Here is a 462088-nt window from a genome sequence, read left to right as displayed (position 1 = left end):
AAAAATAACTAAAATTAAAAAAAAATACAATTACATATTAAACCAGTTGTCTTATGTAAGTATAACAGTAATATACTACGCTTACTGGTGTACGCATACACAAATGGAAAAATGTACAGCTTGTGTGAAACCTAAAATATTTGTAAAAATTATTCATCCATTCCATATCTTGACACCGGTTTGCGTATTCGAATTGAACGCGATCTAGGGGCATCGCCATCGGGTGACTCATGAGTCCCTGGCGAAAGCACCTGTGGGTATAGTGACCGCGGGCCTACCGGCTGTGTCTCCGTCACGGGTTCAATATCGGGTTCAGGTAGATTTTGGTCGTTGTTGGACACGATTTGACCGCTACTGATTGATGCAGCATCCCCACTCGATCGACGTTCATAATCATATAATAAATTTGAATCAATACTATTAAATATGCGTAACTGATCGACATGTTTTTTTAAATATTTATTATTATACTTGACATAGTACGTCAATGGACCCACACGGTCAGTGACAACACCCCTTTCCCATGTAAATGTATTACGCCGAAACAACTTAAAATACACGTGATCCCCGACGCTGAATTGTCTATAGGTATTATTATTTTTATACTCAATCTGTTTTCTTTGTTTATTTTTCACTAACTCGCTCGTGCTGGGTTGTAACAAACTAAAAGGTGTACGCACCTCTCTGCCTAGCAACAGGCTTGTTGGAGTTTTCCCAGTTATACTATGTGGTGTAGAGCGGTATATTAATAAAAAATTGTCCAACGCCAATTCCGAATCTATTTTGTCATGAACCGCTTTTTTTAATGCTTTTTTAATTATTTTTACCGCATTTTCTCCCGCCCCGTTACTACTAGGTTTATAAGGAGTCGTTGTTATTGGATGTACACCTAGACTGTTCAAAAAAATTGTAAACTCATGACTAGAAAATGGTGGTCCATTATCGGACACCAATTCATGTGGAAGACCAAATCGTGCAAATACTTTGCGCAATTTGTCTATGGTCGAAGTAGCTGAAGTGTTGTGAACTCTAAATGACTCAATCCATTTAGAGTGTGCATCTATGATAACAAAATAATACTTAGAATCGCCGGGTAACGAGAAAAAATCAACGTGTATTCGGTACCAGGGTTCCTGTGGCCACATCCACGGGTGCAGCGGCGCGGCCGGCGGCGCGGGCCGCTCGCGGGCGCACGTCCCGCACGCGCCACACACACGTTCTATGTCGCCATTGATACCTGGCCAGTATACATAGTTTCGAGCCAAATTTTTACATTTCACCACACCCTGATGCGTCTGGTGTATTAAATTTAAAATAGCCTCTCTCAATGCGCCGGGAATAACAACCCGATGACCATATAAAATACAGCCTTGCTCGATACTGAGATATTCCTTTATTTCAAAATATGGCTTTAAATCTTTACATTTACAGTATATCCAATTAGATTTAATACTTTTATGTAACTCTTGCAATACTTTATCGGATGCTGTATATTTTGCAATATCCTTGTAACTAATGGGAGACGTATTTTGTATAAAATTAATGTATGAATCGATCCGCGTACTCTCTTCTGTCACAACGGTCGGAATCCTCGATAGGCAATCGGCTACACAATTATGTTTTGAACTGATACACTTAACTTTATAGTTGTACGCGCCTAGTATTACGGCCCAGCGCTGAAGACGGCTCGCGGCCATCAATGGGACTCCCTTATTTTCATTGAAAATAGACGCGAGCGGTTTACAGTCTGTGACTAAAGTGAATTCTCGACCATATATGTACTCATGAAACTTAGTAACTGCAAAAATAACAGCCAACCCCTCCCTACATATCTGTGCATAGTTCTTTTCTGGCGCGGTGAGCGTGCGTGAAGCGTGCGCGACGGGCCGCTCGCACGCCGCGCCACCGCCGCGCCGCACCGGCGACTGCGCCGGCTGCGACAGCACCGCCGCCACCGCGAACGGAGATGCGTCACACGTGACCGAAATCGGCCGCGAAGGGTTAAAGTGCGCCAGCAATGACGAGTTTTTTAATGCATTCTTCACGCGCTCGAATGCAACATTACAAGAATTACTCCATTCGAATCTTTTACCTTTTTTTAATAATTGATATAAAGGGGAAAGTATATCACTCAGATTTCTCACGAATTTCCCATAATAATTTATCAATCCGAGAAACGCTTTTAACTCTTTTATATTGGTGGGGGTTGCTGTGTTGTTGATCGCATCAACTTTTGACGTTTCCGTGTGTAACCCGTCCGCATCGATTATGTGTCCTAAATACGATATGGACTTCTGAAAAAAACTACATTTCTCTGGAGCTACTCTTAATCCACACTCTGATAATATTTTAAAAACTTTCAATAACCGCATCCATAAATCCTGTCTATTTATACCACAGACAGTTAGGTCATCAATATAACAAGTTACGTAGGGCATCCTAAACAATTTTTCTATCAATCTTTGAAATTTATTTGGAGCGCACTTAATACCGAACGGTAGTCTATTAAAACAAAATATTCCCTGTTGTGTCACTATCGTGCACAACCTTTTTGAGGATTCATCTAACAAGATTTGTAGATACGCATTAGAAAGGTCAATTTTTGCGAATATTTCTCCCCCCTGTAATGTAGAAAATATATCCTCGATCCTGGGGATAGGATATTTATCGTCCATGAGAACCGGGTTCAAGGTAGTTTTAAAATCTCCGCATAATCGCACTTGTCCATTTTTTTTTAGTACGGGAACGACGGGCGTACCCCATTCGCTCCATTCTACTGGTGATATAATGCCTTCATGCTGAAGCCGCTGTAGCTCAGCATCAACAGCCGGGCGTAGCGCGTGCGGCACGGGCCGCGCTCGGTGCCACACCGCCTGCGCCCCTTCTACTAGTTCTAGCCTTATCTTGCACTTATTAAACGTACCTACACCCGATTTAAACACGTCCGGATACATTTTTTTAAAATTATATACAGCACTCTTTGTGTCTATGGGTACAGTAAATTGTGTATTATGCATAGTACTTACTGACAATATTTTAGGAAAAATAATACCAAAAGATCGCATCCAATCTCGACCGAATAAAGATGGACTGAATTCATTATCTATAACGACTAAGTTTAAATTTGATATTATATTATTTTTTATACGAACTGTACATTGAATCTTACCTTTCGGTTTCACGTTTTGCCCACTGTACATTCTTAAATTTGTCGTATATGTTTGTAACTTACAATCACTGAATAACGTCTTATACGTGCCATAAGAAATTATACTGACTGCAGAACCAGTATCGCCCTCCATTTTTAATGGCACATCATTTATGTGAACAGAAACGTTCCACTTCTCGTCTGAGTCGTAATCACTTAACTGATACACTGTCACGGGGGCCCCGTCCTCGGAGTCAGAACAATCTGACGAGGTGGCTGTCACTACCGCTCCACTAACCCCGTGAATAGATTTTTGTTTACGTTGGTTACACATTTTTGCTATATGCCCTTTTTTTCCGCACACATAACACTCACTATATAAAAACGAACACTTGTCTGACGCATGATTTCCATCGCAACGATGACACCTGTGCTGGGTGCGCTGCGGTACTCGATTACTACCGCGCGCTTGTCGCCGTGCTCCCCTTTGCCAGTCACGGCCGCTACCGGCGCCGGTACTGCGGCCGCTGACTGCATACACAGGTTCCTGGTCGGTGACACCGCTGCCGCCGCGACCACGCCCAGCTTCCGTAGCCGGTCCCGAGTCTCGTTCCATCGTCTCCAACGATAGTGCCAATTCAGAGGCACGAGTAAATGTGAGGTCCTCGTCCTTCTCTGTTAACAGGCGTTGCCGTGTACGATCGCTGAGAAGTCCATAAACGAATTGATCACGCAGATTCTCTTTTAATTTGTCGGTAGAAGAAAATTTACACGCCTTACTTAATTTCTTCAATTTTACAAGATAATCGCTTATTGACTGTCCCTCTGTTTGTTTGCATGATCTAAATATAATTCGTTCAGCGATAATTGATCTCTTTGGAGATAAATGTTCGTCAACGAGCGATTCGATTTTTTCAATTGACACGTTTTCAGGTTTTTCCGGATAACATAAGTCGATTATAAGGTCCAAGGCTTCGGTGCCAACCACGGCCATCAAGTATTTAGATTGGTCTGCAATTTTCACATCATTAATTACGAACCACGCCCTAAGTCGACTCATGTAGGTGGGCCACCGATCCACATGTATTTGGAATTCTTTCAAGTAGCCAATATCCTTCGATTTTTTTTCACTCATTATGTCACAACTAATAATATCAATGAACAATTTATATAATAATTTGGGTTCCCTCGTCGCCAAATGGTATATATTATATTATAGTGCACAACTGTTAACTAGGATGTTATAATGACAAGACACTTTACGAGACTGATTCTTTATTATATTGACGGTGAACATAAAATATTAATAACAATGTACCCACATATATGCCACTTTCCGCTTCATCTAACATTACACACGCCGCTTTCTATTACATTCCATTTATTAAAATTGTTCAATTGTTAGAAGGTAAATTAGAAAGTTCGGCAAATCGCTTAGACGTGTTATATTTGTAAATATAGTTAATCAAAAATGAAAGCATAATTAAAATCAACGTTTATTCATAATACTATTTACAATTAAAAAATAAAACTAAACAAATTATTATTCAATAAATTTACATTAATTATGAAACAAAAAAATATTCAATAAAAATACGTTACTTAATCAACTATTAGTAATATCACTGTGTTAAATGTAAATTCTGAAGAGATCCATATAAATTATAAAATAATCAATTAGTAAAAAATACGTAAAAACCTTTACTGAAGATACATTATAGGCAAAAGAGTTCGATATATAATATCTATCTATTAAAACAGATATAACATTCATAAAATTATTGAAATTCAATAGAAAAAAGGCATAGCAGAATATTAACAAGCTATCTAAACAATTATGAAACATCAGCCTTTTATTCCTATTATGAGGTACGCAGTTCCATTTATCTTTAATTTTATTGCAATATCGAAAGAGCTATCTAAATAGATTGTTCTAGGAATTACTTTGTATATTCGTTAAACTATAGTGAAGTAATGTGTGACCGGTGCGGCGCTGTTCTCCATAGTCTTCTGTATACTCAACTGCTGAACTATTGCTTCGGGAGTCTCCACCTGCTGCAATTAAAAACGTGTATTAATTAAAAATCTAAATCCATATCAAAAGTATAAATGTGAAAGTTGTGTTTGTTTGGTTGTTACTTTTTCACGACTAACCGGGTGAACGTATTTAAATGAAATTTACTATGAAGATTAACTGGTATTTATACTGGTAATTCTAAACTCTACAGCTCTATCTTTTATCCTACTAAATAATATGGTAACGGGTGAAATACGGAATTGAATGTGTGCAGATAAATTTGCTATTCATATAATTATGTTGTTTTTCAAGTTCCACTATTTTCATCTATACATATAAATAAAATTGAAGTGTCTGTTTGTTATATTGAAATAACCGTCTTTTACTACATGCATATAAATACAAATATGGTACATACACCAAAATAACATTTTTTACAATTTTTGTCTGTCTGTCGGTCTGTTTGTTCCGGCTAATCTCTGAAATGGCTGAACCGATTTTGACGGGATTTCTTTTGGTAGGTAGCTAATGTAATAAGGAGTAACTTACGCTACTTTAATTTAAGAAAAAAAATATTTATTAGAAAAATAAAGTTAAATTCCACGCGGACGAAGTCGCAGGAACAGAAGCTAGTAATGATTAAAATCCAAATTTGTATAATATCACTTGGTATCCTAATTTCTATGCCAGCTTTGGTGTTCATGAGTATGGCTTTGGAATTAGAGACGACCTTCTTACCTCAACCTCTTCGTCCTCGAAACCGTTTATCTCTACGGGAATAGTCTGGCCATCTTGTGTCACGACCTAGAAGCAAAAATATATTGTTATACTTACATATACTACTATACTATATTTATAAAGGGGTAAAGTATGTAAAGTTTGTGGATCTACTGAACTGATTAAGAAAATTCTTCTTCGTGTAGTGTAACCTAGATTAAAATTAGATTATTACTTTATTATAATAAAAGTAAAATATATAAAAAAATCGTTATTAAGATGGCCTCTAATACACGTTTTACAAAGCAATCTTTTTTGGCGGCTAAATAGATGAAACAGGTACGCAAGCAGAGCATATAAAAGTCTACCACGTGTATTTTTAAAAACTACTCCACGATGCTCTTACAGTGTTTATACAAAGTAATTCATATGATTTGAAAAATTGCCTATTAAAAAATATAATTTATAATTCGCCAACGTATATACGACGACAACCTTTCGTAAATACATGACAAGTGACGTGGGAAATTAGGCAACATCGCGATTTCTTCATTCTTAGTTAGTGTCAGTGTTAGTGTATTGTGGTAATATGCCTTATATAGATTATACAAACACATGCCTGTAATGATTTGCCGTCTACGGAGGTGATGGCGAGTTGAGTGCCGTCCTGCATCGTGAAGTGCAGCGGGTTTCCTTGCTCGTCCGTTACCTGCAAATATTAGAACTGATTATAAATAAAAAAATATAATATAGTTATAGATTCATATACATCGTAGCATCTAGAATCTCATTATAATTAATATTATAAACGTGGATATTTGTTAGTTGGAATGGATGTTTATTACTCTTTCATGCAAAAACTATGAATGTGTTTTAATGAAACTACAATAATTAAGCTTATACATCAGAATAACTTGTTAATTTCAAAAATTTTAATAAATTAGTTCCCTTTCTACTCGATTCCCGTCACATTCCATTAATGTGTGCTGAACATTTTCGATTATTTTACTCAACACAAATGGAGTGAATTTTCTTTTTCTTTATTATATTGTTAGCTGTAACTTCCACTTGAGGCGCCACTGTCGTGCAACGCGGCTATATAAGACTGCGAAACCCGGCGTGTAGCCAATTTTAGTCGACAAACATGCTCTCGAACGTATCTCGAACGCTCTTTCTTTTAATTAAATTTAGAGATCATTACTAACAATATACTTACAGCTATATGTTCATCCTTCACGATCCCTTCCTGTTTGTGCACGAACTGATCTAGGGCAGGTTCGTTCACGAGTTCGGCCTGTTGTTCCAGATCCGAGTGCTGTACCAGCAGCGACGTGCCCGAGTACAGATCGCATGTCGTTAACATTTTGCCGTTGTTCAAACTCGCCGCCTGTAATCATGCAAATATACTTAATTGTTGTAATAAATATTTAATAGTGTAATTAAATATTTTAGATCATATGCATATATACGCATATAAAACGTCGCTGGTTACTAATATACGATAAAAAGAATAAAAAGGATACCAAGATCGCGAGAATTTCTCATTATGACTGGGAATAAAAGGCCTTTTTTGGATTTTTTAATATGATCACTTATAAGATTTTATAATATCATGTCCAGTTTACGAATAATATAGCGAGAGTGTGACAACATTTTCGTTTCCATTGTGTGACAGTAATTGAGTCCCCATGCGGGGTGGTTTATACCCAAAAGATCGGAAGTTTAAATCTGTCCAAGACAAAAATAACTTTCTTTTAACTTTAACTATCTGATTATGTGAGAAGCAAAGCGGTGCACTCAACCGCTAATCACCGAAAACATATACAATTGTTACAAAATTTAAAAAATAATTTAGTGAGATAATTTTGTTTCCATCTTGTATTGTATGAGGGTATACAAATGTATGTATGAAGTGACGTCACCTGTTCGGGCTCCAGTATGTGGTAGGCGGGAGAGTGCGGCGCGTCCACGTCGTACGTGACGTAGATGACGCGCTCCTGCAGCTCGGGCTCCGCCCCCGGGGGCGGCTCCACGCCGGGCGCCGCCACCGCCGGGGGCCTGTTGCCGTTCACCAGCAGACTCATTTGTTTATGCACTTGCTGTCATATACGAATAACAATAATTTATTGCATTTATTTGTGGTCAATCGTTGGGCTACTGAAAGTACCTAGCATAAAATACGGTTAATTTTTTTTGATAGATAGATAAAAAGCTTTATTTTTCAAATTTTACATATTATTATTCTACTATCCTGCAAAACTCCTGTCGGGGTTTGTCTGCAGGCACGTAGTTCTCTCTTATCTACTTACAATAGGTACATGCTTATATGTTATTTTAGATAGTATTTTAACGTACACATAAACTAAACTAACTAACTAATTAACCGTTTAGAACAAAAAAAAACATATTTAACAGCTCGGTTAATTTTTTTAATAGTCAGCTTCTCATCTATAGATTTGACACAGGGAACGCGTACCTTCTTGTGCTTGTTGAGGTTGGAGCAGTCGGCGAAGGCCCGCGGGCAGTGCGGGCAGCGGTAGGGCCGCTCGCCCGTGTGTCGCCGCAGGTGCTTGGCCAGCGCCCACCGCTCCGAGAACGAGCGCCCGCACTCGCCGCACTCGTGTCGCCGCGCCGCACTCGCTCCACTACTGGCGCCAGTACTCGCACCGGACACCGCGCCGGCCGCCGCCTCGCGCCGCTGCACGGGCGACGCCGACTGCGGCGGGAACCTGTTATTTCATTTACACATACACATGCTAATATAATATAAAACACATAAATCCATTACGTAATGCATTTATCATTATTAAATTAAGTAACTGTTATTCTATAAATTTCAACATTACTTTGTGGACACCTATAGTCACGGTGTAAAAGCTGAAGCAACAAGTTATGAGGTTATCGTCGGTGGGTGCGAGGACCGGAGATTGCCGTGGGTATTTCACATGTGAGATTACTGTCGCTACCTGCGTGGAGTGGAGACTGGCGTAGTTGTAAGGAGAGAAGGTTATCCTGGTAGCTGCGAGGGGCGGAGTCCACCGTGGGTATGAAAAGCAGAGGCTGCTGGTGGGTACGAGAAGAAGAGGTTACCGCCAGTGTGTACGGCTGCTGTCGGTGTGAGTAGATGAGGGAATTGCCGGTAGCTGTGAGGTGCGGAAACTGGTATGGTGAATAAAAGAGGTTACCGGTGGTCGGTTCGAGGAGCAGAAAATGCCGTAAGTGTGAGGAGAAGAAGTTACCGTCAATTGGTGCGAGGAGCTGTAGTCGCAGTGACTGTGATGTAGGGTTCATTCCCGGGAATTCTCGGGTCGAGAATTCCCGGGAAATCGTTGGGTTTTGTTCCCGGGAAATCAAGCTCGAGAAAAGTCGAGAACTCGAGAAATCAATTACCTATATAGAAATTAAATTGCCGTTTGTTGTATTGCGTGGCGGCGCAATAATACAAGATATTAAGGTTTTCTTTCATGTATTTTTTTTTGTTTTACAGAAACTATTTTTGTTTACAAGTTTAAGGTAGATTTTTTCTAAATAACCAGCCAAAAATGGTGCTGTCATTATAAATATAAGTCTGAATAATATTAGGTCCTAACATATGAAAGTGGTATTTTGTAAGGGAGTAACCTGAAGTATTTTTTTTCAAAATATAACATGTTTATTTAATCAAACTTCATTCCATTCTTAATTTTAAACTTTCGTGTTTAATATACATTATTTAAATTATTAACCGGGTCTTAAGAAGCTATCAACCGAAATAAAATACCATATAATGACGCGGAATCACTGAGACAGGACGTAGCAAATATCTTAAGGAAGACAAAGCTGCCAAAAAGTAACGATACAGCCGAAGAACGATATGCACTGAAATGTATTCATGAAAATGAGAATATCCTGGTACTCAAGGTCGACAAGGTAATGCTACCGTAGTAATGAACACTTCTGATTATGATAGTAAGATACGTGTTCTATTATGAGATACTAGTGTATACAAACGTGTATCCTACAATCCAACGGCCAGAGTGACACGTCGAACACGAGCACTTATTCAAGAACACCGTAACATTTTCACTGAAGAGGAATATAATAGTCTTTATAGGGCCAAACATATTCAACCACCAAAATTATATGGCTCACCCAAAATACACAAAAAGAACGCCCCTGTTCGACCAATAGTTAGTCAGATCCATTCACCAATTTATGATCTGGCTAAACATGTTGCGAAGATCCTGCAGCCACTAGTGGGTAAGTCGTCCTCTTTTGTGAAAAATTCTCAGCATTTCACGGACATACTAAAAAGCACAAAACTGAAACCTACAGAGATAATGGTGAGTTTTGACGTTGAATCATTATTCACCAATGTTCCAGTGAATGAGTGCATGGAGGTGGTCAAGGATAGGCTATTGGAGAAAGACCTGCCATCACAGTATAGTATATTTCTGAAACATTGCTTAGATGCAGGCTATTTTCTGTACCAAGGTGAATACTACCTTCAAATAGATGGCGTTGCAATGGGGAGCCCAGTGGCACCATTAGTAGCTAATATTTGGATGGAGCACATTGAGACAAAGATTCTTGCTCTCAGACCATTAGAAATTAGCCTGTGGAAAAGATATGTAGATGATGTTTTTTGCATATTTAATGGTACACAACAACAAGCAGACGAATACCTAAAATACCTAAATTCCATATTCTAAAACCAAATTTATAATGGAATTGGAGAAAGATAGGTCCTTGACCTTCCTGGACATCCTAGTTATGATGAGATCTGATGGCTCGGTTACACACACAGTATACCGGAAACCAACACACACAGATAGATACCTACATGCCTCCTCACATCATTACCCACGACATTTACAATCAGAGTGTCACTACTCTCACAAACAGAGCGCAAGATCTCTGTGCCCCTGAATTTGTGGAACAAGAACTATCCCACGTTCAAGAAGTACTCAAGAGAAACGGTTACATAATGAGTAGAAGGCAAAATAAGCGCGTAACAAAAGCTAAAAAACCAGAAGTGAACAGACAGCCAGCGTACATGACTTACTTAAGAGGAATAACGGACAAAATTGGAACAGCACTAAATAAATACTCCATTAAGACTGTATATTATCCGCCCCCAAAAGTAACGAACAATTTACGTATAGGATAAGGATAAGACCTACCGAAGCTCCAGGTGTCTACAAAATTGACTATAGTTGTGGTAGCTCTTGTATTGGCCAAACAAAACGATCAATAGCCGAGAGAGTCAAAGAGCACATCGCAGCGGTTAAAAATTGACAACCACACAAATCAGCGATTGCCGATAGTCTACTGAACGCTGGAACAAATCACTGGATTGAACTATATGCGCCTAAGGTCCTCTCTACTGATCGCCACTATTACCCACGAATGGTCCGGGAGGCGATTGAAATTAAAAAACATCCCAATTTCAACAGAGAGGATGGCTTAAAATTATCATCTGCGTGGAATCCAGTCATAAATAAATTCAAGCAAAGTTCGGTAGCATCAATAGTCAATAAGTGTACGGATACCGTGAGTGCTGTGTGTTGCGAACTTTCGTTAAACAATCTAGTGACGGTAGATGAAGAAAAAACTGCTGTCACCTATCTACATTGACATCGCTGTTACTCCAGTCAGCTCGTGACCACGGCTAGTGCAATCTAGTCGAAACGTCGAGAGAGGTAAATACCTTTATTTGCCATAAAATTATTCGTGTTAAGACCCGGTTATTAATTTAAATAATGTATGTACCATTGCTATTTATGCACTTTTGCCATCTCATAGGTACTTCATTGATCCCTTTACTGAAAAAAACATTTGAACGGGAACATTTGGAAATATCAATAAATTCTTTGGACTTTGGACTGCCCCATCGGATTTGAATTTTTTCCCAATCAGTTATCCAAATTTCGAAAAAAATGGTAATCTGTTGGAGCAAGATCCGGGGAGCAATTGTAAAGTCTTAGACATTACAATTGAATCTCTTCTAATTTGGTAAATGTCAGTTGTGCAGTGTGTGGTCTAGCGTTGTCCTGAAGCAGCAGTAGCCTACGGCGATTGACCAGCCTCGGTTGTTTAGCAGCTAGCTTTACCATTATGGTTTCTCAATTGCTGACAACACACATCTGCCGTAATCATCTGGCCAGATTTAAGAAAGCTGAAGTGAACAACACCGGAACTAGTCCACTAAACGCTCGCAAGTAACTTTTTTTTGGGTCAATTTGCGCTTGGGGCAGGATTTGGTTGGTTTGCCCCTAGCAAACCAACCAGCCATTGCGATGAGCGTTTCCAATTATCATACAAGATCCACATCACCACAGGTAATGATTCGATTTAAAATCAGCAGTCTGTGCGCGTTTGTCGATCGAATCGCGAATTGTCTACTCAATTCATGAGGGACCCATCTTTTAAGCTTTTTCGCCCTCCCAATTTGCTACAAGTGGATTAATACAGTTTTGTCACTAACACCGCAACCTGAAACTAACTCTGACGTGGTTTGCGATGGATCTGCTATCATAATTACCAACCTTGGACTCCAGCCGTCCACGGGGATTGTTTTGCAGGTCGAAATTTCCAGAACGAAAACGTTGCAACCAAAATTGCATTGTGTTTTCTTTTGCGACACCACCACCATACACATCATTAATCCTTCGAGCCGTTTCTGCAGCACTAGTGCCATGGCGAAACTCGTACTTGTACTTGTCAATGATGCGATATTTTAAGTTTTCCATTTTGTAAGCTGAGTGACCCACAGAAAAAACCAAGCACATGTATTACGGTTTTCGAAAAACAAATGCATGGGTGAATAGCCGTATAAATTTGAAATTGAAATTTCTAACCAAAGAGGAGATATTTAAGATCAAAGTGGCCAGTACGACAAAATGCTAATTTCATATGTAAGAACCTAATATATTTCAATATTTAAAAATGGCTTATTCATAATATGTATAATGTTTTTAAATATACCTACTTAATAAAAATTTTATTATTAATTTTATAGTTAAATTTTATATTTAATATTTAACAAAAAATGCAGTGGTTTTTGTCTCAAATGAAACCACTGAGATTTTTGACGTTATTGGAACAAAAAATAAACCAAACGTACGTAAATGTAAATTTCTCGACAACCCGAGAAGACCCGAGAAATTAACCTCGAGAATTCTCGAGACCCGAGAAATTGAAAAGCTCGAGAAATCATGAACCCTACTGTGATGTTACCGGCGGCGGGTGTAAGGGGAGGTGGTTACCGGCGGCGGGTGTGAGGGGAGGTGGTTACCGGCGGCGGGTGTAAGGGGAGGTGGTTACCGGCGGCGGGTGTGAGGGGAGGTGGTTACCGGCGGCGGGTGTAAGGGGAGGTGGTTACCGGCGGCGGGTGTAAGGGGAGGTGGTTACCGCTGGTGGTTGCGGCCGAGCGTGACGTGTCGGCGCGCGTGGAGGCGGTGCTGCGAGGAGGTGGTGAACCGCCGCGGACACAGCGAGCACGCGTACGGTTTCTCCCCCGTGTGGATGCGCGCGTGCTCCGACAGGTTGCCCTTCTGACTGAAACTCTTGCCGCAGACGCTGCACGTGAACGGTTTTTGCCCTGTTTGCGAAAAATTTATAATAAGTCATAAGTTGTGTAAAATAAATAAAAAGATACACATAATCAAAGCGATATATAGAAGAAGTGGTATTCATGGCCACGTATGCATATACCGCTACTATGCTTAGTGTATCATTTACCTGTATGCCATCTCATATGCAGTGTGAGACTAGTTTTGTGTGCAAAGCGTTGCTTGCATATTTCGCAAGCAAACTTCTTGATGCCAGAATGTAGAAGTTGATGGTTGACTAAATTCGCTTTCGTCTTAAACGACGCTGGGCACACCTGTAAATAGTAAGTATAAAGTTTAACATTTTATAATTATAGTCTTAATATTGATAACATTATCTGCTCTATTATTATTCGGCAAAAATCATCCATATTGTTGAACATAGTGTAATATAAATTAAAACGATTATTTAAAAGAGCAACACGCAAATTGTTGCTTGTTTTCCTTGTAATGAGACAGTAAATAACTTTCCGAATGAGTGGTACATTAAAAGAAGGATAACTGTGACTATACGAAAGTGCTTAAATTAAATTTATTTGAATAAAGGATTTTCTATTCTATACTATAAACAAAAAACTAGTGTTTGTATGATTACTTTCTATTGATATGTATTTCCAGTTGGTTCAATTCCTACATCAAGTATGATTTGTTGCTTGTATTAATAAATGGTCCTGAACACTGCGGTTTCAGAGGAGATTCCTCCCGCGTACACTTAGATTGTGGAATGAACTTCCTACCGAGGTTTTCCCACGAGACTACAGCATGGGGTTTTTCAAGAAGGGTATATTAAGGTTTCTTAAGGGTCGGCAACGCGCACGTGATACCCCTGGTATTTCAGGCGTTCATAGGCTACGGTAACCGTTTACCATCAGATGGGCCGTATGCTTGATTGCCACCATCATAGTATAAGAAAAAAAAATATATAATTACACAGTATATAGTACATACTTTGCAGGTGAAGGGCCGCAGCTGCGAGTGCACAAGCTGGTGTCGTTGCAGCAGCTGCTTGTGCTTGAAGCACTTGCCGCACTTGTTGCACACGTACCGCTGGCCCGCGTGCTCAGCCTCCTTGTGGTACACCACCGACGACGGGTGGTTCAGAACCTATTTTTAGAAATCATTAATATAGTCCTTACTAATATTACAAATGCGAAAGTAATTCTCGCCTGTCTGCCTGTGCGCGACTTTCATGCCAAAACTAGTGGAACGATTCAAATAAAACTTGGTACACAGCTAGTCTAGAGGCTGAGAAAGGACATAAGTTACTTCTTCTTTCCTTGTAAAGAGAGACGCTTACGAGCTAATATAAAACTAAAATCTAATAAGTATATTTTCTTAAAAACACAATTTGTAGAGACAATATATATAAGAAAATTTCCAAAATTGATATTTAATGAGAAATAGTGTGCGTAAGTGTGCGTGTTTGACTGTGTGGTTGTGTAAGTGTGATCGTGTGGAGTTGTGTGTATGTACCTTCCCGCAGAGGTCGCAGGCATATCCACGCGCGGCGCGAGTCTTGCGGTGCGAGACTGCGTGGAGTGCGAGCGAGCGCGGGTACGCGAACCGAGCTCCGCACTCGCCGCACTCGTGAGGACGGTCGCCTTGATGCGTTGCCTGCCGATACAATGCACACTTCACACTATACCTATACCACCTCTACATAGTATAAAATGAAGTAATTCCTGTATGAATTGAATGTATATACCTACACAAACAGCACTACTCACGTTATCATGTAACGCTCGAGATAACATTAAAGGCACACCACACTCGTCGTGAGAGTAACAATTTATGTCTATATATACCTTTACCTGGGCATTATTGCGCTTCTGAAAGGATCTTGGATGGCCAATTTAGTAGTCTCGGCTACTACTACATACAAAACGGCCTAGATGAGAGGCTAAATGCGGATAAAGTACGATTTACATTACATTACCTTTATATGTAAAGATTTGCTCTGTTTAGAAGCGAATGTCTTATCGCAGTGGTTACACTTGATCCTAGGTTTCACGTCTGGCAAAATAGTGTCAGGTTCCTCTTGCCCGAGAGGAATCTCCTCGAGGACGATGGCATCTATAAAACAAAACAGCATACAATAAATACACACGCACAATACAGGCACAATACACAAAACTATGCCGGGGTCCCTAGGCAACACAAATCTCAGGGTTGCCCGCTCTTTTAATTCTATACTTACATTTAAAAGAGCTGAAGATCTTCAAACGGCTACCTATTGTTAATATTTTTGTTTAAATAGCAAGGATGGGTCTGAGTATAAATTAAAAGTTTATTTATCCTAAAACACGTAACATTCATATTCTCAGTCGCAAAAAAATAGATACGTCGAAAAAAGCAATAACACAGGTATTACTTTGCTTTTTTTCGTCGAAGGTATATAATTTCATTGAGAATTCAATTTTTCTAATTAATTTTGAGTCGGCCATAGTAACATTTTCAATTACTTTTAACTTTGACAGTTACCTTATATATAAAAAAAAACTATATTTAAGTATGTGTATAAATTGTTTAGTACCCATATTACTAATTCTGATTTATTTGTACACATGTGTTATTTATTCATTAAAATTATTGTATAATGAGAAACTATAAACATATACAGACTTACTTTCATCAACTTCTTCATTTTTTCCCGTGGACTCTGGTTTTAATTCTATAGTTAGAGATGGATCTGTGGTATTATCTGGTAGAAGTGGATTCAGGTCAGGTAAACTATTGCTATTCATTACATTGTCTATCACTTTCTCAACTGACGCCAGGTCATTTGAATCTGTAGTTGGTTCTGGAGTCGTTGTTTCGATCTTGGTTTGATTTTGGAGACTCTATAAACATATTATATAGTTAGATATAGTATACGATATCAATAATTCTATAATTATGTCTTTGCCCAATAGTGAGATGTCGGCAATTAATAATTGATTATTACAAAAAGGCGCTAAAGCACACACGATTGAAGTATGCCGGACAACGAGAGCTGGCGAGGTGCACGGTCTTTCTCGTTCTCTTAGGATACATTTACATGACATTAATTCCTGCATGAAAACCATCAGCTATATTATATATGTGCATTTCATAAAAATAAACGAAACAACCCTAAAACAACATAAACGAAAATCCACACATTGACTTTATTGCTGTGGTAATTTAATTTCCCTTTTTAAGTTACATACAGAACATAATGCATAACGTATAATTAATTAACAGCGAGTACACATGAACGGATACTACTTTTTACGTGCTCATTCATTCATACTTTAAGAGCGACGCTCTTCTCGGTAGAGCTCTTGTCACTTTCTACGATCCATCATACTCTTTAAACCTTTTTACGATAGCACTCCAGGAATTCTGTCTTTTACGTGCTATTATTACAAATAAGAGATTGAAAAAGTACTTTACAATTTGTTTTGCTTTGTGAAAAAACATATATTTGCAAAACTGAGAATGGTCCTGGAAAAAAAATAAAAAAGTATGTTACTTGTTGGTTGGGCGGACGGGTGTGCTGTGCAACGTGCGCCATGTACCGACCAGCGCACGAGAACGACGCGCCGCACTGCGCGCACACAGACTCGCGCACCTGCATTGTGCTACCTGCAAAATTTTTATCTCTTTATTTTTATTGATTTTTACTCTTATATACTTAGAAATGCCAAAGAAATCCTTTGGTTTTGATTTCATTTAACCTACTTAAAAAAACAAATCTCCAAAAATTACGTAACAATGTGAATTTATGTAACAGAGCGGACTATGGTTGTTAGTAACATGGACTGATCACCCCATTACTAACAATGTACCACATCAGGTTGACGTCCATGTGGTACTCTATCTTGATAAATATCTGGTGAATTTGCCACGATGGGCCAACAGAGGTCAGATCCTCATGCTCATCTTATCATCTTCCACTAGTGCTCCGCCAGCGTATACCGTTAGCGCAGGCGGGTGCGCCGTTTTATTATCAACCATTAAAATATATATATAATATATGTGTGTGTAACACACACATATATATTTATGCTGAAACTATTTTTATTACTCCATAAAATTATGTAACAAAAATTTATTACATATTTTTGATTGCAATAAAACATAACATGGTTTTAACACCATAACACTATAGAAAATTCAACGTACCTTTAGGTCGACCGCGTCCTTTGCCCTTGACAACCACAACTAACTCTCCAGAGTTCTCCATGTGACCAATAACCTCTGGTTCCTTTGGTACTGGATATTTTTGCTCAATATTTATATCAGGTTTATTGTCATTCTCACTGTCTTCCTCATCAATCACCCCTTCTTCTATGAATATTCTTTCTAATTCTTTGCCCTGAAATTTAAAATAACACTTCATTATAATTTATTAATTGAAACCAATGACAAACTTGTTTTCTTTTATTTTATGGACTATAATACAGGGTTGGATTTAAAAAAAATAAGTCAGAACAAATAAGTTCAGCTGAAAAATTGATAATTAATACATTGGTTATTTATATGGAAACCGATATTTACGATTTAGCACAATTTAGTAGATGGCATTCATGATGGACCTACCACACCATATTCGAAAACATAATCTCTACGAGTTTGATAATTGTTTATTAAAAATTGTAAAAAAATCTAATATAGGCGATACGAAGGTCATGGAGTTTCTAATAGGACATAAAATGTGTTTTTTATATAAGTATTTTTTTATTAATATCAACATTTTAATAGAATAGAATGAACTGGTATTAGGAGTAATGATATGGTATTAAATTATTATACCTGGACAGCTTCTTTGAATCTCGTTGGAGTTTTTCTTTGTCTCTTCCCCGGTGTAGGTTCTTCTTTCAATACGATTGTTGCATCAAACTTTTGGAATGCCATAGGCTCTTCATCTCCAAAATCTTCAGTGTTTTTCTTCTTGGGCGGCCGTCCCCGTTTACGTTTCGGTTTCTCCAATCCAGCGATTTGTAACGCAATTGGATGTTCCACGTGATATATTCCATTGCTTGTGTTTACTACAAATTTATTTGATACTATATTCCATTTTATAGATTACAGAGTGGGTGGCAGCCATACTTTTCAATAAATATTAGGTCAAATAATGACTTTTAGTTTGATTTGGGTTCAAAAACCTACACAAAATAGACATATTTAACAGTACAGAGCTCTAAAATGTTAACTATTGCGGCACTTTGCTATAAAGCGCGGAATATAAACAAAATAAAGAATTATTAATTGCTTTCCTTGCTTCTGTTCAGCAAACAGGTTTAGGAGAAAAGTGCAGTTTGATATAGTTACATATTAATATAGCAAAGTTACAGATTTTTTTATATAACATAATGATGGCAATCAATCACATGATCCATCTGATGGTAATGGTTACAGTAGTCTATGGATGCTTGAAACACCAGGGGTGCGTATTATCAACCCGTAAGAACCCTTAATAATATTATAATAATAACATTATTATATAAAAATATATGTGTGAATTAAGGACACAGTGCCATCTAATCCCAAGCTATGGAGAGCTTGTGTTATGGGTACTAGACAATTATAGATATACTAATATTCATTCTTTGTAAATACATACAAATTATAAAAAGAAAACTCCCAGGCAGATACAATCATACTCATAACTACAAATGTTTGTACCATGGTAGGAATAAATCTGCAACCAACGGAAGTAAACCACTAAAGCTGTCAAACTACTTTCAATATGCCATATTATTACTTGTTATAATGCAGCAGATTGGTAGCTGGTATACAGCAAACATGTTCCATTTTTGTGTCTATGACAATGAAAGAATGTAGACTCATAATCTTTCTTATGGTTACAAACATTTTTTATTCATATACTTAGTTTTAATAAAAACACTATTGAATGGTGTTTTTTGGTATTCTACCACATACAGAAGCCCTGTTTTAACAGTAAGGCTTACTATACTCATACTCACTTTCATATACAATATTTTCAGTAATAAATCCAGTTTCTTTGATGGCATTACCACAAGACTTCTTATAATCTTTCTCTCTCTGGTATAGTTCTCGAAGTATTTTCTGGAAATAAATATGATTTCTTTTGGTAATATGACCAAACTTTAAAAATGTATGTTTTGTAGACAATGATACAGGTGTTTTTATTGTTATGGGCCTGCCAAGAAACCAGAACTCATCTGGAGTTTCCCTGGTTTTTTCAATTTTACAGCACTACATAAACAATGTCTGTAATGGCTAAAGAAAACCTTTTTATATTTACATCTATAGATTTACAGCTTAGGGGACCAAACTTTATATTACCTGTCCTTTTGTGATGAGATTCAAGAACTCTACAGTTGCTTCTAACTGTATTGTACATCCTGGGCAAATAGTTCTGGGTAACTGACCATCATCCGATACCTATAATAATACAACATTTAAATTATAATTTAAATAGGTAGGTATTGTTTATAGACAGCAATTGTGTGGTTATAAGTACTTTGTTTTTCTCATATTTTTACCTTCTACAACAAGGTCTTCATGTAAGATATTGCTTAGCGACAAGACCACCTTTTGTATAAGTGTTACTGTACCATATTTTTGTTCTGTTATATTTTTACTGTGTTACTGTATTTTTGTTTCTAATAATTAACATTTATCTTTATTTGATGCAATAAAATGTATAAATAAAGATTCTGTTTCAGACTATCCTTAGATTGCATTTCTGGTATCCTACTTATTTCTCCTGCCTTCCCTTTAACCTATTCACAGTAGGAGGTAGTGGATGTTTATCACAATGAAATCCAAGCTAAGTTCTGGACTTAATTTATCTTGTTAATGACTCTAACATTTTAAAATTAGAATCATTTTATGATTCCTAACTTAATTCTTCTATTCTAAAATTAGAGTCATTTAATGATTCCTAATTAAAATTAATTCCTAAATTAATTTACAAACAATAAATCTGATTATACCCATAAGGCTGATGGCAGATGGAGAGATAAAATAAAAAATAATACACAAAGTTCCTTAATTCATTGTAGTTTAGCATAGAACAGTCTATCTTGGCTCTCATAATTGATGTATGTAATATGGGAAGATTTGAAAGTCATATATTACTACCATACAAAATTTAATTGGCCTAATATACATTTTGTATGGCATACACATAGTATTAGTTTTTAAGTTAATAGAGACTTTTTACTATTGATGGCTATTATGAGCTTTTGAATTATATTTAAAAGATCTAAGGTAATCAGCAGATAATTGAAATTTGGAAGGAGGAGGACACACACTAAGTGAACTAAGAACGCAATAGGTATTTTTTGATATTTTCAACATTGAGTAGTACCTTTATCTGAATAAGCGAAAAGATACAAAATGATGATTACGAGATTTTATAAAATTTTAATATTGATATATTTACATATAGTTTTTTATTATGTTGACGAAAATTACCTTGTCTTAATGGACAGATGTAATGGCATTAATTCACCATACAATATATTGAAAATAATTTTGTTGTTTTACTAACATTAGAAAAGCTATCAGCTGATAATTATTATGGTTTCTCCTACTCTCAACATGTCAAATAGTGGCGCGAGTATTTATCAACAATAATTTATGGTTCACACACAATATTATTTAATATGAAGAACCGATATCGGTACAATGTACTAATAAATAATAAGTTTGACAATATAATATAATTTTATTTGATTAATAATATTTGTCAGTTTTAAACAATACATAATAAAGATATGAAAATGTTTTATAGAATAGGAATCCGAGAAGTCCGCCATGTTACATTTTACGTCGAATGTCGAGTCAAAACAGTCACAATAAAATAAAAACTTACCTTGACTGGCAAATAACTATTAATAATGTCCCCTAAGGTTTGATTATTTACATCACTAGAATATAATAAAGACCCATTATCATTTTCTTCTCCGCATAATCTACAAACCGTAGAATTATACAATACCACTTCCATCTTTGTCATAAATAAAACGCCACCTATTTCCTTCCATTTTTGGTTTTGTTTCCATCTAACGTTTCGTTACTGTTTAAAAAATATTGAAGAAAATTATTTGTACTATTATTGTATCTATAAAATTGTACTACTAAAAGTATTATCATACTATTAAAATTGTACTTTTACATACTTGTGTTTATAAATTATATTATTATTGGAATTCTCAATTTATTTTTTACAAATATATGAAATAATCATAACTTACGTTTATAGGTGCGAATTGTTAGGGAATTTAGAATTATTTTTAATGTCAGATAAAAATATTATACGGCAACAAAACAAATTAAAAACATGTTCTGTATAAATTCCTTATCGTATGTCTTATAGATATAAAATAGAAGCGCAGTGAATTATACCATTATTAGTAGATAACTTTTTTCATATATTGAAAGTATATCAATGATCAGTGGATAAAAGATGGACTAAATGAAACAGCAATAAATAAATTAGTCATACTATAGTGTTTAAATTATTTTTCTTATCACTGAAAGATGAGACTTTAATTTTTAAAATTTTAAATAAAATAAGAACTATATCATCTGATTTGCGTTTTGTTATATCATTCAATTTTATTTCCTAGCTGGCAACATTGATTACAACTTTCTTTCTTTGAACGGCCCTTTCCGGTTTAGTTCTTGGGCCTAGGAGCCGTAGTTTCGGTTTTTATTATTTTTAATCGCCTCTAATCCTACAAAATGAGAATCTATAAGGATATTATTACTGGTAATTGTGTTTATTGTGATATTAGAAATAGTTTCAAGGGAATATTTTATATATTATGTGTACCTTTGATATTAGTGATTTTGACACTTCATCTTCAGTGATGTCTCATAGTTTTTCGCAGAATTAAGTGCCACATCGCCTATCCAGATGGTCTACGAAGAATTGTTCCTCAATATGTATGTAACAAGTTTGTGTTTTAATTTCCAGGTGACGAAATGTTTTCGGACACATACAGAGTGAAACTTATCGACGAAGTTATATACGAAGTCACCGGTAAATTGGTAACGAGGCATCAGGATGATATTAAAATCGATGGGTTCAACCCTTCAGCGGAGGAAGCCGACGAGGGAACAGATAGTAATGTGCAAAGCGGCGTGGACATAGTGCTAAATCATAGGCTAGTGGAAACGTACGCCTTTGGAGACAAAAAATCCTACACGTTATACCTTAAGGATTACATGAAAAAGTAAGTGTCTGATGATTTCACATTTATATTAATTCAATTTTGTGTACTATTATGTTATTTTTATCCATGAGTGGTTATGTTGAGTCCTTTGAATTGAGTAGTTTGTTGGTTATATGCTTCTCAAGAAAAGTAGCAATCTGTACCATGTGTTCCATGTGTAGATCTTAATTGTGATCTCTACCATTGCTTTGCTTGTCGTTTCCACAAATTTAAAACATATTGAAAGCTGCAGACTTTATTTAAAGTTAGTATAATTAAAAAACTATAATAGATGCTAAATATATTAAATTATTGTATTCAGTTAGGTTCACAGTTTTTTTTTCTATTCCTGGCAATATAGGAATATCTATTAATGACCCACTTCAAAATATTTATAAATGAAAATATAATGTATCATAGGTTTTATTTACTCATTCATTTCATTCAAATGTGTTAGAATTAGTCCATGTGTTAATTTAGGATACATTTAAAAAAAATAGACATTGAAGTTGAATGTCATACAGCTACACAAACATATTTATGTTTTGTCTGATAAATATTATTATGAAACATAATCCTTTTTTTAATGATGGAATATACATAATATAATGACACCTACAACTTCTGACAACTCCATGTGAGTTGTTATGTATCTGCAGTTCCATCCAAAAATATGCCTAAGGTGATGGTTTAACCACTAGTGGTGTCTTTGGCATTTTGGCCTTGGCCTTCAGCCACTCCATAAGTTTTTTCACAGGTTTCAAGTGCCTTCTCAAAACACTAACCATAAGGTGATTTGTCAGTTTGCCAATCCAATTAATAGAAAAGAAATCTATAGATTAGTGCCATTTTTCTATTCATCTATAACTAAGCAAAGGGTTTTTTTAATGCATGATAATGGAATGGTATCAATTTGTCACATCATGATTTCCAGAGGTCCCACATGGGGGTCAACTTGTTCAAAGTGCATTGCAATCAATGGGGGGTTGTCAGTCCACATTACTAACAACCCCTTCCCCCAGTAATCAAGGGTTGAATCTGTTTATGATAGTAAATATTATGATAAACAATTATTATTCCTTATCTCATGTAAGATAATGGTCTTTATCAAGGTGTAGAGTGTGGATTAATGTCAAGGTCTTGGCTCTTAGCTAATAAAGATTGTCTATTTAGTGTGTCCATTATCAATACTTTGCATTAACTGCTAATTTTTAATAAATATCAATAAGTCAGCAATCTAGTATTCTAAAAGTTCACTTCTTAAGTAAAGATTAATATATGCTCATAAGTTTTACTTAAAAAGTGAACTTTCAAAAAAACTAGATTGTAAATCAAGCTATAGTATATTTTTAAAACTTTCTCTGAAAAATGTTATTGGTATTTGGAAACTAAGAAAACAAGTGGATTAAATTATAAGATTTGTATTTTCTATCTAACTTTTATAGTTTAATAGGATTTTATAGAAATTTATTATTTACATTTAGAAATATTGAAAATTGTTTGATATGGCTTTTTGACTTTGGTCAAAAAGCCATATCAAACAATTGATTATTGAGTTTAATTATACTTGATAGCCTCTGTGGTTTAGCAATATAGCACACCACTTTATTTCTAATAGTAGCAGATTAGACTCCTCCCATGATGCAACATTTGTATTCATGTGGGTGATTATTTGAATTTGTCTAGATATTTTCGTTGTATATTATGTTTGTATTTAGAGAAAATTCTATTGAAGTATTTCTATAAGTTACCTAGTACCCATAATACTCAGTCATAGCTTGACTTGGGAATTATATGGTGCTATGTGAATTGTCCAGATTATTATTATTACTTGTTATTGTACACATATATCTTAAATGTGACACAAGCTTTTTACATCCATCTATTTTTAATATGCTACATTTGTATGACAAAATGGAATGTATCAGCATCATCTAATACCACGGGCTGGTGTCCATTGTCAGTCTGTGGAGCTATTGATGCAATATTATATGGCTATAGTGAAAAAACATTCATTTCTATAATGTTTGTTCATGAAATGTAGCTGACATGCTTATTTATATTATAGGCAGTCTCTGAAGTTCATATTTGGCACTAATTAATAAATAATAATTGATATAAAACATAATTAAATAAAATCTGCATTAAAAAAGAAACAAATAACAACAAATAGACAAAGTAATACAGATTAGCTCTATATATCACCTAAATTTGACATTTTCTGCAACCCAGCAGCGTTACACACCAGCAGCGTAGCACACCAGCTTTGTTCCAATGGTGCAAGATTTTATTCCTTGCATGATAGAAACATTTGTGTTCATGAGTATGATTGTTTATATTTCTAACATTTTTCCCTACCAACCATTCTTTGTGAAAGCACAAAGCTATTGATTAAAGCATTTTGTAGCTAATTTGTTATATCTGTTAACTTTCAGATTAGTAGCAAAATTGGAAGAAAAGGCCCCCGACCAAGTGGATGTATTCAAGACTAATACCAATAAAGTAATGAAGGACATCCTTGGCAGGTTTAAGGAGTTACAGTTCTTCACCGGTGAATCCATGGACTGTGATGGTATGGTTGCCATGATGGAGTACAGAGACATTGACGGTGCCTCTGTGCCCGTTATGATGTTCTTCAAACATGGCCTTGAGGAGGAGAAGTTCTAATTGTACTGCATAAGTGAAACTCAATATTCCATATATCTGAAGCCTCAACATTAACTTTTTTTATTTATTTACAACAAAATCATATCTGCATCAGCTGAAACCGGCTCTTTCCACCACAAGGCTGAATTATTGTAATATTAAACAATGTTACATAACTATTATAAATAAATTAATGAACGACTAACTGCCTTTTATATACCCTTTATCCTCCATTGAGAACTCTGAAGTTCAAAAGCCATTTTTTTATATTAATACTAGCGGATGTGCTAGACATCACCTACTGGGCCAAATAGTGTTTTCAAACCATCCAGGAACTCGAGCACAAAATTCATTATCACAATCACAATCTATTATCTATGTATACTGTATTCTTTTAAAGAAGGTGTTATTAATATATATTCAGGTTTTCTTAATTCCATTATCTATATAGTAAAGCTATTATATTGTTTACAACTAATACGGAAATATTCAAAATCTGTTAATATAAAAATCGAAAACGTCGCCATGAGAAACGTGAATACCCATAAGATTTGCAGTCAAGTGTGTTTGCTATACTTACACATTCTCGGTACAATATTGTTTTTAATTATACATGTACTTATATTTAGATATCATTGAAGGCGTTGACCCGGTTGACCTCGAGATGTCTTTCAATTGTACGTTGTACTACTAGTATGGTAAATGATAATACAAAGAATTCTTTGAATTACATATTAGTAAAAAGAATGCTTTTTCTATGGTAACCGATTTTTATTATTCTTTTTTAATGCCCGAGGCATCTTATATATATATAATGTACCCATGCAATAAACGATGAACATTGTGTAATTTATTCAACTTCAACCATCCTTCATAATATCACTTAACCATACTCAATCATTTATCACTAAACCATGATACATTACTAGTGAATTTGTCACGATGGTCTAACTAACCTACCTCGTCTTATCATCCACGCCAGCGTAAGCCATCAACGCAGGCGGGTGTACCATTTTATTATCATCCAATAAAAAAATAGTGTGAATCAAATATGGTACGACTGATAGTAACGACTACAGCAACCTATAGCATGATTTCATATAAATTAATTCCCAGTAATTATTCATATGGTCCTCATACTTATGTATCAATTTAATTGTAGATTCTAACAGATGGCGTAATAAAATTGTTCTTACAGTTAGTGTCTGTGTGTGTAGAACATTATTACCACATGTATTATTTCTTTCATTCACTAGATGGCGGTGTTCCGAAAATTTTCTTATGCAACACAGCACTAATATTAAAGACATTTTATTTATACATCCTTGAAGTTAATATACATATCAAACACGCAGAGCAATACAGACGTTCATACTCATTACAGTCCGAGAATCGAACGCGGCACTATTGCAGGAAGGTAATATACTAAACGGCTCGGCAGCCCCGATTATAATTTATTAATCTATGAACACTTAGCAGGAATTAAGACCAAAGAGAATAAAACACATATTAAATTTGAGGTATGTTATATTATCGAGTTTGTATGTAGGTAGGTAATAACTACAATAAAGTACAGAAATGACCGATGATCTATTACAATGGTGAGAGTACGCTAATCACATTTTCTTCATATGTATTTAATTAATATTTTTGTATACTTTTTAGGCATCAATAGGCACTAATAAATGCCTTAAATCGTTTACTTAGTCTTTAATTTCTCCGTATTTACATGAACATAATACCATCATAAGATCCAAGAAGTATAGCGTGTAGGTGAATTTATATGAAGGCAAGTAACTTGTGCACGGTTTCACACCGAACTCTTTCCAAATAGTATAGTAATTGTTAATTTGAATAAAAAAGAAACAAACAATCTACACATTAGTTGAATATTGTTGTAGCTTAAGTACTTATATTAGTCTTTTCAACAAGTATGTAGCATAAAATCATAGAGCACTACAAATATACAGAGTGTAAATTTGACTATAGTAGGATATTAATAATATTATGTGTATGTCAAACAAATTTAAGAAAAATATTACAAACAACATCTCTCTATGAATATAAATGATGATACTGATAGCATTATTATCATATTTCTATTAAACTGTTTCTAGAATGATCACTGGCCGAAAATTCAGTCAGTAATTTCATACAATGCTCTGTGGTAATATAGCCAATCTAGTGTAATCTAAATAAAAGGCTTTACTTTTCTTTGTGTTTCAAAAGTGAAATAAAAGCCACAGATAAATAAAAATTATAATTTTGTTTTGTAAAAAAAGTATTAAATTTCTATTAATATTAGGAATATAATATTTTTTACAGCAGTTTTACTTGGAACTAATTCGTTGTGAAACGTCCCTACACTTTGATATACTGTATGACCACAGAGGATAACGATGAACAATAATGATCACAGTTTAAATATGAGTGGTGTTGTTATAATATTAATTTTTTTTGTTTTACTTACGAATTTCCTGTCTGATTATTTTTTAAATTTACACTCTGTATGTCATGTAGGTAGTCATATGTGGTATAATTCAATACTACATTAGTTTTAAACATCTTTCAAGTTGCCTATGGAATAAAAATTGTAATTAAAATTTTTGATGTAAGCACTACCACATTCAACAAATAAAAATATAACATTAAAATTAAAAGTATTGTATGTAAATTCTCAAGAATTGATTTTCATGTTATTTGCTGTGGTTTGGGAGCCAGGGCTCCATATAATTAATTTCATATATTTCATTCAATTTCTCATAGATTATGTGTATGGTTAAAAAAATATATTATTATATATTTTCTATCAGGCGCATGGTTATGGGCGGTTGGTAAAAGCAAAATCGAGGCTTGTTTAAACTTAATGACTTGGATTGGAATGTAACGTCTCCATACAAGTTTATAGTTAGTACACAGGTTGAAATATGAACATTTAAAAAATGTGCGTTTCTCATGCACATTTTTAGTATAAATGAATGAGTATCATATTTATCATTATTTATATAGGTAGAGATATTGTCTTTTGAAAAGATACATAAAACAAAATGGCCGCCACACTTCTCTCATTCTCTGAATTTCTATATTATCGACACTCTCAACCTCTATTTTGCTGTCACCGGCCAGCCTCACTTGGTGCCTACTTTTTTTTTAATGATACCGGCAAAAGTGAACAATTTGATAATGCAACTGGGTCTCAAATCTGATAAACTAATAATGTCATTCGATAATTTATTCCTACAGACGTTTTATGCAGCATTTGTAATTTGAAGATTTAGGACTGAGTACTGCTAATTTATAAAAAAGTCAAACGAGTAATAAATTATTTATGCAAGTACTTATCACATTTTTTCGTCACTATTATCGAATTAAAATTAAATTTCATAAGTAAGAATGTGACAAACATTAATATGTACTTATAATATAATAACTTTATTGCATGATTTACATTTCTTTGTATTATTAACCTACGCGTGTATAATATAGTACGAGTTCTGCATTACATTTTTGAGTGTAGACATAGTATTACTCAAACATATATTGTGGTTAGTCAGATTTAATAACAATATTAAATAAGGTTGAAGTACCCCGTTCATATCTTCTGAGGCGAATAGAAATATCGTTTCTGCATCGTTATGGCAATAATAATGCACAATTTAATAGTCTATGATAAAGTAACGCTGTATGTAGGTACTTAGCATTGTAATTGCCAAAACAATGATCGGAGACTAATAAATAATTTGAATGTCTATATTTATATCGTCTTAATGAAGTACAATATTAAGTTGAGCATACAAAGTACGTGTTGATATTTGAAACAATGGGTGCTTGTACCTACACAATATGAAGTTAGAGTAAGTATTATAACAATAGTGACACAAGTAAGAAATCTTATTCGGATATCAGTCGATATAGCAAACAATACGATATCAGGAAACTAGAAATTATTTATGATAATTTTAGAAGAACAAGATCGTATTAAATTTTATAAATATCTCAATATAGTATAAATATATTTACACTTATTCAATCTAATATTTTCTCATATTGGTGTCTTATTTAACGCACACTTACTTTATTCATTTATAAATAAAATATTAGACATTAAAAAGTTTTCTTATGGAATGGTTTTTGTACAAAATCAAATACAAATTCCACCGAATCGGTGGAAAACAATACAAATCACAAGTGTATGATGTACAATCATATAGGAGCCCCGCAGTGGCGCGCGCGGAGCCCCACTACCTTACCACGACTAGTCTGTACAACGTACGTACTGTACCTCCCGCTAATGAAAGTCTCACTTTCAGGCGCCAACGACTCATTGAAAAATAGATCCATCACTACTTAAATTTATAATTTACAAATAAGGTACTCTTTTAATCGAATTACAATACGGGATAGTCCTCACTGGTCGTACGTACACCGGAGCCCGATAACTAATGTCACTAACCGCTCTAGAGCACTACATTCCCATCACACTGATTCCGTCCATAGAAAAACTTAATGGAATGAAGATTTATTGCTAGAATTACAAGATCACAAATGATTGAAAGAGTTCACAGGGCGTTCTCAACAGTTGAAGGTGTTGGAATGACTGCAGGAGCGTGGGTAGTCATCGATCGACCGCCCATACCCATTCTCCGGTATTATTGAGTATTCCGGTTCGCTGTACTCAGAGTGCTCCCTCTCATATTCCCTGTCATTTCTCGGGAAGCCGATTATAGTCTCCGAGTTACGGATATACCCGTTTTCTTGCTTCCTAGAATACCGCGTGTCGAGATTACGCTGGAAGTTTTCCGGATGGCATACAACACCATTCCGGTTATTCTTTTTATCTGGAAGGGAACGTAAGGAGCCGTTGTTGAGATGATGAGCCGGTGCCCCGTTGTTTAATGTGAGTGGTTGATGCCGCGCATCTCCGCCGATGTACGTGAATCCGTTGGCGGGCAGAGTGCCGCCGCCTCCCGAACGCTGCGGCCGCCGAGCTGAGCCTTGGCCGCCTGACATGAAAAACACGCTCGGAGAGGCGTAAAGCTCTAGCTACAGTTCCGTCACAGGAATAGGCCTGTGTGGCGCTACCGGGTATTGGGATGGGTGGATACCCCGGACTATACAGTCTTCCTCGGTAGATATAGGTTTGTGGTACTCGAGATTTTTGCGTCCCTTATTCCACTTGAAATCCTTTAGTTTCTCCTGCATATGTTTGCGGCATTTATAAATGAAGAAGCCTAGTGTAGCGAGCACAGCTACTATTGAGACTATACTAAAACCTATTATAGTATGCTTTCCTGAATCGGGAAGTACGCAACCTAGATCATCGGCTTTTAAATTTCTCAAGTACTTGTCTTTCAGATGTTCAGGAGAAGCGCATTGTATTTGAGTGAAATTGGATTTGTCATATAGTAGATCACGAAGCCACATTATTTGGCAGTCACAAAATATTGGATTGTCCGTTAAGTCTAATTGTCTTAATTCTTTACCGACGAATACGGATTCACTTATTGTTACAATAGCGTTATCTTTTAAGGAAACGTGCTTTAATTTCGGTAAGCCCAGTAAAGCACTGTCTTCTATAATTGCTAATTTCTTGTTATTAGCCAATACAACAGTCTCTAAATTAACATTATCCTCGAATGCTCCTTTTTCAACTCGCTCAAGTTGCGTGGTGCCTGTAATATCCAGCAATTTCAGATTTTTCATTCCCTTAAACGAGTGGCTTTCTAATGTTAAAAAGTCGTTTTGTCCGATATACAATTCTTCCAGTCTTGTTAATCCAGATAACTGATTTGTGGGTACTACACTCAATTTATTTCCAAACAGATTTAAACTTCTCAATCCCGGGAGACCTCTGAAAGCACTTCCACTTATATTCAGAAGTCCAGCTCCATTTAAATCTAAAACTGTCAGTTTATTCAGGCCGGCAAAAGCATCATCTGGTAAATAAGAGAAAGCGTTAAGTCCTACGTGTAACTCGGCCAAGCTACCTAATAAGCTGAATGAAGTGGTAGGCACTGAACTTAGTTGATTGTCATCTAAGTAAAGTATTCTTAATGCTGTTAATCCAGCGAATGCTTTAGGTTCGATCCTAGATATTCTATTTTGTCCTAAATTGAGTTCTTCAAGTCTCGGTAGAGTAGAGAATACACCATTTGGCAGTTCTTCTAAAAAGTTTCTCTTTAAATTTAGAACCGTTAATGAGTTTAATCCTTGAAAAGTGGTATTTGTGACGGAGGATATTTTATTGTGGTTTAGATGTAACTCTTGAAGTTTGCGCTGATATGCGAAGCTTTTAGTGGGTATGTTGACGAGGTGATTTTGTGACAGGTCGAGGTGTTGCAGCTCCGCATAGAACTGCATGGAACTATCGATTGTTTTGATCTTGTTGTTGCGGATTATAAGTCGCTGAATTGAGGGGTTGAGGGCGATGGGGAGGACATCGAGCCGACTCTCTTCGCAGACCACCACCAATGTGTCGTCGTTGCAGTTACATCCGTTCGGACAGTTTGCCAGAGCTGCAGCTCTGCCTTGCCACGCCAGAAGTTCGAGAGATATCAAAAGCATCTGGAAATGAGATAAAACAATCTTTTATTAAGTAGTACATACAAAGCAAAGGAGGTAAAAGGTATATGGTGTAACTCAATTTCATTGAAGTTATTTCATTTCGAATGTATAGAATCACAATCTTTAGGCAATCTTGTTTAACCGAACTCAAATGATTACATAATGTATAAACATGTCTTCGAAAATATACGTCTTAATAGGATGAAGGAATATAGTCGAGTTGATGGCCGCACCGTAAAAAAATAACGTAGAATCAATGTAAGGCGAGCGAGATTCATAGAAGGGAACGCAAAAGGGAAAATAAAATGATATTGAAATGGGAATTTTGCGCAGTTTTAATTTATTAAAATGCGCTCCGCGGAGGTGCCCGGGGCAGTTTCTTTGCTTCAAAGACTAGCTAGCACTTTTATTACGATTCTCCTTTTCAACAATTAGCAGCGAGATCCGAGCGGGAGCCGAGATTCGAGTCTAGAATTACAGTCCTGGTTTAATTCTGTTACAGCGAGATTTCTGATAGATGCATTGCCGACAATCTCGTCCTTTAGACAAAGCAACTTGCGCAGTTTGTCAGATAAGTGAGTTTATTAGCATTTTAAAGAGAAACGCGAGGAACAGGACTGTAAGCCAATTGGATATCCAAGATATCATCAAGTTTTAATGTCTCTACTTTCTAGTATTGTGTGCAACTGAAACGTTGCATTTTATATAATGTGTGTAAAATATTATAATTCAGTGCCTTTGCCGTTACACATCGAGGAAATGATTTCCATTTCCCCGATGTTTAACGGCAAAGGCGCAAATCAAAATTAAGTGTTTTGTAGCTTATTTGGCAACAAATTTGAGAATGACCGTTACTTTTATTTTACTTATTATATGAGTTTACAATTATTATCATACGTAAGAAGTTCACGTATATACTGTTGACTTAGATACTGGCTGCTACGACATGTGATGGTAGATTTTATTATTACTATTTTTGTATTTATATTATTTACACGGTTACATGGTGCTTCAGGTTATAATCTCGAATAAATTTATGTTTATGTAGGTTTATTGGAACACACATAATAATCAAAGAAGTACTATTCAAAAGTGCTTAAATTTATTTGAAGTAGTTTAGTGTTTATTTAAGTTTATTACAATAAAGATTATATCTATTCTATTTAGCTTTAAAGCGGTAAATTGCTTTGTAGGTATATTTAAATGTAGCTACAAACGGATCTAACAAAAGCCGGTACATTGCATAACGCTTTGCATTCCATTTGCAGATATCTGCTGTCCCGTTTATAGGGTTCCGTTCCCACAGGCGCAAATCAGAATCAAAATTCGATATGCGCTAGGTTATTCGTAAACAGAGCCGCGTTGTACTCGTCTGCACACGGTGAAATTTCCGCTAAAATCCAATAAACCGCTCGTTTCGACACATTGCAAGGGACTTTTGAGCGATTTTCCACATTTCATAAATGCAGATTCTTTGTTTGTCCTAGTTGTACATTACGGCGAGTGAAGTTGTGGAATAAGTTGTTGTAGGAAATATCATGAAATAAAAATTAATCTTGAATATCTATTTATTACAGCTATCGACAATTCTATAAAAAAAATCCTGCACATTGAATCACTTCACATCACTTGCTTAGTGTTACAAAGTATGATCAATTAGGCACTTATATTTAAAAAAATATTTTCGAGATGCAATTTTATCTAGACTAATTATTGAGAAAAAATAATATCTATTTGAGTACCTTCACGGAAGGTGAGATTAATGAATTTTTTATGGAAGTTAATACTTAAGTGTACTGAAATCGTTGTATGGATATTAAGATATCATACAAAAAAATAAAGACTTTGGTAAATACTGAACGTGACTCGTACCTACAGTAATCTATAATAAATCTTGAATACTAACTAGCGAGTTTACACTACAGTATAACAGTGACTTGCCTACTTCCACAAGGTAATTTTTTTCTAGTAAATACACAAAAAGGGCGTTACATACGATAGGTGGGCGTGCAAAAACGCCGTAAAGCGACGGCGCAAGATAGGTATGCAAATCGTATAATTGCGACCTGGCCGACACATGAAAAAAGCTTTATAGACAAGGCCTGATCAAAGGGTTCCGTGACCGTAATACTTCTAACAAATGTTTTACTAGAAACGTATATGAACATATATACAGATCGATGTCTCGAATTAATATATTTTATACTTTATACGTCCAGTAAGCAAAGCGGTATTAGTAGAATAGTTAAAAACTTTGTCTTGGCGTTTGTATATGATCAATGTACCTAGTATTATAAGACGTACTAAATTAAAAAATATTATTTATATAACACTACATTTGTAACATTTAAAATATTTATTTATTTATTTATATAACTTTAATGCACAAAATACCAAGGTAAAAGTACATATGGCGGACTTAACGCCTTAAGGCATTTTCTACCAGTCAACCATAGGCTGTGCAGAGAAAAACTGTAGGCGGTGCAAATATAATTAATAAAAACAATAGGTAAAAAAAAAAATTATACATATACTAAAAGTAAATACATGTAAACACATGCACATACATACACAAATACATATATGTAAAAAGTATGCAATTTTTCTGAACAGCTTTTTGGACTAAATATTAACACAGCATTCAAGAGAAATTTCGTAAATAAGATGTGCCGAAAAGATATTTATTACACATAATCTATAAAATATATCAATTTCTAAAAACATATTACAATTCAATATAAAAAATACATTAAGTATTTCAAATTATATCGAAAAGTATATCGAAATAACTAAAATGGAAAATAATATTTAAAGAAATAAAATGTTCAAGAAATACATTTAATTCTCAGGGTTCGCTGGTTTCCAACTCGTAATCGCTCTATCGACTCTTATAGAGGTTATTACCATAACATATACTTATAATTGGCACTAGACTATCACTGGTTTAATAATGCAAAACGTTGATTAAAATGCAAACTAAATCAGTCATCGTCCACCTGTTTGTGTTAGCCCATAGCTCGGCTGGACGGGACCCTAAAACAACCCTTTCGCGATGGCCAGCGGCGAAATCCGTTATTCAAATTAGCAAGCAAATTCTGGCGGTCCTGTTGATTAAAAATGCGAGCGACAGACGACAGGCGCAACCGATTTAATTATAATAATCCGAGTGATGTTTTCTAGTTTACTATTTTTTCCATGCACTAATGTTAGCCGTTAGTATTTAACGTTTTAACTTAAAGTTTTAATATTGAATATTTAAATTTTAATTTTTATAATTTTTGTTCAAAATAGCATCAGTCTTAATAACCATCTTAAGGGTCGGCAATGCGCACGTGACACCCTTGGTGTTTCAGGCGTCTATAAGCTACGGAGTTACCGTTTACCATCAGATGGGCCTTATGCTTGTTTGTCACATACGTGGTATAAAAAAAAACGATAAGTGAACCACTTAAGCTAGCACAATTTTCTGTACTATGCCGTTTAAAAAAGGAATGCAATTGCTTTACCTCTATTTTATTACAAAAATCTATTTTGGTAGTGAAAACAATTGTAAAAAATTAAATAATCAATCCGTTTGTTAAAGATACGATCATGTGAATATTAGAAATAGGTTCTAAATGGAAATTTAGCATCGCATATCTTATCATATTATTCGTAAACTCGTGTAGAGATATCAAAACCAATCGTCTATTAATTAATACGGGAACCTTAGGCAACCAAATACTACATTAATATACATATTATATTATACCGTAAATACCCTAGTATATGATGTATACACTGCTAGTTATTGAGTAGATAGTAATCTTGGACAAATTACCTAACATTTGATTTATTCGACGGCTTCGGTGGTCTAGTGGTTTAGTACACCGCTTTACTTCCGATAGTCGCAGATTCGATTCCTCGCACGGTGCTACTTTTGGTATTCATGAATTTGATTGTTTGTCAGCTTGGGTCATCAACTGGTAAATTTTATAATATATATGTTCTTTAAAAAAATGTATCTGTGTATACATATCAGTTGTCTAATATCCATAATATAAGCTGTGCATAGTTTGGAATTAGATGTCGGTGGAAATTATCCAGGGATAAATATTTTAAATTATTGAAATGAGCAATAAAAGCAAACAGCTTTAAGATATGAAGATATGAACTATATCGGAACGCCGCCGGAGAAAGAATGTGTGGAAGGATAGTACAGTGCCCCAATGACTGGAATAGTGTAGCTAGCCCATACTTGCTACTTGCCTCCCTACGCAGCTGGATAGTCAAAGTGAAGATGTTTCTAGAACATTTGGCAGTGAGTTTGAATTTTTAAACATTTCATCGATTTGGTTAAAACATATTACTAACAAAAATCAATTTGAAAATCTGTTTTATTTATTGATCTATATCAAACAACCGAATTGAAGCATTGTATTATTCACGACTTTTTCTGTTTCAGCCATAGTTTCCAACAATGCAACTGCCGAGATTGAAACTGAAATAAAACTCGTATTTTTCATCAAATTTGATTGAAACCGAAATTTCCTGAAAAACACCGTAACTAACTAACAAAACATAACTGCGCGAATGTTATGTATAATATAATAAACTTCATAGAATGTAATACATAGGAACTTGTTCCTATTACCAGTCTAATACTGATAAAGGACTTTCTCCTCGAGTAAACCATAACACGCATCGATTCATACCAGGGTTGTCAACTGTACTTATACAGGGACCGAGAAATTCGGTTACTGGTAGAGGTAAAGACAGCATATCCATTGTAAACAGCAAAACAGGAAATCAAACAACAAAATTTAGATAATCGGCACTCGAATATTCCCTAGATAAGACATCGTACAATCGAGTAATTCTCCAGTTCCAGCAGAAAATTAACGACTCACAAAACAACCACTAATCTTGATAGGAAAATCCTAACAACTATATGGACAAAAACAAACTACTGTCTCTTAAACAAACAATTGCACACAATAGGTGCTACAGATGGTCCTTTTTATCGGGGCTGCTTTGAAGCCGAAAAATGGCCGCTTATGTAATCCTGGAGCAGCAGTGGCCACACAATGCACACAAATCCTCAGAACGGTGAGGTCGCTCCATGAAGCTTGTTAAGTCACTAGGAGGCTTCTATGCTTCTGGGAGATTGGCTGGCTACTCTTGTGGTCTCAGCTCTACACGTATAATGGCCCAAATGAGAGGATAAATGCGGAAAATAGAATCCAACAGACATAACGAGATGACCTATGGATATTTATGAGTAACCTTCATACTGGTAAAATTTTTTATCTAGTGTATAAAATAGCAGCAAAATTTTGTTGCGTTCCGCACCCACATCATCAAATGATATAGAAGGTTGTAAGAAATTCATGAGTATGTACTAAGTAACAAATTAACGTTGGCAACCCTGATTCATAAACAAACTGTGTGTTTACCCATACGGACAATCACAGAGTTCACGCGCTATTAGAGACGCTGCGATTTACGTTTCGTCGTGGTGACTAAAACTAAAGACCTATACAAAGATATTGATAACCAATGCTGAAGGCTCATGTATCTCTGGACACAATAAAATAACGCTTTTCAGCTCGCTTCATTTGTCGTCCACAAACGTTCGGCAAATGAGTGCATCGCATTATGCATAACCGTTTCTGTGCGTATCCGAGCGTCCCCCGCCGGTGCCGTACGGTTCGTTTTAATCGCGGTCTGTTAATTGTTATTTGCTCGATTTGTTCACACAAATTACTAATACATATATATAACTGAAGAGTTTGTTTGAATGTACTAATTTTTAGAATTACCAGTTGGACTCGACAATACCTTTTTGTATTCGATATATCATATATTGACATTTAGAAAAATAATAGCGCTGAAAAGTGATGCGATACGATGCTATGCGTCAAGAAATGGCCGGCCGATATAACTGGCCTTTCTTTTAAATTAGGCCGCAGGGCATAACTAGTTCAAACTACATATATGATTTTACAAAATACTCAACATTTCTTAATAGAGCAACACGTAAATTTTATGCTCATTCTTCTTGTGATGTCTACATTCTCATTTTTGAATGAGTGGTAGAAGAAAAAAAAATATGACTATATAAAAGTGCTTATATGAAGATTATTTCTAATAAAATAGTTCCCCTAAAAAATACGACATGCTCAGAAAATATGTTGCGTATACTACTACTACGTTGTCGGTTAAGACGATGTATATTACAGATGATAATAGACTGACAAATGCACATAAAAATATTGATCTTATATACTAAATAGCAATAGGAAAACGTAAGGTGGGGTGACACAGTTTAGACACGGCAGTGTTTAGTAGACAATATTGAGTCTTACTAGCCATAAAATGAATTACATTTATTATATTGATGTATATAGGTAACTGTGTTCCATAGGCTGTAAATTATTTAAAAAAGTATTAACCAGTAGAACAATTGCACGTGTGCAAAGCCAGGTCAGATCGCTAGTTGTGTATAATTCTCATTGTACAGAGATACTGATTTAATTACGAGGACGTAGTTCGGATATTACACGGGTGGGTGTTGTTTGCGCGCGTAATTCATTTGCGCGGGGCGACACTAACGTTATCAATATTTCGATCGAGATTTATTGGTGTATGGGGGTAATTGGTAAAGCACACTGCATATATTTGGTCGCTGAATTATTTTATAGTAAAATATATGAACGGATTTAATTATTATTGTGTTATCTATTTTGAAAGGCCTGCGCTACTTTTTATCATCGCACCGCTCGCCATCGATAATAAATTCATCCCTCCACTTGGTTTCCAGACCCAAGTTGTTTCGAATATTGCTATTCTAATTCACACACTACTTTCAGCCTAATTCTCACAAAGCAACAGATGTACAGAAAGTTTCTGCTGCGTCACGATTTTACGATTTATATTATTAATAATAATAACCAAGGACAATTAAGACGGCGCCATTTAAGCTGAAGTTAAGCAGAGCTTGTGTTATAGGTACAACTGAAAAACAAAATACTTAAATAAATATTTGTTACTACATCCATAATATACATAGAAAATACCAACACACAGAAATTTATGTATGCCTATGTTCTTAAGTGTATATTATATTCTGATATATAGGCTATATCACTTAAAGATTTATCATAATCCGTTCAGTTGTTTTTGCGTGAAAGATTAAAAAACATACTCATAAACTTTCGAGTTTATAATATTAATAAGTATTACAATCGTTTAAAAATACATACCACAAATGTATTGGAGGTGATGAAGTCTGCTATTCGCCGCCCGAAGCCCAGTGGCGCCATCTGCAAAGAATAAAGTAAATTAACGAGTGCAGCCAATAATTTCAATCAGACAAATTGCAGTTGGTTTATTTGAGTTGCAAATGCAGTAGTAGACGCGTCCCGTGTATAATTTGTAACGTTAAAATAGAAGGTACCTATCATAGTAACATACTTAGCATGTGGCTGGTATACAAGCCGATAGCGGAATATACGGAGATTTAATAAAAGCGCGTTTTAAATCTTCAAGTAACAAATAAATAAAATTTTAATTAAAATCAAATAACAACTAAATAAAACAGAAGTGTCTGTTTGTAATTTCAAAAAGTTTTTCATTAAATGCACTTGTAAGTACATACCGTGTGTATCTTATATCAAGAAATTATTAAAAAAAATTGTCTGTCTGTTCGTTTGTTCTTGGTAATTTCGTTCAAATAGGAGGTAGTCATACGTAGCATGTGGCTAGTAAATAAACAGATAGCGCAATATACCGCGATAACAATTAAAATAAAATTTAAGTGTCTGTTTGTAATTTCAAATTAACAAGTATTACTAAATGCACATGAAAATATATATATATATACGGTACATATATAAAAAAAATATCTAATCTAATATAATAAGGCGTAACTTACATAACTATTTTTAAAGAATTATTATATATTTTGGTTGTTACGCGGCGCAATAGTGTTGTGTAGTGCACTAAAAGGGTTTAAATTTTTTCTTCAAATCGCTATAAGTTGTTGACTTGTATCCCCTGCCATATTTGCCTGGCTACATTTATAACTAATCTACGCAAATGTCGGTTCCCACTAGGCCTACTATTACGCAGTTAGAATTCAGTCTTGTTTATAACAATTTCATTAAACCGAGCCACAATTCAAAATAATCACTATGAATGACAAGGCAAAGAATCGAGGAGCATTGGTCGACTTTTAACCTGGTCATTTCCCATGGAAATATTTTATGCAGCTCTATTAAAAAAGTTTTGTATACCTAATAAATTAAATACCAACCAACCAATAGATTATATGACTGTATTTAAATTATTTTTATATACATAGACATTATTGAATAAATAAAGTATTACTTTAATATAGGACGGCTTAAATGGTCTACGGTTCGTTTCCCTGTACGGTGTATGACTGTTTGTATAGATCTGGGTTTTTTCTATGTGTATATTTAAATAAATGAATATATATATGTACTTCTATCAATTGTCTAGTACCCATAACTAGCTCTGCTGAGTTTGGGACTAGATGGCGCTGTGTCCTGGAATATTATTTAATACCCTGGCATCATTTAAAAAATGGCCGTTTCTGACAGATTTTTTAAGAGTGACGATGAGATGGTGCACTCTGAGGGATGACTTTATCAGGAATTGATCATGATGATTTCCAGTAAGACCGCTTAGTAGTCGACCTGACAGGGTAATGACGATCCCTATTAATAACTTTTTAACCTGGCTCTGTTGCTTGGCAATTTAATAAGAAGCATTTTAAACGGCCCTTTACATTTAAGTGGCGTTTCTAATGTTCATGACTGAGTAATAACGTAATGGTATATAAACCCATTATATTTAATTTGTACCCTATTATTATTTAAATTAAGGAGTTTAGTAACGTATTTTCGGTACGGCTTTATTTTGTCTATGGTTGAAAACCCATCTGTATCGGAAATAATTTACGTTACTATGAGGGTAGATCAAATAACTTCTAATACGTACATTATAGGCTAATATATACTTTTTGTAGCTAAAATATCTATGATTGTGATTTTATCAAATGATTTCTTATCGGGTTATCAAAATAACACTTTCATAAAATATGTATACGTTACGTAAACTATAGAATAATATATTTTTTATAGACATAAAATTGATATAAGCTCTTTTGAATAATCATATTTTCCTGATCCATAATTTGGATTTCAGACTCATCACTAGAAAAAAGAGCAAGAAACTTGCGTGTTGCTCTTTTAAATGAATGTTGTTCATAGTAAATACACATTAATGAGGATTACGCTTGCGCTATACTTACAATGATTTATAAGAATCTAACAAAATAATAGAATACTTATGTAAAATGGTTACAGAAAATAATTTAAACAGGAGATATGAAATTCTTCACCGAAATACATCCGACATTGTTCAACGTTGCGTTTTTGAGTTATCACTTTCTCGCGGCGTTAAACCGAGCCATACATTACTGCCACCGCGATACAGATTACCCTTCCAACATAAAGAATTGCGATGCCGTCATTAGTTAAACAGGCATTGAACAACAAAGCGTTCGGAAACTCCAAGGCTGAAGGGGTCTAATGGTATTTTCAGTTGGAAAATTCAGAACAAGTTGGTAAGTTGAAACTTTTGGTTTGTTTGCGGGACGCCCAGCGGTCATTACAAGAGTGAGCTGGCGGAATTTCCGCTTAAAAGTAATTTGCTATGTCACTAGTGGCTGGAATTTAGGAAACAAAACGTGTTTACAAATGCAAAACGAAGTGCTAATGACTGTGCTAGTTTAAAGTTAAAAAAAAAGCTTCGTTAAACGCTCTTATCATAATTTTTTTAGTTTTATTTATCCTTATAGGAAAGGCAAAGAGCCTTAGCCCTTACAGCCGTTATGCTCTTGTCATTTTATGACTTGCAAGGAGTGACGTTGCACGGAGCAGTCGCGTGGCAGATGAAATTTCTCATCGACAACTTCCGAACAAGTATTCATCTATCTAATTAATTGCTTTACAAGATGACGTTTCAAAAATGCTTAATTGCGCTAATTGTAACCAGATTATAATAAATAGAATCATCAGTTCGTCAGCATTTTGTCGCTAAATTATTAATAGGATATGCACTGTATTCTGCTTATGTACATAATATAAGTCAAAAACAAACGCACTTCATTAATCGAAGCTATGCACGCAGATTAATCTACCTATAAGTAATGATGAACGAGTAGAATCAACATATATTATACAGATAAAGTGTAACTATGTACCATTAAAATAATAAAATATAGTGTATACACGCATATATGTCTTTCTAATTCACAAATTTCAACATATAGTACGTACATATTTACTTTATTGTACAAGGCGTGTATATTTCCACATCGTATCATTAAATAATGTATCACAGAGTACACATTGAAAAAGGTCTCAGAGTCCGAACCGAGAAAATTTACCCTCGTACGTACCTGACTATCGAATATATACCGGCGAAATAAACTCACATTTTCTATCACAGACAAGTGTTTACAAGCTTTCAAAGGGGTACGTAACCTCTGAGGACGGCGTCTCCAACCTTAGCTTTTAGGTTTTACATTTTAGTCAACCGTACTGAATAGTAAACACTTAGATGCAGCTACAGATTCTAGTTTTGCGCACTGTCCATCGTCGATACTCGACCCAACTGAAAGTTGAAAGCGTACTTCGCTATTATTTTTAAGATTGTTTCAATTTTGTTACTAAGTAGTACTGTTGGAGCAAGTTTACTAACATTATTTATGTTACTTATTTGTTTTCTGCTTGTCTGTATCGATGATATATTGAACAACATTGAGGCAATTTTATGTTTATTGAAAAGTTTAAAACTTGTATATATTGGTGTACAATTCCTATTTATGTAGTTAACCACATGGCAGTACAAAGGTATCAAAGTAGACACTATAAGAAGAGATTTTCTTTCAGGAAGTAATGGTATAGTCATTTATTGCTGCCTAATTGAAAGGGGTGGTTATAATTATTAATGCTTACTAATATTATAATTGCGAAAGTAACTATGTCTACCTATTTTTTAGGCTGTTGATAAAATATAAATAAAGAAAAAGGGTTGTAAGGGGTTGAAAGGGGAGATGAAAGCTTGTGTGGAATTATCTTAATCTTTATAGCTAGAATGAAAAACTTTTTTATTTGGCTTTTATTGGGTTAGATTATTAAATGTTTTTTTAGTTTTTTATTCAAAGGTCACTATTTTAAGCGGTCGAAGTCGCAGGTACAGATAGTAAGGTTATATTTCTTCCGGTAACCCTTCGTTTTCTTTTTGGAAACAATATTTTTAACACCCTATTTCGTGTTTTGTTTATTTTTGAACCGAAAACAAACACCAAGTACACGTATGTAAATGTCGAAATATTTAAATTCACGTATACAGAAAAAGTCGTATCAAGGGGCCCGATAAAGACATCAAGTTGCTTTCACGTCACGTCCTGGTGTCAGCCAGGACGGCCCCCTACCACACTCACTAACACGGGATTGGAAATCGACCTAAACACACGGAAAAGTGTTTTAAAATACCCATTCTCCACGAAATGGATATGTTATAGTGTATTGGAAACGAAAAGGACGCGGAACGATCTTATTTACAGGACGTTATGCGAATCTAACTGTGGCGTCTTTAAGAGTCATGTCGGTTGGGTGTGATACATTGCAGGTACCATTGTAATAGCCAAGTTATAAATATGTAGATAGTTAGTTATGCCCTATAATTGATATATAATAATTAATATAATATTTAATAATTATATATGATATATATATATATATATATATATAATTAAATATATAACTTGACTGATACATATATTGCACTATTATTACTCAATCAAAACCTAAATAATTACGTCCAAATTTCAATGTCCAAACCAGAGGTCTGTTTCATTTCTGTTACATTTATAATATTAGTTTATTTTTTATTAGCTAATATATTAGGTTAATCAAGTATTCGCTTAGGTTCGATTTTTATTTATATTTTTATGTCTGTCACCTTCGTACTAGGTTCCTTAAGATGGTAGGCAGAGAGATACGCTTTTTGTAGCTGATCCCAATTATACATAACGGATCTAATTATAGGAACTAGCTCAGTCTAGGATTCCATCAGAACTCTAAACTACTTCAATATTGTAACGTTTCTCTTGATGGGTGAGATTAGAGAAATTACAGGATAAGAAGCATGACATCTTTCGGAATGGCTACGCTTATGATTCCCAACTAATATTACCTTAGGATGCGACAATTTCTATTCAAAGATGTTTGTAATAAGTTATTTAAAAAAAATATAAGGTGTAGTCAAATACATCGAGCACATAGATATCTTTTTAGCGGGTCTGACGTAAACACCACTATCTACTGCGAATAGGGCAAACCGCACTATTTATCTTATACCTCTGTGTCTTAACCTAGTGTCTAAGTGTCAGAGTAGAGTTACTCCATTCTGAGCCCCCGGTCCCTTGTAACTTACGGGATGGGCTGAAACATTCGAGTATCTAAAGCCTTCATTTTATCTACACGCTCGACGCCAGTACTAAGATTTTTCTACAAATATGTTTTTTTTTTGTAATTGGAATAGCAAACAAACAGAAGAATGGTAAGTGGCAATCCTCTTCTATATTTATATAATGTGAAACTGTAATAACGTAATACACTTTTTTTATAATCTAAGCTTATAAATTATAAAAAAAAGTGTATTAGTTATTGTTATAATTTCGTGTCATAAACATGGATATCGAATAATTTCCTCAGTCTTATGAACTGCAATATAGTACATACATTTTACAAAGACCTATTGTTATAGGTCTTTGTAAAACGTGCTTGTTTTTTAGCAAGAAAGATATCGTAATTAGAAAACAAAACAAAACCAAAAATAATTCAGGGTAAATCTAAATATAGCTATTTATTATTTGAATCTGAACAAAATATTTTTGGGGTATGCGTTAAATCTACTGCACGTTGTATACATAAAGATGAATTTATATGTTTTCTCAAAAGAACAACTTTTCTTTTCAGGTATTCTTATTAACCCATGAAACAGGAGACTGCGGTTCATATTCGACGCTATTTTCCTTGTTGTTTTGTTGTGAGAAAATGTTAATACGAATATTTTAGGCAATAGGGATTATGATTACCGTTCGGCTTTAGATATTTGTAGGTTATATCTCGTTTAAGCTGGGGCTTACCAGCACCCCGGCATATTACCGAAACTAGGCTCGGATCGTTGGGTTGTGAGCATCACAGACGAGATTTCCTTCCATGTTATAGCACCCGCGGTGGATAAAAATGCTAAAGTTGACTTTGTGAAAAATTACGATTATTTTATGCATTGAATATATATATCTAAATCTATATTAGACTAGTAACATTTCTAGTGTAATCATTATATATGTAAGCAGGAATATTCATTGTCTATTACAATCGTTTTAAATGCTTCAATGAGTGTTTGTGGAATAATTAAGTCAAAATGCGATTGGCACCAGTTGATAAAAAAAAAGATTTTTATTGTGTAGTTCATATTATTTGTTTAATAAATCTTTCTAAATTTAGCTATAATCTTTATTCTGTTTGTCATTACGTTTTGTTTTTTCTTTTTAGGTTAGAAATGTGCTATTGATTTTATGTTTTGAATTGCAACCTGTTGCTTTTCTCATAAATAATTTATGGCATAAAAGAAACTAAAATCTGTACTAAATAATATTTTGTTCGTGATACATGTCATCTCTACCAACCGTACTCAAACAATTAGCGAAATACCTATGGACACTAACTATATTTACTTTTAACATCAAATCGGTTACTATAACAAAGCATAACTGAAAATAAGCTATTATGTTTCGTTCAGAACAAAAGCGGGCCCGTAATCACAGAATCTCGTGACATATCAACATTGTTCTTATTTATCCGGCAGCCAGGGTTTACTGCGAGACACCGGGCAGAATCCCGCAAATTAACCCGCCCGACTGTAGCCTTGGATGTGATCCCTAATTTTCAGATACATCTCGAGGAATAAATAGGGGATTAAGGGCGGCGCCGAGCGTAAATAACTTCGCGTCACGGCACGCCACCGGGAGATAACGCCGGGTGAAATTGCTCTCTCCAGAGCTCCTTATATGGGTGAGGTGCGAGTGGCGGGAGATGGCGGGAGATGGCGGAAGATGGCGGGTATGGCGCGTATCGCCATCCTAAATGAGGGTTTATGAGTATGTTGCAGGTTTACTTTGAGATAAGTTGATTAATGTATCGATTGTTGATAGCTGATGCATGTAGTAAGCATGCCTTTAGATAGCTTGGTACGCTTTTATTTACGGTACAGAACAACGTAATAGTCGAAGTAATATTTACAAAAATCTACTCGTATCAGACTACATATGGATATATATATATACACATTAATATTGATATCCTTTATAAAACTATAGTACGTCACTTTGCTCTATTGTCAATAATTTCCGTAACCTACAGTATATAAGGACTTTTTTGGTATTAGTAGTTATTAGTTAGTTACATTATCGAAGTTTTTAAACGGATTCATAAAATTTTTAATAATATTATATCCTATGTTTATCAAGGACAATGTGAGCCTATTCAATACCAACAAACAAATCTTTCCTGAAATCTCAACTAAAATCTTTCCTCGTTATAACATTATATTTATAAACTAACAAAAAGATTACCCTCGGCAACATATGCCGATATGAAAGTACAATATTACAACCAACATATTTATCTACAATACAATACAACATTGGTAATACAATGAGAGTACTATTACCGCGGCCGTTTGTGTCTTATGCCTTCCTCCATACTGTTCCAGTCTCAAGTGTTACTCTGCATGAGTTACAACAGCTTTTTGTTTGGAACAAAAGGCTTTTAACGCGGTTGAATAGTACAAAGTTTGTGCGTGTACGCAGATAGACCATTGTTCTGCAAGTTTATATGGTGCTGAGGTGAGGCGATACGAGGGAGGTGTGTGATACGATTGCTAGACGATTTGTTATGCTGTATACATTTTAGCAGAACTTTGCTAAAGATATGATTTGTTTATTAGACACTCGACCGACTCGACTCGAGACTCGGTGGCCTAGCGGATTTGCACACCGCTTCACTTCCGATGGTCGCAGTTCGATTCCTCTCACGGTACAAACATTTGTATTCATGAGTATGATTGTAAAATACCCAGAAAATACCCAGACCGATACAAATATCGGTCTGGGTATTTTCTACGTATAATATGTATGTATTTACGAAAAATATATATATTTATGTATTTGTATCAGTTATTATAGTAGTTAGTATTAAATCAGGAAAATAAAATCGAAATATGATGAATATAAATACCAATTGGAATTATTACAATGTCTTTCTTACCCCACAATTAATATAGAAGAAAATTATTTATGACATGGAAAATGTAATAAAACTTTGAGCATCTAAGGCAGTGAGGTCGTGAAGATAAATCCTGGCGGGTGGCGGCCATGGAATTAGCCCGGCCAGTTCGGTTTACTGCGATCTGGTAGATAGCTTGGTCTGCTGCTCGGGGTTAAAGTATTTGTATCCACACCACTTTACGACATGTCGTATTTTACCCTCATACTATATAGTTGTAGGACGCTTCGCAGATACTTAATTAAGTTATCCTATCTTTGAGCTTGAAAGCAGCTTGAATTATCTCAAATCGTAAGTAACATTTTATATGTAAAACTTTTGTACGTTTCTTACACTTTCAGTTTTTAACGGCTTGATTATAATATAAATCTGACGGTCTCGGTAGTCTAGAGGTTTAGCGTACCGCCTTACTCTCAATGGTTACGGGTTCGATTCATCGCATAGTACAAACATTTGTATTCATTTCTGTTTGTATCGGTTTGTATGTATTTATTTACAAAAAAAAATATGCTTAGCTTGGGATTATGTGGCTCTGTAGCAATTGTCCAGGGTTTCAAACAAAAATATATATAGCGTAAACAAGGTAAAAGGATTATATATATTATAATAGAAAACAATTATATGAGTTAGGATAAAAGATATAAGAGAATTAATGGATAATTGTCTATTCTATAGTTTATGTATTCAAAAGATTCAGATATTAAGTATATTCTGTTTTAATAAGTCTAGTATATTAAGTCGTTTATTATAATTTCAGTATGAAAGTTTAATATCGTTTAAGTAATGTTACTTTGGTATTAAAATGTAATAACACTTTGTCAACAGGGATTAGACAGATATTACAATTACGTAGTAATTATACAGTTTGAGATTACGTTTAAATTTGTAATAAATTACAATACTAACCTATTACAAATGCAAACTTTGTTTCATTATTTCTGAGGCTAAATTTCTGAGCTAATGAGAGGAGTTGTGGTGCAGTGGTTGAATACCTCGAGTTATGGACCATAAAGGTTATGAGTTCGAATTTACCACTAAAAAAACAAATGTGTCGTAAATTGTATTTCTCTCCGGTCTAGTGACTCTCACCGGGTAGAAACGCCGATAACAAATCCACAAGACAGTGACTTCAGGCAGGCAAACTATATAGAACTTAAAGAAATTGATATTGAAAGACTACTTAGATGAAACTTGAGCTTAACAAGATTATGAGCTTGTCAACATTTATTATGACGTTGATAGTTGACAAAATCTCTGTAGCAATACCTTTGTTTACTTTCGTGTACTTCGAAATATGTTGATTCTCTATACTACTAAAGATACAGTAGATGTTGTTACCTTTGTGGATTTATTTTTACTAGCTGTTCCTGCGATTTTACCCGCATGTAATTTGTAGCCTACATGTATAAGTTATATTACTGTGAAGTTTCATCAAAATCCGTTGAGTAGTTTTTGCGTGAAAGAGTAAAAAACATCCATCCCGTCTATTCATCCATACTCAGAAACTTTCGCTTTTATACCATTAGAATCTTCTTTTATTATTAAGAGTCTTCTTAATATTTTGATTGTCAAAGTAACTTAACTGTATCCTAAAGTAGGTCCTCCTTATAATACTAAATATGGAATTCGCACGGCTATATCGCGAGACTGGGTCCGGGCTTCGTCTAGGCCTCGAATCGCTATAATTGTGATAAATTACCTTTTATCCCCACCCGAGAGTAGCGGCAGACTGCCTTAATGGCAATCCTTGAGAGTAGGGCTTCAAATAAAGAACCTTTTGTTCGGAAACTCAGGAATTTTACCGAGGTACACCATGTAGGTAGTCGTCTATATGGGCACGTCTATTTCACCTGTTTCAGCTTACTTGGTTTGTAAGCTATTTTTATGAAAGGGAATATGAAAATGTCACTATCCTCATCTGGAATGGTGACGCATAATGTTCTAGCACAGTATGCATTACCATTCCAGATCATATGATAACGCAATGTCAGCTGTACCTACGTTAATTTATATTGTTGTCTTAAGAGATTAAACGATCACTATGAATTTTAAGCTGTACGTTAGTAATTAGAACGGAAAAGAAATTAGCCTAGATTTAAGGAAAAGTCACGGGTAAAGACTAAAAATCTTGCTAATATTATAAACGCGAAAGTTTGTTAGTATGGATGTATGGGTCTTACTCTTTCATGTAAAAATTACTGAACTAAATCTGATAAAATTTAACAGTGATTTAGCTTATACATCAGAATAATACATAAGCTGTAAATTAAAAAGATATTATGTAAATTAATATGATGATAAATGTCAAGTGTGATACAGAAGAAGTCGCGCGGGTGAGCTAGTTATTTTATAAACCTTTTTATTTACATCAACTCTGTCACAACAAGGCTGTGGACAATGTATATATTGGGCACGGAAGAGTGCAGCTTGAAGTGCCGCCGGCAATATAGGTCAACAATGTAGTGGCACTGCGTTTGTACGCGTTTTGTGCTCGATTTCACAAACAAATTGCCTCTCCTCATGTACATACTACACAACGTTTTAATAAAATTCCATTGTGGCAATAAATGACTCTTCCCAAGAAATGATTTATTTATATAAATATTTCTGGCCATGACTCTGCGTTATTAGTTGAATGCGATAAATAGCTTATGTATATCTTCATTTAAACATGTCAAAGTTTCATGATTATTGTATAAGTCGACAAGGCGTGCCAATAAACTCGCATCCGTATGTATAATATTTATTATTACTTGCAAATACAAAAGTTATGTACTTTTAAATGTTGAGGTCTTAACGCCTACCACTCAACCACGGGTGGTGCAGAGAATAATTGTTGTCGGTGTATTAACATCGATATATTATATAACATTTATATTAATAAACAAATAATGTAATAGAAAATACATATACAAATATGTATTATTAAATAAATATTCATTTATACATATATATTATTTATAGAGTATTCACATACAACTATTTAACAGTTCTCTGAAAATGATACGAACAGAGTCATCGGCCGTGGTCGTACGTTTATTATTATACAAAGTAAGTTCAATTATTTATGTATACTAATCATTATCAGTGTTTTTATGTTCTCAGGAATGCCAATACATAGTTGGTAACTGGGAAGTTACAACGCATTTGGTGTTCCGTAGTATTATTATTTAGGCAGGTTTTCAGTTAGGATATTCAAATCATATATCCCATCTAGTGTTTTAGCTGGTTGTTTTTAAATTCCGAATAACTAATAATAGAAATGTTGTTTTAAAGACCCCACAAAGAGTTAATAGTCTCATGGCGTCGAAAAATAAGAGAGAAAACAAAAAAAATCTGTAAGATTGTGTGCAATACAAAACTCAGGGAATAAGTATAACACTTTAGCGTGGGGCCTATAAGAGCGACCTTTGGGAAATCAGAGGTGTGTCTGTACAAATTCTCCTAGACCAGAGCAATATAATATTTTGTGGCCTTTGTCAGTTACATTCGAGGCATTTTCTGTTTTAAAATGTTTATATGCATTCATTGTTATACCAGATGTAGTAAAAAGTCTGCAGTCGTCTGCATGGATAGCTCTATGGTATTAACAATAAAAAAAAAACTAAATGGGTACTAACTAACTCATTCAGTGGCCAAGCAGCTAGCTTTATAAGCTGTGTTTCAGTTGCATGATTTGTTTAGGCAGTGGAATTGCAGGTTAAGATGCATGACATCTTAGTCTTTTGGAACGGCTACGCAGGTGTGGTATCACAGACGTCACATGATAACGTGATATTCATAGTGTGTTGATCATGTATATAGGTAATAGTTACCACTACTACACTGTAATCGTGTAACATACTCATCAATTACATAACAAAGAATTTTATTTCCTTCATCTATAGACATTTTATTCTTATATTTTTACAATCTTATGCGAGGATTCCTGTATTCTTCTTAATGCTACGCGTCATAGCAAGCAAGGTGGAAGATGGAGACTTGGCAAAAGCCCACTTACTTCTTTATATCGGAAAGTCAGAAGCACTTTTAAAATAATAATTTGAACTATTATAGTATTTGGTAACATTCTTTCAAATTAATAATATGACTTGAAAGAAAGATAAAGCAGCATAATTATTAAAATAGATTTTTATATTATGTTTAGGTTATGCGATAGTCTGGCCATATCAAAATTTTCTTAGGTTGTCCACTCCAAGAGTGTAGCGGAATTGGTGTCAATAAGAATAGATGATGTCTATTAAGAAGCTCCTCAATATAAACAATCTATACTCCTCAAAATACACAGCGAACAAAATCATTATATCACAAAATATTGATTCAAATATATTAAATAAACGAACTGTACATTAGATACACCCACTAGTAACATCGCTGAGATATTCTAAAGCAAATTTTACATCAATCACAATTATATTCTTGGCTATTCATTTTAGTTTCTTAACTCATTTCGTAGCTGTCTTCTAGCGCAGACTAGACAATCTGATACCAATGATAAATGTTAAATAACTTTACATTAAGCTTTAGTAAACCATTTAGCTATTTTAAATGTACTCGTATATCACAATTTCGTACAGAAACTGCTCATAATAAATTTAACAGTCTATTTAACCAATTTGCAAGTTACACAAACAATATTAATTTGTTTAGTGATTGTAATTTAAGAAAATAAAATCTTGTGAACAGTTGTTGTAGCGGTAAGGAAAGAAAACCTGAATTTGTAATTTTTCAGCGCAGAAAATACAAGTTACAAGAAATTACAAGTCGCCCCGGCGCTCGGCTTTTTTAAATTATTGCGCGTTCATGGATACAATTTACGAAATGTATTGTGCCGAGTGCGTACCCCAATTCCGGGATTGCCGAGTGACGTGGATTCCTGAGAAATACACAAAATAACGTATCCTTACTTCGTCATGTACGTACGCCTCTTTTGTGTGCTTCTATGATGTTGTGGAGTGTTTTGGGGTCTTACGTTGTAACCGGAGCTGCTTGAGGTGTCGTGTATATACTTGACATATTTATTCAAGTAAGTTTTTGCAATATCAACACTATTTCCTGCTTGTGGCGCGATATAATAGAATAGATACTTTTTTCACATTCTATCGTAGAATAAATAGAAGCATCCGTCTCCAGTACCTAATAATGGCTTTATCTCAATTAAAAAGAAACAAATTCCACTAAATAGTTGAGACCACAACCAACGTGGCACCTACCGTGATAGGTAGTATGCCTAATATAGTATACTGTCTGTACCTTGGGTAGTAGATTATTTAGACGTTTATCTATCTAAACGAAGTATTTGCTTATTATTATTATTAAAACAGGTTAATAGTATCTCCGACCAATTGATAACGCTAAGCAATCTACTCGTAGTGACAAGCTACGCAGAGCTTTTATTAATTGGTATATATATACATGTTTTTAGTGAATACATACACAGAAAAAACCCAATCCAATACAAGCAATCATAGTCATGAATACAAATGTTTGTACCGTGCGAGGAATAGAATACGCGACTATCGGATCATCATAAGGTGGTGTGTGACACCGCTATACCACCGAGGCCATAAAAAAACTCGCATATATGTAGTTCCTTGTTCAGGGTTGGTCAGATTTGTATTCACATACTTTTAGCCTCCTCTCAGAGAATTAAGCCAAGTGGCTACAACGCTCTCAAATTATATTACGATACAGCTATTTAGTACTATCAAAGTACAAAGTATTTATCCCTTCAAATCTAGAATGAACATAATTAATTAGCTATCAGAGACAATATCATTAGTCCAGCAGGCATAAGGCAATAGATGGACCTCAGCGTTCTATTACCCCCAAGGGGGGTGCGGCATTGTTAATGTTATTAATGGCTTAATACCGCAAAGACAAGCCGGCTATTGTTCAGCATTCGCTGGTAGATTTCGAAGGATATTTTGCGGCATTCCGTAAGTTAGGTGCGGTTTTAAAATTAATATTGACGCTATTCGAGAGAGGTCTGAGCGGGCAAAACAAAGCCCATTATTTGTGTATCTGTAAATGAAAATGCTTGATTTATGGGATACTATATTTCAGTTATATTTAATAGAGCGAAAAACCGCTCTGAATAAATCGGTTTGGAGTGTCGATGATTGATTTTCTTCACACTTATTGAAGGTGATGTTAGGTTTTGTTAAATTACTGTTTGTAATTCTGTTGTGTTTATTGTATTATGAAAGTAATATTCTTAACAAGTAAACGCTTACGGTAAAAATAAATATATCTTTACATTTTTTGGTATTTTCTACGCTAAAAATGATAATATAAATTCCTATCTACTTAAATAACAAAAATAAAGATTAATCAACTTAAGTTTATATGATACCAGCCAGTACAATAACTTAGCTACATCCGAAGCTGGCTCTGAAACCTAAGTCTAACCTATTTAATTTAAGACCATGAACGAACAGATGGATTTAGATACATTACGAAAACATTTCATCAAAATATGATGTAGATTTTCTTTCGCAAAAGCTTCGTCTTTTCTCTCAACTGAATGCTATCCGATACTCATATAGAATAACTATGTATTTGTTAGTGCCAAGTTTATATAAGTTTTAGCGTGATAAAATCGAAAGGTAATTAGCGATTACATTTCCATTGTAGATTGAGTCTGAGTTTACAACATTCATTGTAATGTGAATAAAATTGTTGTTTTTATTTTCATATTTTGACCGTCTTACTAAAATAGATATTGCATTTTACATAAAACTGTATCTGCTGAAAACAAAATAAGTGTAAAATACAGTTTTAAAAGTATTTCTATGCCTAGACTGTTCCGAGTTTGAAAATAAATTAATTGACAAGAAAATAGAAGGCAGTTCTAGTATCGTCCTTCATATCTAGACCACATATTTGTATAGCTAATACCATGTAATTAATTCAATATGCAAGCATGTTATATGCGCTTGCACAGTATACATGAATATTAAATTGCCTAAGAGATAAAATGCTAATGCGGCATACATATTTATCCCGCGAACTGTACTGCGGGGCAGATAACGCCTTCTGGAGATAGTGAAATTGGATTATCTGATTTAATTTGAGATTTGCATTTGTATGCGTCGGTTAGTGTAATGGAATGTAATAATTTATATACATACAAGATGGCCGAGTTTTGTGTAGGATGTTCTACTTATCAAACGATACAGTAAATGACAAGTGATCTGTACCCAAAAATATGCTATATTTTATGAGTTGAGCTATTTTCATTCAAATTATATGAAGAATGAGATTCACTAAGATAAATAAAAAACTATACTTAATTGATTTATATTATTTTGTTTAATTCCCCTACCATTAACATGTGTCAGACTATAATTATTCAGTAGGGAAACCTGACCACCGCTACAGGTTGAGTTACAACGTTATCTATTGGTAATAAAAAACTGGGTATGACATGTTTTTTGTTTTTTTCTTGCCTTTATTAAACATCATTTTTATAAGAAACTGGAAATGAAAGATAATAAAAAGAAGTATTTGTACTATATCTTTGTACCTAACCATACGAGCTCAGTATAACGTTAAAACCCTTTAACAAATTGACATAGTGACAAATGACGAATAATGAGTTTCCTTCCACTAAGGCGAAGAAAATGCGGCGAAATTGAAAAGTCTATCAAACTTTGTATTGGTTCGACGGTAAGTGTCACACATTTCAGAGCTGACAGCACTTTGCGTAATCACGGACACTTTTTGTGTAACCACACTTTGAAGCATATGAGACTTTACTGTGTTCATATTTTTTTTAATGAAATTGACTTTACCAATTTTGTAATATACTAATCGTCCCTGCTCCGCACAGGTGTGCATGTGTTATATATATAAACCTACCTCTTAAATCACTATCTATTACTAAAAACTATAGCGTAGTTTAAAAGATCTAAGCAAACATATAATATAGCGGAAGCGACTTCATTTTATAATATGTATTAAGAAAATTAAAAAGTTTTTAAATTACAAAAAATAACCTCAAAATGTCACTTATTACGTAACATGAGTAAAAATAAATCCTTCACTAATTCACGAATTTCCTCCTATGCAATTATTTTTATAATACTAATATTTGAATAAAGCATTTTAACTTGAATATTTCAGGAAAGTGAACGCGTTAAAACTTGAAAGTTTCTTGCTTTTGATGAATTGCCATAACGTGAGTTTCGGAGTCGACCACTCCTGAACTCCTGAGTTACAGCTATAAGAAATTTGCATATTGTTGATATATTTAGTAAATCTACATACTGATCTACAAAGATATATGTAGATAAGATAAGATTTAGATTTATCGAGATGACACAGATCGAATATTCTTTGGGTTAGATATGTTCGTAGGAGCTGTATTTATAATGTAGATATAATAGTATAATAAATTAGAAACTAGTAACAGACATAAACACGTACAAACAAAATAAAGCGATTAACAATCTCCTAATTCTTAATCGCTTTATATTATTGTTTATTAGAAAATTAGTATGTCTGCTGATTTTCCCGCGCAAACGTAATGCGCCACAGATTCACAATATATTCGGCTTACTTTTTCTCTCACCAAGCGGTGGTCAGTCTACAGAGAAAAAGAATCAGGAATCGTAATATTCATCATGTTTTCATATATATTAGAAGATTTATTAATTTTCTTTTCCTGTTTTCCTAGCCAAAGAAATACTTATAGGAAGTAAGTTTCTACTTGTATAAATTGTAACTGTAAATGTTTTTCTAAATAAGTACTAACCAAACTAACGAGTAACGAGCTAAGTTGGTTCTTTTGAGAGAGTCTGCAATTGAAGCCTGGTGCCGACCACAACTAGTTGCATCCTACAACCAAGATAGGCGAACGTCTTTGTGCAGAACTCGAAACTAAGTAGGGTCAGGTTTTAACAGGTCCAAAGTTTTGAATTGTCCAATTTACAGTATTTATCTCACTGTTGGTATCAATATATTTGTTCGTCGTCTGCATGACATTTTCCTCGTTTTTGAAACATTTTCCATTTCAGCTCAGCTCAATATTTTTAGTAGATCAGAATCGTAGACTTACTTACTTACTTAGTATTGGTTACATATATAAAAATATTTTTATATTTATATATATTTTAACTTTCATAAACTTCTGTCACATTTTCTTGCTTCTTAGATTTTTTTAAAAATAGAAAATAATTTCCCTTTGTATTATATTCTATTAACTATTAGTACACATTAAAGACGCGTTAAATAATACGGGCATATATAATTATTAATAAAAACTTTCAACAATATTCTGTTTTTATTTTATTTTATAGATTGCCATTATAGCGCATGGAAAAATGTTTAAATTCTCTGCAGTTTTTACACACCAATTTGGCGGTACAGATAAAACGTGTCCCAATTTACACTGTGTTTATATAAAATTAGTTGTTTTTATTTGTATGCAATTATAAAAGAGTTCAGAACACAAAGGAGACGCAGGCAACTGAGCAATTATGTGTCCAATTAAACAAACTTGCAGTATTGTAATGTTTGCACGTTTGTCTTGACATGTTCATGAATATATAGGTATTAAAATATAAAAAAGGACCTCTTAAAATATATATTTTAATTAATGTAATTTATTATTAAGCGTGTGAATGTATATATGTACATAACTATTTATAGATTAATGATTTGTTTTCGGACTACTCTAATACTGTTGGCCGCAGCTGGTCTTTACAGTTTACGGACATCTCACACACTGCATTCTCATTTCAAGTCGCGCATATTCACAATCATACTTCTATAATGTATACATTTAATATGCAATTATATAAATAAAGAAAATAGAAAATATAATATAATAAATTGGAAATATTTTTCTAAACTTACTACATACCTAAGTTATGAAAGAGATGAGTGTCCTGGCACAGGTATTTTTGTGCTTAAAAGGTTTCAATAATTGTACAGTCTTTAGTAAAAATTGTGTTAATAAAATAAATAATTTTGAATTTGAATTTGAATCACAGAGTCATAGAATAATATTATGACAGTGTACATTAGTCATCGTAAAGTGTGTATATAAAACTATTCATTATATTATATTATACTAATATAATTTATACGCGTATTTTGCGTTTAATTAAATACCATGTCATATTGACTGTACCCATCAGATCACGCGTAAAATTTCCGAATGAGAGCTAAGCCTTTGAGTATTTAAAATTATCTGGCGTAATTAAAAGCGGGTACACCTACGCTATCTGGAGCTCTCATCATAAAGTCCGCAATCACATTCCCCCGACAGGTTAATTAGTAAAATTGCGGTCGGAATTCTCAACATCACCAGGTAATAGTCTAACGCATTCAATTACTGCGAATATCCGAGTTAGACTGCCGAGTGCATTCACTATCATTATGCGAGAGCCATAAAAACGTCTACGTAACTTATAGAACTAGTATATAACGTAACACAACAGTTTTATAGTTGTAAATTGAGTAAGCAGAAATTAAACGCAATTTACATTCGTTGAACTTTTATGACTGTTCGAAAGATTTACGCGTTTGAGTTTAATTCATTGTTGCTGAGCAGGTGCAGAATCTAAACGCATTTTGAATGAGATTTATTTAAAGTATTTTCACAATATTGTGATCTCATTAGATTAAACAATATGTGAATATTCTGTGTTACAACTTAGAAAAGTAGTTGTGAAGGATGGAGACCAAGACGACGAGCAAAGAAAACGACACCGGGATGGTCGTAGAATATTGTATTGACTTATGTCATATAAAAAAATATAATATTTATAAAAAATATATACAATAAAAAAGATTTATAAAATACTTTCCAACAGTAGTATTAATAAAAACTTAAAACAATTTACACAATTTCATCTAGTCCCAAACAAGCAGAGTTTTATATATGATATTAGTACAAAGCAACTATAAACTATTAACTAAAGTTTGTGAATATAGATGGATAGATGTTTATTACTCTTTCACGCAAAAACTACTGATCTGAATTTGAATGAAAATTTACAGTAATATAGCTTATACATCAGAATACCACATAGGCTATAAATTTCATGCAGGTAAATTCGCAGGCACAGTTAGTACATAATATACTTAGAATGCACCCAGACCATTGAGACCATAGCTTCGTATTAATATTTCTGCACTAATGAGCCTCAATAATTAACTATTCTTTGACGATCAATATCTGATACTTTATATCTAACCAGCTTATTATTTGTAATATGTATGCTTTACGAGTATGTATTATGTAGGGAGACCACAGTGGTCTAGCGGTTTAGCACACGGCTTTACGTCCTGTGGTCGCGGGTTCGATTACTCGCACGGTACAAATATTTGTATTCATGAGTATGATTGCTGGTATCGGTCTGGGTGTATATTAAAGTATTTGTACCAGTTGTCTAGTATCTATAACACAAGCTCTGCTTACCGTGGGACTAGATGGCGCTTGTTAATTGTCCTGGGTTATTTATTTATTTATTTATATGCGTCTAGACTACAGTAATCACTGCGTTTTGTTGCTATATCGTTGTTGTTTCTACAAATGTAAAACGAATAATTGTAAACCGATCCGATATGCAAAACATCTGCTCGTTTTAGTTTTTATTTCCTTGCGATTATTTTTCTTTACAGCCAATACGATGTACGTAATTATACTCCAATTATCGTATTCGAGTGCCGATGCTGGGTTAGGTTTCATTCTGTTCAATGAATTCTATTTTAAACCCGTCTTTATCGCACCTGAACGGGTGGTGTTTTTAAGCGAATTTACCGCCACTCTGTTAGCGATCTACGTGTCTGTTAATTCGTTTACTCATTGCGAGGGCGCTCTAATGGGAGGGCTTTTCTTGCAATTAGCCGCAATTAAGATACTTCGTAAGGAAATACCATCGGTATTCTTGGAGGCGGATCGATTGCGACGACTGAATCGATACTAAATTGTCGATACGTTGGATTCCGACATTGTTTAGGCAGCGGCGGTTTGTTGAGAAAACAGATTCGTTTCGTAATTAAAAGCTTTAGTACCCGATCTATTTTCACGCCTTATTTTGTCGCCGTCAACGTTTGCTAATTAGGGATTGGGTACGCTACGGTTTGTTAAAAAGACTCATTCGCATGATTTATAAAAGGATTGTAATTTATTTTGTTTTTATAATTATTCACATATTTTTTGGAAAATTCATATTTTGTAGTATCATATCACAGTCTCAAACCACAGATAACTTAATATTACATACTCAAACTAAACTAGTAGACACTAGACAACTGATAGATATACCTAAGTACTTTAATATTCTTAGTAATTTTATATAATATTATTTAATATTCTAATCTACAAAAGCAAATACATCAGTTCAAATATAATTAGGTATGTATGTATATCATTATAATTTCAAGAAATTGTATTATGTTAAGCATCATCGTCATATCAAACCTAGGATCCTCGGAAAGTAAGCGTGTGCTAAACTACTAGAATACACGAGGTTGTCAATATAAATAGTATATCGATATCAAGCCATTAACGTTGACAGCAGGGCGTAGTTCTCTATCTACTAGCGTACATTAGAAAGAATTTAGTCTACTATTATCAGTAATAGTAGGTAAAATTATAACTAACTAGCTGACCCCGCAAACGTTGGTTTGCCATATAAATTAAAATCGGTATTAAAACATAGGGGTTGACGATATAATTGTGAAAATTATGGGTTCTAAAAAAATGTCCAAAAAATAAAAAATAAATGTTAAGAGTGGTTAGTTGGTGGCTTATCACTTAGGGGTATGAAAAATAGATAGATTCTCAGATTTTCTGAATATGCATATAAAATTGAATAAAAATCGGTCGAGTCATTTCGGAGGAGTATGGTAACTAACATTGTGACACAAGAATTTTATATATAGGATTACACATAGGATTCCATACCAAGCCGCATGGCCATCCTATGGCCATGCGGCTTGGTATAGAATGTTAAGTCTTATTTCTTTTTATTTCTGTTGTCGTTCCTTGTTTTAGATATAAAAAAGAATAGCTAAATATATATATTCTTTACAATACAGTTGTATAGCGTTTGTAAACATTATTTTTCGTACAATCCACGTGTACCTTACAGTATGTACCTACCCCTAACACCTATCAGTACAAGGATAAAGTACGATTTTCCCTACAAAAAATCAACAACTTTGAAACATCCTGCGAGTGGTTTAAGTAAAAGCACCAAAATAAACGTCTCATATAAAATCTATGAATTTTAAACGTCTTCTGTGCACAAAGGTTCTTGGAAGGTTTTTGTATTTACAAGTATTAAACATGGCACGGTTGGTACAACTGAGTTGAAACGTAACTAATACGCTGTAATAATTCAAGGGAGAAAAACAAAGAGCGGGGAGAAATAGCTGTTTTCTGAACATAACAAGCGGTTTGTCAGCGTGGCATAATGGATTTAGCGGTTAAAACGTTAAGCGTTTAATTTACAATAATAAACTCAAACTCCAGGTTGCAATGAACGTTTACTTTATTCTCCAATACAGACGGTGGCCTGATTAATTGATGTAATAAACGTTATTGAAATGTCGCGAAAGCAGTGTTTCATAAACGTTTAAATGTGATTATTTTTTTATATTTTTTTTATATAAACAGTTAAACTGCGAAACAATTCTTCCACTTTATAAAGATCGTTGGCATCACAAATGTAACATACTATATTGTAGGATTTTGCCATAGGTGAAAATTAAGTGTACGAAATTCACCAGTTTAGAGAGAATCTAGTATTTAATAGTTATATTAAATAAGTTCAGCAGAATTCCTATCTTCAAGCTGGAATAACAGATTTTATGAGAAACTAACCGTTACTCGCAACTTTGCTCTCGTGCAATTTAATTTATATTTTTTTATTAATATAAATAAAACAAAATTAGGCTAAGATACTTCTTATAACATTAGCTATTTTATTTCAGAGATGAGCAAAAACAGACAGACAATTTCTTTTTATTATTTTTTATACTGCATGTACCTTTACATGCATTTATATGTTAATTTGAATTTACAAATAGACTCTTAAATTTTATTTAATAGATAAGAAATACGCTGTTAAACGAAACAGGAATGTTCGGTGAGTCAAATTAGAGAAGTTCGTTTTACAAGTAAGCTACGCAGAGAATCGAATCTAGACCTGAATTTACAAAGTAATATACCGCGCTACAGAAGTCATAATGATTGAAACAAAACATCCGAAATTCAATTGCCAAAACCTGTCGACTTACAGGTTATAAAAAAACTATGAGACCCGTTTACACTATCATAAAATCTGGAATGGAAAAATCAAGCGGTGTTCTATTCGGACAATCAGACTTATTTTAGAATGATGTCCGCACCATAGATATACATATAAATAGATAGTGTAATCAATCATTATTGGTACAAGATTATAATTATGTTGTCTATAATATAATTATATTGTCGAAAAGGCAGTATTGGAAATGGAGTACAATATAATTATATTGTATTCTATTGAAAACTACACTATAGAAAAGGAAGTAAGTGTCTCAAGGATATTCTAGTTTTCAGTCACCTAAAAATTAAATAACCCACATTTTATGTCATGCAAATTAGTAAGTTTGTGCCTTTGATAACCGATTTATCGAGACGCCAAAATAATGAATAAACTATTGATTGCATTGGTATTTACAACATTTGTGCGTATATAGTTAGTTGTTATAAAAGTCCAAAATTGCATGTTAGTAAGTTTGGTAACATTATCTACCAAATAGTTACCAAAATTGTTGGTAACTCAAAATATTTTGGCCTAAATTATCCTTTTCCACATAGGTTGCAACGCATGTTTCTTGCCTTGCAAGCATTCACTGAAGGCTTTATTACCATTACCATTCTCGTTATACAAAATATTAGTCAGGTCAGACTTGCTCTCCACACGTTTCCTCCTAGAAACTATTATAATAAATTCCTGATGAATTCGTCAAGATGGGCTAACTGACCTTACCTCATGTTACTCTAATCATCCTTCACTGAAACCCGGTCAGCGTAAACCGTTATCGCAGGCGGGTGCACCATTTCATTATCCTATATTTAAAAAAAAAATGTTGTGGTGCAGTAACCTCAACTACACCGCGCCTGTTCTATCTAAATCTATGCATCTATGGTGCTGCTTTCTCATAGAGCACCGTATACACCATTGTTTCATATTATTTACATTCTAATGCCCTTTAATTTAGGTTACGATCGTCGTAGTCTTCGTAAGACTTACGCAACGGGTCCGGGTGGCCGACCACCCAGTACTATCGATAACGCATGATATCGGCCGCGTGTCCGATTTTATCGACATCGATTTTAATTACAATAGGTGGCGCGACTTATCGATAAGGCTCGGTATGAGATACGACGACATGAGAGCTTAATGTATGAGATAACCGGCGTTAGCAGGTTTTGTCGGTACTTTGATAGCTAGTGATGGGACTTATCGTTTTATACCACAACATGTGATATAAAAAAGGGTTTTATATACACAGTAAAATTAATACTTTGGTGATGTTTATTTATTGTAAAATGTATGAAATTATAATAAAAAAAAAATATCTTTTCTTTTTGGAATTGGAAAAAGTACAAGAAAAACTTGTTCCCTCAGGGGATACATAATATACCAAAGGAACTATTAGTATCTAGAGATAAAATATAAAATAATATAAGATCATTCCTATATTCAGTGTCACTCTAATAAAGTATCAAATATGTAGGTGTCATACGCCTATAGATATACGCCATACGCCATTTGTTATGCTACAAATTTCATGTAAATGGGCTAACTAGTTTAGCACTTACAATAAAGATTATAATGCCAGACTGTTAACGGAGTAGTGCACAATGGTGTTTCGATCACGAAGACTTAGTCAATAAATGTAAATGGATTTTTATTGCGTAGACCTGATTCGAACGATGCTCTATAAATCAGAGTGGTAAACTACTAACTCAAAATATTATCGTTCAAAATACCACAAGATTCCATTATTTCTCATGATCTATCAAAATCCGTCATTAATTTGTCTTCATGGCGTACAATGGTATGAGGTAAAAAGCACGTGGAATAACAACCCCCAATCGATCAGGGGGCAGGCAGGCATAATAAATGACCGGAACGGGTTTCGGACTACGTTACGCATTATCTAAGATTTCTTAGAGGCAATCTGAGGAGAGTGATGTTTAGGTTCAAGTCATAAGAGATCAGCCTATTAAAGAAAATCACAACACTTAATTGTAAGAAAAATTATTTCAATACGGTTTTTTCAGACAGCGTTTTTAATCTGTGTATTTTGAATTTTAATTTAAAAATGAGATGTAATAAGATGAAATAGTAATAATTCATAGGAATTTTATATGGTAAAATTGGTTTAAAAATACTAGCGGCTATCTTGTAATGTCCGGCCGTTATAGATAGAAGATATTGTAATTATAACAATTTTAAATTTAGAAAGATAGTATTATTTGTGTCTCTTATTGTTTCGTTGTTTTGCTGTTGAATTAAGCCTTTTACCAAATATATTTCGTTTGTAATTCACTATATTTATTTAAATTGATTAAATCCCTACAAATACGACTGACTGTTTTTCCCGCTATCTCTTAACACTTGCACCGAGATATAACGAGCGTGATTTATGCAGGTGCAGGCCGCAATCACGCGCCATTGTGTTGTGGCCGCGACGGTACCACCAGCGGGCAGGACGGTGGATGCAGGAATGGGCAACATTTCTCAAACAGCGATCTGACAGGGTGCCAGCATCTAGGTTAATCTTAAACTATACAGAACGAGATATACTTCGGAAGTGTTTACTGTTCTGTTAGATAAATTTTCTCTATAATACCACTCCGATCGATCCCCTGTCCAATTAGAATAGGGGTCGAAATTACGATGGCCTGAGCCGAGGTTCGAACCACTAGCGGTGCCCTCAGACTAAAGTCGTATTCGTCACGCGGGAGTTGGCCTTCAGCTGGTATATAAGTCCTTCCTTTGGTTTGGAGTGTCATATCCACTCACCCCTATAGTCCGCTCGTGCAACAGCCAGCTGCGGCCAACAGCATTAGAGTAGGCCGAAAAAAATAATTTCTATAACAGGGTTTCTTAATCTTTTTTAATTGGGGAGGAGATTGTTAGTAATATGGACTAATAACCTCATTGTTAGCAATGTACCATGTCAGATTGTGATAAATTACCATTTGCCAAGATGGGCTAACTAACCTGACTTTACTGGTTAACCGTTAGAACAGGTAGGAGCATATAATTATCATTATCGTCCTTACATTTCAATATTATTCTTAAAAAAACCTTTCAGTTCACAAACCCTTAGAAAATCACTCTGCTTGCCTTATGGTTAAGTAGCAGAAAATGCCTTAAAGTGTTAAGTGCGTTTTTTTGTATTTGTGCATTAAAACTTTAGTAAAAAAAACAATATACTTTATTTTTTAAACCTAACAAAAAAAGGTATATTTCTCTTATGACCTAGCATAGTGTAGGCACGTAAATTAGGCAGGTATGAGACACGGGGTGGGTTCCACTTGTCGCCCAACAATCTGAGGTATTCCGCACTCTGCAGTTCGCACGTGGTCCTCGCTAACCGTCCAATCATCAGACATGTGTGTAATTCCAGTGATAGGTCAACGCATTCAAATAAGCCCTATTAAAATAGCTAATATCTAGTTAGTCCTACTAGGGAAATTTGTATCCATACTTTCAGAACAGGTTCCATTGCTAACTTAGAACCGGATTCTAGTTTATTCGTATAACTAGTAAAATCTGTGTGATTTTTTTATACAACCTATATTGTGTCAGTATTTTTATGGATGATATAGTATGTCGTACACGTCAATAAAGAAATGTGTCAAATGTAATTAAAATACCATCCTGATCATCTGAATGAATAGCAGTCCTCAACTACGCATTTTTCTAGAAACTTTTTGCCAGGCACAACCACATTGTGGAATCACCTTCCAGGAATGGTATTTCCGAACTGATACGATATTGAAAACTTCAAGAACAGAACTTCTTCTTTTTTAAAGTGTCGGCAATGCACCTGGAATTCTCCTAGTGTTGCGAGTAGCAGTAATCACTTACCACCAGGTGACCCAAAACTCGTTCGGGAACAATGCGAAAAAAAAAAATGTGAAAATTATTCCGAGATTGGAATCGAATAGTAATTTCTAGAATCGAGTCCGCAATTGGCACGACGCTACTTTTTCCGTTTTCAATTCGTCGAGCGATCAATTAGACAGCATTAAATGGATTTGGGTGCCATCGGCATCGTGATCGATTACGTGTAAGTACATTAAGTTGTAGTTGCGAGGTAGCGAGCGATCATTGTTGATCGATGGCCAGCCGGCGGAGTGCGGCGTGGTTTTTGCGAGAAATGTATCTAAAAGGACGCTGGCCAGACGTACATCCATTAAAGACTAATGTATGAGCCTTCGACTGTTTACGGTATTCTGATATCGTTTCGGCCTCGTTGGTCTAGCGGTTAAGCACACTGATTCGACTCGTTCGATTCTCTGCACGGTACAAACATTTGTAATCATGAATATGATTGGTGTTTTTGTTTGTGTGTTTTCTATTTATATTATCTATATCATATTATATATCATCATTGCCTTGCCTTTATCCATATGTATATTATCTATGCATTAAAAAAAAACACGTACCTACTTATATCAGTTATCTAGTTGTCTAGTACCTATCCATAACAGCTCTCCTTAGCTTGAGACTAGATGGCGTTGTGTGAATTGACCACGAAATATTATTACTTTGCCAACTTTAAACCGACTTAAAAGAAAGGGAAATACTCACATTTATTTTTTCCGTACTCACTATGCATATGATATTTATGTCAATATTATTTTTAAAAGTCGTTAGGATTACTTTACAAATGTACAACTGTACAACCCAAAATTGTTTGTTATCAGTGTTTTCTTCACCGGAGAGTCAATCACAAATATAAATTGATACACAAAGTAGTTTATTCGGTTTCGGCCAGATTTGAACTCGCAATCTTCCAGTATAACTCGAAGTATTTAACTACTGATCTCCAATAATCATATCATGTATATATTCATTTTGGTGTCTGAATACACTATAGACACGAAAAATGATTGTTCTGAAACTTTATAAAGATATAAAAAAATTTCAATGGCTGATTAAATTGATATGATTCATGAAGTTCTTTTAGAATATATTTGTTAATATAATAAATACCATTGAAGTATATAGAAGGTACTTTATAAAAAATAAATAGATATATGTCGGATATTTGTTATGAAATTTACTTAAAACAACAATGGTCAGAAAGCGTCCTTCGTTCTTTAAAGGACATATTGTAGAGATTAATACAGTTTGTTTCTTTGTTGATTACATCCATACGTAGCTCAATAATAAAAATTAGGTATGTCAATCGTTCTCAGCCCTGCGTTCCGTTTCCGCCGACATATGCGGGCACGTAAATAACTCAATGTAGACATTAATTATGTCGAGTGATCTTGAACGAGCCGGGCGTGCGTCGAACGGAACGTAATCGCGAACGTTCGAATTTGGGAACAGTGTTGTTTTGTTTGTGTCATATTTACCTATTTATGAATATATATATATTATCAGTATACTACATAACACTTTAGACAAAGTGTTCTGCTTAAATACTCTTTAAGTATCTGAAACTAATTTTAATATGATTTTTTTTTAATAATCTCTAAAACTATTTATTAATTTATGTGAACTTTGCTATTTGGCAGATTGTATTCACACAACATTTTTAAAAATATCTTGTTGAACAACATTTATTTAAATAAGCAACACTTAAGTTTCTTGTGATTGAGTCTGCGCGATCTGAATAAATGGTAGAATAAAAAAAATATGATTATTCAAAAATGATTATATTTAATTTATGTGAATAAAAATTATTTATGTTTCCGTAAATATTATTTATGAAGTCTGAATATTAAGTAACTACGGCATATACAATATGTTTAAATGTTTTAGAAGTGAATTAAAAAAAGAAACGCCTATATATCATCAAATAAAGAAATTGAGCAATTGGTCATTTGCTCAATTTCTTTATTTATACATATTTTCATAGTTTCAGCACATATAAATCCGAGTATGTTTGATATTCCTTTGATATCAATAAGCCGTGTATATGACAGCGTTTCTCAATTCACAATAATAACAATTATTTCGAATTGAGATAAACTGTCAAATACAGCCGTTTCGTAACAGAGTTACGTACATCCAGACAGATATATACTGGCCATTATGTTACCTTAACAAATATGTACCTTTTGGCACAACTATAGACAATATTGAAAAAAATCTGTATAGTTTATGCTATAAATAGACATATAAAGGGTCAGGTACGAGTCCATTAGTGTAGTAATGGACGTAAAGTATTTATGAAATCGATTTTTGGAAACCTCAAAACAGACGTAAAATTATTTGTTGTATATATATACTTATATATATAGAACTTATGAACCATCTAATTTTTTTTTATTTACACTAAAGTAACTTTAACATTATTTTTTCCCTTTAGTATTCCTTTTCATAGTCTCCACATTTTAAAATAAAGTTCATTTTTGTTCACTTGGTATTAGTAGTAGAATCTATCCACTAATTAAAAAATATTTTCCGTTTGTGCGGTTTAGTGTAGAATCATTTCTTAATTCGTTTTAGTACAACTCAGCTACAAGCGCAGTTGATCTGTTTTAGATTACATCAAATTTCCGCCTCACAGATGTAGAAGCAGGTGCTTGCAATAACAGAAACAAATAGTATAACTTACTTAAATTTAAACACAATATCAATTCAAATGAAGCTATCTGTCGAATTATTTATTTAAACACTATATTATTACTCGGAACCCATAAATGTGAATGGACTAAAGTTTCTCAGGAGCTTGTGAATTAACGAGCACGGCCGAAATGAAAAGCAAACAAAGACCTTATTAAGGGCTTCGGAAACAGCTTTTAAATTGATCAAACTTAAAAGTAAGTAGGATAATCCGGCCGGATTAGGAAAACAACAAACAAAGGGTGTTCATGGAGTGTCTTAAAATATTTACGTTCATAATAAAAACATAAAAGAGAGTTCGTGATAAAAATGAAAATACATAAATACTATTTGATATTAATGAAATGAAACACGTGCCTAATAAAAATTGCGCCATTTTCCGTACGTAAATTTATTTCATTAATATTTTTCATATTTATATGTCACCTGGGTCCTGTTTTGTATATTTATTTTAATTTATAGCTGACAGTATATTGTCCTTTATAAATATTTAATACTAAGATAAAGAAAATATATTTTTCTTATGATCAATGACGGCCTCGGTAACCTGTCTGAGTGCAGTAAAAAAATATATATACACATATTAGGATGAAGTGAAACAACGAATTTTAATTGCTAGACGTACATCTAATTAAAATTTATATAACAAACTTTTCGTTACATTTTAGTGACACCTATGTTAGTGAACCAGGTATTTCTACTACTAATGAAGGCCTAGAAGTTGCCCCTACTAATGTTACCCTTAACACTTATAAAGATAAATGACCGCTCCCACTCCTGCATTTTGTACTCGAAACCGGGTTAAAAGGGTTCCCACTCAGTTATAATTAATAGAGGTGCAGTCCATTTTGAGAATTAGCATGATTTTGTTTTTGTGATTGTTAACGGGGTCGGATGATGTAATGTGTTTATACAGTCGTATTTACTCACTGTGTACCTTTTTAATGTAAACATATTTTAATTTAATTTTTATGGAACATATTTTATATGTGAATGCGACTGTTGTGCGTTTGAGTTTTATAATATATGTTATATGTGGGGTTAATAACGGTTATCTAATTTATTCAATTAAATAATGTATAAATATTAAATAAGTTATTATATTTTAAGCGGAAAATACAGAATTATTTCATTGAATATCCCTGTTATAGTTAAATTGTATTATATATTCATATGTAAAAGTGAATTGGAATCGAAAGTCTCTTAGAAGAAATGTGCTTGGAAACCTTTTTTTTTATTACCGATGTCCACTAGGTATAAATTAAATAGTGCTGTGTATGGGATTTTTTTAAATATTCGTAGTTTTCTCGAGATGGACCATATGATGTCGATACCCTTTGTTCACGAAAATACTTAAAGATATGAAATGAAAAAAAATATTGCTTAAATGTGGTGTTACAGTGATGGTTTAACATATGTTAGTTCTATACATTACTCGCTTCTGACATGTAATAGACAACATGTTCGATTTAACAGTTGTATGTATTTTTATACATAAAAAAATACAAATTTCCAAATTTTAATCAACATCTCCGAAATATTTGTCAATATAGACAGTCAAGATTGATTGCAGGGAATGTTTTTAATAAGAATAAGAATGATTACTACATATTAAAATATATTGTATATCTTATTATAATCATTCGTACATAAACATTTTGAACAGGATAAACACGGACAAGCTTCTCAGTAATGTAAAAAGCTCAACTCGGAACACCAAAACACAACCCATTAAAACCCGCCCGGCAAAATCCAGTACGCCACTTCCTCCATTTTGCATAACCAATTTGTGCAAAAAATATCATTTTAAAAAGAAATACCTTATGAACGGGGCCATAAATTCCATTTCGCCGAGAAAATAATGTCGCTGCTACCCACTTTTACAGCGAAAGGGTTCCTGCGAGCTAGTAATAAAGTAATTTATCCACTTTCGATAACAGGCCAATAATCTTGGAGCGCACTCAGCGGAATATTAGGAATAAATAACGGGCGAGGAGTTTGACGAGTTCCGCGGATAACGCGGATTCCGCCGCGTGCCGGAGGAGATAAGGCGAGCGGCGGAGCGAGTGCATTGCTCGAGCAGTGAAAATTTGAATTCGGAACTGTATTGGCGGAACTTGGATTGGATTAGCTGTAAGCGTCGGCGGATTCCGCTAACAATGTTAGCTGGAGCTAGGTTGCACAAATTATGTGACGTCGTAATACCAGCATATCTAGCAAGTTGAGATGACTCAGGTGCAATTTACATGTAGAGCAAATTATACACGTTCGTATAGCGCGAAATTTAATTGGTGTTACGTTGATAGTTATATTATGTGGAATCTCCTCCCGTACGTCAGTTGGAATTGCGGGAGGAAATGCAAGTATTGCGACGGGAACTAATAAACTATATAATTTGTACATTGCTGTTTAGTTTGACAAATTTGGAACGAGTGACAGGACTTCATTTGTTTCATACTGTGTCATTAGGTAGTAATTTGTTATTAATGGTTATGATAAAATTGAAAATGCATAAAGTAATAATAGCAATTCCATATTCAAGCGTTCGTGAAATTTTCGTCAATGTTAATTTTGCAAATTGTAAAATTTGTAATAATAATAATATATTTGTTATCAGGCATTCTTGCCCATTTTGTTAGTATTCATAATAATTAACTTGACATATGTATGTCCGTGATCAATTTTGTAATTAAAAGCTTCCTGGAAAGTACTGTGCTGTACTGGGTTTTCTTCGGCATAACGTCAGATATGAGTCAGTGGAAGATATTAAGGTTGATAAAGAAAACAAATTTATGCTTCTCGATTTGTCACAAGTATCTAAATTACATTAACTACTTGTTTGTACGAGTTGGAATACTTGTCTACATTACCTTTTATTTGGAACTCTGGAAGAAATAAGTGGTTGTATGGAAATAAGTCTTACTTACGCCCCATTCTCAGTAGATACATGTACTGATAGGATAGGTATTATTTTGATGCACAAATAACTATAATAGTATATTTTGAGACTAAACAGTAAAGTGCTATAATAGTTCATTTTTCTATAATAGGCCATACAAATAATAATTTATCACAACATAAACTAATTTAAAAGCATATCTATGTTTTACTACCAAAACTATTCAATATGCCAGACTAATAATCTACTAAACATATAAATTTAAACACATATTAATACTTGGATATCAGAAATCACAAGGAGCTTTGTAGATGTATGTTCTAAGTTCTAAAACTCCAACAGTAAGACCAAGTTTAAATACGTTAAACCCTGCTCAAAGTTGATCAGTACACGCGCTGTATTTCATTGTTAAGCCCTGGTAGTGTTCACGTCCAGCAATTGGTAGTTAATTACACTCAAGTGTCATCTCAGTGCGGTGTCCTAGGCCTCCCGTGCCATCGGAAACTTAGGGAAGTAAATTTTCACGACTATAATCCAGATTGGGCAGTCAGAGGTATTGTCAATTGTCGACGTTGTTTCCATGGACTTGTTTGTATCCAACGTTGTATAAAACTTGATCAGTTTTTTGGATGAATTTGGTTTGTTATTGATAGCCATATTTACGGAGTCTCCTTTAGAAGAAGTTAGAAGCATATATTAACATACGATGTTTTTATTTATCTCCCAGATCCAAATTTTGACTTCTGGAAAGATAACGCATGAGTGTTTTTTTTAATGTATAATAATGGAATAGTACTTCCACCCGAGCTAACTGGTACCTGCCGAGCTAACCGGTAAATGATGGCGGGGCACCAGCGGAGGATGATAAGATGAGCCTCATGCTCATCAGTTAGCCCATCGTGGTATCACACTTATCATATGATCCCGTGATGTTCATAGTGCTGTTCATGTATTCATGTATTTGGAACCCGATTACCGCTTACTTAGGCTTGGGCTGTCAGTTTGTTTGCTATTCTAATTACATAAAAAATCTAAGTAGAAGTATCATTAGGCGTCACTGCTTCCAAAATTCAGTCAATTTCACAATATTTCTAATAGCATTTATTGTGTCGTGAATATCTGTAAAACAGCCCACCATTCCGCACGATACTGTAAATTAGCTTTGTGCGAACAAGCCGTTTATTTTACACAATAAATTAATTTCCAAAGTAATTATGAGGTAATTGTACCGCGGCCGATAGCTCCGGGATTTCGTTCGGTCGGCACATTTAATAGTGAGCCGGGGCCCCTTTATATCACGGGTAGGTGTGGTCTTGTTCTCAATTGACTGAATTTCATCGAAATATAAAATAATAGCCAGCGGCTTGGGAACTAAAAACTTAACAATCTCAACATAATCCTAGGATTAATTTAGTAAATTGTAAACCTTTACTTATTAGTAGTACTTTAGTGATCATTGCGAAGTATTGACTAAGAAGTAGACGCAGTATCTAGTTAACCATTTCAAGTAACTCAGGACCTAAAGCCTAAAAACTTAAAATATAAAATAACATGTCTTGTCGAAAGATTCATACATATCAACCCCATTTATTTTGTACTTGGAGTAAATTCCTGATAGTGATAAGCCCGCCCCGCGGAGGCCAAAGGGGTACGGTGAGAATCCTCTTTACTAACAACCCCTAGGATTACTTTAGTAAACACACTTTTACCAGAACTTAGTTCTTTACTAAGTACTTAGTACTTTAGTGGTTACTAAGAATTGATTGAGACGTATCTCAAACGGCTCGGAAAATAAAGCCTAAAATGTAGCGTGCAATAAATTAACTCCTCAACCATTATCTACTTTTAGGAGTTTTATACTTAGTATTCCGATAATGTATCTTATTAAGAAGTGAATACAGAAGTTTTCGGCTTCCAAATACTTTTCTATTTCGTGAAATTGCCGATATCAGGCGTAAGTTACGACTATCTCTATTTCGTTGCGATAACGAGAACAGGGACGAAATAGCTAATTAGATAAACAAATGTTTCCAATTATGGGATAATTTCTTATTAATATAAAAAGTACTTATAGATCAGTACAATTGGTGTCTGTTGGTTTGGTATACATATAGAATAGGTATCTGGGACATAGCTTAGGTTAAATACTAATTCACACTAAGACTTAGTGTTAAATTGTTTCTTAAGAATAAAATACTTGCATTATATATACAACTAAATACTTACATATATATATATATATATATATATATATATATAAATATCCCCTTGGGCACTTTGTGGCTCAGACGTGCCGTATAGGTAGTTTTTTGTTGATCCTTTTTCACTTGTTGATCCGGAGGCCTTTTGTTGATCTAATGCCAGATGACCATATATAAATGTTGATCCGTTTTGAGCCACAACTGTCACGACGAGTAATAATAATAATTAAGTGATTTATACACGATTTTATACAAATCCACCTTTTTGGCATACGAGCAGTTCTTGATCCAATTCAAACGGGCCAATCAGGTTGCAGCATTTGCCAAGGGCTTCCTCATTGGCACGTTTGGGCTACTACATTATGGCTACAGTAACTTAATAATGTCTAGCTAGTATTTCAAGAATAATAGTCTATCTAATCTAAATATTCATAGAAATCAGTCTGGAGTAACGTGACTCCAGATCAAACCTCAATACTTATTATTTTTTTGGACGGGAATCTTTTCTTTTGTAACAACGTTACTGAGCGAATAAAGAGAAGACGCAACGGCGGATCCAGGGGGAGCGTCATGGAGGTCATGGGAGTCATGGGGGCGTCATGACTCTCCCCCCCTTAGCCCAGGACTTAGGTAGACCACTAATTGAACTAAAAAATAATGAAACAGCAAATTTTTTGCACGATCGGAGTGTTGGTGCAGTAGTATTAATTATAATTAAACATTGTTACTTAAAACATATCAGTTAAAGTACTATAACACTAAAAGCAAAATAGGTATTTTCAAAATACTTTTTCAAAATAAATTACCCTTTGAGTTTTTGTCCAAACCTCAGATATTTTATTTATTTTAGGTATATCAATCATTACATAGTATAGTATAGTATAGTATAAAACAAAGTCGCTGTCGCATCTAACAAGTACATAAATAAAGAAAGAAGACTTTTTGGCTCTGAATATATTTCAAAAATCAATTACTTGTGTTAATCAATTTACATACTCGTTCTTATTTCATAGTATAGTGTTTTGATCCGAATATATACAGATACCGTAACGGTCTATTAATTATGAATTTATTATACCTAACCTAGATATTTTATTTTGACGAAACTCCGTGTAGTAGTAGTATCCGATAAAGGTATGCGAACCCTAAGTATTATTTCAAAATGACCAGTAATTTCGAAGAAATAAGCCTTTGAATTTTGAATTTTGATTTTAATAAGCCTTTGAATCAACTTACCAAACGGACGCTCAAGGTTCGATTCCCGCCACCGATTTTTTTTGTTATTTTTTTTTGTCTTTATTCTAATTTTAAATTAACTATTTTAATAATTAAATGAATTTAATCGAACAAAACGTTGTTAAGTATTCAATTAATTTTAATTTACATTACCTATTGTACTTTCTAAATTGTAAAGCAGCTAACAATTATAGTAAGATCTTATAAATAACTAACACAACAAGTAAAACATTTTAAATGTATTTTCTTTATTATTACAAATATTTTTTATGCATAATATAATAGTTAATATCACTTAAAATTAATTTAATACTTAACAACGATTTTATCGATTAAATTCATTTAAATATAACCCATAAATGTATAAATATTATATATAAATAAATACATAATGATCTGATAATCATATTATAAGTACAGTCTCAAATTGAAAGTAAGAAAAACAGAAAATATAGAGAGAACTATAGGGATATAACAGAAAGATGTGAAAATTGGAGAAGGACAGTAAAAAAGTTACAAATTTAAATAATGTTCCCGCAATTTCTGTTTAAATGAATTTATTACATTATTATATATATTAGGCATACGACTAGCCTTATGACTGTTACTTTTTTTTTTAATCTATACATCTATACATGTAAATAAAATTGGAGTGTCTGTTTGTAATATTGAAATAACCGTTTTTACTACTTGCATATGAATATAAATACGGTATACACCAAAATAACACATTTTACAAGTTTTGTCTGTCTGTCTGTCTGTTTGTTCCGGCTAATCTCTGAAATAGCTGGACCGATTTTGACGGGACTTTTTTTGGCAAGTAGCTGATGTAATAAGGAGTAACTTACGCTACTGTTATTTTAGAAAAATAAAATAAAATTTCACGCGGACGAAGTCGCTGGGGCCAGCTAGTCTATAGATATACCGAGATTTAATATTTAAGTTGCTATTATGTTGTTGACAAAATTTTACTGTAATGTTACTATTACGTTATCCTACACAATTTGTATTATTTTGGATGAATAAATAAATAAATAAATAATAATCTATACATCTATACATATAAATAAAATTGGAGTGTCTGTTTGTAATATTGAAATAACCGTTTTTTACTACATGCATATGAATATATATAAGGTACATATACCAAAATAACTATTTCTATAATTTTAGTCTGTCTGTCTGTCTGTCTGTTTGTTCCAGCTAATCTCTGAAATGGCTGGACCGATTTTGACGGGATTTTTTTTGGCAGGTAGCTGATGTAATAAGGAGTAACTTAGGCTACTTTTATTTTAGAAAAATAAAGTTAAAAACCACGTGGACGAAGTCACGGGTACAGCTAGTGTATAATATATTAGAGATACCTACGTGTTTTTGTATTGATGACTAGCTGTACACGGGATTTCGTCCGTGTGGAATTTCACTTTATTTTTCTAAAATATAAGAAGTTAAATTCCACGCGGACGAAGTCGCGTGTACAGCTAGTTATCGGTAGTCTAGCGATTTAGCTAGCACACCGCTTTGATTCCTGCTTGGTGGTCGAGGGTTCGATTCCTCGCACGCTGCAAACATTTGTATTCATGAGTATGATTGTTTGTAACGGTCTGGGTGTTTTCTATGTATAGATAATATATATGTATTTACCACAAAAAATCTTTGTATTTATATCAGTTGTCTAGTACCCATAACATAATCTTCAGCTAGCTTAACTTGGGTCTAGACGAAGCTGTGTGAATTGTCCTGAGATTACTATTATTATTAAATGGTACACAGGTAAACTACTAACTAGGCCATATTGGTCTTGAGATTACTATTATTACTATAATAAATCTTTTCAAATCAGCCGATGTTTATTTTTGCCATAATACGTGCTGTTACCATGTGATAATATTACGTACGTACTTATTAAACTATTAACTTATTATTAAATTATCAACTATTTATACTGTTTTAAATGTGATGCGTTCATTATTTATATTTCCTTTGAATTAAAGACAAATGTATATATATATATATACATTTATATAAACTTGCACACTTAGTTGATCCAGCCACGATCCGTAGATATTGCTGATTCCACTGTCTCTCTCTTTCTACCACTATAACGGTAGCGTGGCTGAACGGCAACATGTTGCCGTTCCGCGTTCTACCACTATCTTTGTATTCTAATATGCGATGTTGCCGTTCCGGCCGAGACCATGCGTTGTTGCCAAATGTATTCGTCGATAGTAGTAGATACTCGATATATATTTTTTCAACAATTTCCTGCAATAGTGAATCCGTATCGGCAAAATTTTTTAAATGCACAAAGATTTTTTGGCTCTGAATATATTTAAAAATCATTTACTTGTGTGTTGATGAATTTATATACTAGTACATGAAGTACCTAATACTTGTTTTGATTAGAATAGGTAGCGATATTATGAATTTATTATACGTAATCTAAAGATTTTGACGAAATAAAAGTAATTAGTTATCTGTTAACCTTGACTTCATGCTGGCACCAGTATTATCAGATGATGAACATACTCTTCGAAAACTTACAGCAGAAATATCGTGTTTGGACTCATTAGATAGGTCTCAATGAATAGAGTTTAAAAAACTTAAAATAAATGGTAAATTAGAAATAATGTATAAATACCCCTTACGTAAAATTCAACCACTTTAAACTTAATAATAATAATAATTAGGAAAAGAGAAAAGCTATACATGCACTGAAAGTAATTGATGCCTTCCACACAATATTTTCAGTATTAAACAACTCTGTTTGTTCAGTAAAAGTGTAAATACACTGGTAACCTTTAATCATATTTTATATGCAAACATTACATATACAAACCCTAAAGTTTTATTTCAGAATGGCCAGTAGTTTTGAAGAAATAAGTCTTTGAAATTGTACGTGTAACTTATATATATACTAGTTTTTTCACCATAACAAACAACACCAATATGGCCTAGTTAGTAGTTTACCTGTGTACCAATTAATAATAATAGTAATCTCAGGACAATTCACACAGCTACATCTAGACCCAAGTTAAGCTAGCTGAAGATTATGTTATGGGTACTAGACAACTGATATAAATACAAAGATTTTTTTCGTAAATACATATATATTATCTATACATAGAAAACACCCAGACCGTTACAAACAATCCTACTCATGAATACAAATGTTTGCAGCGTGCGAGGAAACGAACCCTCGACCACCAAGCAGGAATCAAAGCAGTGTGCTAGCTAAATCGCTAGACTACCGACAACTAGCTGTACACGCGACTTCGTCCGCGTGGAATTTAACTTCTTATATTTTAGAAAAATAAAGTTAAATTCCACACGGACGAAATCCCGTGTACAGCTAGTCATCAATAAAAAAACACGTAGGTATCTCTAATATATTATACACTAGCTGTTCCCGCGACTTCGTCCACGTGGTTTTTAACTTTATTTTTCTAAAATAAAAGTAGCCTAAGTTACTAGGTAGTACCCTTATTACATCAGCTACCTGCCAAAAAAAGTCCCGTCAAAATCGGCCCAGCCATTTCAGAGATTAGCCGGAACAAACAGACAGACGGACAAAAATTGTAAAATATGTTATTTTGGTGTATGTACCGTATTTATATTCATATGCAAGTAGTAAAAAACGGTTATTTCAATATTACAAACAACAGGCTTCAACATTCTCAAGTACCACAAAAAAGATGTTTTTATTAAAAACAAGGTGTTCCCGCGACTTCGTCCGCGTGGAATTTAACTTTATTTTTCTAAAATAAAAGTAGCCTAAGTTACTCCTTATAAATCAGCTACCTGCCAAAAAAAGTACCGTCAAAATCGGTCCAGCCATTTCAGAGATTAGCCGGAACAAACAGACCGACAGACAGACAGACAAAAATTATAAAAATTGTTATTTTGGTATATGTACCTTATATGTATTCATATGCATGTAGTAAAAAACGGTTTTTTCAATATTACAAACAGACACTCCAATTTTACTTATATGTATAGATGTATAGATTATTATTTATTTATTTATTTATTCATCCAAAATAATACAAATTGTGTAGGATAACGTAATAGTAACATTACAGTAAAATTTTGTCAACAACATAATAGCAACTTAAATATTAAATCTCGGTATATCTATAGACTAGCTGGCCAAAGCGACTTCGTCCGCGTGAAAATTTATTTTATTTTTCTAAAATAACAGTAGCGTAAGTTACTCCTTATTACATCAGCTACTTGCCAAAAAAAGTCCCGTCAAAATCGGTCCAGCTATTTCAGAGATTAGCCGGAACAAACAGACAGATAGACAGACAAAACTTGTAAAATATGTTATTTTGGTGTATGTACCGTATTTATATTCATATGCAAGTAGTAAAAAACGGTTATTTCAATATTACAAACAGACACTCCAATTTTATTTACATGTATAGATTAAAAAAAAAGTAACAGTCATAAGGCTAGTCGTATGCCTAATATATATAATAATGTAATAAATTCATGTAAACAGAAATTGTGGGAACATTATTTAAATTTGTAACTTTTTTACTGTCCTCCTCCTTTTTTCACATCTTTCTGTTATATCCCTATAGTTCTCTCTATATGTTTTTCTTACTTTCAATTTGAGACTGTACTTATAATTTGATTATCGGATCATTATGTGTTTATTTATACATTTATGGGTTATATATTTATGTATGTATATTGTTATTTTTTTATAGAAATGTATATTTTGTTTTGTATTTATATATCTTTTTTTGACATTTCTTATTTATATTAGTGCACCGCCAATAATCTTTCTCTGCACCACTCATGGTTGCCTGGTAAATAACGCGGCAAAATATTAAGTCCGCCACATGTACAAATTTTTTTGTGCATTAAAAAGAAAAGAAAGAAATAAAAAAATACAATACTGTTTAATGAAAATGCGTGTTGTCTAGTGCTTTGAGATGTATCAAAATAAGGTCAACAAAAAAGTCCGTGATGGTATATGTCTATCTCTCGAGGATAACCAACAATAACCATTTTTTATCTTTTACATTTTACGGGAATTTTTTTTATCGTATGTTTCACTTAAAATCATGTAAACTATGCTATTATGTCATAATCTAAAGAAATAATAATATTTTATAGTGAAATATCCACTATAAAATAGTAATGTAACTAGCAATGTAATTCGTTACGCGCGAATCAGGTGTTATAAGGTCAAAGGTCGGTGCACCCCGCGTATTTGATAAATAGTGCTTCTCTGGATGTCTTTAAGAGAAAATGGCAGTATGTACGTGTATATGTACAAGTCCTTAAGTGTTAAGTTTTTCAAATGTACAATAAAGAATAAATATTTTTAAGTACAGTACTTACGTACATTAATATAATACCTACTTTTTACTTGTATCTATTGTCATTAAAATTAAATTAAAAGTTCTTAACTTGACCACGACTATGTGACCCTCTCTTGGCGCCAAAACGAGTGAAAAAATGAACAGCATACGACGACGACGCATACCTATAGAGTGGAGCAACTGCTTATTCAGTTTTATTCAACTATTTAGTCCCTCCACCGTTACAATGAATGGAGGCGGATATTATAATGTATGTAGCATTGCGAATATAAAATATCTAGATTAGGTATAATAAATTCATAATTCATAGGCCGTTACGGTATCAGAGCCAAAGTCTTCTTTCTTTGTTTATGTACTGTTAGATGCGACATCGACTTTGTTTTATACTACACTATGTAATGATTGATATACCTAAAATAAATAAAATATCTGAGGTTTGGACAAAAATTCAAAACGTACTTTATTTTGAAAAAGTATTTTGAAAATACCTATTTTGCATTTAGTATTTGAAATACAAAACACAAAACTATTTTTGTTTTTAGAGTGACATTTCTATGAATTCACTGTCGATAGCGAGCGGTGCGATGGAAAAAGATAACCGTTTATAAAAATATAATAAATAGCCCTGGACAATTAATACAGACTGATACTGAACTGATATAAATAGATATTTTTATTTTGTAAATACATATATAATATACATATAAAACACCCAGACCGATGACAACAATCGATGACCGATGAGTACAAATGTTTGCAGTAGTTTGCACCGTGCGAGAAATCGAACCCGCGACTATCGGATGTAAAGCGGTGTGACCACCGAGGCAGTCGAAATATATAAATAATCTTATGAATTTAATTTATTCTAATTTGTTTGTGTGCGCGGGGTGCGGTGTACGGTGCTCCCCCCTGTCTCCACCGTTGCTGGAGCTTGCATGTATGGAGCATTGCGAATATAAAATATCTAGATTAGTAAATTCATAATTGATAGACCGTTACGGTATCTATATATATTCGGATTAAAATAAGTATCGCAGTAAGGACCAGTATATAAAGTGATCAACACAATTAATTGATTTTTGAAATATATATACAGAGCCAAAAAGTCTTTGTGTATTCAAAAAATATCTAATTTGTTTGTGTGCGCGGGGTGCGGTGTACGGTGCAGGGGGACCCTGTCTCCACCGTTGCTGGAGCTTGCATGTATGGAGCATTGCGAATATAAAATATCTACATTAGTAAATTAATAAATTCATAATTGATAGACCGTTACGGTATCTATATATATTCGGATGAAAGTAAGTATCGCAGTATGGACGAGTATATAAAGTGATCAACATAATTAATTGATTTTTGAAATATATTCAGAGCCAAAAAGTCTTTGTGTATACCAAAAATTTAGCCGTTCGGAGCCATTCAGTCACGAATTATTAGTAAAAAATGTGTCGAGTATATCGTACTATCGACGAATATATATGGCCGCATCGCAAAATAGAATGCGACGTTGCCATACCGCCTGAGATATACGCGATAGGTGTGAAGTTATTCAGTGCAAAAGGTGGAATCAGCAAGTGTTTCGCTTGTGGCGTGATCAACAAAGTGCCCAAAGAGGTGTTTATATATATAAAGACATTTAAGTCCATATACCAGACTAGGTGGTCTAGGGGTTTAGCTAACCATTTCAATTCCGATGATTACAGGTACAATTTCTCACACAGTGCAATCATTTTGTATTCATAAGTATGATTGTTTGTATCAGTCTGCGTATTTTTTATGTATATTATGTATGTATTTACAAGTTAAAGTATTTAAGTATATGTATCAGTTGTCTAATACTTATCATAGCTCTGCTTAGCTTGGGACTAGATGGCGCTAGATGGCGGTGAGTGGTCCTGGGTTATCATTATTATAATTATAACTACTTTTTTATTAGGCTCTAATCATTATTATTATTATTATTTAGGGTAATTCCTACCCAATTTCAATTACTGTAATATTATAGTACTTCTGCATTTACTTTCATAAAAACAAAATACATATTAATATAAAGACAAACATGCGAGAGATAATGGAAAACTTTTTATTTAATTATAAGGATAGCAAAACATTCTTTTGAAATTCGCTTCAAGGAATTTTCAAACATCAAAATGGACGAATTAAATAAACAATTATTCAAAATTGGCTCGGAATCAAACATTCTGGGAACTCTTGCGATTCCTATTAGCTTTTTAAACCTATTTCTGTTATTTGTTAGCATTTAGCATTTAAAGCAGACAAATTGAATTGCTATCCTTTTATTAATTTGTTTATATTAGAAAATAAAAACAGGATGAGAAAAAACCGTAATCATCTCCTTGCCAATTTTTAAAATAAAACGGGCTGCCATATTATAAATATATATATTTAAATATAATATTGTATTGTAATGTATTTATTGTAATATTGTATTGTAATATAATATTGTAATGTATCTTCAAATTTGTATCACTCTGACTGATATATAATATATAAGTGATCCACGCTAGTACCTAGTACTTGCATCAAAGAGAAAAAATATTAAATGAACAGCTCTATGTAGCCATACACCATAAACCATAAGACTTACAGTGTTGGTTGAAACAGTTGTATTTTTCTAATATTATATTTGTTAAAGTAGGTTTTAGAAACAAATTTTTAATATTACTACTTATAGAATGCATGCTAATGTTAGATAAATCTTGTTTATTTGATCGCATTATTCTGACAATATCATTACTATGTCATATATACTTATATATGTGACTTACGTTGCAGAAATGTGGATGTATGGATTCAGTGATTAATAAAGACAGTGTTGGTGGTAGCGGTTTAGCATACCGCCCTACTTTTCGATGGTCGCGGGTTCAATTCCTCGCACGGAACAAACATTGTATTCATAAGTATGATTGTTTGTATCAGTCTGGTTGTTTTCTGTGTACATTATGTATTTACAAAAAAAAAATTTAAAGTATGTATATCAGTTGTCTATTACCTACAACACAAGCTCTGGTTTTCTTTGGACTAGACCTGTGTGGATTGTACGGGGTTATATATTAGGTTATACGTTTCTTTAATTTTAAGTGTTGCCATATCTGATGTAGAAAAATATCAATGTTACACCATTAATATAATAGGTATGGGAGTTTTAATTAATGGAAAAATCCTCAATTCAAATTTTGTGACGGGGGTTAGTTATGGGAATTGTGGACGCGGTTATGGGCGATGTTTGCGAATTGCTGATGTTATCTTAATAGGATAGCGAGAAAGATTTAGTGCGACCCTGTAGGCAATCCCTGCGTTGCTCGGGTTCGTGTGCGTCACAGCATTTGGGCTTATACGCATTTAGTGTATAACATGTAATAATTGTTTTATGTATGATAATGGAAAGGTGCACCCGTTTGCGTCAACGGTATACGCTGGCGGGGCACCAGTGGAGGATGATAAGATGAGGTCAGTTTAGTTAGCCTATCTGGACCAATTCGCTAGAATTTATCATCATTGTTTCCAGGAGGAATCGTGGAGGTCTACCTGACATGCTATTAAAGGGCTATATATTGCTAGTAAAGGGCTCTTCAGTCCAAATTCAATTGCATTCCAGAGGATTGTCATGAGAGATGTCATGTCACTTATCCTGTAATTTCACGACCTGATCTGCACTCTACAATCGAAGGACAGCTTAGCAGGCAGCAGCTGAAATAGGTAAAACTGAGCTAATGATGCTAAAAGATATTACGCCTTTTTTATATATACTATAACTTAACGTGCCGTAAAAAGAAAATAAGATGAAATAAAGTTAGTGACAAAGTTACAATGTTAAAATTATGGAAGAACAGGCATGAAAATGTCATCTGCAGCTTCTCAACCAACAGAAGTAGTTCGTCTGCTGTGGAGTGTTCTGAACACTTGCCGCGAAGTTTCGCGATTCTGTTTAGATTTCTAATCCGATAAAGGCTACATATTCATACAGCTTTATATTAAACTGACAGAAAAAAATTGTTCCAAATACTTAGGTATATATTGATCCCATCAAAAACATTAATGTGAAATGATAGCCGAGTTTAATATTATGATATATACCTTGATTGTTGACTTCTACATTTTTTCCTTTATATTCACCTAATTACCTATCTGCATGCCAAATTTGAACTTCCTAGGTCATCTGGAAGTGACGCAATATTTTTTGATAATATTGTATACACTTCTTATTTTATATGTTGCTTCTAAAACCGTAAAAATCGAACAGGAAAATATATGCTGCTTTATAAGTACTGTGTATTTAAATTGATTGAATTGTTAGTCTATTTAAGGCGCGACCACCATTCTGTATCTATACATATTATTAAATAACCTCACCCGCATAGACTGTCTGTATATTCATAATTGCCTTAAAAACTACTAAATGGACATCCATGCAGCTTTCATACATCAACGTAGTTTTTTTTGATAATTCTAAGGATTTTTTTGTATGATTCGTTAAGGTTTTGTGAGATTTAACTGACTATGACTACGTTTAGAAATACTGACCCGCCCCGGGTTCGCACGCGTATTTCAACATCACAAACCCTTAACTAATTATACAAAAACTTATATATAGATAAGTTATCTCAAACATAATGAATTTTATAATATTAATTAAACATGAAACGGCCATAAACTATAGTAATAAATAATCGTATGCACACAAAAACAGAAGGTATGCTACGAAAACTGAGACAACAATAATTCAGGCAGAAACGACAAGCACTAGACCTCGAGTTTATGATGTGATCAGTTGATTTATGTCTGTAGTTTGTGTAATTCATAGCGCCCTACGAAGCACGCACATTTGTCCTGGGGCGATAAGGGCCCGGCTGCGTGGCCTTATTCCTTGGTCCGCACCCGTTTGGATACCTAACTGACCCAGTTTTGTTTGACGCCTTTATGTTTTTTTGTGCAGATCACTCCATAGGGAAAGCCAAAAGGGGTATGCACATACAGCTATATATTTTTTAATAGTAAATTGCTCTTTAGTTTTCACTGTTCTGAATTGTTTTGTCTTTCAATAATTATCATAATGGGACTTATTAGTTTACTACCTAGTTTAGTAGAAGGAGTTGGAATTCTGGCTCGGGCAGAGACTATAGTTTATGTTTAGAGAAAGACGGAAGAGAAGCGAAGCATAAGAAAAGATGAGAATGAGGTGTGCTTGTATACCTGTTAGCCTACCTATTTTTCATAAAATCTATGGTAAAGAAAGGTAATACCCATAAGTTTATATAAAAATTCAAACGTGTAAGCGTGTATAAAAACGTTTTAAAATATAATTATTTATATAAACATTATTAGAGTATTTTGTCTCCTGCCTTAAATTAATAAAACATCCTGAAAATCGTTATATCACTTTAATAACTAAAATAGGAATAATCCACAATGTTTTTAGGAATTAAGTTTTCAAATTCTGCTCTTTTGGACCATATTCCGGAACCATATATGACAATGATGACCTCTGTAGATAATATATTACTGCTAATAAGCAGTCAAGTGTTGTTATGGGTTGAAAGCTATTAAAAACACATTAGCAGATTACCTAAGGGTGTTATATAATTTTATCTACGTCCTATTATTCAACATTCTAGTAAAAATAATGAAATTTTAATGATGCGTCGAGTTAATGATTTATAATGAACGAGAGTTGGTTCCTTTAGTTTTTGAAGTGATACAGTGCAACCCTCATTAAAATATCTGTGAATTGTGGTCAGGATACAAATGCACACATATAGTATAGTATATATAGTACATATATTTTATTAATTAAAAATATGTAATGCAGACATTAAGATATATGTAAATAAAATTATACTCATTGAAATGTCCGCATAATTTGTAAATACATAAAATATAAATTTGAATTTAGATTAACCACTGATCAGATCTTAGATCAGACCTCCATGTCCTTAATCTAATAATTATTTTTTGACACCTACTTAACAATTCAGTTGTAAATTTATTAAATTTTGGTCGGAAATAAGAAAGCATGTTATTGTACAACGTGTAAAAATCGTTGTTAAAATAAACAAGATTTGTTAACTTTACTGGATATATTTAAAAATACAAATTGGTTATAACTCTATGTACAGAAATCACGAACCTATTGCCTTGTTTGCAATTTAACGACTATTCAATAATCAACTTCATTTAACTTGATACTTTTTAAATGTACCCACTTAAAATAAATAATGATTATCCTGGACAAGTCACATAGCTCTATCTAGCCAAAGCTTGTATTAGAGGTACTAGACAACAGACAGAAATATTTAAACACACATTTCTTGTAATGTACAGAAAACATCGATACTCATGAATACAAATGTTTGTATCATGCTAGAATGGAACCCGCCAAAATATAAATACTTCAATATTTATCTTTTGCTCTGTATTTTGTTCGTCTAGTCAGCTCTTACGATATTCTGGGGACAAAAGGGATTGATGACATTTATCATCGTCACATCAAAAATGAATAAACCAAGATCATAACGTGTATTGACTATTTGATTTATAAATTTAAACAGCATTGGTTCAAACGAGACCGCCGTAATGCACGCAATGTTATTTAATAGATTTACAGCGATAAGTCAGTCACATAACACGCATAAACCATTGAAATGCGTACATGCCCCCGTTTTAGGGCGTTCACCATGAACATTGGCATTCACCGAGCTCTATGGTTGCTCTTTGACATAATGCTGTCAAGTTATTGTTTATTCAGTTTTTGTCCAGAATATTGGGCGCGCAATTTCGCACCCTTTGGCAGAATAGAGCGAATTCCTTGACCTATATACGAGTAAAAGAAATAATGTTATTAGGCTTTTTGTTTTCTCAAGATTAAAAATGTTCTTATATACGTCATTTATTCGCGCGCTTTTTGTGTTAGAAACTGTTGGGCCAGTCTGTGGTATACAATATGGAAGACAAACTTTTTATATGTTAATCTGTAGTTATTAAATTAGTAGTCAACGTATTTATAGAATAGGAAAGTATAAACGATTTGTCCAAAAGTCGTTAATAATATTTATTACTTATACATACTTTTAAAAATGTAAAATAGGTTTGATTTACAACTGCCGGCGTGGGATAGTTAACACCATGACATATTAACTATTACGAAGATTAATAAAGATTTCAAAGATATTAATTAATCACGTTTAATGTCAAATTACGATTTAATAAATAGCTATTCCGTTTGCCACTTTTAACATAAGTAAATTAATGAGCAAACATTATTTACTTATCTACTTAATTTAAATAATTCAAAAGTTTCAACAAAAAGCAATCTAAGAATTATTTAAATTAATGTTTAAATAATAAGTAAAATCGTGTGAACAAAGTTTGTACAACCAAAACACGTGTACGGAACCCGTGCAGCGGGATTTATTGCCACTATCCGATTACACTGTAGCTTTATGGATGCACTTTGCATGTAAACAACAAAATAATAAGCTGTGCACCCTATTTTTGAGAGTAGAAGCTACATTTTTGAATGCACGAGATACTAAATGGGTTATGGGTATTAAAAATCTTACCACGATAATAAGAACGGTTTTCCGAATTTCCCACAGCTCTGTATGTTATGTTTAACGCGTTCTAACGTTATAAGTTAGCGTCGTTTTAACAGCTCAGCTGATTAATTTTGTACGCGTAGCGGTTTCGCTGTCGTAAAGATTGCGTTAACGTTTTAATTATAATTCTCATAAGGGATATGCGGTGTTTAACATATAAACAGAGATCAAAGAGATTGAACGTCTAGCATTCGGGTATTCTGGTTAATATAATATTCCTTTTAGTGTTTGGTCTTCAATTATTTTCAATTTTCTTTATTCTTTCACTGATAACAAACTTATCCCTTACACTTCAAAATTCGTGTCGTTACGCAAAATACTTGATTATTCAATTTAAATATAGCGCAATGACTAATATACATAATAAAAAATACGTGTTATCGTTCCTAGAATAAATATTAGTAGTAGTAATATATTTAAGTAACTTTTGGTTTAACTAAATATTTAGTAGTTCGTATTCACATAAAATCTTAAATATGTAAATCTGCTCAATATTTATTGAAAAGAACGACCAGAAAATTTCATGCTTATACTTCTTGAGATGAGTCTGCTTTCCGAATGAGAGGTAGAATAAAATAAATGTGACAATTGAAAAGTGCTTATATGAAGTTAATTGGAATAAAAAATATTTCCATTTCTACGTAGTGAATTATTATTCGAAATAAATCTTTATTCATGTAAGTCTATTACAGCCACTTAAGAGAAATTAAATCTACTGTATTCATACCGAAGTCAGATTTTAGAAGTTCAAGTTTGGAACTTGTAGCATATGACGTCTGGAGCAATAAATTATCTAAGTTCACAACACAAACAAACCGAACAGTAGTCTGTTACAATGGTAGACGTGGCGTTGGTCTTAATCTAATCGGGGCCGAAGCCACAAGCCGCAAACTGTCTCAGGATGCTACGGGCAATCCTGTTGTGACCACAATTATTGCTCCACCAAGGAAACTGCATGTGGACAGAGTATGTATGGGAGTGGCAGTAAGGTGGTTGTATCAAGGCGATTCTGACGTAGGTTTTACAACATCTTCATCTAATATTTCCTACATTATTGCTAAAAATACTCCATCCATGGTATAGGGTTATTTGTATGATTTAAAAACTCCAAGTGGAGGAGTATGCTAATATTTTGATTTTATTATTCATAATAAGAACATTAAGTCAATAAAAAACATTACATACAGTAGCCTGTATGTCACACACGCATAAAAGTATAATCTTTGATAATAGAACGTTAATAATTGTTCAAATTTAGAATTTACATTAATTATGGTTGAATTGGGACGATTGGGCGACCACTAGTGTGTATAATTATATTGAGGAAGAATATTCTTGATTAAACCTGTAACGTAAACCTAATAATATTTCCTGTTAATCCGTGCCAAACATTCACTCGATTCGTAGAGAGAGTTATCGATAATGCCCTGATCGGATCAAAGTCGATTACGGCGTGTATTTATCGTGTTTTAACAGAAACAAAGATGAGACTAACGGATAGTAGATTGATGTTGAAAGTAATTAGAACGTACGCAGACATGAGAGATATCGATTCGAGTCAGGGTTGCCAACCTTAAAACAGCCTCGTACGATGAATCAAAAATCTGATAAAATCCATAATCTTATCTCAATTTGGGTCCTTACTACATACATCACAATATTTTGACTGATTTTCATAAGCTAATGTCTTGTACAAACTTGCCCTGAACAACATTTATTTGTAAGAGCAACACGCATGTTTCTTACTCGATCTTCTTGTAATGAGTCTGCTTTCCGAATGAATGCATTCGGAAAGCAGACTGATTAAAAGAAGACAAAAATAATATGACTATTCAAAAGTTTACATTATGTTTATTTGGATGAAGATTATTTCTATTTCATTTCTATGAAGGTAAGACCAAAATACGATATATTTGTAGGAGGATCCACGTACGGTTGGCATCCCCGATTCGAGTGCTTGGCTCGGACGAGTCGAGGGCCCGCCTCGCATCGTCCACGATTGATTAATCGAACCGTTGGCGGCACAAGATCGGCAGTCGACTTAATTGAAAAGTCAACATCTCGATGTTCCGAGCGATCCATTACTCGATATGTGTGACTAATTTATTATATTTGTTCCCGATATGTTACAACGATACCTGTCTATTTATAACGTAAGACGCTTAGTAGGCATAATATCAAGACAATAATTACATACCAACGATGTTAATAAGAATATTGTATAAACTGATATGTTTAAAACATAAAACGAATCTGTTTTAATGGATTTTTGGGCTACAAATTCATAGAACTATTAGTTGTTCATTTTCTTAGTAAAAAATAAAAGATAAATATCAGTTAGAAATAAGTAATCTAAGTTGAAAATAAGGTATTTTTTATGAAATAAAATCGCAAAAAAACAGTTTAGCTTCATGATGGTAAGTGGTAACCGTCGCCTATATATATGTATATGAACAGCATTACAAATATCACGGTATCATGTGATATCTGGGATATTATTTAGGCATTGCCATTCCAGGAGGCTAAGATATCATGCTTCTTAAATTACAGAATTTCGTAACGTTATGACTGGAACACATCTTACAAAGCAAGTTGCTTGGCGGCTGAAATAGTTGCAGATTACTTTTTACAATCTATTATAATACTAACATTCTATTACATTTATTTAAGTTTATGTTTTATTTACACATTTATAATGAAAGTTACATATTTATAAAGAAAATATATATTTATATGACAGTAAATATTCAGCGTGCACGTAAAACTTAGAAACAAAATCCTATTTTAGAAGTCATTTCTGCTGAAGTTAACCTCAATTGCTCAAACGAGATTTAATTGTGAAAAATTGCTCACTTTACGACAGCAATTACTTTTATAACGTCATAATATCCACACACCGTATACTTGAGTTAAGTGATACAATACACAAGTGACCGTCGCCATTTTGTGGGAACAATTTAAAAAAAGAATTGCACAAAATGGCCGAAACATTCGTGTAGCTAACAACGCAATGTTTTAAATTAGGATAGATAATGTTGGAAATAATATATCATTTAGTTGTTTAGCACACCGTCTTACTTTTAGGTATTTCCGGTCGCAGGTTCAATCCCTCACACATCACAAACATTTTATTCTGGTCAGGGTGTTTTCGATGTATGTATTTAAAAAAAATATAAAAGTATTACTATCCGTTGTTTAGCATCCATAACACAATCTTTACTTAGCTTGGGATTATATGGTGCTGTGTGAATTGTTCAGGGTTATCATTAATACTATTTCTGAGTGTCTCTGAGGTTGTATTAAATATATTATTTTATGTTACGTTCGCACACAAGCAAGTTAGGCCATAAAGGGTTCTTTATGATGCACGAAACGGAACTGAGTTCCGTAGGCGATATGTGGTTGCACTCCGAGAACAATACGCGTGTGACCACACCAGAGCGCTGTGTGTCTAGTGCAGTGGTTCTCAAGCGGGGCCATGAAAGATAAAATAAAACAATTTAATTGTTGACAACCACTGCTGTAGCCGACGTACTGCGTTATAGATATATAATATACTAGCTGTCCCGGCAAACGTTGTTTTGCCTTAAAATAAAAAAAAAATAGGGGTGGACTACCCCTAACATTTAGGGGGATGAAAAATAGATGTTGGCCGATTCTCAGACCTACTCAATACGCTCACAAAATTTCATGAGAATCGGTCAAGCCGTTTCGGAGGAGTATAGGAACGAAAACTGTGACACGAGAATTTTATATATAAGATATATAATAATTTACTATTTTTTTATAGTAATTATATATAATATAATAAAATAATAATAATTTATATTTTAATTTTCCATCCTTTATACACACTCGACTAATAGCTTTCTAGTAGATATTACGTTTATAACTGCTAAGGTTATTTGTAGTTTCACTGCCATATCTCCGTCATTCAACTGAAAGACGAGTAACAAAGCAAGTTAAATAGGTGAGAAGTACTGTGTCTGTACCTGAATTACGACTTTTTACAAAGTCTATCTGGGTCAGTTTTGTATACAGTTTAACCAATATATATTTACTTGTATGTATTTTATTCATGTAGCAATTGGTCTTCGCACAATGAAAATTTTTAGGTCCCTGGTTATAAAAGGTTTGGGAACCACTGGTGTAGCGATTCGTTCGCCAAATAACTTCACAATTCCCGTACAAATGCTGTTTCCTGAGAGACGCAGACAGAGGACACCATTTTAATAACGTTTCAAAGTGATGCAGTTCAATTGAAATGTACCAACGAAATTATGCGACAATTTTGTTCGTAGCTATTTTATTAACGTTAATTTTCAAGTAGCGAAGTATTTCCTAATTATTATATATATAACGACTGTAATACTTACCTTTGCTTGTACTGCATGATGCAGTTAAGTAGTACAGTCAGTTTCATATATATAGTTCAATCTATCGTCCTAGAGAACATATAGAGTAATAATTATGTTTAAACAAACGGAATAGTTTTTTTGGATGCAACCATAATGACTCAGAAGCATTTCACGCATATAAAAAAATGTGATTGTACAAATATTGCCACCGACTTGCTGTCCACCTTCATGAAAGAGGACTACTGGCCGAAAGGTGTGGTGTATCGGCGCTACCGTGGCAGATTGCCGTCTTCAGTGCCGTGATCACACAGACAATATTATTGTATTAGTTTTTAAATATTATATAATATGTATGTTAGTCTATAAGGTATTTATAATATGGGCCTAGTTGCCTGAAATAAATGAATAAATAAAAAAATATACAATATAAAAAAATATTTGTGGAGTCCATATTAATAGACTATCGTAATGCGCGTATTAAAGGAAAAGATTAAATTAAGTTACTAGTGTGTAATTTTATTTATAAAAATAAGTAAAACAGTAATATTATGTATATATATAATGTATATAAATAAGTAAAATTATATAATTATAAATGATAAGCTAAAATTTTAATTTTACTGCTAACATTTTACGGATCTTAATGTTAGAATATATACATCATTATGAATCCGACTGTACTATAGTAAGTATAAGGGAAGCAACGCACATCAAGACGGCTATTAAAATCTCATTTATATAGAATAAACCGCGCGCGGCGCCGTATCAAATGTCTTATTACGTCGAGTTTTATTATTATTTCATCATATGTAGATATCTTAAATTCATTTGGAACAATGATCTCGCAATCGTAAAACACCTTATTATGTTCCTACATATAACATGAGTTACCTACAATATACACCGAGAAGTAATGAGGCCGTTAAAAGATAATTTAAATGCGTACGTGTAGATTAAATCAATTAACATTTAAGCAAATATTTTATGAGCAAATTAAAAAAAATCAGGCACCATAAACCATCACCGTGGGAACAGTTAAACGCCTGCAAACCCATAAATTTAGGTCTCGGCACTACGATAAAAAGGCTTATAAAACTTGCATTTATTATCGGCACCATCGGTTACGAGCGTCCAAATGTCGCAATATAAGGAACGCTGCGGTCATCCGCCGACAGAGGTCATTAGTTTGATATATTGCTGTGATAAAACACCTATTTGATGGCGTGTGCGTTTGTCTATGGTTACGTCAGTACACAGTGTCCCTTAATCGAAAGGCCACGTCTCCAACAAAATAGCGTTTTTATTAAACTGTGTATGCATTTGTTAGCATTAAATGATATACAGCAATTCGTTGTAGATTTAGCTTAGAAAGTTTCGGCCTTATAGACAGACTTCTTTACTTAGATCACACTTTTTTTTAAACTGTGTAGGTTTCTCAATCACTTCTTACAGATAACATCCTCATAAGGACAGTGTCAACTCTTAAAACATAGTGTTTATTTGCACAGTGGCTTTTTGAACAGACAGTAAAGTACTGTGCTTGTTACATTTTACTCTCAATATTTTCAATCGAAATTTGAATTTCGAATTCGTGTTCTATAAACAGCCAGTACCAAGAATTTTAAATAAAAACAAAGTAAATGCGGTTGTCAAGTGGATATTGATGTTATTATGAAACCAACTTTAAGCTTTCAGCATAAAGTTGAAATAGCAATAACATTGTGGACCTTTATATAAAATAATGTATGACCCTGTTTGACCACAGACCACAGTAAAATCAGTCTGTAATGAAAAAAAATCGTGTAGTTAATGTCGGTGAAAAAACCGCAACATGCGCATGGAATTTATACATACTTATGGAATAAAACCAGAACTCACTTACGCAAAATAAAATTATCTTTGAGTTCATCTTAAATTAACACGAATATGGGAAGATACTGTAATAAAATATTTGTTACATTCTTAATTTAGTGCAAGAGGGGTATCTCCAGGCATTTAAAATAAATTTTCAATTTCGCAGACACAATCAGAATATAGTATAAAAATTTAAGTAGTACTAAGTAAAACTTATGAAATATATATAAAAAAATAACTCTTGTATTAAGTTAGGGGAAACACGGTACAGCTGTAAAATTTCTACTCTACTTATGAATGCAACGATATATGTAGGTCGCAGTGCTACAGGTCCAAGCACCTGACAATAGCCTAAAACCTCAAAAAAAAAAGACGACCTAACATCTTCCTTCTAATGTAACTATAAGTTTATGATAATAGGCAAATATTATAACGTCTTAAAATCAAATATTAGTAAAATAAAGGCAAGAAATTTTAATACGGAACCCTTGTGATGGAAGTTGCCGTCACATTTGACAGTCAGACATTTAATAATATGTTTTTAAGTGGCAGGTGGTTCGAGCGAGGGTAAAAAATGTTTTAATTCGTAACTGAAATATCCCCCAGGTATTTTTTATGACATGCAATATTTTAATATTTATTTTAATTAATTGAGCTTGATACTAACTGTACTTCAATTTTCGTTTCCATGAGGTTGTCTTGAAATGAGTGCTTTCAGATATAAGGCCGCCTTATTGTAATAACATGGGTTCCTTAGTATATTATTTGTATTTTTCCTTTACTGTATGTTTCCAATAAAATGTATTCTATCTACGTTATGTTGTAATTAAGTAGTTGGAATGAAAAAACAAAATCAGTTAAATGGCCTAAAAATAATAAACTTTTTATATATAGGAAAGTTAGGATTTACCTTTCGGCAATTGAAGTGTGTTACTCACTAAAGAAATACTTGTACATTACTATCAACTATCCAGTAGGGAATAGGGTTAGATGATGGTTACAGTAAGGAAGGTAGAAGATCGCAGTTCCCCTGATACCATGTTTATACCTGGTAAATTCGCCACGATTATCTGACTTCGTTTTCATCCTATCATCCTCCACTATTGCTTTGCCAGCATTTACCCTTAGCGCAGGAGGGGCCACCGTTTCATTATCAGCAATTAAAAAACATAGGGACTTCTAAACTTTCTATACGTTGAAATTGATAATAAAGTTTGCTAATCTAAAAATTGCTAATCGCCTAATTTCAACCAGCATTTACTAGGGCCAAATTATTGATTGAAGAAATACTTTTAATCCATTAATGAGTTTTTTAATGAATGACAAATACTGTAGCTCAGTTCGGACTTTATTGTTTGAATTATTATAATGATTATTTTTATTAATATTGTATAAATTTTGGATTTAGATTTAGTTAATAATTTTAACAGTAATAAATTTTATTGATAATTCAATTATTGTTAAATTCGACAGAATATGTATTATTCAGCTTATACGAATTAATAAATAAAAATAAAAACAAAAGTAGTCCTTTTCAAATTAACATACAGGGTGCAGGATATAACAATTTACCAGCGCATTGGTATGAAATATTAATTATTCATGTCCGGACTATTATATTCAATGAATTTGTTCGTAGATCGTATCAAACACCAGTCGAGAAGTCCAAATTACAGGACATGTCGTCGAAAATTATAAAAAGAGGGTGAAGATATCATCGATACTAACTTGTGTACGATATCAGATACACATCTATGTGTTGTGTTGTAATGTGTAATTTATTAATTCCAATATGGGCAATTAGTTTTTTTTGTGGTACACACGGTACAATCAAAACTTATGCGGCACATAACTGGCTACATTTTTTAACAAAATCCAAAGAAGAAGGAAGAAAAATTAAATTAAAACCACACAACATTACACAAATAAAATTGTGTTGTTGTGTGTTGAGTAATTTATTATTTGCAATATAGACAGTAAGTATTTTTATTCGAGATATCCAATTAATTGGAAGCCATGCGATGCTTACGGCTAACACTTGAAAGAGATGCATAAATTGATTGTTTTTATCTTGTTTATTTTTATAATTATAATATTATTTCATTAATAAAAAATCGTATAATTATATGTTTTATAATTAATGAAATAATTTTATTTATTATATACATATATTAGACAATATTAAGTAAGTAAGTAAGTAAGAAAGTCATTTATTCGCATTACAGACAGATATGCGCATAACAATAAAGGTTAGTAAAATTTGGTATATAGTTAGATTACATCCTAGATTAACTTATTTGATACTTATTGGTGTAATTCAATTCGCGTATTCATAAAGTTTTCTCTAATCATATTTGAATCTACAATCTAAACGTTTTGTAAAAAAATATCCGCAATGAAAAGCAAAATACGGCATCGATTTAATAGGAAAGGTTGAAAAGTTGTTAACATATTTCCCCGCGTGTTAGTTGAAAAATTGTTGTTACATTTTACCCCGCGTTAGAGAAAGTTCTTCTCTTTCGTGAATAGGCGCCATCACTGGATTTCGAATTGTTATACCCTTTCTATAACGACCTGTATATAGAAACTATCGTAATAGTATTGGTACAGTCAGGTTTATAAACATACTAGTTACTGTTGACGTCCCCGTGAGCATGAGTAATCGAGATAAAGTTTAGCTTGAATCAATTCCAAATGACAAGGATATATCAAAACCAAACAACGCATTTATAATTACAGTTGGATGAAATTAAAGTTACAAAGAGAAATAAGTGTAACGATAGAAATAGGGTTAATAATAAAAAAAACACGTGAGTATAAGGTCCGAATATTAAAAATTAGTCGCTTAATAATATGAGTTTTGTATGGAATTATGTACCTTACATACAGTGAAAGAATTTCCAAGATTTTCCAAATCGGTGCATTGGTCCCAAGATTTATTTACCTCAAAACAAAATCCACTATCTTTGTCTTTGTAACATCAGTATGGATATACAATAGTTTGTGTACAAACTAGTCGTCTAATAATATGACTTTTGTATCGAATTATATATCTTACATACAGTGAAAGAATTTTTAAATCCGTGCAGTGGTTCCGGAGTTTACTTTCCTCAAAACAAAACCCTCTGCCTTTGTAACATCAGTATGGATAAATGATTTTGTGTTCAAGTCTTACATGTATGGAGGTGAATGTACATGGCATAGGTACATAAATAATATAAGTTACACAGATACACCCCTCGCGTGTCGAAATAGGCCGGGTATAACTCAACAATTTTATTTGGGATGTCAAAAAAAAAGAGCTTTCCGCCACAGTCACGCGATGCCAGTGCTTCGAATTAAACGAGACCTGTTTAATTTTGACTGTTTGTTGAATTGCTAGGGGAAATTGTGGTTATATTTAGTGATGGTTAAAAAAGTAGCTGTCCAAACCCGATATATTAATACTAATGTGTTACTTTTAGCTAAGGTAAATGTTTTATGTGGTTCTATAATAGTGCGAAAGTAAGGAGGAAATTAATGTTTCCTGTCCGTAAATAAACTTACAATTTATTATCATTGTTACCGAAGGCAATATTTTTGATAGTTTTTTAAATATATTTTTGTATTTAACATTATGACCTTCTGTTTGTTTTCTAATGCGATATTGCTTGGCTTTTCATTTTGGTCTTCTAGCTGCATATACATATTTTACCTCACCTAGGAACGTGTCTCATTTTAAAACAGTTTTAACACAGTCCTTCCGTCACAATCATAATATTTGTTTTAGTTAGTCAATCTGTACCTATCCAGAGTTTTAAAAAGCGTTTTTAACGAATTTCATTGTGCAAGTAGGTACATGGTATAGAACGGAATAGTGGACTGACGACGGTCATTCCGAGAGTGGAGTGCAGTGCATCAATTAAATGTTTTTGCAAACTGAATTAGAGGAGCCCAAAACGGCCATTTTGTTCGCCGGCGCACACTCGCTGTACGGAAGGGTGTATTCTGAACACTTGGCTGTATTCTAAATCTACCAAAATGGGATGTTAGACGTTATCTTTTAATTATATCGGACAATTGATTTTCATCTAAAATAGCTAATATGTTAATAATAATACTGGCATATTTCTTATATATATCCTAATATGTATATACGTATATTGCAATTAAGCAATGGGTTTGTTTGTTAAGTTTGGCTTTCATGTTTAAACCGCCGAGTTAAGTATGATTGTCTTGTATAACATAATGGAGCTTCTAATGAAACCCAGATTTATATATTTAAGTATTTTAATTTCGACAACGTTTTACAAATTAGGTAAGTACAAAAGAAGAGAACTCAATAATCGACGAACGTCTATATAAGAAAAAAAAAATAAAAATTATGCAGGTATACAAAAAACAAGTGCGTGACTATATAATGCATCTTCTTGGTGCTATTAAAATATATCAGGCGCTTTAGGCCTGAACATCTTCCCGCCCGTTGAAAGGAATTTCAACGTTGAAGTTCTTCAATAGTTGGCAACGGACAGATACGGACCAAGGGTCTGCGTACACATCCCTTTATGGTATTGATGTCAGCAACTCTGGAAATGCCATCTGGTCCAGGATACAAACGAGCTACTCGACCTAGACGCCAGTTTAAAGGAGGCACGTTGTCTTCCTGTAGGAGAACCATATCACCAATATTCAATTGAGCTGTGTTAGATCGCCATTTAGTCCTTTGCTGTAGTTCTGATATATATTCTCTTTGCCAGCGATTCCAGAAATGTTGACGAATTTTCTCAAGGCGGGCATAGCGTTTCAGTTGATTTTCGTTACAATTTAGTAATGATGGTGAAGGCAGCGCAGTCAAGGGTCTGCCAATTAGGAAGTGACCAGGAGACAATGGAAGTAGATCATTAGGGGAGGACGACAAAGGGCATAAAGGACGACTATTAAGTACAGCCTCCACTTGCGAAAATAATGTAGAAATTTCCTCGAATGTCAAATGACTATTCCCTATGACTCTTTTTAAATACCCCTTTGCGCTCTTTACGCCTGCCTCCCAAATACCCCCAAAGTGAGGAGCGTAAGTAGGAGTAAATATGAACTTAAAGCCTTCATGATTTGCAAAGTCAGATACGCTGTCAATGTTTGATTTTAGAAATTCTCCTAATTCTTTTGCTGCGGCTACAAAATTACGACCATTGTCGCAAAATATCTCTAATGGTTTACCGCGGCGCGCGACAAATCGTTTGAGAGTCATAATAAAAGACTCCTTTGACAAATCGTTTACCGCTTCTAAATGAATACATTTGTATCGCAAGCATACAAACAGACACAAGTATGCTTTAATCAATCTACTGCCACGTCCCTTTCTATTTAGTATATGAAAAGGACCAGCGAAGTCCAAGCCAACTGATAAAAATGGGAAGTCGGGAGTTATACGTTGGGAAGGTAAATTACCCATTTTAGGGCAAAGTGTTTTGCCACGAAGACGCCTACAGCGTACACAGTTGTTAACAACACGCCTAGCTAGGTGCCTTCCATTGACAGGCCACACAATTTCTCTCACTACGGCTAATAATAACTGTGGGCCTGCATGCATATGACTTATGTGTTCTCTTTCGAAAATGAGCTTGGTTAAATGGTGAGATGCATGTAAAAGTATAGGATGCTTCTGTTCATATGTACAATTAGACGCATGTATTCGTCCTCCAACCCTGATTAATTTGTGATCATCTAGAAAAGGAGACAACTGCAATATTTTCGACTTAGAACTTAACATCTTATTATTTGATAGTATATTTAATTCTATTGGATATATTTCTTGTTGAGCAATGCCACAGAGTATTATAAAAGCTTCATTTAATTCATTTATAGTTAATTTTCCTGAACGTTGATTTTTATTGTTTTTTAAATTATATATAAACCTCATTACGTATGCTAAAATTCTTTGTAGCTTGGTTAAATTAGAATAACGGTTGATTTGAATTATTGGATTCGGAAGCATTGCTATATTTGTCTTAATTTCGGATAGTGTTTCGTAGGGTTCAGTACAAGATTTTAATATTGGCCACTCAGCCTCATTCTGAAATAAAAATGAAGGTCCCGTCCACCATAAATTTGACATAATAATTTGATTACCATCCAAGCCCCTGGATATTAAATCTGCTGGGTTAGCTGTAGTAGGGACATATCGCCATGCTGAAGAATGAGTGAGTTCGACAATCTCACTAATGCGATTAGCTACGAATGATTTTAGTTTCGTGACGTCATTATTGATCCATGACAATACTACGCTAGAATCGCACCAATGAATTATGCGATCTGGTGTGTACCTTATGGACGTCTCAATATCCCTACATAATCTGGCAGCAAGAAGTGCAGCAGAAAGCTCCAAACGAGGTATTGTCATGGGTTTAACTGGAGCTACCTTGGATTTGGCACAAAGTAACCTTACGGTAATGTCATTGTTTGCGTCTATTGACCTCACATACACACATGCACCGTAAGCACTTTGAGAAGCGTCGCTGAATGAATGCAGCTCCACACATACAGGTGAGTCGCAAATAACCCACCGTGGAATCTGTAATTTTAGAAGGCAAGGCATATTTTTGATAAAGTTTATCCACTGTTCCCTAATATCATATGGGACTGGTTCATCCCAGTCTATCTTTTGTAACCATAGTTTTTGTAACATCATTTTAGGCTTGATTATACATGGACTTAAGATACCTAAGGGATCAAATAATTTAAATGAATTTGACATTATTACTCGTTTTGTAACTGTTTCGTATTCTAGGTGAAAATTTATCGGGAAATGCAAACAATCATTCGATGGGTCCCAACCAAGCCCGAGAGTGTTCGAAGACTCACTAATAGTTAAATTTTGTTGCGTATCTATATTTGAATTTTCAAACAGATTTTCCAAATTACTTCTATATTTTCTTAAATTAAAACAACCGGATAGTAATATCTCTGAAACTCTATTTTGTATATATCGTAATTCAACTGCATCATTAGATCCAGTGACAAGGTCATCAATGTAAAAATCTCTTTGAATAATACTACTAATTAATTCCTCTTCCTGCTCTTCCCCTAATTTTTTGATACATCTTGTGCTCAAATAGCTCGCACTTGCCGTACCGTAAGTGAGAGTATTTAATTGTAATGTTCTGATGGGCTGGGACTCATCTTCTCTCCACAGAATAAGTTGCAAGTTTCTATCCTCCGATTTCACTTGAACCTGGCGATACATTTTCTCAATGTCACCAGTTAAGAGGTATTTGTATTGTCTTGCTCTTACCAAAATGGAGAAGAGGGAGTCCTGTACATTAGGACCCACCATCAGAATGTCATTTAAAGAATACCCCGAGGAAGAGGGAGCGGACCCATCAAACACTACTCGAAGCTTGGTAGATTCACTACTGTTTTTAAATACAGCGTGATGACATAAAAAGTAAGCTGGATTTGGTTTTAGTATAGGACACTCCGAGAGATGACCTAATTTCGCATACTCTTTAATAAAGTTGGAATACTCCAGTTTTAGTTTAGGCTGCCTTTTAAACCTTCTTTCAAGACAAAGAAAACGTTTTCTTGCTAAATAAAAGGTATCTCCAAGGCAGTCTGTGGAATCTGTTAGAGGTAGTTTAATACAAAACCTGCCAGTATTTAGGCGAACTGTATTGTCTATGAAGTGCTGTTCACAAATTTTGTCGTTCTTACTCATCACTGTTTTCTTAGGAAGTTCTTCAATTTCCCAAAATATTTTGAGCATGCTATCAATATTAGATTCTACTTCAACATGCGATACTGAATGATGACAATTAGTATATTTATTGTATGAATTATGTATAGAATGCGTAGGGCCAGCTATCAACCAGCCAAGTTTAGACTTTATTAATATAGGTTTATTTGGACCTAGAGAACGTTTTTCGTTTCCCAAGATCTCCCAAAACAAATCAGATCCTATCAAAATATCAACTGTACCAGGTTGATTAAAAGTAGGATCTGCTAAATTGATGTCTTGAGGAATGTCAAATTTATGTACATCTATAGGGATCTTTGGAAGATCACTTGTTAATTTATTCATTACCAAACACGACAGTTTAGCAGTAAATTGACTATTTAGAGATGTTATTTGTGTAATACAGGTTTCCCTTACTTTATCATTGCAGACATTACCGATACCAATAACATTTAGCGCGTCTATAGGATTAGAATCTAATGAGAGTTGGTCCTTTAATGTTTTTGTAATAAATGAGGACTCACTACCACAGTCCAGTAAAGCACGTGCCTTTTGTGTCATACCAGTATTAGGATTGCATATTTCGATAACTGCTGTACCCAATAATATAGTGGTATTATTTTGTTTTGAAAAATTAACAATAGTTTCAGATTGGTCAGCACAATTAGAACCAACTGAAGTAGTATTGTTGTGAAGGAGACTATTATGTCTTTTTTTGCATTCGCGACAAGGTCCTAACCGGCAGTTATTTACAGGGTGCCCTTGGCGAAGACAATTAGCACACAATTTATATTTTGTAACCTCAACCCATCGGTCCTTTATGGATTTTGCCTTAAATGTGGGACAGTCGTATATTCGATGACCTTCATTACAAACAACACAGGAATACACATGTGCGTTTGATTTATTTACACTAGTAGTAGCGAATGACTTAGTATCCAAGGGTCGTCGTTGTTTGTAATTATGAGGCGAGAGTGTGGCACCTGTAGGCGTATTATTATGTGGGACATTATTAAATTTATTGCGATTCAATGACTCTAAGACATCAGCACGATCTATTAAGAATTTATAAAACTGATCCAGAGTTGGAATATTATCAAGTGAGTTGCGAAATTCTTCCCATTTTGTAAGTGTACGGCTATCCATTTTAGACGACAACATGAATATAATCAATGTATCCCATTTATCAGTTGGTTGACCTAAATTGGTTAAAGCACGAAGATTTTTTGTAACGTGATCAACCAAAAATCGTAAACCTTTCTCGGATTCGCGATTAAGCGTTTGTATGCTAAACAATGAACTGAGATGGAAGTTAACAAGCAATCTTTTATTATCATAGCGCTCACAAAGCAGCCTCCATGCTTCATCATAGTTAGCTGAAGATACTTCGAGATTTGAAATTATTCGTGCAGCATCTCCTTCCAAATAGGAAGCGAGATAGTGAAATTTGTTTATAGGTTTAATACGGTCGTTATTGTGAATTAAATTTTCAAATGTATCGCGAAAGTCTAACCAACGAAAGTAGGCGCCATCAAACTTAGAAATTTGTAAGTGAGGTAATTTGAAACTAATTTCATGGTGATCGAGAGAACAATGGGATTCATGAACCATAGACTCTCGTCTTTGGTCATTTTCTAATTTATTATATTTTTCTATTAAGGTTTTGGCTGCGGCTATATTAATAATAATGTCGCTCTCAATGTTTTCTCGCTCATCCAATTCTATACTCATATTATCAGAATTCAACACCTCTATCTCACTTTGCAAATCATCAAATCTCACGGACAAACCCTCGAACTTACTAAGTTTTAGTTTTAACTCAACTAATTCGATGTTTGATAACTGTAGTTTAGTGTTTAAATTATTTAGATAGTTTTTAAATTTAGTAATTTGGCCTTTTATTGAGCTACGCTTTATGTTTAAATCTCTTAGTTTTGCTGTACCGTACATCGGTTTATCAGTGGGATTCGACATTTTTCATAAACTGGCTTCACTATCAATCAATCAATTTCTTTGAAATAAAAAATAAAAATAATGATATTCTCACGCTTCTCATTGCAAACCCTTGGGAGACTTGGCATGCGCTGACAATGAAGCAGCAGTGGTGTGCTGCTGCACTTGTAGGATGAATATTTGCAGACAACCTGGAATTGTTCAGCAATTCGCATAAATACACTGTACTTAACTTAATTAAATACAATAGCTAGAATACAAACTTCAAAATACAGAAAAACTAATACGACTATAGTAACTATAATATGTACTGTAACTTACAAAAATAGAAGGAATGATTAAAATCTGTAAACACAAAAGTATAATCTAATAGATAACCTCCTTTTATGAAGTCGGTTAAGATATAAAAAACATAAGAAATGGCAAACTATTGCTAATTTATTAAATCAATATTTTCACCAAACAATAAACTTATCTTTAATTTATAAGACCAGTACTATTTTTCCAAAACAAAACCTATTTTATACAATTATACAACTAATTATGCATTAAGGTATAAGTATTCTATTTTGTAATGTGTTAAAAGAAATATATATGTATTATGCAATTTTTTGTTACCAAAATCAATATTTCAAACAAGGTATGAATATATGAATATAGGTATATATATATAGGTATGTAAAATATATTACGGTATTTATTTTATTATGAGTTTTCTATGATTATTATGTTACTAATATTAAAGAATTACCTATTGACTTAATTTTAGGTTAGATTCAATTTTGTTTTTCAGAATTATATGATCTTATTTATATGCATAAACAATTAAATCACAGGTATGACTTGCGAAAGCATGTACTAATAGAGGTATAGGATAGATTGGTATTTGTAATTTAGGTTAATTTAGTATGATTAAGCAAGGACAAAGGAAATACACTTATCTTTTTTGTAATACTGCGCTGCGGTGTGAAACTTTAGCTGCCTCACTGCCCTTTTTATGATATTGCTTGATGTATGTAGATTATTTGTCAATATTCATGTATTTTCCTCTTCAAATACCAAACTTTAATGTACTTGCATATTACGGCGTCATCCGATTCACTTGATTTCGATCAGATGATAATGTGTGATTTCTTCATATAATATTGTTTCTCTTCATGGGCCACCAATTTATGTCTTGTATAACATAATGGAGCTTCTAATGAAACCCAGATTTATATATTTAAGTATTTTAATTTCGACAACGTTTTACAAATTAGGTAAGTACAAAAGAAGAGAACTCAATAATCGACGAACGTCTATATAAGAAAAAAAAAATAAAAATTATGCAGGTATACAAAAAACAAGTGCGTGACTATATAATGCATCTTCTTGGTGCTATTAAAATATATCAGGCGCTTTAGGCCTGAACAATGATATTTCTTACATTGAGATAGATGAGACCCTGAAGACGGTTATAGGCTACTATCTCTAGTGTAAAACTTATAGTGGGAGGGGTGAGACAAACGGTAATTGTTGTATAAAAATTTTTATTACATCATCCGATTTGCTTTAAACGTCGCAGAACGTTTTGTTCATGATTAATAATTAAAGTACATAAAAATTATATTAATTTTATTTTCACATAACTTGTACTAATCGTTTATGAAGTCAGTGTCCTTCCATATAAGTACTAAACTAGTTCTTAGTAAAAAAATAATATAACTGCCTGCAAAGTTTGTAAAGACTAGTAAATTATAAAGAATAAATTAAGCGTAGGTACTGGCGATTAACCTTAATATTAATAAGTGCGCATCTGTCACATAGCGGACTTTGTTTAATCTGTGACAATATGTTTGTTGCCAAGAGCCCGAAGGCCGCGTCTAATCAGTTTGGTATAATTATATTAGGCATTTGATTCATCCCCGCCTCAGTTCTGAGGGTATTAGAGCTATATGTAACCACGATAGTCATTAGATGATTCAAAGCTACACAAACATCACAGAATGAGTCTTAGATATACTATTTTTATATTATATATGGTAGTATTATCGTCTCAACTAGTCACCTGTAACGCTGCCTGATTCATATTTACTAGATAAATAATTTTATCTCGTTATTACACTTGTAGTATATATGGGAAAGAGAAGGAAGCATTATGTCGTCTCTAGCGTACACAGCTGGCGTCATGAAGCATTAAGCTGTGTGTGGCGAGTGAGAACAGTGGTATGTGTTTAAGAACCGATAATTATGAAGACCAACAATATAATACTCAATGTATTCTATAAAAATGTTGTCATTTTTACATTAATTTTTGTATGACAAAGAAATATTATCATGTACGTTAGTAATTAAAAAAAGTAAATGGAAAAATATTTTCATTTATTTCAATTTAAAAGCATAATTTAAGTTATAGCTTAATCTTTATGAAATAAATTTAACTATGTTTTTAACTGTTCGTTTAATCATATACAATAGAATAATTCTTGGAAAAATCCATTAAAATGTACTCATTACAATTATTATTTTTTTTAATCCGTATATCCAAGAATTTAAATATTTAAGCAGTTTACTATTTGTTAAATTCGAACTGAGCAAATAACGTTTCGTTTTTCCATACCATAAAACCACATAACGCCATAACATCGCAATTATGCACACGATTATTCAACAGTTAAAAGCGTTGATAATAAGCAGAGTTAGTTATATGCATGCCATGACCCGCGTCCAGGGCTGTCATAATGCAACCGCAAATACATAAACTAGGTTAAAAATATATGATATTACCGTAACGAATATAGATAGATACAATATGCTTTATTTGCATTATATAAAGATAGAAGATACGTACAATTAATGAGTACACTAAACATATTATATATATATAATAAGGCAGCTTTATTGCTGAAAGCTTTTTTTTCAAGGTCACCTTAGGGTAACGGATACGATTGTCGGAGATGGTGGGTGACATGCAAATAGGAATAAGTAAAAATAATTATATAAATAGACGTAAAATATACATATTACGTATATAATAGTTACATATATAATATTATATATTAATAAATAAAAAAAGGAGTATTCAAACTATACCATTTTTATATCAGAACATAAATAATTCACAAAAAGTAGACTGACAAACAAATAAATTAACTTTTATATCTTTTTGATTTGGTGGAACGCGCTTTTAGAAGCGCGCTTGAAGAAAAGTAATTCTTTAGTGGTTAACTTAGCCCATTTATTGGCAATATTGAGCAAATCATCAACAAAAAGTAATGCAGACGAGATTCCGGAGTTAGTATAAAATTATCGAAATAATTTAAACAAATTAATATATTTCATCAAAATTACTTCGTAATCATGGGCAATCATAGAATATACTAAGTTAAAAGAAACTTCTGTTTGAAATTTCCGCATTTTGACCGTACAATAACTTTTATTCTTTTCTTCAGGGTTGCTCGCAACGAGTATACTAAACCGAGCACCATAATACAATTGAACAAATTGGACTAAAAAACAAAGTCGAAAAGGAAATACATACATTTGTATTGTAGTAGTAAAATGATCACGTAACCGCGCAATGTATACGAAGATGTTATAACGAATATTAATAACTAGCTATGTCCGCGGTTTCACACGCGTGATTTTTGTATTGTTCTGACGTATAAGCTATATTATAGTAAAGTTTTATTAAAATCCATACAGTAGTTATTGCGTGAAAGAGTAATAAACATCCATCTATCCTCCCATGCATCTACATTCACAAACTTCCGCGTCCATAATATTTGTGAGAATATAATTTTGAATTTCATTTGTTTTGGAAAGCTGTTCAGTATCACAAATGCTAGAGTAATTACAGTGACCTTCGACTGGCGTACGCTTATGTAGCAATAACATTTTCCACCAAAATATATGCACAGACATAGATATTTTACGACGTGTGTCTCGCTAGAAACGGGGGGTTATTATGACTCCTTTCGTAATGATACCTATATGTTTCAAAAAAGAAAACATTATTCACTTTGATAATATAGCGGATTACGACCGTCAAGGTTTACCTTCGACATTATTGTCAATATATTTTTTTACTATTATTGTTCAACAAATCTAACGATACTTCTAGTTTAAGTAATTGGAGGACGATATTAGGGAATAAATAATAAATACCAACTACATAACCTACTTTAGCTACAGAATATTGAATAGTCTTTTTCCATTTACTATTTTCTTTATTTGAAAGAAAGCGACAAAATATTATAATGATATTAAGAACTGAGCCATATGTATACGTGTAAAACAATATTTTCGTTATCTGTTCGAAGGAAATTTTGTTTCGTTAAATGAAAACAAAGAAGTCATTTGAATAATAAAAAATATAAGTGACGAAGTATTGAATATTTTGTTAAATATATTTTCAGGACTAAATATGCAAGGATTATTTGCTCCTAAAGATGGTCCAAAAGATACTAATTAGACGTTTATAAGTGGCTAAACTGTCTTACATGAATAAATAATTTTCGATTTGATTTAATGCTAATTTCGTCTTAATTTATTTGTTGACATAAGTCCGGTAATATCCGGTTAAATCCAGCCCTGCGTATCTAACAGCCGCGCCTGCAATTAGTACGTCACGTCAAACGTTCGCGTGCATTACGAGATTCGATATAATAAGAGCGAAGCACGATATTTGAAAATTGGACCCCGCCCTACGGTGACGAGGAATTTTAATAATGCTTATGAACGGCCATGCGGACGCTACTAAACAAACCTAGTTTTAACACGATCCCATAAATTTCCAGAATTCTGCGGATTTTTGGAGCTCAATCCATGTATAAAATATTTTAATTGTACACTATTTCATATTATAAATTGTTACGCAATAATTTAATTATAGAAAAAAATATAATGCCTATCTGTGCTATGGACGTAAATGAAAATGCTATTCAATTTGTTATGTTTGTTTTCCTCTCAGATATTATTTTTCATAATTTGTATTCCAATTAAATTTCAATATGTTCTTTCGTAATTTTTATTCAAATAAAATATTGTAACACATTCAGTATTTGGGAGAGTTATTATTCATAGTGGGAACGTGTTATTTAATTTACAATACGCGGCAACAGTATGTAGCGAAATAAATGGATAACAATGTCCGACGTTACACTTGTAATTACATTTGCTTTTGTGAAATTCAGCAAACAAACATTTTAATGGGTCAAGAGTTTGGTACAAAATACATTTCAACATGTAACTAAAGGAACGAACGCGCAACTGCACAGTTATTATAAAATACGGTTTGTACCCATACAGGCTAAGATAAATAGGCGTATTTATCTTTGCCACGCGATGTTATAAATGACGGCTTATGCACTGCTTCGAATAAGGAAATTAAGAAAACCCGAGCACGTACTATGAAAACTTTATAATAATTTCGGAAATATTTCCAGCAAACATTTTTCACATAAATCCTGGAAAATAAACATTCAAATGGTTGCTCAGAGGTGTAATTTCCACAAATGACCTATGTAAAGCGATCTGCGGGAGGTGCAATAACTTGATTTGCGAATAAATGGTTTGGAAGTTGATCGAAGTACGTACTTCGACCCACTTTGCGAACATTAGATTTGTTAAACTGTAGAGAACGAGTTCCATTGCCGCGTCAGCTACGCTAAAAAGTTTGTGGAGTAGCAACGAAGCTGCAATGGGAAGCGAAAAGATAGGTACATTCAGCGCAGTTCCGTTGTTTCCGAGTGACACGGAACAGGGGACTTTTTTTGTTTCGAACGCGACCTTTGACTGTGCGATTTTCGCGCGGATTCTACTTTTCGATGGGAAATGAAAAATGGCGGCTAACTGTCAAAATCGTTATTGATGAGCTTGTCAAAAATATTTTTTGTATACATCTAATTTCTACAAATATCTAACTTAGTTATAGGTATAATATTGTTTTACTTTGTGTCTATATTTTAGATGCTAAAATAGGATTATAGGTAATAAGATTAAATTTCAATTAAGCAAAATCCATCCAGCAATTTATAGCGTAAATGCATTCCAATATCTCCTATTCTGAACCTTATATCGTCTGAAGCTTTCCTTCTAATTAAATAGCTGCATATCTAGTCAATTTGCATTTAAATTATCTAGATTATTGCCTTAGACTTATTATGTCATGTCTAGAATGCTCTTTCCATTTAAAATGAAATTAAAGACTACGTGAACTTATTTTTACTACCTACTTATTTACAATTTTTTTTATTACAGCTCAATGTAGTGGTCTAACTGGGTCATACATTATTACATCAAAGTTGAACAATATTATTTTGAGGTTCATTTTGCAATAACCTCAAAATACGCTACAAACTTGCAGCTGTATTGACAGAAGTCGAATTCAAAATTCGAAATCGTATCGAAAAAATTGAGAATAAAATGAAACAAGCCCAGTACCTCTGCAGTACTTTTACAGTTTAGTACCTACTACTTTTGCAGTAGGTCGCGTCGGCAAAAAAAAGGCACTGAGCAAATAAACACTACGTTTTAGGAGTTAATACTGCACTTCTGAAACTTTAATTAATTTATGTACAGGGTACATATAGTTTTCTAGAAAAAATATCTTATTCTATGTGACGAAAGATTCAAAATTAATCTATACAAACAAATACAAACGAACAAAAAAATAGATTTGCAGTTTCATATTATTTTATTTAAAATAGCGCGGGTTTTGTAAGGACTATAGTTACTTGACTAAACTTATCGAGTGTATTTCTCTGGAGTATCCATGCGAATTACTAATCTTATAAAGTTTCAATCTGTGGATTCTCCTCTGACAATTAATGGGATGGGTTCTCTATAGCGCTAGTACCCAAGTTGGTGCCTAGCGGGGAGTGGTGGCGATTTCTTGTGTAGTACCATCCAAGGCGTAGATAAGTGGTATACTATTGGTCCCAAGTGCGGTTGGACTCAGATAGTTTCAATGTACTTATAAATAGCCTTAATTGGCCTCTAAATACAGTTTATAGTAAGAATATGTATCCACATAATAACCATAGTTCACGGAATAAATTGATTGTTAGTGTTGCAAAGCCTTTGCACATTTTTATATATTATGTGTATATAGTACTAATTTTGAATGTAGTTTATAGTTTTTAGAATTGTCATTATATTTTATTGTCACTTCTGCACTGTTACTGTCTATAGATATATTGCAAGTATTTATTTCTATACACCCCATCTACAAACGGAAGTGAGTCAGCAATAAATATAGCTGTTGTAGATAGTAACTGAGCGCTATAAAGCCCCAACTTCAACGTTTACCGTTAAAACTCCTCGAACACATCCATCACAGGAAGGAAAAGGGCAACTCGTTCAGTTATTAACAGATTTCATTTGGAAACTTTAGCGCCGGCATCCGACAAGTTGCGTAACAATCCTACTTCAGATTCCAACTCCTGTTACAATCTAAGCACGTTTTAATTCACAAGTTTTCGGGCTTGATGACTGCACCCTATAGATGCAGGGGGTGGAAGCGGCGGTAGGTGAGGAGCGAGGGGAGGGGAGGACTCGTGACGGGAATTGCGAGTGGGACAATAAAAACCTTAGAAGGTGCGGCACTTCTTTCAGGAAATTAGCTGTCACATTAGATACCTATTATCGCTCTCTATTCTAGCGTTGATTAAGAGGTAAGGAATTTTGGATCGTACGTGCTCTGGACGCACGTTTGGCTAATTACGTTGTGATGTACGTTTACGGGTCTACCTTTATTGGGATGTGCTGTTAATGCTGAATCTGATTGCACTAGTTTAGGTAAATGAAGGTTAAAACAGTTGGAATGCGTGGTCGGGTCGTGTGACGTTATTATTAAGTGTATAGACAAAGTAATTTGCAAGGATCATGTTAATTAGGTTTATGAAAATCTCTCTACCACGTTCTAGTTAGTTTATACATTTATATATTAATATAAAAGCATTAGTGTAGATGCTTTTATCTCATCTAATGCAGCCGTAAAGCAACTTGCTTTGTATGCTGTATTCGGGCTTGAAGTAAGAGATATGACAGTGACATTGCAAAATCGAATGCATGATAACTTAGTCATCAAAAATGACAACGCTGATGGGTACAACGGATCTCATATAATGACATGATGGCTGTGATAGTGTTGATATAGGAGATCACTTTCCCAATTCAAGTTACATTTAAATTGGAGAATTAATAGTTCCGGTAATAATAATATTGCGAGTTTAGATTATAAAATCTTAAAGGAGAAATTTATTTCTATAATATAAACAGTTCATACTTTAAACATAAGAGTTACCTCTCTGATACTAATATTCTATAATTCAATGTTGTAATTAAACGAAATTGTAAAAAATATCTTTCGACATGACTCGGTCCCGGGAAAATTAAGTTTACGCGGGCTAATTATGAGTAATAACTTTTTCTAGCTGTAACACTTCAATTTTGCGTTTATTCACGCCAGTTGCGTTTAATTTTTATTTTCAGCATTGTTTCCTAAGCGTACGCTAGTTTATAGTTGGAGCTTAAACCCTTCAATAAGGTTTCTGTATGTAAAACTTTATACACCGTACCGGTACCAAAATAAAGTAACAGTTTCGTTCTCTTTGAAAAAATGATTCTTATTTCGAAATACCTCAAATTTATTCGTAAATTAAACGAAAATGTTATTTATAAAAGCCAATGTTTAAGATATTGAGTGTTTATTTCCTGTGTTAAAGGTTGCATTTTTCAAATTTTATTTGTTTTAAAAAAAGGTAAAGTGAAGCAGTGATCACTTAATGGGCAATCGACTGGAGACTGAGAGTTGTGGACGTTCAGACATAAAAAGACTAGCCAATTGAAATTGCTGACAGTTAATTATATTTGAGCGCGAAAACATGTTGAATAAATCTGAATGTCTGATGATATATTACTGTAAAGGCTATTGAATTGCTCAAAGTTTTAAATAGTTATGTCGTCAGTTTATAACATGGTTATGGGGGGAAATGAGGTTACGGCACTTAGTGGTATTTTAAAACGATATTTGAATGATCAAAGTGCGGTTTTCGGACCTTTTTGAATTAGACTTCGTTATGCCTGTCTGAGGCTTATGAAGCAAAGGAATAACTTTCAATTTCTGGTCTTTGAAATTACAATTCTTTAACATGTAGTATATTATGAAAAATTATAAAGAAACATATAGTTCACTCAAAATGTTTAGCCCTTGTTTCAGAGAAGGGTCGGTCGAGAACCAACCTTATAAGGCTTAATTTAACTTATCTATTACAATCCCACAGATGTCCAATTGTTCTGTTTATTAATTATTTAAATTTAAAACTTATACGAGTTGCTCCCACTTTTCATATAATTGATTATATTATATAATATATTTCATATAATGATGCATATTGAACTAAAATCAACTCAAATCTTTGCAAGTGCTCACCTTTTAAATTAATTATCAACGCACCTAATTGGTTAATGATAGTCGTATTAAAAATATTAGTAAAATATATTCTGTGATATCATTATCTTAATTAGAAGCTGAAAAGTTAAATATGTCTGGAAAGTTCTATTCAATATCAAATCACAGTGATATCTGATAGTACCTACACAGTTTTAGTAAAATATTTTTTGTAAATTTATAAAAAATACTGTGATTGATATTGAAATTTTTAATATAGTTATAAATTTGCAATTACTACTTAGTAGTTGTACTAATAAAAAATAATCATTTATATATGTATATATAATAATATATATATAATCAAAAATTGTTTAATCTGGCTGTTCCCGTATGAACCCAATACGGGAACAGCCACATTAAACAATTTTTGTATATTATATTCAGATTACAAATTATGGGCTGTTTTAATTTTAGATAGATAGATAAGATTATTATTTAATTTTAGATAGATAGAATTTTTATTTGTATACATATATTACACACATCTTTAATTACAAGTAGTATATATTACAGTATACTAAGATTAATACAATACAATACGGGTAAACTGGCATATGGGGGCCACGCCTACATAAAATGGGTCATAGCTGACTGTGGAGTATTGATGATTTTTTTTGTAATCTGCTTTGAATTAACTTAAGTCTTCATCGGTGTATGTATCATGGAATCATACGATACTTGCAAATTTGCTATTTCTAAATTTATTCAAATCTCAATTCTCATTAATTAATTATATATAGCATTAGACGCAGTTGATATGTTCTGGGGGTTCTATTATGCTTAGTAATTAGGTGAAAGTAATTTTTTAGGGACTCACCATTAACGTTCTGTGATTTCGCTTATAGCGAAGTGTTGTGTCCTGTAAACAAAGAAATAACAATCTTATTATTTGTATATTACAGTCTAAATTAATATTAACAAAGTAAAATCAGATTTCTTGTCTGTAATCGATATGTTCCAAAAATACTTGATGGATTTCCAAAATTAATGACTTATTGTAAGTTGATATTATCGGCGAATATATTTTATGTATTTCGAATGATATAACAAGCTGCTAGCACAACTGATGGTAAGTGGGAACCGTCGAGTATATCCATGAGGGATCTTGCCATCCCGGAGAAAGATATCACGCCTCTTATCCTGAAAATTAACTGCCTTATCTCATCCATCAACCAAATAACATCTTATGAACTGCTTGATGGCTGAAACAGGTGCGACTACGGTATCCACACAGAAAACTTTGTTATAAATCTAATTTAATAAGGACAAATAAATTTTGTCTGTAATTTCAAATTAACAGTTTTTCACTGTCATGCAATTTACACAGTACCAAAAAATTAATGTTAAAAATTTGTCTATATGATTGTACTTGCTAATCTATGAAACGGCTGGTCCGATTTTGATAGCACTCTCAGTTGCTGATAGATAGATAGCTACAGTTATAGGAAGTAACTTAGTATACTTTTATTTAGGACATTTAATTTAATTTAATAAAAAAAGTTAAATTTCATTCGGACGAAGACATGGGTAACAGCTAGTTAAAAAAATAAACAGGCCATGTTGCTGGTAACATGAAACGTTATAGCACGGATAAAGTAATTTGATCCGTCTAATTATTAGAATATCTGTGCGCAAAATTAGCTATTTAATTGTGTAAATTGCTATTACAAAAACAATAGCCATATATAATAACTCCTGGCACCAACTGTACGCTGTACGAGCAACTTCCTCAATATATCAAATACAACGAACAACTATAATTATGGGGTCAGGCAGGAAGTGGTTTCCACAAAATCCTAACTACCCGCTTTCCGAAAGGTTCTCTCGTTACGTACAACTGCCCGTTGGGGAATTTCTGGATTTTAAAGACCCTTTTCGGTATGATAACGCTGTTATTTATACGTGGGAGGCATTAAACGGTAAGTATTGGAGATATTTTATGGAGAATAACATTGTTATGATTTTATAAATGTAATTTTTAACCGATTTCAAAAAAGTAGTATGTCGATCGCTATTGTTATGATTATCTTATAAAGATTGGTTTATGTTTATCGATGAGGTCGCTTCGTGAAGCCTGTGAAGACACCAGAAGACTTCTGCGTTTTTAAGAGGTGCTTGGCTGGCTACTCCAGTAGTCTTGGCTCTACACGCATAACGGCCCAGACGAGAGGCTGGTTGCGGAAAATGGAGTCCAACTTTACTGTTTTGTTATCTTATGATAACAAAACAGTAAAGTTGAGAGTGGGTGGGGGCGCCACTATACTATGCTCCAGAATCAGCAGGACATCTTTCTCATACTAACTTTCTGAAATAAATGTGATGGGGCAATAGAGGAAGAGAAGGAGAGCTGATAGAGAGAAAAACATTTGTAGGACAACTTGGTGCGAATCGCTAGTAAAGTGAACAAGTAAGCATATCCAGTAACTTAACTAAACGTAATTATTACTTATTTATAAGTATGTATATACTATATTAATCTATATATGTTTGCATATATTTGTGTATATATTATGTGATGCGTATTATTTATTGTACCTATTTCTACTCCACAATTCCTCTCAGTCAATTTTTTTTCCATAGCCATCTAGTTAATATCTGATGATATGATATCAGATTATTTGAGCGAAATTCTCATATATTATAGGCAGGTATTGTATGTTCGAACTTTCTAGTTAAATTGTTCAGGTATTGGTATCTGGAAATTATTATTTGTCGATGTGTAAATCATTAATGATTGAAGTCTTTTTCGAGATCTGAACACGCGTATAATAACGAATAATATCATTAAGATAATTTATTTTTGAATATGACAAATTACATCGTTATGCTGTTAAAAATAAAATGCAATTTCGAATACTATGTTGTTGTCAATGTTGCTATTTGAACGGTTTGGCGCGTTGCCATTTTATAAATGTTTTTAAACTCCAACACGTCGAGGAGATATTGTCATTATTTTTCATACTGTCTACTATTTCTTCTTCTTTGTGTTTGTTAGATCAGGATTAAGAATCACTTAGGCTTCTTTTTATTTTCGTTGTTTTATATTACACATGAATACATTATTATATTTCTCTTCAATGATTTTATACTTTTAAGTAATGAAATATAAAAAATTGCTTGAAAGTATAGCTTTCTGCAATAAGGTAATTAATTATTGTAATATATGAACATGTGTTCTTTAATTGTCTTTTTTATACTGTATGTTATAAATAAAGTATATTATATCGATCTAAAATAATCCATTAACTCAATTTAAAAAGAACATCGTTTTAAATTACTTGAATATTTAGTGATATTTTAATATACTTAATGAAATTTCAATTACTGGCGTTAAAATACAAAATAATTTTCATCAATAGCGAACTTATTCGGTAGGTAAACGAGTTTATTGTGTGTTTGACAGCGCTTACTGAGATCGGACGCGTGCCCTTTACAAATCGACTTCACGCATGATTTGCTCTTGTCTGCACATTCTCAATCGCTGCCGAGTTTGACGCCAAATTTGCGGAAATTAATCTATAAACAACTTTATTCAGTATAAAATTGGAAATTCTCAAAGACTATCGTGAATTATAAAATAAAAAGTTTGTTTTTATAGCATAGTAAACGAAACGAAGCATATATAAACGAGCTACTGATGGGAAGTGATTACCGCTGCTCATGAACACCAGGGTGATTGCAAGAGCGTTGCCGGCCTTGTAAGAAGGAAAAGCTCTATTTTTGAAGGTTTCAATATCGTATTGGTTTGGAAATACCATTTCTGGATGGTGACGTTAGATGGCACTGCGAACCCGCAGAAGGACTTGTGGAGCTAGCTAAAGGTCAATTTCCACCTGATGGATACGACTTTAGTTTGAGGACACCCCTAGGGGTTCAAATCTAGGTTCAGGGCGTCGTAATTTCGATTCCCGTTTGAATTGGACGGAGGATTGGTCGGAAGGACCATATCTCATCTATTAAATATTATAATAATGGTAAAATAAATAATAATTGCTTCTAGCGATAAGACCGCCTTTTGTACTTCCATATCTCTTTTCTGTCTAATTCTCTTATGTATTAATTCGATTGGTGCAATAAAGAGTTTATAAATAAAATAATGAAAATTATTGTTACCGTAAGAGTATTGTTTTTTAATTTTACTTTAAGGTTTCTATCAATATATTTTAGAAAATTTTATTGAACTGTAATGTCATCACTTACATATGGTTTGAAATTATATGAACTTGTAATAGGGCGTCCATATTCGTAACACTGTTTTATACTTCTGTAAATATATATATCATGAATAATATAATCATCTTTCAGTAATATAGTACGTACACATATTTCTGTAAAAATAAAGTCCATCATAGTTATCACTGCACTACTTATGTTTATTTGTTCCATTATTTAGTAAAGAAATGTTTCTATCTACCGATGATCCTTATCGGTCGTTTTACCTGAACTTTTCTTTTATGTTTATCACATATATACTGCGTTATAGAGCAAAAATCTTTTCTTTGGCTGAGTGGATGTAAAGAAGTTCCTTTTCTTCCTACGTTAATATTTAACACGTTCCTGCTTTCAGATTTCTCTCCTCCGCATGACGTGTCCGTACCAACACGCTTTTGTAAGAAATATGTTATACTAACAACCCGCCCTGGTGTCACACGGGTATTTAACTTTTATATTTTTCATATGGATTAGGGATCCATATGAAAAATGAAGGTTTTGAAGGTTTGAAGGTTTTGAAATTGTTTTATAGTTGCTAATCATGGATTATGTAGGATTCTAATGGTAAAGTATGTTTATAATTCGGACCAGTAGTTTCGGATCCTACTCAACGCAAACAAACAATCAAGATAGTAAGTAAATGATAATATATAAATAAAAAAAAATCTATTAGTAATTTTAATTACGTGAGAAATAAGTAAATATTTGTATTTAATACACACATATTAAAACGCTATTAAATGTATTAATTAAAAATATAACAAGCTAAATTATCTTTTAAACAAATATACATTGCATACAAACAAAATTTAAAAGGAAACCCAATAAACAAAAAGCTAGCAATTTTTGTACGTACGAAAACGTTTTTAACAGCTTAAGGAAACTGTAGACAATTGCCTTGCTTTCTGTATATCGTCGTATTACCAATACACGGCGCTGAAGACGTAAGAGCCAACGCAATTTGCAGTAAATAAGGATATCGGTTTAGCGTCATTATCCCAGCGGCCCGCGATATAGCGGACCTCGTAAACGCGCCTCCAGTTAATGAGTTATTCGCTCCCGTCGGCATGGTGTGTTACATTGCGGTTTTCTTAGCAACCGATTTATTATGCCAGCCACTCTCGTCTAGCGAGGCAATACATCTACATTGAATAATTTAGATGCTATAAGTATCGTAATTACTGCTACTTAGCTGAAATGGTTTTTGTAATTTTTTATTTGACTACTAAAAGCCGGCTTGGTCTTCGCCCGGGCTAACTGTGTATATATTAAGATAGTATATAGCCTATGTCACTCTAAAATAATGTAGATTTTAAGTAGTGCAAGAATTAAAAAAAAAAAAACAAAAAAGTACAAAGTTTTTAATTTTGTTTTCCTTATAACAAAATTTACACTTGCTATATAATATGGGTACCTATAGATTTGCGATGAATTTTTGGTGCTATTTTATTTAATTGTAATTTGGCTCACATATGTTCCAGTGATAATATGATATCATCAAAATAGTATGATGATGAAGAATGAAGATTTTTATAAAATACTTGACTAAAACAATGCGGGTTTATAAATAATTTCTTTAGTCTTGAGTCAATAATGTATAGATTCCGTTTAATTAAACATGTTCATTGAAAATAACACTAACAAAGGAGGAATTATCTCTAAAAATCAACTCAACACAGCTTGACATAGAAAATGTTGAGTGGGTGAAACAGTGCGAATAATAAATTATACATGTCATAAAGTAACAATAAATAATTATACTAATTCTTTATTATATAAATATGTTTATTTAATGTATTCTTATATAATCTTACAAACATAATCGTAACATTCGATTGCTAATATACCTGTATGGTTAAACATTTTGCGTTTTTATAAACACATTTTGTTGGATCGTGCACTTATCCCCTGTGTGGTTAAATAGAAGGCGTTTGACGTTGTCCCCGCCAGACTTGGTACAAAGGAGGGACGTCCGAGATGGTTTCTAATTACGACACAGACCGTTATGCAAATCGCGGGTCGAGGCGGCGAGGTCTTTGTCTCTAATAAACATGCGCGGCTCTTGCGGTCACACCGCCAAATTGCTCGCCTCCCATTCGCCCAACGGCAATAAAACCACTTGGAATGTAGTGCCCTCTCTGCACAATTACTGCTCTTTGAATGCATCTGCATTTTTGGAACGGGATCGTGTGTCAATGATGTGGAAGTCACTTCGAATGCTTTGAGTACACAGTTCATCGTAAAGGGTAGAAGCCATGTCCGATACTACATACTTGAAACTGAACCGCTTATTCCGAGAAATAAAGTTTAAATTACGAAATATAAATTGAAATTGTCTTACTAAATTGATTATGTGTCTGTTCAGTGTGTATGAACGGTTTTCAATTTTCTTGGGTTCTTGGTGGAAATTTTGCAGCTCTGTACGACCCACTCCGTAACCCGACTCCACGACTGTAATCACAGATATGGTAATGACACCTACAGTCGAAAGTTGACGTTGCGTTGTGGTGAACGCAACACTTGACATTTTCGTTAAGTATTTTCGCATTCAACAGGGTATGGGGTGAACAAGGCCTAGTCGTGAGTATGAAATTGGTTGATTAGTCCGTTAAAATTTTTTGGAGACAAAACATTCAAACTCGACGCCGTAGACTTTCGAATGTGAATGACTTAATAACGTGGCTTACTTTAAGTCCGTATTTTATGTATTGTAAGCTTTAGAGACCGGCACAGGCACGAGCCAACCTATTTAGCTGGTAAATGCGTTCCAGCAAATTGAACGACGGCATGGTCTGAGGAAATCGCCAGGTCGTGCCGTGACTTTGCCCGTTTAGAAACTAGGCTAAAAGCGCTGCTTAGTTGCCGCCATTTGGCGGGTAATTTTTCACTGAATTCTGTCTCGCGGACCGGTTACGGACAGGCCGTCGATTTAACAAGTTTGTAGCTGTATATACTACTGAAACTCCGCTTGAATTTTTCAGAGAATTTTACACTTTTTACCGTAGCTTGTGTTGGAGCGTGAATTTGAAAGTGACGAAATTGCAACGACGTACACTCAGTTGGAGAAATATACATTTTTCACACGGACGGCAATATTTCCGTTTGTATTCCGAACAATCGATGTGCCTTTTGCTCTTCTATAGCAATGGCACAAAGGGATCACCTAAGCGACACGTCGGCGGCGAGTTATTCGCGCGTGTTTCGGAATCGTTGCATTTCGCTGCGCGTTTGCGAGGAAGTCGTTACCGGTGTCGTGATCGCGACCAAAAAGTATAAAACTATAAACAGTTGTATCGCTCTTTATAAATGCACACTGTACTGTTGTTTACGTAGTGCTTCTTCTCAACTTTAAATGTAAGGTATTAAAGAGTTATTTTGTAGCTACGTATACATGGTACCGGATTATTGAGTTTTGTTAAATATAGTTGAATACAATAATAATTGGCTCTTGCATTATATTTGTGAACGAATATTACCGTAAGTCCGTTATAGCAATTAATTTATTTTATTGGTTTGTACTCTCAATGATTGTGTAAAATATATAAGGGTTTTTCATTTTCATATTTAAAAAAATCTAATATCAATTTTTATCTAAAAAAGCAAATACTTTTAGAATTAGGAAGGAGATCTTGAAAATGTAGTCTATAATTTCCATTCAAGCACTTAGTGTATAATATACATTATACATCTTCAGCTCACTTATGTATTATGTTTAAGTTTATTTTTGTACTATCAACGTCAGTTTTCTAGTGGAACGAAATAATATATTTAGTTATTTAAAACCGAGGCACGTACAACGAAACTTAGAGAAGCTGACAAGTTCCTAAGCGGGGGAATTATATAAGAATACAAAATAATTTTCTTGAGCACCTACGATTACTGCTGTTACTGTAACCAATTCTTGTAACTTCTTTTTTTTAACGCCAGGAAAATCTTCATCCAAAGGCTTAGGGGGCGATGCGAAATACCGAATTCTTACCGGCAAAAAACCTGATGGCTATTCCTTTTCGAATATATTTCCGAGGTCTTTTCATGGGTATGCTTTCGTATTCGCCAAAGGTAATCAATTATTTTCAATTCAATTTCAGAAGCGACAAATATTACAATACTCAACAGATATACTGTTTTATATTGTACTGTATAAAAATAAGAACTTAATTACATACTACATTATTATTATATATATATATATATATACTACATTTTTCGTAAAAACATATAGATAATAAATTTTGTATTTAAACATCAGTAAATAGGTGCATAATTTAAATAGTAGCAATAGTAGAATGTGATCAGACTTACGTTTATACTATACGACTTTAGTGTGAGGACACAGATAGAAGTTCGAACTTCGGTCCAGGCGATTGTAATTTCGATCTCCGAATTGGACGGGGGATCGATCGAAGGGGGAAATTAAGGGGTACAAGTATGAACTTGTACCTAACCCTTTATCGTTCATATGATTAATCTGTTCCATAATAAATGTCACTTAGTAAATTTGTTACAAATTGTTTTGCAAGTCTATAAATTAAATGCCATGCGTTCGTGACATGGCGGAATATTTTAAATTTCCACCGGAACCTAAAAGTTTTCTAATATAAATTTACATGTTATACAAGCAATTTACGTGAGGTACATGTACCATATCAAGTTCTATTATGTAACTTTCGATGAATACGCCTTTAGTGACTCCTAAATATCATAGATTATAGAAATATAGTGAGTAGGCTCACTAGAACGTTAATTAGCTTTTTAACTTTCCGTTTTAACTAACTAATGGGGTTGTACGCACTTAGCATACTGAGTTATATTTATTATTGAAAATAAACAGCATCGGGGGTTAAAATATTGTTATTATTACAAATCTAATAATAACAATAATGCGTTACTAATGAACAAAAGTTTTATTAATGAATAAAAACTTTTATCCCAATAAAATTCTTTACTCCTAGTGATTTTTGTGATAAATGTTTATAAAATATTTTTTAATAATTGCAAGGTATGGCGGGAGGGGTAAGGGAATTGATAGTAATGTGGTATAATGACCTTATTGCTAGCAAAGTACCATGTCAGTTTAACCTCCACGCGATTCTCTCTGGAAACCGTGAAAAATTACTAATGAATTTGTTACGAAAATTTACCTGGGTCTGATCTCTAGCTTGTACTATCATCCTTCAATGGTGCCTCGCTAGCGTAAACGGTTAGCGGACGCGCACACTATTCAATTACATATATTATATTACATATATACAAATACATATACTTAGTTATATATAAAAACACGCTACTGGTGTGAGATAAATAATATATGTATATACATATACTCGTGATACAATTAAATATAATTACCATTCTGTTGTGTAGTAGAGAAAAATAGTAAACAGACAGGCAGATTATCGCATTTACAATATAATTATTAGTATGAACAAGAAGTCACTAATAAATTGATTTATATGTTTACTTACCATTTTACACATTTCATAAATCCACTTCTTAACGCTTTCTTTGAATTAATATGAAATATTATTGATAAACACATTTACATTGATAACGTTTATCGATAAATTAGTCACGCATTATTAACTCATTGTCACGTGCAAATACAAGATGGCGTAAATGTAGTTGTTTGTTGTCAAGATATAGCGGGCGATAATTTCATAGAAGTCGGTACGGCCTCCGTGGCGCAATTGGTTAGCGCGTTCGGCTGTTAACCGAAAGGTTGGTGGTTCAAGCCCACCCGGGGGCGAATTTTTTGTAATTGTGAAAATTTGATTCGTTACTGTATTAGATATTAATTATTAGATAAAATGTATGTAAATATTAAATGATTTTATTAAATATATTTAAAAATATAAGCTTTACTTAATTTCAATTTTGTAATATAATTCTAGAAAATAAAATCTAATATTTCTTATTTTTGTAACATTTCTTAAATACAAATATTGTTTTCAGATGAACGATAAAATAAATCATGACTATAAGAGCGTATATCTAATTTATAATATTAGTATGCTTTATGTAATTAAGTATTAGTATATGTAAGTAGGTACACTAAGCAAGTCCAGAATTTTCCACTGTAACAGAAGACTACGTGTCCTCATATGTAAACAGCTAGTTAGAATACAAAAGGGGTAACCATTTCGAGAAATTCCAAAGCGAATTTCTACTTAAAACACAAAATTGCAGATAAAGTTTACAACTTTATTACAAGTGTGGCACGAACTGTAATCAATCATCAATATTGATCCCAGTCATCGACTTTGCGTTTCAAAATTAATAGTTAACTCTGAAATTTATATCAAATTCAATAGACTAATTAATTTCCAGTGAAATGTTTGTAAGTTTGGAGCAAATCTGAATAATGGAATCGACGTAGACGGTATAACATTAGGAATATAGCTCAACAAGCATTATTAAATTACAATAGGTATAGTACGCGAGAAATGTGTTACGAACAATATAGGAGCATCGCTGCAAACGGCAGCGATTATGATATTAATAATATTAATTGCATACCTCTGTCAACATATTATTATTGGTAACAACTTAACAAGCGACCCGCCCCGGCGTCGCAATTGAGGTTATGTCACATATGCTATAATTGTAGAGGTCCTAAATAATTTGAAAATAATATACTACTATGTAGCTAATTATAATGTTTAAAATTTACAATGACTTACGGTTTATCTATTCTAATATTACGAGGATATCTCTATATCTACTTAACAGATTTTCGAAATTATTTTACCAATAGAAAGCCATGTTATTTAAGAGTATCATATGCATCAACAGGATCAATAGGACCAATGCGACCAATAGGATCAGAGCTGCAAGGCAAAATATTGTAATACGGGGAAAATGTGACGAAGATGAAGTTGCGTGGCAAAAAACTGTCTTTCCTATTTTAATATTAGTCCAGACAGATTTAGATTATATTTTCAGATCAGAGAATCTAGATTTGGTGAAATTTGATCATTTAGCTAATAATTAATTAGCCATTTCAATAGGGTTTCATTAAAGTAAAAATCTTTATTCAGATAAAGATATTTTTGATGTCAGTTTTTTATTTCTACTATAGTTTAATAATTTTTATTGTATTTGTTAATCTGATGAGGTATATAATAATAGTACTAATAGTGATCATTATGATAATAACCCGTTCCCTTTTTTCCCCATCGTGTAATACAACATGAAAAAACACAGGTAGTGGTAATGTGACAAAATTTGGTACATAGCGTTTCGCGACCAATATTACAAACGCATTCCGCCCCTCCCGATTTAATCATATCCACACAGCAAACAATACAAATACAGCCGAAACAAATGATCCACGTGATAAATCGTCGGACGTTACAGAAATAACTTTGTTCATTCTCTTCTTTTGTCCGATTGATTGCAGATAATTTCGACTTCCGAAAGAAATAGGATAGAAAATTGCCTTTTGCTAGTGGCCGGGTAAGTAGTTACGGTGTGCTATTTCCTTGGCTTTCGCCTGTATTTCAACGAAAATCACGGTAATGCATGATGATTATTTATGAAAAGGAAAATGTTCTAAAAGCTTTTTTAGCAGGCGTTACTCGTGATTAGCCGTACGACATAAGATACCTTCACTTCTATACCTAATATTGTCTATGGAATAATTTTATCGAATGATACAAATATAAGAATAAGAGTATCGCAGCATACTGGTTTACTACTCTGACTTAAAAACCTAAAAATGGTGTCTTCTAATCAGTTTTGTAAAAATCATAGTACTCACTGACTCTCCGCTAATTAATGTGCAGATATGAAAGAAAATTTATTCGAGATGCGGGCCCCAGTGAAATCTTACAGTCTGTTTGTAAATGTAAAATATATATAAATATAAAAATTAGCAAAATATTCTTAGAATTATCGTTTATAAGTATGTGAAATCAATAAATATAATAGTAACAATACACGGGTTTTGTTAATTAAAGAATATACCAGCATAAAAGTATTCAAGTATAATATTGGGTAATCTTTGCGTCGGGCGGAGGTGTTAAAAATATCAAGCAAAACAGCGGTAAATTTGTTCAGAAAATATCAAACCAACATCGGTAAAGTTAAGTCGTACTCCACTCAGTTTGGGAAATCCTTTTTCTAAACACACGTCAGCGTCTTTAAGCTCACCGCACACATGAATGATGGAGTGCCAGTCGTTCAAACAACGTTTGAGGCATTGAAAAATGCATTTCGCTTACGGAAAGGATTATTTCTGTTTTACATTTATGTATTGGGTACATTTTCAATCTTTAAACAGCGAAGTGGAATACATTAAGCAGTGTGTAACAATTGAGTAACTCACTGTCCTCTTAATAAAAAACTCATTCTATATTGGCTGCCTACAGACATGACCAGCACTACGTCACAAGGCACGATTTTGCTATTTTTAGGTCAAGATGAGGTCTTCATTTATATCTCATTGATTATCTCCACTCTACACACAATAACTTCTCTAGATCTGTCGCTACATCCATGTCGTGAAACTTCCATTTTGTTGGATGATATACTATCTAATAATACTATTAGATCGTGTTTTTGATGGCCTGATCTGTGGGGCCAATCTCCAGAGTTGAATCGAAGTGCTTTATCACTAACATGTCTGTCAACTGACCTCTTCATATACTAATTAGTCCGAATCCGAATTTAGTGATCCCGTTTCAAATCGTATACCTAGTGCGTTAATTACCTAGTTTTAACATATTAACAAGAAGAAATGGTCAAATTAAGAATATTTTTATGTTTAAAATAAGACAATAGTAACGTAGGCTCAGTAAAGCAATATCGTACGTCAGAAAATCAAACTAGCTATATTTATTTTGAAACAATGTTTGTATGGCTTGTTGGGAAAACAAATTGTAACAAACAACGGACCGAATTTCGCAATTCTGCAGATTTATCGATAATTACATTGAGGGATTACTGCGAATTAGGAGGTTTTGCGAAGAGGATCCCAAAATTCAGGATTACTGTATCACTAGAGGCTTACTATTAATTAGATTATGGAAGGGTAAACAAAGTGTTCATTATTGTAATACAACAATAGAACATACGTTATTTATATTAAAAATACAGACTAGGCAATCGTAAGTACTAGCTTCAGTGAATTCTCTGTGATATCGTTCATGAAGCTTAAGATTATCAATATTGAGTCCATTTCTGTCCTATTATATCAAACTCTTTCAAAAATCCATCTATTGAAAGAGTATACTCATAGTCGTAGACATTTTAATACATTTGATGTATCTGGTGCCTATTTGCGAATACATTTGAAAAGAAAATTACTGCAATGAAGCGCAGTAGACTCTACGGCAATACATACTAAGTTAATACTGTCACCTCACTAATTAAACAATTATTGGCGAGCGTGACCATTGGAATCTGCTCGATTATGTCCTATTCGATTCGCTCGGCCGCAGTAAGTGCTTGGTTGCAGACCATCCGTCTCCGGCGAGCAATATCCAAGACATTGATTAATGCGCACGGCCAGAGCACCGAAAGCATCAGTTAATGAAATAACCACTCCTTGCGGTGGCTCCTTAATATTCCCAACGTTAGATCGTGTTTGTTACAAATCAGATTGTAACGTACAAGGTAATAGCTACCCGTACCGCATTAGCACGGAATTGTTGTAGGAATCTCTGTTTCTTTTTTTTATATAAATAAAGCTCAGGTTACTCGCAGACAATATATATGTATAGTATATTTATATTAAGCTTTTTTTTGAAGATTTAAAATCTATTAATAATAATAATAACCCTGGACAATTCACACAGCGCCATTCATTTTGAAGTTAATCAAATCTTATTTTTATAAATAAAAACATAATATGCCTAGAAAATACCCAGATCGAACAAACAAACATACTCATAAATACAAATGTTGGCATCGTGTGAGGAATTGAACCAGCGACTATCGGAAGTAAGTCGGTGCGGTGTGCTAAATCACTAGACTACCGAAGTATGTTACATCGAGCTCAGACAGACACCAAGGTTACTGAGTATTTTAAACGAATTACATTTAAAAGCAACGATACAGAAACGACATGCAATATTAATACAAATAACGTACAAGGGGACACAAATAACGTACAAAGGGATACAAGAGGCACCTAAATCTTATGGAGAAGTGGCTAACGACTCGTGAAAGATAAGCATGTATTGACGTGCAAGCGAGCGGTCCATTCGTCATCTCTCCCATTGCACTTCGAAGATAACAAACAGCCATTAGCAAATAAAGAAATGGCAATATTAACAGTATTTTTATTTACGAGGTGCATGCTCTGTTTAGGGAGTGACTTTTTTCCTTAACTTAGAGGGGTCTGTGTTAGTGATAAGACCATTTGTATGAGGTTTATTATGGGTATACGTCTATGGTGGTATGTCAGTGGACGATGCCGCAGGTTCAATAAATGTTTGATTATCAAATAGTAAATTTTATTATATTATTAAAAAGCTAATAGCGCTAAAAATAAGTTTGTCAATTGTCATTGTCGAATGGTACCTTTTATAAATGATTTTGATGGCGTTTCAAGAGATCTAATGAATTTTATACAACAAATATATGGAGTAACAACATGTATGGGACATGTTGAGGTATATGATAAATGTTTTTGATATGAATTCATCTTCATTCATCATTGACTTTGAGCTTATTTGTCGGTCCAAACACATTAGTAATTAATATGTTATTTTAATGATCTGATCTGATTAAATATTGACAACTTAATTCGTTGCATTGTATTAGTTTAATATAACTTGATATAACAGTGGTATAGTTATTAGTAGAGCTTTTAAAGCGTTTGAAGATGAATGAATAACTGTCATATCATAACTAGTGCGCTTACTAAAATCTATGACATTATTGAAAAAAAATCTCTCACAAATCTCTCTTGTATTTCCCGAGTATCCCCACTATTAGCTTGGTAGACCATTACAGAATAAGACAACAAAATCGGGCAACTTCCGAGGATTCCCTTATAATTTCTTTTTGATACCGGAATAAGTCCGTATTCGGGAAGTTAAATTACGTATGTTGTAAGGCGGGAGTGCCGTATCGAGATTGGTATCGAGACGGGTATAAATCGTGGGACGTCGCCGCGAGCCGCCATATTGGATTACGAGAATTCGAAGAAGAGTATCCATTCTCTTAAGTTTCATTAAACGATGCTAGTGATACGAGATGCGGGGTGTAACTGCGGAGATCGGACGCGATCGGTCTAAGTTTCGACTTGATTTAGCGTCGGGTCTATCTGGAACTTACCAGAACTCAATTCGGATAATCTGCAACTGTAATACGTTATAAGATTTATATTTATTATAAGGAAAATACGCAGATTTGTGTTTATAATTCTTTTTGTAACAATACACTGAGTGGAAACGTTTAGAAAAAATGTAGGTGTTTGTAAAATAGGTGTTTCTATATGTGTTTGCAGCGTGATGAGTATCGCCCTACTACTGGAGCGTTACGTATGATGTGATGAGGTATGGCTACTTTATTTGTTTCCTGTACGATCTAGGTAGTTAGTATAAGGGTGTAATAATTGTACGATATTATTATACTAAGTTCGGTAGTGTGCTTTACAAATTGATCTCTATGAATTTGCAGAAATACTGTTAATTAATACTGTTTGCATTACCTGCTATTCAGGCTTGGATATTGTTTGACTACTTTATATTACACGAATATTAAGGCTTTTTAACTATATTTGAAATAATATATTAAGCCGTGGAACGGGGTTAGGGAGACTGAAAGTAGTTTCTTTTATTAACTTGTGTATTTTTATATAACGCTATGATTTACCTCGTGACTTCACTCCCTGGATGTCCGTTATCTCCCCTTCTCATGGGGATCTTCGGGAACCCTTTCACATTGAATGGTTACGTCGTTTAAGGAGCCATTTAACTATCGTTCAAATGTTAGGTGCTGGTGTGGCTTGGGTCGTCCATTTATATGTATGTCTGTCCCATTTTTCTTATATTTAAATGTAATTATACCTAAACGTTTGCTTTCGGAGCAAAAACAAAATTTATAGTGATATTCATGGTCAATCAAATTGATATCTGCTTACTGTGTAATTTAAAAAACTCAATGACATAAAAAACCATTTATATAATAAAATATAAAACTTTATTAACAAAATATATTTTAAACTACAATATATAGATAATAAAAAAATCATAAAAATCAACTTAACAACGACAACGACATGAAAAAAATCCAAATAATATTACACGAAAACGTAAGGTACAAATAAAGATGCAGTTCAATCGAGATTAATTCTTTTTCGATATCGCCCGAAAAGATCAATAGAGTGGAATAAATAAAATTAAATTTATACAGCTCCATCCAACTATGCGTCGTTCAAAGTAAAAATGCTTGAGTGCTCCCCCTACGTACCAAATAGTGCTCTATACACTACCTAAGTGGTTCGAAATCTCCAGGCATCAGATCCCTCATTAAACGGCAACCCTTCAGTCCCGGCGCTATCGCGTGACGATCTGGGATCGTCATCGGGGGCGGCAGTAAACAGGATCCCTTAACCCCTACCATGAGACTATAGGAACTCGTAATTCACTCCTTTTAATCAAAGATCTAAAGATAGTTCGGCAATTGGGATTTTATTTTTGAAGATGTCCGTCGCAAAATTGATCTGTAGTAGGAGGATATATTTTGTAAGAAAGTGCCACTAGGAGTAAAACGAAAAATCAATATTATTTATTAAATATATATATTATTGTGATAAAATCATTCAGACTTTATTAAAATTGTTCAAATTTTAAAATTATTGAAATACTGATTATATTACATCCGAACCTATTGGTAGTATATTCCTAAAGTGTAGTTTAAAGGCGGATACTAAGAAACTTATTTCTATTTGTGAGAAATTTTCTGGTGATGGTAACACCGATAAAATTAATAATGTGGCCGATAAAATAATAATGCGATGTTGTTTGTGACACCGAATCAAATTTAACACAATTTTTTTTTACACCACATCAAATATACATGGCGAAAAATATAGCATTTCTTTCACCATAACAATCGCTGAGAATTGACACTGCCTCTGCCATCTGGGATTATAGCCGTGAAGATATATTATTTTTTTAATTAAAGTATGATGGCAAGGGAATTGGATGTGACCGTAGTAACACCCCAGCCTTGAGATGCGTCGAGTTTTTTATGGCATCTCATTCTGTCATCTCATTCGCATTCACGATCCGGCGGCAATATCTTCGTTTAGTAAACAGATAACGCACTTTCCTATTTACTGGCGCCAGTGCAGCTTTACGAGTTACCAATGAAAGAAGAACACTTTTAGTCAAACAAATTCGGAGACATAAAACGATCACGACCGTATTATATACAAGATTGAGTTTAGAATTGAGAAGATTGGATCAACATTGCTCTTCTATTTATATTTAAGACTTTTAAAATGGATAGATGCCAGAACTTTAGTAAATAGTGATTGGTGTGCTGGATAATTGATAGCATTGCAATAAATACCAATTAAAACAGAAACTACACTGCATTTTAGTGTCTTTAAAGATGCTGTAGATAGTTTATAAAGAAGGGAGTAATGAACTTTGGACTTGATCGAAACGGGATCAAATAGAAATAGCATAAAAGATATAACATTTTGCCTTCGTGGCATCAAATTTTTATTTGACAGATGTAATGTTTAGATACATTTTATCGTTTTATTCATATATCTCGTATCACATCATTTTGTATATTGACATTTCGTTAAGGTTAGTTGTAACTGACCCTATTCAAAATTGCTATTTGACAAGCCGATTTGATTTCTAGTCGATGCTGTCAAGTCTGCCTGCGGTGAACAATTGTCCGTATGAGTGATTTATTTTTTAGCTATTGGTAGTATACTTATTCGTATTCACATACTTTTTCCTATTTTATTTATATTTTCTTTGCAAAAGAATTAGAAAACCTATAATAATTCAGAATTTAGTCTAAAATATGACAGTAGTAAATATGTCTCTGTTAAATTGCCATTAGGATAACCTGTAAACATTTGGGGCCGTAGTTTTACCTAACAGTAGCTCCTTCGTACTGTGTCTACCAACGACGATGCAGAGCCGACGGTAACTCTGTACAGAGTTACGTTTTTTTTTCTTTCTTTCTTTCTTTCTTTTCACGGGAATGTCAAACGACCTGATGGCTTGCCTGCTCCTAAACTGTAACCGTCCCCTATCATGTGTCGCCCGTGGTATCATTCATGCGTTAGCATTCCAGTCAACATGTAATGCCTCTAATGCATCGATTCTATTAGTTAAGATAGTAGTATCTAATAGAGGATTGCCTTACACTGGATCTACCATATAAGCTCGATCGCATTTCTCCTCACGAATTAGTCCAGTTAGATGTATATAGTATGTCATAATTATATCAAATCATTATTACATAATATAAAACAAAGTCGCTGTCGTTGTCTGTCCCTATGTATGCTTAAATCTTTATAACTATGCAACGGATTTTGAAGCGGTTTTTTTAATAGATAGAGTGATTCAATACAATAAAAAAAAAAGTGAACTAAACAAAAACCTAGCTCTTAATTCTTGCAATGTTCAGGGTACGTTGCATGTGACAATTCAAATACTTAGTCCATGTAGTTAGAGCACTATCGCCGCTGGCAGCCTGGGTCCCACGTTACGCAACGGGCGACGGGCCATAAAAACTTCGAGTTTCACGTTTTACCAGGCTGCTAGGACTCCAAAGTTGGTACATAACTTTTTATGTAACGAGAGTGTAATTGAAAAACGTTGGCCAAGTTTCTAGTAGGCGTCACATTTTCTATTTCACTTTTACGCTAGTAATAGACTTACTAGCGGCGAATAAAAACTATATAGTGAATTCCTTCGCACTGAAATTACAATTTATTTATATAACTGTATTGGGATCGAATTTAAAATACGAAATGCACACCTATTGGCATTCTAATTAGATAACGATCTATATAATTCTTAATAGATAACGATCTTTATTTTCATTTAATCCAAACCAGCGAAACATCCTCTTCTCTAACTTTGTCATTACACCAGCATTCCATCATCAGGTGAGCCGTAAGCTTTATCTTCTACGTTTAGCTGTTTATCTTCTACGCTATAAAAACGGCATTTATAATAAATACAACCACGCGAGTTTATAAATATATTACTATAGTAAATTCATAATGGGTAAATCCAACAACAGAGCCAAGAGTGAATGTTATCATTGGAAATTAGTTCTACAGTATGAATTCAAACATGAGTCAGCATTCTGCTGTGTTGGTCTCTTGAAACTGTCTACTGATTAATGGTGAAAGTTTGGATTTAGTTTCTGATACGGGAATAAACATGATCTAGCTCATAGTTCGTGCAACTTTACAACCGAATGGAAATATTTGAGGGCTGTATTAATAATAGACATATATTATTCGTATGGTGTGTTATTGTGATCTATTATTATTGAGAATAGATGGAAGAAATTGTTGAAACTTTTTATACGATCAATCATTGAATTTATAGATGCATACCTTTGTGGCGATCTACGTATCTTTGTTATGAATCCCAGACGAGGCAGTTTAGAGGCACTGTCAATTGACGATGTAGTGGTGAATACAACTTTGATACGAGAATATTTCACTGAGAATATTGGAATGCAACGTGGCCGGGAGCTAGTCTGCTTTTCTGTTTAGTTTCAGTGTTTTCTATCACTGTTTAGGTAGTTAGAAATTTAAGTAGTTATGAAATATTCGTTATGTTGTACAATTTAAATATAATGACTTATGTGATCAATATAAGTAGGGATCGGTAGATTACCTGCCGATAAAGAAAAATTTGAATTTGTATTGAAATCGAATAATTTGCATATAAAACTTTAATTTTGGGAAAATTGTTTAGTTTTCCCAATGATTTTCGGTTTATCACACGTCTAACCCTGTATTACGTATTAATCTATGAACCGGTGCAGATAATACTGTTCAAAATATAGTCAGATATACGAGTACATGCTCTCGACAGCTTACAATGGATCCTAAATCATCAATGTACTAGTAACATGTAACTTTGTCGACGAGTTACGTCTTACGCAAACAGATCTTAGTCCCAGTCTACGAGTTCAAGCGGAAATGACAACATGCGTATTATGTGTGGTACGAGAAAATTATATACAATTTTGGTAACAATTAGCAATATGAAGCAAGGGCGAAGGAGATTGCTGATGATCGCTGACCCCATAGCTAGCAATGTCCGGTACATTGTTAGCTATGGGACCACGAAGAAATCATCTTGGTTAATTCCTAATGATTTAATCTCTATGGGAAAACTGACTTGATCTCATTTTCACATTATCATCCTTCACTGGTGCGACGTCCTCGGTTGCCTAGCGGTTTAGCACACCAGTTTACTTCCGATGGTCTTCGCACAGTACAAACATTTCCTATTCAGTGTTTGTATTGATTTGGGTGTCTATATGTATTATCTATGTTTTTACAAAGAATATGTATTTAAATGACTTGTTCTCTGATTATCATTTATTATCATGCCTCCATGTCTTATAATAACCGCAGTGTATGACACCTCTTAAAATTGAAATGTTATCTACATAGCAAACTGCTTCAAGTTAAAATACGTGAGGCATTTTGTACAAAATCACTTCGGTGTTAAGAAGTAAACAGTTTTTTTCTCTTTATTCATTGTATAGTTCTATTTTAACTTGTTCTTGTTAACCATCACATATATTTAGTACATTATGTTATTAGAAAAACAAATTATTGCACATTAACTATTATATAGAAATTAAGTTAAGTTAAACTTTGTAATACACGTCCGTGTAAAATGAATGATCATAATAAAGTATATTTGCTTAATAATAAAAACAGTACTATTACATACAAATGATAGTTGGAATTAATCCAACGTTCAAGAACATTCGAGATAAATTGTAATCCCCAAAGAGTTATTACAAAAATAGCTTGCGCATTTAGATAAAAGTTCTAACAAGCGATGTCGATTTCGTGTAATTTTATCACTATGTAATGTTCGGTGAATTTCCGAGTTACTCTCTAGGGGTAAGACAACCGGTTTACTTCATTTCAATTAATTTCTCAATACATATTATCCTCCATTGAGGATTATTGATTTCATTGTAGTATTGTGTGCATGAGATTAATGGGAATTTATATGTGGAATATTAGTTATATTACATACCATGTCATTATTGCAATCTGTTAATATTGTAAACGCGGTTGTTTGATGGTTGTATGTTTCTTACTTTTGCACTGTATAGATTCGGATGAAGATTTAGTACATAGATAGTTCATATCTTAGATTAACACATAGAATACATTTTATGTATAGAGCTAATATATATATATGTATATTGCAAAAAATATACATCCATATTATCAATATTATAAATGTGTTAGTGTATTTGTTTGTATGACTGTTTTAAATATTTTATCATTTATATATTTTCACGTTTAATCTGTTGAACGTATTTCAATGATTTTTTCGAAGATTGTATTACGATGACTAATATAAGCTATCTTTTATCTTGAAATATAATTTTGAAGGGAATGAAGCTTTTACCCGTGACTTCGCTTGCACACGGCAGACGAAGTCACGGCTAAAAGCTTATGGAACTATAAACAATGTCAGATGTAATTATAACATTTATAAGTACGATAATCGTAGCATTTAGATTTAAATTACTTTTGTCGGTATTGTAGGGCAAAATATATGCATTAGTCAACAGAATATCAGCGTTGTAGATTTATCTGTAGCATTATGCTAAGTTTGTTGTTTATTCACCTTTGCGGCACATAAAGTTACCTCCATAGATTTTATTTGATTATGTAATTTTCTGAAGTTCTACATGAGTTTCAGAAAAATACTATGCGCCTGTAATTGACGAATAAAGATTTATCTATCTATATATCTATCATTACGTCTGCTACATATAGAAGATGCAAAAAAGTTAGTCTAATTATTAAACTCCTCGCGTTCACTTGTTCAATTGTCGCTTTAGTTAGTCACTTGTGCCACCTGCAATTATATATCTATGGAGGCGACGTCAACACAAGGTGTGGGGTCAATAATGGGAGGTCAAATATTTGCGAGTTTCCAGCCTGCGGGCGCCGGAGATGTTTGTTCCCAACCTAAGGTTTACACGATCATGTACAGTGTGCGTCGCGCGCTGGGGACGCCCTCGCAGGTTGTCGCCACCAGCTTTGGTAGGGTTATCATAATATGTAAACCTTTCTTTATTTTGTTTAGAAAATAAAATATCTAGGAGACAATGTTTCAAAATAGGCTTAAACGATTATATTCGAGTAGTTTGTATTTGCAATTCAATTTAAAAATTTAAAGTTACAACAGTCCTACCAAAACCCTCCTCTGAGTCCGAGGTTGGTGTATGCTTTGATTAGAGGTTTAAATGGCATTGTTTATTGTCTAGTCTTCTTTTTTTCTGATTAATAATATGTATTTTTTATATATTGTAGATTAAGGTATGACGGGACTGACATAACAAAAATGGACAAAAGTCCCTAATTTAATGAAATAAAACAATTATTTAAAAGAGTAACACGCAAGTTCCTTTCTTCTTCTTCTCTTGTGAGACAACAAAAATAATTATGACTATTAGAAGTGCATCTAAGTTTATTTTAATTTTCTATTCTATGATTTTCGGATCTGAATCAAAATATACTTATGTTACTACTAGAATTATGTTGGTTAGGTCAATAGTATTTTCGTAATACTTATATGTGTAGAGCATTGATATCGTGATACCATGATGATAGGTTACAGTACAAGGACGGAGATTTCTATGCCCGATTACGTAAATTATATGGTTCAAATTGCAACCTTTCGTTCGCCATTACCTTTCTAGCATTTGGTGCAATTTTATTTAAACCAATATTTAAGTTGTAAAAGTGCCATAGTTAAAATACGTTATTCGGGCGATTTGGTATGAATCATGAGCGCATTTGTGATTTTCATTTATAAAGCATGAAATATTAAAAAATTGATTTATGATCAAATTAAAAACAACCATTTGCATAAAAATAATTCAATAATAGAAAACTACGTTATGCTACGTCACAGGAATACCACAGAATAAATGAATAATCACAGGAACATTATAATTTATTAATATAACTTGTATAGATGTATATAAAAAAAAATCCCTATTTCCCTTGAACGCCTGGACCGATTCCGCTTATTCTTTTTTTGTTGTTTGTTATTGAAATAAGTTAATAAAGTTGTGCAGACTATTTTTTTTATTAATTATACCTAATTATATGTAAAGGCAGCTAGATGCTTAAATATCTCAGACTCTTCAGCAAAATCCTCAGTAATATATAAAATAATAGACAACCAAATTCAATCTTTAAATATTACTCACGCTACGTTTCCCTTATCACATTTATCCGTGGTCAGATTGGGGTAATGGAGCCAAACCAACGCAAATAGGATATTCTCCAAGCGAAATCTAATTCCCAAACATATCACACAGGGTGGGTACGTATAGCGGGTAGTGACTAATTGGGTCGGGTGCCGTGTTCAATAAGATGGAAGCTGTTAACAGGTGTACATACTTAATCATAATTAATTTAATTTACCTCAACACAGACCACGCTTGTATGTATGCGACTAATTTTGTTTGACCTGTAAAATACTTCAAAAGAAATGGCAGCCATTATAGCACAGAGCATAACTAGAGCAGATGTATCTCCGACACATTATTATTCGCATAAATTATCACCTATTTCCAGCTAAACCAAACAGCGAACAACTTTCGGCAACTTGACACCGCAGGCTCTGGCCGTTTATAATAAAGTGTCAGCGACACTTAGAGCACTCTAGCGAGAGGGGGTGACAGGAAAAATTGCTGCACGCAGGTGTTGCCTATAAATAATCTGGTGACACCGCCGGTACTCCACCGGCAGAAAAAGCCTTTCAACTATCTTCGGAATTTCGGATCTCAATAAGAGGTTTTTAGTTACTAACTTCTGCCCGCAACTTCGTCCGTGTGACTGTGATTAATGGGAATAAAGGGTGTTCCCAAATACTAAATAGATGTTAAATTTTGTGATGGTTAAGGATGAAGTTGACTGTAGTGACTAGTTGAAATGGACGGTAGGGATTGTGACAAAAATATAACAAGTAATTTTGAGTTTGAGTTTGGGACTCAGGATTTTAATTTAATAATATTTTATTGCACCAACGCCATCAACTATAAAACAATAAAGAAATTACTGCAGAAGGAAATGCAAAAGTATCTTTATTGCTAAATCCATCACTACCAATTGGAAAGCGAGTTTGAATAAAAACAAATAAAATAAAGCTTGAGTACCCTCAAAGAGTGCGCCTGGACAAACTATTCCAGATTATTTTATGACATTAAATATAGCCTATACACGGACATAAGATATCTATAATGGCATGGTATATTATGAGAACCGCCTTGTAATACCATTTACACTTCACATTCACATAAAATTTCATTAATCAGTCCAATTCCGTTGTATTCGTGAAAATGTAACGGATAGACAGACATATTTTCGTATTTATTATATTAATAATGGGAACAGATTAGCGACCAGCTCCGGCTCTCCATTGGTATTTGCCGTATCTGACAAATCCTAGAGTCGTATACATGTATTACTCAGCTTTCGACAGAAATCATCTATCTAGAGAAACTAAATCTGTGTATGTATCTTACATTATGGGGTTTTGGAAAATTAAGCGAAGTAATACATAGACCAAAACCGATTTCATTTATACTACTCGTATGTAGAGATTAATTTATATAAAATTGTAGTTCATACAAGTATACAATAGGTTTCTGTGTGTATTTGTTGGCTGGACACATCACCCGGAAATACGTCTTTAGTGTCGTAGAAATATTCGCCCACGACCACGACATCCGCCGCCGTGCTGTCTCCGAGAACAAATGTGTGGTCAAGCACGTTGTGTGACGTTAGGGTGACGGGTTCGTGTTCAATGATTACTACATAAATCTGTTTTATTTCTAGATTCTCAAATCTACAAAGACTAAATAACTATCTATAACTTAATATTACAGAGACGAAATGTCTTTGTTTGTCATGATTAATATCAAAATGAGTATGTAGCTACGCTAGTACTAGTACAAAGCGAGATTTATCATCATCATCATCATCATGATCGATCCACTGAAGTGAACTGCTGGATATAAGCACCTCGCAGGACATGCCACTGGGCATCATTTTCAGCCCTTTTCTTTCAGTTTTTACATGCAGTTTAACGTAGTCGCTCTTTCTAGGTGCAAAACTTCCCACGCTACGTTTTCCGATTCACGGTATTCAATCTATATACGGAATACGTCTACTCGTAAAGATATATTATCAGCAAGTACTATGGGTTGTATTTCAGGAGGACAGCGTTGAGGGATAGAGGCTTGGTGGGTCTAAAGGTGTTTGTGGTGATCGGAATAACAGTTTATCTGCTTTAAGCGATGAAGCCGTCTTTTGCTACGCACAACTACTCATGCTAATCTACGCAGTGTTTTGTTTTATATTATACTTTCTGTGCGAATCAGTTTTTATTTTATTATTATTATTATAAGTGATAGTAATAGTGAAAACTCGAAAAAGAAGAAGAATAATGTAAGTCGTATCCATATTTTAGAAACAAAAATCCTCGCGGTCAATCGACATTCTTATTCAAATGTCCCAAATATCTTTGTAGGCTGCACTCACTCGTGCAATCGGCTTCCAATCTTTGTTACACTCACAATCGGGAACACAATCCGGCCGTTTTGTACCGTGCACACTGGACCCTAAAATCGTCTTGGGCGAGGCTCAACGGAACGTAACAGGAAGCGGCGGTTACAGCGTTTCCGGTCGCCGATTTACTGTTGAATTATGGATTCATGAAAAAATTGTTGTTATTTTTTCAAACCTATCTACTCTTCCGATGAAAAATTCATTATGAGTTTATAGGTCGTACGGATTTAAATGTATTTCACTTTGAATATTTTAAAAAAGTACGCTTATTACCAAAGTAGCTGATTTTTTTGCACCAATAATAGTCTTTCGCTGATCTATTTTACACCCTATAACACTTTACTTTTTAATTACTTATCGTAACTTACGGTTACGACTACATTAGACTTGTTAGTGTTGAAATTATTGTTATCGCGGTTCATATTAACGTCATTAGAAATTGTATTATGAGTAAAAATAAAATTTGTCTTTACGTCAATTGAACAAAGTACATTTAGTCCAAAGAAGGAAACATCTGGCTAGTATGGCATAGTAGGTTAAATGCTTCTCTTCATGAGGAGTGATCTTGGCACGGCAGAGGTTGTAGGATGCATTGAAGAATAATCCCAATTCACATTTCACATGCAATAAAAAAGCCAACTGAAGCAGAGGACATTCCCAAATCGTCGGAAAGCTAGCTTATATTTTAATAAGCCGGCTGATTTACAGTCAACTGAAACCTGCAGATTTAAAGCCAAACGAACAATAGTCGCCTCTACAGCCACTTGTCACCGTGTAATCTCGATTCACACTCGCAAATCCTTTTTTTGAACCGGTAAGAGCCGGCTATAACCGGTTTTAAGTTAATCCGGGCCGGTCTCAGACGCTCTTTCCGGTCCTATAAATAATGGTTTCAATCCTAGTCTGACTCATTTATATAATGGGTTTCTTATGCTTTGCGAAATATACGAGTTTACGGCTCGGGGCGTGCGGTTCTTTTGCAGTTACCAAATGATGTTGTCGAATAAATAGTATTTAGCTTATTCCGTTTTCATTGGTAATACAAAAAGTACGCCTTCCTTTCTCATTTTGGGTAATAGCTTTTATATTACGAGTTATATGTATAAACACGCCCACGTATATAAAGACCCCCATAAGTAGCTATAACTTCAAAATTAAGACTTGAAGATTTTACTTTAATATTATGTGTTTAAGAAGGAACTCCCTGGCGCCCATTTAATGTGCTTTCTTTATAAGTTAAACGATACCTTTGACAATATTGAAGTAATTTGATTGATTTTTGCTATGAATAAGGTTTATTTTTATTTTGCTATGATTGAACTTAGTTATTTCCTTGAACAGATTCTTAAATGAATACTTAATTAATTAATTATATTTGGTTGTAGTGTCTAATATTAATATCCTTAATTGAGGCTCAAATAAAACCGTACAGCCCTTGACTGACAATCGTTATTCCAAGGGTCCAAAACAGACCTCTCAGAGTCTGTTGCCAGTCTCATTTGCATTTCGCTGATTGATTATTCAATCGGACAGCCACAGAAGTACCCTCCCCTCTACTGTCGACCCCCGACTAGGTTTGCCAAGTTCAAAATAGGCGTTTCCGGGATTTCTCGCCTGAATTATGTATGCATAGACAATTATCAATATACAAAATAGTAAAACTGTAATGAAATACAGCGACACTTTGAGAATTAATGTTATGAATTTTTTTTTAGAAATGATAAACAAAAATCGTCGGTGCTATTCTATATTTATTGGCCAAACATTCCCTATATTTATGATGCTATTTAAAATCAATAGTTTGTTCCGTATTCCCATTATGTTTATAATACGTGTTCTATTCATTTTAACAAATCATTGTGAAAATGATTAACACTCGGGACAAACGACGTCTCAAGAGTACCTACACTTGGCGGGACAGCCGAGATTTTCCTCGAGCTGGGACGTCCTTTAAAACCGGAACGGTTGGCATGCCTACCCGTCCGACCCAAACACCCACTGCCCAACTGGCGGTGGGCAGAGATATATAATACATAACTAGCTGACTGTGTGACGTTGCTCGTGTGGATTTAGTTATCCGAAACTAAAAAAACATTTACAACTAATAATAGCATTTATTTGTTTTAGAATATAATTTATTATATTTTATTGATAGAACTTGTTATATTACATTTAATTGGAACTAATTATGTCACAAAAAGATGTATGTCTGAGTGTTTATTTGTGGCATCCTCTACAAACTCATTACATCCCTTTATGTGTCGAGAATAATAAAATACACAATAATTGTCACAGATTAATTCGCAGAACAACAGGTCTCGCGCCAAATTCTATACAGTCCTTGTGAGAATGAAACCTAAAGTTAATCTGTGCAAAATCACCTGTAGTGTTGAAATTGATATTTTGTAAAAATGTGATCACACAGTTTCCAATAAGAATAATTTTGTCGTAATTTGTAAGTTAAATTGGCTAGTCGTTTATATTTTTTTTATTCTTTTCTTCCCTCGCTGGGAAAGGCAAAAGGTGTCAGCTCACACAGCCATGGTCGTTACATTTGAGTACTCGACGTCAAATAAACGTCACAAATTAATTCGCGCCAAATTCCGTTTCGCGCCAATTTTAAATTCGTTTCGTTTTTGTTCTTGGTGTCAATCTATTTGCTCGACCTTTCGGAAATAAAGGAAAAAGTGCTGTCGCCTGTAAACTCCGTAGCAACCCGGAGTACTAACACTAAACAGCTGACGATTCGCACTGGGACATAACTATGTAGGTCAATTCCCTGCACTGAACGCTATTGTCTAGAAAAAAGACGAGGCGAGCTTGTAATTTCCTTTTTCTATTGGCAATCGATTGGTGCACCACACTATACTATTAACTGATTGTATTTTACGGAATAAATACATACCTATATTTGCTACAGAAGGATTACTTTTTAAAAACGCTTAAAAATGGTGTATTGAAGGCGACTGTCTATAAATTATTAGTAACTTATCCCGACTTTGTACGAGTGCAATTATTGTACCATCAATATCTTTTTTTAATATGACTCAATCTACAATAAAATTCTAGCTGATATTAAGTAATAAGTAAGTAAACTCTTATAACGCTTGAAACACAATATCCAATAAGAATTAATTTACCAAAATTTCTACTCTGATGAATATCCTATTATATTTTATAATCTTTTTATTCTGTATATGATATATCAGCGTATGATGTCTGATTTCTATAATTAAATTTTTTATTTTAAATAAATTACCTGTTTTATTTATATGTTTTTTATTTTAATAATCAGAATAACTTTTTCGTAAATGGAAAAATAGTTCAAAACAACTTGTTCGATTTTTGAATAATTTTCATCACTACTTACTCTGTTACTTTATTTTGTACCGCCAACGTTCTATCAACAAAATGACTCCATTCCAATTTCAAATAGTGGCGGCAATACAAACAGGCGAATGTGTAAACGCATTGACTTAAAGCAACCACGCCCAATCAACGAGTGGCAATATCGACGCGCGGTACTTTCAATCACCACTCGCTTTCGAGTAGCCTAGCCAACCTCGTGGAGTGTGCTTCATGAAAAATTTATGGGTCGAGCCGGGGTCCGCGACGCCTTTTTTACTCCCGTAAGACGCATAACAGAATGACTGAATAACATTAGTTTATGGACGCCTAGCGCGCTGAGAGCACTAAACCGCTTCCGTGGAATTTAATGCCCCTCCTTTTGGATAGATCATAATGTTACTTTTGCTGCATTTCTTTCGGTCGAGGACGCCGGGAGATACGAGTGTTCTGATTTATCACGTTTTCCATTGAAATAAGGTTTCTAAAGATGGTAAATTGTCCTTACGCTTTGCAGTCGGTCTAAAGAGTAATAAGACAAATAAGAGTGACCTTTATTATTTAAACAATTACAATTACAATTGCTCATTTATTATAATGATAAAATATATAAAGTAATCACTGAGAAACTTAATAAAGACTAGCTGTTAATTGCGATCTGCGATCATCTACATACACTTCCATCCCTATTTCAACTCATCCAGACTATTTTTCGAGATAAGAGATATAACATAGACTGTGACACAACCTATTTTCATGTCAATTTCGAAAACATCCCTGCAACCGTTTAGTCATAAATAAGTAACAGATACACATACAGACAGTAACTTATTATATCAATATGATTTGTATTATTCCTTAAAAAACTCGTAGTTAACTTTTGGTGTAAAACTCCATTCGCCCCACTTATAGAGACAGCAATAAATAAATTATTCGATTCGAGAATAAATAATTTCTTCATTCATAAAATGTTCAAAGAACGTCACCTTGAATCACGTCGTCAATTTAGAAGCGTTATTTGATTCATCAATGGAGACGGTCCCCGTTATAATTTAGAACTCAACTCGTCCCGATTGAATTATTGTAGGCGTGAGGGCGCTAATTGTCGTAAATGCACGCCCGACTCGGTTTTGCTAACTTTTAATTGGGTTCCCAGACTGAATAACATTACAATTAAAAATATAAACAGATATTTACTTCCTATTTTATTTACCTAATTAAATCATAAAAATGATTGGGTAAATATCAATTAAAATATAATGTTTCACGTTATTTAATATTAATAAAGATATACATGAAAAGGAAAACTCTAAAAGGATCAACCTGACTCAATTTCAAATTAAGAATTGTCACTTTCTAACAATTTTCTTTTTTAAAATTATTTGAAAATATAATATGTACATATAATTGATTCCATTTCAAATTAAGAATTCCTCTCGAAGTTACCGAAACTAGTTAAATTTCAAAATTAGAAATATAACTAGTAATTTCGAACTTCGAATGAGATTTTAAATAATTTACCCGCGTAAATAATTATTCATTCAATTATATGAGTACTTAAATTGTTTTCTATGACAACATTCCATTGAATGTAATTAATTTCTTTAGCACCTTTAAATTCATTTTTAACAAGCAATGTACAACTTAATTTAAAGTTAGTTACAACGGAAGAAATAAAAAGGGAACAATCGAACAGCACAGCTGAGAAAGAACAGAGGGAATGAAACGCAGGCGCGAAGTTTAATCATACATCAGCCTTTATGGTGCGGGAAAATGGCGCGAAAATGAAAAATAGAACCCTTTGCGTTCCATTTTAGCGAAATAATGAACTGGCCGTTCAGTCTCTTTTTGACTCGTTAGCGAAATAGAAACCACACAGTTAATGTACACTGGCGACAAATTTATGTATGCTAATTTAATTAATCAACGGTCGCGGGTTCGATCATCGCACATTTCAAACATATTAAAGATTATTTATTTATCAAAGAGGGCATTTTTTCTTTAACTAAAAATATATTATATATACAGAAGAATGTCTATCAGTTTTTGTGTTCCTATTGTTAATTATCATTGCCAACATCTATGATAAAAGATAAGTGAGTTGTTCAGGGTGTTTTTTTGTATTATGATGTGGATTTTCTAATATATTATTGATAAAACATAGTAATATATTACAGGCATATTAAATACTTAAGACGGCAATTCAGAATACTTTATAATATATATCATGACAGAATAATATTTTTATATACTATGATGGTGGTAATCAAACATTATGCTGCCTATGTATAAGGAACCCTAAGAGCGACAAAAAGTCGCTTGCAAGTCGCCCGTGTACATCGCCAACTCGGTATCGGACAACAATTTGCACTTGTATTCCGTATTGATCAATGTTCTAACTGCGCTTATCGAGTTTTGTGCTACTTTTGTTTCGCCAAGTTTACGGACCGAGTTCGCTATGTATTTAATAGAAAGCTTTTCGGTGCAAACTTGCTGAAAAGTGCTCAATTCGATTTATTTAGACGGGCTCCTATTGTACGTATAGAATTTTATGAGTAAGTATGTTCAATTATTGGAAATCTGCTACTAATCCTCTTTGTTAAGAGGATAAAGATTTAGTGGATAAATCGAGGCAAGTATCTCTTTATGTATTTAGGTACTCAATACGATTTTAAAGAATATAAATACTTTTTATTCACGAATTCGAATTAAATTACAGACTTTTGTGCTCTATAATATTAAAGGGTGAATAACCACGGGTTTTTATAGTTATGAAATGCACGGAGACACATGATAACGTGATGTTTCAGTATCATAATTGTAGAGCGGTGGTTATCATCACATCACTGTATCGTTGTGAATATTGTGATGAGGTGTCGCTACATAATTTATTTGTTTATTGTAGCACGTAGGTAGCGAGTACACAAGTGTAATAATTGTACTATTTATTAGTAAGTTTATTTGATAGTGTGCTACATGGCTTATTAGTAACGCGTACGTTCGACGCGGAGTCGGGACGTAGACTGACTTTATACTGAACTGAAATCTATGTTATCTGGAGAGGTCATAATGGAAGGGTCTCGAGTGTTGACACAAATATTACAAGTATATTGCTATAGCATATACATAAATAAATAAATACATAGTCTCAAGACAGTTCACACAGCGTCATCTAGACCCAAGTTAAGCTTGTGTTACGGGTACTAGATAACTGATACAAATACATAGATATAGGTTTTTTTCCTAAATACATACATATTATACACAGAAAACACCCAGACCGATACAAACAATCATACTCATGAATACAAATGTTTGTGCTGTGCGAGGAATTGAAACCGCGACCATCGGTAGTAAGGCCGACGAATGCAATCTGTATCGTAAATAAGTCCATATGTGTGTACTAAGATACAAATAAAAATCTTATCTATCTATATACATATATATCTGATGTCCGTGGTCGCTATTTTCTGTCAAGTGTTATGCCAGTTTGATTACTATTCTATTCACCATACATAAAAAATCATGGAGGAACGAATACAATTCGAAATTCGAAATTTTATAAATGGAACATGTACCTACTTTTTTAATTTAATTATTCGATTATTGATTCATTCGTTCCAGTTCATAATACAATATGTAATCGTGATTTTGTAATATCCGCTCCTTGTTTATGTTTCTAAAAAAAATTGTTTGTAACAAATATTTGAAGTATAAATTATTTAATGGAATGGAAGTTTTCCCAAATCGTGTTTTTGAGGATATAAATATATTAAGTATCAAAGTTTTAAAATATCAGAAAATCAGAAATTCAAAACAGAAATACACATAAGCGGGCTCGGAAACAAAAGCCGTATTTACATATTTTACCCTTAATTACACATTTTAATTGGACCTCGCTTATTTACTGGGGCAACATTAGCCGATTCTGTATTGTTGAGATGGCGCGATAAACTGAGCTGCTAGGGTTGTCACACATTCCTTATAGACTCCTAAGTAAATATCTAAATTATTTAAAATTTGTTTCACTAATAAAAGTATTCTAAAACCATCGATATTAATAGGTTTGCCTCTTTGTTCAGTAAACAATGAATATGAAGCTTGTTTGTATCATAAGGAATAATACAGGCTAATTTTATCTAAAAAAGCAGATGAAGTCGCAGGTAACGGTTAGTAGCATATATTTTTTACATCTTTTGCGTGACTCAATGTCTCATTTTACTATTTTCTAAATTATTTTCTTTCTTATATAGTTTTTTTATTTGGACGTGTTATGTACATTATATTAATTGAAATTTCCGCGAAATGAGTACAAGGTAGTAATAGACAGAAAGGTATATTTTCTACGTAATGTTAATTAAATAAATAAATTGTTCATTGCCGGCGAAGGTATAATTTAATATTTTCTGGGGAGTGGCAGCCCTTGCCGGAACGGCGGGTTCCACAAGCACTTGTAACGGTTTCATTAACGGAAAGTTAATCCGGCGCTGTCTAAACGACAATAGCTGTGTTTATTGTTGAAACGAAAACATTTGCATAGCGCGATGATGTAAATGTTTACCGCCACAAATATTGAAATAGTACGATTGGGATCGCTTCGCTTTCTGATGTTTAGTTTTGTACCGCGTTTTCTACTTATCGGTTTCATAATCTGTTTGTTCTTTAATTAGCATACGGGGTATTTGTTGTCATAATGCTATGCCTAGTAATGTTTACGTGTATCCGATTACACCACAACGTCGGCAGTAATCAATTTATTAAGGTATTGACTCAAATTGATATCACACAAAACTGTTATACTAAGATATCTCGTACAATATCGTATCTTGTAGGACACAAGATATTGTAACGCTTTTTACTGATATTAATTGAGTATTTATATAGATAGACAGACTATGCTTAATTGCATGACGCAAATTCAAATTCAGAATATCTTTATTCATGTAGGTCCATAGACACTTATGACAAGTCTAATTAATTAATTAACGATTACACAAATATTTGAGGTTACCTTATCACATGTAAGAATAAGTCTTAAGTCTTATCCTAAGTGACAACGACAATAAACAAAATAAATAAAATTGTAGCAGCCCATGCTACATCATGATACACCGGTAGAAGACACATTTAAATAGTAAAGGTAATAAAAGATGTAAGGTTCTAAGATACACATATCAGTATATACATATGATATTATACTATTAACTGTTGACGTCACGTCACGTCACGTTCTTATGATTTTTTGAGACAAAAGATAGTCTATATCCACAGATTGTCATACCAATTACGTCATAAGTTCTTGAAAAATTTGTTGATATTTTCTGATTTAACATGGCTCATTTGGAAAATAATTTTAATACTCATATAATTTAAAATTTAGTAATGGTCACTCTGAATACTCATGAATACTAAGTATCAATTACAATATTTCTTTATAAATAATTCAATACATATGTAAAAAGGTCTGAAATTCAAAATAGATCGTATTCTAGAATACCAATTTGAAATCATTTATAAATGGAATTTATAATTATATGGAATAATAACGAAGTATGTTACAATATTATTCCATATTCAAATTTCAATTGACTAAATATAGATAGCTGCCAGTGACAAGCTACTAATCGATCGTTTTGAAATGCATTGAACACGACACTAGACAGGTATGCATATTCGAGTAGTTACACGTCTAGTATAACATAGGATATATGATGTACGATATTTAGATACAAGTATGTACTACAATATCTACATTGTTTATTTTATTAATTTAGTCATTTATATCTATGAATGTGGTCGGATTATTTTTTATACTTGTAATTACATGTAAATATTGATTCACATTTGGTGGCATCATCTTATTCTTATAGTATCTATATATAAAATGTTTGTTGTTACTATACTGCTCCGAAACGGCTTGACTGATTTTTATGAAATTTTATATGCATATTCAGTATGTCTGAGAATCGGCTACTATCTATTTTTCATACCCCTCACTTAGGGGGTATAAAGGTGGTCCACCCCTAACATTTGTTTTATTTTTTGTACATTCTTTTGTGGCATTAAAAAATTAATAATATAATAACACATACATAAAACTCTAAATTTTCACCCTTTTGGCATGAACTCTTATTTTTCAATAGCGATATTATTTCTTTAATTTATATAGCAAAACAACGTTTGCCGGGTCAGCTATATATATATATATATATATATTCAATAAAACGTGTTCTTTTAGGGCTATGTATAGTAAATATAGATTTTCTACAATCTACAAAATCAATTACATATGGGAATATTCTGAGATTTAATACCCATAGTCATCTTCGTGATGTAGAAGATACCTCTGTACAGGGTACGGATGCATAACTTCTAAGTACATAGCTTATATTTTTGTGAACTCCGTTTGTCTTTCCACTCACTAAAGAAGGAATAATCTCTATAGATTTTGAGAGCCTCGGTAGTCTAGCGGTTTAGCCACTGATTTACTTCTGATGCTCGTTACTTTGATTTCTCGCACCGTGCAAACACTTGTATGATTATTTGTATCGATCTCGGTGTTTTTTATGTATATTATGTATAAGTATTTACAAAAAATACGTAAGTATTTATATCAATTGCTTTTCCACATAACACACAAGCTGTGTTTAGTTCGGGACTAGATGACGCTGTGGAAAATGTCCTGAGGTATTATTATTATAGATACAGTATACATCTGCGTCTTATGAGTAATATTTACATCTATGGTAAAATATCTGAATCTTGGAAAGTTAAATAACTGATAAATACAAAAATTGATCTTAATACATTTATTAGTAACTGTATATTGCCTACAGAGTGCTAAAAATAATATTCATCGTTAAAGAATTCCGGGACTTGTCGTTTATTGTCAAACAGAGATGAGGGAGCAGATACAGCCTATTTTTTATAAGATTTAATATTGTTTCTCGTAATTTCTTTCAATTTTCTTTTCTCTACGTTCTATTTAATATAATTTCGTTTTCCTTGAACAATATTATGTATATAGTAAGTGAATGTATAAAATAAAGTACTATTTCTTGAAATACTAAATGGACTGCAACAAAGAACAGACTTGTAAGTTGGCATCCGATAACAATCGCTTCGAGAACGTTACATACCGAATCCGATCGGATCGTAACACAATACTTCCATTTTGAAATGAGACCACAAATGTAATAATATAAAAAAAAATACTGAGCGTAAACTTTAAGATACTAGCTGATACCTGCGGCTTCATCTACGACTTCATTTACCCCATACATGCATTTCACCTATTCACCTACTTCGAGGTTCTAGATTTCATCAACATACGTATGTAGTCTTATTTCATTCATGACTTCATCTAAGTGGAATTCACCAAATTCATGAAAATTTCACCTACTTCAAGGTTTTCTTTCAGGAAAAACTACCCTTATTTCCTTCGCCAAGGTTCAATCTACTTATATAATGAATGAAAAAATAATATATCAGTTTCTTGAGAGAGAAAAACAAATAGATACATAGTTTAGATAATAGTTTTTTAAGCGAGAAAAATTAGCAGACAGACAGAATTAATTTCGCATTGACAATATTGGTATAGTTAGATAAATAGAAATCTAGGTAAGTACTAGTAACTACTTTGTCAAATCTCTAGCACAGAATTACGATAAAAGGGTACAAAAAGAAAAAGGAATCAATAGATCCAGAACGATAGTGGCCATTAAAACATCGTTGAATTTCAAAAGGTGGAGACGTTCCGAAACTCGATAGCCAGAACTAGGATGGCCAACTCTTGCAATTATCTTTTCAGGACATATTGGGCAAAAAAAAACGGGATCAGTATAAGAAATCAAGATTTTACAAAAAACGTTACCACTAAAGAATTTACATACTCGCTTTTATGCTTCTTTGGTTAAGTTCTAATTAATTAGTACACCGACTGACTGTATGACACTTGTCGCAAATCGTGACGTGTGCTCGTCCGTAAAGAATATGGGTGAATACATGATTAAAAAAATTATGCAATCTGAAAATCAGGATAATTGGCGCCCAACATTTTCCTTCGTGAACTACATAACCTGTGTTGGATTAGAAGTGTTTGAAAACGGAACATCCCGATTAAATCGGGACAGTTGGATACCCTAGTTAGAAGCTCTTGAGGCTAAGACGTATCGCCATTGCCCTCAAAATGGACTTTTGATGTTAGCTCCAAACCCACCTTTGGTTGTTGGTTTTTGATAGTGCCGTGATTCAAAAGCGCGCGTATCGATCGATGCATCCGTCTATTGCATCTGAGATATTGGGAGTTTTATGAGGGACACCCTCTATAAATATATTCTTACATTATATTCTATATTGAAATTCTAAGATTTTTCTAAGCACAATAGGTAATTGACATACTGTTAATCACCCATTCCACTAACTATATACATATTATTGTAGATTTGAAGCATGTATTAGAATAAGTAGTTAATCAACGTGTTGATTAAAATATATGAGCGATATAGTATACCATTTTTAATTTAATTCGATATGTCACGGGATTAATTATAAATTACGGGATTAATAAAAAAAACCTGTTATTTGCAATATTAGTAGATGAATACGATATAAAGTAAATGCAATTATGATTCCTGTAAAGATACTTTATAAAATTGGTGTAGTTAGAATTTATCTACGTATGTACTATTACATTCTTCGATATACAAAAAACTATCAAACACAGTTTTATTGTTACGAGTATAGTTATATCAGATTATAGTTAACTAATTCTCAAATGGTATCGCATTGAAACTAATAACAGATATTGATGATTTCAGATTTTAAATTTAGTATTAATATTTATTAGGTATGTAGATTCTCGTGACGATGGTATATACAATGATATATTGGGTATGTTCGCGTGAGTTAATGGCTAGACCTGATATAGGTATTTTTCACCCTCACACCGGCAGCCCCTCGGAAGCAAACGCGAAGATGCCCCACCCTTAGCGAACGTGCCAACTCGAATGGATAATGCCACTATTCTGACGAGAATTAAATTAAGGAATAAATGCGTCCACAGATGTTTAATGAAATATCTCTACTGACATGAGTGATAGATAATTTCATACCGTACCAGTGAATATATAGATAGATAAATCTTTTATTACACAAGGAACAGTAATAAATGTTTGGAATTAATTTAAACCATTTTTTATATTACGAATATAGGATAGTGGCGGACGGTCCTTGCTAACGGTATACGATGGCGAGTGGTGGATTATAGAATTAGCATGAAAGTCAGCTTAGTCAGCCCTTCGTCGTGGATACACCAGTAATTATCTGCAATGGTTTCCAGGGCGGACCGAGTGGAGGTCTATCTGACATTGCCACGTGTAAATACAAGTACTGGGTACATAAAATGGATATTAACAATTCTCTTCGCTCCAATCTCTTACAAATCAATTAAGACCAATATCGTGTTTATAATTATGATGTGGTCGAGTGTCTTGAGTAGTTATGCTCACTAAATGTCCAGACATCTAGCGACGTGATGGACCGGGAAATTGGGCTCCCTGAAATATGATTGAACGCAGTAATGGTTGGCTCATCAGTCATGTAGGAATGATCTGTTCTAATTACTGATTTACTCTATTTTTGTTACTTAACCAGGAGGTTTGTATTTAATATTTTGATTCTAATTAATTAGTGATATTTAGTTTGTATTCACACATTTTAGCTTACAAATATAAAGTTAAAGAAATTATTTAAAAGAACAACACGCAAGTTTCTTTTTCATTCCTATTATAATGAGATTTGTCTTTCCGAATGAGTGGTAGATGAAAAAAATGCTAATTCAGAAATGCTAAAATTTATTTGAATAAAAAATATCCTATTCTATTCTGTAATTCTTTATTGAACTATACCTATTCTCATTAAATTCGTCTAATTAAATGAGAATAGATATATTTCAAACGTTCCAATAGGTATATCAGAATAAGGCTGTTTGTTAATCGTTATTCTGGCCACGTCGTTCGGGTTGAGAGCCGTATTCTTAGCTAATTGTAAACCACTCCGCAACTGGCCGGGGACTTGGGTTTTTAATCGCCAGAGGTTTCAAGGTCCATAAATAGCAGTGCTTTAGTCGTCTAAGAGTTCGAGGTCTTTATAAAGATTTGTTGCCCATACCTAATATTTGCCACTTCGACTTATTGGTCACATTTTTTAATCGAAATGACAAATGAACAGAATCGCAAATATATTGGCCATCCTGGTGGTATGTGGTAACCGTCGTTCATCTACATGAACAAGACGGATAAATAATACGACATATTATTTATAAAATTGTGTTATTATGTGTGATCTGTAGCAATACAAAAAGGTCGAAGCTCAGCGTGGAACATTGTTCAAGGAACAAGTGGAACGTTGTTCAGACTACTGCTGCCGCAGCTTTACAGCTGCCTTTACAGCTTCACCGGACGATGTAGGGCGAGTACAGATGGCACTCCAGGACTTATAGAGCGGCTGAAGGTCACCAAACCACCAGATGCCAGCTTTGTTGCCATTAAGTATCAGCTTCGGTAACATCAAAAACTTCTATATGACTGTTTGTTCTACAGTAGCATGAAGTACAAAGACCACTATCATTTACAGGCTCGCCTATTCATTGTGACAGCTCATAAATAAATGAAATTAACTCAAAGTAACATTTCCACCGAAACGAAAAATATACGAAAATGTTTTATCATCCTCTACTCATTCATTGTGACATGTTGTTTGGCGTTGTTTCGTGAATATCACTAGTGTTGCGCTTACATTTATTATTTATAATGAATTATTTCGTAGAACATAACCTGATGTTCAACTCAAAGAGACACATATTTCAGATTTTAAAACTTTAAAATGTATTATTATGTGTTAATGTAGTATTATTATTATAAACTACCTATCCGTCCTGGCTTGGCACGGGTGTACATGTATTATACATATAAACCTTCCTCTTGAATAACTCTATATATTGCTAAAAACTGCATTAAAATCCGTTGCGTAGTTTAAAAGATCTAAGTGAACAACTACAGAAGCGATTTCATTGTATACTACGTAAAGATATCTTTTCTAATTTTTTAGTTCTAAACATGCATTTCAAATTTTAAATTTGGAACTGCTACACTTTATTTTTTAATATCATTTATGTATTTAGGAAAATTTACTTTGATCGTTTAAATTTAAAGTCGATTATTGCTTTTTCATCACAGGAAAAAGAAATGAATAGTGCAGGGGTTATGAACCAACGAGCGGTTAATACGACCGAAATCGAATTTGGATCGTAATGCCCTATCACTTTGTAGCCGAATATCGTTTGCTTGCGTGTTTTGTATAGAAATAGGAAGACTGTCAACGAGTTGTTCGCCATTACTGTATGCTAAAGTGTTTACAGCCACTGGTTTGATTATAGTTTATGGATTATCTATTTTATTTTAAGTAAATACGGTGTATTTTAAAATAGGAAGTTTATAATTTTATTAAGCAATTTCTCTGCTTTGTAATTATGAGTATATAGGTTATTTATTTCGAAAGTTATTAAGTATATATGTAATGTATGTAAGTATATTTTGTTTCCAATAGATTCAGTGTAACATGAAACACGTATTTGTTTATGAAAATACAGAAATGGTAACCGTCCCTATATGGGTGGACAGCATTACAAAAATCACAAAATATACTACGATGTTCGATGATAACGTAATACCATTACTTAACACCTCTAAGAAATCGCTTTCGTACTTATAATTTCACACAACTCACCTTTTAAATCATATATAAATACAGCTAGCATAATTACTAAGTCCAAAAACTAACGTTTAACAGCATTAAGAAACTTTCACATGTGTGTGGGTACACAGCGTAATGTCGTAGTATAAAAATAGCTAAGCCTCCAGATGAGGCAGTCGACAATTAAGTTAAATGGGAATGGCCGGTGCGACATACGAATCGCATTTTCCCGGTAAGTTTCATATAAGTGCTAAGAGTCCGGGGACAATCGAATTAAAGGCAGTTGCTGTTTTCACTCTACTGAATTAGAGAAAAGACACGTATATAAATACACATAGATTCCATTATTCCTAGAATATATGATTCGTTTTCGAATTTCGAATCTCCATTTGATTATCAGTGTTCTAAATTCGAATATTCGTGGAATTCTATTAGTCATTTAAATATTTGCAAAATAAAAGAATATGAATTTACTAGCTGACCTAGCTAACGTTATGCCATACAAATTAATATGGCTATTAAAAAATTAGGGTTGATGCTAGAAGGGTGAAATTTAGGGATTTTATATACTTTTTTAATGCCACTGTATAAAAAAAATGTTAGAGTGGACAACCCTTTCTTTTAGGGTATGACAAAAAGACAGTAGCTGATTCTCAGACCTACCTACATATAAAATTTCATAAAAATCGGTCAAGCCTGAGTAGTATGGTAACTAACATTGTGACAGAATTTTATATAACATATCTAATATATACGATATGATGTATTGCAGTAATAAACACTTATTTGTAATACAAAAGGGAATAAACGTTACAATAATAGTTACTTATTAAGGATTGTAGCAGAAAAATATATATTGCCTCTGAATCAATAAGGATTATTTATATGTCAATTTGGATTTAGCTCGGCAAATACAAAATGAACGAATCGTGTGAAACAGCCATCAATCGACAATAGGTCGTAGCACGTGGTGACTTTGTATCGATCACCAAATTGGCTTGGGGTCCGAATCCCCCGGGAACTTGTGTGAAATCGATCGTGTTATTACGCGAAACTGCTGCTGGGGCGTCACGTGATCTCGCCGTATTCTATGTAATTATAGAAAATTATCGGGTTCGAACCGAGAACATAAAATCAATAATCTAACCTCGTTAGTACTCGATGGTGATTCGATATTAGAATAGTGAATTCATTTCTGTGAATGCAGAAAATTTAATATTTAAAATATTTATCGATATAACATAGAAATAATTGTGTGCATTTTTTCTAGTGATTTAGCACACCGCTTTATGTTTGATGTTTGTAACATTTGTATTCAAAAGTATGTAGGTTGTATCGGTCTGGGTGTTTTCTATATATATTTATAAAAATATATATATATTAGTTGTCTAGTACGTATAACACAAGCTCTGCTTATGGCGCTGTGTGAATTGTCCTGAAAATATTATTATTATATAAAGAGTCTAAGGTCATTTGTAATCGGCGTTAAATACGCTGAGTATATCAGCACCCAGTTCAGTTTACCGACAACTAAAGTTAAATCCATTGTTTAGGAGCGGATTACCGGTCTCGCTTATCAGTAGCAACCGGGAAGGCTTTTTTATACTCGTCTAGTTTCAATTAAGCGTCGGTTAATTCCGGTGCTAAGTGCTTGGTTTAAGTCGCGACTTAATTTATATCCAGCCCGCAATTTATTCCTGGGATTAATGTAATGAAAGTCCCGTGGCAGGTCTCGCGCTAATTGCCACTCCCGATTGTCTAAACAAAAATAAAGGGATGCCTCAAGGTGGAATTTATCGTGGCAAGAGCGGGTTACAATTTTAAACGACCATTTCTGGAATGCACGTGTTTAGGTTAACTCACGGGTTAATAGTGACAGTGTGAACTGGCTCTTTGTTGGGTTCTATTTTCAAACGATGAATTTAAATGTATATCTTTTTTAAAATACAGTTTTAGTTCTTTTTTTACTTTATCATGGAGTTGCCATTATTTCAAATTCTATTTACAAATGTGACAATCTGGCTTTTTGTTTGCTTCTATATTCAAACGACGGAAATATATCTTTCTTAAAATAAAGTTTTATGTTCTTTTTTTAATTTTATCACGGAATTGACATTATTTAAAATTCTATATTACTACAGTAAGTAGTTTCAATGTTATGTGATGCGTCTAGGTAGGTACCAACATTAGGTCCTTATTCAAATCTTAGTTAAGTAACGCACATAAATATAGAGCGATTTGTTTACAATTATGTCTACCTTCCTTACGTGGAAGCTCTTCCTGAAATTTCGGAACCAAACGAAACACGAGCATGATGAAACGACGAACAAAATACTGTCAAAATAGAAATATTTCGTCCATTCCGACATTTCAGGGTCCATGACAAATGACCGTTATTTCTCCGTCTACGAGCCCGATTTCAGTAGGAATGTGTTTCATCATACGCGCGAAATTTGGGTACAAAACTTCAGAATTACGTTTTCATGATAAGCCACCTGTTTCCTATCACTCAAAAATAAGAATATTCTTTCTTCAAAGATTTGAATCATCAAGAACATGTAATACTTATACGAATAGAGTATTTCGTAATAAAACCACATGGAGCTCTTATTTAATACCTTCTAAGATTTCACATAATTTACCTGCTTATCAAAATATAAAATGTACAAATTATATATGAAAATATTTTACTTGCTCTATATACAATTCTCATTAAAATTATAAATACATAGATAACAGCAATAGTTAAGGTGAAATTATATTCAGATTACTTAAAAGATTATATCCATATATGCTTAAGAAAATACTACATTAATTAAAATAATTGTATATGGAAAATCTTTAACATTTTTGCTTTAATGTCTAAAATTATTCAATGCAATTTTTAATTAATCAATGTAAGATATCTAGAACGAAGTTTGAATTAGCTAAAATAACATTATAAACAATTATAAATTATACATTACAATTAGATATCTGTACATATATACTAGTAGTTAAACTAAGATTAAGTTTAGTAAGTATCGCATTAACGATAAATCGTTATTGGCAATCGATTAATCGGCATTAATAGGAGTAGTAAAAACGCCATCCCCGTGAGTGCAGTTTGATCAATTAAAACGATAACTGCGCCACTGGGCTGCTATGGCGACGCAAATGCGACCGTAACGATTATGAATATCGTGATTCATTATACTCCTTACTTAGGTCTTTCGTCGTTAGTAATATATAATAATATATAGATATACATATATCGATACTAGTTGATCCGGCAAACAGTATTTTTGCCTTATAAATGAATTTCGCTATTAAATACGAAAATAGGGGTTGATGGTAGAAGGGTGCAATTTTAAGGTTGTAATAATAAATCAGATAATTATTTTTGTGGTGAGTAATCCTTGCGGAAGGGTAAAATTTATACATAGACTATATGTTTCCATAGTAGAAATGTATAAGCTATATTATTGTAAATTTTCATTAAAATCCATTCAGTATTTGCGTGAAAGATTAACAAACATCCATCCAAATTACTACATCCTTCTATTATTAGAGAGTCACAAAGTTATTGATCTTACCCATTGTCGCGAACTATTTTTTAAACCATCTTTATTGTCTATGTTTTTTATAACATTATATTGTTTTACATATTTGACATAAGTCAATATATTTTTTGCGCCTTTTTCTTTACACGTCTTGTCTTCGATCTCGTTCTTTCACAGCCATATTCGAATTCACGACCCAATGATATAACTCTGAGGTAAGCCAGTGGAATTATTGGGCCGTAATGTTTCTTCCTGATTCTCATTGGATTCCAACTAACAACTAAAGCTTTCAATTTAATTCGACTAAGTTCGTTATGTCGTCTACTGGTTGCTGATTGAAATCGCTATAAATGGCAATTTTACTGTTACATTTCTCATTTTTTCCTCTGTCCAATCGATTCAAATTACTTGATAACAAGTTGTAAATATAATTAAGAATATATTAAACTTAAAATAATAGTCATATATGACTGGGTGGTAGGATGTTGCTGGCAGCTTACCGAGCATTATTTTTATAATTTATTAAATTATTTTGATACGTCTTTTTTTATATTCATCCTGTTCCAGTGACATTGTTCCTGGATCCCAGAGGATCCATAATATGGGTTTGATTCCTCTGTGTTTTTTTTACATAAACAATATTTATGTATTAAAAAAAGTAAGTATTTCTAACAGGTGTCTGGTACCCACAACACAAGGTCTGCTTAGCTTAAAGCTAGATGACGCAGTATGAATTGGTATAGGTTATTAATATATCAGTAACTTTAGTTCAACAAAAATGTCTTACTATTTGCCCATATTTTTTATTTACAAATTATTTTATGTTCGACGAATAGTTTATAACTATATAATTCTTTTAAGAAACAATTGTATGTTGTTTCCTAAAATATACATGTGTCTACACTCAAGTTTACTTCGTCACACCGAATAAATATAAAAAGGGGAAAACATTTGATACACTCGCAATACAATCAGCATTACGCTCGTGCCAGCTGCGGTACCCTAAATTATGACCCGTTTACCCGTAACGAAGGGTACTTTGATAGGAAAAAAGATAAAAACAAGAGCATGAATTGAGAGTTTAATCTGTGGCAACACTAAAAGCAGTTTGGTGTTTATGTTCATTTATTCTAATCTAGAATTTATTTGTAAGTAATCATAAAGTCTTCGATTTCATGATTCAGTCGACTGGCCATATTATTTAATGATTTTTTTTATAGACATTTACTAATACCGTTAATAAGAGAGAAACCACATAGTTGAGAATAATAATAATAATCGATATTATAAGTAAAAACATTTCTAGTTAGGTAATAAAATATAACTTTTTTATTAGCTCGTTCATCTATGCTTATTAAACATAACTTCAGTACAAATAATACATATGTACCACATAAAACAGCAGTTGTTAAAACTTTGAAATTAATCTTGACCATAAATACCTTATAATATTTTGATATTATGAGATACTAACTGTGGCCGCGGTTTCACTCGCATGAAATTTACAGTCTATGTGTTATTGTGATGATTATTGTAAAGTTTCATCCGTTAAATAGTTTTTGAACGGAAGAATAACAAGTTATGCATCTATCAATTCAAACTTACAAACTTTCACGTTTATAATGTTAATAAGAAGGACGATGGTCATTTAGCACCTTATATTTCAAGACTTATATACTTAGAAACTACACGTTCTGAAACAGATTTCTTTGTCTTAATTTCTATTATATTAAAAAAAAAAGAACACGAATGAATCCACATTCAAATATAGAAATACTAACAAGAAGTAACTTTTAAATATGGAATACAAGGTGAACTCCTTTGCGTTCTAGAATATATTTAAAAATATTGCCATGTTACAAGAAAAATAAAAGCCAGTTAATGTCTAAAGGATACGTTTATGTGTTTTGCAGCGGCAAAACCAATAAACACATGCTACATGCAGTTGTAAAATATAGCGGCGTGTTCGCATCCGTATTTAAGCAGACATTAATATGAGTTTCTGAGAACAGACCCATTATGTTGCACTATTTCTAGTATCATCGCTTACGTCATTGAGAACAAAATATTTTCTGTTCTTAATGTGCAAACACATTTAAAAAACTGTTACAGTACTTTCTAGTAATAGAGTTCATATACGACGACAAAACATTAGCTTTTTTAATTTGTGTGGAATAATCATCCTATAACTTTCACTTACCGAGGCCATCTTTAAATTGCTAGGCGAGTTACATTGTTCTAACGACTTCAAAATAAAAAGAGGTTGGCAATTCGACTGTGCTAACAAAAAATCTCCTATATAGGAGGGGATAACAAAAAAAAACAGAAGAAAACAGCAACTATACAAATTACAATGATAATAATAATCTAGAAACTAATACTACTCTAATACTATATATATGTAAAAATAAAGATATTTACCTCTCTCTTGAAAGAAAAACAAAAGCAAAAAATTTACGGTTATTGATTCGGTGAGCTAAAAAACGTATTTCTAAGCGGTGATAAATCAATATAATATTATGCACAGTTGTTAGTAAAACAAAGAAGAATCATGAGATGACTTGACCTGGGCTACCAACCGAGATACCACGTTGTACGAAGCTAATTCACCGTGTGACCTCCATTTACTAAACTTTTATTGGAAAATAGTAAAAATCGACAAAACGTTAAAACACGGATGAGAAAGTATGCGGAATTGTGCCGTAAATCATTGTTTATGGTTTGGTCGAAATTAGAATGTCATGAAAATTGTGATATTAGCAGAATTTTTAAAGTTCTATAATTTTTACAAATAATATAACTATGAAAATGAGTTTTGTTTCAGATTTTGGCTTAGCTACATACTTATCATGAAATTTTGTATATAAATAGCATTTCGGAAAGTACATAGGCCATTCTTTATCTCGGCGGATGAAGTTGGGCATAGGAGCTAGTTAATGATTATACGTAGGTATATATTTACAACATATTATAACAGGTTATATATATATATATGCTGATATTATAAACAAGAAAGTTTTATTTTGTAAATTTGTGTGAATAAACTCAAAAAGCTACATCATCAGTCAGTGACTTGGGTTGTATTCCACACGAGCAGTGCCGCGGGCTACAACTAGTATCTAAAAGGTACCCCATCTTTATCTTCTAAGGAAATGCTTAATGTAGTACAAAATCGGAAGTACGGTGCACAGCATAATAGCAGTGTAGCGTTGTCTAATTACATTTTGATAGCTCGCATTATAAGCTGAGCGTTTATCTCGAGCAAATATGAACCTCGGAACATACTGAATGGAATTATAATGAGTGTACTATACTTCAAATGCAAACAGTATACAAATACAAATGTATTTAATAAGTAAATCACATTTCCAAATTAATTTCACAATGACGTCATAGTCGACATTATATTTATTTACCCTCTGACCGCCACCTACATTAATACTGTGTACAGAGCCCAACATGCAATACTATATATTAGCCACATGAAAGCCGATCTATATTTGCCGAAGATCCACTGTACAAACAATAACTTCATAAGATACAACCTATTCTAATATTTACAACGGTTACGACATGAATAAGTAATAGGTTTACTTTATAAAATATTCAAAAGCAATCACCAATGTTATCGATGAAAATCTTTCGTGTAAAAACGCGGGAAGTTTGTATTTCGAATTTTTTCACTCCATTTCCAAACGGGCTTGTTTTTTTTTTCTTTTTTTCGACAACCTCTGAGAGTTCCATTCAACCAGTATTAAAAAGTTCGTATTCTTTATTCAATTACGGGCGTTCCGTGTTGATACAGAACAGCGTTCGTTGGTTATTTATCGTAACCGATGTTTACAATACGCGGGGATGCGTTTGTTGCGGCACGTGTGTATCGGTTGATGCACGTGTTGATATTACAATAACAACGCGATCAAAGACCCTGTATGATGTGCCTGGTACAAACCTGATTAAATAATAATTATGACTGTTTATACTCTTATACCTAATGTACTAGTCAATAAATCAATATTGTAAATAATTATTGATTTTTCGACACTTCTGTTTTTGAATCATTATAATCTATTATATAAGTAACAAAGGTGTGTAAAATAACGAACATATATGTTTTTATCGAAGTAGACTTTGTAAAAAAATTGTAAGCGTAAGTAGCTCATTCTGACCTAATTTAGCCGCCAAACAGCTTGTTTTGTAAGCTGTTTTAATTGTAGGGTATCGCGGTAATGAGGTCCGTAGTGTTCACGTATATTTAAAAAAAAAGTTCGATGTATTAGTTGATATACAAATAATAACCATTATTTCACACTAAACTAAATACAACTAAGCAAGAAATACGTTTAATTTACTGTGTTTATTTCGAATTTACAATCCCACGAGACTCGTACAGCGCAGTGTTGGCCATTCATTAATTAGTTTTGAATAATTGGTATATTACATCGGGGACGTGCGACGTGTTTCTCTAAATATGTTCCTCAACTAAAAATAGAGGTAACACATTCTGGAAGATAATTTAAATAGCTTAATAGCTTTCTTGATTAGTCTGTATGGCAGTAGGTCCTTTGCTTTTATAGTAAATAGAGCATATAAAGTAAAACTAACATTTTAAAATTTAGAATTAGGCTAGTGTTATGTGCCAAGTATGCCACTGTCAAAACTGATAGTAAAATGAGTACTGAGAGTAAAATATCCTTAAGAGCAATGGTTTGAGCCATCTTAGACTTGCATGTGTAAGGTTCACCACTCGAATTTTTTCCCCTAATGATTATCAGTTATTCGAATTGCCAATATTTCGCTATACAGATTCTTTTAGATCAAGTAGCGAAATTTTGAAATAAAATAAGTATTAAAATAGCAAATGATACTAAAATAATAAGATACAAGAATAATTCAAGTAATTTGGGCCCATATGGGACGGCACCTTTAAACAGCAAAGAATCAATAGCACGTTCAAATACGGGCAGGGAAACTAATAGTAGCAGCCGGGGTCCTACTGAACCCCAATCGGGCATCGGTAGGGTTACCAACATCTAGACGTATTGTTGTTCAAGTGAACGACGGTAAAGAAATAGCCATTTGTTCTAATAGTCAGTTTAAATACGGGTAGGGAATTGAGTTTTTGGGTCTTAGTGTACCTACTTACTCTGTAGTGCGGCAGTGATAGGGTTGTCAGTTATGGGTTACAAAAAATTGAATAATTTTAATAGTACCTTTTGTTTAATTATTTATAACTCTTTATTGCACCTTTAATAAACATACAAAATAAAGCAGAATATACATAGTATATAGGTACAAAAGGCGGTTTTAAGCGATCTCTTGCAGACAACCTTTGGTTAGAGGAGAAAAACAGAAGTTGGTGAATGGCGCATGATGGAATGAATAAACATAAATAATAATAATAATATATCATATATATATATATACATAACATGCACATACAATAATATAACATAAAATTAAATAAATATCTATACACAGTATCTATGCAATATTTAATTAAGAAGTTAATTGTTGAATTAGTAGAAAGAAAAATAACAATAATACATCCATGTAGTTAGAAAATGTTAGAATTATTTGATCTGTTTAAATAGCTATACACTTAAGATATGTTTGTATTGTTCGGGATTCAAAGCCGTTACCATCAGAAGGTATGTAAGCCATTGTGTTAAATGGTAGTTACTGTCGTATCGTTATCGCATGATAGCATGTACACAGAGAACAGGGTGTAATATTTTTCATTCATACAAAAATAATCATCATATCGGCGCACCCTATACAAAATTTATGCGTGGTTTACCAATTTGAACGGCATAGGATTGGACGTCAATGGCAGGCTTAAGAAACGGTAACTCAACCTACATTCATATCATATAATTGACTGACTTTCGGCAACCCTAATACTGCATCCCTTCGGTTTCGCCCCCTTGGTAGTTCGAAGTAACACCACATTACATACATACCTACATCTCGAATGTTTGCCAACAAAAGAAGTTTTATTTTTATATTTATTCAAATAACCATATATTAGATTTCATCTTTCATTACAATATTTAGATAAACTACATTTTGTTGACATAAAAAGAAATACGATTAAGATAAGAAATTAGAGAGTTAATGAGTGACGAAAGTGTAATAATATTTAAAATCGATTGTAAAAAGCATCATCAAAATTTTTTGTCGACAATCGAATACTTTAAGACCAATTGAAAACCTTTTTTTTTTGTTTAAACAATAAGTAGATAAATACTAGCAGACTCGTGCCAAATTCGTTGGACGGAAAATATTTCCGACTACCACGGTAAAGTCTTTCATTTTTCGGGTTAATATATAGCCTATGACACTTACAAACATTATGGCTTTCTATTGGTAGAAGATTTTTCTATTTTTTTTTCGGTTCAGTAGATCCAGAGATTAACCTACATTTACAAACTCACACACTTAATGGACTGTTGAAGTATCCTGTCAGATTTACCTCCAATTGGTTTCCTTTGGAAACCATCATGATAAATTCCTGGTGAATTTGTTACGATGGGGTAATTGATCTGACCTCATGTTCATCTTATCATCTTCACTGATGTCCCGTCAGCATACAACCGTTAGCGCAAGCGGGTGAGTCATTCATAAAAAATATATATGAGTATAAATAAATACATTTCTTACCGCCGCACTCAAAGTGTAATGGCTAATTAAATAACCGCGTGCAGATTTAAAAAAATATTCTACACAGATACAACAGACTACTGATTATATAAGTAATTAAATTTAAAAGTAGATTAAAGAATAAAAGTTATTTAATTTTGATAGTGTAGGTAAAAGATATCCAATAAAATAAATACGAGCAAGGCAAAGGGAATACAATGACGGATAAAAGATTAGGTGCTCGCGTGAGGATTTAAATTGGACAGGCGGACAGAAAAAAAATCGTATTTTGGTTGACGGCTCACGCAAACAGCTACCAGGATAATATGAAGGGCGAGAGTTGCAGCGAATCGAATTTTAAAAGGGGATTTACACGAACAGATGTATGGTCCCTTGGGGCCCCACTGTCGGTATCTTAGGCCTCATTTGAACGCGATCCTTTTGACGTTAGTTACGAGTATTGTACTTTGAAGGGGACGATTGGGGCCGGCCGGTGGGGGTCGCGCGAAATGGACAAGAGAGAAGACATATTAGAAATGAAAACAATCGATTAGGTATTATTCGATAAAACACTTCTAATCGATTTTAATATTCTCAAACATACACGAATGGTTTTTTACAGACAATGTTTTCAGTCGAATTTTTCATGGAATGTTGTCTAAAACACAATACCAAGTAGTGATAAAAAAGGTCAATGAGCCCAAATAAATTGGCCGTAAATAATACCTTACAAAAAAATATTGATATTCATATTTAAACGGTTATTAAGTTAACAAACATAATATTAAAATAATAATGTTTTTAAACAGTTTGTCACATCCCTAGCATATTTATGGTAGATGGACGATGTATCAAGATTTTTGTAAGAATTTGTGAGAATCCGTTAATTAATATAATAATGGCGTTTTATATTTAATTTAAAAGAATGGTTTTGGTTCAGACCTCGTACTAATTGTGTACTTTTCATTAAAATTTAGCTTTTAAGCCAATATTGTATTTTAATACTGTATTAGCTACGTTTGGAATGATTTTGATAAATTGCTTTCATTTGACAGTGATTTAATTTTATTTTGAAGATTATGTCCATTAAATATCACAAGTTATATATATTAGAGCCTCCAGAGACAATGATATATTACATTATTTACAAATTATTTTTTTAATACATAGTTATTTGGTATATATATATATATATGGCGCATACACACATCTTCATTGGAATTCATTACAAAATTATAATAACCCTAAAGCATACAAGAAACAATTGCTTTAATAAGTACTGTGAAAAAAAAACCATGTATGTTTATTTTTAAAATTGGACATGTTTATTAGAATGGTCGGTGAACGGGCATGCTATCTGACGAATGGAGTCCTGTCGGGGGTTAACAAAAATGTTAAGATAACACGATGGTATCGCGCTAAAGCAATTTGTCCGAGTAATTTATGATCGCAGTTTATAATTAAACTTATCTCTGTACCAGTATCGGCGCAACAAATGACGTTTTTGTGGGGTGCCGCAGGGAGCGGATCGTAAGAAAAATCGATTTAGTTAACATTGCATGCGTCATGTTGGTATTATTGTATGTGGTATTCAAGTAACTATATATGGCGCGATTGAGGTATGTATATTCTCTTTAGAATTGGCAATCCAACTTCAGCATGTGGTAACTCTATTCCTACAGTACTATCGGCTCGAATTCTTGATACGCGAATATGTTGTGTACATTTAAAAATTGAGTCAGAGCCAACCTATATATTACATAGTTATTGTCTATGTGCAATCCTAAAGTTTTGTATAGGAAACAATATCGATTATTTTAGTCCATTCTTTGGTAAGTAATTTCCGTACCATTTTAAGAATAAAAACTAAACTTGGCATAAAATTCGTAATTGCAAAGAAGCAATTAACATAATTCGAAAGTAACGCTTCGCATTTACAACATAAAGTCCATAATTAATGACCACTCGGCAAATAGATATGAATATTAAAAGGAGCTCCTTTGGGCTTATTTATTATCTCTACCCTAGCACCGTTTCTAGATAGCGTCTCATATTTTCCCTTTAAAAGCTGCGCGCAGATGTGTTCACTAAAAGCGAAAGAGGTAGCATTCAATGGAGGCGGTGGGGGAGGGGCGTACACGAGTGCCGAAACAAACATGTCAGAGTTTAGAAGGCTTTTCAACGCTTGTTTGTCTGCGCGGTCCATTGTTGCCAGCTAATTCTTAGAATTCCGCCTTCTCATACGCTATTCTACTAGAGCAACAAAAGCATACGCGAACTGACTCGAAAGAAATCAGCTCCTTCCTCGTTTATAATATCCTTCCTGTGTTATTATTATAATTTCATACAAAAGACAACAGGAAACCGAGGCGCGAACTTAAAATCGAGCTACGAAACTCGCGTTACGAAGTCAGGAAGGAAAGGTCCCGAAAGTTTGTCCGAAAAACCGGGAAAAACCCCGAAAATTTAAGCCGACATTCTGTTTCCGCCTAGCGAGGGCGCGGTGTAAATATTATTTGGGACTTTCTTTTATTCCCTTTGTTTTAGACCTTTTATTATTTGCGGTCGGAGGTGCTCCCCGTCGCCATCGCGTCAGATGCCGGATTTTACGATCGCCCTTGAACGTCCGCGACGCAATATGAACGCACCAATTTCGCGATCAACGAAAAATTCACAAACAATAATGACCCTAAACAAGATTTTAAAACTTTTGCCCATCCAATACAAAGAAACAAAGAAAACTCGTCTAATTTATGTATTTTTCTGAGCCTTCAAAGCGAAAAGGCCCTCCTCAGAAGTAATCGACGGATTTGTTCAAATAGAAAAATAAAAGAAGTTTGTCGCGCTCCACGATTGAATCGCGTCGTATAATTAGTCCTGGCACGGTTCAGGGGGCAACATTCCGATACATTCCGGGTGCGTCGTAAAGACGGAATTTTATTCGTTGGAATTCGACGTCCCCGGGGTTTTATGAAAACTGCCCCCTTCACACTTGACGGGTATAACGCAGCAAAGAGATTCCGTAATTTGTGCACTTTGAGTGATTTTTGGGGATGATCGGAAGGCAGATGGCGAGATATTGGATATCCTAGTTTTATGCGCAGGCCGTGTACACAATGCAGACCTTCGGGGCGGGTCGTAAAACAAAAAGGAATCTGTCAAGGACTCTGTGCGGATTTGCTTAAAGTTTTTTGGTGACGCGCGTTATTGGAGATGGAATCGATGGAGTTTTCGGGTCGGTCATTTGCAAAATTGATGGATTTGGTACAGTGAGTCACATTTGAAAGTGAAATGTGTGCTAGTCCTAAAACTTACCGATCGCCTGTGGACGTAATCACCGGAGTTTCGTTGGCTATCGGCGTCAGTCTGTAACAATGAAGGGATCGAGTTAAAAAGTAACATAAATTCTTGGCGTAACACAAAACGACGGTTAAAATACTGCTGCGAAAAGGCATTCTTTTATCCAAGTTACAGTCGCCTATCGCAATAAGTTAGCTGAAGGTATTTTATTAGGGGAACCCTTTCCTGCAATCAAGGAAAGAATTTGTCAATAGTGTAAGGCAAGGTCTGAAAGGAGCGCTTTGTCAAAGCAATAGTCTGAAACTACAACACCTGAGCATTCGTAATCGTATGTCGGCATGTCGTACGTATGAGGAACTTACTTATTTATTAAGGTAGACTTGATAAATGATCGGCTATAACATTATAAAATCGATTCATACCATCATTTTTGTATTATTCTGTTTTTAAATTATGTGTGTATTGCATAGGGAAATGTATTTAAGGATTTATATCAGACATCTAGTACCTATAAAATAATCATAGTTTAATTTAGAGCTAGATAGCATTGTCTACTTTAATTAATTTATTTCTCGTACTACACAGAGCGTTGTATACATGATTTGTTAACATTTTCGAAGTAACTGTTATGTTAGGAGAATGGAACCTCAGGTCAAAGGAAATATGCTGGAATGTTTAAGATTTACATGAGAATATTAGACAGTCTCACCAGTCACTAGGACGTCGTAAAGGATTTCCTCTGATATAATATTTACTTATACTGTGGTATAACTAGTTTCGGCCAGCAACTTTAATACACAAACATAAGTAGTCAAAAGGAAACTTTGTACAAAGTGTTCTGCGCTGATACCTCAATCTACCGTTAGCAGCCTACTTTCGTTTTGAAGAGTAAGATAAGCCAATGAAAGTACAAAGTAAGGAGGCATAACAGTTCAGGAATATAGGACTCATAGGATACCACGGTCTTCATAATGCATTTTGTAACCTCTACGATGATGTTTGTGTACATATAAGTGACAGGCAGAACTACTCATTAGGTAGGCCGGCAACTTGTCCATTCCAAATGTTACTTATATTCCAAATTCGGTAGTGGTGGAATAGAGTATACCTATATTATAAAAGAAGTCCCTTGCCGCATACGTATGTCATATTTCCAATAATTTCAAAAACTATTAAACAGATGTGGTTTTTTATTTTTATTTATTTATTTAATTTAAAAATAACAATGACTTACAAAATTATGACTGTGTACTAAAAAGCATGAATGCTTTGTGCGCACACAGGGCCGTATATAATACAATAATTACTTATCTGCTAGTTTTATGACATATACAAATCTTATTACAACTTACTTTACTACTTTTTAAACCAGCCAACAAATGCTTTTATGATTAGTAAACAAGCAATACAATCTAGAATAATATTTGAACAATTATTAGTAATTGAGTGGGTATGTGGTGAGTTCAGTTGAGGTAAAATAATTGAGGGTAGGTATCAGTACCGGTCGTGTACGTAGATTTACTCACTTCGTATATAGGATGTTTCAAATACTTATATCACAATTCATAAAAAGATGTAAAGTGTATATTATTAGTTATTCATATTATAATTTAATAAGTAGGTGTATAATATTGTTTTAATTTCCATTTTATGTTTTTTATATTTAATTCTGTTTTAAGATTAGTTGGCATACTATTTATAAGTTTAGCTGTTACGTAATTCGAAGTTCTTTTTCCGTAGAAATTATTGAACCTTGGGAGTACTAGTTTTTTATTAGTAACACCGCGGGTTATGTTCGTTCGTCTGGATATCTGTTGATTCTCTGTCTTAATACAGTATAGTATATTTTATTTTGTTATGTATGGATATCAGTTTACAGTATGTAAACAGATCGTGATAGTTATATTTATATTGTTTTTTTAATGGTAATAGGAACTATTGTTTTGAGTAATCTTATCTGCAGTTCATATATTTTGTCCAAGTGCGATTTAAAAGTGCGTCCATAGCTACTAAGACCATATGATATGATCGATTCTCCTAGGGCTTTATATAGTAGTAGACGTATAAAGTATGGAGTTTTATTGTTTATTAGTGTAAATTTTTCATCCATCAATAGACCGATTTCGGAAGGTTTGGGTGAATTCGTCAATGTTTTCTGTAAATTAAATCAAATACCGGGTCGCTACGATAAAATAAATATTATATTCGTAATCAATTAAGAATAAAAAGTTCTATAACATACAGAACAGGCAAGAAATATATTTAATTGCAACATGTTTAATTACAACCTGAAAAATAATGCTAAATAAATGATAAATATCTCAGCGTTGAAAAATGTGTTGACCACAGGCTTTCAATAATACAAAATCAGTTATTACCCCATTTATTAAAAGCAGGAATACTCTTGCATTCTATATACAGGGTTATAAATAAATTACAGGGTGTCCACACGATCAGGATAGCTCGGCACGCCGGGATGGCCATATTTCACGGGACCTGTCCGGTGTCCCACGGACGTGTCGACACCTTTTTATTCTTTTTCGCTGCCGTGTGGTTGCTACCGAGTACGTAGATATGTGTCTGTGGCTTTTATAGCAATTTTAATAGATAAATAAGTTTTTAAACAAAAACTTATTTATCTTTATGGTAAAATTAAAACAGTATTTTTTTTGGTTAGTATTAATAATTTAAACATTTTAACGTAGTTTTTAGAATATAAATATTAAACCGTTAAGACACTGTGATATCGCTATTTATTAGAATATTCTAAAACATGCGGAAATAAAACACAAACCAAAATTTGAAATTTCATAGTCATGAAAACAGTTATAGTTTCTGACCAACCTGCTTCACTTATCTGTGACCAATAGAGTTTATATTTTGTGAATGTCATAAGATACAGTCATGGCAATGACCGTGAACATCTAAACCTTTATAAATCTTTCAAAGACGATACTAATATATAAAAGTTTAGCGTCTGAAAAATGTTAACATAATGCATCTATCTTTGTTAAGTAAACCGAAGTCTAATGGAAGCATTTCACAAAAGACTGAACGGTTTCGATGTCAAGTTTCCAAAACTAATGACACTTAAAATAAATATAACTGGCATCTCAGCTATTCACGACGAGACAAGGCCACGAGTGAAAGATCCACGGCTAATTACCCTGTTTTGACGACGTACGTATTATTCTATCATTAAAACAAATGTAACATCAACTCTTGTATTGTACAGAGACATTGTTCTCGATCTTAAATATTTTGGGCCATCAGTTCTAACAAATATCTACGCGGAAGCCAGTGAAAAATGACTTCTCGTGCTACAGAGCAGACAAGCCGCAGAGAAATTATTTATACGAGGGAAATTCTGTACTTCAGATATTCGTAAGTTATGTAGCCTCTCAAGAGACAAAGCGCGAGGCTAAGCGGGGGAGCGACGGTAAGCCATAATCTATTAAGCAATAATAGCGTAGCAGCGGCTCCGAGCACTAAGGTGCGGGAAACGCTAACTTACGGCTAATTGGCGACGAACAAAGGGGTTCAGCCAAAGCCGGATACTACTGAGCTAATGGCGGCAAGGACATCTTTACACCGAGCCATTTGGGAGGCACAAAGTCGATCGGTCTGAAGCAATTTATTAGGGCACGTGTGTAGTCCGATCAAACGGAATACAATGATCAATTCGTTTGATATTTTATTGAAATAGTCAATAAGTAACTAACGTAACGTACTATTAAGATTACTGTACCTTTTAAGATACAAAAATTGAATTGCATTCGTTAGTGTAAATTTATCAAAACATAGCGTAACATAATCATTCTCTTATTCACAGTTCTAATAAAAATAGATAATATAAAACTATTAAACTCTATTTTTAAGAAAATTAATATTAGCTTTAAGGTCATTTGGCTGTATTCCACAGAGCTCGGTATTTATATTGTCAACCAATTGGCAGAACTAAGTTTGTGGGAAAGCCGGCGAAGTTTTCCTGGCTCGTATTCTATTCCGCAGGGCTCGTTCGCACACCCATGCGAGACGGCGCGCCGGCTGCGATTAGCTCTTTTGTTTCTTCTTTACACTTTTCTTGTGTAACTAAACATTATTCTACAATGTATTTAAAGTTAAGTAAGTATTGGACATATAGAATAGCTTTAAATACAATTTCTATGAATATCAGCAGCGTAGTGTAGCAGATGTGCAAATATTGTAAGCAAGAATACAATATACTTAACATATTTTTAAAAATTCGCCGAATGTCAGGACCATTTGCCTCGGATCCAATGGTATGTCAGTTACCCATTTGCTGTCAAAACCAGGTGCATAGTGATATTTTGATATCGTTCAGTTCCAGCGCTGCGCTAGACAGCGGGGAAATCACCCGAGAGATGGGTAATGCATAAAATTTTATAGTTGACGCAAGAACGCTCCTCATTCGCCATCTTAAGTGGCTGAAGTATAGAGTTATCATTTGGAAGGCTTTCGGGGAAAACAGAGAAAAAGAACAATGCGCTGTTATGAAAGAAAGAAATAAAATTGTCAACGATTTTTTAATAATCTTGGTTGTTTTAGTCGATTCGGGTAGAACGATGGGCGGATATTGAAGCATCGCATCGGCGCGTAAATTAAAAATTCCGGAAGCAACTGTATTATGCTAACGTATTTGCTTAAGCTAGTACAAAGGAAATACTGAGGAAATGCGTTATTTTAATGGATTGATCGTTAACATTTTATGCGCCATCATTGTCAGACTGAATTCTATGCTTTAATTTGAAAATGCTGTCTTCTATAAATCCATAATGAATCCTTATGGCTAAAGTCATTAACGACTATATTATTAATATTAATTACATTTGACTTAATCTGTTTCAGTAAACTCTAGAACTACTAAAAGAATCTCATAGGACGCTATATTTTACATTAATTCCAGGGTTTGCGTTAATTTTGTTAATTAATAAGAGGTATTTTAAAATAATTACATGAGATACCTGAGTTGTTTAAATGAAAATATGATTTTCGTTCGGATTTCGATCTCGTACTTAAAATAATTATTTACACATGAGGAAATATTATCCCGGGAGGATAAAAATACAAACAGTATGTAATAAAAATAAATTTCTCGTTCAAACACATTTTATTAAAGAATCCTATTCTGATTTCTTTGTATTTATTAGTATCAGAAATTGTTAGTCGTAAAGATTAGAAATTGTTAGTTAGTTTTGGAGATTGTTTCATTATCTCAGGTTGGGTATTCCAAATTTTTTTTTCAACGTGCAGGTATTAAACCACAATATGATTTAATAGTACAAAGTTAGCTTAGTTGTTTAGCCTAAACACCTGTATATGCTTACAGGTACAACATGTGTGTAAACTGTGATATGAATACAATGTCAGAAGTCTTTTCACGCCTCTTTAAAAGAATCCTAATTGGGAGTACTATGTAAATGAAGGTACCTCATTACCGTTTTTCTCATAAATTGAAGGGCAAACAGGCGGACGGTTCACAGTTGGTAAGTGGTAAAAGTCGCGGCATACAATATCATATCACGGCCGGGTTTCGCACGGCCATTTTTTATATTAAATTATTATTATATGTGTATTTAGTATTTGAGATAGTCAATAAAATTCTATTCCTCGGTGGTCTAGCGGTATAGCACACCGCTTTACGTCCGATGGTCGCGGATTCGATTCCTCGCAAGGCACAAACATTTGTATTCATGAGTATGATTGTTTGTATCGGTCTGGGTATTTTCTATATATAATATGTATGTATTTACGAAAAAAATTATCTATGTATTTGTATCAGTTATCTAGTACCCATAACACAAGCTTTAGCAAGTTTAACTTGGGTCTAGATGGCGCTGTGTGAATTGTCCTGAGATTATTATTATTATTATTATATTCCATTATATTCTAATTTACATAAAACCTTAATGAATTACATTAAGGTTTTATGAATATATGAATATATATGAATACACCTAAACCTTCCTCAGAAATCACACTGTTGTTGTATGAAAACCACATCAAAAACCCGATAGTTGTTTTCTTGATTTAGCAAACGCTTTCTGTTCGAGATAGATACAGACCCGGCGGAAGCAGTTTTATAATATAGATAATATCTTATTGTTAAATATTTACTAATTGATATTAAATTAAATTTGATGCGGACATACCATAACAGGTTATTCATGTTTTACAAATGGAACTCACAAAAACCGAAAACGAATCGTCCAGGGGGCAAGATTAAATCCTCGTTACGACCACATTTGAGAGTTGCGTAATTTCGACTAATAAAAACCGGTCCGCCGCGGTGTTTGTACATCCCTATTTTAATATCGCGAGTGGGGGCGTCTCATGGAAAATATTATTTTATTAAAATTGTCGGGACAGGTGAGGGCCCCGGCGGGACGCTAGCGATCTGATACCCGAGACTAAATCAAAATAACTGTACATTTCCAACTGGAGAATATTCACTCGCTCGTTTCACTTCACTTTATTTCAGTTTTTTTCCCCCTTTAACATAATATTTTTTCCTTGTCGCCGTCTCTGTTATTGATCTATTGAATCGTTATGAAATTCTATAGTAACGTTGAATGTACTAACCTAGTGGTATAGTATTCCGACTTACGTATCTTAAAGATCCCAAGTTCGAATTTGGTTAATCCAAAAAAACTTTGTGGCAATTGATACGCATTTTTGATGGAATCTTTAGTGACAAGAACTTAAAAAAAATAATACAAAAGAGTTCATTCGCTGTCTGCCTAAATTTACTTTCATAATGTGAGACAACGACTGATAAAATAGACAAGTGCGAAACGAACGTTGCGGAAATTATTTACAATAGAGCAAAATGATGTACTACACTTACTACAGTTTCAAAGAGAACATCAATATTGAAGGGAGTATGTGTACCTGTGTGTTAAAAGGTCATTATATATTGAAAATTTTGTTCATTACCCGCGCGGAGTCGGGAAGAGTCGCCTGTATAAAATAAAATAACCCAATGAACAGCTTGACGTCATCGTTGCCTTATCAAACGTTTAATTGATGTTGAACAATAAAATTAAAACATAATCGACTTATTGAATAAATTGTATTGTTTTCTTTGCTATGAGCCTGTTATTTATTAGTAGTTACTGCAGCTTGTATATATACAAATGAAGATGCATGCATGCACCCTACTGAATACGTTGAACAAGGTAAAATGTTTTTTTAAACAGCTGCATTAGTTTCAAATTCGCTTGGCATGTTAAAATAAATATTTACCACAGGTATCTGTGTTGCCTATTCAGAATTATAAATGTTTTTAATTTTAGATTGCATAAATTTCACTTATTATACGTACGGAATTCGTAAATAAATGCTAGTGTAATTTTTAACAAAGAAATGGCTGCCAAAAATACAATGATGCACCCGCCTGCACTAACGAAATACTGTGACCAGGTACCAATGGAAATTGATAGGATGAGCATGAAGTAACTTGGCCCATCGCAACGAATTATACAAAATTATCTAAGACACTTTGGGGGCACCGCGTGGAGGTTGGTTTGACGTGTTGTATGACTATTTCCCTATTCCTATAAATCTTAGACTTTGTCAAGATGTTCATCACACAATCCACGCCATAAGGTCTATAATTCAGTTTCAATGTGATACAGTATACTAACAGAGTATTTTATTTATTTTGATTTCATTTTTCTTTCAAGGAGATGTCGGCCTCATCTTATGCTAAACCATAGTGTCTATATACCTATTTTAATATAATGTAATAAATATGTTAGGAATCAATGATATTGAATCTCTATTTATTACATTTTCTTCATCATCATCATCAGCCCATTGAAGTCCACTGCTGAATATAGGCACTCCTTTGGGCTCCAGCTCCAGCTCTTCTCCTCCAGTTATTAACCCAACCCTAGGTACGTAAGACTCCGTTCCGTAATATCAATATTATAGAATTAATCTCAATAAGTATAATTAGCAAATACATTTCAATAAAATAAACGTGTTCTATAACCAGTAATTTTGTATACATAGATTTGTCAATCAGCCAGTTTCTACTTTTGTTGTATGCACAGATTAAAACTATTTGTAAATACAAATCGCAAAATATGGTGATAATTTAGCAAAACCTGTCACGCGATACTACTATTACCGGCACTATTATCGATATCGATAATTCACGGCGTCCGTCACTATAAATCAACTAGTTCGCAGATAGTGATGCCCACGTACGCGCTAACTACTCGATAAATATGCCCGTCTCTTGCACGGTTCGTTTTGTTAAATCTATAAAGTGGCAGTCACAATGGTGAATATTATTTATGAGCATTATAACACACCTACAATAATTTAGTCATGTAATTTATTATTAAATTACGTATTATAGTAGTAGTAGTAAGTATTTATTAAATGCTAATTATTAAAAAATATATAGGCCTATATGTCACATAAGAGAAGTAATAAAAATTTGCAGTGCGCAGTTAGTATTCAGTTTTTTAAGATCAACCTGCAATCAGTCAGATTTCTGTTAACAAAGGAAGAAGTTGTTGAAAATTTAATATTTATCATCTTTTTTAATTATCTTTGCATATTTAAATTGCATACAGCAAAATTTTATGCACATGAGAAATTGAAGTAAAAGACAGTTCATTCTTAATAAATTTGTATGTACAATGATAGCTTTTTATCATATCAGCATATGTATTTTACCTCTAAAGTAAAGAATAAAGTAATACATACTTTTTTCCTATGATATGTATCGGTAAGGGCGAGCGAATTTACAGGTAGATATAGATCACTTCTAAATTTACGTTCATTGTACAACGAATTACACACATCGTCGCGTAACCAATAAATCGAACGCGTGCCCACATAAATATGCAGAAATGGTTGTAAAAATAAATCGCTTTTCCAAAAGCGTTGTAGTCATTCGAAAGTGAACGTTTGTTTATGATAATTCGTCCCCGAAGATGTGCCACACTGTTTTATGCAGCGCAGTAAAAATTCAATTCAATATCTTTTTACACATAAAGCCAAATCTTTTTCATTTCTCGAGTGTATAAGAAACAGACGTTGTATAAACAAAAGAATTTGCACACCAGTGAGTATAGAGCTTTATGTCTCTGCACTAAGGAATTTTGTGGTGTAAAATATTAAGTAAATATTGCGTGGCGGTTTTAAACCAAGATATCGATAGATTTAGAGATGTTTGTAAATCTAAAACTGATACGATATATCGTTACTATTATGATACTCGTTACATTTGCTTCCCATCGCAGTAGAACTGCTCATAACACTTGTATAGTAATAGTTCTTGATAGTTCAGTGAGTCTTGAACGGGGAACATTTTCATATATACGAGATAATATGTACATTTTGGACTGATACATACATGATAGAAAATAATATTGATATCTCTAGATAAATGAATAGTCGTAAAATTTAAACGGCATGAATTGCTCATTATATAAATAAATTTTCCTATGATCTTAATTTTTTTTAAATATAATTACTTTCTATCTATAATAATAGGTCTATTTTCTACCCCAAAATTCCCATGTCAATAAATTTCCACCGCAACTATCAGTCTTTTACAAGAACGAAAAACAGCAATTCTCACCAGTGATATTTTTTTATTAATGGTTTTTATGGCTCTGGGTACTAGCCCTGCGTGACTGATAATGCCAGCATCACTAAATTGCTGACGTGGTCACCGTGCCACCTCTTAAATGTCAACAACTTTCAACATAAAATACGACTTGTTTACGTAAACCATATAATGTCCAAGAACCATAAGCACCATACAGTTACACAAAGCGGTTACTATGCTGAAAGAGGCTATTTTTGTAACATTACCATAACAAATAAATCACACAATACCTTTCAAGTTACTCGTCATAACTTAGCATACTTAAAATGACATTCTATCGAATATTCGAGAATACTGTAAAATATTTCTTTTTTTATGCAACTATGGTGTCGAGCATTCATCGTCAGGCGGGGCGTGCCTGATGGTAAATGGTTACCGTAGCAGATGGACGTTTGGAACACCAGGGTGTTATGTGCACGTGTAAAATATTTGTGTCATTTTTATACCACAATGGTGGCAGGCATACGGCCTGTCTGGTAAATGGTTACCGTAGCATATGGACGTTTGAAATACCATGTCATATGCGCGCTGACGTTGTTTAAATTGAACATGACTATAAAATAGCACATGCCAAAAGATGAAACTTCATTTTAGCAATCTATCTTCATTATATCTCTATATATATAGCTGTAGTTAAACAGTCAGAACATACAATATTTATAATACAGCCTAAATCTAGAAAACTAAATTGAAAAATACGTTTATTATCCCACTATGACGATAAAAGAAGGGTTGAGATTTTGACCGGTACGTTTTAAATATAGTAATTATGTTCAAAAGTCTACATGTTAGTTGATTAGTTGACTGGAATATAATGTCTTTCACTTCTTTTAAATATATATATATATATATATGTTTATAAGAAGTGAAATATATATATGGTCCAATAAAGACCAAATAAATATTTCACCAAGGGATCTTCCCTTGCTGTTAACGGTGGCCCTAAACTGTCCTGATAACTGGAACGCAAATGGGCAATAACGACCGTTAAGATTGTACGGAACTCGTGATAAGTACTTAAAAAGCATATTTTGTAACATAAAATATCGTAATCGATATTGGAAAATGTAAACATGACATCATCAGCGTCAGAACGAAAATTTTGGTCTCTAGGTTCCACTTAACGAAGAATATGTCTTTTCATTTGAAGGAGTATGTTGGTTTATGTAGGTAGGTTTTTCGTTACATATAAAAATTATTTCAAACTGGTATACTCTGTTTTATTTATAAACTCATAAATAATTGTAATAATATAGTAGATTTAAATAACATATAAAATATATATCTATAATACATAAAAATACTTCCTATGGTCGCAGGTTCGATTCCTCGCACGGTGAAAATATTTGTATTCATAAGTATGATTGCTTGTATCGGTATGGACGTATGTGTATGTATGTATTTACAAAAAAAATATCTAAGTATTTATATCAGTTGTCCGATAACACAAGCTCTGCTTAGCGTGGGACTAGATAGCGCTGTGTTAATTATCCAGAGTTATTTATTTATTTACCCTACTTTGGTAATGAAAGTTTTATAATGACTTCAGTCAGGTGAAGGTTAAGTTTATATAAATGATATAACACACTTAAGTCTATTAAGAAGTAAGCAATTATATTACATTCATCAAAGCCATGATACGTTTGATGCGATGCCTACATAATTTTTTTCACCAAAAATAAACCAATTTTATAAAAACAGGATCTTTGAAGAGAATATAGAACATAATACAATTACACTCACAAATATGTAATAATGTCTAATAATATACTATGGCTACGGTAACCGTTTACTTTCAGATGGGCCGTATGCCTATTTATCACCTACGTGTTATAAAAAAAAATTTGAAAATTATTAAAATAAAATCACGTTTTACTCAACACAAACACTATTATGACAAGAAAAGTTGTAACCCTTTCAATGCCTAAGCTTTGCAATAAGAGCTTGCCATTATATAAATAAATTAACAGATGTACGCTTTCACAGCGTATTTACTGGTTAAGAAAGCAAGATACCGTCATTTTATGAGCTGTTTGAGTTATCTGCCGAAACGATCGCCGTTTCTGATAACGAATACCACTGCTATCATGACATGCCCCGTTTATAAACAAGTTGTTCTGGCGAGATGCACCAATAAAAGTTGTTTCCGCGCCATCCTGCTTAGAATATTAAAAAAATATAAAAATTGGCCCCGTGCCAGGCAGCAGGCAGTTTCGCGATGCTCTGTACGAGATACAGACACAATGTATTGCATGCAAACAGTCTTTTATAGTTTTTGTGAAGCACTCCTCCCGTGTAATTTAATACAGGCCTGTGGAAAGACGCTCCACGTTTCTCTAGACAATAAGCTTTTATTCGAAAACAAATCACCCTCGAAATTGGTCGTATATTTCCTCTTAACTATCGCGATCTCGACGTCCAAACTCGATTAATGCTGTTACCGGTTATGGCCATAGTTTATCCGCGGACTCGTGTCTATGCCGCGAATTTATTTGAATGAAAATAGGCGGTGTAAGTGAGCCATTGATTTTATTGCGGTGCCCGTGTTTTGCCACGGCAGTTACGGGTTAATGGGCCAATTGGATTTGGAACAGCTCGGTGGAACCGCAACGAGCTGTGTTTCGCGAACGCATTTTTATTTGTTAACAATACCTCCCCGTGTTCTTTGTTTGAATTTTAGATAAGAATAGAAATTATTTTAGGCGCTTCTGTTTTATTGCGGCTGAATATCCAAGTATATAGTAAGTTATACGGTCGCCTTGCTGGGGCTATAACTGGCCATAAAACTCAGTTTTCGAATGTTGGCTCTGCGACAAAAGCAAGCTAGTAGATGGTTAATCGCGCCATCGGAGCTGCAATAATCGCATTCGCAGCAGTGTTCCGTACATACGTAAGCCGAGGAATATCTGCGCCGGCCGTTCCGTTTTACGTTCTGCGGTTTATTTTCGTGTACGCTGTCTGGCACACTCGTTGCAGTGCTGAGGAATTTCTTTAGTTTTGTTTTTGAAATTCGAACTACTGTTTTGCGTACAATGCAATATTGACTTGGATTTTAATTGGGGCTTATTAATAGCAGATGTATTAATTATAGCGACAGCCTCGGTGGTCTAGCAATTAAACATACCGCTTTATTTCGATGGTCGCGGTTTCATTTTCTCGTAGGATACAAACATTTATATTTATGATTGTTTGTATTGGTTTGGATGTTTTCTATGTATTTTAAGTAGGAATTTACAAAATAAAACGTATACCGGTATACCTATGTATACCTAGGTATTTGTATCAGTTGTCAGTACACAAGCTCTGATTAGCTTGGGACCAGATGAAGCTGTGTGTAAATTGTCTTGGGTTATTATTATTATTATATATATATATATATATATATATATATATATATATTATATCTCCCTTTTTACGGGGGTAATATATTCAAACACGCGGGCCTTAGCCAAGCATGGATGAGTTATGTGATGAAGATAGAAATTTTCTGACTATTCGGCATGTGTTTAGTATGACGGCTTTTTGTAATAGGTCTATTGTAGAGGAGGGGATATGCAACGTGTCTAGGTGTTTGTTCAGACTTTTTGGTATAATTCCTGTAGATGACAAAACTATGGGTACTATGTGGATGGTGTGTGCTTTCCATTATTTTTTTAATTCTATTGCTAGATCTGTGTACTTTGTTAGTTTTTCATTGACTGTGCTTTGTATATTGTGTGTGTTTGGGATGGCTATATCTACAAGATATACTTTTTTATTGATTTTGTCGTGTAATGTTATGTCGGGTCTATTGTGATGTACAGTTTTGTCAGTAATTATTGTTCTATCCTAGTACAGTTTACAGTGATCATTTTCTAATACATTAATAGGGCTGTATTTGTAATATGGAACTCTGCTTTCTATGAATTTATGTTTATGTGCTATATATTGATGTATAATTGTAGCAACTTGATCATGGCGGTGCTTATAATCATTTTGAACTAATGTCTTACAAGCACCCGTGATGTGTTGTATGGTCTCGGAAACACTATTGCAATGCCGGCATAAATCATTTGCCAAATTTCTGTCTTTTAAGATGTGTTTTGTATAGTTTCTGGTACAAATTATCTGATCCTGAATTGCTAACATAAATGCTTCGGTCTCTGGGAAGAGCTCACCTCAATAAAGTTTATTATTATTATTATTAGTCAAGTCATATAATCGCGTTACCAAAGGCCTTTACTGTCTACTTTTACCCGACTGCCGACAAAAAGAAGGCTTATGTTTTTGGTCATTTATTATATAAATACACAAATTGATGGAGTTAGGTACATTTGCTTACGATTTTTACTCTCTTTAGTGTTAATTTAAAAAATATATGTAAGAGTATACAGTAAATATTTCTTGTGCAATACTTACTATACAGTACTGAAGTTTCTTCTTAATAAACGTTATTCCGTTGGAGTGAATAAAAAATACTGTTTGCTCTGTAAATTGTAGTCGACTGAGTAAGTAGGTTACTTTAATTGAAAGAACACATAATATTCTTTCTACGAGTTACAACCTTGATGTTTGATATACAACAGTCGTATAAAAGTAGTTTATCTGTACGAGAATGGAAGTATTCAATGCAAATGGAACAGGTAGGTATAGTTTTAGCAACTGATAATTTAAGACAGCAGAGAGATCACTATAGTATATATCACTTCTTAAGGCGACCATTTCATCAATAGGTCGCAGTCCAAATAGTTCTGGTATATTATAACGACCTCGGTGGTCTAGCGGTGTAGCACAATGCTGCCTGACTTCAGATGTTCGCGAGTTCGATTCCTCGCGCGGCACAATAATTTGTATTCAGGATTATGATTGTCTGTGTCGGTCTGGGTGTTTTCTATGTAAAATATGTATTTACAAAAAAAAAATCTATGTATTCGTATCAGTTATCTAGTACCCATAACACAAGCTTTAGCATCTTAAATGCCTTAAGAGGTAGGCAGACAGAACAGAAGTTGAAGGAAAAAATCTTTATTCGAATAATTTCAACACAATAATTTTGAAATAGGCCTATTTTTTATTCTACCACTCATTCGAAACGCAGACTCATTACAAGGAGAATGAGAAAGAAATTTGCGTGTTGCTCTTTTAAGTATGTTGTTCTAAGTAAATACATATTTTAATAAGGATTAGGCATGCAGCTAATAACATACGCACTCAACCTTGTCAAGAAACTTGAGTGTTCCTCTTTTACTCATTCATCCTATTCTATTCTAAATAAAAGTTTAGAATTACATTTTTAAGAATTTTAAGTGAATACAAACCAAACAGCAAAGTCTTGAGTATCTAAATAAATTAGTGATAGTTAGACAGACAAGTCCAAAATAGTGTGTTTCTAATATTATATGCAACTTTTGTAACTAGGTATTATATAAATTAATTTATTGTACACGTTCACATGTTGTCATAATATGATACTAGAATCAAAGGTTGTTTTATCTTCTATAATCTCAAGATATGTCGATAGCGTTAACAAACGTAACCACATTGTTATCCCTTACTTTCCCCTTTTCAGTCAAAATAGGGTTGTCAAAAGCTTTATATTAATATTTTAAACGTAAATTTAATGGAGAAAAACTTTCGTTTTTTGTTTTTTTATTAGTCTTATTTTATATTACTCTATTATAATAACTCTGGACAATCCACACAGCGATTTTAGTTAATCCTTTTTTGTTGTAAATACTTAAATAATGAACACAGAAAACACTCAGACCAATACAAATAATAATACTTATGAATAAAAATGTTACACCGTGTAAGGAATAGAACCAGCGACTAACTAAGACGATTGAAATAACTATGTCTATAGTAAATAATATTTATTGTATTAACAAATAAAATTTAGTATCTACTTACTTGTTCAGTATACTCATTAAAGGTATTCAAAAATATCTTCACGGACTTTTACGTTGTATTAAGGTCATATCAGCCTAATAGAGTTACACGAAATTCTACAATCTACGAATATATTTAGAAAATACATTCAGTTGTGATATTTTAGACTCAATGTTTATACAAATTTAAAGATAAGCGTATGCCAACCCTACCTGAGCTTAAGTGTACCTCCACGACCCGGTTTAGTGGGTAATAGCTAATTTTCTACGTACGGCCTGATTAAAGGCTACTGCTTGCAGAAATCGATTCGCACTTGACTATTGGCCGGCTTCGTTCATTTCGCAGTATTAAATCTCAATTGCTCTTAATTCTATTGGGGCATTGCAATATTAGTAAAGGAGTATGTTAATTTTACCATACTGGAATAAATTGACACAAGTTTCTTGCTTATTCTTCTTGTGATGAATATGCTTTCCGAATAAGCGGTAGAATAAAAAACTTGACCATTCAAAAGTGCTTATATTAAGTTTATTTGAATAAAGATTATTTCTATTTCTATTGGTTTTTAAAAACTTTCTAACTTTTAATACTTACTAGGTAATATAGTTACAGTACTAACTATCATTTCAATCATTTCAATACTGAGTGAGTACAACGATATTGATTCGGCGCCGAAAATACTTGGTACCGAAACAAAAGTACCGAATTTACGAGTACTAGTATCTAAATATTCTCAGTTGTAAAGCCTGAGGAGTACCTACGCGCGTGGCGCACGTGGCGTTACAGTATATTTGGAAAATTTCTAATGCTTTTGATGTTAATAGGATGAATTTCCATCATGTGGACGTTTTGTACCATACTATATACATAAAAGAAAGTAAAACTTGATATCGAAATGAGTAATATATAGAAAAACATTTTTTCATGAAGAATAACTGTGCAGTTTTACATGTTACTAATCATATTGAATAGTCCTATGTCAATTAGTAATCTTAACCAATAATATTACTTAATACATTTTGCACATAATCCAAATATAACGAACCATATTTTTTTTATGTACACTTTGTTGCACCGTATTTAAATATAGAAAGTTTTAATAAAACGAACAGAGAACGGGGGCGATTTCGTTTTGTACTGTCTAATATAGATCTACACGTAATGATGTACCAACAGACATAATATTATATAGATAAAGCATAGCTATGTATCGTTAAAAGATTGGTTACATATAAGTTTTTTAACTATGGCAGTACTGGAAAAAATCATCCTTAATGCTGTGCTGTCAGCCACTACATTTCTTGGATTAAAATAAAACATACAATGACGTCGCGGATGGTCCTATAAAATCTTTGTATCCAATTGTCTGGAATATTGAGACGTGTATAAAACTTTTGTTAGATTGCCATTACGTTTTTACAGTTCGTAACTTTTGTTACGATATTTTGTAATACCTATAACAAAATGGTGTTAAACTTATTCACGTGATAAACTGGTGCATAAATATTTAAGGTTTTCATAAACGAAAACAAAAACGCTTCCACCGATATCATCTATCATCCTTCCATCAGATTTATATATGTATTTTCATTTGTTTATTTATTTGTTTCATTTTACAGTTTTTTGGCTGTACTTGCTATTCTATTGTTAGATTATTAGATATGTATTTATGTGTAGTAGATGTATGTTTATTAAGATATATATATATATATATATACATATGTACATTAATAAATATCCATACATATATACATATATACACATACATGCGCATCTATCACACATATATTCATAAGCATCTACATCTACATGTTATTACTGATCAATAGAATACTGCCACATCACTTCTATTGTTAAAATGGTCGTCACCAGAGGATTCACCTGCCCTAAGGCTGATAGCACACGTCATAGATTAACAATAGGTACAGAATTGCAGTGGGCGTACATAGAACCTACTCAACCACCCACACTGGTAGAGTGCGATCTCACTTATACAATAATGAACCCATTACATCGCAGATTACAGGTATTGTTGCACTTGATTACACGTTTTTATTCAATTTAACCTTTAAATGTAACAGATGTGATAGTAATATAGTAATAGGTTGCATCAGTTATTCTGTCCTGGCAACAGTGTTTCTTGAGCCCACAACCATACATCATATCTGCGTCGTATTTCTTGCTATAACTTTATGCAAATCCATGAATATATTAATTTTGTTTATTAATTACAACAATTTACACGTTAGTTAAAACTACACCAAAATCGGTCAAGCCAAATCTAAGTGACTTTGCTCACATATATGTACACACACATGTACATCTTAAGCGCACACAAACGTACAGATAAACATACTAAAATTATAAAACATAATATATTATTAATAATAAGTTAACAATCCAAGATAACTCACACAGCGCCATCTAGTCCCAAGTTTAGTTTAGTTTCTGCCTGTTTATTGTTGTCTATGCCCGTAATCTTAAAAACTAGCTCCTCCTACCTCTGAAATTTGACTTATTTGGGCGCGGTTTTTCACTAATCTATTACATACGTTAAACTTCACAAAATTTTTGTGTTTACTATAATTTCTTTTAATAAACATTTCACGTACAAAAATATAGTAGCCAGGTTACCTAGTTATAAATAACTGTACATTTAAAATTAACAGTAATCACTAATAGGCATATTAATCGAATATAAAATAAATTATACGTCCTCATACAATCTCTTCCTACATTCAAGTCCATTAAGTTGACTATAAGGTATTGCGTATTACCACTAACGGGTCCTAGGTTCCTTCAAGAATACTAATTTATGATCCCGCATTTGTGGACGGTACAATTATTATAGCAGAAGATTAATAGCGTCCCATACAATTGCGTTATCGCATTAGGAATAGAGCTGTACTGTTCGTGATATCGATGTCGATGAATTAGTAATCGATTATCATAATCGATTAATTCAATTAATCGATTAATGATTCTATTATTAAGAAAAGAGAGGCGATAGAAGAATTAATTTTATAATGTGAAGCCTAAATGTCTATATTATTATACTATAATTTTAGTCTAGATAGTCTAGACGGCGCTGTGTCAATTGTTCTGAGAAGATTATTTCTTTAGTTTCTGAAAATTGATCAAAAAACCTAACGAAGTTACAACCACCAATGCATCATCTAGATCAGTGATTCCCAAAGTGGTCTATATCGACCCCTAGAGGTCTATGACAAACTGCAAGGGGTCTACGACACAAAAAAGTTCGGGAACCTCTGATCTAGATAATCTAAAATGTATTGTATAACGCCAAAATATTGATTCAATTAATGAATTATTTGCATATCGATTATATACCGCGAACCGTGGGAACTCGATTGTACCGCACTGATTGAAAGCATTTACTCGATGGTCGCTCGCTAAACAAATCGATTGATTAGGTTCGACTAACTTTAACGGTTGTGACTGGTTCATTCGATTTTTTATGCAAATGAATCGAGTACCGCTTCATTATTTGTCTGTTTGATTATTATGAAACAGGCCAATCGATTGACACGCGAGTGTTGGATGTACACAGCGTGTTGCAAACTGTTGCTTGATTTGATTCATTATTACTGAGAGGTAATGGATGGCAAATATGCATAAGAGATTTATGATATAGACATATAACAGTTCTTAAACGAACAGATAGATTGATAGACAAGTAGATCATAAAACTTTGATTTTAATGATAGACTCATTAAAATCAAAGTTTTATGATCTGATTTGAATATTTTCGAGTAGATATCAATTTGAAAATTGCAAGATGTATTTATTAAATTTGAGTCCCTAATTTTGGACGTACAAGCAAAATAGAAAGATGAAATGCATCCCGCATTTCATATCTGTATGTCTGTTTGTTCTTGCTAATCTCTGAAAAGGCGTGACAGATTTTGTCGAGACTTTCATTTGCAGATAGCTAATGTTATAATGTTATATACATATTTTAATTTAAAAAGTTCTTTTTCACGCGGATGAAGCCGCTGATAACAGCTAGTATACACATAAAATACATATAGATTTCTCATATTGAGGTCTCCATAATTAATGACTGTTTAATTTCCTATCAGTATAAGAAATACCGTCTTTACTAAAAGATAGTAACACTCCACAACTATAAGAAATATGTTAAACATAATTTCGAAATAGAAAGTTGTCGTATAGGTTACACTGTGTAGTATTTGAATAGATAATGTGGGAAAACAGCTGTTCTCATTTTTTGTTCCACATATACAGATAGTGAAAATGGAATTTAGGTAAAAGTATCAATAAAAAGTATATACAGGTAAATATATGATAGTAAAACTCATTAAAACTGTATACAGCATACTTATAATGAACGGCACTAAAAAGTTACAAAATTTTAATAATAATGACCCTGGATAATTCATACAGCGACATCTAGTCCCAATCTAAGCAGATCTTGTGTTATAGGTACTAGACGATTTATGACTGATTTTTTTCGTAAATATATACAATTAGAAAACACCCAGACCGATACAAATCATAGGTACTCATGAACTTGCGACCGGAAGCGAAGAGGTGTGTTAAACCACTAAACTACCGAGGCCAAATAACGTTAATTTATTTTAATAACTCATTAGTTCTGATTATTGATTATTATTAAGCGAGCAATATACTAAATATAACTCAAAGGTGACTGACATAGTGATCTATCAACGCACAACCCAAATCACTGGACGGATCGGGCTGAAATTTGGCATGCAGGTAGATGTTATGGCATAGGCATCCGCAAAGAAAGGATTTTGATCAATTCTACCCCCAAGGGGATAAAATAGGGGATGAAAGTTTTTTTATTACATAATATTTTGTAACTGGCTGTTAAAATGCGTTTATCAATTCAACAAGTAGTTTTGTGAGTGCGAACAAATAAATTTTGATTATTATTTTTTGTAATTTTATTCTGATTTTACATATAGTTAAAATGTCTCGATTGGTTTGCAGATTTTTTGGTACACAAAATGATGAACCTATTATAGTTATATTATATATTATATTGTAGCAAGGGTTTAACAATTTCCTTCTTCGAGGAGTAAAATAGAGCATAGAAGGAGATTATAAAATGACTATTACCTAGCTGGCCATGCGGTGTGGTATAGAATAATTTTCGTCAGGTCGTTTTACTCTTTAATCATACTGACAGTAATCTAATTGTTGAAAATTAAAAAGAAAAGAATTGTAGGTAATTATTGAAAATATTGCAAGAATGTACAGTCGCCTGCACTAAAATATTACACTATCCTTAGCCAAATAATATTGTATTAAGGTGCTGCTAAAATATATTAAAAAAAAAAACAGTATAATCCTTAAAAGTTAAGGCGCATCTCATAAGTAAATACATATGATATATGTATAGGTATAAACCCCATAAACAGACTGCGAGGCGACTCTATTGAATTTCAAATTAAAGTTTCAGTTCATGGAATATTAACACCTGAATAAAGGTGCGCACACACTATTGCCGAGTGCAAAATATTCAAATGGTATGCGCCGGCGCCGATGCTCTCCGGCGTAAAAGGTCGCTCCGCTCGCTAGTGTGCACTTCGGACAGTTTATGTTATGCTAAACAATGCCGGGACGCTACAGTGTGGATGTGACTTGCACCCGAATACAAGTCACAAGCGGAAGCGGATATGATTACAACGATATTTTAATACTTACAAAGGCAGTTTAATTAAATTGTCTATAACAGAATAAAATTCATGATTGATGAAATATTGAAGAAAGCCTTACCAGAAAATTTAAATATAACTAATTCGTACTAAAATTAAGAGCATTCTAACCGTTATCACCAAGGGTCTGCCGCGTTTGAATAAATTATAAGGGATGTAATTTTAAAAATGTACCCTTACCCTGGACAATTAATCAGCGCCTAGTCCCATGGTAAGTAGAGCTCGCCTTATTGGTACTAGATACTGATATATTTAAATAAGGCAAGTTCAGATTTACGCTTTACATGCTAGTAAAATCGCCCATTTCCTGTAACTTACGCCCAACCATTTGAAATGGACGTATAAAGGTGCATACATAAATATAAGTTTACGCACAGGTGTATTGGATCGAATCCTGCATTATGTATGTGAAATATACATACAACATAGTATATTCCGACATTTATTTAAGATGAAATCCAACGTCTTTAGTGTGTGAATTGTCTTCAAAGTAACTATTTTTAAAATTCATGTATAAACTTCTATAGATGTATTGGTATCACATTAAACGTAAATAAATAAACAACACTCACACAATTATTCTCAAACAATTTCAGTATGTCTACTAGTTGTGTAATATCGATAGGTACTTATAAATAAGTTTGTGAATATTATATACATCAAAACAATGTACAGACTATGTAACTCTGGACTTTCCTTACCTATGAAACTGTGAATGATTTCTTATATTGCTGCAGCCTGCAGTCGTTTCAACGTTTACTTTCCTCATAATACCTATATATAATCATCTATATGATTATATATTTCTTAATAAATTTCCATTGTCCGTTTTATAAGTTATAATGCTAATTTAGAACAACTGGAATACTCCAACTTGTGCAAATAGCAATCGAAGAACTTCAGTGTACCCATATCATAACAATAATTGATAGAAATACATACATACAATTTTTCCTAAAAACACACAGACCAATACAAACAATAATACTCATCAATACAAATGTTTGTATTGAGCAATCGAACCCACGACCACCGGAAGTAAGGCGGTGTACTAAACCGCTAAACCATGGAGGTTCTCGAAATAATTCGTCACACGCATGGCAAAGCAATTACTAAATAAGCTTAGCAATACATACAACGTTACAATAGCTGCTCGCGTGACCATGACCGTAGATGGTGACTTAAAAATTTGCATGCAGGGTGAGAGGTCGAAGGAATAAATTAACATACGATACAAGCAGCGGAGCGTGCGTGCGCGCAGCTCGCTGCATTCGACGCGGCCACGGGCGGCCTTTATTGTTAGGACCCAACTTACAGCAAGTTGGGTTCCAGTGTGCTTACTGACTGCAGTTGTGTTTGAAACAATGTTAGCAGAAATTTATACAGTTTTTAATTTAATAAATAAATATGACACCTCTTGTTAATTGTAATCGCTAATGGTCCCTGCATTCGACTCGGCCATGGGCGGTCCTAATAATAGGAGCCAACTGAAATCAATTAGGTCCCAGTGTTTACTAATTGTAATGTAGTTTTCAATGTTAGTACAATTTTATATTATTTTTAATTTCACAATTGTAATCGCAAATTTGGTAGTCAGTAGCATTAAACTGAACGTAATATTTGCTGTTCAAATTATATCATTGGGATATTATTAAAAGTTTATAAGATTTGAATTTAAAGTGGCTATGATATGTAACTGTTGGTTACAATCACATGACAATTTACACACCAAGATAGCTCTCAGATTAATTTTTTTCTCGATTTCCTTGATACTTATTATTGTATTACGACCTTATTTATATCTTATATTATTCTGATATTTAAGGTATTCACAGCTCATCTACTGTCTGTGTACATTATTTGCAGCAATACTAGTCCTACCATGAATAAGTCTCGGTGAAATTCAGTACGATACTCCTACGCGTATGTGATATTTTCTTCTCCTTATGTAAGTATGGAGTAACATTTTTTATTAGTTAAGTGGTCACTTACTCTTCTATTCATGCAATGCTAATCGTATTCAATGTACAACAGTTGGAGCAGAATAAATTTGGAATAACATTATGCCAAGTGTTCTTGGAAAGGATTTTGAATCAATGAATGGTACATTGTTTTGTTTTTTCCCTCAAATCTCTCTAATAATTATTTTGTTTTAAGTTAGAAGGTATAATTACAGAAGATTACAATATTATGTAAATATATTACAATCTTCGCCGGTCTAAAACTGCAATAAGTTCTAGACTACAATATCTAAAGCTGCACTAGCAGTATCTGTCAGATTTTTCGGGGCAGGGAGAGAAACACGAGCTCTAAAGGTGAGTGCTGACGTATGTCGGCAAGGTGCTTCTTAAACCTACAGTCGGGTCACAAGTTCCGAGAACTGCTCGGAGTTTCCCTCTCTGCCACATGATGGACTCGGCTCTCGCACGGCGAATCCATGGAAGGCTTAAGAAGTTTATCTCTCTGAATGAAGTCTTAATGGCACTGCTGCTTATACTAGCGACGTATCCATGGATGATGTATGAAATTCCTCAGAGCATTCAGCACATATTGTCGAATTCATCGTGAATTTACCACAATTGTTTCCAAAGGAAACTGTGTGGAGATCGACTTGACAGTTTCCATTATTGTTCCCTTTCCTAGCAATTTAGCATATTGCTAGAAATTATGCCAATGAAAACACCATTACTAATAATACCCGTGCACCTAAGTTAGTAGTTTTTACTATGAGGGGGAGAGGATTTTTGGTAATGTGAACTAATAACCCCATGTCCCATGTAAGTATGTCCATGTAGACTTTCACGCAGCAATTAGTCACGATGGATGACCTGACCTCAAGCTCTTCTTATTATCCTTCACTGATCCCCTGCCAGCGTAAATCATTAGCACAGACGGGTGCATCATTCCATTCATCATCCATGCATCATCCTTGACTATGATTCCTTTTGCAACCATTATTAATAAAATATAATAATGTGAACATTTATGTGTGTGTTATTGACTTCACAAATATAATGAAGCGCTTTTTTCTTGAAAAAAAGCAACCATTATTAAAACATTCTTAGCCCAATATTACAAGAGGGTCGAAATTAATTATTCATCAGTATAATTAATTATAGCAACTCAGTATGTAATTGAATTATTAATTATTCATGCTAATATGTCAGTAGCAGTTGTCGATATTACGTCGTCTTATGAATGCCTATCTACGGAGCCAATACATCACAGTAATGACGTTTAAAACTTGAGCTACATTGTTTTTGCAACTTCATTTTTTATATGTAACAACCTGACCCGGCAAACGTTGTTTCGCCATACACATTAAAATCGCTATTAAAAAATAAGAGTTGTTGATAGACACTTCTATAACCAAACCCCAATTTGGAAAAAATGTTAGGGGTGGACCATTATAACGGCTACTGGCTTTTTTTCATACCCCTAAGGGTATGAAAAAAAGCCAGTAGCCGATTCTCAGACCTACTGAAAATGCATATAAAATTTCATAAAATCGGTCAAGCCGTTTAGAAGTATGGTAACTAACATTGTGACATGAGAATTTTATATATAAGATTTAATAAATGTGTTAGCCATAGACATATTTTGTTTAGAATAATTTTTAGAATTCTTTTTCTGTCAAAAAAAAAAAATGTTCTACTGTGCGAGGAACTGAACCAGCGTACTCGTGTGTGGCGGTGTGCCAACACAGAGGCCATCAAATGATGTATGTTAAAATCTAAGAGCATTTGAATAAAATAAACGATTTCAATTTTGTATAGTAATGTTTTGTACTCACTGCGCATAACCGTGGTTCAGGGCTTGGAGTCATCTCTAGAGTCATGTAAGGATCTGAAAAGAAAACAAAACAATACATTATTATTTGTTCAGTTGAGATAAAATGAAGTAAGTAACCAGTAATATTATTATTACAATGCATTTTGTGATAATATATTTACATATACATAATATATATACATAAAGTCAATGTCAATGATAGTATATGTACAAGAACTTTCAACTAGAATCAATGTTATTTTTAAACTTTCATATTGTTAACCGGGTCTTAACAAAAAAGGTGATCAACCTTTATCTTTCTATATAAAAATTACGTGTCATGTTGTTTGTCCGCGATGGACTCCTAAACTACCGAATCGATTGCAAATTTGATTTGCACATTGTGTGCAATTGGATCCAACTTGAAAGATAGCTTACATCTCAATTTATAGTCGCAATATTATTTTATTCAAGAACCTTCGCCACAGCAACGCGTGGCCGGGTCTGCTTGTTTATTAAGACCCGATTAACAATATAGATTCAATGTGGAAATCTAAAAACGTTTTAAACAAATCATAACTTTACATATTCACCTTTTTATTTGCTATTCCTAACATTATAAAGTTTCTTACATAAAAACTCCCTACAGACAGCACAACTTTCATCAAGTAACCAGAGATTATATTCCATTGGGAATATGTGCGGAAAAAATATTCCAATCTGCGTTTATTTTACAAACCGGGGCAATATTCGATGTGATAAATAGTCGAGGGCAGTGGTTCCCAAAGTTCTCATAAACATTTCCTTAAGAACGCATCAGTAAATATAAACAAAGAAAGTGATGTACACTATTAGTAATGATTAGGTTAGTAATGACGACTTAAGTGAAACAAAATTAATGAAGGACTGTCCAAATAAAAGAAAATATTACGGTACATTAATTTGCTATTTAAATAGGAATGACGGTGCAAAGTTGACATGAACAGCCGTCGCTCATTCAGTCTGTCTGTATCGAGGTTCACATATACAGTGCTTAAGTCAAAAATGCAAGAACACAAGTGTGAAGTTTAGAACGTCTCACTTTTACAAGAAGAATAAATTGTCACTTCATGAATAATCTGTTTCAGGGCCTGCTCTCAATATTCGTTCGCGGCCAAAAGTGGGTCGAGAGCGAAAGTCAAAATCATTTATTCATATCGAACGTTTTTTGCTTTGTGCACGTCAAAGTTATTGAACACTACCCCTACCGTCCAGTTCGGCTGGCTACTTATACTTAATTCCGAAATACTATTTAATAAAAATACAACTGGTACATTAATTAAAGTCTTTTAACGTAGCATTTACAGTTTCCAACGTGGCATTTATCTGATTGCACCAAGAATGAGTGCGTAGCGGTCGCTATATTGATTATCGCATGCCTTCTGCTTGTTAATATATATTTATTTTAAATAAAATTTCAATAGACCAACAAAACTTACTAGTTCTTCTTGTGATAAATCTGTGTTCCGAATGAGTGTTTGAATAAAAAATACTATTATTCAAAACTGCTTGTATTAATTTAAGTGGAATAAAATATTTCTATTTCTAAAGCCCAGTTTGGGAACTACTGGTCTAGGGGCCGAAGTGTCTAGTCATTCTTTTATATTGCGCGCTTTATTTTGCTTGCGCTAATGAGCTCGCGTAATGGGCAACCCTTCCGTTTTAAATTATTAAGTCACTGTTAATACAATGTGCGTAATGTTGGTACCTACTTCGCGACGCCATTAGGGACGCCATGTTAATAGGGTGTGTACCACAGACATAAATAAAGATAGATAACGTAAGTACCTCAATTTGTATGAAAACTAAATGTGTCACTACTAAACTACACGCTTTGATGTCACAGAAGGACTGTTGATGGACAGTAAATTAAAAATACATATTGCATAATGATTATTAATTGTATATTCTTTCTATATACAACCTGCGTACAGAAATGAAACTCTTTTATATTAAATGAATGAATTTTTGAATTTAGAATTATCCGTGAGAATTATGAAGTAAAAATTTTGCTTGTTATATGATTTAAATAAAGAATACTCTTAAAGTCATGAAGTTTAGATAAAAAAGATAAGGAAATTTAAATAAAGAATTCAATTTTATTTATTCGAATTCAAATTTATTCTGGAACGAATTGGGTAAGAAATAAAATAAAACCTATTTTTCTTGATCTTCTAATGAAATAGTGACGAGCACCTCCCGTAGGAATTTACGTTATTTCGGTAAACACGAGTTATTTATTCGTAAATACATTATTTTAAAATGTAAAAGAAATTATTAGATGACAATATAATTGACAGGATAAATAAGTATCACCGTGACAGATATTGATGGGTCGGAGAAAGTTCGATCGGACCTTTAATCCTTATTTCATTAATAAACACGAGACGATTTGGCGAAAACGAATTTTAAATCTCTCTTTAATTCTGTACAAATAATAATACTGAATGCTCTAACATTCAATATTTTTATTTGTGTATCATAATAAATAATAGTTACATTTTCTGTTGTATCTTACTATGAGAAAATGTCAAAGTAAATTTACGGATTATATTTTACATTATAAAGAATTAAGTATAGAGTTAAAATTTCTCATAGATTCGGATTTTTAAATCGTTCATGATTGTTGATCAGGAAAGAAAAAAACACAGTGTAATATTTGAGAATGTAAATTTCTCAGTAACGTATAAACGTTATACACACCACAATTTATTCCTTTTTTAAATACATACACAATAATAATACAATATAAATTAAAAAAAAAAAAAAAAAAGAGTCATATACTGCCATCTTTTCCATTTTCAAATACATAATATAAAAAAAAAGATATACAAGAGACCCAGATCAGTACAAACAATCATACTCTCATCGATTTATTTTTATAGCGTGGGAATCGAACCTTGGACTATTTAAACATAAGTCAGTATTTTAAACCACTGTACCACAACGGAATAGAAAATTAGGTCATTTAGATGATGAATATAAAATGTATAAGTTAAAGTTTGCCAATTGGGAATACTAAATTGTCATATTACATGTGAGGGTTTAATTTGTTTATTATGTATTCCCAGTGCCCACCGGTGGTAATGGCAACACCAGAATTTCGGGCTATAATAAAACATGGATAAACATAAAAGCAACACAGGGCAAAGTGCCTAAAACATTAGCAGACTAAAGGGCTACCGCATATTCTTGCCAAGCGTTAAGTTTTCGCACGCGAGGCCCTTTCCCTTAGGGTTGGCAGTGGCTCTATTTTATATTTCGTACTATTTCTAACAAAAAGTTTTAATGTATGTATATTTTTTCCTGATAGAAACACACTTAATTAAACACACTTAATATAAACGGGACATCTACTAATTTTTATGTACATGATATATATTTTCATAAACGAAAAATGGCTCCGTGGTTAATTTATATGTCGAGTTGTATTGTTGAGAGATATTATATATATATATAATATTGCATTAGATTTGATTTGATAAACAATTTCAGTATCTTGATGAGACTATGTTTATAAAATGACGGATGGATAATCATATCATAAAAATAATTAATAAACGTACACTAATGGGGGGAACAGATTATCAGTATTGGGGAACAGTAACCTACAGTTGCTAAACAAATCAACTTAGGTCGACCTCCACGTGGTTCCCCCTGGAAACCAACGTAGTTAATTCTTGTTTATTCTAGCAAGAATCAACTACGAACTAGTAGACTAGCAAGAACTAACTTCATGCTTATTCTAGCATCTTTCACTGGTGCCCCGCCAGCATGTGCGTGAGCCATTCAATTAGCATTGATTAAATAAAAAAATCAGTTCAGTGATGTTTGGTTTGACAACCCTACACCGGGTCCGGTCTAAGTATTCAGTAACTTTGTCATCAAGTGCGGGAATGATGTCCGTAATTAGTGAGTTGCGTTTCGGCCACTCGTTTGTCAAACCCTCCGCAAGTTTCGCCGAGAGTGAATGGCAAGCTTTCGGGGAGCTTTCGAATATAGGGCTGACAATTATACATAAACAGTTAAACACTCCATTTAATGCTACAGCGCTGGGCGAATACGTCAATAATTTACGTAAGGGAATTGATTATGTTACCAATTTGGAATTGCAAACAACGGCATCTCAAATTCATTTTGAGTTCATGTTTATAGTTCAACTAGTTGTGCCTGCGACTTCATCTGCGTGAATAGTGACTTTGGATAGCAATTTTCATTATTTAGGCTAATTATTCTACAAATGAAATACATACGTATAATAATTAATAATTAACTCAAAAAGCTAAAGAAAAAAGTTTTATTGTTCTAGCTTCAAAAACGATGAATATCCATACAACTTTTCATCTCCCCTTTCTACCCTTCACAACCCTTATTTCGCATTAAAAAGTAGCCTATGTTTTTTCTCATAATCGTTGTTGTTGACCAATATTTTCTATATATATTACGTATGTATTTATAAAAAAATATATTACTACGTATTTTGTCAGATATCTAGTACCTTTAATACAAGTTCTGCTTGGCTTGGAAGTAGATGGCGCTGTGTGAATTGTCCAAAAGTTATTATTATTATTTTAAGTTACACTAGGCACTACGTAATCGCAAAAATCTATTTCAAATGACAGACTACCGCAACTGTATTACATAATCCCAGATCACAGACAATCTCACAAAGCATTGGTACTACTGAAAACAAGATAAAAGTGCTCGGAGATGTTTCTGGTTAGAATTACAAAGTTTGAAGAAATTCCAAACATGTGTTATGAAAATAGAGGATGGATACGCGGATTTCAAAGTTTGAAATCTGCATTCAACCATCTGTAGTACAAGGCAATACTTTATTTTAAGTTAAACCTAGTATCGACGCATTTAAACAAATGTCTTTGAAATATAATATACTTTTAAAATACTGATCTAAAATATTTTGAATACGAGATCAGTTTAGTTTTAGAGAAGATATTGTAAAGTAATATCGTTGTGTAACAGTAAAAGAAAAGACTAATTAATTTAACTAGTCTTTTCTGTTACTGTACTTTATATTTTAAATAAAATTTAACAAATATATTTTAAAAGTAGTGATTACGTAATATAAATAAAATAAACTTTAAATTAAAAAGCTGTTTATACATTATGACTGTTGCATTATAAATTTATTTATATATTTTAATTTCGAATACTGTTTATTACAAATTTAATTCGAAATTTAAAATAAAACGAACGGACTGGCCGCTTTGAAGTTATCGAAATTCAAAGCGGCCAGTATTAAATCGGTGGTAATAATTATTGGATACAAATAAACACATTATAAATGTAAAGCGGGATCCATAATCATAGTCGTCAGAACCAAATTAAATATATTTACATTGAATTCGACACAAATGGCTAAATTGGAAATGGACGATAAAATATTTTGAAGATCTGTATCACTAACAATATTTAACTAGCTTTTAATACATACAAAGTTCAGCTTTTAATTTATGACGCTATTAATTAAATCGGTTCAGTCAATTTTCGATTTAATATTAAAATAAGTATATGTATATTGCAACTAATGAAATGACAACTTTAATATTTGTACTTTAAGTTCTTTTTTTAACGACTTATTTCGTCTCATGTGCCGTCAACTTTAGTTTTAGTTATTCTCTTTTTCAAAGTTAGTCTGGAAGAGATTGCATTAGCGATAAAACCGGTTTTTGTACTTAATTTTATTTTATATTTGATATTATTTTATTCTATATATTATGGCCTAATAAAGTATATATATTAATATTATAAAGATATGTCTTTAAATTTTGTAAATTTATACATTAGGAGTCTCTGGTACTACTGATCCGAATTTAAATATTCTTACAGATAGCTCATTTAATCAAATAGAGAAAAGCTGCAAGGCTATATAATATCACGCCACGATCGAAAGGACCGAGGCTGCAATAGAAGAAAAATGACGTGGATAAAGCTGCGTGGATCAGCTAGTCGTAAATAAATGAGATAGAAATGACTAAAATTATTAATTGTATTTATTTAGAATAAATATAGGTAACTTAAAATGAATAGATATGAAGGTAAGTGCGTTATACATACCTACAGTATGAAAGTATGTCTTCTCTAAAGTTGTTGATTTTTAGATTTTTTTTATTACAAAGTAGTAAGCATAGTAAAGTAGGAGCCTATAGGCTTCCTATAAGGTAAATATATGCGTGCTAAGTCAAACCAGAAGTGGGCTGGATACCTATTAAAAGGATGAAGTAGTACCGTACCGTACGCCACAGAATATTAAAAAGTACAAAAGTGGCATTTGCCACGAAAAAAATAATTGTACAGATTTACACCGGTATTACATTCATAAGATATATCGGTAATTGTACAGGAAAATATGTTTGATCATAAAAAAACCGGTATCGATCATTTACGTGTGGTACATTGAGTAGAAAATACACAAATCACCCTCGGCTTTTATCTTGATCTTTTCTTGGTGACAGCTGACATTATGGTTTGGTTTAAGTTACGAGAAATAAGCGGGTTTATTTTATTTCTTATAATTTGTGCTAAGTAGTTGTAGGAATTTCCATATTAAATTCTAGTGCAAGCCGTTATGTTGTTTTCGGTTTTATGTCATTTTTTTTTAATTAGAATAGAATTAATTTAAAGTTGATTGAATGTTGTGTTAATTAGGCAGTTTTATATAAAAATAACAACAAGAAAAAAATTTCTTTAAAAATTACCGTGTATTTTATTGTAAATATATGTGTGTTCTTCGTTCTCCTCAAATGGAGGGTGAATTTATTTCACAAAGCATGAAGATTATCACAGATATCCCAGTATAATTTAAGATCTCAATATTGTTGTTTTAGACTTATTTTTCATCAAGTAGAACATAGTCGTGTGTGTCATTTCAATCGCATATAAATAATTGAAGAATGAAAGAAATTCGCTAGAAAGATAAATCAAGAAATAGTGAAGTACTACAACAGAGTAAAAGAATAAAAGGCAGATATTGAATCGTACATAAAATAAAGGAGGGAATATTTTAGGACACATGCGGCACGATGAATTTATGAAAAATATTGTTGAGAGAAACTAGTAGGAAAGAGATTGAGGTGAAGACCAACAAGGAAATTAAAGACAAATTTGTAATGGTGTCGTATCAACAATTGAAGACCATCATGGAATGTCATGAAAAGTGGCAGGAGCTCCACCAAGTGTAGTAAATAAATAAATAATTGCATGCCAGAAGTACAATTTATTAGAATCGCTCGTCGCCCGTGATTTAGACCGGATTCTTGGACCGGTCGTGAGACGGCGGGCGTCGCAGACGCATCCCGGCCCACCTGGCTGATTCATGTCGCTTTTAACTACTATATTATGCCCGGCCGGTTGTTTATCCGCTTTTTTATTTCACTCCAACAAATAAGTGTTTAAATTAAACGCCATTCATGCATACCGCCATGTTATACTAGTATAGATACAGACCGCCGCTAAAGTTTCACCACCGTATTTACAATATTACACGGTGATGAAGAGCATATTTTGTAGAGGTCTGTATTACAATTTAATTTCTCGGCGAGAGTTTTAATTATGGTTATTGACACCGATCGATACAAGTTTTAAAGTTTATTCCTAGTTGTTAGGAACTTATTGCTTAATATTAAAAAAGACTATTCTACAGACACACAAATAAGAATTTTAAATATATATTGTATTCAAATAAATATGCAAATTAATGCAGTTTGGACTAAGGTCCTAAAAATTATGTTATTTTTGCCTATTTTGGACGAATTCGGAACTGACTTCATGATTTTTTTATGTCATACTGTTTTAGCATGAGTTAAATTTTACTTGTTTATAACTAATATTATGGTAAAGACCATAATTTTTATATAATAGAATTCAATCCATCAATATCCTTTGTTACAAGGAAACATACGTTACCATACAAACTTTTACCAATATTTCAACCTCTTAAAATTTTATTAAAAGTAGCATCTTCCCACTTCAAAAATTCCATCCATTGTAACAAACAGACAGACAAAGTTACATTCGCATTTAATATTTAATAGTACAGATGCAGGAAACAACTTGTTGGCTCCGAGTCAAGTTTTACTTAATTACATTACGCCAAATATAGTAAAACATTGCAGAAATGATATATTATAAACATAAATTAATGGAGATACAAGCAATTATTATAATAATATTGAATTTCTAGTTTTCTTTATGGAATCTTTTATTAAGTATCAACTTACGGTAGATAAAAAAATTGCTGGCACCTATCTACATTGACATCGCTGTTACTTCAGTCAGCTCGTGACCACGGCTAGTGCAACCTAGTCGAAACGTCGAGAGAGGTAAATACCTTTATTTGCCATAAAATTATTCGTGTTAAGACCCGGTTAATAATATAAATAGGTGTCAACTTATTCTAAATAACAAATTACGAATATTGGTCTCTATATGTTTTTAATTTGGACTGAGCTATGGAATTAAGAGAAAAAATATATACATACATACGAGAAAAAAATATATTAATATCTCTTTTTCCATATCTATATCTACACATATAAATAAAATAGGAGTATCTGTTTGTAATATTGAAATAACCGTTTTTTACTACATGCATATGAATATAAATACGGGACATACACTAAAATAACTTATTTATAATTGTTGTCTATCTGTCTGTTTGTTCCGGCTAATCTCTGAAATGGCTGGACCGATTTTGACGGGACTTTATTGGCAGATGGCTGATGTAATTAGTTACATCAACTCAGGCTACTTTTATTTTAGAAAAATAAAGTTAAATTCCACGCAGACGAATTCGCGGGTACAGCTAGTATATAATAAAATTGTAATATGGCAAAAATTGCCTGATTGTTGTGTAAATGTTTCACATAAAAAAAATTTCAACATATGGGTGAACATGTATCCTACATGTAAACTGAGAAAAAACCTCTTAAAAAGAAACCCTTGAAATAATTTATAATTTGTCACTATATTACTAACTGACTTGTCTTCATCCTCCACTGGTGCCCCGTCAGCGTATACCGTTAGTGCAGGCGGGAGCATTACATTATCATACATTTAAAAATAAATAATAAAACCATCACGTGAATGACACGTGAATGAGTAGCGAATATACCGGGAGATAGCGGACCGGTTTTATATCCTATAACCGGTTTATCGTTTTAAAACGGTGTAATTAACATCTCTATTTAAATACATTTAATTAAATGCATTGTAATGTCGGTAGTGTATCTTATTGAATACTTCTGGTTTTATATCTAGTCAAGAAAAAAAAGTTTTTTGACTTATGAATACGAAGTGAGTGTTTATTAGTATTAGTAACAAAAAAAAAAAACTCAATTTATTGACTTACTGAAATTATCGAATTTTTTTTTAATTGCAATAAGAAAAATCAAATCATTACTTGAACTTTTTTTTTAATTCGGCACATAATTGAAACCAATACGAAATTTCGTTTAAATAAGAGAATTATTATCTTTTCTTTAACTCATTAAATTGTAAAAACAAAATTTAAAATTCTGTTAACCGGTAAATAATACAAGATTGGTTACACGAACAATAAGTTATAAAATAAAATTATCGTTAGTAAAAGCTCATTGAGCACGACTCTTTTATCTGACGTTTCAAATTGGGAATTCTGACGGATTTTTACGTCCGCGACTCAGAGTAAACAAAACAGTCGCAGTACGAGCTCATTCCGAGATTGCTGTATGACGTGGGGAGTCTATAGTCTATACACTACGTAGAGAGAAACACATCTAGATATATGACATACTAACAAGGCTTGATCCATAGTTTCACATAATTAGGAACTATTAACAGTATGACTTTGTTCCTTTGCCTTATATATTATGGATGAACATATTCCGACATAAAAACATTTTTGTAGAAAATGAAGCTGTATACCAATTAACTTTTGCCTTTACATTTCCGAAGAAAATACCATTACTACTAAATGATTTTAAATAAATTTGAATTTGGAACTGTAATGTTTTGTTTTAAGCAATGGTAGTAATACGCAATGCATGAGCTATAAATGTAGTAGAAACTAAAGATTACAAATATCATATATAACAATAAATATAATATAAGGTTTTTAATTATGAAATTTACTATTATTAAAATTGCATCAATAGTTTATTGAATCGATAGAGACTTATTTAAATATTTAATAATAAGTTACTAAAAATATCTACAGCATAGAGAGCATAGCTTTAAAAATAAGTTGGTTAAAAAAAGATTTTGTTTTTTTATGAATGAAAAACGAAACAAAGGCAAAGTAATTTAAATAACGTGCTCAAATTTGTGTATCTTATCCCATAAAATAACTATGGTTAGTCTAATATGTAAATCTAGTCGTAAATATGAATGTTCTCTTTAAAACACGAGATTCACAGCTCACATAGAATTAAAGCTACCTCTACCTACATAAAGCAAGTACACGAACACGGCGTGCGCCCGTAAAGTGTTTTACGCCATTTGTAATTCCGAAGCGAGTAGTAAATAAAGCAGGCGACGCCGGCAAACGGCGTTAGTCTGTGAATGACACTTCACCATTTGAGTGACGGACGGACAGACGAAGTGGCAATAAACCGGTTTAATTAACGGCTGTTTATTTAATTAAACGCACTCAAAGATGTGGGATGCGATTGAGTTCTGTCGTTTCATCTTAATTAATAGTTAGTTTGATGTATTCATAAAATTTAAGGCCAATATTGTGATTCTATATTTGAAGTGACAGCGTGTCAGAGATTCTATTTTTGAATATATTTAAGAACGAAAGTTCTAAATTTGAATGTTTATATTTCTTTTTCATGAGAGTATGTTAATTCAGACAAACACTCACAATTTTATTTATATGTATAGATATTTTTTTAATTTAGGATATTCATAATACTTATGTACTGCAATATTATATTACTTTCCAAAAAACAGCAATATTCATAATGTTAATACTAGATTTAAAGACAAACTTGCCGTCCCCAAGTATCGTTTAGAAAAAGTCAATAGGTATTTTATGTGGATAGGTATAAAAATTTACAATAAGATACCAAAGGATATATTAAATAAATTTAAAATTGTAGCAAGCCTATTATAAGCTGAGCAAGGCCTATTACTCACTAAACGATTACTTGAATGACGAGCATGCATAGCAGTAATTTTTCATGTACGGGATTTTCATTTAATGTTAGACATAGACACCCATATAAATATCAATGCATTGTAAATAAACTGGCTTTTAAAAAAAAAGTAATTCAATTGAGTTTCTTGCCAGTTCTTCTCAATTCTCAATCTATATACCGAACTGGACGGTAAGGAAAAAAATATATAATGTAAAAACTTGACGTTCATAAGCGGCTAAAATGTCCTAAATTAATAAATGATTTTTGAATTTACTCTTTGGTAGAAATTTCACTAGTATATCTATATTATATTTTTGAAGTTATAAACCATATTTATATCGATTTCATTTAAAAAACCCTTACCGAAGTAATGATATGCATACATTTATGTATGTAGAATATTAATCCATTATACACAAATTTATTGTACTTTAGCCTCGATTAAAATAGTGTTTCTTTTTGTAACAAAATCTTAAATTATTATGTTAATTGTTGAAAAGAATCGATATGTTAATTGTTGAAAAGAAGACTTAATGACTTAAGGGCTGTGAAGTTGATTGAAATTCTGTTTATAGTACAGTTTGAAAATAGGATTTAACTCAGACGGTTGTACCACACTACGGTGCATCAATACAATCACCATACACCGCCCCCCTACCTTGAAAATTTTATTATTTTAGGGTTAAGTCTATCTTTTTATTTATCCTATTATTATAGTAAACGCGAAAGTTTGTGAGTATTGATAGATGTTTGCTACTCTTTCACGCAAAAATTACTGAACGGATTTTGATGAAACTCTACATTAATATAGCTTATATATTAGAATAATACATAGGCTATATTTTTTATTTAAACAACACGGCTGAAACCATGGCCACAGCTAGTATTTAATATCTAAATCAATAAGTGATTGTAGGCATTGCAGTACGCATATTAGATGCAGTTACTATTTATTGACCAACGTTATTGTTCGCCATTAAATGAATCACTCCAAACAACGGTCACTCCAATACAAATATAACAATTTGAAATTCGAATTCAGATCGAATCCAATTAAAATACAGACGAATCAATTCCATATCGGTGACCGATCAGTAATTTAATGGAACGATTCAAACCGAGCTAAGTTTGTTGACCCCTGACCCTAAGCAATCATACGAGCGGATCATCCGCGCTTTCTGACAACTGTAATTAGCGCTTCTGAACGCGGGCGCAGGCCGTCTAACGGTGCTTGAGAATGTATAGCTGACGGGATTGCCAGCTATAAAATTCAGTCTTGCCAACCTTAAATCTTTTAGGCCCGTACTAAGAAGTCAATAATCATATTCACATATTTTAACTTACTTCTGTAGAATAAAATCTCTCACTTATAAGAGGGATCCTCGATGACTTCTGTAGATTAAAATCTATTAAAATGTAATTTCTGGAATATTCCGCTTGACTTAGAACAATATATTTCCTGTATAACTTTTCAAAGTTGTCTTTTTAAACAATCGATTGCATAGATGTTCCATGGCCTCGGTGGTCTAGGAGTTTACACACTGCCTCCGATGAATCTGAGTTCGATTACTCGCACATTACAATAATTTGTATATATGAGTATCATTGCTTGTATCGGTCTGTGTGTTTTCTATGTATATTACTTTTATATTTAGGTATATAAATGTAGGTATAAAGTAATAACAAATATTAGCTATATCTTGCCAACAAACTGCTTTTGTGGTTTGGCGAGTCACTCCTTATAATAGAATATATCTGTATTTAATAAATAAATAAAGTATGTAAAGAATCAGACGCACTTGTTGTAGTTATGGCTAATAATGTTTATCATTATTATTATATTATTATTACTGCATGACCAGATTAATAAAATAATATATATTTACTATTACAATTGCTACGTACATGTAACTACAGCCTTATAGCCATCTATCTGACAACACGGAGATTGCATCCATTCGGAATTTTATTTAAAACACAGGAAAACAACTGTTGGCAAAAATAAAAGTTCGGAACTAGCTCACGTTCAAGCGAACCGAACCAGGGTTGCCAGCCTTATAATAATAATATTAATGATACTCTTTATTGTGCATAAAAAAATAAGACGCATTGTCGCTTAAGCAATCTCATACAGATAATTCGCCTTGAAGAAATTAAAAGAAAATCTGATAAAATCGATAAGATCAATTGAAATCTTTAACTTCAAACATTATGTAGGATTTTGAGCGATTTTCTAAGTCGACGTCATGATGACTTTGATCTACGACGATGATTTCATATTATAACGAATCATGACTTGATCTACAATTTGAAAAGAGAATAATTACATCCAATCACCGAATTTATTCTCGTACCGAAGGTCAAAAATCTCGTATTTGCAAGATCATCCTCATGATACACGATTTGTAAAGAGAACAGTTTCATCCTCCCACCGATTGTCCTCGTAACAAAGGTCAAAAATCTCGTATTTGCAAGAGCATCCTCATGATACACGATTTGTAAAGAGAACAGTTTCATCCTCCCACCGATTGTCCTCGTAACAAAGGTCAAAAATCTCGTATTTGCAAGAGCATCCTCATGATACACGATTTGAAAAGAGAACATTTTCATCCTCCTACCGAAATTGTCCTCGTAACAAATGTCAAAAATCTCGTATTTGCAAGAGCATCCTCAGCATCTACACTTTGAAAAGATAATAGTTTCATCCTTCTATCGATGTTCTCGTAACGAAGACCAAAAATCTCGTACTTGCACGCGTGTCCTCGGACGGTTGGCATCCCTGTATCGATACAATTCCGTGAGACAGACGCAAGCCTCGCCTAGTTTGCATGCTAAGCAGAATCGACCAGAATGCCTTGATACGCGAATGAGATCTGTCAAGTTACAACTAACTTTAGAAGAGCACGCTGACGACAGTTCCACTGTTTGAAAATATAAATTATTATTTGTTGAGTCCTAAGGTTTATGGCTTCCGGACTATATTGATTCCGTTTGTTCTTCTTAATTTCCCTAATCAGAACCAACTCAATATATAAATCCCTTCTAAAACGTCCTAACGATTTAATAAAATTATGATCAAGCTGGGTTAAAACCGACTTAAATCGCTTTATTGAGGATTACTCAAAAACTACTAATTATATATTGATCAAGAGAAGCAGCAGCTTTCAAATGAAAGCGAAATCATCAAAATCGGTTCACACATAAAAATAATGTCGAATACAAAAACTCCTTTCAGTGGAAAAAACATAACCTTTTTCATAATAGTCGAATAAAGAACACTATAACCAACGAATCATTAGACAAACTTACGTATGTAACGCTATTTCGATCGTAACATTATACGGAACAGAATTCCTGAATAATTTACAATAATAAAGTTACCATAACATAATCCAAGGCAATGCACGATGGCTGGTCACACAGTGAACTTTAATGTGGGGACATTATCATATTATTATCATCACTGCCTACCACTTCACATTTATTGGACACGTATGAATGTATGAATAAAGAGTACCACTTGCGTACAGTTATTGATTTTGTATAATGTAGTGATTTTTTTATATAATAATCTCAGGACAATCCACACAGCGCCATCTAGACCCAAGTTAAGATAGCTAAAGCTTGTGTTATGGGTTCTACTATAGATAACTGATACAAATACATAGATCAGGTGGAATTTCGCATCGCAGTATAAAAGAATAATAACCCAATAACTCATACAGCGTTATCTAATCCCAAGACAAACAGAGCTTATGTTATGGATACTAAACAACTGGTACAAATACTTTTTTGTAAATATATACATAACTAGCTTTTGCCCGCGGCTTCGCTCGCGTTAATTTATCCAGTTAGGGGTGGAATTTATCAAAATTCTTTCTTAGGGGATGCCTACGCCATAGTAGCTTTATGCATGCAAAGTCTCAGCCCGATCGTTTAATATTGACAAAGTTATATAAAACTTTCATCCCCTATTTTACCCCTTGGGGGTAGAATTAATTAAAATCCTTTCTTAGCAGATGCCTACGTCATAACATCTACCTGCATGATAAATTTCTGCCCGATCCGTCCAGTGGTTTGGGCTGTGCGTTAATTAATCACTATGTCAGTCACCTTTGAGTAATATATATTTAGATATACATAGAAAACACCCAGACCGTTACAAACAATCATACTTATGAATACAAACGTTTGCATAATGCGAGGAATCAAACCTCTGATTATCAACAGGGAGCAAAACCGTCTAAATCGGTAGGTCACAGAGACCTCATCATTAATTCTTTTGTTCGCAATTTTGATATAAAACTCGAGATAAAATTTTCTATTTTCTACACAAAAAGATAATTAACAGACAGACACACATTTTCACATTTAGAATATTAAATATAGATATTGATACATATTTTAAGGATTAATACAATTGCTGATACAGTTCCAATTTTCTACACAAGTATATACAGTTCCGGATAGTAACATCTCCAGTTTTGAAATCGGCTAAAAATAAAATATGATTTTAACCAAGCTTTTAAAGATAAAGTTGAACTTCGCTTATTCAATGAAAAGTTAATTAAACGAATGGATTCGTGGAAAATTTATAATTAATGCGAAATAATAAAGGCTGATAATATGCCGGAACCATTAATCTGAAGACTGGCTTTGCCTATCAGATGGAATAGTATTATAGAAAGACGGTCTACCTAGGTAGACTTTATACGAAGTCGTCTGAGTAGGTACGTCTGTCTTGCTAATTTCAGCCGCCAAGCAGCTTGCTTTTTGTAAGTTTACATAAATATACATCTGTATTATCAGCAGCTCATATATGTATTTATATTTATTTACATTGATCTTTATATATCAGATAAAAATGTGTCATACATTTGTTTAGGCTAAATAATGTGGCAAATATATTAGCATTTATATATCGCATCTAATGTTATCCAACATCAAACTAACAGCAAAATCTATATTATAGGTACTAATAGAGATACTCACATCCTCATCCTTCCTAATAGTATAAATGCCAAAGTAACTCTGTCTCTTTCACGCCTAAATTACTGCAACAGTTTAAATAAAATTTGGTATACAGGTAGTCCAGACCCTGAGAAAGGACATAGGCTACTTTTTAATGTGAATAAAGGGTTGTAAGTATTATCGTTTTTAAAGCTAGAAGCTTGAAACTTATTTTTTAAGATTTTGAGTATCAATATGACATTCAAAGTTTGTGCGAATTTTACCCTTAAGGGGATAAAAAAAATTCAATGCAGTTTTAGCAATAGATACAGTGATTCAAAAGGAAGCTTTATACGTGCGAACGAAGGTTTATACCTATGGTAACATACGTGCGAAGCAGGGGCGGGTACCTAGTGCAGTATAAAGATATTAGTATAATACCAGAGTCGTGGCACTTCGTCACGGCATATTATTGTTCCGAAGCGTTTAGTTGCCTTTTTTGTTTATTGTTGTAATGTGTGTTATCGAATGAACATATTTTCTTTCTTACTTTTTAAGCTGGTCGATCATTGCTGGACAAAATAATGTTGACATGTTGGTTAGCGCCGTCAGTACATAGGATCGAATCCCAAGCGAGCTCTCGCGATTGCGGCAGTTTTTATAACATCACTCCGACATTCCCAGGAGCCCAGAAATCCGTGAAGAATGTAATAGACAACGTACGAATATAAGACCGTGGAAAACAAAATAATTCCGGACGAAATCGACGCGAGGTATTACAGCTCGTAAGTTATTTCTGCGACACCTAATTTTCTCTTCTGATTTTATTAGCTCCTGGTGTTTACGAGTGATATTGCTTTGTTTAGTGTCTGGTTTCGGAGGCAAAGTAATATTTTGGTTAATAAAACAGGCCTATTAAAAAGTATAATAATAATCATGGTTTGTTTATATTAAACAGTGGTTCTTAAAGTTGTCCAGGTGGATCCTTAGATGGGTAGGTAACAAGTTATAAATGAACATCCACGAACAAAATAAAGAATTTGCGGTTATAAAAGGAAATTGAATTCAAATACATCCATTGGAACATTCTATATGAGGGATATCTTTGAATCCAATGTGAAATATCCACATGTGAGAATTATTCATAATTTCTATAACAGTACGGTTAGGCTGAAAACACTCTCTGAAGATATATTCCATGACACCATTTATTGTAGTTTATTTATTGTTTATTATTTTAGGACCATTAGACCATTTATTTATATGTACATATTATGTAAATGTAACGTTTATATGGGTGTATATTTTTGTACATATATGCCCATTTATATTTAGTATTTTTATTCTTTTAACTTCTTTATTTATAACACAATATCTATTATTAAACTACACCACCTTGTTATTTCTGATAAACGCGACAGTTGACTGGTAGAGAAAAGCCATCAGGCCACTAGTTACATAAAAAAATATTATTGACAGCCCCGGCGGTTAAGCAGCTGACTTACTTACGATTGTCGCTGGTTCGATTCCTCGCACAATACAAACATTTGTATTCATGAGTACAATTGTTTGTTTGGCCTGTTTTCTCTGTATCTATATTTTATGAGTATTACAAAACAATGTTTTTAAGTATTTCGGTCACTTGTTTACTACTACTAGCTGTGCTTAGTTTGTTAATAGCTTGATTTATTAAGAAATAAAGACTCCAGAAGTTAATACTAAAACAATTGTGAGTGAAGCGGACATTGCTGTTTCACATTTATTATTATAATACATACTTTCCTCTCCCTTCAGAAGTAATAATATCATTTATTGGGGAAAAAAGGGGAAGGCGATGACGTCAGTGACAGAAAGAGGAAGAGTCTCAGATACTAATCGCCGTTGACACGCGTCAAGCGACGAGACGAGGAATTTCGGCAAAGATTTCCTTTCTATCATGTCCTATTACCATTTCAGATGTTACTTTTATCTCTCCATCTCAATGAAAACCAGTTTTATTGCAATTTATATTAATAAAGATTTGACGGCCTCGGTGATCCACCGGTTTAAATACAGCCTTTAGATTGGTCGCGGGATCGTTTCTTCGCACAGTACAAACTTTTGTGATGAGTATGATTGTTTGTATCAGTCTGGGTGTTTTGTAAGTATATTATGCATATAGATACGAAAAATATTTATATTTATATCACTTGTCTAGTACCCATAATATAAGATCTGGTTACCTTGGGACTAGACAGGTAAATGATAAACCAGTTCTGTAAATATATCTATACATATAGCGTCTTGAAAAGCTTACAAATAGACAGACATACCTTCGCATTTATAATAAACAAATTCAAATTCAAATTCAAATATCATTTATTCATGTAGGACATTTCAGCCGCTTATGAACGTCAAGTTTTTACATTAGATTTTTTTTCCCTACCGTCCAGTTCGGTATATAGATCCAATTGAGAAGAACTGGCAAGAAACTCAATTGAATTACTTTTTTTTTTAATCCAGTTTATTAAATTCATAAAATGTTCATTCATGTAGGTCCGTAACAGACACCCATGACAAGTCTAATTATAATCAATATATACTGTATATAAAAGATAGTGTAACAATACACAACTACTTAGATAACATAATAGAATAACTTACACATCCAGAAACAAATCTTAGCCTAGTCTTACATCACAAAGACAATAAACAAAACAAATAAAATAAACAATAAATTAAATTGTGGCAGGCTGTGCTTCATTGCATCCAGTTAGACATTAGAATCTAATACAATAATAATTAGTAACAAACATAATAAAATAAGCTTTTTAATCTTTTTACCTCATGATTATAATTAAATTATTCATATCTACATAATGAAACACATCTTTTGTCCAATAAACAGATAATTAATATTTGCAAGTCATTTATAACTATTAATTTCAATAAATTATAATTATTATATTTTTGCTAACAAACAGAATTAATTCTAAAAGTCAGTAAATCTATTAATATATTTCTATATTTCCTAGGCATATGACATATATTCTTATTTAAATAAAAACCTTTTATAAATTTATTAATATCAAAAAAACTGATAACATCATTATTGTAATATGTCATATTATATATTAAATTGTTCAATTTATGAATATAATTATTTTGCTCCGCCGTAAAGTAAACAGAATAAGGAAGTGCACAAAATATTATATTTTTTACAGTAAGACTTAAAAGTATTTCAAAGGATTTATTTATTTGTTTTTTGTGTACTCCCAGACTATTTCCAACTAATATTATAATTGTTGTATTTATGGTAAATGACATTTCTAAAATTTTATTTATAACTTGAGTGAAAGTGGCACCCGGCATGCAATAATTAATAACTTTTTGGTTTAATTTGTAGTTTAAGTAAGTACACACCTTTTCCAACTTTATCTGAAAATACTATAACACTATCTTGGGATACTTCAGAATTTCGTAAAGTTGAAATTTTATTCTCTGTTATAATTGGAGAAAGTGGAACCGACTTACAATTAGAAGGTAAAGGTAACTTATTACAAGTGTAGTCGTTATTTACAAGTGACTTGTGTCTTTCTTCACTACATGTACACATATCAACGAGTTTATTTGCAGCCAATATATGTTCTGCTATTTGCTTTTTTGATATTTCATATTTCAGCAATGTTTCGTGAAGACTTTTTTGAAGTCGGGTAATCTCTAATTGCATGTTACCTACTTCAGCATCATATAACTGCATATTATTCCTATATATATCAATTTGCTCATATAAACTTCGATTGTCAGATTTAATTTTTAGCACATTACGATGATACTTCTTAATGTTGATTAATTTTTGCGTCTTTCTTATATATCTACTGATTTTAATATATTTCTTTATTTTATTTTTACTTAAACATATTTTGTTCCTGTCGTTATTTTTATTTAAATTATTTTGTAGACTGTCCCTGATGGTGTGTAACTCATAATTACTTGCTAATAATTCATCGTAGTGGTTATTTGTTTTATTTCTTAGGGAATATTGTCTACTCGCTTCATAATGATTAATTATATTGTTCGCCTTATACAGTTCAATTTCTAAGTCTGTGATACGATCCAATGCCTCTTGATGTGTATCACTACACTGTTTGAATGACTCCACAATGGCACGAAGTGATTCACACTCAGACGTAATCTCAACATTTGTGGTGTGAAGATTACAAAGTTCTTGTTTTAAATTAGTATTCTTTTGAATGACACTTTTTATTTCCTCCTCACCTGTCCTCACGTTCACATTAGTTGGTCAGAAAGTTGCTTCAATGACTTAACTTCTTCAAGAGCTTCCCTAATCTCGCTTCCATTGCCTCAGTAGCCCTGCGGGTCGTTGTGTACCCATGGTTATCAAAATTCAGGCTTGTAATTTCACAAATATAATATTTATATAACAGAGGGTACTTTGAAAAAACAATTATTGAAACCGTTAACAGCTGATTATACTATTTATATTAACTTGTGTTTTTATTAAAACTAGCTATTTTCTGTTGCTTTACATGCGATTCCAATAGATGCATATATTACATGATCAAATAAACACGTATGAAAAAATATTTGGAAGTTATTAAGTCTGGAAATTAAAATTCAATTCTCACAATCACTAATTATTTACACATAACACTTTATTATTGCACATATTTTGTTTAATTTCATGTATTTATTTATTAATTTCATTAATTGCAAACTAAGTTATTTTATATCACTAATTTTTGTACCGGTCAATATAGACACGACCGCACGCTACGGTTATTACACCCACTAAACTGACAGACTACCAATGCACAGATAAAAGTTTTAGAATATATTAGTATTTTATAATGTAAACAGGAACCACTCCACTTAAGAATTTACTGTTCTTTTTGTAGATAAAATAAAAAAAAACACTTGACCCATTTCGTGTAATATCTCCCTGTAACAGGTTAACGATGACGGGAGAGGGGTATAATTTATAAAAAGGGGTTACAGGATAATTGCAGGCTACCACTATAATAATTATCGCTTAATGTCTTGCGCAAGAGGGGCGGTTATAAGCGGATTATACCGGTTTGCGTGCGGAAATAGCGAATGGGGCGACAATTGCGAGCTGCATGTACCTGATAGTCCCAAATCCGTCACGTCTCTGTTGTTATGTTTGTCATAAACGAATTTACGAGACCATTTTTGTTTTGCAGATAAAATAAAAAAGTGTAATTTATCCTTATTAAATGACTGTATCGGTGTTCTTGCATTCTTTTTTTTATTGGGGGGTTCGGACAATTGTCAGGTACTAAGACCTGTCATCATCATTACCTTGCCTTTATCCCATTATTTGTGGTCGGCGCAGTATGTCATTCTCTTCCACTGCTCTCTATCGGTCGTCATATCTGAACATACTCTTCTTTTATTCATATCATCTTTCACACGATCCATCCATCTTTTCTTAGGGCGTCCCCTCCCTTTACATCCATCCACATTCATATTAACAATGTCATCATATAAACTGTAACACTGCGACCTGTATAGATCTATAATGCTCGCTCTCATTCAAAGTTCGCTACCTAGACCCGTCAGAGGCAACAATTGAAGGATATTCTTAATAGCGACGGTTTTATCTCCTCAGGATATAGTGTATACTTTTTAAAGCAGATATTTCGTTTATGCATGAGTGGGCTATAACCACATAGAATACATTGACGTTTCCTCTTTTGCTTGGCAAAATCTGCAGATTGGTGTTACACTAAGGCCTAATTTCGTGATGTGCTTGAGCTTGCAGTGTCAAGTGAGGGTCCTACTCATGATGCATATATTGTTTATACTCAATAGTAACAGTCTATTGGTGTATTGATTTCCATCCTATGCCTAAGTAGGGTTGACGTCAGGCAGGCGTCCGGTTATAAAAAAACTCTGAATCTACAACCATTCCCTCGTAATATGAATTTGAGTCGGTTTAGCACGCCTAACTTCTGATGATTCAATTCACATGGACCCAGAGAGAGCCTGAAGGTCTGAAGGTCTGAAGCCTGAAGGAAGGAAGAGAGGTACCGGTTTCAAACTAGCTCAAACTCCAGACTCTCCCAATCAATAGCTATTGTTGTACTTTCTTAATTCATAAATTATATTGCTAGGATAAAAAAATAAATAAAGTTTTGCATTAATTTTTGTTTGGTACTTGGTGTTTTCTATGTATAATAGGTGTTTATTAAAAAAATATGTATTAAATCAGTAGTCCAACAAAATACGGGTATGGAGTAAGGAACATTGCATGTATAATATATTTTTAAACCCCTAATGTCCAATGGTTTTATTCGGTGATTACCAACTTACAATTTATAGTATTATAACAATTTTATGACTAATAGAATTCGCCTATTGGATTAAGAAATAGCTCCAAATCATCTTCGGACGTCAAAAAGGGAAATCAGTAAAAATTTACTACAAAGTAAAATAAAAGTAACCTTGCTCTTAATTCCTTATTCTTAGAATTATTCTCCTTCAGTCCTAAAATAAACGGGACCATTCTTCCATTCAAGTGATTATCATTTCCCATCAGTTAGTATTAAGATTAATAGAAAAGAAACTGTATCAATAGTGAAGAAAAAAATTTATAACCTAATTTGTTTTGCTCTTATGAGCAAAAGCGAGTTTTTCCTTTATATCCGGAAGTTAATCAGACCATAAGTGGTTCATATTTACCTGTAGTTGATCAGACTATATCTTGCCAGCAAAGTGGTTCATATACTTGTATATGTCTAAGTATTTTAAAGTATTTAAAAATTTTCTATGAATGGATCTACATTACATATTTGTTGATTTTTGTCTGACCGATTAAGAAAATAAAACAACATAATTCAAAGGTTGTCTGGAAGACATTGTGAAGAGACAAAGATCAGACCTTTTTAGGTTATTCTACTTTGATTATTTAATATATTATATTTGTACCCAGTATAATTAAGTGTATAGGTGCCTTAATAAAATAGCCGAAAACGTTATATAATACTTTAATTTAAAAATGGAAAAAGGAGCATTAAAGATACTAAACACTAAAAAGTAAAAAATAAAAAAATATACTCATATTGACTACAACGTTCATTAAAAAAAATATAATTCACATAGAGCGTGATTGTTAAAAATATAATAAAATATTTTTTTAGAACAATGGGACCAACTTCTTAGCAGTCCATGGATTCACCGTGGTCCAGTGTGGCAGAGAGGGAAACTCCAATCAGTTCCCCGGAATTGTGACCCGGGTGTAGGTTTAAGACACACTCACCTTCACCGTTTTTGTTTCTCTCCCTACCCAGTCTGCTAGGTTAGTTTGTTTTTAATTACGTAAATATATATTTATAATGCAGAACAGTGTTGAAACGCAATTTAAATAATATTCCTTGTAACAAAATTAATGTTGATTAAACAGCGAATGGTTGCGTTTGCGTACGGAATTATCCCACTAATAAAGAACGGTCCCGGTGACCGTACACGCAGGTGTTGCGGGGAGCAAATCCGTCATAAATAAATTTGATTTGACACTTACAAACAGGTACGTAAAACAATTTGGGGGTTATAATTTGATAAAAAATTAAATTGTTTCTCTTTTACTGTGAAGCTTCTGATTTACGCGCGCGATCCCCTTTTTTTATTCAATTTGACAGTCTTTTTTAATCTGTGTGCCATCCGAGGCAAAGGAAACCCGTAGCCGCGGCTATAAAACAAGGATTTAGACCATAAATAATGTAAGGTCTATGTTTTAATTTTGAATAAGTTGTACAACCTTTGTCGCGAAATTGAACGGGAAATTGGGGAAAAGGAGCTAGAAATCCTTATCTAAGGTGTGACGTCAGAAGCAATTGTGTTATTAGCTATCAGCCATAAATACCGTCGAGGAAATGGGTCTGGCAATAAACAGCCATTGAGTAATATCGGCTAAAATACGAACCGATGACTAAGGAACAGAATAAACATAAGACTCGAGGAATATCAAGGTCATAATAAAAAATAAGTATTGCAACTATCGCTACTTAATGTAATTTATGTTATAGCTAATAATTGTATTAATTTTATTGTCCTTTTGTTTACATTTGTTTAATTGAATGTTATACAAGTAGAGTATGTAGTTATGTAAGAGTGAATTACACAATTAAAACGTCATAAGTCCATTTTAAACATGAAGCTATTATGACTAAAGACGTCCTTTTATTTGGAGCCTTAAACACATTACACAATTTTTTGGAATTAATAGCAAACATGTTGGCGCCAATTATAAACATTTACGACTTTCCATCAGGTGGGTCCCCAACTCGTTTGTCATTCTAGTTAAACAATACAGATTTAATCTGTGAATTCTAAAGCTAGATAATTGTAGATTTAAGTGAACATTCCGAACACAGTCAAATATCATATCACAATGTTCGTAACACATTAACCCTAAAATACGAGCCGTAAATTCAGCTCAACAATAATGATGCAAGCTCGAACAATGGAGTAGCGACTTGGCGACCTATTTACTGCAGAATTGGGTTAAATGTCCATATTTTTCCACGAGCATGTGGGATTTCTTAGTCCGCACACCATAATAGGCTATTTGCTGATAAATTATGAGTGTTAAACAACACGGCAGACGCCGCACAAGGGCACGAGACGTCGACGTCGCGTTGTGTTTAGAAGGCCCACTATAAGATGGGAATGTTAAATATATTCAGCAATGGAATCGTTGTAGACATTTTTATTAGATTAAGTGCATGAAATAAATAAAATTTACATGAAACATTCATCATATTCATTGCATTTAGAACTGTATATATAATATTAACTATTATTAAAAAATTAGGAACTACTATGTACCTAGTTCATATAAGAATATGTGTTGAAAATATTACATATAATTTTATTTTCTTTTTTCATTAAACTTTGCTCATCTCTATCTATTCAGTTTCTGATGTTATGACGGCCTCGCTTTTTTGTGTATTATGTATATATTTACAAAAGTATTTGTATCAATTGTTTAGTACCCATAATACGGCTCTGCTTAACTATGGACTGTATGAATTATCCAGGTCATTTATTATTATATTAACAATATGTTTATAAAAGTATAGATATTCTATTCTTAATTTTTTGAAGCATTTGAATTTTCAATAATTCACTTAACAATGATTGATATTTGCAGATTCCTTTGTTTTCAGAATCTTAAAATTGAAATTTTAAAAATAATTTATATACATGTTACAAATGGTATACGATTTCCTAAGATACTGCGTGCACCCAAAAACAAAGTTTGATTTACTGATCATGAACTACTCAATAACAGAGTCGGTTTTACTTGGTTTCGGACTAACTGCGAGCGCAACTATGATTTGTCGAAATAGTTATACGATAATTGCGGCTTGGTTGTGATGCATTAGTTTTGTGAATGGGTTTGTTATTGAAGAGTTATGTAGGGTTATTATTACGATTAGATAAAGTTGTATATGTACTCTATGCAATAAAAGAAGGATCATCAAAATGAGACTATTTAAAAACTATATTAATGGATTATATATATAGTATAAGTTATTTATATTGTTAAGCGGCACTTAATATGAATAACACGCAAGTTTTTTACAAATTCTTCTTCTGATGAGTCTGCTTTCCAAATTAGGGGAGAATAAAAAAATATAACTATTCAAAAGTGCTTATTTTATTTGAATACAGATTATTTCTATTCTATTCTATTCTATTCTATTCTAAAATGATTTTTTGGAGAGAAATAAATACCTGTATTTTACAGGTATTTATTTCTCTCGACATTTCGAGATTAGGTTGCATTAGCCATATAAATAATTTATAATGAAGGTTTAAAAATAACTTTCAACAGTATTTGTATGCAAGTATCTCCTATTTAATGTCAACGTAAACTATTGGACGAAATAAATGTATGTATACAACGAAACAAAAACCATATTAATATTAAATTTATGACGCCAAGTTTAAGTTTAGTCAACACCCTAGATTTCCCAGCGGAACATTATTTTCACATAAATCAACCCTTTAAAGGGGGTCTTCCAGGCCTATCAGTGTACGAGGCTATCCCAAGTGATTAATTGATTAATCAAAGGCTGCCGAGTTATTTAATGATTTATAAAGCCAACCAAACAGCAGTTCTTAAATGTATTAATAAGTTTCGTTTATATGCCCATAGAAATTTGAAATCCTTGCTCGGCAGTTTTGATTGAAATATTAATAGGATTTTAAAGTAAAGGTCGAAAATTAAGGTTACCAGTTGCTCCAATTAAAATAATTCCAATATTTTGCGATATCCGACTGAACAACGGGATAATTATTCCTTGAATAGTAGATTATAAGCTTATATATAATACTAAATTAATATAATTTATAGTATCTGAAAATATATAGTGATTTTCAAATGAATATAGCTCTATTAAAAAACTTTAAATTATCTTGACAATCTTCATGCTGGGTTTACTACACTCATCTACCTGAAGGTAGCGGGTTTGATTGCCGTAGAATATAAACGTTTCCATTCATGAGTATGAGTGAAACATAACATATTATTGGAAGTTTTCTGATAAATTATTTACGAGTATGGATCTATATATTTGCAAAAAATATATTTACATGTTAGTCCCAGAGTCGTTCAGAAACCATAGTGCAAACCTACTTAGTTCGAGTCTGTTTATAATGTCGGTAGTCATTCCATATAAACAAATATCAGAATCCATCGACTATAACACAATGGCTGTGTTCTTGAATTGAGAGAGATTAAAAAGACAATCTCGTAATGTCAATAACATCGTTAACAAAGACTGCATTTTAGCGAATCAATTTCAAAATCTTTAATTGGCCAGCGCAGGAGAGGTAAGGCGATTGAAGCAGGCTTTTTGATGGCCCCCCACCCCTGTACTCTCGACTTAGGAAAATAATCATGACAAAAAGTACGACAAAGGAATTTAATTGATTCGGGAAAAATGTCCCTTAGGGAAGTTTCTTAAAGGCCTTTTCGTTTGTTATTTTTTTTAAGATAACTCAATGTAACGTCGAGCCTTTTGTGGCCGTGATTTGAAGAACGAAAACTAATTGGAGAATTGTTAACGTTATTGCGAAATTCCTGTATTTTTTTCTTTCATCTAGGTAACTTTATAATAATAGCGGAAGAAAGTTGCGCGACAATAACTGGACAGACAATAATATACTTGTCATGAGTATAAAAAAATAAGAGCCGATGATACAGTCTACGAGTACAATTTCAATAAGAATAGTTCTTATTTTACTAGTAGATTACTCAAAACATTTACTTTTCATGCTTGGATAACCTATTTCCTATTTCTATCCATTCCCGTCAGACCCGTGGGATTTCTAAAAACACTTTCTTAGTAGATACCTGTGTCACTGTAAGGAATCATCTGAAGTGTCTCAGTAGGTTTTATCTGTACATTTAAATATCGATCTATTAGTTAATTATGTATTACTTTTGGCCGTTTTCCTTATAGTAACAATAATTCTATATGACAAAAGATATTCAATTATTTTCAAAATATAACTTCAAAGAAGTAGGTAGTAGTTAGTGCACATGCCACCAACTAAAACGAAATAAAGCTTTGTTCCTATTTTAATGTTCCTGTTAATTAAGGTGATAACAATTAGTTTTGCTATCCAGACTCTCTCTATCCTCCTCTCATATCTGCTATTTAATTAAGGGAACAATATCGTCACTATAAAATAACATATCTTCATTATAGCTACAAAAAAAGTAAAAATTGTTAGAATAGAAACCAATGAGGCGTAAACATGTAAAGTTATATGTAAAAATTACAACAACAAGCCCGGATCCTCGGGGGATTGTGTGGTGACCATTTCCACAACATAAATTAATACAAATGATCCGACAATCGATTTAATATGGAGCGCATTTGTTTCACTTCTCAACACCGTATTAACGCGATTTGTCCAGCTTCCGAAATCCACAAAGGGACCACCTATAAACTGTCCAGCTAGGGTCTGTCTCGTTTGTCTGTATTTAATCTCAATCATTGTATCTGTCCGGCCCTGCATAGGACTTAAAGCCATCCATTTAAAACTTGGAGTGCGGCCGAGGAGGGGACGCGTTTAAAGCATCCGTAATCAAATTTCACTCGAGTCTTTAAGGGTTAAAGTCTGCAACTTTGAGCAGTCCTAATAAATTATATTGCCGACAAACTGCTCCCGAGTGCGACACAGTTCGTTGGCTCTTCTAATTGGTCCAAATTCGACTCGACCCAGCTTTATAATTGGGGCGAATTCAGAAACCTTATGCGTCTAAATGAGTCCGATTTCGAACGGCCGGATTACAAGTGCTAAACCACAACACTAATGTGCCCCTAGTCAAACATACGCAATAAGTTCGGACTCGTAAAGTTAATGAAGATCCGCACCGCGAAGGAGAAACAAATTTGAAACTCAAGTTTGAGGAGTTTGACTTAAACTTTGTGGTGCGCCGTTTGAATACAGTAAATTCTTGCTTAATTAACGCCCTCCGCGCTCCTTTCCCATCTTCACGACGCAACTTTCGCTTATGTACCTTCACGCGTATTATTTCCACGTAAGGGCGTCCCTGCGAATTTCTCGCTCATCGAGGCGCGTGCGAGGTATTGTGTACGCGTCCTTCGCTCGTCCCTAATAAAAACTTCATGTTCAAATTGTCTACATAGTACCGTTTGTTCGGCGACTAAACGAATTTCTGACAAAGCGAATTCCCCAAGATTCCCAATTAAAGCTGCGACACTTGGGCCGTCGAAGTTCGTCGGGGCGCCGACAACTTCCAAATCTTGGCGGGCGCTACTCCGAAAGAATTCCTCTCTAATTAGTATAAGTTTATGCATTTTGAGGTGGCGGGGTAGAGAGTGCAGTAGTTTACACAAACTTTTAATTACTCGAGCTACTGTGACGATGCACGTCAATCACCGTACTTTTTGTTGGATTTAGAGAGACAAAACTATGCCGTCATTACTCACAGATTAATAGCGCGCGGTTGCCTGCCGGGTGTCTCGAATTATACTTCTGCTCGACCGCATCGGGTACCGTGCGCCGTGTAATGAATTTATCGCGGATGCTAGCTCCGGGCTCGCCTGCAGCCCGGCGCGTCGTGACCGCGATGGAATCTTCATAAACGAGCTACCACTCGACCTTTTTAATAAGAGAAATCTCGCTCGGCGTAGCCCTCGCCAGCCTGTCTGAGAATTCCAATTCTGTGACCGACGGGAATAATAAAACAATACGTAATGAAATGCGCTCGCGGATTCTCTTATTTGCTTAATATTTTCAAACGAAACGAGCGCAGCCGACCGGCAGTGTTGCGGAACTCATTTCATGCAAATCGCGATATCGCACGTCGCCGCCGGGCGGTACTATCAGACGTTAGTTGGCACTCGCTGTCGCTCCAGCTCCTAGGAGGCAATTTAGTGAATGGCGATAATAGGTGTGCTCGCAGGTCACTTGGTAGCGGCAGCTAACCCTGTCTGCTAAGTAGAGAAACGTTCCGTAGATATAGGGTAAACTGGCGATTAAAAATAATTAGCACTTTGAAAGCGGATTTGCGTTAAGATTGCAGGGTTTACAAGCGTTAGTTTGAGGGAGTAATAACAGATTACAAAGACAAGTTTTCGCGCCAACGCCGAGTTTTTGTTATTACCTCAAGCGCATTTAAGGGAAAGGTTCGAATTAAATACAAACAACTCTAATTCTCTGACGCATACTGTAAGCTTGATTATAGCATGATTGTTGAAATCTTCCGATTTCAACAATCATGCTATAATCAAGCTATGAATAATCATGCTATAATCGAGGAATGCTCAGTAGCTATTATTATTATTACTATTGCTATATACACGCTGTGGTGAAATGCAGATAATTGCAAAATTCTCTACTCTCTCCAACTTCTTAAGAAGGTGACTTCTAAACATTGAGTTCTTATAGAACTGAATTCTTTATTCTTTTTTTGGTTGGTATGGGAAATGGAAGTCTAATTAATCTTACAGAAAAAAATAATATATTATTCTTTCTGTTCCTTTTTCAATATACTACTTATTTACTGCGGCGCTGCCCTCGTTCATATATTTCATATTACTTTATTCACAAATGTAACAAATCTCGTTACACAACAGCATGTCAATAGTAATTACATTTTCAAGATAATTATATAATGTATCCTATATGTTTACGACGTGATTGATCTATCTGTGTACCAAATTACATTCAAACATAAGTAAATGTGTAAAATCCATCCATCCTGACAAACTTTCATGTATATAATATTAGTAGATTTTTACTTAGATATAAATAAAAACAGTAGAAATGTCAAATTAGATAAGTGTGATATCAGGCCCGACCCAAATCCATGTGTCTGTACGAGTACAAAGAATCAGGGCGGATAGTGGGCATATTAAAAAAGGCCGCCTGCAGCAGATACAGAGAAGAAATATTGCTTATTTCTTTTAGCCGACAATGCGGTAATCACATTTGCTTTTGTTCGTTTCGCCCTTTCATTCTCTTAATCGCGTTATTTCAGGACTTTGCTAGAACAATTTTCGATGTTGTCCAATTTGTTAGCTACAGCGGTTTTTCTTAATGACAATAACAATAAAGGATCCTCTTTTATATTTTTAATAGTGTTATCTTATAGTTACATATCAATATATATAAATGTTTGCATGGACATATTGTGGAGCGAGAACTATGTCTTAGAGAAAGTATTTGACATGAAAGTAGATGGTTGGAAAGGGAGAAAATAACCAAAAGAAAGATTGTGTAAATAATTATATGTATAAAAGAAGTGTAGGCTCAGATTTAGCGGCTGTTAGGGATCAGTGGAATAAGATAACATACTGCGCTGGCCCCATATAATAGGTTAATGGCAAAGCAATGATGATGATGATGGTATATATAAACGTTTGAATCATTTTAAATTATCAACTTATTACGAATCCTATGAAGAGACAAATATCCAGGTTTATAAACATCAATATCAGGATATGACGTCACAGCAATGGAAGCATAATTTGACCGAACAGATAGAACACAAGTTGCAGTGTGATAGTAGTTCTGAAGAAGTTTCAATTTCGAATTTGAGAACTAGTACGTAAGCATTAAAGCGTCTACAGACGACAGGTCGACAGTACTCTGTATATACTCAGTAAACAAAGTTTCCAATCGCCCACTCAACTTTAGATCGATGTGCCAGTACTATCAATCCGGTTGGCGCTCGTGTCGCCTAACTTGTTGGGTCGATCTGTACAGCTGAGTAGGGCCAACTGAAAATCAAAGACGACCCGACTACGCAAAACTGTCTACTCTCGTGCCAAATTGTAAATATGACAGCTCAATCTCGTGTGTAGATTCTTTAACTCGGTTTCTCAAGTATATCTCTAGGGAGGACAATACTTTCGTGCATGTTTGAGACTCAATTTTTCGTGAATGAGGCACTTAGTGAAAATATTTAACATGGTTGATAATATTTCGTATCAGATCAATTGGATTATTCCATGGAACTCTTTAACAGAAGGAGTACTGTTTAAAAACTCTAAGTCATGGATACTAATAAAATTAGCAAGTGAGACTAAATCACTATTATTGAAATAGTACTACTATTATTTATAAGTAATACTTTTTAGTGTTCCTACACTTGTAATATTTCTGTCAACATTAGAGACCCTTCCATTAGGATCTCTTCAGATAACATAGAATTAAATTCAGTCAGTTTTCGTCCCGACTCCGCGTCAAATGTACTCGTTAATGATAAGCTATTTAGCACACTATCAAATAAACTTACTAATGTAAACTTACAATAAATAGTACAATTATTTCACCGATATACTCACTACCTACAAACTACACTAAACAAATATAATATGTAGAACATCATATCATGGTAGATAGAATATCATCATCATAGAACATCATACCACGCCATTTGGTGGAACAATATTAAGAAACAGATGGATAAGGATAACCTTACTATACAGACAACCTAGAACAGAGTTCGCTGGCGCAGATGTACAGGGAGACTCGATCCCAGATGAACTGGGAACACGGGTTGGACAGAGAGAGACCTCATCACATCATACAAAACATTACAGTGATGCGGTGATAACCACCGCGCTACACTAGTAATCTTAATATACAGTCGTAATTGAGTAGATATTAGTATAAAAAACAAACATATTAAAAAAGTAGATAACCTAGTAACATAGTAATTATATAAACAAAGAGGGGAAATTATCTTAGTAATGTAAACAGAGCCAGGTGTGCGAGCGTGTCTGGTTACATAATTTCGCGTGCGCTGCGCATACGCACGGCGACCTGCACACGACGTGATCCGCTGCACTAATGCCGTCCTTTGTTACGTGGATTCTCAGAATAATTGCGAAAGTTTCCAACATACTTATCATAAATAGTACGCAGTTGTCCATACTAATATTATAACGAGGAGAGATTGGTTTGTTTTTCCGTTTATCTTACTAATATTATAAACGCGAAAGTAAATAGATGGATGGATGTTTGTAACTCTTTCCCGTAAACATAAACAGAATGGATTTTGGTAAAACTATACAGTAATATAGCTAATATATCAGGACAACAAATAGGCTATAAATTGCACGCATGTGGAACCGCAGGCACAGCTAAAGATAAAAACTACTTGAATAGCTTTAAAAAACCGTACACAAACTAATCTCCTTCTATAGAAGCTATAAATACAAGATAAAAAAGCTAATTCAAATTTTAGAACGCTCCAAATTTGAAATTCTTAACGAACGTCCCGCCCACCTGTCAAAATGACATCATTGAAATCAGTGATGCGCCACGTCACCAGCGAACTCGTAATACAAATCAAATATCGATCTTTAGAATCGCTCGTGAACTGTTCGCGTGTTAAATGATAACATTTTATAGTGAGTTATGTGACTTTGTCTCGTTCCCGTTTGTTTATAGGTGTTCGTGTTGCTTGGCTTTATTGAGTACCTTTAGATTATATTGGGCGCTGATTACTCCATAAAGAATATTTATGGGTATCGGTCACAGCATTTGTACATTTGTGTATGTGAATTATAAATATGTGTATGTTACTAATCGATTGAATAATACCAGAAAAATACAAAATGTTACTCTATAACAGGCTATTAAGTATTCTGTATCAGTACCAAATAAATCGGATGCAACTGTTATAAAAATAGTGAAAAATATTGAATAAATTATTCGATAACAGGAAGCAAATATGTATAGCCAGACGTACTTAAATCGATAGTCCAGCCGACATGGCATGCATAAATCACTAGCCTTATTTAAAACATAATAATATAACATAAAAGGCAAGTTCTAATACACAAACGTGTATGTGTTAAATGACATCACTGTAGTCGCGACAAGTTTTTGCCGTCTGGCTCGTTCCGAGCTGTCCATATCGCAATTCAGACTCAAGAAGTAATAATATTGTTAAAAGGAAAAAGAACCCTATTACTGACCAATAAGTATCAAATTAAATGTGTGCGTAACAGTCTGTATATTATAGTTACTGTGACAAATCGAATGAGAATTATAATGATCACGATAAAATTGTTATGCCTGCTGTTAGGAAAAAATCTTCAATGTAACGCTGAGTCGTGATACGCATTTTATGAAGCGTTTTTACATCGGAATCCAGTAGTATGTAATTGAGTGATATGTTCATTAAATGTAACAGACAAGACAATGATTATGGAAGCGTTTAATCAGTATATAATGAGTGTAACAGCTTCTAACAATAAAGTTAATAAAAAATATATATAATATATATATCTGGTCAAGATCGCTGGAAGGCATTGGATACGAGCAGCGCAGGACCGATCGTCGTGGAGATCTTTGGGGGAGGCCTATGTCCAGCAGTGGACGTCTTCCGGGCTGCGATGATGATGATATATAATATAAGAGAAAATATGACAAACTAGACGCTAAACATTTCTAGAGACATTAACAGGACTACTGGTCTGTACTTCTGAAGACTGAGACATAGGTATCTATATATTCAAAATCAAATATAGTCCTATAAACTTAAATATAATTAATAACGACTACAATGTATACAATCAACGTCGAAAATAAACACAATCTAAAAGTTAATTGTATCGCACTGTACGAAATGGAACGCAGAAATAACAATTTAAAGGAATTAATAAAAGCAACGGAGAACTAAAACAATCTGAGGCGTGTGTGCTTATGACGCGAAAGAACTAATTTTGCATGCGCTAAGCAATAGTTTAAATAAAGAACTATAAAGGCAATTTTAACACAAAGCCACTACGGACCGGGGCCAAGCAGAATGACCGGCTCGTAAAAATGTAAATTATAACTCGTGTGCGTGGTGCAACACTAATGACGTTATGGCGGGCGTTTTAATATTTTTCCAGCGGGAATTAACTTTCTTCTTTGTTTACGTATATGCAAGGTATTGTTAGATGTTACAGCTTTAACGAAGTTAAATGTTACTTTTAACATGAAGTACCCAGGCTTTGTGTTTAATGAGAAAATGTTTATATGCTAAATACCTACATGTAGCGATTTTTAATTGTTCACTGCTGTATCGCTGCTTCAGAGTCCCCAGTGTAGTTCGTAGTACGGAGATCTTTATTGATTCACTTAAGAATTGCAGTAGGAAAACAAGCTATTTTTTTGAATATAGATATTTAAAACCAATATTATAAAAGAGTAAAGTTTGTGAGGTCAGATGTTCGGGGTAAACTCTAGTACCACTGAACCGATTTTGAAAATTATTTTAGTATTACATAGCTTATTTATTTGAGAAGGCAATAGACTATGTAACATTATGCTGTCACCAAAAGAAGTCACGGCAATAATGTGATACAGACTAATGATATAAGACTACAGTTAGTATACATATATAAATATTTTATTGACGGCCTCGGTTGTCTAGCGGTTTAGCACACCGCCTTACTTCCGATGGTCGCGGGTTCGATTCCTCGCACGACACAAACATTTGTATTCATGAGTACGATTGTTTGTAGCGGTCTGGGTATTTTCTATGTATAATGTGTATGTATTTACGAAAAAAAAAATCTATGTATTTGTATCAGTTGTCTAGCGCCCATAACACAAGCTTTAGGTAGCTTAATTTGGGTCTAGATGGCACTGTGCGAATTGTCCTAAAAAAAAAAGTATGATACCAATACAAATGCACTATGTGGTAATTTAAGTCACAACCATCCGAATGTCTGCTACACTATTAAATACGTAGGCCTTAAAACAAAATGTAGTTCGTAAAATCATACATGCAAATAATTGAACGTTAAATAAATCTCAATGGAAAATTAATAATATCTATTTGATCCGATCCAAACCATTTACAGCGCGTGCAAACAAAATACATCCGCAGCGAAAGCGCTTCAGTACACATCGAAATGTCTATATAACGTTACTGATATTCAGGGAAACAAAGAGCCGCTCCGACTCGACTTTTGGCCGCCCTAATTAAAATGTCAACGACACTTATTAATCAAAATGTTATAAGACAACGCTAGCACGAAGACGGAAACCGTCTTTCCCTCGCTTTTTCATAATCGATATGAGTGTTGTGAATGAGCTATACGTATAGAATAGAAATATCGATATCGTAATAATATTATAGACGCGAAAGTTTATGAGTATGAATGTTTGTTACTCTTTCGCGCAAAAAGTACTGAATGAATTTTGATGAAACTTTACGGTAATATAGCTTATGCATCAAAATAACACATAGTTTTTATTGACATTTAACGCGGGTGTAACCACGGGTACAGGTAGTATAAATAATAGTGATGTGATTATATATCGAGAATTAAAGAGCCATTCTCGCGGCATTTATAGATCCTAATTAAAATGTCATTGACGGTTATTAACAAAATATTATTGTAGGAAGTTGGTTTTTTCCATTAGTTTCATAATCGACATGAGTAGTGTAGAAACTCTGGTATGTATACATGTGTATAAATATCGATAGTATAATAATAGGATTAATAGGGAAGAGATACTCTGATTCGAGTTTTCAGTGTTCTATACGGTTGGTTATCTGTATGAGTGTTCTGTGATATCTTTGGTATATATACCACTACATATAAATAATAGTGTTGATATTATACCGAGAATGAAAGAGCTGTTCTGTCTCGACTTTTGGCCGCCTTAATTAATATGTCAACGACACTAATTAATCAAAATACTAGGAGACAACGCTTGATAAAGTTGAAATCTGAGTTATTCCATTGGTGTTTCATAATCTATTAATTAATATTCAAAATATAATTAGTTTTGTAGTTTGCACATTATTACTATATACAGAGTCATACCATTTCTATGAAAATAATATACCTAGTTTTTTTTATTATTTTTAACTTAGTACTGGCAAAATATTCGATTGTTATTTTTAGATGGAAACATTGAGAAACTGTGGTAGTATATGTGATAGTATGCAGTATATATACTGTGGTAGTATGCAGATCTGTGGTATAACTTTAAATACATATGAATATTTCGTTCGCTCTACTGCAATCTGTGGAAGTGATTTGTGTTCGCTATTTGATTTGACCAATGATCACGCGCCAAATAAATAATGCCAACCATTTTTTGTCATGTTCGATTTTTGAATTAAATTTAAATCACAGAGCACAGACTAAATATACAAAAATTATCTATGTAACAAATTGCTCCATAAATACGCAATGCTAAAAAGTAGTTTCGTAAAAAAAGAAACATGAGTGACGCGCGTCTGATTCAAATAAAGAACGAATATAGTAATAATAAAACAAAGAATGAATTGGTGTTATAAATTATGTACCCGAAATAAATCTATTTGATAAAATTAAATAATTAATTTAGTTTTATACAAACGGCATTATAACTACCGATAAAATGATTGAGTAAATTGTATGCAAAGAGTTGGTCGTTCAATTATTTCCTGTATACATATTTGTAATTAACTTTCTTTCATAATTTTGAGCTTTACAGTACGGACCTATAGTACATTTTTAATTACACTCAGTTATTTATCATAATTCGCTGCAGCGATGACGTAATGTGATGTAATTACTCAGTATTATACGGTATTTATTTTCAGCAGTAAATAATTTATTTACTTACTAACTCAGCCCATGAATTCGTACTTTATTAATTTTTGTCTGTCCTCCTCTATCTTATACAATAAATTAGTGAAATCAGCACCCACTTGCTTAAGAGATGCACAAACACACAAAAAGACAGACAAAAATTCTACTAATCATTAGATTTGTTAATTTATTAGTTGTTAACTGTATTCTGTTTCATTAATAAAGACCACAATAATATTTTTTTTAACTGTTCTAATGCTGTTGGGCCAGCCAACTAGTACAGCTTTATCGAACGATAGGGGCGAGTGCAAATGGCACTCCAAACCCGCGTAAGGTCTTATGGAATGAAGTCCAAATCCCGCCTGCGGATTTGATTTTAGTCTGAGGGTACCGCTAGGGGTTCGAACCTCGGCTCTGGCCGTCGTAATTTCGATCGCCGTTTGATTTGGACGGGGGATCGATCGGAGGTGTCTCCAATATTAGCATTTCTTATACAGTATATATCTTTATATCTTTCATGTACAGTGCATATATTCATTATATGTATAGACATATAATAATTGTTTACCCGAACGCTAACGTTTATCTATATATAAACTATAATTACGTGGATATTGATGAATGGTTGTAGCCCTATTAGGTCTCGACAAAAACTGACTTGTAATGCATACATTTGAAAAAGGTACGTACCCTTTTTCAAATGTTTGTATATGTAATTAGATGAACGCTTGCAACCTATCGCTCGCGGAAAACTAGATAGCCGTGACGTCGCGACCACGTCATCAATCACGTGACGGTGGAAGGGGAAGTATATAAGCCGAGTGACAGAGCGAAGCGCGCCATTCTTCATTAGCGAGCTGAGGAGGACGCGCGTCAGACATTCTGTTATTAATCATAATGTCGTTCCGTATTAAGTTTGACTTCCTTATAATCTGTACTATATTAATGGATAAGAATTATTAGACAATTTGCTTTTGCGTTTTATAATAACTCTATTAAAAAGTATAAAGATACCATTTTATTATTTCTGCCTATCCTATTATTTGACAGGTGTATAAGGAATGTACTCTTATGTATTTATATCTTTATTTTAACTGTTTTCAGTGTCAGTAAACTGCTTCCTAAGTGAAAAAGAAATTCAATTTGACACAATAAAATTTGTTATAAATAAATGTTATAATCTGGCTTTAAACATATTCTCTTAATTAAAATATGTTTTGACGTATTCTGTCAATCGAAATATCCACTAATTTACTCTCCGATTTCGATAATTCTTTTTTTTTTATAAGAAACTCCTCAATCAGGTGATACATGATATAATACAAGCTTTAAATAGGATTTATTTTCGTTGAGGAACTCGACCATTAAGAAAAAAAAGCTCGTTGTGACTCGTATATGTGCGTGTTAATTAATCATAGTTAAAATTGCTGACTTGGCCATATTCTCTCAACTAATCTCATTGCCATTCAGCAACTTTCTCTGCTTAAGCGTCCATATAAAACGCATTAAGCGATACTTGGCTGCCGCGATACAAAAGTACCAATTCGCCGATATTTCAACGAATAACTTTCGTGGGGGCGATACGAGCAGGGGAAAGAAGTTGAGTGCACGTTAGGGTTACCAATTCTAAATTTATCCTGAGGAGATAAAAATCATCGCTACTAAGAATAACCTTCAATTCTTGTCCCTGACGGGCCTACTCAGTGAACTATAAAAAAGGGCAAGCACAATATATCTACGCAGATCGCAGTACTACAGCGCTCTTTAGAACCGAGTAATCAACTCGTTTAATAAAAAAATATTAGGGTTGCCAAACTCATATAAATAAAATCAGGATTTGAAATTGAAATCCGGATTATTCAGTTTAAAATAGAACTCAGTAATAGCTAAATTAATATGCTAAAATAATATTTGTGAAAAGAGTTGAAATTATTTTCAAGTAAAATAAATTTTGTAAAATATTAGATTGTTTAAATTTTAAACTTTCAAATCCAAGATGGCGACTAAAAACTATTCAGGACGTCCTAGGACACTGTGAAAACTAGGACATGTCCTGAGAAAATAGGACGGATGGCGACTCTAGTGCACGTGAGTCGACTCGATACACAATCGATACTAATGTTACTCGAACTCGTTTGAACGAAATATCGAAACACTCGTTCCGCGGAACACTTTCGTGTATTCATAAGGTCTATAATGTTGGTACCGATACGTACCTTGTAATATTCAATGTTTGGTACACCGTATATATTTAACTATATTTATAGCGGATATTAATGGAAGAGCGTCATGGCCTTGTGGATTATTACTTTGCTTTATGGCCAAGGGGTCGCAAATTCATATTTGGGCGTCATACAAAAATATCTCAGAACAATTCACACAGCCCCGTCTAGTCTTAATCTAAGCAGCTCTTGTATTATGGGAATTAGACAACTGATAAACATACATACATTTTTTGTGTATACATACATGACGTACATATAGAAAACAGAAATATATAAACTAGTATTAGTATGTTTACAACTCTGCGGTAAAGAAAAACTGATAATGAACCAAAAATTAAACCGATAGATGCCGGTAGGCTCGCCCCTTCGTTGAATTCAAATATACCGAGCGAAATGTGGGAAATGTTGACAATGCTTCTGACTACCCCATCTGGTATAACAGTCGGTACAATATGTGTATATTAAAATAAAAAACAGTAAATATTAACGGATATAAAAATAAAAGATTTATTTGGAACCAAATTAAAGGAATTCACATTCCTTTCATTTGACTGGAATTTAAGGGTGCAAAATGTAAAATGATTGTAATTTAAGGGCGCTAAAAATAATTATTAGGTTGTTCGGAAAGTAATTTCGTTTTTTCCTGGCAGAAGATTTAATTGTATTGTTTTGCACCCGGTTCACACTTAAGCCGTGTAATTTTTATATGGTTTGAGAGCTCATATAGCAAAGCTTGTGTGTGATAAATATCAATTAATTCTACGCAGTAGTTTTTGGCTGGTGCCCTTTTAAATATCGAGAGCTATAAGCAGCATTTTCGACATATCTTACTGTTTTACTATAGAAAGGGCAAAAATGCTGTTCAAGCCAGAAATAAATTGACCGATGTGTGATGTGTATGGAGAAGGTGTGTTAACAGTACGCCAGTACCAGAATTGGTTCGCTAAATTTCGATTCGGCAATTTTGATGTCGAAGATGCACCACGCTCTGGAAGGCCGGTTGAAAATCACACAACTGTACCAGTGTAGACTGTTTTTACTTTTGATAAAGTTATAAAGTAGATCATTAGCAAACTAAAATGTATATACAACACAATAAAAGTTTAATGTCTGTTCGTAATTTCAAATTAAAGCTTTTCACTATATGTATATGAATATAATATGGTAGATACCATAATAATTGAATTAAAAAAAAAATTGTCTGTCTTTCTGTTTGTTCTTGCTAACTCTAAAATCTGAAATCATGTAATTTTTTTAATTCTTTAGATCAAAATCTTACTAATATTATAAAATCGAAAGCTTGTGAGTATGGATGGTTTTGTTTTGTTACTCTTTCACGCAAAAACTACTTAATGGATTATATTGAAAGTTTACAGTAATATAGCTTATACATCAGAATAACAGATGGGCTATAATTTAAAAAGATAATAATAATCTTATATATAAAATTCTCGTGTTACAGTTTTTGTTCCCATACTCCTCCAAAACGGCGTGACTGATTCTCATGAAAGTTTGTGAGCGTATTGAGTATCGACCAACATCTATTTTTCTTCCCCCTAAATGTTAGGGGTAGTCCACCCCTAAATTTTTTTAAATATTTTAAGGCCAAACACCGTTTGACGGAACAGCTAGTAATAAATAAATTTTATTTCATCTCCACAAATTACATAATTCCAGTTTTATTATGTAAATGCTAACAAATAAAAATCACAAATATAATTTGTGGGAAATCTGGAGCCCAAACCAAGCAATTGCCTGTACCTTAGACACCAGGTCTCCCCTTCATATAAAATAGTTACATTATATATACATTAGTATACATCTAGTTTTAAGTTTAAACGTGGAGTGCATTGAGAATGTGTGTGTGTGTGCGTGTGTGTGTATGTATTATATTATACTTATAAAGATACTACGTAAAGTGGGCAAAATATAACAAAGTCAAGTCTGATGCAGACAGGTAAGCTAGTGACTACATAAGGTGGCCAGTAAAGATAATTTTGTACGTGTAATTAGTCAAAATCACGGGATCTTCTCACGTTTTATATTTATTGAGTTCCCGATATTTCCAGTAGTAGCAACAAACGAAGACGTCTGATGGTAGACCCGCTGCTCTTCAGTCTACCCGCAATCATGGCGATTGTAACACAGCCGAAATATCGGGAACTCAATAAGTATAAAACATGGTAAGATCCTGTGATTTTTACTAATAATAGTACGTATATACAAAGAAATTTTTTTACCAGTAAAAAGAATCGTCAGCCGGTTTTGTGAAGATGGTGTTACATTCAATTGTGACCGTTTCATTAAGATCGTTATAGCATTGTAAAAGAACAATTCGTACTCATAAAATGTAATTGAAGTGATAATTGTATCACTTATTACTTTCAAGGTGGATTTTTCTAGAACTATTCTAATGTTAGCCGTAGTCTTTACAGTTTCACAAGGTTCCTTGCTTGGGCTATTACCTGTTTTAATTAGTGTTAAAAGTTATCAACTATTTAGCATTCATGAAATGTTTTGTATACACAACTTGTTACCTGCATTGCATATATGATGATCATGTGGAGTAGCGGTTTAGCATATTACCTTACTTTCCGATGGTAGCGGGTTCAAGCCTCCAATATTATGTTTTGAATTCATGAGTTGGTTATAAACGGATTGTTTTGTAGCAGAGATTGTACTGTCTTTGACGGTGGTTGTTTTCGATAGTCGCGGGTTCGATTCCTCGCACGTTGTACGTATTTTTAATGCCAACTTACAAAAAAAAATATTGACCTAATAAGTACAAAATAAATGTTAGGGGAGGACAACCTTTATCACTTAGGGGTATGAAAAATAGATAGTAGCCGATTCTCAGACCTACTGAATATAAAATTTCATAAAAATCGGTCAATCCGTTTCGGAGGAGTACGGTAACTAACATTGTGAATTGTGAATTAGCAGACCCGGCCACGCGTTGCAATGGCTAAGGTTCTTGTATAAAATAACATTGCAACTATAAATTGAGTTGTAAACTATCATATCTTTCAAGTCGGATCAAATTGCACACAATGTGCAAATCAAATTTGCAATCGGTTCAGTAGTTTAAAAGTCCATTGCGGACAAACAACGTGACACTTTATATATATAAAGATTAATGCATTACTTTTTTCTTCAGTGGCGTAATAAAACCAACTGTTATTTCAGGTTTGATGGTATTTCGTTTATTAATGAGCCTTCCTAATAAATGTCATATGTAATGATTGATGTGATAATACATACAGATTACAACAGTGAAAGTATTGTATAATAATTAGTACGATGATTTTTAAGATAATCAGCGGCCGATACATTTAGACTATTTTTACACAATATCAATATTTAGGTAAGATATTTATGGTCAATACTGAATATGTTAGAGGGATTTTTGTTTGAAAACTGATTGGAATAAAACAACACACTAAATATCACAATACATGGTTACGTAGCTATTTTTAAACTATGATGTTTAATACATATTATTTACATTATTAACCAGGTCTTAATACGAATAATTTAAAGGCAAACACACGTGGTCACGTGGTTGTATGAAATTTTTATTAGTTTTTTTATGTATCATAAACAAATAGCAAACAAGATGACAATCCGCCTAATTGTAAAATGCAATAGTAGCCTATATACATAGACAGTACCGAGTAGGCCGAGACAGTACCGTGCACCACACATTTTTTTATTTAAGATTTTGGGCTACTGCTCTGTGTTGTAAATTTATAACACTGCGACATACAAAGATCTTCGATTGTGCTCGCCCTTTTTTTCAGAGTTCGCTGCCTATGCCCGTAGGGACAAGAATTGAAGGATATTCTTAGAAGCGATGGTTTTTATCTCCTCAGAATGGAGTGTACTTTCCAATGGAGTTATTTTGTTTATGAATGAGTGGGCTACAACCATATGATGTGTAGTGGCGTTTCCTCTTCAACTTAGCAAAATCTGCAAATCATTGTTATACACTGGTTCGCCATGTTTATTTTATTTGCAGTGACCACTGAAGGTCCTCATGATGCATACATTGATTTTACTTATTTTTTTTTTTTTCATATCACTAAAATAGCCTAATGGTAAGTAGCAATAGTCGTCTATATAAATGAGATGAGACTAAGATGTCTAATATTATGTCTCGTATATCTCTGGTATGTTCAGACAAACAAACATAGGTCCGTAATGACAACCCTAATCGAATCGTTTAATCGATTGCATGAAAAATGTAGATGCATAATTGATAAATACAATCACCGTGTTAATTCGAATTTACAATCGATTGTGTAGTGTTGCAACTTATCACGATATCGACTTTTTTCGAATCGAGTTGTCACTTCGAAATGCCAATCGTCAAGTTGATGTCGATAAAAAGTCATAAACATCGTGGTAGCAACGGCAATCGTATTGCGTTACACAAAAAGGTCAATTTGGAATGTCAGAATGTTGTAATGATATGAGGCTCGGTAAGTTATTGCATTCCGCAGGCAGGCGGCATTACAATTTTGTTCTTTCGAAATTGAAACACAAAGATTAATTGAATATGACGTTTAACAAATATATCAGATCCTGTCAGCTGACATTTGGCAATCGATTTTATATTGATTTTATTCGACCTTTTATAGCATTATACCCATAAATTTGGGTATCGTAAGTAAGAGAATGCAGTGACCTAGTGATTTCCTACCCTGATTTAAAAGGTCTTTGCATCAACTTTGGCCGAAAAGTGTCAATTTATATTTCTGACTGAATCCGGTGATGCAAATATTAACAAAATAGTATAACAAAACTAATACTAAAGACGGGTAGTAAGGGTACGATTTAAAGACATCTGGCAATTAATCTGGTTACTGTTATCCATGATACCCTATCTGTATAACAGTCGCGATATAATAGATATTGTATATCGTGGGTTTGGTAACTTTGGTCATGTGCATATATATACACGTATTATATGCACATGACCAAAGTTTCGCTAAATATTTTTTACACATAATATTATTAAAAATACCTCCGAACGATTACTCAGAGAGTGCTCTTATAGGCAATTAAAAATATAATAAAAAAGAAAAAAATATTTTTTTTTGCATGTTCTTCATGTTATACTTTAGTTGCCAGATATTTAATACTATAAAAATAAATTGTTTAGTAATTTGAGTGATTATTTACCTGTGTCAAGCTGGGACGGGTATGCTAAGAAAGAAGAAAGAAAAATTGTTTATTCAATACATACATTACTCTAGATAAGTTCAAATATACAAAAAGTATAAAAAAAGCAGATTTATCACAATTATTTACCCCCCATCCCCCGGGTCAGCAAAAGTAAGCAAAGCTCTTACCCCCTAACTATATAATTTCTCAAATATACAAAGACAATGTGAGCATGAAGTTAAATTACGACCGATACGTTTCCAAAATGCAAAGAAAAGACCCCCCGCCCCCCTCTGACTAACGTGCCTGAACTACAAATACTCATTAATCTTTCGATTTAAATTTCGAACAAATTTTACAAGAATTCAAAACGCCTTAACACAAATGCAAGTACTGAAAATACAATATGGCCGTCGTATCTACACCATAAAAGATGTATCTAACAAAAGAAGTCACAATCAATTGAATGGATAAGCGGGGATTGTAGGTGTCGATTTTATTGTGAGCTCCCCGGCTTCAGACAGCTAATACCATACTACGATACGACTTAAGTTCTGGCCTGTCATTTTGTTGGGTATTGTTGATTTACCGCCGTCTCTATGGGATCTTGTTTATTTTTTAAATTGCATTCGAATTTCAAATAATAGTGATTCGATTATTTCTTTTAATACGTTCTTTTTCGTAGAAGTTGGTGAGGCGTTTTAACACAACAGATCACTTTTGTATGATCTGAGGTTCAATTCCCGCTCAATACCCAAAATGGTATTTTAGTATTTCTAATTATAGTACTTAGTACCTAGTTATATCTACTTTGAAATTAGTTGGCAGTGTGATACTGTAGTGTTAATTACGTATTATTTTGTTTTTCTATCTAAGACAGTGTAAAAGACGATAATAAATGGATTGTAAGTTCAGGTATGACGGCCGATAGGGATCAGCAGAAGATGACATACTGCGCTCCAAATAATGGGATAAAGGCAAGGCAACGATGATTTGTTTCTCTCTGAAGAAATCACTGATAACACCGTTGTTTGATTAATGTAGTCAAGTAAATAATGATGGGTGGTCATACAGTACAATATCAAGTTGCGAGGGCTCGCCAAACGGTCAGTTCCGGTTATTATCGGAATATATCGAATGCTTTGATAATAATAGAACAACAAAAAAATTGACAAATTTCTCATAAACAAATAAACAATGGCGAATAGAGATTGAATCTCGTGTATTCCGGAAATCCGGACAATACATGCCCGCAGTCCTCTACTATGGTATGGTACAAGTTATGAGGGATTTACTACTAAAACAGAAACATGGTTTAAATTCCCGATAACTTATGGGCTGTACTACGGCTACAAAAATTTAATATGTTTAGGTTTTCAACACAATACTTTTGCGTTGCTAGATTACAACTCTAGATTAGAGGTCGTCGTATCGATTTACAGTAAGTTTTCTGGGTATGTAATAGTAGAAATTACGTAATTATAGGGTATTTATTGTTAATAATACCATATGTACTCCTATACCTACACATTATAGTAACAAATTCATCATCGACAGACTGTATTCGGTCTATATAATCAAATCATTTGATTTGGCCTTAATAACATGACGTTCTATTAAGTTGTTGTAAGCCTAAACACATACCGCGACCGCCTTTCACGAAGTTTTTTTTATAACACAGGGGACAAACGAACACGCGGTTCACCTGTTGATTACCGCCGCCCATGAGCACCCGCAACATCAGGGGAATCCCGCGACTGCCTGTCATAACACATACGGGGGGCGTCCATACCTCACATTGTCCCAGCGCTCTGTAGAAACCATATTTCCTAATAGCCTAAATACATTCCGCGAACGCCTGTCACTTAAACCCCGCGTAGTGACGCAACATAACACATACGGGGGCCGTCCATACCTCACATTGTCCCAGCGCTCTGCAGAAACCATATTTCCTAATAGCCTAAATACATTCCGCGACCGCCTGTCACTTAAACCCCGCGTAGTGACGCAACATAACACATACAGGGGACGTCCATACCTCACATTGTCCCAACGCTCTGCAGAAACCATATTTCTTAATAGCCAAAATTCATTCCGCGACCGCCTGTCACTTAAACCCCGCGTAGTGACGCAACATAACACATACAGGGGACGTCCATATCTCACATTGTCCCAGCGCTCTGCAGAAACCATATTTCCTAATAGTCTAAATACATTCCGCGACCGCCTGTCACTTAAACCCTGTGTAGTGACGCAACATATCACATACAGGGGACGCCCATATCTCACATTGCCCCAGCGCTCTGCAGAAACCATATTTCCTAATAGTCTAAATACATTCCGCGACCGCCTGTCACTTAAACCCCGCGTAGTGACGCAACATAACACATACAGGGGACGTCCATATCTCACATTGCCCCAGCGCTCTGCAGAAACCATATTTCCTAATAGCCTAAATACATTCCGTGACCGCCTGTCACTTAAACCCCGCGTAGTGACGCAACATAACACATACAGGGGACGTCCATACCTCACATTGTCCCAACGCTCTGCAGAAACCATATTTCTTAATAGCCAAAATTCATTCCGCGACCGCCTGTCACTTAAACCCCGCGTAGTGACGCAACATAACACATACAGGGGACGTCCATATCTCACATTGCCCCAGCGCTCTGCAGAAACCATATTTCCTAATAGCCTAAATACATTCCGCGACCGCCTGTCACTTAAACCCCGCGTAGTGACGCAACATAACACATACAGGGGACGTCCATATCTCACATTGCCCCAGCGCTCTGCAGAAACCATATTTCCTAATAGTCTAAATACATTCCGCGACCGCCTGTCACTTAAACCCCGCGTAGTGACGCAACATATCACATGCAGGGGACGTCCATGTCTCACATTGCCCCAGCGCTCTGCAGAAACCATATTTCCTAATAGTCTAAATACATTCCGCGACCGCCTGTCACTTAAACCCCGCGTAGTGACGCAACATAACACATACAGGGGACGTCCATATCTCACATTGCCCCAGCGCTCTGCAGAAACCATATTTCCTAATAGCCTAAATACATTCCGCGACCGCCTGTCACTTAAACCCCGCGTAGTGACGCAACATAACACATACAGGGGACGTCCATATCTCACATTGCCCCAGCGCTCTGCAGAAACCATATTTCCTAATAGTCTAAATACATTCCGCGACCGCCTGTCACTTAAACCCCGCGTAGTGACGCAACATATCACATGCAGGGGACGTCCATGTCTCACATTGTCCCAGCGCTCTGCAGAAACCATATTTCCTAATAGTCTAAATACATTCCGCGACCGCCTGTCACTTAAACCCCGCGTAGTGACGTAACATAACACATACGGGGGCCGTCCATATCTCACATTGTCCCAGTGGTCTGCAGAAACCATATTTCCTAATAGTCTAAATACATTCCGCGACCGCCTGTCACTTAAACCCCGCGTAGTGACGCAACATATCACATGCAGGGGACGTCCATGTCTCACATTGTCCCAGCGCTCTGCAGAAACCATATTTCCTAATAGTCTAAATACATTCCGCGACCGCCTGTCACTTAAACCCCGCGTAGTGACGCAACATATCACATGCAGGGGACGTCCATACCTCACATTGCCCCAGCGCTCTGCAGAAACAGTATTTCCTAATAGAATTGGTTGTGCATCAAAAATGCTTCCGGTCGCACGCATCCCGAACGTTACCAGCTTCTTTTCTTTATACCTATCGTTCAGAAATCATCGTGTTACTGTTTCCGGTATTGCCAATTTGAAGATAAAAGATATCAAAGATCGCTGTTGTGCTATTTCTATTCTATAAAAAAACGATTGTTAACATCATTGACATAGAGTATATTATTCTCTGACACTTATATTTATAACTAGCCGTTCACCGAGACTTCGTGCGCGTGGAATTTAACTTTATTTTTCTAAAACAAAAGTAGCTTATGTTACTCCTTATCACATCAGCTACCTGCAAAAAATGTCCCGTCAAAATCGGTCAAGCCATTTCAGAGATTACCCGAACAATCAAACAGACAGACTAAAATAGTAAAAAAAAAATATTTTGGTGTATGTACCGTATTAACGGTTATTTCAATATTACAAACAGACACATCAATTTTATTTGTATGTATAGATTATTTTTATGCAAACCTATGAAAACTTACCAGGATGACAATGATATTACAGTGTTACAACTAAGTACTCGGTGGTCTAGTGGTTTAGCACATCCCTTTGCTTACGATGGTCGCAGGTGCGATTCCTCGCTCGGTTCAGACGGTTTTTATTATATGTGTATTTACAACAAATATATATCCAAGTATTTATATTAGTTATAACTAATATATAGTTGCCTAGTACTCATATCGCAAGCTCTGCTTAGCTTGGAACTAGACTGCTGCGTGAATTGTCCAGGCTTACTATTACAAACAAGCGACTGCTGTTACTTAAATATCATGTCCAGATACCCATAAATAAAGTAAGTGAGGCCATGATCCATCGGGCTAGCGGTATGGAGGCGATAGTGATCGTAGGAGCGAACGTACCATGCCCTAATACCGGTAATGGGAGTCTACGTTCGATTTTCCGAGTCGTTTGCTCCGAACGCGCCAGATAACGAGAAACGTTGCGAATATCGCTTTATAGAGTTATTCTACGATTTATCATAGAAATAGATGATATTGAAATTTATATATCTACTTGACGGCCTCGATAGTGTAGTGGTTAGCACACAGGTTTTCTTCCGACGTTAGCGGCTTCGATTCCTATATAAACATTTGTATTCATGAGTATGATGTTTGTATCGGTCTGGGTATTTTCTATATATATTATATATATATTTACAAAAAAATATCTTTGTGTTAATATCAGTTGTCTTAGTACCAGTACAAGCTCTGCTTAATTTGGGGCTAAATGGCGTTGCTTGAATTGTCTTGGGTTATTATTATTATATATTTATATATTTTCATACGTATCGACAAATAGGCAAAATCACGGAATACTTCTTAAGTTTTACTTATTTTTTATTGAGAGATTGATATTCGTCTACCTTCACACGTTTTCTTTTGCTGCAACTATTACAACAGTATGTATATTTTCTATTTATCAATTAAAAGTATACAATTTTATTTAAATGTTTTATGTGTATACTCACATTATTTATGTTTATACTCTAAATAGATATTTTATAGTGTAACATACCAGGAAAGATTACTGTGAAACGAGAAGATCATCCCCGCTGTATCTGGAACAAATGAAGTCAGTTTGTTAGTTAAGAAATCCATACGCATTTTTTTAGCTAAAATTAATACAACGACTTAATATTACTAGAATATTATGGATTATAATGGAATGGTGCGTCTGCCTACGATAACGGTTTACGCTGGCGGGGCACCAGTGGAGGATGTTAAGATCAACATGAGGTCAGGTCAGTGAAGTACAGTCCACATTCCATAAAGATCTCCCTCCTGCTGATAAGCGGGAATCTTCGCGTATAAACATGAACAGCACTACTGGTATCACGTTATCCTGTAACACCCATCCTGTAATTTCATTGCGTAAAGCAAGCCTACAACCAAAATACATTGGGGGAAGGGTTTAGTAGTTTACTTTAGTAATGTGGACTTATAATCCCATTGCTAACAAATGTATCATGGCAGGTTAAACTCCACGAGGTTATCCCTGGAAACCATTGTGATAAATTGCTGGTGAAATCGTCACGGTGCGTTAACTGACCTGACCTCATGCTCAGATGAGCATGAGGTACGCTGGCGGGGCAGCAGTGGAGGATGATAAGAATATCACTAGTAAATTCACCATGAATTTATCACGCTGGTTTCCAGGATCCGGTTTACGCTGGCGGGACACCAGTGGAGGATGTTAAGATGAACATGAGGTCAGGTCAGTTAGCCTATCGTAGTAAATTCACCATGAATTTATCACGCTGGTTTCCAGGACCCGGTTTACGCTGGCGGGGCACCAGTTGAGGATGTTATGATGAACATGAGGTCAGGTCAGTTAGCCCATCGTGGTAAATTTACCATGAATTTATCATGCTGGTTTGCAGGGGGAACTACATGGAGGTCAACCTGATATGGTACATTGGTAGCAATAAGGTTATTAGTCCACATTACTAACAATCCCTTTCCTTGCTTACTGGAATATCCAGCTGTGGAGTATCGTTGACATTTAGGAGTCATCTATGACGTATATATATATATATAACATAAATATCTATATATACATATATAAAGGCCGACAACTTGTAACCAACTTGTACTTGCAATTCCCCTGGTGTTGCGGGTGCTCATGGGCGGCGGTAATCACTTACCATCAGGTGAGCCTCATGCTTGTTTGTCCCCTGTGTTATAAAAAAAATCTATATATCTAGTACCTACCCATAACACAAGCTCTGCTTAATTTAGGACCAGATGGCGTTGTGTGATTTGTCCTGAGATATTATTACTATAAATTTCTTCTATAGATAGAAATATAAATAAACAAGAAAGAATAGCCGCCTTCATCATTACAAACACTTAGTATGACATCATCGAGTACTAAGCAAACAATGGTAAAGGCATTACAAATAGGTTCCCGAGATAGCAGTCGAGTGGGCGTAAGCAACTAAGCAGTAACTCGAGAATAATGCTTTGTGTATCTACAGGATGCTGGAGTGGTTCGGCGGTTTGTACGAAATAAGATTGTTCCGATTTTGGTACTTATACTGATATTTGACATTATTAATCAAATCTAATCAGAAATAATTCATTTTATAATAGCTATACTCGCGGTTTCAACCGCGTTAAATTTAATATAAAATATAGCCTATGTGTTATTCAGATGCATAAGCTCTATTATTGTAGAGTTTCATCAAAATCTGTTCAGTAGTTTTTGCGTGAAAGAGAAGAAACATCCATACTCACAAACTTTCGCGTTTATAATAGTATTATGTATTAAGATTAAGTTAGAAAACTTGACATTGACTTGACTTGAATGTCAAGTTTTTAAGTTTATTTGTTACTAGCTGTTTTCGCGGCTTCGTCCGCCTGGAATTTACCTTTAGTTTTCTATAATAAAGATTTTTTATAAAATAAAAGTAGCCTAAGTTAAAATAAAAAAAAGTCCCGTCAAAATCGGTCCTTTTCTGAGATTAGCCAGAACAAACAGACCGACAGACAGTACGGTTATTTCAATATTACAAACAGACACAATTTTATTTATATGTATAGATAATAGGAAAAAAATATTTTTATCCTATTATAATAAATAATAATAACTCACCTGATATAAGTGATAATCATCGTACATACATACTTTAAATTGGTATTGTTAACCATATGTGATGTACATACCTAATAATAATAATAATTCTGGACAATTGACATAGCGCCTTCTCGCGCTCTACTTCCAATGGTCGCGGGTTCAATTCCTCTCACGGTACAAACATTTGTATGCATGGATATGACTGTTTGTATCGGTTTGGGTGTTTTCTTTGTATGTATGTATTAAAGAAATAGCTAAGTATTTCTGTCAGTTATCTTCATCATCTATGCTTAGTTTGGGACTAGATGGCGTTGTGTGAATCGTCCAAGTATATTGTATTATATATTATATTATACATATATTATACACACAAAAAACTGAAGTACATTTCAGAGTTGATATACTGTCAGCTAAGATTTAGAAATTCGAAACAGTGTGAATAAACCTACGCAGTGCACAGGGCGAACAAAAGGTTTAAATTAATCGTGTTATTATGTACAGACAGACTAAAAAGTGTTTTAAAAATAATATTATGGCACTTTTACATAAGTTTTATCCATGCCCAGATGGTGTAAAAGCATCGTTAACAGATTTTTTTTATACTACGTAGGTGACAAACAAGCAACCTGGCTATCTGATGATAAACGGTTACCTTAGCCTATGGCCGTCTGAAACACCAGGGGTGCCACGTGTCTAAAACACCAGGGGTGTCACGTACGCGCTGCCGACGCCTAAGAAATCTTATTATACACTTCTAGAAAAACCCCATGCTGTAGTCTTTCGAGAAATCCTCGGCAGGTAGCTCATTTCACAGTCTAAGTGTATGGGGGAGGAAGCTCCTCTGAAACCGTACTGTCCGAGACCACTTAGGTCCCAGCGTGTGGGGATGAATTAGAGATGGTAAGCGGTGCGATGGTAAAAGGTAGCCGTGGGCATCATGTCAAACAATTCATCAGTTTTCAAAATCAAACAGTACATCATCGTACAGGTAATACTCGACATAACGATTTGATGGGTACGGTTTTTTTATGGATTATAATGAAATGATGAACCCGCCTGCGCTTACGGCGGAGCACCAGTGGAGGATGATAAAATATCAAACTATATAAAATAAGATATCAAATATTCGTCTCCAGATTCTTATAGGTACTTTCCTCTCCGCCTGTATCTTCCATATAAGCAAAAACCATGGGAACTCAATCCCTAAGACGTATAACAGCAAATATACGCTCTCATTATCCAACAATGTGATAAAAGGACAATAATGTGTTTCACAATGCTACTCGAATAGCAAATAGGCGAGTCGACTCGACCTTTTGTCGTCCGAATGGCGCGATTAAAACGTTGATAACATCATTTTTATAAGTCGGTTTGAATGGGCTAAAGTTGATAGGTTTAATATGTTACAAGCTAATGGGGTTATGAATGTTATATATACCATGTAATAAACATACTAATGTCTTTTGTTATTTTTAATTCTTAATAAATGGAATGATTTATGTAATCCAACATTATCATTTCAAAACCGTTCTTTATTAAGAAGTTTACGTTTTCTTAATAAACACGGCAAAAGTATATCTGTCTTACTTAATTAATTAACATTAATTTGTTTGATTATCTTATCATTAGTATGTGTGAGACTACAAATATTAAGTTTGATAACCTGACCACCTAATACGCAAACGGATTCATATGTAATTTACTTTGAAAAAAAAATAAATATATTAAATAATATTTAATTGGCTATTATAAATAAGAAAATAATATTTAATACATAAACTTATAATTGCCGTTTCCTGGAAAAATAATATGATAAACATTGAAGGCAATAAACATTGTTTTAATTATTAATTTATTTTTGTTTACAATACAACAAAGACAATTTAATTTAATTGTATGTTGTAAACTTAAAAGAAACTTTACATAAACAGCTTATGAACTGAATTAATATAACACAATAAACGTAATATAGAATAGAATTTAAATTATAAAACAATAATAAAGAAAAGACATGAATCTATTTAGAATATTTTAAAATAAAGCCTTAAAAGTTAGTCTTTTATTATTTACCTTTTTGTAAATTGCAAATTTATAAAATTTGAATAGATTTACGCAAATAGATTATATTAAAATTCCTTTTCATATTTTGTATTTTTTTAACTTTTAAAGTTGGGAAACGAAAAGATAAAACGAAACCCTGGTACAAGAATTTTTTATAGTTTAGGGGACATATAAGCATGAGATCAGGTGAGAACTAAAGAGCCGTTGCCCACTATACCAGAGGAACTGCAAGTGCCAGCCTTTTAAGTAGGAATAAGTTCTTTGCTTCAATATTGAAATTGAATCAGTTCTAAAATACCATTGGTGTAAGGTGAATCTACATTGTGGTTATATATGGCAACACAGTGGAAATACCGAGCAGTTCGCGGGACTTGTGTGAAGATTTAAGAGGTCCCTTGCCCCACGTACGTCAACACTCACCTTTACCGCTCGTGTTTCTCTCCCTGCCCAGCCAAATCTGGTATGAGGCTGCAAGTGCTGATTAGATACACTTTCTAGTATAGAAATTACAGACTTCTAGACTGGCAGATCTTTTAGTAGATTGTAGAGAGATTTAGCTGGTATACCTCTCGCTCCCACTTCAATCGCATATGAATTAAACACAACCATTTTACGTTAATTCCTTACATGGTTTAATTTTATTAAAATAGTTTGAATTCCGTGTAGTGCAGCTAGTGCAGCTTTAGACACGCACTCAAAAGCAGATAGATATTTTGGACTTGTTTTTCTTAAACTACGCATTACAATAGGTAGCTCTGTAAACCAGGTTTTGATTCTTAATCCCGCGCGTCAAACATAATCGCAAGCGCCGTTTGACTTAATCAGGCATAAGTTTGCGATCCGGGATAAAGCCCATTCAATCCCGGTCACGCGGGTTTCCCGGGCCGGACATAGGACTAATGTCGCGGCTGGCCGGACAAATAGTCCGCTGGATTACCCCTTGATTAACTAAGTGGCATTGTTCTATCCCTGTTTTGTTATGCACCCCTAGTATTTTGTATTACTTTCGTTCTAGATTGGATTATTTTATTTTAACCGGCTACGTGGGGTGTATGGGATGCTTGTTATGAATGTTGATGTCAATTTTGAATTAAAATTGCAATACGCCGGTCTCGTGAGAGTGATAGACAAAATTACTGAATTTTGTACTCTATTTTTATGAAAATTGCACTGTCGGAGTATGAAATTCGAGGACGTCAAATGCTATCTTACACCCTCGCATGCGGGTGTAAGATAGCATTTGACGTCCTCGATGGTTTAGCGGTTTAGCACACTGCCTTACTTCCGAAGGTCGAGGGTTCAATTCCTCGCACGGTGCAAACATTTGTATTCATGAGTATGAATTGTACAGTTTGGGTGTTTTCTATGTATAATATGTATATTTACAAAAAAATATATATCTAATTATTTATATAATTTGTCTAGTACTCACAACACAAGCTCTGCTTAGTCAGGGACTAGATGACGCTGTATGAATTGTCCTGAGGTATTATATTCATTCATTCATAATTTAAGAGCTACGCTCTTATCGGTGGATCTCATGCCACTCTCCACGATCTTCCATTATGCTCATTAAATGTTGATACGACACCACTACCATTTTGTCTTTAATTTGCTTAATGTAGCTGTGCCTTGGTCTTCCCCTCCCCCTATTTCCTTCTATTATTCCCTCAATAATAATTACGTTAATGTAAAAAATATCCATATTCATATCTGCAGCAGCAAATGGCCGGGTATCAGGTTAAATAAACAAGTATAGCATTTCATGACACTGTATGCGTCCGGCGCAGTTTACAACGTGGGAGCACCTTCAAGTGTTCAGATGAATCATTCGTCATTGTATCACTGTATTGCGGATGTACGTAATCTGTGATACGGGCAGTTTAATGGCTGGAATTAAACGAATCGGCTGGAATTAAAGTGTCTACACACGGTCCGAAAATCGGACCTATATACTTCTATGTCTGTACAATACAAGACCAGTCTTAAACAGATGATGTACCATAAATGAAATACGCTAGTATATATATATATATATTATGAATGAATGAATGAATGAATATATATATATATATATATTAGGGTGTCCCTTATATGGGTGAAAAAAATTTTTTTTCAGATATCGAAATGCATACCCCTTAATTCTTTTTAAACTACCTAAACTTAATCAAATACAAAATTTTATCTTTATATGTCAACATTAACCCGTGCCGATTGAATATTTTAAAAATCCTTTAACGCTTGTCGTTGTGTATGTGTAATAAAATGAAATAAAATGTTTAATAATAATAATCAAAGTTAAATATAGTAATTAATCAAATATCACATATTCTTTTATCTCTTTTTTAGTCTGGATACAGATTTCTATGCTCTTGTACACAAAAAACTCTTGTAGGTACGCAGGAAAAACTGTTTTTGATATTCTTTTGCAGTGCTAAGCCATTGAAATCTTGCATAAGTTTTACAGCTCTTTCAGCTGTATCATTCACGGTTTTAAAATAGGTTACATCTTCGTCCCATGCAGAAACGGTATCTGTATCCATATTTAAACGAGCAAATAAATTTGTGCTGTTAACAGACACAAAATCATTTAATGATTTTCCTGCAACAAAATACAAGATATATTATTATCAGTTTATTAAGATGGATATAAGATATAAAACTATTTAATTTTTAAATTAAATAACTTAATACGGTTTAATTATTACATTTATCAATCAGGTCAGGTCTAGACCAACCAAATATAAAAATATGATAAACGCGATAAAACCGATTTAAATTAAAATGTGTAACATTAAAAAAAACTATACTAAAATAAATGTTATGTATTTCTGACATATCTTCTTTCGATGGACTGTATCTTTTTACAGAATCATATAAACTATCTCTTTGTAAGTTCGCTAGTCTTAGTTTGTTCATCTACTTCATCATCAAAGAGTGATAAAACAGCTGTCTTCTTACAAGTACCAAAAATGTTGACTAAACTTGCTCAGGGCAGCTTTGGAGATCTCTTTATTAACAATTTCATATTCTTTAAGACTTTTTAAAAGCCCAAAGCTTGATTTGGGGCCGTGACTGCCAGACTATATCCAAGCCATGGTTTTACGTATATAACTGCAATGAATAAACAAATATCTTGGGGCTCTTTTATCCTTGGCGTTAATTTTGAATTGAGTTTGCAACAAACATATTTTCAAAGAGTAAATGACTCTAGCCATCCACCTAGCTTGATGCAGAAGGTCTTATTTTAATATTTTTCTTTGACGATTTATTTATCGGGAACTCATCACAGCTGAATCTAGGGCTACAGCCTGAAGTATAGACAGAGTCCCTTATGCTTAATTGACATCTACACACGGTGATGAAATCTTTCCTTCCTCTTTTTGAAGTAAATGGCATCCTTAAGGCTTTCGTCAGAGCTGGTATTGGGATTGGGATTTTCTTGTTTCGATTGTGTAGTTAAAGATGACGATAAACTTTTGGAACATCTTGTCTTTTTTTCTCTTCTTTTAATTTTCTCTGTCTTGTTCTTTTTTCTTTCTCATATGCCTAGACGCCCTGGTTCTCTTTGTTTTTGTAAAAATATTTTATCTTCTTCTATTTTTATCCAGTCCAAAGCATTTGCGTGTGCTATATCGAATAAATTATCTAAATTGGCGTTTTTTTTTAATTTTTTTGTAACTCTCTCCAAACGGTAAGATCCTCACACAGTTAGGCACAGGTTGTATTACTTTTTCCCATATAATACACTCTCGAACGGCAAGATTTTATCTTAACAGTGTTTAACTTCGCGAATGTTAAAAAAGACCAGAACTTGACGATTAGAACATTTGATGGTTCATGAAAATACTTTTTTTATTGCATAATTTTTTTATAAAAACAAATAAATGGCAAATACGACGGGTGCGCGCCACTAGTATATATATATATATATATATATATATATATATATATATATATATATTAAATAAAAACTTTGAAAAATATTATATATATATATATATATACATATTATATAGGCGGGATGGAAGACATTTCTTTCTATTTATTGTTTAATGTTACAAATGCAGTATAGAGTGTTATTATTAGTAGTATTTATTACTAGCTGTTACACGCGGCTCTGTCTGTATTTTTTTACATAATAGATAGTCTATGTCCGTTCTCGTGTTAACCACTACGATCCGTTAAGCCGTTTAATCATGAACAAATAGATTGCTTTTCTCATAACAACAATATTAGCATTAAATTACTCGCCTTACTTGAATAGGCAAATGCCTATTCAAGATGATCTAGGCCACACGGCTGCTCTACTGTCCCCAGTGATTTTAAGGCAGTAGACTCCTTAACGTGTAATAGGGCCCTGGTGCATTCCTCGCCGATTTTTCGGCCGTATGTAGACTCTTTAAGGTGTAATAAGCCTTGCTGCATTTGTACCTAGGCTGTTAAGGCCTTACGATTTGCCTATATACGTAACAATCTAGGTATCGATCTAGGCCCATGGCGGTTCTGATATCCCCAGTGACTCAGGGCCGTGTGTAGACTCCGTAAGGTGTAATAGGGCCCCGGTGCATTTATACGTACGCTGTTAGGAACTTGTTTACGTATGGTCGGTAGTTTACACCTCCGTGATTACATTAAGCTTCGATCTTGACGTATAAATGTGTAGGCAAGCGGTTAAGTAATAATTTACAGTTATCTATTTGGACGACTGTACCTTTTGTCTATACGTTTTTTATTGCAGTATATCTCATAATATAGAACACTTTATACCCGTCTCGACGTCACACGTGTGTACATGTATTATACATATAAACCTTCCTCTTGAATTAGTCTATCTATTGATAAAAACACCATTAAAATTACGTTAGATTAAATGTGTTAAGTGAACACACAGCCGAAGCGACTTCATTTTATAGGTACTGCCACTCACCCCGGCTTCTCACGGGTATTTATGTATTATACATATAAACCTTCCTCTTGAATGACTCTATCTATAAAAAAACCGCTTCAAAATCCGTTGCGTAGTTTTAAAGATTTAAGCATACATAGAGACAGACAGACAACGACAGTGACTTTGTTATACATTACATTACATTGTGTAAAACAATGTAATGATGATATAAAGATAACTATAGAAAGATGGAGTAAGTAATCCAATTTCTGTTTACTGCAGGTCAATCGCGTGATCTTGAAACACAGATCTAGTACTATAGATGCTAGACAACTGATATATTATGTACATATGTACATACATAGTTAACACCCGGACCAATACAAATAAATATACTCATGAATACAAATTATGTATTTGTGAGGGTCGAATCCACGTCCGTTGGAAAATGAGACTGCTAAAACGCCAGATCACCGAGGTCATGATGATAAACTTATGATAACACTCGTACAGTTTCTCTTCAAAGAGATCGAGGCAAAATGGCTTCTATTCATCTAGTAGTAGGTATAAAAAAATGTAACATCTTTTCTCAGTTCCATCATCTATACATATAAATAAAACTGGAGTGTCTGTTTGTAATATTGAAATAACCGTTTTTTACTCGTACTACATGCATATGACATATGACGGCACATACACCAAAATAACTCTGAAATGCCTGGACCGATTTTGACGGGATTTTTATTGGCAAGTAGCTGATGTAATAATGAGTAACTTAGCCTAAGTTACTCACTTACTTTTATTTTAGAAAAATAAAATATATAATTCCACGCGGACGAAGTCGCGGGTACAGGTAGTAATAAATATAACAATAGTAGTATAAAAACTGATTGCATGTCAACAGTGTAAAAATTCCAGTCTCGCCTGAGACTCGAACCCAGGAAATCCGTTCCATATTTGTACCGTTGCATCACTGCGCGCTAACGGCACTATGCAGTAAATGCCTACTTACATATATAAATTAGAGGTTTCTAAGCTGTTGACCTGAATGACAATATACCGTCAATATATATTACTGTTGAAGATGGTGACTCTATTTTTACCATATCAGTGGCTTACCCGTGATTTTGTTATTTTATAACGACTAAAGGAATGAATGTATTTTAATGAAATGAATGAAGGTAGACTGTATTACAAGGGAATAAGTTATCTATTAACATAAAAATAGTCTGGAAAGGGGTGAAATAGGGATGAAAGTACGTACAAGTTAATTTCATAAGCTTTCCTTACTTAGCAATAAAAATCTCTTTCTTATTTTGTACCTAATTTATTGTATTGTCTGTTGGTAATTTAAATATGTTTTATCAGTACAATAAGGTAAAATGTAAATATTTATTTTGTTCATATTAATATTAGACACTCGTTAAGAAGCCATTACGTAAATATTGCTATAAGGATATATTAAGGTAAATTAAGGGTTGGCAACGCGCACTTGACACCCCAGGTGTTTCAGGCGTAGGTTACGGTAGCCATTTACCATCAGATGGGCAGTATGCTTGTTTGCTACCATCGTAGTATAAAAAAAATAGTTTCTTAGATTATAAACGCGATTATTTCTTCTTCCAATGTTTTCAGAGGCCATTCTAATACATCCCCATCAAGAAACACTCACAAAGGTCCAATTATATCAAGGCCCGAACAGAGTTTGATCTTATTCCTCAATTATATGTTCACCATATAACAGGATCCTCAATTTCATTGAACATGTTCTTTCTAATCGGTCTCATTAAATTGGTTATGACATCCAGCTTTAAGATCTTCAATTAGGATGCGTATGTTCTATTGCAGGTGTCTAGTTATAGTGGATACGCCGTGATTATAGTAAGTCTGTACTTACAGAGTATAACATAGTACAGAGTCATCATTCATAGCTTTTGCGGTGTCACGACCGGCCCCGGGCTTAGGACCAATTTAAAATTCATCCCACCAAGTTAGGGAAGGTTGCACCGCGATCGATCAACGTTATGGGTTAGATTGAGGTTAATTTTTGACTCTGGTTTTGTGGTTAATTTATTTATATGACTTCTTATTATTTATTTGCTTCTTATTTCAAAGGTTTAAAAAAACGATGTTAATTATTTTCTAGTGCATATATATATATATATCTTGTTATTTAGACTAAATTATTGAATCTTGAAACTATACATATATCTGTCTGATGAATGAACTAACCTCTTTTACATAATGTATTATTAAATAATGTACCTTTACAAATAGTGTAACAAAAAAACAAACAAAAATTTTTTTCTCTGTAAACCAAGCGTTGCAAAAATATGCTATACCAGAGACATCATTAAACATAGTAACCACCCATTTCTGGTTTGGTTGTTTGTTATTTTAATAGAATCAGTCATATATGAAATGACCTTCATGAATATTTCTATGTCTAACAGCAATATTTTAATAGATCACGCCGAAGTAACAGCAATAATAGTAATAAAAACTCGCTACTTATCCTATCTAATTACCTTATACCATGTAGTGGAGAGGCGTACAGAAACTAATCTATATGGAGCACGAGCTAATGTAAAAAGTTTGTATCCTAAATTGGACCTACCTAATATCCAACTTAGAATCTCATTACACTAAACATTACGAAGGTCGTCTTACGCAATAAAGCTTCGCTTCAGTTACAGAAGCTGTAAAAGGGTGTATAAGGTTTTTTTTAATATATGATAATGGAATGGTATAGCCAGCGCTAACGGTATATGCTGGCGAGGACCAGTAAAGCATGATAGGATGAGCATGATGAATTTACCAGCAATTGATCACGATGGTTTCGCGTCATCTGACACGGCATATTGCTAGCAATGGGGCTATTAGTCCACATTACTAACAATCCCTAGGGTTAGCTATCTAGCTGTTACACCAGATGCTGCGTCTGGTTCATATTGTGGAGCAGGACATTATCAAATATATACGGACGAGCAGTAACTTCATATTTAGAGTGACGTGGCCAGAGTCAGTTACACGAGTTTCAGGGTGTTCATGGCCCAGGTCCCTACCAACATGATGCCCACCTTCATGAAGGAGGATTGCAGGCCGAAGAGAGTATCGGCGTTACCGTGGCAGATTGCCGTCGTCAGTGCCGTGTTCATAGAGCCAACAACATCAGTCAACAATCTCTTCCAGACAATCTTTGGATAGAGGAGAGAAGACAGAAAGTGGTATATGGCGCAAGAATGGACTAGAGAAATAAAAACGGCATAGGAATACTAAATAATAATAACTTACATATACTACTTTCATATATATACAATATCTTTAAATATATCTCAAAGATGACTGACATAGTGATCTATCAACGCACAGCCCAAACTACTGGACGGATTGGGTTAAAATTTGGCATGCAGGTAGATGTTATGACTTAGGCATCCGCTAAGAAAGGATTTCGATTAATTCTACACCCAAGGGGATAAATTAGGGGATGAAAGTTTGTATGAAACTTTTCAATTTTAAACTGATCGGGCTGAGACTTTGTATGCATAAAGCTACTATGACGTAGGCATCCCTTAAAAAAGGATTTTGATAAATTCCACCCCTAAGGGGATAAATTAACGCGAGCGAAGTTAGTTATTTCATATGGATGTTAATCTATAAGGTATTTTTAATATGGGCCATTAGTAGAAATAAATAATATAAAATATATTGCCAATTAATAACGTACAAGTGTAAATAGGTGTAGTTGTACAGTAATTTCTTGAATGTATATTATTGGTTATAAATAACATTAGTGACAATAATTTTTTTTATTTCTCCTTCTTTTCAACACAGACAAATCGTACAAAGTCTATGGTAATACGATTAATGTTATTTGTCTAGTTTACTGTATTATTAAGGATCTCGTTAAGTTTAAACCTGGGCGATGCAATTTGTCCGTAAAATGTAGACAGCCCGGCGAGGCACGGGGCGAGGCAATCCTTCGGCACTTGGGCGTGAGTTCGCATCCATCGCGCTATTTAAGGAAAGCCATTTATATTTAGGGCGCACCTTCGACGTGCTATATTTTAAGTTTGACGTAATGAACGAGTTTGTCTTTGGAAGTGCTGTCACTTATATTAATTGTGTGCTTTAATAATAATTATTGGATACAGATAACAAAGAAATCAAAAAAGTATATTAAAATGTGGATTACAGAATACGTAAGCAATCTCTTACAGACAACCTGGTAGAGAGTATTTACAAAGAGAGAGAAGGTAGCAGGCCCACACTATACTATATTTAATATATACGTGTATATAAACATACACACTAATACATATTATATATATACATATATATATTACATATTGCGCCAACAGTGGTCTAGCGGTTGAGTACACAACTTTACTTCCGATAATCGCGGGTTCAATTTCTCGCACGGTGCATGCAGTTGTACTCATGAGTATGATTGTTTGTATAGATCTGGGTGTTTTCTATGTATATATATATAATTTAGCTATTGAAGTACCCATAACACAAGCTTTGCTGAGCTTATTAGTTGGGATAATTATCGTGTGATATTATATTATTATTATTAATAACAGCTTTGTTAAAAGTATAATTCTGGTCATCAACGTAGATGTACCTACTTTTTTTTAATTTTGTTTTTTAATTATGTTATTCTTTTCTATAAATTATAACTATTTGTGTCTTGTATTTACTTAATATCGTTATAATACTAATACTACATGTGTATAATACTTTATTTTATTGCGCAGTACCTCTACTTACAAAACTATGTATCTATAGAAATGTTTGACAAGCCTACTCCCACGCTTACTGCAATAAATGGAATTTTAGATCGTGATAGTCGATTCGTGATAGTGCATCTGTGTTTATGTCGTGAATATTGCAACAATCAGTTTGTAGATATTATTTGGTATACAAAGATAAAAATATCACTGAGTAATTGCAATTTTTATAAATTATTCAGTTTTTTTTATACAACGATCGTGATAAATAAGCATACGGCCCATCTGATAGTAAACGGTTACCGTGGTTTATGGACGCCTGAAACACCAGTTGTGTCACGTGCGTTGTCGACTTTGATTAGCCGGCTTCACACGGGTGTAATTATTGTAAGCCTCTATCGACTCCATATGACATGAGAGTCTTGACGATATATTATTATCAGTAAACGATGGAGTAATTAATCAAGATAAAAGTTGCACAAACAAAAAAGGCAGAAACAATTCCCGTTAACTGATAGAACAATGTTATTATTGTCTCGTAATTTCCAATTACGTTGCCGATAGCTTAATTCCGAATCCTTTTGAATATTCCGCCGTTAAATCCGATCGCTATTCATTGGGGGATTCGTTCGGATTTTTTGGCAACAGTATTCACTGAAAACGTAATGAATGGTGCGGAAAAATGTTACTCGCTCTGATCGTGAGATACAGAGGCAGGTGAGCCTCGTTGTAGCATTAACAGATTGATTCCAACTCGAGAGCCCCCGGGTAGATTCCACTTAGTGTAATTAAAACCTTTAAAGATTTTCACGCAATATTCGGTTTCCGCAACGACTTTCGCTCTCCTAACTCTATCAAAGGGTCGCCGAAGGTTGATTTCAAATTTAAAGCAAAGATTAGGGACCAAATTATATTTTCATTTAACGGATTTTGTGTACATTTTCCAATGATTGAAATTGTAGAGAAAATATCTCTAGCTCTATTATTATTTATTATATTTTAATCATTACGCATTATTACGTTGATTTAATTAAACCACACCACATAGCCACAAAGAAGAGTTAGAAGAAGTACGGAACTAGATTCTATGGTGGATAGAACTGCTTGGAGGTAAACCTGAAAGAATATATAGTAATTTGGCCACTAAGCCCCGTTACTATCAATACGTTCGCCTCCCTCCAAATTTTAAATATTGACCCGTATTAAGATAACGTTAGAGTACAAATTCATCTGATAAGAGTACAAATCCAGTTTGCTATTGATCTTCTCAGATACACTACATTCGTCAAAGTGTGATATTGTGTCACAAAACAACAAATTTTGTTATATTAATAATAAAGGAAATTGAAACTGTATAAGAAAATCTTAAAATTATTTCTATTGAATATTTATGTTGAAATGCAAACAAAAATCCTTTACACTGATATGAGAGATGGAATGGGATGTAATCCGTTGACACCTATTTATCTATATTGAACATTTAAGATTCTTTCTAACAACCTCACTTCACTTTGTGCAGTGCTAGAGAGCGGACGTATATCTTAGTATTAAATTAATTAAAACATAAAAGTGTTCTATTCCCTCATTATAAAGCCTAATTTCCTATAATATTAAATAAAATTACAAAACATATGTAACGTCACTTTCCATGAATAACTATATTTTGATTTGATTTAAATTAACTTTGCGACAGTAAGTTTGGTGCGTGCGTATAATAGTTCACAACTCAGTTAACATTTTATAATGGGGTTAAAGTTTTGGAGTACATCCACTACGTTTGGGCAAAGAATTATTTATTTAGGGTCATCGCTTTAATAGGATAACGAGATGTTAAATATTTGAATATCATTTTAAAATGGAATCGGCTTTATAGTTTAAGATCTTTTATATTTTCCTAATAAAGTAAGGAATTTACTATATAATGATTATATACATTTACTATGTCTGACATAAAGACGTAAGAAATATATTTCATTTGTTCCAAAATAACCACAATTATGAAATCAACCAACTGCGAAAGGAATCATCAAAAGCTACGATAAACAAAGATAAATATATTATTGTGATTTAGTACTATTTATTCACACAAACTTATAAAATCGGAAACTAGAACAATATTTGTTCAAAAGGCAACACGCAAGTTTCTGGTTAATTCTCCGTGGCTGAATATGAATTCCGAATAAGAGATAGAACAAAAAAAGATAATTTCAAAGTTTCTCCATTAAATATATCGAAATAAACATTATATCTTACTAATATTATAAACGCAGAAGTTTGCCAGTGTAGATGGATGGACGGATGTTCGTTACTCTTTCACGCGAAAACTACTGAATAGATTTAACGCGGATGTAAGTACCCGCGGGCACAGCTAGCGTTTCTAATAACTGAAGTAAAAACAGACTTATTGGTAACTAGCTGTATCCGCGACCACGTCCGCGTGGAATTTAACTATATTTTTCTAAAATAAAAGAAAGTTTCTAAAATAAAGGTAGCCTAAGTTACTCCATATTACATCAGCTACCTGGCAAAAAAGGGTCCGTCAAAATCGGTCCAGCCATTTCAGTGATTAGCCGAAACAAACAGACAGACAAAAATAAAAAATAAAGTTATTTTGGTGTATGTACCATATTTATATTCATATGCATGTAGTAAAAAACAGTTATTTCAATATTACAAACAAACACTTCAAATTAATTTATATTGGTAAAAAACAGCATTACCCCATCATAGATCATACATTGTAGCAATAGCACACCAGGACACTCATAGAGAACCATAGTTAGAGACTGAGAAGGAACAGAGAATAAAGGAAACGGATAGAGAAACATAGACTCTGAGAACAAAAAAACAAAACTTAAGATTACCCCTCATTGAATGGTATGAGCCACTTAGCACGTCACAAAGGACGTTATCTCTGCCCACGCTCCCACACAAATTGTCGGTATTATAATAGTATTAAGCTGCGCTATTGTAACGAATTACGTCATTTGGTCGTGTTTACACGGCGCTTGCGCATTAAGCGATGGTTATTAAGGAACGCGCACCTATAAATTGTTAAGGCGACGATCCACCTGAACATAATACGAAAACACGTTTATATCTTTGACTCCAATTGAAAATATATTTGTTGGAATCATGGACTGGTGGACCTATGTAAGGTTGCTGATGAAATATTATGAACACCTTTTCTGGACTAAACTTGTTATATTTACATCATCATTACATAGTATAAAATAAAGTCACTGTCGCTGTCTGTCCATCCCTATGTATGCTTAAATCTTTAAAACTATGCAACGGATTTTGAAGCGGTTTTTTAATAGATAGAGTGATTCTAGTGGAAGGTTTATATAATACATGTACACCCGTGCGAAGCCGGGGTGGTTAGTTGATAACTTATAAACTACACTGAGCATCGTATGGTATGAATCCACGAAATCGTGGACAAAGCCAGAGAGAGAACAAATCTATGGTACCTTACCATAGACATAAAATACACTATGTTACAAAGTACCTGAGCCACAAGAATTCGTAGATAAATATTGTTTATCAATTAATTGATATTTTTAACTATTTCTTTATGTAACTAGGCTACCTGCCTGATGTTAGGTGGTAACCGTGGCCGATATACATGAAAGGTACCACGAACATCACGTTATCATTTGATGTCTATGGTGCCATTGATACGTTGCCTTCCGGAGCACTTAGATTTCATATCTCTGTAATTGTAATTTCACTGCTTTTTCTCACCCTTTAACCATATACACCTCTTACAAAGGAAGTGACTAAAATAATTATAACAAAGGAACGCAGACCACTTTGTACAAAGATAAACTCAAACGAAGATATATATATTGTTTGTAAATACGATTTTAATAACTTAATAATTTTACACTTTACATTTAATAACTTATTATGCAAATAAACTAAGGTAAAAAGGTGGGCTTAATACTTAGAATTCTTTAATAGTCAATCTAAATAGTAAATGAATGTATAAATTCTAAACTTAGAAAATTCTTTAAATAGATGTAATATATTTGAGTCAAATTAAAAATAACATACACAAATTAATTTTATAGTTGCAGACAAAGTCTAATTTGATCTTTATATTAGATTCAAATATGTACAGAAAATAATTAACTTGTATAACATTATCTTATGTTATTAATGTTACAAACGCGAAAGATTGTGATAATGGATGGGATAGATAGATAGATTATATATTTTTACTCTTTCATGCAGAATATACGGATTTTGATGAAACTTTACAGTACATAATATAACTTGTACGTCGGATATAGGCTATAAATTTCGAGCCAATGAAACGTGCGCACAGCTAGTATCAAATACATGCAAAACATAAATGCAAATCAGGCATAAGGTGTTTCTTTCCTAGGTGATAGATATATCACTAAAATTAAAAAACTTTAATACAAAACTAACGTTTTTTTAAATTGAATAAGTGGAAAGTGAGAGATAAAACACAAGTGTCTGATTGTAAATTCTGATTCACGCTTTGGAGTGTAATTTAGAACGGAAACGCGGCAAATATTTTTCATCAGAATCATGATTGAACTACGCATACTTAATAGCAACATAGTTATATATATATACATTAAATGAATTTGAAATATAATATTAACTTCCGTTGTTCCAATTTTAAATACGCCAGGAATTGTTAAATATTCAGAAATAGATATTGTTGATGGTTATAAACATAAAAGCCATTGAATGTTTAATTTTTTTTTATTATGTATTTTTTTAAACTACAATTAAATCTGCCGTCTTTCTTTTTATACCAATATTTTAATGTATACACGAATATTTATTTTAACTTCAGTAGTCGCCTTAAATACGAAGTCACGCTCATAAGACATTAGTACATTTCTGAGCCGACAAAATGATCACAAACTCGATTTACCTCATTATAACACTTCAACCTCTAATAAGGGTTCGATGACCTGTAAGTGAATAAAGAATGGCGGCAATTCGTCTCACATGTGTCACGCTCTTCTCAACGAGTATAAGAGACGTCACGTTAGTTGCAATTTAGAACATTCTACGCTCTCTTGGAAGTTAATATACGGATGGAGTGCTAGGAGTATTTGTATGGTTATATTTTTTACTTTTTATATTTTCGAATACTCATTACTCTGCTGTATTTTGAATTTCGAATGCTGACTTTTTAAAACAATCATTAAGTCTGCTCTCTTTAATTTAAATTTCTATTTTCGAATTAAATATTTTGAATTTGGAATTACGAAATCAAATAATAGAATTCAGATCCACATGACTTTGTATATTATATTTTTTCTTGTATAAAACAGTGCATACATTATGTTTAAGATTGTATATTTGAAAGTAATGTATTGTTTTTTAAAATTTCATCCTCTTTTATATGAAGTAGCACGTCTTTGTTATAATAATCAAAATTATAACAAAGACGTGCTATTTCATTAGATTAGTTAGATCACTTACACATACAACGAAACCTAGTAGTTAGAAGGGCAGTTTCAAATCATAAAACATACAGTTTATTTCAGTAATTACCAAATTACCAGTTACGGAAACACTAAATTACGGGTATAAATGGACGATGGCGCGCTGTAAACTATTACCTATATTTATTAATGATTAGTTACGATATTAGTAACAAGTTCAAATCATGACATTTTGACAATAAGAATGGAAAATAATAGTTTTAACGCGAACAAAGCTATGACCTATATAGGTGTATCATATTTGAAGGTAATGAGAAGAAAATTTGCTTTATAAATGAATTATCTCAATTTGGCAAGCTCGTTGGAACTATGTCTCATAAGCTTCGGCTTAATAATTTGAATTACTGTGTCTGCCCATTACCGATAATTGAATATGACAAGGTTCTATTAATATTACCGTTTTCGTAGACTTTATAACCAATATGTACCCAATAGAGTATATATTCACACCTATTATATAATAATAATATTTAAAGACAATTTACAAAGTACCATTTAGTACCAAGGTAAGCAGAGCTTGTGTTATGGTTACTAGACTAGACATCAGTCCTTTTTATTATTTATAAATACATTTATTTTTGTAAATACATACATCATGTACATATGAAATACCTAGACCGATACAAACAATCATACTCATGAATACAAATGTTTAATACCGTGCGAGGAATCGAACCCGCGACAATGTACAATGGTGTACTTAACTGCTAGATCACCAATTCATCATAATTTTATATATACATGTAGATCATTTGGTCTGGAAGCACTCAAAGAGATCTTGTGAGGATGGGCTAATCTGAGACGACCAAAACCGAATCCAAAACTGATGTAACAGTATGCAGTAGGAGAGCTGGCTCCAAATAGGGAAATTATCAGGCGAATGATGATGATATATGGTAAAATAGAACCTACTAGAATAATCTAGAAACCAAACTATTTTGCACCAAAAAATATAGTGAAATAATGAACATAAACTTTGCACCTCTTAAACTAAATTGTCAACTGTTTTGTTTGCATGAGGATTTTAATAAAAAATTAACAACTATAGAACTTTAAGGTTATGTATGAATACAAAGTACCAAAGATGTTACAACAAAAATATAAATTAGCATCAAAATGAGGCAGCGGAATATAATTAATTCAAAGCTAATTTCCAGCAGTTTCAACCCTAACCTAGGGTATTAAGTGATACAATTGTTTAACTGTTAAATTTCACTGACTCGTACGAGGCTTGAAGATTAGTATAATCTGATGGATTAACCTACTTAACAGTTTTAGGGGCGACATTCGCGGTCCAACTAATCTATTATTCTTAAGAAGTTTGGCTCAAGTTCAACATTTTGTAGTTATATATATATGCTAATTGTAGTCGACATGTAGAATTTGCCATAACGTTTAGCCGCTTTAAAAGGAATGACATTCTCATGTTTTACCAAAAAGAACTGGAAAAAAATACAATAAGGGGACTAAACCTTGTTGTAAAATACCAGGTATCAATGTCAATGATCAGAATTGATTCACAATCAGCAAAACATAATGTAGAGATGTATATCGATATCAAAAATGAAGAACGGATTTTGTTAAAGAAAGTAAACTTCAGACGCACTGTACTGGTTTAAGAAATTCTTAAACAAAAGCAATTTTGAATATAAATAAAAAGAATCTTTATTAAAATAAACTTAGTATAAGCAGTTTTGAGTAGTTTTTTTGGATCTACCACTCATTAGGAACGAAAACTCATCACAAGAAGAATGAGGAAGTAACTTGCTAGTTGCTCTTTTAAATTAATGTGGTTTTTAATGAATAGACATTAACAACTAGGAGGTATGTAACAATCAACATAGAATCTGCAACTCACTCATGCTTTGTGCAATCAGATAATATTGTCAGCAATGTGAATTCTAAGTATTTTCTCTAACAAAACATAATTATCATTTAAAAAGTCTTCGATTTTGTAAAGAAAGTGTTTTATACGACATTGACTTCTGGTAGATTTAGTTAGACTCTGGCTGTTTGTTGTAAAATCTTAGTTAATTCTCATAAAACGAATTACAAACATTAGGTAAACGCCATTTAGATGAAACCAGTTTGTTTTCATTACGAAAGATTTTATTAGTGTAATCGGAAACTTCTTGATCTTTTTACAATCGATTGCTAGTAATTAGCACCTGTAATGGGATGACTACTATTGCTATACACGTACTACACTAGGTTCATTCACGCGGTTTCACACACGCAAACCATTTTAATATCCTTACTAATAGTATAAATGTGAAAGTAAATCTGTCTGACCGTCTGTCGCGCTTTTACTCAAAAATTACTGAAACGATTTAAATGAAATTTGGTACACTGATAGTCTAGACCCTAAAAGAGGAAATAGGATACTTTTTAATGCGAAAAAAGGGTTGTAACATGTTGATAGGAGAGATGAAACTTTTATGGAAGTATCGTCATTTTTAATGCTAGAAGCCTGAAACTTATTTTTTAAGCTGTTGATTAAATATAAGTAAATATGACATTCAATGTATGTTAAAATTTTGCTCTTAAAGGGGTAAAATAAAATAGGGAATGAAAGTCATTTTTGAAGCCATAACGATAAAGTATTTTTCTTTGGCTTTTTGGGTTAGACTATTAAATATTTTTTCTTTATTTGACCAAGGTCTCTATTCTACACGGACGAACGTGGCACAGCTAGTATCATTAATAAAAGATTGCGAACCTGTTTGGAAGTCAAATAAAAATAGCGATCTCGCAGGTGTCCACGATGAAAAAAACAATAATACTCATTGTCTTCAATGCAAGAACACAAAGACAATTGCAAATTTGGTTGATAAAGCAAACGTGGCATTAACACGATTCATCATTCAATGGAGCACGTTCAAATTGAGTAATCCGTGATATTATCCTATTAAGTGGTGTGTGCAAGCGTTAATTTGTCTTTTATGACTGCTTCCGTTTGTGTCACGGATGATTTCCGACGAAATTAATATTATGTTTCATGTTTGAATTAGGTAGTTGCTTTCAAGAAGATGGTATTGAAAGTAACATAAAGTATGTCTACCTATATTAGCATTGACCATTATAGAACAAAGACACAAAAAATATATCTATCTGTATTAGCACTGACTATTATACGGTAAAGAGAAAACTTCGTTACTGTCCACTATCTTTACCCGCGATTTCACCCGCATGAATTCTAGAGCCAGTATATGAGCTAAATTATTGTAAAGTTTCATAAAAATCCGTTCAGTAGTATTTGCGTGAAAGAATAATAAACAAACATCCATCCATCTTTCCATCCATTGTCACACACTTTCGCGTTTATAATATTAATAAGAGTGAAAAGTACGTAACATATAATATTAGGAAGATAAGGTAAGGCTGAATTTTATTGCTTGAAACCATGGTCAATATTACATTTAGAGTCACTGTGGACCAGTGAAGTAAACAATTTAATAACATAGCCATTAACTGGTTAATAACAAACATGAGGGAATTCCCCGTAGTTGATATAAAATGAAAGAAATTTCTTTGCTAAAAGTAAATTAATATAACAAATCAAATTTACTCTTTACGTCAGATAAGACACAATTTAGTTACAAATTGATGTACCTACAAAAAGAAGTAACTATGGATGAAAAAATCAGAGTAATAAAAGAAAAAGTGAAGGTGGAACAGCAAATAAAATTAAATGGTTCGGTCGTAATGGGATCATTAGAAAACGTCGAATCGTTTCATTCGATAGATATTGAGTTTCAGCGAGTAAAAAGAATCGAAGTAAAGCAGAACTTTGAACGGAACACACGAGAGATGATTAAGTGACATTTAAATTCACCAACAAAAGGCTTATCTTTTAGATATCGACGTGTAACGTTTACATGGTATCAGGTGACAGGCGAAATTTCTTCTTTATTTCACAATTCAGTTTCAGCAATTGTTTTTAAGTATAATTAAAACATTATGAATTAGCCATTTAACCATGTCAGTTTTATGTATTGCTTTTTGACTTTTGACGGTGTGTTGTAAAAAGGCAGATAGAGTTGTAAATGTATTTAATTACCTTACCATTAGAATCTTTAGGTATGATATTAGAGATACAATTTTACAATTTATCAAATCTTTAACCAACACAGAAGTTATACTAATATATAAGCAAAGGTTTAATTGTTTGTTTGAACACGTTAACCTTGCAAGCTAAAAGAAAAAAGTCAGAAGAAATACTAAGCGAAAACGAAGTAATAGCATAAGCGGGCGATGTGATGCGATGCGATGAATCAGAGGCTGAGAGCGATCATCTTTTTTTTAAAATTAGACTAACTGTGAAACCGTTTTCCATAACTTGTAATTAAAACGACAATATCCAAATATTTGCGAAATTGAACAAACTACACGAATATTTATTAAAAACAAATAATCATCTCATCATAATATAAGCTTGTTCTCAAGCATTCTCATTCATTTCATTTCCAACATCAACACTAAGACGGCATTTGTTGCTAACATTTAATTTACTCTGAATGTTTGCATCAAAGAAAGTTTCGTCTACCCCGCTGTCATTTCTCACTTAAACCTTATCCAATAAGACAAAGAGCTCATCACAATGGATCGAAGGGCATCCCTCTGGAGTGGCGGCGCCGACTGCTCACTCCCCGGGGACCCCTGTAATCTGCATCCACGATTTGTGTCCGTACAATAGGGGGATCATTTAGGTCGTCTTTGTCGTTTCTGCCTTAGAAATGTGTATTGAGATGTAAAGGTTAAGTGGTGTTTTTAAATGAGCTTAATTAAGCTTTCCTGGCGTTAGCCGTTTGAGACCGAATATAGTGTATTGGTCTTGCTTTTGATGGTATCAAAGCTATTCGTTCATTACAATTGCAGCCTGAAAGACAATTGATATGCTATATGATAATGATTTTTTACCTTACATGTTTCAACGATATTGTATTATGATAAGAAATTATATATGTGAAGAAAAGAATGAATGTCGAAGACGATTTATTTGTGAGACGTAAATGTAAGTTTACAACAAATAATTATATAGTTATAGTATGCAATACTTAAAAATCCTTTAACGACGAATTGAAAAATGAAGACTAATTCAATATTAAATCCACTTAATAAAACCTTGTATATTCACAATAGAATTAGTTGCACCAAAGACTTCATTTAATCAGAAGTGTAATTAGAGAGCTAATGATTCCAATCTCAGTATCAAGGTTTGTCTATCTCGATGATATCAGAGCCCTTTGCGAGTGGAGATCAAGCTTAGCTTTTGGGGATTCTAAGATAGTCAATGTTTAATCTGCATCATCAATCCACCGGTTTCAGTATTACCCCCATTCCTCCCCCGGCCACCCCAAACCGCTTCGGTCGTTTTAATGCACTTAAAATATTCTATAGTGTCATAAAAGGAGCGTAAGTTATGGGCCCTTTGGGAATCAAGTGGATCCCAGCTATGAATACGCCGGATCGTTTTATACGTACAATAATGTTTGTTTATGTTTTATGCAATAACTTTCATTTATAGCGGCTGTCCTTATTAGTAATGATACAGCTCAACTACTTTTGTATCTTTGTAGTAATGGCCTCACTGCGACGTTGCCGAGTTGAATGAATGTCTCTTAATCCACACAAACTGTTGTATTTTGTTCTATTACTGTTTTAGAAGTTTCATAACATAAATATAAACATAAAACTGCATCATATACATTTTTTATAATTGTTAATACAATATTTGCAATCTATTTTACAAGTTACCAAGTTCAACAATAAACGTTTTTATCTCTCGCAGTTCAGCCATACTCTGTAAGTCTCCGATTCAGTGTTGTTACCACCTGTCGATTCTCTATCCAACGTTTACCATTTCCGATATTAAAACAGTATTTTATATAAAAACAAAATAGAGTAAAATCTAACAATATTTATATTTGCGGTGTAGGAGTGAGTATTACAATAGAACTACTACTACTACAATAGCACTAGCCAGTCATCTAGCCGCACATGTTATTATAACACAGGGGACAAACGAGCTTTCAGCTCACCTGATGGTAAGTGATTACCACCGTCCATGAGCCCCCGCATCACCAGGGAAATTGCAAGTGCGTTGGCACATGCTCATAGGATCTGCCTCTTAGAAGAGACTAATGTAAATTGGATTACAATAGTTATTATTAGGACATATTGAGAAGAAATTGCGTTGAATTATGAATGAAAATCATTCACTATGATGGTAACAGGAAAACAAGAAATATGAGAAAGATCAAGATATATATTGTAAGTATATCAAGATATACTTTGTATAAAGTCTACCACTGAAACACGATTCTAGAAATCTTTATAAAAAGAAAGAAAGAATATAGAAATCTGTTTGTAGTTTACCAAGTGAATGCAGAAAATTTATAACGCATACAGGAAAAGCAATATGTCAAACACAGAATTATCCACATCAATATTAATACACGAGGGAACGATCAACTAAAACCGAGCGCTCGATGCCAAACATTTAATTCTATCAATATCATACAGAGTCGAATGAAATAAATTTACTGCGAACGATTCGGATCGAGTATTCGGATTGTACGGATAATCGATTTGGGTATGTTTGAATACGAGTGTTTGCTCGTTTGTGCCCGCTGATTGCGAAACGTCAAATTGAATAATCGTGTTGCAATTATTGACGTAAACATTTTCAGTGTTTACCTTATTTGTTAGTCGCAAAGATTTGCATAATGCGGAATAGAGATTCTACTGGCTGGAGTATCTAGACCTTTATAATCCAGATGTTTTTGTTTCATTCGTATACCGATATTTTTGTTTCATGTTAATCAAAATTATTACTTAAATCAACAAACTCGATGATTTAGCGCAATAAATTACTGGCCTATAGAAACCCAGGTAGGTTTGTGTCGTCTGCGTGGTTTCCTCAGTTTCTCTTATTTCAGACGCCTAACAGCGTCTTTTGTAAATAGATTGTTTAGGTTGTATGGTGAGATTAGGCAGTGAAATTAAAGGGTAACATGCGTGACGTCTTAGTCTTCAGAAATGGTAACTCATGAGTGGTATCACGGGTATTTCGTGATAACGTGAGGTCCCTGGTTCTGTTCATGATAAGCAATGGTTACCAATTAATATTAGGTGGGCGTCAGCTTGTTTGCCACTCCAATATGTATGAAAATTTAAAATTTATGGGTGTTTTATAAAGTCTTGTTTAAAATTTATCTTACTGAGGACCAACAGGTGTATAAAAAAACATTATTAAAAGCAAATATCTCGGTAAGTTTTTCATCAAAATGAAAACACATATTTCCAATATTTTGCGATATTTTATAGTTATTTGCCTCTGGCTTTATTTCGAGGTTATTATTTAGCGCTTATAATTTAACTTAAATATTAAAAAAACAATGTTCATATACTAAGTACATTGACGGCCTCAGTGGTCGAAAAAATTTGCATCCATCTTTGCATGATGGTTGCTGGTTGCTGATCATGGTTGATGGTCTGATGGTCGCAGATTCAATTCCTCGCAGATGCAATCTTTTGTATTCATGAGTATGATTGTACAATTATGAATGTTTTCTATGTAATATTATGTATGTACTTACAAGAGAAATATATTTGTATCAGTAGTCTATTACCCATAGTACAAACTCTACTTATCTTGGGACAAGATGGCGCTGTGTGAATTGTCTGGACTATTATTATTAGGTACGTACATCAGATCTAGGTTACAATAGTACCGATATAATGCCTATATATAAGACGATTACCACTTACCATCCTGTGGACTGGTAGCTTATTTATCATCATTATAAAAGCTGGTTCACGGCAGAAATAGGTGACATATAAATACAAACGCAGATAACTTCTTATTTCGATAACACCTTATTTTATTTTGATTTATTTATGATACATAGGTAACAATTGTTAGTATAAATATTGGTAATATTAAGCAAATATGTATAACTGATTGACGTTTATATCGTAAGTACAAACTTAACAGGTGCGTTGTATTCTAATCATTTATTCGGCAAACGTACAAATTTATTATTCTTATCGCGAAGGAATACATCAAAACGTGGGGAAGGCTTGTTTGACAAAATTAAGCGGCCCACGCCAACTCTGGCAAGAAAACGGTATTTGTTTATACCATTATATCTGTGAGGGGTTCAGGATTTATAATTTTGTAATTAATCGTATTGTAGTAGAGTTTATATTATAATATTTAGATAAAAAAGGGGTATGGTACTAATCTACCAACCCAAACATCAGATTCACCACGATCTGTCGACAAAGAGATGAAACTGACGGCCAATACGTTGTATTGTACATAATGTTAATAGTATAATATTGAAATAATAAAAAATGGATATAGAACTATCATCTCTACCAACCCAAACGTCAATCTCACCTGCTGCTGATAAGCAGACGAGGCTCTGAAGAGCTCGATTTGGCAGAATAACCAAATAATTACTACTTACAGGCATAAATCCCTGTATCATTCATTTAAACCATTATACATGCTAAAGTATATTAAAGCTACCCCACCACCAAGTGGGATATATAGCTAGAAAGAGAGAGAAAATCGTAATTGATTGCCAAAATTTTTTCTCGTGTTCAAAGAATTTGTTGAAATGCAAAATTACAAATCTATGGAAGGAGAAATGAGAAGGTTAGAAAATGCGGGTCTCTAAGGCACGAAGAATCAAGAATCTCTTATGCATTGGTGAATCTGTGCGAAAGATCTTGGATCTTACATCACGACCCTGCCAGGATTCTGGCAGGGTAGCCGTGTGATAACCAAATCTCAAAAATTACAACTATTTATTCTACTAATCCCTAAGTTATATACATCTTAATACACTAATTAAAATGTTTTATTATTATTAAGATGTAAGAGACACTCTAGAAGAGTAAAATTTGAAAAAGCAACGAGGATTCACTTTATCAGTAGAGGAGAGAAATTTGCAGACTCGGAATTAAGTACATTTATTTATAGAAGAGATTTTAATTTTTGATTGGATATAAAGAGTTTCACCGAAATATGAACCCGAGTAAAGTAGTTGCCGCTAGTTAATATATAAAACTATTACAGAAGTTTTTCTATTTAGTACCAAACGTTTACGTATCTCACGAACAGATTGTTATCAAGTACCAAATAAAGTAGTGTTCCCATTTGGGATGCGCGATGCGGCCTCATCGCACGCAATCAGCTGTTCAAACGCTAAAATATCTTGCGCAAACATAAACAATTGGCATGCGCGCCGAATTCAGTACCCGCCAATCAGTGCCGGATTATAGAATGACAGGGCCCATAACAATAAATTGTTTGAACGTAAATAAATTGTCCAATTTATTTCAGTGACTAAGTACACAATGTCTAGAGTCTGGTGCGTAGTTGCGAGATATTTTTTTAAAATAAAATATAAAATAAATAATCAAATCAAACAACACATTTAAGATAAGCAAGAGACTGATTTGTGAAAATATATTTAACTTTTATTATTTTAGCAGGAATTTTCAAAGATTTTGTGTAAATTGTATCAAGGAATTTTGGTACTAAAATATAAAAGCTACCGTAAACTTAAGCGTAAAAAATATTCCTATCAAAATTCTTCCATTTAATCAATAACGGAATATATGAAGTAATTAAGGATATTTTAATATATGAAACAATCAGTGATATTAGAGAAACAGAAAAACATTAAATTGTAATATATACATATTTATTACTACGCTATATAGGTACAGTGTTATACAGATAATTTGGTAGCACCCTCTCAATTAGTACATTCATTGTACAATTAATTCACTCGGACAAAGTTGTAAGTTACAGCTACATTGTGTAAGGTAAACAAGCGTTTGAATGGGGCCCCTATAAGGAAAGTCCCTGCATAGCTGCCTGTTTTGCGTACAGAGCAATTCGGCACCGCAGCCGGTCGCAGTACCAAATGAACTGCCCAATTAGGAATACACCAATAATGAGTTGTCAAAATAAGGATTTTACGCGATAAGCTCATGCGAGCGGCACGCTGTGGTCCTTATTTTAAAAGCGATAAGTACAAAATTCCATTGGAGTTAAGATGGAATAAGTTGCAGAGTTTAATAACAAAGTTGAATTGTGAAAATTCAGTTTCGCCGCGTAGGATTTGTTTAAAGTTTAACGCAAATCCGGCAATTAGTGTGTGCGAAATTGGAGATTTTTTCGGTTGGATGTAATTTTGTTTTTTAATATTAAAGTTGGCCCATTTTCTTAGAATATAGCCATTTTATATTTAGTTAAAAACGTTAAAAGAAACATCAAGTTTGAACTCATTGTTCAACTCTTTTGTTTACTGACTGTTATTTTATTAATAAAGTAATATATGGCGTCATATCGATGTTATATTTAATAAGTAAGTAAATGGGTTGTTAAATAACTTAATTGCAAGTATAAGTAAAAAGTAAAGTCGCGGCAATAACTATGTATACACACAGTAAAATCCAATTTCTGACCACAGTGGCCCCGAGGACCGAGCTATAAGAAGTGGCGGGACATTAATGTCGTCATGTCGTCATTATTAATCTTGGCATAATTTCCCCTGGATGATGGATGGCGATGGATGACTGATGGCGCCCAACTTGATATTAAGTGGGGTTAACTCGTGCACAGATTGGCGGGAGCGGTGCCTCAAGTTTTTGAGAAGGGAATGAGATTGTAAGTAAATGATGGCATAATTTAGGTATAATCTTATATTATTTGATCAACAATTCAGTTCATTAAATGTATAACATACTAGCTCTGAAATTGTGAGCAAGAAATTTATAATGTTATTCCGATGTATAAGCTATATTACAGTGAAGATTCATCGAAATCCATTGAGTAGTTTTTGCGTGACTAACATCCATGCATCCAAGTTCACAAATTTTTGTGTTCATAATATTAGTAAGATAAGTAAAATGTTGAATTTTATACTAGCGGAACTCTTATCTTTAGCTCTTAATTGATTTTTTTTTATTGTTTTTTATTATAGAAATAATTTTTTTTTATAGAAATTGTAGATGGCGATGTGAGAATTTTTCAGTGCCATCTAGTCCAAAGCTCAGTAGATCTGATAACTTATACAAATAATTATATACATTTTTTTGTAAATAAATACATACATGAGATACATCAACATACAATCATACTTATAAACAGAAATATGTATTGTGCGAGGAGTCAAACCCGCGGTCATTTGAAGTAAGGTGGTGATAAATCAGTAGACCACCGAGACCGTCGAAATGTACTTACGAATTCAAATGGCACCAAGAAAGACATTCACCTGCAACAAAAAAAAAACATATATTTAACTTAGGCAAGAATAATATGAATTGACTGAACCCTAGATCTGGGTTTTCCATTCATGTGACATTTCTTTATAATATAAAAAAAGTTGTAAAGCCGCCCCATTCATGTAAAGCGAAGGCTTTCAACCACACACACACATGGAAGTGACGTGAAAGAGAGGTATAAGCGAGGAGAGAAGTGTTTGTGATATTTGTAAGTGTCTAGCTTAGAGTTCAATGATAAACCAGATTATTTATATTATTAACCGCGTTTTAACATTATTATAGTCATTGATAAGAGAACCTAAATAAGTTCCAAATTTAAGAATTATATTTCTGTTCAAATTTCAAATTTTGGCGACCATTGTAAGTATTAATATATATCCCTTCTCCTTACATCTAGTTTCTCTTTGATTTTTAAACTTTATATGCATTATTATATTATTAACTGGGTCTTAACACGAATAATTTTACGGCAAATAAAGGTTTCCCTATCTCGACGTTTCGACCAGGTTGCATTAGCTGTGGTCATAAGTTGAGTGGAGTAACAGGCATTTATTTGCCATAAAATTATTTGTGTGAAGACCCGACTAAACGTGTATTTTAAAGAAATTTGAACACAGTATCACGAAAATGAAGTTATCCTATTTTAATCTGAAAAGGCAAACAAAGTCACAAGTAATACCTAGTAATCTATAGGAATATGCTTGTCTTTCCACTTTTACTATAGTTAACTAATTCTTATTTTTTAATGTGTTGTTGTTATTTTTTCCGCAAGTCTACTACTGACGTCATATCTTTGCATGACTTTGCACGGTGTTATTCCAAATTGAATTTTAAATCAATGAACTTGTAACTTAATTTGATCGACACGTGACACTATATAGCGTTTATATTACATCTCGTCGCCCTCACATCTCAGTTGTAGTGTAACAATGGAGGCGGCGGCGTAAGTCGGGACACCACTCGGGACGTGGCGCCAACACGCTTTCATTTGACCACTGCGTCAAAGATTATACTGTGTGCATTTAATTTATCAATTATAAAATAAGTTAAAATCAATTATATCAATAAATATATTGATTTTATAAAATGCTCTCATTATGATGATTTCATTCAAAACTAAATTAGTATTATATATTTACACAACACTAGACTCCAGAAAATACAACTATTGTGTTAATAAAAATATAGTAGGTTAATTAATTGCCTGTATAGTTATAAAAAAAAAATTGCTTAGATTTAGTTACGACATAGAGATAAAGGATATATATGTTAATACTTATATCTATATACTGTGCTCGCTCAATGTAACTTGTAATAACAGATTTAATTTATTGTATTAACCAATAAAACCTATTCACATGTACAATAAAACTATATAAAAATGTCACATCTGTCTGTATTTCATCTCTAGCACGTATAATATTACAGCCGCCACAGATTCTACACGCGGCTCGGAAATTCGCGTAGACGTGCGGCGTCGGGTTACACGCGTAGTCAATAAAGGGACCCCTTGAAGGCTTGGATTACATATAAAAAATATTTAGAATTCATATTATGACGAAGTAATATTTTTTTTGCAAATATTTGAAGTTTACTTTGAAGTGTTGGTAAATATTTTTAACCGCATGTCAGAGCTTGTCAATTTGACGGTATTTCTATGTGTCAATATTAAACTAAATCTTCACTATAAACAAAATTACATAGCCTAGATAGATAGATAAAACTTATATTTAAGTGAACACACACAAGGTACAGTAATATAGTGAGAGAGATTCGTAAGATTCACAACTATATGGTTGTTAGTTAAATAACTTCATATAACCAGCTGGGTAAAGGAATATTCCTTTACCCAGCTGGTTATATAGAGTTGTTTATATTTATATGTACGTAACCCCATTTTTAGGCTTACATAAATATAACCGTAACCCTAAATATTGGGTTATTTAATTAGGTTGTCGTTAGGAGCAATTAATTTACATAGGACATTTTTAATCTTCAACTACGGGATCCGTAAAAGTTTCCAGTGGTGGAATAAATGAAGAAGTCTGTGATAAAGTTTGGGGGACTTGATGAAACTGTAGCTAACGGAGCAGAATCCGGGTGTGTGTGAACAAGTTTGACGGATTGAATGAAGTGAGTTCGCAACGTTCAATCAAGCGTTCCAATTAGGATTACATTCTCCGTGTTATACAACTGAATAGACACACATCCACATAAATAATTTAGAAACTCTTTCGCCAAGCCTCGTTGATAAACCTGCGCTCGTTAGCGAGATCCGTACGTGACATACATACGGACGATCCCACAACGAGATTCAGAATAATATTAAAGTAATATTAGATACATGAATATATGGCAATGTAGAAAAGCCAGTAGAATGTTAGTGATATATAAAAAATAGCCATATTTTCGTAATAAAATAAGTAATGAAACAACAGCCCATATGATATACCGATTAATAATAGATTTATAAAAAATATACAGCGCTCTAGTCCCTACTTAGACAGAGCTAGTATTAAGAATACTAGACAACTGATAGAGATACTTAATTAAATATTCAACAAATCTATTGAGAATTAAAATTTAATCAATGCGACTAATAGAATAAATAAATAAAAACAGAGCCACATCTAGTAAGATTTGTATCTTTCCAGCGAGTCTCCAGTTTAATAATAACTGCCTATTGTTCTTGACGTATAATCACAATAAAAACCCTAACGGACGATGCGGTTACCTTATCATTAAACTTAATATTAATTTTTATTAGAAACCCCAAGTCGATTGGCTAAAATAAACTGTTCTGTGGTCTACCCGAGTGTAATCCGGGTGTAACTTTATTTATTTATTAACTCTTTGTTGTTATTGCACCACATATGTAATACAATGTTTATGATAACAGAGTAAATAAGGCTCAAAAGGGGGTCTTATCGCTCAAGCAATCTCTTCCAGACAGGCTTTGGGTAGAGGAAAAAAGACTGAAAGTTTAAGTATTGTTTTTTTAATATAATATGTAACATGTGTTATTATGGAATAATGTACACCTATTAAATAGTGAAGACTTTCTTAAAGCCGTGCATTGATACGTAGTTTACTTACGGCATAATTAAATCCCATTTCTTCCTATATAATATTACTATAAATAGTAACAAGCAGACTGTGCCCTCACGAAAGTACAATTTTAGTATGAATCATTCGGATTTTATTTTATATATGATCACGATCCTTGTCTCTGTAGATTTGTATGTAGAGTGAAAGTTTTTTTAAGTGGGTTGAGTAATTATTTAGTTTACGCATTACAAGCAAAACTTAAATCTTTCCTCTTTACAATATTACTCTAGATATATTCATAATCATATAAAGTGACGGGAAGCAGATAATTTCCCGCGGTTGCTTGCCAATCTGTTGTATCCCGTTCCCATGGGAATTTCCGTGAGAAATACGTTTTTCCGGGATATATTACTCAGAGCTAGTGCTACTTTCTATTAGTGAAAAGATTTTTATCAAATCAAATTTATTTTGCGATGAATATAGATAATGCACATAAGCTATAATGTAATGTAATAAATGAAAAACATTAAACTTATATTAAAATACATCTTATTTATATAAATAGGATATGATATGTGTTTTAAAAGAAATTAGGTATCTCTATGTGTAGGGCATTCATGCGAAGCCAGTACTGTTGCTTCGATTTTGAAAAAGTCTATTAATGTAGGTTAACCCATTTATCGAGGTAAGATATATAACGTCACGCTACGACCAACAGAAGCACAACTGTAATGAAAAACGTTACAAAAACGGGGAAAATGTGGTACAGACAATGTTGCACAAGCCAGCTAGCAATACATACCTATTTAAATACAAGTTAATGTAAGTAGCAATAACATAAAATACATATATTATTCTGAGCAATAACATGCAACAAAACACGTTTAACGATACATATCGATATTAAAAACGTTGTGCTATCATAAAAGTACAAAATTAAAAAGTTCGTAACGTATAAAACTAACATACGCCATTCGATACCCATTCCACGAGTCAGGACCGTATAAAAATCTCTTATAATCGATATAATACATATTTATCTCGCCGTAAAGATAAAATTAACAACAGGGGAAAAGCGGCGAATGGATATAGTCACCGTAAAGTTTCTCCAATTAGTGGCTTTTTTATCAAATTAATAGCCCCATCAGAGTTACACAATGAGGTTTTATTTATTACGTAACGAAGGTAAACGGTTTCAACTTATATATATGGGTTATATATATGTATGGGTTTCGAGTACACCCATTCCCGAACTGTAGGAAACCATATCACTTCTCAGAGGAAGACTTTGTACATACCGGTGTGGTAATCTCTATCATCAGATACTAACTTCTACAAGAGTTAACAACGCAGACGACTTTGCTTCTTTACTTGTTGTTTGTAAAGGGCAAAGTGGCACTAAAATTAAAGAAGAACTCCTTACTCTGACGGTTGTTCTTTTATACTCTTTGCGGTGCAGTATATAATTATGGGAGATGATTTCCATCATATAAAAGAAATCATTAAAGTCTTGCTGCTGTGGACTTCGCTCATAGTAGGAAGCTATGAGAATTGAAACTTACTAAGCTTATATAAGTAGACAGCCTCGGTGGTCTAGTGGTTTAGCACACCGCTTTACTATCCGATGGTCGTGGGTTCGATTCCTCGCACGGTACAAACATTTTGTATTCATGAGTATGATTGTTTGTATCGGTCTGGGTGTTTTCTATGTATAATATGTATTTATTTAGAAAAAAAATGTATCCATGTATTTATATCAGCTGTCTAGTACCCATAACACAAGTTCTGCTTAGCATGGGACTAGATGGCGCTGTGTGAATTGTCCTGAAATATTATATTATTATTATAAGTAATCAGTATGTTGGTCAGGTGGTTTATCGTAGAATTTTATTTCAAGTTTACCTTCTAACATAATGCTGGAAATAATTAGATAGGTAATATAATACAATAAATAAATTGTATTTTACTCTGTCATACGGAGAACTCACTTGGATTAGTTTCCCAAACATTTTGTGTAACCGAAATCTTTTTAATATCTAGCCATGAGAAGGTTACCAGCTGAAAAGGTATACTGAAGTCAACCTTTGTCCTTTACATCTAATATCGAAGTTCAAGGACGTAGATACTGCGTGTAATGTTATACTAAAATTAAATAATAATACACTTGTAAATACGTAATATTAATTGTAAATAAACAAATCCGTAATCCGGCGCGAAGGACCATTCGCTTATATAATTCAGACTTATTTCTCTAAACTATTATAATCTACTAGTTGTGCCCGCGACTACATCAGCGTGTTAGTGTAGTTTGGCCAAATTAGGGAAATATATTCAATAATCTAACCCAAAAAACTCAACAAAAATGTTTCATCGTTCTACCTTCAAAATTGACGATCTGCGATACAAACTTTCATTACCTATTTTAACCCTCAAAGGGTAGGGGGGAAAGGAGATTATTAGTAATGTGGACTCATGACCCCATTACTAGCAATGTACCATGTCAGGTTGACCTCCACGCGGTTCCCCCTGGAAACCATCGTGATAAGTTCGTGGTGAGGTTGTCACGATGGGCTAACTAACCTGACCTCATGTTCATCTTATCATCCCCCACTGGTGCCCCGCCAGCGTAAACCGTTAGCGCGGCGGGTGCACCATTCCATTATCATCCATAAAAAAAAACCCTCATATTTATATATATTTAATTAACAGCCTTAAGTAAGTTTCAAGCTTCTAGCTTTGAAAATAACGACACTTCCACACAAACTTTCATCTCCCTTTTCAACCCCTTACCAACCTTTTTTCCTTTCTCAGAGTCTACACTATCGGTGTACCACATTTCATTTAAATAGGTTTTATAGTTTTGGCGATATAGCGAGACAGACAGACAGAGTTACTTTCGCATTTATAATATTAGTAAAAATTATATTGTGTCATAGCGACCTTTTTAAACCGATAATCAAAAGCGATTTGCGAAAGATGCCTACAATTTAATTCAAAATATGTAGGCCCGCGAGACAGTATCACCCACGTAGCTCGGAGACTTATTTACAAAGAGCTGTATAATTTAGTACTCGCTCCAGTACAACTATGTATGTTTAATACTTGCTCCATTTAGTACAGGTTCAGTCAAGCATAAATCAACTTGGTCGTTGTAAATTGTGAGCTGGCCGTTTAATTTATGATTTTGTCCCGTTTTAGAAGTCGCTTGTCAATTTTTATTGAGTTACTAACTACAAGTTTGCAAGATGCAAAGCTTATTTAAATTACAATTAAAATTGCATTGATACTTTTTTTTAACTCTGCTAGTACTGATCGGCATAATGCAGCTTTACTGGATGAGAATTTAGAAGGGATACAGTATTTTTATATCGCGGAGGTACATTTGAAGTTGAGCGCAAACTTCTGCCTAGGTACGACAATAGTATGAGAGCGCCACTAGGGTGTTCAAACCCTGATTCAGACCGTGGTAACACATTTGAATAATAATAAAAAGAATAAAGAAGTGAGATAGAAGTAAAGATGGAATTTTTTAAATAAATTCTTTAAAGCAAATCCTTGTACAATTCACACAGTGCACTCTAGTCCCAAGCTAAGCAGAGCTATGGATATGTTATGAGTACTAGAGAATTGTCATAAATACTTAAATACATACATACTCAAACGAAAACGAAAGTTTGTGAGTATGTATGTATGTTTGTAACTCTTGCACGCAAAAACTGAGGGTGACGCAGCTGAAGTAGAGTCACAACGCGAGTTTCAAAGCGTTTGTGGCCCTGGTCCCAACCAACTTGCTGCCTACCTTCATGAAAGAGGACTACTGGCCGAAAGGTGTGGTATATCGGCGCTATCGTGGCAGATTGCCGTATTTAGTGCCGTGATCACACAGACAATATCAATGTATTAGTTTTAAATATTATATTATATGTATGTTAGTCTATAAGGTATTTATAATATGGGCCTAGTTGCCTAAAAAAAATGAAATAAAAAAAAAACTACTGAACGAATTTTTATGAAACTTTACAGTAATATAGATTATGTATCAGAATAAAATATAGGCTATATTTTTTATTGAATATTATATATTGAAATATAACGGGGCTGAAACCGCAGTCACAGCTATACTACACAGTAATATATATATAGAAAACACCCAGACCGACATAAACGATCATACAAATATTTACACCGTGCAAGTAATCCAGGAACCCGAAACATAAGTAAAGCGATGTGTTAAACCTCTGGTCCAATGATGATCGTCATGATGGATGAAATAGTAAATACACTGTCTGAGGCATGTTGATGCCTCCGGTTCATACAGAAGCAGCGGCATCTTTGTAATTATGTTTATTATTATATCCACAAGCGATGCATTGTTCTTCGAAGAATCACACACTTATGGCACTATAACACAATGTATGTACAAAATGTTATAGACTGATGTGCTGACAGATAAAAAAGAACTTGCACGAGTCGTAACAACGGCGGGTTCCGTATAATATTCTATAACCATTTAGATTTCGTCTAAAAAAATAATTCTTATAACATGATATTGTTAGAATCTGGCGGGTTCTATTCACTAATATCCAAGAAGTAATTTGATAATATCGAAATCAAATACAAATAAATAACAACAAAACAATGAATATCAGTTCTTATTATTGGCAAGCATCACGTAACATCTATACAAATTGACAGTTTTTTACTGTATAGATATAAAAGTATAAAAGGTACTTTTTTTATCTGTCTGTTTGTTCTTGCTAATCTCTGAAACAGTTGGACCGATTTTGAGTAGTAAGGAATAACTTAGGCTACTTTTAATATATTTTAATAAAATAAAGTTAAATTCCACGAGTATTCATTCGCAGGTCATTTATATAATTATGTATAATTTGGTAGGCACTAGTAGTCTGTTGGGTAAATAGATTTTGTTGCCATTGAAAGAAAAGAAGAAATCTCTTAGTTAATTCGGAATATAGAAAATGAAAAAAAAATATAATCGGTTGAAAATTCACAATATATAGCCTAGGTAACATACTCACAAAAAGCGTAGAGTGAGGCAGCAAAACGAATTTCCAATAGGTCATAGACCGCTATACAAGGATGGAAAAACGCATGGAAAATATCTGCGAGGATAAACATTATTCTAATATTCCTTTGGTAGACGGCGAAGGAGGAAATATTAAACAATTCTATTACTAAACCCTAAAATTTGTGTACACAGGCGAGGCGTAAAGCAGGATATTCATAACAGTGGCGTCTGTATGAGGAGCAAATAAGAATTGAGTGGGAAATTCCCAACATTGTCCTAATTTTTTGCTGACACCCCCACGCCTTATGTTTGCACCCGAGTATAATGTGTTTGTTTTTTGTTTTTATATAATTGTTATTGCAAATTATCTAGGCCATCTGTAAGTCGTTAATAATAATAATAACCCTGGACAATTCACAAAGTATCATCAAGACAAGATTACAAACCAAGCGGTTTTTGGAGAAGGGGATTATTAGTAATGTGTATTAATTATGCCATTGCTAGTACTGTTTCATGTCAGGCTGACCAGCCTTGGTCATCGTAACAAATTCCTGGTTTTGTCACGATGACTACTAACCGACCTGAGCTCATGTTCATTGTATCATCCTCATGGTGTCCCGTCAGCGCAGATAAAAAAATCAAACTACTTGACGGCCGAAATAGATGACATAAAAGTACCAGTGGAGACGACTTCGTACAAAGTATCTACGTACGTCTGTACCTGTATGTAGTGCAAAGAACGGAGTGTGAAATTCCCAGCATTGTCCTGATTTTTTGTTACCACCCCGGGCCTTTTGTCCGTGCCCAAGTACTACACTGAGAAACATAATGGAAATACCTCATAATTGCATAAAAGTAACCATCTATTGTTTGCTGAGTTTTATTAAATTAGCAGTTTTTTTAAATAAAGGCAATTAGTAGCTAGTTTATCTGCTACTGTATCTGCAATTTTAATGTCAGTGCATTGAAGTTTATATATTTATATTTATATTACATGTATTATACATATAAACCTTCCTCATGAATCGCTCTATCTATTGCAAAAACTGCATTGAATTCCGTTGCCTAGTTTAAATTTTATGTTTATATATATACTTTGAATTACTATATCTATTACTTAAAACTTAACTAAAATCGGTTGCGTAGTTTAAATGATCTAAGTGAAGAGACAGCCGAAGCGACTTTATTTTATATTATGTAAAGATTATGTTAGTGTACCATATTTATACTAATTATATTTATTTTAGTATATTGTATTATATGATAATATAATACAATAAATAATATACTTTCAAAATAGATGTCATTATTTTTGATTTTGAAACTCTAAAACTTCCGCTGACAAAAAAATATTTGATTAAAATTAGCATCATCTGCTTCTTCCTTATCCCATTTATTTCGGGTCGGCGTTTGGTTAAAATTATACATTAAACAAATTTATATAGTAACGTATATTTATGTTCATTACCTGTGCCACCTACTCATGTCAAATCTTTCCTTTCTCTACCCAAAGGCATCAAATACATAGAAGGAAGAGATTGCTTAGCGATAAGACCGCCTTTTGTAAAAGTTTATGTATACTTAACTTTAAATTATTTTCTGTGTTACAGAGAAGAATCCAGGGTTGCCGAAGACCAGACAAACACCGTACTTCGTGGTTGAAAAACTTAAGGCAGAGGTTTAAGATGAGCCACAGATCCCTTTTTAAAACCGCCGTGAACAAAATAAAGATCGCCATAATGATCACCAACATTAGGAGACGGCATCTACAGTAAAAGATCTGATGCAGTGAAGAGTATAAATAATAATAATAGTCTCAGGACAATTCACACAGCGCCATCTAGATTCAAGTTAAGCTAGCTAAAGCTTGTGTTATGGGCACTAGATTGATAAAAATATCTATGTACCTAGAAAAATGCAGACCGATACAAACAATCATACTCATGAATATAAATGTCTGTGCCGTGCGAGGAATCGAACCTGCGATCATCGGAAGTACAGCGGTATGCTAAACCACTAGACAATCGAGGCCGTCATAACATATATAAAATAATAAAACAATTAATATACAGAGCAGACAAAAATTGAATAATACGACCAACATATATTGCGGTCAAGTTCCCACGGCCCCATTAACAAATAATCCCTACACGTGTACGATAGTGACCCATTCCTACATTATAATGTAATATTCAATTAATTACACCAGTCTTTATCTCGTGGGAGTAAGATAATAACCAATTAATATGTAAATAACATTTATAACCCTCTTTATTGAATCATCATAATTTCCGACAAACACATTCGGACTTTCCGTGCACAATTGTTTTGGATTACAGATTAAGCTATATACTGATAGGGCCTTTGCCTCGATTTCTAGTCGTACCTATCTAGAAAAAATAACTTTTCAGGGTCCTGAATGTGTTTTTTTTATCTCATTATCGACTTGATTAGTTTTGGTAAATATATCTTACTAATATTAAAAAACGCGAAAGCTTGTGAGCATGGATGTATGTTTGTTACACTTTCACACAAATACCACTGAACTGATTTTGATGAAACTTTACAGCAATAATAATAACTAATAAATTAATAAAGCTTATAGATCAGAATAACACATAGGCTACAATTTAAAAGGATATTATGTAAATAAGCTTGTATAGAATAATAGTATTATATATATTTATATTATTATTAATTATATATATAATAATAGTATATATAGTAGTAATAATAGCTGACTGCGTCTATTAATGATCAAAATCCGATCAGTATTTTTTGCATGAAAGAGTCAATAACTCATAGGTAATGTACCTCGATATATATATGATTTGATAGAAGTACATTATAGGTAATTTATTATAGGTACTTACGAGTAAGTACTCATAGGTAGCAGATGCGCCTGCAACAGCTCTGTCCTCTGTGTCACCGATATTTACTCTGTGTCATCATGTGGCACGTTGGCGACCCTTGTAAGTAAATAGGGCGTTTTATAAATACTCTACCTACGTCCTAGTTTCGCAACAACGTCGCATATTGTTTGAGTGGGTAACAGATATCTTATCACAGTATATCGGCATATCGGTCCTTTATCGGTCGACGACGTGTAACGATTAGTGTGGCCCCTGTACTCCGCTTGCATAAATATTGTCGTAGCCTGCCTTTGATGTTACCCGATAGACTTGTATACTTTTTTAGGGTCAGTTTTTTAGGTCAAAATTGAATACGGCTAGCGGACTGTTTAGGGTTTGTTTGAGAACATTGTTTAAACATAGTAGATACAATAATACCATATTTCATGTTAAAATATTATTATATACTTTTTATGGTCAGGTTTTAGGTCAAAATAGAATACGGCTGGTGAAATTCTAGGGTTTGAGTTTTGTGAAGTCTGTTTATACAAGACAATAAGAGTATCATTTTTTTTCATAATTAGACAAAGATCATGCAATAAATCAAATAACTATTAGGAAATAATAAACAAATTAACGAAAACTGGCTATGTGGTTAATTTATATGCGTTCGAAGTGGAAGCAAGAGGTATACCAGCGAAATCTCTCTACATTCTTTCTAAACGATATCCTATGTAAAACTGCAGACCTAACTTTATATACTGCTCACTAGAACACGTATCTAAAGCAGCACTATCAGGCACCTACCAGATTTGGCTGGTTAGGGAGAGAAACACGAGCGGCGAACACGAGTGACGTACGTTGCAAAGGAGCTCTTAAAACTGCACCCGGGTCTCAAGTCCCGAGGACTGCTAGGAGTTTCTCTTCTGCCACACGATAGACTCGACATCCATGGAATGCTACTAAGTTCGTTTCATCTCGTCATAATAAGTACCTGCGCATTCCTCCACATTTCATTACAACTACTTCACTATCCAAGCCATTCGCCTCTGGAACTCTCTACCACTCTCCATTCGATCAGCCCAAACACAAGCATCATTCAAAAGTAGACTAAGATCTCATTATCTCTCTTCATATGCACATGTTTTTTTTTGTTTTTTCTCATTTCTTCCAATATGTAGTGTATAACTGTAGGTTTATATATTTATCCCTAATGTATGTATGTATATTCATTAGTATAGTAAATAGTAATAGTGTCTTATGGGTGCCACCTACCTATTCTATGTACATAAGTCCTCTCTTCTGGGGGGAAGGGGATTGTTAGTAATGTGGATTGATAACCCCATTGCTAGCAATGTACCATATCAGGTCGACCTCCACGCGGTTCCCCCTGGAAACCATCGTGTTAAATTCCTGATGAATTTGTCACGATGGGCTAACTGACCTGACCTCATGCTCATCTTATCATCCTCCACTGGTGCCCCGCCAGCGTAAACCGTTAGCGCAGGCGGGTTTTTCCATTCCATTATCATTCACAAAAAAAAGTCCTCTTTTATAGGTTGTCTGTAAGAGATTGTTTTTAGCGATAAGACGGCCTTTTGTAATTACTTTACTATTTACTGTTTTTATTGTTTCATCATTATTTCTTTTTATTATTATTATTAACTCGTGCATGCGTTTATATTTATTCATATTCAAATCTGTAACACACTTAACTTATTTTCAATTTGAACGTAGGAATATATTTGCAAGCGAGTAGGTCGAAGTGGTAGGAGCGAGTAGGTCTAAATAAAACCTCATGTATTGAACTAATGCATTCCATATAAAATGCCGATAATACTACCTTACAAGCGGCTTTGTGCAGCTCATGCATATGCCGTGCAGCCATTGTACGCGGCTGCAGTATTCAACCGTGAGTCTTGCCATAAACTCGCCGCGTGTATAGATTTTCTTATCTGAACACGTTCACAATATTCCCATATTGGAATAAGACATTATTTAATTGTAAATATAAATATTTAAATTCGTAGAGTACAAGTATATCTTAATCATTACATAGTATAAAACAAAGTCGCTATTGCTGTCTGTCCGGCCCTATAATACATAAGTCTTTAAAACTATGCAACGGATTTTACAGGGGTTTTTTTTATTAAATAGAGTGATTCAAGAGTAATGTTTATATGTATAATACATGTACACCCGGGCGAAGCCGGGGCGAGTAGCTAGTAATATTATAAACGCGAAATTTTGTGAGTATGAATGTTTGTTACTCTTTCACGCAAAAACTACTGAACGGATTTTGATGAAACTTTACAGTAATATAGCTTGTGCATCAGAATAACATATAGATTTTTATTGAAATTTAACGCGGGTGAAACCGCGGGCACAGTTACTTAACTTAACTTACTTAATTTACTTTACTTAATAATAATATCTCTGGACAACTCACACAGCGACATCTAGACCCAAGTTAATTTTTGTTTTTTCGGACTACTCTAATGCTGTTGGTCGTAGCTGGCCTTTACAGCTTCACCGGACGTTATGGGGCGAGTGCAAGGAACTATGGAGGACTTAAGGACTTATGGAGCGGCTGAAGGCCAACTCCTGCCTGACGGATACGAATTTAGTCTGAGTGCACCACTAGGGGTTCGAACCTCGGCTCAGGCCGTCGTAATTTCGATCCCCGTTTGAATTGGACGGGGGATCGATCGGAGGGGACCCAAGTTAAGTAGAGCTTGTGTTATAAGTACTAGACAACTGATAATACAATACAAATACATTGTTTTATTTTCTGTAAATATTTACATATATAATACATAATATACATAGAAAACACCCAGACCGATACAAACAGTCATACCAAAAGACAACATAAAAGAACTAAATACGAACTGGCTGAAATAACTGAATGTTGAAACTATTATATATATATACATACATATGTATATTTATTTATTTAAGAAAATAACATATTAAATATGTTCTAAATATTTTATATGTTATCTCTATAGAGATGTCTATGTGATAAAGCCAATAATTCAGGCTGAATATAACACGCGTGTCTAGACTTAATGCAGAATTCTTGTCTTACATAAAAGTAGATATTTGCGGAGAATGTAGGCTACATTATTTCTACAATACGAGAGATATTTCAATATAAAATAGGAATACACTTTGTTCGTAAATGATGAGAAATGAATCGACTGTGAAAATCCTACATTTATAGATATTACGTAATATAGATTTAGAGTTATATCCCAGTAACATATAAACTTTAAACGCAAAACTAATTTAAATACAATACAGCTCCATCTTGTTCCACCAAAGTAGAGCATAGACTATAGACACTAAACAATTCATAATACTTTGTTTCCTGTACTTTGTAATAGCAACCATCCAAGTAAAACCGATATCTCAAATACAACTATTTTTAAACGAGGACCGAATCCGCGAATACACAGACCGCGACTTAAACCTCTACACCATCAAGATTCCAGAAAAGGTAACTCCCAAAATTACCGAAACTGAGAACCGAACCCGGGACCGATTCTCGTCATATACGTCTTGATGACATGCCACGTTCGTTCCAACATGTTATTAAAGTTGATTTGAACGCCGTCATCTTTATTCCCATAGTGATTATGCGGTTTATGGCGTAATTTGGTGGACGATCGCTTTATGTCATGGCCATCAAACGATTCGATAATGTTATGGTTTTATAGACACAACGTGTGTCGCAATCGTGGTTTATAATCTCACATTTTATGGTTTCAAGTTCAACAAACAGTCTATATCGAATCTTAATAACATTATAAGCGCTTCATAAAAATCAGTTCAGTAATTTTTGTGCGTGAGTACCAAACATCCATTCATCCATCAATACTCATAAACTTGCGAGTTTATAATATAGTCAGATTTAAAGATTGGCTGAAAATAATCTATATATATATATAAAATTGGAGTGTCTGTTTGTGATATTGAAATACTACATGAATATATATACATCAAAATATCATTTTTTTCAATTTTTGCCTGTCTCTCTGTTTGTTCCGGTCAATCTCTGAAATGGCTGGACCTATTTTGACGGAACTTTTATTGGCAGGTAGCTGATGTAGAGATAGATATATTAGACTCCTTATTACTACTCTTATTTTAGAAAAATAAAGTAGAACTAATTAACTTTTTTGTTTTATTCCACGCGGACGAAGTCGCGGACAGCTAGTAACATATTACAACACCAGTAGAGTTTCTTCTCAACTAAAGTAACTAACAAACAGGACACTAAGGATAGGTACTGATAAAAAATATGACGTACACAAGAGGTCGAAAGGTCCTACGTGAATAAATAATTTTGACATTGACTTCAAAAGGATCAATTATTGGTACCAACAGATAAAATCAACATATTCACGACCATGTTGGACGGCTTTACCAGGAAGCTGGCCCTACGCTGATGTTCAGAACGCAGTGTTCGATGTTCAATTTAAGCGAACACGAGGGACATGCCAGCACGCACTCCCGCGTTATTGGTTCACGTAAAATTTACGAGCCGGCAATAACCGGATATAACTAGACATAACCGGATTACGGTCGGCTGTTATTGTCGGTAAATTGCGTTTGTTATTAAAAAATGCCGCGATGTGCATACAAATGGATTGCTTCAAGACCTGGTCTGACCTTGAAAATAATCATTAACACCAAATTAGGTCTGGTCTGTAGCGTTGTTGGTCCTAAACAAACAGACCGATTTCGAATTTAGAATCGCGTAGAAAAAAATGAATAGGTATAATTTTACGTCCTATATGGACGTTATATTTTATTAGTAAGTTGAATTGAATCTTAGAACACGATACTAGTTAAATTATTATTAAGCTTCTAAATATAATATTATAAATAATTCTATTTATTAAAATATTAATTTCTTAAAATATATTTAACATTAAATAATACACAACACATTCCAAATATCAAAAGCAAAGCAAATATTTCTAGGAATATGAGAAAAAACATTTAAAAATGTGTCATAAGGGAATTAAATTTAAATATCGAACACTGAAATCCAAGGAATTAAATTTGAAAATGGAACATTTAAAACATGAACATTGCTTGTATTTGTAGAACAGAATTGTATCTATATGTCTATAGATATAAATAAAATTGGAGTGTCTGTTTGTAATATTGAAATAACCATTTTTACTACATGCATATGAATATAAATGCGGTATATACACCGAAATATTTTTATTTACAATTTTTGTCTGTCTGTCTGTTTGTTCCGGCTAATCTCTGAAACGGCTGGACCGATTTGGACGGGACATTTTTGGCAGGTAGCTGATTATTTCCGAAAAATAAAGTTAAATTCCACTCGGACGTAGTCGCGGGTATAGTATAAATGTAATAAATATTTTTACTTTTTATAATATTAATTAAAAGTATGAATAGGAAAACAGATAGGCAAAGGGAAAGACGATATGCAACAAAATATAAACGAAGAGTGAACTGAGGTACAACGGCCGATATAATCAGTGGAATAGGGTGACATACTGTGCTTACACTAAATAATGGGACAAATGAGGCGATGAGGACGACACAAAATCTGTTTGATTTAGTTACTGTAATTGGCCACCCTGTCTATTTTATGTTTGAAAATCAAAACGTGAAATCTCTACGTACTTAGCCCTGTTGTAAGATAATATTCTTATATAGGGGGAGGGAGTTTTACTAGGGACTAGTTAACTAATCGACCAGTGACATCGTCGATTGTGTGTCATGATTTCTGTATAACATCACACTTAAGTCGTAGTGAATTTATATGGCGTAACGTTGACGTAACTGATCTGATCGACTTCCTCTCATCTTTAACTGGATTCTTTGTTAATTTTTATTAAAATTACCAATATTCATAAAAATACTGTTCAAGGTGGTGACAGCATCATTCTAGCATAAAATAACATTGTCTATTTATTGTCTTTATGAATGTCATATTATCATACATATAGTACTTCTCATATTCGTAGAAAATATTAATATCCCAGATAATGTAAAAAAATATTTCTTATTCGGCCTAGGTGGTGTAGCACACCGCTTTACTTCCTATGGTCGCACGTTCAATTCCTCTCACGGTACAAACGTTTGTATGAGTATGATTGTTTGTATCGGTCTGGGTGTTTTCTATGTATATTATGTATGTATTTACAAAAAAATGTACCTAATTTATTCAAAATCAAAATCTAAATATCTTTTTATTCATACAGATCTGTTACAGACTCTTATGATATGACAAATCTACCGTCGGAGTGCTTTTGAGAACTGACAACAAACTCAGCACGTATTCATTTCAAATATGATTGTACATGTTTACAATAATATAGGTGACTTATCTTGTACCTATGACACAAGCTCTGCTTAGTTTTGACTAGACTGCGCTGTGTGAATTGTCCAAGGATATATTATATTAATTTAAAATAAACAGGAACTCCATTACGTAAAATATTTAGAATAGAATGTCTCCAGGGACCCATTGTATTTGTCTAATAAATGGGCCCCTATTCTGCACTCGTACCAATTATCGATCGACATCACCGTTCGACAGATGGCCCGATTATTAGTAACGAGATCCTTACATATGTGTGTCAATGAAATTGTTTATCGGCAATTGTGACATTTGCAGTTATTTATAGTACATACAACACCAATGTATGTCATCGGTACACGAACGAACGTTCTACATATTAAAGGCAATTGAGGAATAAATTTAGGGTTGTATGTACTTTTTAATGTCGAATCATAAAAAATTTAATTAAAAGATATTATCAAAAAAAATTAAAAAGATAATTTTTAAATATCCAGTCAAAAAAAAAAGAGAAATTTCGGTTTAATCGCCCTTATCATTTAGAGGTTTGAAGAATAGATTACGTCCTTTTCTCAAATTTTATGTGTATATTAAATACACATAAAATTTGATAACAATCGGTCAAGCCGTTTCGGAGGAGTTTGTCAAAAACACTGTGGCACAATAATTTTATACATATATTAAAAGAATAAAGATATTTTTCAAATTTTATTTATTATTCCAGAGAGGTCATCTTCACGAAAACTAAAATTTAATGTTGCAATTTTGGCAACACTTGTAACACACGTGTATAGAAACATGAAGATTGGTGTAGTAAATGTTTTACTTTATTTAGTGTCAGTTCATTATTAAATTTTAATAAAAAGTGCGAGTAAGAGATAAAAACCAATACAATGGTTTGTTCATTGTCAATATGACCATCAATTGTCAACGATGGCTTAAAAAAGAACGTGACATCGAGCCCATTTCGAGCACCTTCACCATACTCGATACAATTTTTCGTGCCGTTTGATCGACGCCCGACAGCGTAATTGGGCTTTGTGTTCAAAATTGTTATTTAAACGTGGTCACCCGCGTCGCTACTCCCTGCGTCCTGGGACCGAGTTCACGACCCGTTTAGTTCACAAGTGGAGTTTAACGAAAAATACGGGTTTTTGCGAAAGTATTTTATTAGCGCGATCGTATCGCTGATTGTGGTTTCAAATATTCACGTTCTTAATTTGAATATTTTTGTATTCGTATATCGGTTGCGTTATTTGAATTAAGAACACTTTTCCTGTGTGCACTTTTCCTAATTCAATTCTGCACTTTGTTCTTAATTCAAATATTAACATATTTAATTTGAATTAAGAATGACTAAGTGCCAGTATGTGTACTATTTATATTAGGTGTTCATTATATTTTATCATTCGATATTATTAAACGATATAGCCGACATTCCCTTATTCCAACACAAATTTATAACTCTTAATTATAATCAGTAAATAAAAACAAACCTGTCTTGTCTTCATTATCATTACATAGTATAAAACAAAGTCGCGGTCGCAATCTATCCGTCCCTATATATGCTTAAATCTTTAAAACTATGCAACGGACCTTGAAGCGGTTTTTTTAAATAAATAGAGTGATTCAAGAAGGTTTATATGTGTACATATAATACATGTACACCCGTGCGAAGCCGGGGCGAGTAGCTAGCATTATATAAGATTCCTTATGTCCATACAGTGAAAAAATAACAATCAGACAACCATATAGTGACACTAGCGTTTATAATATAAATATTAGACTACGTAGAAAAGCAGATTGTTAATTTTAATAAGCATTCCACACAACAAGAGTGTTTAAAAAGAAAAAGTTGGTAGTCGATGTGGCAACATAATTGATTCCGTGTTGATCCCATCTGATATCGGTTATGTACTGAAAAGGTCGCTCTATTGTTTTCCATTTAGACTCTCTTCCGATTTGATTGAATTTTAAATCAATTGTTTCGGGTTCTGCGGTGAAAGTTGTTGCTTATTTGATTTCGTTGTACAATTTAAGCTACATTTAAGATGTACATTTATGATAATTTGTCATATTGACAAGTGTTAATTCAATCATTTATCTTGTTTGTAACGACTTTTTATATTTAATTATATATTACTTTTTCATTTTTCAATTCGAATTACGGAAAATATTTTTATATTACAAATTTATATTTGTATATTTTTCAATTCGAATTTCAAACAATACAATAATATTTTATTCAATTTAGCGTGTATAATTGCCAGTGTCCTAAAAGTCTGCGTAAATTATTTTAAAATTGACTTTGAAATAACAAACATATATGTTATATTACACAATATGCCACATACCTAAAATTAATATAGTATAATAAATAACGAAATCAGCAAATGTGTGAAAAAATTAAGACTTATTAAAAAAACTTAAAGATTTATGCCCTACGAAATGTAAAAAAATAAATACATATTACATTATTAATTATATAATACTATGTGCACATAAAATTGTAAAGTTTTTCAATGAGTCCACCACACATGGAGACCGATTCAAATTTCCAACAGAAAGATATCTCTACTCGTAAAAAACTATAAAAATGGTTATAATAAAAAAGTTTCGCGCCAAAAAGTCGAAAAATCGACCGCAATAAATGACAGTCCGCGCTTTAGGGTTGTCACCCTCCGACGGCGAAAAAAAACCGGAATAACAATTCACATAACGCGATAAGTTAAAATACGAGCTTGTTAAACCGTAAAAAGTAATAATGGGGGGAAAAAAAGTCAACAATGGTTGCAGATTCGCTTTGAAATTATGCACGGGTGTTATGATAAGTAGCAGCTATTTTTATCACACCCGTACGCTTATTGCTCGACTCACCCCAATAGGGTTTCGTGTTAGATTATATTAGTCTATGGTTGTATTAGCATAAACAGCGCCGTCCATCTGTTGCGGCAGACGTCAGCCAAAATATAAATAATATGACATTAAAAAAAAATCCGAACAGAGCACTATTTCCTAAGTTAGATTAAGCTATACATTTTATTTCTATAGCCTACATTTTTTTTTATATTATTTATTTATTAAAGGGCCCAAATCCAGTAGAGTACAGTACAGTTACACACGGAGTCGATGCCTTTGCAAAGGGCCCTCGAGGCCCCAACTTACACCCTCTTAGGGGTGTGCGGATGACCCGGTTCATTCATTCGAAAACAGAGATATTATATTTGACAAATATTGTCAATGACAAAGTCAATTTTTGTCAAGTATTTTTTTTTAATTTATTTATTCGTCTGCGCTTACGGTTTTCGCTAGCGGGGCCCCATTGGAGGATGATAGGGTGAGTACGAGGTCAGGTCAGTCAGTGTACTGTAAAGTTCAGCTACCGAATTCTAAAATCAACTGGTAAGAATCTAAACTGCAAAATAGTAATAAAATTGTATTTTTTTATATGAATTAATTAAAGGAATTGGGGGGAGATTTGTTAGTAATGAGAACTGGAGTTGACCTCTATATGGTCCTATAAATCGTTGTAGCTCAGACAGGAATACCTGATAGAGTCACCACGATATGGTTATGCTCGTTCTATCATCCTCCATTGGCACCTTGCCAGTAACGTCGCGGTGGTTCATGTTGATATATAAACATACAAACAAGAATTTTATATTATATTAGAAAAGTAACATATGTATATACAGCTTCGGCGGTTTAACAACGCTTTATTGCGGTTGCGGGTTCGATTCCTCGCACGGTACATTTGTTTTCATGAGTAGGTATGATTGTTTGTATTGCTGTGGCTGTTATATACATTTTTTTTAATTCAAAGTAATATCTGTCGCTTTCTTTGTGGCGACATCTTTTTGATCTATTAGTATGATCCTATATGCGTTTTCCTAAGTTTTTTTTACTGTTATTATTATATATTACGTATGTATTTACTAATAAAAAATGTATCTTAGTATTCTATAACTTATCTAGTACTCGAAATACTCAGCTTAGCTTGACACTAGATGGTGCTGTATGAATTGTCCTGGATTTTTATTATTGTTTTAACAGTTGACCATCGTATGTATTTACAAAAAAAATGTATCTCGGTATTCTTTAACCTATCTAGTTCTTAGAATACTCAGCTTACTTAGCTTGAAACTAGATGGCGCTGTATGAATTGTCCTGAGTTTTATTATTATGTTTTATCAGTTGAATATTGTACTGAACCCTTGATAAATTTAATGGACGTGATTGGATGTTCCGATACACGTCCTCGACTTTAAAAGTAATCAAAATTAATATTCCGGTTTGTCAACCCTTCATAAGTCACTCAACGCGATATATAAAACGGGATCTGTATGCGACCTTTGCCTTATTCCGGGACCGCTTAATCTCGATTAATTGTCTATTGAATATGCTTTTGATATATTTCGAGAGACAATTTCTCTCTCAAAGAATATAAAATTTTCGAATATATTACTTTTTTTTATAACATTTGTACGAAGTTGCATGCGTAAGTATCAGTGTCATCTAGGAAATTTCAGCCTTAAAGTAGCTTGCTACTGAGTTGTATTTCGGTTAAAGTGAAATTACAGGATAAGGAGCATGACATCTTAGTTCTCCGGAATGACAACGAAAGTACGGTATCACGAGTGTCACATGATAACGTGATATCCGTAATGCTGTTAATTAAAAACGACGGTTACAGCTTACCATCAGTATGGTTATCAACTTGTTTACCAATTCACGCAAAAAACCGATGTTATTATTACGTCAAAATTACAATGTAATTTCTTCATATTAGTCATTTCTTTTAGCTAGTGACATTTTTCAAGATTGACTTATCGGTCAGCGGTGGCCATGTTTTGGTCAAACATTTGTATATAGTTCATTCACCCCGCCACGTGAGTGTTCCACATTCAATTAAATATTCAATTGCGAGGCTCAGCGCCCCGCTGCGGCGAGCATTGTACTTCGTGCACTGCGATTAATTTCGAATTTCGAACCTACAAATTATGGAATGCTCCTTCGCACTCCGTGAAGACCATAGATTAGGCATAGATTAAGTGTAATCGAGGCAGATATGTAGGTAGGTAGATAAGCTTCGTTTGTTTATAACGGTTCATAACACGGACGGACTCGAAACGTATTAATTATCTTTATTATTTTATTTTTCTACATGTATTTCTCTAATAGAACAATCAGCTGATGTAAAGAAAATGTATTATGTTAACATAACTTTTAAAATGTATTGTAGTATTTTAACAATAATGTTAAATAGACCCATACTCGTTAGATTCGCTCTGCTGATCTAAATGTAAATCCATTTGGTATTGTATAAATGTTTAAGTGACTGTCAAACATGTCGCTGGACAAGTTTCAACAGGTACTTTATCTTTCCAACAACAATACTGATCAAATACTAGATAGTTAGCTAAGGTATTTATTATGAATAGAATATAATATTTATTGTTCTAAATGCTGAGCAGAATAATAACATAATTAATGGAATGTAACAAGTACACAATGTATAATTAATAAACAGATAATGTTTAGTAAAAAATAAAACACATTTTCTACAAATATTTTTTAAGCTTTGTACATTTAAAAGCAGCCTGAATGCAACATCAAACGTACCCTGTCATTATAGAGGCACGGAACTGGCCGAAGAATTACAAGTAATTACTTTGAGATCTCGCGTAGAATCGGACGGGGCGTGGCAGTTCTACATTTGAACGACGGCCATTCTTTGTCTGAAGTGCTTCGGAATGAATTTGAAAAAAGAATGTTTTATTTCATAACGGATATAGAATGGTCCATTTTCGATTTGATTAATGTTCTACTACGAAATGAATCGAAGTGTTCTATTTTTGATTAATGTCACCGTTTTTCATCACATTGCTTGTAATGATCACCAATTTAATGGGTATTATGCAATTGGTGGCCAACATTGATGTGTGAATTGGGATTAACTATCCCGTATGGCATATATGAGCACGTTTAATGACGTCGTACAGTCAACGCTAAGCTTCTAAGCTTCTGTCAATGAAATTGCGTGATGATTCTACGTTTATAAGCGTAACACGTGTGGTAATGGGTCTTGATTTCATTTTAATAATAAATATACTCGTATATTCAGTCACGAAGCTTCCACTAGACTGGTAATGACTACCAGTGGATGATTCGTGTCTCCTCAGCTCCAAATGATCATAATCTCACATATGGCAATATAGTAGCGTAATTAAAGAACACTATAATAACTCAGTATTTTGTCATTATTAAAGTATATAGATATAGTTACGTGTTACATTGGGTTATTACATATTAATTTAAAACCTTATTTTTATTATTGTATATTTATTAACAAAACTTTACCACCGTGTGTATCCCATACTCATCAAAAATTAATATCTTTTTTTTTTGCAAAGAAGATAATATATTAAATTTGTAATAAATTAGTTTAATTAATAACATCATGTAATGAGGCCCTTATATTACCAACACTGGTTCAAACGCTGGCGCCAACATTTGATAGCATGTCGCAGAGTAAATATATCAAGTGTGTTATCTTAATTAAAACGAGTGGAAGCGGAAAGAAGCCGATCATCTCGAATATATAAACCTGTCCGACAAATGGACGTACAATCAAACATGCCATCGGACGGGTTATAATTATGGTGTGAGATATAAGATATGGGGGAAATTTCATAACACGCAAGATAGAGACGCCATCATTGGTATGTAGTTAGTATATTTTTTAATATAGGGATCGTGGATTTGTTTCTTGCATTTATAAATTGAAGTTAGTTGCTTGGAGAAAGGTATGAGAATGAGTTTAAAATGTTAGTCAGACTAATTTCGTTGCATCACACTTATATCACACTAGCTTTTGCCCGCGGCTTCGCTCGCGTTAAATTATCCCCTTAGGGGTGGAATTTATCAAAATCCTGTCTTAGGGGATGCCTACGTCATAGTAGCTTTATGCATGCAAAGTCTCAGCCCGATCGGTTTAAAATTGACAAAGTTTCATCCCCTGTTTTATCCCCTTGGGCGTAGAATTAATCAACATCTTTTCTTAGCGGATGCCTACGTCATAACATCTACCTGCATGCCAAATTTCTTTGGTTTGGACTGTGCGTTGATAGATCACTATGTCAGTCACCATTGAGTTATTATTTAGATTTATCAACATATTTCGCCCAATTCATGTAACAATTTTAAACTATATCTTACATGTTATTCTGATGTATAAGTTATATTAGTGTTTTATTGAAGTATCAGCAAAATCCGTTCAGTAGTATTCACGTGAGGAATAAGAAATATCCATCTATCATAATCATTATCTATCCACACAAACATACACACAAACATCACAGAAGACCGAGGAGCTGCAGCTACCTTAGACAAAGAATTATTTTAGCTATTCAAAGAGGGAACGCTGCCAGTATCTTCGGAACTTTGCCTAAAGGGACCCCATTTAATAATATATTTTTTAAGCTTTTTAATTTTAGGTTGTAATTGTACAATTCAGTTATGTAAATAAAAATTCAATAAATAACTCCCATGTTAATTTTAATATACTAAGCATAAAAAGCCGAAATAAAAAAATACTAGAGCTATGCCTCGAATTATCAAATAAACGATGGAAATACTCACAAACTGATACGTTTAGAATATTAGTAGATTCAAACACCACAATATAAACACTTTTGAATAGTCATATTTTTTATTTTAACACTCATTCGGAGCTCTGCATTCCGAATGTCTGTAATCAGAAAATGAATAAAATGTAGAATCAAAAAATATCTCATCACAAGTAGAACGAGCAATAAGGAGACTGAGATTCATATTCACTAACTTTCAAGTTTATAATATTAGTAAGATACAAACAACACATTATATTGTGTTTGTGACTTTTGAATAGTCATATTTGACAGCCTCGGTGGTCTAGTGGTTTAGCACACCGCTTTACTATCCGATGGTCGTGGGTTCGATTCCTCGCACGGTACAAACGTTTGTATGCATGAGTATGATTGTTTGTATCGGTCTGGGTATTTTCTATGTATAATATGTATTTATTTACAAAAAAAATGTATCCATGTATTTATATCAGTTGTCTAGTTCCCATAACACAAGCTCTGCTTAGCTTGGGACTAGATGGCGCTGTGTGATATATATTTTTTATTTACGGTTTTTTTTAGGTACGGTTACCTATAAGTATGAGAACAGTTAGTTTAAGACCATTAGAATTGTATAGAATGATGACAAATTTTTTATTGCTGTATCTTATGTTGGTAATCCTTAAAAATAAATAAATAAATAAATTTTACCACTCATTCGGATCTCTGAGTTCGTAATGAGTCGTAGAATAAAAAAATATCTCACCACTCACAAGTAGAATAAGCAAGAATGAGACTGAGATGCGCAGATGACTCTTTTCAGTCTACCTCAGTGAAAAGCATACGGCGGAAAAAATTCGTCGTACAAAAAGTAGACGGGGCAACAATTTGACATTTCTTTTGAATTAAATTAGTTGCTGTAACAAAGTTCTTTGTAACTTATATATTATGAATATTTAATGGCACGCGATCCTTATGTTAATTTTGTCCTCGTTCACCGGCCCCGTTTGTACTTCCAGTGTAATTATGTTGTAAATAAAGACATTTCAGGGTTGAAACTGCTACCCGCTAATTCCGCCCGTTCTGATTTTTGTTAAGACGCGAACGAATTCATTACTTTTTTCTCTCCTTTTTCCAATTCCATATGTATATATGTATATATATACCTACTAGCTGACCCGGCAAATGTTGTGCCTTATAAATGAAAATCGATATTAAAAAAATAGGGGTTGGTGATAGAAGGGGGAAAATTTAAGGTTGTATATATTTTAAAATCTCATAATAAAAAAATTGTGAAAAAACAATTTGGGGTGAGCCACCCTTAACAGTTAGGGGTATAAAATTTAGTTATAAACCTATTATCAGACCTGCTGAATGTACATATAAAATTTCATCAATATCGGTCAATCCGTTTTGGAGATTATAAACATGAAACTTGTGACACGAGAATGTTATACATTAGATATATATGTATAATATATCTATGGGCTATATAATAATATATATGGTCTTGTCGATGGAGCTCTTGACACATTCTACAATGTTCCATCACACTCCTTAAATGTTGATAAGACACGACTCCAACTCCAAACTCCGAGTCTTCTTTGGGAATCAAAGTAGCAGTAAGAGCTAGAACAATATATTAAAAAAAACAAGTTACAATCAAAGCGATCTGTAAGTATAAAAGACTCGTCTTCCAAATATGTATTTGCTGCAAAATTTTTAGTGAATGTCAAACTCGCACTCGAGTCTTGCGAGTCGGTACAGTAAATCACCAGGCTATGAGGCACTGCCTCATAACATTATAATGACGCGATCCACGTACAGTCGATCCGTCAAGTTATATAATATGCATACACGACGTGCGTAGTACAATATGTACAGACATTTCCGTGACTTTGTTTGTCTTTCTTTTTAACCGATGTCAAAAAGGTGAATGTCAGTTTGGCCGTATTGTTTTTGATGATTTATGAATATCTTCACTAATATTTTGAATAGATATAGATAGAGTCTTTCTTTTTGAGGGCGTCAGTGGTTAAGCGGTTTAACACGCCGCTTTACTTCCGATGGTCGCGGGTTCGATTGCACGGCACAAACATTTGCATTCATGAGTATGATTGTTTGTATCGCTCTGGGTGTTTTCTATGTACATTATTTACGTATTTACATAAAAAGTAAATCAGTTGTCTAGTGCCCCAACACGAGCTCTGCTTACCTTGGGACTAGATGACGCTATGTGAATTGTCCACGGGTATTATTATTATTAATTTCTAATTAATCTTGATATACAGCACAACATCAATTGATATAAGTACCCGGGCGACCGAGCTTCGCCATTCGCTACAATTGACATTGACAAAATTAATATGGGATCGGCACTTGGTAAACCTTGTCAATGGTGAAAAGAATCATCTGAAATTTGCATGGGTTTTTGTGCGGTGCTAAACCTCTAAACCAACTAGGCAGTCAGTAATGGAGTTTGTTGAGAAAGTCTTAATACTTAATCGCGTAATGTAACAACAGCCTATAGGAGACATAATTAAAATTCTATCTAGTCGCCCAATGTGCGAATAGCTTAAAAGAGGCGTGAATGCAAATAACTCTTTGCACGTACCGACAACTTATCAATATGGCGCACGTGATGTGGATTAGTAACAAGATGGCGGATTTTTATCGGGGCTGTAACTGGAGTTGGGTAATGGCGTTGTTAGCCGGTTTTTAGGCTTGTAAGCTCACTTCAAATATTAGAAAGTAATCCACTTTGTGACGCGTATTATTACAAGATTAAACGAACTTACCTAAGTTTGATTTTGATTTTTTTAATTGATGATTATGGAATGGTCTAAGAATGTTACTGGTGCCCGAGAAATAAAAGGAAAGGGAGACAGCGTCGTAGATGGGAAGATGTTAAAAAAATAGCGGGACGTACCTGGAAAACTCTAGGGGAGGCCTATCCTGGACAGCAAGACAACTTTCAAGTACCGATGTCAAGTAATTAAATAAGATTGTGATAAATGTTAAGAAAGGCTATCATTATTATTATAATGGAATGTTGCACCCGCCTGCTCTAACGGTTTACGCTAGCGGGGCACCAGTGGAGGATGATATTCTTATCATCCTCCACTGCTGCTCCGCCAGCGTACCTCAAGCTCTGAGCATGAGGTCGGGTCAGTTAGCCCATCGTGACGATTTCACCAGCAATTTATCACAATGGTTTCCAGGGATAACCTCGTGGAGGTTAACCTGACATGGTACATTTGTTAGCAATGGGATTATAAGTCCACATTAATAAAGTAAACTACTAAACCCTTCCCCCAATATATTTTGGTTGTAGGCTTGCTTTACGCAATGAAATTACAGGATGGGTGTTACAGGATAACGTGATACCAGTAGTGCTGTTCATGTTTATACGCGAAGATTCCCGCTTATCAGCAGGAGGGAGGTCTTTATGCAATGTGGACTGTACTTCATTTAAAAAATCATAAAATATTGCATCCGTAAGAACCGGGAGCGAGTCGGTAGTATTATGTGTGTACTAGCTGTGCCGGCGACTTCGTCCGCGTGAAATTATCTTTATTGTTCAAAAATAAAAGTAGCCTAAGTTACTCCTTATTACATCAGCTACCTGCCAAAAAAAAGTCCCGTCAAAATCAGACCGGTCATTTCAGAGATTAGCCGGAACAAACAGATAGACAGATAAACAAAAATTGTAGAAAACGTTATTTTGGTGTATGCACCGTATTTATATTCATATGCATATAGCAAAAAACTGTTATTCCAATATTACAAACAGACACTCCAATTTTATATATATGTATAGACGTATAGATAAAATTCTGTTAACAAATAAAGAATTTAAAAGAATTTAAAAGTTCCATTTTTAAATTTAATTCCTTCAATTTCAATGTTCGATATTTAAATTTAATTCCCTTATGACACATTTTTAAATGTTTTTTATCATATTCCTAGAAATATTTGCTTTGCTTTTAATATTTGGAATGCGTTGTGTATTATTTAATGTTAAATAGATGTATAGATATAGATAATGTTTGAATTTTTAGGCAACGTTTTTGGATATTCTATTTATTTGGATATTCTGCGAGTACTTTGACTAGATGGATTAATGTTATCAGTTCAGTGTTTTGCTTCCTTGATCCTTGTTGCATCGTGAGGAATATCACCTTTACGTAACAAGTACTGAGCCTCCAATTCTAAGAACGATCATTTAAACAGCTCATCAGGAAGGTACCTATGAGTTCGCACCTTATTACAAAACATACCGCTGTCCCTCTCTGTTCTATTTGAACTGTGCGAGACGGAATATATGCAGACAGGTGTGTTTGCGTCGTGATTATTTATTAAGGTGTGAGTTATGACAGTATTCTCAGCGCAAGCGCATAAGGTGACTGTTTTGAGTTTTGACTTAAAATACAGACAGGTCTATTCTCTAATAAAGTTGAATGAATATTTAAGTTCATGTAATTATGTTTGTAACTTTTTAATGTGGTTGTAAAAAACTTGCAAATTTTGTAATAGAATGAAAAAGTAATTATTATTAAAAATTTCATGATACTTGAAAGATATGGTTTATGTTAAAACTTATAAGAGATTAAAAAAAAAATCTATCTCTTTTTAAGATTTCATTTTGACATTAACGGATTGTACTTAATTGACTTAATCTTCTGATTTGATTTAAATGCTCACGAACTACATTCTCAATAGTTTTTTTTTGTTCTTTTAAAGAACTTTAAAAAATATGCAAAATACGTAATAAATATTTCATATTTTTTTTAAGATTTTGTGGAAAACTATAAATGACCTTTATTTCAAATCATAAGCATTTTAGCATAGTCATAATTTCATTTTACCACTCATTAGGAATACAGATTCCAATTGTGTAGTTATTTTATTCTTCAAAATTATGTTATTTTTAATTCTATAGCATATAGAAGGCAGAATCGCTTCCTTCTATACCCAACTTTAAAATCATAACGGACCTACGCCACACTGGCACAACTACATAACTCATGCACGTAATAAAAATGAAATGTTTATTTTAAATTTAGAACTGACAGCGACAGCTGTCTGGCGGCCATTATCCTCAAAGCCGCGGAAGAGCAAATGAACCGTTAAAAATAACAATTTACCCATGTTTTACACTCTTGTTTGCTTTCATGATAATTTTTTCGTTCCGTTTCATTTAGTTGGGAATTAATTGTTCCGATGCGTGCTTTAATATTGGTTACTAATATATAATCGAGCGTGACATACGGTTTGTTATCGTTAGATGTATGTTTGGTTTATAGTAGCACGTGTTAATAAACCGTGTAGCATAACATAAAAAAGGTAAAGCAACAAAAAGGCGTGCGTATGTTGGAAATGAGTCATTGTATGCGTTTTCTGAGTAAATTTTTATCGTTACAAAAGTAGGTACGTAAGTACCGTATTGTAAAACTATCTTATTGTAACTAAGTATGTATTATAGCTGATAACAAGAAATACTTATATAAATTTGCGACTATGAAAGGTAAAACATATTTATACAAGAGAGATGTTTATACAATAACTTTTTTTGTATTTTAAAAGTTGAAAAGTAACTTATCCGTTATTCATGTTATTAAACGGGTCTAAACACGAATAACTTTTTGGTATATTATTCAATAAAGATATTTACCTTCACGTTTCGACTAGATGCACTAGATGTGATTACAAAGCTAACGGAAAGAGAGAAAGGTAAATATAGATACATATTAAAGGTATGTATATATATTTTCTACCTTTCTCTCTTACCATAAAATTATTCATGTTAAGACCCGGTTAAAAATATATATAACGGTTCGGTATTACTTTTAACTTTTAGAATATAAATAAAATATTAATTGTATTATATCTCTATATAGTCTATAAATAATGTTTATTAATTAAACACGAAATTTCAAAAATAGCAAATTAACCGTAGTTATTTCTGAGTTGTTGATTACTGTTTACAAGATTTTCGTTGTAATGTGCTGATTTATATATTTACAAGAAAAAAAAAGGTATCATTCTAAAGTATTATATCTAATAACCATAATAGTGTATTTAATTTTTTATTTCCCCATAAGACGGTAATCATATTAACCTAAAAATACAATTTTAAGTGCAACCGTTTACCCAGTTTTTTTCTTAAAACCGCATCGTTTCATCCCCAACCAGCACCTGCCGACAGACGGTGTTGCCAACAATCGATAAAAAAAACCACAGTAAAAATGTTCTGTTTAAGTAAAAACCCATTAACAACAACATTAAAATATCTTAACGGCGTAAATAAAACTCCGAAATGCGGGGACTCCAGTTTATGACTTGCGTTTTATGCATGCCCCCATAGAACTGTTTATAGAATATATAAATGTTTGAGATACACCATTATTAATCATGAAAATGATAGATGATGTCACTAATTCTTTTATAGTCTCAATTTAGCGGTTCGAAATGCGGGAATTAATATTTTTATGAACGTTTACACGCTACCGTTTTTTAATGTATACATATATATAAAATTATATGCGTCTCAATATATTTTTTATAATGTAACTAGCCGTTACTGGTGACTTTAAGAGGTGCAATTCAACTTTTATTATTAAATAAGTAAAATATCTATAATATATAATCTAAAATAAAAGTAGTTTAAGGTACTCCTTATAACATTTTCTGACTGCGAATGGTAGTTCCGTTAAAATTGGTTCTGCCGTTTCAGAGATTAGCAAGAACAAAAAATATTATTAAATTTTTCATGTACTGTATATACTTCCATATGTATTTAATGAAAATCTGCTTGAAATTTCAAAACAGACATTAATTTTTTAGATTACATTAAAAAAGTTTGTAAAATAATATTTTTTTATAATTTGGTGATGGGTGTGCACAAATTTGCACGACATGCGGAAATTACGTATTGACGATTAACTAGAAGTGTCTTAAGTTATATCTGTCCGGGAACATAGAACAGGAAGGGAATTTCATTCCTTAGTGGTTGGTATGAGGAATGACGAAGCGAATCGCTTCGTGTGAATCATTTTGTATAACATACACATATAGACAGACATACTAAGCAAAAGATATAAGAAAAGACTATAACATAATATAAGAATAAACACAGATCAGAATTTACTTAAAGTACAAATAACATTTCTTAAACAAAACATACAGTTTTTCCACACTACATACTTTTTGCCGTGCACAACCACATTGTGGAATCACCTTCCAACAATGGTACTTCCAAACCCACACCATATTGAAACCTTCAGGAAAAGATATTATTCCTTCTTAAAAGGTCGACAACGCGCTTGCAATTCCCCTAGTGTAACGGGTGCTCATGGGTGGCGGTAATAGTTTTACTCAGGTGAGCCGTAGCTCGTTAGTGCCTATCCTATAAAAAAAATATGAATGTCATTTTAATAAAATTGACATCATATCTTTTTAAGATATTGTATTCGTATAGTTATATTAATTAAGAGTACACTTCTTGCGTCATCTATCTATCTACGTGTGTGGGTGTGACCTTGTAAGAACGTTCGATTAGTGTTAATAATAATGTTTACCGTCCTCGATATAACGTTTATTGATAAATTAACTGAGATATTATAGTGCAAGAGGGCGTGAGTTGTTATCAATATAGTATTAATAAAATATTTGTTTATTTAACACCTTTCAAAACAGATGGTGCAGAGTTTAAAAAACAACTAAGATCCATGAAATTATTAGTTTATATTCACACATTAAAACTTAGAAATGTAAAGTTGAAACGATTATTTAAAAGAACAACACGCAAGTTTCTTGCTCATTCTTCTTGTGACGAGACAGTATTCCGAATGGTGGTCCAACGTGGTATATTAAAAGAAGGATAACTATGACTAGTCAAAAGTGCTTAAATTAAGTTTAAATTTATTTGAATAAAGGATTTTCTATACAATTCTATCAAATCTCTATGGTTAAAGAAAAACATGCAAGTTTCCTTCTTATTCTGCTTGTGATGAGTCTGCCGTCCGAATGAATGATAGATTAAAAATACATGACTATCTGAAAATGTTTGTTTTAAGTTTATCTCTATTTCTATTAATAACTACTAGTCTACGACACGATATATACCTACGAATTGCGACAGGAAGAGGGGAGGGAGATAGGAAAGTAATGGATTAGAGAGTCCGTTGCTAGTATCGTGCCTTGTCAGGTCAATCAGGTGATTTTGTAATGATGAGCTAACTCACCTGGCTTCATGCTCTTCATATTATCCGCCACCGTACCTTTGCAGGCATCCATATCAAAGAAAATATAAAATGTACGTCGATTAAAAACTAACATGATATTCGAGCAAAAATGTCAGCCTGAATACTGACTCAATGAAATGAGAGGTTGTTTATTGGAAGTATCAAATCAAATTAAATAAAATAATATTTATTCATGTAGGACAGATTCACCGCTTATGAACGTCAATTTTTTCGTACTAATGTTTCTTGCCTATCGTCCAGTTTAGTATATATATACTAAACTGGACGTTCGATTGAGAAGAACTGGCAAGAAACTGATTTTTTTTTTAAAGGCATTTATAGTATTTACTCTATTCTGGTAGTACTCTACTCGTCTTACGATCTATATAAATAAAAGTTTAACACTTTATTTATACTTAGTTTCCATATTAATTGAGAGAATTCTTGCCTTGTCTATCTCAATCTAAGCCTGCGGTTGTGACCTTGTAGGAACGTTCAAACAGTATTAATAATTACGTTTACCGTACTCATTAAAATTCGGTGTCAAGTTTACACGGTTGCTCGGGTACGGCATTGTGAGAAACTGATCCGCACTTAACATTATGAATGTATCAGCTAAGACCTAAGTCGTATTTAATTAATAATTAGTCGCATAATTCTATGTAAGACATTTGAAACCAATTAGGCCGTTCAACCTCAGCAAATGACCCCACTGTTAGTATTTCTAACTACTTACTACGTCAGCTCGATCTTCACACAGTTCTTGATAGAAATCGTCACTGATCCCATTACGTCATCGTGCGCTGATATGTCTAGCGTATACTGTCACGCGTAAGTACGATTCCATCATCACTATCTTCTCCGATCGATCCCCCATCCGATCAAACGGAGATCGAAATTACCGGTCTGAGCCGTAGTTCGTATCCGTCAAGCGGGAGTTGGCCTTCAGCCGCCCCATAAGTCCTTACGCGAGTTTGGTGTGTCATCTGCACTCGCCCCCTATCGTCCGGTGAAGCTGTAAAGGCCAGATGCGGCCTAAAGTGCTAATATAGTGCGAAAAAAAGTCATCAATATTAAAGAAAAACGTTGTTACATACTACCATCATTACATTATTTTTTTAAACATATCCTCTCATTTAATAGAATTAATAAATCATTATCTACTATTCGGCACTTATGTTCAAATACCTTGTGGAAAAATCTTCCATTACAACGTAATTATAGGATGGCGTCCATAATATCTAAATCCACACGGTTACAATATTTAGGCGTCTGGTAATTTTTGGCACTTATCCAATAGCGAGGACTAGATGTTGTAGGACCATAAAACTGAAATTAATTACTATAAAAAAGGCGCGTTAATACACGCGAATTTAATTCTTTTGTAAAATATGTATGCACAAGTAAGTACTAGCTTGAAATATCCTTTTTCTTTGGATCAATAATTGATTATTATTATTGAATGATATATTAATTGCATACTTTAATATTCGTAAAAAATATTAATATCTCAGATAATATAATAAAACATTTCGTATTCGATGGCCTCGGTGATCTTGCGGTTTACACACCGCTTTATTTCCGATGCTTGCGGGTTCGATTCCTCGCACGATACAAACATTTTGTATTCATGAGTATGATTTGTATCGGTCTGGGTATTTACAATGTACACATAATAGCTATTTACAAAAAAAATAGCTAGTACCCATAACACAAGCTCTGCTTACCTTGAGACTAGATGGCGCTGTGTGAATTGTACTGAGATATTATTATGCGATGTAACCAATTCGATTTCGATTCGATATTTTCTCACTCTTAGTTTATTGGCTCATGTAATTACATTCAAACTTATATTTATATTACCCATAATTTTAGACTTACGCCACGCCAATAAATGTATGTTTATAAACTATCCATTTAGAAGTAAATGTTGAATATTTATTGTAAATTACAATCATAGCGTTGTTATCGTTTAACAACTTGTAACTTGTATATTTAATAGCTCCACAGAATCTCGAACGAGTTGATAGACAAAAATATATATTTACTAGCTGTGCCCGCGGTTTAACTCGCGTTAAATTTATAGCCTATATATTCTGACGTATAAGCTATGTTACTGTAAAGTTTCATCTAAATCGGTTCAATAGTTTTTGCGTGAAAGAGTAACAAACATCCATCCATACTCGCAAACTTTCGCGTTTATTAATAAAATGCTGTAAGGTGTAAATAAAGAAGTTGTAATAATCTGAAGTGTGAATAAAACACGAATGAAACTTTTATATTACACTAGCTAAGCCCACGACTTTGTACACATCTAACTTTTTTGTTTGTAAACCGATTGGAATAAAGTGAACGTTAAATTTTCAGTGAAGCTTACTAGAATATATTAATGAAAAATGCACTTAAATTGGTTAAGCCAAATCTGAGATTAGTCCGCAAAAAATGCTCTGTTTCCATCACCATCGAATCAGTTAAAAATATAATAATATTGAACCTAGACTATTCACACAGCCACATTTAGTCACAAGGTAAGCAGAGCTTGTGTTATAGGTACAATTGATAGATATACTTAGATATATATTTTTGTAAATATGTATGTACATATTATCCATAGAAAATATCCTGATCGTTACAAACATTCATACTAGTGAATATAAATGTATGTACTGTACGAAAAATCGAACCTACGTCAATTAAAGCGATGTGAAATATATAATATAAATTGGCACAAACAATCAGTGTCAACCCGATTCGAACTTACACCCTTGCAGTTAAATTGAGAGTGTTAACCACAAAGACATGACGGTCCTGAAAACTTGTAATAAATAAATGTTAAACCAATTTAAACAAAGCAAATTTATCTATTGTACCTTCCTGTAAATCGCAGCCATCGGCTCGTGATTCACGCCTGAAAATCTGAAAGGCTTACCGTAAACAATGTTACAACTTACTACCCCTGAAGATCTCTTCAGAGCATCATTTCGCTTGACGTGATAAATTAAAAGGCACCTTTGAAATTGAAAATATTACTAAAATAAAGATATTAATAATTAAAATGTTTTAGGAGTAATTCAATCAATTTATGATTTCATTTCAAAAAAAATTACGCATTGCAAAATTTAATCCTAAACACATTATTAAGTATAACACAAAAACTAGTAGTCATATGTGGACGAAATTGTAATAAGGAAAAACTAAATTTTAAATAAAAAAAACAATGATCAGAATCTTAGTTATTTATCCGCCTCTTTGTAACGATATATGTATCCTTTGTTATACTGTTTGTCACTAATATGTTGCAAATAAAGTATATTCTATCTAATAATAACGCAGAACAGTCCTAACGATTGCACGTCAATGTACACAAAATAAAATATACATTAATTGAGAAAACTAAGTATACCTATAATATAAGTTTAAAAAAATTGACAGATGAGATAAAATACAGATATAAACTAACCACTTAGACATATTTATTAATGAAGTCGATAACTTATTGTTAAAGCTGAAAATTTTAAGGAATAATAGATTGCTAGAATAATACTTTATTTGTGACACACAGTAAAGAAAAAACATACACAATGTATTAAAGAAGACATGTAATATTACCATAAGACGATCTTAGTGAAAATTTTTTTAAGGCTACATAAACGCATTGCAATATATAAATAAAAATAATATTTACTAATTATAAATAAAGAAATAATTTGTTATTTATTAAATAAAATATTTTTGATAAAACTAATGTTTAATTATAGTTTTATAATAAAATATAATTTCATTTATTAAGTTTAAAAAGTACTTTAAAAAATTGACAGATGAGATAAAATACAGATAAAAATTCTTTAGACATATTTATTAATAATGTTCAATATATTTATAACAAGCTTAAAATTATTAATATTTCTGTTCAATCCCAAACTATACTATTTGGCTAACGAAATAATTTGTTATTTATTACACAAAATTTTTTGATAAAATAATGTTTAATTTCGTTGTTATAATAAAATATAATTTCATTTATTATTTACCTCATCGACAAATAAAACTAGAACATTCCTATTGCTATAAATTTCAATTAAAATTAAAATTATTAACATTAGTTCAATACAATAATTAAAATTATAGGTACACACTTTATTTAAGAATTCTATATTTTTATTTTTTTTCATATTCATGTACCTATTTGTAATCTATAGAAAAATAAGATTGTAATATTCAACTTTGAATAACGAAATGAAAGAAAATTCTATCAAAATTATATCTAATGAAAGAATATCTTATACTTTACTAGCGACCTGTCCTGGCGTTATAAATCTTTGGATTTCTCGGCTTGTAACATACATATATTATACATATAAACCTTCCTCTTTAGTCACTCTATCTATCTATATCTATAGCTGAAAACTGCTTTAATAAATTAATATAAATAAATATGTGAACTGACAGCAGTGGCGACTTTGTTTTATAATATATAAAGATGTAAACAATAGACTCTAACTTAAACTACTCTATTATGAATCAATTCCTCGCACTGTACAAATATATTTATTCACGAGTATGATTGTTTTTATTGGTTTGGGTGTCTTCTATTAATATTATGTATGCATTAAAAAAAAATCAGTATTTCTATCAGTTGTTGCAAGCTAAGCAGAATTTGTTATGGGTAGCCTCAACACAAGCTGTGCTTAGCTTGAGACTACATAGCGTTGTATAAATTTTCCTGGGTTATTATTATTACATATTTATCTTCATTTTATAATATTTAATATATATAGGTACATGTTATATGTAACGTTGCTATGACATCATATTAGGTGATCTAACACAAGTATGTTGAACACATAATCTGGTTTTTTGGCCTTCGTTCATCGCTCATGAATTACAACTGCGTTTCCACATGTTATTCATTACAGCCAGACATGTCTGTTATCTTTATAATATACATATAACTAATAGATAATAGATTTTATTATTTATGCTTTTTAGGAGACAAACGATCTTGCGGCACACCTTATGTCAAGCGATTACCGCCGCCTTGGGTGCTTATGACCCACAGCAGCAGGCTTATTACTAATCAACTGATAGAAATACTAAGCACCTTTGTTTTTCTATATGTATATTTATTTAAAAGAATAAACAGGTTAGCGGCGGCCGCGATTTCACCCGAAATGTAATGAAATTAAATTTATCTGTTATAAAAGTAGTACATAATAGATGGTGTGGTTATTTATGTTATATAGATCTCACTTTTAGTCTTTACGGACATGCAAATACATATTTGAATTAATCTATTATTATTCTTATATAATTTAATTAAAGTTAAATGTATAGCCTATTTGTTATTCTGATATATAAGCTATATTGCTGTAAAGTTTCATCCAACTCCGTTTAATAGTTTTTGCGTAAAAGAGTAACAAACACTATCCATACCTGCTCACAAACTTTCGCAATTATAATATTAATAAGATTTCATAAATATGTAGACTCCAAAAAAATATTTAAAGCAAATAACATTTTAATTAGCGCATTATCTTCGCGGATAACGCAAATACATTATAAATTATACTTGTTCCTGAAAGCATAGACAATTTGCATGATTTCATAATGGTCAGTTGAAACTTTTCAAATTATAAAAATGGCGTCAAGCCAAATGAGATTTCAGGAATACTAAAATCTTTTTTAAATGTATAGTTAACTTCAAATTATGTCATGTAAAATTATATTAATTTCTCTCATTTAAAAAACTATATTATTACTTAACAAATATGAACTAATATTAATATAAAAATAACGATAAAATTCTAAGTACTTATTTGACTTTAAAACAGGTAGAAGAATTTTTTATTTCTCATATGTCATATATCATTTACTTCTCTTTATGAGTTATATTACTAGTGGCTAAGTCGACCTCTACGCGGTATCCCCTTTAAATTAATTCCTTGTGAACACTATGAGCAAACTGACCTAACATTATGCTCATCTTATCAACCTTCACTTTCAAATCATTCTCAACATTAAAAATAAATTGTGGTTTAAAAAAAACTTTAACTTCTATGTTCTTGATTCGCAACAAAACTACAAAGTGATACCTATGTCAAGCTAAATATACACCGATACTACGATAAGTGTACGATTGACACATCGTTTCTTCGAACACAGTATGATAAACATCCGGACGGGTTCGAGGTTTTTTTTCCGTGTGTTTATAAATATTACATTAGCACAAAGGTCTCCCCTTGATAAACCTTACGAAAGCAATACATTCAATACAATGAATGATTTATTACGTAATTGCCTGCTGTTTTACTATGTATCATAGAGAATTTATTGATACGTTCCATTTTCAAAACTAACATTCGACAGAAGAATAAGTTGATTATTTTGTTTGTAATGAAAAGAATGAAAAAATAATCGTTGTAAAAAAATAGTTTTATTACGTAATTGCTTTGCTAATATAGAATTTATTGATACGTTCCTTTTTCAAAATTAATATTTGAAAGAAGAATGATTTCATTATTTTGTTAATGAATAAAATGAAAAACTTATCGAATTAAACAAAATATTTTTATTACTTAATTGCTAGCTGTTTTACTATGTATCAAAGAGAATTTATTGATACATTGTTTTTCAAAAACATTCGAAAGAAGAACTCTTTCATTATTTTGTTTGATGAAAACATAACCGATTTAATAAAATATTTTATCTATAGAAAGCTGCATTATTAAATCAGAGAATAATATGGGCTATACACTATTTTTAAACAGAATTGAGTATGTTTATTTTATAGCATACATTCAAAAGAAAATTTATTTTATTTTATATGTATAATGGAGAATACGTGGTCTGGTTTACCACGCCCACGGTTGAAGTTCAAATCTAGCCGACACAAAAAATCCTTTTATGTCAATCTATGACTGAATCTTCTGACTGACTCTCCCGTGAAAGAAAGACTTGTAGCAACCCAAAAATTAATTAATTGACTTGTTTTAAAAATATACTAAATGCGAAATGTGGACATGTCAAGTTTTGTGTTCACCACAATATCGACGGTTGGCTATGCTTCTCATTACCATCTGGGATACCTTCACTTTTAGAAAGCAGTACTGAACTGCAACAATAATAATGTTACAAGCTAGTAACAAGTAACTATATTTAACGAGTGATCGCCCACTTGAACTTCGACTATAATTAATTTAACAATCAATAAGTGTATAGGCAAATATTTTTAAAGACAATATTAATCTATTTTCAATTTGACCACATACTTTTGCAATAAACAAAAGATTATATATGCGAGTGTGTGATACATTGTTGTATAGCATTCGTACAGAATGCAATACTTTATAATAAACAATAAGTGTGCAAATTTTCGCAATTTTCGTAAAAAGGGGTACAATATTTTTGCTTTACGTATTATATACATATAGATATATAACATATAGATTTTCAAAAACAATTGAGTACGTGAGTTTGTCCCTTTATTATCAACTAGCTAATGAACTACTCGCCCGGCTTCACACGGGTGTACATGTATTATACATATAAACTTTCCTCTAGAATCACTCTATCTATTAAAAAAACCGCTTCAAAATCCGTTGCGTAGTTTTAAAGGTTTAAGCATACATAGGGACGGATAGATAGCGACAGCGACTTTGTTTTATACTATGTAATGATAATGGTAACAAATAGTCATAAAATTTGGACATTTTACAGTTTGGCCTGACTATTTAAAAGTGCTTGTGTTGAGTTTATTTGAATTAAAATTATTTCTATTTCTTATAAACAAATTGCTTGCAATTAACAAATATGCTTGTTCATTTTGTTCTTTACCATAACACAATGAGGCGTTCCAAATGATTGTTATCGCAGAATTGAATTACATTGTGATAAATAATTGATAATACATATTGAAATTCACATCCGTGTTTCAATAAAAACCTATACTAAACTATTTGAAAGGAAATATATTACAAAAAATGTTGATAGATATATGACAATACAAATTCTCACAACAAAAACCAAACACAAACAATTTTTTTTATGTATGATAATGGAATGGTGCACCCGCCTGCGCTAACGGTTTACGCTGGCGGAACACCAGTGGATGATGATAAGATGAGCATGAGGTTAGGTCAGTTAGCTCATCGTAACAAATTCACCAATAATTTATCACGATGGTTTCCAGGGGAACCGCGTGGAGGTCAACCTGATATGGTACATTGCTAGCAATATGATCATCAGTCTACATTACTAACAATCCCTTTCCTCCAAAACAAAGAATAGAATAGAATAGAAAATCATTTATTCAAATAAACTTACATTGAAGAACTTCTGAATAGTCATTACATTTTTTTAATCTACCGCTCATTCAGAAAGCTGTCTCATCACAAGAACGAGCAAAAAACTTGCGTGTTGCTCTGTTAAATAATTTTATTATTACTTTACATTTTAAGTGAGTTTAAGTGTGTGAATACAAACCACCAATTAGCACTAATTCAATTAAATACTCAAATAGAAAAAATATTGAATATATAACCAACTGGTTAAACAATTAATAAGAGGAAATCAGTCATAGTGATTAGAGCAGACCAGTCTCTACAAGCAGCACCCGTTCACGAGTATGACGGATGAGCCAGCCATCACTGCGATCGACCATATTTTAGGGAGCCCAATGACCCGGCCCACCACGCCGCCACAAGTCTGGACATTTTAGTGCATGACTACTCAAAACACTAGACCACGTCAAAGTACAAACTATTATAATTACAGGTATGAGATAAAGAAAGAAAGAAAGATAAAATATTGTGATGAAGGAAATAGCTTCAAAGGCGTAAGGTCAGTGAAATGGAAACGGTATTACAGATTTGTTAGTTATAAGCACAAAGTTTTGTTGTTCGCGAGTTCTGTATAATACAAACTTACTTGCCGTGATAAACCTTGTTCAGATCTCTTTAAGCCTTCTACCATTATTAACAATTATAAATACCTTTCACTTATATTTACTGCTTTTTAAAATTTATCGTACAATATAAATGTTTTTTATTTCCTCGGTGGTCTAGCGGTTTAACGCACCGCTTTACTTACGATGATCGCGGATTCGATTCAAATATTTGTATGAGTATAATTATTTGTATTGTTTATTATGAATGTTTCTAAGGCTTTATGTTTTTTAATCTGTCTGTTTGTACAAATTTTATACAAAAGGATTTTATTAAAACTATTTTTGTCGACTCGACTGGGATTCTTTAAATCGGAATTGTAAACTACTAAGCTGTCTGTTGGCATCTATATATTAGTAGGTGGAGCAAAAACTATGTACCTTTATTTACGAAAATTCTGCGGACGGAGTATGAAATTTCGCACACTCATACTCTATATATAGAGGAGTGCAGAATAATATATTTTTTTTAATTATGCACAACAAATACATTAATTCCATAATAAAAACATTACACACACACTACTTACCATCTATTTAACACATACACGCATATATACAGTTCAGTTTGTTGTTAGTCTGTGGTCCAAGTGAGAATAAATCTATATGGTTTGTTTAATATTATTTGTCTATAGTCTAACTGAATGTTAAATTAATTAAGATCGAATTTCGACTAGTGGTCGCCCACTAGTTACAATAAAATACTATATTAATACAGACCTATTTAATGGAGCTATATGATTGTCATATTCGTCGTGCATAATAAATACAGTATATAACCAGAGACGGTAAACAGCAAAGATGATGCCGTCGGCCACAAATGTTTGGACGGTGGCCAAAATAATCAAGTAAAGGAAGAACAGTTATTTATTATATTCCGACTTTTTATTGACCATTTCCGATAAGTAATTCGCATTGCAATTGACCTCGGTCGATAAGTGGCCCGTCATATTTAATAATCGCTGTCATTCTGACGTTTACAGCCTAGTGTTTTACTGTTGTTGTTTTGTTAAATATGTAGACAGAAGAAAAGGTACAGTCCATATACAGCCATGAGTATTTAAAAAAACTAGCTATAACCTGCGAGCTTTCTTTTGATTTTTTTAAAATAAAAATAAAAATAGCCTAAGACGTCATGATGTCTTGAAAACACACTGTGTGTTTTCAAGTTCAGACGTTATATCAGTAAAAGGTAACAAACAAACAGACAAATAAGACTTTTTTATTTTTATATTATTAGTAAGAATAACGGATAAAAATACTTAATTAAATATATTTGAAATGAAGACGGTAAAGGAAAAAAACTAGTTGGGATTGAGTTTCGTTTATTTAAAAGTACGAATAACTAAATATCGGATAACAGTTTACCTTTATTCTTGTTTACAGGATATTTTTAGTTATTTACGAAATAAGTGGGTATCTAACACTAAAAGAATTTTAAAAATCGGTTCAGCAGATCCAGAGATACAAAACTCAGAAACTTTACTTACCTCTTTATAATATTATTATACTATAGATTATAGACCTATGATGATACTTAAACACATGTTTTAAATATTCTTGTAGTAATACCCTTAATTTTAAAGTACTTAAGGATTTAAAGTAATAGGAATATAACCGCAACATGGAAGGAAATTACGATCGAGGCCACACATGCTTAGGATTAGGAAACCAAAAAAGAGCGTGAATCATTAAGCAATGTAAATATTTATGCTTGTTCTAATTACAGCGCTACCTTGGATATTCGGTCGATGTTTGAATGAATCAACGGTAATAATACAGTTGCCTTAATTTTATTAGATTTCAAAGTAATCAACGGTAAGTAAAAACTTGTACAAATCCGTAACTAGGCGATTAAAACTTTCTTTTAAATGAACTAAATAGATTGAAGAAGAAGAAATAGTTCAATAGCTAAAAGAGAATTTAAAATGTTTACGAGGTTCCATACAGTAACAGATAGTAGTAGGTAATTCAAGACTGTTTCTGTCGAAGTATCGCGAAGTATATTATGTCATTTTTTAAAGTTATCAAATTATTTGTTTGCAAATCCAACAATACAAAAGAAAAGATTAATTTATAGATCTTTTTTAAGAAAGCAAATTTATCATGGGAAGTAAATATTCTGGACTTCAAATTAAGAATAAATTTAGCGCTATTTTTAAAATTCAAATAATATGAGAATTGAATAAATTTTGAATTATGTTTAAATTTCGAACATTATTAAAATTAAATAAAATCAGCGCTATTTTTTAAATTAGAACATTATCAAAATTCTTCACAATCACAACTTTATATTCGTCACTTCAATATAAAATATTTGCATCTTTTTAAAATTGGAACATATGTTGCACCGTTACGAACATAACAATGTTGTGTGGTCTGTGGTGACAAGAATGTGGTCGTATTTTGTAGGTATTATTGAATTCGTATCGCCTGTGGGCGAAGACGTGTAGCCAATTCAGGCAATAATGTCTCATGTTTATTCACAATTTGTTTTTATTGTCAGAATTGCCATGCAAATATATATTACGCGTAATTTTTTACCTTAAAATATTAAAATTTTCATGATAATGATCAATATAGGTAACTCAAGTGTGACTGTCTGGAGCGGGACGAATAGACGTGTTTGGGGGGTTTAGTATCAAATACTACATAGGATCATAGACAAGACCAAATTCTCAATTTATAATGTTGAAAGTGTATCAATAGTGTATAATATAAGTGTATAATAATCACTTTCAACATTATTCTAAAATTTCACAACATCTACAATATAGTAACGTAAATAATTACAATTTCTATCTTGTAGGTATTAGAGTGCGAAATGCAGATAAACAATGCTTTTAATCTAGTCACCTAAACCTACCTTCTTATAGCTATAACAAATGACGTTATACAGTACTTTGTAATACATTATAAGTTGTTTGATATGATTCATAAAAATAACATCAAAACATCTACCTACCTCATCAAACGAGCAACTAATTGGACTGTTTTGTTACAATACCCATTGCATTTTAAAGTATTAAGGTACCTAACTTTTCCTGCCATGTGTAATTAAGGAATATTTTTATATTATTAGACATCAGAGAAAAATGATAGGATATGATAGAACTGTTAATCCGGACTCGCAAATTCAGCTATGGTTACTAGAGAGGACCGTCCGAGTTGTTTATGAAATTTTACCATTGCAATGAAAATTAATACATTAACACTTCCAAGTAACAATAATATTACTAATCTGACGCTAGTCATAAACCGCGTAATCCGTGAATACAACAATCCAACTATAGCATACTTTGTACTAACCTTGCAAAAAAACGATCCGGCGTGTGAAGGACCAAACAAATTATAACTCCAAATCTAGAAGCACATTACATCCATCCAGTTCACTTTGGGACAACGTTACACAGGACGGGCACGCTGCTTAAACACACACATCACATTTTGCACTTTGCTTGCGATAAACAATAAACGTGGAATAACAGAGCGTATCCAGTTAGTGGCTTCGAACGTTCCCTTTGGCTGACACAGAAACCTGTAACTGATATTTTTTAATTTTATGTTCGTAGACTACGTACGGACGCAATCTCGTAATGAGCGATACGTCGATTCACGACGCGAGCGGTCGACCAACTGAGGGGTCGGAACTCGGTTCGCGCCGTGCAGCGATTGAACGAACGCCGCGCATCGCATGGGGCGCTTTGGGCCGCGTGCAAGTCCCTTCAAAATAATTTCTCAACCCATAATTGTTATTATAAATTGTAACATTTTAATATAATGTTAATTTTATTTATTAGTCTTCATTCACAATATCAAATGCGTATAGGTACGGGAAATTTTAAGTTACGACTCATTGTGGTGGTACAGTCATCATCATATACCTAAATAAAACATAGTAATATTACTAATACCTACAATTAATTCATGAACGAACTGTGTCTGTACATAAAAAACAATTTCTATTCGTATTATGTCCGTTATAACAAGATATTATTGAATCAAACATTTAATTAAAATGAATTGAAAATATCAAAGTTTTTAAGTAAGCTTATTGCTTAACGCTATTATTTATCTATTCTTAATTTTTTTATATTCACTGGATTGGCAACCAATCCCACGAGATGGAAAGTGACCACCTATAATAATAATAACCCTGGACAACCCACACAGGGCCATCTAATATATATTTTTTGTAAATACATAAACAACATACTTAGGAAACACTCAGATAATAAATGACGTAAACAATCATACACATGACTTTTTTTATAGCACAGGGGACAAATTATTTTAGCGGCTCACCTGATGGTATTTTTAGCTCACCAGACTATATTTCTATTATTTATTTAATTCATTTTATTTCTTATCTTCTGTTATTTTTAATTTCTGATGATGATGATATTAACTACATCAGCCGCGATTTGATACGGCAAAAGTTTTACTTGTTTAATGTGTTCTTTTGGAGGGGATGCTAATCACCCAATGGTAAGTGATTACCGCATACCAAGAGCTCCCGCTACACCAAGTGAGTTGCAAGTGCGTTGCCGGCCTTTTGAGAAGGAATAAAGGAAAAAGCCAAATAGCTTGTCCAAGCTAATTATTATTATTGTATGTAGTTAAGAAATGGGTTACAAAAATAATATTAACCCTGGACAATACATACAGCGCCATCTAGATTCAAGCTAAGCAGAGATTATATTACGGAGACTAGACAACTGATATAAATACCTAGTTAACTGGGTTGGATTTTTTATATGTAAATATGTATTTAGTAAGATATATTAACTCTATGTACTAGTAAAAGTATGTATTATAATAAAATAACTATATAGCATTAATTTAACTAAGTCTCTAACACAATTAATTCACTTTAGCATTTAAAATACACACATCCTGTGCTCAATGACAGAATTCTGTGGCTTACTTTAAAAACCCATATGCAACTAGTATAACAATACCGAATAATAATGAAACTACCTTCTTTTAATGTTTTTAAAATATCAGATTTTTCGGCAATATCGATGTGAACCCTAACAATATAACATAGAAAACACCCAGAATTATATCATGAATACAAATGTTTATAGTGTTTGAGGAATCAAACCCGCGACCATCGGAAGTAAGGCGGTATGCTAAACCACTAAGTCACCGAGGCCGCCAAATATTATCTTTCCACCTAGATATATACACTCCAGAAGAGCATTCATTTGACAGGATTGCTATTACTACGCAATAGTAAATAACAATCGTGTGAAATTAGTAAAGTTTATGGGTCCCGCAGAATAGGCACCAAATATAGACGTGCCATTAAACATAGCGCTTACTCGGGTGAGCGTTTACGAGCCATTTGTAATATTACATTGTCCTTCACATCTATGTACATTATATATTACAGAAGTTATATGTAATAAATGATGTTCACTATATTGTGTTGTAATCTTATTACACGGGAGTGGAAGGGGACTGTAGTAATGTGGAGTAATGAACCATGCAATTTAAGTCATATGCATAAACCGTTATATTATACAACGAAGAAGGTCGAATTGGATTTTAAAAATGGAATATCCAGATTTTAATTTTAAATGTGCACTATTCATGTAAAATATTTAATTCCGAATGAGGCTTTGTAAAGATTAATTTACTGCCAATAAGATTTATATTCGAAATTTGAAAAAATATTAGTAACATGCATAAACCGCTATACAACGAAGGTCGATTTGAGTTTTAAAAATGGAATACCCAGATTACAATTTTAAATGCATATTTGATTCCGAATTAATCTATATAAAGATTAATTAACTAAACCTACTAATATTTGAATTCGAAATTTGAAAAAATATTATTTATTTTTAAATAAAGAGCGTAGTGCAAGTGTAAGGTATTTGCAATCAATAAATAACTTTATTGCCATAATTATAAAGCTAATAGTTAAATAGTGAGAGACACGTTTAATTTCGTACAAATAAAAGTATATACGCCTTGTCTACCTCTATCCTTGTCTATCATGTACAGCCCTATTTTTTTTTACATTATAAATGTACTACTATAAAGAGCCAGGCACGTACCAGTGTACAACATAGGTAACCTATATATAAGATATATTTTAAAATACTACACGGATACGCCCGTTTCCTATTATTTGCAATTTTTATGGCGCCGGCAACAAAGAGCTTACCGAACGGAACTTACTATTCCTGAGGCATACGGTGCACATAAAAATATTTATGGCTCCCCCAATCTCCATCTATTACTACCTATCATTAGGTATTGTAACAAAAAGAGACAACACGACGTTGTGCATAGCGTCGGAATCGAAACAGTGATATAAAAAGTTTTTTTATAGATATTTAGTAATGCATTTTAAAATTTCATCTTCTCCATACAAACTAAAGTACGATACGTAAGTATTATTGACGACCTCGGTGTTCTAACGGTTTAGCAGACTGCTTTACTCCCAATGGTCGCGGGTTCGATTCCTCGCACGGTACAAACACTTGTTTTCATTGTTTGTATTTTCTATGTACATTATCACAAGAGCTCTGCTTAACTTGGGATTAGATAGCGTTGTGTCAATAGTCTAGAGATAAAATTGATCTAAGGATTAAATTATTTATTTACATGTATTGGTTTATATAAGCCGCGAATTTAGATGTATATTATACATAGTAATTTATTAAAGTTACGCCTTCAACGTGATAGCTTTATTACACTCGGCGGGTTATATAAATTATATTTAATTTAATTTAAAGCGACGTTCTCTCGCTCTTATTTTAATCTGCTGATTTTATGTTTATTTTTGTATAATTTTAGCAACTGTAACTGTACTACGTACGTGTATGCACGTATAACCTATACGAGTTCGCTAAATAAAAAAGGTGTTCGAAATTTAAATTTTTATTTGCAAAATATCAGAACTGTTTTTGTGCGAGCATTTAACGATATTATTTTATTATTCACCATCGAACAATACGGATAGTGCACAATTCTTTATCGACCGTGAAATAGCTCACAGATTCATCGCTGCATTGGACCGCAGTACTATGCCTCATAACAGATCGTATTCATGGTCACAAGCGTTGTCCAACCTCTTTGTAGTTAACTATTTAGACAATTAGTAGGTACCTACTAGTTCTAATTGAAAGTAAATAAAAAAATATGTAAATTCGAAATTCAAGTAAATTTAAATTTGGAATTGTGTGTAATGTATCGTCTTACGAGTATATTGTGGTCACAGAGCAATTAGCATTGTGTTTTATAAAAGTTGAAGTTTTGCATTAATGTGTCAAACTTGGAATTTTAAAAAAGATGATGTACAGTTTTTCATAAAATTGTTTTGTGTTCAATGGTAGACAATATCTACATAATTAAAATATAAAAACAATAGCTTGTAAATAGTCCACGGCAAAAAAAAAAGAAATTGATATCACAGTTTCATACAAAATATATTTTGTTCTAAATGACGCAATCCTGCTACAGATATTCGTGATATAAACCTTTCGTGGTTTAAATTTAGAATTTCTAGACTAGAGCCAGTTTAAAATTAAAAAACTAAATTTTGAATTTGGAATCGTTGTTACTATTGTGCTTATTTCTGATACTAGTTACCTATATATTGTACATATGTTATTTGTTATTCTTGAGCTCAAGATATTGTTTATTTTCATTTAACATGTGTTTTAAAAATAATTTTAAGCATGATTTCGTTTACAAGTCAAGATGACCATTTATTACTCCAATAATATATCAGTATACATTCTGTGACATCAAAATTATGTATTCTGTGCTCCGAGTTTCACAGCCCAAGGGCTCGTGAGTCGTCGTGTAAAATTCACAATTTCAAATCTGATTCTAACACAATGGAATTAGTACAGTTTGAAATTCGTCGCCAAACTTCCGCCGTCTTCCGTACGATTGTCCGAGTTGTGACTGATTTATCGTCTGTCGTGTTGTGTATTGTCTGTGGAAGATATATTATGGCTTGATATAAAGTATGGAATATTTTGTACCTAATTGTAAGAATATAAACATATATTGAATGAATTGTTATTTTTTAATCTGTACCTACATATAAATAAAATTGAAGTGTAAGTGTATGTTTATATTGAAATAACCGTTCTTTACTACATGCATATGAATATAAATACGGTACATTTTTGTTCAACATTTTACAATTTTTGTCTGTCTGTCTGTTTGTTCCGGCTAATCTCTGAAATGGCTTTTTTTTTAAATCATGTTGGCAAACCAGTCTAAAGTATGACGACTGGTGTTTCAGATGATCCAAAGAACATCTGATACACCAGTGTTACTTGCGCTTTTACCCTAAAGAAACTTTATAGATTGTATCATGAGGACGGATTTAGACTATCTTTTACCTTAAACCAGACGAAGTCGTATGTAACAACTAGTAAGTTAGATAGATGAATGATTTTCGGTAAAGACTATTTATCCTAATTCCAATTCTCGACGTATTAACCCAGCCATCCTAGGGTATTTTATTATCTTGTCTCAGTAAATCACTACTACAGTGTCACTGTATATCTCGGTGTTACCATCACCGGAGTGTCAGTCACAAATATAAATTTATCACATGGTTTTTTAGTGTCGGCCACATACAAACTCGTGACTTTTGGGTCTGAATTTTATACTAATTCGAATTCACTACGTATTAACCCAGCCATCCTAGGGTATTTTATTATCTTGTCTCAGTAAATCGATACAGTGTCACTATATATCTCGGTGTTACCATCACCGGAGTGTCAGTCACAAATATAAATTTATCACACAATGTTTTGGTGTCGAGATTCGAACTCGACGACCTTTGTGAAGACAGTATTCAACACCATGATCCGTTATATTATTATACCCTCATATTCGTTAAATTAAACACATTCCAAAAATATTGTTATCAGCCGCATTTACCCCACAAAACGAGATAAACCAAAAATACAGCGCGGAGAAAATTAAATTCAATAAAAAAGCAATAGGCCACGGCGCCCGTATCGGTCGATCTACCAGTGTTCCAAATACATTACACGAATTGTATAGATCCCAGGGCCCGATATGGGCTTGTAAAAGTACGGGAGTTCTCATATTTTATATGTTTGTACACTGTAAGTTTGTCTTTGGTCATGGTGTTTTTTATTAGCTAATTTTATGCTTTAAGTGTCTTTTATATAACTGGGATGATATCAAATCTGTCAGCTATCTGGTGGTAGATGACAACTATCGTCTGTATATGAGAGGCTTTGGTAGTATAGTTGGTGTTGCGGTTTAGCACAACGCTTTACATACTATGGTCGCGGGTTTGATTCCACGCTCCGTACAAATATTTGTATTCATGTGTATGATTGTTTGTATTACGAGTACACATAATTAAAAATATATATGTCTATATATATATTATTATATATATCAGCTGCCTAGTTCGCGTAACATAGGCTCTACTTAGTTGGGGACTAGATGAAGCTGTGTGAGTTATCCTATGATATTCTTATTTAAGCCACCAAGCAGCTTGTTTGGAAGCTGTATTTTGGTTGTACGAGTATATCTTAGTTTTCTAAAAGTGCAACTCATTTTTGATTACATGATAACGTGATGTCCGAAATGCTGTTCGTATCTATAGGCGATGGTCATAGCTAATCTTTTTTGGAGGAATAAATCTATTTTCTTCTTTTCGGTTCTTTCTTTTTCTCTGCCTCATCAATGATTAAAATCCGACTATTGACTATAGTCAGCGTACATGAGTGTGTTGCAAAGTCGTCATTATTGATCGACGAGGTTAGGCAACGTTTAAAGTGGTCGACCCTTGGATGGGAGGTGGTCCTGTGGCTTACTAATGAACGTTGTACTTCAATGTTATTTTATGGTTTTCGAATTGTCGCTTTGGATATATTGGCATCACCTTAATGACAGTAATTTGGCTAAGTGTCCTGGTATAGAGATCTGGGAGTTGGGAATATGTAGAACAAGATCCCAATCTATAATCACTTAATCTAATTGTTAAAATAGTGCGTGTGTTTTAATTTCCTTCAGACAAAATCTTAAAAAATAATGGTGAACATTTATTTAAAAGAACAACTTACAAGATTTTATTCATTTTTCTTGTGATTAGGCTGCGTTCCGAAGGAGTGGTGGAATACAAAAAATGTAATTGATTGATTACTAACAAAAACTATTGAAACATATTTATAGTAACTTTATTGGAATAATAATATCTAAGGACAACATACAGCGCCATCTAGTCTCAAGCTAAGCAGATTAATACTGGACAAATGATACAAATATTTAATAACCTTTTTTTTAAATGTAATAAATGTAATATAAATAGAAAACACCCAGACTGACTCATGAATACAAATTGTACTGTGTGAGGAATCGAACCCGCGGCCATTAGGCGTGTAATGTAATGATGATTTTCGTAAAGACGTACTTATTGTGCTTAGAAAATACCCAGACTGATACAAATATTATATATTCAAGAATACAAATGTTTGTGCCGTAGGAGGAATCGAACTCGCGACCATCGGAAGTAAAACGGTGGACATGGTGTATTATTTTTTTTTTTTTAATTGTGTTTTTAAACAAACGATTAATGAAGCTGTAGGTATATGTACCTGTCAATATTCAATATTAAATATTCCTAACAACTCAATAAAATTGTTTTCTAATATTAGTCTCTCACAATAAAATATTGATACTTATATTGGCATAAACCGTTTTGATAGGTTTCTTCAATTTAGGCTGACTCCCACATTCATTTCAATAATGTGAAAAAAGTATAAAAATAGTGTGAAAAAAATTACCGCGTGGTATTTTATACCACGCTTTGTGATCGAGGACATCGATTAATAAATACAATACGACTTCAAACTTTTATGTATCCGATTGGTTCAGCTGATGCAGCAGCTGTACGCGGGTCCATAATGGTTTTGTACCCTATTTTTTTACGCAATAAGGATTGAAATCGGGTACAGATTTGAGGAAAGATCATTTTGTGAATGATACAGAGGGACGACTTAAATTAAAAGGTCACTTTTGGTTTTATGGAACTGCTTTGTATATTCACGCCTTACTCTTACCGATGTTACGACGGCCTGAGCCGCGGTTCGAACCCCTAGCGGTGCCCTCAGACTAATGTCGTATCCGTCAGGCGGGAGTTGGCATTTAGCCGCTCCATAAGCCCTTCCGCGGGTTTGGAGTGCCATCTGCACTCGCACTCTGTCGTCCCGTGAAGCTGTAAAGGCCAGCTGCGGCCAACAGCATTAGAGTAGTCGGAAATAAAGAGCCTTACTTTTTTAGAGGGCTAGATGTTTCTCGTAATTTAGTCTACTTAATATATATTACAAATATTACTAGTATGTTAACATAATATTATTATCATTTCTGATTGCGACAAAAGTTAAGTTAACTTGCTTTGAAGTGTATTAAGTGTACGTGAAGATACTGTGAGTATAGTTTGCCGAGATGAACGAGCCGAAACGAAGACGTGTGAAGGAAGACGAATATGTCTGTCCTTAAAAGATACATATATTTACCATCTACCCGCTGCTCTGCAGTTTACCCGTGATCATGGTGGTTGAAGCACTGCCGAAACATCGGGGACTCAATCAAAAAAAGTAAATCCCGTGTTTTTTTTCTAATTCTATACTTGCTTTGACTTCCACCACACAGGGGTGTGGAGTATGGGGTACTCCAACATACAATGTTACTTAAGTTACGTTATCAGAAATAAAAATTCTTATTCTTAGTGATTTGCGTCATCAATTATTACAAGGAATTAGTGTATTACCGGTATAAATTCCCATAATATTTTAATATTATAATTTTAAAATAAAAACATCACAAAAAAGCGAACGAGATAAAAATCACCAACGAAGTAATAATATGATTCTTTTTATGTCCGTCTTTATTGCACCTATACAAAATCCTTTAGACCGTCCATTCACGTGCACCGGATACCTATACGAAAGGGACAAAAGCTTTGAGCCTTTGAGCCAAAACTCGCGGTTTAATGCCAAAACAAGAATTGTGCTTTGCATTCGCTTTGTATGTAGACCTTAAAACGTAGCAATAAAGTTTAATCTCCCGTGCAGTTATCCTGCTGTTCATGTTCCATTGACGCGTCATCTCGGACGGAACATAAAATCGAAACGGAACGCAATATAAAAGAGGCAGATGAATATCGAGAAAACCGCCATTATGTAGGTGACATACGGTCATGAAGCTTAGTGAATACATGAGATTAGTTATTTAACTTATTTATTATCGAGAGCACTACTTCATTACCTAACGGTTTAAGTAGGTACTTAGACAAAAGAGATCATAAGTACAGCTTTTTAAATAACTATACACAACATAATTATGTGTATCAATTTATATTTCTAACTAACTCTGCGATGAAGACTCGAAATACTTTTTCCTGGTGAGGTAGAACAGTGAACCGCGTTTTAAAGTGCTCCAACTTATATTAATAATTAAAAATAGTTAAGCTATTATAAAGTATATATTCTATGTGCAAAATAAATTAGAAAGGGTACACTTCACCTGCCAACTTTCACTATCACGTATTTCTTACTGATATATATAAATTCACAATGTATAACCAAAAGCCGAGCCTACAAGACACCAGAGCAGAGTTTGGGCGGAGGATGGAAGAATTTGAGAGACGTCTGCAAAAGGCTTCATCCGCGAACTCCGATACAACCGGTATAGCTGCCGACTTTGCAACTTTCAAGGAACTAACCCTCAAGAGTCTGTCTGCACTACAGCACCAATTGGACTTGCTTGTGCTCGAGGTTGACCGACAGGAAATGCGCAGTCGTAAGAGGATCCTGCTTATCCATGGAGTTCCAGAAGCCAGACACGAAGACACATTCTCAGTTGTTAAAGACGTAGTAATTGACCAGCTGAAAATGCCTGATTTCACAGCTGACAGCATTAGCCGATGTCACAGGATGGGGCGAGTGAATTCAGAGAAATCCCGTCCTATATTGGTAAAGCTGTGTAATACTACTATTCGTGACAAAATATGGTTCGCGAAAACTAATTTGAAGGGTTCAAACACTACTGTCTCAGAGTTTTTAACTAAACTGCGTCATAACACTTTCATGATGGCCAGGCAGCGTTTTGGAGTCAAGAAGTGTTGGTCACGAGATGGCTTCATCCATATATTGTGTCCCGATGGGTCGAAACATCGTATTAGCAGCCTCGCAGAATTACATATGATCGCGCCACCGCCGGACCCAGAACCTCAAATATCAGCCGCACAAGTTAAGGAAATAGTTACTACATCCAAAACCAGGCGAGCTAATATAAAAAAATAGCTTTATTGCAAGTTAATTAATCTGTTGATTGTATGCAACTTGTTGTCCCATTACTATGCCAATTTGCTGGTGCGTTAATATTCGTTGTGCTTTGTGTTCAAATTATTTACTTTTTCAATCACTTCCAAACTGACTAAGACGATGTACCCACATTTAATCTCATATTTATTACTTTTATTTGTAATTTTACCGAATGACAACTATTAATCTTCAACTGACAAATTTTAGATAAGAAAATATTGTCAACGTGAAATGTCAATGTCAAATGTCAATTATGTCAATCATATTCTTTTTTTTTTTTTTTAATGTGTCAAATTTTGTCTTTATATTTGGATACCAGCCTTTTAGCATTTTCTTTTTTTAATTCTATAGGTTATATAAAAGTGAACTAAGTAATATTTCATTATATTAAAATAAGCATCTTATTCATGCAATCGGCGGGTGGAGTGCCCATAAGTAAAAGCAGTTAGGTAATTTTAATTTTAATTGCACGATAATATATTTATTTGTATGTATATATATAAATATATAAATATATATATATATTTTTTTTTATTATTATTATTATTATTATTTTTTTATTATAATTATTTATTATTAATGTATACAATGCTGAGTAATACTGATAGTGACTGTGATGAAGACGATTACGTATCTGTGTCAACACACAGTTTCAATAGTAATAGTGGTAATAGTAGCATGCTTAGCTTTCCATCTTTGTCTGATGTTTTGGATGATCATTTTTCGGACGTACCTAAGAACTTCAATGTTATTCATATCAATGCCCAAAGTATTCCAGCACATTATTCAGATTTGTTGGCGTCACTCGACCAGCATAATATTCATGCAATACTAGTCTCCGAATCTTGGCTAAAACCTTGCCTCCTGTCCACATCTTATTCTCTTCCAGGCTTTCGACTTATCCGCAATGATAGAACCGGCAGCGGAGGTGGTGGTGTTGCCATATATTTACGTTTACAAATTCCTTTTTCGATTATAAGTATGTCAGCACAGCCACCTCCCACAGATGCTGGTGAACACTTATTTATTGAAATTTTGCTTTCCCACACAAAATTACTTCTCGGAGTCTATTATTCCCCTTCCATGCGCATTAACTATTTCTCCTCCTTAGAAAAACTTCTAGAAGATCTTACACCATCTTTTAATCATACAATTATTATGGGAGACTTTAATACATGCCTGCTGAAAAAGGATAGCCGTGCTGCTGCCTTGGAATCCGCTGTGCAGGCTTGCAATATGCATATACTTCCTCTTTCAGCTACGCATCATTTCCCTAATTCTATTCCATCTCTCCTTGACCTAATTTTCGTGACCTCCTTGCAACACGTGGAGAAATATGGGCAATGCGCTGCGGAAGCATTTTCTTACCATGATCTTGTTTATTTATCTTTCAAGATCCGTCCTCCTAAAGCTAAGTCCAAAATAATCTATCAGCGTAATTTTGGTGGTATGGATACTGTGAGATTGCGTAGTGATATTAAAGAGGTCGATTGGTCACCTGTTATAGCTGCTGTATGTATGGATGAGAAAATAAATCAGTTTAACTCAATAATAACCAAGTTATATGATGTACATGCCCCTTTACGAGCTATCAAAATAAAACATACCCCAGCGCCATGGCTTACGGATGAACTTAAAGCACTTATGCACAAAAAAGTCATAGCCAAGGCAAAATATAAACGACATCCGACGGATAATACCAAATTAAAGTACTTGGAAGCCAGAAATCGCTGCAATAGAATGTGTAGGGATGCACAACGTCGCCATATCCATAACTCTGTTTCAGATCAGGACACTGCCAAAGTATGGAAATTCCTTCGATCACTTGGAGTCGGAAAAGTCCATCAGAAAAATTTACCTTCTAATTTAGATATTAACTCTCTCAATCAGCACTTTTCGTCATCGTCCACTATAAATAAAGACGACAAAACTAAAACAATATCTCATCTCTCATCGCTTCAAACTCCAAACTACTCTCCTTTCGTTTTTAATCAATTCACAGAATGTGATGTTAAGAAGAGCGTAATGTCAATTGCTTCTAATGCGGTTGGCGTTGATGGCATCAGTCGCAATATGATTCTTCCCATCCTCGATGAAATTTTACCAATTATTAGTCATATCCTTAATCAATCCATATTAACTAGTGGCTATCCTAAACTTTGGAAAGATGCACAAATAATCCCTCTTCCCAAAAAGTCTAATCCTACAACCTATTCCGAATTCCGTCCCATCTGTATTCTGCCCTTCCTCTCTAAAGTCCTCGAACGTTTAATCCACAACCAGTTAGCCCTCTTCCTCACCAAAAATAACCTAATGAACCCTTTTCAGTCTGGTTTCCGTCCTGGTCACAGTACAACAACTGCACTCATCAAAATCACTGATGATATCAGGTCGGGTATGGAAAATAACCAGTTAACTGTCCTTACCCTGCTTGATTTCAGTAACGCATTCAATACCATAGATTTTGATATTCTTGTGGAATTACTGCGCTCTCTTAACATATCTCCATCTGTGGTTGAATGGTTTCGCAATTATTTATATGGGCGTCGGCAGAGGATTCACATAGATGATACCTTCTCATCTTGGTGTGATTCGTTTGCCGGCGTTCCTCAAGGTGGCGTTTTATCTCCTCTACTTTTTGCAGTCTTTATAAACTCAATCTCTAAATTACTGACTTCTTCCTACCATCTATATGCAGACGATCTTCAAATATATTATCAGGCTTCACAAGACAAACTTAATGATGCAATTACTGTAGTTAACAATGACCTGACGCATATAACCAACTGGAGTAAAGCATTTGGCTTGACAGTTAATCCAACAAAAACTCAAGCCATTATAGTCGGGAGCTCGAGGCTAATTAGTAAAATTGACTGGACAACAACCACTAAAATTGGACTGAACGGCGTCGAAATACCATTTACTAGTTCCGTTAAAAACTTAGGCATCCATATAGATACCTGTCTAACTTGGGGAAACCAAATAAAAGCCGTTAGCAAGAAAGTATTTGCAACTTTAGGCTCACTACGAAGAAGACTTTGCTACCAAAATTGCGGGGAAACCAAATAAAAGCCGTTAGCAAGAATTTCCTGCCTATTGCTACCAAAATTGCGTTGTCTCAATCTCTTCTTCATCCGATACTTGATTACGCTGACACCTGTTACCCCAATATTACAGAAGTCCAACTTAATAAACTTGAGCGACTTCAAAATATTTTTATCAGATTTATTTTCGGTCTCCGAAAATATGATCATATTTCCGAGTTTCGCACTAAACTCAAGTGGCTTCCCATTCGCTTTCGTCGGAATACTCACCTTCTTACCCTTCTTCATAACATTCTTTATAACCCTTCAACTCCTCACTACTTGAAGGAGCGGTTTACCTTCCTCCATGCCTCGAATAGCGTTGATCTTAGGTCGTCAGAGAGTCTCCAGTTAAAGACACCAAGACATAGCACTACATTCTACGACAAATCGTTTAGTGTGCTAGCTGTTCGTCTTTGGAACGAACTGCCCACATCTGTTCGAAGACTAAAATCACTGCAGAGCTTCAAATTAGGCATCAAAAACCACTATTTACGTAAGTTGTCGTAATAGTAGTATTACGGTCATATGTATGTGTAATTGGATATATATTCAGATTTATATATGTGTATGTAAGTTTATTATATTATTTTTTATTGTATTATGTTATATGTATATTTATAACTTTTCTTCCAATATTGTTACCGTCATTACACCTCTACCAGACGCAAATCTAATCACTTCTCTCCATCCTAAGGTTGCCTGGAAGAGATCGCTTTTTAGCGATAAGGCCGCCCATTGTTACCTCTTTGTCTTGTTTATTGTATTATATATATTTTTTTTTTTTTATCATTTTGTACATAATTGTATATGTAATTGTATTTTCTGTGAGAGGAACAATAAAGAGTTTCATTCATTCATTCATTCATTCATACTGTTAACAAATGATATTAATGAGAAATGGCAGTAGGCTTACCCTCTGCTATGTTAGATTTAATTATAAAGAATTCAATAATTCATAAAAATTTTACATTAATTTTTTTCTAAATATGTACTTTATTATAAACTGGTGACTCGCCCCGGTATCCATGTATTATATACCTTCCTTTTGAATCACTCTATTTAATAAAAAAAAACGCTTCATAATCCGTTGCGTAGTTTTAAATATTTAAGCATCATAGAGATGAACAGACAGCGACAGCGACTTTGTTTTATACTATGTAATGATACTATTGTATCTTTCTATCTTTCTTCATATCTTCTTACCTTCACGATTAATTTATTTGCTTAAAACCTAGTTACAGTAAGCACAGAAACCAATATAAATGTTTAATTGTATCTATGGTACTTTCGTACATTTCTTTCTTGAAAAAACCAGACGAAACCACGGGAATTAGCTAGTATACTATAGTAGTAGAACCTCGAAAATAAATCAATAGTATATACACCGCGTAATACATATATTCACAGAAAATGTGGACATAGAACATGCCACATGAAAAATATATCAAACTGTGCTAAACTACACCTACATTCACATAATTTTAAATCACTTGAGCGTTGAAATATACTAAAGGATCTTACATGTATCTTTACAAGTATACAACTTTATTTGAACACTTGCTCTACGTAATTTCTAGCCGTGTGTCACATTGAAGAAATGAAATACTACAACTATATTAAAATGAAATAAAAATTCAGATCGCTTTGTTCAATGCTTCCCTTGTGAAACTCTCTCAATAGCATTTCAGCTAACTTTAAGAACAAGTTTCAGACTTTGCTATTAATCTGTCTGTCTTACAAAAGGGAACTCCGGAACTGAAATGTCTGGTTAGGGCTAAAAGACAGTGAATTTATGATTGAAACTGTACAGTGCGGAAATGTTGGTCATTTTTTGACGAATACATTTATTATTTTGACTTGCTTATTTTTACGTATATTACATTACGCTTACATACACGTGATTTTTTTATGCGATTGGGATAGTAAAGAAGCTGATGTTACACCTGATGGTAAGTGGTAACTGTCGCTTATATAATAAACAGCACTATGGACATGGAGTTTAAAGAGCATCTAGTCCCACGGTAAACAGAGCTTATGTTATGACAACTCATATAAATTTACAATTTTTTTACATACATACATAATATATATATACTCGTACAAAACACCCAGACCGATACAAATAATTATCTTATGATTATAAATGTTTGTACCATGCGAGGAATCGAATCCCCGACGATTGGAAGAAAAGCGGTGTGCTATATCGCTAGACCATTAAGGCCGTCAAATATATGTATATGTACATATATAAAGTTTACTTAATTTAATGGTACAATAAAAATTAGTTTGTAATAAGCTCCGTCTATATCCAGTACCATTATGCACAGTATGTTGGCGCTATACTCAATAGAGTAGGTTACTTCAGTACTATAATAGTTAGGTAACTACATATTTACAGTTCAGCAGCACAGCAAAAGACTAGAAGAAGCGAAAACCATACATAAGTAACGGGGCACACAAAAAATTGCCTACAAACGAAGAATCCATTTTCATCCCCATTCGTATTCGGACGTCCATTATTTGTTTTTTTTTTAAGTCCAGCAACGGTGTTACGTAATGCGAGAGGGAATCGTGGAAAAGCTGGACGCAGTCTGCATACTAGCGGGGATGGTAGCGGAGCGGAATTAATAATGCCGTTTAATTAGACTAGAAATAGTGTATCAATGTAAAGAATATAATAATAAAGTCACTTTAATGACACCAAGAAGGCATTAGCACAAGCAAAAGCATTATAATACGTAATGGTTTTTTATGAAGTTACTGTATTAAACAGACGTATAGTATAGGCTTTAATTATTATATCAGCCGTGATTTGGCCTCAATATTGCTGTATGTAAATTGCATTTAGTTATTATTCAAAATAAATACAGTACAACGGTTTCGTGTCATATATAACAAAAAAATTCGTAGCGATTGGAGGTTGATATTTTTTATGATTGTATTGAGTTTATTGTGTGTTGTTTTTTATGTAGTTCTTATATACTGGTTCACTTAACGCTGTGGATGATATGTAAGACTGGAGAGTATCTAATTTTTAAAAAACCATAGATAAAATTATATAACATAAACTAATTCAATAGCGTAGGGGCATATCAGCATACTACTCACCTGATTATAAGTGACACTTCTTGCCATGAATACCTGTAACAAAGAAGAACTTTAATAAGTATTGCCTTAAATTTCTCAATGTATATTACTACAAATTTAACTATCCTATCTGTTTTAAGATGAGTCTGAGTCTGCTTAGTTTCATTCCACAATATGGTTGTGTAAAAAGTTTAATAGAAAGACGGACTTATCCGCCCTCTGAATCCGCTATAATACAGACTCTAACTTTAACAATACAGTTGTTTATTATACCGCTCTCGGAATAGGTTTCTCGAAATGATAAATGACTTCTGTTGATCTCACTCAGGATTAGATATTTGGCGTGTTTTACCAAATGTTGCTGTTTGTATAACATGTATGAGAGCTCCCGACACATTAGATTCATATATATTAGGTATATATATTTTTTGTTTAATTACAATGGCATTCTATTCTTTGTAATTCTAGATCCGAATTTCTATCTAACTTTCTTATAAAATATGATAGGAAACTCTTTATTCAAATAAACTTAAATTTAAATACTTTTGAATAGTCCTCACTTATTTTTTTTAATCTACCGCTCATTTGAATGCTGATCTCATCACATGAAGAACGAAAAAGAAACTTGGATGTTGTTTTATTAAATAATTGTTGTAAGTTTACATTTTTAAGTTGAAATTTGTAAATACAAACTAAAAATATCACTAGTTTCTTACAGTCATAAACCTTAATCTATTGGCAACACAAGTCTGGGAATAAGGTCAAAAGAATGAAAAAAAAGGAATGTTATGCTGAAAGACAGTACAGGTGCTGATGTCTGTATTAGAATAGCAATCATGTTGACTATCCACTTAGTGGAACTTCCCATGTGGGCATTGGAACGCCCTTAGTATCCCAAGAAATTGTGATTGCTGTTGAGCTTGCAACTGCAATTCTCAAGTTGTACATCCAAAATATACTATCAATTTTAACCTGTTATATTGTGGATTATCAAGTAACTGCTTTACATACAGACGCTGATATCAATCTAATCCTTTTATCATAGTTAATAAATACATCTTTCTCATTTTCTGTGTCCAGCCTACGTGTACTATCAGTCGAAGACTAAGAACAGATGTAGTGAAAGTTACGTCGCGGGTATAATGTGATTCCCAGCAGGATCATCGTTTGTTTAGGTGGTCCTGATTAGTCATTGGGTTCCAGTAACCTACATCTTTTAAGGCGATGTATGTTGTCGGGGATTAATAGATCTAATATAATTATATCTTTAGGACTGATATTACTCATAGGCATTGTTCGTAACCACAACCCTTGACATGCCTAAATTTCGTTCAGTATACTTGAATTCAACTTCTCCAAAATTAAATAAAATATTGTTGAATATACTAAGTTTTATATCGATGTTTCCATCATGGGAGTGTTCAAATATCAATTGCCTCTACTCAGAGCTACATAGTATCTCTACCTAATTTGAAGACGTTAAAAACCTCACATTGCAATTAACTCATATCAGTATAAAACTAAGATAACATATCTATATTTTAGATATTGTACTGTATAGTAATATCTTTGGATGTGTTAACAGGATGGCGTATATAAAAGGTCCTTTGTTTACGAGTGGTTCCAAAGTTTCCGTAGTGAATAAGACAGGTAGGGTCGGGCCCTTTGATTCTCTAGTCAAAGAAAAAGTAATTCCATAGCTCCAATATGTTGTTCCCTGTTTTATGCCGTGCTATTCGTTTTCTCAGTTAGTTTGCTCTCACTAATATTTTGCCGTATTCGTGTTTGCGTGTGATCTTTATTGTGTTATTGAAAATATTTGCTTGTAGGTAACGCAAGTATGATATTTGTAAATATAATTTTATTTAAAAATTCTTTTTAATATTGATTTCGTTCGTGAAGAAATTAGGTACCAATCTTATTATTAATATTATAAACGCGAAAGTTAGTGAATATGGATGGATGGATGTTTGTTACTGTTTCACGCAAAAAGTTTTATGAAAATACGTTTCTACTGCACGTATTATTTATTGGAAACTTTAAATTAGTTTATACATCAGAATAATACATAAGCTACAAATTTCATGTGGATGTAACTGCGGGCACAGTTAGTATGAAATAAATTTAAAATGTTTTATTCAACCATAGATTGTTATTAGTTAAATCTACTCTCCGAATTAAGTTTTAACCGCGAATTATTGATAAATCTTTACTTCTAGTAAAAGAATTATTAGTACTTTGACCAGATTTCTTTTATGTTTCTGCACTGGCAAAATAGCTGATATCCCACCTGATGGTAAGTGCTAATAATCGTCTATACATGACAACTACTCAGCATTATGCGACAGTCATAATACCACTTATATATATATACGCACCATATACCGTATGTACCCGTATCTTATGACCAACCAAAATATATCTTTACAAGTAAGCTGTTTGGCGATTGAAATAGGTGAGACACGGGGAAAGGAGAATATTGATAACTAGTTACTCGCTCCGGTTTTGCATGGGTGTACATGTACTATATATATATAAATGAATTATCCTTGCTTCCTATTGAATCACTCTGTCTCTGTTAAAAAAAAATGCTTCAAAATCCGTTGTGTAGATTTAAAGATTTAAGCATACATAAGGATGGACAGATAGCGACAACGACTTGTTTTATACTATGTAATGATATACTAATGATCCCATTGCTAGCAATGTACCATGTCATGTTGACCCCCACGCGGTTACCTCTCAACGCCATTGTGATACATTCCTCTGAATTTGCAATGATGGGCTAACTGACCTGATGCTCATCGTATGATCCTCCACTGGCCCCGCCAGCGTAAGCTCAGGCGATAAATATGTGAGACAGAAATAAGGTAGGTAACGGTGTCTGCGTTTTGTACAAAGTCAGTCAGGTATAAAACCATAGTAAAATACGATTTCTCACGAGGATTACGACCGTCCTAGCCTAGGTTCGATTACCTGACGGTGGCCTAAACCTACAATAGTACTCGCCAAGCGTAAGTTGGTCTTAGCGGCTCTAAAGTACTTCCGCTGTTTAGTAGTTCCTTTCTGTTCATTTTCACGGAGAAACATATAGAATAATTAAAAATAAACATCTATAAAAACCATTTTAGATAGTCCTAATTTATTTTTGTTTCCAAATTAATTTAATACTGACAGTTGAGTTGTTAAACAATTTTTTAATGAATGAAATGTCTTTTTTGTCTTGCTCGCTTTTGCTACCTGCTCACGACTATTCAATGTACCTGTGGGTTTTGAAGGTCTAATGATTTGTCAACAAAAGCCCCTGTGGTTAATACGTCAGAACCGTACCTCAGTTCTTATATTACGCGCTCTATTCAGGTAATAATAGTAAATTGTTTCAGATTCTGTTACTTATAACTTTTATAAAAGTTTTATATACATATTTCAGTATTTTAGGGCTCTCGTCGTATCCATAATACGATAAAAGCTTTTTTTAAAACACTAAGTGGAAAAATATGTTATTTTTCTCAACATTAATTTATTTAATTCAGTTCATTTTAAGTTATTTTTGTTTTTGCGCAAGCAAATGTAGTGTATGTATTTTAGCGAAAACCTATAATTAGGTTTAATATTGTCACACATATTAACGTAAATAGCATTGGTTTCAAATAATTATGAAATAAAGACTCGTTAAATATGTATGGTTGTCCGTAAGTACTAAAGAATATAGTACAAAATTAAAATTTAATTTTACATCGAGAAACGGCGGTAGGTTCTCTACCTTCCGCATTAGATTGAAATATACTGAGCGAAACGTGGGCACGTCAAGAGATGAGATCCACACCAAGTCGATATTGACAATGATTCTGGCTACCCCATCTGGGACAACAGCCGTGACGACATACATAGGACATACAGAGGGCCTCGCAAGTCACTTTTTATATTATATTTTAAAGTTAATGTCTATTTCAAGTGACAGTTCTAGTTCAGAAGAAATAAGATACTCAAACAAAATGTGAAATGTGGGTTGATTCTTCGCACTCCGTTCATGAGTTGTATTGGTCTGTGTTTTTTATCTATACTAAGTATGCATTTTGCAAAAATGTATCTATGTGTCTGTATATACAGGGCAGACAAGCAAACACAGAGACAGTCTGTTACATAGTGATTTATTAAAGACAGTTTATTAGTTGTCTAGTACCCATAATGTAAGCTCTGTTTGGAGGGGGATATATATACATATATGTATATATTTTATTACATATACATATAATTGATGCATTGGTAAAATTAAATTATTATTATATGTATTTCTGTATTAAACTCCGTACTTATAGTACATTGAATGAAATGAATATTTAATCGAATATTCCTCAATCTCATTTTGATTAATGAAGTCATAATAAATGTAATTTCAAGTTAATTAAAGCAAATTATAATTTACAAAATTATTAATTCAGAAAAATTTTTAATTTAATAATAATATTTTTTACTAGATACATCACTTTTTCATCAACATCATAATTTTTTAATTTGTGATATAGCTGTTCTATAACAAGCTAAAATCATATTATAAACCATAGTGGGGAGAAAGGGTTTGTTAGGAATGTGGATTTATGATCCTAATGCTAGCAATGTACCATATCTGATTGACCTCCACGTAGTCCCCCCTGGAAACCATCGCGATATTTTCCACGAGTTCGCCACGATGGCTTAACTGACATGCTCATATAGTCATCCGCCACTGGTGCCCCGCTAGCGTAAAGGCATTTTTTTCTTTCTTTCTTACCACACACATAGAGTCCGTGCTCTATATATAAGGTTCAGGTAATACCTGAACCTTATACATTTCAATTTGACGATTTTTTAAATTATATAAATAAATCAGTAAATCTATTTTGGTCAGGCCCTATATAACAATTTTATGATGTCAAGTCAATATATTAATATAAAAATAAAATAATAATAAAAATTAACCAAAATTAGAAGTATAATTAGTAAATCATGGGATCTACGTTTTATTTTTGTTGAGTTCCCAATATTTCGGCAGTGTTTCAACGGCCGTGATCACGGGTAAACTGAAGAGCAGCGGGCAGAAGGTAAATAAATCTTTTATGGGCAGACATATTCGTCTACCTTCACACGTCTTCGTTTGTTGCTACTATTGGAACTCGCTCGATATTCATCTCGGCAAACTATACTCACAGTATCTTCACGTCTTAATACACTTTGTGAGCTGCTTACTAGCAGCTTGTACTCTTCCAAACTTTGTCCAAAATTTCCCAAAATGTAATTTTTGAAGAAAAATTCTTCAACTCAGCTTTCGAACTTCTGTTGTCCCCATTAATACCCCTACACATTTGTTACTCCTAAATTTCCCCATTGCGGAAAACCATCACCACCACAATCGGAGGAAATTTACAGTCTGGCATCACTGTTAAACTAATGTATATAGTATAGGTTACGATTTTCTGTCAGATTCACAATTTCAGATATACAAATATACATATACATCTCATTCCATAACTAAGAGGTAGATATAATAATCAAATATCGCTTAAAACAGAAATTTTGATTTAAATCAAGCGCTAACTCCCAAAACGGTTCATTTCTCATTCAGCGCCTACAATACGCTTCGCATCTGCAATATATCCTCGATCTATTGTTCTGAATCAATTTCGCTCAGATGGAGTTTCTTTTGTGCTGCAAAGAGGTGCTTTGACGGCGAGGACAGGAATTATTTGCCGTGGTAATAGCGCCGTAAGTGAAATGCCTGGATTGGGAAAAAGTGTAGAATAAGTACACAAGTGCGGTACAGATATTGTTCATTTTATTTATTTATTTATAACTCTTTATTGCACCTTAAAAAATACAAAAAATATTCATAGTATACAGAAAGGTAGGCTAGGTACAAAAGAGGGTCTTATCGCTAAAGCGATTTCTTCCAGACAACCTTTGGGTAGAGGAGAAAAGACAGAAGGTGGTGGATGGCGCAAGATAGAATGAATAGACATAAATAATAATAATAATCTCAGGAAAATTCATACAGCGCCATCTAGACCCAAGTTAAGCTAGCTAAAGCTTGTGTTATAGGTACTAGATAACTGATACATATACATAGATATTTTTTTTTGTAAATATATACATATTATACATAGAAAACACCCAGACCGATACAAACAATTATACTCATGAATACAAATTGTTTGTGCCGTGTGAGGAATCAGGAATCGAACCCGCGATCATCGGTCGTAAAGCGGTGTGTTAGATCGCTAGACCACCGAGGTCGTCAAATAAATAAATAATAATAGTAATAGTAATTGTTATAACTAGTTCATACATGTTGTACTGTGTATACGATTTTTTTTCTACACAAAAGATTTTATTAAAAAAAATATTATGACGGCCTTGATAGTCTAGAGGACACACCACTTTTCACCCACTTCTATGGTCGCGGGTTCGATTTCTAGTACGATACAAACATTTGTATTCAAGAGTATGATTGTTTGTGTCGGTCTGGGTGTTTGCTATGTGTATTATGTATGTATTTAAAAATATTTATATCTAAGTATTTATATAATTTGCCTAGTACTCATACTACAAGCTTTGGTTACCGTGCAACTAGTATTGTGCTAATTGTCCAGGGTAAAAATAAAAGTACAAAAGATCTTTGTACCAGCATTAACAATTTGTCAAAAAAGTATATATGAGTGTGAGTATTAAATACTTGGAAGTGTGTGTAATGTCCTTTTTTTTATTGATGTATTCTTTTATTGCAATATGTTTAAAAAATATTAGTATCTTTATATATAAATTATAAGTGTGTGAAATTTTATACCCCTCCGTCCGCGCAATTTTAGTAAAAAGTATAAAGTTTGCTTTTTTTTTTAACTCAGTGGACAAGTGAGCATGCGGCTCACCTGATGGTAAGTGATTACCGCCGCCCACGAGCACCCGCAACACCAGAGGAATTGCAAGTACGTTGTCCGCTTCCCGCATATCATAATCTTAATAATATGTCACGCAAAAACTACTACATCATATAGGCTATATTTTTTATTGAAATTTAACGCAAGTGATACCGCGGACATATCTAGTATGATATATATATATATATCGTATTTGAGCTATTCTTATATATACATATATTCTTAAAGTTTTATTGGCAATTTTCTTATTTATATTTTAACTATGTTTAATAACATTAGTTTCGATTTAATATCCGTATATATTTCAAAATAGTTTCTGTCACCTGTATTTCATACAGCTAATATTCAGAATATTGCCAATTTCAACGAGAGGTCGCATATTTGCATAGGGCAGGGGGTCGGAAGACAAGGGATAGACGCTGTGCCCCAAGGCAACGGTGCATTGTGATGCTACCCTATAAGGAGAGAGTCTGTCTCCATTGCTCATCAGTTTCAGGAAATACGGAGAAATTACTATTAACGTTACGTTTTGTAAATCGAGCGAAATTTCTTGATAACAGCTTAATAATATTTATAACAATATTGGCCCATGTTATCTATACCTTACGGATTTACATATATATGTAAAGATAAAATATAAAATAAAATTATAATATTGGATCTGTGGTCCACATTAACTATGGCAATCTGCCACTGTGACTGGAGCGGGAACACAACGACTTATTAATAACAATCTTTAATAATTGTAATAAATGTGTATATTTCCCAAAAGGGCTCGCAGCGAAGAATTAAACAACAATAGTGACATATAAAAAACAAATATTAAAAATACAAAGTTTATAAAAAAAATGGTAGACATGCTGCCAGCAACAGCCACTGTAGCGGCGGTACACCACTCCCTTTGGTCAGTAGTCTTCCTTCATAAATATACTGATACAACGCGAATAATAATCCAGGATAATTAACACGGCGTCATCTAATCCCAAGCTAAGCAGAGCTTGTGTTTAGGGTACTAGACATAAGATAGAATACTTAATTTTTTGTACATACATTAATTTTATTTATTTTATACATTTAGCCTTTGTGTCTCTGACGTCCATAGGCTACGGTAACCATTTACCATCAGATGCATCGTATACTTGTTTGCTTCGTATCGTAGCATAAAAAAGAATTACATAGAATACGGTTGTACTTTGGGTATATTGTTTTGTTAGTTTTTTTATTGTTCTATTATTACAATATGTATTGGTCTGAGTAGACCAATACATTTTGTATTAATGAAACACTTCGAAGTGATTAATTACTTTGTTTCTATAATTACATTTTAACATCGGAGTACACATATTCGTTACAAAAAGCGGTGAGAGGAAGAGAAAAAATTACTTTTTATTTTTCAACAATTGAAGCTTGACGACTCTGGATACACAGTTTAACAATACAAACAATCATACCCATTTATATTAATGTTTGACCGTAGGAAGTAAAGCGATGTGTTAGACCGCTAGAGTACCGAGGCCGTCTTTACACGTCACAATGTTCTAGTGTAGTGGGAAAGAGAATTGATAGTATTGGGGTCTAGTGTCCTAGTTAGGTCGACCTGCACGCAGTCCCCCTGGAAATCATCGCGATTAATTCCTGTTTATGTAATCACGATGGGCAAACCGACCTGACTCATCTTATAATCCTCCACTGATGACCCGCCAGTGTAAACTGTTAGCGCAAGGGGGTGCACCATTCCATTATGATCCATAAGAAAAACGCTCTAGTGTCATTATCATAAGCCTTCTCGTGAAACCCCACTATAGATCATATGCCGTGGTAAAACGTAAACGGATCCACTTGTCGGTGCCCGCGGCCGTCGTGTCATACCAATAACGCCTTCGTATCTTCCCGTCGCGTGCGGCATCACGACATCTCCCGTACTGTTATACGCTGAAACCGTATACATTTATTACATTATACTTGTAGCCGACAATCCTGACGGATCAGACCCCCGGGCGCTGGCTCTCTTGATGGTAATATCGCTCTTTCTGAAACCATTTTCCCCTGCATTGTTTGGAATGGTGTAGGTAAGCTAGCCTATGTAAATTATATGGACGTTTTTATCAGCGACCACTGCGGGATATCGGTTATTGGTTGCGGATTCGATTTCTGCACGATACAATTATTTGTTTTCATGTCTGTCTAAATTTAACTGGATGATTTTCTATGTATATTTGACCTCGGTGGTTTAGCGGTTTAGTGCACCGTTTTACTTCACATTGCCGCGGGTTCAATTCCTCGTACAGTACAAACATTCATGAATACTTAGGAACGTTTTATTGTTAGATGACGCTGTAGAAAAATTGGTGTCTGAGGTAGGTGAGACAGATATTCACGCAGCAGACGAATTGTACAGAGTGGTTCAAATAGTTTAATAATTTCCAATTCGGTGACTTATTTCCATTCGCAGCGGGAATAAAAACGAAGTGTGCAATTAATCTAGCAGATTGAACGGGGAAGAATTCTTGAGCATTTTCAATTTGTCGATAGAACTGGGCTTCACGCCTTCATTAGCAATACAATCAGGTAGCGAGTGAAAATGTCTGTTCCAGAATATTCTACACTTGGTGATCTAGAATTCTTGTGTCAACTGGAAGAGCCCAGTTTCTCTTGTAGTTCTGATACAGTTGGAGTAGCAATACATTTGGGAAGGCGATTATCTGTATGGACTTGGACGCCATTGGTAATATAGGAGGTTGTCTAAGCAGATCCCCCTGGAAACTCTTCTTATAAATTCATGGTGAATTTGCCAGGATGGGCTAACTCACCCGACTTCGTGCTCATCTTATCATCGTTCAATGACACCTCGCCAGCGTAATCGCAGACAGGTTCACTGTTCCATTATCATAAATAAAAAAAGGAAAAGTTTATTATTTTATTGAAACCTATTATTTAATGTATGACTGTCAGTCTGCTTGTTATATATACACAACTAAATAGTTGGACGCAATTAAACAAAATTTCGGGTGACATTTCTACCAACGTATAGATCCGTGGATACTGCAGCCGGATATGTCGTATAAATGAATATTTTACACTCACGTCTTCGGGATTAGGTAGTGATAATGAGGTGGGGGTGGGAGTTTACTTTTCATTTTCCACTCGGCATATGCATACTGGATCTCTACGTGCACCCGAGTGCAGCTTAGATTAGATTGAAACTGATTTGGGTGAAGCACACTTGTGTAGAGTTAAGGATTTTAATAGATGTCGCGAACGCATATACTAATATATTTTGCTTGCGTATTTCATGCAAGGAGTTTATTCTTAACTTTAGATGCAAATGGATGGTTATAAACGCAGAGGAAGATCGAAAGACACATAAATGGACTGTGTGAAAGATGATATGGTAAGAAAGGAAGTAAATAACGAGATGAGTGCGAACAGAGATGAATGGAAGAGAAAAACATATTACGCCGACCACAAATGAATGGGATAAGGAAGATGCAGACGGTGATGCTTATTTTTAGCTAAATGTAAAGTTTTCTTTTGTTTATATTTTGTCAACCTCGAATAATGGGACGAAAGCAAAGCAAGGTAATGGTGAACAGTACAAACAATCATACTGAAGAATACAAATATTTGTATCGTGCAAGGAATCAAATCAGCGATCATCTAACTAAATTAACCAGTATACCACCGGAGCATATTTATCCATAGCTGACGTGCATTTAACATTTTCATTCTTACATATTCAAATTTAATATACATTTCAGCAAGTTCCCAACACAGTTTCAATTCCTCCAGAATGCATTGAGCAGACGTTTTTTCAACTCAGCTCAGGAGCTCAGCTGAGTAAAACTTAAATTGCCTGTTAGTTGCTTTTATCTTTGACAAGTAAAAGTTGCTACTCTCTATCTAAGAATCATGTGATCGGCTTTTGTGTGCCAGTGAAACTTTGTTTGCGTTTGTATTTCGTATTTCAATTTGTATTTGTAATTTTTATGGAGTTCGGTGGTATAGTGGATTTACACATTGCCTCATTTAACGACTACTGCTAGTTCGATTCTTATATGAACACTAGCTTTTGTTGTTGTGCCCCTTTTGTCATAGCAGCTTTATGCATGCAAAGTATCAGCAAGATCGGTTTAAAATTGACAAAGTTTCATACATACTTTCATCCCCTATTTTATCCCCTTGGGGGTATAATTAATCAAAATCCTTTCTTAGCGGATGCCTACGTCATAACATCTACCTGCATGCCAAATTTCAGGCCAATCCGTCCAGTGGTTTGGGCTGTGCGTTGAGAGATCACTATGTCAGTCACCTTTGAGTTATATATATTTAGATGGAGATTGTTGGATAAAAGATGGAATCTAAGTACAAACCTTTTCGCATCGTCCCCGCATATGTAAATACTCATAGCCATTATACACGTTACAATATCCAATACTTTGTTGAGGCGCATGAGACGATAAGTCCATTTCGCGGAGAAAGAAACGAACTTAGTTATAAAAAGGGATGAAGGATGACAAAATAAGAAAAATGTAGTTTATATTATTATTTATAAGACTATGTAAAATAAATCTAATATATCTAACAATAGTTTAATGACAAAGTAAATTAAACACTTTGGTGAGTTTAATCTACTCTCGGTACATTAAAAATCATAAGGATATTTAATTTAATAAATTATAACTGACTAATTAATTGCTTAAAATAACGTCTTCAAACTTATCGTTAACTACCTAAAATAGAATATATAATAAAGTATTTATATGTATAACTAGTATATTGTATTACCTAACATAACGCGTACATAAATTCATGTCTATACAAACTAGAAACATTATATTATTCTAACAAAGAATTCTATAAACATTTTGCACAAAATTGCAAATGTTACTGGTGCATTGAAATATGAAGCCTGCCGTCTGTGGTCATGACGTATTTAAATTGATAGAATAATATGCCGCAATGGCAACCCCACATTGTAGATATATACTGGCAACATATTTTGAACGACCACAATCCTGTTTGAGTGGTTCATTTCAATTAATATTATATCCCGCTAAAATGACTAGAACATGTAGTAGATTCATTAAATTTTATGTAATTAATTGTATTTGGACTGATTTTTGGATATGTGGTTTTGAACGTTATTACCTAAATATATTAAGACTGCATATCCCTTACCTCGCTCTATACAAAACGTGCGCATATAAAAAAAAATCTAACTAATTAAACATCCTGATTTTTTCCATTGGATTGGGCAAGTAATACCAATGCTTCACACCAGGCAGATTTTCTTCAAACAACTCCGTTTTAGAATTACACGAAGCTGAAAAACTTGATTTTCACCAAAAGTTAGGACATGAGCCATACAAGGTTTATCAAAATCGGATGAGCAATACACGAGATTACGTCTTACTTGTAATTTTTACATATAATTAATCTTATGTAGTTCTAAAAATACAGATACAGGTTCCAAAGAATAAGTATGTAAACTAGGACAGTATATCATCTTTCAAAAATTACATGAAAATCAAGTATTTAATATTTTGTATTTAACTTCTATAATTTTTTAATTTATTATTACAATTTCTTAATTATTTTAACGTTATTGTGAACTCTTTAAATAAACAGAATTTAATTTTTACATAAAACAAAATTTCTGCCGTTGTCTTTTCGTTAATATCTTTTAAATTATGCAACGGACTTTAATGCAATTTTCAGCAATAGATAGAATGATTCAAAAGGAAGGTTTATGTGTATAATATATGCGTGTTGTAGTATAAACAAGTTGAGAAATTCAAAAATCATCTGCATCCGTGCGAAGCCGGGATGTGTTGCTAGTGAACTAAAAGTGAATATAAATTACATCACGAGAAACATATATGCTATCTATATCTGAAAAAAGCAGACGAAGTAGGTAACACTTGTTTGTATATAAATAAAATTCTGTGTGGTCGGTATATAAAGTGGAGTAACAGTACAAAAAAAGTGTGCAATATGGGAGTGTGACATTTATTTATTTACTTAAACATTTCAAAAACTCATTAGAGACGTCTCACTACGTATTTCTCACGGACACTGCACAAAGTGGGTCAATTGCACTATATTCAATTACTTGTACAATGTATCAAGTACATACCAGTCAGGTTTATATTGTCAAAGTTGAATCTAAGCAAATAACTACTAATGTACATTTACCGTCGCCTCCACATAGTTATTACAATTATCAACCTAATGTTTATATTAATAAAGCGCTATATAAACATGATGTAGTGTAAAACAATTTTGTATACGTTGGTCAAATCTCATGGGTTGAGAGGTGTCAATTGCTTAGCACGGATGCCATATGAATAGTTGTGTCACGATTCAGTAAAATAGTTTGATATTCTAATATGATTCTTATTCTTGTAAGAGTAAGGAAGAAAGTTTTTTATAATATTGCAACCGGTAACAAACAGTAAGCAACTTCGTCTATGAATCAATTTGAAGTGTTGCCACAACAAATATATATGAGTATAAAATCTAAAAGTGAGTATTGAATATAGGTTAGTATGTTACTGTATGGGGAAAGACGAAGGGCTTATTAATAATAGGGACTATTGGCTTCAATATATGGACAGATTGACCTCCATAAGGCCCTTAAATTCAAACAGGGACGAAATTACGATGGCCTATGCCGAGGTTTAAACCCACAGCGGTGCACTCAGACTAGTCGTACCCGTCAGGCAGGAGTTGGTCTTCAGCCATTCCATAAGTCCTTCTGCATGTTTGTAGTGTAAAGGTCAGCTGCGGCAAACTTTAGAATAGTTCGAGGAAATATATAAATTAAGCATCGTCTTATAGACCTGGCTAGACCTCGGTAATCGGTTTAGCACATCGCATTACTTCCGATGATCGCGGGTTCGATTTCTCGCACGGTGCAAACATTTGTATTCATGAGTACGACTGTTTGTATCTGCCTAGATGTATTCTATGTTTATAATGTATATATTTATAAAAAAGAATATCTTAGTATTTATATCAGTTATCTTATTTATATATCGTATTTATATAGTACCCATAACACAAGATGCTTACATTGTGGGACTAGATGGTGCTGTGTTAATTGCCCAGGGCTCTTTATTATGGAATATACCACTTAGTACTATCCTTTTCTTTCATTTACCTTTAGTATATATATAGTACAGTTCAGATCTTTAGTATAACACTAAAGTATATAATCTAAAATCGAAACAAAACAAAGTACTTATATTCTGATTACACCAGGCTTTTTATTCCTAAAACCTCGTCACATAAGCCTAATACCCAATTTCGTAAATTTGCTACGTATTTCGCGATTTCAAAGTAACCACTCCGTTGCCTCGCATTTTCCGACACTTGAGAAAGTTCTGTAAAAAGACAAACTCAAGACTATACAATACGAGTTAACCTTCAATAAGTTTTTATTGGAAACAAATTGTATCTAAGGATAAACTGTTGTTGCAAAAAAAAAAACAAATATCTCGGTACAGAATAAATGATCTACGAATTATTTGAATATCAAATTATTTTGTATATTATAATTTATTATTATATTTATTTTATTTTAGTTTTCTAAGTCAATAATAATAGTGAAGAAGAGACGACTAATATACTTGAGAAGTTTGAGGATTTTGAGGGTTATTAATAGAAAAGATGGTGATTAATAAAATAATACTTACTACAGCGATATAAAATCACTTCGCTAGAAAGAGTTCCGGCAGAGTGACTGTACAAAGACTGCTTCTTACCTTTAACTGATTTATTTTCTCCGCCGACGCTCTGCTGTCAGTTTGTTTCCTGTTCTTTTGTATGGCAATAGTCTTAGAATCCCAATTGTTTATCTAATAATTTTATTTTCTATGCAATATTTATTTTTTATGTTCTCTACCAGAGTACCCAAAATAGACTCTCATATTTACAAAATAGACGTACTTGTCTAAATATGCTAATTATTTGCTCTAAAATCGGTTATTTTCTTCCGCTTTTTTTCGGATGTTAGTGTATATGCCGTTATTTCTTCCTAATATTAGTTTATTTCCAGATAGGGATAGGGGAATCAGTAATATTATTTGTTTACATCTAAATAAGTAATGTCAACAGCGTATATATTGCGACTGAAACTATCAAATGATCTAGAATCAATGGTTCAGTATATCCTGAGCGTCGGGTCTTAATTCATCGGCTATGGCTCGTATATCCCGATATTATTCCCGAATATTTTCGAGCTTTCCCCATCTATATCCCACTTCGGACGCTCGTAAAAACCGGGATCATCCCGGCCCATCGATGGTTCACGCCGATATGAGAGATACCGGCTTTGGATTTTAAAGCACGGTCTTTGTCATAAGCTGGAGCGGATGCGGACGACATGGAAATATACAATGTGTTTTTTTGATACAGTGAACTATACTGAGATTAATATCAACAAAATAATGGTTGAAATCATAGAACAGAATTTTAGCGTACACACATTTTTGGTAAAATATTTTTATTTATAGTTATATTTCTTTGGTTTATTATTTAATATATAATGTTGTTACTGTGCAATTAATAAAATTCTTAAATTCTAAAAAAAAACTAAAAAAAAAGTATCATAGAATAGTGTTTTCTATAATCTTTTGAAAGAAATACAAATTACAGTAGAGTTACTTAAATTACATTTAGAAGAAAATCTAAATATTTAAACTACAATATGCTTGCGTAAAACCTTATAAATATATTATATTCTAAAATACTTCAAGTCTGATCGAATACGTTAAAAACTTTTATATAAATTTCATATTATATACCCGATTAGATATTAATTAAATAAATATATATTAATGAATAACTTTTATTATGTACACAATTAGTCATCAACTAATTAATTTTTTTTTTATTAAACATCCTGTAGACTGTTCATAACATTCTGTCCGCTTGCACTTGTAGTTTGCGGTAAACGAAATCACTCCGAGCTTAGCAATATTTCAAAATTTTAAAGTTTATCTCAGCGATGGCCTCGCATGAGATGCTGATTGAAACTCATATATCTCTGGATACGGTCACTCGTGTAGCTGGTTTGCATTTCAAGGAATTGTAATAGCGGATTTGGCATCCGATTTTATTCCACGTTAAAGACAATTTTTTTATAGTGCCTTCGTAAGGCTTCTGCGCATCTGAGAGCTTGGCTGGCTACTTTAGTAGTATAAGCTCTACACGCCAAGGCCCAAATGTGAGGCTAAATGCGGATAACACAATTCAATGTATGTACATTTATTTATACTACGTAGGTGACAATCAAGCCTACGGCCCATCTGATGGTAAATGGTGACCGCAGCCTATGGATGCCTGAAACACCAGGGGTGTCACGTGCGCGTGCCTTATCAAACATTATATTAATGAAACATTCCATGCTGTAGTCTCTAGAGAATACCTCTACAAACAGTTCATTCCACAAAAAAAAGAAATAAAATCCAATATCATTTAAATTGTCTTTTCTAATCGTTAAATTTTAATATTTTTCGTAAAACTTTAGTTTAGTTAGTTAAAATTTTTTTTTTTTATTTTTATAATGAAGTAGACAAAATGGCCTATTACAACTTTATTATATACATCGTGGGGTTGAGTCTTATGGATGATAATCCATGGTGCATCCGCATTCACTAATGGTTTACGCTGGCGGGGCACCAGTGAGCATGAGGTCAGATCAGTTAGCCCACTGCGATAAATTCACTATGAATTTATGAATTCACGATGATTTCCAGGGTGAACCATGTGGAGGTCAACCTGACATGGTATATTGTTAGCAATGGGGTAATTAGTCCGCATTACTAACAATCCCCTTCCCACTTTAGCGTTTAGTTATCAGTTATAAATATCTACCACGTAAGTTTAGGCGTACCATCCACAATATAGCCAATAATAGAGCGTACCTAAAACATAACTGTTAAATAAATATTCAACATTAACAATCCAAATATTAATGAGTGCAGAAACAATAAAATATCTTCTGAAGGAATATAAGAATTACGTGAAACCACTACGTGACCCGGCCCGGCGCGGCGGTGGAATAGCCGGATTTTGGATTTACCGTGGAATAAGCGAAAATAATTCGTTTATCCCGGACAAAATTACCTATTGGCCCGGCAAATTAGCTTCCCATACAGGACATGCGCGTGTTTCTTACCCGATTCCTTAACTTGGCAAATTAGTTTTTCCGAAACAACGGCGTTACGTGACTGATATTTCGGTGATGGCCGTACGAAACTAGTCGGATAACTTAAAAGGACGGACCGTAGTCCCGATTTTGTTATTTTATAAAAAAATCAGCCCCAATTAAAAATTGAAATAATTCGAAGCGGGATAGTGTTTCAAAATAGCGTGTTGTCTCGTTCGATTTTTAATATCCTACGCAAACATGAGTTCAATCAATCAATTTGTTTTTCTACAAAATGCAATGAAATATGATATGATATGTTAATGAATAAAGATTTTCAAACAAAACAACAAAACAACACTTTTAAAATTTGGAACATAAAATTCCAAATTTTAAAAAGTTTTCTAATCTCATATGTATGTATTTTTAATAAACATATGAATTTTTCAAATTTGTAATTGTCAATTACTATTCGAAATTTAAAAATAGGTAGATTTCTTCAATGATTAAAATCATTTCAACAAAATAATTTGTCAATATCTGAAAATAATGTACTTTGAACAGTGTTTTCAAAAAAATAAATTTTTAGGTGACTGGAATGCCGAAGAAATAAATTACACGTCGAAAGAAAAATGTCACTATTATATAATGAAAGTGTTAGTAGAGCTTTAATATCTATAAAGTACAGTATATTTATATGACGAAATTCACGAGTCAATTTTGCCATGCAGAATTGGGGATGATATAATATAAATTGGACTTTCTCCAAACTAAGATTTATTCTAGCCAAAAAGTGATACCATTAGTAATATTGCCTCATTCGATCTATATAAATGTATGTACAATATTTATTTACTTTGAACGTCTGGATGAAGTTAGAAGAATTAATTACATTACATGATATCGACAATAATCCTATGTATATATAATAATAATAATATATAATAATAATATTATAATAATCCTGGATAATTCACTCAGCGTCTTCTATATTCAAGCTTAGATTGACAAACAAACAGATTGTACAATGTGATATATACATAAGTAATAATTTAACTAGTTCTCGATTCTCTATGCCTATCCATTATAAGTCCTAGCGTGAAGATAAGAATAGAACTAGTTTTAAGAGAAGTTGTTGATGCACGCAACTTTATTTCCGATGGTCCCGGGTTCGATTCCTCGCATGGTACAAACATTTGTATTCATGAGTATGATTATATTTATATATACGTTTATATCGGTGTGGGAGTTTTTTATAGACATTATGTATTATTATATTTATAAAAATAAAATAACTGTGTATTTTTATCAGTCTAATACCCATAACACGCGGTTTGCATAGCTTGGCACTAGATGGCGCTGTGTGAATTGTATACTCCTGTATCTCTCGGAATCGGAATAATCTGCCGAATAAACCAATTTATATCACTGAACCTGCCGTCCACACGGACTGAAGCAAGTTACTAATAGCTCAGGAGTTTACTCTGCTAAATGTATCTATAAATTCACGGTGTTTTCCCTTTGGGCAGCCAGACAGCACGCCGCAACTCGTTCCTATCCTGAAACAGTATTTCCTCTCATTTCTCTGTGTATAGAGTGTATATAGACATAACTAAGCTACCATTGTAGCTTAGTTATGTATATAGTACTAGCTGTTCCCGTGACTTCGTCCGCGTTCGAATTTAACTTTATTTTTCTAAAATAAAAGTAGCCTAAGCTATTCCTTATTACATCAGCTATATGCCAAAAACAGTCCCGTCAAAATAGGTCCAGCCATTTCAGAGATTAGCCGGAACAAACAGACAGACAGACAAAAATTATAAAAATAATTTTGGTTTATGTACCGTATTTATATTCATGCATGTAGTAAAAACGGTTATTTCAAAATTACAAACAGACACTCCAATTTTATTTATATGTATAGATTAGAACTATTCCTATCAAGTTTGAAACTAACCGATACAAAAACAGTGTGTAATTTCAAATTTCTGACTACCCTACTTACTTAAACAAACACACCTTCATGACCATTAGGTATCTTAAAAAGTTAGAAGGGATAATTAGAGAAATTACTAATATTAGACGGCCTCGGTGCTCTAGTGGTTTAGCACACAGTTTTACTTCATATGGTCACGGTTTCGATTCCTTGCATGGTTCATACATTTGTATTCATGAGTATGATTGTTTGTACCGGTCTGAGTGTTTTCTATGTATATTATGTATGAATTTACAAGACATGTTTATATTTATTTATATCAGTTTTTTATTACTCATACTGTCAAGCTCAGCTTAACTTGGGACTAGATGGCGCTGTGTGAGTTGACCTAGGATATTATTATTATTACTAAATTTTGATGTCGTGGTGAAAGCAACACTTGAATCCAACATGGCAGAAAGAGAGCCTCCAAATATCTTTGATGGCAGAAGAGTCAGCCTACACAGAACTTTTTTTTTTTTTTGCCATCTCTTTGATGAATTTGTTAAAATTTGTTAGACTTAAATTTAAGGAATAGTCATACTTTCCTTCACGGCTATCCGGAGTCATATAGATACGTATAGGATACATATAGACAGCTATGAATATATATGTTACTCTTTTATATTATTATTGTAAAATACAAACTACCAACTAGGTAAATCATTACAGTCAAAATTCTAAATATATAACATACTTCTTATTTATTATAAACGCGAAAGTTTGTGAATGGATGTTTGTTACTCTTTCACGGAACGGATTTTCATGAAACTTTACAGAAATATAGCTTATATATCAGAATAATACATAGGCTATAATTTAAAGAGGTATTATTTAAATTTATAATATAGTATAAAACAAAGCCGCTGCCGCTGTCTGTCCGTCCCTATATATGCTTAAATCTTTAAAACTACGCAACGGATTTTGAAGCGGTTTTTTTAATAGACAGAGTGATTCAAGAGGTAGGTTTATATAAATACATGTACACCCATGCGAAGCCGGAATGGGTAGCTAGTATAATGATAAATGTTAAGTAAGTGTGATGCAGATGAAGTTACGCGGAGCAGCTAGTATAACATATATATCTCTATATATTACAGAGCCGTCTCAGCAACTATTAATTAAACTCAAATGGCTCGAACCTTACTCCTCGGTTAACTTAATTTACTAAATTAACTTTTCTTTTTTGACTCGACGTTAAGATCCCTGGGTTCATCCCCTAGACACTCCTTGCTTTATCAGACGAGCTCAACCTAGTTAACCAAGAACATATATGATTCTATGCAATTATTTAGATTGGTCCATTTGTATGTCTGTATATTACGAGTACCTACTAAAGCTATTGCAAATGTTATTTGTATATATTACACAACGACAACCTCGTTTGTTCAGCGGTTAAGCACAGCGCCTTACTTCCGATGGTCGTGAGTTTGATTCCTCGCACGAAGCAAACATTTGTATTCATGAGTACAATTTTTGTATTGATCTGGGTGTTTGCTATGTATATTAATAATAATAATCTCAGGACAATTTATACAGCGCCATCTAGACCCAAGTTATGCTAGCTAAAGTTTGTGTTGTATAGACTTTTTTTTTTCGTAAATACTATATATATTATTCATAGAAAACACCCAGACCGATACCAACTGAATAAAAATGTTTGCACCGTGCACGGAAACGAACCCGCGACCATCGGAAGTGAAGTGGTGTGTTAAACCGCTAGACCACCGAGGCTGTCATATCTCTTATACTGTAATGACACTGACAACCGGAACATAGTTGTTGACCTGAAATGTAGTCGACTTTTTACAAAGTCTCGGGTAAATACTAAAAGAAATAGTGGAAAGATACCTACGATACCTATGCATTCGACTTTTTACAAAGTCTACCTCTGGAAAATACTAAAGAGCAGTGAATGGCCAATAGCAACTTTTATGTGAGCACCGAAGTAAAAATGTGGTGAAACGTGTTCAGCTATTTTCGCCGCGGACTGTACGTGTGCAAAACAGTCCCCGACATCCGACCCGTCTGTGAAGTTAGCATCGCGCCCGAGGGAGCTCGCGCTATCAAAACGGCACGTGCCGGGTTCGAACCTCGGAACTTTTGTAACGAACTGCACGTATGTGACGTAGCATGCCACGTGATGTACGAAATTATATGTGCATCTGCACAGAACAGTAATTCGTCACAGGTGAACTGTGCACACGAATATAGTATGTGTTGAATTTATAATAGAGTGTATATTAACTTGTTTAATTTGAATATGGTTCAGAATATAACAAGACTGGGGCGGAGGTAGAGAACAAAGACACATAAAGTTAATAAATAAAACAAGATTAAACATGTATGTTATGGGAATTTAGACCTACATCCCCTTCTCGCTAGTGCCTCATTAGCATACACTACTTGTCGCTAAAATTGTACTTTTTATATATATCCTATTATTTTATATGATATGAGTTCCAGTTTAAGGAACATATAATATGATTTATTATATCATAATGGTAAAGTTTATATGTTCGACTAGCTGTTACTCGCAAGTTCATCCGTGTAGTTTAATTAAATAAAGTTCTTAAATAAAATAGCCTAAGTTACTCCTTATAATATTAGCTATCTGCGAGTGCAAGTCCCGTCAAAATCGGTCCATCCGTTTCAGAGATAAGCAAGAACAATCAGACAGACAAATATTTTTAATTAACTTTTTATTAAATACTGTATACGTATTTAGTGTAGTAGTTACAAACAGATACATTTCACTATTAGTATTTTATTAGTGCAACAAAATTAAGGCCCTCCTTTATGAAGGAGGATCCTGCCCGGATGTTGGCGGGGACCGGACCATGAAAGCTTCGAAGCTGGCGTTGTGACACGATTCCACCCTCAATGTCAGGTTACTTTTGATCTGCATATAGTCGACGATCTCTTGCTCCTTAGTGGCGTAGTGTAGTATAAAAGTGGTCAACACAAGTATTGTTTCCTTAATTTTTTTTTGTTTTTGGGTATTTTTATGGTTTCTGAGTATGAAGAAAATACTTGAAGAGTGTTAACAGATTCAATTTTTTATATACACAGTTTTATCATTCTGACGAAAAAATATAGATCGATATTTTACAAATACATATACACCACAAATATAGCAAAAACAATTGGGATTAATTACAGAACATATTGTTGATGAAGCCATATCGAAAACGACAACAAAATATATTTCAGTGTCCAAATAAAGAACGCAAATCTAAGTTGAATATAGTAAATGAGGTAAGTTAGCTGTAATTCAAAAACAAAAGCTGTGAGAGAAAAATTGTTGCTACGAGTATATTCAAACAATATTAGAAAATCCAAGGAAACAAACAATTTTTTTTGTTGACCAATGTAATATTTCAGAAAACTTAACAGACCAACGTCTACTCTATTTACCAAGACTTCTACAAAAACACAAATAATTGCAGAAATGTAATGAAAACATCAAGACACTCACATCCGTGCCTATTAATATTGGAGAGTATAAATATTTCTATGTGCAATCGACCATAAAAATAAGTACCTATGTTCACTGAATATTTCAGCGTATTGTTGCTATGGACATTTACAAGTTAAACAGGTCACAGATAAAATAGGGGTTGCGCTAATCCGTGTCTATCGTTTTGGAAAAGTTCATCATTTTGCTTTGCATTTTATTTAACATTTTCTGTGATCAAAGGAATGGTCAGACCTGTTTTACATGAAACAAAGTGTGGGCGGCAGAATGAATGGACTGTATGCGTGTTATAAATAAAATAATCGAGAGAAAATGGTAAATATTTTTATGTAATAAATAATTAGTATAAATCACGGGATCTTACCACTTATACTTATCGAGTTCCCGATATTTCGGCAGTGTTTCAACCGCCATGATGGCGGGTAAACTGAAGAGCAGCGGGTAGATGGTAAACATCATTTTATGGGCAGACATATGAGTCTGCCTTCACACGTCTTCGTTTGTTGCTACTACTGGAACTCGCTCGATATTCATCTCGGCAAACTATACTCACAGTACATTTAATACACTTTCTGATCGCGTTTTTTGTTTTTGTTTATTGAAACCAAACACTGAATTCCAGGAATTAGAGAGCCTATAACCGTCGTCCTGATTGAAATTTTTATATTGCTGTATTTCAAGCCTCTCTAACCATTCTTAGGATATAATATCGTTCTTATTTTAATACTCTTGGTTGGTGTAGTTCAATCCAGTGATTGGGTTATACGTATAAAAGAAGACCGAGCCCAATTTAATACAGTGTATAACTTTTAATGAAGATATGAACAATAAAAAGGTAAATAAACAATAAAAAATATGACAATTCTAAAAACTAAAATGCATTTAAAATTGGTACAAATATATAAGAATGTGCAATGAGTTTGCAACAAAAAACAATATTTGTGTTCAGTTTAATATGCCACTAAAAATTTCTTTTGTTTTTTTATACATCCGCAATAAGTAATTGTATCTAATATAATCGGATTGGTTAGCAGATGACAATGAGAGTCTACAGTCAATTGAATGCACGATTTTATTTAATGAGCCCTTCTGATGTAAATTTAAAAGCCACTCCGATTGATCCCCCCTACAATTCAAACGGAGATCGAAATTATGACCGAGCTGATATTCGAACCCCTAGTGGTGCCTCTAGAATAAAGTCGTATCATTATGTAGAAGTTGGCCTTCAGCCGCTCTATTAGTTCTTCCGCGGGTCTGCCCAGCGTAAACCGTTAGCGCCGATGAGTGCACCATTATTCCATCATCATCCATTAAAAAAATACTATATTAGTAATTAAAAAAATACAATTTATTAACGTAATTGTCTTTACATTAAGGGAACATAAATGTTCAAAATCTACCCTGTACCCATTGTAAGCACAGACATATTAGAGCCCATTAGTTTCTGTTCCCGCGCTTTTCCCCCCTTACCTATGGCATAACAGACTGTACCGCCGCCAATACGCGTGCGCATTATTCCTATATTGAAATTAATGAAAAACTCAAGCTTATAGTAAACTGAAAGCTGCCGAAAACCTCATCGAGACGTGTTTTTTTTTGTGGATGATAATGGAATAGTGCACCCGCCTGCGCTAACGGTTTACGCTGGCGGGGCACCAGTGGAGAATGACAAGATGTGCACAAGGTCAGGTCAGTTAGCCCATCCTGACAAATTCACCAAGAATTTATCACGATGGTTTCCAGGGGGAACCGCGTGGAGGTCAACCTGACATGGTACATTGCTAGTAATGGGTTCATTAGTCCACATTACTAACAATCCCATTTCCACCCCCATCGAGACGTAATAAGAAGTTACAGGTATGAGACAGACCCATCAACTACTAGTATTTTCCCCAACAATAAATATCCGTAATATTAAAAATCCGGTATAACAGAAATACTAATCTAAAATCACAAAAGAAATATATCAAGCAATAAACCAAATAACAAATATGGAACTGATAACCTCCTTTATACAGTTGGTTGAAATACAGATTATATTGTAATGTAAAATAAAAATATTGTATGTACGCAAAAATAAGAACGCTGTAATATGCTAATTTCCTTGTTCCCTTACGTAAGATTGTGTTATTCATACTCTCTTCTTTACACTTCGAATCCTCTTGATGTGGTGTTATGTTTGCATGCACCTACGTATCACATTGAGAAGATTTGTGATTGTTCATTTATCGTTGTTTATTTTGATGTCTTATTTACCGTTGACTTGAATGATTACACGCGTTTTGTGTTAGACTTGGAGAAAAACAAATATGGCGTGACTTGGGAGGTTGTGACTGATAAATATAGGTCATTGAAGGCAAAAGTTAGATCAGTGTTGTAAGTGAATGATTTATTTGCGAAATATATAGTTTTTGGGTTTTACAAATAGTCTACCCATAAAATTAAAATGTTATATTATAATAATCTAATTTTAAAATGGAATGGATACTGTTGTAGGGAGGCCGTAGGCTTTAGTTCCGATCATTACGGGTTCGATTTTAATATCATACAAACATTTATATTCACGTACAAGTTTGTATGATATATTGATATGGGTGTTTTCTGTATACATATATTATGTATGTATTTTTAAAAGGTATTATGGTATGTTTATCAGTTGCTTAGTTGCCATACTACAAGCTTTACTTAATTTGGGTCTAAATGGCGTTGTTGATTAATTATTTTAGGCCATTGTAAAAAAAAAATAATTAAAATTATCTTCCATTTTCAAAAAATAAATAAAAATGTAATACAATTACATATAACGTATTTTTTTTAATAGAAAGACTCTTAAAGTTTGGGCCTTATCGTGTAAATGTCCTTTGCCTCGACAAATGACGCATTACATCCTCGGAGAGTTGGCAAAGCGTGGTCCACTTTATGGCCAACTCTGCAGTCTCCAGTGTATACCTTTTAGACTTTGAAGGATGACCGGACTTCTGTACAGTATTTTATATATTATATACGTTTGTTTGGAAGCAAGAAATATAACATTTTCATGAAAAGTTTTTTAATAACATACAAGTACTAATTTTAATTGTATCGTAGCAATGAGGATAATAATTTAAGGAAGGTGTTACATATGAATGTCGATGGTTATAAGGGCAGAGGAAGGCTGAAATAGAGATGGATGGACTGTGTGAAAGATGATATGGCCAGGAAGGGAGTAAATAATATATAATAGTAGTTTAAAACAAATATTTTTAGCAATGGAATTTATACACAAACTAGTTGTTCTCATGACTTTATCTGTTTTTAGATAAAATATTTCTATTGACAGTCCTCGTAATACAACCTATCTTCGTCTGATTAGGTATTCGAAAGGTACTTACAGACAGATATATAAACACACTTTCGCATTTATTATATTTCTATGGAAGTATATATTACGTGATATCTATAAAATTATTTCGCTTATAATGTAATACATTTTTTATTCACCTATCCTATTACTATTATTAAAATGTATACAAAATCAGATAAGCGAAGAGCATTACTCTATACTGCCTAAACGACAATTTTTTTTATTATTATGTTTTACGACTCTGGATACGAGTCCTTTTTAGCCCATCTTTAACAAGTACACTAACTCAAAGCTTTACAATACAAATGATACTAAAATATTACCATCAACAGTCACAATTTTCCTTGTTTTTCCCAGGGAAAAGACAATAAGGTCTACATTAGATTAGTTAAATGTTTTATACACTGGTGGACATTTTATATCCGTCATTAACTATGTAATGGTTATGTTGGGTCCAAGTTAGCGGGGTCAGGTTGTAACACGATTATGGATACCTACCCACTACAATTTTGATTGCTAAGTGGACCGTTGTTGTTTTAGGTTAAGTACAAGTTATCCTTCGAATAAAAAAAAGTCGAAGAGGTAACATTAGGTCTAATAGAAATTGAGATCACAAATGATGTTCAAATCAAACTAATAGAAACAGAAATAGATAGGTAGATAGATATTTGCTTCAACATTGCTGTCTTTACAGTGTAGGGTCTTATAGTGAACAGGATATGAAAGTAGAAATATTCACATGCGATTTTTATTTTTCATTTTAGAATATTATTTTATTATTAATATGTGTTACCAGAAAAAAGATTTCGATTTCTAAAAATACAGATAATTATCGTTTGTAAGTCAATTTATATTTCTGATTTACTCTCTAATAATGTGAACACCGGTAACCCATTGAATACTAGAGGGAAGTAGGTTTGTCTCCTACCCATCTTAAATATAATCTTTGTGACGTAAGCATGTCAAGTGTTGCGGTCATTATGGTATCGACAGTTGACAATGCCTGTGATAGAGAGTAAGTAATAGGCAGTAGTGATTGCTAGCAATGATCATCAGGCCTACCTCCATTCGGTATCCCTTGGAAACCATTGTGGATACTTTACCATGACTACCTGACCTGACTTCGTGCTCATCCTACAGTCCATCTCTCCGATATATCCCCGAACCAATTCGTACGTTGATCGAAATTACTATACGATATACTTTCAGACTAAAGTTCGTATCCGTCACGAAGGTATAGATTTTAATAGATTAATAATAATAAAGATGCAATAATATTGTATTTCTCTCCCTGGGGCCCTGAACCCCGGCCGACTGTGCTTCTACCGGGGGTATGTTGCCATCTCCTCTCCTTAAGAGGGGAGATGAGAATATTTGGAAAAAAAAATAACAATAATAATATTTCAGGACAATTCACACAGCGCCATCTAGTCCCAAGCTAAGCAGAGCTTGTGTTATGGGTACTAGACAACTGATATAAATACATGGATACATTTTTTTTTGTAAATATATACATATTGTACATAGAAAACATCCAGACCGATACAAACAGACATACTTATGAAAATAAATGTTTATACCGTGCGAGGAATCAAACCCACGACCATCGGATAGTAAAGCGGTGTGCTAAACCACTAGACCACCGAGGCTGTCATATTAATTATACTATCATATATTGATTCCATCCTTGTTATTAAGATTTTCTTCGAAAGCTTTAGAATTCTGCTTGCAATTTCTATAAATTAAGTAAGAATTACAAGAAACATTTTTAAACTAATTTATTAAGAGATTCAGCTACCAAGTGGTGTAGTTGCAACTTCAAAATATGTGTGATGTGTTTCATATCGTGTAAATAAACTAGCATTACTTAAAATGAAATATAACATGTATATATAAAAACGTCACGAATATTTTAATTATTTCTACGAATCAATAATTAACGAGGTGCTATGCGATGTCGTTGTTGTCTTCAGCCTCACCATAAGTCCTTCCGGAGGTTTGAAGTGCCATCTGCTCTCGCCCTCTCGTTCGGTGAAGCAAAGGAGCCGTAGTTGTTCTTTACAGCTTGTGTTTATGGGTACTAGATAACTGATAAAAATACCTAAATGCATATTTTGTAAATATATACATAATATATATAGAAAACACCCAGACTGATACAAACAATCGTATCCATGAATGCAAAACTTAGTACCATATGACAAATCGAACCCGCGATCATGTAAACCGCTACACCACCGAGGCCAATAAGGGTACTAAAGATCTACAAATGTAATATATAGCTAAGCGTTTCTCTCAGACGCCTCCCGTATAACTTATACAAACATTAGCATTATGAAGACATCAAGTATTAATAATGGGAATAAACGAAATTATTCAGGCCAACGGGTTAAAAGCGTCTATTTAGCGAGCCTTGTATCGTTTTGCGGAATTATCCAACCCTTTCTATTATAATTATTTGGCGTTAAACTACCGCATCCTCGTTAAGGGTTGATGGGGGTCGCGTGCTGTGAGAAGATAGTGAGTCTTCAATTGATGTACTAAATAATAATAATAAATTAATATTATATATTCTATATTTAAAACGTGCTATATCTTAAAAAAAAACAGAGTATTTTTATATTTTAAAAATATATAATATTGTATTGTAAGTTCCGCAGAGAGCCTATAGAACTGGTTTCGAGCTAGTTCAGACTCCAGACTCTCACATTTGCTGGCCTCATGTCTGGGTGTTACCTAGGTATGTTATTTACAAAAAAATGTATTTATAATAGTTTAGTACCTATAATACAAGCTCCGCTTAGCTTGGGACTAGATCACACAGTGTCATCTAGACCCTATTATTATTATTCTTAAAATAAAATTAAAAACTACAGTAAACAGTGTTAATAGTTTCAGTTAATTTTATATATTGAAGTATGTCTGATTCATCGTATTATCTATATACCTGTTTGTTAGTCTCGCTAAAACTCGAGAACGGCTGAACCGATTTGGCTAATTTTTGTATTGAAATACTCGTGGAAGTCCAGGGAATGTTTAAGAGGTAATAAAATATGAATAAATTGCATGTAATATAATAAAAACAACAATTATATTTTACCATGCAAATGGCTGATACCTGCCAAACACCCTGTTTGCGTTCAGAAATTTATTGCGTAAATAAACCTCAAAAAACCTTTGACATATTTAATTTTGAGGTGGAACAGAGTTCGCAGAGTCAGCTAGTTATTATCAAAATAAACCTCTGTGTAAGAATAAATGTTCTTTAACATCAAGATTATACGATCTAGATAACATAAGATTATTCTAAACTACCCATAATCCTACAAAAAGAATAAACATATATATCTCTATAATAAATATATGCCTATAATACATATACAATTTTCTAAACACGCATCACGCCTGAAAATAACGGAGATAATCAACGGGATGCATCCGACGATATTTTACAAGGTCAATGTAATTTACATAGCTATGTTCAGGGTTGCTAGGAAATTACGTATATATCATCCTCCGCATTTCTCGCTGATACGTCATTTCCGTACTTATTTGGTTCACTTACAGCGTTCTAGAGACTTCACAGTAAATGAATTCGAAATTTGGTGAGGTGGTGTGTGTGTTGCAACATAACTACTACCATTGCGTTACTAAAAGTTCCCACTTTTTTTCAAACTACTCTAATGCTGTTGGCCGCAGCTGGCCTTTACATCTTCACCGGACGATACGGAGGCGAGTGCAGATAGCACACTAAACACGCGGAAGGACTTATGGAGCGGCTGAGATCTAACTCCCGCTTGACTTATACGATTTTAGTCTGAGGGCACCGCTTGGGTTTGAAACATCAGCTTAAGTCGTCGAAATATCCATCGATTGAATTAAACGAGGGATCGATCGGAGAGGAAAAATCACAGCGTTAAGTTAGCTGAAAGGTATCTTTTAGAGATATTTACTTATGCATTGTATTCCATAAATTTACAGTAAGTAGTTAGTAGATTTAGTTTACAGTAGATCAATTATGAACCCTGTTCGACACAGCAAGAAGAAGAGAATAGTGATTATATAATTGTATATAAAAAAATATCAAATACATGTAATATTTTGAATTTTAACTATATATATTTAATTACGAAAATTGTACAGTACTGTAAATGACAAACTTAATAAGTCATTTTTATATTCTGACATAATATTATAATATTTTTTAATTAACAATCTCTTGAGATCTCTTATAAATTATTAATAATATTTTTTCCTCTTTTAAATTAGTAGGTAACTATAATATTTTATGGATGACACCATAGTACTACAAGTATTTGAATGTAGGACCAACGAAGAGGACGGAAGACGAAGAGGACGGAAGAAGCAGCCTGTCTCTAAACCTTAAATTATATTTTACACATATTTCTTCGCGTGTTCTATAGTCCCTTGCTCACAATCTTCATGTACTATTTTAAGTTTCAAGAGTATTTATAAATAATGCCACTTTTGTACAGTAAGACTTTGCACAAAGTCATTAGGTTGTGTACTATGGGACATAGTTACGTAGATACATCAAAATAATAATTGCATTTAATAATGGCTAGTAAGACAAATCCAATATTGTGTACTAAGCACTGCAGCTGTGCTGTGTCTAAACTGTGTCACCCCACCTTATATTTTCCTATTGTCTTTTAGTATATAAGATCAATATTTCTATGTACTAGTGGCCAGTCTATTATCATCTGTAATATACATCGTCTCTACCAACAACATCGTAATATTTACCCGCAACATACGTTAGTTTCACCTAATTCTATTTTACATTTAAATAGTATATATAGCATTTAATTAGTTTTTAAGTCTAATATATTTAATACTAGTTAAGTTCGCGGTTTCACCCTCGTGAAATGTGTCCTGTTTGTCATTTTGATGTCTAAGCTATATTACTGTAAAATTTCATCAAAATCCGTTCAGTACTTGTTCGTGAAAGAGCTACAAATATCCATCCATACTCACAAACTTTCGCATTTATAATATTAGTTAGATATAAAATATAGAATCCCAGAAATCTACAGAAAGGTTTATTAACTGCGATATTATACACTACAATTTTTTTAAAGTACAGAACCTTACAGTAATCGCGTCCATGCAATGCCAGGTCGGCAGTAATTAATAATTAAAAAAAAACAGTATGTTTCATGACAAGCCTTAAGGTGCTATCGCGCCAGGCCGGTTTAGTGTCGGCCGAGCGCGATATTCGTTTAATGGCCGCTCTTTGCTTTAATAAGGCGATAAACCAGACGCTGGGTGACGAAAAATGACGTCATTAAACTTCTAAATTCACGCTCGTAGCTGTAATCTCTGGGGATGTTCGGGAATTTTTAATGATGCGTTCTGATTGGCTCAGGTGATTTATGTTTGGTGTGATAAGATTTGTGTTCAGGTGTCACAAGGGTTTACATGATTGCTAGCCGTTTCCCGCGAATTCGTCTGCTTTTTTAATTCCTAATACTTTGCATGATTTAAAAGACGTAAGCAAATAATAAGCAAACATAGACAATAACTACGTTTAATACGATTTATGGATAGATTTACTGGACACAAATATAATAATAATAATATCTCAGAACAATCTAGTCCCAAACCTGGACGACCTCGGTGGTATAGCGGTCTAGTACACCACTTTACGTCCGATGGTCCCGGGTTCGATTCCTCACACGGCATAAACATTTGTATTCATGAGTATGATTGTTTGTATCCGTTTGGGTGTTTTCTATTTAATATGAATGTATTTACGAAAAAAAATGTATGTATTTGTATCAATTATTTAGTAGCCATAACACAAGCCTTAGCTAGCTGAACTTGGGTCTAGATGGCGCTATGCGAATTCTCCTGAGATTATTATTATTATAAAAAAAAAAAATACCCAGACCGATATAAAGAATCATATTTATAAGTAAATAAATACAAATGTTTGTACCATGGCTAATAAGAAATTGTACTAAACCGCTAGATTACAGAAATATATTTACCTACTCTAATTCAAATTACGTCACGACATCCTGGGCATAAAAATAAATAATGACGACAATACAATATTCTCATTCATACGTAGAATATCGCTCAAATAGACGTTGTCACCAATAGTTTTCAATATGGATAAAACATTGCAATTTACTTACAAAGCGAAAGCCACTTTTCAATATATCGTAAAAGATGGAAGAAATTTTGCATATAGATGAACACGAGGAAATTTACTTAGAGGCATCAGGTGTTTTCTCCACATACATCAAGTTTTTCCCTCTCCGTGGGAGCCCTTAAAGGCTGTCCATTAACAGTAACAATATACTAACACGTTTTTACACGTAAACCCGCCACTAACGCGACTTCATTTGGGAGGATTATTCTTTGTACTAACAGTGTTATTACTCTGTGCTACTATGTTGAGTTTATTTTATGTTTGTGGAATTAGTACTAAGAATATTGGATGCGTCACTTATTGCTGCTAGAATAGCAGCAATAAGTGACGGTTTAAGTGGTGTAGCGGTATAATTTACTTCTGATGATCGCGGGTTCAAATTCCTCTCTGATCGATCGATTGGACGGGGATCGATATTACGACGGCCTGGTTTGAACCCCTAGCGGTGCCCTCAGACTAAAGTCGTATCCGTCAGGCGGGAGTTGGCCTTCAGCTGCTCCATAGTCCTTCCGCGGGTTTAGAGTGTTATCTGCACTCGCCCCTTATTGTCTGGTGAAGCTGTAAAGGCCAGCTGTGGCCAACAGCATTAGAGTTGACGGAAAAAAAAGCTTTCATTTTTTAACAGGGGATAAACATTTTGTATTCGTGAGTATGATTGTTTGTAGCGGTCTGTGTGTTGTCTATGTATATTATGTATGTATTTATATCAGTTGTATAGTACCTACCTATAACACAAGCCTTATGAATCCGTTGTGACGTTTACCACGCTGACTTGACCTAAAACTGACTGACATAAAAAAAGTTGCTCATTAAGTTGAAATATTACATGTACACTAGCCGACTCATCAAACGTTGTTTTGGCATGTAAATTAATATCGCTATTAATAATAGAGGATTGTGATATACAGGTGAAAATTTTTTGTATGTATTTTTTAATCGCTCATAAAACAATATTTTTTTGTGTAAATCATTTTTTTTTTGTATAGCTGTGAGTGAGTGGCTGTGTGTGAGTGATAAGGCTGCCTATCACTCAGGACTATAAAAATAGATAGCAACCTATTCTCAACCTTACTGAATATACATAAAAAAATTATCAAAATCAATCAAGTCGTTTCGGAGGAGTATGGCAACTATCACTATGTCACGAGAATTATATACATATATAGATTAGAGAAAATAAATTTAGTTTTTGCCTTTATTGAATATTGTACCATTATGTATGAGTCCTAAAAATAATAATAGTGGTTGGTGAATCTAATCTATACATCCATACATATAAATAAAATTGGAGTGTCTGTTTGTAATATTGAAATAACCGTTTTTAACTACATGCATATGAATATAAATACGATACATACACCAAAATAACATTTTTTACAATTTTTGTCTGTCTGTCTGTCTGTCTGTTTGTTCCGGCTAATCTCTGAAATGGCTGGACCGATTTTGACGGGATTTTATTGGTAGGTAGCTGATGTAATAAGGAGTAACTTAGGTTACTTTTATTTTAGAAAAATAAAGTTAAATTCCACGCGGACGAAGACGCTTGTACAGCTAGTAAAGAAATATAAAAATAAACATTACAACACAACATAAATATAGGGTAATAAACATACATAACGGGTAACTTTTGACAGAATTAAATCGGGACTGATCGCGTCCTATACACGACATTTAGTTGATGGCATTTGCCTTTTTGTGTCATCGTGGACAGTTTATTTCAATGATATACCTATATTTTATTTGTGTTATTGTACTAGCTGAGCCCGTGACTTCATCCGCGTGTTATTTATTTGTTTATTTACTCTTTATTGCATCAGATGTAAAATACAAAGAACATAAACAGTAAGTAATAAGGCACAAAGGACGGTCTTATTGTGTAAGCGTAAGGACAGAAGATAGAAAGTTTCAATCAACAGCCTAAAACATAAGTTTCAAGTTTCTAGCTTTAAAAATAACGATACTTCCATACAACCTTTCATCTCCCCTTTTATTCATTACAATCTTTTATTAGTTATTATAAGTAAACCTCTTACAACCTTTTATTCACATTAAACAGTACCTTATGTCCCCTCCTCAGGGTCTAGACTATCTATGTACCAAATTTCATTGAAATCGGTTCGGAAGCTTTGGCGTGAAAGCGAAACATACAGACAAAGTTACTTTCGCATTTATGATATTTACATTACAGCTTCGGTCGTTAATAAAGAGAGACTAACTTCTTAATATAATAATTTCAAAAATACACAACACAATCGTAATCAGAAAATCAGACTGAATGTAGTATAAATATTTTTGTAAACAATACTACACAATTAGTCCAAATAAAAAAAAAGTTTTAATTCCCATTTCTAACAGATAGACTCAAAAAATACTTAACTCATTAATCAAAATCTACTAACTATAAAAAGCTATATTATTTAGCGAGTAATATGGATTGTATTTTATTTTTTAGAAGATTAAGATAAAATAATTGCACTCATGCGAGTTTACATAAATTCACGCCTTTCAGTTCACCTCTACGTTGAGTCCTATGATCGAGTTTGTTATACATATGTATGTATTATACTGCTTAAGTAAACTTAATGCAACTGGAATTACTATATTACTTAAAGAAGCCCCTCCAGACCAGATTGTGGGGATTAAAGTGCTCCGTTTCAATTAGTTTCGGGTTTTAGTGCTAAAACTATTAGAGTATTATGAGATGTAACTAAGAATTATGATTTTGATGAACCTTATCTGCAACCGTTATTGGAATCGATGTGTACTGGATTTGTGTTATGTCTATACATCTCGGTTATGGAAATTTGCTCACTGGTGAAGTGGTATAGTTATTGGTTTTAGGGTACAATCGGTGTGTATATATCTATATATATATATATATATATAAAATCTTGTGTTCCCACCCACCATTGCTGCGATATCGCCGCCAATATTAGTGTCGTGTGTATACGCTTTAAGTCTAATTCCACGGACCTGTTCGTATGCAATAAATTACCAACTTCCCTACCCCTTTGTCTTACAAAGGGTTCACGGTTTGCATTCATTTGCAAAAACTTCGCCACTCATACTTCGTTATTTACGATTTAAACTTTTACCACTCAACTTCGAAAAAAAGTTTTGTTTTATATTTAATGCCGAAAACGCAATGAAAATAAAATATATGTGTAGTCATTAACTGAACTTAGAACCTGTTAATAGGTGTTTTTTCGTTGTTGTAACACATCAATTTTGAGTTGCATTCCATAAGAAAATATAAACAAATTTCACTAAAGTGGTAATTGTTTTTATTGTACAGTAGAAGATAAGATTAGTAATAAGATACGAAAGGACTGGTATTATCATAGCATGATAAAAGTCCCTAAATAAACGTAAATTAAAAAAAAAACTGTGGTAATTAAGATTAATTTTTAACACATACAGTTTCTTTCAGCGCTATAATGATACAATTTGAACACTGACGCAATAGCACAAAATAATTTCTACTAATCGAATTTAAAATGAACACGTCTGCATTTTAAAATTGAAAATAGAACATAATAAAAATAAAAAAATATAGAATATGAAATTAGAACATGTACTTGAAACAGAACATGTATGTCTAATGGAAAACACGAATCTCCGAAGCCAAAAGAGGAGAAAAAAAAGAGAACATGTTACTTGATCGAAAAAGGTCGAAATGTGAAGATAAATTTCAAAAATAGAACATATTTTTAAATATTGATTTCCCGCCAAATGGTTAGTTACTTTAGAGATGTATATCACTGAGCAAGTAATCACTACGTGTATGCACTTTTCTACAAGCCCTGAACTTGTTTTATAACTACAAAAAAACAGATATTACCTGATGTATTCGTATATTATACAAGCATTATTCATTTCTGTTTAAACATATAAATTCGTCCTTTCACCTATCACTAATACATGACAATAAATTACATTTGTAATGAATTTTTCAATTTCCAACATTCTACTAAGTATGGATTTATTATTGTCCAACGTTATAAAGCAACTATAAATCGAACGTAAATGTAGGTGTTTATCATTTTTTTAATATCACAACGAGCATGCTGCGGCTGGCTGTGGTATTCTTGTACAGTCGTCTATGAATATATTGTAAGCCAACTAAGCAGCTAACTAAGCTAATGTAAAGAATTCATCATTCATCAGTCATTGCTTTTTAATATGATTTTTATCTGTATTGGGAAGGAACTTGCTTCTGTCATACGGCTAATGCTAGTTCAGAAGCCAGGACAATACAGAAATACTGAAACGATTGATATTGTCTTGAAAGTGTACCTATTGTATAAATAATATAGCAACGATCTTTCTGAATTAAATAAAGATTATTATTATTATTATGTTCGTTGTTTTTTTAGATTACATTGTTTTTTCTTTGACAAAAATGCAATAGCTGTGCTGGTGATCATTACACTTTCTGTTGTAGAAATATGTAGTAAAACTATTTATGACTGGAAAAATGTATTTAACGGTAAGATGGTAGAGAGTGAAGTGACATAATATAATTTTGTTTTTATAGTTTTGATTATAAAATATAAGAAAATTTTAAATATATCAAAAGAGTTTCTCAACACTTTCCCTAATCGATTATCAAAATAAATCTGTATTTTTATAATCATGTACAAGTTTATCTGAAAAGAATAAGAGCTGAGATTCCTTTTAGTTCCACTTTGCTCGAAAGCACTCCGAACTGACAGCAGATTTGACATATCATAAGAGTCTGTAATAAACCTGCATGAATAAAGGTATTTTGATTTGAATTAATTTGCTACGTGTCGATATTATTAAACAAATATTGCGGCCATAAACGTTTAAAAACAAAATTGACCGTCTTCATTTTTCTGTGACCGACTGTACATATGGCTACTAAACCGGGAATGTCTGTCGAAATCGTATAACTTTCAACTTGGCATTATAATTCTTATCGTATAGGAGTCGTTTGACAATTGAATGAAAACACCAATATGTCATCGTATTGTGTCATTATCTGTCACAGGTTATAAAGGACAGTGTATTATTTATATCGTTATTGACCTACAAGTAATATTAGAGTGTATATCAAAGTAAAAGTTTATGTGAAAGCAGTTTGTAAAGTGCTGATTACCAGATAAAAACATTTTTTTTTTATTCTGTTGCCGACCGACCGTGATATACTGCTATGATGTTGTTTTGTTTTTATATTTTTATTTTTAAAACAATTCCTTTTATATGTCATATTATATTTATATTGGCACCGCCAACATTATTAATTGCATGGTTGACTGGTAGATAATGCCATACTTTAAAATTGTGTGCATTAAAGTTTTAATAAATAAATAAATATAATTTGATATATTTCAATTATTGCTTCATTGCCATTTAGATAGTTCGCAACTGCATATTAATATATTATATTAATATAAACTACGCTTTTTCATTATTTAAACACTCATACATCCACCGATTCGTTACATATTTATTGATATCAAAACTAAGCGATCTTTACCGTCTCCCAATATGCTTACTTAGGAAAATAAGTACTCATTATGTATTAATAATTACAGAAAAAGAATATTCATATATATTAAAACAATAACAACTTATAAATTTACATATTATATAGTAATAGTATTGTATTTGTATTGTGGGAAGGTAAGGATTATTAGTAACAATAATAATACGCGGACGACGTCGCGGGAACAGCTAGTCATTACATAGTATAAAATAAAGTCGCTGTCGCTGTCTGTCCCTATGTATGCTTAAATTTTTAAAACTACGCAACGTATTTTATAGCCCTTTTTTTTAATAGATAGAGTGACTCTAGAGGAAGGTTTATATATATAATACATGTACTCTTGCGAAGGCGGGGCGAGTATCCAGTAACATATAAATCATGATTACTATATCAATTAGCATAAAGTATTTTGTTTTCTCAAAGCGTAATAAATATGTGTTTTTTATGCTCACTATTTCAGTCGTTGCAGTTCAAATTATAGATAAATTATAAAGTTTTCGTTTCCAATGATTGATCATAAAATAAAGTTTTGCTTTGATATAAAACTTTCAAATAATAACTATTGGAATTTTGATACGAAAACAATCGCAGTAAGTTCATGGAAATTAGTTTTAAACTAACTAATAGGTATTGGAGTTTGCATTAAAAATATATACTGATCATTATTTTCATGTGACTGTTGTACCAAACAAAATTAAGTTTTTATAAAATTTTATTTTGTCCGCGTGTTACTCAAAAAAGCCAAAGCAAAAAGTGTCATCATTCTAGCTTCAAAAATATCGATTTTCCTAAAAACTTTCATCCCATATTTTATTTTACCCCTTAACGGTAACATTTTTAGAAAATTTGAATGTCATATTTATTTAATTTTAATCAACAGCCTAAATGAAGTTTCAAGTTTCTAGTTTTAAAAATGACGACACTTCCATATAACCCTTCATCTCTCCTCGAGATCTAAATTAATTAATCTACTCTAGATTACGAGGCTGGCTTTTAAACGCCAAAGGTCGTTAGGTTCGAAATTGACCGATAAAAAAAACTAAAAATGTGGATAACATAACATGCCTCTTAGAAAGTCTGCATGTGAATTATGAAACTCATGGTAACTCTGCACGATTTCTCCAATCGTAAACGAATCCGCATTTCCCGAGACTTATGGAGAGCACTTTAAAGATGGCGATTTCAAAAATCCAACTTGCCTCAAACTTTATTACTTAAGACTGGAATGAAAGCGTTTTGAGGAGGCCGGAGGTAAGTATTCGGTGCATTCGTGCGGTCGACTCAAAGGGTCCACTGGACTTGTAGGCACTTGTGTAGGTGCACCATATTAACTCTACTATACGGGATTGTATTATATTTCCTGTAAAAATAAGAGCATCATGGCGTAATGGTTTAATACCTGGGCATGGAAATAGAGACATGAGTTTGATTTAGGATGATTACAAAAAATTCTAAGTATCTTAAATGACTCTCCAGTTTAAAAAAATACAGATGTTATTATGTAATTAATATTTTATTATTATGTAGTTCTATATTTGTTGTTTAAATAATTTAATTTGAATTTTGTCATAAACTAAATATAATAGCGGAAAAGAACTTTGCGCTCCCCCGATCTGACTGATGTGTAGAATTCGGGGCAGCGCAAACAGCATCCTAAACATTATAGCAAATATGACGGACTGTCCACTCTAGAGGCACTGGACATCATTACTGACGTTGACATATATGTTCAAATTCAAATTCAAATTCGAAAATCATTTATTCATGTAGGACATTTTAGCCGCTTATGAACGTCAAATTTTTACATTCTAATTTTATTTTATTTTTCCTACCGTCCAGTTCGGTATATAGATCCAATTGAGAAGAACTGGCAAGAAACTCAATTGAATTACTTTTATTTAAAGCCAGTTTATTTACAATGTATATTTATATAGGTGTCTATGTCTAACATTAAATGAAAATTCAGTGCATGAACAACTATTGCCATGCACACTCGTCATTCAAGTAATCGTTTAGTGAGTAATAGGCTTTGGTCAGTAAATATGATTGAACAGATGTTTTGAATTTATTTAAGGGTTTTTCCAACATATCCTTTGGTATCTTATTGTAAATTTTTATACCTATTCCCATAAAAGACCTATTAACTTTTTCTAAACGATACTTGGGGACAGCAAGTTTGTCTTTAAATCTAGTATTAATATTATGAATATTGCTGTTTTTTGGTTTTATGAACTGATATAACAAGGATATATATTGTAATTTACTAACATAGTTTATAGGTTGTTTACTAATATAATATGGATGGATATCCGGAATAAACTAGGTTTGTTACCGGTGTGTGGTTTACATACCTGGTCACATATTGAGTGGAGCGCGTTTATCTTAAAAACTCGACCTTTACCGATAGGATTTTTTAGTGGTAAACGATGGTGGCTCGAAGGCCGACGTTCGATGAAATTTTGGTCTCGATCGGTCAAGCCGTTTTGGACTTCACGAAATTGTCTTACGAAACGAACGAAATTAGGTTAGGTTATAATAAAAAGTGTAAAATTGATTTCTAAGATCATTCTGCACTGCACGGTCCGCTCAATAAATAAATGATAGGAATACCAACCGAAAGCTTAAATACAATATGTTTTATATATATAATTATATGAACTGAATCAATGTGTTTGGTGCATATAAAAAATGTTTTATGATATAAAATATTGTCCCGAATTTTTCACAATAGTTGGTGGTCCGAGTAGTTAAGGAATTTAGTGTTTAATGACTGGGCATTGCGCCGTAGAGGAGAGATGCCTGCCTAAGAGGATTTGCGATGGTTAGATGTAATACCGCCAGTACTTGTAATACCTGTGCTTCATATTACTCACTTTTGCACTAAAGTTAGATAAATTAACGCTTAAACTTCCTTTGTCGACTCTGCATGCATGTTAATAAATATAATTTAATTGTTAACGATGTTTACCATTACCAGAGAGTTAGTTTTGTCGACAGTAAGTGTTCACGTTAACAAATATAATTTGATTGTTAACGATGTTTACCAGAGAGTTTAATTTGACAATGACTGTTTATAATGTCTACATTAGAATACCCTAGAAACGAGTAGTTGGTTCATTCCTTAGATCATAGAAAAGTTGGAATATAGACAGATTTTTTCAAGATTTTAAAATGAAAGAGCTGTACAATATGGAACATAGTTATAACATACAGACGAAAGGATTGATAATTTTTGTATCATCATTGATATATATATATATATATGTCATAAGTATTCCATTCTATCCTTTTCGTTTGTTGCCTTAACAACCATTTTTAAAAGAGAGGTATATTATTTTTTTCTATAAAATTATTTGTGTTAAAACCATATTGACTATATTCATAACCTTATTTAAGTAAGTGAAGGCCTCGGTAGTCTAGCGATTTAGCACACAGAGAAGCGTGCGAAGCCGGGGCGGGTAACCAGTATATATATATATATATAATTAGTAGTCCTATATACTCCCAAATTTGAATTTAAAAATGAATCTGTATTATTGTAAACAATATCTCCAAAGAATACGAGTTTCATATCAGGTCTTCTTATATTGCAAGCATTTCTAAATGACGGTAAATTTGACATACAATAAGAGTCTGTAACAGATCTACATGAATACATTCTACATGAAAATATGTTGATTTGATTGGATTTGAAACGCAAAAAACAGGTAATAGACTCGGTTGTTTAAGTAACTTCATAGCTTGTTTAAATAGATGAAATTTCTAAGAGGTAAACAATCCTTAAATGCAAAAGTGTTTGTGTCAGACATTCTCACAATATGTGCCTGTATGGAAATTGAATCATGCTTATAATGCATCAAACCTAGACGCTGCCTAGTTTGTAGGTACATGCGAGGTTTGGCATCGAATTTACATGGATTTTCCGTTAGGTGAACACGAAAAATACCTATTCAGAGATTGGCTCTTACAAGCTATTGTTGAGGCAATTTTCAATAAATTCCGTTTTACCTATAAGTCATTCAAAGTCGTGGATAAAAGTTTAAATCAGTAATATGGGTGTATAGAGTAGTTTAGATGTACATATGTTACATAGGTGTAATTAATTTAGTACCTAACTTGCTCGCTATGGTGATCCTAAGTTCCAAAATAAATATAGAGATAAAAACCTATTGGGTTTCCTGAATGTTTGTGGTCTCACACATGCTAATGATATTGGAATGAAACAATATAATACAAATTCATTAAGTAATAATATGCCTAACAGGAACTTTAAATTTTATTCAATCCTACAGCGCTGTTCAAGCAATTGTTCTGACAATGGCATCTACATATGTTAATTACATCCAAACATATAAAAAAAACACATATATATGTATTATATTTCTAGGCTTAAGTATGCCTGTTTACTTACTCATCTTCATCTTCTTGTATCTGTTTGTTTTTTATTGTTATAATACTAATTTCAAATGAGAATGAACTTTTTTATTCACGACTCTATTAAACTCGACTTTAGCGCAATGTTAGTTTCGAACTAAAACTTCAAGATAAATAAAACATTGCGCGGAAAAAATAACATTTCAAGGAATAAATGGTTGGCTATTTTCTAAATTTAGTTCTGCAATCGCGAGCTCCGCCAGGAATTCTCTAGTATTGCAGGTATGGGGAAGTTCTTAACAGTTAGTTTGGAGACGAAAATGACGATATTTCTTGCGTGACGCACCCCTACCATGGTCACGTAAACGAATTTTAAAGTTAAATTAAACGACAATTAAAAAATTAAATTTATGAATTTAATCTTTAACTACTATTATATATACCCACTAGCTTTTGTCCGCGGCTTTGCTCGCGTTAATTTATCCCCTTAGGGGTGGAATTTATAAAAATCCTTTCTTAGGGGATGCCTACGTCATAGTAGCTTTATGCATGCAAAGTTTCAGCCTGATCGGTTTAAAGTTGACGAAGTTTCATACAAACTTTCATCCCCTATTTTATCCCCTTAGGGGTAGAATTAATCAAAATCCTTTCTTAGCGGATTTCTTAGCACGATCCGTCCAGTTGTTTCGGCTGTGCGTTGATAGATCACTATGTCAGTCACCTTTGAGTTATATATATATATATATATATATATATAGATGTATGTCTGTAACGGTAATTTTAAATAGTAAATTTATAAATTCAACTGTAACTACTGTTATATACAGTGTTCGAACGTTTTTCTATCTGACATACTATGTGTTCATGGATAAACGACTGAACGGACCGTAATTAAATTAATACTAACTCAGGACAATTCACACATGCCATTTTGTTCCAAGATAACCAAAACTTGCGTTATGGATACAAAACAACCGATAAAAATAACTAATACTTTTTTTTAATACGTAGTATGTAACATAATATATACACAGAAAATATAAAAAGTGTAAAAAAAGTAAAAAAGTAGAATAAAGACGGGGGGACTATCTATTAATTGTTTAATTACTTCGTAATTCTATTTCATTTTACAATCGAGTACTTATCACCTTCATTTTCAAATCGAGTTTTCGTAGTAGTAGTTCGTTTCTCTGTATGTGTCACGGCTTAATACTCCTGCGAGAACGATGTCGTGTTCGCACTGAGTTTTATTGTCGAAATAAAGCTCGTTGTTACTATATAGTGTGGAGTGGTAGGATGCAAGCAAGTATCGAGATTGTTCCATATATATTCACTAAGATCTTAATAATATCTCAGGATGTATTACACAGTGCCCTCTAGTCCCAAACTAAACTGAGTATCATGGATAATAGTCAACTATTACAGATACATTTTTATTGTAAATACACATAGAAAACATCCACAAAATGATACAAATAATCATACTCATGAATATTTATGTTTGCATCGTGCGACGAATCCAACCCACGACCTTCAAAAGAAGACGGTGTGCTAAACCGCTGACCACCGAGGGCGTCAGATCATATATAGAATAGAATAGAATAGAAAATCATTTATTCAAATAAACTTACATTGAAGCACTTTTGAATAGTCATTACATTTTTTTTTTTAATCTACCGCTCGTTCGGAAAGCTGTCTCATCACAAGAAGAACGAGCAAGAAACTTGCGTGTTGCTCTTTTAAATAATTTTATTATTACTTTACATTTTTAAGTTTAAGTGTGTGAATACAAACCACCAATTAGCACTAATTCTATTAAATACTCAAAAAGAAAAAATATTGAATACATAACCAACTGGTTAAACAATTAATAAGAGGTCCAGTCCCTACAAGCAGCACCCGTTCACGAGTATGACGGATGAGCCAGCCATCACTGCGCTCGACCATATTTTAGGGAGCCCAATGACCCGGCCCACCACGCCGCCACAAGTCTGGACATTTTAGTGAGCATGACTACTCAAAACACTAGACTACGTCAAAGCTACTTACAATTGCTATCTGTAGTTATAGTATTCACATTTTACATAAGAATGCAGAATCAATACAAAAACCGCTACGCTATCATATTTCTAAAATCAATCACTTAAATCAAGAAAGCAATGAGAAAATTAAATTATAACGTTGTATGCTAATAAACTAGTTATTTAGATGTTGTCGTCTATGAATTCGTCTGTCCTGTAATAGGCTTTCTTACACAAAAATTGTTTAATATAAGATTTGAATTGCCTCTCTGTCAGATTTAGTGCAGATTCTGGCAGTTTATTATAAAATCATACGCAATTACCATAGAATGAATTACACTTTGTGCAGGCGGCATTTAGGTAAAATTAGCTTATTTTTATTGAAGTTTCTATTTGTAATAAAACTCTCTAAATTCTTCCGTGTATACATGATATTCTCAATGTTTGCATAGTGCGATGAATCCAACCCACGACCTTCAAAAGAACACGGTGTGCTAAACCACTGACCACCGAGGGCGTCAGATCAAATAAAATACACTTTGTTTTGCTGGAATTTAATAATAGGTTATTACATGTAAACCAATTTAATAACCGAATTAAAGAACAAGTACTATATCTACCAGATATCTAATGGACACATTTAAATACAGTTTTTCGTAAACACCTCTATATTATTTTATATACATCAAATAAATATTCCAAAATTTTCGAATTTCATATAAATAAATATATTTTATATTAAGACATTAAAATTACCGAATTTTATTTGTACATTAAATTTTGATTATTGTATGTACTGGACATTTTTCGAAATCAATATATTAAAAAGTGTATATAATATTAACTTTGTACCTAGAAACCCAGTCGTTCAATCGTTAAAAAATACTTTAAATCAATTAATTATGGTCGTATTTCAATTAATACCACCGACCACTAGTTTCTATAAATCGACACGTAATTGATACCTACATTGATATGGTTATAATATACAATATATTATATTACTAGTTAGTCGCCCCGGCTTCGCACGGGTGTACATGTATACATACATATATATAAACCTCTAGAATCAAAAAATTAAAAAAATCGCTTCAATATCCATTGCGTAGTTTTAAAGATTTAAGCATACATAGGGACGGACAGACAGCGACAGCGACTTTGTTTTATATAATGTAATGATGCATACTTTATTGCATTTATAATAATATACTAGTTAGCGAAACTTCGTCTGCATCACACTTACCGTTTAACATTATATTTCGTTCAATTTATATAATATTTTCTTAAATTATAGCCTCTGTGTTATTCTGATCTATGAGCTATATTACTATAAAGTTTCATCAAAATCCGTTGAGTATTTTTTGAGAACGAGTAACAAACATCCATCCATACTCACAAACTTTCCCGTTTAGAATATTAATAAGATATTATGCATCCATTTATTTGTCACATCACCATACTACAAAATAGTTACCATAGTTCATTGTGAATACAGTCTAGAGATTTACTATCACGATATTCTGGAACTGGTTTGTCATACCAGTCACTAGAAACCATCCTGCTCTTTTGGACTTTATTCTACCAGCCCAACACCTGCCCCCAGATAGCGACCTGCAATAGCCCACTTGGAAATCGCTTAACAGACTACGAACTTTAATGGGCCGCTGCAGCTACAACTTGGTAAAATAGGGTATCGCTTCAAGGGAGGCTTGTAACTGCTCACCTACTCTCCTATTCCTTCTACCCATCATCCTGCACAAAAAAAGATCTAAAAATGCGACCGAATGCGCAAAATTCGCAACATTCTGGGTAACGTGCATTTAATTGCCATTGAAACGAAAGAACAAGACCAGTTATTAGAAAATATGTTTTATTTTTCTTTTTTTTTATAATTGCATGCCGCCATGAATAATTATCTCGTCTCCTGATAAATAATGGTTGCAATCGTTGGTAGTTAAGCAATTAAAATGCAACCAATCTAGTTGATATATTAAATACAGTCCGCATGCATTCATTGTCAAGTGGTGTTCGTACGTGATTTTAAACCACAATCTAGTTACTACACTGTTCAGAGTTCGTTAGTACTATTTGTTGAAATAAAAACATAAACCATAGATTTTGTTATATATACTTTTATAACTATACATAGTATAAAAATAAAGTCGCTGTCTCTGTCTGTCCGTCCCTATGTATGCTTAAACCTTTACAACTACGCAACGGATTTTGAAGCGGTTTTTTTAATAGGTAGAGTAATTCAAGAGGAAGGTTTATATATATAATACATGGGGCGAGTAGCTACTAACTATATATAAAGGTTAGTTACTGGTAGGCTTGTTACTGGTGTGTTCTTTACATTTTTTTATGGATGATAATGGAATAGTGCACCTGCCTACGCTAACGGTTTGGCGGGGCATCAGTGGAGGATGACAAGATGAGCATGAGGTCAGGTCAGTTAGCCCATCGTGACAAATTCACCAAGAATTTATCCCGAGTTTCCAGGGGAACCGCGTGGAGGTCAATCTGACATGGTACATTGTAATAACATCATCAATCCACATTACCAATAACCCCCTTTCCCCCCCTGGTCAAATGTTGAGCGGAGCGCGTTTCTTAAAACTAGACCTTGACCGTTCGAAATTTTATTGAATGGTAAACGATGAAGGGCCCAGTCGTCCTTCGAGGAATTTTGGTCTCGATCGGTCAAGTCGTTTCGGAGGAGTATCATTACAAAATGTGCAAATCTGATCTCTAAGATCGCTTCGCACTCCGCTCAATCAATATATGTGCAGTTACCAATATACTTGCAATTACATTGCATCTCTGTGCATTTTCTACTGCATATATCACGGTGAGTGTTCTGAGGAATTGTACGGATTAATATCATAATAATGCTGAATTTCACCTGCCAGAAACTAAAATACCATCCTAATCATATTATATTCATCCATATGTATGAATGGAGGTCCTCCACCACGCGTTTTTCTAGAAACTTTTTGTCACACACATTGTGGAATCAACTTCCAGGAATGATATTTTCGAATCGATATAATATTGAAACTTCAAGAAAAGAGCATATTCCTCATATTTCTCTTGGTATATTTAAGTTCAGCGTGTTCTATAGAAATAATTTATTTTGTTATTGATATTTGCATCACCGGAGAATCAGTTAGAAATATAAATTGATTTATTTTTTTATTTATTTATTTATACTCTTTATTGCACCAATTACAGAACAAAAACAAAAACAATTAAAATATAAATTGATTATATATTTTCAAATAACATTGATACAATTTTCTAGACAAATTTTGACATCCGTTGCAATGCGCTTATCTACCGCTGCATCCAAGATTAATTTAGTCTGTTATTGGTGTTTCCATCACCGATGAGTCAGTCAAAAATTTTAATTTACTTTTTTGTTTTTGAGTCCCGTAGATTTAATTGGCAACCATTCGGTCTGAGTCCGGCTAGGAAACTACTATACCACGATACTCTCATATGAGTTGTTCTCATGTAATAATAATCTTATGTCTAATCAAAGTATAATATAGCCAACGGCGTAGTTTTAATGGAAGCTAGACCGGAATTTGCATATTCCATCGAGATAGTCTCATTTGCGCGCATGCGCTGTGAACACTTGACTACTAATTTGCCTTAGGACATGTAGACATACAACTTAATATTTTCCATATCGTAATTAAATATCATTACAATTTAGACCCCTATTTCTTTCCCACTAAGCTCTAACGTACAATTGGTTAACAGAAAAACATTTTTTGCGAAATTACTGAATAGATTGTATTTATTATAAACATGACGTTACAATTACAATCGTCTGTAATTACAATAGAGTTCTTAATCAATTATTTGTGTATAAAGTTTTTATTCTGATGCAATATCTATTAGAATTAACATTTCTAAGGTACGCCGAAGATAAAGAAGGAAGGCTGTATTAACATCGCTATACAGCTATGAAGCGCTCGTCATCCTACTGCGGCTGCGCGCCGTGCAATATTGTGCATCTGTGGCGTATTATATTTGCGCGGGAAAATGAAATATTACAAAATGGCTTCTTCTACAAACATACTGACTAATTATTATGTTCCTAATTCTTAATTATTTTATGCTGTATATAACTTTATATGTCTGCAATTTACCTTTTATTACCTATATACACAACAAATTTAAATATATAGCCCCCTTTTTTTTTACAATTAATCCATCATGAAGACCCGCACGCCTCGGGGGAATTCTTAAAACCCCTATTTTATCGCTGCTATATAACTTTATCGACGTGCAGTCCACCGTGACAATTTACCTTTCCTCGAGTGGCGCGCGCGGACACCATATACCTCACCCTCCTTAACAAATCTGCCGCCGAGAGGCTAAATATATAGCCGCTAGTAACCCAATAAAGTCAAATGATGTCATCTATACTCACATGAGTCTAGACCAGAGTTGCCAACCGTACTATTTTCTCAGGACATGTCCTTGTTTTTATAGTGTTCTGGAAACGTTTTAAGCAGCGTTCTGAGTTTTAAAATTTTGAAGTCTTTCTCTTTTAATGACTTTTAAGTTCCAACTACACGTATAATTTTATGTTTAAATAGTTTTATTATAAAAATTTTATTTTAATTACTTGAATTTCATTTAACATGTTTTCTCTATATAACTCTTGCAATTCTATTACTGCGTCCTGTTTTTAAACTGAATAGTCCTGGTTCTTGACACTTAAAATCCAGGTTTTATTTTAATTCGAAGTTGGCAACCCTAGCCTAGATTAAATGATCAATACTATCACTGAAGTTAAAGGGATTTTAACACGAATAATTTTAGTCTGTCTGGAGAGAATGTGAGAAATAAAAAAAACGCTGCCTTTTTTTGTGGTCAACCTGATTTGAACTCACTACCTCTCGGGTGTAATTTAATTTAGTAAACTGCTCTCATAAATAATATTATCCTAGTAAATCCTTCTTCCTTACTAATATTATAAATTCAAAAGTAACTCTGTCTGTCTGTCTCGCTTTCATGAAAACTACTGAACCGATTTAAATGAAAATTTTTACAGAGATAATTTAGAAAATTAAAAGGCTTGTAAGGGGCCGAAAGGGGAGATGAAAGGTTGTATGATAGTATGTTAAGTATATAGTATAAATTTGTATGTAAATTCGTCATTTTAGAAGTTAGAACGATGAAACTTTTTTGTATGTATTTATACGTATGTGTTCTATTTGTAAAATAATTATCCTAAATAATTTAAAAAGCTATTCAAGGTCACTATTCCACGCGGACGAAGTCACGACCACAGCTAGTTTTCAATATATGTACCATAATTTGTGAATAACGGTGAAAACGATTTTAAATGTTAAGTAACATTCATCATTATCGCAATACTAACTAGCCAGTTCATTAGTTCAGGTGTGACATTCAGACAGATTGTTAGACATGCACTCGTCGCCAGACGACAGAAGTGCGTTTCTTTTAATATTAGCACGCTTGCGTGGTAGGGGATCGTAGTAGTGGATAACGAGCTCCGTAACTGTTGTGGAATTTCACAAGCTCCCGTATTAATTAATACTATGAATATACAAGACATACCTCGGTGGTTTAGTGGTTTAGTGTACGGCTTTACTTCCGATGGTCGCGGGTTCGATTCCTCGCACGGCACAAAAATTTGTATCCATGAGTATAATTGTTTGTATTAGTCTGGATCAGAGGTTCCCAAACATTTTTGTATCGTAGACCCCTTGCCATATTTTTCGATTTTGGGTAGACCCCCTATTTTTACCTGGTATTGATTTTTCTACATTTCTAACTGTAGTAATGTTTACTGTTAAATACATAAAGTAAAAACAACAAGATGACCGCTGTCGTAGACCAGTTGCAGTTGCAGTTTGTCATAGACCCTGGGTGTCGATATATACCACTTTGGGAATCACTGGTCTAGATGTTTTCTATATATATTATATATGTATTTACAAAAAAATGTGTCTAAGTATATCTATCAGTTGTCTAGACTTGCCGATGGTCTTCAGTTCGATTCCTTGCATGGTACAAACATTTGTATTCATGAGTATGATTGTCTGTATTAGTCTCTGTGTTTTCTATGTATATTATGTATATGTGTTTTAAAAAAATCTATCTAAATAAAAGTATATTGATCACTTGTCATATACCCATAACACAGGCTCTGCTCAGCTTGGCACTACATGGCACTATGTGAATTGTCCTCGGATATTGTTATTATTGGTAAAAAAACAAAAAAGTTTATATGTACGTCTATCAACCACAATTTCGAGCTAATGGGGAATTAAAAGAGCAAATTGTACATTGCGTTGGCCGGGCTGCTGCAGACAGCTGCGACGCGTGCTGGCCGCTGTTTTATTTAAAACTTTTTTAAATGTCACGGCCAGGGTACTCCTTTGGTTTGTTTCCAGTTTAATGTGTGAAGTTTATATATCATATTTTACGAATTTGAATGGGAAATTAAAAAAAAAGAATTAAAGAACAAAATATTTGTTCAGTGCTTTTTAGTTATTTACAACAGAAACAAAAACAAACAAAAAAATGTATATATATAATTAAAAATAAACAGTCTTTACAAACATATAGTAGTTAAATATATCTTATTGACATTATAAACGCGAAAGTTTGTAGTTATGGATGATTGTTTGTTACTCTTTCACTCAAAAACTACAGAACGGATTTTGATGTATATTTGCTGCTTTAAAGTAATATAGCTTATATAACATAATAATATACCATATAGTCTATAAATTTCACGCGAGTGAAACCGCGGGCAGAGCTAGTGTATATATATATATATATTATAAATAGGATTGATAAATACCTTAGAGTTTTCCACCTACAGATATACAAGAGAAAATGTTTAATTATAAGATGAAACCGGTATGTTTTCATAATATCTTAATTAAGCACTGGGGTACTAAATATAGAATTCATAATAGAATATATTCTGCTACTAAAAGTGTACCTAATAATGTTTTAGTATTATGCGTATAGCACGAGTGGTCCACTATACTCGGGAGTTTATGCAAAATGATATAAAATTGATGAATTCTATGTAAATTATCAAGGAAAGTGTCATCAAACATGATGTCACCATCATAGTATGATGTCTCCATTATTCTCATCAGGCCACTGCAGTCATTGCTGAATCTAATCCTCCAGCTAGTAATTTACTTCATCTCATTGCTTATTATATGAAATAGGTGTAATAGAGGTACCCACGCAGACGACTTTCCACAACGTTAACGATATGACTTAAGTTACGTAAATTAAGTACTAATTTTTATTTGTCAAATAAATCAAGTTGGTTATAAGAAACCTCCGAAATATTATATTGGACTAGCTTTTACACGCGGCTTTGCTCGCGTTAATTTATACCCTTAGGGGTGGAATTTATCTAAATCCTTTCTTAGAGGGTGCCTACGTGATAGTAGCGTTATGCATGCAAAGTCTCAGCCCGATCGGTTTAAAATTGACAAAGTTTCATACAAACTTTCATCCCCTATTTTATTCCCTTGGGGGTAGAATTAATCAAAATCCTTTCTTAGCGGATGCCTATGTCATAACATCTACCTGCATGCCAAATTTCAGCCAGATCCGTCCATTATCAGTATGTCAGTCAGTCTATGTCAACCTTTGAGTTATATATATATTTAGATTTCGTCTCCATAGAATAAAATAGCCTGTCTAGATTAAAAAAAAATACCTAATAACTTTTTTTATAGAACAACGAATACGATGGACATATTCTTCAAAGTGAAACGTTCGCAAATATTATCCGCCTCAAATATTTTTGTTTTTATTACGCTTCTAATGAATAGCCGCTAAAACAATGTTTCAGTCTAAATGGTTACAAAACCACGAACCGGAAAATTGGTAGTCATTAAGAGGCTTTAAGGTTCATTTTCCCCCCACGGTTGGTAATTAAACGACAATTACCGGAATCTCAAACAGAAAAAGTTGTTTTTTTCTATTACCATCCCTCGCAACGTGTGACAACTCGCTCCGTTTTGTTTATGGCGCGGAATGGTTACATTACAAACGAATCAAAATTAATTATATAGGTAGGTAAAACTATAGGCTGTAATTGTAGCTCAATAAATATAGTTCATTATAAATAAATAATAATAAATAAACAATTGCCTAAATGCCTAAACGGCCTAAATGGGAAGCTAATTGCGGAAAATGGAGTCCAAATTACAATTCTTGATATTGAGATCTAGTGACGTGTAATTTCCCACCGATTATGTTTTTAATACATTTATGACGGCCATGGTGGTCTAACGGCTTACCACACCGCTTTACTTCCGATGGTCGCGGGTTTGAATCCTCGCCTGGTGGAAAAATTTGTATTCATGAGTATGATTATTTAAATAAATAAATATCTCAGGCCAATTTACACCACCATCTAGTTCCACGTTAAGCAGAGCTTGTGTTATGGGTACTAGACAACTGATATAAATATTTACATAATTTCTTTTTATAAATACATTACATACACATACATAGAAAATAACCAGATCGAAAAAAAACTATGATACACTCATGAATACAAATGTTTGATCCGTGTGAGGAATCGAAGCCGCGATCATCGAATGTAAAGCGAGATGCTAAACCTAGACCACCAAGCCGTTAAATATTACTTTTTTTATTGTACAGTTATGTAATATTATGTTATCAATTAAAATACAAGAAAAATACAGTATAATAAAATTTAGTGTCAAATTCCCGGTCATTAGTGCTAACCTGTCGACTTGTTCCATGTAAAGAACTTTTTATTAAGTTTAGTTATATAAACTCCAGCAAGTATATTTAAAATAGGATCCCAGTTTTTGGAGTAAGCGTGTCTTTTGGTTAATATTATGTATAACTTATAAATGGGCCCGAATTCGCTCGGGTTCTTATAACTTTATGAGTAGAAATAGAAATAATATTTGTTTTTTTTTATTCTTACTCGGAATGCAGACTTATCACAAGAAGAATGAGCAATAAACTTGCGTGAAGATCTTTTGAATAAATTATATTCTAAGTAAATACACATTAACAAGGATTAGGCATGCGATAAAACCGCTACTCAATCTTTGTGCAATAACAGCTGATAAAATTATTATCAGTGCTATGTATTTTAAGTAAGGTTTTTTCTACAAAATCATTGTTCTTTGAGTTTTGGCTATATTTTCAAATAGGGAAAGAACTTCTTAAACCGGATACAGAGATTGACTTTTACCTTTCTCAAATGAAAATAGCTTTCACTATAATATCAGTAATAAATCAATACATTATAATAAAATAATATTTTTCATACGAATATAAGTAATTTTATATATATTACCACAAAACTCGGAAATGACGCATCTGAAATAATAAAATACCAATCTCGTTACGTGGTCCATACATAAAGCCGCAGACACGAGGAGTTTTTATTCCATCCTACCCCCAATATATCAGTGGGCCACAAAATAAATCGTAAACTGGTTTACGGTCACACTAGTCATCGGTTAGCAACGCTAAGGCTTTATGATTCTCAGTAAATCTTTTAAGTTCTAACAGTTTTAAAATTGCCATAAATTATTCAATGGTCTGACTGAATCATGTGACTAATGGGAATTGGTGAAATCGTTTTTGACTCTATAAAGTTACAATCTAATGGGAACTTTGCCCATTTGCCCATTTAGTCATAAATTTTCTTTGTTGGTCCTCATTCTTATATTACTAAAATATATAAATGATATTCCGTATTATGTTCTCTTTATTTTGACTTATTTTGCAAAGAGTGAATCGCGGGGTCTATTCTTCGCATGATGGAAACATTTGTATTCATGTTATTATTATTAAGGATCATATGATCCTCATATAAAAGTTAAAAACTTATACATAGTAAGTTACCACTTCATCATTATCATTACAACCGCGTGGTGAATTTCTGAAAAGAGGAGGGAGGGTCGAGAGACAATAGTTTGTTCTTTAGAGTTTACAATTGATTTGTAGTGACCTTCAAATAGTTATAAAGTAATAATAGTTTAAATACACGAGAATCCTCACTAGATGGCAAACCCTTCGAAGTATTTTCTCGGAAACCAATGAAATGTTATTTCCCACAAAAGGTTGTTTGATAGGTCAAAAGTCATGGGTGTTTTAATATAAATTGGTGAATGAAGAATAAAATTGAAGTATAGTGGTATGTTTGCAATACTAAGGTTAGTACGCAAAAATAGTATTATGCTATTGAATAAAAACAATATATGCATCATGACTAGGACCCTTATCGGACATGAAAAACTTAGGGCTGAGCTTAACAACAATCTGCACATTTTGACAGAAGAGTAAATGTCTCTACACATCCTATTTGATTGTAGCCCACGCATGCATAAATAAAACATCGCTTTTGGAAAGTCTACACTCTATCCTCAGGAAATAAAAACCATCGCTTCTAAGAATATTCTTCAATTCTTGCCCCTGACGGGTCTAGGTAGCGAACTTTGAAAAAGCGAGCACATAGATATGCAAGTCGCACTGCTACAAGTCATAACACCTGATAATAGCCCAAAACTGTTGACAAAAAAATATAAGGGTAGTGCGGGAAAGTCAAGATGTTCACTACAATGTGGTGTAAGCATGACACATGATGGTAAGTGGTAACTGTTACCTATAATGTACATGAACAGTACCACAGACTACGTCATCAGGGGTCGCTTGTATGATATGTTGGCTCGGTATTTTGTAATATAACTGAGCTCACTCTTTAACAGAAATACATTCCACTGAGAAAGCTGCTTGGTGACTAAAATAGTGAAATACTTGGGAATGTAGATGACATTTTACAAAATATATAGGCATTCATACAGACACAAAAACAATAATGGACTATAAGTCCATTTGGGTTGACTATTGTTAGCGTATTCTTTTATTCTTTATATCTACATATGTATTATTATAAATACGGATTTTGGAGTGATTCATAATTTTGTTACCCGCATCCCACATTGAATTTCAATCTTTAGGGTTAACAAAATAATAACAGGAAGCTAAAATTTGACTCTTAAAAATTTAAATATAAGATTCATAATTTGAATTAGAAAAAATTAAGATACAGAGTGTATTAAACCTCGACAAAATTAAAAGTTCAATTAAAAAAAATACAAACTATCCGTATCCTAGTAGTCCATCCATCTTGTCATCCATACAAGGTCATTAGATTAAATATACACAAAATTCTGAATTGTCATTGTATATCACTTAATATACTAAAACTAACTATCACCCGCGACTTTATCCGTATTTTTCTAATATAAAAGTTATCACTTAATACAATCTGTTTTCAAGTAAAATTTTATTAATATTCGTTCAGCACAATGACAGACATATGTCAACAGATGTTGGCTTTTTAAATATAAGTAGGGATTTAAAACGTCGTCTTCTAAGTTCTTCAATAACTAATATTTTAGTTCTATGGAAAACCGTTTTTGGAACGAAATGTATTGTAGACCTATTTTGGAAATACTAGGATATATTCAGGGAAATTAAGATGTGTGGCAACCCTGTAGCAGATGTAACTAGTTAGTGTAGGTGTTTAACTATGACACACTTTAATTAACATCCCGCTAGCAGAGATAAGTCCGCATTAATTAAGCGGCGGTGCGATGGTTAATCAAATCGCCACGTACTTCTTGATTGCAGCCAGTAAGTGGAATTAAAGCCACTTGGTTATAATAATAATAAACTCAGGACAATTCCCACAGCGCCATCTTACGTTAAGCTAGCTAAAGTTTGTGTTATGGGTACTAGGTAACTCATACAAATATTTAGATTTTTTTTTGTACATACATACATATTATATGTACATAGAAACCACCCAGACCAATACAAATAATCACACTCTTGAGTACAAATGTTTGTCCCGTGCGAGGAATCGAACCCGCGACCATCGGAAGTAAGGCGGTGTGCTAGAGCACCGACGCAATAGCCTATATAATATATTATATACTAGCTGACCCGTGAAACTTCGCCTGCTTAACACTTACTTGACATTTATATATTTCGGCCAATTTACATAATATCTTTTTACATTATAGCCTGTATGTTATTCTGATATATAAGTTATATTGCTGTAAAGTTTCATCAAAATCCGTTCAGCAGCTTTTGCGGGAAAGAGTAACAAACATCTATCTATACACACAACTTTTGCCTTTATAATATTAGTACAATATAGTATAATATATATGTACCATCTTCTTCAAAATTTATATAAAATATTCGTGTGGCAGTGTTTGTAACCCTAATACAACATCTATTAAAACATTTTTTTGAACACCTTTAATGAGTATTCTGAATAAGTAAGTAGGTACTTAATTTTATTTGTTTATACAATATATATTACTAGCTACTCGCCCCTGCTTCGCCCGGGTGTACATGTATTATACATACCTATAAACCTTCCTCTAGAATCACTCTATCGATTAAAAAAAACCGCGTCATAATCCGTTACGTAGTTTGAAAGATTTAAGTTTACATAGGGACGGACAGACAGCGACAGCGAATTTGTTTTATACTATGTAATGATTTACTATACAGTTATATTATAGTTAGATATATAGATATTTTTTCCTAAATACATACTAATATTATACATAGAAACCACTCAGACCGATTTAAACAATCATACACATGAATACAAATGTTTGTCCGTTGCGAGGAATCGAACCCGCGACCATCGGAACTATAGCGGTGTGTTAAACCGCTAGACCACCGTTTCAACATTGAATTATAACAAAATATCGGATTTAATTGAGACTGCTCACAACTGTACTGTTGAATCTGCTAGTAGTTAATATGTAACTCGTTATCAGCGCTGTTATCTTAGACCTACATCAACAATCTTATTGGATCTTTTGATACTTAAAGAGATCATCGGTTTATTTAATTACCTAAAGCAATTTGAGCAGATTATTTTGAGAACACAGCATTTGTTAAGTACCTAATTATATATGAATTATCTTTATTTAGTAATGCTACAGGTTATATATTTAGTTATATTATGTTATCTGTGGTTATATACTATAGTGTGGTATGGTTATATACTAATTATTTAGAAATAATACGATTTCTTTAAAACATCTGCATTGCTCACAAAATCTGACGATATTTCTGAAAAACTGGTTTTTATTTTTTTATTTATTAATTTAATTCAGGCTACATGACCCACCTTATAGACTAACATACATAAGAAATAATAATAAAAAGGAAATAAAATTGTCTCTATGGTCACGGCACTGACGAAGGCAATCTCCCACGGTAGCGCCGATAGACCAGCCCCTTCGGCCAGTAGTCCTCCTGGTGGGGACGAACGCTTTGAAGCTCGCGTTGTGCCTCGATTCCAGCTGCGTCACTCTCACTGTCAGGTTACTTTTGGTCCGGATATAGTCGACAATGACCTGTTCCTTTATGTGTATGAATTAATACAACATAATCCAAAGTAGGTTACCAATATCTGTAGTTTATTTTTAAATACCAAAATGAATAACTTGTTTGACTGATAGAGCGCCATCTAGTTTCAAACTGAATAGAGATTGTCATAGATAAAGTATATGTCATAGACATTCTCATACATGTATTTGTACTCTGAGGGGATCGAACCCGCGATCACTTTAATTTAAGGCGGTGTAATATAATATAAATCACTAGGTCACAGAGCTATACAATCTGACCTCAAATATACCAAGGTACATTTTGTACAAAGTCATGTGATCAGCTTAGTCTCACCTATTTCAGTCTCTAAGCAGCTTGCTTTGTAAGCTGTTTCGGTTGAAGGTTGAGCTATGGTAGTAAAATACCGGGTAACATAATTGGTCCTTCAGATTGCCAATACATTAGGTATACTAGGGCGTCATGAAGACGTGATATTTGTAGTGCTGGATTGAATGTACGCGAGATGTATCATTAATGCTTGAGTTAGCTTATTTGTCATCCCAATTACATGATAAAAAAATTGTCAGCTTGACGTTTATTTAATTCCATATATATAATAATAATAAGGATATATTTATTATTATTATTATTATCGCTGCTGTTTCATTAACTCAACATTTCCTAGTTTTTTACGCTTTATCGTGTATACCACACTTACGAGCCGGAACTTATTATTATTGTTTATACATTTTCTATTCTCGAGTTTCTTCGGTGTTATGGGTAGACATATTATTGTTATAGATATTATAATATTTATTTACACACAACGATCTTTACAATATAAATAATATTTAAACTCTCAAGGAAGTACAATAATAGTTATTCCTTGTAACAGTCTGGAGTCTGAACTGGGTCGAAAAACATTATTATCCATTACCCAATTTGCTTCATATGTAAGAATTAATCAAACCCATAAGAGTCATCTCGGTATTCCGTCCTACATAAACTCCAACGCCACGTCGGAAGGATGCGGCGGGATGTGTTTTTTATAGCGAAATTTTTAGGTCGACCGATAAATTTCCGATGCGTAATACATAAAGTATACTAGAATTAACATAAACGGTTTATCGACGGAACCGCACGTAAACTGCACGATACGATCCGAGAATTCAGATGCTATTTCTTAATGGATATATATTATTTTGTTTAATTCTGCTACTATTAGCATGTGTCTGGGATCCTTTCCTAAACCTCGTATTCTTGAATTAATCAAGACATAGCAAGATATTCCATACATTCAACCAATTCCAAACTTAAATATTCCCGCCAACCGGTGCTAACTGCGTGAGCGTGTGAACCCCGATAAAAGAAAAAAGTGTGTTCATTATGGCTGCCTCATATTCTAAGTGAAAATAAGCAAGAAATACTATCTGAATTCACGTGTCCAGTGCCCTATAATTGTGAAACAAACTACTGGTAGTGTGTGGAATCGGAGTCTAGGACGAAACCTGCACCCAAGGCCTTCAATTTACCATCAAATGAGCCCGATCGGTCCCGCTTTCACCTTCCTATTTCTGTCAGTACATAATCTTCTGCTGGTTTCTGGGGATATTCATACCTCTCTCAGGCATGAATAAAATACCACAGATTTCTTAATTTAAAGTCATGTGTAAAGTCACAAATATTTAGTGCGGAAACTTGACCACTGCTACTGGAAGCGTTATGACTTTCTCTATTGGTGGTCATCTATTCCGACCGTTGAGTCTATTCATGTCATTGAGTCTATACCTATACATATGCGACACGAGTTTCGCCTCTGGCCGAGGCGTCATCAGGCAATGAATAGAGCTCGAATATTGGAAGTCTAGTGTTGACTATTCGGCGATTGAACTACGACTTAGATTTTAGCAAAATAACACTTACTTGTATAAAATAAATTCAAATACTAGCTGAAAATTGACTATTAAACAGTGCCACGTGTAACTAGGTGACAAGAGTAATAATAATAATAATGGTCATAGACAATTCATAGAACTTCATCTAGATCCAAGCTAAGTAGAGCTTGTGTTATGGTTACTAGACAACTGGTATAAATACTTCGACTTTTTTTGTAATTACATATTTAGTTTAGAAAATATCCAGACAGATAAAAACAATTATACTCATGAATATAAATGTTTATATCTTGTGAGGAATCAAACTTGCGACCATCGGAAGTAAAGCGCGTGCTCAACTACTAGACCACCGAGGTCATAAAATAGGCGATAGAACACTAAAATAATTTTTGTATTTAAAATTCATCGTTAAAGATTTTTGTATATTTTTTCTTTCTTTTCCTAGTCTCTAAATAAGTAGGGTACTCATTAAGCAATTTTATATTCAAGTTTTATTAAAATAAACGGTAAGTGGTATAAGCGCGTATCATACATATGATTACGTTTCACATCTCATAACGAAATCTTCTAAGCACACCACAGCGCTCATTAACCTGTACGGTAAGTTAGAAATTTGGTTAAACAACGACGAAACAGCTGTAATAACTGTTAAGGATTTTACCCAACATTATGTACTTGGCATGATGTTGACTTCATTAAATTAGTCTGTAATTATAAACATTTACTAAACAGTATTAATGTACAATCTATAACCCCTGGCTTTGCTTGTATAATATATATTTTTCATGTCAAGTACATTTCGCATCGCACAATGTAATCTTTTACAAAAAAAAAAAACAAAAGCCTATAAAACTGTTAAACTTGGTTTACTATATGGTAGTGAAATAATTCATGAATATAAGCGACGGTTACCACTTACCATTAGGTTACCGTCAGCTTGTTTCCCGTTTCACTTACATAAATAAGCGACTTTATTAGACAGTGGATTAAATTTAAAATATTTTAACATTTTTTTTAAACATATTCTCTTTTGGCTAAACAAGTAAAAGTTTTAGTAATGATGTTAAATCCGAAAATATTTACATAATTTGTACTTCAACAAAGGCATATTTTTAAAATAGAATTCTAAACAGGTATTATTAAAAATGCATATAAGTCTTAATGTTCTCCTGGTGTTTCAGGCATCCCTTGGCTACAGTAACCGTTTACCATCAGATCGTATGCTTGTTTGCAACCATCATAGTATAAAAAAATGAACAATAATTTCCTTTTTCACATATCACTCATAATAATATAGCATCATCATTATACCTTCTCTATAATTTTACTTGAATTATTAAAAATTTACATATATAATACTTATGAAGTTTATAATATAATAGTTTCGGTTACTTTTCTCCATGTAAATATATAATACACATCAGATATTACTACCACTAAATCTATTACAATCAAAAATGTATTCGCTGCCAAAAAAAACATCAAACAAAATGCGATTTGACTCTCCTCGTATGGAACATAAAAAAACTTTCAAGACTCCGCATACACGGTGACCGGGCAAGTTTTTACCCGGGAGAGGGTAGATGGGAGATGGGAGGTTGGATATTTCCAACTGTGAGTGGTGTTCCATGTAAACACAGCTCGTTTCAGTGCCCCGTGGCGATCCTAGAGGATTAACAGCACTCCTTTTTTCTGATGCTAGCCGTGTACATTTTCTGTGGAATCAATGGCCGAAGAGTTATTACCGTTGATCTGTTACTGAATTTACCTTTAACTATTATAGGTCAATACACGAATATTTATAGTTTCTTTCAAGATTGTTCTTACAGATACCGTAGACAGTAGACAGTTAGTTTTGGGTTAGATAGCGTTGTGTTATGTAGAGTTTCACTTTTAATTTAATTATAAAAATATCTCGAAGAAGATAGATTTATTTTTAATTAATTTATTTTTAAAACACTCAAATAAAAATATATACTTAACACCTTGCGGCGTTATCTACCAGGCAACCATGATTGGAGCAGAGAAAGAATGTTAGCTGTGCACTAATAAAAATGAGACCTATCATAAAAAAGTGAATATCTTGTAAGGAGTTTATCTACTTTCTACGTTGTTTTATTTATGTAACAAATATTAAAAAGAATATTCATTTTTATATGTTTATAAACAATAGAAACAACAGAAGCTATTTCAGTTGCTCTTTACTAAATAGGTTCAATTAGGGTTGACATTTTTTATCTGTTTGTCAAAATATATGCAGTTATTTAGTGTGCTGTTCTCTGTTATCGTGGAAATTAGTAATATATAATAAACAACAAAATAATAAAAAAATAAATGCATATTAAAAAAATATAGAAAATGCAAATTCTTCATATTTTAAACCACATAATCTAAATACGAAGTTTTTGCTTCAAAATTCAAAATATCTTTATTCAGGTAGGACAATTACAGACTCTTATGATATGTCAAATCTGCCATCGGTTCGAAATTACTTTGAAAAGAACTGACGAGAAACTCAGCTCGTATTCTTTTCAAATAAGGTTGTACATGTTTTCAAAAACACAGATTGATTTTTAAATTAAATTTTAGGATGTTCTCCTAGACTTAGTGACCAAGAGCATATGCTGCTGCAATTTGCTTCACTTATTAACATAGATTTAAAAATGGCAACCCTATATGTAGCAACACATGTGTCTTAATAGTAACACAACAAAGAATTAAAAGCAAAACTGTTACTTTTGACATTTAACGTTGAATAATAGCAACGGTTTAATCACGCCCTTAAAGAGAGCTTATTATAACCACCACCCATGGCGTTCTGTACCCCATTTCAATACATACACACTCATAAAAGTCAGCCGTAATGATTAGAAATAATACGAGGGCAATTTTAGTATTATCTAATATTTGGGGAGGCGATTGTATAATAAATGGGTAGGAATAATGGGCGGACTGAATAAATTATATGATTCGAGTTTTACACATCTCGAGTGCTAATTTGAAAATCGTGTTTTAAACTAAACAAAAATAAACCAGTTTTTTAATAGCATGTGACGGCGATCATTATTATCGAAATATTTATACGATGTATATACATAGTATAAATATGTCTATGTTAAAGTGTATTTAATATGAACTCGTATGTAATTTTGATTATTTTATATACAGTTAGTATGAAGGTTTTGAAAATTATTATCAACTAAACAATTTCTGCATAATGTAAATTAAATAAATATCTATATAGCTGTCATCTTACTATACATACCCTGTACAGTAGTATGAAAATACAATAATTCAAATAATTATTTAACTTTTTAATAATTATTTATATTATTCATTTATATGATTCAAATGGATTAATTAAATAATATGAGTGCCACTCAAGCTATTACAGAAAATAGCTTGGGAATTATTAGCTGAGCATAATTTGATTATGTTCTGCTTACCGCGTAGAAGGAACAGGGTGGTGAATGCGGTCATAAGACTATTACACTTACTAGTTTGACCCAAGTCATAAAATATAGAGATAATCTAATCCATCTTCGAAAAAATGTGATTTGTATTCTGTACCGAATTGTAATAAATTATAAAAAGAGTATTTATAATTAACTACTCATCCAGGCATTGCCATACCTATATACTAATATAGAAACAAGATGCAATGTTCCCCACGACTCTGTAATAGTATAAAAAGAGAAAGAAGAAATATTCATAGTAGTAGAATAAAGGAAGAAATAGTCCCATGATAGGTTGACCTCCACGCGGTTCCCCCTCAAAACTATCATAAAAAATCCCGGTGAATTTGTGACAAGGTCAGATCAGTTATGACTTGCCACCAGCCAGCGTAAAAAGATAGCGGAGGATGATAATATGAATTTAAGTACAGGTCATAACTGATCTGATGCATGCACCATTCCATTAACATCCATTAAAAAAAATTTACCATATCAGGTTGTCCTCCACGTGGTTACGCCCGGAAATCCGCTATTGTGTTTAATTTGTGATAAAATTATTATAGTGCGCTAACAGACCTGACTGAGACTGATCCTATTATACGTAACACTATCCTCCACGTGAGCTAGCAGATACTGATAGCACAACACTCGTCTGCACTAACAGTATATGCTGGCACCATTTAATTATCGTCAATAAAGAAATGTTCCGCTTGTAGCTTATAACTTGGACACTAAATGACGCCAAGTCCGGACCGCTGAATGTGTATTGTAACTAACAATAGCCGCTTCAGCCGCCATTTTGAACTAATCCAACAGGATAAGTCATTCAACGATGAGGAATCATGTTGGTAGACTGAATTCAGCTTCATTAGTTACATATTATAAAGTAGAATAAAAATAAATAATCCTGGACAATTAACACAGCGCCATCTAGTCCCACGGTAAGCAGAACTTGTGTTAGGGGTATGACCTAATATGAGGCTTCTCGACCAAATACTCCAATAGACTACTGCTAATGAGTAAAAACAACATATGCATGGTGACTAGGGCCCTCACAGGACACTGCAAATTAAACAAGCATATGGCTAAACTAGGCCTATGCACGACAAGTATCTGCAGATTCTGCCAAACTGAAGAGGAAACGCCGCTTCACATCCTATGTGGTTGTAACCCACTCATGCATAAACGAAATATCTCTTTTGGAAAGTTTACACTCTAAATCCTGAGGAGATAAAAACCATCGCTCCTAAGAATATCCTTCAATTCTTGTCCCTGATGGGTCTAGGTAGCGAACTAGGGCGAGCACAATTGATGTATGTAGATCGCAGTGCTACAGGTGCTACACATCTGACAATAAAACAAACCAATAAAAAAAAAATAGGGGTATTACACAACTGATATAAATACTTAGATTGTTTTTGTAAATACATACATATAAACAATTATACACATGAATACAAATTATTGCATCAAGCGAGGAATCGAATCCGCGACCATCGGAATTATAGCGGTGTGCTAAACCGCTAGATCACTGTGAATTACTATTATGTAACCTAGATAAAAATATACTGCATTGGTAAAAATGTTAAGACGTTAAGTTTTGGTAGACCTGGTGGTAAGTGGTACCCATTCTCCATACAGCTCCATGAATAGCACGACGAATGTCACAACGTCATGTAAAATCAAATATAAATCGCGAAACAGTACTCACGGTATTTGTATTTTTTGTCGAATATTCTAATGACGGTAGTTGAACAAATTGCCGGCAACTATCTACAATGACTCGCTGTTACTCCAGTCGGCTGGTGACCGCGGCTAGTACAACCAAGTCGAAACGTCGAGGGAGGTAGGTAAATTTACCTTTATTAACCATAAAATTATTCGTGTTAAAACCTGTTGAACTATATTAATAATATGAAATAGTAGCTTATATTACTATCTGCTCGGCAGCTGAAATATGTGATTATTTTATAAATTTTATGTATTTTAATTCATATCTAATATGTATAGTAAATTCCCTAATTGTTAGTTACCATACTTATAATTTTATGATATTCTATACGTATATTCAGTAGGTCTGAGAATCGGTTGCTATCTATTTTTCATACCACGAAATGATAAGGACTGTCCATTCCTAACATTTTTTGTAATTTTTTTATAATTTAGAGTTGTATGTATTTTTAATGAAAAATACATACAACCCCAAATTTTCAGCCTTCTACCATCAACCCCTTGCTTCTACTTTTTAGGAGCGATTTTAATTTATATGCCAAAACAATGTTTGCGGCGTCAGCTAGTTATATATAAATATATTTTTTTTCTACCGCTAGTGTGTTAAACTATCCGATCACCATATGGAAAGGGGTAACCGACGCCTATGGATAATGAACAATACATATATGACTATGGATAATACCGCAGATACTATAATAAGAATAATAATAATTATTCATTTCAGTACAGTTAGATTATTATATAGGTCGTGTTTATGCTATGCTAGGAAATCCCTGTACTACAGATGTTTATATCCTTCCACAACGGTTAATACAAGTGTTTAATGTTTACTTACTTTACTTTACTTTGTAGATTTCAAAGTAATGTAATTATAGTATATTTTAACAAGAATGAATGGTAAATAACATTTTGTATTAATAATAATTTTGTTTGAATATTGAAATTCAATTACAGTTTACGAAAAAGTTGATATAACCAGAACCGGCTTCTTGATAGAGATATTGAGTGGATTACATATATAGTAGTAAATATAATTTATTTCGTTCCGATTGCAGTTGCACGTTACATACAAACTGTTACTTAGCAACAATACTTATTTTAAATGTAATGGATTAAGGGACCGTATTAGGCACATTGATTGAAGTAGAAAAAGTATAATCCATCACATTTAAAATAAGTATTGTTGCTAAGTAACAGTTTGTATGTAACGTGATGCGTCTTCCCCAACCTTTATCCTCAAATGCTCTGCAGAGTCTCAACCATACTTCTCTAGCAGTCTTCGCATTATATACATGAGTAAAACATGAGGAATCTAATAATAAACAAATCGTAGTACGGGCTTTACGGTCGTCATCTTTGAATTTGTCATCAAAGTGTTCCAACTCTATTATCTTCCATAAATCCTTATGTTCAAGATAATTACGTATTTGAAATTTCCAGTTGGGAAAGTCCGAAGCACCCTTGAGTTTCATGATAACGTACATTCCATGACTCGACGTATCGTCATCTGCCATTTTCAGAATTTTGATTTGTTTTCACCACTATATTCTAGAATTCACTAAATTATATTCACTTTAGTGCTAGTCCATAACCTGATAGAGATATTCAGATTACATATATAGTAGTAAATATAATTTATTTCGTTCCGATTGCAGTTGCACGTTACATACAAACTGTTACTTAGCAACAATACTTATTTTAAATGTGATGGATTATACTTTTTCTACTTCAATCAATGTGCCTAATACTTCTTCCCTATCGACATATTAGGCGTAATAAGTCGCGCATATAAACCCATGCTACTTCTCTCGAAGAAGTGTCCCGTAATTGTCTGTCTATTGAGAGATGTTAAATTACAGTTTAGAAAAAGATTTTTTAGCCAGAGGATAGCTTTCTCATCGATATCTAAGAAGAAACTGAAGAAAAAGCGCTACTTATCTGAAGGAGACTACTCTTCTTTGAAATGTGAGCTGTGGGAAAATGCTCACACATATCCTTGGCTCCAGTGATAAGTAGTAGAGGTACAACTTGAGGTTTTAAGAGTCCGGGTGTACCCTAAAATCCCTTCGTTACTCGTGAAATCCTTTCGGTACTCGTGGAGTGGACGGGTCTCTATGATAAGTATCCGGTAAAATTAAGAAAATAGGTGAGAGAAAGATGCTTACGCAGATGATTTTGTTAGAAAAACTTTTGCTATGCAGTCCTTTGTATAAAGTCTACTAGGGTTTTGTACGTAGTTGCAAAACCATAATAGTCCTAGGTGTCGTGATCTTGGTTTTGAAGACAATTTGATGTATAAATGTAACGAAAAATGAACCAAACGTTGTCGTCGTTTCCTTCATCCTCAGTATAAATAATACGCATAGGAATAAGGTAAAGACATCGCAATCCGTCAGCGCCGAGCTGACCTAAGCAGACCCTTGTCAAAGCACAGATGCTGCGAAACCCTTCGCTTTATGAAACAATGTACATAGAAATTTTAATCTTGCTGCCTTGTACAGAATGTGGTATGAGTGACAAGTGAATCACGTTTGTAATATAACCGGAAGAGGTCGGTCTTTGGTTTGGTTGGTCATTTATTTTTATAACACAGGGGATAAACGAGCATGCGGATCACTTGATGGTAAGTGATTACCACCGCCCATGAGTACCTGCAACACCAAGTTAATTGCAACAAACTAACCGACAGACAGACAGACAAAAATTGTAAAAAAAAATATTTTGGTGTATGTACCGTATTTATATTCATATGCATGTAGTAAAAAACGATTATTTCAATATTACAATCAGACACTTCAATTTTATTTATATATATAGATATAGTTATATTATATAATTTATAATCCCTTTTGTAGTTTTAAAATTATATATTGACCACAATTTTCCTTTTTATTACAAACTCAGCCTATTTTTAAACATTATTTTTTTAAATGTGGTATAATGATGTAGGTTGGCATTAAAAATGTTTCACATTTAGACTGACATGCAACAGCCATGAGACATGTATCATTTATTACAAATCCGCTCACTCCAATTATTAAATAAAACTTACCATTAGTCTGTTAAAAGAAATAATAAGCAAATTACATAATTACCGCAGTATCTTATAACTTGCACCAAATTCTCCCAGAATCACACTAACCCACGAGTAAAATTGATGCCCTCGAAAGTGATATTGTTTGTAAACTATTTGGTTTCGGAACACTACACTTCACTGCACTAGATGACACTACGAGTTACAGATAGACCCACCACCATTGTTATTTATGAACAGTTTGCCTCAACTACCGCCTTATTAAATTTATAGTATATAATCAGTATTTTTTACTTTGGTTTTTGCATTGTTGTGTTACGTATTAACTTTGCTTGTATATATTTAAATTTATGTATAATATATGTGGGAAAGAGAAGGAAACATTGTGTCGTCTCTAGCGTACACTGCTGGCGTCATGCGGGCATTAAGCTGTGAACGGCGAGTCAGAATAGTGGTGAGAATAGTCACATATCTGAGAGTCGATAATAGGAACACAAATATTACAATAGTTGTGTAGTGTTTCAATTACATGTGATTTCTATTTAATATATTGGATCCACTGAATTTTGAAATGGTTTTCTTGTAGGCAGATACGTCTAAATCTATCAACATTTAAGTATTTTATATACTATTAACCATAGCTGTCCTCAATAATTCAGGCGGACAAAAATGGGAGCGAGTACAAAGGTCACTCCAAACAAGAGAAGGGACTTACAGAGCGATGAAGGCCGACTTCTGCTGAATTCGAAAAGAGCGACCATGTGACCTATTGCAGTAAAACTTTCATGTTTTCTTGCAATGCCTTAATATAAAATTTTGAAACAGATTACACAAACATCTATATATATAAAATTCTCGTGTCACAGTTTTCGTTCCCATACTCCTCCGAAATGGTTTGACCGATTCTTGTGAGCGTATTGAGTAGGTTTGAGAATCGGCCAACATCTATTTTTCATCCCCCTAAATGTTAGGGGTAGTTCACCCCTAATTTTTATTTTTTATTTTAAGGCAAAACAACGTTTGCCGGGACAGCTAGTATTTATATAGATATTAGGTATTTTATACTAACCGCGATCCTGGTCTCCGTATGGTGAATCGTTATGACCTGTTGGAGTTTTTAGTGAGTAGGAGTCTCACAGTACCTGTTCACCTTCTCCAGTGTGGACAGTTCTCATGAGAGATTATCTCCAAGTATTTAATGATAATATAAAAGTAATTACCGTAGTGGTTCATACTTTTTATGTATCTTGGAATGTAGTTACAATCTCGTATAAAATATTTTCCAAATATACATATATAACGGCTATTTGATTTGGTGCATATGATTAAGTTTTCTTTATCAGTATTACACCTGAAATAGATTGCTACCATGTGTATTTCCATTTTTTTGGTTGATATATTGCTGGTGTTATATTTTTGGAGTGGATAATCTAAAATATCTTAACATACCTTACTAGAAGAGGAGTTTCAATAACTGTTGCAGCACTTTGAAACGTTCACTTTTTCTAATAACCAGTTACCTGTAACAAGTAAAATTTGCTTTGTAATAATTTATAACCCTGAACAATACATATAGTGTGACCAGTCTTAAGTTAAGCAAAGCTTATGTTATGGGTACTAGACAACTAATATAAGTATATAGATAACATTTTTTTGTAAATACATACATAATTTACCACCCAGATAGATACAAACACTCGTTGTATCTATCTGGGTGTTTGTTATGAATACAAATGTTTGCCGTGCGAGACATCGAATACTCGACCATCGAAAAGTAAGGTGTGCTGGATGTCTCGACTATTGAGGCTGTCATTAACATAAATAAAAGAAGTTAAATAGAATACTCTCTGCCTACCCGTAAAGGATACCTGTGTATCCTTTACGGGTAGGCAGAGAGAACCTTGCAAGAAATTTATAAACATACTTTTAGATAGATTTCCTGTGAAATAAATAGTGAAATTCAGTATATTGTTTACTTTATAAGAGTACTAGTTACTCGCTCCGCACGGGTGTACATGTATAATATATCAAAATGAATATAATATATAAAACCTTCCTCTAGAATTACTCTGTCTATTAAAAAAAAACCGCTTCAAAATCCGTTGCGTAGTTTTAAAGATTTAAGCATACATAGGGACGGATAGACAGCGACAGCGACTTTGTTTTATACTAAGTAATGATGTAAAAGAACTACATATAAGAATAGGAGAACGAAATTGATCTAGAGTAAAGATAGATGTAAATTTTTCTCTTATTCCTCTGAGAACACTTATAAATGTTGTTAAACATCCAAATCGCATTTATGTACAATAAATGCCATGTCTTTCTGCTTAGATACTTTATCCCGTTCGCGAGTTAGTGCTCTCAATAGTTCCCGGAATCCCACGGAACTCGGGAACACACTTGACAAATGGATATGGACGGCGGTGTTTATAAGGATGTACTGTTACTCCATGAAATTTATAGTCTCGCAGATAATACGGATATTTTAGAGATGCCATGTAATTTTCCACCAAGACGAACAGAATGCATGCATGGTTTGGTTAGCGTGTTGGTAATAGGAGTGAAAGAGATGAAAGATTTTACACAAATTATCGAAGTATGTAGTAAGCAATCTGGAGAGGTCGTATCGTAACGTTACTATCACCAGAGAGACTGTCAGAATTGTAAATTAGGACTCAAAGTACTTTGGTGTCGGCCAGTTACGAATAACCAAAAAACTAACTTTTAATAATCATTATATTTCAGATCAATTCACACAGCGCCATCTTGTCTCAAGCTAAGCAGTGCTTCTGTTATGTGTTATGTAGACAACTGATATATAAACATATATATAATACCCAGATGTAATCCCAGTATCATGCGATGAATCGAACCCGCAATCATTAGGAGTAAGGCGGTTTGCACCGAGTTCGTCTAATTTAGAAATGTGAGTGGAAACCCTAAGAATATTTCTCGTAATAAAGAAATCCTATAACGCGCCGTCAAGAGCGTAGATCTTAACCATTGTGGTAACAAATCGAGAAATATAGAAATTCTATCGAAACATTCCCGCTGGGCTGAGAGCATTGTTACAGTAAATATGTTAACTATTTGAAAGAATAGCACAGTGAGGATGTATTTTAGAAATCTACGCCGGCGCCCGGACGTGGGGGAGCTCCAGATGTTGCTGGAAGGAATAGCTTTATTTCTCATCCGTGCTGAACGTTTGTTACGGAGAGTGATTTTCTTTGAGTATCCTCGCAATGAATATTACAGGGAGTAGATAAAACGTACGCGTGGTTGCTCTGTGTTTCCAAAAAGAAAATGCTACTAAACACACACAAAGTGATAAAATATCCAGTTGTATTTCGATCGACTTAAGTTTTGAATTTGGAATTCTCAGCCATTTTCAATCGAGTTCAAAAAGGAGGTTATGTTTATTTAGATTCCAGATTGTTTTGTGTATTTATTAGACGATGAGTATACTAATTTTGTACAGAACATGACGTTTCTTTCTCTATTTGGTAGGAATTAAACGCGTGTTTGTCTCGAATCGAATTAGATGTGATTGCGGTCAGTTATTTCTACAAAATAAAAAATTAAATAATCATTGTATTAGAATACAAGACATATAGAATGCGGAGAGTCCCTTACATCTATCTAGACCTTGTAGCGTTATTAGAAAAGTTCGAAAAAATCGTCGTTGTAGGTCGATCAACGATATTAAAAAGAATGGGTTGTACATAAAAAAAGGACTACTACGAACAACAGTATTAGAAGAGTTAAAAAAATATTGGTCTTTCTAGATCGATCTATAATATTAAAAACATAATTGGAATTGCATACAAGTGAAATGAAGAGTTGTTCATAATAATAAAAAAGAACAGGATCTGTATACAATAGTCAATGATTATAGACATATAATGAGGTTTTAAAGAATAACAAGAGCTAAGATTAAAAAGTATTTGGAACCCATTTTAATAAACAAGAAAAAGATGCTGGCACTTATAAAATTAAAATACCATAATCAAAAAAGAAGTTTACGTAATATATTTTGAAAAAAGAATCGTATAATTTTTAAATTGCGCTATATACGTTGCAAAATGCGCGTGTATCGGGGAATTTAGCAATTTTTCCATCTTGTAAACAGTTGGCCCGTATAAGCGGGCTCTATATCCATTTATCAGGTCAATGGCTGGCACCCGTGATCCCAGGATCGCGAGCCTTGTGCCCAGCCCTGCGTAATGGCTTTCTGAATTTGACGCATGACCATGGATAGGGTATTTGCGATGTATTAACGAAATGTACATTACATTACATCGTATTTCATTGATCCGAGTTTATATATATTCTGTCAATTATTGACGGCGTCAGTGGTCTAGCGGTATAGCACTGCACTTGCAATGGTCGCAGGTTCGATTCCTCGCACGGTACAACATTTGTAGTGATGAGTCTGATTATTTGTATTGTAATTGTAAATATATTCTTTCCTATTATTGGTTTGGGTGTTTTTTAAGTATATTAGATATGTATATATACAATAAAAATGTATATAATTATATATTTTTTATCTTGTACATAAGTACCCATAAGGGTACTGACAATTAGTGTTATGGCAGAGGCTCTGTCCCTGTTCTGTTTCCTTGTAGTCCCGGGAATGAAAAAAAATGTTAAAACATATACATGTTTTTATTGAGGGTATTGGGGTGACAGAACCACAAAACCCTCAATAAGGTGCTAAGATCTGTAACACTGCGACCTACATAGATCTATTGTGCTCGCCCTTTTTCAAAGTTCGCTACCTAGACCCGTCAGGGACAAGAATTGAAGGATATTCTTAGGAGCGATGGTTTTTATCTCCTCAGGATAGGGTATTATACTTTCCAAAGGAGATATATCGTTTAAATTAAAACATATAATCTATAATCTCCATAAATACACGTAGATTTTACAACACCTATAAATATTCATATTAAGTATGGACATGTAATAAGTCATGTTTACATAAAAATATTTGCATACGAAATCCACTTATAAATTCACTTGAAGTACAAGTTGCAGGTCTCGTTTCGTAAATTTAAAGGGCAACTTATACCCATACGTTGATACAACCTGTTAAACTTTAAATGATAGTGAAAGTTGGCCTCTGACCAAATGTATATGTCTCAGTACGATTGTGAAGTGAAAAATTCGCAATATTTTTAAAAAAGTTATAGTTCAGGACCTTACTATTACAATTATCAATATTATTCTACTGCAAAGAACAATTACATACAATTGAAGGTAATGATGTTGATTATTATTGCTTTGCCTTTATCTCATTATTCGTGGTCGGTGTAATATATTATTTTTTCCACTGATCCCTATCAGCTGTCATATCTGAACTTACTTTCCTTATATATATCATCTTTCACACAATCCATTCATCTTTTCTTTGGTTGTCCTCTTACTTTTCGTCCATTACCAGCAGTATTAAGAAATTACAAAATTACGTTCTTAATTGTCATCAGATCTCGGACTAGGTACAACGTCATACTGAGCTTACTCTCCTTTTATTTCACACAATCCATTAATCTTTTTTTTGGTTGTCCTCTCCCTTTTCATCCATAACCATCAGTATTAAAATTTACAACATTTCGTTCTTAATTGTCATCACATCTCGGACTAGGTACGACATCATACTGAGCCTACTCCTCTTTTATTATCATCTTTCACACAATCCATTCATCTTTTTTTGGTAGTCCTCTCCCTTTTCGTCCATAACCAACAGTATTAAAATTTACAACATTCCATTCTTAATTGTCATCAAATCTCAGACTAGATACGACGTCATACTGAACTTACTATCCCTTTATTATCATCTCTCATACAATCCACTCATCTTTTCTTTGGTTATCCTCTTCCTTTTCATCCATTACCATCTGTTTGCTGGAGGAAGATTGCAATGTTCAATTTGTTGTATTCATGAAATAAAAAAATGGTTTGAATATATTTTACACCGAATTTGATAGTGACGCCACGGAATGTTCGAGAAAAAGTGCAAAATGTATATATAAAGTTAAATAAAATGACATCGATGACGTGACGTTCCAAATTTGAATTTTATAATTTTATTTTTAAATGTAATTAACTGGCTATTTGCGATAGCAAGCATCATCCATATTTAAAACATTCCATTCTTACTTCTCATTCTCTCTCTTTCTATCCATCCACGCATACAAATGAATGCACGTAAGGATCAAAAATTTACAAAATTCCATTCTTAATTTTTCATCAGCTCTCGGACTAGGTACAAAATGCCCTTAATACATTTCGTACCTACATAAGGTGGGTTCAGTAGTGTCAATGACCTGTATCACCTGTTAAGTAACTTGCTTTGCACATTACACTTACGTGCTCGTTGTATGCACTGTTGCAATATTATAATAGCCTGCACCAGACTGTAAGGCGACGATGAAGTTAAGATAACTGATTTTATATCTGTTCTTTTTACTCCTATGCTAAAAGAAAGTGAGAGAGATAACGAAAGTTGTTTTGTTATATAAATTAAAATCGCTATTAAAAAATAGTGGTTGATGATAGAGGGTGAAAATTTAGGATTGTATGTATTTTTAATGCCACATTATAAAAACTTTTAAAAATATTACTTAAAAATAAAAAATTAAATTTGTAATGGACATTATTTAAGGATATCAAAAATAGACAGTAGTCGATTCTCAGAATATGTCTCAGAATATATCCCTACTGAATATGTATATAAAATTTCATAAAAATCGGTCAAGTTTTAGAGGAATATGGCAATTAGCATTGTGACACGAGAATTTTATATATAATATTATTAATCACACGATATTTCCTCTCATTATCATTACCACAGTTTTAATTTTAGTGGCCGATATAAAACGGTCAGGCTCTAAATAACTAATATAAATATTTAAATTAATGTTTATATATAGAAAACACCCAAACTGGTAAAATAATCACAATATCAATAATTGTACTGTAAAGAATTTTGGTGAAACTTTACAGCAATATAGCTTATATTGCTGTAGAGTTTTATCAAATTTCGTTCAGTAGTTTTTGTTTGAATGAGTAACATTATGTATGCATACACAAACATTAGTGTTTATAATATTAGTAAGATTTTCAATAATAATAATTTACTTTACATCAACATATATACACACATACACATTGTATAAGACAATATAAATTACAAAAAAAAACAACTTTAGTTTTGCTCCGACCCTGATCAAATTTTATAGGTAAACTTATATTTTTTTTTATATTTAATAGCTTGCTACTAACGTCGAGCTCCAGCATTACATAAACAAATCAGCTCAAGTAGAATAAGGCTCTGAGGTGACACATATTAAAAAATAACAGTCTAACTATAAAGTTCACCTTATTTTGAAGTCGGTTAAATATAAATTGCAACAGAATGGTTACTCCGTTCTATTGTTATTCGATCTGTGACGAGCCCTTATCTTGTTACTGAGCATAGATCCATATTTATTCAATTATGATATAATAGCATGATGCCCCCTGTAGTGATGTAATAACCGCAGGATTTGAATCCCGATCGAGTTGCAGTGCAGCAGAAAGCAAGTGGATCTAGATTATATCGTTTAATAAACGGAGTTTTTGAGTGCGTAATAAAAAAGTAAGTAGAACAGTCGTCTAAGCGTAGTTCTATTTACTATTACCTCCGATTTTTTTTTTATATTTAAATAAATATAATTTCCAAAATAAATTTACGCAGTGTTACTTTGGGAGTGAAAGTTCCATCATAATCGGTCCAGCCGTTTCAGAGATAAACAAGAATAGACAGACAAAATTTATTTGTAATTATAAAGAGATAATTAAATTTAATTTTACTCAATTTTGACAATACAAAATGTAAAATACATTTAGAATACATTTTTGTTGTTTGTCATAATTTTATTGAATCTCCTTGGTGGCTGATATCTATACCGATCAATCTATTTGGTTTACGCAAATCAATTAATTCAAATTTTATGGCTAAAACATATTTAATTGTGTTTAGCGATTTTGAACATGAGTAAGCAATGAGTATGTCGTCTACTTATACAGCAACTATGATATTCACTTCTCCTACTCAATAAAAATTAGTTAAAGATTCCAGTTCAATGTGAGTCTAAGATTCAAATCAACGATTTCAATGAGATTAAAAACCAATTATAATTCCATAGGGGTAGGAAATCCCGCGGCGTGTGTGATTGCACTTTACGGATCACGAGACTCGCTGCATTAGGGTGTATTTGTTTTGTGTCCTATTGGAATCATATTGAATGAATGAATGAATGAAACTCTTTATTGTTCCTCTCACAGAAAATACAATTATATACACAATTATGTATAAAATGATAGAAATAAACTCAATAATAAACAAAACAAAGGGGTAACAAAGGCGGTTATCGCTAAAAAGCGATATCTTCCAGGTATGTATATTAAATTGTAGATTCTAATTTTCAGTCATGCTCTGACTTACATAAATAAACATACATTAGGTACATAAATACTTTCATACTCAAACAAATCTGTAAATATAATAATAATAATAATATCTCAGGACAATTCACACAGCGCAATCTAGACCCAAGTTAAGCTAGCTAAATCTTGTGTTATAGGTACTAGATAACTTTTAGATAGATATTTTTTTGTAAATACATACATATTATACATAGAAAACACCCAGACTGATACAGAAAATCAAACTCATGAATACAAATGTTTGTGTCGTGCGAGGAATTGAACCCGCGACCATCGGTCGTAAAGCGGTGTGCCAGATCGCTATACCAGCGAGGTCGTCAAATTATAAAACTAAGCCGGGGGCTTAGATAAATTTTCATGATAATCTTAAGAAACTAGCAGGATCTGATTTTCAGACTGTTTTCAGGATACATCCACTGAAGATTCAGGATGACTAAGGTGTATTATTAAGAATTAAACTTGCGTTCAGTCTTTTTACTATTCATTTATTATTGGAATATGTCAAAATATAAAAGTAATAAAATCTACATAAAGAGTATAGTATCGGCAACAGTGTATAATTCGATAAAGTTTTATGTTAATAATCATCTTAGCCTGGAAGACGTCCACTGTTAAACAAAGGTTAAAGATCTCCACGACGATCGGTCCTGCATCATCGCAGCCCGGAAGACGTCCACTACTGGACTTAGGCCTCCCCCAAAGATCTCCACGACGATCGGTCCTGCGCTGCTCGCATCCAATGCCTTCCAGGGATCTTGACCAGATCGTCAGTCTACCTTGCTGGAGGCCTTCCCACGCTGTGTCTTCAAATCCGCGGTCGCCACTTGAGGACTTTACTGCCCCAACGGCCATCTGTCCTACGAGCTATGTGCCCTGCCCATTGGTGCTTCAGTTTTGCAATTCTTCGGGCTATGTCGGTCACTCTGGTTCTTCTGCGGATCTCCTCACTTCTGATTCGATCAGGATTTATGTTAATATAATGAAATAATTTTAAACGTGCTTTCAATATTGCAACACGGCTAAAAAAGCTGAGCCTCTTTTAATGCAGGTATTACACACTGAAAGGTTAAGTACTCATAAATGATATTTCAACTTAAAAATGTACTCGTAAAGTTACAACTAAATAATTAAGATAACACGAAAGTTTCTTGCTCGTTCTACTTGTGATGAGCTAGCGTTCCGAATGAACGGTAGTTTAAAAAAAGTGTTAACTATGAAAAGTGTTTCACTTTAAATTTAATTTTATAAATGATTTTCTATTCTATTATGTTAATGAGGTATTAAAAATATATAGATTAATAAATAAATAAAATTTATTTTCAATTAGGTTATTACTATTTATTTAATACTAGTTCTAATTAATTGATTAACTATTATTGTTACTTCGAAGACGAATCGGTCTGCAGAGCGTGCACTAAAAGTAGTACAGTAGGATTCAAGTTTTTTTTTTCAGTTTGTAGGCATACAATAACTGGCTTTGGACTGGCTTCATATGCTATGGTATACAAGGACAAAAATCCTCCAAATTTATTTAAAAATAAAATCGTTTGGGTCACCCTTATCATTAAGTAGTATATATAAAAAAATAATAACCTATTGTCAGACCTATCGAGACGTAAAATTTCATCAATATCGGTCATACCGTTTCGGAGAATTATGGCAGATACTGCGACACGAGAATTTATGAGAAACATGAAGTATAAAAAAAAATAAACAGCGTTTTCACATAAAAGTCAAGCACAACACGCACCTGGGTAGCATTGCAATCTGGAGTTTATTGCCCTCACCAAAAGCTCTGCCCCAAAAGCTTATATTGTAGTTTAGGTACGAAATATACATCGGAAGTGCACGTCTCGACACGACGCATATGTAGAGTATTCTGCATGCGCCTGAAACCGCGTTTGTCGCTATAAAGTTTAAAATTATACCGGTGTTTCGAGTGGGGTTGTCACCCGTAATGTACCGTATATTTGAATGCAATGTAGCTTATAATTCAAATCTGCGTACTATATATACATACTTATTTGTGAACTATCGCGTTACTAGCTGTACCTGCGACTTCGTCCGCGTGGAATTTAACTTTATTTTTCTAAAAGAAAGAATAAGTTACTAAGTTACTCCTTACTACATCAGCTACCTGCAAATGAAACTCTCGTCAAAATTGGTCCAACCATTTCAGAGATTAGCCGGAACAAACTATTAAATAAATATTATTTTTTATTTATATTCATATGCATGTAAAAAACGGTTACTTCAGTATTACAAACAAACACTCCAATTTCATTCCAATTTATAGATATAAGATATAAGATTATAGATATAAATAAAACTATATTTAGTTGAACGGGTTAAGCCAGCAAGGCAATAGTTGTTCATGCGCGGGATTTTCATTTAATGTAAGACATAAATATATAGATAATATATTTATTGACAATATAACACAAGAGATTAGAAATAATACACAGAATAAAAAAATAAAAAATGGCATACAAAGTTGGCAATAGGAGCTGGATCAGCTGTTATTGATATAGACAGCTATATACGTATGCAATGTAAGTGAACTGTATTTAAAAAATAAGAAATTCAGTTGAGTTTATTGTGAGCTGTTCTCAATTGAATTTATATACTGAACTGGACCTATTCCTAGTATGAAATAATATTATATTTTTGACACCTAACGATAAGATATACAAATCCTTTTTTTATTATTTTGAATGTGTCTTTTAACTACCTTGTAATGTCATTATAATTGAACTATATTTATTCCATGTTTATGCACTTTTTATTCTTAAAATTTAAAGAATATATTAATAAATATATATTTGTTTATTACATATTTTATTTTAATTGTAATAAAGTGGTTTTTCTGAAACCAACTAAATATAAGCATGTCGTATCTATTTCTTAATTTATCAATTTAATACCTTATTTCTTTGAAGTGTAGGTACTATATCTTTCATCACATATTTTGTGAAATATTATAATATTGTCGAAGAAATGTTGAATTATAGGCACCATATTCTTTATCGCATATTATAATATATATATTATATATTCGGTCGAGGGAATGTTGTCAACCCTAGTGTGCCACATTTTTGGTTACAGACTTGCAGCTTTCGTACGTTCTCGGCGGCGGCCGTTACAATTTGGGTACTCTGAATATTTCCACCTGTGACGGTTAAAGTGTTTCATAATTTTAAACTTCAAAGGCTTCAAAATAATATTCTTCTGTTATTCTTTCTAGTTCCGAGTTAAGATTTTCTGATACAATCTGCTTACTCACATATAGGAACGTTCTATTTTCATGTTTAAAAAAATATATAATACGATATTACACTTCGTTTTAAACGTCTTTAGTTTTATGATCCTCCGCAATATAAATACTTAATATAAACAATTGTATTTCTGAAAATGGTTGTTTGTTTTTATCTAGGTGTTTTTATACTCGTAGGTATATATATAAATGTCAATTTTTATATTTATTCATTTATATACTATATATATATAGCTGAATGAATGAAATTATTTATTACAATGAATATGGTAAATATACAGATAGATATATACCTAATTATTATGGTAGTCCTGATATTCAATCTGTTGGACATACAAAAAAATCTTTTTAATATTTATATTAAAAAAGTATATTATATGATTATCTAATAAGCTAGCTACTTTGGGTATAGCGATGTTGTGTGTTTATTTATTTATATAATAATAATAACTCTGGATAATTTATATTTCTAGCTAGTCTTATGGGGTACTAGACAACTGATATGGATACTTAATATTTTTTCTTCAAATACATACATAATATATATAGAAAACACACAGCTCGATACAAACAAACATACTCATGAATACGAATGTTTGTATCTTACGAGGACCCACGACCATCGGAAGGCCGTATGTTAAACCGCTCGACCATAGAGGTCATTCGTATACGAACATATAGATAATTGGTACATAGTCTACAGATACTTATGAATTTTTAATTTCCCAATTAAAACATATAATACCCAACCACGGAAATTGCAGCCCAGACGTTCACTCGTGAAACTTTAATATTTGCAAAATTATCGAGCCGTGAATATTGGTTAAAGCAATCGGAAAATCATTTCCGCTACTCCCCCATGCGGAATGGAGATTTCGCAAAATGAGTAAACGCTCCACAAACTGGTTAAGCGGTAGATTTACTTAAGGTATTTGCGAGTCAATACCACTGCAAACAACGTCATCTCTACGTTGAGACATATACCTTAATACTATATTAATAATTTTTATTTAATTAGGAATACCAACAGCAACATTCAACCTTGACTCATCCTTTGACGTCCTCAGTAGTCTGAGTGGTCACACCGCCTTACTTCCGATGGTCGCGAGTTCTATTCCCCGCACGGTACAGACAGTTATATTTATGAGTATGATAGTTTGAGTCAGTTTGGGTATTTTCTTTTAATAATATTTATTTACAAAAAAAAATCTATGTATATGTATCAGTTATTAGTACCCGTAACATAAAGTTTAGCTAGCTTGACTTGGGTCTAGATGGTGCTGTGTGAATTGTCCTGAGATTATTATTATATCCTGATCATCTGGATGAATGCCGGTCCTCCACCGTGCGTTTTTGAAGAAACTTTTTGGCACGTACAAACAACATGCGGAATCACCTTCCAGCAATGGTATTTCGCTATCTACTATATTGAAACATTCAACAAAAGAATTTACTCCTTCATAAAAGGCTTGTAACGCAATTCCAATTTCTTTAGTGTTGGTTTGTTCATGGTCGGCATTATACTCTTGTCTGTTTAACATTAATTCATTCATAATTTAAGAGCTGTGCTATGCTTGCTGTGCTTGTCGGTGGAGCTCCCGCCACCTTCCACGACCTTCTATCAGTCCCTTTAGCTGTTGATACGACACGACTCCAACTTTTTTTTTAACTTGCTTGATATAGCTGTGTCTTGGTCTTCTCCTTCCTCTCTTTCCATCTATTCTTCCTTCAATAATGTTGTTAATTAGTTCGTTGTGTCGTATCGAGTGCCCCAACATTTTGCCCTGCCTATTCACAATAATATCTATGATCTGTTAAATATAAAATATATATAAAATAATATTTAACATAGAGAACCTAAATACTGTATTTCTGCTATAGTTTAAAATCCATTGCCAATTCAATAAAACTATATATAAAATAAAACCTGGCTTTGCTATAATAAGAAAAACTCCAAACAACAGCCGCTTACCATCATATGTGCCATCAGATTGTTCGCTGTTGAAATTTGAAACATAATATAAAAAAATGTGAAAAAGTGACCGTTAGTTCTGTGAATTAAATTTCTCTATCGCTAACAATTTACCAAGTTAGCTTAACCTTCCACTTTTTTTTCACAATTCACCAGGAATTTATCACGATGAGCTAACTGACCTGATCTCATGTTCATCTTATTATCTTCCACAGGTGCCCCGCCAACGTAAACGGTTGGCGCAGGCGGGTGCACTGTTATATTAAATATATAAAAAATACTCGTATAGAAAGTAACGAATATAAATAAACTACTCTCAAATTATTAAATTCATTTTGTTACGCCCAGTATAATATTTATAGTGGAATCAACATTGCATAAAATCTGAGATGAATCCTCCGTGTCAGATTAGTGTCACAACGATTTAATAACTGTACCAAATAAGCCGCTTGAAACAGCAGCAAATGCTTTTAATAGTTACAATTTAATAACTAGAATTTAGGTCATCAGCTTTATTTTTACTGGCAATGATTGTACTGATTATTATGTTTTTTTATTATAGGATGGTAGAATAGATAGAACTCTATCATACACGTACCAATGTCAATACTGTCAGTATATATAAACAAAATAATCACTTCAATCAGTACTTATTATTCAATTTTTAATTTTGATTTGTTTATCTTGTGTTTATAATATGAATGATAAAATTTATTTCATATGAATACATATGAAAGCGATTTTATCATTAATATTATAATTTATTTGTATTATTTTAAGGAATAAATACATACTTTATTGTATATATATTTATTGTAATAATTTTAAAAGTGACGTTGTGAAGAAATATGATTGCTTTACATTATTAAATTATAATTTGCTTATTATTACATTACAATCTAAAGTTAAATAAACAAAAAAAACTCTCCAAGTACGCCTCTAGTTCCTAAGTTAGGTTAAGCTGTGTATATTGCCCCTCGTAGCCTAAATGAGTCTCTATTTTTAATCTATGTAAATTTCCTGCCCATAGAGCTTACATCAAGTCCCTCGGAGGTTGTTGCCCACGGAGTTGATGCCGGGTCAAAGAGGCTCGCCCCGAAGCCACAACCTGCACCCTCTTAGGGGTATGCAGTTGACCCAGTTCCTTATTTTGGGAGAGTCCATAATTATATCCAACCTATACTCTATATCTAAAAAAACAATAAAAGATGTTCAAATCATCTATAACATGACTATAATTATATACCATTGTCTCATGTGGATGACTATATTTCAGCAATTTACCTAGCTAATGTCTAATCTCTCCAGAGGCTTCATGCAAATGTATATTCTTGAAGTACTTACAAATAATTGATAGAAGTATTTGTGCATAGAAATTACATATTTTGAAATAAAGGAAGGAAGGAATTATATATATATATATATAGGATTATGATCAGCATTAACAGTATTGTGGATTCTTGAGAAACCTTCGTTATTTTCAGCTGCATCTACATTACTAATCAAAAATGCTCAAATAAAGTTTATTTGAATTACGTATATTTTCATTTAAATTTATACTTTTTAATAAAATTAATATGAAATAAAATGTTAGAAAAAGCTCCCACCGCACCGTGCCGAGAGTAATTCGAGTCCCGTAAAATTTTGATGTGAAATTCATATTTCATTTTATAAAAGCAGGTCTTGTATTCAGCACACGGCAAGTTGACCTAATTAATGAGCAAGTTATTTTATTAAACTTCATTCTTCAGACGGAAGCTTTAAGCTTCATATTGTCTCGAAACATATGTAAGAAAATGTTTAACTGTTTATATGTTTTCAATCAACTTGTTTTCTTTGTATTTTGTAAGTACTCACATAACAGTATTGTACTCTGTATTGCTGTTTAGATTAGATTTAAAATTGCTTGATAATGTCACTCTATTCACAAGGAAGAAAGAGCGAAGACATAAAATATTATGTAGTAAAATGCAATCACTCAAAATCGCGCGCGAATCACTCAAGACCGCCGGAATCGCGTGCGATGGAACGCATCTTAGGTTATTCATCAAATTATTGGCCATTGGTTCTAAAATATTTAATCACTGTTGGTTTCAAGTATGCGGAACCGAAAGACCATAAACTGTAATTTAATTTTATTTGAATCCCATACTCGGGTGACACTGATATGGGTACTGAAGGCATTTACGGTCGTAACCACTTAAACGTGTTTTAATTAGTTTCAAAACAGGTGAAGTTAATGTAATTGATTAGAATCTACCGACTGCACAAGTAATAATATATACTTTTCCTGAACAATTCACAAAGCGCTATCTAATCCCAAGCTAAACAGCTTGAGTTAAGGGTACTAGAGAACTGAGATGTACTAAGATACATTATTTGTAAATACATACATAATATACATAGAAAACTCCTTAATATACATATATTTGTACGGAGCGAATCAAACCCGCGACCTTCGGAAGTAAGGCGATATGCTAAACCGGTAGATGACCAAGGCCTTCAGAAATATCACATTGGGAACTCATCACCATATGCTAACTGACTTGATTGTGTACATTCTCATGTTACCAGCTTCCAATACTGTACCGCCAGTATATATTGTTAGCACAGATGGCAGGAGCATCTTTTATTTCTAGTCTAATATTCGATAAGCAGCAAATGCGAGTCCACGTTAAGAAAAGTCCACGATAAGAACGTGTTAAATACAAATTTATGTCTACTTATAATGTTTTTCACACGTATAAATCCCGTTATCTTAATGAGTTGTATTTCAATTAAAAAATATATTACATACTTTTGTTTTACCATTGTTCAATACAACCGGTAGATTTGCGATGGCCATATCAATATTCGTTTTAATATGTATTTGTTTAATTCAATTATATGCTATTAATGCAGGTATGTTTATTGGTTCTTCAATTTATTGTGTTATAAAAAATCGCTGCATAGCTATAATTTATCAGCTGTATACATATACATTTTGTTCTTTTTATACATATATTCCTATTTAGTCAAATACTTTTTTATAGTCTCACCGGATTTCTCTTGGCTAATATAATATAAAAGATTATCTTTTTCTGATATAATTACGTCTGTTATATTGTTGGGTAGGACAAAGTGTAGATTGGCTACCAAGTAGATGGATGCTCTTTAAAAATATTTCAGGATATCGATGGTGTATGTCGGTATATACTTTTTGGCTTAGTGTGAATGTGGGAATACTTAGTGCCAGTAAGGCTAGTACATAGTTTGCAATAACTAATAATTTTATTATTGTAGTAGAATTTTTACTTTTTAGAAACTCTTCATAATCTTTTGAATGCGGTCGGGACATATATAAAAGTGTGCTATAATATTACAGAACTAAAAATGTTTGGAGTGTCCATATCCATTGTATGTTAGATAGAAGTAAATAAAGGGTTTATTCCCAAAGGACACTAATTTGTAATCATAATATTTCTTTATAGTCTATTTGGATGGACACTCCATGCAATTTTAGTTCTGCTATATTGAAGTACACTATTTTGTAAAAAGCCATTCAGTTCATAAAGCCGTGAACGGGCCGGAGTTAACAAAGTAAATAAATATGTAACTTTGTAACCACCGTTAAGAAGAAAATAAATTTTCTGCACCAACTGCTTTTAATGTTGGGGTAATAACTTCGCGAGTGAACCTCTCCGCAACACTGTTACATCCCGTCACTAAGTTTCAATAACTTAAACATAAGAACACAATACTTTGTAACTTACAATAGAAAATTTATATTTTACTTCCGCGAAAGACAGTGAAAAACTTAATATTAAAATATGAAGGTGACGCTATAATAAAGAATATGGTAGGGTAGTAATTATGAATTAACATTTTTTTTAAATTTATTTTCACACCATCGAAAGTTATGTGTGTAAATTCTATAAACTGCCACGCCTTTTCTAGCTCAGGTTGCTATTACAATATACTTGTGAGGCGATTAGAATATACTTGTGCAATACAAATTGATGAAAAAAAAAATACACAGCACTCTATATAAACCAACCCAGTCAGAATGGCAAAGGGAGACTAAATAAACTAAACCTCATCTTCTGAAAAGAAATCGGGTCAAGATATGAAACGATAGTGGGTTATAAGACGTTAGATTATGAAACTAAATATGTAAATAAAACGTAGCTAATCAGAAAGTGAAATTATTTAGTAAAAAAATGAAATCCAAAATATACTTTACAGTTATACCCGAGGCATGCTTCGCTAACTTTCAATGGGACGACTGCGGAAAACCGCCAACACCCGTCATGTACTATTGGAAGCCAGGTTCCAGGTGTGAAGTGGGAATGTGGCGGGGTTGCCTTCCTAACATCAACATGTTCCCCGATGAATACGAATGCGTGGCTACATGTATCTTCACAGCCCGAGCAATGGTGCCAGAGGATAACCATCTCAATATTGAAGATGATTTAAAATCCAATGAATTCGAAAGCACCACTACAATTGACGTTAATTCAACTCAGATAGAAAATAGTACAGTTACAGTTGGTGAGGGTAATTCAACGACTGTTGATGGTACTGGAACTGGTGAAATAAATTCAACAGAAGCAGTTCAAAATATACAAGAAACAACTACAGTTGTTAATGCTGAATAATAATTGAGATTGTCAAATTATATTGTATAAATAATAAAAAGATGTAACGTATAAACACTTTATAATTTGATATTTTATACCACAGTGCTAAACCACCTGTAAAAGAATGCGGATTAATAATTCGAAATTTACATACGTAAATATTGTTTTATTCATTCTTAATTATTCTTTATAGTTAATGTTATTTCTTGAGGCGAACTTCCAGACATAAGTATTCGGTATTTCATATATGAGTATACTCTAATATCACAAAAGGCGACTAGGGGAATATTATAAAAATCGGTGCAAACAATAATTTTCACCAATACCTATATCATCCACTTTCCATGAAAAGAACAGCAGTAAGTTGACCATATGTTTGTAACAATGGTAATAATAATAATATCCCAAGACAATTCACATAGCGCCATCAAATCCCAAGCTAAGCAGAGTTTCTGGTATGAGTACTAGACAACTGATACATGGATACTTTTTTGTAAATACATACATTATATACATAGAAAACACCCAGATCAACAATCATACCCATGACTACAAATATGTGTACCGTGTGAGTAATCGAACCCGCTACCATCAGAAGTAAAGCAGTGTACTAAACCGTTAGACAACCGACGCCGTCAATAATAATTAATCCAAGGCTAAAAGTAGAACAAAATATTTTTCCTGATATTCTTCAGAAAAATGAGAAATCGGAAATATTTTTTGCAGTTGTTCCAGAAGCATGCCTCGCCAAATTTCGATGGGATGACTGCGGGAAACCGCCGACCCCCGTCATGTACTATTGGAAGCCAGGTTCCAAATGTGAGGTTGGAATGTGGAGAGGTTGCCTTCCTAACATCAACATGTTCTCAGATGAATACGAATGTGTAGCAACATGCATTTTCACTTCCCGAGCTATGCCTCGGAACTACCATAACCATCTTAATATTGAAAATGATTTAAAGTTTAATAAATTTGAAAGCTTTATTACAATGGGTGTAAATATAACTCAAATAGAAAATAGCACACTTACAGTTGATGAGGGTAGTTCAACGCGAACTGGTGATTCAAATGCAACGAAAGCAGTTCAATATACAGAAGATGCTTTAACAGAAACAACAGCTGTTAATACGGAATAACAACTGAGATTGACAAATTATATGAATAATAAAAATATATAATCTACTCGCTTTATTTCTATAGCTTTTTCCCCACAGTGCTGTGATGAATTCTAAAATTATGTAGATTAATAAAATTTGCATATCTCAAATATGTACTTGTTGTATTTATTATTTCTTAATTATAAAAACATTACAAACAGTGTTCAAGGATTACAAACGCAATAACAGATACTTCAATCCACTGTATCAAGTATCATCAATTTGTTGGTCAAACAATAGAACTTAATAAACGTGGGCCGGTCCACGGCGTCTATAATAAATTTGCAATAAATATGGTGCATTGTGTTGGGCATAGATTAATTTAGTCATCGCCATCGCGCGCAGGCGTGCAAGATTTATTTACAGAGTACGGGGGCTTGAAAAATGGACAGTATCGGCTGGTTTTATTAGTAATTGTATATTTGATCGTAAATGCGTGGGGGGATGTTGAGCGATATAGGGGGGCTACAATAACATGACGTTTGGATCTCGACGACACTCGAAATTGACATTGCTTTGTTTAAATTTCATTATCGATCCTATCAAAAATAGAGTAGGGTAGAGAACTGACTGAGTAAATGATAATAATAGTTCAATTGAACCGAATAAATGTTCGCATTGTGCGAATTATCGACCGAAAATAGTCCTTGAAATATTTACTGTGAAGAAAGTTACAGAGTAGTATCGACTATAAGATTAATTAATAATTATATTTTTTAGACGGAAACCTTATAAAAATTATTCTTATCTTAGGTATCTAGTTTGAATGATAAAATTTTGTTATACCTTGTAGTCAATTTGCCAGCAAAAGCGAGCATATTAGTTATTACTTTATCAACACATCAACTTTTATAGATTTATTATTTTATTTGGCAATTCTTTTGTGGACCCCCGCGATACAGGTTCGCCTAGTGCGGTGTCCAATGTATAATAAAATTTGTAATATTTGTTTTGAAATAAATGAAAAGATTACAAGTCTTTTTTAGTATCACTGGAAAGGCAAAAATAAACTCTTGGTGTAAGTACGAACCGTCACCTATATACATCAACACTAGCCTAGATATCATTTTATCATGTGACGCTGCTGATGTTACTTGTATTTGTCTTTCAAGAGGACCAAAATGTTAAGCCTCAATATCCTGTAATTTCACTCTCTTATGAGAGATAAGATTCAGATACCCACGGAGACTACTTTTCATAAACTCTACCCGTGTTAGAGTTTTAAAATTACCTGACTCTTTAGAGACATAACGCTTCCACGCACACTGAGATTGGAATGGAACTGTGTTTGTTCTCTAGAGACCACAGCATGGGGTTTTTCAAAAGGGTGGACTAATAGTCTTAACCGTTGGAAACATGCATTTGACGCTGTTATACATAGTCTACTATGCTAAATATGGAGAAACAGAATTATCTAATAACTATTAATTATTAAATTAACGTTCAGTATTAGATAGTCATAGATTATACAGTAAAAGAGTAAGTTGTAACTTTTAATGAAAACAACATAATATTAAGTACTAATCTGCACCGTAATGATCTAGTAACCTAGATGTTAGAACTGTGCCAAAGTTCGTAAAGTCTGAATAACTAAATAGACGAGACAGTGACAATACTGATTGAGCTTCTAGATCAACAATGCCGTCCAAACAATTCACTATAGGTAAAGACCTCATAATTCAAAGACATAAATAATACATTGCCACATCATCCCCGTAGGTGGGTAAACATTCTCTTCTCCCAAGAGCTATTGAATATAGTCGTAAATTGTTGTTTGTTCTGTGCCGGGAACATTGTTGTCATCCAAGGAATATAGTGATTATTGTTACTGGTAGCAAATTGATTGCATTGTGGGGTTTGATTTTAATTGGGTGAAAGCCAAATGAAACAGATGGAGACGTAGGTAATATTCGTTAAACATCAAACTTCGAATAACATAATATTGATTTATCAAGTCATTACATGCCTAGTATGTTAATGAAAGAATAATTTCTTCAGACGTTCGTTGTCAATGTTTACAATACTTAAAATATGATAGAAGGAAACACCGTTTTATTCAACTTATTACATATTTTAGAGAACATTTTATTACTTCTGTTGGAATATCTTAAATGTTATATAAATTCTCATTCATACAATTTATCTATACACAGAATGTAATATTTAAGTGTATGACTATTCAACGATTATGATTCAGCGAGAAAATTACTTTTTGTAGCAGTTATTTTTTTATTTTATTAAAAAATATATCTCTTAAGTTATATAACAAAAGAAAGTATTTCTTTTATTACAAATAAAATCAGGTCAAGCAATCGTCACTTGTGTCTGTACCATATTCCTCGTATATCTGGTTCATTTTGACCCAAACTCCTTGAGGACTGTGTTGACGGGGAACCATTCTTCACTTCGGCAGCTGTCCGTTTGATATATTGTTATTGTATCATACTGTATAAGCCGTCCAGTTAGCAAGACCTCCACACTTGACTATCGCTATTCCCCTCTGTCGTTCCGTAGTGTAATCCGAAGAGGGATGGGGGAGGTTTTAGTATGTTGGTCATTGAGTACATGGTATATAATGTAAGTGTATCGAATTGTGAGACATATCTCACGTTTTGTGGGCTTTAGCGTTCAGGGAACGTCTGAGAGGTATGCAAGACTGATATTACATTTACTTTAGTTATACAGAAGATTGAATACAACTTGATATATAGGAATGGTTATAGATGGCCAAACTGAAAGCTATGATGATGAAGATAATTGTAAATGATGGAAATATAATGAAAATTAATGTTACTAAATAACGTACTCTGATGGTCACTGTAATCATTTTAATGATAGTACAATGATATACAAAGACATCTGAAAGTAGTGAGGAAAGTGTTTCTTGTCAGTTCTTCTAGACCCTTCAGTTAGGTAGAACTGAAGAAACTTTCACCAAGAAGTTAAATCTGTAAATTTGTATCTTCATATTAAATTGATCTCTTTATTATATGAAAAGTTCTAAATATGTTTACTTCTATCTAATTTTCTTGTTCAAAATTGGTCAGTTATATGCTTATAATCACTTTTTTGAACGCTAACCTGTGTATCTACGCACAATACATTACTATATCATATATGTAAAGAAAAAGTTAATTTAAAATACATGTTCTCGAATAGTGGGGCTGATTTGTCGGACCGAGCCACAAGTGGTGTGTTAAAATATAATAATTAAAAACAAAAGTGGTTGTTACTGAGTGGTCCTAAAAAACAAATATAATCCATACAAGATTATATTAATATAAAATTGATTAAAAACAAAACTTCAATAAAGAAGCAAATATTTATTGAAAATGAACTCTTGACTCGCAAACTAGTTACCGTAGTCACTCTTAATAGAAATAGTGGCTGTATAATACAGGTAAATACCAGTTAAAACCGGTTTAATTAAGAGTTTTATAATAAACTCGGCAAGATCAATGAGGCGACGGCGGCGATCGAGTTGGGAACCGTTCATCCGATGCAGGTGTTCTTGATAAATTGAAAGGTTTTCAACTTTTTGCCTGTAGAGTAAATCCAGTGATAATCATAATTACAGGATTACAGTAAAGGATTACAAGTGCTTTGACGAACTCACTGGTCGGGCGGTTTAGCACACCGCTTTACATCGAATTGTCGCAGGTTCGATTCCTCACGCAATGAAGTTTTGTATTTATGAATATTGTTTATATATTATGTATAAATTTACAAAATAAATGCATCTGAGTATTTATATCAGTTGTCTAGTACCGATAACACAAGCTCGGCTTAGCTTGAGACTAGATGGCGGTGTGTAAATTGTCTAGGATTATTATTATTTGTTAATAACCAATACTAATAATAGAAATGCATAAGTATAACAAATATTAACTCTTTATTGTGCACAGATAAACAAATATATATGTATATATATAATGAAAGTACTATACATTAAAAATGTTTTACAATAGGCGGTCTTATCGCTATAAGAAATCTCTTGATATAAGAAATCTGAAGATGATTCTGCTGGGAATCACTCTCTACCCGCGACTTAGCACCTACACCACATCTGTTCATAGTCTCCGACTGATTGCAGGATAGGCACAGAAAAAAAAAGCTTACATAGAGAGAGAAGGTAGAAGGCGTATACTTATAGTTAAACATAGATTTTATAAGCTTAAATAAATAAACTTACTCACTAATACATGTTACATACATATACTATATATTTAATGAGAAGAGGAGAAGAGAAGATGACAGGAGGAAAGTTATAACGTTTGACGTGAAGATAAATTATATTAAGAAGGAGAGAAGAAGCAAACGTAGAAGTAGACGTAGTTTTTGTGACCAAAATAAAAAAAACAAATATTTAATTTATGTAAAATCCTAAACTTCTACAATAAAATTGTTAATATAATTTAAAGCGGTTTAACGTCTTTTACAACTTCTGTACCAACTGTGGAGTACGTGAATGATATTAAAATAATACAAGTACCGATAACAATAAGAAATCCCCATTCCGGTGCATCTCCGTCGAAAACTTCTGAGCATATTGTTATACTGTTCATTAGAGCAGACGGTTATGAGTTGGCTCGACTTGATGTAATTTATTCATAAGTTTTGCGCTAAAAACTTTGCTCGTTACCAGATGCTCCTAGTGGGTAGCCGGCACTATGTGTTGTTATAAACATTTAAAACTATCTGCCTGTGTGATACACTAAAGGAAAACAAATTATTTTGAAAACCAAGTTTGGAGAATGCTATTATTTTTGATTAAACAAAAGTAGTCTTAGTGGAAAAGTACTTTTAAAGATCATAACGGTCCTGATTCTCTTACATTCTCGTTCTTACTTCATCAGGTGGAGGAAACACACCATACTAAACTACGTACACTAGACTACATCATAGTATATATAGTATACTAAATAAGGGATCGTTAATAATCTGAACTCCATCGCTAGTAATGTACTAAGTCAGATTGACTCCACGGAGTCCCCATTCCTGATGAATTTGTCTCGATGGGCCTACTGACCTGATTTCGTGTTCATCATATTATCATCATTCGTGTCTTGCCGATGTAAACCGTTGGCGGCAGGCGGGTATCATTCCATAATCATCAATCGATGTTTTTTTTCTCTGAAAATAATTCTAGTCTAATTATGTTGGATTGCGTTGTTTCACACAATATTATAATCTTGGATTATGTAACTAACTGCACGGCAACTTATTCTAGCAAAGTATTAACACTACATTTCGTGTTTAATGAAATAATTAATAGCCATCGATTTATCAGATTTGTTCTTGATTTCTTTTTTTTATAGTATAGGAGGCAAAAGAGCTTGAGTGTATATATCCCATTCATTTAAATATTTTCATTATTAAATGTCACTCGACACTTAGCGATTAACTTTTATGTTGTAACCATTCCTAGAGTCTCCAAAAAAGAATGATCGCAGTCTCAATTTCATTTAATAGCAGCATCTACTTTAATAGCTATTTCGTTTATTTCCTGTTAATACTTTCCGTTTTTATTAATATATATATGTTTTAAGATTTTCATTACAGTGTTTGCTTCTCCCGTCATTTTGATGGACTTTCCTGCCTTACCTTTGCCTGTTACGGCCTTTTTGCTAATAAAGAATATGATTATATAGTAATAGCAATGGATAAAAGTATATCAGGCGCGTAGAAATATTTTTGAACTGATTAACATTTTTGGTCTTTCTTATTTTTATGTTCAGTAGTTTCTTAAAAAATATGTATTATTTTATTCGCTTTTATATATGATTATCTATAATCAGTAGACATTCTTTTCTATGATTCTATGATTTAGATTTTGAATTGTACTTATTAATTTAATATTTAGGCAACATACATATCACATTTTTAGTGTTCCATTACTGTGTACTAGATTCAATTTAAGAGATAAAGTTGCTTAAAACCTCGAAACTTTAAGCAAATTATCCAAGGATCCACTTAAAAAGTCGTGGACAAGAATCCCCGGCACACTTCCTTAGTGTACTCTAGATACTAGATATGCATTAAATCTGCCCGACCCAGAGTACTGACAGCAAAGAAGTTTAGTTTGCGGAATTAATATAAGTAAGTTTAAGCAAGTTCTAGGTTTATGCCGTCGAAACTTCCCTCCGTCTCAATTGTATTGCAATTTTGAAGAGAACTTGCCTTGCTTGGTTAAATGTTACCATCTTAACAGTTAAATTAGACGTTGTACGTAACGCAATTAGCAGTGTCTGTTTTGAGGCATGTTTCTAACTTTAAGATTTTGTTGTAAGATCTAGGGTTGTTGTTAATTGCTTTAGATTTTAATCATCAATACCTGCACTATATTACTGATAAGTAAGTACATATGTCTGTTTGTATTGGTATGGATAGACTTATTGGAGTATATCAAGCCATCAGAAGGAGACTAAAGTGTAAATCGATCACGTGACCACGCCGTGTTTATATAAAATGAAGATTTTAAAATTATTTTTATGTCAAATCATTCATTTTGCTTATTTCTGAAAATTGTTCAAGTGATTATGGATTTCATCATTGGATTTTCAATATTAACCCTGTATATATTTTTAAAATGCATTTAAGTTTATTTTCTGTGATTGTATTTCTATATTATTTATTACTTCTATAATCTTCTGCTATATGTATATTCGTATTCATAGAAAATGTAATATATGAATGTAATATATCTAAAATATGAATACCTAAGAACCTTAACCATTTCCGGTTATATCTACATTTCGAATATGGGGATAGTAATAAAAAAATAGATAAATATTTTTTTTATCAAAAATTAAGCTTATACAAATAAAGACTATATCTGCCACTCATGATAGTATATTTAGAAAATACACACCACTTGGAAGTCGTTTAGAGAAGTAACCAGATAATGATGTTATTATTATCTCAAATTAGGTCATTTCCAAATAAATTTAGGGCCCCACTCGATGCCGTGTGTAGCTGAAAACGTTCTATACACAATAACGACGTACATATTTCATTTTTATTGCGGTCGGAATGTGATATAGTGGACGGGGTAATGCAAGTATGCGGTACCCTGTGTCCACAAAAACGTGCAAATGCGTGCGCGATCGGGGAAATATGTCGCCTCTAAATGGAAAGTGTATTAAGCAGATTTTTAATGTCACTGAAATGACAATGAAGCTGAAAAATAATAAAGCTGAAGCGTTGTTTAAAAAAAAATTCATAATTTGACGGCCTACCTGATGGAAAGAGACAACAGTCGTCAAAATCTAATGAAATTCTATTTTGCGATAAAGATAGGTAGTCACAGAAAAAAAAAGTGACATTTTTATACTATGATGGTGTCAAATAAGCAAACGGCCCATCTGTTGGTAAACGGTAATCGTAGCCTATGAACGCCTGAGACACTAGGGTTGTAATGTCCACGTTGCCGACCCTTAAGAAACCTAAATATACCCTTCTTGAAAAACTTCATGCTGTAGCCTAGCAAGAAACCCACGGCAGATAGTTATGTTTTGCCTGAAGTATAAAAGAATTAATTTAACTGCAATACCCAACTATGGCAATTCGCGATGTATTGTAGTGGTCATCATTTTTGTAGATCATACCAACGAATTCCTCAAAAATAAATAACATTTCCAAAATAAAAATAACCTAAACTTACAACATTAGCTATCTGCGAGTGAAAATCCCATCAAAATTAGTCCAGCAGTTTTAGAGATTAGCAAGAACAAACAAACAGACGGACTGACAAAAAATTATAAATTATATTAAAGTATATACTTTTATATCTATTTAGTGAAAATCTGTTCATTTGAAATTACAAACATATACTTCAAATTTACTTATTTCTATAGATATCGGTAGTGTTGGTCATCTATATAGGCATATAATGTTCCCATTTCGAAAAAAAAAGAATATTTACACTTTGTAAATATTTAAGTTTTTATTTTGCTATTTCATAATATATCTGCATTAAAAAAAGGAGAGCAAATATACATAGCTATTGTCCATAATTGTTTATCTACTTTCAAGAAGCGACAAAGCTATTCCCCTTCCGTGCATATATAAGATGCACACGTAAATCTACTATGAACACATAATCTACCTTTGTAATTTGTACGTACAAGACTAGAATCTCATTGAATTGTAGAAGCTGTTAGCAAATATGCGATTGTGTCCAAGAGTTTAGTTTGGTGCCATTGCGACGTACGGAACGTTAATATCTTAGTCATTAAATATTCGTAACGTATATTAAACTCTATTCCAAATATGCATAGTCAATATATGTGACCATAATAACGAATAATCATTTCCTCTATGAGTCTATTAAAATTTGTATTAAATAAATATATTTGATAAGAAAAATTCTGTTTAAAGTTGTTATTGCAATTTTAATTATGAATATTGTAAGTAGCTACTTTTTTATTCATATTATATAACATTCAAACTCATTTGACGGCATCGGTGGTCTAGCGGTTTAGCATACCGCTTTACTACCGATGGTCGCGGGTTCGATTCCTCGCACGGCACAAACATTTGTATTCATGAGTATGATTGTTTGTATCGGTCTGGGTGTTTTCTATGTTTAATATGTATGGATTTACGAAAAAAAAATATCTATGTATTTGTATCAGTTGTCTAGTACCCATAACATAAGCTTTAGCTAGCTTAACTTGAGTCTAGATAGCGCTGTGTGAATTGTTCTGAGGTTATTATTATTATTATTATTATGTCATAAAACGGATTTATAGTGCCGACAGTAAAAGTACTAACACGAGGCATTAAAAGAATTAATATCCAATAAGAATTTTATGTATAAAATACTGTAATTTCAGTAGTATAGCTTACTCTTCAAATATAAATATATTTTGCAAAGCAAAATGTTTGATAATTAAAATAGATAACAGGTATAACCTACGCAGACTACTGACATAAAGTCCCTCTCTGGAAAATCGTACGATAAAAGCAACAAGTTACCGTACCGTGCTAAACAGTGGACACATAAGAACCCTGTCTGTTGTCTTAGGCAAATCGTTGGGAACGACGACGACACTTATGTGTAACTGTATTTGCTCTGGAAAGCCTTTGTGTGCTAGGCTGACATTATTGGTTCGATTCGGTTGCCGGAATACTATGGAACAATGCAATGAGCAAACACACGAACAAATCTATTGTATTTCGGATATAGGACTCAATGCAGTTTAAACTAATCCTAACTGTTATATAATATATTATATCTGTACAACACAAACTTGTAAATCTTATGTCGTATTATGTATTGTCTATTTTTATGAACATATTTTGTGTGATTAGTAGCAAACAAATAAACGATCTACTAATTATTATATAGTTTTATAGAAGGTCCGAGAGAGTAGAGTAGATTTTGATATGAGGAAATTTAAATTCGGAACGGAACTAATAAAATAACAGTGAAAATGTGTCTCAACTCTTTTTACTGTTTTATTTTTTTTTTATTTTGTACATTGTACAGTGAGCTTTAGCGGTATTATACGTTTACATTTAAAAAAAAATTACAACATAAATTATAAATAATAAAATATAACACACACAGTTGGCAATAAGAGCTGCCTCAGCTATTGCTGGAGGAGAGGAGATACGACCTCAATGAAGTGCACCTATTTTTTTTTATAACACAGGGGACACACGAGCTTGCGGCTCACCTGATGGTAAGTGATTGCCGTCGCCTATGAGCACCCACAACACCAGCAAAATTGCCAGTACGTTGTCGGCCTTTTAAAAAAGAATAAGCTCTTTTCTTGAAGGTTTCAATATCGTATCTGTTCGGAAATACCATTGCTGGAAGGTGATTCCATAATGTGGTTCTGCGTGGCAAAAAGTGTCTAGAAAACCGCACTGTGGAGGACCGTCATTCATCCAGATGATCAGGATGGTATTTTAGTTTCTGGCGGGTGGTATGATGGTGAAACTCAGCAGCTGGTATTACAGGCAGCCCCCATTACTCATAAAAATACTAAAATGCGGTTTTATTTAATTAACAATCACTCTATATTTCATGATGTTTACACATATGTACGTATAAATTTATTATATTTTCGATAAAACTAATTCTATAATACTTGAGATGGTATAAAAAAGGTGGTAATATTGAAATCGTATCTACTTAAAGATCATGCAATGAAAATAAATAAATATTACGAATTAATAAAGGAATTAACCAAAAATGACTATGTCGTTAATTTATATGCGGTCAAAGCGGGAGCGTGAGGTATACCAGCAAAGTCACTCTACAATCTCCTAAGAGACCTTGGCCCATAGAACTGCAGTAAGTTCTATATTAAAACGTGAATTTAAAGCTGCACTAGCAGGTTCCTACCAGATATGGCTGGTTAGGAGGAGAAAAGCGAGCAGTGATGGTGAGTGTAGACGTACGTCGACTGCTGGAGTTTCCCTCTGTGCCACACAACAGACCAGGCTCCATATCTAAATCCATGTAAATCCATTGAATGCTAAGAAGTTCGTTTCAAATAAAAATTATAGGTATATGAGATTTAATATAGAATAAAAATATTATAATGTATTCTATATATATATAGTAGTACTATATAATCTAAATATATGTAACTCAAAGGTGACTGACTGACATAGTGATCTATCAACGCACCGCCCAAACCACTGGACGGATCGGGCTGAAATTTGGCATGCAGCTAGATGTTATGACGTAGGCATTCGCTAAGAAAGGATTTTGATTAATTCTACCCATAAGGGGATAAAATTGGGAATGAAAGTTTGTATGAAAATTTGTCAATTTTAGACGGATCGGGCCGAGACTTTGCATGCATAAAGCTACTATGACGTAGGCATCCCCTAAGAAAGTATTTTGATGAATTCCACCCCTAAGAGGATAAATTAACGCGAGCGAAACCGCGGGCAAAAGCTAGTATTATATATTTAAGACTTAGTACTGTTTAAAACAATTGGTTGCTTTATTTGTACATAGTGGTATGGGCATATAAAGCATAGGAATGAAGAGAATAGTTTTAAATAATATTGTATATTACATATGAATGTAGGTGGTTATAAGTTTAGAGGTAGGCGAAAGAGATGGAAGGACTTTGGGATAGATGATATAGCAAGAACGAGAGTGAATAACGAGATGAATACAAATAGGATGAATGGAAAAGAAAAACATTCCGCCTAACCATTTTGGGGTAAGCGTAATGTGACAAAGATCACGCCTACCTCAATATGGGAATGGGGTAAGGAAGAAGCAGATGATAACAACAATTGGTTACTTTAGTTATCAGGTGATAAATAACTCACTTTCAAATCATTTAAAATGTTTAAAACTAATTTACACGGGTAAAGTCCCATTTTACACTTATTCGTATAGAACAACTAATTAAGCTTAATAATTTTATAAACAAATGTAGAAGGAAGTCATGTAAAACAAACTAACGAATTAATCGCTCGACATAACGTACAGTAATTAATCATATTGGGGCAGGATTTTATTAAGCCGGGGTAGATGTGAGCTCAGATACGCAGCATTAACATAACGAAGTGGCCAGTCATGCGTGTTTGCTTATCTACCCTGGAAGGTTTGTTACCGGTACGTCATATCGCCATTCGGACACGGTATGTAAACTTTTAATTTTAAATGATATTTTTTTGTTCTTAACCTTATTAATATTATAAATGCGAAAGTTTGTGAGTATGGATATCCATCCATTTGTTACTCTTTCACACAAAAACTATTAAACTAATTTTGATGAAACCTTACAGTAATGAGATTATATGTCAGAATAACATATAGACTATAAATTTCACGCGGGTGAAATCGCGTGCACAGACTAGTATCATAATATATATATTTTATTCTGTATGTATGTTTATCACCTACCTCTTTCTAAATGCATAGAACATTTTAGATGAAATTATATGTCTATATTTCGAAGGGTTACTACATGGTTTGGAATATGCAATTAGAACCGGTAGTTTACGCTGCTTTTCCGAGAAGGACAATGTTTGCCGAATCCTCTAGTAGTTTACAAATATTTTCCAATTGGAATGTAGCTCCCGCCCTGGCTTCATACGGTTGTATATGTATTATACATAAAAAAACCTTTTGAAGAATTGTATCTATTACTTAAAAATATTTTAAAATCCGTTGTGTAGTTTAAAAGATTTAAGCCTACAAACAGCAAGAGCGACTATAATTCAAAGTATTTAAAAATGAAATAAAGAAATGTAAAAACATACTAATATAAAAAAATATACATATACTTTTGTGTAAAGCTAATGTAATATTGTTAGTTTAATTAAAATTGATTTATTACCTCAAAAACAATAATATTATTTTCTTGAACTTCTATTTTTTATACAACACTCATCTAGTGTCATACTGAACAAATACTTCAATCAATACTAATACATATATTAAGTTTTACATATTTGTCACGGTTTAGCACAAATAATTTCTCCTCATTTTGGAGTTATAAATCTAAATATATATAACTCAAAGGTGACTGACTGACATAGTGATCTATCAACGCACAGCCCAAACTACTGGACGGATCGGGCTGAAATTTGGTATGCAGGTAGATGTTATGACGTAGACATCCGCTAAGAAAGGATGGAGGCCCAAGAGCATAAAATAGGGGATGAAAGTTTGTGTGAAACTTTGTCTATATTAAACCGATCGGGCTGAGACTTTTCATGCATAAAGCTACTATGACGTAGGCATCCCCTAAGAAAGGATTTTGACAAATTTCACTCTTAAGGGGATAAATTAACGCAAGCGAAGCAAAAACTAGTGGACTCATAAAAGAGAATAAATGTTTGTCGAATATTTCAATAATTAGGGATATAATGTGTATTTCAAATTAAAATGTGACTTAGCGTATTGTTCTAACATCAAAACCAGCCAACCGGTTGGTTTCAGATTCTACGAATGCACATTGTTCTAAAATAACCGTTTAAGTATGTTTAAGTATATAAAATGCATTGAACCGATCGTTTGTGGTTAAACAGCATCTGTCATCGGCGTTGTTATGTGATAATTAATAACAATTTACATTTTAGTAAATTTGCAATTTACTTTCACTCCTTCTACTCGTATACTCATCAGATTTAGTTATAATAATGTTATTTACTAAATTATCACGAATATCGACTAGATTTGTAATATTTTTTGAAAAATACCGTAACAAAAAGGAAACCCGAAGATAAAGTTTAAAAATACCCATATTTTCGGCAGTATAAATATGTATTAACATACAGATTTCTCTATGTATTACTTTTCAATACATTATAAGATTCATGAGTTTATAAAGAATGTACCTAATAATTTAGGGAGATATTAATTTTGAATGCAGTCTTTATAATCATTACTACCTTCACATCTTATAATATTTCAAATGTTTCATGTTGAAATAATGTTTATTTTATTTATTGAATAGGAATTGAAGATGCGTTTTTGATATTAAGAATATTATTATTAAACATTTTATATGTATGTTTCAGTGTAAGGTATATGTAAACTATTAAATTGCCTAATATAAATAAAAAAAATCGGAAAATAATTAAACGAGCAGTCTTTGTTACTATTGCCTTATTTAATTATGTATAAAATAGAAGGAGAACCTTTTCTATAACCTACCAATGTTGTGTAATGTTAATTATACTTAAAATATTATTGACTCGAATGGCAAAAGAAAGTTGTGTGAAACGGGACGGCACCGTGTAATCTAACCATCTGACCGGCGGCATGGTCGGACGCGCTGCGCGTGCGCCGACGTTCACGCCTCCGACCAGTAGGGGAGTAGACTTTGTAATTATCAGAATTCGCCGTTCACGCTCCGTTATCCTAGCTTTACTATGCGGGGAAATTGTTTCGTAAAATAATAATTCATTTTAAACTGCTCAACTTACGAAGCACGAAGATGTAGGTAGTAAAGATGCAATGATACTGAGCAAGCCACGTCTGTTATTCCTTACTATAAAAAATTGTCCCCTCCCATCAATCCCAATCTAACGGGATCGAATTTACAGTAATAGAACTTCAGACTCATAACCTTGGATAAAAGTCGTACCCATTACACAGGACTCGGCCTTCAGCCACCATCGGTGACAGGCAGTCTTTCCGAAGCTTTGGTTTGCCAATTTGTCCTTCGTCCCCCTATTTTTGTCTAATGAAACTATAAACATAACATTTGAAAAGTTTAAGAAATATAATGAAGTAGACTATGTGTAAAATTCTCTATTCCACCTTATATAACTATCAAGCAGCTTGCTACCTAAGAATTTTGAATAGTAAAATAGTTTTTTTTTTATTCTACCGCTTATTCGGTATATCAGTTATTTAGTACCCGTAACACAAGCTTTAGCTAGCTTAACTTGGGACGGCGCTGTGTGAATTGTCAAAAAAATATGTTTGTAACAGACAGCGTTTGTATCTGTCTCTTTATATCGTAATGCGATAATATGTTATTTTAATACTTTGTGGACACTGTTTAACTGTTTTCAGTTACGTGTGTTCATATTGTATTATTATTATTATTAGTATCTAAATAAAAATAATCTTTATTCAAATAAACTCATTACAAGCACTTTTGAATAGTCATATTTTGATTCTACCACTCATTCGGAATGCAGATTCATCACAAGAAGAATAAGCAAGAAACTTGTGTGTTGCTCTTTTAAATATAAGAATATGACAGTGAAATTACTCTCTCTCCTCATGCTGCAAGCGCCATAGTGAGCTGTCATCATTCATAAAATAAATAGATGCAATTTGAATATGAATTGAGTAAGCATCATTTATTATATTTTAATTAAAGCTTTACAAATAAAGTAATCATGTCGCCCCGCGATTGTAGATTAAATTTAAAGAACATAAAATTTATGTCACGTACCCTGGATTCTTTGATTAGTCGCGCGTATGATAAAATCTGATTCAGTGTGAGAGTGTATGTGCGAGGATTAATGATGAGGGGCATTAATTAAAAAAGTATTTCATAATGACACGGGAAGATTGAATAACGATACGCGTTCATAACATTGCTTTCAGTTATACAGACGCCATTAAAAACCATTATATTATATTATTAAAAACCATTATATTATATTATTAACGCAACGCAATTTATTATTATATTATTAAACAAACGGTTGGTGTTTCTTATTTGATTGTTTAATGCCAATTCATGCTATGATATTTATTTATCTATATAAAATTCTCATGTTACAGTCTATGCAACAAAACTCCTTCGAAACGACTTGACCGATTCTTATGAAATTTTGTGTGGATATTTAGTAGGTAGAATAGGACGTAAACTGTATTTTCAGATCTCTAAGTGATAATGTTGATCCAGTACATAATATTGTTTGTCCTACTATTGTTAAAATCCGTTTAACTACAATAATAAAGCTATTCTGAAGTCAATTTCTTACTGTTTGACAAATATGTTTTCACTCAAATACAGTTGCGAAACTATGCATCCCGTATATCACAAGAGTTTCAAACACTCAAGTTGCAGAGCCAATCTCTTTCAGTAAACACACGGACCGTACATACGATCCGAGCTTTTAGTAAATGCAATATTTTACGTAGCTCATTGTATTGCATACTTGGGACCAACCCCGCTGCGTACAGTCTCATAAAATGCATTTTTTTACATATATTTTGTGTAATGTATAGAATATGTCAAGGAATCGAACCGGCGACAATTGAAAGTAAATATGGCGGCTTACATAACCATCTAGATCACCGAAGTGTCATATTGGAAAAATTGACTTGGTGAACAATATTTCGTAGTCGCAATATAAGCGGACCATATATATAAATTTCATAATAATATAATATACAAATAAATATATATAAATATTATATATAAATTCCAGTGTTTTGACTATTGTTTAGGTTAGACTATATATATATGTACCATAACAAAGATTTTGTAGCTAAACGGCATAGATAACAGTGAAAATATGTCCGCCCATTGTGTAAATTACAAATTTAAATGATCACAGCTTTAGTGTAGCCTGAACATGTGGCTTTTAGTCGCACGTGGTTTTTTATAGTTTTTTGTATTGTTACTATTGTATTTAATTTTAAATGTGTGCGTATTCGCTGTTCCGGCACCAAAATCGGTCACCGACATGTGCAGGAATTGTCGGGATATAGTTTATAGACGGCCGACGCGCACAAATCGGCGGGGATAAGTGGGGAAGGACGCGCTCGGGCGCCCGTAAAATTTTTATATAGGCGGAAATAATTTATTGTTGGTTCTCGATCGCGCTCTCTTACGCATACGCCACCGACGAAGAACCACCGCCGGCGCAACGACCAAGAAAACCCCACTCCGGCCGGCCGACCCATAGAATAAGAAACAAATTGAAATACAGTCCACATATTTTGAAAATCGAAGACCTTTTAATTGTGTACCCCACAATTTTGTGGTCCATCGCAGCCGCATATCAAGACCGAAGATCACCCAACGGTGCGACGAATCGCCGTGGAAGATCACCCAACGGTGCGACGAATCGCCGCGGAAGATCACCCAACGGTGCGACGTACCTCGCCGAGGAAGATCACCCAACGGTGCGACGCTAGCAGCTTACCGAATTTAGCTGCCGTCGTAATTGAAAATAACTATGAGGGTGCAGCGTTAGGATAGGATAAATAACGTCTACGCCATATAGGATAGATAACGTCTCAAGCGGTGTGTCCGCGGCTCACATCTCTTACCAAAATAACGGTGTCAAACGGTCGGAGTGTGGGTTAACGCCATTGAGCGGTGCAGTGGGTGGTGTGTCACTGCCGGTTGTTGCTTGTTACCGTGGCGCAACCGAATAGCACTATTACGCCTGTACGTGTGTATCGTATAGCAATTTTTATCGCCTAATCTCTGGGGGGGCCGGACTGTAGGCACTGCCAAAGGGGTCGGAAAGTCCGAACCGGCCCTGAGCGCCCCGTCTGTACATACGCACCACTGCGGGGTAATTCCTATATATATATATATATATATATATATATATATCCTGAGGGATTGTTAGGGACGGTTAGGTAGGTAGGGACCGGTAGGTTAGGGGCTTGCAAGTGCCAGAACACGATGCCGACTACGAGAAGCCAAGCCCCGGGAGCAGAGAAAAAGACCACGCGGGAAAATGAACAGACAGAAGCGTCCCCTTCAGAAACCACGCAGATGTCCGCGTCCGCCGCGCCGTCGAGCGCGCCACAGGCACAAGCCGCCCGCGCCGCGTTTACCTATATATATATATATATAGCACCGGCGCCACCGTCGCAGCCGCCGACGACAGATGTACGTCCGGCCCGGGCCGCGTCGGTGCGATCGCGCCGCTCCACCGCTAGCGGTATAGCTAAATTAAAGAGGCTGGAGTACGAGGCAGCGCTACAGATGGCGAAATTACAGGCTGATTTAATTAGAAAGAAGTTGGCAGCCGATGTCGCCGCGGTACATGAAGAGACCGATAGAGATAGCGTGTGCTCCGAGGAAGGTGCCGGCCTGCAACGTATAACGGATTGGTTTCAACGTACCGAAGTACGGGGGGAGCAGAGAATTAATTCCCCACCGCCTACGCAGAAAGAGCCAACAGAAAGGCAAGCTTCACCGCCGAGGACGCCGAAGCAAAGACGGAGGTCCCCCGCTCCTGAAGCCGGGATGCAAGAAGGATTCACCCGGCTGGCCAAAGCTATTGAAAGAGCTGTGGACGAACGAGCGGATAGGGTAGCGCCGAGGCAAGCCCAAGATCTCCCGACCTTCAGCGGCGAAGCAAGTGAATGGCTAGCGTTTAAAGCGGCCGTAGACCAGTCTACAAAGACGTACAGGATCACACCAGCGGAGAACCTGGCCAGGCTGAGGGCCTGCTTACGTGGAAAAGCGAGAGAGACAGTCGAACCGTATCCGCTACAGAACCGTCGCAGATCATGAGGACGTTGGAGCAGCGGTACGGCCGGACAGAGGCCATCATCGACCGCGCCCTCAAAGATCTGAAAAGGATGCCGGTAATAGGAACGTCGACAACAGAGGTGATTGATTTCGCCATTAAACTACAGAACATCACCACCATCGTCGCGGATATCGACAGGGGGGCGAGATTCCTACATAATCCCGCGCTTGAGAGTGAAGTGTCAGAGAAGCTGACCCCTCACTTACAGGTCCACTGGTGTCACTACGCTGAAAAAAACAAGGAGGACACTAGACCTACGATCATCAAGATGGCAGAGTTTTTAATGAGCGAAGCCGATCTCATGACCCGACATCTGCGAATAGCATCACCAACGAGACGAACGAGCGCGCTACCCACGAAGCAGCCCCCGAAGCAACCCACTAGGCAACCCATACCGAAAGCAACGATGTCGGCACCTCGGCGACAGATGACGGATCGTGGCGCGGCCGTATACGCCGCCGTAGAAAAAAGCGAACAGAGTACCGAATGTCTCTGGTGCGGCGCCGCACACGTAACGCCGAAGTGTAAGAAGCTGAACGACATGTCGTTATCGGACAGATGGGAGTGGGCGAAAACAAATAAGATGTGCTTCCAATGCATGAACAGCACGCACAGAAGGTTCAAGTGTAAGGCACGCAAATGTGGTGTGAGAGAGTGTCGTAAGCCACACCACGCCCTGCTGCACCCCCCAGAAGAACCGCCGAAGCGGCAAGAGGACACCGCGATTACAGCCGCAGCACGCTTGCCAGAGAACAGCCAAGTGTTGTTAAAGGTGTGTCCCATCATCGTGAAAGGCAAGACGGGACGCGAAGTAGAGACGTACGCGATGCTAGATGAAGGCTCGACGGTTACACTCATCGATGCGGAGATCGCAGAACAGATCGGAGCCGAAGGTTATTTTTCTAAAATATATATAAGTTAAATTACCGACGCGATCTCTGAGAATTCAGGGTGCAGCCTCGAGCTGGCACGAAGCCTCAAGCCGAGTGGCTGATGTCATCATCAGAGGGCGACACCATACGGACGAAGAACACTCGGTGAGGGCGCGTACGATCCGGGATCTCACCCTAGGAACGCAGCGAGTGAACCCGGAAATACTCGCGTACGGACACCTGCGACAACTCACTTGCGAGCAAGTGTGCTACGAAGATGCCAGACCCAAGGTCTTGATCGGGTCAGACAACTGGCATCTGATTGTTACGCGGAAGCTGCTCATAGGAAGGCACAATCAACCCGCAGCGTCGCTGACACGACTGGGATGGGTCATCCACGGAACGGTACCCAGAAGTGTCGTGGAAGACGAGGAACATGTCCTCCACGTGCGGTTGACACAGCGCAACGCCGAGCCAGACATGCGGCATATAGAGGGCATAATAAAAGCGCATTACGACATCGACGCGTTGGGTATATCGTCGAAGAGATTACCCATCGCTAAGGAGGAGCGCGCCGTCGCCACATTCAACCGCACAGCGACGAGAGTGGATGGGCGATACGTCGTAGGATTGCCGTGGGAGAGAGATAACGTCGCTCTACCTCCCAGCTACGACATGGCAGCGAGCCGACTGAGGGGAATAGAGCGGCGGATGGATCGCTCTACGGAATTCCGGCTGGCGTATACCGCGGAGATAAACAAGTTGTTGGACAAGGGTTACGCCGAGAAAGTAACCGACGACCGGTTCAACAACGACCGCGCGTGGTACCTTCCCCATTTCGGAGTGACGAATCCGAATAAACCCGGAAAGCTGCGACTCGTATTCGACGCCGCGGCCCGTTCGAAAGGAATGTGCTTGAACGACGTACTGCTGGATGGGCCAGATATGCTACGGTCGCTTAACGGTGTGTTATACCGTTTCCGCGAGAAGCCCGTAGCTATCACGGCGGATATACGAGAGATGTTCCTGCAGATTAAGATACGGGAAGAAGATAGAGCAGCACAACAGTTTCTGTGGCGAGGAGATGACAGGATTAACCCGCCGCAGAAATACGTAATGACCTCAATGATTTTCGGGGCGAGGAGCTCACCGTTCATCGCACACAGCGTTCGAGACAGGAACGCGGCAGAGCACCGAGAGTCGCACCCGTCAGCGTACACCGCCATAACAAGGAACCACTACATGGACGACTGGGTCGATAGCTTTGACTCCGAAGAGGAAGCAGCCCGCGCCATACGAGAGGTAGTAGAGGTTCATGGCGGGATAGGATTCACGCTGGCGGGTTGGAATACAAACCGACCGAGCCTGCTAGAGAATGTGAGTGAGGACCAGCGAGCGAGGACGCCGAAGGAACTGGGAGCCAACGCACATCCATACGGAAAGACATTGGGGTTATTGTGGATGTCAGCCGAAGACCAGCTGGCGTTCAACACCGGCATGCCACGCGTCCCACGAGAAGTGAAGCACGGCACGCGGATACCGACGAAAAGGGAAGCCTTAGGAGCGGTGATGTCATTGTTCGACCCGCTCGGGCTGCTGAGCCCTTACATCATCACGGCAAAAATCATCTTGCAGGCGCTGTGGGTGCAGAAGGTCGAATGGGATGACTCTCTGCCCGCCGAGGAAGCGCGGATGTTCCAGGAATGGAGAGATGACTTAGCCTATATAGAGGAACTGAGATTGCCGCGATGGTATGGCACGAACGACAGCCAACGGTCGCAACTGCACGTATTAACGGACGCAAGCGAACAGGCATATGCCACAGCCGCGTATTGGAGGACGGAACGCGAGGATCGTAGCGTTAACGTCGTCCTGGTAGCAGCCAAAGCGAGGGTAGCGCCCATGAAAGCGCAGAGTATACCCCGGATGGAGCTTCAGGCGAGCCTGGTAGGACCCCGACTGGCCGCTGACGTACTGAAAGGACGTCGTCGCGCGGCTGAAGTCTTCCTATGGACGGTCTCGAAGAAGACGCTACATTGGACTAGGAACGACATAGATTAAAAAAAAAGTAACCGCTCGATACAATCCACACGCGGCCCGCCGGATGGCAGAAAGCGCCGAACATACAGAACCAACACAGTGGCGCTGGGTACCGACCGCCCACGACGTAACTAACGACGCGACCCGCGCGAGATATACAATACGGACCGCCGCCGACAGATCCGTCGGGCCGGCGCTTGTATACGCTCCAGAGAAAGAACGACCCAAGGAAAGCAAGCCCGTCCCTGCAGAGACGGTAGCCCGTGCCCGGGCGAAGGCAAAGCCCGTAATGGACAGAACGCGGTTCTCCTCATATGACCGAGTGAGGAGGACCCCGGCACAGGTGCTGCTGCTCGCAGACGAATGCAGGCGACGGGCATGGAAGCTGGGCCGGGAGCGCCCTGCCGAAGCGGGGAAATGGGTCAAGTGGCGTTGCGGTGAACGCGGACGGACGGACAGACGCGAGGGAATTTTTCGAAGGCCGACCCGAAGGCTGGTGGTCCTCCCTAGGGATAAGGGCTGCGAAGATCTGCGCCGGGGGGAGGCTGTTGCGGACCACGAGTCGGCATCGAAAATATGTAAATAAATTTGTGTATAAATTTGTATTTTTCCAGTGTTTTGACTATTGTTTAGGTTAGACTATTGTTTGTACCATATACCCTTTGTAGCGGCATAGATACTGTGAATTCTATGTCCGCCCATTGTGTAAATTCTTAGGGATCACAGCTTTAGTGTAGCCTGAACATGTGGCATTTAGTCGCACGTGGTTTTTTGTAGTTTTTTGTATTGTTACTATTGTATTTAATTTTAAATGTGTGCGTATTCGCTGTTCCGGCCCGTCGGTCACCGACATGTGCAGGAATTGTCGGGAGGGTGGGACGGCCGACGCGCACAGCTCGGCGGGGGTGGGGAAGGACGCGCTCGGGCGCCCGTAAAAGGCGGGTTGGTTCTCGATCGCGCTCTCTTACGCATACGCCACCGACGAAGAACCACCGCCGGCGCAACGACCAAGAAAACCCCACTCCGGCCGGCCGACCCATAGAATAAGAAACAAATTGAAATACAGTCCACATATTTTGAAAATCGAAGACCTTTTAATTGTGTACCCCACACGCATATTATTTATACTTTTTCAGATGATAATGCGTCCTGTCTTTTGTGATAAGACTGTCCTCGGTGTCATCTATATCGCCATTGAAGTCAGATATTCTGTAAAATATGTAGAAAATATATTAAATATTCATTTTTTTTATGTAACTATATATGCACAAAACAATGTGTCCGCAATCCGCAAACATATGGCGGACTTAACATTTTGCGGCGTTATCTACCAGTCAACCATGAGTAGTGCAGAGAAAAATTTGGTGGTGGTGCACTAATATTAATGAGAAATGTAATATAAGGTAAAATATATATAAATTTCTATAATAATATAATATACATACATAAATATATAGCTAAATATTATATATAAATAAATACTCAATGATCTGATAAACAAATTCTAAGTAAAGCCACAGCTAGAAAGTAAGAAAATATATATATATGAAGCAACAAAACAAAGATTAAAATTGTATAGAGAAAACTAAACGGAAATAACAGAAAAATATAAAATAATAATAATAATATAATAATAATCTCAGGACAAATATATATATATTATATATACATAGAAAATACCCAGACCTATACAAACAATCATACTCATGAATACAAATGTTTTATCCTTGCGAGAAATCGAACCCGCGACCATCGGACGTAAATTGCGGTGTGCTGGACCGCTAGACCACCGAGATCGTCAAAATAAGGAGAAGTACAGTAAAAGAGAAGTTACAAATTTAAATGATATTCATTTCACATATCGAAATTAGAAGAATCGTATGGCGCGGTGGTATCACTTTATCAATGAACCATGTGATGAATGATGTGATGTGATGTCGCTACATCTTACTAATATTATAAACGCGAAAGTTTGTGAGTATGGGTGTATGTTTGTTACTCTTTCACACAAAATCTACTGAACGGATTTTGATGAAACTTTACAGTAATTTACAGAAAGAAAAATATTTTATTCACTGCAATGTAAAAAATACAATATAAATAACAAACGGAAAAATATAATAGAGCATCTAGGTAGTGATTATATCAGTGAAATAATTTATTGTACATTAGTAAGTTTATTTGATAGTATGCTACATGGCTTATTAGTAACGCGTACATTCGACGCGGAGTCGTAATGTGGACTGACTTTACACTGAACTTAAATCTGTGTTATCTGGAGAGATTCTAATGAAAGGATCTCGAATGTTGACATAAATTTTATAAGTGTAAGCACAATCGCAATATTGTGTATAATATATAATAATAACAAATTATTAATAACCATTAATAATTTGTTTTGTATGACTAGAATCGTTATTCTATGCCTCAATTGGAAAACATAAAAATTTAACATTTTCTGAGAGTTTAGTGAAATTAATTCGTATATGAGTAAATATGTAACACATTTTAATTGTTATGTATTTATCTGCAATTGAAATGGTATGTTAAGCATTTTGATTTATAATTACTGATTAATTAAACTCATAACTATGCATATTATAATGTTACTTGATATATTTACAAACATTACTTACATTTTCATTCTATACCGGCATTCCATTTGAATTTTCAACGTTGTAATTTGGTACAAATAAAATAAAATCAATCAATTATTAAATAATTCATGTAATTTAATTACAACAAGAGCAATTATCGATTTATTTCAATGCCGATAATGTATGTTTGGATGAATGGATCTGAGGAATCTCAATCGAGTATCGGGAATTGTTTTCAACAATGACTTTTATTCCATACAAAATTGGAGTGTCTATTTGTAATATTGAAATAACATTTTTTTACAATTTTTATCTGTCTGTTTGTTCCGCCTAATCTCTGAAATAGCTGGACCGATTTTGACGTTCCTTTTATTGGCACGTAGCTGTTGTTATAAGGAGTAACGAAAGCTACATTTATTTTAGAAAAATAAAGTTAAATTCTATATCTATCTTTCTTATAATATAATTATTATTACATACAATTATCTTAACTATTGGTTAATAATATATATATATATATAATTGGAGAAATCACATAGCGCCATCTAGTCCCAAACTAAGCAGAGCTAGTATTATGGATAATGGCACCTTAGATAGTTATAGATATAACTTTATTTGCGTTAAGGGGTACACACAATGTATGTACAGTAATATAAATAAAAAAAGTATATACGCAACTACATTGCTCAGGTAATAATATACAATGTAGGTAGAAGTTTCTGACTTAGTGTGTGCATGGTCTACACAGAAGGCAGCATCTCAGTGTATTGTTTGCTCGAGCAGCAGACCATTGATTTTCAGATATTGCCCAGGGACATACGTGTATAACAAGACCAAACCTGATGACAAATCTCATTGAGACCCATGCAGTTTGTCAGTATGAGTTAATTTCTCATCAAAAATTAAGTAATCATTATATTACACGTAAAGCAAAAACTTTGTACCCCTTTTTACGGAAAAAAGTACATTAAATCAATAAAAAAAACACTACCATGTACTTGACAAACATATGCATATATACTCTTTTGTTTAATTGTTATTTCTGCTTCAAAGAGCCTTTTTTATTTTTTATTATGACCGAATTTCGACCATTCCCCCAATGGTTGAAATTCGGTACCAGTAGTTTAAATAAAAATCTTTTTTATTAATTTTTAAAACTAGTACAAGACGATTAATTCTTTATGGCTGGAAGGAGTCAAAGAACAAAGTGCAAACTGAATCAGCAAATCAAATTTGCTATCGGAGTTGCTTAAGAATTTTATTTATAGAGATACAAAATTATGGATGCGCCAACGATGCTTATTTAAAATGTCTCTGAATTTAAGTTAATTATGATATGCAGTTTTTTTATTGAGGGTTTTGGCTATTGTCAGGTGTTACGACCTGTAGCACTGCGACCTACATAGGTCTATTGTGCTCGCCCTTTTTCAATGTTCTCTGCCTAGACCTGTTAGGGAGAAGAATTGAAGGTTATACTTAGGAACGATGGTTTTTATCTCCTCAGGATAGAGAGTATATACTTTCCAAAGGAAATATTTCGTTTCTGAATGAGTGGGTTACAACCACATAGGATGTGTAGTGGCGATTCTGCTTGGCAAAATCTGCAGATTGGTGTTATGTAGTTATTAATTATTATACATTTGAAGCAATTGTTATTATAGTTATAATATATAATAGCTGACAAATTATATTAACTTTTTTTATTTTATTGGAATGGAAAAAAAAGCTGATGGCATGTGGTAATCGTTGCCTATGTAATTGTAATGAATATGCTTGTTTTCATTATATTGTCATGCCTCTGTACCTTATAATTTCACCGGCGCATGATCACGTTAGTTTGGCTTATTGTTTTCTTTACCTAAAAGTGCACCTATAAACTATAGTATAAGGAGCCTTGTCACTGGTAAATAAAGATTATTATTATTTTTACTCGTTCTAATCACCCTCTGACATACCTGAGTTGAATACATTAAACCATTTCCAGCGTAACATCTCTGTGAAGCGCAGCATCCACTCTGTATTCTGTACAAAAGTGTACAAAATTAAATCGGAATCAAAGTCAACAGGGACTGGCCCTCGCTTAATTTCGGTTGACATTCTTAATAATCGCTTCGTTTACGCGTCGATGTCGAGTTGACATTGTTTCTTTTGTATTGCAGTGTTTTACGTAGTTCCTAATATCTTAATATTCTGTGTATTAAACTATATATAAAGGATCTCTGTCTGTACAAAAAATATATTAATGATTGGTGGCATTTGGGGACTATAAGAGGGTAAGTGAAAATTTGCGAGTGACATGTACTTCAAGATTTAAGGCTGCACCGAGCCATACAAAACAATTCACAGCACAACACAATTTCTAAAATTACTAATTAAACTCGATTAAAATTTTATAGTGTCTTATAAAATTTTTATCGAGTTTAATTAATAATATCAACATTTCATATTATTCAGTTTTCTTTAAACTAGTTCGTTTCAGGATTACACGTAACTGAAAAGTCGATTTTCAATAAAAAAAACGGCCTACCTACCTATCTTTGGCACATTTTTATGTATAATCCAATACAATCCAAATTAAAAATTTAAACAATAGTGCAATATTTCGAAATATAATAAAATTTCAGAATAACGACAAAATATGTTTATATTTAATGTAGTAATAAAGAAGGACGATTATAGAGTAACATAAATATTTACAGCAAAATTTTTATTGAAAGTGTTGCTATCGTACTTGAGTAGAGAGAGACACAAGGTCTCTGAATAGAGATAGAACGATAATGAAAGAATATTTACATTTTATTACGTGGACGCTCTTTTCTTAAGAGGCCAAACCAAAATCAAAAGGTAAAACGTTTATTTTTCCATATCCGAATTTCGAACATTTAAATATTTGGAAACCCTGACTTTTTAGCTAAATGACTTCATATATTGATGGAGATAATTCCACAATTTCTACTTAAGCCCTCCATAAAAACTGCGGCATTTGAGTGATGACGACGCTGGTCGTGTTGGCGTGTGTAAGCAACCGGATCGCACCTCGCATACTCTCACATCCCGTATTACACGGCTGAGTTCAGAAACAGGCGTTAAGATGAGAGATTACGGACGCGGTGTCATATTTCATTTGGGTGGATTTATTGCCCGCCGACGCCGCCGCGGTATCAAGTGGCGCATGCAATACGTCTCGATGTTGTGACAAATTATTTATCATTTTCAATTTTATGGCCACGGCTCATGCTTTGTTTTCGTTTGATCGGCATTTTAATAATTTAATATTTTTTGATAGGACAATGCCTTTTACACTTTTGGAAGATACGTTATCATATCATGACAAACATAATGACAGATGTCAATTAGTAACAAACTTGATGCAATCTTTATATGTACTGCGATTAGTTACTAAATGGACATAAATTGTGCTTTAGAGACAAATATATAAAGAGCACCGAGGTCTAGTCGAAGATCAAACTAGAACCGAAGTTTAAATCTGGCCGACACCAAAAACTTTCTTTGTCTATATTTCTGACTACCTCTCCAGTGATGAAGATACCGACACCAATCAAATTAATCCGAAATACGACGGTAAGCTCATCCCCTGCTTGGATGAATGTGGGCATGTCAAATGTTAGATTTAACAAGCCTCAACACCAGTAGTAGTTAACAGTATCTCTGAAAACCCTATTTTTGATAACAGTCACAAATATAACAGGTAGTCTAGTCTAGTAAGTCTAATCAATACAGTTAAGAGTTAAAAGATAAATTCTTTAGCTTAGATTTTACATCCTTTAAAGATAAGATTTAAAATAATTTTACAGAAAATAACAAATAGTTACTGAACTTCCAACGCGCAATATCAAGGCATTATTCCCAAGATACGGCGGAATTCTCGCTCTGTGTCTATACCTATTTTCTGAGCGAAGTAGGTACCTGCTCTTAGATTACTAGTGACCTCGATGAGACGCTGCAACGGCTATCAAAAACTATCAAGGGAATTGCATCAAAGTTATTTGAAAAATTTAATCTGATTCGCCAGACAGGAGTTGGCTTTCAGCCGCTCCATAAGTCTTTCCGCGGGTTTGGAGTGCCACTGGCAGTCATCATTCGGCGAATCTGCGGACAACAGCGAATAATTCGAATGAAAACCAATATATATATATATACATATAAATATATATATATATAAATATATATATATATATTTATATTGCACTGCCTTTACTATTACGTGCATATCAGCCGTCATATCTGAGCTTACTCTCCTTTTATATATATCAACACATTCTAATACGTAATATTGAAATGGTAATATTTGGGATATACTTCATACACTTACTTTCAGTGACAGCATTTTTTAGCAAATATACTAGGATGAATATACGAGTATGTCAGTAAATAGAATAGAATGTACATTTCTGCGAGTTTCTAGCGAGGTGTTGTTGCAGCGAGAGTATGAAAAATGTTAAGGGGAAATATTGTCTTTGTTCTGTGATGTTTTAAAGTAATGAACTTAACTCACTGTATCCTGCAATGTTGCCTGTAATATTTCAGCGAAAAATTATGCTATGTTAGTAGAGTACTTATAATTATAAACATTCCTATTCAAGCTTATCACAACTGCCAAGTTTCAGAAGATAGAAGTGAAATATATACCTACTATTTTAAATTTGACGCAGTCATTATTTATACGTATAACTAGCTTTTGATCCGGTGTTAATTTATCCCCTTAGGGGTGGAATTTATCAAAATCCTTTTTTAGGGATGTGTACGTCATAGTAGCATTATGCATGAAAAGTCTCAGCCCGATCGGTTTAAAATTGACAAAGTTTCATACAAACTTTCATCCCCTGTTTTATCCCCTTGGGGGTAGAATTAATCAAAATCCTTACTTAGCGGATGCTTATGTCATAACATCTACCTGCATGCCAAATTTCAGCCCGATCCGTCCAGTGGTTTGGGCTGTGTGTTGATAGATCACTATGTCAGTCACCTTTGAGTTATATATATATAGATTAGTAAAAATCACGGGATCTTACCACGTTTTATATTTATTTACTGAGTTCCCGATATTTCGGCTGTTTTACAACTGCCATAATCAAGATATATAGAAGTGAAATAGTTTCCGATTTGATGGCTTCGGTGGTCTAGCGGTTGTGCACACCGCCTTACTTCCGATGGTCGCGAGTTCGATTCCTCTATATAGTATGTATGTTTTTACAAAAAAAAAGATCTTTGTGTTTGTATCAGTTGTCTAGTATCCATAACGCAAGCTTTAGCTAGCTTAACTTGGGTCTAGATGGCACTGTGTGAATTTATATTATATAGGTATTAACACTAAAATGACATACTCGGGGAGCGGCGCCGGAAGTGTACACAACTTCAGAACAATATTTAGGACGTTGGTCTGTTATGGATGTCACACTGGAGCTATCATAGCAAAAAGTAACATTGAATATAATTGGAAATTAAAAAGAAAAAAAATTAACGTTAAATATTCCAAACAAAAAAGTGGCAACCCTAAATACAATATACACATACATTATCCGTTAGTACTCAATAATCAATACAAAACCATTCCCGACTTGGCTAACAATCTAGAAGTTTAAATAACTGAACACAGCCGCGCAAACTCCAATACCATCAAAGGCGGATCCTGTCTGTTCTACGTACTAATTCAATACCTACTAGGAACGCTTGCATGATTCCAACTTCCTCTTCGATAATTACTAGAGAGACGTCATTACTGTTCGTATAGTTCAGCCTCGTTGGTGTAGCAGTTAGCACACCGCTTTACTTCCGATGGTATTGACTTCGATTCATCGCACGGTATGACTGTTTGTATCGATCTGGGTGTTTTATATGTATATTATGTATGAATTTATAAACAAAAATTATCTAAGTATTTATGTCAGTTATGGTTACCCATAACACAAGCTCTTCTTACTGTAGGACTAGATGGCGCTGTGTTAATTATCTAGGGATATTTATTTATTTATTTCGTTTGCATTAATGAATATATATTTACATTTTAATAAAATTCGAGTAAATGGAATCTTATGTTTTAATCTGGGACCCTGCCCCCTGTCTCCAAACTTCGCCTCATAGGCCATATCCGTTTTAACACCTTGTAGGCTATGGTAACCATCTACCGTCAGAGTTTTACCATAAATGGGACGTATCATACATTGTTTGCCACTATAGTTGTATAAAAATGTTGGTCCTTTTGCTGTGGTAAATTGAGAAATTTATTTATTTAATTTATTGGAAAATGCAGAATGATAATTACTCGGTTATATTTACCAATAAGCCTATTAGTCTCCATTACTAACAATCCCCTCCACATCTTTAATAGCATTAACAAGATTAACTCAAAAATTTAATCAAATTTATATGAGATCACAGTAGAAGCACCAGTTATAAAATAAAAATGAAATCTTCAAAATCTCATCACTTAGAAAAGAGTTATGATATAACATATGTAAAAAACTGACAATAAACGTAGTCTATATGAGAAATCGTTAGATGTCGACTAAAAAGCAGGGAAGGCCGCTGGTAAGAGCAAGTCGAAATATAAATGTATCAAAACTACAAAACACAAAACTTTACAGGTCATAACATTCAAATAATTGAGTTTCATGAATCAATATTTAAAATACTTGCAGGAACAATATTAAAAATACTCTGTTCATTCTTACTAACTGACAAAGCAGGGAAAGCCACAGGAAATAGCTATTCTAAATATAAATGTACCAAAACTACAAAAATCATAACATTGAAATAACTGAGTTTCATGAATCATTATTTAAAATACTTGCAGGAACAATATTAAAAAATACTCTCTGTTGAAATAGCTAAACTAAATATAAATGTATCAATAAAATGTACAAAACTCTACAAATCACAACATTGAAATAACAGAGTTGCATGAATCAACAGTTGAAATACTTGCACTACTATTAAAAAATACTCTCTGTTCATTCTTACTAACTGAAAAAGCAGGGAAAGCCGTCGGTAATAGCTAGTCTGAATATAAATGTACCGAAACCATACAGGTCACAACATTGAAATAACAGAGTTGCATGAATCAACAGTTGAAATACTTGCAGGAACAAGATTAAAAAATAATCTCTGTTCATTCTTAATTTATAATACGCTCATAACTCCCTGTTTATTTTTTACCACCGCGGGCGTCAGACGCGGGTAATTTTTACCCGTTTATTATTTTACGGGGAACAATGGCGCATCTACTGCGGTAATAGGCAGGTTTGTTGCACTTGCTAAATGGTTATCTCGGGCTCCAGGGCTACTCGAGGGCGGCTTAAGTTACGAGAGAAAGCGGTGTTTAAGTTACGAGAGAAATTATTTTCTTGAAAGCTTCTAATAACAATCTTTAATTTAATAATATATGAATGTAATTTTTTAACACTTAATAATAATAGACCAAATATTCAGAAATTATTTTTAATATAGTTATAATTGTGTATATTTATTTGATAGAAAATTCTGGTATTACTAGATAAGAAATCTAGTATTACTTTAATTTTTAAACTAGAATTAATTTTTAAATTAGCTTTACTATAAGGATTATTAGGAATAATAATATTACTTCAGTATAATTTTAGAATTTGACTGAAATGTTAGCCATGCCGTATGCAAAAGTCGTGATGATTATTTCAATCATTGAAACTTTCAGGTAACAAACAAATAAAAACAGTTAAGAAACTGTTCATAAGTACCTTAAATATGTATTTTAAAACATTCTTTTCATCGACTTCCTTATCCGGTTTCGCTTCGTATCATATCATCCAGCAAGCAATTATACTTAAGTACTTGGCATTGGTTTTGACTATTCCTTGCTTACCTAGATATTAGGGTGATATTGAGTAAGCTGAATACTTTCTCAAAAATGAAAATGTAAAAGCTTTCGATAGCCAGTTTCAGATTTTACATTTTTAATAAAAAAAGTTCATCGCCTTTAAAATACATATATGAAATTACTGGATTATTGCGGAGGCATAATATCTTAGCACTCCCTAATGGCACCATATCAGATGTACTACGAGCGTCATATGATGTCTGTAGAGTTTCATGTATATAGGTAACAGTTACCATAAGGTGGACCGTCGCGTCGGTTTGCCATTCCAGTAATATAACAAAAATATGGGTTATAAAACCAAAATATCAATAGCATTCTATATTATAAAATTAATTTTGACGGTCTTTTTTAATTAAATCTCAGTGGTCTAGCGGTATAGCACCCCACTTTGTTTCCGATGGTTTATTTCTCGAACGATACAAGCATTCGTATTCATGAATATGATTTTTTGTTACAGTCTGGTGTTTTCTATCTATATTGTGTATGTATTTACAAAAATGTACATATATATAGTTGACTAGTACTCATAACAGCGGCTTTGTTTAGCTTGCTTGGGGACGGCGCTGTGTAAATTGTCCCAAGTAAAAAAAAGAATAATCTAATTTCTCCAAACCCGCTGCCGCTTATAACTTAAACCAGCACATAATTGTTGCGCACCTATGCCCCGGCTACTTTCCGCTCCTATTGTAGCGCAGGTCAGCAACTCCAGGACGGTTGAATACTCGAACCTGGCATTCGCTGCGAATAGTTTAATATAAGATCACATCAAGCTACTCCGCTTCTAGTGTGAAAGCGTGAAAATAACTATATAGTTACATTACGAATTTATCTTATTTTATTTATTTAAACTTTTGTATACAAAATTGTATATATGGTTCACCATACGATTGACTGATGGAGAATAATAATATAATAATACAATTTATTTATTTCTCCTCACAAACATGAATGGCAACAATACACATTCGGATCGGATCGGATCGGATAGCTAGTATAGGCACCATTTCTTCACAAATCAGTACTTTTGCATGGAATTTTACATGCCTCAAAGGCTCAGCGCCACATTATATTATGTATGTTTTTGTGGTGAAAAATAAATAGATATATTATTATTATTAAAAATACATGTAGCATTTTTTATAATAATATGCTTAAATTTATTATTACAGTTAGTTGCTGTGAGTTGCTTGTTTTTAAAGGAGAATGTGGTTTCTTCTTCCATTTAGTAGGGTTTTAAAAATAATAAATAGTGAATTCGTTATTAGAACTAGTTCAACCAAGTAAATACTATATATATATAAAACAGAAACAAACAAACATACCGTTGCAACTGTTATAACAGATGTTGTAGCCAGAGGTATCCGTCAGGCGATGTAGCGGGAGGAAACTAGTCATAATGCATATCACTTAGTATGTCTCACCGATCACACGTTTATGTATATACATGTCGAATATACTATTCGGTATATATATGCAATATTATGTTTGCCTCCAGGCATGACTCACTTTTACGAAACATACTCAATCATGGGATTAAACGAATAACTACATACTCTGATGAACAAATTGTATGCAATAAAGTGTACAACCACGAGGTAGAAGTGATAGAGCATCTTTAAAATAAAAATTAATTAATTGAAGTTAACTGTTTCTCTAACATGACATATATATATACGTAAACTGTATTATGCATCAAAAAGTACTAAAACGTTAAAACAAAGGTACTATATACATCCCAAAAGGTAGGCATTTTCATGAGGAAAAGTATAAACAATATGCGATTACGAAATATTTCTCAGAAATTCCTTATTTAATATCAATAATTTTCAATTTGACAGTCCCGATGGTCAAGCGGTTTAGCAAACCGGTTTACCGATGGTAGCGGGTTCGATGCTTCGTACGGTATAAACATTTGTATTCATGGGTATGATTGTTTGTATCAGTATGGGTGTTTTCTATGTATATAAAAACAATGTATCTAAGTATTTATATAAACTGTCTAGTACCCAGAACACAAGCTCTGTTTAACTTCGGACTAGATAGTGCTGTAGGAATTGTCCAGTGATATTATTATTGTTATTTACGTAATTATTTGACAAAATGAATTCACTTGTAATATACATAACTTACATATAATGTATAATATATAAATAGGAAATAATGGTTAAATTTTCAATTGAACAACTAAAATTAATTTTGTATTTCGATATACACATGGCCGCTCTAAGAACCAACCTCAGTGTTTACCAGGAACCCAAAGCGATGATTTCCTTCAGAACTATATGATCGCTGATTATACCCCGTCTGTTTGCTTAGTGAGTTACAAAACAAGTACTTTCGTGGTCGCCTCGGGCAGATTTCTCTGTTCTACTTTATTTTGAGCTTTTGAGAAATAATATTATGAATTAAAGACGTAATATCGAAATTCAAATATCGAATCAATAAATTCGAATTCGATATATGAATTTTTAAATTCGAAAATAGAAAATTGATATTCGAACGTTTTGTGACGATCTGTTTTGTTGGAATTAGAATAAATTCGAAGAAGTTTTTAAATACTTGTGAGTCAGTTATACAAATTATTCTCTGTTGTTCTACAATTATAAATAATATAATAAATAAATAAGTTTAAAAATATTTGATAATTTATACATTTATTTAAATTTCAGGTAATAAATTCCATTTTTCATTACATTTACAACACCATTTTCTTATTACATTTATTTTCATTAAACATTACTTTTACTTACTATTTTGAGGCTGACGTAATGACATGTCGGTGGCTATTTTATAGTCTATGGTCATTCAACTTACCTGTAAAAAAAAGAAAAAATAAAATGTATTTATATTTATGTTATTATTTACACGTGATAAAACAAATGGAATAAAGACATTATATACTGTGCTATGTGGTGTGGTATTATACTGTGGTAGGTTTTTAATCCACATATTACCGTTTATGATGCGTTTTTATTGTTTGAAAGCTGACGTACCTAATAGAGACGATTCTTGATTCTACAGCCTGAGTTTTTTTTTAAGATTTACATCTACAATTGTTTTTATTATAAAACTCATTACTTTCTGAAATTTCGTTTTTAAACTTTACAGAGCCGAAGCCTACAGATCCAACTAGTAACATATAAATAGGTCGACGTTTATTAATATATTTAATGTGGTAAAGTACTATTTGATCTTTTCATGTGCTCGGTTTATATCGCGGTTCATATCTGGGTCGTTTGAAGTGCCACACGTTGATTTTTTTCCACTGCAAAATTGCTCTGAAGCACATATCCACCGTAATACACTTGATAGTCGAATATTTATATCCCATAGAATTAATAAATTTATATTTTATTTCAGATATAGAATATAAATAAGAGCATTTCAATCCGGTCACTTAGAAATTCGTGATGAATAAGATTTTTATTTATTACTAACAACCTAACCTAAATATGCATTTCCTCTGGAATCATTCTATCTATTACTAAAAACAGCATTAAAATAATTTGCGTAATTTAAAAGATCTAAGCGTACAAACAGCGGGAGCTTTCATACTATGTAAAAAGAATTAAAAATCTAAGCTCATATTCTGTACATACAAAATCGTTGGATCTGTCTATAAATGTACAAACAAAACTACAAGTACCAATACAAATATGGTACACAGGTTTATTTTATAACGTAGGTCTGAGAAAGATTTTTTTTGCAAGGATGTAAAGTGTTTTATCTCGAATAGTGGTAATTAATTAATACCGCTTTATATGAATGTAGTTCAAAATCTGACTTTAGACGGCATATTAATATATAAAAAATTTTACGTCAATAAGCGGCTAAAATGTCCTATGTGAATAAATAATTTTTGATTTTATATGATTTATTCCAGACAAAAAAGCACAGAGTACTCATAACATTCTATATAATACAAGTAAATAATATATAGATAAGGTAAAACTCATATCTGACATCCTTCCCTGCTTATATAACAATAACATAAAGAGAAAAACAAAATACCTCTTTTACCTATAGAATAAAAAAAAACCTCGTCAAAATTGTAATATCTCGAATAGTGGGACAAATTAATACCACTTTATATTAATATAGTTCATAACGAGACTTTATTACAGATAAAAACGCACAGAGTACTTATAACATTTTATATAATACAAGTAAATAATATACAGACAAGGTGGTGATAAATGACAGATAGAAAACCTCGGGTAGTCTATACCAACAAGACAAATTTTAAACTGGACTTATAAAAAATTTCGTTATCAATTAGTCGCTGTGTTACAGGCGGCGAACGCTGTGGGATACAACTAGTATAAGATATAAAAAATAAGTCTGAAATTTAGAATTAAACTGCTATATAATCAAGAAATATTCTTATTTGAATATTTGAAGAAATATTAATATATAATTGTTAGTAGCCTTATGCCTATAATAAACACTAACAAAACAGCCGACGCTAACAGTAGTTTACGGGTTATTATTACACAAACTACTATAATAGATGATTTCGAAAATGATAAAAAATTAAATGTATAAGCGGATAAAAGTTATATAATTGTTAATAAAAAAAAACATTTTTAAATATACACATATCCTAAGAATCATCACCTTTTTGCTTTGCCGCAGACGAGTAAAAGTAAGTGTGTAATTTTCCAGCACTTATAGTCATTTTTCGCGGCACCTTCAACATACCACAACACACCTACACTATAAATGTATATATACGTCCCTATAAAGTCTTAATGTTGGGGATATGAAAAAATCCTGCCCTCTGGCGGACGCGGCGCGCAACACTAGTGACAGATTCGATCGCGGGAACGAACAGCGGTTACGGCGGTCATATTAAAAACTTGGTGCAAATTGGCGGATTTTTGGTGTATTTGGGGTGAGTATAGGGACAATTTTATATTTTATTTATTATTTCGTGTACACAAAAGTGATTAGATAATAGGCATCGGCAGAGGTATATTTGTAAACGCCCTGAACCAGCGACTTTAACGCGGGGTGAAGAAAAGGTGACGAAATTATTACCACCGAATACCACTAATATATATAAAATTAACAGTAAGTTTACATCGTTTACATCGAGCAGAACAGAGCACCTTGCTTGGTGCTGCTAATTCTTCAAAATTATTCTTGTGAACAATACCCTTTACATATTCAATATAAAATGAAGTCGCTTTCGCTCTCTATTCACTTTTAAACTACGCAACGGATTTTACTGCAGTTTTTAGCAATAGATAGAGTGATTCAAGAGGAAGGTTTATATTTATAATACATGTACACCCATGAGAAACCGGAGCGGGTAGCTTGTATTAAATCTAATACTAAACATGTACGCGCATCACGCCCAATCCACCCCTCACGTGCCGCTTGTATATAAAAAAGTAAAATATTTCCGCTGCATGTAGCATTCGAGCGCTGTAAATGTTATAAAGTAGGTCAATTGACTCTATTTAACTTTCATGACACAAAAAGTATATGGCCTTTTAAATTTTTCTTGTATTGTCTTTTTTTATACTACTTACCTAAGTACTTGTTTTCCACCTGGAAAACAAGCATACGGCCCATCTGATGGTAAACGGTTACCTTATCCTATGGATGCCTGAAACAACAGGAGTGTTCCGTCAATATACCTTTCTTATATAAACCTCATGTTGTAATCTCTCGAGAAAACCTCGGTAGGTAGTTCATTTCATAATCTAAGTGTACGCGGGAGGAAGCTCTTCTGAAAGCGCACTGTCCGAGACCACTTACGTTCCAGCGTGTGACGATGAATTCCCTGTCGACAGCGAGCGGTGCGATAAAAAAGTATGCAGGTTGAGATATTAGTTAAGTTTATATTTTTAATTGAGGTCTCTTTATTGCACTATCCGACTTTATGTAGGAATGGCTCTCCTAATTATGTGGCGCTAGGGCAATTTATCCAGGATTGTTGGGTCAGGAAATTTTTACGCTGTATAATTTTCCATGCTGGTCTACCAGGTAGACTTTGTAAAGTCGTCTGCGTGGGAACCTCAGGCTAATCCATTTCAGCCTATGATATATCTTAATAATATTAAACGTGACTGTTTATGAGTATGGATATTTGTGACTCTGTTACGCAAAAACTACTGAACGAATTTTGGTGAATTTGTCACGATGGCTTAACTGACCTGACCTCATGCTCATCTTATCATCCTACATTGGTGTTCCGTCAGCGTAAACCGTTAGCACAGGCGGATACACCATTCCATTATAATCCATAAAAAAATATAATTTATATGTCTATGTAATTCAGTTTTGTTTTATCTATGTATTTAATTGTTTATTATATATTAACGACCTCGGTGGTCTAGCGGATTGTCATACATTACATCCATCCATTACATGCGTTACATCCATTACTCGCAAGTTCGATTCCTAGCACTATACAAACATTCACGACGTATTTAATTACAAAAAATGTATTTGGGCATTTCTGTCAATTGTCTAGTACCCATAAAACAAGTTCTGCTTAGCTTGGGAATAGACGGCTCTGTGAATTGTTCAATATTAATTATTTATTAATAAATTTCACTATAAATATATAAATACATATTTTAATAAAATTAACTCAAAGTTTCAAATGACCAGTAAATTATCAAAAAGAGAACACAATAACTTTATACAGAATAATAACAAATTTCAAATTATTATAATAACAATTCAGTGCTTGGTTTATATAAGCCTTGTTTATTTTATGCTAGTTGCCCACAGATGACTTTCAGACTAGTTTGAACAAGAGGCTGCTCTTGAAATGAGAGTGGTACTGTAATACTGACTTAGAAACTTATAAGTTTCTAAGTTATTCGGATTGAATTGAAACTTTTCTCTAATACTAGATATTAACGTAGTATTAAACTTATGTATATATATACTAGCTGACCCGGCCAACGTCCTCTTGTCATATAAAATAATATCGCTATTAAAAAATAGGGTTTCATGGTAGAAGGGTGACAATTTAAGAGTGTAGTGTGTAGTGTTAGTTAGTGGCATTTCCTAGCCGAAACACAAAAAAAAATATAGTTAAAAAAAATTGGGGTGGCAAACCCTTATCACTTATAGGTATAAAAATAGATAACTTATTCTTAGACCTACCTTTCTACCTTTAACTCAGTACAAGCACTTTTGAATAGTCATATTTTTGATACTACTACTCATTCGGAACGTATATAGATTCATCACAAGAAGCATTCTTCTTCCTTTTTTTACTCATTAGCAAGAAACTTGTGTGTTGCTCTTTTGAATAAATGTTTTTTTTATGTAAATCAAGAATTTTGTATATTAGATATATAAAGTACAGCACATTTCTGATGAAATCATAACAAAATAATACTGTTTATCTATTTATTATTACGTATTTATAAAAAAAATGTTTTAATTATTTATATGAGTAGTTTAGTACCCACAACAAAAGCTCCGCTTCCCTTGGGACAAGATGGCGCTGTCTAAATTGTCCAGGGTGATTATTTTTAGTATTGCAATGAAAATGCATCTAGTCTATGACAATTGAATATAGAAATGCATTCTACAGCTCATAATACAAAATCTCATCCGCATTTTGGTCCAGCACACCCGTAATTCAGCGTACAATACCGAATAAATATATATAAAAGCATTGTACTCCAACTTAACGGCCTCTAAAATCTAGGAAACTTATTTACCAATTCCGATGGGATCAGCTTACCAAATAAGGTGATCTCTACCGTTAGAGTTTCCGAGTTAACATTATGTGGCGGTCGGGAGGTCGGGTTACGTTGGTCCTGTATAATAACCAAAGCAGTAGATGTTATCGTCAGAATATGCATACAATGAACACCGAGGAAGGTGTTTATAACTTTAGCCAGTGAATAAGTTCGCTAATTATTCTAATGCGGTTTTGTTGAGTCTAAAGGCATAACTGCACTAGTAAGTAATGATAAATAATAAATGGATAGTAAATGAAAATTTATGCTAATACTCTAAATGCTAAATGCGTCTTTAGGTTTGTTACCTTTTCATGATTATATGGCTGAATGCATGTTAATGAAATTTGACTTGAAGATAGATATATAATGAGAACAGAAAGGTTTATTTCGTATCGCAAAAAAACAGACGAAATCGCGGGAAATAGCGTATATAAAAAGTTTTAAGTTTGGTTTTCTATATTTGTTACCTTTTCACAGCTAGAACGGATATAGGCTATACTTTATCTCAAAAAAATTTTTAGTTTGGTTTTCTATATTTGTTACCTTTTCACAGCTAGAAAGGATATAGGCCATACTTTATCTCAAAAAAGTTTTAAGTTTGGTTTTCTATATTTGTTACCTTTTCACAGCTAGAACGGATATAGGCTATACTTTATCTCAAAAAAGCTGACGAAGTCCCGGTTAACAGATAATAAATTAAAAAAATTGGCGATCAGACGCTTTCTTCCTACTTTAGTATTACTCGAGTTGTTATACCGACAAAAATAAATTTTAATTTTAATCAAACGTTTTTATATATCTCTGTCGTCAGATTTTGACTGGTTAGGTATGTTACTAGGAGCTGTATTTATTTTAGTTTATATATAGAATGTATATTATAATAAAAATAAATTCCATACATATAAAAGTATAATCAATAGGACAAAACAATTAAAGATTTGGAGCACAACATAAATATTATGTCTGCTGAAGAAGCCATTTTGTAGGTTTTCATTTTCCCGTGCAAACGTAACGCGCCACAGATGCACAATATTGCACGGCGCGCAGCCGCAGTAGGATGACGAGCGCGTTATAGCTGTATAGTGATGTTAATGTTAGTATGAGTATTAACAGGATTTGATACAGTATTTCAGCCGTCCTTAAGTTACAGTAAGAGTTCACCATCAGGTGGGACGCCGTATACTTCATCTTAAAATCTAGTAACTCACATAACAGCAGTATTTCCGCTAAGTGGTCCACACTTAAGATTACGATCTGCCTTGTAGCCGGCTATTGCGAAATTTTGTATCGTGTCATTAAAAATTTCGCAATAAAATAAAGTACCCTCGTGCTATCTCCGGAGTTTATTGCGCAGGCGGGTTTAGATTATATTTCAGTTATTTTATACGAAAAACTTCGGGTCTCCGCGTTGCAAAATTAGCATTCGCCCCTAAACCGTGGCTGAAAATAAACTTATTATTACTCCCAATAATTTTTCGGATTCCACCCTCATTACGAATTTTTTTCTCTTTCCCAATTGTAACTGATCATTTTTCCGCTGCGTCAACGTAGCTTTTCTATTTTGGGTGCGGAAATTAATATCCATTTGTAGAATATAAAAATGTCGTTTAAAATATTGCTTTTTCATTATCTATATATATAATTTTCGAGTCACAGAGCTACCCACATTCCGCTGAGCTTATTTTTTTAATG

General features: G+C 33.6%; 5 protein-coding genes and 1 non-coding gene across 7 annotated transcripts; 4 read left to right on the top strand and 2 right to left on the bottom strand.

Moving 5' to 3' along the window:
* Positions 1-4750: 4750 nt before the first annotated feature.
* Positions 4751-21476, bottom strand: LOC131851635 (zinc finger protein 41-like). The gene is made up of 19 exons (XM_059202154.1): positions 21306-21476; positions 19769-19867; positions 19426-19528; positions 18251-18486; positions 17621-17813; positions 16968-17080; positions 16101-16314; positions 15411-15547; positions 14948-15088; positions 14423-14578; positions 13605-13749; positions 13274-13464; positions 8866-9140; positions 8359-8611; positions 7805-7981; positions 7099-7269; positions 6502-6591; positions 5904-5969; positions 4751-5203 (listed from the first exon to the last, which is right to left on the bottom strand). Exons 1-19 carry the CDS (start codon positions 21447-21449, stop codon positions 5105-5107), a joined length of 3003 nt encoding a protein of 1000 aa, XP_059058137.1. The 5' UTR covers positions 21450-21476; the 3' UTR covers positions 4751-5104.
* A 611-nt stretch (positions 21477-22087) lies between these two features.
* Positions 22088-25501, top strand: LOC131851608 (translationally-controlled tumor protein homolog). The gene is made up of 3 exons (XM_059202124.1): positions 22088-22205; positions 22413-22671; positions 25086-25501. Exons 1-3 carry the CDS (start codon positions 22178-22180, stop codon positions 25315-25317), a joined length of 519 nt encoding a protein of 172 aa, XP_059058107.1. The 5' UTR covers positions 22088-22177; the 3' UTR covers positions 25318-25501.
* A 1317-nt stretch (positions 25502-26818) lies between these two features.
* Positions 26819-334360, bottom strand: LOC131851678 (leucine-rich repeat-containing G-protein coupled receptor 5-like). 2 transcript variants are annotated; one of them, XM_059202210.1, is made up of 8 exons: positions 318114-318429; positions 242179-242221; positions 192347-192399; positions 167323-167373; positions 113537-113578; positions 39105-39164; positions 30409-31860; positions 26819-30339 (listed from the first exon to the last, which is right to left on the bottom strand). In XM_059202210.1, exons 3-8 carry the CDS (start codon positions 192389-192391, stop codon positions 29869-29871), a joined length of 2121 nt encoding a protein of 706 aa, XP_059058193.1. In that variant the 5' UTR covers positions 192392-192399; positions 242179-242221; positions 318114-318429; the 3' UTR covers positions 26819-29868. The 2 variants fall into 2 exon arrangements, with proteins under 2 accessions (XP_059058193.1, XP_059058192.1); XM_059202209.1 differs by lacking the exon at positions 318114-318429 and adding an exon at positions 334345-334360 and having other exon boundaries at positions 30240-31860.
* Trnan-guu (transfer RNA asparagine (anticodon GUU)) lies at positions 122604-122677 on the top strand. Its single transcript has one exon. It is a non-coding gene; the product is annotated as a tRNA-Asn (tRNA).
* Positions 327401-328129, top strand: LOC131851633 (uncharacterized). Its single transcript, XM_059202153.1, has one exon. The coding sequence runs from the start codon at positions 327401-327403 to the stop codon at positions 328127-328129; it is 729 nt and encodes a 242-aa protein (XP_059058136.1).
* A 104913-nt stretch (positions 334361-439273) lies between the features above and the next one.
* LOC131851632 (uncharacterized) lies at positions 439274-442229 on the top strand. Its single transcript, XM_059202152.1, has 2 exons — positions 439274-440189; positions 440254-442229. The coding sequence occupies exons 1-2, from the start codon at positions 439274-439276 to the stop codon at positions 442227-442229; spliced, it is 2892 nt and encodes a 963-aa protein (XP_059058135.1).
* The last annotated feature ends 19859 nt before the right edge of the window (positions 442230-462088 follow it).

The sequence above is a fragment of the Achroia grisella genome, unplaced genomic scaffold (genome assembly GCF_030625045.1).
Source record: "Achroia grisella isolate CSIRO2021 unplaced genomic scaffold, CSIRO_AGI_Agris_v1 utg794, whole genome shotgun sequence".
Lineage (NCBI taxonomy): Eukaryota > Metazoa > Arthropoda > Insecta > Lepidoptera > Pyralidae > Achroia > Achroia grisella.
This window is presented reverse-complemented; position numbering and strand designations above follow the sequence as displayed.

What these genes read in the sequence shown, in the direction of transcription:
- LOC131851633 (XM_059202153.1), top strand. Translation starts at nt 327,401, where the DNA reads ATGTATAACCAAAAGCCGAGCCTACAAGACACCAGAGCAGAGTTTGGG.
- LOC131851608 (XM_059202124.1), top strand. Translation starts at nt 22,178, where the DNA reads ATGAGAATCTATAAGGATATTATTACTG. An exon ending in CTATAAGGATATTATTACTG is followed by an intron (nt 22,206 to 22,412) that starts GTAATTGTGTTT and finishes TTTAATTTCCAG; the next exon opens with GTGACGAAATGTTTTCGGAC. An exon ending in CTTAAGGATTACATGAAAAA is followed by an intron (nt 22,672 to 25,085) that starts GTAAGTGTCTGA and finishes GTTAACTTTCAG; the next exon opens with ATTAGTAGCAAAATTGGAAG.
- LOC131851678 (XM_059202210.1), bottom strand. Translation starts at nt 192,391, where the DNA reads ATGACTCTAGAGATGACTCCAAGCCCTGAACCACGGTTATGCGCA. An exon ending in TCACCTCCAATACATTTGTG is followed by an intron (nt 31,861 to 39,104) that starts GTATGTATTTTT and finishes TCTCATTTCCAG; the next exon opens with ATGCTTTTGATATCTCTCGA. An exon ending in CTACCGAGGAAGACTGTATA is followed by an intron (nt 30,340 to 30,408) that starts GTCCGGGGTATC and finishes ACGGAACTGTAG; the next exon opens with CTAGAGCTTTACGCCTCTCC.
- LOC131851632 (XM_059202152.1), top strand. Translation starts at nt 439,274, where the DNA reads ATGAGGACGTTGGAGCAGCGGTACGGCCGGACAGAGGCCATCATCGAC. An exon ending in AGAACAGATCGGAGCCGAAG is followed by an intron (nt 440,190 to 440,253) that starts GTTATTTTTCTA and finishes TTCAGGGTGCAG; the next exon opens with CCTCGAGCTGGCACGAAGCC.
- LOC131851635 (XM_059202154.1), bottom strand. Translation starts at nt 21,449, where the DNA reads ATGACAAAGATGGAAGTGGTATTGTATAATTCTACGGTTTGTAGATTA. An exon ending in GCATATGAGATGGCATACAG is followed by an intron (nt 13,465 to 13,604) that starts GTAAATGATACA and finishes TTTCGCAAACAG; the next exon opens with GGCAAAAACCGTTCACGTGC. An exon ending in CTCTCCTTACAACTACGCCA is followed by an intron (nt 8,612 to 8,865) that starts GTCTCCACTCCA and finishes ATGAAATAACAG; the next exon opens with GTTCCCGCCGCAGTCGGCGT.